Raw genomic sequence first — 483,433 nt, 5'->3', positions numbered from 1 at the left:
TCTTCACTGGTCTGGCTCACGTCACCCACTAATGTGCCCCTGATTAAAAAAAAAATTATTTAAACACATCTAGAGACAAAAATGTGCCGTTTGCAATTGAATTCAGAACGTTTTAATGATATATTTTCCATTTTTTAAAGATATGTTATTATCAGAGGATCACATCAACTTATAAGACGTTTGCTCGGTAGAAAATTGAGCAGCTTTTTGTAACTCTCTGCTGTCTGCAGTTTTAATCTCCTACCATGAAGCACTGGAAGCAGATTTGCTATGGCCCATGGCATGAGTTGAGAATGACTGATCTAAAAAGTTGACATCCCGACTGTGAAAGTAAGTAACTAAGTTGCATCTTAAAAGCTAGTTATCTTGGAGTTAGATCCAGACATGATCCCCGGTCCATGCACAAAAACTCATCAGTGTGATGTAGCAGCGCTGCAGCAAAACCTCTCACCAAAAACCACTTCTGAAATGAATCCTAATCTAGCGGTGTAAAACCATCTATCCACCTATCAAAACATCCGACCGCTTGATTTCCTCTTCTCTCACGCCACACATGTGCTGCAGACCTCAGCCTCAATGCCAGATGATGCAAACTGATGCTGTTGTTGCGATCGTGGTGCCTGACTCCATAGAAACAACCCAAATCAAATCGACTGACTGTTTTGTGTATAATTACTTCAGCCGCTAGATCAAAAGATATTGTGAATAAGATGGATGTTGATGTGAGTGTGCCAAGGTTCTCCCTAATCTTTGTCATCCTTTCCTATAGTGGCTGAAGAACAGTGATTCCTGGGGAGGCCTGGAGTATTTTAGGCTGAGGAGCATGACTCATGGGTCAAATTAGAACCAGCTGCTTCAAATACTGGCACAAAAATATGACCTTAATAGGTGCAAAATTGACTGAGAAACTGCAACATCATTCTGGGTTTGTGACTTATGCGCTGTCATGCACTGTCTCTGTTATGCGATGTGCTCTCACCATCCATGTCTCCTGCTCAGCTACTTGGATTTTCATTGTCCTGGAGTTAAAACATAAACCTGTGGAGAAGCTTCTTTTAGTTATTGCGGCCCCCACCTATTGAACTGACTGCCTTAGTGCTGCAGGCTTGGAATTTTTTTTTTTTTTTAAACAAACTTGAGACTCTTAACAGGGCTGAAAATCCACATGTTCACGAAGATTAAACCATTGCCATGATTGATAAGATTGAAATTTTAAGGCATTTAACACCCATTTGCAGCACAGAGTGACTCATTGAACCCAGTTTCCACCTGAACTGTCTGCAGCCCTCTGCAGGTTTCTATTGTTGCTGGAGCCTGAATGAGGGAGGATGTAGGCCTCAACTGAAGAGTGGGGCTGAGAACAGCGTGGACAGTCTGGAGCAAAACAAAAATAGTCCAGGTTTTCAGGCACAAGTGTTTTTAATTACAGTGACAACAATCGCCTAAAACTGCAATGACGGAGTCAACAACCTGAGGTCTCCATCCTTCCACAGTACCTTCTCCGCTCACTTGCAGCCCGCTGACACGCCCAATGGTGAGTTCAGGTATGTGGGAATTCCTCCTATTTACCTCCAGCTACCCCTTTTTTTAAGTTCCATTTTTTGGTTATAAATATCATAAAAGCAAAAAGTCTTTTTGAAAGCCGTGGTCTTGTGTACATGCCGGCGTCAGTGTGTGGATCCAGCTTGCAGGCAATTCATTATAAATCGTGTAATGGTCTGAGGAAGTTTGCCTCAGTTGATGACAATGTTGTGACATATCCGCAATGCAGCTAAATCACTGTGCTGAAAAAGAGACTTTTTTTTTTTTTTTTTTACAGGAAATGTTAATTTTGTTTAAGTGCCCTTCTTTCTTCAGTCTGTGATCTTGCAGAATTAAACATTTAATAAAAATTGATTTGTTCAAAATCCATATTAATGATTTATTGAAATTCGCATGTGATTTACGATGACATTTGTGGTCTAACTTGAACATGAATCTCTTCTTTTTTATGGTGCTTTTGGCCTGAAACGCTTCATTTCCTGTACTCTTGTAAACAGGTATGATGACTTTATTCTTCCCCCATTTAACCTGTGTGCTCTGAGTGATTTTTCTGTCTGAACCATGGTTGCTCCTCAGCTGGGCTGTGGTCTTCATCTACAGCTGGGTAGTACTTTGGTGCAGTGTGTCTCCTCTCTACTGGTATTTATTGCCCATTGTATTTAGTTGAAGTCAGCCCAACAAATGGATGAGCTGACTGAAGCTCAGTTTTTCCTTATTTTCCGGCCGAACAGATCACCTGCTCAGAAACACACCTGAAAAGCGAATAATGAAAGCAAGTTCGAATTGAATGCAGCGTAGACTCTGACAGCGAGTGCGACAGATGGAGTAAAAGACTCCATTAAACTGTTGTTCAATCCCGGCTCCTGTCTGCAGGACATACAATTTGATTTAACGTATAAGGACGTGTGTTTACACGCTCAGATCTGCAGGCTTTATTTTGCTTTGTAAAATACACATGCTGCCTCTGATTTTGTCATGAGATAAAACGACGCGATCTGGTGACACCAGCCCCAGAATATATGCACTGACTAATGCACCCGGGCATTTTCTCATCGTCCTCAATGAGAAAATCAATCGGATATGGATTCAACATCCAGCCTTGAGCTTTGTTTGTTCAAAGATTTTCCCATTATTTCTCCAGCATGGAGAAAGGGGAGCTTCAGGTGTGTGGTGCAGCAGGTCATGATAAAATATGCAGAGTTGTTGCTGCATTGTTACGAATCTCACCGCCAGCCTTCTGATATCTGGATCCACCCTTGAACCAGGTATGTCATGGAAATGTAATCTGAGTTACGAATCAGTGAAAGATGACAGTGAAAAGAGTGGAGCTCTGAATCTGCACCCGAGGCGCTTCAATTAAATACGAGCCTCAGCTTCTCCAAGTCTGATTGTCTAATCTGATGAAACCTGGACATCAGAACAAAACTATTCTTCTTTTTTTCCGTGAGTTTGTCCATGGACGCATTTTTAGTCAATGATCTCAATTATCCGTAAAAGAGTTTTAAGCCCCACTCCATGTCAGAAATCATTATTTTTATTCATTTATTATTTATTTTTCTTAAATTAATGAATGCATTTTTTAATACTTGAATTTTATGGTTGGTTTCCAGTGCAATTCCTGTCTTGCAGTTTGACTGAGGCACACTCCTGGTAACAAGCCGGGGATCTTCCTTGTCCAGTCAGGACTTAATTGTTGAAGAAAAATGTGGGTTTGTTAAAGTCAAAAATGAGTCAAAACTCATTCCAAGCACATAAAAATGTTAAAAAATGTTTGCTTTAATTTTCCAAACAGGTCTCGAGTCCTTTGCTCCTTCTCAAGCGTCATTACAAACTAGGAAATGCTGTTTTCCACCCAGTATTAATGCCCTATATTTATATTGTTGATGTATTTCTATGCTATTTTTTTAGCACTCGGCAGTATGTGGGGAAAAAATCACCACAGGAGTGACTGAGGTCTCATTCATATATTCCTGCGAAGCACTGTCTTGATGTGAAAAGTCAGCGATACGGTCTGTTGCCCACACAGATATGTGCGAGTGGAGGTGGAATTTTCTGGCACTGTCGTTGGTCATGCAATGTCAGCAGTTGATCGCAGAGGCCTGGACAAACCGTCGGCCTTGTCTCATACAGCCATCAGGGAAAGGTCATTTATCACCCAGCCCTTTTAGCATTTAAAATATTGTTGATATTGATGAGCTCAATAGTGAGTTCCAGAACTCACTTGCTCAACGCACAGCAGGCAAGCAGCTCCTTCTGCACCACAGCAGGTGATGGATGAATCTTCAAATCCTGGATCTAGATGACCCAGAACATTTAATCATGGCTCCAGTATTCTCTTTTTGTTAGATGAACACGGACGCCCAAAGTAATGATGTATTTGAAAGAACTCCAAAGCATATTTGCACCTGAATATCGTGAGAAATAATTGTTGTTTTTCTGTTGACAGGTGACTTTTCATGAATAATGTCGCCGTCAGCTTTTTTCCTCCACAACTGAAGTGTTGAGATAAAAGCTGGTGACTTTGACTCCACGTTGATGTTACATTTAAAGTGCATCTAATGTAAAGGTGTATTAACAGGGTATTATTTAATCATGTTAAAGTTTGTAATTCTGTTTGTTTCCTTTTTCTTTTTTCCTGACTTTCCACACTGCTGCTCCGTGTCTCTTTGTTCACTCCTTTTCTTTCTCAGTTTCACAGAGCTGTCATGCAAGCACCTGAAGCCTGTCTGCTGAGGTGCTGCATGTGAGGCTCCACTGAGGTAAACACCTCCACTCTTGGGCATGCGTTGACAATGGGGCGAGACTTTTTTTCTCCAAGTTTCAAGTCAGTGAAATGATAAAACCTTTTCCACTTTTTACGCCTTCGGAATTTTTATTCTCACCACCATTCTTTTCTGTTTCTGTTGCAGTTCCGTTGGAAATACCCTTTTAGAACATAGAAAACGTACACTTTTTTAACTGATAATTCTCAGATTGATTTCATGTGGTTGGTGCGCGTTTGACTTATATGATGATGATCAAGGCAGATGAAGAGGTGAGTGCAGGCAGGGTGGAACGAGTGGAGACGACAGCGGCAGTTTAGAGGCAGTTGCTCCGACACAAGCTCAAGAATCAGTTTAGATTAGATCATGTGGAGAAGCTTGGAGACGAAGCTAGGGAGGTCAGACTCGGATGTTTGGACGTGTGAAGGGAGAGACAGTGGTGGACCAAGTGTAACAGAGGAAGATGACCGATGAAGGCGCGACTGGAGGATGAGGCAGTCACTGAACATAAAAACAAACATTCCTGTGGTTATTCATAATTCAATCGCAATATCAGCAGACAGTTGTTGTTGAGGTCCTGGAACTGACCACAAACAACTGCTGCATTGTTACTCTGTTTTCAAGGGAATGAAAACAAATATGGGCAACAAATCCTCGCAGCCTTACAAATGACTCTTTTAGCACCCGCAAGCCATTTGTGCGGATGTATCCGGGTTTATGGCACATTGTGGCTAATGGAGTTTTATGACTGAGAATATGTTGAGACGATGTTTACACATACATTGTTATTTGTTTATCTGTTGCCAGAAGGCGACGGCTCAGCAGGAAAACCAAGACTTTTCACGCCATCCTCCAACATCTCTTCTCCTTCAGGGGTGCTCTACGTGATGTGAAGGTAATCTCTATTATTTATATTTAAGGAAATTGTGTTGATGCTCCATGTAGATCGAGTGCTCGACTGAATTCCAGCATTGTGCAAGTGTTTCCTCCCGTTGAACAAGACGGCAAGTAAATGAATGACTCAGGATTGAGTGGCTGCAGGCTAAGTTCTGAATGGTATTTTAGGAAATCTAACTTATAAGTTATTGATTGAAATATGTAACTACATATTATACAGTGAGTAGTGACAATGAAATGGCATCCAGGAGGCATAACACGCGCTGCGAGAAGTGGTCGTCGTGGATGAGAACTACAGAACAGGAGGAAGGCGAAGGGAGAGAAAAGCAACTTCCAAACTAGGCTCCTGTGGCGGACTACAGTGACACAACAACAGAACTCCAGGAGTGCACATATGGGAGGAGAAGGCTGCTGGGGAGGGAGGACTCACAGGGCAGATCTTGGAACAACAGTCATAATACAGAGGTGCCTCCAGCCTGCCTTTCTAACTGCAAGGGAGGGAGGCTGGGGGGGCAAAGAAGCCGCTGAGAGGAGCACCATGACTCCTCACCGCTCTCACAGCATCCCATCAATTCCTTCATATCAATACATTTCCATATAACAATGTTGTTGTTAGTTTGCATTGCTCAGTTTATTGCATCAGACTCCGTAGAGAATAGCGAACTGTGAGATGCCCCAGTGTTAATGGCACTCTGTGGTATTGACACTGCCCTTTCGCTCAAGTGGTGTGAGGTTTGGCAACACTATTTTTCAGTCAGCTGCTTTTCAGAGTTGAGGTTTTTGGCCAAGGTGTGCGCTGTCTCAGCACTTTTCTAGTTGTAGGACGTAAGGCACAATGCCTGTTATTTATTGACACAATATTATTGAGCAAATAAAAATACTTACTGAAACAATTAGAAAGCAAACGCACCTTTGCCATGAAGCCTGGGCACAGTAAATATGCCACTTACTAACATGGGTAGCACGTCCGATGATGTAGGCAGAAACAGCTGCAGGGAATGAATGAAGCGACTCAAGGACCCTTGCAAGTCACACAGCAGCAAGACAATGGAAATCATATGGCTGCAATAAGATCATCAAAAGTCAAACTAAATAAATAAATAAATAACTGCGCTGCAAAAAGAACAAAGCAGTAGCTGGTTCTTTGTCAGACATTAACCCCAAACAGTCATTTATGGTTTGATCCCAGCCCCTCCCACAGGCAACTGCCGTGAGCTCTTGAGCAGTATTTCCACTTTAGAATGCATTGTCTGGTGTCTGGTGGCGCCGCACGGACTCAGCTCCCTCATTACAACTTTAATTCTCATTTGGAGTAAATGTCGTCCAGTAAACAAGGGTCACCATCAGTGACAAGTGGAGGGCCTCCTGAATTACCATTTAGATTGGACGACTTCATGCCGAGAAAAAAAAAAAAGCCAATTACTCAATGAGGATTTAGAAAGGAAGAGCAATAGCAGGCGCTTTGGAGCTTCTTTTTCTTTACATATGAGCAGCAGTTGCATCATTCCCCTCTCAGTAGCGCTTTGGTTTCCTTCGGTGTTACACAGCAACCTCCAGCGCGGGAGTCCTGTCTCCGTGGGGGTGTTTGTCGAGCTGAGCGGCCAACATCTGAAATGAGCCAGTTGCGGCCTTGAATAATTGAAACTGAGAAGTATTCAGAGGGAAGCTCTGCCGGTTGGGCAAATGACCCATTTTTCTGCTGAGAACCTGAGTAGCACTTGTGTTGTGGCCCCATGTTTAAGCCACTCTCTATGTAATGTGTGCTGCAGCTACACTTGTTCTGTATCTGCCGTGTACTCCTTCACAGAGTACTAGGTGTTGGAAGAAAACTGATCTTGGTCATTACATATTCAGTTTATTGGTCTCTGAGAAGAACTTGTTTTATTACCGGCAAAGTCTTTCCCTGATCGTTTGTTTTTTGATAAGTCAAAGAAGATTGCACCCGTCCCGCTCTCGGCTTTTCATGGTGGCTTTAAAGCTGACTGACATAAGCTTCTGAATGTGACTGGCAGTTTTCATTTCCACTGTCTCACCGCCAAAGTCAAGACCGGGGGGCTCAGATTGGTCCAGCAAGTCATTTTATGTGGTCTGGAGACTGTGGCCTTTTCTGACTTCCATGCCGTCGCCCTTCATTCATTCCAAACTGCTAACAGAAATCAATGAAATATAATGATGATTTGAGTTTATTTCAAGCTTTTCATCGTCCTAAAATGTAGCTCACCTCACCTCACAGCACGTGTCAAAATCCCACCATGTCATAGTATGTGGCATGCTAGACCTCCAAAGTTGACTCAAAATATCAATAAATACTGAACCACAAGACTCTGTTAAGAGTGCAACTGTGCTTTTTTGGCACCTTGCAAGATTGAGTTCAACATCCCTGCCTCATAAGACGACCCTGAAAATGAATCATTACATTGATACAGGTCTATTATTTAGTAATAAGTTAGTTTAGTAAGTTTCACACAATGCTTAATTGTGAACTAAGAATGAAGTATGTTGCTGTTATCTGTCTCATTCTGAATGAATTCAGAAAGATATAAACACAAGTTTGTGACTGTCTTGTGTCCCTCTTCACTGATTTCAATTTTGGGTCGGCACTCAAAGTCATTCATGCCTAACCTCTGCCCAAAGCTAATCTCTCCGACTGAAACTATTGTTTTCACAAGAGTGACACGGTGTCGGTGAGAATAACACTTTTTAGTTTTTAGTTGTTGTGCATAGTGAGTGGCTGTGGGAGCGGTTCTTGATGCCAGTGCATGTTTTGGCCACTCCAGAGAAGAGGGAACAGAGTGGGTGCCACCCCTTTCTTTGCAGTGCAGTGTCTACATGATGTTGCTCTCACTACAACTTGCACATTCATCTTCTGCTCATTTATGGTACACCAGGGTGACAGAGGACTGGAGCCTCCGCTGTGCCACATCTGACAGAAGGATATGGACAGCCCAGGTGCATCTATTGATGCTACTAAGTCTACGTTTTTGTCAAAGTTGTACAACAAAACCCAACTTAAATTGTTTTATTGTACTGGCTTGCATCACTGCCAGAAGATCCCGGGTTCAAATCCAGCTTGACTTTGAGTCGAGTTCTTACTGGTGTAGCTTTTTTTCCTCCCTTCCAGGCACTCTGGTTTGATCCCACACCCATAAAACATGCAGAGGTGGATCCATTGGCTGTCCTTATTTTCATTTCTATTCAAATTCTGCTGTGTGTGTGTAGCAGCAGTTCAAATCCAAACTCTCCTCATGGCCTCCCAGTGAATAAAAAAACCTTCAGAAGCCATTTAAAAGTGAGTCTGGGTAATAAGCTCTCAGAATTATCCATACTTTGTTTCTACCCCTCACAGATGTTGCCAAAAGGAATCAAAAACACCAGGACTTTAATCGAATCATGTGCTTTTCGCTTCTGCTGCCGAATCTTCCGAGACTGAACCCCGAACTTTTCCGACGCAGTGAATTATTAAACCCTCATAGCTTTGGTTTTGTTTGGCCACTGGCTCCCAATATTTGCTCTATCAATTGCAGTAAATAAAAAAAAAGAAGAAAACACAGCAGCGGAAAAGACGAATGGATGATTGCATTGTTTTGTTCAGGGCAGATGCAGATACGGAGATCATAATGCATCATTCTGAGTCATGAAGATAGTGCTGGGCCTTTAATCCAAATGGCCCAAATACACAAGGGCACGGATGGTCACAGAGATGATATTGTTTCTCTTTGAGCTGTGCAATGTGAGGTCATGGACCATTATGAGGCTAATTTAGAATGATTTTACTGCAGAGCCCCTGCGAGTGGCGCAGCTGCCCTTGCGTGGCTTTCCTCTAGGCACTCCAATTTCCTCCCATAGTCCGAAAAGATGCATATATGAGTTGATGACTTGAAGTGATCAGTCCGGTGCGAGTGCTGTTTTTTGCTTCTCTGTATTGCTGGGCTGCACTCCAGCCATTGGACCTATTTTTAGGACTTTGTTACATCTATTTATGTTTGTTGCAGTCATTCATCTTTTTCTTGTGTCCTCCAGACTGGGCCCGCTAATTAGCATCCTGTTTATTTCCTGTTTAGCGCAATCAAACGAGATTGTGCCGCGCGACCTCACATTCACTGGACACAACGTGACTGACTGAACACTTGGCTTTGTGCGTCATCCAGCTGCAGTCACTCCAAATATTTGTATCCTCTTGTGTGACTGCGGAACAAAAGTCTCATCACGTCAGTTTAACAAACTAGATTCAAGTCATTGTCACGGTTGACCTGAGTTCCATGGCTGCGTGTCCATGTCTCTCTCGATATTCCTGCAGTCAAATCTGCCTGCTGCGTGTGTGTGTGTGTGTGTGTGTGTGTGTGTGTGTGTGTGTGTGTGTCAGTGTTGCCCGCAGATGTTCCTGAATATAAATATTCTCTCATTGTCCCGCAGTGCAAATGAATCAACTCCGATTCTTTACTTGCGGTTTTGTTTCACTTCCCGACTGACAATTCCATATTTTCCATAAAAACAGTCGCACATCACCCCCCTGTCTTTTGTCTCATTATAAATCTGCCCCGTTGGGGTTTGTGTTCTTCCCATTACACATTGTTTAACGCTCAGTGACTGCGAAGAGAACGGCCATTTGGGCTAATGACAGATTTCTATCTGCACGCATGTCATATCGGTTTCTCCACAAGCAGATCCATCCCATAATCTGTCTAGGTTATCACCATCATTAGTGGGAACTTAAATATTGCAGGGATGTTATAACACGATTATAGACAGCAAGGAAATCACGCTGGTGTCGAGCCACTGGTGAATGCACTGCGACTCATTCCCATCTCCTTCCGACGACATGCCAAACAGTTGTGATCATCATTTTATATTATGTTTTGTCATATTGTCAAGGAGACCTTTTGTTCAAATGTGGTCCTTTTTACAACAAAACTAAATCTGTTTTGCTTATTTACTTGTATTGTCCAAACTGTCCTGTTTAGAATTCCACAGTGCTGTGCTTCGTGGTCTGAATCATGATGAGTTCAGAGAGTTTTGAGCTCATATGCAGTCAAATCATCGCAGCATATAGAATTGTGCACAGCTGGTGCTTGAGTCATGGAAGACTGAGTGAGTCCTGAATGAGATCTATGTTATACATGTCAGTTAATGTACAACAAAAGTGACAACGCAAAACACTGATGAATAAGAAAGGAAGTCAAGGAAACTCCTGCATTCCAAAAAGCAAAAACATTTCATGGTTGCGATATATTGTGATGACGATGAAACCTAATTGAATTCAAAGAACTGCCCTCCTCACTGAGTACACACAGACAGAGGAGGAGACTGATGTCATCACACTACACTACTGAGACACACACACAAAACAGTGAGCGAGGAGGCAGCAGGGTTTATGTTCACTGCATTACCGCAGTCCTGAATCAATAAAGACAATTTTGTTTTCAAATATTAATAAAATAAATGTACTGAGATCTGTCATCGGTGGGGCTAGATATATTAAACACTGACTCAGAGTCTCAGTAGCACCTCATGCAGTTATTGACAGTGTCTTGGAACAGCAAACAAGTGCACCAGACCCTCTCCGCTCTGCTTTGTTTTGCTCACTATGGATGGTTCCTACTGGAAATATCAGCACTGATCTGGATCTGTAGCAGAAACAGTTCCTGGAACATTTCAACTGGAGTCATCTTTAAATAATCCGAAACTTGCACATCTGGATAGACTTGACAATGCAACCAGTGTGCTTATCTACAGCCAATTTGGGTTGAATGGTGTTTTTAAGAAATGTAATTTCATCAAAAAAGTAAGTCATTTGTTTGTTCATTAGTGAAACTAGAAGGCCAGGAAGTCTTTCTGTGAAAAACGATTCAGTGTAAATAAGTGCTGAAGACTGAACGTCAAAACGGGGGGAGAGCTCTTGGGCTACACTCCACTGCATGAATATGGATGAGAACGCTGCACTTCATTGCTTGCTTTCAAAGAGCGCATAGGTCGACGAACAGCCAGCATTGCTATGGATCAGATCTGTAATATGGATCTGATCTGCAGCCAAGTGCAAAATCTGCTGTGAAATTTATGTGATGGAAATACGTCTCTGACTAAACAACCTCACGGAGAGCCACAGTTGACAATCTTTTCCCTCCGGCACGCGAAACCAAAAAGCCCCGAGCTGCTCCTGTCCTCGATCTTGCGGGGTCTCAAGGGAGCCATTGATTTTGAAGGGTTCGAATCTCTACAGTAGTTTGAAAAGGAATTTCAATATGTTTTTGTCAGCTGGCCTTGCATGGATGTTGTGTGATATGAAACTCTGAATTGGTTGCGTGGCCATGATAAGAATGTGCTGTCATTTCCGGAGCCAGTGTTCCAAGACAACTAAAGCTGTCTGGTTTGTCAGTCTGCTGCACTGTCTGTCTGTTTCCATCTATCGCCCCATGACTGATGGGAAATAAGGCTTTGCCAGAAGAATGTGTCAGGTAGATCGGACAGACCAAGGATGTTTTGTTGATATTCTGTGAGCTAAACACACTTCAAGATGAATTAACAGCACAAACACTGAGGTCACGTTTTTGCTGCGGCTTGGGAGTAAGAAGAGCTATGATCTGTATGGTCCTTGGAAAGATGCCCGGTCCAAGTCCCTGACTCCGGGTTCATGGTCACGAAATGTCACGGGAGCCGTGAAGTAACGCAGTGGTTTCACTTTCTCATCTCAGATCATGACAGAATCACACCTGTGGGTCTTGTTATTGGCGATCCTGACGGCCGTGTTTTGCGTGCTAAGTTCCTAAGTGTCATTCTCAATCCCAGATTTGTATTCCACTCATCTTTCCGATTTCCTGCCAGAGGGGGCGTCCGCCAATATTTACTCGTGTGAGTTATGCTAATTTTCCCCTTTTCACTGTCAAGGAAAATCAAGTCATACAGGGACAGACCTCGCTTCATGAGCTTGTAGCGCTTAGCCCTGAAACTGATTTTGTCCTCCAGAGGTCAGCACCAGTGGAAATACAAATTCCACCCACCCATCACCCATCCTGCGTGATTACACTTACCCATGCAGCAAAGTCAGATCGAGTCAGTGGTGCTGTGTTTCAATGGAGTGAAAATAAGTTTTCCCTCCCTCGTAGCGCTCCGGGTGGATCAGGGTGGTGTGGATTGCGTGTCGGATTTGATGTCAGTCGCTACTTGTAAGCCTTTACATGGCTCTACTCCTTAATCACAGCTTTGTTCCGTTCGGTTTGTTGGAATTCATGCGGAACGTAAAGAATGCCACCCCATCCCAAACTCTGTTTTTCTTTTATGCGCTGCCCATAGCTTCAGAATATACCTCAGAAGGTGTGCAGAACATGTGCTTCCATTGGAACCCCAATGCTGGAGGTTGCCCTCAGCATCAGCACCGGACGCTGAAGTCCACTTTCCCAACGTCAATGTTTATTAAGGAGTGAGGATGGGATGGTTCGTCCTCTGCTCCTGAGGGTTTCCTCTGATGTCTATAGTGTTTATTTGTGTGAGGTCGGCCGATCAATCCTTTTGATCCGTTTTGAATTTGATCTGGTTTGAATCTCACTCCTTACAGTTCCTTACAGGGTCCGTTGCTTCAGGATATCGGCACTGCGAACTTTAGGTCTGTGAGCAGTGGATGCTCTTTTATCACATGGGATTTATGGCTTGGAGGACGAGCTTCTTGATCGGTTGCCAGGGAGAATCTTAATGTGTGCGGGGCCACACACCAGACAGACCGATTAACAGACGACTTTGTCTCTTCATGTATGGACGTCTGACGGATTAAAATAAAGAAATCGTTTTTGGTTTGATTTTGAAGATCTTTATGTGTGTGGCTCCCTTAAGCTGTCGACTTGTTCTTGCTATTTGTCTGTTACTTTGTTTCTTTTTGTTTTAATTGGGTCGGTCCTCCTCTGGTCACTGCTGTGGGCACACACCACAGCCAGTCTCCTATCAGTGTTCTGTGTGCTGTAAATAAGCTTCTGAGCAGACAGTCGCTTGCTTTTCTTCTAAAACAGCTTGGTTATCTCGCTCGACAGATCCGGATTAAATTGTGATTTTGTCTCCTCTTTCCTTTTCAGATGCTTCACTTGTTTCTCATTTTCTTTCTCTGAGATGTAGTGTGTACTTCAGCTTGTTTGTGGAAGTGAGGTGATGATGTCATCATGAGGAGTACGCAACCTTAGCTCCTGCACACTTCACCTTATACCATCTCATGACAGTTGATCCGATAGTTTACACTCCCAATGTTGCAAAGGATGAGCTGCTGTCGAGAGACAGTTGGGTGTTTGAGTCAACATTTTACTTCAACACACACCACAGTGCGTTGTTTACCTGCTGGTGTCGCTCAGTGTGTAGCCAGGGAAAAGAGGTGAGCGCTCCAAAAAAGATGTAAATGACTCTGTGCACGTAGTTACAATAGTGCGGTACTATCAGTCTGGCATATTCAGTGCTCCCTCATTGCCCAGCAGAGAGTCATTCAAAGAGCATTGTTGCTGGAGGCTTCATATAGGAATCAGCAGAAGCCTGTTGCGTCTATGGGCCGGGGAAAATTGTGATCCGTGACTGTGTGCATCATTGCATGTGCGCTCATTGTTTTGTTGTGGAGCTCCTCTGACGGATGTTTGGATGGGCGGAGACTGAGAGGAGACTGATATAGTGTTGACGGCGCACTGCACTAGTGAGTTCTGCTTTTTAGTTCCGTCTATTCTACATTTCAGTCGTGGGAATTTAGACATTTATGAATGGATTCAGAATCGCTCACGTCCGAATCGTGACCCTTGGTGGCAATATTTGTGGGCAAATGTGAACGCTTTGTGGTGTCGCACATGACTTTATCTCAACGGCGGCGGAGGTAATATGATGATGGACATGCCGTGTAGGTTAGAGGGCGAAATAACATTAAAGTGATCGGTGGAATTTGCAGGAAAGTCGAGTGATTGGGTTGAAATGCAGTGCCTCGATAGAACTCGCATGTGGCCCCCTGGCCACACTTTGCCCACCTCTGGTCCAGATGGTGTTTCTGAGTCGGAGTAAGAAGTCAGTGTAACCACTGATCCATGGACCAGATATCCCATTCTCATAGTTATCATTAATATATTGGATGAACAGTAGCACTTTAGAGCTAAAGTTAGCTTCTAAATCATCGGACAGCAATTGTGATCTATTGTATTGTACTGTGGCGTGGTGCAGGATCTACACAGTGATTCTGAAAGACTGCCAAAAATACATAAATGAGGCGCTGGCAGTAAAATTTGGGTTCCTTCCTGGTGAGGGATTTTCTTACTCTCATTGTCTCCGTAAATTGGACTTAATTTGTCTGCTGAAATTGTGTTATGATGATTGGCACCGGAGGAGATGAGGAAATGTAACTGTTCCACGCAGCACTAATTGGTTCCTCTCAAAACCCAATTTAAAGTGAGCAGCGAGAACATCCAGCGCTACGTCTTGTCTAATAAGCAACATAAACATTTCCCCCTGTCTGTCACTGGCATTTATTTGTATTTAAAGTTTACTTGCCATACAATGGGATTCTGCTCTGGGTTGGACTAAACTGTGCCACTGGAAATGCTCATAAAAGGAGAGCGAACTGGTCCGTGTTTTCATAAAAGGAGCCACAGAAATGCGACATTAAGACGCCGCTGAGGTGCTGTCGAAAACAGCGTTTCAAATTTCTAACAGCATTTTTATGAAGATACCTTTGATCCACTTCTGCGCCGCACTCATTTGAATTCACGGACGCTTACGCGACAAAAAAATGTTTTCTGTAGATGAAAACGACGCTCTGTTGGAACTGAACTGAAATGAACCCAGTTTGATCCAGAGACACTCAGTGGTTACAGTTGTTTTCCAACACATGGAGGCAGGTGATGGAAGCCCAAAGGCCAGCGGTCACTGTCAGACTTGGTCTAATTGGTGACACTCAGACTTGTCTTTTCTGATGGCAGAGTTGGGAAAAGCTGTCGAATCTGACTGTGACTCATCATTTTCCTTCTCCATTTATTGCTCCTCTGCCCCTGACAACCTGCATGAAACTGTGCATTTATGCGAGCTTTTGAGGGATGTCAAGCCAAGTGAAGGTCCTTTAACAAGAGCATATCAGAGGTCTAATTTCCTGTTGGCGTATCTTTCCTTTTCTATAGTGATGTCTTTACTGCCTTCCCAAAATAGCAGCCATGTTTTAACCATAAATCTAGAGCAGTCTTTACAGATGACCTTTGCGGAAAGCACTTACATCACCAGTCCGAAACTTCTTCAGGCTTCTATGTTTCTCAAACTCTGGGGCCAAACCCAGCCCACTGGAACATTTTCTCTGGCCTGCAACAGCTATGAATACACATAGGTGGATTAAAAAAAACTCACAAACAAGTAATAATAATAATTTAGTTGAAGTATGTGTCACTCTTACACCTTTTACAAGTTTGAATGAATGGTGCCGCAGCCTCAAGCCAACAAGGTCCTCGGTTTAAATCCATGGCTGGGTAAACACTGCATTGAAGCGCTGGGTAATGAATGGCTAAAGGAAAAAATGTCCTGTTTATATCTCAACATGTCTTCAAGGTAACTCTTTCAATCCAGGTAAACAATTATATGAATAAACTACAATCATAAATATTTATAAGAGCAGAGGAGACTTCTAGTTAATTACCAGCCACTCAATGAAGTTCTCATTTACTCCGTGTCTCACTGCATGTTTAGCGATACTTGACTCAACGTCTTCAGCTCTGAGCTGCTGAGAGAAATCCGGTTTTTAACTTCTCTCACGTATGAAGGCAAGAGAAGTACTTTGCACTCGCAAGGCTGAACCAAACAAACAGTTGGATCTTCACTGTGTCTCCAGAATATGCAGCAGTTTCCCTGAAACATGAAACCTTGAAGTTGGAGCTGGTCCACAGGGAAATAACTTTTTACTTGTGAGCGAAGTTGCTCCTCTCAGAGGTGTTCATCTCAAACTATCTCAGTCGTGAGTGTTTATCAGAACTCTTTATTGTAACAGTCTGGGTGGCAGTGTTGCTATCAGCGCCTGGTTTGTTGCCCACCACGTCCCGTCTCTCGCTCAGAGCAGCTGGACGTTACAGGTTTATTTTAACAATGTGCACTTGAATGTATAAGATTGTGCTTTCAGACACTTGAATCCATTTAGGTTCTATTTTTGACTGCACATTAGCTGCAAGTACTTGAAATACAAAGAAAATGCTCCTTCCATTCCTGCCTGTGTGAGTTGACTCCATCATCCCTTCTGCCTCGCTGCTGTCGTGACCGTCGCCCGCTCTTATACTTACACCCGATCCTCACACTATGGCCGTCCGAACTGTTGCCACAGCATCCATTTTCTGCACACAAGAGTTATAAACACATGAGGTGCCTGCTTCAGAGGATCTTTGTCCCGGCTCTCTGCTGGAACCGGCCTCCCAGCATGCTGGGGGCATCTTAGGCACATGAGTCACCTCGACTGGCTTCGCTCAATAAGGAGCAGCAGTTGCTGTCAAGGGCAGGATCGATCTTGACATACAACCTGACCAAAGCTATGTCTCGGATTTACATGTATAGTCAATGTCAACATGCAATTACAAGCGTCAAACCGATAATGCAATATATTTGGGGCGACAACAGCTTCAGAGCTTTTTGAGCAACAAGTCGAGTTAAATAGAGTTAACCAGGTGACCATTGGGGCCCAGGTTTTATAATGATGTATGCGCAGAGGGAGAATCGTAGCTGTTGCTCAGCAAGCTGATACCTTTGTGGCCTTCAATATACTTGCACAGTAGAGAACAGGTTACAAATGGGCTTCCCATCAGGCAACATTTCCTGACAGTTTCAGAGGATCCGCTGGGCTGGATTCTCCAGGTCACTTGATCACATGAGGATGGCAACATTTCGCCATACTTGATGGTGCACTATGGGCATTTAAAGGGACCAATAAACCAGCAAGATCATTTGGCTTGTCAGACCCGTCTCTCACGTAATGAGAACCTTTTCTTTTTTTCCTTTTGTCCCTGGTGTCAAAGATGGGGGCCATACGGCAGCTTAGTGGTTAGCAGTCTCGCCTTGCAGCAGGAAGGTTCTAGGTTCCATTCCCAGGTCGGGCTGGCCTTTTTGCATGGAGTTTGCATGTTCTTCCCATGTTCATGTGTTTTTCTCTGGGTTCTCAGGTTGTCTCCCGCAGTCCAAAGACATGCCAAACTTGTTAGTTTGTTGTCTGCATGTCTGCGAGAATGGTGTGTGCCCTGCGATGGACTAGTGACCTGTCCAGGGTGTATTTGTCACGTTCCGCACTCTGTGCTCTTATTCTTTGTCTGTTCCGCGTGCTTTTATTTTGTTAACCTCCTGTAGCTTCCTTTTCCTTTGTCCCTTCTAGCTTAATGGCAGCGCAGCTGGAGCTCATCCCCTGTGGATATCGCCTCACAGGCTCCAGATGGTGCTAGATGGTCACTTTGTGTCACTCTGTAAATCTCCTGCGACTAACCGTCCTTGTTGAACCTTTGAATTTTCCAGATTCCAGAGCGTGCTTGACTTCTTCTTCAGCCGCCTTCTTAGTTTCGTTCTTCTCCTCCTCGCTCCGCTTCTGTTCCTGTCTCCCTAAATTTGTAAGTTTGACCGCGTGTGAGTGTTTTAAGCTCACTTCTCATTTGGCGTTTGTCTTAATCGTTTGTCCTTTGTGTGAGTTTGAGTGTTTCTCCTCCACGTAGCGCTTTAGTAGTTGACCTGGACCTCATGAGTTTGTATCCGAGCATGTTTGTGTTCTCCCAGTTTTTTCAAGGTTAAAATTAATTCACCTCTCCTTTGTTACAAATTTTTCCCAATCTCTTTGTGTACCTCCCGGTTGATGTTTTGGCTCCGGCGTCTTCAGTTGCTGCGTATATTGCAATCTGTCTCGTATTAAATGTCTTAATTTAATCTTGTTGTCCGTGCCTTCTGTCAGCCTGCAATCATCTGCACCTGGGTCACTGCTTAGGCATTTATGACAGTATTCCTGCCTGTCGCCCACTGACCGCTGGGATAGGCTCCAGCACTCCCTGCAGTCCTGAACGGGGCTATGCGCTGGTTACCTGGCGATATACGTGCTGGTAACCTCTGACAAAAAGTCAAAGGTCTGGTCGCTTATCTATCTTGTTGAAACAACTACTTATACTCTAAGCTGACTTTTAATAAATCTATTTGATTTTAGAAATGGTTCATATGAAGGTGGTAACGCACCTGTAACGTAATGAACTAGGTGTCCTCCTCTATTTTCCAAAGCCCTGATGTTGTTTGCGGCACCGGCCCTCGAGGGTCAGGGTTAGGAGAGTCCTTGAGCGAGTGCTTAGAGCGTCCTCGGGGTTGTGTTTGGCTAATGCAGGGTTTCCTGAAAAAGAGTTCAGCAGTAGTCTGGAGTATGTTTGACACGTGTTTTTTGGTGACTCTATCTTGCCACAGGGGGTGGAAGTCGTTCTGCTGTGCTCAGGTGTCTATGGGATCTGCCTCTGAGTGTTTTTCATGAACAATACTTTCATTTAAACCTTCCTGACATTTTCATCTGTCATGGCACAAAACAAAGTCAAACACATCTTGTGACTTTTAAGCATCATTTAGAGACCCCGTGGCTGTTTGCTTGACGCCACGACGAATTTCTGGCAAATGTAGGATTTCATTATCATCCCTGTAATTGGGCCGTATTTAGCTTCAGACCAAATTGAAATCCTGCCACTTCTTCAACTGACTGCAAAAGCTCTTAAATTGTTTCATATGTTAATTGTGCTCTTAATCAAATCATTACATTTCCAAAAATCCTGCCAGTTTCTCCACTGGGATTAAACCCAGAAGACTCATCCCAACCCTGAGGTGCTGAATATGAATATGCAAATCTGACTCTTCCTGCCATTGACTGTAAAAACAGATGCAAAGTGGGTATTTAGTGAAAACCCCCCGTGATGATCGGTGTGTCTGTCTGGGCGTCACAGAGATTTCCCTGTGACAACTCCAGAAATAGCAATGTGAAATCACCGTATGTTTTTGATACAAGACCTAAAGAAAATGTCTAGTGTCAGAGGTCTTTTTGAAACAAGATGTACCTTTTTCTTGTTTTGTTTTACTCTGAAACCCACTGGAACAGTTGTCATATACTGACCTCTTCCAGTATTGCTGTTTTCCGTGGTAACACACTGACTGAAAGATGAGGAGAAGGAGGACTTTTTGTGGACAATAATGTTTGCGGGTGATATGGTAATCTGTTCTGAGAGGAAGGAGTACAGGCTCATATTGACACTTTTTTTTTTAGCAGCGAGTGTTGGTCAGTCAGTCTGCATTTCATTACATAAAATGGGCAACACCTTTTTTGGTGGGGGGGTGAGAGGGGCCTGGTTGCATTGCGGCATCCCATCATGCAAAGATGGTTTAGCGCCATTTGAATCCCCGTCTGTGTGGTGACTTTCACCACCCAAAGTTCTGTAGTTTGAGTTTAAAAGCTTTAGTCTTCACTTTTTTTGTCTGTTTTCCCTTCTTTGTATCTACAGATGCTTCTACTCAGAAGTCAATAATAATTGCTATTATTATTATAAGTAAAAGATATTTGATAATAATGAAAAATGCCATGTTTAAATATTGTGAACTGAAGAAAGATTTTTCAATATTTATAAATTAAATTGAAAATCGATTATGGAGAAATGAAAAAATATACCACTAAAACAGGGTTAAAAACAAAAACATGTTTTCTCCTTTTTATAATATTTCAGTGGCAACAGTGACGTTAAATTTTCAACTATTTTTCACCTGTCTTTCTTCAGTCACAGTCAATAACGTGCCTCCTTTCGAGATTTAACAGCCCACCCCTGAATTAGAGGTGGCAGCATGAGTTGTCATTTGAAAATAAACTGCGTTTGTGTTATTGCTCCCTCTTTAATTCAGAAACAACCCTGATGAAAAGCCTTGTCAGGGTTCATCTCACCACTTATGAGGACAAACGCTGCAGTCTGCCGTCATAAAGGACCTTTCTGGGTCGTGATATACGTTCCTCTGCGACTGCACTGCTGTGATCCTATGTATCTTATTTTTCAGATGAGCACGCAAAGATCCCGGTGGAAGCACATTATTAAAATGCTGGGCTTGCGGGAAAATAAATAACGTGACCAGTGAGGAGGTCTGAGTATATTCACACACATATTCCGACACACTTTTGCATTTAAGTGGAGAGCAGATGCTCCCAGTTTGAGGCTTGTTACTGTCTCCACTTGGAGCAGGTAGGGCAAATTGCTTTGGATGTTTTAGACTAGGAATTTGAACTGAACATATCCAGGAGTGACGACGATGCTCTGAGGCAAACTTCAGCTCTGTTTTGTTTGTAATGGTTGTTTTCTCCAGTCCAACAGTATAGTAGAATAGGTTTAACTTGCTGGTGAGTCTTCGAGGGTCTCTTCTTGGCCTGTTGCAAGTAGGTACCACCTACTACACTGATCACACTGATGCACAAGACACGTGGCAGCTAGGATGATAACTACAGCAACAAACATGGAGGAATCCCCGAACAAAAGCAAACAAAAGCGTCTGTTTGCTTTTGTTCAGGGATGTTTTTCGCTACACAATGGCCAGGGTTTCCACTACTCTGAATGTACTTGAAATTCTTATAAAATTTTAATTCTTATACAAATATTTTCAAGACATTAAAAGAGCTTTTGTTTAAATAAGGTGATATAAAATTTTGAATATAGCCACCATTGCAATTTATTGTGCTATTGTCAAACTGATGCAAAATATAACAATTTTGTGTTGTTTAAATGTATGTATGCGTCCATCATTTGATTCTATAATATACCAAATTCATTCAAATTGAAAAACGTGGCTTCCTGTGGCAAATATTCTCATAACATTAAACTGCGATTAATTGAGATGAATTAATCACAAATTCTCACACAGACGAGTAGTACAAAGACAAACAGAAATGAGAACCAAGGACGCCGACACCAGAACACAGGAACAGGAAATACACTCAAGGCCAGGGGAAAATCTGAAACTGAAAAGAGGCGAATTATAATCAAGCCTAACTATCAGGGACAACGCAAACGCACTCGGAAATGAACTCACGAGGCCCAATAAACAGAAAGCGCTCGGTGGTGGATAACACACACACACACGCAAGGGTATAACGATAGCAATAGGAAAACAAAAGGTGAGTTTTACAAAACACTCACGCGCGATCTAGCTGGAGAATAAACAAGGAAGAGTAACGGAGGTAGAAGAATGAAACTAAGGAGGCGGCTGAAAAGGAAATCGAGCATACACCCAATTGGAAAGATTCAGGAATGCAAAACGAGAGAGTGGAGTTGTAGGAGTGGAGAATAAGAACTGTTGGAACGCGAAGCAACCATCTGGTGACACAAGCTGGCACTCAGGTGGTGATATCCATGGGAGCATGATTAGCAAATGAATGCCCGCCATGTCGCTCGGAAAGCTGGGGATTTATTGTGTGTGTGTTCTTTGCACTTGAAATACTCATTGCGTGTTGCAAATATAGAATTTTTAAGTGAAAAAATGACAAATGAAAAATTTTTTTTTTATCAGTTCTCAGTTTTAATCAGGAACTTTTCACAGCAACAACCAATAAAAAAGTCGGTGAAATCCTGGAAAGACTAGCTATTTTATGTAACGCAATGTCCAAAGAATGATGTGAAAAAAAAAAAAAAAACAATTCTGCACGATGTCAATAAACATTCACCTGCGTATCCAATGGGATAAATCTCCGTCTGTTTGACTCCGGCGGTCCCATCACAGAGTCCGTTGGAGCCGCCGCATGAGGTAATGAAACGTGACGAGCCGCGAGTCTGTCTCTCAGTCCATCAGCGCAGCGAGATCCAGCATCATCCTGAAAGCTCAGCTGGGATGAAGCTGATTATTCCTGCGTGAGGGACTAATATGAGTCTAACAACCCGGTCCAGATGTGATCTGTCTTCAACAGACTTGGAGGAGGGTATTTATCGCCACTTCACCTGGTTTAAGTAGCTCTGAAGGATTAGCAGGAGGAACTGCGGATGCTGTGATGAGGCAGGAAAGTTCATGTTGTGTCTGTGAGACTCTATTCGCCTCTTTATGTGTCACGTCTGTCAGATTTCTCAGGGAATCTTTCAGCATCTGGATGAGCCACGCAGCCAGGATCTGGCTTGGGAGCAGAGAAGACGAGCGCTTTTGTTTTGGCCTTTGTGTGCCAGCCTTTATCAAGCTGGGAATTCAGTGCTTCTTTGTTCAGACTGTCTACTCTGGTCTGCTGTATCACCTTCAGATCCAAGTTACATTTCTCTTGCATGATTCAAAAACATAGTGATGAGGTTTCATGAAACAGTGTCCTGATTTTCAGAAGCCACCAGCCGGCACTGTCTGCTGCATAATGTTTGGACTTGAACCTCACATCATTTCTAAAGCAAGAGCGCCGTCTGGTGGTCTCTGAAAAGTACGACCCTGTTTCATCAGCCCTGCAACACTGTTTCATGATACCTTATCTACCCATCATTTGCAACTGTGACTTTCAATGTGGCTGCACCAAATGTTCATAAAATTATTCTACTCATCCCGACATGGGGATGTAGCTAGAAATGAAGTTTTGTTTGTAAACAGAATAACTCCAAAGTGGTCTATAGTATTTCGGTTAAACTTTCAGGGTTGGTTGGAAATGGCTTTATTCGATTTTGGTAGCATCATTTGGATTTATTAAGGTCCTAAATATTTTTATTGCTGGAGGTTTATTGCATTGTTTTTGGCATTTTAAATATCATTGATACTATTCTCCAGGGAATGTGGCTGGAACTCACTGCTCACATTAGGTGAGGAAGAAAATCCTTTGCACGATATGTGGATTGGGTTATTTTGCCAAACATGGCGTCTCTAAACTGCCTTGGTGTCCACAGACTCACTCACAGTTATGAAGGGGCATGACAGGGCTTCACTTTTGTTCAGCACAGGCTCCCGACCACGAAGGACACTTTAACTGGGCTTTGGTTCAGCTTGAGTGAGTTTCACTGTATTCTACATTTTGGTCATCTGTGCCACACAGTCTCCATCGATAAATTCTGAGGAGGCAAATAAGCACTTTGACCTTTGGTTTACAGCTCATCCATTTCCATTCCTAGACTGTTTTGCGTTCTTGCTTATTCGCCTGTACACACGGCCCACAAGTGAAGAGAAAGGAAGTCAGTAAAATGCTCCTATTATTCTTCAGCTGGTCGCTATTGGGCAACATTTCACTTGCCAGGTACAAGATCTGTAAATCATGGCGAGAGGTGAAAAGAGCCGCGGGTAGTTATCGATCGGTTCCTGGCAGAAAATCAAGGCTGTTTAACTTTGCTCTAGTGTTATTGGATGGATTGAGGGCCCTACTTTGGGGGGGATTTGTTTCCACTGGGGAAACTAACTTATTCAAGCACATAAAATCTTGATTTCTTCAAAATGTTCCCAGTGCCGACGCTAGGAAGTGTCGGCAGTTCTTTACTTAAGAGAGAGGTCAGAGTGTGGCGGGGGGGGGTCACATCAAAGAGCGTCCTTTAACTCATTATACGCACCTTATTTAGAGGAGCTGTAATGAAAATCCCAGATAATCTGACTTTTGTTCTGACCGATCGGTGTCAGAGCGAACACTGCGCTGAGGCGAGGTGTGCGTCTCTTCAATAAAGATGCTCCGTACGTGTTGTTCTTTCATTTTATCTCATCTTATTGCAGAGGAAAGTGATAATGCGTGAAGGACGAGGAGCCTTGCGCATGGTAATGAGGCACCGTCCCTCACCTTGTCGCTCCATATTTAAAGATGGGAAGTAATCGGATGTCAGCAGAGCAGCGTGCAGCGCCCCGACGGACGCGAGGGGAGAGGCGGAAATGTGACACACAGATGCTTTTAATGTATTCATTATTTTTATTTTTCCCATCACTCAGCCCCATTTACGTTTATTCTCATTTGTCCCGGTTTATAATCGAGTTATACAACTATTCACTAATACTTCTTGAACTGTGTGAGCTTTAATGTCGTGGAATGTTCATGGAACGCCTTTAGTTTAATCTCATTCTTTGTCATTTACATTTAATTGTCACGAGCTTTTTGCGTCAGCACTTTACCTAACAGACTCATTAGTGATGCATTTTTAGTACATTCAAAACAGCATTCTAATGCATTTATTAGGGGTTATAGTCGACATGTATGATCATGTTTATGAAGCCACTCAGTCTAGTTGTATAGAGTCAAACTAACCGAGCCTCTCCGCATAATATAAGTCAGAATAACTCAGTTGTCTTAAAGGCCCATTCATGCTCCCGTGATGTATGAAATTGTTCCTGTCCACTTTTTAATTCAATACAATACAATCCTTATTTCTCATCATGTTGGTCCATGACCATAAATGATAGCAACCTTCACCGCAATGTTTTTTAAAAATCTGCTGCAAAATCATGTATTTTTCGCTGCCACAACCAATAAAAAGGTCGGCAAAATCCGGGAAAGACTCACTAACACTAGCTTCCTCTGAACCCTGAGTCTCAAAATAAGTCCAATCAGAACCAACAGGTTTTCATGCATTTGTAAACTGTATACAGTGGTACCTCGGTTTTTGAACATCCCGGACTTCAAACAAATCGGAGTTCGAACAAAAATTTCTAGAACTCGAACACACCCAAAAAAAGCTGGAAAAAACATAACGTGCGCAGACTCGGCAAGGCGAGTCTTGGACAGAGCTACGTATTGGGTAGTAACAGCAACACTGCCCCCCATGGTTTCTGGTGGTACTGCTCCGTTTACTCTGTGTCCGTATGCTTTGTGGAAATGTGCAGAAATATGGACGAAATGGACACAGACCACAGTCAGAAGTTCTGTACGTAACGTTGAGCATCAATAGGCCTTTCATCTCAGACCTTGCGAAATAAAATCTCACTCCGAAAGCTCAGATGCTCTTGAAAATCATCTTCTTAACATTGTATCGTCCCTTAACTTAGCATTGACTATAAATGCAGGTGGACTTCTCTCTTCTCATGGTCTTGACTGGTCAGTCAAACATGATCATAAACCTTCATCATGTCTTCTATGTTAGCATTGTGCTTGTGAGTTGCATAGGGTCAAACTCAACAGCACTGACAGTAGACTACTCATGGAAGTCTCTCTCACCTGTCGCCCCTCTTGCTGGTCTCTGAAAGCGTACGATGAGTCATTTTACGGTCACTTTCTCCTCATCGACACTCATTTTTCAAACCGGAGTGGAAGCGCCGTGGCTCAGGGATCATCGACGTGGCATCCGCCTGATGGAGAGTGAAGTGGAAAGTTGATTGACTGTGGCCATTAGTCAGCATGTGTCGCCTCTTCAGGCGCGCGGAAACACTTCCGCCAAGCGGACGTCAGCTTGATTGTGATTGTCACAACATGGCCGACACTCCAGCGGCGGGCAGGTGACCTCTCGCTGTGATTGCCCACTGATTGCATTCCCTCAAGAAACCCCCAACATACACGTGGAGTTCGACGCCGGTCACGCGAGTGCGGCTAATTCCAACCGCCAAATTACAATTCATGTGAAGCTGCTTTTGGAGAATTAAACAATGACACTAAATCATAAAAAAACTGACTTGGGTGGTCTTGCTGCTTCTACATTATCATGGGATCCTTGTATTGGCTGTTGATGCTAGCGGAAACTTCTAATCTTGTGTGTGGTCCTGGGATAGTCGGAGTGTTGTTATATTGTGTCTGTGGTGACAAACTATGTTTTACTGTCATTCAACGTCCCGAGACACTGGTTCGATGTGATGAATTTAACAGAGTAAATGCGGCCGTTAGCACTTAGCGGTTTATGTTTGTGCTTTATGTACGTTTCATGTACTTGACTGCAACACATCCAATCGAAATTCAAAATACCAAACAGAAACAAAAGGGTCATTTTCTCACACAGGGTAGAACAGCTATTGGTCCAGCACCACCGGTCGAAAAGGAAGCAGTCGGAGTCGCTGAGGAGGTCCTCCCCTGGATTTATCTTTTCATACTACAGTCTATGTTTAACCGATGTAAAGTACGATTTTGTTGGTCGCAAACTGTTGCAAAGAGTGTTGCGTAGATTCCTAAACGAAAGGCATTGGCCCAGATCGCAGATGTTCACTCGTAACCATGTTGAACATGTTGAAGTCCTCCTCTCTGTGATGAAATTTTTGTTTTGAAGTTATTACTTGAAGTTAAGTTCTCCCCATCTTAAATCTCAGCAAATGAGAGGTTACTCTATCATTGATGCTGCGGTCGCGTCCCTTGCTCATGACAGATTTATTTTGAGTCAGTGATGTCACTGTTCTCTGGTCCAACACGACGGGAGCTCTGTGTATTTAAACAACCAAGTATGCGGACAGGATGGTGCAGAGTGTTTGGACTGACAAGGAAGTGAGGCTTTGGCTGCGAGAGATTTTAACTAAGTGTGGAGTTCATATGCCGTTTAAGACAGCAGTGAGACGATCGTGATTGACAGCAGCTGTCAGCAGAGGCGGGCTGAAGGTTTCCTCCTGCCCAATAGCGACAGAGTGGGCAAAGATTTCTGCTCCTGGGAAACAAATAAATTTCAATGGGTGGAGCTTATGCACATTCGCTAATGTAAACATTGCGAACCACAGAGAGTTTTGTGCAAACAGACACATACTGAAATGTTCAATATGGAGTCCAGTCCCATTTGAAATGACACTCACATTGCCGGATTAGTCCCTCTGTAACCCTTGGTCTGAGGTGAACCTCATGAAGTATGGAGAGCTGTGCAGTAAAGTCTGGCCTTTGAGAGTTGATGATGAAGCACTGACACCATACATCAGACTGAAGCTCCGCAGGGAGGGAAAGAAGTTCCTTGTAAATTCTACCAACAACTTGTAAAGAATGACAGCGCGTCGACTGTGGGGCTGTGATCTGGGTCGGCACGACGGCGTCTCAGACGCTTTTGTGAGAGCGTGAATAATAAGATGTCTATAAAAGGGAGCAGCTCAGAGCATGTCCATTCACCGGAGGTAGGCATGAGCTGGCGAGAGTGTCTGAAGACATCATTGGTATTCAGACGCGTGGATCCTTGTCAAGGAGGGTGGTTGACAAACCCAACACCCTCAGGACGTCGGACTCTAATTGTTTCCATGGAGTAAATTGCACATTTAATCAAAAACCCTCCACACACGATGAAGAATGTGCTGCTTGTCACGATAGCTGTGACGGCAGCATGGGCTCGCGAGGAGGAATACATTTGTTGTGATAAGTTATGGCCAGTGATCGGTTCAGCACAGCGGGATTTATATTCGGATATTTTCTGAGCGGGAGCTGCTGAAGTGTTAGCGCTGCAAATTCAAGCTGTATTCATCAGCGGCTTCCACTGCGAGGCCCGAAATGAGATATTTTCAGTTGAAGCTGAACGTTTTCTTGTCCAATGCATTTGGGTTTTCTCATGAGGAAAGCGCTTCCAACTGACTCATCTTGTTTGTGCCGCTTTTATAAACTTGTGGACTGTCCTTAAATAAATATTTGTTTTTGTCTTTTCAATTATTTCTTTTCAACCCTTATCCCCCCTCCCCTTAATGGGAAACACAAACGTATCCTTCAAATGTTTGGAGCTTGATGTGCTTCTTGGCTTCATGACTTTCCTCCAGGTTTTCTCACACCGCCTGAAGGTAGACAGTAACTGACTCACTTTAAATGAAGCAGAAAGACTTTATGTGTTTGAGGCTATCTAAATGTGTCCTGTGAAGGACTGGCAACCTGTGCCAGCCTCCCACCAACGCTACATGTCGACTGACATGATAAGTTGGACCCTTTTCTTACTCCTGCCACTCATATTTTTACCTTCACTTGTAACATTGAATGTAACTTCATGAGTACTTTAATCTGAATTTGTGTTGCTCTGCACTCTGTGTCCACAGCCCCTCATATTCCTTGGGGTTGTGGCCGACTGCTTTATTGCGAATAAATATTAATGTTGATCAATAATAATAAATGATGACGATGATGATGAGTGTTATTATATTATTATTGCTGTTGTTGTTGTTTTATTTTGATTTATTTATTTTATCATGGTTTTATTTTAAGAGTTTCTTCCATCTTAATGATGTTAGTTAATCGTGAAGAGCAACTTATGTTATTTTTCTGAGCTCTGTGGTTCTCTATGCAGCATATTTTATTGACAAAAACACTCTCAAAATAATCCAGAGAAATGCACATGCATCTGTTATTATCGTTCAGTATCTGCTCGGCTCCACGGAGCTGCTCGGTGAAGGCCATTATGAAGTGAAAAGTGTCTCTTTCGTCTGCCGGGCTACAGTAACTGGGTTATCGGTGTGTTCATGCACTTCTCGAGGAGTCAGCTGCTGTGAAATTGCAGGAAGGTGAATGTTGAGTCTGAGCGTTTAGGGAGTGTGTTTGTGGAGCTTTGCGCCGCAGGTCCGCTGATCCAGAACCCCTCGCCCGTTTCTCCAGGACATTTTATTATTCATGATTTGAAAATAGATGAGGCGAAGCATACTTCCAAGCGAACTGAGTTTCAGCATACAGTAGATTGTCATTAGCATTAAAATGCTGGCGCTTATTCAATTAGTCTTTTAGTCGTATCCGCTTGAATTCACAGTGGGATCTGTTGGGTCAAATCACTGGGAAAGATTAAACACATACAGTATATTGATCCCGTAATATGCCTGAGCCGTGTGCTCTCATCTTCTCCCATTGGAACATTGATCTGCAGCAAAGGTCAAAGGAATTTAGCATAAAAGACGTGGGGACGGGCTGCGCAACAAGGCTGTGCGGGAAACGCGAGGGTTTTGCATCTGACTGGTTGTTGATGGTTCTCATTACAGGATAACAAGAGAGGCAGCGTTCATTATGGTGGACCAAGAACTTGCTAAACAGCCACAACGAAATGCACTTAAGGCTGAGGGGATATTTAGGCACGAAAAGTTCAAAGGGGAAAAAGAACAAGGAAGCACTTGTCACTATAGAGTCACCTTTTTGATGTTCTTTTTTCTAAGCGGCTCATGGAACTCTGGAGCCATTTTTTTAAACCTCACTCGATGCTACAAATGTCGCCTGAAACATGGCGCGACTTGCCTTCATGCTTGTGTGTGGCATGTCGTCCCTGAATTGCCTCCTCAGTTCAACTCCTGCTTGAATGGGCGACATCACACATTTGACTCACACAAGCCTCGTAACTGAGCTGATGTGTGTCAAATTGTTTCTCCCCACGTCCCAGATGTCATTTGCAGCCTTCATTTGCAATATTTGCTTCATCATCTGGGGCACTGAAATGAAATAAATGAGTTTATGTCAATATTTTCACTCCACATTGTAATATGATGTGTTCATCTCTCTGTAGCTTTTTATCCCGCAACCCTACAAAGAAAGATGTATTAAATTCAGAGGGATTAGCAAATGTCCGTGAGTTCGAGGCAGAGCCTTCATGAACTCCAGAGCATCGACTAACCACATCAGCAGTAGCTTTCTTCTCTCGCGGCAGACACGCCATTATGTAAGAAGCACACGTTGAACCTGGCGTCCAGATGGAAAGATCTCCGCTCACAGGATGCAGATGATGAGCCTCTGTGTCAAAGAGCCTTGGAGGCATTATGGTAATGAGAGTAATGTAAATGCCGCTGGAAGTCTACATGGCCGCATATTCATGTCTGTGAAATCCAGGTTTTTGCACGGGTGAGAAAGTGTGGTCGGCGGGTCCGCGGTGGGAAGCGTTCAGACTCCAATTCTGCCGGTCCCCGCAGTCACTGGTAATTGGCTTACACATTCCTCCAAGGATTACCACTCACTTCTTATTTGTGTTTTGGAGAAACATATTTTGCCGTTTGTTTTGACACTGAATTACATGTAGACGCAGAATGTTCTCCTGTCAATTGGCTCCAATGGCCACTCACAGCGTCTTCTCACCTCAAGAAGCATGAATCTTAATATTTTCACGTATTTGTTGAAGTCATCGCTAGCTTTCCTCTCATCTTCACATCACACACTTCATATACCCAGACGTAATCTACCTTGGCTTCTGTCCGACGGTCTGGTACCTGCTCAACGCATGGTTGTGATGTTGATGTTTTTGTCCACAAGTGTGACTGGCAATGTCAGCACTCCCTCACCAGCGGTCGAGGAGGACTTAAGGCAGACAGTTAAGGTCGACTGTGAAAGATGTACAATATGCTCTGTCATCGTCTCCCCAGTCAAACTGCAACACATTCTTCAAAAACACCCACAATCCTGTTGGGACACCACATACACTGGGGGAAAAAAATGGAAAGCCTGACTCCCCATCTTTGACTCCTTTTGAGCCTCACTTACTCCACCGAAATGCAGCTACTCTACCTTGGGTCACTTACCAGTGACCATACCCTTTAAGCTAACATAATGGGGATAAATGCCACCAGCCTGAAGAAGCATTTTTTATTGTCAGATAAAAAGGGCACTCAGTATTTACCTGAACCTCTGCTCTTACCTGGTATGGGAGACCTGAAATGATAATACTGATTCAGAAAGAACAGATTTGGTTCTCGCGATGATGGCGCTTGAGCCTTCCAAATCTGGCACTCCAAGTCATTCCATGTCACCCCTGAAGGCTCTAGTAGTTCCCCTAGTAGTAATGACACAGCAGCTAATAACAACAAGGACACTGACACATACCAAAGACATTTAAGACACACAAGTCTCACGTTATCAAACAACGCACAAGTTATCAAACAACACAAGGCAAATAAATACCCATAATATGTGAAGAAATATGACGAAATAAATGAAATATAAGTAGTTATCAGTGAATAGAAACTACATAGATAGATAATAAATAAACAAATGATGGACCATGGACTGTCAATTTACTATTGTACCACGTGACAGCACAGGGCACAAAGGAGGGTTGACATTGGTCCTTCATGCATGCATTGATGGCCCATCACCATCAGGCTGTTCTGGACGGGGTGGAACTGGTTGACCATTGTGGGTGACACTTGTTTTGTTTTTTTTGACAACAAAAATATTGTGTTTCTCCTGATACATGCTGAAATCAAGAACTGGCAGTTTTCAAGGGGAAACATTATACAGTATGCTGTGACTAGTCATGGGTTCATGAGGTTTTCATGAAACACTGTTCTGATTGTCAGAGGCCACCAGATGGCACTGTTCGCTGGACTCATTTTTTTATAATAATTGAATGAAACATCACATCACTTCTAAACCAAGAGTGCAAATAAGCGAAAATAAGGACACTGTTTCATGATCATGTTTCATCTACCCATCACTAGTCAAAGGGAAGATGAGATGAAGATTGTGTGGACAATACCAAGTAATCAGAGCAAAATGGAAAAGAAAGATAACATAACATCATATAATATATCATGGAACCTTATTTCAAAACACATTATTTTCCTTCAATTTGTCTTGATGGAGAGGAACACTGAGGTTGTAAAACTGCAGACTTTCAGACCTTACATTCATAGTTGAACTTGTAGTGGAAAATGAAAAATGTACATAATAAAATTGGAGTGGTCAGCAACATTTCTGTATGATCAGTTTTGTGGTCTGTACTCTGGCCTCATGAGGGCCAAGGTCTGACCGCAGGAGATTACAGTGGTCAAGCTTTCATATTGTAGAAAGTAGAGTTCAAGAAGCCATTGTCTGGAAACTTCCAAAAAAAACTGATGCCGGACTAAAGGCCGTTCAATGAAAGCTGGGGACGCTGATTTTGTTTAATCTCTTACAGTATGTCTTGTCATGCACTGTCTAATAATGATGAATTTCTTTCGCCCCTTGACCCTTTGGCTCCTCGTGTGGGGGAGTTCGACACACCTGTCTTCCTGTCACAAGCCATCGCTTGGAACTGGAGATGCTGATCCTCATCTTGCCGCCTTGCAAACTGAAACCAGACAGGACGATGCCAGTAGGACCAAATCCTCTACCAAAAAATAAAAAAAAGTGATGAATCCTTGGCTCACTAAACAGCAACACGTCTCCACGACTCATCCTGTCTGTGCGAGTCCCTCTGGGTGCAGATAATTGACTACTCCTTATCGAGAATGACAGCCGAGGCGTTCTCTTCTCCGCTGTTTATCCGCAGCCCGTCGCCCTGATCTACTCCTTGATGGGCACCTTTGTTTCCACATCACTCCTCTCATACTCTGGGATCACTGCTAGCTCCTCCTCTGCAGCGATCATTCATTCATTGCTCTGATGGCTAATACCTACTTTAGTAAGGGTATATTCACACATCTATGGCAGTGTTTACCGCGACCCTTGACACCCATCAGCACTGAGGGCTCCAAACTTTTGCAAGCTTCCCACAATCCTGATATAAGCAAATTATTTCCTTATAAATGTGGATATGATGTAGCTCATGCAATATTTATTATGCCATTTAACATGTGTTTTGACATCAACACGTATGTGGACCACATTCCAAGTCACTCATTAATCAAAAATAAAAATAAAAAATCGACATTAATCGAAAAAAACAACATGTTGGAAATAGATGTTACAGTAGTTCCTAATTTCACTTGATGATGAGTTACAGAATGATGTAATTCATGCGTAATACAATAATATCGGAGAGAAGCATATGGCTGACGGTGAATATTATCAATGGATTTGAACGGGAACAAACGGGTGTGCCACCTGCTGACGCGTCATCTCACGTCCGACCAATCCGGGGTGAGTGTGCGCTCGTGCGCTCAGCAGCTCCCGCGCGGCTCCCCTCGCGCCCTCCAATGCTCCGCGCGGTGGCGGAAGGAGAAGGTGCCGGTCCTGCGGAGCTCGGTGAGCGGCGTCGAGTCCCGTCTCACTGCCTCCCTGGAAGTGCCGCTGGGAGCGCGTCTGGACTCCGCTCAAGTTTGATTTCGGACCGTTACCCTCCCGGTGAGCTCTGCGCACCTGCCGACATTTGCGAGGTACATTGACAAAGTTAGTTGGAAATTGCTCCTCGGATCGTTGGTCACGCTGCGTTTTAGCTTCTCCCCTGGTGATTCCTGCTTGTTTTCTTGTTTTGTTTAGCGTCTTCTTTTGAGATGAACACTAAATATTCTTCTGAATTTTAGGTCATGAAGCAAATTCACGACCCCAGCCTTTACATAAATATTTACTGAACTTTACATATCACTAAAGACGCGGTCACTTTAAAATGATGCCAAGCTAGAAATGAAAATTTTTCTCATGTTGGATGATGTGAAAGTACTTGCTGGAGATGGTGCTGTGGTCCTTACATGGCTTCATGACTGTTTATTTGTGGACTCCTTAGATGGGAATCCTAAAAGAATGTCCCCTCTCGGTGACCTGGGGCTACTTTGACATTTGGTTGGGTATTGAGGGGAAGCAGAGCGAAGGGCATCCGTGCCATGGAACTCATATTTCCCTTCGGCGCTCTCGCCGTTGTTCATCACAGAAGCTCGGGAGTTTGGCATTGCCACGGCTGCGCATCAATCACTGTGCTGCTTCAATGTGCTTCAACAGCATCAGCGAGTCTGTCTGCTCAAGGTGGAGCTGGAATGTGTTTAGAGGACTTGCGGTGGAGGATGAGAAACAGAGGTGAAGAGCCGCAGTGTGATATTTGTTTTGGGCCCCAGTCAATATCAGACGGTTCCTCGGGCTCCTGATAGATGTTTTTGTCTTGCACAATACCGTATTGATCATCATGATGACTTTCCGTAATAGACTGTGCGAGGAGGATGGCACCACCTTGACTGCCTCTGTGGCTCCGGTCAAAATGGCTTTGCTGCTCTGTTTACCTTTTGCCATTTCGTTGTGTCTGTCTGGTTTCAAGCTTTTTCACATTTCGCATTACGATTATTATATGGCACAAATCTGGAGTCATCAATTTAAAGGGAAAGGTAGACGGGGATATTTTTCCAGCAATATTCGCCCACATTTTTACTTGATCACAAGAAAAAAGATTTAAAATTAGACCCCCTTTTTTTCTTCCTGCGACTGCAGTTAACTTGAACTCTAGGATGGTTGCTTTTGTATCTGTTTCTGAATATTGTGATGCCTTTAGTTGCTCTACATACAGTATGGCCAGTAACAAAAACAAAGTGAATGACATGTCTAGCTGGAAAGAAGATATTGTCAAAACATACGTACATAATATGCAGAGGGGTTTTACGGTGAATATCAGAGGGCATCTTGTTCTTTAGAAGGATGGACAGCCCACTGTCACACATATCTTGACCTCAGTCTTTGAACAGAAGTTGCCCCGTGGTTTGTGGGTCCCTCCACGAAAAAAAAAGTAATAAACATCTAAAGTTTAGGTGCAATCTTAAACTGAGCCAGTGAGGCGATGCTCAGGTGTTGACTTGTCTTGTCTGTTAATAACAGGGGGCAGCACTTCCAACACGCTGAAAGAGTGAAGGTGCTGCCTGTTTGGGCCAGTGGACCAGCTATTGCAGGAACTAGACCTGAACCTTTTGAAGGTATGGATCTCCTTTTAGTGGGTGCTGCTGAGTTACGAACGCACTCGTAACGCTACTGCATCAAATGTTACTCCGAGAGATGTGGCTCAAAGATTAGGCCACAAACTAAATTGGTATCATTCAGTCATCCATGTGGTGGTTAAATAAGGAAAGACAGATGCCACTTTCTCAGTTGAAATATAGGCTGCATCGCTGCATTTTAACAAGCCAAGCTGCAAATTAGCAGCCTGTTGTAGTTCCCACTTTACACAACCAGTTGGAGGACACCTGTTGCTTCTGAGCGACATTTGTGTTCATATTGTAATTCTGGTCTGAATTGAGATTGAAAACTGCCCCGCGGTCGAGGAGACGTGGAGCAAAGCAGAGACCTGTAGAGGAGATTTTACTGTGTCGAAATGGAATATTCACCCTCATACAGTGAGACAGAAAGAGATGCGCGTAGTGGCATCATCACGTTTGGCGTGACAGTCTGCAGAAAGCACGTGGTGTGATGGAGAGGCGGCAGATGTATTGGGGAAAATCAGAGGAAATAGCGTCCCATGCGGTTGAAGCTGTGGGATACACAGCGAATAGTAATGGAGGCTGCAGTGGAGTTCATGGTCCTGCTGTAAAAGAGAGTGATGATGCCCACCCGTCATCATCATCGTTGTCATTGTAAATTGAGAACTGAGGAAAAGTACCTCCAGTGGATCTGATAAACATCTGTAATTCACTATGGTCACTACCAGGTGAAGTCATAATATACACATTACATGAGTGAATTACTTTCTTTCCAAAACCTTGGGTCGCACTGAAGACTTTTCTCATTTATTCTCTGCCTTCATCTCTTACAGTTTTCAAGCGAATGCCTTTTGAACTTGTGAGATCAGAGTTGAATATTTAAATGGAAAAAAGCCTCGCGCCTAAGGAGTTAATAAGGAAGTGTGCTGAGCTCTAAGGCTGAAGTCAGTTTTACAAAGAGCTGGAGTGTGTCAGATTTTCAATCTGCGCTGCACTCAACTGTCTTACAGATTTCTGAGCCCAGATTTAAAGCCAAAAAACTCCACTCATCACGTTGAATAGTGTCAGATAAATCCTCCATCCAGTTATTTCAGTCCTAGTAAGTAATAGTAATAGTAATAGTAGTAGTAAGTAAGTAATAGTAGTAAAACCTAATAGTATCTTGTCCCCGTGGGACAGTAATTAAGTTTGACATTCTATCGATTATGTCTCCTTTTTCTGTCGAGGAAGTTATTCTGCAATAGGTATCGTGATCATTTTATGGGCCAGCCCTAAACACAGTTGAATTTTTGGGTGATGTGTTTTTTTCAGTGGCAGCGCGAAAGACAAGCAACAGGTGATTTTCGTTTTTGTCAAACAGGGCCATGGTTTCGCCGTTATGCCTCCACAAAAATGAGATGGATATCACGTGATAACCTCAACCATCTCAGTGAAAACCCTCAAGAAGGTCTTATTTGTGAGGTGAAAATGTTCGTAACTCTCTTCTCAGTACAACGTAGAAACGCTGCCTTTAATCCCCCGTCCACATTCTGAATAGTTAATGAAATAAGACCAGTAAAATTAGTTTGTGAAATCCATTTACTCAACCACTGCCTCATTTTTAGATACAAAAGGCCCTTGCTGAGTTAATCTAGAGATGAGGAAATTAAGCCACGATTCCCTGTGCTGTTTGGTCTAAGCAAACAAACATAATACGGGCTGACCTCAAGGCCATGTGGCATTCAGTGGCGGGCACCGAGGGACTACTTTTAGAGAGTTCGGAGTGTGTGTTGGGAGGTATTTGACAGGAGTCAGCTGGCCAAACAGACAGGCTGAGCCCCTTGTTGGGTTTCATTAGCGCACGTCTTGATGTTAAAGCCAGTGTAATCCACTTTCACAGCCATGGAGACCACCACTGTGTCTATCTTTAGACAACACATGCATAGAAACCTCCTCGTCTCACGGTCAGTCCCTGAAACAATAACGTCAAATGGATGCTGGTGCCCCGTCCCTGCTTTCCACATGCTGGATTAGTGAAGGTGATTCTTTTCTGGAGGCCTGTCCGTCACAGGCAGCCTTGTGAACTTGTGGTCTGCGCCTGCTTTGTTTCTCCGTTAACATGACATGATGCCGGAGGGTGCGATTACAGTTAAGTCCCATTAAATTAGTCCTTCCGCTTTGCTGTGTTTGGACAGCTACTCTTGGACATTTGAGTGTCTTCAAGTTCACAGACAAACTGCTTGAAAGCAGGATGACAATTCTGACTTCCTGGGAGAGACTTCTTTCTTTGTGTTTATGTGGTGAGGCACTTCTTTGGTTTTGCCCCATAAATACATTTTGGAAACAATAACAAACAATAATGCTTTATTGCCGCTGTTCAAAGCTAGAAGACAGTTAAGTGGCACCAAATAGATCTTTTATTCAAACAAAATTCAAGAAATAGCTGTTTAACAGTGCCTTCAGACTAGGGACGGACGATATTTTGTCATACACAATATGACAATTCTGCATCTCGCGATAAATGCGATAAACACACTGCGCGCTCGCTGCATTGGACTCGCATAGATAAGAATAGGACAAGACTTTGAAGGTGCGGAGTGCTCTACAGCTCTGCAGCGTTTGACAGCCGACACCGTTGTGTGACAGTTGTGGTGGTCTTAGGTTCACGATTGCAGTCTTAAACTTATTTATTATTTGGTCGACGCTGAGTCTGTGGATCTGTGTTTATTTTATTAGCTGGAATGGTCCTCATAGGTTTTCTGACATGGTTGTCTGCCTTGGTTCATAGCAACACATGCTGGCACCTCGGCAAAACACCGTGGTGAAAACGGTTGGTTAGACGGACATCCGCTCTGTTTTTGGCAGCGCCGTCCTCTTCTGTGTCACCAATAGGGGTTCACAGATCGTGGACACACTCTGCTATAACCCGGCGTCAGTTAGGGACCATCAACAAATGCTATGCAATAAGACAATGAAAAACAACCATTTTAGGAGAGAGTATTGTGAAAAGTTTTGTCATCACATGAGACAAAGGACTGACAGTTTGTATAATGATTTCCAGAATAGAATATGACTAAATGATCATTTATACACATTATTTCTAATATTTCTTCACTAGAAAATGTGTCCTGACTGGTCAACTGTTTGGAGACATGAGATACAGCCAGATCAGACAGCTCAATTTAACCCCTAAATACAACTGGCAGAGCAGTCTGTCAGACACCAGCAGGTTCTACCAGAGAGGTGAAACATTGAATTTCTCATCTCCACACTTAGTTAACTATTCTATTTAAACATGAACATGATATTGGAGGCAAACTCCACTCATAAGATTCATCATAAAACAGTTTCAAGAGCGAGTGTAGTGTGTTCTACACATGAAATAGAATGAAAATGTATTAATCGTGATGATTGTAGTTATCGCCGAAATGACAACATTTATGGTGAGCGTCAGTGGTTCTCTTCCTCTCCATCTTTTGCCTGGTGTGTACTTCCATTTCAAACATTCTTTCTCCAACATGTTCCCCATCTCTCCTCTCTGACAGACCCTCTGTATCTGGCCTGACGTCTCCAAAAGACTCAACAAATTCCATACTTTTTACAGCCTTTCTTTATTCTAGTACCTTTGATGTATATTCTAAGCTTTTGAGACCCCTCCCCACTTCCTTACAAGCCTTTTCCATGCGCTCTTCACAGAGCATGTTAAGGAATTTGACCACGCTGATCACAACACTTGAATGTTTAGGGGGCCAATCTGGACACGACAGAGTCCGGCTGTACTGTGTAATGGAAAAAAAGCTGCAAAATAATTTTACAGGAATTCTTCTTGCAGGTAAAATCCATGATGTGCCAAGTCCATGATCAGTGACCCTTGTGATGAATACACAAGCAGAACTCATTTCAAGTTCTCCCAACACATATCAAACAGCTATCATCAGGATATTAAGAAGTAAAGCGCTTTTTCATGGGGTCCCATCGCTGGATTTAATCTAGATTTTATAGCCAACATAATGCATGTTTAACGGCCACTCATCACTCCCTGACCTTCCCAGGCGTCATATACGTTGGTGAAGTGTCCCTTTATTGCTGACAATAAGTCTTCAACTTACAGGTCGGTTTAACAGAGCTGCTGCATGTTGACTTTAGGATATTGTGTATGTTCAGCACACACAAGAACAGAGATAATTCGAGTGGTTCAAAGGTCACATATCGTGCATGGCGGGAAAGGTGATTGATTGCAGTGGGCAGAAAAGTTTTGCCTCTGGTTTGTTTAGACCTTTTAGCTTCATAAAAACCCAGCAAATCTGTCAGCTTCATGTTTTTTCTCTTGAACCATGAGTGCTGCCATACCATTTGGAAATGCCTTGAAACCTTAATGCTTCACACAAGGGTTGCCTCAGAGTCATTTCTCTCTTTTTGCCTTTACATCTTGACCATCTTTTTGTCTTTCTGTCAGCAGTTTTCTCTGCTCTTTCTCTCAGTGGTCACCAGGACTGGGCACTCAAGGCTCTGAGTCCCCAGTCAACATGACACATAGCCCACACAACATCATCATAAAGGGTTTCCGCCAGGATTTTTGAAACTGTAGCAGAATTGTGGATATAATCTCTCAATATAGGCAACGAAATGAGGGACAGAAAAATATGTACAGGGCGACCGACGGTATCAGAAATTCATAACACATTCAGGAGCAAACAAAATAGAACAATCCTAGTTTTTTTGTCCAAAAACTGGAACAATCTAGATCTTCAGAATGCCTGCTGCGTCTGCTGTTGCTCTTTTGTGTTTTGGTCTCTCTGGGATGGCAGTAAATGAAATTTAATGTACTTCTCTTCCTCTTTTCTCTCCCCCATCTGTAAGCTTGGGAGTCAGTGATCAGCCATCATTGCTTAATGCCTTCAGGAGAGCATTCTTTTTCTTCATTTGCAGACGGCAGAAAAGGGATACTCCTCGTGGCATATTTTCCCTGTGCCAGTATGGTCTGGGGTTTTTAAAATATGAAATTATTTTCAAGATAAATTCAGGTATCAGTGCTTGATAAAATATTTAACAATGATGACTAAGTCAGTGTTTATATCTCTCGACCTTTTATTGGATTAAGCTCACATCGGTCCCTGTGGTTGTGAGGTAGTCGTATTTGAATATTGCCCTTCCTCCGAACAAACACTCATGGAGACGCTTGTATTACTTATTATGGTCTTTGTCTGTGGAGGTGTCTGCATGAGGTCCTGAAAGCGTTAGAGTGTCCTTTGAGCCGGGAGGGTTTTACTCACTTCAAGCTGGTATTTCTTATTCTTATTCTCACGCTTTTTTTTCATCTCCATCCTCGCTGGTTGTTTCTGCACAATCATCTTGAATTTTAGAGTTTGGGGACTTAAACAAGAAGTGTTCACAGATGGTGACAGTATCGGATACGGAACAATATAATATTTAAACAAAACAAATATACCAGTCGAATTGTATCTCGACCCATTTTGTTTAAATACATTTCAAAACCTTTCCTTGAGATGCGAGAGGTGAACAGTGTAAAATAAATGAAATGTATGAGAGAAATTAGAAAGCTGTGCAAAAGAAACTGTTTTTAGAGTCTGTAGACTTCACACTGTGTTCTTTCGTTTTTTTTTTTTTTTTTATTGTGGCTGACTCGTGATAGTGTTTTAAATGTCTAAATTTTGACAGGCCTAATAAAAGGTTATGTTGCTCTTGATTCTACTGAAAGCCACGGTGTCACCCGGCACCCAGTTTCAAAATTTCAGTTTCAAAGACACAGAAATGACAGCGTTCACCATAGTTCAGTGTCAAATGCAGTTTTCGTTCACATTGTGACAGCGTCTGTGCTGCTTGAAGAGTTTGCAATGGGGTCCCGAATAGGAACGTCAGCAGCGATTTCGGCTTCCTCTGCGTGTAGTACATCACATGAGCGTAATCCGATGGTGACATGAAGAGTAACTTGAGTCAAAAGTCTGGCATGACTTTCAAACTTAACTTGCCATACATAAGATCGCCGCCTTTCAGTTATTTATTTATTTATGTATTTTTATGAGTGAACCGTTTTTGTCAAGGTGTCGGACAAGTAAATGTGAGTATGATGTAAATGAAACATGCTGCAGCTGCGCTGTGGACGTAGTTCTGTGCTCAAGTTGGTACAGGCTTTAACAATGCCTGACGGCATTTTGGATCCAAAATGTCTGGTCATATGTTATATTCATTTTTATTTTTGAATGAGCTCCTTGCCATCCGTCAGTTCTGCTATGTTTTTTTTAAAATATATTTTGATTAGTGTGACAAGCTTTCAAGCTGCCATGGTGCTGAAAGTTGGAAGACAAGATCTGCATCCTGGGAGCATTTTTAAAATGGAACAAAGCGGTGGTTTTTCTTAAGTTGGTGTTGATATAAAGCTTTTATAAGACACACACAATGACCTAATCGGCCAGATTTGGTCCCGGGTCCTGAAGTTCAATGCTTGAAAGAAACTTATTTTAGTTCTTTATCTTCTGGGTTTGAATCCTGGGATGAAATATATTCATTGTAAGTGGATTTATGTTATAGTGTCACTTAATCTAAGATCTAACTAGTCAAAATAACCCAACTAAACTGAAATGAAAGAAGTGCCATGATTTTCGTGATTTAGACTCAGTTATGCTGCTGTGTACGAGTGCATCATAAATACATGTAGCGATTAGGGACTCATCCAAGTTTGTCATCCTTGCTCTTGTTCTGTCGTTTGTCACGGTGTCTTTCCAACCGAGTTTTGTTCCTCTTGATAAAGTAAACGTCACTTGAGGGAGTTCAGATTCTGGTCCGACAACCGACTGCTTTCTCACGTCTGCGGCCAGTTCTTGCTAAATAAATCATCGACTGGCTCTTCTCCATTTTTCACTGGAGGTCCAGCGGGATGGACCGGAGGTAAAGAGCACTGCGCTGTGGAGTATGAAATCACGACTGGGTGTGAGGGAGAGGCAGCTGCTGCGAAACGCTGCTGGTCCAAAGCAAGAAGAAGCAGAAGTGAGCAGTGCTCTCAGTGTAGCAGAATGAAAGGAACAAATGATTCTGGTGGTGACTGATGTATGACCCAGCATGGACCAACCTTTCATACTCAACAGTCAGCCATAAATTGTAGCGAGCAAATGATTGTTGATGGCTTGTTTATTATTCCCAGCTAATGTAACTCCACATGATATTGATCGGATTATGGATTTCATTTGTAAATGAAACGTCCCCCCAGCACTCAATGTTGTTCTTTTAACTGCGCCACATTTGTTTGTGAAGAATGTTGTGAATATGAACCCGCTTTCTCATGAATTATCGCCCCATTTATAAAACAGAATAGAGCAGCAGAGGACAAAATAATGTGTTTTGTGTGCAGCATTCCTGCCTTAATTAGCCTTTTACATAACATTTGTCATTAAAAAAATAAAAATAAAATTGTTGGTTGTTCACCTTATTATTTTTCAGTCCCTTGCTGAAATGTTTCTAACGTAGGCGCTGACATTTAAATGTTTTCCCCTTTACTACTTTGCCGCGAGTCATTTGTAATTTGCACATTTCAGCTGGAAATCATTTCTCTTGAAAATAACAAACTGTTTATAAAGACATTTGCAAAACGAATAAAACTTAAACACCGATTTCAATGCTTTTCCTTGAAACCTACACTATCAGCAAGATCAAGGATCATACTGGGGTTTAGAACTGCAGTCAAATTAGGATATTGGTTATTTAATCCAGCTGTGTACATCATGTGAAAAAATGTACAAAACCCTAAATCATTTTAATTCAAACATGTTTTTATATACCTCTTCAAGGTGGCAAAAAACAGAAAAAAACTTGCTCGAAAGCAGCAATTGTTCTGTCAAAAGGACAACTGAAAAACATTTAATTCGATGTGAGACGTCGCAGGTGAATCTCCAGAGACAGCGCCATGTACGTGAAATATCTACATACAGTAGCGGGAGTCAGAGACAGAGAGCACTGCATTTATGAAAGTTTCCACTGTGGATGTTTTCAAAAGTTTCAGATTCAGGTGGCTAGCGAACGCTGCACCCGAGTCCTAAACAGCGACGGATCCGGTCGTTTCCGTGTCCATGTAAACAACATCTGAGAAAGGCTGGTCATCTGGCTCGGTGAAATTAATAATTATTGATCAGTTATTATGATTGGCAGTGACAGGTAGTGATCATGATCGGTGACCGATCGATCGGAGCATCCCTGGCTCTTACACTTTGTAATTGTTCGGAAAGTGCTTTGTGTATTTCTAAAGAGGAATCACCCGACATTTCGGAGGTTGAGGACTGAGGTTGAGGGTTAAGGAAGGAATGATCCGGCTGTGCACTTTCCAGTCCTGTGTGCAGGCTGTGTGCTAATTTATCCATCCAAACAAGGGTATTAGTAACTCAGCTGCACAGTGTGCTATCAAAACTAAAGTGATAGATTTCAGCACCAGCAGGAATGGAGTGCGAACAATGAAGCCTGCTGTGTGCGTGAAGGCATCTCTTGATCATGAAAGGCCGTTTCATTTAACCATTCTGGGAGTAATAAGGCGATGTCAGCAGGACGTTGGATTGCATTTTCTTAGCGAACGGATGCACACTGCGAAGTGCTGAACTCACCAAATGTGCTTTATGTGATGGTGTCGTGCAGAACATTACATGGAGATCAGTTTCACACCTGCTCTGCAAAAAGACGAGCGTATCGCATTCATTATTTATCGCTGGTGTTTTACTTTCTCTGGATTTTAATTCACAAATACCCTGCGACAGATGCTGGGGCCGCCACCAACACTTGTTTTTTTGTGCGGTGAGGTGGTTCTTTAAATCACCTGGTCATGTCTGACTGCATGTAAACGCACACAGATAACCCAGGTTATCGCTCGACGGTGGCGGCTGATTAATTTAATCCACTTGTGTTGAAACAGGAAATTAAAAACTAATTGACGGTGTTTATTCAGGTGTTTGTTTACTGCTATCGTGTCTTGGAATATTGGATTAGATGGGTTTTTTTTCACTTCTAAATGCCAGTTGAATCTAACTTTTTTCGTTTGTGCTCGCATCTCAGGTTCTGAAAAGTGTGTCAAATAACTAACTGAAATGATTTGTTTCTAACCTGCGCTCACCACCATCAGTCTGACCATAGCTCAGCACTTTTTGTATACAAGTCTTTGTTTCCTGCTTGAAAAAAGTGACAGCATGGCAGAAAAGCTTTAGAGCTGGAAGGCACAGGAGGAGAGTTGACAAAGGACAGAGTGGTCACAGTTCTTTAAGAAAAACAAAAACTGTCTCCAGTGAATCAGCGTTCAGAAGCTCTTACTTTCATCGTTGTGTCTTCACTGTTGCATTTTTTCATTAACGGAGAATAAAGTGTGGGCTTCCGTCACAAAAACCTGCCACACATCAGACAGACTCCTCTGAAGTTTGAGAAATCTTTTGAAAACATTGACACTTAATGCTGATTATCGTTTCATCATCTGAATAATCCGGCCACTTTGTGTTGATGTCTTTGTTTTTTGTGCCACAAGTGCTCAGAAACAAGGGCTTTAATTGCATTTATTGAAGATGATTGTCTGTCAGTCTTCAGAAGTCAGTTCGACAGGGAGGGATTTAGTATTTATCTGTGATAATGTGGTGATACACAAGCTGAAGGCAAGTCCAAGTATGAAATGCTAAATCAATCAGTCCGTTCTTGAAGTATGGGTCTGCGGGATGTTTTGTGGGAAGATCGATGGAGTAGCAGCAGGAGTGGTTCACGGCTTCACTTCTATGAAGCAAACAAAAAAAAGGAACTTGCAATCTTTATTTCCTGCTTCTCTATTTTGCAACCAATTTCTTCTCCACCTGTATCCCCGAGATCTGATCCAAACCAAGAGGAGTCAGGTGAAGCTTACATGGACTGAATTTATCTTAAAAAGATTCTTTAGTTTGATCTGAAATAGAATCTTGTTTTGCATGTTTAAATTTCCAAGTCAAAGACGTGCCTATCTCTTGTCATCTGGTTCTTCCAACACCGACATGAACCTGTAGGTTTACGGTATTCGGCGTGGACTACTCGTTCATGTTTCTCCAATATTTAGTAATTATTTCAGTTGACCTTTTATGTCACATAAAATTGGATTATTGACTTGAATATACAGTATGTAAAATGATTTGTATATGGCATAGGTTCACTCATATCCGTCGCAGGCTTGGCTTGGAATGAACTGTAAAATCAATTTTGTCACGAGTCAAGAGGTGGAGTGGTACCCAAGTGCAGTGGTGAAAGTCACAGGAGGCAGGAGCGAGTCAAAAACAATATTTTAATCATTAACAAGAAAACCACAACAGAAAGTGTCACCGAACCGGGAGAAAAAAGCGAAGTCAGAATTTCCAAAATTAAAGCGTCCTCAAACCGGGAGAAGTCTACAAGCACAAGTGAGAGTCCAAACAAAGAGTCACCGAACCGGGAGAGTCAACCAAACTTAAATCTGGAAACAGAGAGAGAAACACACAATGAACAGAAATGGTAAAATCACAGAACAAAGCAGGAAACACATGGAAACAGAGGAAGGAACTAAACTCTAACTCAGGCACCAGGGTTTCAGAGAGAGTAGTCAAAAATGAACAAACTAGAGCACAGAGAGAGTGAACAAACAAGGAGAGACAATTTACCACAGGGAACAATAGGAGTCGATCTGGCACACGTTGCTGGAGTCCAGGTGTTTTTATACACAGGTGATTGGCTCCAGCCGTGTGCCACACGGACAGGAAGGAAGGCAGGAGAAACAAAACATGACTCAAGGAACAAAATAAGAGCAGAATCATGACAAATATTTGTACAAGTTGCAGTCAATAAAATGCAACATAATGATCTTGAATCACAAGATACAATTATATTTGTTGTTGGTGCATTTTTTGTGACCTTATTTTGATGGGAACTATATTAACTTGGGGTCCAGTGAAGGGAGATAGAACTGAAATTTCAATTGCGTTCATAAGCCAAAGTCTGGCTTTGGCTTCAGCACCATTGATGGGACTGATGTAAACTGCTTGGCATGCCATAGCAGTGAGCTGACAACCACTTTTGTTTGCTGCCAGAAGCAGGAAGAGACATCTGCTATTAAACTTTGCGGTGGCAGTCAGTAGACGGAGGGGAATTCTCCATACATTAATAATTGAAAACAACCGAAGTAATGATGTTTCTTTCCCAACAATAGCTGCAATACCGAGTATTGGAGTCACAAATACAGAGTAGTGTGTTTGATTTAATTTCATTTCAAGTTTGCTTTTGTTATTGAGTCTGGTTAGTTTGTCTGTAGTGCCATCTTCGAGCCCAAACTTTTCAATTTAATTGAATTAAATCTCATTATATAAAACTAAATTATGAAGTATGGAGTGTCCTTAATGTCTGTTTACCATTTGCAAGTACAATGAAGCAACAAGAACCATTTGTCGCATGGGTTTTTTCTGACTTTCGGTGTTACTGTTCTTTTTCATTGTCCCAAAATCCCAGTGTAGGACCCTGCACTGGGATTTTGTTTGTCAACATACTGCGAAGTACGACTTCAATGTCAGTCGCCCCCTCAGTGTTAGTTGAGGAGGACTCGGGAGAATCTTTGGGGTAACCCTGGTGAGTTTAATGTTTATGTACATAAACATAAATGGCCCAATGACTGAGCCTTGTGACTCACCACGACGGATTTTGTTTTCATCTGCAGCAGCGGATGTTAATTGAGAAGTACTCATGTGTTATTCATTATTCACTTCACCACTCAGTTCTCACCGCTTCAATAGCATTTTAATTTGAAGTGATAATGCATTATTCATTGCTTTTTTTCATAACCACACATGGAGTGAAGCATGGAGACGTACCCGCCCTGTGGCTGTTAAATCTTTATTTTCAACACTGGTCACTAAATACTTCAAAGCTTCCAGTGTTACTGCAGCTTGATGTCTGCGACCGTCCTCTTGCATTAATATACAAATCAGCAGCTACATTTTCCTACTCGTTTGAATTCCTCCTGCTGTTTCATTTAATCTGCATTTTCATCGCTCAACACGCTGATAATTCTCAACAATGCTCGCTATCCTTCCCCAAATCAAATGTAGTCAGCGGTGACATCATGAGCAGAATGTGATGGAAACACAGACGGCACTACACTGGTAACAGTCAAACTACATACGTTCACTGTCTGGTGAACATGGTCATCAAGTACACATATGTAGGTATTCACATGTTTGTTATGTTGTGGAGGATTTAAAAGTTTCTATGTGATTTCATCTTTACCTCAAAGCCAAACTTATCTAACTACACTAGTCACATTAGTGACTCTAAATATCTCTGACGGTGGCCACACAATATTGAAATGATCTGTCTATGAAACGCAACCTTAAATAGCGTTTTGAAACGGTGAGCTAGAAGCTGACATTATTTGATCCTTCAATAGCGTTGACAATGTGTTTCACCCTTGTGGGGACCTTTGCGTTATAGCTTGAAATGTAATGCTGCATTAAATGAAACTGTAATAATAGATTGATGTCCATGAATAGAAGCTGTACTTACTGTCACTGCAGTGAGTTGCTCCGCCCTCCCATTAGACCCTTTTTTCCCACCTTCAACTAGAAACAAAAAACATTTTAATAGGCAGATGTCAATTGACTGAAATAATAACAGCATTTATGAGAGATTAAAATAAGTCTTTGTTAGTTGTTAATATTGAGTGAAAAAAAATGCTTAAAAAATACTTAATTTAATGAAAACATCTTCTGACTTTTGGAGTCTCTCAGTGATGTCAAATTTAAAGGACCATTTTCTCGTTGTTGAGGGTCCAATTATATGCATTTTGAACGGTTTTCTAATGACTTGCAACGCCATAACTAGACATTCTCTTCCCTCTGCGTTGGCTCACTTTGTTGCATCTGAGTTGCCACAGCAATAAATAAGTGTTTCATGTCCATTAAACATGACAACCACGAACAATGATCCTTTCACTCAAATCTTGTTCACGAAAATTCTTCTCTTCGTCTTTTCTCTTCATGTCTGTATTGAAATTGTTTTGAAATTTCCCTCATTGACTTGGAATGTAGTTTTTTAAGTAATAGTAATAATAATAATAATAATAATTGAAAGAGAGCAAGTAAGAACTTTTAAAATAATATAATGATTTGATAAATGCTGAAATGAAGATATAGATTAATAAATACATGAGCATCTCATTTTTACATTTATAATAAGATTTCCACATCTATACATTCAATTTTAAATTAATATAGGTAATTATTTCTGCATTCATTAGTTATTTCTGTCTTTCCACTTTCATTCATTCATTTACTTGGGCGGAGTAAATATGCAAATGAAGTGGGCGAACCTAACACCAATCGATGCAACAGGCAGAGAAAGGACACTAAAAAGTGACAAAATATCTAAATACATTTGTGGGAATAGTTAGATACTGACAGCTGCAAGAAGCAACAAGAAAAACAAACTGATTTCTTGTGACTTCAGATTCTTCAGCTGAAGTTTGCCGTGAATCTATTTGGAAAACTCTTGTCAAATCTCCTCAGTTGCGCTTCAAGCGCGTCGTCATTGTTTCTGTCTTGAATCGTTCAGTGGTTGAGCAGATGCTGCACTTGCTCTTCAGGGATCAGCAATGTTTGGAGGTAGGTAATGGCATAACACAGCTGGCATCTTAATATCCATTTGTCTCATTCATCAGTTTTCAGTCACCTGCTCACTTCCAAATAAAACATCAAATCTCAATTCATCCTGCAGCTCTATCCAATTCTCTTAGGCGGTTCAATCCACCGTCTGGCTCACAGTTCCCTAACGCTGACACAGACTGGGAGCTGAAGCCACGTTGAGTCGGGCTCACATGCAGGAAAAGACCTCAGGCTGAAGTCTGGCGAGAAAAATTAAGCCAAAATATAAAATCCTCCACTGACATTTACATGAGTGTTTCAAGGCTGTGTGAAATAACATCCACCCAGCCTTCAGTTGTGGACATGAAACGGAAGTTCAAGTGTTTCTTCGGGTGCCTTCATGCCAAATTCTTCTGCAGGATTAGAAGAGTGGGCCACAGATGTACGCGGCTCCTACGGGGGTTTTAAGTGTTCCACATTAGTGAAAAGCAGGCAACAGGCCGCTCATGACAAGGCAAATTAGAGGAATCTCAGAAGACTATCAAGCAAATTGAAATGCTTTGCTTTTATGTCGAAATCGCTGCGATTCACTTACGTTTTAGTGGGTTTTAGGTTCCAATATGTGGGGAAGTATTCATAATAGCTGCATTTCTTTCCTTAGATATTCCATTCAAATGACAAAAGAGGAAAAGAAAACTAAGAGCAAAAACCCATTTTGAGAATTGTACCATGAATTATGCTGTTTTTCAGTCATTCAGTTTAGGAATGTAGCGAATGTACAAAATACATTTGCATTTTTTTTTTTATTGTGACATTTTATAATGCCGATTAATAGCGATAATGCCAATAAATGACATATTTTCATCAGATTTGTTCTATTGTACTCACTAGTCATCAAAGTATTTAACTATATTGCACATCTGAAACCAGTCAGAAAATGGATGTGTAATAAACTGGTTCTCATTGTTTCATTAGTGTGACTGGGTTGGGTTCAAAACCTGAACCTTATGCTCAATTTATTGGATTCTAGCAGACTAAGATTGATTTCAAGTTTGAAAATCCAGTCCTAGTTGGTTGTTTTGTTTTTCGTTTGCATGTGAAATACATTTGCCAAACGGTAATGTGACTTGACGGACACGATAGGAGGAATTCATGGAGCTTATATTCAGTTTGGTCAATGAGAGTGTCCTCTTCCGCTTCACAAAGCCATTAATAATCCCAACAGTTGTGCGTTATTTTCATGTGTTCAAACTGCCACTTCACCATGTGTAGTTTCTGATCAGACTATTCTAAGTGTAGACCTCCACCTACCAAAGGCATAAATACGTTCGTAAATCATTGAGTGTCCATCTCCATTGCCACGCATTTTTACACTACCTCATCACACAAAGAAACAAATATGGAGTTTAAATACTGTGGATGGTTCGGCCAAAAGTGATGTTGAGGGCCAGGTTTTCTTTTGCTGAAAACCAATTCCCTACCATCCCTCCGATGTGGAACACTCAAGGGTGGATTGTGATTTGGTCTGTTGCTACCTTTACAGCCTCTAGTGATGTCTGTTGGAAAGACGTACTATGTGTAACTTTTCTCATACGATGGCGGCCTGTCTTCACAAGTATATGACCACCATCACTCATGCAATGCAACACCCCTCTCTCACACAGCTCTGCGTACATTAGTCAGGACAGTGTCGTCCGTTGACAGCCATCAGTCACCCGTTACGTTGGACCCTCACCGCATGATGATTTAAAAATCCCCATCTGATGTAAACAACTTTAAAACCTGGAAGTGACACAGCATTAATCTTCAATTGGTCAATGAGGAAGCCGATGCTGTGATAAAGGTACCTGACATTTTCCCTGCTTCATGTTTGAGGATGGAGAGGTGTAAACCACCAGTGCTTCAGACGGCAATACCTCCATTCAGTACGGTGATAATCATCTCCAGCTCTTGGATGGAATGTGTGTAACTTGGCATGACTTGAAAGCTCTGGACATGAACTCCAATAACACCAAGTACTGGGCTAGATTTTAGGATTGACGGTGTGTTTTTCTGGCTTCATCCTTATCATACGTTAAATCCTGTGGGTTGAGTGCGTCGGATTGTGTCTTTGACCCTGAGTGTGGGCCTTTCACAGTTGAGTTGGTGTGTATGAAGGGAGAGGTGACATGAATCAGAGGATGGAATGGGAGGTCTGGGGGGAGTTCAGCTGGGAAGAAAAATGGGAAGTGTTCTCCAGAATAAGGCTCCGAAAAATCCCATACACGACACATTTATGGCATGGACGCAGTCATGGATGCACCTTTTCAACAATGAACAGATCAAACCTGCAATGTAGACTTCACTCATCACTTGTTACTTTATAGTCTGACAGACCGCTCCTCTTTTCACTGCAGCTGCAGGTCTACTCTGCAGGCGAGGCTGCAGCATCACAACAAGTTGTGTGATTTTCTGGACAAGTGCCTGCTTTGTTTTGTCATTTTTACTTTGTGGTGTGGAATTTTGAAGAGTAAAAGTAAACATTATTTATCATGTATACATATGTCTTATTAAAATAATTAAATAAATTACGTCATTTGATCGGCCGATGATGATGACATTATAAATACACATACCGGCACAGATAAATCGACTGGCCAATCCTTTGGTGCAGCCCTAACTATGTCAGGTACTGTAGTAGCTGTGCAGACCAGGACAAAGTTTAGTCTGAATAAAGTGTCAGAAACCAGAGGCTGGACACTGTAGTACGAGGGCGTCAAACTCAAGTCCATGTCGGAGGCCCAGCAAACACTTCTCAATTGAACTAGCAATCCTTTTATAGGAAGTAAGGGTTTATACAGAAGGCAACATCAGTCTAGGCAGATTGTCATAATCTGTACTTGGCATAAAAATAACAAACAAATAACATGTTATGTTTCTGTTTTATTTCACTTCTGTATCTAATATTGATCCATTTTACTTGATCAGTCAAATCCAAAAAAGGCGTGATGATATGACTTCAGAAAAAAAAAACCCATCAGAACAACTGTTCTGTCTTGGTCTCCATCATGTTGAATTTTTCTCCACTTTAAAGCCGATAAGTATTAGCAAGGCTCCATAGATTAATCATATTCAGTCTATATTTCAGCACTGAAGACAGTCATCTGCCTTCCTTAGTCTCCCTAACCTCACACCATAGCATCAGCCACGTCCGTCTCAATTCCCCACTGCTCAGAACCTCCGAGGGAGCAGCAGCTGACCGCTCAGCCTACATGTGCCCTCTCTGTTCATGACCTGAGCGTGCAATAGTCCAGCCTTAGGAGGGTTAAGTATTCTTGAGACCAATAATAATAGTGCGTCAGCTTTGAGAGAATGTTAAAAGCAGAACTTCTATATATCACAATCAGAATGTGGCACGGCTTGTTTGCATTGTCTGTGATCCAGTGTTTGGCTTCCTTCTTAATTCGCCGCTTGGTTTCAATCATGTGTAACTCAATTTAATTGCAGCCTGTGGCTTTGTGGAATTGGGTACAAATTAAAACTGTCACTGAAGTGCAACATCACCATCAAAGAATGGTGATGAAGGCTGCTGTTATTTTGGTTTTAGTCATGAATAAGGAATTTGGGATTCATTTCATTTCAGTTGGATGTTTTACTTTGTCGCTTTGTGTGGACCACGTTACGGTGCAATGTGACCTCACAAACCAGTTGACCTGGTTCTGCTGTTATTAAATTTGCTGTTTATTTGACCACCATGCCGACTTTCCCCACAATATTTACCAGTGCAAATGGTCCAGAACACCAGTGTGTGTGTGTTAGATGAGCAACAAGTTTGAATCTTAAGTCATTTTTTGTTTAAATTAATAAACCAGTCAAAACATTTTCAATGACTACGACCATGAAAAGTCATTGGTTTATTTGTTGAAGACGGAGGAATCAGATCAGGATGGTAGTACTCCAGTCCAACATGAGAATATTTTATGGTCCCTGTTCATATTTGGTTGAAGTGTAACCAAGTACGAGGTCAGATTTTGTGTCACTATGCATTATATTTCATTTAAACACCCCTGTTTAACTGTAATACCATTTTTTTCCCACAGTGATGGTATTTTTTTTGTCCTTGCTAAGTACATCATGACAAATTAAGTTCTACCTCGATCTGTTGTCTGTAAAGCAAGTTCCAAATCAAATCAAATCAGAAAACTGCTTATCAAGCGCCCAAGCCCATTTTCATATTCTGAAGGGTTTTGTTGCATATACCACACACTGCACAAAAAGTACCGGGGAGAGTGTGAGGGAGACTGGAGGGAAGGAGTTCAAGGAGTTGAGTTACACAGCAGAATGTTGTTGGACAGATCTGTCTGGGGTCAAAAATTCAGGTAGCTCAGTAGGAATCTGTTACTGCAGAGGGACCCTGAAATATGAAATAAAGAACTTCAAACATTGAACTGTAAACAACACAGCGATGACAGAGGTTTTATTCCCTGTTTTTTTTTTCATTTTTTTTTTCTTTTGCTTTATGGTCATATGAAGTCTTGTCACATTTCTGTGGTGCTGCATCTCCAATCTACATATTTACAATTGGATTATAAAGAGGCTTATTAAATCTGCGTGGTGCAATGTGGCTGGCTATAAACTAATAAGGTCCTTGACTCCCAGGACAACATGCACACATGAAGATATCACTCCATCACTAAGTGAAATGGAGGTAGTTCTGACCGTCAAATCAATTGTGAAATTGAGCATAAATGTTTGGAAATTTCCATCTCTTTGGGTGTTTTCAGATTAAAATCCATGTCCTCAGAAAATAATAAAATGTAATAATAAAAGTGCAGGTAATGCAGTTTGGTCACAGATTCCGAAGTAATACCATTTGCTTTCACTTCAGTTGACATTTCGCGTCATTCTCACACAATTCAAATTGATTAGCTGCTACTGCTTCAGGTGCCAGGCAAAATCCTTGACAGCCATTATCAGAATCTTGTTCAGGTGATAGGTGATGTGTCCCTCAATGAAAGCAGTCAGCGGAAGTGACAGGATGGAGCCCACCCTGAGACGAGGCGTGTCTCAGTACTGAGGGCATTCAATCTCTGATGCTCTCCATCCATTACAGTGATGTATGCAGAAGCTTTTCAAACCTCTGACTCCGCTGGCTTCTGCGGCTGCATGGAACGGATTGGTGTCAGCATCAACTGTAAAACACAAAGAGATATGCAGGAGGATGTAAGTGGTCAGTCTGGTGCTGTAGCCGGAAAAACCCCAACTGACGGAAGACATTTTGCCAAATAAATGGAGTGAAATAAAACTTATTTGAATCCACCATATGGATGAAGGGGTTCCTACACAGACTATCGCCCGATAGTTTTGGGTGGGACAGAGACTCATTAGCTCACCTTGTGCAGCTCATGTGGGACAGAAGTTGAGTGCAGAGACGACATGAAAGCTTACCTTTCAAAAGCTGGTGCATATGTGATCATGTTTGACTGAAATTTCCAGAAGAAAAAAGAAATCTGGACGCTAGAGGTGTCGCTCATTCTTCATCAAGTCTTTGAGGAAACAATATAATCTTTCGTGTTTGTGTGATCAAGTGAGACTACTGGCTCCATCGGCACAAGTACTGGTTAAAGGTGGTTTGGGCAGTCACTAGGTTTGCATTAAAGCTGTATGTGTATTTAAGGTGGGCCTTGTAGATCCAAGGTGGCTGTGTGAGTGGTCTCTCCCTGGATCCTTGGCTCTTCTTGGGTAGTGGAAGGGGCCTCTATGCCTTAGTTTAGACTGGTGTTTTCTCTATGGTCTGGAATTTGTCTCTAAACGGTCTCCATACGCATGTTTGTGGGGGTGTCTTTTTACTTTGTGAGTGGCATCTACTACAAGTAGCATCCGACTTACGGTTCCGACCAACCGGTCGTAAGTGGGATTGGACGTAAGTTGAATGCCATTCAAAATAGCCGACGTGAGTGTTATAGGTACCATACTGTAGTGGTAGATGGCTGTGTGAGAGTGAGATGCTGGGATACTGTGCTGCTGTAACTGTCGTACGCGATGCCGGGCTGCTACGTGCTGCGGTGCCAGACATTGGATTCAAAAAATAAGCATCTGCTTGCCGTTGTCCTAAGTACGGGTGGACGTAAGTCACGCAGGTCGTAAGTCGGATGTTACTTGTATTTGATTTGTAAATGGCCTACGCTTTGTATGGGGTCTTTTCTGTGGTGTGAATTGTGTCCATTTAACAAGTGCGGTAATCGAGGCCACCAAGTTGGGACCAAGACCCAACTCAACAGAGACCAAGTCCATAACCAAGACTTTGCGGGCCTGAGAACGAGTTGTTGGAGAGCAAAACAGAGACAAATCTGAATTCAGACCAAACTGCTATTTCATTCAAATGATGGCATCATAGTTCTTCTTTGAAAAAAAAAATGACCGCTGTTTCTTTTGCAGCAAGAGTGTAATGTGTATGTGTTTAGTGTGGGCTCAGTCTTGGTCTCATTCTCAAGCCCTCGACTTGGTCTCTGTATGCTCTTGTCTGTCTCCATCTACTACCACTATTTGGGTATGAAAGATATCTGCCTGCGTTGATATGGTATCTCTGCTTGATCTCTTTTTCAAATAATGGGTGATGCACATTCATTCCAGGAAAAGATTCTTGAAAATGTTGGAGCAGACAGTAATACAAGTATTGGCTATTTCCTGTTGGTCTGCTTTGTTCCTTTCTGCACCGTATGCACCCCATGAGCCATCGAGTCTGCAGGTAACCATCCGTGAAGCCAGCAGCGTGTGTCTTTAATGGAATAAGCATGTACTTCACGTTCTGCACTTGCTCTGCAGTTTTCTCTGCATTAATCACCCCAAACTTGCAGGACACATATTTTTGACACTGCCTATCAAAATTTCATGATGTTCTCGCCATGAAAAAAAAGCAACACACTTCACGGACTCCTTACATTTTTTTTTATCATCCTAACTTGTAGTCGATCAAGTGAGGACTCAAGTGGCCTGAATGAAAAGAAAATGGAAAATTCATTTGGTAGAAAGCCCCCGGGCAGCACAAGCAATACATCACATTTAGAATGCATGAATAAGAATGTCAAAGTTTCTGGCTTCATATTTTGTAAGAAGCGGGATTAGGCAACTTTTGATCTTAACAGCAGTTGCATATTGTCTCTCAAATAGGCACGGAGCATTGCTGCGACTTTCCATGCAAATGGTCCCCAGGATTCCTGAAATGGATGAGAATACTGTATGTATTGTTTGGAATTGGATATGTGGAAATCCATTTGCCGGCATCGCCGTCTTGCTGTTTGCTTACACTAGTATAATGAATCATTAATTCACTCCTGTCACTCGCAGCCCACAGTCACTTGGAGCTGAATTAACTTGTGATCCAGAGAAGCAGGGAAAGAACAGAGCAGCACTTTTTTCTTCTATATTTGCTTCAAAACTATGAATCGCGTCAAGAGCTGGGAGGTTCTGAGAAAGGCTCCCACCATCTGTCGATGCTCACTGATGCTCTGTGTTTTGCTCTGTGTGTCCATGATTCCTCAAATGTGTTGCCTCATTGTGCACTCATGACATGTAATAATATTGTACCTAATACATTTTCAGCAGGGCTTCTCTCATCCTGTATGAGAAAATATGTCAGGGTTTTCTGCCAGGATTGTTTGAAACGAAAAAAGAAAAACACGGAACAGAATGCATCGCATCAAGAAGCGATAGAGAATCAATGAAGTTTAGGGGACAGTGTTGACATTTACTGAATTTGGTAGCAAAAATGGCAGCAAAAATCCTGATCGGAGCATCCCTAATTTGTCAGTCAGTTGTAACTGAAAATAAAGTGTTTTTTTCATGGAGAGAGGGACAAGTGAGTCCAACCAGAAATTAAGTTTTAGCTTTTCGAACCAGATCAGTCAGATTTAAGTTGCTAAAAAACACACAGAGGGTCTCCGTTGTTGTCATCGTCTGGATGCCGACGTGCCTCTGCTTTAAAAGCTTCCACATCCCTGACATACTGACATGAAAAGCAAGGTCCACTTTAGAAATCAACCTTGTTATCCATGTCTGTGACGTGTTTGAGATGCAATGCTTTTGATGTTTCTGATCTCTGTATTGTAGTTGTCGCGTACATTTTTTCCTCAGGCCCATGCTGCTCTTGCAGCATGTTTCCAACTGCAAAAATATGAGTGACCTCCTTCATGAATTTTAATGTTGGCTATGTCGACTGTTCATGGCACTTGGTGCAAAAATATTTCTGTTCATAAACTTTTCCTTTCGTCCAATCAGAGAGCTTCAGGGAAACCTCCCTTCGCCAGAAATATATCTGATGCAACACTCAGCAGTATCATACTGTTCCATTGGTGTCAAAATATTAGACACTAACGTCCCTTGTCCTTAACTTCTGTCAAGTATTTTTTTTCAAAAGTTTTGAATGAATCAGAGACTTAGGATCCAGGACGCAGATTTATTTTGACACGCTTCACTTTAAGTCAGTGTCTGACCGTGTCTATTTTCCAAACACAAATTCCTTGTTCTCCTTTCCAGCAGCTGCAGGCTCCTCACTTTCAAATTGCCATTGTCTTTGATGGTTTTACTAGTCTCTGTTTCCGCCCTCCTGGGTCCAAAGAAACTTTTTATTCCCAATAAAGCTGGTCGACTTCTGTCGCTCCTGTTTTGTCACCTCCTGCGGCAGGGGCTCAGCTGTTGTGCTCTGTCATCTTGGCATACAAACAGCCGCATAAACCCTAATAATATATTAGCCCTCTTCGCTGTGATTCATCCTGTCTGTCGCTTGAATCCTCCACACAATCGTCTTCACAATGCGAGCACTGTGAGTTTTTCAGTCAAAATGAATGCGATAAAATCTCTAACATTGGTTGCTTCGATCTACTTTTGTGGTCTTGCTTGTTTCATGCGGTGCTTGGTCACTGAAGAATCAGTCCCTCAACTGTTTATGACAACTGTTTGTGCAACATTTAAGGGTCAGAGTGAACAAATAACTCCTGAAAAGCCAAACAAATCATCGCAAGCTGTTGTTCCTGTGACAAGCTTTCACAGCGGCGGTAAACATATGAATTTCTCTGAACTGCTCCGTTGCACACACAAACATTTGTCAACATGTGGATGTGTGGATGTGAAATATGAAAACCCACCCAGAGAGACTGTGGGATCTTGGGAGAGATCTTCATTCATCTACGGGACAACCATGTCCAGCCGTTGCTCAAAAGGGGAAAGGTTTGTTGGCTGTGAAAACATCCATCACTCTTTTGTTTTGCTCGTAGTGGCGGAGAGGATTAAGTTTATTTAACATAATAAAGCACCACTTTCTGTGATATTGCTCAACATTGAAATGACAAGTCTAAACTCATGGATTGAAAACATCTTCATCTACTTTTTAATTAAATACTGAAAGTAAAATGCAGGATACTGATAGTATCCTACCCTGCAGTCACTGTCATTGAAAATATATTGAAAATACAGACAGAACAAGTATGTCTCAGTATTGTTTTACTTCCAACCACAAGAGTAAGTGTTTAGAATGTTTACAGGCCACTGAAGTTGTGCGTGACTGCGTTGGCTTTAGTAAAACCGAAAGCTTTTAATGGCATAAATAAAAGAGCAACATGGCCAAAAAAAAACCTTCTTTTTATTCCTTCTTTTATGTTGTACATTGTATTGAAAATGTTGAACATTTCTTTAAGTCATTTAAGATGGTTTTTAATATACATATTGAAGTTGAGGTGAAAAACCAGATCAGAAACACAATTGCCATGCCATGTGCTACCATAAACCTGTGACTGACTTCCTCCGGAGGTATTTCATGACTATTAGTGCCTTACAAAATGTTATCAATATATTTTTACTTGATAAAAAAGCACTTTTATTTGAAAACAGATTTTGTTACTGGCGCTGGGACGGTGCAGTCAAATTCCTGTCTGCATGAATAATTCCTTTCCTTCCTTTTGGGATGTTGTAATGAAGCCGTCTTTATTTTCTCATTCCCTTGTTTCCTAAGCTAAATGGAATTGGTACGCCGCACTGAGTCTGGGAGTGTGGATGACCGATGGCGAAAGACAGATGAAAGGCCTCAAGTCCATTTCTTTTTTCCAACCTCTCCTTTTTCTCAATGTCTCACTGAAGTTTCTGCAGCTTGCAATTGATTCAGGCACATACACACACTCCAAACACCCCATCTTCTATACCCATCATCCCTGCCACTATTTTCCTTCCCTCTCTTCCTCCTCCAGTTGGAGGCACACGCGCTGTGGCGGGGGCAGAAACATCCTACACAGTTGAGGCTGAGGGAACATGCAAAAAGCTTTGTGCCTCTGGAGCCGGAATTCTTTTCTGCTACTTTGCAAGTGTTTGAGGTTTGGTGAGGGCTGAGGAATTTAACTTTATGCAACAATGATTTGGCAGTTTATTTGGATATGGATTATTTGAAGGTGGATATTCTGATAAAAAAGTGGATGTATATAAAAACTTGATAAAAATGATGGTCAACACTTTATTTGAAGCAAAAACTAAACATTATTGGACAAACCTTATGAGTGTTTTTTTTTCTCTAAATTGAATCTGAAGAGAATCTTCATTCACTGTTCTCTCTAATACCGCGAATAAGAGGTCATCTTTATTAAGGGAAGGCCAAACTAGACCTTCATGTCATACCATACTGTAAGTTTGGCAAGATATTGTCATATATCTGAACAAGAGAGGGACATCAAATAATGGAATACAACATTATGTGCATGAAAATGAGTTCATGGTTAAGAAGTCAGTCTTAGTCCTAGTAAATGTTACTTGTATTAAATGTAGCAGCACATGCAAGTATTCGTGTATGAAATATAGATATCGCTGACTTGAAATATCAAGATAATATCACACAATCAAACATTGTGATATTTCGGCAAAGGTTATTACAATATTTGGCAAGTAAGTATTGCAATATTTATGTGATGTTTATATCCTCAATTCTCTTCTGATGATGTTCAAGTTTTTATGGCAGCCGAGAAAATCTATCGCAAGTAACCCCCCTCTGCAAGTCCACTGCTGTGTTACTTAAAACTTGTGAGTTTCCTAATATTTTTTTATCGGTGGAGACTTGACTTATTCTTTGGACAACGTGCTGCAGCTAGTGTTTAAGAAAGGACTTATCAGTCATAGCAGAGTTCACTGTGCTAGAATGTGACAAATAAAAGCAGCAAATGTGAGTGAAAGAGTCTAATATAAGATTGCTTTCTTTAATTTTTTTGAGGCTTAACAACTAATCCGACTCAGCATGTTGAACTGGTCAAATTTTGGTGAGGGAAAGTCGTTTCAACGGAACCAAAAGAGGAGCAGAATTTATTGGATTGTAATGTCTAGGTTCCTACTTTGACTTTGCTGCACAAAGAGTTCACCTGCGCTGCTTTTTCAAGCTTGAAATTTCCATCCTTCATCTCTTTTAATTTGCATTGACATCACATAGTATCATAGACTGAAAAATATTCACTGAGAAAGACACTTTATCACAGATTAATCTGAGTTATTGGGGATATTTTTTTTTTTCCGGTAATTAATCAGTCAAATTTATTGTGCTAAATTACTACCCCTAAATAAATCCCTGCGATGATTCCGAATAATCCAAGATGTGATCTGATGCCACACCCTCTTTCATAAACTCCCTGCTTCTTGAGAAGAGGCCGACCTTTTATTGTGTCGCTCAGTTTGGTGTCTTACTTTTGCATAATAGTTACATTTATTTTCGCCGCTGTGTGGTTCTCACCTCGGCGCCTCACGCCTCCTCTTGTGCTGTCATGTTCAGAGCAGCTCTAACTGAGTTGCGGACAGCCGTTCCAGCAGCGATAAAATAACGTGCGCATTACAACATAAAGAGCCCCACTTCCTTACCCTCTTCACTTCTGCCCGCAACAGAACAAGGCATTATCAGAGCAGCGTGGAAGGTCACTGTGGCGTCCAAGGGTTCATCGTGGGGAGCGGGCCTTGCATTCTAAATCTCCAAACTCCTGGCAGATAACTGCTACTCAGTTTATTCAAGGCCCATCAACCCCCCCCCCCCCCCCTCTCTGAACAACCTGTTTATTTGAAGGACCTAATATGAATTCATTTGACTTTAATTTGACTACTTAGCGATGAATCAGTCACGACGTGGCACTCTACTCGCGGGGAATCAATGGCTGCTAATGGCCAGGGAGACAGATTAGACTGCACTTCAGAATTCTGATGGGTGGAAGTGTCCCAAAAATGCAGAGGCACATTTTACATTGAAAAGAGGAGCATTTCTGAGTTGGGATCCACTGTTCTGTGCAACGCAGTATGCTGGAGTCCTTACATCTCCAATTAGGATGAATGGTCATGGTACACGTTATGGCTGTGAAAGTTAATTCATTTTAGTGAGTTGCTTGTCAAGTGTCCTGGATAAGAATCAATATGGAAAAGTACAGTGATACCACAATTCATTCCAGACGGCCGTTCGAGAAGCGATTTGTTCAAAATCTGAATCGATTTTTCCCATTACAAATAATGGAAAAAGAAATAATGTGTTCCAAGCCTTAAAAGAGGCTTTTGTAGGAGTGAATGTAGAGTGTCTGCTGCAGGTGCGCTGTTCCTCTATGTGTGTGGCCGCTGCATGTGGGAGGGGTTGCCGAGTGAGTGACGTCTCTCCAGAAGTGAAGAGGTGCCCGGTGCGTGTCCAGCTCTGAATGTGCGCTTCTGTGCAGTTTGGCTGTGACAAAGTCATAAACCAAGTAACTTAGCTCTGTCCCAGACTCGCCTCATCCCTGTCCCAGCTCCAGCCCACAACAGGACATCAAACCCTGGAGTGAGCGCTCCAGCCTCGGAGGTGTGGAGAGCGAGCACCTCCCCTGTGACACTCTACCACGGTACAGTGCAGAGACAGGAAAGGTTTTACACCTCAGTATGAAGAGAAAACAGTCTGTAAATGTAGCTAACGGGACGCGTCTGCATACAGAGGCTGCGTTATACACAATAACAAAGCGTGTCGTGGGTCAGCTGATCGGTCCACGCACGTTAGATTTATTCCGGCTTTTTTCGGGGGCGTTCAAGTTCTGGTTTTTTGTTTGAAATCAGAAGCAAAAAAATCTCAAAATTTTTGTTCGAAGTCTGGAACGTTCGAAAACTGAGGTACCACTGTATATAATGTTGGTAAATCCACATGAACTTACTTATCGCCACCAAAACCAAATCACTCTTTAGTGCCCAGATTTGCTTCCAGTCCTGTAAGTTCAAGTTAAATATTTTGTATATTTTGGTGAGCAATGTAATGAATTTAGATTTTCTGATCTTCCAAGCATTTGGACTACTGAGCAGTGGAAAACTGCTAATCTGTGGTAGCACCTACTGACTTTTGTTCTGTAATATATTGTGTAAAATGTATTTTAAATACAGGAAACTCTTGATAAATTCTAACAGGACTTACTGAGACTCCGATTCAGGGTCTGTTTTATGAGTCGCCTCTCTGATCAGAAACTGAAATAAAGTTGGTGCAGTATCGACTGATTTAAAGTTCTGCACAGACATAACTGTTGAAATGAAGGGCTAAAAGAAACAATCCTATTCCATCTATTGATCTTCAGGAGTGAAAATATTGCCCTACCAGCCAGAGCAATGATGAGTTTATGAGAAGAGACTAACAGTTTTCAGACTGGTGCTTGCACTTCGATAAGATCAACACGTGATTTAAGTGAGCTATTTGAGTCTTTCATGTCTATCTGACCGAAACTAGATTCGTCTCACTGTCAGGTGTCCATCTTATACAACTCTGGAATGTCCAAAGCAGTAAAAGATAAGTTGGTCTCACTTCTCCTCTGAGAATACTTGATTTTCCTAGAAGTAATTAGATTTAATGTCTTTGCGCGGCAAGGATGGAGAGGGTCTTTGAGGATCTGATTATCTGCATATCAGCACCACTAGTGGGTGCAATGCTTTGTCCAGGGTAGTTGTACAGACACTTCCCCACGTGGGGAAGTTGAAGTACCTTGGGGTCCTGTTCATGAGTAAAGGAAAGATGAGGCAAGATGGACAGATGGGTGCAGTGCTCTCAATTCACTGGTCAGTCTATGCTATGAACTTTGGGTGGTGACCTAAAGAACAAGCTCACGGAGGAGATTTCTCTGCAAAGTGGCCGGACGGTCCCATAGAGTTGTTGCTGACGCTCAGTCATTCCAGTGAGACTTGAATCAAACCCACTACTCTTCAATTGAAGAGAAGCTAGCTGAGGGCACCTTTTTAGACTAGCTGTCCCAGACATGTCTAGATGGGGACCAGGACACATTGGAGAGAGGTGTCTAGGCAGAGGGAAGTCCTGGCCTCCGCTGCCATGGAGACCCAACATTTGATAAGCAGTGGGAGACGAACAGATCGATGGAGGTAAGGATGAATTAAAAAGCCTCTTATATTCCTCACCACACGGCCCACATGTGGAATTGCCGTCTGAAAACGCAGACGTGTGTGTGCTTCAGTGTGCTTGTGTTAATGTCAAGCTGGAGATTCATTATCATAACCATGAGTCATTGGCTTGGATGACAAAAGGTTTTCATTGGAGTGGCCATTCAGTGTCGATGTGATATCAGCAGGTAGTCGGGGCATCTCGGGAGACGTTTATTGCTCGCACAATCATCCATCTTCCCAACGGTCAATATCATTTGCAATATAGAGACAAAGCCATCAGCATCTCATAAAACCAGCCTGCTGTTTCACCTGTGTGGGAAGCACAGGGCAGTGAAATATAAAGAGACCATTTATCACCAGCACACACGTCCACTTGGGCTCCATTGAAGGAGGCAAACATATTATTCAAGTCACTGAACACGGCAGCTGACTTTAAAACAAAAACGAAAGTAACAGCATCAAATCTACCTGCAAGTGCCACGATCGGCTCACCAGTCGATTTCAGCGGCTCCCAGATCTAATTTTGTTGCAGACCAATGTCAACAAATATGAAAATTCATCTTGCTGCCCGTCCGAGTCGGGTCTTTGTCTGGCCTTGTTTGTCCAGTTAACAAATGATCGAGTGGTATTTCTTTAAACGGATGGATTTTACAGAGTAGCTTCATCAATGTGTCATGTGAAGCCTTTTTGTTGTTGCAAAATATTGATATTCATTTGCTGTCGGCTCCACGTCACGGCGCATTAGAAGGCGTCAGCAGTGTGTGATATCAATGCTTACCTTTGTATCTCTGTCTTCAGTCTGAATGTTGGCATCTGTTAGAGGGATGGGTTTATCTTCTATCTATCGTCTAACAGACACACGAGACATCACTGATGTGTTTTGTGTACTGTTGATGATCATATCATGAAAGACCAAACCATGATCTTCATTTTTTTTAATCTAAGGATGGCTTTTTAGTGGCTAATATTGTGTTCATATCTATTTTTCTCCAGTCATTTATAATGTGTTATTATTATATCCTTTAAGATGAATCATTTGTCTGTTCCTTCCTAGTTTAAATGTTCTTTTGTTCTTGATCCCATTAAATTCTTCAGAACATATAGGTGGAAAACAAACTTTTGGCAGGTGAGTCATAAGCAGAGGATGAGTCATTTCTTGAAAACATTTAAACACTGGCCCATGAGCAGACAGACGAGGCAGCCACATATTTAGAGTGGAAACCTCCGGGAGCTTGCCAAGCCCACTTTGCCATATTTCACCTTCAGCATTTTATTCTACGGAGAGTGAAAACTTTCCTCTTACTGGACTCGTCTGAGTCACATTTGGGAGCCGATGAATGAGGCACTAATCCATTTTAATGAGTCCAGTGTGTCTGTGTGTTCCGATAACCTACAACCCTGACTTAATGAAACTGAATTACATTCAATGGTTTGAGTAACTGAACTGAATCTGTGTCTGATTAAAGAATTGTTGCTTTTCTTTTTGTTCATGGAGGTTAACAGTGACCTTATCAACTCACGGCAGTGAACTTTTTTTTTTTTTTCCGGCAGAACTTTCATTTGTACTTTGCCAGATGTGGAGTGGGAAGCCTCACCCTCTTCCTTCTTTTGCAGTCTCACAGTTTTTTTTTTCAAGGCGGCTTCACTTCCATCTGTTTCCCAATCAATTTGGTCTCATTTCCTGCCAGTGGTCCACCTCCACGAGCGGGGGCTCATTTAACAGGAAGCATTACATGTTGTCAGTCGTTATGGTGATCGCTGTCCGAGCCCTTCAGGAGATTGTCTGGTGTTTTGCCAGCAATGTTTACTTGTCTATCTGCTTCTGGGGAACAGGTGTTTCAGTGGATGGTTGTGGTAAAGCTACTTAAGTTTTTGTTGAGCTCTTTCTTAAAGCAGGAGTCTTAAGCTTCAGTCTGAAAACCAGTCGTGGGATGAAGACGTTTCTGTCACTTATTGGCCTTCTTTGGTAGGAAAAAGGAGTTTAGTCTACTGTTTGGTACGAGGCCTCCGAGGTTAGCGTCAGTGAATTGTGAATTGTCCTCCGAGACTCAACACAGGAGACACACATTCATCTTCTTTCCCATTGAAATGTACAATCACCGCTTGCTTGCATGTTGAAGGAAAGCAAGAAAGCGGAATGAAGCAAAGGGGAAAGTTTTGACAGTTACTGAATTGGTGAACAAACTGCGAACTAACTTTTAGTTATGAGAAATAAATCTGTAAGATGCAGCCTCTTCTGCAACCTGTCTCTTCTCATGTCAGGCCGGAATGTGCGACTTGAGTTCCGTGAGCAACGGACATCACTTATTGCTGCAAACCGTCATGTTCATCTCCGCCTCCATGTTGTGTTAAGTGCGATCTGTTTGTTCGATGTATCCACTGCGTTTAAATATGTTTGATCACATGAGAGTACATAGAGAAAAGAGATCATTTTTCTGATGGCCTTGCTGCAGCTTTTTTTTCGTGTCTAGTTTTAATTTCTCTTTTAAGTTCATGACTGACTGTCTTTCAATAAGGAGCATACAGCGATCAGAGTGTGAGCAACACTTCTGTTCACATGTTTATTTGGAGTTGACAGTGGAGACGTCAGAGTTAGAAACTATTCTTCAATAAGTTCCAACAATTGCGAGGGATGATGAAATGTGGCGCTGGTCTTGTCTCTCACCAGCCCCGAGCTGATCTGCAGAGCAGAGGTCTCAGCTGCAGCAGCTAGAGATAGAACATGAGATGCACCATGTCACACACGTCCAAACCAGATGGACCAGGAACTCTGCTGATGACACTGAATTGGGTAAAAAAATAATTCTGTCTGATACAGTAAATGCTCATGGACATTAGCCACAGATGTGAGGCACTAGCTAATCTGATTTGCTGGCTATATCTACACTGTAATGTGATAAATACAATGTCTCAAAAATAAGTTCCCCACATTTTATGTACACCCAAGACCAGCGGTAAACACAAAGACTGAATTACAAGTCCGGTACAAACACAGCACGTGAGCTCCTCAGCCCTCGGTTCTCCTGCTCAGTCAGATTCATGCTATCTCTTCTTAGACTCTTCACTCCATACTCTTGCTTCTGCCATGATGTAAAGGGACTCAGCTTTCTGCGAAGTGTCACAGTGGGGATGGACTTCACAGAACACGCCCCCGAGCGGCTCGACCAGGGTAAATAGCACAGTCCAAGGCAGCGTTTAACAGAGAACTGTAGAGTCAGACTCCGGGATTTTTGACTGTTCAAACTGAGACCTGTCATCTCAGGAAATATAAAAATAATGTACAGTGGTACCTCGGTTTTCAAACATGAGTTCGAACAAAAATTTCAAGATTTTTTTGCTTCTGATTTCTAATGGAAATCCATAACTGTGTCCCGTTCAACATCAACTGTATCATTGACTGAACTTTGGAACTGCAATATGATAATTATGATTTCTTTCATACCCCACCAAGTACCTTAGAGTAGCATTAAGTCGCTCATTGATGCTACTGTTCCGTCTGCTTCAAAGGATGTTATCTCACCAATTTCTTGCTTCCATACGTTCTTTGCTTTAGTACTGCTGTTCACCAATACATCCACCAGGGGGAGCAGCCCAGAGTCAAAAGCTCATGACAACAAAGTCCAAAACAGACATTGCGACTGTGGAAATATTGATGATGTAGCTCTTGCACAAATAAATAAAACGGAGACAGCATTGTAGGGGCGGTGGTCGGTGAGGCTGTTAAATACAGTATGTCGTGACTGGAGGATGGAGAATTTCTGTCATTGTTATGTCTCCTTCAAGACTCATTTAAGGTACGTATTGTGTAGTAACAGCGAGTACCTTTCAGATGGTCACGATTATGTGCAAAATCCTTGAGCGTGAACGACTATTAAACATTGTGCAAACTGTCTTCACTTGAATTTAAAACTTATAATTCTGCTTAAATATCCTTTCGAGTACTATCACAAGCTGCAATGAGTACAGAGTACTTTTCTTTTTCGAGACACATATTCTAATGGGCTAATACGAGGGAATACACGGATACAAGATTGCTTGAAGACATCAAGCTGTTACAAATGTATTTCTTCCAGTCTAACACGAAATGTTTCCCATCCAAACGCTGTTGTTTGCTCGCTGCTGCTGCTCTGCGAATTGACTCCATGCTGTTTTATGTACCAAAAAAATAAAATCAGTGCACGGAATCATGGGCTCTCAGTTTTGTTCTCCAATAAATAATTCCAAAGTGAGTTTTAAACAGCAGGGGATTGGCCTGTCAGTCAGAGCAGCCAGACGCTTCAATCTATTAAAAACTGGAGACGCGGAAGACTTGAGGGATTTGCAGTGTTTATTCACGGTGTGTTCCTCCTTGTCGTCCGACAACCCCTAAATATCCACCGTGACCTTTATGACAGCCTTTCCAGTCCAGTTCACAGAAAGGACACTTATTCAAAGCCCCCCAAAACTTCCATGCAGCACTTTATTAAAAGGTGGCATTTAGGTGCGTGCAACGCCGCTCCCCAAATAGTAATCGATGAAAGTGGTTGAATCGCCGGGTATCCACTGGACTCAGAGCTGTCTGCTGCTGATGGAGCAGCCGCCCCCTTATCAATGAGAGCAGATGGAGGGCGTCCAAGTGAGAGATTCAGTCTGGCTCCATGTATGTCATAAGAGGACCCTGACCCGAGCTGATTTTTCGTTTTTGGCTCGGCCCATTTGAGTGCACTTTTGTCCTTTTCCTACTGCATGTCCTTCTGCATGTGTCAGTCACTGTTTATCTCACTTGTGCGCTCTCACAGTGCCGAATCTCTCCTACACATTCTTGAGCGCAGTGTAGCAGCTACGACGCAGAACCCTCAGTCAGGATACTGTGGCGTCTCAGGCCTCTGTATGTATTCTCCAAGCAAACTGGGAAAAATAATTAACAAAAAAATAAAAAATAAAAATAATTCCTTAACAAGTAATACGGCAGGCACACAAAGATCCTGTGAAATTTTACGATCAAGAAGCACGAATTAAATGAGGTTTAATCGGTGAGTGAATATTTTTATGACATACAAGTCTGAAATCGTTATATTTCCTCTTAATTTTTTCACTTGTATTTATTTAATATTCATGTTCCGTTTAGATGTGTAAGTCTTTAAAGGAGCAAAAGAAGAATCCCTTCAAAAAAACCTAAAAACAAATGGGATAGTTCAACTTTTAAACTTAAACTGATGCAGACTGATGCAGACGATCCTACAAAAAAGTTCATTTTTGTCCACTTGATCAATGTGTTTATTCGAGATGTTCATGTGAGATGAGGTGTTTCACCCACACTCACAGTAAAAAAATGGCTCCAGATCGCTGCGAAAAGTTGAGGCAGTCACGTAACACTCCGTCCCAGTTGTCCCCCTGATCCCTCGTCTGTGAATAATCTCACTTATTTATAAAACATGAGCTCCTTTTCATCCTCTTCATAGTTCACAGAAGGGAGCATTTCCTCATCAGAATAATTTGCTGCAGTCAGAGAGAGCTCGTATAATTGCTTGACCTTCCATCTGGACTTAAGAATAGTCGTGTGTTTTGGATATTGTACATCAGCTTAATCTGGGTAACTGATGCCTTGTATATGAACTGGTTTGCAGATTTAAAAACAGAAGCTTATGGACCGAAGGAGAAATGATGTCTCATCTCATATGAGAGCGCGTCTTCTAAATGTGGAGCCAGTGGGATGACAGAGGTCACCAGTATTAGACTGACGCCGGCCATATTGTTGGGACACGCCATAAAGGCCGGAAAACACTTGTAGGGTCTTGCAAAATAAATGAATTTATTCATGCACACCAGTGAAAATGTCAGCGCGACTTAAACAGGATGACCATCCTCGCCCTCAAATGTCGTGCAGCTTGATATCAGACTGGAGTGTTTTCCACCATTGACCTTTCAGATGTAATCTGTCGCTGTAGCACTAGAACCAAGGTTGTTTCACACTTCTTCAGGTGTTTGTCACCTGCAAGAGTCTCATTATTAAGCCACTGCGATCCACTTCGCCATCTGACCTTTTCCACGATGACATCCATGTTTGCCCTGTCTTTGAAAGAAGGCATTCATTAGGACCGGTCTGGGAACTTCTCAGTTTGATTATTTTTCATGGCGGACACACACTTATTTGTCTCGTAAGACTAGAGGATTTTAATGAGCCATTTTAAGGTCGGCTTCCACGCCGCTGGCGCAGTGAGGAGCAGGCCGGGCTATATAAGGCATGAACACTTCCCGAGACATAAAGACATGCCATTCTTTCCGGTGACGGATATTATCCATCAGGGAAAAGTCTCCAGTACGACCTTGATTAAAACATATTGCGTAAATAAACAGAAGAGAAGTAGCCCCAGGCGACTGCTGACCAACCAAGCTAGCGCTTTTCTACCATCCAACCATGTAAAGTGAGGTCAACTTATGTTCCTGGTCAGATGAGATGCATATCTTCTACCAGGTCTGGCTTTGATTTCTGCTCAGATTTCACACCAACATGCTGCTCTGACTGTTCCCAGCTTGTCTTCCACTTCACATTGTAAGGAAAAAAAAAGGGTGCTATATGTGCTCCAATTCCAAATTTGGACACATGCTATTTAACTGATTCTTTGTTTTTCCCCTGTTTGCCCTTTTGCTCCGCGGCTGCCTCGCAGACACCATGATCCGACTGGAGGAGGATAACCGCGCTCGGCTAGCAGACAGCATGGACACCAAAAGGCTCTCTGCTGAAAGGTGACCTCCACACGATCCACCTCCCCAAAATATTTGGTGAGTGTCCAATTCATTCTCAGCCACTTCCCACACATCTTGGATTCAAATCAGTCTGTTTTTTTCCCCACCCCCAACGGTGTCCTCCGGCACGGACCATGTCTATATTTGACAATTTACCAGACGACTGACTAAAGTCTATACTGGTAATTATTTTAAGGGACTACAGGGTCAATAAGCATCGACTCATCAGGCACCAACAGGTTCCTTTTTAAAGGTTCAACAATGAATATTGATCGAAGAGGAAGAGGAGAAAAATAACACTCAAGTATTTATGTACTTCATGCTAAAGAACTTGTACAGACACATCTTTATTCTTAGAGGCTAAATTTTGGACTCTACTTTGATCTTAATTTGTGTCTTATAGTTCATCCAATGTGGGGTTTCAACTAGATTTTTGTGGAAAAGTTTGTGTGATCATTAAAGATGCATGCCTCTGTGTTGTAAGTTTGTTTTTAGCTGTCTGAAGATGACTTTATTTGGATGTATTAAATCATTTACTCACACGCTGTGAGTCACAGAAGGCAGACTCAGTAATTGATAGAGCAGCTGTCAAAGGAAGACCTCCTTTTTATAATTCATCAATTCACTCCATGAAGTGTGTTTTTCATTATTCAGGTATTATACAAATGAACCATTCGCAGCGTCAGCCATAATAAATGTCACCTTATGTAAACTATGACAATACACATTGGCCAGAAACTGTGCAATAAGACAAAAACAGGAGTTATAGGACATAGTGTCACAATTTTTGGGGGGAGGTTAGTAAAAGCTTGAGTGGCTGCTTTTATTCACAGTCCCAGTGCTGCCCTCAGCTGACAGTAAATTGTGTCCCTGGACAGTATTATGCAGCCGCCACTTGACATCAAATTGAAGTGTGGGCACCAATTTTTTTAAAAGCAGCTCTTGGCCTGTGTCTTCTTTAGGTGCTGAATTCAGATCACCCCAGAAGATGAGACGCTCTCTTCCCTTTTTCTGTCATTTAGATCAATATCTACTGTATAAATAACCTTTGTTTACATAAAATTTAAAAAAGCTGATTTTGAGACAATAAATCATTTAAAAGTGAAGTGGTATAGTGAAACATCCCAAGGATTATGGAGGATTTATGACACGGCCAAAATTCTTTGTCCTTCGCAAAACCTCACACACATAGGTTTTACCTTGGAATTCAGAAAGAAGTCAGTGGAGGGCCTGTGAAGATGCTACCACTCTGGATAGGTTTTCCGACTGATGGTTACACACTACAAGGTTTTCCAAGGGTTATACAAAGAGGCACCATCCCTCCTTTCCACGTAAGCCAAGTTCCAGCCAAGAAAGCTCCATAGGGCAAGAGGCCCACACACTGTCTGAGACTCACTCTGCCTATTTGCTGGTGTGGGAGGAAGAGTTCCCAGAAGTCTTCAAATGGACCACCAGTTTTGAGGGCACAATAGCAGTACATTAAGGGGATTGCTACATTTCCATGAAACGTCAAGTGTAATAATAATAGTTTCTGACATTGTCTGTATCAGAATACTCTGCTCGACGTGATCAAGCTTTAGCATTCAGCTAGTGTGTATTTGTACTTTCACACACAACATAAGGCACTGATTGTGAATTTGAAGCCGCAGGCAAACCACCGCATCTCTTGGCACATAATGACCTGTCCGGAGTGTCGGAGTCTGGTCCCTCCTGGGAATTTCTGCTGCTGCTGGTTAGCGTGGATTAATATCTCGGTCTGAGGCTTGTTTCCCTGAGAACGGAGCCGACTGATATTATGTAAGCTGTTCTTTGACACGTTCTCTGCTTGATTATTGAACCAGTCCCAGTGGAAGTCAGGCTTGTCAGGACCACTAGGTCGTCGGAGAGGTCACACAAAGTCCTGTTGCAGCAACACGAACGACGGGAACAAAACTGAGCTGGCTTCTCACTCGTCACACTGGGATTTGTTTTGGGGATTTTAACACTGCCTTATGTACTCTTGCAGAGCTGCAGATCTATTTCCCTTCTATAAACTTGTTTGGAGTAAGCTTGTAACACATACAGTGGTACCTCGGTTCTCGACCACAAGCTGTTCCAGACGGCCGTTCAAGAAGTGATTTGTTCAAAATCTGAATCGATTTTTCCCATTACAATGAATGCAAAAAGAAATCATGCGTTCCAAGCCTTAAAATAGTCTTTTGTAGGAGTGAATGTAGAGTGTCTGCTGCAGGTGCGCTGTTCCTCAATGTGTGTGGCCGCTGCATGTGGGAGGGGTTCGCCGAGTGAGTGACGTCTCTCCAGAAGTGAAGAGGTGCCCGGTGCGTGTCCAGCTCTGAATGTGCGCTTCTGTGCAGTTTGGCTGTGACAGAGTCATAAACCAAGTCACGCTCTGTCCCAGACTCGCCTCTTCCCTGTCTCCAGCCGACAACAGGACATCAAACCCTGGAGTGAGCGCTCCAGCCTCGGAGGTGTGGAGAGCGAGCACCTCCCCTGTGACACTCTACCACGGTCCAGTGTGGAGACAGGAAAGGTTTTACACCTCAGTATGAAGAAAAAACAGTCCGTAAATGTAGCTAACGGGACACGTCTGCATACAGAGGCTGCGTTATACACAATAACAAAGCGCGTCGTGGGTCAGCTGATCGGTCCGCGCACGTTATGTTTTTCCGGCTTTTTTTTGGGGCGTTTGAGTTCGGACGTTCGAAAACCGACGTACCACTGTACTACATTTAATGTGCAGTAGAATGGTTTCTTTCAAGTGGGGTGATTTCAAATATGTGGTGTTAGAAGTATCAACATTCTTCAAAGGGCTCCGTCCAGATTGGTCGGCACAGAAGTCAAGTCCGGGATGGCCTATTTGGGGAAACTGCTGAGGAAACAGATTGGTTCTTCTGCAAAGTTAAAATCAATCATGCTTCCCGAAATGAGTAGAAATCCTGCAAATCTCTTTGACGTCGAGCAGGTGTTGGAGAGTTCAGGGGGAAATTCTACACGTCTGCTGCTTCATCACTATCAGCGCGAGTCAAAGAGCTGTTTATTGATGTCAGTCGAACTGGCGTCTCATCAAGCTGTTAAGCGAAGGGAAGGAATGGTGGCTCAGCAAAGTTCCACAAGTTTCCAAGTGCCTGTCGCTGTTAATCAGACTGAGAGCCCAGATGTGCGTTACAATCCAAGCTCCAGCCCAATACTGGAACAAGATTATGCACCTGCCGCCATAGCTGCTACACGTGCGTGGGCTTGTCCTCGCAAGTGTCCCTGAACGAGTGTTGGGTCTATGTCCTGCTCAGATTTCTGCCAACTCAGTGCATGACTTTGAAAAAGTCAAGTCCTCTCTTCAAGTAAAGTGTGAGTAACTCCTTTTGGTTGTCGTATTTCAATGCTCCATTTAAGGGCATTTTATTCATCGCCCTCAACTCCGACCAACAAAAACAGCAATTAGCAACAATCAGGAATCCAACTCCAGGGGAACATCAGAGAATATTGACTTTCTATGGAATATTTGGTTTTCAGAGTGGAGTCACGGGTGCCTGCTTGCAGTTCTACTCCATTAAGAAGGTGTTTGACGGACAAATCTGCAGTTGTTTACTCACCGATGTAAACATACCTCTCTGTACACGAGGAGCCTTCCTCACACACATTCACCTCACAAAGCCTTTAAAAATAGAACGTTGAAAAAGGTGTGGATTTGTTGGAATCAAATGGTTTCTCATTTCTTACCCTCTCTCTGCTCTTTTTCGATCCCTGGAGCCGCACCACAATGGGAGAGTTGTTGGTGGATGTTTGATATGAGGTTGAGCAGCGGCCTTGGCGCCTCATGTTTTCTCCTTGGTTTAATATGTTTGTCGCGACAGCAGGCTCTGGAATGCTACCTGGGTGCTACTGCTAGGGGAACCCTATGCTGGGACCCGTTTTTGTCAACGTGAAGTGAAGTGTGACTTGCAGCGTCAACACTCCCTCACCGTCTGTCAAGCAGGACTTGCTGTAAGGTAGACCATGAAAGGAGACCCGGAGAGGACGTACAGCACAACGCACTCTGTCATCCGTCCAAAAATCTTGGATTAAACCGTCTAATGCCATCTACTCGGCTTCTTTATGTTTGACTCTATATCATTTTTGTTCTTCAAATCTCATGGTGTGGAATGGCTTGGTGGAGGTCTGTGCTTTCTGAGTGTTTTCACAAATATTTTTGGTAATATTCGGTATCTAGGATGAGTATGCTAAAAAAGGTTGAGATCAGGAAAACTGAAGTCTACACTGTATCTGGTCAGTGATTTTAGTCGATTAATATGTAGTTTTAAGAGGCTGCACTTTCACAGTATTGGCAGGAGTTTTCCCTATGGTGTTACATATAAATATATGCCGTCATTGGTTTGGGGAGCACCGAGGCAAACATGGTGAGAACAATGCTCGGGGGAAGAAATCAGAGTTAAAGTGGGCTGATTTTCAACTTCATCTTATGACACGGTCGTATAGTGTTCAGCAGTAATGAGGAGTGATTTATTGCTCCCAGACGGTGGAATAGGTTCCTGCTATTTTTGGTCTGATAGATCCTCACTACACTCACCAACATTGGGAATTACTGTGTCAAGAACGTCTACTCTTTGTGATATTTTCTCAGTATCTCAATGGGAGTTATGTGGAGTGTCAATCAGAAACAATATACATCAAGTAGTATATTAAAAGGTATAAATGCAGATGGAAATGGAGGGATTGGTGTTGGTCAAGTTTGGCAGACTGGGCATGATGCGAGTGTTAGTGGATGGAGGAGGGTGACCGCCTTGGGGGAGAGGCTGTTGGCTATCAACAGGCCGCTCCTGGCTTGAAGTGACCTGAATGTCCAGCCAGAGGGCAGTAGGTGGAACAGTGCTGGCTGGGCGGGGGAGGTCGCTCTAACTTGCTACTAATACTTGCTTCTGCACAATCATTGGGAAATTTGCTGTGTGAGCTGTTCCTCTTATCAAGTCTAATAGTCCCAAGTGGTCCACCTAAACCAGGAGCTGTTTTATTTCATCCGTATTATGTGAGTGGTAAAGTATCAGCTGACCATCAGCACCTTGTTATTATCCTCTTCACTGAGAGTGTGGTTCCCTTAAAGCAGACCTGGGCAAAGTGTGCACCAGCTGGTCTTTGATGGTATTTATGCGTGAAACATTCTAAACGTGTGAAACGTTGTGTCATGATAATATGTGTTTTTTTGTTTTTATTCATCAGGGGCAGTCACTTGACTACCCTAACCCAACTGCCCATGACACCCCTGCGTCTGAAAGTGCTATTGTGGCAGCAGCTACTGATTTTTTTTTGTTATTTGACTCAGCTGGGTGTTTTTATATAAAGTTATTCTTGTATAAATATATGTTTGTAGTGTCTTTTTTTTACAAGGCAGGTTTATGGGTGGGGGTTAGGGCTTTGGTCACCCTGTTTCAAAGTCATATAATTTGACTGCCCATCCTTGCCTTCAAGACTTTACAACCTTAAGTAGTCATGAAGTACTGTGGAGTAAAGCAGTCATCTCATTTGCTCTGTAATCTTCTGAACCTAGATGTTAAGGTAGCCGTGTGATATTGAAAGTGCTGTATAAAACTAGGGCTGGGTATCGAGTCTAATTTCAAGAATCGATTCGATTCCCATTCTCATGACTTAGAATCGATTATCACGATTCAATTCGATTTGATCCGATCCAATCTCGATTCAGTTTAGTATTTAAACCATTTTCTGAGCTGTTGACATAATCACATGAAGTTACGCAACGTATTAATACTAGTATCATATTGACATTCAACAGGAAATTAATGAAGGATTCATAGTAAATGATAATAAAGATCCAGACACAGAAAGCCAGATGTGACTGCTCATGGGACTGGTGCATTATTAGAAATAGGACGTGTAGTCTGAGAAAACCAACTGTACAGTATGTTTCTTAGAATAAAAAACAGTTTTTGACTCACGCTACTGTGAAAAATACTTTGCTTTATGTTAAATAATATGCGCATTTGTTTAGCCAAACCTCCTAACTGCAAATCACCGTGGGACCCACACTTAGCCATATTGTGACTCTAATTCATTTTGGGGTAAAAAATAACACTTTTTTCATCATTATTTACATGTCCTATCCGTAGTTCGGACCTTCCTCTATTCACGAAAAATCGTATTGAAGCTGTTTTGGTCATGTTTTGGTCACACAATTTAAGCTTTTGTATTTTGGCGTGACAGCCCCTCACAACAGTCTATATTGTTGACCCTGAGGAAATGGAACTGCCCACCCCTGATAAAGGACATGCTCACTTTCAAGGAGACTTGGTGCTTGATGTCTGATTTCAGTAAAATGCCATTGGACTTTGGAGCTGCTGTCGTCAACAGCTGAATAGGAATGTTAATCATTCAGAGTGAATTTGGAATGAACTTCCCTCAATGTTTACATTGTTCACTTCTGCTTCTCTTCTGTTAAACTCTCCAGAGCTTGTGAGGACATCTTCGGTCACAATAGACTACTATTTGGAAAATAAATGGTCAGGAATTGTTATATAGGATGGTTTAAATGCGATGAATGTTGCAAGGGGATTTTTCATAGTGAGCAGTTTAGATGGTGTGAACGCCATGAAGGCAGTCAGTTTACATTGTTCTTCTTCCATGTTTGGTTGTATGGATCTCTGTTTGGCTGCCACTTCTCTTCTTAAACACAGAAATGAGTGCAAAACTAAAGCTCACTTCAGATTCATTTTGCTCTATATATGTAGAGAAAGAGAGAGACATCCATTGGTGCACCTTCCATATGTTTCCATGATGTTAAAACAGCTGGCGTCTGTCAAATCCCATCGCTTTCACTTCCTTAAATCCCACCTTCTTCACATGCACCTGATGACGTAGACTTGTGAAATCGCTCTGATAAACATACACTTCAGGAGATTCAGGATCACGCTTGGGTGACAATACACACTGTCAAAACTCTTTCTGTGAAGCTTTTTCTGTCTGAGGCCTTCTATTTTATTCCAGTCTTACTTTGGGTTGCCAGTCCTGCAAAGTTGAGGCCGTTATTGTGGCCATCGGGCTTCTTAAAATTTCATTATCCCTTTGATAACGCCAGATATAAGCTCCCCGTAGAGAAGGAATCGACCTGATAAATGAATAAATAGAGTTTCAAAGTGATTTCCCAGACAAAGCCATAATAGAAGGAAAAATGAGCTGTGACACATTTATTAACCTTTCCAACTTCTGTACACTTCTTCAGCTACAAGTTGAAATGAAGCTCCGTTTGGCGGCACGCCTGCCTGCCAGCCAAGTGTTTCAAGTCTTCACATCACAACATAAAAAGACGCCAGCTATAATTGTGTTTTGACAGTTTTCTGTTTCTCTTAATCTGTTGGTGACAGTTTTCAGGAGTTAAACGTTATTAACTGTGAAGGAAATTTGTGTAGCTGTAAATTTAAAATGATTGAATGTTTTGACATCGAGCCATTCATCGAGCACTGCGTAATTACAGTTCTGTTACAACAATGGTGTAGATGGGGTTGCTGAAAAATGCTTGTAACATTCAAGCATCTTTTTATTGATTTTTACTGACTGTTTTTCCCTCCTATACACATACTTTGTTTAGCAATGACAACATGCTTGGGGCTATTATAGCCACAATTGAATTGAATTGATTAAAATTGTCACGGCGTGTCATTGTTTACCTTCGTGCTACCTTTTGAGCATGTAGAGCATGTTTCAAACTCAAGCCCCGAGAGCCAAAACAGCCACCCATGTGATGAATTTGCATGTCGATGTCATAACCTCACCATTTACGCGAAGCAAGTAGAATGTATTGACGGTAGTGGACAGGGTTTCAGCGAAGATTTTTTGAAACTGTGGCGGAGGGAACAGAGCGCAGCCAGTCAAGAAGCGAAAGAGAAACGATGACGCAAACAGTAACGTTTTTACATTTACTGAATTGGTGACAATAAAAAACGTAAGTTCTAATCATGAGAGGTAAATCTCTCCCCGTCTCTTTGAATGTCCAGCCAGAATCCATGACTTGAATTCTGAAAGCAATGGACCTCAGTCACTATGACGTTTCTTTCGTTTTGAGATTTTTCTCTGAAAAACGTGCCAAAAACCGATCATGTACACCTCCATGGTGCGTTACGTGTTTGTTTCGATGTTTCATTTCAATATGCTTGATCATTTTCCTGAAGGCGTGGCAGCTCTCATTTAAGCCGTGGTTTTGCTGCATTGTTGTTTGCATGTCGCGGCAGCCCGGGGAGACAATCCTCCAAAATCAGAAATATAGCCGTGGAGGAAAGCAGATGAATTGTCAGGGTGTATCTTTGGGACTCACTGCAGTTGTCTCTAACTGTGCAGCCAAAGCCTCCTCATAAATGTGCTTCCTGATGTAGCCTCTTGCTCTTGCCACAAAAGCAAAAAACAAACAGGAACATTTCTTGTTACCCCAAATTCCCAAGTTTTGAATCCAGCGAAGCATATGCGAAATGTGTGGGACAAACATGTCTGATTCAGGGTTCTCCCAAGTGCTTTAGTAGGAACTGCAAAGCCAAGCTATTTTCCCAAGGTAGGGGGAGTTTTCTGTGATTTCGTCAACGTCAGGGATGGATGATAACTTCATCCCCAAGATGAGAAGTGAACATCTCATGACATAGTGGTTTGACTGCGATCTATCGTATCAACACATGCCAGCAGAGCTCCAGCTCTGGCGTAAAACTGCGGTGAACATAGTTGGACATTCGGCAGACATCCACTCCAGTATTGGCGGTTTTGTCCTCTGCAGCGTCCATGAATGGGGTCAGCCACCATAACTCTACAGGAAAGGGTAAGTTTCATCGTAAGTCAATTGGGCTTTCAAGAGGGAATGTAGTGTGTCAGGCAAAGCTGATAAAATGAAAATGTATATGTTTTGGCCTACATCGCCCATTCATAGTCACAATGATGGCGCTACCTCATCGTCAGTCCTGGTCTCTTCCCCATGAGGGAGACTGTTAAAGAAGACACTCCGAATCCTCCCGTATAGGGAGGATGGATGGATGGATGGATGGACAATTTGTGTAACTGAGACAACCGTTTTGTCGCGGCCTCTCTGACTGTCTGAAGGAAGTTCTCCATTGAGTGAAGAAGTTGAAGTCAGTCGTCCTCCAGCTGTAACTCTTATATAAAAATGAACACGGATGGGTTGTCTAAACAATACGACAAAAACATTCTCAAACTCACTTCGTCTTTCGTTTCCACTGCCCCCCCCCGCCACTAGGAATTCCATAGTTTTATGATCCTTCCTCCTGCAGCTGCCAGAACACACAGTCCCATACCTGTCAGAGACAGTGTCCAGAGCTATCTTTCCAAGCTGTCCCCCGTGGTATAAATATTGTTTATTGGAAAGCGCTCAATTTATGTATGACTGCAGCCACTACAACTACGAGAGACACGGGGTGCTCTGATATCATGTTTCCACTCTTACTATTGAACACATTTGTGTGAGGTGATTCCAGCAAGTGAAATGAAGCTAGTACACACTCTTGTTTAATCTCAACAATCTACAGTACACCAACTCATTTGGTTTAAAGGCATTTTGGACAAGTGCGGAAACAGACTCAGTCTCCGTTGGACACCGCAGCAACAAAAACCATGGACATAAATGTTCCAACGAAAGCCAAATGAAGTGCTTTATCTTGCTGATTGTTGTTTTAAAGTCCTGTTTCTTAACTAGAAAGAAGCAGTTAATTTAAAGTCAAGAGAATGTTTCTGCCAGGCTTTTCTAATCAGATGATATTGACTGTGAAGCACTTGAACTAACACTAAATGCTCTGTGCAACAAGCAAATTCAGGAATAGAGGAGCCATCAAACACCTTTACTTTCTACCAAAAGTCAGTCAAAATGCTATGTTAATTTAGGCTTCATTCATTGCGACTTTCCCCATGTTTTCCGCCCTGAATCACAATGTCTACTCTCACTGAGTCAAATGTAGCTTTTGTGCTCTTAAGTTGGATTCGACTCACGTTACCATCTTTATTTATTTGGATTATTATTATTACTATTATATTATTATTATTATTATGCACATCATCCCCACTTCCACCTTTTGTGACAAGAAATTGTGTTGTCTTTCTACATAAAAATGTAAAGAAAACCACCTCAATCAACATTGTGCTCACCAACACTAGTGGGTGGCGTACAGTATCTGAGTGTAGGATGGACGACATTAAAGTGTCTTTTTATTCATGTGTGATGTAGCCTACACCAATAATGACACTGCAAATAAGGGCTGCAACTAACAACTATTTTGATGGTGGATTAGTCACTAGACTAGCTTAACAATTAGTGGTAAACAGTTATGAAATCAAGAAACTGTGTTATATCTGTGTTATGACAAATTTCTCAGAAGCTCTTCTGTTGTTAAATTGACATTACAGCATGTAAAGTACCGTCGTCATTCAGCAGTCACTATTTTCCATGACAGGAATTGCTTCATTCTTTCTCGATGGGAAAGACTATTAGTCCAGATGCCAAATGCTTTATGATCCAAATTACTTCTGGAAGGAGCTTTGAAGTCTTTTTATGTTTCTAGATTTTGTAAGGAAGTTGTGAAGGATAAAGTCACAGGATGTGCTTTTGTCTATGACTTTAAATACTTGTTGAATTATATATTTTCTTATTTTGTTGTACTTTAAGCCAGGATTCCATTTGTGTTTTTAGTCTAATGAAAAATTTATTTCAACATATCCGCTAAAAGGAGCTTGCTAGCTACTTATTTTGTGTGTGTGTGTTTACTTCAATTTATTTTGTATTTTTCTATTTAAAAATCATGTGAACGTCTGGATGTCTGTGCACCTAAAGAGAAGCAGAACAACACGTTTTAAAACAAACACCTGAGACTTGACGCTTTTATACACCGCAGCCATTTTTCATGTTTCTCTTTTGATGAAGCGAATTAAGACAAAGCTTCACCTTGTTTATGTTTTTGAATGTGTGCCATCGCTCCTGGCGAGACTCGACAGCTGAAACAAAATGTATATTCCTTATCAGAAACCGCAGTTCTCCATTCATTTGTTTTCCATCGCAGAGCACCTTTCTCTGTCTGCGCTTGGCTCTGTCTCGCTGTTTCTTCTGCTGCCTTCATTTCTCCTTCACTGGGCCGTCTATTACAGGCTCGGTGTCATTGGAAAGCCGGACTTGGTGTGTGATTCATTGTGTGCGGTATAATTCCCAGATATGGCCCGGGTCTGATAAAGACTGATTCGAAAATCAAGAGGACATCTGTCGTCAGCGTCCCCTTTTAGCCACCCTCCAATATAAAGAAGCATCTGTTACTACGCCTCTAGCACCACCATTGTTCCCTAACATGGGTGTGAATGCCTTCTTCCAGTGTTCCATGTACTGTTTTACAGCTTTTTCCCTCTGCTTGAAGGGGTCGAGGTGTCGGAAGACCTGAATTGATGGTTCTGGCTTTAATTAGTATAGCCTGTTTTAGTGATATCAGCAATTCTTTACAGGCTATGCTAATCTGTGCCAGAATCAGCAATGCTAGTGGGATGGATTCCTCGCCACGTGCACCCAAACCTTTATCACACAGTGCCTTTGATTTAGTCAGCCGCGTAAGATGAGTGTGGATCGGGAACATGGCTTCATCCTCCTATTATTTTCTTGTTGGAAACTGAAGATGATCAGTGTGAAAAGTGTGTCCAGTTGCTGCCGCCACGCTTTATTGCTGTGTTTTCCATTAACCTGCTGCGATGGAGGGCACTAACCTAAAGACTTTTAATTCAACAGCATGTCAGCCCTGTAAAAAAAACATCGTCTTGGCTGAAGCTTGTTGACCTCCCTGATGATAAATGTGCGGTGCTGAAAGTGTGACGTAATGCACCAACCATATCTCACTGAAAAGTGCAGCCCAAAAAAGGGTCCGGTCGATGAGTTGTTAAGTCAGTCATGAAGCCCTTCATGTTCCTCATCACATTACCACCTCCGCCTAGGTTATTTGACTGTCTGTGTCTGTCTGTTAGCAAGTTAATAAAGAAAAAATAGAGAATATATTTCAATGAAATGTTCAGGAAATGATAATGGGACAAGAAACAAGCGAGAAAACGTGGTCTCGTCCAGTTTCCATCCATTAGGACCTTATGAAGCATCTGAGACTAAAGGATTCTTTCCCACTGCTGTGAAACAAAGTGACTGGTTGAAAATCATGTAGACATTGTTTAACATAGACATTATTTTGTGATCAACAACATGCACCTTACTGCTTTTTAGGTAGAATTGAACTTTGCCGCCTCCTGGGCGGCATGTGGCATGAGCACTTTCAAACCACAGCCATGTGCAGAAACATTTTGGGGGGCTGGTGCTTAAGCCAGAAAAAATGTTGTTGTTGTCGTTGCTGGTTTTATATGTGATTTACTGTGGAGTAGTGGTCAGAGTACAACCCCTGGAAACTTCAGGTTGCCAGCTCGGCATAGGTCTTATGAAGTACACGTACTATACTTTAAAAAAGAGAATGATGAAGGGCAGATTGTCTTTTCTTTTTCATTGGGTCACAGACGGCTATTGCTAAAGAACAAAGAAGCCAAATAAAAACGTCAATATACTCTTTAGAATTAGAGACTTTCGGTGAGTTTTGTAAATGAAATCTAGGAACTGACCACCGCTTTCTTCCCTCAACAGCGTCAAACATCCTACCAGTAACAAGGATCGGCAAATTATGTTCTAATTCAGCGAAATTGCTGAGGAGAAACACAGTTTTCAAAGAAACCAGTATGATGACATGATCATCAGGGCTCTGTACAGGCAGAAATGAGCGGAGATTTAGGTCATCCTGCTGACAAATAGGTCCAAGTTTTCATGGATTTCAGTTTAGGGCATCCGTAGAGATTTCTTTCTCTTCGTGTTCAGTTTGAGAGTTTGACATTCCACTTGCTACCCCACGTTAAATTGGCTACGTTTTTATGGACTACAAATATGGAAAGACTCAAAGTCGAGTTTATGGTTAAATATATGTCTACGTTTGCTGCAACGGGTAGAAAAAAGGATTATCAACTGGTTTCGCAGCTTCTCTTGAGCAGTCGGGCAACCAAACGGCTCTTTTGATTGAAACGGTTGATGTCCCCCGATGCCCAGAGATGAAACACCAATTGCCATCCGCGGTTTTTAGAGCACAAACACTTTAGTGTCACAAAGAAAGGTGCTTTGGGATTGAATCCTGATCCAAAAAAAGAGACCGCTACACTATAGAAGAGTGGCTTGTCTCAACAATTCTCACTCTGCCTCAACATAAATTGATTCAAGCCTTCAAGCCCTCGACGGGAGGAAAAAGGCTTTTAAACATACAGAAAAAAGCGACAATGCAAAAAGAAGCATGGTTGAAAAAAACAACAACATTGAAATAGAAAACCATAATAATAAAAGAAACTACCAAATAAGTATATATATTTATTTGTCTTATATTTTTTAATGCTGTGGTATAATGGCACTTCAGTCCAAGCACGCTAGTTGCTATATTTTCCGACATTACCGCTACGTTTTCCGAAGTTGTATTTTTGAATTAACAGCTTCCTCAACATTACTGCTGCTTAAAATTTAAGGCACGCAGGTAAAGCCACCCACACTTTCGGGCTCTTTGGGACTGGCATTCAGCCCTGGCTTTGATTGGCAGGGAGCAAATGGCACCAACATCTGCAGGCACTTTGAATTAGACCCTGTGCTGATATGCAAATACAAGAGTGATTCAGTAACTGGAGAGCAGCACGCTCACATGCGAGCGAGTGTATGGACACTCAGATCGACTCCATCTTTCTTCCTGTGTTTTTGCCTCTGAGAGGAAGATCAGTCCCACCTGTCCAGGCTTCTCCTTGAGCCAGCCAAAAGAGAGGAAATGTTCTCATTCTTGCTACCACCCATATGGGATTTGTGTACGCTGGTTCCAATGGTAACTCACCGATGAATCACTCTTTAGTTTTCCCAGTGGCACAGACAGCAGTGTGATGTGATTGATCTTTGTGTTGGGCGTATTCATCTACTGCCCACCGTGTGGCGTTATCAGTGTCTGCGTTGATGAATCATCTGCCTTTATGGCCCAGAGTAATTAACTTGCGTGTTTCAGATTCTATCCATCTTGTCGAGCCGCAGTTAAACCCTAATTTGGCTGTTTAAATCAGGCCGCAGAGCATTTGACTTCACAGAGAGCCAGTGATCACATTACTTCTGCTCTCCAGCATCATGTAGGGTTCAGTAAAGTAGGTCTGGAACATCCGTTCTGCAGGCAGCCTTTTCACTTGCTGTACTAATGTTTAGAGCAACTCATTTTTCTTCATTGTAACGCTGGTCATGGGATGTTGCACCATAGTGTTTATGCCAAAAACAGGAAAATGTTATAAGAAGTTGTATATTGTATTTTTTTTTCCTTTACGTTCATGGATAGTGAAAGAGTTGTAGGCTTTTTACACCATTCATATTTCTCCATCACTCACCTTTTATATGTATTGCATCTCTTTCTTGATATACTCTATGTTGACATCCTGACTTTTGTGATGGGAAATTCAAATTTCAGAATATCTTTCAACATTTTACCTAATACCCACCTATGACTCCATCTAAACCTAGTACTTTCAATGGGACTCTGAGACCATCGGCTCTTGCACATGGCAGCGGTATCTATTTTAATGGCCAGATCAGCTGTTTTTTCATCAGTGCTCATCACCTGAGGTTGTACTCACCAGTAAACTGAATATTTTCTAAGAAATTTTGCACATCATTTACCAGGTTTTATCCCTGTGAGAAGCTGGGGATTCAGGCATTCCAGGTCAACATTAGTCTGCCTTGCGATTTCAATATTTAAATGTCCTGCATATTTCCGATCTGTGGGGGCATTTCTGAACGTCTCCATGTTATCCACCAGCCAGCCACCGACCCTCTTTAACCTTGCTGATAACAGCCCTGCTGACTTTTGCCCTATCAGCAGAGAGAGATGGCGGAGTGAAGTGTGGGGTCTCTGGAGGGCACATCTCTGCAGGGTTACAATCCAAAGTACTAAATGCCTGCATTTAGCAAAGTAATTCAGCTCATTACCTCCCAAAACGCCGCGGTGTTGAGCGCTATGGTGTATGATGTTAAGCAGCTTTACTCTCCAGGGGACTCGTCTGTGTCTGTGTGTTTCTCATACATTGAAAACCTCACCTCATTTTTCACATCCTGATCCGCAGCCACTGTAAACATGGCATTGCAAAAAAAAAAAAGGTCTATAGGTTGTTTTTCTATGTTGCAATGATTATTTTTTGCTATCATTTACTGATGATTAAAAAGGTTCTAAAACCATCTTAAATTTCAATGGATCTCAAAACGCTGCAACAAACGCAAACACCAAAACACAACAACGTTAAGTCACAACACCTCTGCAAAAGCCGCAACATATTCAAACTCTACAACAACATGAAGCCGCAACATTACCCCGTAGACCACAACGGATATCTCGATGGAAGTTCCCAAAGTGTAGTAAACCCCATAAAAAGGACAGTACATGGTAATGTCAGAATAATTATTCGAGAACAGCTACAGTAGCCAGGTATTTACACATGGGCCCAAAGGCACGGTTAGTAATATTAAAAAAAAAAAAAAGTCAAACATAATAGATTTCTGAAAACCAGAAAGCGACATCAAACGCTTGAACTTACTTTTCCGAAATCTTTCGCCACTTTGTCCCTCAGTCCTTTGGGCTTGCAGGTCTGGCAACAGCAATGAATGTAGTTTGATGTTGGCATTTGTTTGCGGCGTATGCATTTGCTGTGACTTGTCCTTGGCACCATAGTGTTTCCTCATTTTCCTTTTATTTCCACTCTCAGAAAAACTTCTCTAATTAGAATTAAAGGCGAAGTGGAAGATCGATGTTGTGCCTCTTCACGATGTAGACAAGAAAAATATATAAAAAAGAAACAAAACAATCTTTTGTGGTAAGTGCAGTGATACAAAATAAAATCTAATAAAATAAAGCTGAAGTGAAAGTGCTCTGTAGAATAAGTAAGAATAACATATCTAGTATTATGTTACTTTAGTTGTTGTATTGGCATCATTCTACCGATATAATGTATTGACAAAATAAGTGCGTTTTCACTGTCATCAAAACAACATCACTCGTACCTTCTTCATTTCTCCCCACTCCAGTCTCGCTCCATCTTCCCTCCGATTTGTGTAGTTGGTAGTCTGCAGTCATCTCCTCCTTTGATGGTATGAAATTAAAGATTCTGCATTCTGTTTTTGTTTTTTTCTTGAAAGTCTGTTATTCCAAGGAAGCAGCTTAAGCTGCTCAGATTCTGTTAGCTTTCAGCGCTTGGTGTGATTTGGTCTTGCCAAATCGTGAACCTAGCCAGACCTCAATTTGTCAGCCGCTCAACAACTCATTTGCAAATAATTTCTTCTCAAACAGCAGCATTCCAGGCGAGTATTAAAGCACCTTATTATGAATCAGAGGTAGTAATGTCAAGCAGTTCCATTGAACTGCCTTGAGATCTGGCACCCCAGGAAGCACAAGTGAATGTGTGGATGGAATTTAAATGGCCTTTTATTGTGGCGTGACAGTTGTCTGGTTCCACGTTGATGTGAAATTCATAAATACGGTACATTTTCACAGTGTGATGGACTCAGATTTAAGAAATAATGGAGGATTTGCTTTTAAGGTTCAAGTGATTCATAGATAGAGATCAAAGTGCTATTCACGTTTTAAACAAACTAGCATTAACCAGTCCATGGACGTTGACTTCATTTCCAAAACTACTCTTGGGAAGACACAATATGTGTCAGTAATCGTCTGATATACAGTTTTAAAGCCGCAGTAAATGACTTAGAGTTGTCAGTCCACCATTTCATATCCTTAGCCAGGAACAACCCTGGGCCACTTGGCGCTGTTCCTCTCTTGTAAATATCGTAAATACCAGTATTACTATCGTAACACTTCTTCTTGTTGGCACTGCCATCCAGCTGAGCATTGCAGTCGACTGAAAATCCCATCCTAGTTCATGTACTCCCTTTTTGATATCAAAATCACAACTGATATTCTTATATATAATAATTGATACTTTTCCAAATTTGGATCTGTCCCTCCATCGTGGAAGCTACATCCTTGAAGATCAGATTTTGGATTTAGATTTGGGATGCATATATATTAAGTCAACTAATTCAATGAAACCTTCATTTTTAGCCGACTGTTTCATGAACCGTGCAACACTGTTTCATAATACCTCATCTACCTGTCACTTCCGCCTACATCTTCAGAAATATAACTTGCCTGAGATAATGGAAACATTTATTTAATATTGACTTGCCCTGTTTTGCTTGCATTTCTGTGGAGATGGGGTGTAGATTTAAACATCTGAAATGATCTAAATGTATTATGTGTAAGGATGAGAGTGTCGAGGCTCTGCTTCCATTTGACAGTGCTTCAACGTAGAGAAAACAGAAACGCTCTGAATTACAAAGACCAGACAGGCGAGGGGAGGAAAACGAATCCCAGAAAAAGTCAATTGCCTTGTCCAAAACAGAGAATTGGATTGTGAATGGACAGCGTCTCTAAATCAGGCAAATGCCACACACTAGATAGCAAATAAAGTCTGTTTACTGGTAGCAGCTCAGTCGCTTTGCCTGTTGTCTTTTCAGGTTTGTGGCTCCTTACTTTAAGACAGTTAAGGTTTATGGCTGCATATATTTGAATGATACTATCACTGATCTGAGTCACTGTCAACACATTACTTTTTAAAGTTGGTCCATTCTGGTGGTGTTTAGATGAGAAGTTAAACCCTCCAGTTAAAGTTATTGAACTGACTGAAGAAGCAGAATTAAAAGCTGTGGATTATGACTCAGTGAATTTCCGCTGGAAGATTAAAAAGTGTCACTGACATCTCATATTTCCATCCATTGTGTCTGCGGAAATCGGGACGACTTTGATGTTGGAGCTGTAAAGAAAAAGATCCTTGTCCGCCACTAGTTGTACCTCACGTTATTATTTCTGGTGCCAGTGCTCTTCCTCTGATGTCTCTGCAGCCGAGCGACTCCTGTTTAGTCTGGAATAACCTTTCAGATGCGCTTGCTAAATCACATCACGGGCGTATGGCGCCAGAAGCCCTTAATCAGCATTATAGGATGCAGCTCTGTGGTATTGGTCAGCATTTAGTGCTGCTGGACATTGACCACAGCGAGCAGGATCGAGAGCAACGGAAGAGCTCTTATATGCATGGAGAGTGACAGTGGAGGGAGAGGTGTGGAGAGATCTGCCTCTGCTACTTGACCTTGGTGCTGGATCTCATAGAGCTTTACAATTCGGATGGAAATGATATTTTGTAGTGCAGGGATTTTCTTTCAGTTTTGAAAGCGTCATCATGTCTTCGTGGTTGTGTGCTAGACTTGGGGCAAATGGGTTCTTCGAAATCCTCCTAATGTAATGGGCGCAGCACTGCTGTGTTTTGTGCTGTAAAAGTAATGATCTGTGAAGGGAATACTGGGACAGTCGAGTGGCCTGCCATGAGCTTTTCTAATTTAATTTAAGGCGGTTCTTAAATATACTGCTTCCATTTCACACGTGCACATAGAGTGTAGGATTGATGAGCACACTGTGTGGAACATCCACGCCAGCGTTCTCATGGCACTGATGATTTTTTGTTTGACACAGATTGGTGAAAGGCTGCTTCTTCACAGTGAGAACAACACTAGATTAAACCTGCATGGTGTGTGGAATTGCTGCTGAAAAACGAACAATCGATGAATGTCTCAGGGTCTGTAACTTTAGAAGGTTGTAATTCATCTGTTGCCCAAGACACAAAATAACTGGAGATGGGACTTGAGTAAAAAAAAAACAACACACATCTTAATGTTGGATACCAGAATGCTCAAGTTTAAGTTGAGTCTCTGCACATAAGCTTGAGCTTTGTCAATATTACTTCATCAGCTGTATCAATAAATTGATAAATTATTTTATGAAAATGGCTACCTCTTTATTTTGGAGAAGTTGTGTTGAGTTTTGTGGAACTTTCTAGATGATCCTCTGGTGTTAATCACTTGATCTGAGTCTCCTTCAGAGAGTTTTTTTTAAAATGGTGTCTGACATAAACCCCATTCCGGTGCTGAACGGACTGCAGCCTCTCTGACATAAGTCGCTGGATATCTCCATCACACGCTTACTGAGAGGGAATAAAAGCCTGATGTGCTCTGTGATGGTGAGTCATCTTTCCCCGCTGATGAACCTGTGTGACGTGCTCATCTGCTGATGCTTCCCCCGGTGTCTTGACTCAGACTTCAGAAACAAATGACTTGCTAATTGTACTGTGCTCTGTGTAAACAGAAGGTTAGCGTTTGTCTCTAGTTCACCAACCCACACACATGAAAGGCTGTGTTTTAAACTCAGCCGTCTGGAGATTTTTAAAGGCAAATTAATCCGCTGTGAAAAGAAACTGTTTCATATTGAAATGATCAGTGAAGCCAGCTTTTTGTCTGGGTTCCTCTTCACGCCGGCCACATACCAGCCTCTATTAGTGTGTGTGAGTATTCTGCGCACCATTGCTGTGAAGCGTAGAAGATTGAAAATCTCTATTTCAGTGAGACCTGCAGCGATGAATGGTCTCTAACTGATTCCTGCGCTGCACCTGCCTCACTGGGAGACAAAAGCACAGACGTCGGCTTTGATCTGATGTGAATCCTGATAGCCACCTCGCCGCTGTGTCGCCATTGACAGAGGAACACCCGAGAGACACGGCGTTAATGGCTACAGTAGAACAACCTAATGCAAAAGCCAATGCTTCGGGGCGCCCTATTTATCAAGCTGTCCTTGTGAAGACGTGGCACAGAGAACGTCAGCAGGAAACTTCTCCATTGAAAAACACTGACAATGTTGCAGTTTTAGACCTTTGAATGGAAATTTCTAGCCTCAGTTGCAGCGTTAAACATCAGTTACCATGGTGTTCATTTCAAAATCATTTGGTGTTTGTGGAAAAACTCAAAATTAAATTAAATGCATTTTATGTTGGTTAAATTCCCCCCAAGCAGTGGTTAAATGAAGATCTATGTACATTATTATTATTATTATTATTATTATTATTATTATTATTATTATTATTATTATTATTATTATTATTATTATTATTATTATTATTATACGTTTTAATGTGGCCTGTGGGTGACAGGCACCTGAGATGTGATGTGCGGAAGCTACTGCTGGAAATGTATGTTACGATAGACTTACTATATAATATAGAGAACTACGGCATCACTGTTGGCTAAAAAAGTTGCCACGCACGCAGTGGTTAATGCTCCTGGCACACCGCAGGAAGAACCTTGGCAGCAGGTAAACCTTGAGTTTAGATCAAATTCATATGTTGTCCTTGCCCTTGTGCATGTTTCTCAGGTGACTTCACTTTCATGAATCATGAATGAATGACTTCAACAGTTAATGCATATGCATCTTCTGTTGCCCTTGCTGTTGTGTGGACTTCTGTCTGAGTCAAACCCTTTTTTCAAAATAATTTTTAGACTCGTCCTGCATTTTTCAGAGCGGCCGAAACACTTCCGGAGCCTTAACAGCATTGTCACTCATGATGTCTGAGCTCCATCCCATTTTTATAATCCGTCCACGTTAGGAAAGCCATTTCAACCACTTCTGTCCAGTATTTTCAATATATATTATCCAACGTCTCATGATAACTGGTGACGGTTATATTAATATTTGTCCCAAGGAATCTCGCTGTGATTTGAGACTCGAGTCACAGCGTTCCGGGGCTGTTGTACTGATGGACTGAGATAAAGACGCTGCTTTTACATGCTTCGTGAAGGAGACTTTAGCCAAGTGTGGAAAAAAAAACATTGGAAATGACTATAAAACTCCAGACAGATTGGTAATGGTGCTGGGAAAGATCTTCAAAGTCAAAAAGATCAATGAACAGAGTTCTTCTCGCCACAATCCACTTGCAATGTGTCATATATCGTCTTTCAGCAATTCCCACCAGCCTCCTCCACCAGAGCCTTGTTCATCGCCCCAACTCTCACATGTCCCCCTCATATCCCTGTCTGTGTCATCTTCTTCTTTGTTCTGCACATCCAACATTGTCTCATGCCCTCTTAATCCATGTATCTAAGTCTGGTCTCCTGGTTTCAGGTTTTTTGCCTTTAACGCACCAGCATTCATGCAAGACCTCTCAACCGAGCTCAAACACATCAGTCGTGGTATGGTTTCTGTGGTCGATGAAAAAAGCAGCATCTACCATCCTGGGCATCACTCTCTTCTCCACCTAGATACTCCATAGTGGTGATGGCTAGATGAGGTATCATGAAACAGTATTGCAGGATTGTTGAGACCGTGTCCTAATTTTCAGAGGCCACAAGATGGCGCTCTGAATTTAGAAATGATGAGTTGTTGAAGTCCATACATGTTAGAGTAGACAGTGCCATCTGGTGGCCTCTGAAATTCAGGACAATGTTTCATGAAACCTCATCAACCCTTCACTACTGTGTCTTGAAACCTCATCTACCCATGACCACTCCACAGACTCTGTGAGTATGTGCACTGCATGACCTTTGTTGTGCCCTTCTGTGGCCAGTGTGGAATTAGGAAAAATAAATAAATAGATAAAACATCTTCTGCAGTGGACACATAAAGGGGACTGTAGGTTTCTCTAGTCACTTGTGTGAGTTTTCACAAGCTCACGCCCTCAGTGCCAGTCTTCCTCCACAATCGGGGTTGTTGTCCCTGGTATTTCAAATGTAAGTTTACCAGTCTGGTACGGAACAGAAATACATTAGAAATTTCAACAGCTGAGGTTTAATTGTAGAACTGTGTTTTTAAAAATCCCATAATATAGTTTCAACCTGATGTGTGTTTTTGTTCCAGACAGGGGTTTAAGTGGCATCGGCATAGTCTACGTACCAGTACCCTACGCCTGTCCATGGTGCACTGCAGAAATTTGACCAATGCAATTTGAAAGAGGTGGATAAATATGGTGTTCTCAAGGCATCCTGTCTAAAATGTAGGGTGTTACAGCTAAAGGCCTGGTTGTGCCAGTCAGAACTAGCAATAAACATTCTATCAAATCAGTAAACTAAATCTGCTTTTGTTTGACTGCGGTGTGAGTTTGAATCCCAGTGGCGAAGTTTGTCTTTCATGGAAGGTGCTTCATTCAGTGGTGGATTTTATGCTGTGTTTTAAAGTCAGGGGATCTGACAAAGGTATGAAGTGGCTCACCATGATCATTTCTGACGTGCTTCAATGTCATTATGGTTGTCCATCAGTTCATGCCTGAAGTGGAGGTTTACCAAGAATGCAGACCTAGTTTGCAATTTTGTATTTCTCACTTGAGTTCATCTCACCAGCCATTGTTTTCCTGTCTGTTACGGAGGCACTTCACAGCTAGTGACTAAGTCTGTTTCATAACAAACTGTCAGTGAATATCAATTGTCATTGAGGCGACACTGCAAAGACACTGTGCTTCTCTGCAGCAGCAGGACGTCGGCGTAACCCACACCTGACCTAGTGGACCAAAATAGCGCGTCATTTGTTTGTTCTGTAATTCAATACAGGTCGTGTGTGCTGCGTAACGTCGCTAAGATTCAGGGTCTAAGTGGTGAAGTGGAGGCGGAAGCTGTAAAACACGTTCTTATTGTCACCGGCCAGAAGTCCCGACTTCTAAATGGCTGCGTGGATAATTGAAGGTTTCAACGTCTGTCTTGGCAGTAAATCTTTAGGAGCTGTTGAAGGCTGCCTTGAGTCTGTTGAGTCTCACCGCCCACACTTGGATCACTGTTCCATCCTTCCCGTGAAACCTTACATCTAAAAACGGTGTCGACTCATTTTCGCCTCAGACGGCTTACATGATGACCCAACAAGTTGGACATGAGACTGGAGTTGCTCATTTCAGGCCCTTCAGTTAGCACCTAGTAAACATGGCGATTTAGCATTATGTGATACGGAATCACCGTGGGAACTCAATATCCATAGATCACAGCAGTTGTGTGTGTCACAGCGACATGCTGCACGTTTACAACTTCATCTTCCTCCATGACTAATTTATGATGAGCAGTAACAGGCACATTAGTCATCAGAGGATGATTTTTAACTTCAAAGAGACAGGAAAATATGATGATGTTTCCAGACAGCAAATGATCTTCTGCCATTCCTGAGTTTGGCTAACATAAAATCAATCACCAGTTTCGACTGTCCCCTGCCTGGGCTGCAGCGCCCCCGAGAGACGCTCCACCTCTGACCAACCAAGGTTTTAAGAAGGATATGGAAGTAGGCAAGGAAACCATGTTTATACAATACACTGTAGTGGTTCTTAAATTGGGGCACTTGAAGGCGTCGATGGGGCACCTTCAAGTGCCCCAATTGAACAAATAAAGTGAAGAACCATTTATGCCCCATGTTACGTACGGATCCGGATACAGACGGAGCCGTCTGTCTGCGCTCTGTGAGTGTATCATTTTGAGTGTATGTATGGACGGATACGGGCCGTACAAGAGGCGTGTTATCAATACTTCTTCCACAGTCACCGTGTTTGTGTCGGAGTTTATTATCATCAACCTTTGACTCTTTGCAGTACAATACCAAGGTAAAGAACGTATCGATGCATGCGATCAGTGATGGTAACATAGTTGAAATGGAAGGGCAGAATTTTGTACGTAAACGGAGCGAAAATTGGCGACAAGTTGCTTGTGTTGCATATGCACTTCTTTATTGTGACTGTGTTTTCCTTCCTGATGTAGAGATGAACAGATCATGAGATTGAGGCGCCGGAAATAAATTAATGAATTATTTGTGGGATTAAATTGGAATTTTCTAAAAGTCTGACTTTCACTTTAAGTGATTTGTTGATGCACTTTCATCCTTTTTGTCCTGTGAACCTCATTTTCCGTGCTGCTCCTCTCTTCACCAAATCAGTGGCGGCTTCATCTGTTCTCATGGCAGACCACAGAGTTAGCAATTGCAAATTCAATTTCACTCCACCGCAATAAACTACGGAAATATTGATTGATTTTCACCTGCATTTCTGTTCCGTCAGGTTGTATTCCATGAACAGTAAATTCTGTTTTTCACGTTTTGCTGCTTGGATTCCTAATATCAGGGCATCAATGGCTGTCTAATATGAGACATCATGTCCCTTAAATGCCTCGCATCATCTGTCCTCAGATTACTCACGCTGACACCTGTATTTTCTCCAGCTCTGCACAGAATGACGTTTGTGCCTCGAAAATGGATTTTCACTTTCACAAATCGTCGGCTCTGAAGTGACATCATGTGAATTCTGTTTGACGTCTTCCGTGACTATAGCGCCCGTCTGTCCATTCATGTCCTCTCTGCCGCTCGATGCCTCAGTTCTCCCCATGGAATTACCACGTGACACAAAACGATGCTGTTGAGTTTATCAGCACACCTCTCACCAGCAACAGTTGGGAGCTTTCATGGTTGTCATTCTTCATTTAATGCTTTTTTTCTGAGCGAGCGTTTCTAAATCCAGCCTGTGTTCTGTGCTGTGGTGCAGCAAATGCTCACCGGCAAAGTGATTTGGACGGATTAGAACGTAAACATGCTGCTCTTGCCTTATCAAATCGCTCTGTGATAACTGTCCGCTATTTGACAGAACAGAAGTAGTGTTCTATTCTCGCAGTCATCATTCATCTAGTCTCTTCTCTTTAATGACGTATGTTTACAATTGCACTCATCAACTTCTAATGTCTGTGGTGACAGACTCTGTCCATTATGTGGGTGAAATGAATGTTTCATAATTTGGTTTAGTAAGCAAATGTCTCCCAAAAATGGCTGTGTTATGCATTTATATGATGCACTTACAGCAAAATGTTTTTGAAGAAGCTTAAATATTAAAAATAAATATAAAAAAATATTAGTTTCCTCTCTCTCTCTCTCTCTCTCTCTCTCTCTCTCTCTATATATATATATATATATGTATATATATATATATTTTTTTTCACTTTCACAAATATATATATGTATATATATATATATATATATATATATATATATATATAGAGAGAGAGAGAGAGAGAGAGAGATAGTTAATTAAGTCTCAGCAGGCCTGTTTATTATTATTATTATTATTATTATTATTAGTAGTAGTAGTAGTAGTAGTACTCATAGTAGTAGCAGCCATTCAGGGTCTACAGCATCCACTCATTTTATCCATTTATTTTCTTATTTCTGTTATTGAAAACTAAAACAAATGTTAATATTAATGATCTTTGACAATTAAACTGGTCTAGTGGGGTGAACTGTCCCTTTCACTTGATCTAACATCTACTGTAGTTACTTTTAGTAGTGTACAGGCACGGCTTGTAACTGTACAGACAAAATAGAACTGAATTATTTAAGATAATTTTGTCTTTTAATGTATAACATTTTTTGAGTTATAAATGCATTAATGAAATAAAGCACTTTAAATGTGTTGTTTTTATAGCTATACATGAGAAAATTAGCTCTTTACAAGACAAGAACATCAATGGTTTGTTGGATTATGACAATATTTTTTTGAAGGTTTCCGATCTTGTTCAGCGCCTGAGGGACTCATCGACAAATGCAATGTTTTTCTCTGCAATGTCTTGTTGAAATTCAAGCACCTTTTAAAAAGGAGCCAACAGAGGACTCTACAGGAAGATCTTGTGATACGTTTGGTGGCTGCAACAGAGGTAGAAACGCTCAGGAAGATGTAGTTTTGTCCTGATGCAGACTGCAGTAATGTCCAGAGTGAACTCCTCATCCGTGAATGTCTGCTGCAGGAGGAGGAGGAGAGGAGGAGGGAGGCGCAGCGTAGTGTAATTAGACCATAGAGGGAAATGATGGACACGCAGAGCAGTTCCAGACAATTTGACTCGGAGTGGAAGTGAAACGTTCAGTGCCTTGTCGGCCCTGACAGGCCCCTGTGCAGCGCGGCTACTCACTAGCCCCGACGGACCTCACATCCACTTCACATCGTGATCGGTCAACTTCTCTTTTCGTGCCTATGGGAAGCACAGATCAAGATGTTCGGCACCAGAGTTGACCAGTTAAAATCAAACTTCTTGACTGACAGTTAAATCCAGCAAAAGTTCTGTTGTGAGACAGATTTGTGGCCACAATGTGTTTGTGTCACGCAGAGAAAGTCAACGTCTCTTCTTGTGTTTACTATCATTGCAGTTGCTCTGAGCAACGTTGTTTTAAATCACTCTATGGCGTATAAGATTATGCCTCTGAATAACAGCCAGTTTGATGTTGGCTGAATGCCTGGCCCCTGGCTGAGATCGTGCCGGCGAATTGTCTGTTCACAAACACTGTTTTCACATTTCACCAGCTCAGCTATCCATCACACGCATGGTGTTTGTCTGTCTCAGGGGCAGAGGTGATTTATTATTCCAGCAGAAAATTACTCGGCCGATGCCGCCGTTGCGCAGAAGAATAACAGCAGTTCTGGATTTTGGGGCTGGTTGGAGAGCACAGGCAATTTAGAGATGAATCCCTGCTGGTCTCTTTTTTAATGTCAGAAATCCAGAGGTAATTTGAGTAATTTCTCTCTGGCTCTGCTCTGCTCTCCCGGGTTATCCCATGGCAGATAAAAGATTCATTTGAATTGCGCCCAAATTGCATCATTACGGAGTCTCATCAGGACTTTTTTTGCGCTGAAGTGTTCGATAATTATTCCTTCTACTGCACTTTCAAATGATCATCTATTTGCTGATGGATATCAAACAAGGCAGGCTGCCCACGTGTAAAGAATATATGAAGTGATTTATTTGGAAGGCGCAGCTCATCATTAAAATGAAATATTCACAGTCTGGTTCTCAATAACTCTGATCCTGGCTGTGCCGCACGCACCATGCATCGTTCTCACATTAATGAAAGTCAAGCACCGTCAACAATGCCACAATATCTTGATGCAGTCCTGGATGAAACTTGATGTCATGTCTTTTTTTTTTCCTCCAAAGATATTTTCATGAAACACAAACACATGACATGTTTTTTTGTCGCAGGACTTGTGCTCTGTGGCTTTCAAGTCGATGCCAAATGCTGTTTAATAAACTGTTATGCGACTGTTTTCGGGATCCAAACTGCTTTTACTGGAAAGAAGGCCTTACTTTTGCTGATCTGTTGTAGTAAATCATTAAAAAGTTCAGCAAAAAAATGTCACAAAAGTGGGTGTTGATGTAAAATTGTATTGAATTATTTTGTTTTTAAAGTTGCACTTGTCATTCGAGTTGTACTGAGGTGTGACTTGCATAAATAATTCAGACAAAAAATCCCGTTCTTAAATGTTATTTGACATTAACCCACGTGACCGAGGACTAAACATATCACCCCGATTGTCTTTATTCTGTCCCACAAGAAGGTCGTTCTCCATCACACGTGGGCTCGACAGTGCAACACGAGTCATAGAAATTGACTTGATTATGATGTTTTTCTGTGTTTTAAAATGCAAAATCCCCACAGAAACTTACTGGTGACAAAACTCACCTAATTAAAAGTTTAAAATGTTTACTATCATCACTGCAATAAATGTCCCATTTGCTTCCTTGTTTCTCAGTCGGCTTGCTTCTTAGATAGGTTGTGTTGCACAGTTCAGGTTTGAAGCGATGAATACAAATGTCCTGAGAATTGTTATTTCAACAAAAAGGGAAGGTCGACTGCAGGTCCCGCGGCTCTCATTGACAGACTTACCACAGGTCGCAGATGACAAAATGCATTTAACAGCAGAGCTATTCCAATTTTGTTTTTGAGAAGGAAGGTCCCTGGTGTGCGTGTGTGTTGGAAGGAGACGGCGGTTCAGTTTACTCACTTTCATTCCAAAAAAGACGGCAAAAGAAATGATTTCACACTTTGATAGGAATTGAAAGACTTGGACATAGACTCTGAAGCTTGCGATTATTCGGCTTCATGACCTGTAACCACTTACCAGTGCATCCAACCCAGGGGCCGTGGTCCACCAATTCATTTTATTTGGCCCTCGAGAGCTACAATACAGACTGGCATTCAATGGCAGTTTTTCAGTAAACCCAATACCTCAGCAGACTAGGACCTTTTGGACATGTGGTTTCTTTAAAATGTGAGTACTGCTGCGAGGATCATGTACTCTTAACTTATATTTGGGTTATTTATTTTGCCTTTATTGAAAAATGTTGAAAACATAATCTCTTACTATTGTGTTGTTTTATTTTTCCCCATTTTCTGATGATTTAATGTGTTCTTTTAATGTGTATCTAATTGATATGTTTGGTTTTTTTTCAGGCATATGACTGTTATAAGTACTTGGTACATGGAATTTGGTATTGAGGTCCGAATGTCTTCCTGGGTATCGATGTCAATACCAATATTAGTATTGTGACAACCCTATTAGGAGCAAACCAGAGTGCTGTGTGGAAGCTTTGGAAAGCGAGAATGTACAACCTCACACCCAATGGAAACCCAGTCTCTTCAAAGAGGAATTATAAGTGCTCAATCAGAGTTAAATATTTATTCAAGTTGAGCAACGATGATGCTGATTGTAATTATACTGTTGGTGATACATGCTTCACAATGAGGAGAGATCTTTTTTTGTGGTCGTGGGCACGACGCTGTTCACTGCAACTGCTGTCTGTGAAGGGTGTTTTAAGAACAGCATTCGTTCGGAAAAAAACAAATGACAAGGTCAGAAATCCCGGCAGACTCGGCGGCTGAATCGGCGAGCGTGATATCTGGCAGGCAGGCGCCGCCCTGTTCTCAAACTTCACAGCTAGAGGAGACCAAGTCAGGACAGACAAAGACACAAGGGGCTGGAGAGACCCAGGTAACTAGCAGAAATAATGGGCAACACTAACAACCTCTGAGAGAAGAGGGCATTCTTTTGCATTTTTGAAACAGGGTGTGAAAAAAAAAACCAGTTTGACTACACGCTGTGCAGAAAACCTTGACATTTTCCGTCTTGCTCTGCGGCGTGCCGGTTCCCAAGGATTTAGGTTTAAGCCAAAGGAAACGGAGGAGCTTGCATCAGAAAAGGTGCAAGTGTGGTGAGAGCCTTTCACTCTCTACACTCCAAACAGTTCACAATAGCTGAAGTTTCTCTTTTAAATGCTGCGCCTTTTCCGTCCGTGATATGAGACTTTTCTGAATCAGAGGAGGAAATTCATATTGCAAAATATAGTTATTTAGCATCTCCGTTCAGTGTCTCATCTTGACCTGCTGATGTCAGTGAACAAACAGCATCAACTTTATTCATTCATCTCAAGTTTGAGAGTGAATATCAAGCTTGAAACATGAATTGAAATTTCTTTCTCACACCACACATTCAGAGGCGTCGTCGAAAGGTTTTGTTTATGTGTCTGAGTTGTTTTGCAGAAGGCGTGTGCGTTGGCGTTGTGTCTGTGTTGGCAACCCAGATATGGTTTTATTGCTGCTCTGCTTCATCTGACGCTCTTTGGTGCAGAGGGGAGAGACTTCCACCGAGAATCAATGCGTCTAGTTTCACAGACATTAATCTGTGAAAAACTCCTGCCACATCTGCTGATGAATTCAGGGTAAACTGGGCAATAGTTCCCACCCTGCAGGAGACTCACTATCATTGACTCATTTGTCTGTATGAGTATGATTCGTGGCTGCTGTGGCACTGGATTGTGTGCGGAACAAATGGTGAAAAGACTCAGCTTTGAGGGAATCCAGTGGAAAGCTCAACCTCTCTTGGACTGCTTAGTTAAAAATTCCATTCGTCAGCAAATTATTGACAGAGCAACACACAGAAGTCGATTGATCAGTCACGATTAAAAAAAAGGAAATGAAGCTCTCTTTAGTCTTCTGTGTCCATTTATCATTGAAGCTCAGCAACATCAAAAACCACTCGCCATATGTTTCGGCGCATCACTTCAGTCTGAATCTGCTTGATTCAAAAACCTTTTTTGGTCATGAACTCTGAAAGGAGATTTCCCCCCAGTTCTGGAAAAATGTCTGCCAGTTTTCTTTTCTTTTCTTTTTTTTTTCGATGAGTAATAAAGTGTGACTCCCTACGCAGAGAAAAGCCTTGCTTTTGGTGCGACTCTGAAACACTACATCATGAATGTTGTATGATGCCACATATTGCTATCACAAAGCCAACATCTAAAAGGGCAAGGCTATTGACCTTTCCCTTAGTTATTGTTCACTTTAAATGCCCGTATTGCGCCAACTATAGGGCCAAATATCCCTTGAGCAGAGAAGATGGAAATAAGCATTCATTCATCCACACATATTAAAAAGCTTCTTTCAAAAGTATCTTATCCATCTTTCATTGAACAAAGTCATTAAAGATTGGCGGAAAAGCAAGCGGTACTGTTGCACGTTCAAAATGTGGTTTTGTTTTTCACGTCTGTGAGAGTTTCGTTTTCTTTATGTTCTTTGGATAGTGGCTGCCCTGCGATTAAAGAGGTTTCTCATTCTGAAGCTCTTGGAAAACACTTGGCTGACTGAATAAACGTGTTCTCTTTGAGGCACAATACGACTGCCTCCTCCTCCAAATCACCTGCACCAACTCCGTCAGCCTTGTGGATCTGTTTCAGGAGACTGCGCATTATTAACTTCCTCACGATGAGCAGATCATTCGCTGCCGTTTCTTAGGAAGAATCGAGCGAGCGATACTGGAGACCCAGCAATCACGTTTTTCCTCATTGCAGATAAAAGAGGACAAAAGATGTCTGAGATTGGTTCTGAGGATAAAATCACAGGCCACGGTTCCCTGAGAGGAGCTGGGAGGGACCATTGACTTCTCCCTCGTCCGTCTGTGGGTGATGAGGAGATGTGAGGTCAGTTGTGAGGCGCTCTGTCAGCTGTGACGGAGTCCTGCTCAAAGGAACTCTGCTGGGGCTGAGGAGTGGAGGGTGACAGAGCTGACGTTGGCTTGATCTGACCTGGTGTCTTTACTAGCTTCCCCTTCTACAACAGTCATTTTGGGCCAAATGGCCCATTTTATTCTTCAAAAACTAGGTCTAGTGATCCTTTCCATTAGCCTGTCTGAGTGGTTGAAATGAAATATCACTCAAACAAAAGGAGATACCTGTTGCTTAGTGTAGTCCTTCCTGACTCCCTCACATTTGAGAAAAGAAATCCGGCATTATTTGTTTCTTCTTCTTGTTCTGTCATCTAAAGCAGCCTCCATCCTACATGCCAGCCTTCCAGACTTCTGTCTGCTGTCCAACCTTGTCAGCAACATCGCAGTGGCCTTTTGCTGCGATACTCACCCCCAATAACTACAACAATGATGTGCATCTAAAGGCAGTTATTACCCGTGCAAAGGCTTTGGATTAGCAGACTCCGCAGGGACCTTCTGACAGTTTGAGGCCTGATGTCGCTCAAATTGTTTGTTCTAATTATCGGCGTAATTATCAACCAAAGTTCAAACCCTCATTTGGGGATTTTCAGATGACATTGCTGAGTCACTTAATATATTTAATTTCATGTGAATTTATTTTTCCACCACTAGCTGTTTCACAAATATATTATGCTCATTATGATCGCTGTTTTTTGACCTGTTTTTTGAGCCTTCAGTGTCACTGACTTTGGACTTTGTTGGCTTTTGCAGTGTAATCAGAAGCACTGAAAATGAATGTTTTCCTTCAAGAGTCGCTCAGGCAAACCTTTCCTGAGGTCTGAGCTCTGTCTGTCCTGCTTGTTGGAATCAGGTTGCAGTTATAATATTAAGCTTCAGTTATTTTTTTTCAATCATTCATCTGCTTGGTGTTTTGTGAAGTTTCTCTGCGATTCCTCTGGAGTTGTTTTGGACAGTTACTCTGTCGATATATTTGACCTCCAAATTACAGACAGAAAAAATCCTGTCAGAAAGCTGTGAGTGATGAGAAACTCTTCTCTCTGAGTTGTGGCCGTTGTTAAGGTTGTGGTTATGAGGTTCTTATATCTGTGAAGACAGTGGAGCAGCGCATCAGCAGAGAGGGGAGGCAGAGGAGAAGATCGTGCTGAGAAGAAAGCTGTATGAGTCCATCTGCTCTGCAATAGAAACCAAGTATACTGCCACGTGGCCTCCTAACTAGTTGTGGACTTTCTACTTCAACACTTATTCCTCGCCAAGCCAGAAATCCCAAATTGCAAGCTGTCAGCAGAAACATCAACTTCTCAAGTCCTTCAGACAAGCAGAGGTGTCAATCACTCACCAGTCTAGGAGCTCAGATGGAGTTGTTTCAATATTCTCAAAGGGACGCTGGTGGGAAAAATACAAAAACCAAAAAAACCCTGGATAACTGTCTTTAAATGCAACACTTCTGTGCTCTCATGATGATGGCCATGTTTACTACATGCTGCTGGGCTGATGGTTAAATGCTTTTGAGCGAAGGATAAATTGCCTCTAAGATAAACATTACAGAAGTTATCGGGTTGTTTGCTTTATTCTCTCCAATAGGAGGAAACAGTTGAGGGATAAAATCAAGCCATGTCAGATGCTTTTGATAAGTTGCCTCCCTTTATCGATCCGTGAAGTTGCATCAGAAGAACATATCTTGCGCTGTTTTTATTATATACGGCATTCCTTAGCTAAAATAATACCCTCTCTTAGCTCATCTCTCCTGCTGTGCAGCTCCATTTCACTCTTCAGTGAAGTCATCCAGCCTGTCTTCTTCTCTCTCCCCTATACTTCTGTGGTCATAACTGCATCATTACAGTTCAGTTTACTCTTTCACTTGCGATATAATAAGCTTATATCTTTCTCTTTTTATTCAGTGGAGAGTCGTGCTTTGTAACATGAAGATACGATTGGGCTGGCGCAGTCATCACAAATCTAGTAAACTTGAGATCAAATATCCACCTGTTATTATTTACTGGTCGTCAATGCTGTTGTAAGTATAAGAAAAGAACAAAGGCACATGAGCATCTAAACTAGGGGTCTTTCAACTCAGTCCGCTAGGGGCTGGCGTGGTGCAGCTTCTTGTTCCAACCAGTCAAGCACCCATAGTTTAACCCATCAGGTGTCTGAAGAGTGTAAATCAGTTGACTGTCACTCTGGTGCTGCTTGTTTCAGCTGACGCCTGATTTGTTCAAGGCTGTTTTTCCTCGCGTGTTTTCTCCTCTCCTCTCACCTCAGGAGAGAGTTTGTGATTCGTGATCATCCCCCGGTTTGGGATCCTAAAAGGACACCGTGGTTTAAAACTTGACTGGCAGAAGACCAAACCATGTGGTGCACAGCTTGTTCTTTTTGTGGAGAAATTATATTTCATATTTCCGCGCCCCCAGTTCGACCTGAAAGTGAGATGATGAAATTGTGTATTGAGCTTCTTTGCTTTAGTATTTTCATGCCCATCTTCACATGGCTTTCTGTGACAGATGCTCACAGGCATCCAGTGCAGTTTCCCAATGAGCTCAGGTTAAACTGCGATGGCGTCCTTGAACGCAGCATGTGCGGCGACAGAGTAGCAACACCTGGCCGCACAGTCCCAAACTGCTTTCCATCAGCGGCCCAGATTGCGGTCATATATTATTAAGCGTTATTTTCTAAGCTGCTTTGAAGCTATTTATAAATCCAATGTGCTGCACATGCACACCGTGTTCCCTCGCGTACATCGATGAAGCCCACACTCTGATAAGTCGCTGTTTTGGATGCTCTTATGCCTGCATTCCTCATTACACGTACACCAAGGTGACAGGAAGACTGAAATAGAATTAGCTGAGGAGGAGGTGAAACATTCCGAACAGCAATTGTGCTTCACACCGCCCCACTTTTCTGTCATTGTCCACCAACCTGTCCACCTGCTTTCATCCATATATTCAGCTCAGACTCAACTAACATAAAGGAAGCTGCTGATGGTGTTTTGTACCGACACAGCGGCTCGGTTCAGAAGTCTGATAAAGGCAGTGCAGTCTGGTCTCCGACGACACATATCCGCCCACAGCCTGTGATGAATGGAGAACTGTGCCTCATAACCACTGATTGCTTTGTCAATAGGAAAGGAGTTTCTCACACCACAAAAGAAGGAGTTACACCATGTAATAACGTTATTTAACCGAAAGTGCTTTTAGTGGTTACCAGGGCAACGAAGAGTTAATGACCCCTGTAGGTGTTGGCACAGGTTGGTAGCCAACGTGGGTTGAGCAAATCTATAATGTAGGAATAATGGCTGTGTCAATAGTCTGTCCAAACGTGTAAAAGGGACATTTGTTTGACTGTGGAGGTGCGCTCCTGCACTTTAACTTGAATCATAATGGTCCTTTTGAAACAATATTGACTTAAAAACAACATCTTGACGGTGGCAAAAAAAAAAGATTGGTTATGTAATTCAGTGTGTCTGGGTTCACTAGTGTCTCTGTTGACTCCCGGACAAATTTTTATTGTCACCCATTCAGTAATAGTCAAAACATTTCCCTCTGCATCATTGCTTCTTTATCGCTTCTTGATTGGTTGCAATCTTTTTCTTTGGTTTTTTTTTGTCTTTGGGAGGGATGGGGGCAGGTACGGATCCCTGGAATTCTTTGATGGTTTCATTTCTCTTTTCTTTAAACATTCACGTGAGCATGGAACTAGCAAAAAATACAACGTAAGTCACGTCCCTTCATTGGCTCCGGACCATCCTTTTGTTTTAATCCAACTTAAAACTAAAACTTTCAACTGCCTGTTGGAAATGGCTCTGATTTTATTTATTTATTTATTTTTTGTACAGCTGATGCGTTCATTTTAGGAAAGCTTATACCAAAGACATGCACATGAATCAACACAGGACAGAAGAATAAACATCAATCCAGGACAGTGGAATGAACGAGTATTTAATAAAAACAGGTCTGCTTGTTTAAGTGCCAGAGAGAGTTGAGTAGTTTGAGAAAATGTGAAGGCCGCTCTTTTAAAAGTGCCTCATGGCCCCCGGTGTGGGACTTGAAAAGTTTACACTTCATACCGAGGTTTTTTTTGTTTGTTTCATTACGAATCGTAAGCTCAGAATTTTCCGACTGTTGGCAGCCTCTGCCCTACGTAGTCTTCTCATTTCTCAGTCACTGCATGTGAGGTAGACATTTTACCGTTCAATGAAACACTGAGGATCCTGCACGGGACGTGATCCCTTGCTACAGTCATTTTGGCAGTGTGACAGAAAGAAAAAGAAAGTCCCATATTTCCATATAAAGGCAGCCTGTTTTTTGAGGTTGTGACAACAGCAGCGACACCCACTTTGATCTGGATGCAAAATTGATCCTGGATCAAGAGTACTACTTCTTTGCCTGCGGTTTCAGAATCAACGACTTGCCCAAACTTCCCTGGGATTTCAAATCAGACATGAATCGGGAGACTGAGAGTCGCATTTGTGGCGAAATAAACGGGAATGCTATTTTGTGTGAGCAAATGAGATCACTTTTTTCCTCCACCTGAGCGAGGCAGTCATTGAAGGCACAGCTAAATGAGGAATTTCAATCATGCCTGCTGTTTAGATTAGCTGGACAGCGGAAGCACATCGATGTTTAAGCCATGAAAGCAGAGAGTTAATGTGTTCCATCGACAAACAAGGCATATAATCTATTAATCTGACAGATCCCGGATGTGGATTTACCTTCAAATTCCTGGTTCCGGATCACGGCATGTAATAAAATCCCACCTCACTGTTTGCTTATAGCTTCTATTTCTCTTGCTGCTGCCACTGTGATGGACTGGGGACCTGTCCAGGGTGTCCCCCGCCCCTGTGGAGCCATTGTGAATTCTTACCCCCTGTAACCCTGTGAAGGGAATAAGCATCTATGAGAGCTTGGGGATCAAAATACTGCAAAGTACTTGAGCCATTTTTTTAATAGTAGTAATAATAATAATGATAAGACGAATAAGAATTTGTAAGGTTGTTGGGAAAAATGGTCTTTGGTCTCTAACGGGCTTCACTATTGGTTTATGCCTTTAAGGTATCATCTGTGCCATCTCACCGGCGCTTATTTTCACGTGCAGATCATCCCTCGTCACAGAAAATATCTCCATTTTGCGATAGGTGCCGAGGTGTTTCGGTACAGTACACCCGTTCGCCCTTCGTCTGCTCCCTGGCACCAAGGACCTTTTATAGTGTGTGGTTTGAATTTGAATAAATCATAATGACTGGTTGATCCTCACTGCCTTGTGGCGAGCGATGCATCAAACCGTGTTTGCTACCAACCAACAGGGACTGTGGCTAATCTTTTTTAAGCACAGGTATGTTCTTAGCTTCTTAGCTTTGGTGGATTTTTGTTAAATGCTTTATAAGCCCAAATGGGACCTTGTTTCATATTCTCCTGACTGTGAACCGATTTATGGCAATGGAGAGTCAGGTGTTTATCTAGTTTTTCTGCCAAAACTAAATGAAAACAGGATCCCTCACCCGTGAGTGTCATACGTTACTCTACTTCAAGGTTTACTGCACTTCATTCTGCGGTTTAAATACTGGTTACCACAACAACCACACGCAACTATTGGACATGTTATGCACTGAAAACATTTAGTTTTTTTACACATCCACACATCTGTGTAGATCTGTGCTTGTCGAATAGTGGAAAGCCCCTCCCCAAGGGAACATTTTTTTACTGGGTTAGTGGTCATGCGGGGTCCACAGAGTGGTTGATGTTCATGTTAAAGCTGCATGACGTTGAAAGCACATTGATCACTGCCACCCATTTGACATGGATTTCAATGTCCTCAAAAATGGTTCCCACTTTAGTAGAGCTGGATTGATGGCCTCTGAGGTCAGTGCCACTTTTGAAAATGAATTGGCCAACAGAAAAGCATATTGATGGTTATCTTTTAAAAAATGTAAGCACGTTTTTGGGGGGGCGGCGGTCAAAGGAAGATTAAATCTGAGTAGGTCAGTGAAAAGTCAATGAAGCTGATCACACCAGTGGCTCAGAAATAACTGATGGATTTATGTTGGGTCAAAAAGCATCCCAAGTCGGCCATATTTGGACATACAGTAGTTAGGTGAGGTTTTCCTAATATCTTTGATGTGTGCATTTGTTCATTTGAGCCTCATGAGAAGAATAGGTGGAAGGGGTTAGTGATGCGTCGCATGAGCTCAGACAGTCCTGTTCTGTCTGCAACCAGGTCAGCTGATCTGGTCAACATCCGTCACATGAGTCCATGTGAAGGAAATGTTTGAGCAGATCCTCCTTTCCTCCACCTCACTGAAAACACATGCATTTCTGTTTTGTTATCAATTTGAGTCCAAGCATGTTCTATTGCTGTCCAGCTGAAAGAAAATCCACTAAGGGCTCTCACTTGCTGAACATGCTGCTCCACAGTTTCTGTATTTCGCACCTCTGTCCCCACTTACTGGGCTATTATACAAAAGCCAGGACATGAGATTGACCTTTAGAATCTGCTGTGAGATCAACGGCTGAGGAACATAAAGTCAACTCATTATCTATCCCATGCATCATCGGCTTGGTCTTCAAGTCGCAAATTCAATAATCGTCCACGGAACCTTTGCATTTTTCTGCCTGGGGAGGGGAAAATGCTGTCAATGTACAACAGTAGCTAGTCGATATGGAAGTCAACCAGTCAAAACATGCTCGTCCTTCACAGTTAGACCCTGAAAGGCTGGTGGGAGCTGAAGCGCAAGAGACACGAGGGCACTGAAATATACCATGCACGCTCAAGCTGGCTATTGCTGGCTTTTTGTTCCTACAATGTCAGTTCAATTCCCATGAAATGTAGGTAAAGGTCATCTTGGGGAAAAAATAGCAAGCAGATAATGAAATGATATCTGCCATTTCTGCTCTGCTGGGACCTCTGCTTCCTGCAGTGCTTTACTGCTTGTGCTGCTCTCTTCTGTCAGAGGACTCATGAGTCATGGCAAAGATAAAGACGAATCATCAGTGTTTCTTTTGCTCTCATCAGGGTCGTGGATGACACTGTTTTTGGCGCTCTCTATAGTTGCTTTGATGAATGTCACACAAAATATGTAAATAAATGTATATGCTAAATTAAAAATCATGATAAAATAAGTAAAATAATAATAATCTTTTTTATTATTATGTCCCTTGACTAGTTTTCATGCTGATAGTGTAGTGAGCACTCGTTTTGTTCGGGAGCTCCTCACGTGGGCGGAGTCTGAGAGGTGAAGTTGGGGAACATTGAGTTGTTCAGCCAATTGAAACAGTAACTGCTGATATGTTCCACAGGGTCGGGATGGAGAGTGTCAAAAATAGCCTAGAAAGATGGGTCTCAGTCAGCCATGTTAGCTTAAGTCCGCTCCGTATAGTGTTGGGGTGGCGACTCGCCCCATTGGAGAGTTTCGCTTTTTAGTTCCGTCTGTTCTGCATTTCAATCATGGTCGCGTCGGAATTGCGACCCTTGACAGCAATATTTGTGGGCTGGCTTTTAGCTATCCAAAGCCACGCCCCCAGCCCGTAACCCCACCCCCAGCCCATTCCTCTCCAGACACAACAAGTCAACGTCTGACTTCACAACTTGCTTTGTACAAAACGAAATATATCTTCTGGACAAAAATAACTTTTTTCGAAAACAAACATCACCAAAGTGCGACATCTCATATCAAATTAAATGTTTTTCAGTTGTCCCTTTGACATAATAGTTGCTGCATTCTGCAAGGTTTTTCTCCTTGAAGTGGCATATAAAAACGTGACCGAATTAAAATGATTTAATGGTTCATGTTTTCACATCATGTACACAGAAGGTCTCATCATTTTGATTACAAATCCATTGTTAATCCATGGGATTGGTGAGCATCCCTAATATTGTGTGGTGGGAAAAGTGATGGTGACCACAGTACACTCTGATTGTTAAAGACCATAACAGTCAGTAGCCATTAGTTGTGAAGGAAAATTTAAAAAAAAGCATATGGATGATTGGAAATCCTTGTTTGTGAATTTACATACAGCTCTTAATCGACTCTTATGGTATTTCATTCTTTTCAACTCACCGGTATTAAGTTATGTTCAAAGAAAATCTATTCTGGGTTTCCAACAGACATTTTTGAAACTGGCAGAGAAAGCCTCCCAATTCCCCCCAGCACAAATGGAATGGAGCGCTGCCAGTCAAGAAGTGAGAGAGAAACAATGAAGCAGGCAGGAAAGATTTGACATTTACTGAATTGTTGACGATAAAAACGCCAGTTTTTAATCGTGCCGGAATGAGCGACTTGAGTTCCACGAGCAAAGGACTGCAGATTTTGCCAGTGGAATACATGCTGAAAACTGTTCATGACCACCTCCATGATGCGTGGTGTGTTATCAATTTGTTTTGATGTTTCCACCCCGTTTTTTAAATACATGAGATTCGATCTTTAAAAAGAGATCATTTTTCTGGAGGCATGACGCTCGTAAAAATGGGATTTCAATATTGGGGATTATGCCATGACGAACATGAGTAAATCCACAAAATAAATCACCATAATGTTTCAAAAACATCAGTATTATCAGACACAAAAATGATCCTAATCGTCCACAAATGGACCACGCCTCTACCATCTGAAATGACAGTAGGAAATGACATTTTCCCCAAAAATGGTTTTTGCGAGGGTTTAGAGCTCAGTCACCTGTGGAGGGCTAACGTTGAACCGCAGTTCAGAGGTTTATAGCATGAAAGCGTTGATCGTCGTTGCACCCACTGAAAATCATCACAATAGAGACAAACAAAAATATGTGTGAATTGGGTGAAAATGATAATTTAATGTGACTTCTCATCAAGTAGCGCTAATGTACTTTTCATTTTACGTAGCGATGGTAGGAGGTGTGTATTTTATGATGGTGAGCCACAAATTGAACAAACAAAGAGCAGCCTGACAGAGACCAAAGAAAGGTTGTTGTTCAAGTGTCTTTTGTAATTGATTTCTGAGCCTGTGTTTCACTGCGTGGCGCTGCAAGAGTGTGCTCTGGTCCTGACAACACAGCCCTGAGAGAGCAATATCCAAACACTTAATCTGATTATACCTGAGAGAGCGCCGGGAGCAGGTGTCTATACATCATAAAAGCCCAAATGTGATTTCATCCTTTGAGTCTCTTATAACCCGAGAAGCGGTTTCGGCGGCTCTGCCGCCCACATAGTGCTGCAGGGGGGTGCTCAGGTCTGTGTTGGATCTTGCCTCAAGTGTTCTGACTCACATTAGCGGTGCCTGGAGGAGCAGTGTCTTTTCCACTCTGCATGGCTCCATACAGTATCCAGGGCTTATGAGGATCTCCTCACTCTCAGTCCTCTTGTCTTTTCTCTGTGTTAAACACCATCATGAGCAAGACGTGAGGCGACATGCCAACGCTTCATCACACCACGCATTTATCCATTAATGTAATAGCTTCATGCTTCGGGTCATTATGCTAATTGTGTAGCATGTTCTGCTGCTAAGATCTGTGGCTTCTTTATTTTTCCAGCTGTAATGGAGACTTCCCCAGTGCCTACAGTGAAGGACCGATAACAACATGCTTGGCTGGAGATGCCACTTGTCAACCTGTCTGAACCCTCACTCCCCTTAGCATTCAAGGATCATTAAGCAGCAGTATAAACTGTAATTGTTGACTATAAACCTTGGCGCGACACCTGACTGTCAGCACTCCCCGCACGGTTGAGCACGTTCCTTTCCTGGTGAACACTAAAATGTCATGAAAGTTCTGTTTGCAAAATGACATTTGTTTTTAACCAGTATTATGTTGTGGCGAGGGATGTGGTCGGTATCCAGTCCAGTCATAGTTTATTGACCGATCGGAAATTCACGATCCAACCACCAGAGATTTCTGATCCATGAACTGGGTCAGACCTTTAACCTTATGAACGTGACACACAAGTCAGGAAATCCAGCACACATTTTGCAGCCATTTAGGAGGCTAGTCTTGCTCACAACTCTGTGACATGGAATTACTTTACTTGAGGGGTTCTATATGAGTCAGTTGGTCAGTATATTCAAGTTAAGCCTTTAGAAGATGGAGTTCTGTTGTCATCCCATACTGGAGAGCAAGCTGGATGAACAAGGCTCCACTGCATGTACAGTACTCTCAGCTTGAGATCAGGTCGGATGTTGTGGCTTCTCACGCTCAGAGCTTTTGTTGTTGGGTATTGGAGTACTGTCAGTATCCAAAGAAAGAGAAGAAACTATCATTGCATGACATTAATTCCAAATTTGGACTGAAATAAAAGTGTTTTTCAAGATGAAAATAACTTTTTGAATTTTCTTTCAGAACAATTCTGCCTAACGGTATCTTTGACCATTTTTGTTATAGCGCTAATCTCTTTTTAGAGCTTGTTTGTGTGTAATTGTAGAGTACACAGCCTCAGTTCTTCAAATAACAATCGCCATGATTGTGGCGGCAGCAGCTTCAAGCCCACTCCTCCGGAGTTCATAAACTCTGTCCTCCCGAGTAAAGAGTTTGAGTAACATTCCTTTCTACTGAATTCTTGGATTTTTCCGACCCTTCCGAAGCTTGGGGCAATTTATCAAGGTGTTTTCTTCACTTGTGATTCCAGCATCAACTCTTCTCTCCTACTTTGATAAACTGCACAAGCAACTTCGGAAAAATGCCTTCCAGCGAACAGTCTGTCTGATATTTTCGTTATTCAGGACATTCAGTACGTAAACAGTGGGACTCTATGAATTAAATATGGACACGGATCTGGTGAAAACGCAGCACTGATCAATAATACAGTGAAGGTAAGCGCAACTAAATTAATCCTGCAGCCTGGATGGTTTGCGTATGATGCTGGTTTGCATTAAAAATTAGGCCTGATCACCTCAAGTGAATCTGTTCCGTGTCTCTTATTAGAGCGATCATATGAAATGAGAAGGAACAAGACCGTAGCTGTGATTCCTGCCATGATTCCTTCCTTTTTTTTTATCGTTCTGTCCACATCTGCGCCAGGGTCAGATTTGTCTTCAGCTGCTTCATGATGCATTAGGATTCTGATACAGGGACAGATGAGACCACAACAGCATCCCCCGAGAATTTAGAGAATCAAATTTGAAAGCTATTTCAAGCTCAACTGCCAGGTATAGTTATGTCACCGGGGTTGATATTATGATGGCGAGAAATGGGATAGACCCTCGTCTGCCCGTGCGTGTGTGTGTGTAGGGGTGTGTGTAGCGGTGTGTGAGTGAGAGAGAGAGACAGAATGTGTGCGAGCATGCACACACACGTGCAGAATGATTTTAGGAAACTTTCACTATCTACACACAGAGCTTACAGGAGCTCTGAACATTTGAATGGACAGGTTAAAACTGAAAATTGAATTAGAATTGAGAACTTTACATTTTATTTTGGGCATTTTTGTTACTTCAGTTTTGTGTTTTATCAGCTCTCATTTTTGTCGTTGTCTGTGCTCAATATTCAGTTGTACACCAGCATTTTCTCGAACTTATGAGACATAAAGACAAGGAATCTGGCGTTGATTGTGAGGTGCGATGTCAACCCATCCTCACTCCCGTCGCGTAATATGGTGATGTTGGGAAAGTGGACTTATGTGTCCTATACTGAGGCCGAAGGCTGAGTTTCAGTGGAGTATAATGTGTTTTCCCAGTCCCAGGCAGGGAGTGTGGATCACATGAGAAGGGCGAGGAGCACTGTGGGTGAGGAATGGGGCGACTTTCGGAAGCTCTTGTCACTGAATTATTGGATGTCAGTTGTGAATTCGAGTGAATGAACTCCACATCAAACACAGGCTTTCAATATCTTTCCGAAATGAATGGCATCTAGCTGATCGGCAAAATGTAAAAGTCAATGCATTAAAATTGAAAATTGAATTGAATTTATATTAAGAGTTATTTTGTTTGTATTGTGTGTTTGTGTATTCATAAGAATAAAAGTCATTGGGGAAAATATAACAGTACAGTACAATTGCAAGAGCATTTTTTAAGTATCATGATAAAAAAATAAAATTTTGATCAGGGTTATTGTTTTTAAATTATACTGACCAGGGATTACCAAAATGTGTACACCGCCTTCGCCCCAGTGTGGCTGGGGCGAGCTTGCACTTGTGTTCACAAATGTGGCACATGAAGCAGAACATTTTGCCTAATCCCACGTCCTGCTGCATGAGTCTATGAGACACTGTGAGCATGAGTGAATGAGAGGAGTTGCGGCCTGAGATGTGCCCCTGTGTTTGTAATACTTCAGCACTTTGTCAACAGTTTATGTAAGTCTGACTTCATCCACCAGACAAAATGTTTGGACTCACCCGCATGACTCTTTGTAGCTCAACGCTACCTTAAGGATTTCCAAGGCTTTGTTATTGACTCCAGTCATTGCCCCCGCTGATGTGTGCAGCATTCCACCGAGTGTTTGAGAGAAACAGACTTGCTCGAGTTTTTTTTTCGTCTCCTTATGTAAGATGCTCTGTTGCAGAGACGCCACATGCCTGCTGGAGTCAAAGCAGTGGTAGATGGTCACCATCACCCAACAGCCCTCTCTCCCAAGTCTTCCAAGTGTTTGTTCCTGCACACTTCTGAACATCCCTCAGCACGAGGAAGTACACTCTCACGGCAGGAGGTATTCCACGTGCAAATTCCAAACTCCCTATTTTACAATATCCGTTTGCACAACCTGCACCTCCAGCAGTGAAGACCCCTCTAGTCCCACCGCTGAGTGTTTACACAGCAGTGAGCGTGTGCTTTTTCTCCCGCTCCATCTCTTGTGAGTGGCTGCTCATAGGCAGATGTTTGCACTTCCTTTTAAGGGGTTGATCACATTTGGCTCCCGGTAATATGCTTATGGTATATGTGTTGAAGTGACCTCGCCAGACAGAAGGCTCAGACCTGGAATTATGTCCATCTGAACAGAGAACGTTCCTCAAAGCTGCGTGGTAAAAGTATGTTTTTGCTGGTTCTCTTTCTTCCAGGTCACTGGAATAGCATTGTTGCATAAGCAGATGTATTTACTTATTCCTGAGTCAATTTAAAAATTCAGTCACCTTGACTCCACAATCCAAGTGTTATTGTGCCTTGCAAAAAGAGGTTAATTCCTGTTACCCCGTCTCTGTGCATTGACATATCCCGCCGCTACCTCTATTTCACCCCTGTACTTTTCCTCCTTCGTGTACATACAATGGAGCGGGCTTGTCTAAGTGTCTGAGTGCGCCATGTCTAAAGATTCCCTGCAGCTTGTTACTGCGGCTGTCAAAAAGCCCAGAGACCACCGCTGAGGTGAGGATGTGTGTGAAATCCCGTGAGCCTCCAGCTTTGGTCAGAGAGCATAACAGCATCCTACCTTGCTATTCATGTGTACTTTTCTCTCCTCGCTCACACCTGAGCAGTCAATTTCGGCTGCTTTAACACCCTGAGATACATGTTTGTGCTCCAAAATATTTCGCTAAATGTCAGCAAGATGTCTAGAGTAAACGCTTCGTTGAGGTTGGCGATTGCTTCCATTCTTTCGGATCCTGATGTCTATATGTCTTGTTTTTTCCTCCTGTGATGTTGTTTTAATAAGGAGAGGACCCCAGAAAGAGAGAGGGATCACCTCAATTTGGAGGGGTCACTTGTAAAACACGGACTATTTTTCAACTCCCTTCATGTGAAGCCTTCAGAGCCTTGTTTGAGGGGGGGTGTGGTTCAGCAGATCCATCTCCAGACCCACCTGCTCGAGGGCATTTCTGTCCCTAATGAACATGGATGTGATGCATTATAGCAGGAAACTGGACTTAGAGAGTTAGAGTCAAGCTTTAGGGTGCCTCCTTGAGTTCCTGGCGATCAGTCATACAGAGTCCAACACTCGATATGACTGATCCCAAATACCTGAACTCATCACTTCCTCTACTCCCCTCCCCTACGCCCTCCTCCCTCACTCTCATTTATGCAGATGTAGTCTGTCTTGCTTATACAGACCTTCTTTCCTCTTCTCTCCAGCGTTTCTGCTCCCTACAGATCACTATGTCATCAGCAAACATCATGGTCTCCTGACAGCCTCATATCTTAGTCTGTCACTCCTGCAGCTCACACCATCACTGTCCCTATACAACCCCCACATACTTGTCTGATAATTCCTCATGCGAGACGACACTTCCTCTTGGAACCTGAGTGCAACTCCTTCTCAACTTATAAATGTACTTCTCCATCAAGGTCCTAGAATTGATGGATTAAAGCTCAGAATTACAAGGTTTCTGAATGTACCATCAAGTTATTTTTTTCCGTGTGACTAATGAGCTACGCATAACTTCACCATGGCATTGTTTATTACTGAGTGTTATCAGACTTTTAACTAGCAGACACACTTGACCGCAGTGAACATTTGGGATTTTAAGCTACAGTGTCTTCACAAACCAGTAAGAGAGTCCTCTGAAAATGATCCGTCTGATCTCACCAGCTTTAGACCCGGGATAGAAATCCCCTCGCAGACACCTGCACAACATCTCACACCGATTATTGTTTCATTTCCCCACATTGTTTTGGTCACAGAGCGCGCTCTGTCTGTCAAAGCGCCATGTGTTTATGGCTGCCGGGGCCAGTGTAAGCAGGAAAAATGAAAAGCTCCCGGCTGGTGGTGACGGAGGATGAACAACCGTTTCCTGGTATTAACCTGCAGAGGGGACGTCTCTATTTAACAAATTCACTTTTCTGTCTGTCACAGAGGGAAACTTAACACCCTCACGCTGCTGAATTTAAAGTTTGCAGGAAATGACCAGGTTGTTAAATAAATAAAATACTTATATAACATTTGTAGCAACACTTCTGGTTCGCTTGGGTGGTTTCGAAACTCAAAGTGCTAAGAGCGATAAATAAATCACAAGTCTCAAAAGTGTGGTGGGTTTTTCTTTTTTGTTTGTTTTTAACACAAACTTCAATCTGGCCTTTTTTCAAAACTGTGTTTAAGGCAAAGCTGGCAGTGGAATGCAGAGATGTGAATGTTGCTCTCACAGCCGAGGTCCAAAACACTGCAGCAATATATACGAGGACAAAAACATTGATGACTGGATTTTTGTTGAGCCACTTTTTTTGGCTACATTGGAATAAGAGGAACTTATATAAACATGGCCTAATTTTCTATATACTGAAGGTAATAGATTATGTTGTCAACAAATACCACACTGTGATTCCTATAAATAATGCAGGAAATTGTGACGTACCTGAACACACCAGTGTTGAACTGATGCTGTAAATGCATGTTGTGCTTGAAAACAGTTGAATGTGCAGGAGTGTTTTTAGATGAATGCACTTTTCAATGCTGCTATGAGCCCAACTCTTCTGGTGGCCTTATGGTGACCAGCTGTATAGAGAAGCATGGGACCAGAAATCAAGAAAGTTGTTTAGAAGCATGTGTCCACGGCTGCAGCGAGGTCAGGCAGTTAGAAGTCATGACTTCACTGCTTATTTGACTGTGTTTTTGTTGCTTCAGTTCTGAAATATGAAGTACTTTTGTCAGGACTGGAAATATGAACATTGACTCTTGCAATGATTTGAGGACCAAACTGTTCCGCTGCACCTGATGCTCAAATAAGATGTGGATTCTCCTCCCCATATGTCATCTGATATGTGCCCTGTTGTGTGACCATCATCAACAGATATGGATTTAATCATCAGGGTTAGTTTTAATTCAGAGCTTCCTGTGGTATCATCGTCTGGTTGGTCCAAGCTCCTGTACAAAAAGTCCCTTCTCCCAAGTGCTCCATCTGTTTCAGATGTGATGGAGCGATACCCAGCGTTCACACGCTGTTTAGGCACCAACACCGAGAATCACAGACTGGTGCCATCAGCCTCTCTTTAATTTACTCTTTTGCTTCACCTCTCCGTGTTCCGTTTGCGTTGCACTTTGGCACGTAGACCCGCAGCAGCTGGCTTCACCCTCCTCCCTCCCCCCGACAGCAGCTTCTGTTTTATCTTCTTTTGATGTCGATGGTCTTCTTCGCTATCAAACACCGCCTACATTTTCACGACACCTGTCTTGTTCCCGCTGACAAGCTCTGTCCACCCTTTATGATTTCTCATGGCAATTTTATTCATGCAGACATGAGGCTGAGGCTACCTTTAAACTTGAAGCTCAAATCAGCTCTCCCACATGCCAGCCAGGCCATTTCCTGCCAGCGATGTGCTAAATGCCGGCTCTTGTCAGCAGCAAGTACCTGACAGATGGCTCGGCGCCTTTTCACAAATCCTGCCACCATTGTCTTCTGGCAGGAGCCCCATCATCTCCATCAGCAGTCTAAAATACAGCCGCTCGATTTTGTTCTCATCTCGGGCCTGTACCAAGAGAACTGAGAAGATATTTGATGAAGATAAGATCAACTGTGTCATCGATCAACCAACTATTCACTACTGCTTTTTCGCTTATCCCAGCTTGTTGGGGCGAGGGACACCCTGGAAAGGAATCCGTTGTAGGCCAGCCACTTTTGCATACACACAATTTAGAGCCAGACAGTGAAACTCAAATGCTGAAATTATAAACCCAGTCCAAGTCGCAGGATGAACTACTACAGTATAAGTAACAACCTTTTGTCCCAGCATCACACGGAAGTCAGCTGTCAGCATTGCCTGTTGATGCATCAGGCTTTTCAACCAAGAACTCTTCCTTAAATAAAATAAGAGTTGGGGCAAGGGTTGAGAATTGAGGTGGTGCTTTTTAAGGCCAAACTTTTATCAGAGAATAAGAGTTCAAAGCTCTTGGTTGCCCCATAAAATCACTTGACAGGATGGTTATGGTTGTACCGTGTATTCCAGACTGTGGAGCGCACCACTAAATTTAAGAAGGAAAACAGATCTTGTTCATACATAAGCCACACGGGTCTATAAGCCGCAGGTGCAATGGTGCTTTTTAAAACTGCATGAGGATCACTTCTAAACTAGTTTTGAAAACTGTATCCAGCATCGGGACTGACTCGTGAAACAAACTCAGCAATGTTCCGAAGTTGAATCTTGAACTCGTGTCCGAGGTTCCCACAGCACAGCCGGTCTCTGCTGCTTCTCATCTGCAGTCCTCCAGGAGTTTGCCTCTGTTGGCGTTATATATTGCTCATGTGGTTGTATAAGCCGCAGGGTTCAGACCGTGAGAAAAAAAGTAGCTGCTTGCGTGTTTTTGGACCATGCCTGAACAATATTATAGATAGAAAGATTTGAATTAGATTTGTCTGTTAATGTTGACTAGAGGGAGAGGCAGTGTCCATTGCTTCTTTGCTTTTACGCCTGGATCCAGTGAAGCTTCTTTGGTCTTGAATGTAGTGTTTGTGTGGAAGACATGATGCCACCAAGCAGCACTGCTGTTGTGTGACATGAATTTACTCACCATTGAAACAAAACCCATGTTTCGGGGCACAATGTCCTTCACATTCTCTGGCCGGATCACGTGGATGACCGAGCTGCCCTCTGTTTCCACCTTCAGCAAACGCACCAGCTCGTATGGTAATGTCTTCTTTTGGAGCTTCATAACCAAAACATCTGCTTCCGTGGGCTGAGGGATTCTGTTCCAAGATGCTTTGCTAAATAAAAGAAAATCGATAAGTCCGCTGCAGCCGCTGTTGTGGTATTACATGTCAGATCACATATCTGCCTGGGACCAGCACTGACCTGTCACTGATGCCGGATCAGGACCGAAGTCCCGCATGTCACCGGGCACCAGCACGTGCTGTTATCTGGACCATATCAAAGGTTTTGTGCCGCAAATAGAATGCGATCATGACATTGACTTCATACTGGTGCGGTGTAAAAGTACAAGTTTAAATGAGGTTCTAGGGCAGAGGCATGCACTTGTATTCAATTCGCTTCCGCTTGAGTTCCAGTCGTCCAGATGTCTCGCTTCATTCGGGCCGAGCTAAAAAGCACATTACGTAATGCACCTCTTCTGAAGTTTTAATGAAAACTTTATTTGTGCCTCCCAGATTACTTCCATCTGAAATGTGCGATTACTGCCTTTATACATTTTCTTTATATATTTCCCGGGTACTTCTGAGGATACTTCCCAGAACTCATTAACTGATCCATTATCTCCTTCTAAATTTCTGTAATTTCAGCCCCAGTTCAGGCAAATTGAAGACTCGGAGATGTTCAAGTCTGTTGGGTCACATTAATAGCTAAATATATGCTCAACCAAAGTATATTGGATTCTTTGTGTATGTTTGGGCTGCTAATAAATTTTCCTCAAGGTTCCGAATGATGTACTGTTATGTGTGAGGAAGTGTAAAACCACTTCTGCAAGTGAAGTGTGGGATAGTTCTGTTTTGGGTTTGGAAATCATTTCAAGATTAATAAAATAAAACTGTCGGGAGCGGGGTAAAATAGAAGAAATAGGGAGCCAAGTATGGAGTATAATTGTGTATAATTGCGTAGTTGAATTCAGTCATTTAACTCTTTCAAGTTGTCATGTTTTAATGAACACACTTTAGACTGGGGGATAAACTATTAGTGAACTAATTACTTGTTTATTTATGGTTAATACTCTGTAATTATGTTGTTGGTTAGAATGAACTTTTCTAGCCTTAATACACTTAATGCTTTACAATGAAGTGAATTACTAGTTCATATGCTGCGAATACACACGTGAATAAGTTGTTTATTTAGGGTAACAAATGTCCCCTAATCTGAGGTCGGAATGAATTATGATACATAATGTTTGACATTCAGGTATTTGACATGAAAATTCCATTATAAAAGCACATTATTGGGAAACAAGATGTTGTCGGGCCACAGTGTTGGTCAAGGCAGCCGCCGTCTCCATATACTGTAGCACAGCAGGAAACTATGCTATGATCTAAGCGTAGCCTCCTTTTTTGCAATGTTGAATGTCTGCTCCGAGAACTGTGCCACAAAAAATGTTATGAAGAAGACAGATATTTTTAGTTCCAGATCTATCCATCCCTTTGCTGATCAAAGGTCACCAGCAGCTCAAATAAACAGGCTCCCAGTCCTAACCTTAACCATGAGGTCTTCCCATGTCCACTGAGAAAAATCTGGTCGTCTGCTACACCTCAAAAAATATATCATTATCAGTATCAACAAAAAAGCTCAGCCTTGGCAAAACAAGAAAATGGATGTTAATAATACATTGGATTAAATAGATAAGAAACAGAAAAGAAGCTAGAAAAATGTTTCAGGAATGTTTTGGTTTTACACCAAAAAGTCTAATCGCAGGAGATAATTCCAAACACCTCCACCAAGAGCTCGAAAACCAGCTTGTTTTTAGCGCAGCTCCTCCTTAACCACAACAGACTGCTACATCCTCCTCATTACTGCAGTACCTGCACTCATCTGTCTGTTGATCTGCCTCTGCTCCTTTCCTTCGCACCTGAGGAGATGGAGGCAGAATCATCGACTCGAGCACCAAATGTTTTGTTGCGATTTTATGCCTGGTTGCTCTTTAAATATTTAACTATTTTGGAATTGTTTAAATTCAAATGGATTCCCTCTTTGTACTTGTCAGCAAGGATTTTCCCGTCGACACCTGATCTTCACGCACCGCCCGGCTAGATTACTATCTGAAAATAGCAGCCAGGAATGTGTTAGTCGCCCAATCATTCAGATGGCTCCTCTGACCCCGGGGGGCTGAGATTGCGCTGTCCAAGCTTACTGGGACAAATGTCAGCGAACACACCGCGTTGCATCACTCCAAATGAGTATTGATCTATTCACATATCCGAAGTGATCGGGGTGCCGACACGCGGCGCGGAGAGCCTTGCGTAGGCTCCCAGACGCTGGAATGACTTTGAGGAGGTTTCTCTTCTGTCGCCGATGTCTGGCTGCACTTAAATCTTTAAAACATTTAACCCACTCAGATCAGGTCACATGGTTACCTGAGGGTTCAACATCTGCTTACACTTCCTTAAATCAGGAACTGGAGAGCGCCACAATGTGGATAGATATTGAAAATTATAGTTACGCTTTTTATGAAGTTCTCATCTCTAATGCATTACATTCATAAGACATCTCGATGCATTCATAAGGCTTCAAAGAAGATGCTATCAATGCGTGTGACAACTTATTGCGTGGTGTCTGAAGTATTGTAAGGTAGTAAATATGTGTTATTTGTAATCACAACATGCAGGTTATTATTAGGGGTGGGATTCGATTGAAAAATATTTATTACTGAATTACTGAAGTATATTACTGAATCAAGTGATGAACCCATATATACATTTAAACAACAAAATATTGTTTATTTTGCATTAGTTTGACAATGGCACAATAATGGTGGCTGTATTCACGTTTTTATATCAACTTCTTTAAACTAAAGCTCTTTTAATGTCTTGAAAATACCTCCCTGGACAAAAGCAAACAAAAGCATCTGTTTGCTTTTGTTCAGGGAGGTTTTTCGCTCCATGTTTGTTGTTGTTGTTATCATCCTAGCTGCCACGTGTCTTGTGCGTCAGTGTGATCAGTGGACCAGGAACTCCTGCACTGACAAAGGTTCTGTGTTGTATGGAGTGCAAACTGTTCAACTAAATTACATTATTATTATTTTTTATGAAGCCTTATAAATGCATGATGATGTATTATGAATATAGCAATAATGCATTATTGATGACCCAAAAATTATTTTTTAAAACATAAATAAGAACGGTTGTTTCCTAAAACACTGCAACCTTATTTATTCATTTCTATACAGTCGTACCATTTTAACACATTAAAAAGTAAAGCTTGTTTATTTACTGTTAATACGAGTAGTAATTACGGTGTTATAAATGTTCCCTGATCCAAAGTGTGACCACTATTATTGTTATTATTATTATTATTTTCTCCCACTGTATTTTTCCTCCCACTGTTGTGCAAAAAAAGGCCTTCTCCACTTTCAGTACAGTATTTGAGTGTGGAGGGTTGTCGGTTGCTCAGTTTGTATTCCTCACCCATGATGCAGGCGATGATGTCACAGGCTGCAAAACAACGCAAATTTATGCCAGCGTCATGAAAAACAAAAACTCTTTGATGCTGCACATTTGACAACAACAATGAATAAACAGCTGATTTAAAATGAACTGCATTCGTCGGGTGGCGAGGCTGACTCATCCCTTTGTACTGCATTTGCAGGAAAGCCATGGAGGAATCTGTGTTTGTCTGAGGCCTGATGGTCTTTTTCTTCCTGTTCTCCAGGCTCTTTCTCTTCGCTGCTCTTTACGACTTGCATAAATCCATGACTTGTTTCTTTCGTTTCATCTCTCACGCTGTTTGCAGCAACGTAAAGGTAGAAGCCTGATAAGCGCCTTATCTTCTCGCAGACACATTTTGCCCTTGTAAGCCAATTAAAAGATGTTTAATACTCTACTATAATACTCTTTAATACTTGTTTTTTCCTTTAATTTCATTCAGACTTTGTTTAAATAGAAACTGGGTTGTGTTGCACTCACTGTTGCAAGGGGGGTTATAGACTCACACAACTCTGGTTTCCTCCCATAACCCGAAAACATGGTCTGTCAATTGGTTTGTGTGTGAGTGGTTGTGTGTGTGTCTCTCTCTCCTACGTGCAGGGACCAAAAATTAAAATTTGGTTTAGGTCCTGGTTAAGACTAGCCATTCATTTCGGACTGCTAAGTTCAGGTTGAGGGCCTGGGAAAAGCAGTATGTCAATGAGTGGTCCCCACAAAACAAAAATAACCCACAACATATGTGTGTGTGTCCAGGATGTCAACATGATGTCAAGAAAATTAGAGAAGTGCAGTTTCATAGCAATAATATGTAGAACAAGCCCAAGTGAATACAGTGGTACCTCGGTTTTTGAACGTCCCGGACTTCGAACAAATCGAAATTAGAACAAAAATTTCGAGATTTTTTTGCTTCTGATTTTGAACGAAACAAACTCGAACTGCCCCGAAAAAAAACGGAAAAAACATAACATGCGCGGACCGATCAGCTGACCCACGATGCACTTTGTTATTGTGTATAATGCAGCCTCTGTATGTAGACGTGTCCCGTTAGTTACATTTACTGACTGTTTTTTCTTCATATTGAGGTGTAAAACCTTCCCTGTCTCCGCACTGGACCGTGGTAGAGTGTCACAGGGGAGGTGCTCGCTCTCCACACCTCCGAGGCTGGAGCGCTCACTCCAGGGTTTGATGTCCTGTTGTGGGCTGGAGCTGGGACAGGGATGAGGCGAGTCTGGGACAGAGCGTGACTTGGTTTATGACTTTGTCACAGCCAAACTGCACAGAAGCGCACATTCAGAGCTGGACACGCACCGGGCACCTCTTCACTTCTGGAGAGACGTCACTCACTCGGCAACCCCTCCCACATGCAGCGGCCACACACATAGAGGAACAGCGCACCTGCAGCAGACACTCTACATTCACTCCTACAAAAGCCTATTTTAAGGCTTGGAACGCATTATTTCTTTTCCCATTCATTGTAATGGGAAAAATAGATTCAGATTTCGAACAAATCGCTTCTCGAACGGCCGTCTGGAACGGATTGTTGTCGAGAACCGAGGTACCACTGTATATTTTAAATCAAAGAAAAGGAAGGCTGGAAGTTGTTTGTTGTGACTGACACCGTCTTATATCTGAGGAGAACATGAGGGATCCAGTCAATGAACCTTGTTGTGAGAGAGATGAGCTTGGCAGGATTGTCTGAAGTGGTCCTGAGTCTTAGTGTACTGTCAACGTTAGCTAGCTACTGGAGTAATGAAGCATAAATCATGGCCGTCGCCTGAGAGAGGTAAAAATGAAAACTCTAAATCTGGCATTATTCTATCCTAAATTTGGTATGGTATGCCTCGCATTAGATTTACAGTAGCTTTTGGCAGTCCATGCTTATGAGTGCCGAGGCTAGTTTTAGAGCTATGCTCATGCTCTCTCAGTTTCATTGTGTAGCTCATACTTCTGGAGAAAAATTATACAATATGGCACGCATTAAAATTGTTGCATTTAGTGGTGGGATTTCACTTTTTAAATAATTAGTCAGGGTTTTTTGTAATTCTGAATTCTCTCCAAACATGGAATGCCAATTTGATTTTTAGTGAAAAGTCATTACAGTTATCTTTTTTGGAGCCCACAGACAGTTGCCTGTCCCTTTCTTTTTTTGTAACAGTTTCTAATTTTTACGTCACAGCATCTCATCTGAGTTGTCGACAATATTTCGGTTTCATTCCAATTGTTTACTCATTAACATGGACACAAACTGAAACATCATCTGCCTTGAATATTAGCTTGCTACTTGCCTGTTTTGGTGTCCTGACCACAGCTATTTGTGAGGATAATAAAGGCGAGTGAAGAATATTTCATCATTAAAGCTGGTTTGTCTCTCGATTTTTAAATGTCTGTTCCATATTTGCCACAATGAGTCACCTGTATTCTGTCAAGCGTGAAGAATGTTTGGATTGTTCTCTTTGTATTACACTCTGCACCAGTTCATAGTCATGTGAGTTAGATGAGATCATGAGAATATTTGTAATTTATCATCCCTATCACCCCCCATCGTCCGTTTCACTTCATTCTCCAGCTCTTTTTATTGCGCTCCATATTTGTTTTCAACGTCTTCGGAAGAATTTAGTCCATGAATTCCTGAAATACCTCCGTTCCCTCTCCCTCTGTGTTGGTGACAAAATCCCACTGGGCGATCGCTGCTCTCCTCTGAAGTATTACAGCACCATGTTGGAACACAAATGTCGGCAGCTCGGAGAAAAGTATGCGTGCACTCACTTCTTTTTCTGTGCTCTTCCCCTGACCAAATACAACATTAATTTGATGTGTAAATAAAGTGGTACACTATTCAATATGTCAAATCCTGTGTATCAAAGTATATATATATATATATGTGTTGTTTTAAAAATGCTGCTATTCTTATATGATTCTAAAGCACTTTCTGCACTGCTGAATATTAACCAGTAAATGTTGTCATGAATTGAAGTTGTGAATTGTCCCCTGGGCCACTACAACTTCTGCTACGTTTCGCAATATTAAAATGATGGCAGGATGTGTAGCAGCTCAGCTGCAATACTTGGAACCCTCCTGACGTGAGTCGTCGTCGCCGCGTGGGCTGGATGTCACAAACGTCTGTGCTTTTGGCTACTGGCGTTATTTAACAGCTCCGTGGGAGGTCTGAGGTTCTGTCAAAGCTCAGGTGCCGCTCCAGGCTTCAAATACCTTGCTCTGCGGGGTGGAATCTGTCAGTGTAGGTGTGGATCCGTGAGTTTCTTACACACGTTAGTCAGGATACTTGTGTTGAGTGTCCGGCGTGTGACAACAGAGGCGATGAAGTCGCCTGTCACACAGGCCAGGTCAGGTTAGTGTTACTTTTAATGTGGCGCACACTTGTGAACGTCTGCAGGAGAACACGAGGTTCACAACTTTCACAGCATAAACGCTGGACCCTAGTCAACCCTTCACTTCTTCACTTCGCTCCTCTGACATCATGGTGTCACCATGTCATTCCTACTGTAGTGATGATAATCTGTCATGATCTTCGAGTGAGTTATGCATTGAAATTGTTGGTTTCGATTTGACAAATGTTATTTAAATCCAGCTGTTGACTGCAACTGTTGCAGTGCATTATGGGACTTCCACTGTGAGTTCTGGGAGCTGCCATTAGCGCACTAATGTTGTATAAAATGACTAAAGATAACAATGTAGCTGTAGAAGAGGGGGCATGCTTTATTAACCTATAGCTCTGTGGTGTCCATATTGTCAACGTAATCTTCATATTTTTGCCAAAATGTAGAGCACTTTGCTCGCTGATGTGGAGGGCTTCATTTGAACCTCACAGCTAGAGCGCAGTAATAGGGTCCATGAAACACTCTGATCGATTCGCATGTGGCATCACTGTTGACATTTCACACCAGAGTCAGAGCATGACTGTAATTGAAAATGAAAAACAACTCCATTCAGAAAACAACTTTCAGACTCATGTTTCAAAGAGGCCTTTGTTCCCTGTAGCGGTGATCAACACCCAGCGCGCTGCTGTTTGTTCTCGCTTAAATATCCTCACTCCACCTCTTGCTGGTCTCTGGCTGAATTTGTGTTCATTCAGGTTTAGATCGGGTTATTGCAGTTTATTACCAACAAACAGTTCTGAAGACATTGTGATGATTTGTCATTGGTAAACTCCGCTCCCAGTCCTCATGTCAGCCTATTTAAACCATACTATTAGCTCTTAAATTTTGACTTTCATCCCAGCGGCTTCTGTCCTGTGACAGATCAGTCTTGTTAGTCTCCTCCACCTGATCCACCGCGTCTGCACTTTCCTCTTCACGCCCTGATATTGCTGCCATTATTCCAAACGTTTGACTTCAGTATTTGAATTCTTACATCTCATGTGTGGGTGTTATTCATTTAATTCTACAGATGAATAAACACATTGTCATACGTGATGCAGAAACATGTTTTTTAGTCACTCGAATATGCGTTTTTTTTTTCCACTGAACTTATTTTTTGCTAAAGTAGGTGGTTGTCGCCACCTATTGGGTGAGATTCGCATATACATGTTCCTCTTATTAACTGGATTTCTCCTCTGCTTTCTCCTTCTTCTGCCAATTCCCTCTCCCCCCAGCCATTCGTCTGTCCCTCCTCTCTATTTTTAGAATATGCCAGGACATAAACATGACCTCCAGCAACAGCACAGACCCTGGTCTCCTCCTGATTGCCAACAGCTCTCTCTCAGCAGAAGGATCCTTCCCAGAATCCAATGCTTTCCACCAGGGAGGGGAAGGAGGGGGGGCGATGGGTTTGTTATACGTGAACTCCCAGGAGGACAATTCCTCCATCACCAGCCAACTGTTAAATCTCACGCGGCAGTCCCAGAACCAGACGGCGTCCTTGGATCCCCTGGGAGGACACCCCGTCTGGCAGGTGGTCCTCATCGTCCTGCTCACCGGCATGCTGTCGCTGGTCACCATCATCGGCAACCTCCTGGTGGTGGTGTCCTTCAAAGTGAATCGCCAGCTGAAGACGGTCAATAACTACTTCTTGTTGAGCTTGGCAGTAGCTGACCTCATCATCGGGGTCATCTCGATGAACCTCTACACCACTTATCTTGTGATGGGTTACTGGGCCATGGGCAACTGGGCCTGTGACCTCTGGCTGGCTATCGATTACGTCGCCAGCAACGCCTCTGTTATGAACCTTCTGGTCATCAGCTTTGACCGCTACTTTTCTATCACCAGGCCTCTGACCTATCGTGCGAAGCGGACGACCAAGCGGGCCGGCATCATGATCGGCCTGGCCTGGTTTGTCTCGCTCGTCTTGTGGGCACCTGCCATCCTTCTGTGGCAGTACTTGGAAGGGAAAAGAACGGTCCCCTCGCATCAGTGCTACATTCAGTTCCTGTCAGAGCCCACGATTACCTTCTGCACTGCGATGCTGGCGTTTTACCTGCCCGTCACAATTATGAGCTTTCTCTACTGGCAGATTTACAAGGAGACGGAAAACCGGTCTAAAGAGTTGGCAGGGCTGCAAGGCTCCGGCATTGCTGGACGAAATGGCAACGGAGGGCTCGAAAGGGCTCAGTTTGTGCGTCAAACAGGAAGCTCCCGGAGTTGCAACAGCTATGAACTGACTCGCTTGTCCCGGAGGAGGAGCACATGCAGGGAGATCGTGGGTCGCATGCACTGCTGGCCTGGCGTCCGCTTTTGGAGACCAAGTAGCTCCAGACATGGAGATGGTGACCCGGACCAGAGTAGCAGCGACAGCTGGAACAACAACGATGCTGCCATGTCACTGGACCAGTCGGGGTCCTCGGATGAGGAGGAGTGTGGCGGCAGGGAGATGATCTCCCAGAGTCACGCCATCTTCTCAATTGTTCTCAGCCTTCCAGGGATCAAAGCTGCTGTCAACTCCCAGCTGACGTCTTGCGAGGACCTTGACGCTGCATCGGAAGAGGACCCTCTGAAGGGGGCAGAGTACAGCCGAGACAGCCTGTCCACCGAGAAAACCAACACCACTGCCACCACTCCTATCGAGGGAGCCGACAACAGCTATCACCAACACTTCTGCTCTCGCAAGATCCAGTCCATGCCAACCATCAAGGACAACACAGAGGCCTCGGACGGGAACCCGACCACCACTGCCAGCGAGACGTCCGCCACCAGCACAGCCCCCAAGTCCACGTCCGTCCCCATTTCCTTCAAAGAGGCAGCTATAGCGAAGCGTTTCGCCGCCCGAGCTCGAACTCAGATCACCAAGAGGAAGCGCATGTCTTTAGTGAAGGAGAAGAAGGCAGCTCAGACGCTCAGCGCCATCCTCTTCGCTTTCATCATCACATGGACGCCATATAACATCATGGTGCTGATCAACGCCTTCTGCAAAAACTGTATACCGGAGACCCTGTGGGCGGTGGGATACTGGCTGTGCTACGTCAACAGCACCGTGAACCCCATGTGCTACGCCCTGTGCAACAAGACCTTCAGGACAACCTTTAAGATGATCATTCTGTGCCGCTGGGACCAGAAGAAGCGCAGGAAGCAGCAGTTTGAGCAGAGACAGTCCGTGGTCTTCCACAGCCGGCTACCCCGTGAGTCCACATGAGGGGGAATGTGAAACATCTCACAAGAAGCAAGGACGAAAAAAAGCCGACCGTGGTTTCTGTGGTTCTCCATGTTTTCGGTGGTGTTTCTCCAGTGGACCTGAAGACACAGTGAATCCTCTGTGTTGCTCCGTGTGTGTTTGTGTACATACTGAAGACTCGTAGACATGAGAGCTGACGGTTTTCTTCTTACGTCTTCGTGAGATGTCCAAAACGATGGTGTAGAAAAGGGCTTTCAAGTGTTGCAGGAGAATTATTTAAGTGCAATTGACTCTGAGGTGATCCGAAATGTCTGTCACTTGATTTTCTTTTTCTGAGTTCTTTATGAATAAAGCAGAGTGACTCTGCTTCTTTAACATGTGAGGCTTGTTCCACAACGTCTTTGTTAAGTCATTGTCTTCTGATCGTCACTGTTACAAAGATCCCCATGCTCAACATGTGAGCGACTAAAATGAAGCGGCGGAAACGTCACAGTTTTTGTACGATGACAGCATGCTCCTGTAGGCAAGCAGGATAGTCTCGGCGCACAAAGCTTCCCAGAAGAAAGAGATCATGACTGAAAGGACTCGGGCACTACATACCTTTTGAGAACTGAAGGGAGACAGTAGTCTGCCTTCAAATAAAATTCTGTTTCATGTCATAGCATCTCGCCAAACTAAATGTCAGTTGTTTCGACCCGAAGAGATACGCTTGACGTGCTGTAAATTTATGTTGATGGTCTTGTCACCAAACAAAGTAAGTGACCAGAATTTCACCTTTGTTCTAACTCCATTAAATGTGCAGTAGGCAAGAGTGCAAAAATGGTCATGGTTCTTACCTGGCAGCCCTCACCACGCCCCCTCACTGTGCAGAAGCCTGTTCAGGTCTGGCTCTGGTCTGAGGCTCTCCCAGAAGAATGAGCGTCTAATAACCAGTTGTGGCCCTTGTCGTTCCGCTCTCTCTCATTGCAACATCTGTTCTGATCTGTTTGTGAAGCCCATGCTCATTGAAGAAGCCAAATATTCAAAGAAAAGTCTGAGTTAAATGTCACATTGAGTAGTTCCTCTAAGCATAACTTTACTTTTTGGTGGTGTGACTGTAGCTTTAAATGCTGGATCGTTCTGAGCTCATGCTACTTTGTCTTGAAACTGCAGCTTTGGCATGTATTTCTTTCCATTTATGTTCTCTGTGTCGCCTACTTGCGCCTGACAGAACATTTGAGAAGACGAACCGAGTTGTTTTCAGCCGATGGGAAAACACTTTTTTGTGACATTCAAGAGCATTTTGAAAAAAAAAAAGATTCCTGTGATTTTGAGCCAGAAAGTGATTTTCTCTGAATTGTGACTATTGTGTGTGACACCACAGTCAGTGAGCTGTTGTGTGTTTGTCGTGGTTTTTTGTGGGTTCTTTTCTTTTCCTTCTTGAAGTGGACACAAAAAGTGCTTTGGTTGTGTTTTCCGTACTTGTGCTGAAGAGTAATGATGATGATTCTGTTTGTTGTACATTTGGATATTTCCGATCAGACAAAAGATTTATAAAGATGTTTTTGATTTTCATAGAGTTTTAATCAAACTAGACACCAGTTTGTACACCCGCGTTTGTCGATTGTATAGTGCAACAGTGGCCTCTAGTGGCGAAGGGGAGAACAGCGTCCCGTAGACCAGCATTTGTGTGTCTCTTTATGAAGATTTCACAAAAGAATGATCAAATTTTATTCTGTAAAAGGTACAAGAATAGTTGAGACATCTATGTTTGTGCTTTATTTCATTGCTTAAATCTTAACAAGGATTGTTTGTAAAGATTGTGTAACATTGCACACAAACAAAAGCAACTTGAAAACACAAAGTAATAAATATATTTTACCTGTAATGCACATTATGTTATCTTCGGACAATAAGTGGATTATATGTTGTTTTAGCACCCCAAATTTTCAATGAAGTAACGAAGATATCTTTTGTATAATGACAACTGGTAAACAGATGTTGTGTGCTGTACGCAAAACAAGTGTTGACAGTGTTTTATTGTGATTTTCACCACCAGATTTTGGATCTGCATTCAACACGCCAGTGTCGCGATACTTTCTTTGTGAGATGACGTGATTTCTTTTGTACTTTTATGGACTGTAAATCCACCTAAATGGTGAGAACAGACTTTTTGTTACGTTTCAAGTATGCCGACCATACTCATATTTTAAGTCAATAAACGGACGGTAAAACTCGCTTGAAACCTCTTTTTGTGTGAAGTATACTCTAAAAGACAAGTGGAATGCAGCTACATTTCTTAAAATAAAATGCGTGAAGACGTTTTTTCAAGAACCAACAATGATATGGGGCACCGAATGTAAAATAATATAAAGTAATAAAAAAAAAAAAAATGTAAAAATGATGGACTACAAGGTGTGGCTTCGTTCCTAACTTGACTTTAAACTCGCCGGGGCATTTTAAATACTTAAAAAGAGGTATGTGATTATTTAGAAAAGAAAATGTGGATAAAATCACAGTTGTCCACTTTTGGATATTTTGTCTGAGTCTCTTTCTTAGGCTTCAGTATTGAATTGCTGACATTTATGATATTGGCCAGCCAAAAAAAAGCTGCAGTCGAAGGGCAAAGCTTGATAAAACACACGTCTTTAAAGGTCAGGGTTGTAGTTGCTCAACACTACATTAGTACGGAATTAAAAGTGGAATCAACCTTTCTCTCGTGAGCCACAGAAAATGACTTGCACCTGGGTACGTGATCTTGATGTCTACGAGGCACCTAAGGTTGGAAGATTATAGGTCTTAGCTGAAATACGCATCTTTTACATTAAACGTTGTGGTTTAATTCCTCTTCTGAAACAGCGTAAGACACACACCTTCCTGTTGAAGTCCCAGCTAACATGACGTGGCTGTCATTGACTAGTGTTATACAGAAAAGGTCCATCAGAAAAACGCGCTCTCAGCACTACTAGTCCCATAATGCACTGCAACAGTAGCACTCCTGATCGAACACAGTTAGTTAAAGAACATCCAATAAGGGGAGTCCAGCTTGTCTTTTCACTTGTGTATTTGTTGGCGCCCTCTGTGGTTTGAGGTCCACTCACTGTGACAAGAGGAGCCAGGTTTTTCTCCAGTGCTTCCGTCTTTCCTCCATGTTGCTTGGAAACTTCAGGTCACTGTCGGCGGCTCAAAATATTGACTCAACAAAATTCAGCTGAAAGTCATTACTTCATTAGCGAGCCAGCCATCAAAATTGCTCCTCGCACCAACACACGTGACAAAAATGTTCCCTCTGAACTTAAGTAAGGCGCTGGCCAACAGTCACGCAGGCTGTGCATTGAACACACAAACATGCGTTTGTTGTGGTTTCTGCTGTTTTCATGTCACGGCTGATGACCGTAGTCCCAGGCTGATGCAACATGGCCGAGCCGGACGGACATGTGATGAGCTAAATACCAATTTCATGTGACCTGTGGCTGAGACAAACCCTTGTTTGTGCGTCAGTTGCTGCAGAAGCTCGGAGGAGAAGACGGCTTTCAGGCAAGTACAACGTTTGTGATTCTTAATTTCAGCTATACTATTCTTTCATTCACTTCTCCTGGCTGAAACTTGTGTAGTATTCTTAGTTTTGTGTCGGCCTCGCTGCTGATGGAGTGTTTGATCAAAACACAAGTTGTTTATTCTTGGTCTTAGGAGTCTTTTTATAGCACCTATTAATGTATCTTTTCAGCTTGCTCTGCTGAGCCTTTTAAAAAGTCAGGTCAACTTCTGCTATTGGGTTCAAGAGAGGCGCCACACCCTGTTCATGATGTTGACTTAATGATGAAGCTCTGACAGCAGTCTGCCGAAAGTATATTTATGTAACCAATCGTTTACATTTGAATTTATTGTTTAGCACATGCGCGGCACATATTTCTTTATTGGATAAACTAGACTTCAAAATGTATCTGATCCTTTTTTTTACCTTGTTCTTTTTTGTTTACGTTGTGAACTCATGGGAACAAAATGCCAAAATAAAATCACCTTTTTTTATATTATACATCAATAAAGTTATCGCAATTAAAGTTGAAGCAGAGCGGTAAACCCCACATGTTTGTATAGTCATACTAAAGTGGAACAGGCGAGGACACTCACTGACGCGGCCCACGGGCAACACACGCTGCGGGACAGCAGTGTAAAGGCATTTGAATTTCTCATGTCTTAGTTTGGTTCCAAGCGTTTAAATTGGGTGATGAATTGCATGTTCCTTAGTAGAGAAATAGACTTATAAACACATTATTATTCACATACACTCTAATGGAGTGTCAGAAGGCTCTTTTGTAGCTGAGGATGTTGGCAAAGATAATGTGTCCGTAGCTGTACATAACCAGCGATAGCATAGGTTTTGTAACTTCAATGAAAGTGAAACTGTTTTCAGGAAAAGTGACAGACTAAAGTCACAAATAAATATGATTGACATTAAAAAAAATAAAAAACAAAAAAGATAAGTAGCTGTAACGTGAAATTCATTTAAAGAAAGTATGTGTCATATCCTGACTTCAAATTGACACAAGAAAATACCGTAACTTGCTGTGCTGATAGGAATGGAGGAGTAGAAGGATGGGTGAACATGAAAAGGAGTAAGAATGACTGAGGAGGAGGAAGATGAAGCATTCTTGATTTCAAAAAACATGAAAAGAAAATGATCATTGAAGATATTCTTGGGGATACAAATAGACCAAGTAAAGTTTAAAGTGAAATGTTTTCACATGACTTTGAAAAAATAATATCTGTCAAATACATCAATCATGAATATTTCATAGAAAGCTATGAATATAACATTATGGAAATATTTTGAAAATTATCTGATAAAATTTAAGGCCTTTACAAAACTACTCAAAAGTATTCAGTAATGTATTAAATGAAATGAAAGTGGAAAGTACACATTTTCTCTGCAGCGATTCTGGCAACTGATGCAGGTCTCTTGTGTGGCTCCTGCAGGGTCCCTGCTCTTGCGTCAGGATGCAGACCTTCAAGACGGTAGAGACCCAGGTCCCTTTCCTGAAGGAGAGCTTCTTCACCACCACCTTCAAGGGGCGCAGGAAGAGCAGCGCCACCAACCTCCTGCGCCAACAACTGCAGCTGAGTCCACAGCAATGCATTCTGGAGCAGCAGGTTTCCCCCCAAATCATTTCCCCCTCAGTAGAGAATGGGCAGAGTCCGCGCATGTCTCGCTCGAACAGCAGCCCGTTATGCAAGATCTCTGAGCTCGTGGGAGCAGATGGGGAGAGGAGGGAGGGGCCCAAAGATAGAATGTATCAGAAAGTGAGAGAGGCTGTGCAGTGGAGGGGGGAAGTGCGAGGACTGAGTGGTAGTGAGCCGGCGGCTGTCAGTGCCAGTCCCCTCCTCCTCTCGTCATCATCATCATCATCATCATCCAGACCACAGAGGGAGGCGTCATCACATCAGGGTGGACCTGCCGTGGGAACACAGCACGGATCAGAAGGCCAGCATGCCCCCCCTCGATCCCAGCAGCATGGCCTGTTAGCCAAAGGCGTCCGCCTGCTCAGGAACATGGGCAACCAGGAGGCAAAGCAAAGGAAAGCAGGACAGGGGAAGGATGCCCAGTGTGAGGGGGGTGATGCTGAGGAGGGGGATAAGAGATCCAAAAAGTCGGGTAAAGTCGCAGACCAGAGTGGAAAGAAGAAAGCCAAGTCGGACGTCTCGAAAGGTTCTGTATTCGCAGGGATGAAGATCAGGAAGAGCTCAAAGGCGAGAGTAGTTTCGAAGTATGGAGAGGGAAAGTCGGATCACACTGCTGGGTTCAAGAATGGAACAGAGGCCAGCATGTCAGCAGATGAGATCCTCTCGGACGCAGAGTTGGACCTGAATGGCCTGGCTGAAGACCAGACAGGTGTCGGCCTCAAGAGGAACTCCGGGTCTGATGTTGACCTCTACAGTTTCCACTCGGCGGCCGCCGAAAATGAAGACCTGCTGTCCGACATCCAGCAGGCGATGAGGGACCAGAATTTGTCAAGTGAGAGGGTTCTGGAAGTGACCGGGTATCAAGGTAAAACGGGGACACTAGATCTGACGTTGCACTTGGAAGAGGACGTGTTTAGTGATGAGCGAAATAAGTGTGAGAACGAAAGTCAGGACCCGCAGATGTCAAATGAGTTAACCGGACCAGGGTCTTTCAGTGAAAGTGGCCCGTCTTCTTCGGCTCCTGACACAGAGAGAAGCAGCATTTTCCCCAAAACCAACAGCACGTACAGCTTCCCCGACACCACTGCAACCACCACCTCCTACGAAAGTGCCGAGGAGCACCATGAAGACCTAGAGAGCCCAAGTGTGTACCCGCAGCCCAGTCAATCAAGTGTGCCCTCTGTGCACCTGTCGCCAGCAGGTGCAGATTCCCCAAAAGGGGTACACAGGCGTGCAAGCAGCGTGGACCTCCCTATGGAGAGGGTTGGGGAGGAGACCGTCACACAGGACTTTCTCTCTCTTAAAAAACGAAAGGACAGCTTGTCCTTTAACCAGCTGACAGCAGAGCATTTCTCCTCCAGGACGTCCATCAGCTCTCCATCTACAGTCAAACTCTACCCTCCAGTCCACCCGTCCTATGTCAAGACCACCACCAGACAACTCAGCTCTCCTATCGGCTCCCCGCTGACCAGCCCCAATGTTCCCAGGAGAACAGATTCCACCTGTCCTCCGGTGGACCTTGGAGTTACTCATGGAATGCGTCGTCGCAAACAACGGTCTTGTTCCATCGCTGGACCCCTGTCCGGATCTGCGGACTGGTCTCCGGAGCTGGAGCAGCTCAGGATACTCCAGAGCGGCGGGACCAGATCCTCTGAGCAGGAGAAGGGTTCCACGGGTGGACACTACTGGACACTGGGCTCCAGGAGGGCCCAGTATGGACGCAGGACCTCAAGTACTTCAGCACCGTACCTGGATATCTTTTCTGGTGAGTCCACATGAGAAGGTTCTCTTTTGGGAGAAGCCAATGGTTGATGTTGCTTGGAGTATTTATGGTGCACATCAGTGTCTGAGTATCTCAGGGAGAAGGTCAAGTGGGGTTTTTAATGAGACACACCAAACGCTATCATTGCCCTGGTCAGAGTCAGAAACGTGTTCTGTTTAGTATGTGAGCGACCGCAGCAAAAACGTGCTCGTGCTCTGAAGGCAACTTCCTGATTTTGTTCTAATATTTATTTCTCTTTACCTTCATCTTTAACTGTGCCATGGATGAGCCCAATAAAAGATGGAGGAGTGGAACTGGATTTACACGTTCCTTCACCCTTCTATGTCTGCATGAGTCCTGGGGTGTCCTCCATGTAGCTATTTTGCTGTAAACGGCAGTCACATTTAAATATACTCTCAACATTTTACAAAGTTTCGAAGAACAAGCTGTGTCTCCTGGTCTCGCAAAAACATTGTATAACATAGTTAAGTCTTTTTTTCCTCAACATTGAACTAGAAAAGACATGCCAAAATGTTTTAAGTTGTCGTACCGTCTTACATTATCTTTTTTTTTTGTCTTTGTTGCTTCAAACTTTTCCAAATTCTGAGTTTAACATTAATTTTACTGTACGTTTCCTTCCCATTTGTTTTCTGGGAAATTTAGGCTTCTTGATCTTGTGCATCTTATGCCTTTCTTAAAGCTTGTTGACGTGGCACAGTCACATGGTCTCTTGATACGGACTGTGTTGACCATTCTCCCACGTGACTCCCTGTCAGGATGAATCACAAACACATTTGCAGTGGCAGCGCCCCCCTCAGACTCGTGTGTGACCTCCGTATGTTTGGCTCCAAACACCGTCTGATTGAAATTGGGTTATTACACAACAGTACTGTGAAATAATGGCTGTAATTGCCGTGCCTCTCTGTAAACGATCACATTAGAGCGATTATCCCAGCGGGAATACTGCTGGAGATCGCAGCCTAAACCAGGGTCGTCACTCCGTAGTGGTCGGGGAACAATGCCACTGTTCTGAGCTCGTGAGTCTGAGACGCCGCACTCGCGACGCTGGCGACCCATGATTCTGACCCAGATACCACAAACACAGAGGAGCTCGCCATGTTCCGTTTCAGATGCTGAGCTGAAGTGACAGTTTCTCTGCAGGACCAAAATAACTCCTGGTTTCAGATCACATTGCATTTCATCAGGTTAATAACTAATGCATTTTCTATTTAGACTTTGGGATTCTGTTCCACCAGACACTTGAATGGAAGTCCAAGGTCCATTATCACCTCCATTGTCTTGTTCTTCTTTCACCTCCTCCTCCGACATGTCTCTTCTCATGACCAAACCGTCTGTTCTCCCTAATATTCTCTTCAAACTTCTCCTCATGAGCTGTCCCTCTGATGTACGGGTTCAAGGTCGGTTCTTCCTGGTTACTCACAACGAAGACGTCTGCATGTCAATTGACAGGATGCACGTTCTAGGAGGCTCGAGATCACTCACCAAGACTGAAGAAATCCAAAAAAAAAAAGTACAACTCCAACATCTGCCCATATTTGCCCAATTTTAAGCCAATATTACAACCCTCGATTTCTTGTCTGTTTGGAAACTGCTTTAGCATTGAAGGAGCAGAGTGCTGATTGTTGTGTTCTGATCCCAGGCCAGTCTCTGCTGGACCGGCTCTGCATGCACCATGAGGACGGCTCCACCCGGGACCAGGCCAGGACGCTGTGTCAGCGGCTGCTGGTGCAAGGTCTGCTGCACCCGCTCAGCACCAGCACCGGGGAGCTGAATGGAGACAACTCTCCAGCTGCTGCGCCTGGCTTTAACGTATGAGCACAGATTTGGTCCCCTCGCTGTACTCTGTCTACTGTTGAAGTCAGAGAAGACGTTTGAATGGGGCATTGTCTTCACAGTGGTCAGCAGCACGGCTTATTTATACACTCTGAATATCCAGTCAACCTCTGCTAAAAGTAATGTTAAAGTGCAAGTATTTCTGAGATGAAATTGAAACTGAAAGCCGAACAGTTCAGTTAGCATGTTCTGTAGTTTAACCAATCCATATTAGTTTGGCTGAGGGAAGTGGGGTCACATCACCTGGACACCGACTTTGTTTATGACCTATTTACACTGGATAAGGAATGAGAGTGAAACTACAAGGCTGCCTGCTTGGCTAGTGGTGGGTAGATGAGGCATCATGAAACAGCATTGCAGGTTTGATGAACCAGTGTTCTAATTTTTACAGAAAAGACGACCGACATGGCGCTCTCATGTGGCACTAGGAGGGTTTCATTGTTTTTTCTGCGCTCGCACCCGCTTGCTAAGCTATACAGTCCCATTCAAAGTGGCTGCTATTTACCAGAAATAATAAAAAAAAATCCTTCACCAAAAGTCAATGTAGATTTCAGATTTATTCGAAAGGAGTTACTTGGCTTGACTAAAATTTTGCATCGTCTTCTACTTCCTATGTCCTCCTCTTTTTTAGTGTATAGAACACAATTCCATTTTAAGAATTTGAATATCTTTTTAAGCAATGAGCTTACTGTGACAGCAGGTGTCAACTCAGGACTCAAATGTTATCATCTGAGAGTTTAGATTTCCCAGAGCATGTGTTCACAGTAAACAGCGTGACTCCCTGTTACAGTACGTCGGCCTGTTTATCCACATAAGCTTCCGTTCTCAAAGCCTGGAGTGACGATCATCTCTGTCTTTGGAAGTGCTTGTGTGTCTGCCTGCGATCAGCTTTACAGCTTCACACAAAGGTGTCGTCCATACGTGTGCAGGCATTTGCTTGCTGGGCCGCATCAGTAGTCTTTCCCTCTTTCAGTCGCCCACCGTGCCTGCGCCGACCATCTGCTGACCGCGTTATGTAACGTCTCCACGTGCCCCGGGCTAAAGCTGCTCTTCCTCAGTAAAAGGCTCAGCATGACAGGATCAGACAGTTTTTCTGTCCCCAGTTTCCGCCCTGCAGTCCTGCATTATTCAGTGAGCCAAGAACGACTGCGCTGCCGCCAGTGACCAAGCAACACTGTTGTTTCTCTCTCAGATTATCTCTCTCACATTAATCTCCTTCTGCAGTTCAGCTCCATGCCAACAGGAACGCTGCGTGGCTTAACCTATTTTCTACACCGATTCATTACCTCACAAACCCACTTGCACTGAGATTTGTAAATATCTGCATATTTATTATTTATATTCATGAACATGCTGATATAATGACTTTTTAAGAAAGTGTCCTATGTGAACGTTTTGGAATACCGAGGTCTGATTTTCAGAGTTTGAACCACAATGGGTGGATGAGGTTTCATGAAACAGTGTCCTGATTTTCAGAGGCCAACAGGTGGCGCTGTCCGTCTGGACTTGTTAAATGAATCCTCACATCATTTTTAAACCAAGAGCACCATCTAGTGGCCTCTACTGTTTCATGATACCTCACCTACCCATCACTCATGATGGGTGAGGTTGCTCTGACGCGTGGATACGGTGGTGCAGACTAAAACCAGGCGAGCAAAATAACAGACGTCTGTTGTCTATTCAAGGAGTGGATGACAACTCTTGTTGTTCTTGGTGTGGCTTCCTTCTCGTGCAGGAGGAGCAGCTGTACACCTGGGCGTCAGTCGGCCTTCCAGTCTCTTCCCACCTGAGCGAGTTCTACGGAGGAAGAAGCAAAGCGTCAAGTTTACGATCCCCTTTGCACCATTCGCCGACCAAAATAGTGGGAGCACCACAGGTTGGTCACTGCGTCAATACGTCATGTTAGGCACAGAGAGTGGGTTTCACTATTCTGGGAAGTCGTATAAACTGTTCACGAATATTGCCCTCCCCCCTGTCTGGCCAGGGTCAGATGAGCAATTTATCCATGAAAGTCTGATGACTGTCAGAGCTTTTTCTTCCACTAACAGTGTTAGTTCTTACCACTGCACAGTAGCTGTCAGAAGTAAATGTTTTGACGCTTGTTCTCTGCTCGGCCACCAGAGGTCAGGCTTGCCTTGAAATACAAAGAGGCTCTTGCCTTGGAGACTCATGGGTTCCCCCACTAATAAATAAGGGATCCCACACTGCCGGAACATGAAGAATCAGAGTTGTGGCTTCATCTTGGAAATGTGCCCCAGCAGACACAAACCCTCCCTGTTTGAGGCCCATCGAGACTCTCTGTCTCTGGGGTCAAATCTCTCGGTATCCCCTCATCCCTGCTACTAACCAGTCTGGAGCCAGAGGTCTGCTGGAGTCTAGACATAATAGACTTTCTTGACCCGTTTTTAGCTCTTTGCCTTGTCACTAAGCCGCATTAGTTCTTCTGTTTTTTAGTGTTTATACGCCATAAGTTATTGAGGGATAATTTGTACCAGATTTAGTGTCCAGATTTTTATGTCCAACTCTCAAGAGGGAGCTGGATTAGCGTGACAGAACGAGTTTGGAATTGGAAAGCACGGTCCAACTTCTTGTGTTTTATTGTTCTTTGCGTAACAATTTATTTGCTTTTGAAAAGTTCCATGTTTTTTTTTTTGTGTTGACAGACAGAATCCAGTCGATTGAAATCCAGTCAGTCATCATCTGAGGATGAAGGCTCGCTCATCTCTCAGCTGGAGAAGACCATTGGCGACCTCCAGGTTCAGATTGCTGTGCTGCAGAGTCAGCAGCTGTCGCTGGCCCCCAGCGGCGAGGACAAGATGAAGGCCGGGCTCAACCACAGGACCTCCCAGGACGACGGGTGGCTGTCAGAGAAGAGGCTGGAGGTGTCAGTCCAGACCACTCCGTTGGAAGAAGAGCAGAAGATTGACTTGTCTCCCAAATCTAAGGAGTGCTTTACCTGCACATGCCAGCAGAGGCAGCAGAGTAGCACAGTCCCACCACCACCACCACCCCTAACGGGGGGAGTGCCTCCTCCTCCTCCTCCACCGCCTCCTTTACCAGGAGTCGCTATTCCTCCTCCCCCTCCCTTACCAGGGTTTGGGCCTTGCCCACCACCACCACCACCACCACCACCACCACCTGCCTTTGGCCCTCCACCACCCCCTCCCCTCCCTGGTTTTGGACTTCCTCCCCCTCCTCCTCCACCAGGTATGGGACCCCCACCTCCACCGCCGCCTCCTGGCATGGGCCCGCCTCCTCCACCTCCTCCTCCAGGCTTTGGTCCTCCACCTCCCCCGGGTCCCACGCCACTTCTGACAGTCCAAGAAGCTACGGCTGCCAAAACATTGATCGAGCCCCCGAAACCAATGAAGCCTCTCTACTGGACGCGCATACAGCTGCATTCTAAAAAGTAAGATGTTCCAGAATGACGGGAAAATCTTCACAGATCATTTCCACTGAGCGGTTTTCAAAAAAAAAGGAGGAAACTCTTGCGATAGGAATCAGCAGCATGCTATGATGCCTACAGAGATAGCACGCAGGAAAATGACAAGAGTTTGAGCTCAAGGAATTTCACTTGATAAGGCTCGGAAAGTTAAGCCTGGATTAGCTTTTGGAGACAGAATCGTTTTTCAAATTTGTCGGCCGTGAACGTCGATGGTTATATAATGGTTCCCTGGTGTCAACACAAGATCTGTGGTCCAGCTTAGGTCCATATTTTCACCTCAAATGGCCTGCAGAGCTGTCTGGTTGGAATCAAACTACATTCAAGCCCAAATCTCAATTCACCCACCTGTGATGTAATGGACTCTCCAATGGCTGTGTTTATGTTTATGGGTCTCGGTCAAGGGGAGGCAAACTGTTTCACAAATGTATCGTGTGTGCCTGACCGGACAAAAAGCTGCATCACCGTGGACCTTTTTTGGTCCCGTTTGTATACTGCAGTTCTTGGTGATGACAACAAAATTCATGAGGAAAAAAATCAAACAACATGCCCCTGAATTTATAGAATCTTGAGGAAGGCATTTGTTGCACCATTGCACACTTGACTGGCTGTAAATAATTCACATTGCGTCTTTGCTGCAGACCGGCCGTATGTCTGGTGTGGGAGAAGGTGGAAGAGCCGACCGTGGACTTTGTGGAGTTTGTGGAACTCTTCTCCAAAAGTGCCGTTAAGGAAAAGAAGAAGCCAATTTCCGACACGATCAGCAAATCCAAAGCCAAGCAGGTATTTATGTTCTCTTCAAATCCGATCAGCCCTGATTTATTTTGTTTGTGTATGTGTGGGAGGACGTTTTTCCAGCGACACTCCTCCGACCGGCTGTCTTCCGTTCCCATTTCTCCACATTGTTGTTCTTCAAATTGCTTTGAGTGACAGGAGGAACTGCTTCAGCCAGACGGTTATTATGTGGTGTGAGCTCTGGCTCCCACCGACTCCCCCGTGACCATCCTGTGGCTCCGAGCCAATGTCTCGCGTGCGGTATGGAAACCTCACAGCGGTGATGATGAGAAAGGGAGAAGGGAAAAAGCCCAGGAGGGAGAAGCCTGGGAGCTGTATTTCATGATGCGGTTCCTCCCATTGTGCTCTGTCTACGACTTGGTTTCATCGTTGTGACGTTTTCTCTCCCCAATGTCCTTTATGCCACTTCATCAATCTGCAAGTGAAGACATATTCCATCTTCTATTTGAACATAATCTGGTTAAGATTTAATCCTAATGTCCTCCACAGCCATAGTTTCGATGTTTAAATCACAAATAATGACACACCAGGGACATTCTCTCTTTTAATTGAGACCCAGTGGACTCTGCCTGCGGTGATCACGGGATGATTTGTTGGCATCCGTAATAAGATTCACTTTGTTTACTGGAAATGATACGTTGAATGTGACCCTGAATGAAATTTGCACGAAATGAAACCTTCATGAGTGGGGAGGTGTACAGTACAGCACCACCGCACTCTTGGCCCTGCAGATACAGCGACAGAGTTGGCGGAGCCATGGCGTGTACGTGGAAGGGGATGCAACACATTGAGTATGAAGACAAGAGTAGAAGCTCACTTGGAAACTAAGCTGTGCTGGATGAGCTTTAAAATAACCAGACATTTCTGACATTTTATGTCATGCAATTTCAAAGAAATGGATCCTCGTCCTGACATTACAAACCTGGGGCCTCAACCAGCTCTTCGCAAAGGCCCTTTAACCTGCTTCGTATGGTTGTGAGAGACGTGAGGAGAATGCCTGGATATGCGGGTGAAATGGCCGGATGTTGAAGCCTTTCTCAACCGAGCTACCTTTACATTATGTGTTGCAATGGCAGCTGTTACGGAGGCACACCAGGCAGTGACCAAGTCTAACAGACCTAGCTCTGCCACCAGGCAACAGACCGTACCGTTTCTTATGTCTCTATTTTTCGGGGAAGAACCATGCACTTGAAGGAATCTCTGATCTGGTGCTGCCCAGAAAAAGTTCTGGGGCCGAAAGAATGAGAAGAACTGTTGTTGTGCCGTGAACGACCCTGACTCATTGTGGATGGCTATAATAATCTTTTTTTTTTACGTATTTACGCAAGTGTCTCATTCGCTCAAGAATCTTTCAGTCCAGTAGAGAACAGATTTCCAATAAGATTCTGAAGTTGACGCAGCCAGAGCTTTTCCCTCAGGAACTAGTGGAGCCCAGAGAAAGTCTGTGTTGGACTCGGTATCACAAGTTTGGCAGGGAAATCTACCGAAATGTCATGACGACGTGATGGGTGATCGAGGCGCCCATCTTTCCTACAGCGGCAGCCGATGTGCTAATTTAAGGCAAACATACTTTTCTGTTTACCACTTTCCAGACATACTTGAAGTGGCTGTCATCACTCGTGTGGGACACTTGAGGAGCTGTCAGGTTGAGTGTGTGTGTGAGACGAGAGGAGCAACGTTACACACCTGAGCACTTCAGCAGAGTTTGATCTGAGAGGTCGAGAGGAGGGAAAACAACCTCGGCGCTGTCGTCTTTACGTAAATGGAGCTGATGTGAAGTCAGTTTTGACAGAAGAGCCTCAGTCTTCACTTCATGAGGGCGGTGGACGCAAATCTATTCCAATCCTTAGTCCTTATCACTGCTTTTCATCACAGTAACTATTGCTTTTTTCTGGGGACAAAAGTGATTGATCAAGTTTCGTTTTGTCTGTGATCGATTGTGAAGTCATGATGAGTCACTTTGTCTTATTAAAAAAAAAAAAAAAAAAGAGGTCTATATTTTCCCCAGTCAGTGTGATGACAGCCCTGATTCGAGTGGATCTACAGCTCTGACAGCAGCACCGGTCCACTCTCTGACATCACAACGCTGTCTCTGCTCCACCAGCCGGCTCTGACTGTACGAGCGCGCTGATGCGTTACAGTTTGTGATGCACATCTGGTTCTGATCGAAGACTTTGTTTTGTGGAGTCACTCCAGCACTGTTTTGACTCGACTTTTCAGATGCCAAGTGTGTTTTTACTTTTGATCAGATAAATGCCACCGTTCAGCTCAGGCCTCCTCGGGACTTGAAGTTCCTACACATGTTTGGATTTATCTTTAAGGAAGAATATTACACAACAGAATCAGGAGAAAAAAAAACCTCAGTTGTGTCAGACGCAACTTGTTTTGAAGCCTCTTTTTCCCTCTCAAGAGACACTGCTGTCGAATGTTGCTTTGCTTCTCAGAAGTCTCACTGATCAATGAAATGTGACCAAGCAGCTAAAATATTGTTTCAATATCAGCTCTGCATTATTTACTGACCAACTGACTTCAAAAGCCACAAACCAAAGTTGATTCTGTTTATCATTTTTATGGACATATTTTCTTGATGCAGCCAGGGCGAAGAAGGTTTCTGCTTTGATGATGTCACTGCTTTTTGCGGATGATGTACTGTAATGCTGTGCGGTCATCAATTTGTGATTTGTGAACAATGAGGAGAACACCTTGTTACTAGAAGTGTATGTCGTGATGGGTAGATGAGGTTTCATGAAACAGCGTCCTAATTTTCAGAGGTCACTAGATGGCGCTCTTGAAATACAAATGATGACGGGTTTCATTCAATTTGTTTTTCAAATGCAAACATTTTACAGCAGACTGCCATCTGGTGGCCTCTGAAAAAAGGACACTGTTTCGTGAAACCTCAACCCATCACCAGCTGTATGGATTCCCTTACAAGTATCGTGGTCAGCAGGTGTTGACCCCCTGCTCCTCTATATTTTGAGAAGCCAGCTGTGATGGCTGCAGCAAGTCACAGAGTGTTTGCAAAATAGAAGGGATATTTCTGAAACTAAAATGATCTTTGTTACTTTGACCCAGAGCCTTGTAAGTTTGGTCAAATCTGGAGCCATGAGTCTGCACCATGATGGACGGTTATGATTGGGACCTTTGCCATACAGCAGTCCTAAACACAAGATGATGGTTCAGACATATATGGCAGAGGCCAGGAATAAGGGAGTTGAGGGAGAGGTTTGTAAACCCAGCCTCTTTTTCATTGCCATTGTGCGAAAAATCGGCATCTGAAGGCATCTGGGTTGACCTGGGAACACCTCATTTTTTTTTAGTTTTTATCAATGGGAGAATCAGCTAAATTCGAATGAACACCTTTGACTCATGTCTTACTGAAGATGATGATGTGTGACCCCTTAATTCCGCCCAGTTGTTCTCTAGAATCTGAAGCTACTTGGCCTCTGATGTGAGTCTCCAATGTAAAGCCTTGGCTTGTTTGTTCCCTGTGGCCGTTCTGAAAACACACACGTTCTGTTTTGTCTTCTTGAGCCCGCAGAGTTTCTTCGCTCCAACATGACACTCCGTCTGACATATGGATCAGATGATGAGCGTTCATGTAAGCGGAGACACATGCTTCCCTTGACACACTGCGTCCAATGCTGATTTCGTGCGTGTCCCGCTGTCCTCACACAGCACGGACCAGCCGCGAGTCATGAGGGCTATTAGCGTGCTTCAATCCTCCAGCCTAACACAGAGGTCTGAATGTTTTTCAACACAGATTAGGAAAGCCAGATTGTCTTCCTCCCGAGCGTCGACCCGCTGCACGTCCTATCTTGAACGACTGATCCCTGACTGTGACCGAGGCAGAAAAACAGACAGTTGATTTCACTTCCTGTGTGTTTGGGAGTCTTGCGGTCCGTGTGATCTGGTTTGGATGAGGCTTTGTGTCTGGATCTCAGTGGGCTGTAGGTTTCCTGTCCGCGTCTCCTCACCACTGTTACTCAGCACGCACTTTAGCTTACTGCAGCAACTTTCAGGCCTTAATGATTCCCATGATGCCGGCTTGAACACGGGACTGAGACGGAGAGCTGCAGGCAGAGAGTCTGATTTGAAAAAACACCAGCAAGTCATCTGCAAGGCGAGTTAGACAGCGACATCATTTCAACACAGGCAGCATGGGGGGACAGTGGCTGGCGCTGCAGGCTCACAGCAAGAGGCTTGAGTCAGGCTTGAGGCAACTCATGGGTTTGAGTGAACCTGCGCTCGGTCTGCGTGGAGCTCATATGGTCTCCCCATGTTGGTGTGGGTTTTCCCCAGGCACTATTTCAACTTGTATAGATATTAGTACGATCATTATTATTTCTAAATACACTAATGAAAATGGTTATTTGTACTGTATTTTTTTTTAAATAATGTCCTTTGCTTTTCCAGTCATATTTTTTTATTTATTAAATGATGCATCCTTTTCATCATTTAATAAAATGCATTCATATCAGTTTTTAATTTTATAATCGTAGTTCTTTTTTCAGAGACTGCACCACCGAAACAGAATTTGTCACCGATTTTTTTTTTTTTTTTTTTTTTTTTGGTGAGTTTTGTATGTTTTGGGTTTCACCCCATGTTTTACCTTAAAATGATATTTTTATCACATGTTGATATGGTTGATAAGATTATGTTGGTGTTATTAATGTTACTGTTATTAATATCATTTTATTTAATATGAACTTTTTAAACCTATATGTTGATGTTTTAAGAGTGATTCTACTCAGTGGCATGTTCATACTGTGTTTTAAAAAAAATCAGTATTTGTCCTCATTCAGTGTTTTTTCATCCTTTGACACGCTCACATACAACTTAATGATACTATTTTGTTCGTATTTATTTTGCTCCTCGATGCATTGTATTCCCAAAAGTCCCAGTGTGATCATAGTTCTGTGCATTCATACTGCATCAAGGCCATTTGGTAAACGTTTCAGCAGTCTGTGCTGGAACTCATGAGAAAGTGACCCTAACATTTGGAGGAACATTTGCATGTTGATCATCACAAAATCTTAAATGAAAAGATGAGCATAAGGCAGCGTGACGGCAGCTCTGCTCTCCATTGTTTGTGGTGCCTCGAATTTCCTTCTCGGGTGGCATCGCAGACAAAGTATGAAGATCTTTTTCTTGGTCTCCTTTCGCATCGCTGCTCTTTCTGCAAAGTGAAAATGGGTTTCTTCATGTTCCATTCTCCAGGTGGTGAAGCTTTTGAGCAACAAACGGTCGCAAGCTGTTGGAATCCTGATGTCCAGCATCCATCTGGACATGAAGGACATTCACCAAGGTGAGTGCTGTGTCGCGGGGTAGAGGGTGGGCACACCCTGGACATGCTGCCGTTTGGGGCTGAAAAGGTTTTTAAAAAAGTTCACTTCCAAGTTCCCTGAAGATGGAATTGATCTTACAACTTGCAATGTTTTGGGTAAAATTGAGACTCTCCCACTGCGGTTTAGTTGTGTCATTATTTATGGCAAATCGCGGCTTCTTCATTGTCTGTGGTGCCATGTTGTCCCCTCCCTCTTTTTGTTCCCTTCAATGTCTGCATCATCCACGTCACGTTCCTCCGCCGCCTTGTTTTCCTCCGAGCTGTCACCATGCTGTCGACGCAGCTTTGTTCAAGTGAAGTCATTCAGGAGACGTTGATGGGAAGCGAGCGTCTTCCTGTTTGAGTTAGTCTCTGATTGCCATCCCGTCTTCCCTCACTGGTGTGTCTAAACACTTGCTCTCATCACATCATTGCGCTCGGCGGCTTTAGCTCTTTATCCTAAAGAAAGGCAGCTGCGTGGGATCCATCAAAATCAGCGTTTGCCTCAGAAAAATGAAACGCACTTCGGCATGGTCGTTCACACTTGACGGTGGATTTTTTTTTTTTCTTTGCCACACCACTCGTCTGTTAGTTAACTGCTTTGCCATGGCACAGTCGCAGGGAAAACACTTTGAGCTGGGAGCCACAAACATCCTTGGTTCTGAGCACATGAGCTGCCCCAGTCTTTGGCACCAGTCCCCAACTTCCCCTCAAACCTTTCTCAGGGTTTGTTTGTAGATCAGCTGGGATCTGATCTTCACTTTCACCCAGATCTGCACTGACCATGCTGAAGTGAGCATCAAAAGACCAGAGTGGACTGTAAACTTTTGTTTTGTATGACTGAAAGTCAGAGCTTGAGCGTCTGGACTGAACCTACACCTCATATCTTTCCATTCCATCTACAGCTTCACTTCAGATGTAAGACCTTTAGAGCAGGGGCGGGCACATTCATGTCCAGTGGGGCCGCAATCTGGAGCGGCCATCGAATTATTGCAGTAAATAATAAGAGTCTTGAAGTAAATTTTGTAGTGACTAGAACTTTCCCCCAAAATTGTCATCGTAAACCCCAGAGATGTGCTTGGCGAATTTTGAAAAGGTGAAGATTTTGAAATATGAGATCATAAGAGAAGTGAGTGAAATTAAAGTAGTGGTATTTTTTTTTTTTTTTTTTTTTAAATGAAAACAAAAACGTGAGAATAATAATGCCGACAATACGACAGATCTGAAATCATCAATGGCTGAGCTGTTTTAACGTAACAACAATCTCTTTTAAACTAAACCTTTCTACTCATTAATGACTTCATGAGGGCTAGATGGAAACACAGGCAGAGGGCCACATGTGGCCCCCAGACGACACCTGCATCTTGGAGTCCTGTAGACAAAGTTCAAATGCTCCGGTTACAACACATCCTCTGTCGGATGGTGTAATATATTGACATTGGGAAAGTGGACTTTTGCATCATCTATACTGACGATAGCTTCCGAACCCCCTGCCTGAAACACTAAGGAAGATGTTTTTGACTCCATTGAAATGCATATGCATTTCATGTAATGCTGCCTCTGGTGTTGGTATAAGACGCAAAAGTCCACTTTCCAACGTCAATACATGGAGACCTGCCTGAGCGTCTCACTCAGCTGGTGCAGACCGCTGGTTCTCCTTCATGTCATGTCAGTCCGACACCTTCGGCATCACCACCTCTCACCAAGGTCATGTCCTTGTCTGATGCTTGAACCTCCCTCAGCAGTTCTCTCCTGTGCGCAGAACTATGTCCTGTAAGTTGAAAGTGAAGTGCTGCCGCAGCTTGTTTCCATATGTGGCCTTATGAAATGTGTTTATGTATTTGCTCTGTAAACAGATGCATGACTGACAATCCCTGCGACGTCACATATCCAAAACAAAGTAGACTCTTGCCGACCCAGATTTACTCCTTTCATCCTTTCTCCTAAATATTGCATCACTGCAATCCTATTATTGTTCTCCCTTGAAGTGAGCTTATGTTACTCTGGGGTTTCAGGCGCTTACGGAATCAAAGTCAAAACTTTATAATTTCCCCCTGTGACTCACTTCCTTTGGAACTCCTGATGAAGATAATGGGGCGCAGAGCAATCATCACCCGGATTTCTCTGATCAGAAAGCAGATCCATGGTCTAAACAGCATCAGTTATGAGAGCGCTCGGCGTGAACTCGACACACTGCTCTGCTCAGCTGTTCTCCGGCCTTGCCGGCGCTCCGTGTCCCACAGGTCACTTCCGTGCACTGTTCACTTCCTGTCGGCGGCACCACGATGTGGTAGTCAGAGACGAAGCAGGCTCGTGAGACGTCTGAGTCAGAGCAATGATACGGCTTTCTGCCATGTCTTTGAGGGAGCTGTCTTCAATCAAAGGAGCCAGACCGTAATCCAAACCAAATGGTTTGTTGAAGAGAAGGCGAGAACGCAAGAAATGAAAAGCGAGCTAATCCGAGGTGCCTCAGCCACTCTAGCGTCGGCATGAACCTTAGGTGCATTACTACAACTAGCCTCCATCCCAGCTAGCAAACTACCAAATCCCTCCTCTTCTTAACACTAATAATTTGGCTGTGAAAGTTGAATGAGTAAGACACACTGTTGAGCATAGCAGAGATGTGTCTTTGGATCCTTGACTTTTTCTGCTACAGCCGCTGACTGGCAGCTGCCCACAACTCCTGAGATAATTCTGTGATTTGATCATAAGCTCTGCTACGTATATTGATAATCCCGATAACACTTTTTCAAAAACAATGGTGATTCTTTGTGCCGCGCTCTGAGCAAAGAAAGTAGCGTCAGATTCTAGTAATCTGTATTTGCTAACTGCTGGAGACTGATAAGTTTATGTTCATTTCATTTTTTGTAGAAATGATCAATAAATCAATAAAATCGGGCACTATTTCCCGTTACCGTGGATATTGCCATCACCACAAACTTCTGTAAGTCACCTTCATATACCCCCTTCTCCATTGGCTAACTTTTAAATACACCACCTGATAAATCTGGACAGAGATGCACAAGGATTTTAAAACATCTGAACTCACTGGGAGATTTTGGGGCAAGTGGTTCCATCGAGTTTTGAGCCGTGTTGTTTGGATTGGAAATATTTTTGATCTTTATCTTGTAAAGTTTGACTATTTTGCAAAGGCATCCTGTCCACATCTCTATAGTAAAAGCAACTTTAAACTCACTTTTTGGTTAAATACAGATATTTTTCTGGCATCATGGCTTGACTCTTGTACTTTTCTAGCCTCGATAATGTGGCCAGAACTGATTCCACTGTCATTAGCTGGCGAAGGCCGATGGCACGAGATGATTAGCGATGGCTCTGAGGGCGTGTGGTGAGTAGGTCAAAGCCCTGCCCATGAGCATGAACTAATGGTCCGTTCTCGGTCCAACAATAATGGCACTGCATAGCGGTGGGAAAAAAAAGCTTTGCAAACAGATTCCAGTTGTAAAACAACTGCAGTCACATTGATACAATTGTTTACGTCCTGTGATTCTACTGTCTTGTCTTGTTTTCTTTTACTTCCACCAAGGTTTTGACAGCGATAAAGGATAAAGAAAACAAATATCAAAGTTCTGGATCAGAACCACCCCGGGCTCATTTTCCAGATGTTTGTTGTTTTCCTCATTCATGCTTTTCTTTATTCAAGTTTGTCAGGGTGAAGACTGAAGTCCAGTCATGTTTTACATTTGTATCCAGTGTCGTAACTCCATGCCCCCCGTCTCTCCTGACACCAGCTTTTCCTCTCGACACTAAATCAGCAGATCAAAACAACGTGAGGAGCCTGGACACCCGCGGGATGGTGAAACGCGTATATAGGTGTCGAGTGCTTGTCGGGATGATGGTGTGCGCACCAACACCTCGACGCCACAGCCCCCCGGGCTCTGTTTGTCTTTAAACATTTACTTTCAAAGGATTAATGCTCGCGGGGCGCCAGGTCCTCGCGCCGAGACAAAAAGGCGACATCAGGAATTCAAACACAGGAGTTCAAACACCGATCTTTGTAGCATTGACAGATTTCTAAAACCTCTGTATTTATGTTTGAGTTGGCGGCCTCTTTGCATGCAATGGTGATGAGAGCTGATAAATATGTAACTGACTGCATATGACACTTTATGTGGGCTTCGCTGGGAGAATGCAGCCCTTGTTTAATGCAGACCACAACAAAGCGTCAGGCTCAGAGCGTCGGAGGGGTGTCGCCGTAATTGTTTCAACTGCTATCAAGAGGTTAAGGCCTCTTTCTGATTCAATTGTGTTCTTTACACAACGTGCCGTAACAGCGTCCCGTCTTTCTTCACAGCTGTCCTCAACATGGATAACACAGTCGTGGATCTGGAGACTCTGCAAGCCCTGTATGAAAATGTGAGTACGACAAGGCGAATCGCCATGGTTACACTGTTTACATGGAAACAAACAACTAATAAACTCGTGATCATCAGGGCTCACATAAGCACGGGGCGCGATACATCAGAGCGGCAGTGAAATGACAAAATTCAAACATAAATTTCTGCACGTTCCGTCCAGCGCAAGACGATATAAATACAGAGAACACAGAGTAACACCAGTGACAGCTCGGGCATGAGAAAACCCTCCGCTCTCTTTTCTTCCCCCTCTGCGGTTTCGCAGTAAAAGTATTATTCTGGAACAGCGCGCCTGTGACAAATAGAATGATTTATGGTTAAACATTTCATGCCATATACGAATAACAGGCAATCATTTTATTAGAGAATGTAACCTAATATGACGGGAATAGATGTGATATCAACAAAATGGCAAAAATCAATCATCGGCTCTTAGCGCTGCATTATTCAGGGCTCCTCTGAGAGCGGACCGCAGAGCGCCACTTGATATTCATCAGAACTGTTCCAAGGTGATCAAAAATTTGATTTTTTTTTTTTTTCGTTTAAGAGCAGTGGACGTGTTCGAGCTTCCAATGCCAGATTCCCATGTATGGAAGTGACATCACATTGTGCAGAAAACAATGTGAATACGAACAGCCGTGGAGAACTAAAATGAACATCTGCAGGACGGCATGGCTTACATCATGGGATCTTCATACTGATCCCATGATGTATGTAATTTGGTATCACGTACAAAATCGTACAAAAACAATATTACCATCATTGATCACATGCTTCCATGCGTTCTTTACATTGGCATTACTATTGCAGCGTTGTAGGAGGTGGTGGTTGGTGAGGCCGTTACATATATTGCGACTGGATGACACGGAATTTTTCGCCTTTGTTTGCGTCTCATTAGCGCTACATATGAGGTAATAATAGCAACACTGCCCCCCACAAACGTGCAAAAATACGGACTAAATTAACCCATAGCACGGACAGATGGTTGCATCCGGATCCATATCCATCCCTCTAAAGTGTAGCAAGCCACATGGAGAAAGCGACCCAAACACAGTCTCTGTCCTAAGGCGTCCAATGTGGAAGCAGCCCTCTGCAGTTCATGTTGACGCATAAGGCTTTCAATTGATTCAAATGTTTCCTGTCTCGCGGCATTTGTTGGTGTTGGAAAAGAGGAGTTGCGGCACGTGGGGTTTCCAGGGATTGTTCCTTACCTGTGACTCACGGAACCACTGTTTCTCAAAAGGCAAGGTTTGATTTGTACCAAGTGACATCTTGTCTTAAAAATCTGAACTGATGGAAGTGCAGCCCTGTGTTTTGTTGATAGTCCAGTGAAGTGCTGCCTAGCCTGTTTACCTGAGGAGAGAACACATTTGAATCAATTGGGAGCCTATTCAACATGCAGCACAAAAGGCTGACTTCTGCGACAAACAAAAAAGCAAAGCGAAACAAAAGTACACTTAATAACTGTCAATTTGTGGCACCTTTGGAGTCCGTGTGTTGAACCGCTCAGAACTGACCAGACAGTGTCAGACCACGATATCTCTCATAAAATGAGACCTCTGCTTTCACTTGAGTCTCAAGAATCTGAGATGTTGTTTTGAGCCAGCTGGACTTTGTGGCTGCCTTCTATAGCCAGTGCACAGAATGATTTTTCGGGAGGCAGTTCTGCTCAAACTGCAGGATGTGATGTAACACTGTATGGCAATGAAGTTTCATAAAGGTGTTCAGGAAGAAAACACCTCCACAGAAGACAAGTTTTTGACAACATCAACAGTATTTCACAGATAGTTTAAGCACGTCACCAGCACGTCTTTGCTTTGGCAGCTGCCTGTGCAACCAGTCGAAAGATGGTGAGTGGTGTAGAGGCTCAATCACAGGGAAATCTCGGAGCAGCTGACTCTGGAAAAGAAAACTTATCATTGACTTCAAGTTTTTTTTACGTACTTGCATATAGACTTTAACAGCGCGTTTGTCACTCCACACAATAAGGGTTTCTGCTGTTGCCTGTGACCACAAGAGCTCAACTTTGGTGCGCTCTCTTGTTCAGGCGGTCAGAACGAGGAGCATGTTCCTCACATGATGTCCAGAGAATTAATGAAAGCTTTGGAAGTGTTCTTCTGAAAGTGTCTTCATCTCAACAAAGCAGACGCCTGCAATTACGCAAAGTTTTCTTTACACTGATTTGACTTTTGGATTTACGAGCGGAAATGACCACATTGTATGACATTTGCATGAAGAGGAATGAAGGCGCTGTCATCACCTGTTACCTCCACGTCTCCGTTTTGGCCCCAGATACCTCGTCTCCGACGAATCAGCCGCGGCTGTTGGGAAAACGCTGCACGGCGTGGAAGTAGCGAGCGTACCTCTCTCCCCCCACAACTCTACTGTGATAGCAGTTTAAGATGCTGTGAAATTCCTATGAAGTGCTTCTTGGCACAACAACACAAGAGAGGCCCCGACCTTCTCGCTGCCAAAACCATATTAATAAGCTTGATTATGGGAATGAGACTGAGGCTCGAGACAAGCTGCAGTTATGAGCCGATGTGTCATAACGGAGGATCAAAAGTCTTCGAACCTCTGCGTTCACCAAAGCCCCTCCACTCTCCCCGGCTCCCCCTTGTTGCCCGAGGCTGTGTTATTGAGTTGGGGAGCCAAATTGTTTCTCTTTAGTATTGCGAGACTCCATCCTGTCTGTGGGTCTCCAGACCCCTAAACCACAGTTGGCAGCGTAGTCAGCCCGTCTTGAGGAATGCGAGGGGCTTCTAATGGTTACACCCTGACTGACTGTGGTGCAGATCCATCACACACTCTATTTTTCTCTCCATCACGGTCACAAACAAACATTTAAACTCAACATTCTTTGCAGCCAGTGGTTCGCATTGTCTCAGAGTTTTTAAAGAATATCACCTCAATTATTGTTACGACTGATCATAAAGTCGGGTGTGTTCCACAGGTCCAATATTTAATCCATTTTACCAGAATCAAATGAAATTTCTCAGACCCCTACAGTAGCTTGTTGTTGAGTTCAAAGTGGATTAAGAATGGCAACCCTCTAAAGAGCAGATGTGGTGACTGAAGTCCACATATTGGCTGAACGTGATGTGTCTGTGGTTCGTTGAGTCTGTCCTCTCTTATATACTTTGAAAGAAGAGATCATTTCCATCAACCAACTAGGGACAACGTGTCAAAATGTTTCACTCCAGGAGCCAAGACTTCCCACATGGACCAAGGTCCCTGGCCAAACAGAATCTGTTTTAATTATTGTAGACCAATATCAACGCTCTGCTTCTGTTGTTGACTTCAAAACACAGTCTTCCTATACCACTGACTCACAAAAACATTTATCTAGCATTCTTGAGATTTATGATCTCTGCTAGCCACAGTAGCTTGTTGAAAGGCAAAGCTTGAACGCTCAAATATCAACAAGCATTGGTGGTGTTTCACTTTGTGGTGGGCCACATAAAGTGACTTGACTGACTGGACTTGGCCCCGGGGCCTTGAGTTTGATGTGTGTGAGCCAGCGAATGAACCAATCTCATTATTTTCCCAGCAAAGAGATGATCTTTTTGAGCTTGTTCAGGAGATATTTAATCATCAGGGTTACCAGGGTTCCTCAAACATTGAGGAAAAAGCCATATTGTTGAGATGATTCATTTGGTCATGGGCAGGTTGCTCTGACAAACCCCAGCCTTTTGTTTAAGACTGTTTTTCTTGCAACGGCTCAGTCGAGTAAAAACACGATCATGTCCGCTGTTCCATTGTCCCTCACTAGAGAACAAGGCATAATATTTTCATGAAACTAAATGGAGCAACATAAAACCACTTACGTTCTGTTGTACTTGGGCAAGTATTTCTCACCGCGTGGCATCAGATAGTCCGTATCGTCTTTAAAACCAAGACAAGAAACCAAGCAAGAGTTGCAGCTCTGTTGAGCACCGGAGGACAAGGTGAGTGTGCTGCCATTGTAGAACAAGATGAAATCTTTAATTGAGCGCGAACATTGGGATCGACAGTTTCACTGTCTGGAAGGAACGCTGTGATGGAGAGATGAAGGTGCAGCAGGTTCATGCGGATCCAGAAAACTCCCACTCGCACCCACTGACCCACTAGAGCCTCCCGGACCTCCTTAGACACAGTTCAAAAGATGCTCTCATGAGAATGGGTTCACGAGAACAATACATGCTTTTTTTATTTAACTGAGTCAGGGACAATGGAGGAGCATCTTTAAGTGATCTGTAACTCGTGTACATGCCTGAACTTTTCTGACGTCCAGCAGTACTTTGATTCAGATGCTCATGCTCTTGACCCAAACCCTGAAGCTGAGCCTGGAGACCCTGCTGAGAAAGCTCATTTCAGTCTCTTGTATCATGTCCTTTGGGTCATTCCCCAAAGCTCATGACCAAGCATGAGGGAACCTACACAGACTTCGACATCAAGTGCTTTACTTTCTGGCTGAGCTTTTCTGTTTTCAGCCATGGGACTGTCTGAAGTGTGACCGGTTGCTCATCTATGGCACTTGTTTAGTTGGGTTTTGGGGTTGTGAAACCTATAATAGTCAGCCTGGCGCTGTATTTTGTGCTCATCTGCATGGTGTGCTCAGGTTCTCACCAGAACCCTGATCACATCTCCCAGCTCAGATCTTTGTCCCACTCTTTGATTTTCTATATCTCCCTCTTACTGCCACTCAGTCTCGCTTGTTGCGCCCCTAATAACTCATGCACCGAGCAATGGAGGGAAGTGATGTGGTGAACCATATTTCTTCCAGCTCAAGCTGATGGTCGGGAAATGCCTCCTCTGATGAATAGAGGGAATGACATTCTTCTTGCCTTCACCTCTTCATGAAATCCTGGCCTCTTTCAACCTCTCTGCTCTGAATTCCGGGAAGGCTAATCCCATAAAGCATCCGTGGGATGTGTTGGCAAAGTCAGACCACACTGTGGAACGTGCTGCACTCAAAGTATCTACTGCTAATATCTTTGTGACAGATGCAGCGCCACACCTTGAGAAGGTTAGTGTAGTCCAGGGGTGTTGCTCCTTGCAAGTCGACATTCCATCTTGGCGTTCAAACATGGATGCGCTTCATTTGTCTTCACTTCACTTCTCTTTGCAACAGTTTGTGACGATGCATCCATGTCTTGCTCCCTGCATTTGCGTTATCTTATTGGAGCGGATCAGTGTGCCAAAGCACCAACAACATAATCCATGCAGTTGAAATGACCTCACTGCTCCGTAGAGTCTAAATCTGGACCATAACCTGTCAAGATTAATGCGCGATCAGAGCAGGTTAAGTTGGTCTATGAGCGCAGCACTCCAGCTTCTGTGCTTTGAACAATAATCCAGCACCATTTATGGGGTGCTGGCACCGCTCCATCCCCAGTTGTAATCTGGGCCCAGACTGATTGTCTGAACTTCAGCTGACAGTAGCCGGAGGTCAGAGGTCATCCGCCGTCTGTCCCACATCCATTCACAACAACTGCTGCGTGCTGCAACAGTTTCATTTAATCTGTACATGATGACGTAAATGGAAACTATCATTATTATATCTATTATTATCATATATACAGTACGACTAGTGATTATAAATTTGGGGTTTTTAGATATCAAAAGTGCTTTGGACCCAATCTTGTTGAAGCAGCAGACTTTCACAGGAATAAACACAAATGCTAGAATACATGTGTAGAAATCATGGCAAAGCTCTTATTAGCCCATTAGCCTCACTGATGACTGTGTCGCTGTATTTGTGCTTCATGCTCATTTTCTTGTCATTTACATGTGTTGTCTTTTGAAGAACTTCAGGTCTTCCGATTGAACACTTGAGGATTTGTTTTTCTAACATCGGAGATGGTAGGACTTCGTGGGACAGTGGTCGTGGACAGTGGACAGTTTGTTCCAATGATTCAGTTGTCGATTTATTTTGCCAAAATAATTGTTATATTTTTATATATATATATATATATATATATATATATATATAAATGACAGCCGTTTCCTTTGCAGTAAGCAGTGTGCGTCTGACTCAGGTTAGGTGGTCTCGACTACTACGCTGTTGTGAAATCAAGTCCGTTCCCCTGAGTCCAGAATGACCTTGGTAGTTGTAGTAACAGTTGCCAACTCTAGTGTGGTCTGATTTGTTGGATTCCCTTGTCTTCCTCTTGCAAATAAGTACCATGGTCTCTGACTGCATCACTGTTGACACGGTTCAACATTGCAGCAACACAGTTGTTTATGTTTGTGATATTCAGTGTTGAGCAAAGTGCTCTCACACGTCCTGTCCAAGGTGTCACCCCATGCTCCTGCGTGGTACTGCCAGTGAACCGGGAATAAACAGCATGAATGAGGTGATGTTCCTCATCTTTATCCTGGGTTTCCTCAACATCTATAAACGGTCGGTTAGTCCTGCGAAAATTGAGTCTTTGACGGCCAACGTCTGCAGTCTATGAATTATTATAAACCTACCACAGACACTTAGTTTAGTAAGCCTTGCATTAACATGTGAATGCTCTTCCACAGCTTCTTCTCCATCTTGGGCACCTTCGACTAGTTAGTTATTTCAAGTGAGAAAGTTCAAATTTTAAGTTCAAAAGTCATTAGAGATTTAGAGGAAAAACACACTGAACTGCAATGTACAGTAGCCAAGGACTGCGATTCCTCGAGAATTTATGTCCTTCACTTTCTGCACGCCTGACTCCAATGACTTTAAGACAAATGCAGGATGTAAATCCGTGTCCATCTCTCGGTGTCTTTATGCTCGGCCTGTTTCATAATCCATTCACTGCATTGGCAGAGCTCCGTCCTCAACAAATCTCGTAAAGTGAAAAGGGAGGACATAAATGTAAATAAAGCCTCGGCTGGACCAATTTTAGAACAGGACCTCAATAAAAGTAACCACTTGGCTACTGCGAGATGTTTTGGCGTCGTCCCACTTGCGCTCACATTTGGTATTCCTCATGGGAGCGCGTTGCTCCACAATCGCTGCAGCATGTCCTCACGGCTCAGAAGATCACACGCTAATGCCTACTTGTCCCCAATTACACCAAACACTGCTGGGCCCGGGTGCTGCCCTTTGAAAAGGATCTGCTTTGCGTTAAATATATTTACACTTGAAAACATCTCCAGAGAGGGCGAAGGAGCGCTTGCCCTTCTCGGCTGAAGGGAGCGGTGTGCAGAATACTAATCTCTCCCGCCGTGTGTTTGATGCTGGCATTTGATGTTTTCCAAAAGTCCGAAGCCTTAACAACTGGAGCGCCCAGATTCCCGGGTCTCTGCTCTCTGTTTACATTTCCTCGCGTTTTCTGTTTGTCCGCCTACGTCAGAGACATTAGCCTCTATTGTCTTCATCCCTCGTAAAATTGTGGGGGAAATTTCTGGCTCGGATTTGCCTCAAACCACCTTGTATAAAAGTGCGGTCCGGCGTCTGACAGCACAATAATATCTGGGAATGTAGTTTGGCTGCAGGCTGCGCTTCAGTATTTATAAAGCTGATTTGATATTGGCTGGCATACAATTGATTAAATGAAATATGTTTGTGAACTGCACGTCGCCAGAACTTTGTTGGACTGACGCTTGAAAGAATTTGCTGATAAAAGTTGAATTGTTGCTCTTGAGCTCTTTTCTTTGGTCTGGTCTTCATCACCACACAGAATTTGCCAGTGGTCCTGTAACTGCGGGGGTGGATGCTTCCTCGTCGTTTCTATGTACTTTTCTCAGCTAAAGTGGGCACTTAGTGTGTGACATTGATAAATAAATGACTTGCTTTGCTGCTCTATATTTTCCAGATTTGTTTTTCTCTCCCCGGCAAGCCTGTGGGGTTTCATTTAGTCATTTGTCAGTCCGAATTGGAGCAACCGCGATCGCTTAGAAATGCCAGATTGAGAAGCCACTTCTGTGTCAACAAAGCTCACTGAGGTGGTCCATTACATAAACGGACCTTGAGAAAATTCTTGAAAGATTATCATACTTCTGTTTCACAATAAACCCTGATATTCTCACAATGGTTTTCAGACCACATCTCCAGAAATGTATGTAGGTACACATGCTAAAACACAAAGCAAGTACCGTAATTTCCGGACTATAAGTCGCTGTTTTTTTCTCACCCTGCAGCTTTTACGACGCGGCCAATATATGGATTTTTACAGGCTAAAATGCTGCCAAAATATTGAGCCTCATCACATCAAACCGATGAAATCACAGCCGTTTTATTTACATTAAAGCACTCGAAGTTTTCTCCCACGTGTCCACAGCTCCGCAACAGAGCATTTAATGTCAATAAAAGATGTGAGGAGTTCAGAATTCAATTTCAGAACATTGCAGAGTTTGTTTCATGAGTCAGTCTCGGTGCTGGACCCTATTTTCAAAACTAGTTCACAAGTGCTCCACGTGCATTTTTAATCCGGGTGCACCACTGACCTTTCTACAGTGCAGACAGCACCACTGCACCTGCGGCTTATAGACCAGTGTGATCTGTTTTCTTTCTTAAATTTAGTGGATGCAGGTAATATTCCAGTGGAGAAAGTCCGGTGTGTAAGCTCATTATTGGTAGGCCAAAGCATAAAAAGTCCCATAATGCACTGCAACGGTTGCGGCTCTTTTAAGAGTGAAATCAACTTTGTAAAACTGATGGTCAGTTTCTCAAGGTCAATAAATAACTGTTTGGAACATGGATTTTACATTTTCCACCTGGCAAACAGTCCTCATGACAGACTCCCAGCCGTCGTCCCTGTTTTTCTTGTTAACTACAATCATCCATCAATACAACGTGCATTATTTATCACCCTTTTTTCTGTGTCCATCTGCTTCCCTGGTCACATCATCAAAATGATTCCTCTAAACACCATTCAAACACAGGGGAATTGTTCCAGAGGAGTCGGAGAACTGCAGAAAACAAGATAATTACTCAAGTTCTTTGAGCCCCAGCCTGGTTTTAAGTCTGCAAAGGTCGACTTGATGAGATATCTGTTGATGTTCTGGTATTAAGGAGACATCAACGTTAAGTTCATGCTTTAATGTCTTACTTTCTGCCGGAGTGGAGAAGTGGTTGTGCAAGACAAGAAAGATTACTATTAAAACCCCCCAAAAGGATTTCCCACGGCTGCAAAGCTGACAGGCTTACTTGGGTTGATGCTTGAGGTTTTCCAACTCCAGTCTTACCTACAGACCACAGACAGACCCTCTAGTGAGGCGTGATGGTTCTCTTGATCAGTTTGGACTTTTGCCTCACGTGTTATTGGGCACTTTTTTGTCTCACTGAACGTCACTCATCTGGGGTGGATAAGGTAAAATGAGTCGTACCACCTTAGTTCTGCATATCAAGAAACCAAAACTTTCATATTGTTTATTTAATTTTAGTGTGTCTGATTCAGGAAGAAAATAAAAATGGATATGAAATGTAATGGAATGGAATGAAACATGTTAGTGGTTTAATAGATCATCACTGACTTCATGAGGGTGGTTGAATGCTGGCTCTGTTTTTTCAAACTCACACTCAACTCCACTGCTAAACGAAAATCTATCTGGTTCTCTGGAATTTTTTTTTTTTTTAAACTAGGACTGGTTCATCCAAATAATACTCAGGTTCCAGTAATGTCCCGCGGTGGGACAGAACAACTCGCACGACTTAACCACACGAACCTTGAGAGCCGACTACTGTTGAAGCTTAATAGTGACATCACTGAGTGATTCTTTGAGGGGAAAAAAGTGTTTTGTCAGACACACAGATTTACACACACACACACACACACACTGAGTTTATACAAGTTCACAGGCTGCCTTGTGGTTCTGCCTGTTGAATATGGTTTAAAAAAATGTACGGCTTGAAATTCTCTGATACATTTTTTAATTCTATTATTTTATTTATTTTTATAATTTATTAAAGTACTTGATTTATTTCTTAATTTTATTACTTTGTTTACTGGCTTAACTTTCATTCCAGTGAAGATGATTGTTTTGTATTTTTTATTTTTGAAAAAAAAAAAAAAATCAATTATTTAAGTGACTACTTTTTACTTCTACTTGATTTTTTATTTTTTATTTTGAGGTATCACTACTTTTACCAGAGTAAAATTTTTTGGCGACTCTACCCACCTCTTGCTCAAGATGGTTGGCCAGCAGGCAAACGGATGAGCAGTATGCATTTTACTCTCACGAAGGGGAATCTGTACTAAGATTTTGGAATTCCACTTTTCAGGCTTGAGCGTAGATCAAATAAATCATGTGCTATAATGGACTTCTGCTTTCATTGGCCCAGTGCTTTCCCCCAATTATTGTGAGGAATTTCCATCAACGAAAGCCGATATACATTCTTCACTTTGGAAACGGAAACAGATATTGATATTCGCAATGGCCGGTTTGGTGTTTACCCATATCTCATGATCTTCAGTGTGTCTGCTTAGAATCTTCCCAAAATAAATTTGTGAAGTCAGGATGACTCAGGCTTAACTTAACCAGATCTTTCTCGTCCGACAGCGAGCTCAGAGTGACGAGAGAGAAAGCATCGCCAAGCACGTCACTTCAGCCAAAGACAAAGACGACGCCAAACCGCTGGACAAGCCCGAGCAGTGAGAGCCAGGCCGACACATAATCCTGTTTTTTCTCCATAATCCAACGTTTTATTGTGCGCCACTGTCAGGTTTTTGTTCCAGCTATCCCAGATCCCAAATTTCTCTGAGAGGGTCTTCTGCATACTGTTCCAGTCCACCTTCCATGAATGCATCAGCTCCATTCTTCGGAAAATTGAAATCCTTCAGAGAGTATGCAAGGTGAGCTGCTGGCCTCGCTCAGGAGTAATTCTTCCTGTCAGTGAGTGCTGCCTTGATACTTCTTCCTGTGATGATGTACAATACCTCACTTCTGTGTACGTGTGTGTGTGTGTGTCAGAGTTTGCAGAGTAGCAAGAGCGTGTTGCAGATTCTCGGCCTTGTTCTGGCTTTCGGCAACTTCATGAATGGGGGGAACCGCTCTCGAGGGCAAGCTGACGGCTTCACTCTGGACATCCTGCCAAAACTGAAGGACGTGAAAAGCAGCGTGAGTTTTAGGGATTGGAAGTGCACCAAAGTAGCGTAAGCCTTCTTTAAACTATGATTTTACTTTGTCGGCAATGTTCTGAGGCTGATAACGTCAAAAGTTTCTTTCCACGTCAAATAAATAAGCAAGCCTCCCATGCAGTGTAGACCAGAAAATGTCCTCCTGGAGTGGAATGCTGCGTTTTTCCTTGTGGTCACTTTCAGATCTGGATTGTCAATACCACATTTGTTGTCACTAGAATTAAATTACATCTCCATTGTGTCATGGGTCCACCACAGCGCCTCCTCCCACTTGGGCAAACATTGAGCACTGCTGCCCCGGCCATCCTCAACTAGCTTCTCTACATTGGAGGTGCAGTAGTTCTACTTTGGGTCTCTCCCAGATGAAAACACAGTTCAGCCTCTTTCATCCGCAGTCTTGTTCTTCACAATGAGACTAAGAACATGAACTGACCGAAAACCATCTCACTTTTAAGGTGTCGCATATTTACAGTGGACTTTTTCGTCCAATGTTCTTGCTGAATCCAGCCTTCACCATTGTGTGTGGACGCATTATCCTTTCTATTGTCCAGCGGAGCGGTGCCTATAGCGCCAGGAAACGTGGTGGGAGGAGGGAGGTTTGATCCAAGCTAACTCGTCGCCCTGGACAAAAATAGTCCACTTGACATCGAACACTTTAGCAATGACAACACATTAGATCGACAGATGGATCAAGCACTTTGCCTTTTGGCTCAGCTTGGTCTTCACCGTGATGCAGAATGTTTGACTGAAGAGCCATCTCTCCCACCTGACACGCTTGAGCGCCTCCCCCTGGGGACCGATGACTCCAGTCCACCCTGTTGACTGCGATCCTGGAGACATTGAAAATGTGTTCTGTTTCACCCTCGTGTCGGTTTGTTTGGTTGTTTTGCTAACATACTTGAAATGTGATATTTTGGAGACGTCTTCAGTCACATGGCTCTCACTTCTCGCTGCCTTACAAGGACACCAGCGTCTGTGTTGTTGTGCTGGTCTATATAGGACATTAAACGTTGCACCAAATCTGATTTATGACGGCCCGGCGCACTTGTGTCTGGTTGCTCAGCCTTTCCAAAGTCCTGATTTATCTCCAGCTTCTGAGAAGGCCTCTCCACTCTAGTGAACTGGGTTCATATTAAAAAGCTGTAAATCCTAAAGCTTGAACTAGAAATGAATAAAGACCAGGTATTGGTTTGTTTACATGCGTCTCTTTCTGCTTCCAGGACAACTCCCACAGTCTTTTGTCCTTCATCGTTTCTTACTATCTCAAGCACTTTGATGAGGTATGTAGCTGCTCTTGTTTATTTGAATCGCGTCCCTGTTTTACTCCGATTTGCTTAGAAATCCATCCAGAGCGTTTTCGTTTCATCTCCGCCATCGCCGGAGGATAGCGATGGCTTATCCTTTATCAAATGCTTTATTTTCCTTTTTTCTTATTTACAGCAGAAAGAAATAGCTTGCGTAATTTTCCTTCCGCCTCTCGCCCGTGGTCTCCTGCGCGGTCTGGGATCATTCAGACCTGCAGTCTGCTCATTGGCACGGCATCTAAAAGGAGCGTTCGTGTAAATAATTAGCTTCTCCAGATGAGATGAACTCAGGCGAGTGTTTGCCAAAATCAACCGCCGTGACATGTTGCTTGCACTCGTAATGGCCCTGTCGTAACGTTAATGAAAGGAAACGTCGTGCGGTCAGGCTTTAATGGTCATTATCTCCTGCGAACTCTTATCAGTTACGGGATGTTTGGATGCCTGATAAGCTCATGGGAGTCTGATCATTATTTTAATCTCACTATCTGTGCATGTACCAGCTTCAGGCTCCGACGCTGTTCAATTCTTTCTCTTTGTGTGAACCTCAGGAGGCTGGCAGAGAGACGTGTGTCTTCCCGCTCCCTGAGCCCCAGGATCTGTTCCAGGCCTCTCAGATGAAGTTTGAGGATTTTCAAAAAGACCTTCGCAAGCTAAAGAAAGATCTGAATGGTATGCTCCGGATTTGTGCCGTAATTGCATGCGAGAGGTTTCCTTGTTTTGGTAGCCCAGGCTGAAAATGTGTGCGAGGACCATGCAACCATTTGAGACGCCAAGAAAAGTGCGTCTTTTGCGGCTTATTTTAGAGACGACCACAGATTCCCCTTCATGTCCACTTGCCAGTTTCACACACTGGCTGGAGGATCGTAATGGCATAATAGCAGTACACTTTCTACACAACCAGAAACGTGTACAACTCGGTGTCCTTGCTCGCTGTGCTGGCACGCAGACCTCACATCCCCTCTCAGTTCAACGCCAATGAAATGACACTCCCTGAATAAGTTGGCATCAATTTTGAATATAGTTTGTGGCTCACTTTTTACAAGTTGTTTACTCTTCTGCTGCTCTTTTATCCATCATCACTTCCTTTAATGACACTTCAAAAAGAAGCCAAACTTGTTTGAAGTTCCATTCTGATGCTCACAAATAATTCAAAAATACACGCTGCTAATCTCAAGTTCAACTAGACGTCACGTCAAATGTTCTCAGTGATGTGTCCCAGCTGGGCCACCGTCATCACGCCTGTCATCCAAGTCATTCCCTGCTTTGTTCAAGATCAAGTAAAAAGATGGTTTCTTCAGCATCATGCATAGTTGTTGTTTGGTAGGAAAAAGGTGATTTATGTTCAACAGATTTTATGCAATTTGTTGAATGTATTTCTTTGATCAGGTGATGAATGACCATGGATGATGTACAAATTGTGTTCACCTGTGCTGTGACGAATAACATCTGTTTATCAGAACTGATTTTTTTTTTTTAGGTTTTGTGGAACAAAGAGGTTTTCTAAGAACAATGACTAAGAAGTGTGCATACTCACCGGCTCACTCACTGGAGCGTACAGTTAATCTCCGAGAGACCAAAGGTGGAGTTTAAAGTCCAGACATGTAGTCTATCGAGACATCAGACCATAATTTTATCTTCCATAAATTGAAATTCAACAGGCCCTCACTTCTCCGGTCCTGACCAGCTATGGTCACGTTCGGCTGCCAGAGGTGTGTCAACTGTGAGATAACATCTGTTTGTCATACCGAGCAGTTAACCAGGAACAGATGCCACTGTCAGACGCAGTCTCCTGCTGGATCTGCTGTTCCCTCTCTGTGCTCCTGAGACAGGATTCAGTATATGGAGCAGTGAAAGTTCTTCATACCTTCTTGCTCGCCAGCCTGGAGGCAAAGTTAGCAGCAATATCCGAAACAGGATGGAACACGATTGCGCCGGACCTGGTTAGAGCTCGCTCCAGGATGGAGGATTAGAGACTGTGGTTATCTTTTGCAGCCTCCAAATTCGATCAAAACACTAATTTGTCGTATTGTTTTTCCAAGTTTTCCAATGATAAACTCAAAAACTTTTTCCTCTTATGTAAACAATATTGATATAAGAGAATAATTTTCAAGTCACTCATGGTATTAACTATTAGTGTCATGACTGTTTTTCCATCTCTTCATACTTGTATATATATTTTCCCCACTCAATTATGTTTGTTTACACACGTCTTTTGGATTTGTATTCATTTTATTTATATTGTCGTCATCATATCATAACTAGCTCTTCATAAATCATTTTTATTATGCATTTTTAGCTATATTTTCCCTTCAATAGTTTGTTTGGTTTTTTTTCAAATATTTTGTGCATTTATAATATATCTATATTTTCTCCATACGTTTATCGCAATTTTCTCTTTTCTACCGTACACTGTATTTCAAACCTATTTACCTCCCGTCCATTATCATTATGACTGTTGAACTTCCTACTGCTGCTTCCACACCTTGGTTCTTCTTTCCCTCTATAAATATTTATCCTTAAATTTCTGCAACAACTCAACATCACTCAGCTGGAACACAAGAAAATTGTCACTTCAAGACTGGTCCTTCTTCGCACGACAAACAAAGATGAATCGATGATGAAAGGATGCGAGTGTTCTTTCTTATCGTCGTACAAACAACCGAGGAAGGAAACCCGTCCACGAGGATCAGGCGCTGATTCATCGAGTGCGGAAAAAGAAGCCTAATGAACGATGCCACTGGGAAATACTCGAGTTTCATTGCGCTGTTTCGAGTCACTCAGCGCTTGGAACGCTTTCCAAGGCCTCCAGTGCCTACGGGTGGTTATAATAAGACATTTGAGCAAAGCTGTGTGTATTTGTGCGGGTCTGCGTGCGTGTTGACAATTCCCCAAACCTTGTCTGTTCTCCATCACATTTTATGTATCTTTCCTGCGAAACCGCTCAGGAGATAAGTCGGCGTCCATGCCAAATATTGTTTTTCCTCCGACATAATGATTCTTTAGGCTGTTCGTTATTTGCAATTCATAAAGAAGAAGTCTCTCTCGGGGGATGTGGACTCTGGTCTGCTTCAGTCCCAGGATCAGGCCCAGTGGCACACAATGTGCAGACATAAATACATCATCACATGCTCTACCTGCAGAGCTCTTCATTACGACTGAGCGCTCTAGCAGACGTGGACTTTGATGACAGCTCTTGCAGGGGGGTTGAGACGGCTCGGCCGTGCTGAAATGGCCTTGGCTGGCCCAAAGGACCAACTGTTGGGGATGGAGCTCATTCTGTACCGTCGTAGGAGGCACCAGATGGCTACTGAGTTGCCTTTTGTCCCACTTTTTGCCGATCCTGCGAGCCTCCCGTGGCCTGCCCACCTCTCCTGGGCTACTTCAGTAACTGCTCTGTGCGCAGACGCTGTTGAGGGGCTGAGCGAGATAATCGTAATGAATCATCTGCAGAGGAGCCAACGGATAAATTGTGATGAGTGTTCCGAATTAATGTCATAAAAAAGAATGACGATCAGTGCCGCTAAGGTCGCGAGATGGAAACGGATACATTTCTCACGACAAAAGCAGCAGCACTTCTGGTTTGAAAGACTTCAGCTGTGGATTTTACTGTCTTAGAAAGTGGTGACTAAAACTGTACACAGCAGAGCTCCACGGTTAAATACTGGTTTTTCCTGTTTTTGTTTTTTGGAATCGAACATTTCCTCCAATTTTTAATAAAGATGGACTTGATAGACTTTGACATGACCCCATCTTTGCCCAACCTTACCCATGACCCACAGTGCAGCCAACTTATCAGATTGGAATAAACTAAAGTTAAAGCATGTCTTTTAGAAGTTTCTGCGTCAGTAAGTCTTAAAAAAAACTAGCGTTAGGTGTACATGAGTCCTTGTGATGCTGCTGCAGGAAAAGTGGTGGGGTGAGAGAAGCTGAGACTCGAGTACAAATGAATCCTCTTCCAATACAAAGACGCGAGTTGCTCATCCTATTGACCAGGTTTAACAGGTTTAACTTGATATGCAGCATTTTTACAGTTTTGTAGGGAAATATGTCATTGATATTTCAGTATTTTTATGTCAAATGTAATCGTCTTTTAGAAGTGACCTCTGTACCGTTGTTTTGTGTGAATGAAGTGTTGTGATAGTAGATTGTTGTGTATTTTGTTAGATTTCACTTTGCTTCAATTGTATTTTTCCACCTGAGTTTTTGTGTCAATGAAGAAAATGCAATGTGACTTGTGAGCCTAATGTAGTAACTCTTCTGTCAAACTGAGCCTCCGCACCTCCTACTCGTGCCGCCCACCTCACACTGATCAGGTCTCAACTTTACATTCATGTGTTAAAACTAGCTTGTGTGTTTGGTGATCCTGGGAAACTCACGGTCCCAGTATGACAGTGTGTAATTCAAACTTCAGTTCAGCTCAGATTTCACAGAGGACACTTTCTCTCTGCTGCTGCTGCATTATATGACAACAATTTATTAATGTCTTCCTCTCCTCGTGATCCTGTCTTTTCTTGCAGCGTGCTCGACAGAGACGGAGAAGGTATGCAAGTTGTCCTCTGAAGAAAACCTCCAGCCCTTTAAGGACAAGATGGATGCGTTTTTGAGCCAAGGTAAGCTGGCGCTCCACCGGAGTGGAACTGATGGATGATAAGACCTTTCACGGCATCACTGCAGGAGGAAACCAGTGACATTATGTTTCCTTTAGTCAAGAATGTCATGAAAACGATGAATGAAGTGTCACTGGGCTATGTTTGAGGAAAGGGTGAATTTCATACTTGGTGAAGCAGTTAATCTCCCGGAGAAGGTCCAACACTTTGAGAATGCTCTCTTCAAGTCACAATGCTCGGAGGCACACTGAAAGGGCTACTCAAGGTGTTTTGTTTGGTGTTTGTTAAAAAATGTCTAAGGTTCTCTTGTGCGCATATGAAAGGTCTGAACTTCCACACAAGGTGCACATTTTCTGTCTGGTACTACCACAGCCAGTCATCTGCCTCCAGCTTCGCCCATCTGGATCACCTTCTCTAGTCACACCCATCCCCTTCATTTCCTCATTTACCAAACATCATCTGGTGTTTCCATGTCCAATATACTTTCACTCGCGCTGCCACAGACATCTCCACCCTGCCTGCACTCTCCTCTTCACCACCCTAAATTGCAGTCCAACACTCAGGTTGAACGGGCCCCGAATTATTTTCATACTGGCTCTACTATGTCCTTCTTACTCAAATCACTACATCATCCGCAAACACAACTGTCCCTGCAGACTCCTTCCCAACCTCAAATGCTCTAAAAGATGATCATCATTGTGTCCCTCTTGTATGAGAAGGAATTTTGAATTGTTGTTGAACTGTGCTCTGCTGACCAGAAGTTACACATTCCATTCATAAATGATTAGTGTTGTAGTTGAGTCCAGACTGACGAGGCCAACAAATACAGAACAAATTACAGTTTCTTCCAACGAAAGCATTTCAGTTCACTTATTTTGAAAAATTGACCACCGTTTCTTTTGCAGTACGAAAGAAATGTCTGTGTCTATATGACTATTAGACTCTTTTTTGGGGGGGCTGGGTAAATGGGAGGGTATATAACTCATCTGGTTTACAAGTCTCAACTGTAACACCACATAGTTTTTCATGCCACGTTTCACATTGTTTATATTTATATTTACATTATATATATATATATATATATATATATATATATATATATAGTAAAGTAGTAAATTTGTCTATCTCTCAATGAATTCAGCTCCAGTGAAGGTAGACGATGAGTTGGATCCCCAGTTTAACTGCTGCAGAAACTGGAAATAGAAGGTTTTATTACGTGCTTGCAGTTCTCCCTCTGGCAGCACCTCGTCAGTCAGAATGATCCTCCACGTCTGCAGACACGTTTCCAGGTCTGCTTCGTGCCGTCCACTCTGGATGATATTCACACGCGACAGGTTCGGACGTGGGGTCGTCTGATTGTTTCGGCGGCGTATTGAATTACTAGCAGTATTGTTTCAAGTTTCTACTCGGCACTCAGTGTTTCATCTTGATGGTTTCCATATAAAACCAGTAACTCTTCCTGCTTCTTGAAGACACTTCCAGCCCGCCTGAAGTCAGGAGCAGAAATATTTATGTCTCTTGGTGCCTTTTATCTAATCTTTTTTATTTTCTGGCCTTTGTTTCTGCTGCTGAACATGCTTCCCTTTTCATGATGCTCCTGCCAGCACATCTGAGGGTTTGGAGACACTGCGAGGAGACATTTTTACAAATGACACGTAAAAGCACAGAGCATGTAGGCTGGTTTGGTCCTGCATGAACGCAGAAATACCCATTACCTAATATACCGAAATAACTATTGTAATGAGACAGTATGTCGATGCTGTACATTGATATGTTTGAAAAGAATATTTGCTGACCAAGACACAAATGACCCCAAGGCTAAAATTCAAATATCTGCAGCATACTGAACAATGTTCCATCGTACTGTTCACCAGTATGTTCTACTGTCTTCTACAAACCATGAATGTGAGTCAGTTGCAGGCTATTTTTTCCTTCTCTTACAAGACTCCATCATTGCTATCTAAGTCCAAATAAACTCTCAGTGAAGTGCTTACTTAGAGGGTTGTGAGAAGAAAGAGAGCTGCTGGTTCCCCTCTCCTTATCTTCTTGGAGATGTCCTTCAACATTCAGAGCTGAAGATGTGGTCTCACCTGGTTGAGACACGTCTTGAAGCCATCACAATAGTTGGCCTTGACTCTGATGCATTTCTAATGGCTGCCATGGAGTCAAATCAATATTATGACTTCTGTGCTTCAAGAATTCCACTGAGAACTCACTTGTATAATGTCAGGTTTTCTGATTGTTCTTTTTGTTCCTGATTAGCAAAGGGTTGATGGGGTTTCATGACACGGTTCCCTGATCTCCAGAGGCATTGAGACATTGTTTCATCAGCCCTTGCAACAGTGTTTCATGATACCTCCTCTACCCATCACTATTCCTGAGGATTGGTTATTTTGTTTTGGACCAGGAAAAAAAGATACAAAGAAGAAACAGTAGCCACTTTTCCGATCTGGTTCCTCTTCCTATGCTGATAAACCTGGATTCCATTCTCCTGTCGAGATGCACTGCCAAACGACACGCGAGGCACTGTGCGTAAAGCCAATGCAGCATTCAAAACACACAATAGCGCGAACTCAAAAAAGAAAAAAAAAAAGTAATGTGGAAGTAGATTTATTTTGGTGGATATTGGTGGATGCTTTTAGCCAGCAGCAGCAGTGAGGCATCACACTGTTCTAGCGAGCCCACTTCTAACCACCACTCTCAGGTTGAGTCTGTAATATAGCCCCTGAATTTCATACCCAGGAAAGTCTTAAAAATGTTCAAAGTTTTTAGACTTTTAGACTCCGAACTGCATGTGCCTAAGACAGCGAGAAAACACATACCCATCAGTTCACTTGGAGGTCAGAAAGGCATGAATATTTACTCTGTGTTGATTGTGTCTCATCCTGAGAAACCAAGGCAGACTGTAGCCGTGCTTGTTGGCCTCCTCTGCCAGATGTGTCCCAGTTGTGTTTTTATCTCCATAATGTACTGTCTACTGCACTGAAAACTTGTGGTTCACTTCAAAAGTGTAAACCTGCCTTTGTTATGCGTGTTTTAACATAACAAGCCACATGCCGTTTTTTTCCCCCTAAAAGCAACACAGGCTTTGACCCTAACCGCAGTGGGCTCGCTGTGACCAATCTCTGTGAAGGTCCTCGCTCACAGGCTTCTCTCCGACTGCTTTTGTATTCAAATGAGGCTGCAATAATATGTAGCATATGTTGCTCCATGGTAATGTTCACTGTCCGTTTTAGAGTCTGTAGATGAAAGCTCGCCTCCATCTCACTCTCATATGTCGGAGAGAAATCTCTCCTTTGATGCAGATGACATGGGAGCCGGAACAGGGCGGACATGTGACTCGCATGGCTCCAGACGAGTTCCTTCAGTGCGGCGCGAAGGGAAAAGAACAATAGGCAAATGAGTTATTTTTGTTATTTCACAAATGTCTGAGAGGCCCCGGGGTTAAAGCGTTTCAGGCTCCCGGGGTGAAACCGCTGGTGTTTATTTTCTGACCATGAAACTAACCGCGGAATAACAGAGGGGGCGAAGCTGTCGGAGCACCACTGTTTTGGTGGCCTGGTTCGCTTCACGGGCATCGGCGGAGCCCGCCGTGCCATTTAAAGGGCAGAATATTAATGGAACCTACGTAATATCCAAGCAATAAACCCCATCTCATTCAATGTAGATAGGTTTTTTTTTCACTTAGTAACCACAATCCCTTCAGAACTCAACCTGAACTGCTCATCTTGTTGAGCTGAGGACAAACTATATAGTTTTTATTCAGTTATATAGAGTTGAATAGCTTAGTGCAGATGAAGGCCCTTTAAAATGTCTATAAAATCCAAATGGTCATGATGCTCCTACATGCATTAGAAGTGACCTAGTTTTTGTGACCCCTTAAATTAGCATTGAATTGAATTTGGCAACCCATCCTCACTCCCATGCCGTCGTATATTAACATTGGGAATAGTTGACTTTTGCAGTGTTGCATGTTGATGCATTGGCAGCACGACACATTAAAAAAGATGGAGGTTGGCGCTAGGTAAGCCACGGGATGCCACTCCATCCGTTGTACGTGTAACATGTCAGTCACTGTTGAAAACCTGTCAGACAGCCATGTGTGACCGAGAGCCAGGTATGGGGTTACAAATGGTGTACGTGCCCCCGTAGCTCCTCCTCCTCGCGGGAACCACACCCCCGCCCGGCACGCACCCAGAAAGAAAAACATTTTATTCCATTGAAACACCAATGCATCAACATGCAACACTGAAGGCAGCCTTCACCGTCAGCATAGGACGCAAAAATCCTATACTGCCAGCATCGATATATTGCACCGAGTGTGAAGATGAGTTGAATTTGGAGCCAATGATTCACAATTTAAAGCTGTTGTTCTTCACATGGACCTTGTCAGAATAAACCCCTCCCAAACTTCATGGCTGCAGTGGATTGGTGGAGGAGGTGCCAGGCAGCTAGTGGCACCCGGTGGGTCGCATGGTCAACTGCAGGAAACTCCACATTTAGAGAGGAACATCCACACCAAGGTCACAGCAAAGCTGAGAGCAGCAGACACTGACACCAACATCCCCGCCTCCTCCTGCAGGGCTACGCCCCGATATACAGTTTAATATCACCATAAACCGAACAGCTCTTTTTCACTGCTCACTTAATTTCCGTGACTAAGGAGCTTGGCCTTTCATTGCTTTTGACAACACGCCAGTTTGTCAGCAGGACTCCAGCAACTACTGAGCCGGTTCTAATGACATGTAGGTCTGAAGTCAGGCCAACAAATAAACCCATAAATTTGAAGAAGCCGATTATTTCGGCGAAACAGCAGCCGTGTGTGCGTCAGCTTTTAAAGTCCGCTCAGGTTTTCTTTGCGTGATCAGAACGGCTCAGATTAGAAAACAATCCTTCAGGGGAATGTATTAAAATCATCAATCATTGGGCAGTATTTTAGGAACATTCCTGTAGGACGGTCAGTGCAAAAGCTAATAATGTTAAGTGGCTCTTTTATGATCATTTCCAGGGACAAATGTGGCATTTCACTCAAACCATGTTATTACGATGCTTTTAGCGATCATTTAGCCGCTGGCCGTCTGAGACAGGGGTCAGCATGGAGATGGTCGGCTGATTTAGCACCGTCAGTCTGAGAGCCCAAGACCAGGCTCTGGCTTCAATTACTTACGGCAACCAGATATTCCCGGGATGAGGGCCGGACATGCGTTCGCGGCAGGAAAAACGGTCTGTAACATCCACTATCGTGTCTGTCTGGGGAAAGCCGCAAGACGGCAGTTCGCTGTCGGTCATTTCTGATCATTTGGCAGTTGGAGGCCGCACAAGCAGCCCAATTATTGACGTTGAGGGACTTGGAGGAGCTTTATGAAGTGAATTTAATGTCCCTGCAGAACTGCTCACGGCTCATATGGGGGAAATAATGGGTCCAGATTACATCCCAAATCTGTATTTTTTTTTTTTTTTTTTTTGGAGTGGGCTTGTAAAACAGCATAACTGCAGTCACATTTAGCTATTTATGATGGTGGCGTGAGCGGACTTGTGTGGTCAACCTGCCTCCTTTTTGGATCCACAGTTTATCTTTGCTTTTTGCCCCCGTGATCCCAAACAGACACACTTGGACTCGCAGCTGGGCTCAGTATCACAACTGGCTCCCAGTATAACTTCCTTTACATCAGTTGGTAAAAGCTAAGGTCTACTATGTCAGCTACTGTGTTGTGCCTCTTTGGCCATGCTTTTCAAAATGGGTGTCCAACCTTTCTGTTTTTCTTTCTATGTCTTCAAATTAGGCCTGTCAATAGATTAAAATAGTGAATCTTTAAATATTTAATTTTAGTAAACTGTTTAAATATTTTAAAATCTTTAAACAGCAGAGCTACTATTAACACTTTTTATATCTGCTGTAAATGTAACTTTGAGGAAGATTTCTCAACTCAGTTTAGCTTGCCATTAATCATTTGCAGCTAAACAAGATTAAGAATTTTAATCTATTTACAGCCATACTTCAAATCTAGCAATGCAAAATAAGATCAATAAGCACATCCTTTTTGTGAGAAAATAACACTTCCAGGAAGCCGAAATTTCATATTTTACATTATTGAATTTCAAGTTTATGAATGATGATTTTATGTCCATATTCTATGAGTAAGAAGTTCCAATGGTATAACAACTTGAATGTCAAATATATACACACTACTACCAACGGTGTGTACTACTCCCTTCAGAGAACAGCACAAACAGGCTCCGACCAGAGTAGAAAGAGAAGTGGAGGGCAAGAAGAACTGAGCAAGAAGATAAGTACATTAGAATCTCTAGTTTGAGAAATAGACGCCTCACAGGTCCTCAACTGGCAGCTTCATTAACTAGTACCCGCAAAACGCCAGTGTCAACATCCACAGTGAAGAGGCGACTCCGGGATGCTGGCCTTCAGGGCAGAGTGGCAAAGAAAAAGCCATATCTGAGACTGGCCGATAGAAGAAAAAGACTAATATGGGCAAAAGAACACGGACATTGGACAGAGGAAGATTGACAAAAAGTGTGATGGACGGACGAATCGAAGTTTGAGGTGTTTGGATCACACAGAAGAACATTTGTGAGAGGCAGAAAAGATGCTGGAAGAGTACCTGACGCCTTCAGTCAAGCAAGGTCAGGTGATATGAGGGTCTGGGGCTGCTTTGGTGCTGGTAAGGAGATTTGTTCAGGGAAAAAGGGATTTTGAATAAGGAAGGCTATCACTCCATTTTGCATGCCACACCCTGGGGACAGCGCTTTATTGGAGCCAGTTTCATCCTACAACAGGACAACACCCAAAGCACACCTCCAAGTTGTGCAAGAAGTCTTTAGAGAAGAAGCAGGCGACTGGTATTCAATCTGTAACGGAGTGGCCAGTGCAGTCACCGGATCTAAACCCCATTGAGCTGTTGTGGGAGCAGCTTGACCGTATGGTACGCAAGAAGTGTCCATCCAGCCAAGCCAACTTGTGAGAGGGGCCCCTTGAAGCGTGGGGTGGAATTCCAGATTTCCTCAACAAATTAACAGCTCGAATGCCAAAGGTCTGCAATGCTGTAAATGCAAATGGAGGATTCTTTGACCGAAGCAAAGTTTGAAGGAAAATTATTATTTCAAATACAAATCAGTATTTCTAACCTTGTCAATGTCTTTACGATATTTTCTATTTATTTTACAACTCATGGTGGTAAATAAGTGTGACTTTCATTGGAAAACACAAAATTGTCTGGGTGACCCTGAACTTTTGAACGGTAGTGTGTATATATATATATATATATTATGACATGCATACTCTGAAACCGTTATAGACCACACCCCCATCGATTCCTCCAACAAGATTGCTGGGCATTATTTCCTGTGTATTTTTGAGAAGTGCTGATGAACTACATTTTTTCTACATCCATTCTGATCTCATGGCCAGACAGGCGATCAACCTTTCCAAACACGTTGAGCGGTTTTACTCTCTGTTCTCACTGACGGTTGGCAGGAGGCTTTTTGACGACATATTCCTGTTGATGTCTTCGATCCTCCCTGGGTTGGTTTGAACATGGTATGGTCTCCACCACACACGCTCTGTGTGGTGGAGACCAGCTACGATGAAACCGCCAAGTGTATTTCACACATGGGCTGACTCTCCTCTCTGGAGCCCAAGAACGGACCAGAATTTGTGCAGTGATCTGACTGTTATCATCAAGGTTCTCATCTCTATGGCAAAATATATCTTAACATGAGTGACAAGGTAAATGTAGTATCATGATTGCTTTCCCCCTCTGTTTGTTTTCCCAGCCAAAACTGAACTGGAAACACAAGAGCAGCAGCTAACAGACACTCAGACGATGTAAGTACCAAGATTCCGTTTCGAGTGACTCTTTCATGCCGTGTAATCTGTCAAAGCTGTAATCGTGGTTGCGCAACGGAAAGCAAAGGCAGCATAAAATCCGTCATAGCCCAAAATGATATCCCCTCACTGCAGTTAAGAAACATAATCTGGCCGCTTTGTCAATATTTAGGACTCCCAGTTCCTCCAGTTACATGGAAGGTGCCGGCCGTCATGCCAGGCCTTGAGGAGACGGGAGGCCCCCCTGTGCGGTGTCTGCCTTGTTTATCCAAGAGCAGCGAGAGGAGACAGCCTTGGCTCCAGGCTTCTGTTACTGCTGGCCAGGAATGCGTTCCTATAGCGCACTCCAAACAAAGAGACGCAAACCTGTCCACCGTATTGATCCACTGTGAGCGGCCGCCACTTTTAACGCTCTGACATGTCGCCTCCTGTCGCTGACGCCCTTCTAGCTCGCTCTGGAGGCTAGGCTCCGCCCTCCTCTCTGAGCCGCATTCTGAGTAAAGTGCTCTTGCAACAGTCATATTAACCCTTTGGGTTCCAGCATCGCAGCATTCAAACAAGCCCAGCTCTAAATATGAACCCTGATGTAGTCCCTTCTTTCCTTCAAGTAGAAGGAGCAACATTTCTGGGCGAGTTTCTGTCACACTTTGGAGTAAATAGAGATTGAGGTTAGAGGACTGGGAAAGTGGAAGAAATAGCGGCAGGCACGATCTAAGCCTCAAGAGAAAAGAACGCAGAGGTGTTCACTGTAAGCAACAACAATGTCTAGTCATCATCGGGAGATGAGGAAGAGTTTCTCTAGTGGATCTGATAAAGTATAAATATGCACTTCACAATGGCTGTCACATTATAATACACAAATTAGCTTTGAGTCACACTGTAGTTCTACACTTTGCTTTCATCGCTAGCTGTTTTCAAGTTACAGCCTATATAAAAGTGGAATATTCCAGTGAAAACATTGAAAACTTAAGTTTTAATGACCAAGTGCATTTGTAACTACACTTTTATTTAGTTATATACATTGCATCTATAAGCACTCCTGAGCTGTAATATAATAAATTGTATTAATAATGATGATAACATACAGGATATTAATAACCACGGTATGTGGTTAAGGTGCCGTCCATTGCTCAGTTGAAGGGTGAGAGGATAAGCGCTGAAAGCTACTGTTTTCTTTTAGGACATATTGCTTTGAAATTTTGTTCCAGTCAAGCTCAGTGTTGTTAGCTAAAGTGCTACCTAAGCCCCTGTACTGACAACATAACTATGAACATGACCTCTCTTATGGACGGCGCAGTTATTCTCAGGGCCAATGATGTATGTTTTCCACACATGCTCAACAAGTGGCGTGATCAGGTCATGACCTCTCCACCGGGTAACAAAAAGCCACTGTAAAAGCCTGCATTTGTCCTGTCAACAAGACATGAGGTGTGAGGGCGCGTGCCATCGGCATGCTGGATGTAGCTGGGTGAGTCATTGTCTACAGAACCGTTTCTGTGCGTTGCATCACACCCAGATCCTGCACCTGCGCGGTGGTCTGCCCCACGCACAGCTGACAAAGTTGTTGGTTCGCACAACAGTCAGAAACAGAAACTTGCTGAAGCTAAACAGAGACTTCTGCGGTTTGGTTTGTGTGCCAGATCAAGAGTTTGTGTGTATACTGTGTCACCATGATTCTGCGGTTTCATCCAACCAAAGACTGCCGAGTCATCATTGGTTCACATTTTCCCTCAATTAACGCTCTGACCAGGCAAATAATTCCAGGATTAGCGTTGATATTTAGCTCATTTGCTCAGCACCGGCTGGTTTTACAATAATCTCCCTCTAATCTGCGATTTTCCTCTTGAAGTAATGTGTTTGTTCTCCATCGTCAGCTTCGTGGAGCTGAGCGTGTCGTTCTCAGTTAAGCCCAAAGCAGGAGAGAAAGAAGTTTCTCCTGGCACTCTCTTCGGCGTCTGGCACGAGTTCGCCACCGATTTCAAAGATCAGTGGAAGAAGCAGAACAAGCTGATGCTGCAGGAGCGGTGAGTCCAAGTGTTTTCTCCCAGCATCGCTCCTCCTTGCTTGAAGAGTGATAGAGCAGTGTCTCGGACGTCCCTCCAGCTTCAGAGGGTTTTCTGATGTTCACCGTTCTGCCTGAGCAACAGCACATCTCGCTGTTCCTGAAGATCATATCGGGTTCATTCAAATTCACGACAGGAACAGCAGCGCACTGACCCACATCCTGGTCCTCACCTCTCCACTGCAATACACATGCAGCATCTCTCTGACTCGAACCCGCTTGATGAATATTTAAGATACGGCTGGATATGTCAACAAACACAACTGGATCCATCCAGCCAAATCAAGATTTTTGTTTGGATTATTTAAGTCCGTACTTTAGTAGGAACAAATGAACGGCTGGTTTTTGTTTTGCGGTCTGATCTGGGTTCACATGAGCTTGATAAATGTGAACTAGTCTTTGTATTTTGACTTGTTTTGCAGTTGCATTTGTTTTTCATTTTTGTTTTCTCCTGTAGTGCTCCGAAGCTCCTGTTGTTAATATTGTAAATTATTGTGTATTCATTCACTTATGGGTGTTTTAGTAGTAATATGAAAACATCGTCCAGTGTTTGTCCTAAGAGTTGTAGCATACAAATATTGTCTATACTGGTGTATATTTAAATGATACAACTATACTTTTCTGGTAAAGTCTATTGTAAATTTACTTTTAAATTCTTTTTGAAATGGAAGAATGTGTTACTATTCAACAGTATGTTACGAGGGCAAAAAATGAAGATGGTAATACTAGAGTACTGTACATCTTGTGTATCTTCATACATTGGGTTTTACACACGTTTCCTCCCTAAAAAATGTGATGTTTAAGCATTAAAAAAAAAACATTTTTGTCATTAAATGAAATACATTTTATTTGCATATCTCCCAACAATCAGACATTTGAGAAATAATAATAATAATAACCCAGACATGGCTGTGTACGCTAATCGTGCTGTAAAAATATTGAAAAACTATTGAGATATCCAAAATGAGTCAATAAATAACCAAACAAATGTACATTTAATTTCAAAAATAATTAAAAAATATAAGTACATATTTTATTAATGGAATATATATTATTATTATTATTATTATTATTATTCAAAATCGATGCAGTAGTTCAACAGTTAAAGTTTGTGAAACGATCAGGAACACTATTTTGATTCTCTCATGTAACAAAGTCTACCTATAATTCCCATATTTTGTCTGCTTCCACTCGAGCCGTTCATAATCTGAACATCATCATCCAGTGATTTATGCTCAACGAGAAAATATCCAAAAGAATTTCCTGCTCAGACTTGGGTATTTTAAGTTCCACTGGCGAGTGCTTTGAAAGCCACAATTGTCAGAGTTTAATAAGCATGTATCAAGAAGCGTAACCGCAGCGCCACATTCTGCAGAACCTCCCAAGTGAAAATGTGGCTGCAGCCCGTTCTCCTGATGGAACGCTCCCTCTGGATCTTTACACTTAATCTCTGACATTATAGTTGAAACGTCTCGGAGAGTCTTGAGGAACTTGCTGATCTGTCATGAATCACACGATCAGCGACGGCTGGCTCCGGCACACGCTGGAGTGAATCATAACGTTTGGATGTTTGACAAACCAGCGTCCAAATACCACATGGAAAGAATTCTCGTCATCCTCTGGTCGGCTGAGATCCTGAATCATGTCTGCTTTCACTGCTGCCTTGTATTTGTGATTGGTGACACCATTGCGAGACGTTAGCTTGACTCTGATGTCCATGCGATAATGGTTCTGTAGGTCTCCACTGTCTCGCCAGTGTACCCGTAACCTTGGTATCTATCCATGGGAACCCTGTCACTTTGTGGCTGCCACTGTCAGTCGGCTTCTAAAGTGAAGAGGAAGTTGGTGTTGTTTTGAGTCGCTAGTCTTGAAAACTCAAGCTCATTGTTTGGTTTTCACTGTGGATAGTAGTTGGGTCGCCCTGGTGAGTTTGTTCCGCTGGTTCTGATTCATTGATTAGCTGGTTATTGGGTTCACTAGGGATTAGCGGTTGTCTGGGTTAGCAAGTGCTATACACTGGTTAATGCAATGTCTTTGGCGGCTTGTTTTTTGTCTTGTTCTGTGCGTCCAATACTGACGAAAAAGGTTTCTGTGTTGAATGTTGACACTTAGGCAGCGCGCCACTCACAAAATAAAGACAGAGGTTGGGGTTTGGTAAGCTATTGGATGTCACAGTGACTTTTCAGTTCCCTCACTAAGGAGGAGAGCCACATAAAGGGTTATCAATAGTAACTGACATCCAGTGTGATTCAGTGAAGAGAGGTTCAGCCCATCTCCCCATTAATGTGTGCCGCTTGTCCGTGGCACGTAACCCACACCCCTATATGGAGGTAAAACGTTTGTTTTTTTCCCCCCTCCTCTCTCCCCATTGCATGACGTGCCGTGAGCTCGCACACAATGCACGATCCCCACACGCACCTGGAACACTACAGAACGAAAACACTGAAACACCAATGCATATGCGTCAACATGCTGCACTAAAGGCTTTTTTCTCAGCATAGGAGACATCAGTATATTATTCCATGGCAGTGGGGATGGGTTGGTTTGGATGGGATGTTTGGTTCCAGTTGGGTGTCACTGTCTGCTGAGAGAACCAAAATACAAAAGCAGCAAACTCAGTCACTTGCCTGTTTATTTCAGGGTGAAGATGGCGGAGGAGTGCTTCAAACAGGCCAAAGAGAAAGCATCTTACAACGTCAAACCCAAACACGCCAGCGGAATCGTAAGTGCTCCACATTCACTTCCTTATATTTGCCTGGAACCATCGACGCAGTCACCTTCTTCTACCAACCCTGATTTATTTTTGTTTATTCCCCAGAAAGCCAAACTTGGTCGGAAGATCTGAGGCAGGACTGTTGCACAAAGTACAATCTGTTCTGGCGTCAGACGTTCATTTGCTTTTGATATTTTCATAAATACATTGATATGATGGAGCCAAGTGTGTGTTCCGTTTGGCTTCCAGTTCAAGTGACCAAAGAAGGCTTTTGAAAAAGCGCCGCATCCTCTCCGTATCTGTTTTATAAACCATTTATAGGCTGATTTTCTTTCGGAAAGTCTGATCCCCGACTCCCCCCCTCTCTTTTATAACATCTGTAATGGAGAGCCTAACAATCTGCCGGACATGTGGTGCCTTATCGTGGACAATGAAGCGCTGTTTATGTTCCCATAAATCATTTGTTATTAAATTTGATGAGAACTGTTTTTACAAATGGCTAAGATGCCACTAATGAACTTTTGCTGACTCGTCCAAATCAGTGACACGATGTTCGAATCACTCCCGTCCCTGTGTTGTGTTCAGCGACCCTCGTTCCGATGCGTCCCAAACCCTCCAGGTGCGAGCGAGTATAAATATGTCACTGATTTATTTTAACAGCTTTCATTTGTTTAAAAAAAAAAGTCTATGCAGTTCATTTGACTTTCGTGTGAGGAAGTCACGAGCCATGTGTTAATGACGGTTGTGCGTTTTCATTTCCATGTGCAATATTCATGTTTTTGATTCAACGTCTTTCACCAGGAATAAGAACTATTTATTCAATAAAAGACTGCATTTTAAGTTGGTTGTCGTCCTTCATCATGGAAGACCAGAGTCATGAACGAATACACCTTAGACTTACAGTAGTCACTTGTTTGAAGCTGTATTTAAGTCTTATCACCCTAATAAAGTGATTTCATGCAGAAACGCTCATAAAAAATATCCTCTCATTCAGTAGCATGTGAATGAAGCAGGTGTGTGTGAGGAGGCTGCTGTCAATGAGCCATATGCCGCGTTATCAACCACACTAGGGGCGAGTTATTTCTTAACACATTTACACTTACAACCTTAAAAAAAAAAACAATTTCCCAACTTAGGTATTGTTTTTTACCACCTGATGATGGACAAGAGCCATGGCATTTGAGACATATATTTTGAATTAGATGTCAAAATTTCCTTCACTTGACATTCCAGTCAAAAATACATTTTGAAAATAAAAGCTTGCTTGTATCTTTGGTGCTTGCAAGGGTTTGAGTGATCTGTTGTGTGATGTGACTTCATACTCATTTATGCTCCCTTTACATACAAATGTTATCTGTCCATTTCACACTGTTACTGTCACTGATCACATGCTTCTATGTGGTCTTTATGTTGGCATTGCTGTTCACAATACATCCACCAGGGGGAGCAGCCCAGAGTCAAAAGTTTATGACGACAACAAACTCCAAAACAAACATGGCGACTGTGGATGAGGCATTGATAATGTACCTCGTGCAATGAACACAGATAATGGAGAGAAGGTGCTGTTCCTGTCCGGATCCGTACGTGACGTTGCGCATAAATGGGCCTTTACGATTGCATCATCTTGGTTATAGGCAGAGCATGCAAGCGTTCCAGGGTGCTGTGTAAAACAGTGGGGTGATGGCTATTATGTATAAAAAAGATACACTTAAATACATTTTAATGATAAAAGTAATGAATATTTGGTTAAAATATTTGAATTAATATGTCTATATGTATCTTTCTGGATATGGGCAACTTGTCCATGTCCTGGTAAAAATGATGACCTGTAGGATTTATATGGTGGAACTCTTGAAGTTCAGGATGCTTCGAAAGACATTTTCCATCCATTTAAAATACATTTAGACACACTTTTGTGAGCCCACGAAATGGACCAGGTTCAGCATCAAAGTGTATCTCATGTGACCACAGTGGCGAATGATTTTTGGATTTGAAGAAACAGCTGGGTTGGTACAAACGTGGAGCGCACCAGTCCACCTGCTCTACTCGGCCTTGCTGACTGTGACAGGATTCACAAGGTGGTAACAATGTAGTCAGACGCTTAACTCCTGTTTGTATGAAATATATTTATTATTCTTTACACATGGATAATTACACACTTACATCACATATACTAAGGATATACATATATATATTCATATCGCCTCTTGACTCAGGAGTCTGCTGGTTTTCTGAGCTTATGGAATTTCAAACTGACCTCCTCACTATCCAATGCTGATCTTCAAGATTGTTCACGGAAGTCTGTTTCATATTTGACCTGTCGGGTTCCATGAAGCCCTTAGACCAAAGTGAGCAGGAAGCTGCTCCGTGTCTCTCACGGTCGCCTCCTGACTTTGAAGTCTTTGTCCTATAATCGTGGGTGATTCCGGTCCTCACAGTTTCCCGTGCCCGCTCACGTCCACCGACATGCAGCGGCACTGTTTGACCCTCTGAACCTTCCGATGCCTGAACGGCGGCTGCAGGTCCGGACACTCCAGCTGCACGGTGAGCTGAGTGACCCGATGAGGTCTGCAGAAGGAGCAGGACTGAAACGGCTCTTGCACTTTGTTGTGGCTCTTCCTCCCGGAGCCCGAGGACGGACCCGAGCTGGGGCCCATGTGTCGAGGGATGTAGAAGGAGTTGCACTGGCCGTAGCAAAAGCGGTTGACTACAGTGCGGCTGCGGCAGCCCTCCTCGCTGATGGTCTGCCGGAGCGGCTGGGTCTTGCACCAGTCTCTGCGGAGGTAGCGTCGCTCCGTCACCACCAAGGCCTCGCGACTCGAGGACAGCACCTCTGGTTTCTGCTGCAGTAGTCGGTGGTGGCGCTCTGAAGACAGGTTCCCTTTGGTCTTGTACGGAGACGGGATGGATCCCTGCGGACGGGGCTTCTTGGACTCTGCAGTGAGGCACAGTACCCCAGCCAGGATGACTGGGATCGCTATTCTCCACAACATTCTGTTGGAAGAAACACGAGTTAGAAGTGTCAGACACTTTTCAACTCCTATTTCAGTAGTTCACTGACCAAGAAATCCTCCACAGATATCAGCAGGTATTACAAGTACAAGCATGGTTTCTGTGCTTCTACATCTGACGTTATGTTGCCAGGATTCCTTCGGGTCTCCTTCCTGCCGACCCACTCTCACTCCCCAGCCATGTACTAGCAACTATCTTTTGCGTCCAATGGTGATGCTGAAGTCAGACATCTGCGACCCAAAGCTGTTTATTTGTTGCTCCTACTGAGCCTCAACAGGTGTTTCCTCAACCGTCAACATTTAGCTTAGGATCAATGTGTTACTCTGATCACACATTAGATTTGGGAACACGCTTGGTCCAGTAATAAACTGATTATGTGCCGATAATGATGAGCGTCCCAACGAACAATATATTCATGCTGAGCAAGATGCTAGGAAGTTCTTAATGACTGCCTAATATGTGGATAATACTCACCAGTATTAGCACGTGTTCACTAATATGAAGTGTTATCTTAGATGAAATGTATTCCACTACAGGAAGTTTTCTATTTTTGGAACAAAATTCTGTGGTATTTTATTTTGGTGATACTCATCACATTTTAGCGTTGAGCTTGAAAACATTTCCACCGTACGTCACCTGAAGTGGTGACAACCATCTAGAAAAGGTTTTTCTACATGGTTGCATGTGTTCAAGATTCAAGATTCATGAGGTTTATTGAGGGGTTGGACAAAATAATGGAAACACCTTCAAGCTTTTTTAGCTTTAAGGTGATAAAGCTAAAAAATACAAGATGCAATACAAGATGCACACTATACAAGATGCACGTTATAATAATAATAAACTACAAAACAGCTGTATAAAAACAACAGTGCAAAGTAAAAATAAAATAATAGTGCATAGGTCTAATTTAACGTGTCTGCGCGTGTGGCTGTGTTGAGACGCATATCTTAAATAAATAGCAGTTAAAATGACCTATTTATGGTTAAATACTGTATAAATGGAGATTAATAGCAACACATTTATGAGAACAGTATAATGGATTAGTTAGGGCTAAAATAATATTGACGTAAAACAGTGTAGTTCAGCTTTTCTCCTACAGGGGGCGCAAGGACAGTGAAACCCTATTGTGTTTTTCTAGTGTATTTTGAGTTGCTGTTGAAGTGGTAGTTTCCCTAAGTAAAGTAGGAAAACAAAACACCTCTCATTCATAGCTGTATTGGCAGTGCGACCTCGAACTGTCCTATGAAACTGCGAACCATGTCCATGCCAGTTTTTTTGGTTCCGTAAACCACCGCTATGCTGGTGTGTTTGTTTCCGTCGGCCTGGAGTCTCTCTGCCAAAAACGCACGCTTGGTCGCTGTCTGTTGCAAAGAATGAAACGTCTGTAATTACATTGCACCTTTGATGAAAACAAGTTTGCGCATTTTCCACATTCAACCGCCTTGTTGAGCCCTCACTGAGGAAATGGATCCATCACCACGGCCCGTTTGTCAGCATCTCGGCGTCATTACTTGTATTTGCTTTCCTCTCGGCTACGCAACTCTTCTAAAAATAAACAGAGTGCTCCCATCAAAGGGGGCCGTAAAGGACCCATAACAAGAAGGGGAAGTTGATTTTATTGGTCCCGTTGCTGGGTAAAATAATTAGGCCTTTGCTTACGTTAGCCATGAACTACGCCGCAGATATGTAAACAGGCATCAGGCCGGCCCATCTGCATGCCATTAGAGGAGGAGTTGGGGAGCGCTACAGTCCAGACGTTTGGAGTCCACTCGCCGAGCGCCTGTGTTCCGCACAAGAATCTGAACTGGGATTGACCCGTTGCTGCCGATAGTCTCGTCGGTATCATCATAAAAGAAAAAGATTTTTCAGGATGGAGAATCCACCCGAGCTGTCAGCGTCGGCGCCAGCACATTTTTGACCATCACTCAAGCATCTTTTCTGCAGATGTTGCTCCTGACAAGAGCCTCGTGACGTCCAATCAGGAGTCCTGACGGAGAACCAAACTGCCTCGAGGCCATTGGCGACTTTCTGTTTTTTTTCCTTCTCCAATTTGTATGTTCCTCGTCACCGCAGCTCGCTCTGACATGGAACAAATGACTTTTTCATAATCCACTTTAGGCGTTCTCCTCTGGGGTCTTGTCCTTGACCCACATGTCTGTCCGTGCTGCTGGACTCGTCCGATCCGTACGTCGCGGTGGTGAACGAGACAGCAGCTGTCCGACCGCCCGTCAGGTCTAATTCTCTTTCCTCCTGGACTTCCTGCGGCTCTATACAGCACAGACATTAAACGGCCGCAAGATTTACTGCACTTTCCTTCCCCGAGCTACACAGCTCCTTCCAGTCCTGCAAAATAAATAAATCCCTCATTTATTTTCCGCGACCAATCTGATTAGCAATTACTGCTAAAGGTGGCTAATCCACTGTTCTAGAACAAACTGCGTCTACTGCATCGATAGTACCAAGAAATGATACTTGGTGAATGGGTGGATGTATTCTCTGGCAAACTTACTAGGTTTTATTGAGTCTTTAGCTTTGTTTTTGCTGTGACTGTTGTTGTGACCACCAGGGCTGCCTAGGGCCAACTGTCTTTAACTAGATAGAGCTTTGAGAATACAAACATTTAAAATGTTCTGTAGCTATATTTTTGCCAGGACATGACACCCAATAACTGAAGAACAAAATTCCACAATAGGGCTTCCATTCACATGACTGCGTAGGAAGTAGAAATCAGTGGGAAGTGGCTGTCGCTTGTGCATCCTCATAACTTGAAATGAGTCAAGGGGTTCTGTCACAGATTTCCACAGAAGTTGATGGTTCAATCTCATACGGCCTGAAGCAACGCAGCGGTAACTGACTGGTCCTAAAGCATAAGCAGCTTTTATTCTGAAATAGCAGCTGCAGGAACAGGAAAGGCTGAGTGCTTTGACTAGCTTGATGTGAATGAAACCTCAGCATCATGTGTGCAGGTCCGTGTGTTAACTTCAGCCATAGCGATGCAGACCACTCTATGTCCGACAGTAGTCGTGTAGTGTGATCCATATTATTGAACGTCTTAGCAGGTGAATGCCAAGTGCACAAATGTCGAACATCGTGGGGTTTCCCAACTCTCAAAGAAAGCATCAAGCCCCGCTCCGCTCCATCTGAGGTCATGACCTCATTCCAGCGACGCACCTTCGGGCCGGTGTGTTTAAACACAAATCAACGGTCGGCGAACAGACCCCGCTTCTGTTTCTGGCTCCTTTGTTTCCCGCGGCTGGACAGCGCGAAGCCCCGAGGAGCATGAAAGATGTTCTAAACAGTCAGCAGCCAGACTCCACTGCGCGTCTAAGTGTGATGGCTCAGGTACTGCCAAGTTTCCTCATCCATCTCTGCTGCATGACAAATTGCAGCTTTGTGTCCGGGATTTTCGGGAAAGTGCTGAGGCGGATGAGTGGGTGGTAAGTGCTTGTTACAAGGATATAGAAAGAGAAAACACAAGCAAGTCCATGTGTGAATCATGCGGAGAAAACACCCTCTTCCCATAAATGTATATCTCTGCAAGCCATTTGTCTCTTTTTGTTTCCCCTGTCACGCTGTCTGTCTCTCTTAGTGCTGATCACCACCGCGTCCCGGACACGGAAGGAGACTGTGGTTTCATGTGCTAATGCCGAGACAGAACCGGGCCAGACTCCTCCGACGGATAAACAGCAATATAGTCCGCAAACACAGCTTTATGACTTAGCAGAACCGCAACTACCCGAGCAATATGCTTCAGTGAAGCGGGCCAGACTTCAGGTCCTAAAACCTCTGATGAAGTTATGAAGCAAAAAGCTGGGAAGCGCTGAGCTCGTCAGAAAATCATCTTGAATCTCTTCAAGTCAGTCCATGTTTATCTGAAGGCAAAATAGCTTGCAACACTGCACTGCTCAAGTCATTTGAATTTAAAGCAACAGTCAGCAGTTTCCAAAGACCATAAAATTCCTGAATTCACTCACGTCGGTCGTGTCTTCCCTTCAGGTGCCCGGAGTCTGAGCCCACCCCAGGGTTTCCCTCTTTTTTTGACTCCCACACAGTATGGAATTGAATATGTTAAATGGTGTCCTTTCAATTCAGCGAATTACTTTATTCATTAAACATCAATTCAAAATGTCCTCACTGACTTTACTCCACATATAACTCCACATGATTTGCTTATTTAAAATAACTAAATCTATCGTGTTTTTTATCATGGGGGGAAGGGGACAGGACACTATGTCCACAATATAATAGAAAGATGGAGGGACACCCTGGAAAGGTCTGTTGAGCTCATATAGACAGACAACCTAACAGACTTATTACATCCATCAGACAGTTAAGAGCTATCACGGGGTGTTTGTAGACAGTGGGAGGAAATCAGTCTGCCCAGAGGAAAGCCACAAAATCACAAGGAGGACTGTTTTGTTGCGATACCATATTCCATCAATATAAAGTAACACGACCAGGAAAATATTCCGTCCTCATCTTGGTTGCAGGTGAATTTGCGTGGAGATGGGGAGATGCACCTGGAGGGTTTCTCGTCTTTCCCACCAATTTCAACCAGGTCCTGCACCATCCCACCCTGGAGGGCCGGGAATTTTGTTGACACTTCATACGTTCTCTTCCGCTTAGCTGAGGTCTGGTCACGAGGGACAGATGCCCAGACTGCCCTACCTCACACATCCACCTAGACAGCAATTCTGAGTACAGAACAAACTAACAGTTGCAGTTTGTTTGTTTGTTTGTTTGTTTGTTTTCATTTTTTTGCTGTAACAAATAAACGTGTCTATATGAGTAATAGACTCATGCTTCTGTATGCAGTTTGGTCTCTGTATACTCTGGTCTCAAACACAGTCTTGTATACAGCACTCGCTGTTTTATACCCTAGTGATGGGTAGATGAGGTGTCATGGAACAGTAGTGCAGTGTTGATGAAACAGTGTACTAATTTTCAGCAGCCACTAGACGTCACCCTCGGTTTAGAAATAATGTAAAGTTTAATTGAATAGTTGTTCAAGTCCAAACATTTTACCGCAGGCTGCGCCATCTGGTGGCCACTGTTTCATGAAACCTCATAAATAGTCGCCTACCTCCATCACAGAGACACACTTCATGTCAGCAAAATAACTCAAAACATTTCATGAAACTTTAAAAATGGGACGAGGAACAGTTGATGACATTTTGGTAGCACTGATTCTATAGTTCCACGGATCTCTTCTTACTGTGCATAAGCAAGTGTTGCAGCACTGCCACCTGCTGTCCGATTAAGGTCATTGCTATCAATGTTATTTAAAATGCTATGTAAGGTTTGTAACTATAGAAACATATATACAGGGCAGTAATACTGAGTGATATATGACTGAGTTCTACGTTCTTTTTCAAGTTGCTTATGTATTAATAACTATTAGTTTGCGGTACCGTACTTTCCAGTGTGACACACAACCTGAACCGACTCTTGCAAAAGAGACGCCTGCTGCCTATGTGTCAACACTGCTGCAATAAATCTTGCTTTTCAAAAGAGAATCAAGCAAAGCAAGCCAAAATAAAACCCAACTTCCTAACAGAACGCAACACAGGCCATCTTCCCAGCGATTCTTCAAAGGCAGGTTAAAGCAAACAAAACCTGATGCCTCAATTATTAGTGCGTCAGAAAGTCTCATGCACAGACGGGTAAGTGCAGTTAATTACAGTAGAACTGCATTTAATTCACCGTGCAGCTCCAACCTCAACAGCGCACAGATAACCACACACACACACACACACACACACACTCCCACGACTTTACGTGACCACACACACACACACTCGCACAGTCAGTGAATCCACACAGAACATCAAGAGACGAGCGGGAAAAGTGCTAAATGACTGTTTTTCTTCTTCTTTTTACTTGAACCCAATTACAAAAAAAGGAAGCGTGTTATTATCTACACTTGCAGATGGTATTTTCCCAAACTGTCTTTGGCTGAAGGCTCATTAACAGTTGTGTGGGGCGGCGGGGGGGTGGGAGGGTCTCATGTCAGGGGCGTCGCTGTGTAAATGTGTCAAACGCCAGTACTGCCAGGAGGTTGCTCTGGGCAGTCTGGGCATCCATGTTTCACCACAACCCATCCTGATAATGACTGGCAGCCCACATGAAGCACTCTCAGAAACACTCTCCAGGCCCAGCAGTGGCCAGTCCTTCATCGCCGCAAACTCATCACGTGCCTCACTGGCACATGATGAGTAATTAAAGATGCTATCATAGTATTGAGTTTCCCGGATTGACAGCCGAAGGGAAGGTGGAATTCTAACCTATGATCAAGGTGCTCCCAAGACACTTTTGTGGTGGAGCTCAGGTTCAGTGACTCGCGTGTGGCATGGAGCTTATCATTAGAACTCGCGACAGTTCGCCGTGTTTTGTAGGGAGTTGATATAAGTTTGGTGGCATCTGGACTCTGGAAGGTTTTAAAGAATTATCAAGGTTTGTGCTACATGTAAACATTCCGCTTGGTAAGGATGAAATAGTATTGAAAGATAGAAACATTGAAAAAGTGGATAACATAATGAGTCAGGGAGGTGGACTTGAACATGGTGGGTTTTTACAGAAAAATCACAAAAGAAACCTCATAATGAAGTCTGAAGTGGCGCATTCTGGCTGGATGTGAAGAGACGGACCGCTGCTGGTTGGAGAGAGATTTAGTTCTCAAGATTCAAATTTTTCACCAGGTCAGTAAATGTCAAACTCCACAAACTCCACTGCCACAAACAAAAAAAAATCCTGTAGGAAAGCCTGGAATTCAGATCAGGGACCTTATGCCTTCTACAGCTCACACAGCCTGCTGGGTTCTGAACTAGCAAAAGAACACACAACTACAATCAAGTCAGGAAAATAAACTTCCTGTGACGGTGGCACCAAACTGTGCACATCATTCCGCACTGCTTTTTTCATGAGACTTCTCGATCCTTGGCTGCGCAGGGACTGAGCCAACATCTCCAGCGATCAGGGGCGGCTCTACAAGAGGGACAATTTACTGCATTCTTTCGATGATAATTTGTTCTGTAGCTCACAGTAGGTGTTCATAACATGGAGGTTTTATTGTTTAAATACTATTTTGGTCCTGTGATGTGGCCCTGTCTCCAACGGTCAGATGAGACGGTTTCTTCAGTGAGGGATTCTTTGGCACGTTTTTTCTGTTCACTCTGTCCTTGAATCTGCTTTATCTTGCACATTGTTTTTAAGCACTGTTGTATAGCTTTTTGCAGTGCATAATATTATTTCTATAACTCCTAAACAGGTTTATCCTGTTTGGCACATTGGACAGTAGTTTTTGTTGTTGACCCCAGTCAGGTGCGACCACCGTGGCGGTGACAGAAAATACAGATCCACATGATTTGTCATTTATGAGGTAGAAACAATAAATGTAACAAAGTCATAAACTCTGAATAAGTTTGCTTTTAATGTAGCCATTAGCAGAAATGTCCTGTTTTGCTGAAGAAAGGACTTCTGTCTTGTCTTGTCTTGGTTAAATCTTCATTTACACTGGATTAATTTAGCTCACACTTGCGTCTCTGAAAATGAACTTGTATTGGCGTTAAAACTCAAGTTGTTACTTGTTCCACAGGGATCTCTGCCATCACCACGTTATTTCATATGAACGAAAGACAAACCAGTCTATTTCCTTGGATTAATACGCAATAAATAACAGTCCTAATCCGTATCGCCTGCAGTGTGCAGTTGTCTGGCCCAGTTTCAGAGAAGAACCCAACACTCCTGCAGGGCTTTTAATCGAGTCCATGATCGTGGTCTGAACCTGTTTGGTCTTGATATTCTCATTTATTAATGGCACTGTCGAGAAACAGCTCGTGTCTGGATTCAAATGTAGATGCTCGGCTCTATTTAATTCTGCTGCTGATCCCAGAGCAGTACAGCTTAGCTCACCGGGCTGAACCCTGTGTCCTTCAGTATTTAGCTTTAACAGGTTTCCAGCTCTCCATTCTGGAGTCGACTTTATGAAAAATGATTGATCAGGATACCACGGAATGTGCGAAACATTGTGTGCCCTTGCTGGTACTTTTTCAGAAATGAATGTTCCTTTTTCATCGGTAACTATCGTTTTCTGGGGCTGGTGTGTGACTGTGCTCTCATGGCTGCTGTGATGATAAGTCAGGCTGCGAGGGCATTTTTCATGTCTCTGGGTTTGTGTGACTCTCCAGTATCCCAAGCCAATACCTCAGTGATGTATGCAATGTCGCTGATCTACATGGACACGGAGGCCAAGACATTCCCTGGCCAGTGATTCGATATTATCTCTTCACCTGGTCTGGGGTCGACACCTCCGTCTGCTCCTAGCTGGCCGTTCTTGAAACACCTTCAAAGGGAGGCGTCCATAGCACATCCTCATAAGATGTTTCTTTCAGAGATGCAGTGGCTCTACTCCCAGTGACCGTCCTCACTAGTGATGGGTAGATGAGGCATCATGAAACAGTATTGCAGGGTTGATGAAGCGGTGTACTAGTTTTCAGAGGCCACTAGATGGCGCTCTTGGTCTAGAAATGATGTGAGGTTTCATTGAATTAGTTGTTTCATGATACGATTGTTTCATGCATCCCTTCACCAGTCCTCCACCTATTTCTGAAGGAGACACCTGCCATCCGCCCAAAGGAACCTCATCTCAGTGGTTGACAATCTCTAAAGTTGGACGTTATAAAACACAACACACAGTCAAATTACTGCATAATTTTAAAGAATACAGTATGTTGTCCATGTCTGTTCAAAATCACCCTATGAGAATCTTAGAGCAACAGCTTCACAGTGGCAGAGATGGTGCGGGTGGGAGGAGCCTCTGCTGTTCATGGATGAGTGGCAGGGGCTGCGAAACAGGTCGGAGGGCCATTTACACAATAACTCAAGAATCACTTCTTTGAGGTAGTGGCTTCTCTTGCCTCAAGAATTTAAGAACCAAGAACACAAATGGCTGCAGAAGGGCTCTTCCAAGCAGGGAAAAAGGCAGCACAGGGGGTCTGTGTGTGCACTTCCCTGGTTCAGTAGGTGGAGTGCTGGAGCAGGCCACAATGCCACAATCTGTTCCAGACGGCTGTTTGAGAAGCGATTTGTCAAAATCTGAATCGATTTTTCCCATTACAATGAATGGAAAAAGAAATAATGCGTTCCAAGCCTTAAAATAGTCTTTTGTAGGAGTGAATGTAGAGTGTCTGCTGCAGGTGCGCTGTTCCTCTATGTGTGTGGCCGCTGCATGTGGGAGGGGTTGCTGAGTGAGTGACGTCTCTCCAGAAGTGAAGAGGTGCCCGGTGCGTGTCCAGCTCTGAATGTGACAAAGTCATAAACCAAGTAACGCTCTGTCCCAGACTCGCCTCATCCCTGTCTCCAGCCGACAACAGGACATCAAACCCTGGAGTGAGTGCTCCAGCCTGTGGAGAGCGAGCACCTCCCCTGTGACACTCTACCACGGTCCAGTGTGGAGACAGGAAAGGTTTTACACCTCAATATAAAGAACATACAGTCAGTAAATGTAGCTAACGGGACACGTCTGCATACAGAGGCTGCGTTATACACAATAACAAAGTGCGTCGTGGGTCAGCTGATCGGTTCATGCACGTTATGTTTCTTCCGGCCTTTTTCAGCGGCGTTCGAGTTCTGGATTTTGTTCGAAATCAGAAGCAAAAAAATCATGACATTTTTGTTCAAACTCCGATTTGTTCCAAGTCCGGGCCGTTCGAAAACCGCGGTACCACTGTATATGTTCGTGATGGCCACCAGAGATCCTATGAAGGGGCACTTCTCAAAAAAAAAAAAAAATCTATCACCCACCGATTATGTCACCAAAACACTGCCGTTATCAGAAAGTATATGTCTGTGAGATGGAGAAGAGGAAGCGCCATGGTATAGTATAAACCAATGAATCCATCTGTGCTGCGTCACCTGACCGTGATCTGGCCCACAGTTTCTTTAGCTACATGATCAAACCTTTTGTTGACCTGTATGTCACATCTCTTCAAACTGCTGAATGGTTTTACTTGCCATTCCACTTTAATACATGCAAACTGGTACCATGGCAAATCGGCTCATAGCGCCTTAGCAAGTCCTGATCCAGTCCCAATACAAACCGACAAATATGAGAGATTTGCGAGCTGTGAACAAGCACGGTTGCTCCTTCAGTCTGAAAATGAGCCAAGAGCTTTGCTCCTTCCAACTCAGTGGTGTGGTCGCCTGATGTCTTGTCTCAGGTGAGCACTGAAGTTCCGGAATCAGTTGCTTCCCCAGCAGCAAAGGAAGTCGATCATCAGCTGAAATCTGAGCTCAATTTAAAGTGTTTCAGCCGCCTGATTTAAGGGCGCGTCAGAGGGTCAAGGGAGCTCAGCTTCTCTGAGGTCACACAATGAAACGTTTGCTAAACAGAAAACGTGACGTGTCTGTAGGTGAAATCCTCGGACCGTACAAGGTGGCGCGCTCACTGCGCCTGTAAGACGGATCAGAGGGCCGTTCAGCGCCGGATCACACACATATTGGTGACTAAAAATAAAACTCATAATCTCACTGTCATTACTCCGTAATTCTCCGGCTAATTCTCTCAAACTTCTCGCCCATGATTGCACTCATTTTCTGCTCACTTTCATGTTTTCAACAATTGACTCTCACTACAAGGTGTCTTTTGTTACCCCAGGGCCACGCCAGCTCAGAAAACCTGCCGTTTTTTTTTCAGGTCTGCAGACAAAACAAAGCTCCGGGATTGGCATTCGCTTTTCATGCTTGTGGGCTGAGTCACGGTGAGAGTGGGTGAGTCACAGCGGCGCGCTCCGTCCGTCAGCTCGAGTGGAAATTATGATGGAGTATTTGTTGGCATCACTGTAGAGAGCACGCTTTGCACATTATAATCACCGATTTGACAACTGCCATTACTGGCATAATGACTCTGGTGTGTGATGCCACAGGAGACATATTTCATGACACCGAACCTCTTCTCATTTGTTTCTACATTGGTTCAGTGCTATGAATATAATGGTTTAGTCTGATCGGTACTGACCACTGCTCACATGGGTCAGCAGAGTCCGAAGGACACGATCAAAGAAATACAAAATGAATCAATACTTATTTTTCAAGGAAATTATGGTTTGGTTTTCTTTCATTTTTACCAGTGAATTCCTCATTGTCCTTGAAAAAACAAAACATGGTGACAGAGGAAGGAATAAAGGAGGAAGATGTAATGTAAATAAGAATTCAAACATAGCAGATGACTGTATATTTAGTAGAGATAGTTAGAGTAGTTTAAAAAAAGCAAAATCTGGAGGGGAAAAGTGTCATAACCAGAAACAATGATTTATTTTATCAACACATAAGTTAATTATAAAATAATAATAATAGATTCTTGCAAAGGCCAATGGCCTTTTGTATGATAACTACTCAATGAAAATGTGACATATTTGAAAATACAGTCTCAAGGCGACCTACAAAGAGATGAGATACTCAAACTGTCAACATTCCAATGACATCTGAATTGTGTTTCTCATGTCTACAAAATAGCGTGAGTGTTACAGTGAGTGATGCGGCATAAACATGGGGGTTCAGCAGACATCATATATTCAAGGAAAACACTCTCAAGACATGGAAAAAGTGCAACAAAAGTCAGGAGTCAACAAGGAAATGTACCTGTCAGCAGAACAGTACCAACTCAAGGATGCAGTCAGGGAAGGTTGTCCACCTTCAGCGGTCCTTGCATCCAAGTTCTGGTTTCCATGACAACATAATGTGCAGTATCCTCGGGTCTCTTCAGACTGGAGCGCTGTATCAGTCCTTCATTTTTGGGCTTGTGTTGCAACTTTCTGAGTCCTTGTTGACTGAAGAGAGAGAGAGAGAGAGAGAGACGCTCCTGTCCTGCAGAGACTTTCTGTCTGTCTTTGGGAATGTTTGACTCACAGTAAACCCTGCCTCACTTTCAATCCCCACCACCCCACACCCCCTCTTTTTCCCTCCTCAACACTGCCAGGATTTTTCCTATTGGCCCTACTGATTGTGTAAATCAACCTTCAATCACTCTCTCTCTCTCTCTCTCTCTCTGTCTGAGCCTGCAGATATTTTCCTTTGATATTTACATTCCCAGTATGATGCCTCTTTCTTCGTTTTCTTTGATCTATTTGAAGAAAGTCATTTATACACGTAATGCGCGGAGGTAAACACGATCCCCATCTGAAAACAACAAGTGATCATAACAGAGGCATAACGCAAGTCTGTCATTACATATGCATTCAGAAAATCAATTAGCAGTGTATATAGATGCGTCCAGGAGGTTTGGGAAAGAACTCGGCCCAACTTCTTTGATGCAACTCAGACAGTGATGTGTATACTGTCGTGCGGCTTTGACTCAGACCATCGTCGGGTTTGAGCTGGCTCCCATCAAGGAACAGTGGCACGAGCATCCGCAGAAAAACCTCTGGCTCCTATGTTCTGATCAGACGAAACTTTGCAATGCGATGATGATGATGATGATGATGATGATGATGATGATGATGACACGCGCGCATGGCGGGACTGCATTTGTCTGATGCGGCTGTGGAAGCGTTGAGCGCAAGAGAATAACTCTGGCACCCTCTTGTGGTAGACCGTAAAACTGCATTGACTATATATATTTGGGGCGGAATAGACTAATTCTTGTTTACAAATATGCATAAATATTTCATGAATACTATATCAAAGACAATATTATGAGCTTCAAAATAATAATAATAACAATAATAATAATAAAGAACATTTGGAAGGCCAAAGACAGTGATAATGGAGAAATTAGAAAATGTATTTATATTTATGAAAAATAAATTCGTAAAATTCGGATGGCTCTCTCATCACCCGGGCCGAAGTCACCGAGGTTGTTCGTAAGCTCCTCGGTGGTAGGGCCCCGGGAGTGGATGAGATCCGTCCGGAGTATCTGAAATCCCAGGATGTTGTAGGGCTGTCGTGGCTGACACGCCTCTGCAACATCGCATCAGCATGCGCTGGGTCGGTTTGCAGCCGAGTGTGAAGCGGCCGGGATGAGGATCAGCACCTCCAAGTCTGAGGCCATGGTTCTCGACCGGAACACGGTGGTTTGCTCTCTCCAGGTCGGTGGAGAGTTCTTGCCTCAAGTGGCGGAGTTTAAGTATCTCGGGGTCTTGTTCTCGAGTGAGGGAAAAGGGGAGCGTGAGATTGATAGAGAGGTTGGTGCAGCGGCAGCAGTGATGCAGTCGCTGTATCGGACCGTCGTGGTGAAGAGGGAGCTGAGTCACAAGACGAAGCTCTCGAATTACCGATCGATCTACGTTCCCACTCTCACCTATGGTCACGAGCTTTGGGTAGTGACCGAAAGGATGAGATCGCGGATACAAGCGGCTGAGATGAGTTTCCTCCGCAGGTTGGCTGGGCGCACCCTTAGAGATAGGGTGAGGAGTTCGGTCATCCGGGAGGAGCTCGGGGTGGAGCTGCTGCTCCTCCACATCGAGAGGAACCAGCTGAGGTGGCTCGGGCATCTGATCCGGATGCCCCCTGGACGCCTCCCTGGGGAGGTGTTCCGGGCATGTCCTACCGGGAGGAGACCCCGGGGAAGACCCAGGACTCGCTGGAGATATGATGTCTCCGGTCTGGCCTGGGAACGCCTCGGGATCCCCCGGGAGGAGCTGGAGGAGATTTGTGCGGACCGGGAAGTTTGGGCTTCCCTGCTCCGAATGCTGCCTCCGCGACCGGACCCCGGATAAGCGGCAGAAGAAGGTGAAGGTGAAGGTGAAATTCGTAAAATTCTTAAGACTAATGCTTCAGTGACAAATCGAGTACGAACTCAAAATCATAACTGTGTGGTATTTGAACCATCCAGTGTATGAGCTCACATCACATATGCAAAATGAAAAGCAAAAAAACCTAAAAGAATGAAAAACATTTGTATTAGAGTATGTAGGATAAATGATGCACGTTAGTTACAGTCACATGTAATATATTGAATTTTAAAATTCAATTTAAAAAATACTGATGATGGAATGCCAATCAAACAGATATATCAATTTAATAAATTAGAGGAAGAAAAATCAGCTCATGGATTTTTGTTGAGGGAAGAAAAGGTAGGTCACAAAAACTCGACACATAATTATTTTCTATTAATAATAAATAAAAATTAATTACAGAAAATTAAAAAAATGCATCCGTAGAAATTATATGAAGCAATTGAAATGTGCAGGACACATTCTAGTTAAACATAAGATTTAATTAAATGTGTTTAAATATTTGTATTTTTTTATTTAATGAAATAAAAACATCCAAAATAAATAAAACATGGTGGACAGTGATAAAGAAAGACTCACACAGCAGTAACAGCTAGAGGGCCAACTTTAATAATACAAGTAAGTAAAAGTGTCTTTAAATATGGTATAAAAATAAATGCAGGAGATAAAAACAAATAATCATGTAAGACAAAAACATGGCTTTTTGCCGTCTCGAAGGTGATTTTACAAGTGCAATGTAAACCATATGTGCCGATAACTGTAGTGCAAATAAATCAAAGCAAAAATAAATTAATGCACAATAAATAATATTTCAATCATATATGTATATATATTTTATATTGTATATTCATTCTGCACAACACTTCCCATGACAAAGATTCTGTGACCTCAGTTCATAAAGCAATGGCATTGGATAGATTCGCTCGCAGGTGTCGTCATTGTTTTCTTTTCTCTCTGACATCATTTGTTTCTGCTGGAAGTGAAAAGAGAGTCTGGCATCCAGTGGGTTCAGATGGAAAACCACCGGATTTGACTTCAGATGACAGTTCATCTCTGACCAGCGTCGTCACAAGTCCAGCCGTCCCACTTCTCGGAGAATACGGGGGTTATATCAGATACTGTAAGAGGAGAGGAGGAGGAGCTCCCTCTCCATGGACATGCAACATCTGGTGGACAACAGACGAACAGACGGTCCCGGCTCGCCGTCCGGCCGAGACGAGCGGACAGACAGACAATGATGACGGAGAGATGAGATGGTGTTCCTCTCAAGGTCCCGGAGAGAGAGAGATGGCATTGAATTTAGCATGATGGCACATGACTGGTCAGCCACTTGGACGCTCGTGGATACCCCTGGAGACAGGAAGCAGTGGTCACACACTCAGCGTGGTCTCCTGCTGGACACGTCTTAGAAGAGGCGGCTGGGTTGCTTTGATTCAGACTTGAAGATTTTAATCTCGCTGCTGTTTGTGTGGCAGTTCCGGAATATGAACTGTACTTTATTTATTTCATTTTGGACACATACTAAAATATAACAATATCGTCACTCCAAAGAAATATGGTGACAAGAGCTGTTTAGAACTAAAACACTTGGTAAATAAATGTGTATGTGCCTTTGTTGTACCTCCCATGCTCAGTTCCACTAATAAGTAAATATGATTACTAGTGATGGGTAGATGAGGTATCATGAAACAGTGTTGCAGGGTTGTCAAAACAGTGTCCTACTTCTCAGTTCACACAGCAGTGAGGAGCGCCTGGCTTGCTCATGTACAAACACCACAAACATGCACAGAGGAACGAATGTGGTTGGCTATTACATGAATCCAAGCCTCTAAAACTATGTTTTTTACCCAGTTAGTTGTGTGTGGGATCTCCTCGGGTAGGTTGTTCCAGAGTGGAGCATCTGAGAGTCCTCACTAGTTCATAGGGAGTTTTACACTGCAGTCATGACGGACTATTATGAACTGTCTGTTATTGACTGTTGTGACATGTTCTCGCGTGTATTTTTGGCCATGCAGCCTGTTGGGTGTACATGGCGAGGGATTCCAGAACATCTTGGTGACGGTGGTCTTACCTGGACGAGAGTTATTAGAACAGGTTCTTGCTCTTCTGTGGACAGAAAAAATAATGCTTTAGATTGGCAAACAAGCTCCTCTTCTGAAGAATGAAATCCGCATCTTGATACTTTAAATGTTTTAAGAAGCTGGAATAACAAGCATCAACATTTTCCAATGTAAACTGGAAGAGCATTGTTGGAAGTCAGACATGTCTTGTTTAATCAAACAAGTGATGAAATATAATTGTGTTGTTGCTGTCTTGGTATATGATTCCATTATAACCTATGTTTCTTAAACCATCTGTTTTAAGCAGCATCTGTCGCCATGCACTATGAGAATTAACATGGTGCAAGTGCAAGGGCAACAGACCTTCAGTTAAAAGTAGAAGTAAAAATCATCATCATTTCTACTCTTATAAATGCATTCATATTTAGTGATGGGTAAACAACGTATCATGAAACCCTAAATTTTCAGATGACACTAGATGGCGCTCTTGGTTTAGAAATGATGAATCAGTTGTTCAAGTCCAAACATTTTACAGCAGACAGCGCCATCCAGTGGCCTCTGAAAATCAGGACACTGTTTCATGAAACCTCATCGACCCATCACGACTCATGTGTGCTTAGTTTCAATTCACATAACATACCATATCTTCCCAACGCTGCCTCCTGAGAAACCTTGTTTCCCTTCATGTTTATTCAGGAAAAAAATGACTCCATCATGTCGACTTGTGTGTTTCATCACAGCCTCGGTTGTTTAACATGCAGTTCTCATCCTCTCTGCATCGCATCAGTGTTTCTGACACCGTTTTGTTCGACATCTTCTTTGATCTGACCAGTGTTGCATCACTTTAGTCATACCACTGCTCTGGTATTTTCAGCTAAAAACATGTGAAATGTGCCAACTAAATCACTCAGACCAGTGTTCTGTGTGCCTTACTAGTGCCAGGGTTGTAAGATCTTATTTCATGGCTCTGGAGGATTAAATGAAGAGGCAACAGTAGCACCTCAATTTCCATGGCTGCTTTATCTTTGTGTAAATTACCTGGATGGGAAATCAATTTCTGATGTTACACTAAGTGGCTCACAGAGGTCATGGAAAGGTCAGAGCCGAACACAACGTCTACACCTCCGTGTATGCAGCGTGATCTGTGCTCCTCTGTGTCCCAAAACAGCAGCCATTAGCGATGCCTTTTGAGCGGTGTCTGTACCTTCTTCTTGGCCTGTAATAACTCCTGGTAGGCACTGGAGCGGATGAAACGGCTGTAAGAATCGCTCTTCATCAACTTGTAGATGTGTTCCTGAGACAAACGGCAGTGAAAGCGCACAAGAGCCAAGATTAATAGGTCCACGTCACGTCTTCCTCGTGTGATCAGGTAGCGTTCGGATTAAACTCGTGCGCTCACCTGTGCGTCCTCAAAAGCGTAGCGTCCCGGATCTTTGACATTCTGGGTGGTTTTATCGTAGCTTTTGGAGTCGACGTTGATGGCACTGGGTGCTCCAGGAGCCAAGAACTCCTGCCAGATCTCTTGGACTCGAGTCGGAACCTCCCTGATGGGTCGCTTCTTCAGCTCCTGGACTGCTAACCAGAACCTGTGTAGGGCACGAGATAATACTGCGTCAACACTGAGCTGTTCAGAATTCTTCTCTGTTTGTTTCAGTGTACCATAAATTCCGGACTATAGAGTGCACTAGAATATTAGCTCCACCCACGAAATTTAAGAAGGAAAATAGAACTTGTTCATACATAAGCTGCACCGGTCTGCAGGTGCAGTGGTGCTGTCGGCACCGTAGGAAGGTCAGTGGTGCACCCAACTTAAAAATGCATGAGAATCACGTCTAAACTAGTTGAAAACGGGGTCCAGCATGGAGACTGACTCATGAAACAAACTCAGCAATGTTCTGAACTTCAATCATGGACTGCTCACATCTCTTATTTACATTAAAGCGCTCAAAATGCAGTGTTTTCGCCCGCATGTCTGAAGTTCCGACACCACAGCCGGTCTCAGCTGCTTCTTCTCGTCTGCGACCCTCCAGGAGATTGGCTCTGTTGGTGGAGCTGCAGACACACGGACGAAAACAGCGCATTTCGAGCACTTTAAGGTAAATAAAATGCCTGTGATTTCATCGGTTTGGCAGCATTTAGCTGGTGAAAATCCATATATTAGCCGCATCATTGTATAAGCCACAAGGTTCAGCCTATGGCTTATAGTCCGGACAGTATGGTCTTTTATTATAGTTCATTTTTTCAGGTGTCTTTTGTTTCTACAGTGTTGAAGATGTTGTGTATGTCATCTATGTTACTTTGCTGTCAAGACAAGAACACTGTCCCCATTGTGGAAATAATAAGGGAACTGGTGGTAAGTATTTCACCTGCTTTCAGAGGTGTCATAGATGGACCTGTCAGACTGAGGCATCACGTGGTCGCGCTCATTAGTCAGGACGGAGAAGTGAGAATTAAAAATGCTCGCAGTTTCACACGTCGTTTATCCTCGTCGAGTGTTTGTCAAAATAATTCACAATATCTCGTCGGCAGTCTCGTCGTGTGGCCTTTGGGACCTGAAGTCTATTCTCTGTCAATCTCCGCCAATTAATTCAGGGGAAAGACAATTTAGCGAGGTGGAGCTCGACGTCGAGTCAGAGGCTCTAAAAGTCTGTTCATCAGTCTTTACCTGTGCCTTACTTCAGTATGAAGCGGGACTAGTTATTTGTCATCTAGGGCAGTGGTTCTTAACCGTAGCGCCGGGGCGCGATGTTTTTTTGTTTTGTACCTTTGGGCCGGGAGATGCTCAGTTATAGCCACATATGGTGGCAGTAGTGTGTCACTGCATTGACTTGACAGCTGCAAATCTATGACAGTTAACAACTATGGAGAAGTTCTTGAAAATGATAAAGTGATGCTGCTCCCCCCTAACAGTAAAAACGGTTCATCACCTGTTGACGCAGTTTTGAAAATTTATTTTATGGCGATACTTTCATTTACACATTAATTATACCTTATAATATGGAGTTTAAATAAAATTTATTATTTTTATTTCATGATATTTAGACTTGGTTTTATTATATATTTATTTTTCTATATTCAGAATTCTATTATTATTATTTCTTTTATTATATTATTATTAAGACTTGACTTGCACCTGGTTCTGCTGCTGGATGGACTTTTCGATGACAAACATCTTTGCGGTGATCACATGGTTTCATGTCATTTCACAAGGTTCAGGTTTGTTCATGTGTAGGTAGATTAAGGTTATTGATTATGAATGAAATCAAGAATAATGAATCAGTTGTGTTGAATGGGCCCCAAACCCATTTGTTCTGGGAAAGGTGGGCCCCGGGATCAAAGAAGTTTATTTATTGTTTATTTGTGATGATGATGATGATGATGCTAATAATGTCTCATTAAATAATGTTTTATTCTTTAGACATTATTCCTAATCATTCATTTAAAATATTTTTTTAACACACTACAGTTACTTTCACAAATTGTGTTGTCTATTTCCCTATTTTATGGCAATATCAGCTGCAGGTAGGTTTGAAGTGACTCTGGGTTTCTAAGTGGAGTTTGAATGTTGCATCCTCCCACAGTCCAAAAACATTATCTAAACATTATGGCTAAATTATGAGAAATATCGATACAGCTTTGAGCTCATGCACCGAAGAAGAAAAGCAGAGTAAAAATCGACATGACCAAGGAATGACCAGTTTTTTGGCATCCCAAAGTACCTGAGATTCTCCGAGCTGAACTCAGACTCCAGGAACTTGAGGAACTGCTCTCTGCCCACAGGATCTTTCAGGACCTCATCGATTCCAAAAGCCCATCTCTTTACCCTCTGCTGACCCGGCTCCTTACTGGTGGAGAAGCGAAAGAACTCTTCAGCAAAAACTGGAGACGGACTGTTACTGAAGAACAGAAACTGGATACTGAGAAAATGACAAGCAAATATAGGGAGCCTAAGTCTCCGCCCCCACTGGTCGGTCCATGGTACCCAAGATCGGGAAAATGAATGGAAATCTATGGGGAGTTCAAAGTTATTTTCTGGTTCACTTTACCTCACACATGTTGTACCTCAATGTAAATGATAAATAATGATGTGAGTTTCAATTGCTTAGTTGAGTAAGCTAAGATTTATTTGCTCGTGAAAATACATCATCACTCGAAGTGCAAATCCAATAATATTTGACGTCACAGCAGAAGCCGACTGCTCCGGTGAAAGGCAGAAGCTAGCTGTTTAAGCCTTAGTGTGACAGAGGTGTTCACAGCAGTCATGCACTCACCTCGCTTCCAGCTCCCAGAGTGTGGTATCATCTGAGATCCATGGATTGGATGGGTCTGGAGGCGTTAGGAATGGGTCATACTCGATATACTGCTCTGTGTAGCCCAGCAAACTAGAGCAACAGGAGGAAAGGAAACCCAGCATATGACTGTCAGATGTGAAAGTGCATCAGTGGAAATGGAGATGGGGGATCTGACAAGAGCAATTGATGGAACAAGGACGGAGCCTCCGCTGAATGAACCTCTTTTCACTGAAGGGAATGACAAATAGACACTTAGTGTGCCATCGGGAATCAGGCAGCATTGACACAGACGCCCACGGAACGTGTTGAATGGCCGCTACCGCTGCTCAAGGTCATTGCTGCTTTTAATCCGGCGCCATGTTGGGCTGGTTAAGGCCTCAATAAGCAATCGATTGCTCGGCTGAATTAAGAGAGATGGAACATTACTCACCTCTCTGCCACTTTGGACATCTTCAGTCGATGCCGATCTAACTGCAGTTGCCAAAAGGTGATCTGGAAGCACAGCAGGGGGCAGTTAGGCGCACAGTTCACCGGAGAGCTCCCGAACAATATAACTAGCTGAAGTAGCAGATATACTGTTAAACGTTGCCAGTGAGGTCATATCAACAGCGCACCTCACAGGATATTGTGGTAGAGGCTGCGAGAAAGAGCCAAAACACTTAAACAATAGGACACTTGAAAGTCATTTGATTATACATGGTTTTATTTTATTGAATGGATCTCAGGAGCATATCACATCACTAATATTTTTTTAGGAAGTGCATATCTTGGTAACATAACTCTGGGTGTGATTGTGATTTATAAAGACGGTGCTTCACAACAAGGTCAACGTCTTTTATTTCTTTATTTTGAAGTACCAAAAACCTGTTAAGATTAGCAATACTGAACAAAAAGTCATCTTTTTGAAGGAAAAAGACAGGAGGAAACTCCTTTTGTAATAGGGAAAGTCTTTTCTGCTATGCACTTATCTTTGTCGCTGTCTTCAACTTGTATCTGTTGTATGTGCCGTGTCTGCTAGACATGTGACCCCAGCCCACCTCTATATTAAACAGTAGGGGTTCGTATTTTTCAGCGTTTTGCTTAACAGCCCACTGGCTCTAAAGTTCCACCTAAAAAGGCACTCAGGGAGTGCAGGCCTCCACCACCACTCATTTCCAACCATTTTATGTTTTCTTATGTCCATCTAGGATGTTTATTTGATGCTTTTTGATACATTACATAAAATAAAATCAACGGCTCAGCAGGTGGCAGTAACATTATGGGACACAGTAAACATAGAAGCGGAGAAGGAAGAGCTGGTCTTCAATAGGTTTGTGGCTTCAGATGGTACTGACTTGTATGCTCACATACAGCTGAACAAAGGTCAGGCGATTCCTTTGCTGGCGGCTTCATGCTGGTGGATAATGAACAATTATATGGCAGTTCTATTAGTTTACACCAGGGCTGTCAACAGATTAAAAATTTAAACCACACTAAACCAGAGTAAACTCATGATTAATGCAAATGAAACTCCTGCATAACAGGGTGGTTATTAAGTCTTCAAGACCAACATAGACAGAACAAACCACTTGTTGTTTCAATGAAAGCATTTCAGATCTGGATTTAGTTTAAAAAACTGTTTCTTTCAACGTAAGAATTAAACGTGTGTGTCTATATAAGTTATGAACAGTCTTCAGTTAGGTGTTGGCCTCTAAGCTCCGGTCTTGACTACAACTCCTAGATGAGGTTTCATGAAACAGTGTGCTGTTGCCACAGGAGGCAGTGTCTGCTGTAAAATGTTTGGACTTGAATACAGCAGTAATTCAATGAAACCTCACATAATTTCTAAACCAAGCAACCCAGCACCATCCAGTGGCCTCTGAAAGACAATGTTTCATCTACCCTCCAATACAGTTTCGTGATACCTCATCTTCCCATCACTAGTACACTAGTACAGGTATTTAGACTGACTTGTTGGTCCATTTTCAGTTCCAGCATAAGCAGTGGAAAACTATTGTGCTATCAATAACAGTAATCTCTGATTTCCAGTCATTTTCATCTTGTTGCCTAGCTTTTTCAAAATTGTTTAAAGAGTAATAAAATACCAAATTCCTTCAAGAAACCTGAAATATGGTTTGAAAAAACATCACTTTTGACTTGTATAAACCTCAGGCTTGAGATGCGCATTATAGAGATGGACATGTTTGAACCCTCAGTGACCCCATGAAGAAGCAGCCGAGAATAAATAAGAATAAAAATCATCAGCTATCTATAACACCACCAGGGTCATGCGCTCTCCAACTTCAGCCCAGAGAAGTTCATCTGTGGCCTACCTTTATCCAGGTAAACTCAGCTCTCACTACAAACTTCGACTGAAGATATCCAGTAGTTCCTGAAGTGCTGGTGTGTACAAAACTTCTCAGTATTCTAAACATACATTTTTATATCTGCCCGACAGCAAACTAGGATATAAATCTAAATCATGGAGACGCTGCTCTGACCTGCTCCTGCAGCTCCTCTTCTGTTGGTTGCTTGGCCTCCGGGGCGGGGGTGTGGGTCGGGCTGTGGGTACGGATATCATTTTGCAGCCCATACACCGACTATAAAAATGAAAATACAACCACAGAATCAATATCGGTGGCGGCACAGCTTCTTATTTTTTAGGGGCCCAGACAATAACATAAATCTGCTTGAATGGAAGTTGTTTACCTTTCTGGTTTTGTGGGGATTTTTCATTCGGGAGGATTTCTTTATGTCGACTTCTGTTGTATTCACACAGCCAGGCTGGAGGACAGGGAAGGAGGAAGATGTGAGACACTAGGAGGAAGTGTTTGATGTATCGAAACTAAGATGGTTCAAATTCTATTAAAACAGGTGACGGGAAATCCAAGTCTCCGATTGCACAAGTGCTCTAATCTCTGCCTCCAGGAGAGCAGGGCTAAGTAGCTTGACAGGCGTCGCTGTGAAATTTGAATTCATATTGATTATGTCGCACCAAGGACGCATAAATCAGACTCATTTCCCAATTAAGCACACAGCCGTGACTTGGTGACAAACCCAGCAGGGCGGCGCCTTTGACCTCAGGCTGGCTCCAGATGCTGATGCCTAGCAAGAGTGTGTGAAGGAGGTGGGCCGCAGCCCTGACGCTGATGTGTTGTGACAGTTATTGATGTGGCATTTCATCCACGAGACAGGGGGTTTGCAGAAGAGTTCACCTCTTCACGTTGCTCGTATGGCTTTACATATAGAAACGGCTCACGCAGAACGTAGCTCATTACATAACCAACGTGACGCAGGCCATTGGCAACGACTCGATCGCGGAGGCCAGCCAATGGCAGCTGGAGGAGGTAGTCCATAACAAAGCCATCCACGTCTGACATTGATAATCTACTGGGTTGGTGAGCTGGAATCTATCTAGCTGCAGATCAATGCTGCCGTTACATGGACCACTGTAATCGGGATAAAGGTCTGAGCTGAGTGAAAATGCTCCTGGTAAACACGTCTTTTGTTTATGCCGTAGGTTGATCGGGTCCATGTGCACAGGCGGTCCAATCGCCTCTCTGTGTCGGGGCTGACTTTTGTGTCACCGTCATTCACTGCCATTGAAGCAGCACACATCAAGAGAGAAACAAAACCACTCGCCTCACTGACTCACAACATATGGAATTGGGTAATATCCTTTGCAAGAACAGGTTGCAAAGTAACGTATGGCGGTTTGTTTACAAATGGATCGAAGATGTGTCCACTCGAGGAACGTGCCTGAGCTGTCGCCGGGTGATGACATCACATCCAGCTTTATTAAAACATTGTAATGATTTAAATTGCAAATAAAGAATTACAAAAATAAAGAATTAGAAAAACATTTTATTAGCAAGAGACGACATGCTCTACTTCCAGGTGTGATGTCATCACTCAGCGACAGGCAGTTTTCATACATACATCGGCTTTATAGTGCTGCATGTGAGTAGTTCAGTTTCGATGACATGCTCGCAGCATGAACAAGTGCAACTGAGTCAGATGGGAGATTTAATCGCCGATCAGAAAACATTCATTCAGACTGAGGAAGACGCCTCCTTGTAGCCACAGCTAATGCTAATCGACTGGATGGCGGAGGCCTATTCAGCGGCTGATCAATGAGGTGCACAAAAGAATATCTGTGAGGATGCATCAAGCATTTACCACAGGTCTGTGGACGTCCCAGAACGCTCTCTCCTGACTGTCGAGAATTTTCCTCTCGATCTTGTCCCTCTTCTTGTCCACTCTGAGGAGAGGCGGCATGAATATTTATTTGACACTCATTACATCCAATATCCAGTCAGCCATCACACGTCTAATATGCGCTCCATATGTGGCGCAGCGTTTGGCAGATTATCGGAGGCAAAGCTGAATCATGTCACCATGAGGGCGCTGCAATTGCTCAGTGCATGCATTGGTAGTTATCGACACCTACTTTGCTTGTGCTTCTGCTTGCATAAAAATGAACTCCCACTTCCTGGCGAACGCTCTCTGTAGCCTCGCTAAGCTCTCCTGCAAGTTAAACAAACACAGAAGATACATTTGCAAGCACTTTGAACTCAAAGGTTTTTGGCACAGACCCCATGTTTTTTATGAATCAAAGCACAACAACTGAGAAGCTGCAGCGGGATGACCTTTCCACACTCACCGCTTCATAGTCTGCGAGCTCCAGACGTGCTTTGTTTTGCATTGTTCTTTTGCAGAGGTAAACAGCTGAAAGAGAGAAACAGAGTGGTAATTGAGGAGGAGCAGGATCTCCCATTTGCCGCCTTAAGTGGCCCTGTGTTTACCCTTCTAATCCTCTCAACTGCACATTTATACTGGGCCGCCAATCACAAAGGTCACCGACTGCACGGTGAGCCGGCGTCTGTTGTGTGCGCTCATGTGCAGCCGACTTTAGTGTCTCCCTGACTGTGCCATCATCTGTCACTCATCCTTTTTATGAGCACACCATCCTGCTAAGGACTCGATCTATCAGTCTTAATGGCTCAGGGACACGTTTTGGGAATTCTCCCACAGTGGAGGAGGTTCTTTGGGAGTGCTGCCCCGTGAACCCAGGAGCAGATGAGGCAGCATTGCATCAAATTAGCTACGTCACTGTTGTCACCTAGGTGAACAGCTCCTTCAAAGTGAGCTGGTCAGTTCACCCTCTGGGTCGCAGGACAACCCTAACTGTCTCCATCAGGTGGCTAAACTGAAGCACTACAATAGCCTCACTTGACAGTCGAGTAAAAGAAACACAAAGTAATGCGTCCCAAATGTTGTATTCGGAAGTGACATCACAACCACAAAACACCCACATTTGATTCACACAACTTTAGGACAGAATAACGTCTTCCATTATAAATAAAGAACAACTGCGTTGGGAGATATATCCAAGATATTAAATCTGCTGAAACTCATTTAAAACAATTGTGCAACACAACACAACTGCATGAAGCTCCTAAAGCGCTTTATATTCTTCCTCCTGGCATCATTATTACTTCCAGTCTGCCGAACAGTAAATAATGAAAAGCTGGCCCTGCTGCAGTATTAAATCATTAATCAAAACATAAATGATGATACAAAGGCGGGGAGGTGATGTTCGCTCTCACCATAGTCTGTGTTTTCTGGTTCCCAGCAGTTGGATGGCCAGAAGTATGGCGTCTGAACAGAAAAGCAGGTCATTAAAAACACAGTGATGCATAGGTTGAGAGTCTGGCTGTGTGATGTGGCTCTGTGTACAGCGCATGTTGTCATGCCAGGGGAGCGTGCATCTGCCCTAATACAACATTTGGTTTTAATGGCTGCAGATAAAGCACATAAGCTCCTTTCAACAGAGCAAACACCAGCAGGAATCTTCTCTGCATTGTCGGACTGACCTCAGTGGTGAGCCGATGAAGGGAACTGTGATGCTCATGCAAGCTACAGCTGGCTCTCACTCATTTAGGAGCTTTAATCGCTCTGCAGACCAGGATCTGAACTGGACCGGAGAGTTCATGCTCCGGCAGTTTCTTATGAAACAAACTTCTGGTTTCCAGAAGACATTGTTAAATTTCTAGATTATTACGGCCCATATCTTGTGCTTGGCCTCCAAGTATTAATTTAGATAGTCACCAGTCTTGGGCTTCAGTTTTACACAACATCTTTGCTTTTGGTTTATGATAGTGCGGCTTAACATCAATAAATAATGTCTGAAACATATGGTACAACTTCAAGTTGAGCAAAAAAGAAAATGTATTACTACTACTATTATTATGATTATTATTATTACTAATCATAATAATAATAAATTGTTATCACTGTTGTTATTATTAAACAATTATTTAAATAATAATAATAAATACAATATAAATATACATTTCACTCACCAAATAGTTCCTTTGAATTCATTACAATACACTGTAATCCAAAAATGTGTTGGTCATTATTGCATTTTGAATCACAAAATTATAATGATTCAGTCCAAATAACACAGGTTCCTTTCCCAGGGAACATTTTTCTTTGCACCACATTCTACAATGTGATGTTGAAACCAAAACATCCAAGATGAAGCACAGTGCTGATGGACAGAAAATGTAACGTTTGAAAAAGTTCAAAATGGAAGCATAAAAAATGTTCACTGATGTTTCACCTGATGTTTCAACTTACGTGCAGAGATTCAACTCAAATTCAACCGTTCTGGTGTCAAATATAATAAATGATGAAACCTCGGCTTAATCGCGCTTCACCTGTGGGATTTACCTGAAACCTATAGAAAGTGCCATCATCTTTGAGAGTGAGGACATGATCTGAGATGGGAAAGAAGTATCCGTGCGCTGCCATCAGTGTTCCTAGGTGAAGAGCTTCCACTGTGGGAAAACACACACAAAAAAATAAATTCAATTAAGTCCATTAAAACTGCCAGCGCAAAAAAGGCAACCAGATCTGTTCAATAAGGCATGAGAGCGGCTCAACCCTGAGACAAAGAGAAGCTGCCACCCTATTAATTATCCAGACACCAGCCACCCACTTAAGGACAGCTTAAATTCTTAATTCTGCTCCTTCGGTCATGACCCAGCTTTCATGGCTATAAATGAGTCTAGGAGGGAAATTTGTCTAAAGTCTACTTTTTCAAGCTTGGGGCGGAGAGAAATTGCCAGCTAAGCGTTTTTGATCAATGGGATTTCACTGTCAAAAGAAATTCAAAAGGCATTTTTAGATTGAAAAAAATGACTCAAGACACAGTGTATAATCCTGAAGGAAAAGTTATTAACTTTTTAACACTAAATTTACCTGTGTTACAGTCAAACTTGTCTTGGCATCTCATTATCAGCAATGAGCTCACACTGGAAGTGTTTCCTTGCACTCCATGAAAGTTCATATCACACATGTAACAACACTGCAGCGGTTGACTTGAACCCTTGATCAACACTGAATAATTTATGCCACACAACGTACTGATTGTGAACCAGTGAACATGTCGACTCCAGAGAGCTCTGAATATTTGAACTAAGACTGGCGATACGTAAAAATATATTAGAAATAAACTAGATTAAAAAATAGGTTTTCAACATGTATTTTTTAAACTATAGAAACAGAATTAAACAAAAACAATGAAATAAAAACTAAAAAAACAACAAAACAATATATGACAAAGGAGACAGGAACTATCTTGACTCATATATAAAACTATAGCTGCACTCTTACATAACGTAAGAATGAAAGACAGTTTGTAGACCACAAATCAGCCAGAGGAAAGTTCCCAGAGCCCCATCAGAAAAACTTGCTGTTGTTGTTCCAGACGAGCGCTTTGTGCTCTGATCAATTCAGATAAATTGGCTCCTCTCCTTTCTCATTGCCGTTTCCCCACAGGAAAGACCACGGGGGGAATAAATAACCGCTGGTGTATGAGAGCAGCATGTTGACGGGGGTCGACCAGCCCTGCAGGAGCTCTCACTGCTGGGTCCACCTTCAGCTGCAGAGGCAGACGCAGCCATCAGCCAAATCACCTGTTGTGTTCAGTTCACTTCCCCACTCACGCTTCAGCACGCACGTGGCGCTGACCCGGATTTAAACCCATCAGATAATGGAAAGGCGTAATCATCGCGGCGGCCACCTCCAAACGCAGTCCAAGCCTGTTATTAATACTCACTCCACCAAGCCCCTACTTGCTAGTATAAAGCTGTTCTCAGATTAAGATGGAAGACGAAGCAAGAGAACACGATGAGTGGTGTCCTGACTTTGTTTACGTCAAAGGGCGTCTTCACTAAAGACAAATGTTGTGCGACAGCCGAACAAGGCAGTAATCTTTGTTGACAGTTGAGAATAAAACGGCTCGCTTGTCGTCAGCAGGCTCTCGCTTTATAGATCTATATATATAAATGCATGACACACTGCGAACAAGTCTGTGTACGTGAGAAAGAGAGGGAGCAGGACTGAGCTTCTTTTATGAATTAATGATGACTCATCATTTATTTAAAGGTGTTTACCTATTAACCACTTCATTAAATGCTATTCTCCAAACACTGCATACGCGCAGGCTTTTATGCCCTTTCAGTTCATGTGAAAGGGCATTTTCTGGCGGTAGAATATCAGCGCGTCAACTTGAATTTCTCCAAAATAACCTTCACACCTCGCTAGAGTTCTGGCTGCATAATAATAGAACATGAAACACAAGTCTGCTGGTTGTGTATTCAGCTCCTCGGGACTGTGGGAAGCTCTTTGTGACTTTTAGGACTTTGAGAATTCAACAGACATTTCTTGTACACGGCGAAGAAAACTTCTGAGTAATGACGTGAAAATCTCACTAGAGGGACGCTATATATATATATATATATATATATATATATATATATATATATATATATATCTTTAAATATCTTTTATCTTTATATTAGTGGTGGGTTTTAATTTAATTTAATTGAACAGTTTGCTCTCCAGACAACAGGGAACCTTTGTAAGTGCAGGAGTTCCTGGTTCACTGATCACACTGATGCACAAGACACGTGGCAGCTAGGATGATCACAACAACAACAAACATGGAGGAATCCCTGAACAAAAGCAAACAAAAGCATCTGTTTGCTTTTATTCAGGGATGTTTTTCACTACACAATGGCCAGGGTTTCCACTACTCTGAATGTAGTGTATTTGAAATTATTATTGAAATATTTTCAAGACATTAAAAGAGCTTTAGTTTAAATAAGGTGATTTAAAAACTTGAATATAGCCACCATCGTGATTTATTGTGCTGTAAACAATATATTTTATTGATAGTGTTTGAGGGACAAAATATACTATTAAACTCCTGCATTATAAAGATGTAATTTCAGGGAAAATAAAGAGCTATAAAAAAAGACTGACGATAAACATGCAATATCTTCAGTTGTTTTGCTCAGGAAGGCCACAGAAATACAGGGAAAAGGCTGCCTGAGGCTCCGAGGCCATGCTTTGCGCACCTCTGATCTACTTGGTACTAGGGAACACCTGCAGATTTAACCACATGTTCCATTACCCATCATCAACGCTGCCTGAAAACTACTGAAATCTGTGCACTTAATAAGAATCAAGAGCATGTCATTGTTTCTGAAAACATTAGCGACAAAATGAAATACATAAACAGCTGCAAGCATCACAAAAGCGAAGTGAATGATTCAGTTAGCTTCAGTTATACAGCAAAGGCAACATAAAAGAAAGCAAATTCTGGAAGGGAAAATCTAAAACCATGCTTTTTAAAAAGCATCACAGAGACTTACGTTCTCTCAGTTCCTAATGACTCAAAGCAATGTTTACATTTCTAGTGATGGAGTCAAAGAAGAAAGGCTGATGAGGATCACAGAGCCTGTGAAGAAACTAAAAGTAGGTAGAAGGGTGAAGAAAAACTTTCAAAGCAATTCACTGTGAGGCAGAGAGATGTTTTTCAGCTCTTTGTTGAATCGCTGAAAGCAACAATTTAATTGTAGTCCGGGATAAAAAAAAGAAGTGTTGAACAAGTCGAGACTTGAATCAAAACCAGGGAGGAGCCTCTCATCCTGGAGCTCACTCCTCTTCCATAATGAAAATCATCTTCAAATAAGCTGTGAGACGCAGATATGAATCTCAAACCGAGCAAATATTGCTGAGCCGAAGGCGCTGCCGTGAGGCCGGTGGGAAGGGCTCCGACTTCTTGGAGCGTATCAAAGATCCCGTTTGATCAATTTAGAATGATTTTCTTTTATTAATATCTGACCTCAGACCTTGTCAGCTACTTTTCAAAGACAACCAAGTTGAGAGAATGAAGTATTCATGAACTCTTTTTTTATAAGACATTACTATAGGAAGATTTAAAAGGTTTATTGCCTTAAAAAATTCCTTTCTATACCTCCTTTTCTTCAATTTCACTTTTATATATATATTCACAAAGAGTCATGAGCTGAAGAGTCAGTCGAAGCAAGACAGAGTACAAGAGCGTGAATGAGTCAGAGTCAGGAGCAGCTGACTTGCAGGGAGTTGTAGAGGTTATCGAAGACAATATTCCATTTCAGCAGATGAATTGTTCTGCAATGGCTCCACAGTGTGCAGTACTTGGGTCACTCAATTCACACCGTTCTCCCATAAATCATCAGGCTAATTGAAATAATCCACCAGCAATATTACTGCCAACATAATCCTGTTTGGCTCTTCCACGGACCAGGTGAGGGCATCAAGGGAATCTGGGCTCAGTGCTGATGCACCACAGGCTTGAAGTCTGGAAAAGTCTGGTGGTCCGCTGGGAAAAAAAACACCTTTAAGTCTATCATATTAAGGGCTCAGTGCCAAACACTCAGCTGACTGGAGTCCTGCCAAGAAGAGTGTGGGAGTTTTTCTCCCACTGATGCTGAACCCTTATCGAGATCAAGAGATGAGGCATTTGTGGGTCTTATCTCCTCATTTATCTTTGTGCTATAAAGGGATAGAAAGCAACCGTTAACACATGGATTGTATTTACCCACGGCCCCTTTATCAGGAGTGATGTTCGGGTCATGGTGGGAAGATCAGAATGGCTGCTCAGGTCTGTTCAAGTGAGATTCCGTAATGAAGCGCTTTGGCTTTGACTGACTTGTCACATGGATGTGTGCGATTTAAAGCAGAAAAACTGAGTCACAAAGAGGCCTTTCACTTGTGTCGAATCCTGAAGGTGAATTTGAACTGGCTTGAGAGTTCAGGTGGGGAACAAGCTAGAACTAGAGGCTGGCCGATATATCGGTTTGGCATGGACAGTCACTATCTGCCTCCATCATATTGGTCCCTGCTGACATTTGAGTACAAATGCACCCTCTTGTGTTAAGAACACAGCCTGCCGCTCATTCATGCCTTTGGCAAAGTGCAAGTGAAATATACTGCCTCTTTTTTGAAATGTCTTTTTGTAATTCACATTTCCTCAGCGACAGATTAAACGCTACTTTTCTCTCTAGACTACTGACTGCATTACATGCTAGCTTATTGCACCATTTTTTGAAGGTCAGTCAGTCAACATTTTTTGTTGCAATAAAAATATACTGTAAATTAATTTTCTTAATACAAAAGTCTTACCAGGTTTCCTAAGGCACCAGATATCAATATTGGCATCGCCCTCTAATAGAGCATATCGGTCAAGCCCTAATCGGAACCACAGAAGCTGGCTTGATCTTGCGAACAGTGACATCATCCATGTCAAATGTGGAAGTTATGTCAGCACTTGTTACATACCAGACCACATCTGGTCAAAAGTCGTCGCATGCTTGATTGTTGGACGAAAACAGGACACAAGGCTTTCACATTATCAGTGCAACAGTGCCGGCGTGTAGTCTTCTTCTGCCTGAGTAATACTTCATAGTTGACTCACACTTCAGCTACACTTCCACTCTTACAAATGCAGGCAGAATCTGGAACGGCAGGGGTTGCATTACCAGACGCCTGCAGGTGTGACAGGCACTAAAGGCGTCTAGGAAGCAAACAAAACATCACCTCCATAAAACTTCAAGTTACTCTCCCATGATTTCTTCCTGTTCAACAGACAGTGAAGGAGCATTGCATGTTGACAAAACAACCAAAAACACTGTAAACTCTGTCCTGCTAAAGGGCTCTGGAGAACCTCGATTTGTAAGGATTCTGAATCGGCTTGGGAAAGAAAGTTTGTGACATCAAAAGAAAGTGTGTGTAGAAGACAATCTCGCTATTGTCACCTGCACAAAGTCACTTGTAAATTAAGCAGCATAATTAAACAGAATTGAAAAGCGAAGCTATTTCTCACACCGTAAAGTAGAGGTCTTATTTAAAATATTGTAAATCCAAACATTCCAATGAAAGCGTGGGGGGTTACACAGAGAAAACAATGTTTGTGTCTGTCAAACTCCACGCTGTGTTGGGTTACATAACAAAGTACTTGATTCAATTAGCAGTGCAATGTGAGCCTACGTCAAGGTCAACAGGAAGCACATTAGAAATGCGATTGTGACCACAAGTTTCTTTACCTTGATCTTCAATATCCAGGTTCTTGATCATCCACTGCACGATATCCGAACCTGCAATCAAAAAAAAAAAAAAGCTCATTTATTTATTAACTCCATGGACGTGGGAATGCGCTCGCGCTCTTGACCTATACCCCCCCATCTCCCATTTCCTCCCACCCTGCGCAGTGTGGGCGGCTAATAGAGCGTCCATTCTCCAATCTTCCATCCCTACAGCCTCTCCAACTCAAACCAGCAGAGAGGAATGATGGCCTAAAAACGTGGAAACAGCAACAGGACCTGTCGGCCTCAGTCACAGCTGATGACACTATCTACTGTTTAGTTTAGTTCCTGGCTAAATATTTGACCTGGGAATGTAAAAAGTTCGTAGTCTCCGGGAGGATTTGTGCCCACGCTGGGTCCGGTCTCCATCGAAAGAGCCAAGAAAGAAAGTTCCGTTGTACGCACAGGTCAGCATGAGCAGCATCGCTCCACTATTTTGAATCCTCGGAGTCGACAGACAATGATTCACTACGCTTTCTGACAAAACCTGTTCAGTCAATTGAGCTGAGCTGCCTTCAACTTCATTAGCTGCTGACCGGTGGCTGAAGAACAGTACTGTAGTGGGCTTAGGGCCAACTTAACAGCGGCTCCTACACTGGAGAAACATTCTTGCTACAATGTAATGTAGTCTATATCAAATTGTAATCACATCGCCTCTACATAATCCCATTTCACTTGAGCTCCAAACCATAAAGGCCATCTGCAAAATGTGAGCGAGATATTCAAGAATGTTGTGGCTTCCTGCCCATTTATTATCTCAGAAATTAAGCACTTATTTAATGCTTTGTTCTACAGAGGAACAGGGTTTAGTTTCGTCCCTTACCCAGGAACCTGTATGGCTTGGCGGCCACATGCAGCCTTATAACCGCATTTATGCGGCCCTCCAGGAGTCAGAGTTACATTATAAAACTGATCACTGCCATTCAGATGTAACTTCCTTGTTGTATTAGATCTTTTCTTCTTCTCATTCAATTGTTTTGTGAGTATCCTCACTGTTTTGTGAATGTCCATTACACTGGAATTGCATGTGGATCACTTCTAAACTAGTCTTGAAAACAGGGTCCAGCATGGAGAGTGACTCATGAAACAAATTCAGAAACGTTCTGAACTTCAGTCATGAACTCTCCACATCTTTTATGTACATTAAAGCGCTCAAAATGCGCTCTTTTCGTGTTCAAAGTTCCGGCGGCTGGTCTCAGCTGATGCTTCTCGTCTTCACTCCACCAGAAAACAGCACAATTTGAGGGCTTCAAGGTAAATAAAACACCTATGATGTTATCGGTTTGTGACGGGGCTCAGCATTTTGGCTGCACAACGCTTTTTAGCTTGTAGAAATCCATATAAATTACTGCACGGTACACACTGCCAACCAAAAAAAAAGTTCTAATGTAATTTCATAATTACACATGGTATCCTCACTGTTTAGATTCCCCCGCCCCATTTACACTAGTTCAAGATCTTTCTAGGTCGCCTCCTTTCTTTCAGCCTGGTGGCGCCTCACAGCAGTCACAGTTAGTGATGGGTAGATGAGGCACCATGAGACAGTGTTGCAGGGGTGATGAAACAGTGTCCTAATATTTGGTGGCCACTAAAATGCGCTCTTGATTTAGAAATGCTGCGAGCTTGTTCAGCAGACAGTGCCATCTGGGGTCACGGTTTGCTGGTGCCGACCCTGACAATTTGGTTTTGTGTTCACAGGATGGGGAGTATAACCATGGACAGTTCCATTCTGTCCTGGGACAGTGACGGTTTGGAGTCATCAGCTAACCGTCTAATTTTAGTCTACAACTGATGAACTGTCGGAAGGTCATTAATGTTGAGCAAGAGGAAGCTATTTTAAGTGAAATGTTGCATTATTAATAGTTATTATACCTTGTGCCGATCAAGATAGTGAACACGTTAAAACATGATTTAAAGTTTAAATTGTTCAAGTAATTTAATGATGTTTTGCAGCACAACAATATCCATATGAAGTTAACAATACACATACGACACTTGCAACTCAAGTATTGTCAGTCAAGTCAATTCATTTCCTCTGCAGTCTGAACACAAAAGGACCGCTGTCTGTGCCCGCAGGGTGTTTTCACACTCAGCATCCTGTTGTCATTGTAGTTAAATATACATTTTCAGCCGTATTATTACTGTCTGTCACGGTGACAGGCGGAGGTGCGCTGGAGACCAGGGAGACAGAATGAGGGGGGAAAGTGTGAATTAGAAACACGATGAATTCGTGCGTACATCCCGTCTGATCTGAATCATGTTCATGCTGCCTCCCTCCACATTTCCTCTGCTCCTCTCACCGGCGCCACCAGAACTCAATTCTTTCACAGATTGATGTCAAAAAGAGTGCATTTTAACAATAACAAAATTGTTGGTAAATACGAGGGCTCACACTTGATTCTGCGACGTGTGCTAGCATTTGAATGAAAAAGTAAACCTCTGAATTGGTTTCTGGCTCATTTCAGCAGAGCCTTCTCATGCTACCCTCGAGGAAGATGAGCTCCACATCTGTGGTTTAGCTATTTCAGTCTGAGCCTTTGTCAACATTTTGTCCTGTTTAGAAGTGAAATGAGTCCAAGCACGCCAGTCGAGCAGCCACTGTCAGTTTTGGCCATTGTGTCTTCTGTTAAGACATCTGATGATACGGCTGGTGATTCTCCTGCTTAGCGGCACAATCTGTCAAAAATATCTTCAAGGTGCATGGATATTAAACATAAACACTGTCACTCTTGCCATCACTTAAATGCCAGTCAGCTGAACAAGTGAATCGATCAAAAATTATCCCTGTCGATTTTCTCATTTACTGTAAAGGGTCACTTATGTTTCCTTTACGTATGAAATTGTACCCGTCTGTTACCATCACTAATCGTATGCTTCCATGTGTTTGTTGCATTGGTATTGCTGTTCAACATTATTTCCACCAGGGGGAGCAGCCCAGAGTCAAAAGTTTATGACGACACGCTCCAAAACCAACATGGCGACTGTGGAAGAAGCATTGATAATGTACCTCTTGCACAAAAGACGAAATGGAGGCAGTGTTGTAGGAGGTGGTGGTCAGTGAGGCAGTTTAATATATTGAGAATTTCTACCATGTCATTCTAGTGCAGTGGTTCTTAACCTGGGTTCAATCGAACCCTAAGGGTTGAGTCGGTGAGTCGGTCTCAGGGGTTCGGTGGAGCCTCCGCCACAGAGGTCCACCCCTCAGTCTAGTCTGCAGTTAGTGGGCACAGTCATTGAAAGCGTCCTGCTCTGAGATTTCGCTGGTTTATGCAGTAGAGTGAGACCTCCCTATCAGACCCCATATCTGAACTGGTCTCTCAAAGGCAACAGCAGAAGTCACACTGAGGTAAGTTGTTTTGAGTTCATGCACTGTGTTGGTTTTGTTATTTGAACAAGGTGATATTAATGCACAATTCCTTTCGTGCACCAGTAAAAAAAAATCATATTTTATTTTTTACTAAAGAAGGGTTCGGTGAATGAGCATATGAAACTGGTGGGGTTCGGTGCCTCCAACAAGGTTAAGAACCACTGTTCTAGAGCTACGTATCAGGTAGTAACAGCAACACTGCCCCCCAAGGTTTATGGTGGTACTGCACCGTTTGGTCCATATTTGTAAGCTTGTTGGAAACAAGCAGAAATACGGTCGAAATGAAAGCAAAGCACAGATGAAAGGCTCCGCCCAGATCCGGATCAGCATAAACGGTCCTAGAGAAGTAGAGAAGAGCAGGCCAGTGGTGCCAGTTCACCCTGTCTGATCAGTGTTCATTACAGCAGCAGATGAGCAACCGTCAGAATATTGATTCTAATTAGCATGAAGCAGTCATGCTAATTATAATCATGTAATCACAAAACCAAATTGTAATTTTTCTCCGACTTGTCAAAAGGCAGCCTCAGTAATTCAATTCATCAAGCGCTAGCTTCCATAACCAGGAGGCCTGACACGTCTCTGGTCTTCTCACAGAGTCTTGCTGAGCGTCGTCTGACACTGCATGTCAATCGTCTTGAGTGCTGCTTTATTACTGGCTGCTTAACATGAAGTTGTTAAGCATCACGACAGATGAAGATGAATATTACAGTCTCCTGAGGACAATCGCGCATTGTAATTCAAGAAAAGAGAAGCAACACAACTTGACCCGCTCAGTTTGTTCGCAGAATCAGAATTAGTATTAGTATTAGCTGTAGCATTAGTTGGGACAGTGTTGCGTACTTTGAACATAAAAAGCATACACATGCTACATGCTTACACAGTAATATTTCTCAGACCCTTCTCCTATGTGGTAAAATTGCAGGTTATTTTGTGAATTTCTGAGTTATTGTACTTCAAACTCTGTATCTGAACTCTTTTACTTATATTTGGGTAACAATATTTAACTATATCAACACTAATAATAGTACTGTGGCGGAAAAAAAGTTTTCGGATATTCTTAAATAAATGTAAAAAATAATAACAGAAACTGGACAGTTTCATCTAAGTCAACAAATTACAGAGTATGTATTCAAAACTGAACAAAAACTAAATGAACCATTGATCGCATCCACAAATTCATATTTAGTAGTCCTGGCATTGGCACACAGTAGCATGCATGGGGGGGGTCCAAAAACTTTGTTCTGGCTCTGTGCTGGGTCCTTCATCAGTCCAAACGAACCATTATGTTATTTGGGAAGCTCCTGGGGACACGTACACAGAATTCTGAGTCAACCTTACGTGTTCTGCTCTCTCCACTGTCTGACTGACTAAACACTTCTGGTAGCATGTAAACCTACTCTACTATATAACATTGCCCCGTCTCATTTCTTCACCATTCAAGGATGCGCTCCACTGTTGTCCTTGGTTTGTCTGTACAGTGGTACCTCAGTTCTCGACCACAATCTGTTCCAGACGGCCGTTCGAGAAGCGAATTGTTCAAAATCTTGTTGATTTCGACGAATCGATTTTTCCCATTACAATGAATGGAAAAAGAAATAATGCGTTCCAAGCCTTAAAATAGTCTTTTGTAGGAGTGAATGTAGAGTGTCTGCTGCAGGTGCGCTGTTCCTCTATGTGTGTGGCCGCTGCATGTGGGAGGGGTTGCCGAGTGAGTGACGTCTCTCCAGAAGTGAAGAGGTGCCCGGTGCGTGTCCAGCGCTTCTGTGCAGTTTGGCTGTGACAAAGTCATAAACCAAGTAACGCTCTGTCCCAGACTCGCCTCATCCCTGTCCCAGCTCCAGCCCACAACAGGACATCAAACCCTGGAGTGTGCGCTCCAGCCTCGGAGGTGTGGAGAGCGAGCACCTCCCCTGTGACAATCTACCACGGTCCAGTGTGGAGACAGGAAAGGTTTTACACCTCAATATGAAGAAAAAACAGTAAATGTAGCTAACGGGACACGTCTGCATACAGAGGCTGCGTTATACACAATAACAAAGCGCGTCGTGGGTCAGTCGATCGGTCTACACACATCATGTTTTTTCCAGCCTTTTTCGGGAGCATTCGAGTTTTGGATTTTCGTTCGAAATCAGAAGCAAAAAAATCTTGACATTTTTGTTCAAACTCCGATTTGTTCGAAGTCCAGGACGTTCGAAAACCGAGGGACCACTGTATTTCGCTGTCAGCTCATGCACTTGTTTTGCCTCAACTCTTCTCTTCGTTGTTTGCCTTACATTACAAGCCTACATCTCCATACCTGACTCTGCTCTTTTTTTGTGAAAATCTGCCCCTTGGCCCCTGGTACAAAAGAGCCTTATCTATTTGTTGCTGCGGCATGACAAAACACCACTTCCATTTCAAGTGTATCTTCTTAAGAACCATGGCTTGAGACTTGAAGGTCCCATAAGTTCATTCTCTATTCAGTGAAAATTGAAATTGAGTTGGAATTTTTTCTAATGCTGCGAGACCACCATCCTAGGTTGCAATGTAGAAAGTGAATCTTGTCACAGCATCATGAAGGTTCCACGTCGATGGCAATGTAAATAGACTCCGAAATGGAGGCGACAACAGGACAGTTCCCAGGGGCCAGTATAGGAAAAGTAATAGAGCAAGGCACTTAGCATAATATTGACCTGAAGGCGGCCCCACTAGAGCTGAATGTGGCCCCAGGGTCGTGCAATGCACAGGTCTGAGCTACAGAGCTGCGAGTGAGCAGAACAGGATTCTTACCTGAAAAAACACTGGGTATCTTGGTTAGAAAGCTTTTGACTGTTCGGATTGGGATTCCATTTTTCTCATCCTGCATGCGGGCTATTACTTCCTCCATCTAGACACAAGAGTAAACAAGAGAACAGGTTAGGACATTTCGTCAACTTGACACAAAAGATTTGCCTCCAGAGAACAGCAAAAGCATCCTTGTGGTTTTTCTTGTTCTGTATTCGTCATTTATCCCTCCCTGACTCATAATCCGCACATAAATCTATTAGAATCCTCCCATGATCAAATCCAGCGACTTACATTTGATTACAAGTGATTTCAAATGTATTTCAAGAAGCCACTTTCCAGCCTAAGAATAATGTAATTTAGCCGTTTTCCTGAAAGTCTCCCTTCAAATCCCTCAAAGTAAAGAATTCTTAAGGGCCTGCTGCTCACCTTGGGCACAGTCGAAATGCTGTTGTGTCATAAAACATCTTCACAGAGGACTCTCTCATTGTTCCTTCCTACAGGTGACCAAAAATGAATGCCCTCGGATTATTTGGAGATTTGAAAAAAACCTAGGCCCAGCAAAAGCCTACGTGGAGGTAGATAATATTATTTCAAAACAGATAGAGACAGAATGCGGTACACAAATTGTTAATGCTATATGTTAATGATATCTGTCAAGTATCAGAACAAATGAACTATCTGTTGCTTGATGATGACACTTGGATCTTATCAACAGTGGAGAGGATCTGAAAATATTTATTGAGAACTCGGAAATGGAAATGAAGACAATTCAAAGCAGGCTAAACATAAAAAGACTCTCCTTAAACTATAAAAAAAACGCATCGAAATGTTGACAGTCCGCGACAGTTAAAGGGAAAACACCGGATCTAGTATCAGAGGTGTAGTTTCTGGGTTCAGCTCACGTGGAAAGTGTCAAGACGGCTGTATATAACAAACAAATGCAAACAGTACTTGAATGACAGAGTGGTGGAACTCACTGACAAAGGGAATAAAAAGAACATGATGATTTGCAAGAAAATGTATCTGACACAGAAACTGACAGATTACTCAGGAGGAGATACTTCGAAGATGAAAAGTAAATAGAGGTTTGCAAGACAAGTGTCACCCGTGCCTGTGATCACTCACTGTCAGATCGAAGTCCTCACTCTGAGACACTACAAGGACTTCCCACTTGCTCTCGAGATGCCAATATTTACAATTCTAATACAGTATTCATAATACACATTATTCAGCTATCACAGACCTATTTCAGTTTTGGCCTCCATCGCTCATATTTCAAGGAAATGTGTCCTCACCCTGTGTCACAGCTGACCACGAGCACAAGCTCCAGTGATCAGCATTGAAACAAAGACCCAAATTTCCTCATGACTAACTGTCATCATTACGACTGCGATGACACAGTGGTGACACTGTTGGAAACTCATCAGCAGTGACACACAACTTGTTAAACAGTACTGCCATTCCCTGTTTCGTCTCTGGGTTTGGTGTAGGAGTGAAATCCCAAAGGCTGATGACGAAGAGTTAATCTGAATATTTTTAAACGCCAGCTTGGAAACACAGTGAACTCCCCCTTTATAAAGCAGTTATTTGGTCAGTCAGGAGCATCAGGACAGCGTGGAAGGAAACCGCTCACATTAGAACTGAGGTGGGAAAAGTGCAGCCCGGGGGCCAAACGCAGCTCTTTGCATTAATGTGGCTCCCATGAGCAAAACAAATAAAAGATATTGTTCAAATTCTTATGGCTATGATTCAGGTAAAGTTTGTTTACCTTTTCCGATATAATTTTATCCCTGAAAAAGTTATTTATAAAAAGTGCCTCAATATCATGTTGCTTTACCCAGGATATTCACCATCTTCTAACACATCTAATCTATATTGAGAATCTTCAAATAAATATGTGTATTCAATTAAAAAACATATATATTCAAATTACATATTTTAAGCATATAATAATACGTAATAATACTGAAGGAAATTGAAGTCACTTTTAATATACTATTGCCTCTGTCTGTTTTACTTTCGGCTTTGGTGGATCTGAACCATATTTGGTCTGAAGGTTCAGCGAAATAATAAGAGAGAAACATTTATTGGTTTTATTAGATTGGCATGGAATAAAACCTGAGGTTGATCCAAGTAACAAATGAGAGTATTTTGACTGGATGGTGTCCTACTGAGCCCACAAATACTGCATTGGAATGCTTACTGATGGTCAGTCTGCTGTAGCTTGTTTAGTCTGAACAAAACCTGATCAGTTTGAAACTCTGAATGGAATAGAAAAAAAAGGTGAAGACGATACTAATATTTTCCACTCAGTCAGAGCAGGAGAAAACATAGTAAGGAGAGAAAGTTGTGGCGCTGCCTGTCGGATCCGTCTCTCCCTGAGTCAGCTGGATCTAAGAGACCTGGTGCAAACCAGGACAAGCGACACCATGATTAATACTTCACATTCTCTCTCCCGTTTCTGAGGAACGTCACCGCCTCCGCACAGCGAAATGCCACCAGCGTGAATATTCAGGATCTAAAGCTCTTGAAGTCTGGATGCTCACTGGCTTCATGTTGAGAGGAAAAGTTGGTTCCCAGTAGAGAACCAAAGTCTCTCTCTCTCTCTCTCCCTCTTCTCTTGCTTCTCGCCATCCTTTGCATTCCTCCACCCATCCGCCCACCCGGAGCCGTCTGACTGCATCTCTGCAGCCTCTTAACAGATAAGAGTGAGTGTTTTGGCTGCACACTGTGAATCACTGAATAATGATGACACGGGACTCACATACGAAGCAACTAACAAAGCGCACCCTGAGCTTTAACACGCAGCTCTTCACTGACAAGCGCTGCACACTCGGGGTTCAATCGGAATCGATAGATTCTCCAGTCAGGACTGGCGCCCTCTAGTCTACCACACAACAGACTGCTACCAGGAATAGCAGTGAAGGTGCCAATCAGAACAGGTTCTTGTCTTGGCAGATGACTCCAGCGCTGCTTGATGCCTTCATTCCCTCTATTTAGAGGTGACCTTCTCAGTTTTGTGCTCCTGTCAGCATCATATAAAAGACGGTGCTGAATGAGCTTTCCTTCACACTTGTCATGAGGACCGAGAAGCCGCTTTATTTCCATTGATAGCCAGTGACGTCACATGGTTTTGTCATTTCAATGGGTGTTGAAAGAGTTTTCTGTTTTTGGTAAAGCTCATCTGTTGTCGAGGGAAGCCCTGTTGGACGACCATCCAACTTGGATTCTTAGAAACAAAAAAGGCAGGGCTGTTCAGGCCTGGCTGACACGGTTTTCAAGTATTCAGGAACATGATTATGAACTGTTGCAGTACCTTGGGACACCTGTAGTAAAACTGGTAGCAATGCTATTTACTGTGCCAAACAAATGGTGGTTACCCTTTAGATCAGGGAACAAGTTTACTACCACAAATAAACCACTTATTCATGCGTGTTTTTGCTGCATATTACTCAGTAGTGAATCATTTGTAAGTACTGTTGAGCCAGACTACATTTTAGCCTGGAAAGTCCTTTCTAAATAACATCATAATGTATGAATACTGGCAGAAAGGCAGGGAATTAGTTAGTTAATGGCTAATACCATAAGTGTTACTGAAATGGTGATCAATGAAAAAACAAGTCTCTCGACCAAGTCAGTGTTGTCAGAATCTACTTTGTAACCAATTCTGTATAAATGTTTGTCTGCAGTGCTCAAAGTCAGTGCATCTTCACGTCGGATTGAATCTTCCTGTGCAAGCAGCAGACCTAGGACGGACATGAGTGATCCTCGCACAACTAATCGCAACAGCAATAGTGCACCATCCGTAATGTCCTCTGGTGCTCTTTCAAGCTTTTAAGCGCCGTGGTGAAACAAAAACAGCTGCATTTAAACTACTAAAGCTGCAAACATGGAGCCTGATGTAGTCAATGCTTCACACAAGCAGAAATCAATCAGGGGAAAAGGTTGTAGTTACAGTACGTAGCAGGAGCAAAACAGAGAGCAAGAATTTGACTCAGATCCTGAAGAGGAATATTCACACTCTGATGACGATGTTCGCCCAGACAGGCAGCAGCAGTGAACATGTTGCTGCTGTAAACGACAGCCATGAATTCCATTGTCATAAGTGGTGCGTGAGAGATGAGAAAGAATATCTCCAGATCTGTCATTGGTTATGCAATTCACTATAAGCGCCACCTGATGATGTCATAATAAAAAAAAATAGAGTGAATTTCCTTACATCCCAAACTTTGGTTCACTCTAAAGATTCTTCTCTTCGATGGTACGCCTTTAACTGAAACCATTTTCAAACTACAGCCTTTTGAAATAGTGAGATCAGAGTAGAATGTTTCAGCATAAAAACTCTGGTGCTTTAAGGGTTAATTAACAATGATGTAAAACATCATATATATGAATCAAAATAATACAAGGTTCACCTATGACTAACATTATGGTGCTTAAAACCATTAAAAATGAGAATGATATCTAATGTAATATGTATTAATATTAGGAAAAAAAGTGTGATAATAACAAGGAAAGAGGAATCCAGCAACAGCAGTCACTGGAAAAAAAATAGTCCTATGCATTGAATAGAGTCTTGATTCTCTCAAGGCATTCCTCCACATTTTCCAAGGTTCAATCATCACTGGACTCTCACCACTTCATATCTGTGCTCCAGGAATTGTTTAGTGTTTTTCTAAGTAAAAAGGACCGAAGAAAAACACATTGCATAAAGCCTCCTCTGAACGCCATGTCCTTACTGCATGCTTGTTGGTTGCAAAAAAAAAAAAAAAAATAGATTTTGACATTTGAAGAGAATGAATAATTAAACACTTGCCATTAAACCACAAGTTTCATGGCTATAAAGAGCAAACAGGCACTGATGTTATTCAGCACCGGTAATGTTCATCGATAAAGTAATAATGCTGGCTAATATTAATGAATCACATCAGCATTTTGTTGAGTGGACACTATTGAATATGTTTGGTAAATGAGAGCTTTTGGAGTGACGGAAGGCAACTCAGAAGTGTCTGTTCCCTTTTAGCTGGGCGGATGCAGTAAAAGGTCAATCAATCTGTTCCGATTGAAGCGTATAAATAGACAACATTAAAAATGAACGACATATTTGATCTTTCAATCATGCTGGGCGCTGACACGTTACTCGCACCACACACTCACACCCCCCATTTTAGCAAGATATTTCAGCCCAGAAACAATCATTACGCTGGTCTTCGGAGGGAGCTCTGCATTCTATCAGAGGAATCTTGTTCTGGCGTTCAATCCAAATCTCATCTGGAGCCCATTCCAGTTTGTGCGGGTGAAAGCGCGCAGACTCAGCTGTGCCAAAATTAAAAGCTTCCACCTCCCCGATCCTTCCTTTTAGCCTCCTCCCTGCATGGTGATGGGTGGAACAACGCCACCCCTGATGGTCTCACATGTGCTCAAGTGTGTGCACCGGAGAACCCACTTCATCTTATTGACATTGTAAATACTGCTGCTTTTTTTTGCTGAAAACATCAGAGGCACAATGGCTCTTCAAAACCAAAAAATATGACATTTACATTTTAAATAAATATATCAGATCAGACAATACAGCTTTAATTTTTCATGTCGGCGTCCTGATTCAGTCGTTGTGCAGAATATGTTGCTTTTGGCACTTCTTGTGAATGGCTCTGCTCAGTGGACATGAATGACATTTGAAAATTGCTGGAGTGAAAGTAAGTGGGGGTTCATTGCTTGACATTCTTTGAAGCATATAAATGAAACACAATCTAAAATGTGACAAAACTAAGACATGCCTGCCAAAATATCTCTGGTTTTAACATCTGAAGGTCATTTTTACACCAAGAGCTGTGCTTCTCATAAGTTCAAAATATAGTATGAAGCTGTAACTAGGAGTGGGTAACCTCAAATTATGGGGAAATGCTGTCTATACTTCAGAAATAACATCAACAAATAACTCATCGGAGCTAAGGCTAGTAATGCTAGCAACTGAAAAATATGATTTATATTTAAATATAGGTGATAACAATGAATATATTAGACACATACAGATTTTCCACCATTACTTGTTGCATAAAACATCAAAAGCAACATAGGAAAAATAATAACCTGCCTGTGGTGTGTGAGGAACCACGTTAGAAACCTCTGCAAGTTGGAAAATATTTTTCATATCTACAACCGGCAGCTTTCACATATATAAAATATAAAATCTTTAACCAAGTATAGGAAGCACTCGAGGCACTTCTCAGTGGCAGCTCTGCATCACTCTGAATTCTAAAAGGCTCCACAGATGAGTCCTGCATTTCTTGTCCACAGACTGTTTGTATATCCAAAATCCATAACAAATCCTTCTCACTGTCCATTGTGTGTGACACTCAAATATTTCTAATTATGCAGAGAGTAGTTTTCACAGTATGAAACAAGCTCCTTCTGTTGAATCACAGACACCCTTTCCTTCTCAGTCCATGAACGTGATTGTTTTCCCATCACCTGGCCTCCGTGACTCCACGTGAGCAGAACTTGTCCCGTCCATCCTCTTCTGTCACCCCACCATCACTTGTCACCACCTGTTCCACCCTGCCTGCACTCTTGTCTTCACCTCCCTTGTTCACACCTATGTTCTGCTTTCAACTCCAAGAGCGCACCGCACCCCTGTCTCACCGTCCTCATCCACGTCCTGCACAACCCTCACATACTTCTCATGTCTTCTGACCGTATTGAACTTTTTCTTTTCTGTTTTTTTTCCTTCTGTCGTATTCATTTTCAACACGTCATCCACGCGTCTTTCCTCACCAAAAAGTCATCAGCATTTTCAGGGTTCTGCATCACTGTTGTATGTTAATTGGAAGATACTTTTTTCAGGTTCTTGAGCCGATGAGTCGTCACACTGACACTCTGAGGGTCTGGGAACAGTTCACAGTTGATGCATAGCAGACTAAAGTGAGATGCAAACTTACCTTTCCATAGCATTTTGAGCAATTCAAATGCAAAGTTACTGAAACAAAATGTATGTTACATTTGCCCCAATTTCTATATGTTTTCTTCTTTGTTAAATCACTATATACACAACTACAATCAGACATAGTACATGCATAGCATGTCAGTGGACTAGTCGAGTATCAAAATAGATGGTGGTTGCAGACCCAGATTCAAGAATCTGTCTGTTTCAGCGATGATGAAAATGACTTTGTTCTAATAGAAAATCTGCATAATGATGCTAAATAGCACTATATTTATGGGAATGGGAAATGACAGTCACCTATTTGGGTGTGATGGACGTTACTGTGATTATAATCACCTTGTGTTTTGGGTAGTATTATCTAGCATGTCTGGGCTGAAGTTTCTGTTTTGAGGCTTCAGAGAAGAATGTTCTCAACAGATGCTGCTCTTTGTCATAGAGAAACCACAAGGATTCTTGTTCACTGTAGTAACCTTTGCTCTTCTGACCATCTGTCCTGGGAATGAAATTGTCTTTAGATGGATTTGAGATGGAAAAGTTCACCCCAGTGAGCTCAGGAACCCCAACAAATGTTTGTTTCTGACAATATTCAACAGTACTGTTCCAAATAACATGCTTCCCTGACTTTCCGCAGGCCTCTTTCCTGCATTTTCTAATGCATCTGCTCCTCCAGTGGTGACCTAGATTAAGGTGAGGGGGAGAAATCTCACTGTTTGATGAATTCAAACACATTTTTCCGGCAGCCTTAATTGGATTATCACCACTTATATAAGACTCTGTGACGACAGGCCGCTAGTTAAATGGCGCTGAAGAACTTCTGGCCACACACACACACACACACACACACACACACACACACACACACACACACACAAACAAGTGATCAATGTACAGTTTCCTTCCACCATAAAGAAGGCATCGGTCAATCGCACATTGATATTCAAACAAAGAGTGCAGACATGCTGACTTGAGACTTTCACACAGTAATGGCCTTTAGGAGCACACTTTGCATGGCTTTGATAACACTATTACGCCAACAGGAACCTTTTTGTAAAATCAATCTGTTTAATAGTTTCATATGAAACCACTCAATCCAACAAAGCCTAAGTGAGCTCCATCTCCAGCTCTTTGAACAATGCACAACCAGCATGCAGTTTCGCCAGCCACGGGTTGTATGATCAGCGTGATGCACATTTTCCACGTTGTCATCAACATTCTTAAAAACATTATTGAAGATATTCTGCTGTGGAACCTACCAGAGTAAACAAGCCAATGGCAGACAAAAAACTTTTAAAAGTGCTTCGACAAGACCAGAGCGATGCTGTATCTGAACACTCTTGCAAGCCTCAAAGACGAACGCATGACACTTGCCGAGCTTGAGCTCCATGCAAACGTTGTTTGTACTGCAACAGGCTGTCAGTTTTATTTTGGGGTTAAATTGTGGGTGGGTGTGACGCGTGTGCGACAGAGAGCATTCCTCAGCCTCTTTTGCAGTTCAGATAATGAACCAGGCAGACAAACACTATATAATGGCTCCTGCTTCTAGGCCGCAGTACCACAGCAAAAATGGGATTTGTTCATCCTTGTCTACAACCTCGACATAATTCACTGAAAGTGCTAAAGCACCAGGAACTTTGAGCATCCAGCCCAAAGTTATTGATTGATGCAAGACCTTGTTTGCAGCAGTGTTGTTTTCGGCAACAGTGATAAAAATATTTCGTGAACAACCTTTTTTTGGACGATAACATGACGATGAAGAACCAAACATGGGTCCTTGTCGACAATAACGCCACGATTATGCATGAGTTTTTGTTGACTAGATGAGACGAGACGGAAATGTATGTAGATGTCTGTCAGTCAGACCTTCAAAATGTGTGACATCCGTGTCCGCATTATCCACAACATCTGTCAGATGAAGCGCCCTTGTTTGTACACACGCGCCACACCTTTCCCACATAAATCTGAAATAAAAAATGAGCTGCTGCTGGGCTTGAATGAGCTTGGTTAGCGCTGCTGATCTCCAACTTAAGTTAGCTTGGTTGTGCTATCAGTCGTGAGTAGTTTGTGTGTCGCTGTACTGTATATAGTGATGCTGTTGTCACCACAAATGAAAAAACAAAACAAGCTCAACAGTTGAGAAACATTATCATTTTGGTCAATGTTCAATGTGTTGACCGGCATCATGTGGCTAATAAGAAAATGATCAATAATCAAAATCTATAGTTAAATCCATTCTATTCTGAACATGTTGAATTTGAACCAAATGATGAGACACATGATCATGGATGTGTGTGTGTGTAATATACACAATGCTCAGGTGCACACAAGTTTATTTGAAAGATATTCTTAACTTAATTTAGTTGACATACTTATATTAATTTGTATACAATGGTTAATACGGCAATTGCATCCCTTGCTTATTCCTCAAGACAATTATTATAATCATTTCTCCCTAGACAAGTAGACATGACTTTCAATAGCATGTTTCCATGTTGTTATCACCAGCTGTTGCGGCTCATTTTTCAGCCTGTTTCTCAACGGGACAATGTCAAGGTGGGGACGCCCTATAGTGGCGCAGGAACTTTGCCATCAAAGAGCTCCACGCAGCATTGTGGGCTGCAGACACCAGCTCATGCAACAGCTCGCAGACTGACACCGGCAAAAGTGATCAAATATCTGCCAGGCAGCATGAGGACAGGGCAGTGGTCTGAGGCCATCACCCGCAGAACCATTCCTTTGTCAGAGGCTGCCTTGCTAACTGTCTCAAATTCACACCTGCCGTCTGCTGTTCCATTTACACAGCGGCACGGAAAACTGATTAGCCGTCAGTGTTGCTTCTTAACTGGACAGGTTTCACAGCTTGGAAGAGAAGCTGCACTGTTGGGTGCCACTGAACCACCTTTTTCACCGTCCCGTGCAGCTCAGACTATATGGCGGTTACTGTCCTCTGTTCATTCCACCTAAACAACTAGAGGGTTAGTGACACTGCATTTAAAAAAAAGCACATTCATATGTCTGACTTGGACCTTGTTGCAACAGCACCGAATGAGCAGCCAAATAACAAGCTCACATTTGTAGTTCGTAACGTATGCACCTGTGTTCTTAAAATACCACTTGGTTATGCCACGGCAATGAGTGAACTATCGCCGACAAGGTTGTGGTGGCGCCTTGAATCTTAAGTCGCTCCTTGGTTGCCATACATTTCTGAGTTGCCACAGCAACACCGTGTGCAACCACTATATCACAAGGACATCTTTGGCAGCTTGCCGTCACTCATTCATAAAAGGGAAAGGAAGAAGGTGGGGAAACTGAAAACAGATGGCAGGACAGAGACGGAGATGAAGTGAGAAGGGGATGCATGAAGTACACGCTACAAAGTGGTTTGTTTGCACGAGGTGTGGTATCATCGTCACAAAAATGTGTGACGCCACATTCACAAGTTTGCAAATCCACGTTGTTTACTCTGACGCTCCATGTCAGACTCCGGAGCATTCGTATTTCCTGCTGTAGTCATGTTTACCACCCACCACAGAGGAGCCATAATTGATCATAATCTTTGTTGGTTTTATTGTCAGTGAATTCGCTCACGCTACTGCCACCTGCGGGACAGTCAGGCTCATTGCCATCAATCATATTTGAAATGCAAAAAATATATGCTACTGTGTGTGTTATGGCTATGATTTTACTAGAAATGTGATGGCAGGGCAGCCTTTTTTCCTCCTGTTTTCCACCGTATCTGAATGTGATTTGTATAAAAATAAACTATTTCGCTGACTTAAGCATTCCTGGTTTCACCACGGCCATGATCTTATGCCGATCCCACCAATTCAGTGTATTATTTCTGTCTTCTTTGCCCGCTTGGAATGGCATTAGGCCCCTAAAGGTCCACTTTTTTAACTATTACTTGGACCTCACAGTCTTGGACCTTTGTACTTGGGACTTTTATTAAAACACAGTTATACGGCACACTATATGGCACTTGACCCTCATGTGACGAACCAAATTGGACCAAAACGGTTGCTACATGCACAAGAATGGGACCTTTTAAGTTACGGATGTTGTTATCAAATAAATAGTCTGACGGTTTTGGATACTATTTGAAGGAGTGTTGCATTATTCTAATTCTCTGCTTATTTGATTCAGCTTTGGTGCTCGGGGAATATTTTGGAGTTAAACCCGAAGCAGCTATTTTTAACTTTGCTGGTTATGCATGATGATGTGTTCCCCCAAGTACAAGAGAATAACCAGATGGCCAGAAGAAAAAAATCAACCACACCAACATGTTTTTAAATCCTGCCTCAAGCTACTTCATCAGTTGTAACCTGAACCACCACATATGCCAATGTCATGACAAGATGAATAGGGAATAGTGCAAATAAAAGCAAATTAAATCAGTAACAGCCAGTTTTTTTTCAAGAGATAACACCCTTAAGCCGTACTGCTTATTCACACCTCTTAAATCCCCTGCAGGAAGGTGGAACATCTGACCATTTACAGCCGCTGACAGTCGAATGTTCATAGTAGTAAGTAAAAAAAATAATGTTCCTATTTAGGAGCTCATTTGCAGTGAGCAGCCAGTATATTTAGCCTGCTATTTCTGCGTTTTATTGAAAGATATAAAATTCCATTTTTCAGTCGCGGTGTAACTCTATGACCATATTTAACCATACGTCCCGACATGTTTGACACCAGCAGTTTATCAGAGGGTGAAGCAATGACTCCTGGTTTCCCCACCTTTTCTAGTTGTCTGATTTCATTTCCTTCTCAAAATGACTTTTCCCTCCATCAGCATCTGAAACTCATGTTTCTGATGATTGATACAACAGTTTGTGGAACAGCAGGCCGCCATCGGAGAACATGATGAACAGACGCCCAGGTGACACGGCCGCCCGCAGAGAAAGCAATTACGCCATCCAAATTGCCAGTTTACTTGTATTTGCTGTTCGCGGCGCTCGGCAAAGCGGCGATTAGCCATTTTACAACACCTGCAGTTTGGCGCTCGACATGCGTTTGCTTTGGGTTGTGTTCCAGAATAGCGGGGTCTGTTTGCTTGAACACAATCAAGCGCCATTCAGCCGCCAGTCAAACGAAACATCTGTTTGTGGGAATGACGCTTCGCCCGCTGTTTCACACTTTAGGATGTTCTCACACCCTCCACTTTGTTCTCAGCGAGCACTGCTGCATTGGTAATAGACCATGAAGAAATTCAACGCTCTGTGAGCGTCTTCTCACTGCATTTGCTACAAGCTATTTTTAGCGATACCACATGAGCAACACCTGCTACTGATTAAAAAAGGAAAACTTTCAAAACGTGTTATCAGGCCGAGCAGACAGGGAAAGTTAAGGGAAATAATAAATGGCTCACGTTTACATCGGTCTTTGCAGGATGCCCAAAGCGCTGTATTGAAACCATTATTCGTTCATACTGCAGTCACATTTGTGGTACCCTATGTCTCACTTATATACTGTATATACGTTTTCATTCCAGTTAATCCAGTTCAAATTTAAGTACATACAATGAAATGTTTTGCTTTTACTGCATGAAAACGCTACAGAAAACTGCCTTCCTGCTTTAACCTGTGGGTAAGTGAATCCACCTCACCATGTTTTTTTCCCCATTTAACAGTAACATGAAATAATAAAATAACAATGTGGAAATATTACCAAATAACACACAACCCTATTTAGGAGCCCGACCCATAAAAGGTTTATCGCTAATGGTTGAGGAGAAGACAAGTTCAATTGCTGATACAAGCACTAAATTCAGTTGAAAAACACAGCTGGCAACACTTAATTTCAAGATGGCTGCCCCATTTTTTTCTTCTAATGACATGGAATTCATTGATATTAGAGTCCAAAAATGGTTTGAAATTGAATGTTAGGAGGGAAGTTCAATATTGCGATGTTTTGGTACCATGTGCATGGCTGCATCCATTCTTTAGATACAGACACAGGAAGGGAAAGAAAGGGATTATCATGTACAGATTTGCAACGGCACATCTGTACACGTGAGACCAAGTGTTCATCTGCCACAGCCCCCCTTGGTTGCTGGAGAATTGGCAGTTCAGAAGAAGCGCCATGGCTCACCGACCTTCTGCCCTCCCCAGTCTGCAGGGTTCTCTGCTTTTGGCTGACACCGGGTTGCCTGGGCCTACACGCATCCAGCCTTGTAGGCGGCACACCCGGTGTGCTTGAGAAGTGCTCCTCTGGTTGGTAGGACTGACTCATGAGGCCTCGGCTTTCTGGCATACAGGCCAAGCCTGGCTGCATCCACAGGAGCAGCTGTGCCGGATCTGTCACACATGAGGATGAGAAAATTATCCAGAATCTGTAGGTGTCAATCCTCCACTGTGGGAAGGTAAATACCCAGTTTGGCCTCGAGACATATGCACCATGTCTGCCAAAACGTTCTCCTGCCTTTGTTACAGAAGGCTGACGTGTCACATCCTGTAGAGGCAAGAACATCCAGTGCCATTTCTGTACACCATCCGGGTAATTCAAGACTAGTCAAAGCTTATTTAAGCTCCCTTTATGTACAAAATTGTACCCGTCCATTTCCGTCAATGATCACATGCGTTCTGTGCTTCTGTGTTCATCAATATATCCACCAGGGGGAGCAGCCCAGCGTCAAAAGTTTATGACAACAAACTCCAAAAGAAACATGGCGACTGTGGAAGAACTATTGATAATGTACATCTTGCACAAAAGAAGAAAAAAAAGGCAGCGTTGCTGGAGACGGTGGTTGGTGAAGCCGTTAATTATATTGCGACTGGAGGACAGACTTCAAGTGTTATTCTAGCTACATATTGGGTAGTAAGAGCGTCACTGCCACCACAGTTTTTCGGTGGCACTGCTCCGTTTGGTCCGTATTCGTAAGATGGTCCGTGTCTCTCACAAGGCTCCATCTGTATCCGTATCCATCCACATCCAGATCAGTATGTAACGTTGAGCATAAATGGGCTTTCACCCGTACAAGTAGGGCGATAGGCTCAAATATTGCAATACTTCATTGGCAATACTTCAATATGTGCATGCCAAGAGATCATGGGTATGTATTCACATTTCAACAATACATCAATAGATGGATCAAATATTTACATGACCCAACTGCCTTTAAAATACCCATCTTAATCTTCAACCTGAGTTACTTTTATTTGGCTTAAAATCCATGTACTTTCAGTTACAAATGAACCTTTGAGTGTAGAGTGGCCAGCTGAAGTAGGATTCAAAGAGCATATGGTAACAAATGCCATGCTTGTATCAACTCGCGTTTTTTACTGCTCTGTTGGAACTGTTTCAAGTCAGAGTCAAGTCAGGTCAACTTCGATTCGAGCACAAGCATATTTCGAACATACAAAGCTGGATGAACTCGAACCCTTTCATGAGTCAGGAAATTGTGACACAATGCGAGATGATTTACATCAACACAATTTCTCCAACACATTGCATCTCTCCTCCCGAGAGAAAAGCACGGTCCCTGGTGTAGAGCTGCAGTAGGATGTTCAATATTTCCCCTGACGCCCCCACTTTTTATCCTCCGGGGAGACAAACTCCCAGACTGGAGACAAGCACTGAATCATGGATGAGAGGTCGTCAGCCAACAAAGACAGTTCCCGGAAGAAAGGGTGCTATCTATCCTTATTTGACTTTGCTCCGGCTTATGCCACTTTTTCTTCTAGATATGCCACCTTGTCAGTTTGAACATCACATTCTTAAAGGAAAAAAAAAACAAGTTTATGGCTGTCTGGAGGCTCCAGAAGGACGGCGGGGCTAGTAGTGTCGATATATTATATCTATTCCGCTTCCTTGAGTTGACATTTTCTGTTTTGGTTTTCAAGGCTGTATTTGTGCCTCTTTCATGAAGGACGCAATGCTTTGTTTTGTTTAACTATTGCGTAATTCAGCTCAGCAGAAATAACCAGTGACCCTGTTTGAGGAGAAAACAACAGAGGAATAACTCTCACAGACGGCGGCAGAAGCAAATATACAAAGCAGAGTTCTAAGTTGGGAAAAGTGTTGTGTTGTCGTTGTATTAAGCGATAGCTAAAACACATTGGGTTACTTTTTTCGCTCGCCTATTAATGCATGAGTGGATTTTTGAAAGGACAAAATCAGTCCTCTCCTCCACCCACTATTTGTTCGCATCGTAACACAATGTCATTAAAAACAAAGCTGCGCTGAATCTTTTTCCTCTTCTTCTTATCATTTCCTGTGAGGAGCTGTCACAGCAAGTTTGCCTCCTCTGCCCCGTCCTGAGCATCCTCCCCAGTCATGCCAATCTCATTCACCATTCGTCTTCCTCTGCATCTGTACCCTGGCACCTCTGTTCTTAATCATACCTGGCCCACTGGCTCTCCAGTCCAGGTGTCCAAACCATCTGGCCTCCATAACCTTGTCTCCAAACTTCTCCACATGAGCTGTCCCTGCAATATATTTGTTTCTCATCTAATTCTTTCCAGCAACTCCCACTGAGAACTCTCACTGCTTCTCGTCACTCTGGTCTTCTTCTTTTTGGAGAAAAGTCCACAAATGAGTCAGCGCAGATGAACAACAGCTCAGTTCTGACAGTCTGGACATTTCCAGCTGACTTTCACCTTCCTTTTTCTAAGGTTGTCCTTTACCAAAATACATGAATGAAGAGTCTACACAGAGGACTGAGGCACCATCAATGGCAAGAGAGACAGAGGAGGAAGGATGTAAGAAAATCTCGCACGTAAGAAAATCTGATATCGCAATATTTGATGGCATGATGCGGCATCTATATTTTAAGTGCACAATATTCAATAAGCAAATGCTTGGATGTGTTGGAACGTCAAGGTCAGCTAAGCTAAGCAACTGGACTGTGTTTATAATAATAAATTAGCTTTAATGCACATAATATTCTCAGTGTTCCATTAAACGTGTTTTTTAAAATAATGGCTCTTGCAAAAACTTTTAATGTTATTCCCATTCTATTACTGTACTCCAATTACATCGCTGTATGTACAATATCACAATACATTGTGTTGTCACTCCCCAATCTGGCTACGTATCGTATTGCCAGATTCTTTCAATACACTGCCCTACTAGCCACAACCCAAGCTACTGACTGTGCTGTAGAAACAATGTCATGAGCCGCACAAGTCGAACCGGGGCAAGAGGGACCTGTTGCCACCCTCTCGGACATGTACCTACCCAGACGGTACATGGATACATTCAGAATCTTGTAATCAGGAACTAGGAGATGCCGAACCTCAACAGCAACAAGTGTACAATCACAAAAGGAGTAATATGAGGAATGAATTATCAAAACAATAGGACATTTCGTTGAACAGATCCAAAGACAGTGTCCTCCCCAACGCTTCAATTTTCATTCCCTCAAGTACGACTCACAACCACTATGTTGTTAAGGAGAACTTTGATGGTTCCTCCCGGTCCCACTCACTTATGACGTGAACGGCAATGACGCCCATATCTTTCAGAGTTCATCATGGTTTCGACTTGCCTTATTCTCGACTTGCATTCACTATAATCCATCTGTCTAATGATAAAATCAGAAACAAAAGTCTCTCCAAGTTTTCCCTCCAACTCTCTCATCAGTCCATCTCAAGCTCCACCTCACTCCTGTCTCCCCCTTCACATCTACTATGATCGGGTGTTTCCTGTCTGCTGGTGGGATAAGTTTGCCCAGGGCAAGATCACTGGCTTTTCTCTCACACGCACCGAAACTCTCTCTCCTTCTCTCATCTTTTTGGTGGGCGTGCAGTGGGCGAGATGACTAAGCCAAGGTTGGCCATGTGCGAGAACATAATCCACTGAAAGCCAATATCCCTCCTGCCCACCTACCATGATTTCATCACTCAACAAGCATGCGATCATAAATTAGTATGTAAGGCAAGGGAAAAGGCTGCTTTACTTGTTCCCAATGATGAGTCACACGTGAGATAATGCATTCAGTATTTAGGTAATGTCGAAGCCACTCATTGGTAATCCCTGCGTCCAATTGAGGTGAATTCACCGTCTTTTGCTTCATTATTGACCCACGCCGATCCTTTAAACAGGGATGATTTGCCTTAACCCAGATCAGAAAACAGATGGAGGGCTCACTTTAAGCCCGTGCCATGAGGAGAATATTTTTAGTATCAGTTTCATGAAGCCGTGCACTAAAGCAAGGAAATAAAGCTATGCAAGCATGACTAAGAAGCATAAGAAAAAAGACAAACAATTCTCTTAAAGATTCACAGAATGCAAATGACACCTTTCTGACTCCACTCACTTTAGAGTGGCGGAAATAGAATATATGACGGTAAATATGACTTGAAATGACACTTCACGGAGCAGACAGTTTTATTTACAATAAGGGTAATAAAAAAAGTAGGACGTGACTGCAATTTCTACAATAGTTCCTGTCGTAATTTGTAGTCTGTGAGATGACAAATTAAATGTTTTCAATCGGTGTTGAAAGACCTGTTTATTGCACACAGCAGTTATCAAAACATTTTTGCCGCTTTGTTGCCTTCTGGCTAGCAGCGCCAACCCTCTGTAACTAACTCCCTCTTACCTAACTTAGACGTGTTATTTACATGTACCCATGAATGCTTTTTGAAAGTCAACAGGAACATTAAAGCATACATAACCGAATTCTGGAGCATTAGAGCAAGCACGTTTCTTAAAATGAAAATCACAAACAATTTGAACAATGTACCTCAGTTACGATTAACGCACAAGTATCCTTCTCTCATTGCGGCTGATTCTCTAAGTATTCATAAGTTTAAGGACTATTATTTACACTTTCTAAAGCCACAAAGCCTTGCAAGTGAAATAACAAATGTTAAACTCACGTTTTTGACAACTTACAAAGAAGTAATGAAGGTGAACAGTTGCGATCAAGAGATAGAGGAAACCAAGAGAATTACAGGAGAGGACCAACAAAATCACCCCAGTTTGATGTTGGTTTGAAGCCTTAAATGTCGGTTTTGTTTTGTTTGCTTTTGTACGGCTTGGGGTTTTTTTCGGTTAATTGCCCAGCTGTAACACAAACACATTAAAAAATGCTTCCACACAGGACACGCAACAAACAGGTGTGGTATCTCACCTCACAAAGCTTTCTCATTTGGCTGACAGGTTCTTGTTGAAAACAGTTGTGACGTTGATCAAGCCATTTTTTATGGAGGCTAAAAAAATGTATACGTGTGTTTTAATGTCCCACTGTTGTTTGGTATTCACACTGACAAAAGCTGATAATGTGGTGAACGTTTATGTTGTTTAGGTTTTTATTATCAGACACGGAAAATCTAAACTTTTTCAAAATGATAATTGTTTATTTTTTTGTTTGTTTTTTTTAACAAATGCTAATAATTCTTTTTTGAGCACTTATTAACAATGCCACCTCACAGCTACTTGAAGGAGACAGCTCACGATTACATTTCAGGAATTAAAAATATTAAGATTCATTCACAAATCAAACCCATTTGCTTCTCTGAAAACATGAAAAGGGAGCAAAAGTGTACAGTTTGACTCTCCCTACCTCTTTTTGGCCAACAAAATGATGACAAATTGAGAGCCACTTGTCTCGTCCACAGAGGTGTGTTTGCGTGCTCTGTCCAGCCTCATAAATTGTTATAAATGGATTCAACAATTTAAAGGAGCTGTGAAACAATACTGCGCATTAAGAGTATATTGTGATTAGCGAGCGTTCGGTGCTCGTCCGTGTTGGCCGTTAAATAGGTCATGCAACAGTGTAGCTCAAATTAAAATCACTCTCCAGATAATCCTTCATCAAAACAAGCCTGTTGTTCCTGGAATTAGACTTGAGTCGTCTTATCAGCGGACGGCAGACGTGCAGCGTCATCAGCGTGTTTACCAAACACTGAGGCGAACGCAAGACGGGAGAGGAAAACAAAAGGGGGGCTATTATGGAAACATCGATGCATCGGGAATAGAGAAGAAGGGAGGATGTTGTCTATTTTTAGGTGGAGATAACATGAGATGGGGCCACACTCCTCCTCTCCTCTCTTCCACATCCCTCCTTTCCAACATTCCTCCTTGGCATGTGCAACAGACACTCAGGACAACTCAGTGTCCTGAATACCAATGAGAGAAGCAGCTGGATACTGGCAGGCAAACATTCCTCTACCTTCACTTGTCGGCAGCTCTGAGACAAGGACTGGGACTCTGACAGGACACAGCACACTTCAGAGGACACAGCAGTCAAGGCAGACGATGAAACGATAACCTCACGCTGTTTGACGCAAGTGACACTTGAACTATGGAGCGATGAAGACAGACGCGATAAGCTTCAGTGAATCTTTCAGAGCGTCAGTCAATTCTGGGGGATTCAGACAGTCAGTCTCCATAATCTGTGAAATAAGTTTTGTGATTGAGCTTTAAAGCTGCACGCTAACTGCAGGGCTTTGACAAAGTTTTCCTGAAATAGGACTCCAACTATTTCAACAGGGAAAAAAAAGCAAATGATCCAAAGAGAATTTTTCTTTCGCTTATGGTCCTCATCTTTGTTGGCAACTAAATGAGCATTAAGGAAGAGGAAATGGGACAAATAAGGTAAACAAACCAACCATCCGATACTTAAAATAGTCATAAATTTGATTTATCAAACCTATATTTACAATATACTTAATAACTAGTTGACTAATTACAGCATTCTTACTAATCTTTATTGCTACTTATAACAATGTGTCAAAGTTTGATGCCTTATGAAACTACAGACTGTACAAACTTTATCACAAAAACTATATCACAAAAGATGCAGGTAGTGTCCGTAAATGTGGCAACTACAGTAGGTGAAGTTCTTAAAAAATGGCACAACAGCTGAGGAACCAGTGGTCTCACTTTCATGAGCCCGGAAAACTCTCTCTCCATCAAGCGCTGGTGCTTTTAATGGCGTATTTAATTTTAACATGCTTCCCTGCACAACATTTTTCTGTGCATGTGCCGCAGGATGCAAACTTTAAATGACAGATGGACAGAATCTTAACTTAGGCTTAGCATCTATTTAAGTGCACATGTTCGGGTGAAGGGTTCCATTGCTTCACTGTAAAATTAACTTTGAAATTTGACTTATTTTGAAGTAATACAACTTTCACAAAGTGACAAAACACCAAATTGAATCATGATCGTCTCAGAAATGTGGCTCACAGGCAAAACATGCAGAAAGTAAATCACACTGTGTTTTGCACACAACACACAACAGTGTCGCACTAAAAGCAGCATAAAAGAAACAGCATTAATAGTTAATGACTTGGTTCGAGCTGACAATAAACAAATGTGAACTTTTCACCCTGAAAATGGAAGGAAAATAATATTCCCAACACCTGAGGTCTGAAGAACGATATTAGCCGGGCAAATTCAGACTGAAATTAGGAGCTAGGTAATTCAAATGAAATGTAGATTTGGTTTCAAGATATGTGGTTGCATAACACGATAATGTTATTACATAACAATATACCACTCCTCCATAGCAATATGGTGGAGTGGTAAGGGAAACATTTGACTATGTCTCCATTGTGTGTGTTGAATTAAGAGCGCAGTTCGGCTCTGCTTTTCTTATCAGGTTGTACACTTGATTCAGACCCCACTTTACTGCGTCCCTCGAGTTCAGCAGAGCTACAACCAAGCTAATATCATCCAGACACATCAGTCCATACACGAGAAGGGAGGCGATCCTTCCAGCCATATCCTGATGCATTGCAAAGCTGGCCTTGTCTTTTTCTCATTCTCCTCAAGCTCTGATAACAAATTTCCTTTATTTGATCCAGCGCAAGCAGCACAGAGGCAGAGATCGTTCTGCTGATACATGTACAGGAGTCTGTGTGGTCGCTCTTTATTGAGAGATTGGAGCTGCTGTTAACCAGGTCCAGCTACCGATATGGAGGCACAGTAAAACAGAGATAAGCATCCTATGCTGGGTTCTTTATGTTGCACACAGCCAGTAGAGCTCACATAGGTTTAGGACAAAAGAAAAGTTAAAAGAAAAGTGCTATTCATGCAGCTCATGTGTTTCAGAAAATTGCAACGTAAAAAAAAGCTAATTGCATCACTAAACAATGAAACAGACGTCATGAGTTGTTCTGTTTTGATCAACATTTTTTCATCATAAGAAGCTTTTGTGTGCTGGCAAATGTCCAGGACCAGAAGTTAAAAAGCCCCCAGCCGTAAAAAGAGGAACTGAATATTTAGAAATAATATGTATTCGAACTCTCATGAAAACTGAATTTTTTTTTTATTTTTTAAATAAAGGGCAAAGGGCTGTAAAGTTCATAAACTAAAACTCTACAGCAGGTAGTGCTGTAGTCAAGACCAGAACATAGCAAGACCAAGACCTATATCGAGTTAGTAAACTAACTAATACTAGTTAGTTTACTAGTCTGTTCCATTTAATATCATTTCAGTTGATTCAGTTTAGAAAAAATGGCTACAGCTTCTTTTGCCTTAAGAAATAAATGTTTGTCCATCTCACTAATAGACTCATGCTTCTATATCCTGTTTGCTCTTGGTCTCCGTATGCTGTGGTCTCGACACAGTCTTAACTCCAACAGCAAGTTTTACTCTGCTCAATGTGACTCTCATTAAGCTAGTAAAGAGAGTTAAGACAACCTCCTGAACCAATAGATGCCAGGCCACTATTAGCATGGACAAAAGTAGGGGTGTGTATCAACATGTTCACACTTAGATGTGTAAGAAAATATTGATGCAGTCAAATATTGCGATACTTGATGGCACCATACCCTATCGATAATTTGAGTCCACTATATTGATTTGTGACATTGTTAGTTAACCAATGTAGTTGAATTTGAAGGGAAACAACCGTCACTCACGACATTCCACGGGCAGAGACAAGATCCATGTTGTTTGCAGATGTACCACACTAGAGTCAGGTACCCGTGGAGCCCAGTAAACCCATGAATCTGATGCTATTCAGACAACCGTGGAACTGTTAGTTGAAGATTTTATTTCCTGCAAATATTACAAAATATATTGCAATATATATCGCGATAGATCATATCGTCATTTCCGTTTTGGGGTATGTATTAGGGTTTCAATTAAATCAAATGTTTCTCTTTTATTTTTTTTCTTCTAGTTTCTCTTCCTGTGGGCTATTCGAACACCAAAGTTAAGGCTTCACCAGACTGTCCACCCCATACAACGATAATGGTTGGGACATGGGTTTTTCAGCACGGTGACTGGCCTCTGGATATAAAACTTAAAATAAAAAAGACAACTGTCGCAGTAAATAAGGAGCAGGGCGACTACTGGGCAATAACACCTCATGGGTGGGTTGACAGTCAAAATTATCTGTGTGGAAGCATCCATGACAGAACAAGCGCCACAGCAGCAGACGAATAGGAAAGACAGCTGCACCTTCTGACGTCCTCGAGAAGACAAATCTGTCCCAACAACTAGACAGATTTGATTGACAGATTGAATGATAGTAAAAGTGCTCCACCGAAAGGATCGTCACACACGGTGACTTGGCACAGCATGGTCTTAGCTAGACAGAAAATAACAAGTCTCTGCAGAGAATCTTCTTAAACAAAACACTGCAGGTCTTTAAAACCAATAAAGGGTCCCTTCCATTTTTCCATCCTAGAGTCGTTTCAGTTCCTCCTGAACTGAAAGCAGATATACAATGAACCAACATTATTCATTCACTTGACTGAGAACGCATCCTCTGTTTTATTTGTCTTATTATAAAAGGGTGATTTAAAATATAGTTAACTGAAAGGTTTTTCAAACTAGTCATCAGGTGAACAAAACTTGTGTCAGCTTGCTCAGACACACTCATTGTGCTGGGCTCTGCTGGACACATTGTTGAAGTGGATGACATAACAGCGTGTGACAGACGGCTGGTGTGGTTGTCATAGTGATGCCGACACAGCAGCCAAGAGCCAACGCAGCAGAAACCAAGCAGCCAGTAGTGGCCGCATCAACATTCATCTTGATAGCTGTCGGCCTCTTAAACTAAGTTAAGTAATTGTTGCTAAGGCTCCTGACCTGTGCTGTAGAAGTGCGTCAAAATCAGCTTAATGTGGCTGGAAATATGACAGAAAAAGGCATGCGATAACTTAGTAGGTGTGATCATAATGATGCTTTGAGAAGGGGACCTCACTGGTGAATCAGAGTCAAATCTCATCAAAAACAAATACTAATGTCAAAAGTGTCAACTCATGTTGGTGTTTCTGCTGGTCAGTCAGTTGCTTTGGATTCAAGAAACCGAAACTGTGACAGGGTTTGAGTCTGCGGTGAAACGGCCGCTGTGGAAATACTTTGTCCCTAAATGAAGAGGTGGGTGTGACTTGTTTTCAGTTGCTGTTAATGTAATCATGACAATAAGTCCAGGCGATAAACCAAGAACTTACTGTTTCAGAAATCCACTGCCATTTTGCATGAATAAAAAAAGAGAATAAAAGTATTTTCGTATGTTCTGGTTATGTGTTCTGGTAGGCAATGTGCAATCCCCTTAAAGTCGGGGTAAAGCGTGTGTTTTTCAGCTATTCGTTTCACAAAGTCAACACATCCATTCGTCCCACTCGTTGTGCGATGACAGTGATCAACGTCACTTTTGCCCTCTCCCTTCATAGCGGAGCGAAAACACCAGCCAGATTTTCTGACCCAAATCAAACAATATTTTGAGTCAAGGTATACCAAGAACCACAAAGATGATGCTGAACTGGCTCGCTGTGCAGAGCTGACTGAGACGGAGCTGCTCAGTATCCTTCCTCTGGAGTTGTAGTTGCTGTTTTTTTGCTGGTTTGCTGGTTTTAACATATTTTTCATACACAGTGCTTCCCATTATGTACAACACTGAAAGGGGGATGTATCGTGCATTTATCGTTATGAAGATAAAGAGGATTGGGAATGTTTTATGCGAACAGGATTTGTATTTACATGTACAGACCAACTTGGAAGGAAAAACAAAATGCAGTCTTCCGCTCAGTCTGCTGAAGCTGAACTAATGGGGTGAAGCTGTGAGCCCCAGTGGTCTTCAGGTGGAAGCTACTCCCACTGCACGCTGTGAGCTGTGTGAGTGCAGTGCTGATGAGCTCAAAGTGCCCAGTGTGAGACAAAAAGCTTGCATCTGAATATTCAGGATGTCAAATTTCTGTCTCAAAACTATGAAAATGTGCCCTTTGAACAATTGTCAGTCGACTTTTATTATCCGGTGCTGACTCTTGTCTAGTCAGAAGGATGATTTCCTTTTTTTTCAACGACAAGAGACAATGAGCTCGAGTCAATTTGGGTTGAAAACACAACATATTGGGACAAAAAATGTGAGGCACAGGTGAATCACTTCACGCCGGAGCAAAGAGAACATAGAGAATGGTGTTTGGATCCCGTGGCAGTACGCTCTTGTCTGTGAGGATGAAAGTGGGCTGAACTCTGACTCGACTTCTGATGACTTCAAACAGAGACCACAGATGAGAGAGGGGAGCCCGGGCTTCTGCTATACCAGTCAGAACTCAAACACCAGTGCACCTGGGTAAGGTCAGGAGAGCAGCCAGGGCCGTGGAAGCAAAAGTGCAACATCTGAGAGATGGGAAGAAACCATAGGGTGGAAACACAGCAAGAGGAGCAGCTGGGGGAGCCGAGAGAACAGTGGAGGGCACAAAATGAACTGGAAAGTCTGAGAGAGCCAGAGGAGAATGCTTTCACAGTTGGAGACAGACTGGATAGCAATACTTAATTCAAGCTGGAGAAATAAGCCGCAGAGGCAACAGATTTGTTTTCAACAAGAGTTTGAGTCAGACCGAGACGAGCAGCAAGGATTTTAAATATATATATATATATATATATATATATATATATATATATATATATATATATATATATATATATATATATATATATGTGTGTGTGTGTGTGTGTGTGTGAGTATGTTGCTCAGAGGGAAACTTCCAGAGTCTGGCCAGAACTAAATGCTAAAATGAAGTTTGCTTCATGGAGTGCTTTTTGGTTTTTTTTCTCTTAAACAGTCATCTTAAGGAGGATCATTCATTTAGATGTCACTGGAGGAAGAAACCCCTCATTAAACCATGAATCTTCCTCGCCAGCTCAAACATGTTGATGGTGCATGTGAGTGTTTAAGTGAGTGTGTAAGATATCGCACTTCAGACTTGGATAGCGGATCGTGTCGGTTTAAATCTGACGCCAGATTTTATCAACCAACATGTTAAATGTCATATCTCCTGGTCTCTCTTTTCAGTCTGACCGAAGGGTGGCGCATGCATTGGACTTTATAATGTTTGCGAGCTTGTAGAACTAATTATGGAACGTGTCAAATTCAAAGTCTGGGGGCCAGTTCTGGCCCGGCAGGTCATTTTCTGTGGCCCACGTGTTTTACACTCACTGAAGTCAACTCAAGCTAACTACAGTTTTAAATTCTACACTAACCTAAAGTGAAGCAAAGCAAAGATCAGCATACGCATATGGATATCGTGACGACTATCTCTCAAAATCAAAAGAATGACACATGGAAACTTACAAAAAAAAGTTAAGCCAGCAGGAGTGAGTTCAAAGTGAGCATAAAGAGAATATTTGATGAGTTGTGGAGAAGGAGCAGTTTATGCCAGCCATAGATGCCATGTGCACCAACTTGGACCACGTGTGTAGTTGAGTTTGATACCCCACATGAAAGACTAGACACTGGTGAAGGGTTGATGGGGTTTCATGAAACAGTGTCCTGATTTTCAGAGGCCACCAGATGGCACTGTCTGCTGTAAAATGTTTGGACTTGAACAACTAATTCAATGAGACTCCACATAATTTCTAGACCAAAAGCCTTGAAAAATTATGACACTGTTTCATGATACCTCATCTAACCATCACTACTGGACACACGTTCCCAGAAACACTCTTAACAACACGTCTGAACAAATGACTATAGAACGAGAAAGCATACGCATTTACTAGGACCTCAAGTGATCGAACAAACATAGCTTAAGAAGAACACACTGCAAATGCCTGGCAGGAAGGAGGAAATTCATCTATAGAGGTTGTGTTTTCCTTTAGAAAGACAACGGCAGCTGGGAAAACATTCAGTTGCAACGTTAAGGTGGCTATTTATCTGTTTCAGCATCTCATTGTAAACAATCACCCAACTCAACTATTTAATAAGTTCAGTTAAATGAAAACACAAACAGAGCGTAGACCTCTGCCAAAATAACGATGTGAGTCATTCTACAAAAAAATAAAACTGTGTTATGGTGAAAATACATCTCTGCCAAGTTCTAGCATATTTTCCAATTGTTCCGGTCAGTCAACAATGAAAACAACAGAGGATTTATACAATCTCTCTGGAACGTATCCCATTTTCCCCTCTGTCCAAACTCGCTGCGCACCTTTGTTCTGGCTCTGAGGCAGCAGATTCCGTCTGAGGTTTTCCAGTAATCTTTCAGCAAATGCTGAGTCGGAATTAAAACGGCAGACAGAGGCGAGGTCTGATCCAGCCTCTATCTTAATGCCCAGGCTCCCTTATATAACCCTTGCAGACGGCCTTCGTGGTGGCCCACGTATCGGCGGGAGAAAGCGTAGATCCAGACCTCGCGGTGCTGCCAGCAGGGAATTTCATTATCAACTTTTTACTTGTACAACTCACAAATACATGTGTGTGCTTTTTCAGAAAAAAAAGTGATTTCATGTGGCATCAGAACCAGAAGTAATAAAGATCTTTCTAAATAACATTATTTAGAGAGATATATATATCTGAATAAGGAGTATAAATAAATATAAATAAGGAGTTTATCGCCAATTTCTAATGTAAATAACATAGTGGCAGCAATGCGCAGCTCGCCACACAAAGTTTGTTGATTAACCTCATAAAGTCCCCATTTATTTTTGAGTTTTCGTCACATCTGTGATCTTATTTTCCTGTTCTTCATTGTGAGTGTGAGCTCAGTGGTCCGTAAATTAAGTGTCGCTCGACTTGCGGATATAAAGGTGATGTCATGTGTAAGTGTGATTCTCTACAGATTCTTGAGTCTTGGTGTCATATTGATGGTATTATGGGATGTATTCACGTGGTGTAGCAGCAAAAGCAGCTCAGTTGGGCTTCTTCCGACCTCTCTTCACAGTCCATACACGCAATTATCAAAGGGACTTTTCCAACAGAGCTTGTGAGTGGGACGAAATGATCGTCAGGATTATTTTGATCCAAACTGTCGTCAATTATTAATCACTATATGAGGGGAAAAAAATACTAGTTTCTAATGCTTTCATTCAAAAATAAAATATACAAATGAGTCTTTGAATGTGCCTGCAATGAATGAGGCTAACAATATTTTGCTAGGTAGTGCAGGTGGGTTTGGTTCTCTACCGACATGCATCACATACCAGCTTTAGACAGCAGGCGGGGTCACATAGCAATGACTGACGGGTTTCATTCCACAGCCTTTGGAAAATGTGTGTGGTTTGTTACACGTGAAACCTGGTCAAACTACTTGCACTGTGTCCAAATTTGCTCAAAAAAAAGCATTCGGATTCAAGATCCCAATTCAAATCCAGCTCATTGCGCTGCCCTACTAGTGAGCTCCACATGCTACGTTTAATGACCAGGACTGTGGGCCATGTGACATTCCATCAACAGCTGCCATACCATGAAACACTGGCTGTACGAGCCAAATGACCATCCTTCTGTCCCTCCAGTTGAGAACAGGATCAATAATCAACTATAGACTCAGAAGCGGATGCTATAGTGGCCTACGGGGAACATGAACTTCCCATTTATATCTTCAACTGTCAAAGTGCAGGAGTCTGATGGAGCAATCTGTCTGTTTCCAGCCTGACATTAAAACTTACGTCGATTTGATGAAGGTATAAATTCAGCCTTAACAAGCCGCCATTTGCAGTTCCTCTGATGCCAAAACAGTAATTGGCTTCAGGTATTGACTGCTGCAAATATTCACAAAACGGATTAACCCAAAGCCGCCGCCTGCCAAACACCTCCAGCTTCCTCTCCAATACGTGTGCTGAAAAGATCACGCATGTTTTCTGATGACGCACTAAAGGCCCTACTTCAGTCGAACTACGATTTCTCTCTGATCTGGCAATTATAGATTGTCCCACCTCAGTCCCTCTCTCTCCCTCGCTCTGCTCCTGATCTTCTGATTGCAGATGGAGAATGTGAGCGGCACACGATCCCCTTCAAATGCACCATTACCCAAGAAAGAGATGCGTTCAGCTCGGCCCACTTTAACCACTCTGAGCTGTGAAGGAGGTTTGAAAACCGGAGTTGGGTTTAGAGTTTAATGTATGCAGATGGCAGCTGAGAGGAGCAGCACCTGAAGCTAGAAACCAGCTGTAAAATAAAGTCACTATGTTTGGTTCTTTTAAATGTTGACCGAGCTCCTGGTCCCGCAGTCATGCAATTAGTTATGATGAATTCAAAAGCTGAATTGTTTGCTGACTTTGACGCATCATTTTCAAGCATCAAGGTTTGTAAAATACACTGCACTTCCTGTTGCACTGAGCGGGATTCCGTTTGAAGTCGATTCATGGTCTTTCAAGACGTTCAGAGAAGCAAATGTTGATGAAGGCCTGAAATCAGGTCAACCGTAACGTACATTTGTGGAATTCAGTGTAGATAGTGAGCAAAACTGGTGAGGCACTTTGGTCTAATTTGTACCTCAGCAGGATTCACTTTGCACTGGAGTCATGAGGACTCACTCAGGTGTGTAGGATTCAATAAGCTACACTAGTTAGAACCACTTGTCGGACTCATCATGGAGCCCTCTGGTGGACACCAAAGTCACCACGCACATACAGTTTTTCAAAAGGTACCCATTTTCCAGTGCACCCAAATGTTCCAAAAACATGTTTAAATAAATGATATTATTTGAAAAATACATTATATGAGAAAAGACATGTATGCATAAATTCTGAGAAGAAAGCATGTCTTAAAAAGTCTTATTTTTCTGTGAATATAACATGTAAAATGATCACAAATACTATGCAGAATAGTTGACATATCATCATATTATCATATTTACCTGTTAAAATGACAACAAAATGAAAATAATCTCAGCACAGTGTTTACTGTTTTTGAGATAAACAATAATTCAAAAGAGAAGACATTTCATCAAGGAAAAAAATAAGTGTGCTGCTACATACCCACAACAGCAGGTTGAATACTCCCAATAATGTGTATTAATAACAAATCATATTTGAACAAAAACAATATATGCCATGAGAAATGAAATGCTTAACTTTATTCCGAGTAGAATTCAGATCACAGAATGTGTTAAAGTCATCAATGACAGTAATATAAAACAATTATTATAATCATTACCATATCAGTTATCAAGAATAAAACATGAAATAATCTCAGCATTATGTATGTAAGTTTTTGGAGGAAGAAAAAAAAAGAAGCAACATAAGATGTGAAGTTGGGCACAGCTGGTCCAAAACAGACCCGGTCCACTTGAACCGCTCGTAAACAGGCGGTGGCTGCTGCATTATCTGAGCGCCGTGTAAAAACTGCTGCGTTGCAACGATGCAGAAAGCAGAAGCCTTTGTACCAGCAAAATGATCTCAGGTACACAAGGACCAAATCAATCGGCAAATCAATAACACACACTAATACCTTTGCACCGTTTGTTAGTCTTCTTTGTTCGCCACTCCATTAGCGAGTCTGGCAAAGACAATTTGGTTGAAATCTCACAACAACAAAGAGTCAAGAGTGGACTGCGCTTCAGTCCTCGGCTCAATGCCGAGTTTAAAGGCAGCAACTGCATCGATCTCTCCAAACTCACACCGCTGTTAAAATGGATCGGTCATGTTCTGATGACCAACCTGGGGTACGTCAAGAAATATGTGGGGTACATGAGGCTAAATTCCCAGTTCTGTGAGGATCGCTGATTCAAGCGACTTTGCTATTTCTTGACCTTGGGTGACACCTTGGAGGAGAAAAAGGTCCCAACAAGGCCATGCACAGCGACAGTATTGTCTTTGTCATTAGAAAGACAGTATGACGTGAGTCATGCTGAGGCACAGCACCAGGAGACCTGAAATAATGCCTGTGGCAGGAAGTGTCCTTCACATGCGGTCACTTTTCATTCATTTATTTCAAACTCAACTGAAGAGTGGTTTCTCTGGTCAATGCGGGGGCTGTTTAAAATAGTAGTAGTAGTTAATAACAGCTTCTTAAGTAGTTAAGAAGCTGTTATGTGAGCTAATATGTGTTCTCTAAAAAGAGCGTGCTTGCAACACACAATTCTCTTCCTCCAGCTCGGGATTACAACTTCAATTACACATTTCAAACACAACTGACAACAACTGAAAATATGCATACAATATTTTGCAAACAAATTCTCCATCAGTTCTGGAATGAGCCCCAAAATGAGCCACTCTCTCAACCCTGCTGAAGGAGCCATTGGCTAAGCAGTTAACTGCAAACCGGTAAAATTCAAATTTCAAATTCAAAATTCAATCCATCTAAATTTCACAGAGTGAGAACTATTTCAAATGTCAGATTCTTCAAATATCACTTTGGGGAAAACGAAATTCATGATTTAGCTTTGTATCTTCTTTATTTGAGTCACCAATCATCGACTTTATTTACTACAGGTAAAGGCTAAATGCTGCAGTATTGATGACTCAGCTGACACCACCACAACATTCATGACGATCAAAACACCACACATTGTTGGGCCACCAGACAAACATAATTGGCCACAACACAAAAACCCTCCTGACAACATGAGCACCCTGAGGCAGTGTGTTTGTTTTTTCGACACTGTTTAAACGCTAAAAGGGTCAGGAATCTTCCCTGTAAACAATTCTTTTCTCCCCCTTTTCTCATCATTGTCATCTGCTGCTATTTACACCAGGGACCAATTACTTCAAAGATAAAGCGCTGACATGCATGTGTGCGAGCAGCGGAATGTAAAACTGAAGTCAGTGGCATCGACAGCAGATAATAGCGGCGGCGCGGACAACGCTTGTATGTGAGGGACAGAGAAAGAACAGTAGCACGGCGGGAAGGATTAATGGCTCGGCACAGACACACGAGCAAAAACAGTCTCTGCTGGTGGAACAATTACTGTAAGCCCATCGGCAGCTCGCATTTAAATAAGTGTGGGCCGAGGCTTCAGCTGGCCAAAGACTTCACACAATGGAGGCTCATACTCCAACTGTGACGACTCGTAATGTGATCAGAGCTGCGGAGCCGCAACAATCATCTTTATATCAAAATATTACTCCATGATTAAATTTTTACAGTAATTCAGTTCCGCTGCAAGAGTGTAATTCAATAATGACCATATAAAGTGCCACCAAGTTCATTATTTGTCTACAAAGTCATGTCCAGAGCGGCTGTTGCCATGCTGGGACGTTTCTGATCATCTATCATAGCAGCACATTGGCCTGTGCCGGAACAAATAGTGATTCTTAACGAAGGCTGGACCGGGTTACACAGCTGACTTCAACATGATGCTGTAGGTGCAGGGCTCCAGCACCTGCCCCTTTTTCCCTACTGGAGAAAAGTACCCCTTTTGGAGCCATTTTATAGGATCGTTTTGGAACGTCCAATGTATTACAGTGGTACCTCGGTTCTCCACAATCCGTTCCAGACGGCCGTTCCAGAAGCAAATTGTTCTCTCGAGGTGCCCGGTGCGTGTCCAGCTCTGAATGTGCGCTTCTGTGCAGTTTGGCTGTGACAAAGTCATAAACCAAGTAACGCTCTGTCCCAGACTCGCCTCATCCCTGTCCCAGCTCCACAGGACATCAAACCCTGGAGTGAGCGCTCCAGCCTCGGAGGTGTGGAGAGCGAGCGCCTCCCCTGTGACACTCTACCACGGTCCAGTGTGGAGACAGGAAAGGTTTTACACCTCAATATGAAGAAAAAACAGTCAACAGTAAATGTAGCTAATGGGACACGTCTGCATACAGAGGCTGCGTTATACACAATAACAAAGCACGTCGTGGGTCAGCTGATCGGTCCACGCACGTTATGTTTTTTCTATCTTATTTCGGGGGCGTTCGAGTTCTGGATTTTGTTTGAAATCCAAAGCAAAAAAATCTTGTATTTTTTGTTCGAGTTCCGGGATGTTCGAAAACCGAGGCACCACTGTATTTGGTTGATGAGAAGCACGCTAAGTGACCTTGTTATGACCTTGGAAATTAACTCACTGTAATATTACATACACATCATAACACATATTTCTGTCATCATAGATACTTTAAAGTTGATTATTCCAGAGATTGTTGCATGTGGTGATTTCTAGAGTCAGATTACTAATAATAACATCTTTGCGATGGATGCCCTTTTTTCTGGCATGAACGCACGTCCCTGCCAGGTCACCAAACTACATAGACATGAAAGTGAATGTTTGCTTGAAAAAAATGACTAAAGATCACACACTGATGTTGTATGGGTCGGGGATCTTTTTTTTTCATCTGTCGGTCAGACAAAATTTACCATCTTTTGCAGGTAAGCAGTTCAACTGTACACCATGCTTGTCTTCAAAATTCACACATTATCACTGTTTACAGATAAGATAAAAGATTAACAACCAAAGAGTGAGTAATCATATTCTAAATTAATCTTGGCATACTTAAATCTCATATACACTGCAAATGGTTCAAGTTTATAACGCAACCAGGTTTTTATTTATTAATTAAGTAATAATAAAGATTTTATTACCTGGATATTTCCCAACTTTATGATTTGGCTTTCTTTGTCATTGCAGACATGAATTAAAACTTCAACAACCACTCAGTTCAGTAGAATAAATCTGATGAAATATCTATCAACTTCTGTAAATTATTGAAAATATTTAATACTTATAAAATTAATAATACTAAATATTGATTCAAAAAAGTAAACTGAAGTATATATTTGACAAATAATAGACTAAAATCAAGCACATATGAAGAATAATTATTCAATGAAAATAATAATCATTATAAATAAATAAAAAAATAAATAAATAAAAAAATAAAATAAAAGGATTTAATGAGAACAATAAGTGAAAATAGATCATATAAAATGGTCCAGTGACTAAACAAATGACTTAGGCAATATGTGTTCTCCACACAGATTGGATATATGCCATTAATAAACTAACTACTTGCTTATTTACTCTTATTAATCAGTAATTATGGTGTTGTTTACAGGGCACTATCAGTGACCATTCCAGGGTAAAATACAGTCAGGCTTTACTCGACCGTGATCAGTACTCTATAGTGAATAATAACTGGCTAATAATAGGCTAATACACATGTGAATATGTGCTTCCTAATCTGAAGTGTAACCATAATTTTCAACAATTTCACATTGTTTAACAAACACACTGTCTTCAGTAATATGTCAAGTGGCTGGTCCTGTCTTGGTCTCTGGCAGCCACACTCTTGATCATCAGAGGCCTGATGTTGTCTGGGGCTCAAGCCACAGGGTTCGTCTTTCGTCTTCATCCCTAACAAGGATCAAGGGAGCGGCCAGCGTTCACCACGTTCCTGCATATTAAACAGTGCCGGTCGCCTGTGACTCAACTGTTTAAGCATTATAATGTATCTATTCCTCCCTCACGTCACGCAGAGACCAGGGCAGCAGTGGAGGGGAGATGTTCCCGCTGAGCGGCTCTGAAGTTCGTCAGAGCTGTTTTTGAGGTTGCATGAAAAATTCAGCACTTTCTCTTAGCAGCATTTGGCCTATATAAAGCACACACACGTGCCCAGCGATGCATCAGCGTGAAATTCATGTCACACACGTGAAAGAACACTCTTTCCCTGGCACATGTAATTAGCAGACCCTCAGGTGCACGCGGCTGACCACCTCGGCATCTGACTGACGGGACAGTCTTCACCTGGACCTGGAAACATGGCAGGTCACAACAACAGATTTTTGTCCATGGACCTGTTAGCCACGCCGTTGATCCTCATCCACTTCTGTAAATTCATGAGACCTCATGTGAATTCACACGTCGGTTAATGAAGAGTGTCCTTGAGGAAAACAGAGCCGCATCTCTTTCCGGAAGCAGGTCAACACCTGAGCTCGCGCATCCATTTCTCTCAGATGTTAATGGAGGGAGTCGACCCACAGGAAAGGAGTGATTGAGAGTGAACGAAAGCAGTTATGGTCCCAACGGAGAGACGATCTCACCGCTATCACCGCTGTCCAGCAAGCTGCTCCTTTCACCGCTGTTACCTAATCTGCTACTACTCCACTACATGCAAATAGTGAGCAGAGGTGGGCCTCTGTCAAAAGTGCTCTGCATCTGCAATCTCAACCAAACTTAGGGCCAAGGGAGAAGATGGGAGTCAGCTTCGGTAGAAACAGTGGTTAGACTTCCTAAATAAAATTCAGTTAGCCATTAGAAGTGCCAGCGGCAATACCAATGATAGTTTCACAATGTTTTATTATTAAACAATTTGAGAATTACAAAAATACCCTATACATATAGAAATGGTAGAGAAAATGAATGAATGAATAATTCAATAAAATGATTTTTTAAGTGGCATTAATACAAGTAATGACATGGTGAAAGATAATACCAGTTACTATTGAAAATGTACAAAATAATTCTTCATATTTGAGTGTGTTCCTGCCTCTCGCCCAATAACTGCTGGGATAGGCTCCAGCACTCCCCGCAACCCTGAACAGGACTAAGTGGTGTAAGACGATGTATGTGTGTATAATCTACAGTGAAAATAAAATAAATACTGAAAAATAAAATAAATTCAGAATAGCTACGATTTCATATAACTATGAGACATTTAAAAACATCATCTCAATTTCTCCATAGAAATGAAAGTGCACTACCACTTTAGCAACAAAATATCACTGTATACTTGAGAAGTACTGTATGCAGTATTGGTCTGAGCAGCAAGCTGAGACTGTGAAAGCATCTTTTCCACTTCAGATATTGACTCATCGAGTCAACAAGGGTCTCAACAATCTGAAAAGCTTTCTAGCTATGTGTTCAGGGGTCAACACATGATGGGAGTTTAACTTGAGAGTCCCTCTAGAGAATCAAGCTCACTTTGGAATCCCTCTACAACACTATTTATGGATTGTGAGAAGCTGATACATTTAAATAACAGGACAGATTTAAAGTGCTTAAGGAGAGGCTGACTGCTCTAGGTGAATCCTTAATATATGAAAATCAGATGTGAATAAACATGAAAAAAATGCTGAACAATGGGAAACAGTGTGATATAGAAGCGGAGGAGGACCGGAGACGCAGAGATGATTTGTGTGACAGGGGCAGATATGGATTCAGAAAGACTCAAAGACATATTTAGTTCTTCTGGACCTCTCTGGTCAGACTGGTGGATCAATAGTTGTAAAAAGAAGCTGAGCCTAATGTCGGCGAACTGCACTGAAGACCACAACTCAATATTACAAGATCTGCCTCCGCATACTGGGACGTGACGTCGGATTAAATTACATTTCAGAGACTCTCTTCACGACTCCAACCATAATAAAAGGAATAACAAACCAGTGTTATCTCCAGCACCGGGTCCATGTGTGAGGCATCTCATTTATGAGCCAGTTATCTGGCTTTAGGGAGATGCTGAAAATGGCGAGTTAGAAAATAAAACTGAAACATTGCTTTGTGCTGGAGTCCGCAGCGGAAGAATCAGGAGGATCTGTGAGCTTAGATCTTCCACTTCCTGGTGTGCAGATGCTGCCGCAGATGGAGCCAGAGAGTGGAGTGGTGGAATTCACTCGATGAGCAAGCTGAGATGATTGTTCTGAAATGAATCACTGCATCACCCGTCACACTGGGTTTCACATGCTGTGAAAACTCCCAGTTTCAGTGATGTCATGACGGCTGCTGGGCATTGAGTTGCAGTAAGAGGTAAATGTTTCAACAGGGAAATCTAGAACTCTCTTTCACCAGCCACTGCAGGGATTTACCAAAGCCAGACTGGCAATATCAGAGGGTCGGTAGGCCCCATGGCCCTGTCCATATGCTGGAGTAAGACATTTCATAAGCGGTAATATCTAAAGTACCACATACTTTCACGACTTATGACATTCAGCAATGTGTTCTACGCTAGATTTTCTTTCACGACTTGTAACACTGTGTTCTACGCTAAATTTTAGTGCCGCAACGCACTCTTGTAGTTCTTCTTTCTCCATGGTGACGGGATAATGCAACTCAGGGAGCAGAGCAGATATTTCCATTTAAATTCCCCCGCCGAATGAATACACAGAGCTGGTCCCTTGAGATGCAGACGCCATGAATATAGATGATGTAAGTATCATGACCCATACCACAAAATCTGGATATCACGACAGAGGCACTCGCACCGCTTATAGAGGAGGTGAAGTACCTGGAGAGGAAGGATTCCAGGGTCAAGACAATAGGCGATGTCATTGAAAACAGAGCAGATCTCATCCGTTTCGCATCACAAACAATAAGGATTGCATTAAACCTTGAGGTTCTTCACTCACAGTAGAAAACACAACCAAACAACACTGGATTTTTTAATAAAACCATCGACTTTCCGTCAATAAATTCCCTCAGTCAAGGTGGGTTCTGGGGTAGTGGATGTCATTTGGACGTCTATCACAAAGGAATTCCTCGGTCATTACCATCCTTGCTCATTCTCCTAGACTCATAATATGAGCCTGAACTAGCTCGCCAGAACTTGTGTAGCCTAAGAAATGGAAGGTGAAAGACACCCGTTGACTGGTACCATTGTTGCATGACCACTCAGATAACTGAGCCCTCTCACAAATAGAGTCTGACGACGGGGAAGATGCACTATCAGGACAACAATAGGAGCCCGTCTTTGAGGGCTCCAAACATTTGCAGCTTTGTGTCAGCTAACAACGCCATGCGATTTGTTTTTTTAGGAGACCATTGTCCAGGCAGGTAGCGGCGGTGGAAAGTGCTGCGGGACATCCTTTATTGTGATGAGGTTTGGCTGTTAGTTACGCAGCTACGTCTTAAAGCAGATGTAGGTGCCAACTTGAAGCCGAAAGAGAGATGGGACATGGGTATTCTCGGGATCCTGAACGACCGATTCCAAGACAAGGTTTTTATCGCCATGCACAAATTGCTAGCCTTGAAAGCATTGGTCAAAAACAGGTTGAATTGGGTCACCAACAAGTGGTTGACCCTCCTTTGGAAGCAATGACCTTAACCTGCATTACCATAGCCTGCGAATTACATCAGGGACACTAAGAAACTCTCGACCATTCGTCACCGTTAACAGTGGCAGTTCAGCTTGGTTAGCTTATCACTTGGGTTGAGGCCAAGTTAAACATGGCTTTGTCACGTTAAAATCAAATGAGTTGTGTATGGACAGCGAGAATCTGATGTCCCACGGACGACACTCCAACACATGACCTTCTCAAACGAACCTCTGTTCAACTGCATTCATCTCACTTGCAGGTCAAACACATCAGACGATGGTCCGACGACGCTCATTCTCTCATTAACTCAGCAACTGCTCTGAGGCAAAGAACATAAACGCAGTGGTACCTGACTCCGAGAGCAACACAAACACCACCTTCTCTAAGGATTACAGCGAATGAATCTCACTGATGTTTGAAGCTATATTCAAGTGTCTCAACACTCTTCCTCTCTTTTCTACTTCACTAATGTATTTCCAGACTGAGAGAAAACCAGCAGCAGCAGTTTAATGAACGGTGGCTGAAAACCCGGCAGCTTCTCCCACCTCCATTAAAGGCTAAAGGTAAAGGTTGCACTTTATTAATCCACTAATGGAAAAATCCGAGCCCCAGCTGTCACATGGCCAATTAGTGGTTGCCCAAGGACAACATGACGTATCACCGGAGGATCAGGAATCAAACTTACGATCCCGCGAAAGCTACCTGACCTTTTCATGACACAAGTGGGCTTTGAGTACAACTCCAGGAGTTATTTATCAACAGCACGAAGAGAATATGACGCCCAAGTATTATGTGAAAAGAACACTTCATTGCAGATCTAATAACTCAAAATTGGAGTTGTATTACCTGGGAAAATGAGGTCATATAAATACTTTCACCACCTGCTAACAAACAGAAAACACCATAGACAGCAACCTTACCTTTCTGTAGACAATCATGTTCGGGGACTCGTCTGCCACCCCGTTGGTCCCCTGCCCCCCACTGTTGGTCTGTGCCATGATCCAGTGAGCAAGTCAGCCACAGCAAAAGTCAGGTGGTCCTGTAAGTAAAGAGAAGTCAGTCGAGCCAAACAGCAATCCAGCTACATCCTACAGTACGTGTATGACTTCATGAAGCTAAAGTACACAGTGATCCCACATCCTCGAGTGAAAAAACATCTTAGATTGTGTCTTTTATTTATGAATTTAACCAATTGGAATCAACCCATTTATGCACTTCATTAAAGTGTTTAGGACATTAGTTAACATATATGAAGAATTTACAATCATAGATTTGACTGGACTGGGTGAGGAAACAGAAACACTGCTGGTTTTGTGGACAGTGCCACAGCTTTCTATCCACATTTTCCAAATTTCTTCTTTTAGTTTGTAGTTTGTGCCTTTGTTTTGTGTAAAGGGTTTTGTCCACATTACAAGTGAGTGTAGCATCTCACTGGGTCAACAGTGGCTCAGATGGTTGAGTGGGTCGTCCAAGAAAAAGAGAAAAGAAAAACTCATCTGATCTGTCATAGATTCCTTGGGCAAGGCACCTTCTGCTAGAAAATGTTAGTTTTGAGGCCAAACACAGCTACATTTTGAACTTCAACTATCTGAAAGTTCAATCTAGGTAGTTTGTGAAACATCCTTGGAGATTAAACTAATGTCAATGTGTTAGGTGAGTTTTATTTTGTGGCTAAATTATCAGTGTGACAGAGATCATGACTGACCACGCTGAGATCAAAAGCAGTGGCAAGAAGTGCTTCTATCAAATTGATATTAAGACACCAGTGACCACCATCTTATCCCAAAATGAATAATCTGGGTCGGGAATACAGCCTCAGTGGGATTAGTTAATGCATTGTCAACAACCTTGGCAACAATATTTTGCCAACACGTCAGAAATCCCAACAAATGTAAGTCTCAAATAGGGCAGAATGAGAAGCTGCAAAATTCTATCAAATTGAGTGAAATTACTGGGAAGAAACATGCTTTTCATGGGGCCCTGTATTGGGGCACTACGACCAGGCACTGGTGCAGGCACTAATGATTGGAATTTAGGGTGTCTCGCTGAAAAAATCAGGGTGTCCTTTTTCTTGTGTGTGCCAGCCTCTCTAGCTAAAAGTCTGGTTTGATTCAAGTTCTTGTTTGAAATTAAAAGTTTGCCTGCAAATACAGTGGTACCTCGGTTTTCGAACATCCTGGACTTCGAACAAATCGGAGTTTGAACAAAAATGTCAAGATTTTTTTGCTTCTGATTTCGAACAAAATCCAGAACTCGAACGCCGCCGAAAAAAGCCGGAAGAAACATAACGTGCGTGGACCGATCAGCTGACCCACGACGCACTTTGTTATTGTGTATAATGCAGCCTGTTTTTTCTTCATATTGAGGTGTAAAACCTTTCCTGTCTCTGCACTGGACCGTGGTAGAGTGTCACAGGGGAGGTGCTCACTCTCCACACCTCCGAGGCTGGAGCGCTCACTCCAGGGTTTGATGTCCTGTTGTGGGCTGGAGCTGGGACAGGGATGAGGCGAGTCTGGGACAGAGCGTTACTTGGTTTATGACTTTGTCACAGCCAAACTGCACAGAAGCGCACATTCAGAGCTGGACACGCACCGGGCACCTCTTCACTTCTGGAGAGACGTCACTCACTCGGCAACCCCTCCCACATGCAGCGGCCACACACATAGAGGAACAGCGCACCTGCAGCAGACACTGTCATAGGAAAAATCGATTCAAATTTCAAACAAATCGCTTCTCGACAGCCGTCTGGAACGGATTGTGGTCGAGAACCGAGGTTGCACTGTATTTTGCTTTTCTGTTAAGTGAGTTTTTCAACTTGTCAAGAGCATCTTTCTGCTAGTTCATTTTGCGCTCACTGCTCACTGGCCACCTACCTATGCATATATGAAGTCAAGTCTACATTTAGACACAGATTCATTTCCTATTTTAAGATGATTGTTTTTATTTCTTGCTGAGAGCAGTAAAGGATCAGCTGACTGCGGTTCAGATTCCCCTCCTGCTGGATCACACTCCGGTGGAAGCTGATGTTCTAAAGATAACATCCTCTTTTGTTAAAAGCAGTGATCAAGTCAATGGGTCACCAAACAATATCCTTGCAGCTGCGTCTTCAAAACCAGAGCATGAGAATGAAGAACATAATGAACACGCAACCTGGTCAAGCAAACACTGTGACCAACGAGCCTACAGCCACAGGAAAGACGGCGGTTACTTCGAAACATGACAGAAGGACAAAATGGACCTACAAAGATTAAATGGAAGGAAGAATATTAAGAATGAAACAATATTCCATTTTATATGCATTTTATCTGAATATAAATGATAATAAAAAATGTCAAGTTTTCAAGAAATAGTATATAACCTCCAAAAAGTCTTGGAACCATCACGATTATTGTGGTTGACTTTCCAGAATCAGGACAAAATTGTCAAATTTCCGTTCAGTTATTGTTGGAATACTGTTGCCAACAACCAATAATGGAATCTGGATGCAATCATAGAATAGAGAAAACGTCCAAAAAGCAATTGCCCATGGCGCACAGGAACTAATGCTATTTTGAAGGGAGGGTGGATGGAAGTTCTCCATGGCACCAGGCTGCAGCAGCAGCAGCAACAGCAGCGGCTTCCTTCCACTGAGGAGCTTGACAACGGAGGTGCAGGGAAACAACACACCGTCCCCGAGGAGGAACACTTCGCAGAGCGGCTCGGATGTGCAGCCCGGCCGCGCGATCTTCCTCTTCTTCGTTCTCCTTCGACACCCGCTCGACATCTTTCCCAGTCTGCAACACTAAATAGCCTTTAGCTTCCAACGAGCCAAGTCATGAGGCCGTTAGCGACACTCTTGTGTTCCCCTGCTCAGTGCTTCGGCTCCAGTCATGGACCAAACACACCCGCTCTGTGCACGGATCGGAGCTCGTAAACACACGGACGGAGAAAAACGGGGCTCACCTGATCGAACGCGGACTCCGGTGTCCCTGCAGCCGTGGAAGTCTGTCCGTCCCGTCACTGTGGATCGTGTCAACTGGCAGACATAGGAATGTGAGGACAGCTCATTGGCACCGTGGAGAGGCAGACATTTGGTGGTGGACTCCTGCTCCCGTCTCCTGTTCCAGCCTCCTCTCTCCTCCGAACGATGCGCTCAGGCGCGGGCGCGACACAGCCCCGCGCCGTGAACGAGCATCGATCCACGGGCCAATCACGTGTCTGGATTGCATTGCAGCGCGTTTTTGTAAACAGATATTTTTGGCCCCAAAGTGGAATTCTAATCGCCGAGCGCTGCAGCACCGCAGCGTTGCCAATTTGTCTGCTTTATTCTCATAACAATTGAGAAGAGCGACGCTCGACGATCAGTCTGACCACTTTAACCTCCTCCCGCCCCCCTATGTTGAGGTTGCATTTCAACACCATGGTACCTTTCTTTACGTTGTGTTTAAATGTCGATCTACTGGCCACATGTATTGCCTGCACCATCTTAGGATAACATTACAGACATTTCAGTGACAACAAAAACATGTAAGGAATGCACACAAACTCTCATGACTTGGGCAACAGCAACTCCTGAAAGAAAACAGAACATGATTTCAGATTTTCGACAATGTCTCCAGCTTCATATGACATGGGAATGTGACATATTTAAGCAACGTTGTCAATACCAGCATTGTCAATAATAATTGCCCACAAACAAGGACCTATCCCAAATTGCAATCAACCACACTCAACAAACGCTGAGGTCTGAAGAGGTCAAGATGCCCGACAGCCACTGACATGAGAGCGAGAATTGTGCTTTTTGAACATTGGCGGAATGAAAAGCATATACCACAACAATGACCTACTGATGACAATTGCTGAAAACTGAAAGCTTTTAAAAGTTTGGAGACATTAGGGCTTTATGTTTTGAGAAGTAATTATTTGTATTGTGTTTCCATGACATATTTGAAACTTGGCACCACATATTAATAGGTTGCGTTTAAAGTGAATATGAAATAGACTGTACGTTCAACTTCTCCCCAGACAGCACATATTAATAAGTCAAGTTTAAAATGAACATAAAACATACTGCATGATCACCTGAGACAGGTTTTTTTTTTTTCTTTTGGCGATATATTTCTGTATTGTTGCATTTGAAGACAGAAAAGTGTTTTATTTGCAATTAAAGTTCAATTGAATCACTTGGTTAGGTACTGACTTGAGTTTTTTTTTCTTTTTAATATCTCTTCATGAAATCTGTAAAGACCTAATGGTGCATAGATCAAAATAAGGGTACTGGACTTTGGATTCCATCCTGCCATCTTGAAAGAAACCTTTTATTAGTGGAGGGTCGTACAATGCCTGAAGCCTATGTGGTCATCTGTTCAGGCCACCACTGATTACTTCAGGGGGGTTTTCAGTCTTTCATTTGCATATGTCCAAAAATTCGTATTATATTTTAATTAAATAACAATAAATGACTTGTTCCCTCTTCATGGTGGCAAACCATAAATCAAAGTGTTATTCTCTAAGTTCATATAGTGTTCAATTATTTCCTATGGTCCAAAGTTTTCTAAGCAACAGTGTCTATCCAGTCATCAGAATCAGAATCAGAAACAACTTCATTGCCATGGTCAGTGGGGATCCCAGCAACTAGGAAAGTGCTGTGAACTATGAACTATGGACTTTGAACTGCTGTCATGAATAAAATAAAATAAAATAAACTACTAATTTCATCAGACACAGTACACGTTGCTGTATCCGTCATTTATTTCACACCATGTAGTCAGCTAATATTTGAAAAATAAAAGTGACAAAATTGTACCTTTATTAAAAAAAAAACACTAAAAGGAAAATTATGTTTGTCAAACTTCAACTCTGTTGGCATAAAAACGCTGTACTTTACTTTTATTTAATGAACAAGATCGTCAAAGCTCCATATAGCACCAAATGACAAAAAGGCATTAGAAGAATGCGTATTTAAATGCAGGGCATTCGAGTAGCTGTCCCTTTAACAGTCTCTCCGCGAACCTACATTTCCCACAATGCACTGCCGTATTCATCGTCGCTGAACAAAAACGCGGAAACAAAAGGCAAAACCAGTCTTTCATAACAAACAGCTACGAATCGGCACAAACTGAGAGCAGTTTTAGTTTGACAGCGGTCAAGGTCGGCACGTTATCCCCGTTTAGGTCAACACAGAGCTTTGAAATGGCTTTGAAAAGAATAAATAAGGTATGTGACGTCGATTTTAAAGGGTTTAGTCGATGTTGAGGAATACGGAAACGAAGCTATCACTGGAATAACTTAGCTTTGGAGCTAAACAAGTAGCTTGATATGTTGTCGCTCACCTTCGGTAAACCAAAAACAGTCACCTGAAGTCGCTCAGGTTGACGCTGGATTCGCAATAAATACAGAATTGTGTTGAAGATTTATGAAAGTCACTGAGTGTAGGAATTTTCCAGACCGTTGAGTTATCTGTTTCAGGAGTACACCGACTTACAGAGGGATCCTCCTTCATCTTGTTCAGCTGGACCTGTCGGGGATGATAGTGAGTGAATGTTATTCAGTGTTTGCTCTGTTTATTGTAAGCTTCATGACTTAATATTCTTCTCACATGTGCCTATATCTGCTTTTCCTGTAGTGTTTCACTGGCAAGCATCCATCGCGGGACCGGTGAGCTATTTCTGGATGAGTTTCCTGTATTTTAAGTTGTTTCTGGATCACTGGACAATGCCGTTTTTATGTTGACTTTACAGCCCTTTATGTTCTCAATGAAAAGCCTGCAGTCATACCCTCGCCACCAATGTAGCAGTCAGGCATTCCTCAGAACACCACATTTATAGAGTGTGTTAAAGGTTCACACTAGAACATATGTGTTCATCATTTCTAATTTTTGCCCTATGGACAGCGCATATATGTAGATGTTAGTGTCAACGCCATGTATTGCTTTTTGACGTGCCGTTCCTGTATGTTTTAGAATGGCAAAAATATTTTTGTAGTTCAAAGTATTTTCAGTTGACAGTTTACATTATATGTGTTGAATCTACATTTGTTAAAGTAGAATTATATTCCACTCAAAGTCAGTCTGACTTTAAATCCACACTAATCTGAATTTAGTAGCAAGTTACTTTATATTATTTCTATATTTATTTATACCGGACAAGAATCGAAGCTGTCACTTAAAGATGTTACGCTTCAGAAGTCAAAATATGTAAACTGTTTTTGAGACTAGACTCTCAAACGGGTTGTACAGGTCACTGTGACATGTATCCTCTCCAGTAAGTCTGGGACCCGCCCTTGTTTCCCCCCTGGTGGGGGACCCACCTTGGCATCTTACAGTGTGTGATTCTGGGGGCCTCTCTCTTCTTCCTTCTCATTTTCACTTCCTCCTCTTTGGTCTGCCCCCATTTACTTTCGTCTTTGGCCAGTTAGAGCAGTGACTGCTTGCCCTGCTTTTATTGAGGTGTGTCTGCTTCTTCCAGGCAGTTTTACCATCCCACAGTTTTGGTCTCGCTTGGTGTTGGTGGGTTACTAGAGTGGCACAACTATTATAAATCAGGAAGTAAAATAAAAAAAAATGAGAACACAGATTTTTCTCCAGAAACAAGGATTAAGATCATACTTAAATATTTAGGCTTCTGCCTTTATTTATTTCACATCAAAGTGTGATAAATTCCTGAGTAGGTTTCACATTTTTGTCTGTCACTCTTTGTATTTTGTTGCTTTGCTTTGTTCCTGTGTCCATGTTTTTAAGTGTGCGCTGGAACAAGTTACACCTGTGTTTAAACCAGATGCCAAAGTCACGAGTAGCAACAATGAGGAAATCTGCCCAAATGGCCAATTACAATCACAAAATCTAGTTGTTTTTTTTTTCCTCATTAATTTGTTAATTTTCTTTACCCCCAGTGTGACAGTCCTTATCATGGTGGAATATTTTTCCTGTCAGTCCACTTCCCTACTGACTACCCTTTTAAACCACCAAAGGTAGGTTTGCTGAGTCATGATATGTGTTGTTTGCTTTTGAAGTTGCTTTCCATTCATTATCATGTCGTTGGCTTCCGGGTGATTTGAAGAATTTACTTTTGAGAAACTTGTGTGTGTGTGTGTGTTCATTGTGTCAATGACCATAAGGAAATTACTTTATTCCTAAAAAAAAAAAAAAAAAAACTCAACGCTGGTGCCATTGTAGCATGCTGTATGGTAATTTATCTCCCACTGTTTCTCATTTTCAGATTTCCTTTACAACAAAAATCTATCACCCGAACATAAACAGCAATGGTAGCATCTGCCTCGACATCTTGAGGTCGCAGTGGTCGCCAGCACTCACTGTTTCTAAAGGTAACAGGAACTTAAACTGCCTTTGCTTAACCAAGTCTTTATCAGCAAGAATCCTGATTCATGGTTTCAGTTGCATGGTATTCCCAACTAAGACTCGTGGCAATTGGTTTGTTCTGACCGACTCCAGGGTGGGTTCACATTTGGACTTCACAGGCTGGCTAGCACATGCAACGTTCCACAGTCAAACTAGCGGCAATTTAGTGTTCCATTCATCTCAAATGTGTTCTGGGGAACTGGCATCTTTCACTTCATTTCTCAGCATGATGAGCAGTGGCTTCCTCACCCTTGTTCCTGAACTCAACTGGGTGATGTACTTGGTGTCAACGAAATATTAAGAATGTTTCTCAGCCACCCATAAAAGTATTAACCTGGAGAATGTTTGAATAAAGGTTTAATGTAACAATATCTGAATGTCTCCAAAATGGTCGATAAAAAGTCACTGGATAAATTCATCATACTGTTGTGAAAGATCAACTGAGCTTGATGCAGTGACTCATGTTTGTCTCTGTGTCTCCTCCAGTCCTGTTATCCATATGCTCGTTGCTATGCGACCCAAACCCAGATGACCCTTTAGTCCCAGACATTGCACGCATATACAAGTCTGACAGACAAACGTAAGTATTTTTAAACTACAAAGAATCATCAGATCTTTTTTTTTTTTTGTGATGCACACTGTAACCTCTATTGTCTGCAGGTACAACAAACTAGCGAAAGAGTGGACTCAGAAATATGCAATGTGATTGCTGGGCTCTTCTTCACTTCCTCACCCACACTGGTTCCATTCAAGTGTTTTGTTTCTTTATTTTATATACGCTTGAAGCACCTTTATTCTTCTGACTTGACCTTTTGTTTATACCCTTTTTACTTCATTCTTAAATTGGCATTATTATTATTGTCGCTATTGCGCTAGTGCGATGATCGTGTTGGGATTACCTAATTTTATTTTCCTTTTAAGATATCAGTGGAGAAACTATCTGATTTTGAATACATATTAAGGGGATTGTGACTTTTGTTTCCTCATAAATAAATAAAAAAAATATATAAACTATTTCACGACTGTTGTCTTTGTCCACTAGAGGGAGCCATTTAAGCTGTCACTTCTTTAGTTTTATTGTACGTTCCACTTCTTAATTGAACTTACAGTTTACTGTATTTGAAGAATACAACTTGTCTTCTCTATTAAGGGTTGTTGGTTTAAGTTCCTATATTGTCGAACTAGTTTCACAGCATTCAAACCTCTTTCTCCTTGATGTTGCATATATTAATTTATTAATACCGGTAGTCCATGTTTTACTGGTGTACTGATTCTATCGCTTCCAAGTCGCAGGCCATGGTTCTTAACAGGGATTTTGGCAGCTTCAACTCGTGGGCTATAGCCTTGAAAACAATAGAAAATCTCCCTGAAATACTCATTGTGATTGGCATCTGAGTTGATTCCTGGTTCTCAGACATGAGTGGTGCCTCAACTCCTTTTCACTTGAGGTGATTCTGGAGTCCTTCTGTGCTCTACTAAAGCTTGTGGGAGTGTCTTTTGAAGGCCTCACACAAATCTGAAATGTGTTTCTCTCAAACATCGGTTTCACAGCCATGTCAGTTGCTAATCATGAGGATGCAGTCGAACTGAATCTCGGTTCAACTGGGTCTCAGCTCAATCCAAAAATTTCGATTCTATACACTGCGGGACCTGTTTTTTTTTTTTTTTTTTTTTTTTTGTTCAGACACAATCATTTCCTGCCCTCAGCATAACAATATCTGGGCAGCAAAGTATTTTCTTTCCCCCTCATGTCACATATAGCGTTGGTGACTGCAGACCGGGGTTGTTCCACTTTCATGTTGACCTGCTGCAACTATGTTTTGGTTTCCTTTTCCTGTATTGCTTCCTTCACTCACTCAGGATGTGAAGTGCTTCCCCCGTCTCACACACACACACAGTCAAAAACACTGTGTGCTTTTTTACTGTATAACTTAAGGTGCATTTCTGAGTGGTGCGTTCATGATGTGTCAATCATGACACACCAGATTTCACACCCAATGATGCTGCTTCAACGTCCAACCCGTGTCAAATCTATTGTCTCGAAACCACGCATCATGGCAGGCCCTACATAGCTTCCCCTGCAGGCTGCTCTCTCACTCTTTTCCACCTGTTCCACCCTGCCTGCACTCTCTTCTTTATCTCTGTCCGTTACTCTGACATCCCTCCACCTGCCTGCCTTTCATTCACATTCTGCTTCACTTCCACTGACTTTCACGCCTCTTCACTCCTGCTCCCACCACTCATCCGAGCGAGTGACTAATGAATTGTAGTCCAGATTAAACACAGTCATTGCAGCTTCCTGTTGGCCTCCCTCCGTGGTGGACAGAGCCAGGAAGTATACAGAGAAGAAAACCTCACTCGTGTTTTATTTTTTACTGACATGTAGAATGTTAGCCGTCACCTTGTAAGCTGCTGTTTTGAAGTGAAAGGAAATGGTGAGTGCATTACGAATAAGCATTTTTATTCAATTAAAACACTGTAAATTCATGATAAAATGCAAAAATCTTTTGAATCATATAAATGCATGTGTTGGATGGAATAACATTTTAAGAAGACACCAACATTTATGATCATAGATGATATCAAATGAGACTGAAAATGAATATTAAAAGGAAAAGGGTTCCATTAATAGTGAAATCAATGATGAATCATATGCCACTTTGGACAGTGATATTGTTTTGTGTTTTATTTTCTTTACACGTCGTCTTTCCTAATGAAAGTTTCGATTGCTTGAATATTTCAACGAATAGTGTATATTTTTATTTAAAATATATTTACTGTTAGCGTAAACGTGGACTGTGGAAATGGGGTTCGTGTCTGCGTGTGCTCTGTCGTACATACGCCTGACTAAGTTTTGGGGGGTTGATCTGGGGGAGGAAAACTCTACTCTGGGAGGAGTCCCACTTTTTTTTTGGGATGACACGTGAAACTTTCCTGAGGTTGGTATGTTTTTGCTGAGGAGCTCCGTGAAACCTCCAGACGAACCTACTCAGACTGGACCGAGTCTTCCTCTCTATTTTTAGAACTTCCATCCAATGAGGGACAACAAAGCGGCCTGAAGAAACTCCAGTCCTCCTCTGGTGCCGGAATGGTCTCGCACGAACCGGAAAGTTAAACATTAAGAGAAGTGTTTTCAGCTTTGAGCTTGACTTTGGAAAGACGGCAGCGGTGAGCGGGGATGTGCAGCACCATGGCCGCCCAGTGCGACTCTCTGAGCGGATACTTGCAGCAGTCCGACCCGGGATCCAACAGCGAGCGGAGCACCGACTCTCCTCTGCCCGGGTCCGAGGAGGACCTGAGCGGACCCCACCCGCTGCCAGACCCGGAGTGGACAGAGGAAAGGTTCCGAGTGGACCGCAGGAAATTGGAAGTCATGCTCTTGGGTAAGAAAAGTCCCTCCAAAGTTGAGTTGGATAAATCGTTCCTTTTTGTGAGTGCCTCTCTGTCAAAAAACAAAGAAAAAACAATAAATAAATGAAACAAAATAAAAATAATTCAATGTAAATAAGTTGGCCAGGTGGTGGAGTTTCGGCACGTGCGTTATCCGGAACTATTTTATTTAGCATCTTGTTTTTTTTCATGGCTTTAACGAAAACACTTTTCGTATTTTTGATTTGTTCATTGGTTTGCTGGAGAAAGGACACCAAAATAACGGAGAATAACTATTTTGAGGTCACCCTGTCGTCCACAAGGGGTCAGCACATTATGCTAACGAGTGAGCTAAGAACTGACTAGGTTCATGAGGTCATTTAAAGCCGTTTCTTCTATGTAACTGTCCATAGTTTTTCTTTTGTTATCTTAGACTCGAACCAAAATTACTTTATCCAGTTCTCTGTTTCTTTCGTTCTTAATATTACTACTTTTATTTACCTATGATTGTATTTTGTTATTTATTGTTGTTTCTGCCATATTCCTTTTTCAATCTGTTTGTGCTGTCGCAAGGAATGTGACAGTGATATATTAAATAATATGTGATCATCAAAATCATAGTCACCCTTATAATTAGGGTAGTTTTCTTGAAATTTTCCCACCTTCTCAGCAGATGGTTGCTGTTGTTTTTGGTGTCTGGTTGTGTATCAAGTTCAGTGTTCAAGAGTCTGCGTGTTAAAGTGAGACCTACAATCGGCTGTTCTTCTCTGTTATACAACTATTTTTTAATTCAAGCTAGTTCAGATGATGCATATACTACTAACATGCCAGAGACATAGAAGTGCAGAGAATATGCAAATGGTCAGAAGTATCTGTTGTAGAAGTCTGTTATTGTTGTCGTCATTCTGACTGTAAATCATATACACAGTATCATGGCCAAACAAGAAGGCATCGATGGTTCCACATTGAACAGTCCCAAGATGATCTACATACAGACTAAGATTTTGTTCATATTAAGCATGCAATGAGTCGCGACCTTTCATTTGGCCACTTGAGTACATCATACGTGCTCTGATTTGTTCCCTTTCCCCTTCTTTGTGTTGCACCATATAGGCTGAGAAATGCAGATGTTTTCAGTGAAATTCCTCCATTCAACTAGTTGCTTCTGCTTTTGTTGATACCTTACAAAGTTGGTCGACTTTTCCTCTGACTAGAAAAACCTAATGTTGTATTTATATTCTGATCCACATTCACGTGTGAGACACCTCTGGACTAAGAAAGTTTCAGTAGTATCTTTGTTAATTCAAGAAATTTCTGAGCAGTTATTGTGGTAAAGTCTAAATAGTTTCTCTGGGTTTGTTGTTAGTGATGGCATTATTTATTAGCTGCTGCCATTGGTCTCTTTTTGTGGCTATGTTCCATCTGAAACGGTGAGTTCAGGTCTGTCCATCTAAATCTCCATATGCACCATTAGATTTTACGGGATGACTACTAAATCGACCAAGTTAAATTCTTGGAAGAATGCTGTTTGAGAACTTGTTGCCGTGGGTTACTGTGAAAGTTGCTGCCATCTAGAATTTTGTTTGGTCTTTTATACACACACAGACGGCAGCACGGTCTCACTGTAGCTGCTCGGAACATTCCTCAAAGCTCCATGTCATCCCAAACTCTTCCAGGAAAACAACTTCACCAGACACCGGCCCCTAAACTCAAGTGTCCGGGGATGTGACCATGTGCCACGTCACTCAGCGTGTTTATCCAACTTTTAGCATGCCAGGCCGTGAGTTTGGATCTTAGTCAACATCTTGTTTCGGAAATGCAGAGCGGTGACATGATTGTGCAGCTGCAGTGTGAAGCAGAAACATCTGGCGCGTTGCTTGAGAGCTCTCTGGTTCATGTTATGAACACGTGTATTATCCCAGCTCAAAAAGAGTGTTAACCTTTGAACCCGGTGTTACCTAGTCTGGCTTCGGAATAAGGAAGCAAACTGCTGATAAATCCACAAGTCATCATGGATTTTACACATCATCCTTCGTCGTGCTTGCCGGATATTGTGAGTGTTTATACCACTTTGTTATTGAAGCTTTCATTTCTGATATCTGATGTTTCATGGGTGGGTCCATTATTATTTACATTATAATTTAAAATAATTCCTCATGGAATGATGTGTACTATTCAGTGTTAATGGATATTTGGATGTACAATTCAGTGAACGCATAATAATCCTGATGATTTAAATAAAGGAACTCTGGGATTGAGACATCTCTAATCATAGAAATATAAATGTGCATCCACCTTTTACTTTGTCATGGCAGCTTGATGTGAGATTAGAAGCTTCAATTACTTAAGATCCAAATAATTATAGTAACTAAAAATGTACCCAGTAATAATGGCTTGTTTGTCTAATTTTCTCAATTCACTGCATGAAGCGCTGCCTGATTTACCTTCACAGTTTGAGATCTTAATGACTCTGTTTATTCTTCTTCTGGCTTGTGTTTGTAACGTCTGCTCATGTTTTGATTGGATGGGCTGTAAGTAACTGTCACATGGAACATGGTGTCCAGAAGATCAGAATCAGAATCAGAATCAGAATCAAATTTATTTCCATGGTCAGCGGGGAGCCCACAAACTAGGAAAGTGTTTTGGAATAAAGTGCTGACAAAAAATAAAATAAAATAAAATAAAATGTATGATGTTGGCCCTAGATTTTAACTCTTTAACTTTAATGGTAGGATTTTGAATATGGTTCTTCCAAAAGAAATGTATTTTACCTTTGGTGTTTTAAAGGCTCATTGACTTTGTATTACATTTCCTCTAAAAACAGTGAAAAAAGTGGATTGCGGGATCTGGCTGTTGATGTCGTCAGTGGGAGTGACCAGGAAGGATGATGTTGGTAATGGGTGTCAGAGGGATAGCTCTAGACACGTGGAGAGGAGGTGCATGTTAATGATGGAGATACCAAGTGTGATAAGGAGAAGAGGGCGACAACCAGATGTTCTTGGGCAAGTTTAACCAGAGAACACTAGAACAGGCCTGGCCAACCCGTGGCTCCCGAGCCACATGCGGCTCTTTTCCCAGTTTCATGCGGCTCTACACCAAACTTTGTCATTCCCTAAACCAAACGTATGGCATGTGTTTCACCTGTTATTCATTGCCCTTACATATTTGTAGGATGTGGCTCTTTTCAGCAACAAAGTAAAACAATGTGGCTCTTAGCCTCTGACTGGTTGGCCACCCCTGCCCGAGAATATTCCTATCCCAATCCAGGTCGCTCTGGTTCGAGTTTCTCCTTTGTCCTCATACCAGGAATTGTTGTTGTCATGTGTTATCTTATCTTCTGGCCAGCGATGATCTAATATGGTGATCTCATTTTGGCAATTTGTATCATTGATTTGATCATTTCAGTCATGAGCCCGATTTGCTGATGGTAGTCAAATAGGGGATCTCCCTTGCATCATAACTGTGTGGTAGCGGCTCAAATAGACCCCCAAGGTAGCTCACAAATATGTTATAATGGTCCTCATCAAAAAAAAAAAAAAAAAATCTCAGATGGCGTGCCTTTGACATTACCCACTTTTAAATATACAGGGACAGTTCAATTGTCCCTCAGTTTATACAGTAAAGTATAATTTTTTAAGATTTGTCCTGAAGCCCTGGATTAGAATAGTTGCTTGCCCTGGAGCGCGCACTCCAGGGTTTGATGTCCTGTTGTCGGCTGGAGCTCGGACAGGGATGAGGCGAGTCTCGGACAGAGTGTTACTTGGTTTATGACTTTGTCACGCACCGGGCACCTCTTCACTTCTGGAGAGACGTCACTCACTCGGCAACCCCTCCCACATGCAGCGGCCACACACATAGACACAAAGCCTATTTTAAAGCTTGGAACGCATTATTTCTTTTTCCATTAATTGTAATGGGAAAAATCGATTCGGATTTCGAACTAATCGATTCAGATTTCGAACAAATCGCTTCTGGAATGGCCTTCTGGAATGGATTGTGGTCGAGAACTGAGGTACCACTGTATCATGGACGCGAGGCCCCTAGTGGCGTTCTGGAGCATTCACCCTTGGATTTTTTAAAAATTTGAACCCCACTGAAACTCTTTTCTTTTACTGCATTTTGAGGCACAAATTGTGCTAATAACGTACTTCCCACCAAAAACAGCGCTCTTCCATGAAGTGTCGACAAATAAATGTGACTCACACAAGATTTCTCATCAAAACAAATATGGCATACACAATTGCACAGCCGCAGACCCACAAGATGAGAATCTGCAAATTTTGATCTAATTCAACGAAATTACCTCGGAGAGACACCCTTTCCATGGCAACCAGAATGACTAGGGTACTAAATTTGGGAAATTTAGGGCATCCTGCTGAAAAAAGCATTGTGTCCATTTTCACAGCGCTGTACCTAAAATCCTTCCCCGGAGCAAATGTTCTTAACCTTTCATATACTGTACCACTAAATTTCATCTGGCAGGTATCCCCGGCAAACACAATGCATTTTTGTTGCGGAAGAGAAGACCACCGAATCAACACAGACTTACAGAATATACAACAGTTAACATTCTAGCTTAGATTCCTTTTAACATGATTATTAACAAACTATTTTGCTTCTAACATGTGGAGCATATAATATCACCAATTTTGTAAACATCAACTTGCTGCTGTTAATCCTTACAACAGGTCCATCAGCATGTTGATAACTTATAACAATCTTGCAATTCTTTTGGCTGTACTGGATTCACTAGTCAATTGTGTGTTTATTCAGGCATTTCATTACATTTGTCCCAGGAGGGTAAGCGCTCGGATGGGTGAAGGTCTGCTAATAATCTAATATGAACAAACAAACTTGCACTTACAAAGCCCCTTGGCAGTAAAGCCCGTTGAGCACTTGTTTGTTTTGAACCTCGACACACTGAATCAATGATGTGTAATTTAGGGAAGAGAAGGTTTGAGATGGCACAGTTTAGCACCCTCGGCGTTGTGATATGATTGTGTTCTTCTTTCATTAAATTCCCAGAGTCGAATATTAACGCAGCAGAAGAGCTACTGGTGTGTATTATTATGCAGAGCTAGGCAAACTAATTGTTTGCTTTTGAATAAATTCAAACTCATTACCCGACCTGAAATGAAATGAATGCTTGTTAAAGCAGCCAATTTTTATAAGAAAATAGATTTATAGAAGCAGTAAAGTGTCTGCGGACCTGGCACCGGAGCCCGAACCCGTAAATGGAGTGTGAAGTGACAACACAATCACACCCTGACACACACTCCTGGGTTTTTACTGTTTGTCCCTTTTGGCACCCGAGAATCGAAATCCCAAGTTAATTGCTTGGAGACGTCGACACAGGAATGACTTCATGAATTATCGCATGACGTGGAAAACAAGACAGCTTTGTGCTGTTTTTGAAGAAAAGCCGAAATTTAAGTGTGAGAATGCCAAACGTCTCCATGAGCAACAAGGTTTTCCAGGTTGGCAAGCTCTCCATTCCTGCTTTACTACTGTAGAGTGTGACACTGGTAGTGGGATTCCCTTAACCGACTTCTGCATTTGTGTATTGTGTAACAGCGTGTTTGCACCTTCTCCTATAATGACACACTATTAAAGTAAAGTGAGTCATTTTCTCCATCAAACTTGTTTTCCTGCTCGGCGACCGCAGGCTATTATCAAATGTCTTTGTGTCATGAAGAAAAATGTGTTGCGTGGAGAGGTTTAATACATGAAAGACAAGGATTGTCACTGGCATTTGTAGTATGCGATTATATTGTTTTCATAGTATTCTCTCACATGTGCACAATTGCTGTGTGTAGATGACATTCTCAGGATTCAGGGTGAGTTTTAGTTATCGTTCCCATTCAGTTTGACATCTAAGGTGTTTCCTTCGATACAGCGTATGCTTCTGTACCCATCAGTTGCTGATCTACTGGCCCAGTTTGCTTTCTGTGTGCTTGGGGCATGCTAATGGATGCCTCTGCCAACTTCTCTATGTTGTAAAACTGAGTTGGAGTTTGAGACCCAACACAGGAATCTGATGACTATTGTACAAAACCAGTGCTGTAATTGTTGTCCAACTCTTTCCAGGATCAGTGGAGGTTAGTGCGCTACATTTCCAGTGCTTTGCAACTCATGCACAATATGTCATATGTGTAATATGTAACCAGCAGTAGCCATCTTGTGCTGATTTTTCTTGACCACTGGTGTAAATTGTTGAAAGAGACTTTAAAATAATAGAGATCGAACATTGTCCTAATTTTGTTACATGCTAACTAGTATATGGGTTAACGGCTGTGACTCATCCTGTGAAGGTTTGATTATAACTTGATTTGTTTTTACTGTAAATCTGACTGTAAACCTAATGTAAAAAATAACTTGTGACTTGTTTTCCGTGACTGAGAGATAAATAAGAGCAACTAAAGAAGTGGAATGCAACAATGAACAAATAAATCTGTACCAGTGAGTAAGCTAGTGGTATTTGGTGGTAGATACTGTATATACTTTACCACTCTGTAAAATATATTGCTACACCCTTAATGCCGGACATTCTGTGATGGCATATTTCACGCAATCTAGAGCCAGTTCACTTGCTGGCCAGAGTCTGTTTTGTTTTGTAGGTCACCGTATGTGCTTAAGAAAACATGAGAATTTTTTTCAAGTCAGTTCCCCTGATGTTCATCTGGGGAAAGACTTTCTGGCGGCTCAGTTTCCGTAAGAGTGTGTGTGAGCGCTCCCTCCGCTCATAGGTGCTGAGTAAGTCCCTCAGACAGGAAGTGAGTGTCTTATGGGGAATGTGCTGGAGGCTTTCTGTTTCTCCCTCTTCAAAATTCAACTCTGGTGTGCTGTTGCAGCTTCCTGCTGTGAAGTCTTCAGACATACAAGTGATTTATTTCTGCTTTATGCCTCATAAGAATCTGCTGTAGCCAAATCAACATGATCATGCCATCACGCTTCACTCAATGTTGGACCCTTTGTGTTGCTGATTTATTGCTCTCAAACTGTCATATACGTTTTTTAGTGCACGCTAATTGTGTTCATCAAAAATGTAATCTGAAATAGTCATTTTTATATTTTGAAGCAAGTTAGTTGAGTATCTGGTAATATCTGGTTGGGTTTCCTGTGGAGTTACTGTCTGACAAGAGAGCTTCTGAAGACCTTTGTAAATCAAGGATAACATCGTCCTTGTGGGTCTCAAAGGTCCCACCATGGAGCGAGCCCCGGTGGGCAGGCACCTATCGGTGGGGCTCGATTTGTGGGGGGGGATCCTGTATCTGCCTACATCTGGGTTTGTCTCGTAGAGACCTGATAACTCGACTTTATAAAGCACTTCAATGATGTACATGCAACACATGTCAAACTGATACAGCCTTACACCATACATGTTTTTGGATGTAACATTCTTTGACTTTGAATTTAGCAGGAAATATTAAAGGTCAGCTGACCTGTCTATCATTAATTGTAGCATTTCCCTTTAATTTATCTTCATGTGCACCCTGTAATGAATTTGTATCTTTCTTTATTTACATTTTGAGGCTGCACTTATTTCATACAGCATTCATTGTTAAGACAACTATGAAACGATGAGTGACACCTCAAAAAGAAATGGCTTGTTTTCCATTAGCTCTGTTAGCTGATATTTCTCACTGAATATCTGAATATGAACAAATCAGTTCTTTGGTGCCTTAAACATTGAGTGTATATATTATTTTTGATGCCCGATAGGCGTTGAATAGCAGCAGAGTGAAGTTCAGATGAAGTTGAGGTGCTCTGGCTTCACCCAAAATAGCATTGTAAATGAATTGGAGTGCCTCTCTCTGTGACTGTTTCACATCCATAATAGAGATGGTGCAAACACAATCTTTTTTTTTCACAATTTCTCCGCACCTTCAAGTCCACTCACATTAAAACAGTGAATGTAAGAGGTTTAGAGGATTTTCTATCAGAGTTCAACACTTGGTCAGGCTTTCCTCTGCTTCACTGTTTCTCTCGAACATGCTGCTGCAATTAAACTATTCTATTCAGCTTTGCTTACATGTCAAATTCCTCCATCCTGGCCGCGATGAAGCTTTCTGAAGTTGTGCTATAATTGAGCCAACTCGACGGAAAAAGCTGTAATTGATTACGTGAAAAAATAAAACCGGGAGTCCAATTTCAGAACTGTGAACAGAGCCAGAGTGACCCACTTCCATGATACTGGAACCGTAAATGGACTGAAATGAATACCTGTTATTCTGCGTCCCTCAAAGATTTTTCTCTCCGGCTCTTTTCAAAGTGCGGATTTACATTCTGTCTGGTTTGCGGTTGCTATTTTAGAAATGTTTCTTGAGGGGAGGGCAACCCGGCTTCTAATGCACGCATGCGTGGATGCAGCCACACACACTCGACCTAGCCCGTGACCACTCCCCCCTCGAGAGCTTTCTGTGTTTATCTTTGGAAAACCTTGGCTTGTGGTTTGTTGTTCTCTCTCTTCACTCAACATGCAGAACAATATGAGCTTTCTTCACCCTCTTTTATTGTGGAGGAACCATGACTTAAAGAAAATCATTCTGGATGTCCTGCTTAGAGTTGCTCTTTCTGTCTGTGACTCACTTATTATAATTTGTAACTGTCAGATTCAGATATTGTTTGTTTGATGTCCATTTCTGCTTTTCTTTTAAAACTTTCCTGGCTCTGAAACATTTTACCTGGCAGTGAAGTGTATTAAATGGTTGATATGTTTTTTTTTTTTTTAGCTACCTCTGGTCAGCTGTTGTGTTGGGAATAGGAATAGACTGATATACGGTGGTATCGATATCTGGTGGCTTTAGAAAGGCAATACGTGATATTTGACTGCTATTCTGGGCCGATCTTTGTGTATGTTATTTTGCTTTGGTATTAAGAAACATTGTGGAGATAATCATTTGCTTGCAAACCTTCCATGAGAAAAAAACAATGCAGATTTTCAGGTGGAATAGTTTTATTGTTGGACAGAAAAATGTTGACAAACTTGTTCAATAAACCATACAAATTACATGTAATACAGTCAGTGGACTAGCCAACAGATTAAGGGAGAAAAGTGTAAATGAATCTATCACTGATGAAACCATGAATCAACGGAAACATAAAGGGACCGATATGAGGAAGGCCGATAGCGATGTGAACCGAGAAGTGAAAAATGTCCCAAAAAAGGCAGCTATATCGGTCGACCGCTAGTGGAGAATCCCTACCTCGTAGCTCTACGAGGTCCTACAGCGGACTCTGACATGACTAGGATATGGTTTGAATGAGTGAGATATTAGATTCCTGGAAACCTCGGGTCTTAGACTGATAAGAAACTCCTGCTACACCCTTCATGCTGGATGAATCAAGGAAAGACTTGATTATTTTGATAGTCAACTAGTCACTGACTACCTTAGTGATTAGTCGACTAGTCGGCATGTACAATTATGTGTCCTTTGTGAAATTGTCCCATACTTTCAATGTCGTAGGTCGCAATGTTCACATAGTCTCAGCCACTTCTCCTCTCATTCAGCTGTGCAAAGAGATAGATGATATTATAACTGATCGACCAATTAACCCATCTGCTACTTATTTAATAGTCAATTATAATCGACTGTGTTGTCTAGTCATTGCAGTCCTACGCTTGGCATGTCAATAGACCTTATGAAAGTAGTTATAATACCTAGACTGCTAGAAGTTGTTGGTGGTTGCTGATTTGTCTTGCATGCACTTTCTACACCAAGCTCTCTGTTGCCCTCCTCGGTTAAGGTCGGGATGAATTTTATTCAAGTGGCACATTTCCTCAGCAAGTGCTGACCAAAACGTTCCACATATAACAACAAGAAATGACGACAGAAGTATACGATTACAAATTAAACACTTATTACTGAAAACAGGACTAAATAAGCATGTTAAGAAATCATAAAACCCTCAGCTAAAACCATAAAAACACAATACAATAAAGTCAATAATATGCTCAGTTCTCATTAAATCAGGGGGACAGGAGCCACAGACTGGAAAGAGTGTGTTTTTCTTTTATGAACCACAAGGTCAGACAGCCCAGGGTTCACCCCAGCCCTTCAATTCCTCCTTAGGACCCTTAAGAGTGTGGACAGGCTGCAGGTGGGACAAAGACAACTGGGTGACTTCACAACTAGATGGTCATGGAAGTCCAGCTGAGATATGATAAAGGAAAGGACTGCTGTTTCCAATTGGTACCTGAAGAATATGGTACCTTCGACAGCCGACAGAGATGAATAAAGGAGGAATTGATAACCATATCCTAATTGAATAATTTGAGTTATAGTCATTGCCCATTTTAAAAAGCAATGGCTTTAATTCAAGTTGTGAAAGATCTTGATTAAAAGGTGGGAGGTTCACAGTGGAATTCCTAGCGGTAAAGATGTCAGTTCCATGTGTGGAGAGGTTTTTCATTGTAACATTGTCAATAGAATGGCGTTTCCACTGTAGTGCGTTTACTCAGATACACAGGTCCAAGTACATGTTTTGTTCTCCATGTGCCGGGTAGATCGAGGACAAATCCAAAGCGTTCAATGTGCTAACTGGGAGAAGGAAGGAAAGACGTGTTTACAAAAAGGTGTTGGCACAAGCCTTCTGCTCAATGGTGAGAGGAAAGAATATAGAGAAATATGTGAATGGATTCATTTTCATTAAGACTTTGCCAGCATGAGTCAAGGTCACTTCTCAGACCTCAGCATTGTTATCAAGTGCAAAAATATGACAGACCATGATTCTTGAGTTGATTTTTTTATTTCTCTGATTCGCACCGTGTAAATTCTCCGTAGATGTCATCCATTTCCCAAAGGTACTTCGGCAATGTTTACTCTTCGTCTGCAAGACGAAACTCCCTCCTCTCAGCAGGGGGTCCTCCTCAGTTGATACCAGGCACCAGGAATGTACAGGTTGTGTAATGAATTGGCAGTTTCTCTGGGAGGAAGACGGAGGAGGAGACTGTAACCCAAACATCTTATCAATGACTGCTTGATGTTAAGTGTCTCACTTCCTCAGCTTGACAATCCACCGGCATACATGCCAGAAAATGCAGGTGTTGTTTGTAAACAGCGTGTGCATTTTTGATTAGTCACTAGCTGATTTTGTCTTACTGAAGCTCTTTTTATGTCTTCGAACAGCATCAGTTCGACTGTATTCGAGGACAAATAGCATTTTTAAGTTACCGATTTTCTTTTCCGTTTTGCTTGGAAATGAACTTCCTAGGAAAATAAAGGTGGCGAATTTTAACTAAGTTTGTGATGTAATGTGAAGTCTAGTGGATTGTCCTCACTCAAAGAACAGTCGTAAAAAACAACTTCTAGAGGGAGGTGTGTGGCCCTAGACTCAAGACCGGCTCAATGACTTTGGATGAAGTCATTGAATTCCCATCAATGAATTTAAATTGACACAGAATTGATCCTTTACAATAAAAACAATCATGTTAATCACGTTTTTATTCTGACCAAAATCCAGACAAAATAACTTGCAGCATAGCGAAACACACAAATGCTCAGTTGAAGGTGCAAATTTCCACTTAATTTTAAGTTGTGTTGTCTTCATTGTCGATTGGTGATCTGTTTCGCCAATGTGTGGTCATGAAGAGTGACATTTACCTGGCTGTCTACCTTGATATGGACCTGAAAGGTTGCATATTCCATCAGCTCTACTTCGGTGCTGTTGCATACTTCAACAGCTCTACTGTCGCTCTATGCGACACCATTTTACTTCTTGCAGGTTCACTCGTAGGTGTTCCTCAGCAATGTTTGGGTCCTTTACACCTGTGGTTCATCGTCATTTATCATTACATTAGACCCTTACATGGTCTTATGTGACCATCCTACCTCTGACACCATTTGTGAGTGAGCGATAAGCATCCGAGATCCCTGGCCATCACTCATCACTTATTCATGTTATTTTCAGTATTGCTGTGAACCTTCAAGTCAAAGTTGATGTCACCAGTTGCAGCAGATTAGTCCACATAGTGAAGTTTTACATATGTATACATATATATACGATGTGTATATAACACAAAAGTGGGAGATGCATTACATTAGTGTAGCTGAAGTGAAGCGTGGCTCCTTCAAAGAGCTACAGGAAGCTGCGCCATCATTTATGCCACTCTGAGTTGAGGAGGGGCCGTTAAAAAGAGAGTTAAATTCTTTTGAGGCCATAACAAAGCATCACTAATTTGAATTAAGATTATTTTTAGTTTAATTTTGACTCCAACCGCTGATGAGATATCCAAACACATTGTGTCTCTGAAATGGATTTTACATGGAGTAATTATTGAGGTTAAACTCAATACCAGACGTGCTTTTAGAGGCTTTGGCTGAGCTCTGCCATGGTCCGCGAAATATTTCCGCAGAAATAAATGAATATATCCGGATCTGCCACAAAGTTTTATGGCCTTGTGCTCAGCCAGTGCTCCACCTCTGCCCTTTTAAATTTGGCAGGCGGTTGTGGTAAGGTCTTAAGAAAGACGTTGACACATTGTTCATCTATTGATTACAGGCGATGACTAACTTTTTGTTTTGCTTGAATGATATTGATCCATTCGGTGCAACTGCTGATTTTCTCAAATGTGCATCAAAATGAGATTTTGGTGTTTCTGCTTTGACTCCCTGAGGTGTCTCATTATGTTGAGTCAGCTGAGCTGCTGTGGAGGGACAGATGTTGGTGGTGAAAACAACACGCTCGCCTGCTGTTTTATTACAAAACTCGAGGGAATATATATATATATATATATATATATATATATATATATATATATATATATATATATATATATATATATTATTATTATTTTTTTTTTTTTTTTTTTGCAGCCTTCCTGGCTTATGAATCAGACTAGGATATTAATTGATGTCATTTATGTAACTTCAGGAATGTGGGCTTAAGTTGTAGATGAAAACATTTCCAGATTGCAATCGATTTTGCAATCTAAAGACAAATGAAGGTTGTGCAGTGTTGAATGTGCGATAAAGTCAGTGTTTGTGTTCAGGGGCCAGCCGAGTTTTGTCCAAAACCTAAGATTTAGTTGGCTCTTCAGGGGATTTAGGATCTCAGAAACAATTTACATTTCAGTTCTGTTATTGATGACAAAGACTTCAGAAATGTGGCACTGAAGTTTTTTGCCTCCCAACAGAGTTTGGATGTGACTTTCTGGAAACTGTCTGAGACTACTGTTCGTATGGCTCTGTGAGAGCTGCAACAGTTATTTTTGTCGTATGTGACTTTGTGGAAAGGTCTTGCTGCTCTGTTATGGTATCTGGTCTATCGTGAGATCATGTAATGTTTTCATCTGAAGTGTGAATCCACAAAAGTGTTGCAATATTGTGAAAAATATTTTGGCCAGTGGCAGTTTGGATAAACATAGGTTCTGAAATATAATATATATATATATATAAACAAATTTGGGTAAATATTTGGATATTTTGGATTTTTAACAGTACATAAACATTTTAGTACACCTGGCAAAATGGGAGTGGAAATAATAAATAATAAATGGTTCTAATGCAGTAAATGTCCTTCAATTAGCCTTATAATGGATGAGTTTATGACATCACCACAAAAATAAAAAAAACTGTCAGAACACAAAACTATCAACATATTTCTACATTGTTGATTCCGTCGTTCACACGTAGTGGAAGCCTGTGCTTCAAAGCGAACTTCATTTTTTTGTATTTTGAATAATACCGGACTGAAACAATTAAATTAGAAATTACAATCGTTGGCTCGGTGGTTGCGCACAGATTGAAATCATAACTGTAGAAATGGACAGTTTACATTCCTCTCGTGTCAAACAGCAGAATTTCCCAGAGACAATAATGGATAACAGACATGATTTCCACCGCCAACATTTGCTGTTTCATGAGTCCACTGTAGCTTCTCTCCCTTTATATGTACTGACAGCTAGTTGCACTTGTCAACTTGAACTCATTACCTGTTCATTAAAAGCAAGCGGCCTAGCTCTTTATTCTGGATCAGCATTTTAAACGCTTTACAATCTGAGTTCCCACTGCAATGAAACCTGATCTCGGGTGATGGCTTATCCATGCAAATGACAAAGTTGAACTTTCAACAGAGGATGTGCTCTGCTGTTGAAATATGGTTTTGGGCGGGAGACAAAATACATTATTTGAAGTGTTGCAGAATGAGTTTTGCGTTCTTGTGGTCTTCTATTCTATCATTACTTAAAGTAATCTGATTGGCTTTTTGTGTTGGAAAAGAGCTTCTCAGTAATTATCAGAGCTCTTCTTGGTGACTTACTCTGGTTACTGAGTGTCCTTATATTCTTCTCATTCCTCTGTCTAAGCATCCCCACAATTGACTCTTGTCTACACCTGCTTTTGTCATGATGGCTACCATCACCACTGTCAGTCCGTCATGCAATTGTCAGCTTCCATTTTTACTCTGCTATGTCAATCATCCATTTATTCATTTGTAATAGCTGATGTCTGTCAGTCATTATCTATCATTTTCTTCATTCCCTTTCAGTGTTGCCTTCTTTCTATGTATCCAACCCTTACAAATCGTTGTTGTCATCATCATGAATCATGCTAGTGCCATCATGTGTCCGTGATCGACTGTCAATCCATTTTTGTCGTCCATTTCTGGAGTATCATGCGCACTATAACCCACTAAATGGGTTATTTTCAGTTAGCAGCAGTGAAGCTTCTCGGTCTCCATAATTGTCCCGCCCACGGTGCCTGATTGGTTACGCACACCGCTCATATTTAGGCTGGGCCAATCAGAATCTGTGACTGCATCCCGGCTGCATCCTCAAATACTGTACGCGGCAAAGAGTTTGGAGAAGCTCTGGACTCCGTAGGGTCTCAAGTTATGTCAACACAGAAAACTCTTCCGAAATTGTAATAAACATCCCGGGCCACCACGTCACTACTAATAACTTTTCTGTGAGCAGAGTCTCGTAAAAACTGTATAAGCATTATCAATAGATCACAGTACCTTGACATGTCTGTCAATCACAACACTGAATAATATCGATATGAGAACAGTCTGTGAGGGTAGAAGTGTGTGTGTGATTGAAGGACAAAAATATCAGTATCAATATCCACTGAAAATTCTAAACTTCTGAAAGTCTCATTGTAGGGCAGAAGCATGTTATTCATATATGTTAGTTCACTCAAAACAACACTCTTATTATGGATTTTAAACTGTAGATGAGCAAGTCAATTGTTTTTATGTGTTCCCTAATTTGTTACCAGTTTATAATACTGTATTACATTTGAGGCCTAAACCAGAGAATCTAGTCGAAGGTGTCTGTAATGAAGTCAAAGCTCAACTTGAGGAGGAAAGCTTTAAATCTTTTATCTGTTCCCTGAATGCAAACGCTTGAGCTGATGTTGTTGAAACAGTCGGCTCAGGGGAATTTCCTCTGAGACAGTGATTTACAGTTCATTCTATATGGGGAGCAGATGTGCAGTCAAAACTGGTCCAGTCAAATCATGAAACAGTGTATTTTTGTCTCTTCTAACGTTTAGAATAGTCGATGGATGAGTGGAGGGTCTCACCACCCTAATGAAAGCCAGCCCAGGCATCCGCCGGTCCCTCTGCTTCCCAGCTGGTGACCGAAGGTCTCGTTCTTGACCTTCCATTCATGTTTAAATCAGCGTGCAAGATGACACAATACTTAGATGCTTATGCAACATTTGAAGCTATTAATTCATAAGTGATTTGGGAGAAATGTGAGGCACTGCATACAACATCATGTGTGACAGTAGTTTATTAACCTGGTGATGAATTACTTGGTTATAAGTTACATCCTTAATTAACCGTGTATATGCTGTTATCAGAGACATGAAACACAAGGGTATAAGGTAGGCAGTGCCAATTGCCGATACCGATCACATGGATTGACAATGAATTTGTAATCAAAATCATGAGACCTTCTGTGTACATGATGCGAAAACATGAACCATTAAATCATCTGAATTCAGACACGTTTTAATATACCTCTTCAAAAAGGCAAAAAGTACATTTAAAAAAACTTGCAGAATGCAGCAACTATTCTGGCCAAAAGACAACTGAACAAAAACATTTGATGTGAGACGTTGCAGTTTGGTGAATCTCTTGAGACTTTGCTATGTCCATGAAGTATTTACATACTGGCCGCTTGTAGCGGGACTCCAAGACAGAGAGCACTGCATTTATGAAGGTTTCCACTCCGGACGTTTTTAAAAGTTTCAGATTCCGGTGGCTGACGAACGCTGTACCTGACTCCAAAATGGCGACGGATCTAGCAGCGAGTAGAGAGGAGCGGACACGTCACAACCAGCTGGGCTTCATTAGAGCGCTGGCTGTCACACGTGATTGGTTGTTGTGATCGTCATTGACAGGTAGTGATCGCCATTCACCGGTCACGCTGAAATAGGCCGATCAGGATCAGTGACCGATCGATCGATCGGAGCAACCCTAGTAGAAAGACATCCCATAACTTAATATTTTATTTAATGTCCATCTAATTTATGCCTCACATCATACACTTATTAAAGACCGACCCCGAAACTTCATTTTCTACTGTCTCAATTAAGAGTTCACTGCACAGTTTTGGAATGCTATATGTATTATAGAATGGAATCTATTGGATTTTGATTTCTCTAAGTCAGTGGCATTGCTGTATTAAGTACATGCTTGGACAAAGCTTAAAAAAATGTTAGCGGCCCTTCACCAAAGTAATGAGTATTGAGTTGTTATTTTTTTCTCATGTATTTCCGTAGACATGACTAACACCCACTTGATTGATCAAGCAGTCACACAGTCATTCAGGATTTAGGAATACAGCCAACCAAATAGAATGATATAACTATTTTCAAAGCAATGTGAAGTTGTCAGTTGCCTTTCTGAAATGAACGATTGATCAGAAACAACACTGCATTACTTTCATTGAGCTTATTGTTACTGAACAATCTCACAGACAAAAAGAACGGTGTACCATATTGGCATATTCACCAATGAACACACACATTAACAGAAAGTTTACTCCACAATGAGGACTAGTGTGTGTGGAACAACAAACAGTCTGCAGTTGTGACGCAGCACCACCCCCCTCTGTGGTGAGTTTGTGTTAAATTGTTCAGATGGTATAGTCCTTTTTTCCTTCCATTACAGCTTTAAGATGTTATCTGCTTATGATTATTGAAATTATAACAACGGTGGTTCCATGCAACAATCAGCAAATGCTCTAGAAACTTATCTTAATATCGCATAACAGCATGATGTATTGCATGTGTTAATATGCATGAAAAGACTGGCTATTTCCACATCAAACAAGATGTCTTGGACAATGACGGATGGTTTGAATTTCTAAAACTTAATGAATTGACCTTTTTAGGAAATTGCGGTGCACTGTAGTCTTTCCGTGAGGTCAAAGGGCATGTGGTGACATTTTAAAGATGTTGTAATTATGCCACTCAGGAAAACGTCCTGAATTTAAATAAATTTGATCCTTTTCGTCGACCCTGAATGCTAATATCGTTTTTTTTTTTTGTGCCATGTGTAATGGAATTCAGGTGAACTGGTTTTGTCATGTCTCGCACAACATTTAGATTGTAATTGTAGCTGAAGAAAACCGGCAGCTTGAGCGGTAATTTATTCGTATGTTACTTGTTGTCAGGGCAGCCAAGGCGACTGCTAGTTAACCATCATCGACTCTTCTGCCACATCTGACCCAGATACATTCAGATCCATGTCAGGAACCGAATGCACTATTAAACCTTCCCATTCCCCAAAATGACAGGAACATGAGAATTCTCTGCGGAGCGCTGATATGTATTTTGTATCAGCAGTGCCGCCACGGTTTGAAGGATTTACAGATGTGTTGGAGCCGCTTACAGCTTTCAGCAGAGGGAATTTTTGGTCTCTGCTTACCTGATTGGAAAATGAGTTAAAGAAGAGATCTCCATGAATCTTGATTTTGTTTGCAGGTTCCACTGACATCAGAAGATCTCACATTCTGTTCTTCATGGTTATTGCCATTTTATGGAACCCTGGAGTGACTGGTTTAGCTTTTGTTGAAGACTGAAGTGGGCTGTGCAGCGCGCGACACTGGAGTCAAATAAACATTGTGCATGGACTTACCACAGCAGGATTTAAACAGATTGCAGGACAGCGATTGGCTCAGTAGCAGATGAAAAATGTTGTGGAATTGTGAATTGTACTCTGAAATTTTACATTTTAAAGACATCAGTACATGAATATGGGGTTGCAACATTCGCTTGAAAAAAGAGACATGAATTGCCTGGTTAGTGTTGACCAGCACGTCACTGCCCTCAGCCTGTACTTGATCACCTGTATCTTGATCATCCTCCCCAGTCTCACCCATCCTTGTCCAGCTCATCCATCAACCTCATTGGTCGTCTTTGTCTTCTTTTTTTAGGTAGTAATTGTAGTGGATACAGATACAACGGATAACTTGCCATGTATTTTGATTATCTAACTTTTTGTTTGTTTGTTTACAAAATAACCTCAAAAATGTAATGTTCATGGCCAGTTGGAAATGGGATAACTTGCAAGTGGGTTTGGGTTCGATTTTGGTGGTGTTCTGTTGGTTCATTTGGATTTATGAAAGTTCTTTGAGTTTTCCATATTGATTCCAGTGGTAGGCCCGCCCCACTGTTGATCATGTGACCAGCTCCGACTTTATATAATACACAGCACACAGTCAAGCCACAGAAATAAATCAGTTTTTATATGATTATAGCTGCAAAATGGGTTGCTAATGTTCAATCAACATAAGGCACTACATATATAAGGCTCCAGAATACTGCAGGTCAAAGGGTACCTAGTGGAGCCCAAGTAAAATTTAATTTCATGTGCGATGGCGGAGGTATGCGCTGTCTCAATGCCTTTCTATTGTTTCATGTTTTTGTGAAGTGATCAAATTGTGCAAAAGTGCTTCGTTCAAATACAGTATGTATTTCTGGTGCAATGCGACGACTAAGCAAAAGCATTTGTCATTTGTCTAAATAGAGTTTCCTTCCTTCATGAGCTGCATAAGATCCCATCATGTTTTTCACCTTCTGACTTAGCAGATGTGTGATATTGACACCATGTGACCTGACCATGGCTAGGATTAACAACCACCGTAATGTGAGCAAATATTTTGGCTGTATCCGTCAATTTGTTCCACAGGAGCTGTGACCAATCTCAGGGATTACAGTAAATTACTTGGAATGTCTATTTTGAAATTCCTGCAAATGAACTGTATCTGGAGCTCAGCCAAATATAATATTAATAGAGAGGTAGATAATCATCGTTGGTTGGGAAGTCAAGGTCGCTGGCTAATCTGTGCCTGATTGAGTTTTTCTCCAAGCTGGTTTTGACGGAACCTTTTCTGTCTGTCTCTGCAGCTGCTTCTGATGGGAGAGTCAACGGAGGAGAGGATTTCTTCCAGAAGGTAAGTGCTACGCTGGGTTCTGAGGGCACATGTGGCAGGTGTCGGGGTAAGTCAAAGAAAATAAGAAGAGTGGAGCGACACTGACGTTGAAGCACTGCAGGGTTCTGATCCAGTAACACAGCTGACACAACACTGTGTGGGGGTTTGTGACTTATGTAATGGAGCTCAACACACCAGCTCTTCAGTGTGAAGTGAGACAAAGGTTAAGTGTGTGTATGTGAGAGAGAGAGAGAGAGTAAGGCTGTGCAGCTCTGTGACTGAATCAGTGATTTAGTGAATGTTCCCTGGCCTCATCAGACCCACTGAAACAAAGATCTGCACCAGTGATCTTAAGATGTGACCAGCTTTTCAACGCATGATCACCAAAACAGACACTGAACTCAGCTTTGTCATGCTGTTTCTTCTGGACATGTTGTTTCGGTGAATAGAATTGCACTTTGATATGATCACATTTGTCAAACTTGAGGCCTGGGGACCAAATCCAGCCATCAAGTCATTTGAAGTGGCCTATGAGAGCTTGAAAATATGTTTAATACGCACCAAAAAACAAATGATCCCATAGCATGTTTTTGCATTTCCAAAGACTCTGGCACACGCTCATCTTGAATATCAAGATTCCACCATGCAAAAATTGGATGCACAAAATGGGTTTCCAGGGCATCCTTTATTACCACAGAGTAAAACCTTCTTCTCCAACTAAATATGACTTTGATGCCTGACTTGTTTTTAAATGGTTTAATTGGGTTTACTTTTCACTGATCAGCCTAGACAGTATAACCACTGGCATCTACTGGTCATAAATGGCTATTTTGGTTTGGTCGGTCTGTGGTGTGCCTGATAGCAAGAAAGTCTCCTGTTTAAGACAACCTGAAGTTTCAGGGGAGCCCGGGTTATTTCTGTGTGGAGTAGGCATGGTATCACTGTAGATAGGTGGCCACTCTTTCAGAATAAATTTTCCATGCAATGGACTGGCAACAGGTCCTGAGTGCTGCATGCCTTTCACCTGATCAGAGCAGTAAGAGGCTCCATACCATGTTCTGGTATTACATGGAAATAAGATAATGCTGTAAAAAATGGATTCATTCTTTAGTCAACCGCCGCCACAAAGCCACCTGTCTGTCCTTTTATTTCCTGAAGCAATCTGCAAACCAAATTACATTGATGCATGCGTTCCTGAATTACCCTCCCTCACTTTTGTCAGTTTTGTTCGTGCAAAATACACTTGTGATGCTTGCAATGCTCGCCACTTAGGCCAATTTCTTAAATGCATGATTAGTTCTGTGATTACTATTCCAAAAACTTTGTGTGACTAAACAATCCAAACAATCCAAAACACATGTGCACAATGTAGCTGGTTGTCTAAAAATATTTGGATTTGTGTATCGTGCAAAAAAATGGCTGAATAACACAAGCCAGTATTTCACTTTGTGCTTTTCTTTTTCATTCTACATTTCTGCTGAGCTAATGTAGCAAGAGCTTTCATGGAGAGAGGTTCTTTGTCTTGGACAGGGTGTCGAAGTTAAAGCATCACTATTGTCGCAGCGTGCTAGCGTGATAACTAAGGGTTAAATAGTCAATTATGAATCTGTGCACAGATGTTTTTATTGGACGGGTGACCAGAGCAACTCAGCAGTCGTGTTTTCATTGCAGACTTTCCATTTGGATAACTGCAGTGTTCCCTCTGATAGCGTGATGGCCACTTCTGCCCAGTTACACAAAGTAAATCCAGACTGTTGAAAAATGCTGCTGAGAGAACAAGGACGAGGTGTGTGGAAAACCTTCAATTTGATGAAAGTTGAAAGTGCTTTTTGGACTGACTTCCTGTCTGTGCCAGCCGGAGTAATGAAGCACATGTGTAGTCCACACGTAAGCCAGCATGCGGTTGCTTTACATTCACACTTGACTCTTGTTGTTCTTGAGAGCTGCGGTATTTCATCATTCTAATGGAAATTCTGTAGCTTGGTTTGGTTTGCTTTACGAGTATGATTAATTAAGATGTAATAATCCTCTCTGTTGTGCTCGTGTTAGCAACACTACCTGCCCTCACGAGTCAGTCCTCTGTCATTTACACTAGGGCTGCAACGATTAGATGGCGTCATCGATAACATTGACAACAAAATTTGGTCAACGTCAAAATCTGTGCGTCGATGCGTCATGTTGCTGTTGGTGTAAACACACATGGGATGCAGGAGGCATCGAGAACTGGTTCTTATTGAGAAGCAGTGAGAAATTATTACATTCTCTGGAATCATTGAGATTTGTTCATTTTTGTTCCTTTAATTGGTTCCTGACTGAAGTCTGACTCCAACTCGCTGCGGTCGCTGGGCTTCGCCCTCTTCACCCCTGACTGACCGCCTCAGTCACAGGGAATTCGAGTGGCGACAGATCGTAGTGTTCAAAAGTGTAGGTTCGTTTTGAACACATTTTGATGTGGATGTTGGTCAGATATTTTACATGAGATAAATATATGAATATTGATGATGTTAAATTCTTGTCAAGGACCAATAAAGATCTCAGTTTTAAAGAACTGGAGCTCTCTGTCAACTGTTATATACTTCATGCTTCACAAGGTTTTTACATGTTCCTGGATTATGTGTCATTATTTTAATATACATGTTTAATAATGAATAGTGTCTAAGTGTCACAGTGAGATGATTTGAGCAACTTTAGGTTAAACAGAAATTCAAAATAGGTCCAAACAAAGGTAAATGCAATTAGTCGACTAATCGAAAAAACAATGAATAGATAGAGAACAGTGGAATAACCTGCCTGATGTTTCTGTGGTGTTTCCCGTTATGTTTTATCAGCCCATCTTCATCTGTAGGACTTCCTTAGAGTTCAGTCCAACATTTCCTGAAATGAAACCAAATGGTTCTTGACAAAGATACTTCCCTTGCCACCTTCAGTATTGGTTTTCAATAAATTATCTGCATTCATAATAGAAAAAAAATGTTAATAGACAGGTTTATTGTGGAACAAAAAGCACTCCTTATTTTGAAATAAAAAGGAGTAGACTCTGAAGATTAGTTTTTCCTGGCTATTGTTTGTGAATACAAATTGCACTGAATTAGGTGGGAGTCGACAAAAATGTTATGGTTGCAAATGAGTAGCAGGATTGGTTGAATTTACAGGACGTCACGTCATCGCAACTTTACTAAATTCCTGGTGGAGCCACTTCTCTAGTGGAAACGTATGTCTTCGGCTTTGCTACAGTGCCAACATTTCTTTGCAAATGAAGTGCGAGCAACTGCACAATCGTGACACTGAAGCTCATACTTCTGTGAGGTACAACTTTATGTGGACTCACATTGACTTGACTTTCTGAAATCTGTATTCTGAGCTCCGTGAAGAGCAGCTTCAACTGTTGGAGATAACTGTGCACCACAGAGCTTTTCAGCTCCAAGTGGATTTGAGTAGAGCGAAGCCTTTGAACCATCAGCCAGTTCATCCCTAATTCCCTTTCCACTCCTCTTTCCCAGGAGTTGTGGTTGTGTGAATAATGCCAGTTGTGATGCTTCTATGCCATGGTTCTCTGATCTCAAGCCAGTTATTCAGTTCCCTCTGTTTGTAGCCATGCAGCACCTTATGCTTGTCTGGCTGCATAATTTCACCACATTACAAACATTTTACAGTAAATTTATATTTGAGTTTATTTCTTATTTATGACGTTAGCTGTGAGCATTGGCTTTAATATTGGACTGCTGGGTTGGTATGATCCCCTTTTCTCTAATATATTCCCTATCCATGAAATTACATTTTTATTTGGACCGATGTTTAAGGAGTGGTGAAGTGGAGAAGTTTTGTGTGTTCGTCTTGATCTTGAGTGGACCGAATGATTCGAAAATTCTCTTCAATATCTGCCACCAAAAGGTCATGTATTTTCTGTTATTTGGAGCCTAGTATTATGAAGTGGTCTGGATGTGGATTTGCTGAACTTACTTCAGCACTGTGGTTCTCAATTGTAAAAGGGTGGAACGCCCACACTCAGCATAGAATGAGATTCTTCCGAGGTGGAGGATTCAAGTAGACATGGGTCTTAGCCATGTGTGAGGGAGGGATGTCTTTAAAGGGTCTTTAATAATGAGGATCAGAGCTGGAAGGGAAAGCTCTTGATTTCCCAGTTGATTGGTGATCATGCCCTCGCAAGAGCAATCCATCGAGATTTAGAAGCTTCTTCTCCAGTGCGTTAAGAGAGGCTTCCTTGGCGGACACTCAACCTGACCTAGCATGAGCCAATTGCGGTGTTGGACCTGCCAGGTTTAGAGCTTGTAAGTCTGGTCATCTCTCTTTAGAAAGCATGTCTAGGTGTTTGGAGAGACACGAGGGTCTGGAGCTTCCATGGCACTGTTGACATGATACGTTGGGCATCTCATTTAGACTTTGTCTCTCAGTGATTTCATATTTAGACAGATATGTCTACAGCTTAGTTGGATATTGTATGGGGCACCAGAGGAAGTAAAGATTTGGAACCACAACAATAAAATGTGTTCCTGTGTTCCTGCTTTTCCGTCCGTGAGTGTACATGATTAAATAAATTGTGCTTTGACAACAGTTACCAGTAACACACAACAATTTGGAAATGATTACTATATTTCCAGTGAAAAGTGAAAGCAAACTGCACCATTGGAATGCTTTCGGACTGAACTGTGTAACTGATTATTCTTTTGATTAAAAAAAAAAAAAGCAAATCAATTATTGATTTAATATCACACGCTATTCGAGGCGCCGGCGCATGTGGAGTTATGTTGCAAGATGTTTCAATTTGAAGCTGGTTCCCTCCCACGCACAAATATTCAAGCTGAATCAACAGCTGTGGCATTACACTGCTGCCCAGGACACATGCCATGTTGATTGGCGCGCTGCGATCCTTACACACACGCGCAGTCACGTGTGTTTAGCACATGTGGCGTTCCAGGCCTCTATGATCTCCTGTTTGATTTCACCAGGTCTGCTTGGACCAGCTGGAAGCCCTCTAGGAACTAATCATCATGTCAAGGTGCTGCCATGAAAGTGATCAGCACCTGCACCATTCCTCTATTTATTCATTTTCGAGAGGAGTAGCAGAAAGGGTGGAGTGCTATGTGTACAGGCCACCTAATTTGTGAAAATATCTTGACCCATTTGAGAGGTATTCGCAAAGCCCTTCATAAAAATAAACGCCATGCACCCTTTTAAAATGGTGTGTGGTCTGTCAGAAATCAGTCCCATCTGCCGGCGCTGCCAAAAACAGCAACACCGGACAGGAAACAGGTCTCACTGACTGTGGCTCGTTTTTCTCTTGAGAGGCACGAGGGAAAAGTTGAAGCACGGCAGAGGAGTTTTAAGAGACTTTAATGCACCTACCATTTAACTGTAGATATGCCTATCATGTCACACATGCGGTTAGCGAGCAGTTTAGTCTCATTGACATCAGATGTTCTTCAGCCTTGGTTTCTTAAATCTGTTGTTAAGGGGTGTTTTCCAAGTGGGTTTGATTATCTGAAATCCATATGTTTTTTTATAGGAGAATTTTAAATGTTTAACTGGGCAGGTCTAAGAAATGGAACATTACTGATGTATGGGTTCAGTATAAGAACTGACTACGTGAACTCCTGTTCTGTCAACGTAAATTGGAGGTGTTGCTCAACATTTGAGTGTTGTAAATGCTGAATCTCAAATAACTTTACAGAATTTTCAAACACGATACAGGCGAAAATAAAGATGTCACAGCAGAATGTCTGTGTTCAAAAGTTAGAAAAAAAAGTTTTTCCTGTATTAATTAATAGCACATGTATTAAAAACTCCAACTCGGAAATCTGGAATCAAAATCAAGTGTTGAGCCACTGACAGTTTTGTTGACTCCTTGTTGTCTTCTCAGGTCTCGATCACACAAAACAACACGATTGCATTTTACTGTCCAAATGACTTTTGGAAACAGGGCTCTGGGTGTTAACATTTGGCGACGGTGGTGGACGGTGGTCAGTGTTGTACTGCAAAATCACGAGTGTTGAGGACTGATGACTACCGACTTGTGTCTGCTGAGCCGTTTGTCGCTGTAACTGGAAACGACCCATGTGGATGAAAAGCCTCTGCAACACAGGACTTGTGTAGAAATGGCTGAATCTATCTCTGTATGGACAGGGCTTTTGCTGATTTTGACACAGCGGACTCAAAGATTGAAGCACATCATTCTGTTTTGCTTACAAATCCGACGTGAACCTGAACAAACTAATTTTCTGCCCAGAATTAAGTGTACATTGATTCACTTCTGTGACAATAGGTGTAAGAAATGCCAGCAGTGGTGTGAGCACAGTGAAAGATGCAGGAAACAACGTAACCCTTGTGACTTGGCTTTGTAAAGCTATTGATGAAAGCAGGTTTTTAGACAGAGCATCCCAATGTTGGCCAGGGACTGAAGAGGGCTTCGATGGTAGTTGCTACTAATAAGGCAAAAAAAGCCCAAATACTTGTTCATTGAGTTTCGTGAATAATTGTTAAAGTTTCATACTTCTTTACGTTTTCTTCCTCTCAACAGCATCAGACATCCATAACAGCACTTCCCCATGCCTTGTCAATCAAATGTGGGTGTCGCGACTGATGATATTACCACAAGTTTGTAAACAAATATGGCATTTGAAATTACAGAAGAGAAAAAACATTTTCATGGAACTAATGATCAGAAATGTAGGGCTTCCTGCTGAAAATAGGGCGTCCAATGTTTTCAGTTTAAAGCGTCCCCAGAATGTCCCACCACCCCTGTAGCTAAAAGCCTGAATAAAAGGGAGCAAGTGGGTACGGTGAAACATAGGAGATTACTTTTTCAGTCCCGAGATACACATATTCAACCAATGAAGTCCAAATTGGCTTATGAAGGATTTATTAAGTTCCTACTTCTGCACAAATTGATGGCGCGTGTCTCTCACTGCGTTATTTTCTTTCTGCACATTTAATGAACCGAAGGGAATTGGAGCTTGGCAAATGATGAACAGTTCAACATTAAATTAGCAGTATCATCTAATAGGAATTTGTAGTATTCAAGAGGATGATAGAGGAATTCATTTCAGTGAGTCACTTGGGAGAAGTGATCTCCAAGTCTACACACATGATATCGCTATTTGCCAATAGATAAGAAAAAAATAGTTGTGATAATAGGCTGTGATGTGCTTCTTCTGCCAAGAGCTTAAAATAGAGCCAAGAAAAAAAACACTCAAATGCCTGTAGACATTTCAGGTGTACAAATGTGTCTTTGGAGGATTTTACTGGCTTGTGTCAGGCTGCTCTAATGGTTATCTTTCCCAGCACTGAACAATAATGTTTTGCAAAGTTCTCAATTTTCTGCTGTAATTCTACTACATAGCGAGGAGGACCAACACCACAGCTGGCTTTGATAAGTGGAGCTGCACTTTAAGGGAAACCGTCACTGTTTGAGGGACAGATTTTGGTTTAAATAGGTTTTCTGGTGGTTGAACAGTGGCATGGGCACCTGGCTCTGTTCCTCATCAAGGCTGAAGGCAACAAGTGAGGCCTGAAAGGATTTCCATTCAACCATCAGGGATTCTGGGCTCACTGTTGTAGAGAGAAGGAGGCAAACTTCGCACTTCTGTACTTGTCTCTTCGGTCTACAGGTGTGTGAACAAGATGTTAGATCTAGCTGTGGGGGACACATGCCTAGGACTTGTGGAGCCTAGCCCTGTTCAGCTGATAATCGTCAGGATTAATACCTTATATTACAAGGTACTTATCAAAAGAAAGTCTGGATTTATTTCCAATGATATCATTAAAGGCACTATTGTTAATCCTTCTGAGCGGTGCCAATAGCATAGCTTTCTTTATTTAAACTCCAAGTGCACTTTAGCGGCTCCTGGCTTGATGTGCCGGACCACCGGGGGGCATTAACTCTGAGACATAATGACTTGTAATCGTCTTCCAGTGTCACCAAACTGTCAAGCATCCACACCCAGAGCCTGCAAACCCCTTGAATGTCATAAAATCCACCACAGAGCTGTAATGAGACAATGAATAGTTCACTCTGAGGAACTAAAGGCTGATAGGCTGAAAGTCTGTTTTCTTTTTTCTGTCCCTGTATAAGTCATTGACTTTTTAATTGGTGTCCAACCACTCTTGAAATACTTTCCCCCTGAATTTGCCTTATGTCAACAGGAGGCCATAGAAAGGTGAACCTAAAACACATCTGGCAATAGGAAATGTAGTTTCTGCCCTTCCAGTTAGGTCAGCACGCCCATGCTGTATGGGCGTATACCCTACATCACCAGTACTTGTATAGCAACTGATTCCCATTGTTCCATACATCCATATGTTGTCTCCCTCTCCATGCTCCTCATCGTTAGATGGCAGTTACTTCAGGCCTCAAGACCCCTCGAGACTCACCACCAGTCGCACATATGGATGCTTTGCACTCACCATTTAACCCTACTGTATGACCGGGAATTGTGAAACTTGGGGGAAGCATACAAAGTGTGACGGGGCACAGGGTCACCTCTAACTTACGGCTGCCTCATTCCTGGTGGTTTACTCAGCCGTGACATTTTTTGGACTCAATGTTTCCCTCACATACAGAACCCATGAAATGGTCCCTATAATTCCTATAAATTCTTCTCCTTCTTGGTCTCCCCTCTCAGTTTGTTTGTCCCCTGCTGTAGTTCACGATCATCAGTGCTTTATAGAAACTTTGCTGAGGTTAAGGTTCGGAACTTGTTCCTTGCCTCCTTGTGTGACCCTGCTTCTGTCTGTGGAAACTGATTCTGAAACTGAGTCTGTATTCTCCACTTTCCACCTGCCTACTGTTTTGGATACCTCTTCCTCTCCACCCACTCAAAACTCCTGGCTGCCATCCCAAGGATTCCACCTGCCTCATCTTACCTTCACTCAGTCTGCCCATGCTTTCAATAAACAATTGTAATTCACGCTGATATCTGTTGTATTTAGTTCCAAACCTGTTTGTGGTTAAGAATGGTCTGTGAACTAGAACAGCCTCAGGTGTTTTTGAATTGCTATTGACAAGCGCCTTTTGGCAATGCCTTACCTAGACGATGTAGGTAACTTCCAGTCTAAAATGTAAGTCAAGGCTTGATGGCCAGAACTGGCCCTCCAAGTCATTTTTGACCCTATGATGTAATGACCACCAAAAACAACAGTGTTCCGGAAGTGTCAAGGTTATAAGCATCCTACATTCTGATTCAATTGGAACCTCCCAAATAATCATGTCATTGAAGGGCCATTAAATGAAAGATTGTGTGTAAAAATCTTTCTTCTTGGGCAAAGTTAGTGGTGAGCAACACAGATTCATGCTGGATCTGTGATATCTTCAATACATAGTAATTTTCTTTGACTGGAACTGTGCCTTAGATTTTGGACCTTTATGTCATTGAATTTTGTCTGAAAAGAAATTCCACTGTGAATGTCAATATTACCACTGTTTTAGGATGATTGTGAATATAATAAACATACAAAGTGTTTGTAAAAAATATGAAGTATTTTCAGGGTTGTTGTGGTGCATTTACAACATTACAGCATGGAAATTTGAAGCCCTGCTAACGATACATTTTACTCGGTGCAGCGTTGAAAGAATGTTTTCCCTCCCTGGAGTGTCGTAGGAAGTTTGGTAATTAGGATTTTCTTTTTCATTTAAATCCATATGCTGCTTGTTACGTTGACTAGACTTGTCAAGAGACTCTTGCATAGATTGTTTTTGGCGTTTTTCTCATGCAGCTCTGCCAAGTTCTCTGCTTTTTTGGGTGCTTTCTCTTTTGGCAGGGAATAGGTGAGTGGGTGTTGAGCAGAACACGGAATGGAAATCTGGACATGGTCTCACCTCTGAGGGGCCCTGATTCAGATGACCCGTCAGGCTTTTAAACACTTTCTCCCTCAACATTCATCACTGAAGCTGGTGTCTGTAAATGATTGTCTGCTGAGTCGGTGCCTCGTTTGTTCTCACGATACAAAGGGAAGTTTCATTTTGGAGACACATGAGAACCTGTGAAGTTTGTCCACACCTCTGCTGAGCCAGAGTCATGTGATCATCCAAAGATCCTGATGTGAACTCTGGAGCTAAAGATGCCAAGTTAGGTTCAGAAGTTCTGTCATCTTTTGGTGTCGTTGACCATTAAGTGGCGTTGTTCCCCGTGTGCCAGAATATGTTATTGTTTTAATCCACTCTTTCGATACAAACCAAGAGCTGACTCCTTTATGGATCCAAGTTTAAATTCTCATGAGAGATGAGTGTAAATGCCTCAATAAACACAATACATTTCAATTTTTGATTTTGATTTTGATTATTTGGTTGCTGCTTCTTGCTTTATTATGCAGTCATTTAAAAATGTCCAGTTGTGAGTATATTTTTATGGTTTCTCTTGTGCGTGTTTCAGATCATGGATGAGACCCAAACACAGATCGCGTGGCCTTCTAAACTCAAGATTGGAGCCAAGTCTAAAAAAGGTAATGGATGTTTTTCACTCCTCGCATTTTTGTTGTACGAACGCCATCAGTTGTGTCTTTGCCTTTGTTTCATGGAGCCTGAGTGTTTTCTGGTTAAACCTTGCTGTTTGGTATTAAATATAATAAATAAAGCCACCTAGCTAGAAATTAGTTGATTCTATACCAAAAATAACTTTTGGGGTATTTCATATTGTCATTATTGGATCTCTGTCTCTACTTTATTGCACTCATTCATTCATGTGAATGAAACCACAATCAGATTCCTCGCGTGCAAACACTAGGCAATAAAGGTTTTTATTATTGAGTTGGAATGGTGACATGTAATTTTCAATATGATACACTATCTGCTTAGTTTTTAGAATGTGATCAGATACGTTTTTTGCTATGTAGAGGTGATTGTTAGTATCAATGGTAGCAGACTTCTTTAGTATGTACTGGTGAACTTGTTGGGCGGAAGTGAACGCTGATCATAGCATGTGCTGCAACACAGGCCGTTCATTATACATACTGCGCATGTAATTTAAAGAAATCATTAAACTAATGAATATAAAAATAAAACGCACAACATTTGTGGTGACTTTTGAATAGTTTTTAATTATTACATTGATTTTTACCACAACCTCAGTGTTATAAGTAATGGTACTATATGGTGTCATATTGTACTACTTAATATACAAAGTATCTTTGGAACTCTAAAGATACTTGGGATTTAAACAGTGTTGATGCATGTTTTAAAATGTCTTTCACTGTAAAATATTTTCATTAGTTTCAAAACTTGCCATTTGATGTTGATTCTGGTCAACTTTTAAATAAAGTGCCAGTGGTTTTCGAACGTCCCGGTGTTCGAAATAAAAATTTCGAGATTTTTTTGCTTCTGATTTCGAACGTAAATCCAGAACTCGAACGCCCCCCAAAAAAAGCCGGAAAAAAACATAACGTGCGCGGACCGATCAGCTGACCCACGACGTGCTTTGTTGTTGTGTATATGACGCAGCCTCTGCATGCAGACGCGTAAGCTACATTTACTGTTTTTTCTTCATATTGAGGTGTAAAACCTTTCCTGTCTCCTCACTGGACCGTGGTAGAGTGTCACAGGGGAGGTGCTCGCTCTCCACACCTCCGAGGCTGGAGCTCCACTCCAGGGTTTGATGTCCTGTTGTGGGCTGAAGCTGGGACAGGGATGAGGCGAGTCTGGGACAGAGCGTTACTTGGTTTATGACTTTGTCACAGCCAAACTGCACAGAAGCGCACATTCAGAGCTGGACACGCACCGGGCACCTCTTCACTTCTGGAGAGACGTCACTCACCATGTTTTCTACGTCTGCTCAGTCTGCTCATCCTTATCCACTCATTAGTCAGCTGGAAGTCGTCAGCTAATTGAGCTAAGTTACTGAGAACTCAAAGTGTGGTGTCTTCCAGCAATTGGTGGTGCGTGAGGTGCCGCCCCGCATTTGTTTAGCGGGATCTATTGTTTGTACTCTGACTGTGAGTTTTGATTGTTGATAGTTTCATCTCTAATTTCATCGTCTTCAGTTGCTTGTTTGACCAACTAGTTGTGACTCTCATGAAGTGTGTGTATCGTAGTAGATTTTTTTAAAATGCTGGATAGTTAGAAAGTTATTCACTCATTAATTGTTCGCCACACGCTAAACCAAGTTTGAACCATGTTCAAAGGAGTTTAGACAATACCAGTTGGAAAATGTCAAATCTCTTCATGTCTTTTATTCATAAAAATTGTGGATGCTGAGCCTCTCTTGGTTTTATGGTGTTAGCAATCTTAATCCTTTGGAACTTCAAATATGATTCTGTGAAGACCGTAGAGCTCAAAGAATAACATTTGGCAGTTTCATAAGCTTCAATTCTGGGACAAAGGAGGAATAACAAGCCTCAAAGTGGGAGTTGTGTGGGAGTGTCTTCTATTGAAAGCTGTGTTCTGTTATTGATAAAGCGTTATCACAGGCTGTAAAAGTTCTTCCGTGAGGAGGTGAGTACAGGCCTTAGTGTAACCAGAGTGACGTCGAGGCGAAGCAATGCCCAACATTTTGTACTCTAGAGAGTTATCATGTCTTCAAGCCAGATGTGGAACGCAAGCGTATTATGCAACTTCCTCACTCGCTCACTCAGAAATATTTGACGCTTACAAATTAGGACAATTGATCTCAGAGGATCCATAATCAGCTGGTAACCCATTCATCCACAGTTCATTCAGAAAACCAACACCTGGGGCCAACACAAAAACATACCACCAAAAACATTGGTGGTATGTTTTTGTGTTTCATAGAAGGAGTGAGGTGCGATAATGAGTTGCAGTTATCTTGTGAGCGATTGCATTCCTGAGAGTTGTGTTTGTGTTTTGTGGGAGCACGCAGGTCATGCAGCCCGAGCACAGATCAGTGTTACTTTCGAGAAAAGTGTCGTGGCTGGAATTCCTGAGATGGCATCACCTGAAGGTTAAGAGTGGAAGATGTTTCTGCTTCTATTTATAACAGGCCTCACATCACTACCGATGCAAAACAGCTGTTGACGGTCATTTTTTCTCAATTGAGAATCTATCTGTGATGATGGGTTGTCGTGTTTTCTCCGAGTTTCTCATCAGTGTTGTGTTTCATGTGCAGTCTGGAAGTGGTTACACCCAGCAGGATTGCGGCAGATGTGAGGTGAGGGCTCGTCTGATTGAAGCCTCTGCTCATCGACAGACACACTTCATCAAAACACTGGCTGTGCTGCTGCGTTTATCACACCCGGTCAGCAAGCTCATCCACCTGTGCGGGTGATTACGGCACGCGCTGGCCTCCAGGGAATGCCAGTGTTGATTTACTGAGGTGAAGAATCACCGGTTGCAACATTGCTGTGATGTATGTTGTGATTTCAGAGGCCATGTTTTTGTCAAGTGTTACAGTACTGAATGATTTACTCTTCAATCCCTCCAGGGATTGGAAGGAAGACGTGTAATATTGAACCAGCAAATACAAGGATCATGCTTATATACAGAAGAAAAAGAGAGCGTTTAAGCTAGAAGGAACGTGTTTTTATATCTAGGAGGTTATGTAATCATCTGAATTTGTCTGTCTTCTAAAAAGACAATGGGAGAATTGATTATTCGAAAGTGTCTGTATGGGCGCGATTAGACGTTGATGGACTGAGGATCCAGGGTGTGTCGTGCCTCCTGCCCCAAGTAGCTGGGAAAGGGAGCTGGTTTTACAATCCAGCCTCTCCTGTCCACGGGGCAAGGGGCGTATAGCGTGGAGGTAGCCCAATTGTTTTCAATGGGTCACTTAACAATGATGAGACAGTGCTTTGCAACAAGGTCCATTCTACAGATGGTTAAAATATATGATTTTTGGACAATATGGCCAAAGACCATCTGCACCACCGAGCTATTACGACCTGTTAAAACTAATGCAGTGAAAATTAAATGCGCTACAAAATTGAAACGCTCAAAATCTTGATTAGTTATGAACCAAGCTCTGAAAATTAAAAGAAAAAGGTGGTAATTGTAAGCCAAACATAACAATCTGTATGATAGCTACTGTATCTCAGTCATGATGTCTGAATAGAAATATATCCTAAAGCTACTTGATTTTTAAAAATCAGGTTCAATAGTCAGTACCTGCCATTTGATCTTTTATGTTCAAAACTGTACATTTTACAGTTTTATTTCAGCCTTTTCAATAAGCTATTCACTGTTTTGGTCATGAATTACTTTTGAGGTAACTGAATATTATAAGTTTCTTGTTTGTTGAAAGCAACTTTCTGTACTTTTCCTATGTTTATCTTTCTTTCAGGACTATTTTACATGCAGAAGGGATTTCTAAAAAAGAAAAAAAAACAATTCGATAGGGATGAAATTGAAATTGTTTTTATTATTTAAAAAGAAGTGATAAAGTAAATTTTTCCTGTGCTACACACGCAGGGTATTTTCAGCCATATCGGCTCCAGAACCACCATTAAATGCTCATGTTATGTAACATCTCCCGTAGCTTGTTCATATGGCTTTGTTTATCATCTAAGCTAGAACTTTTTAGTGTAAATGATGGCAGATGATGTTTCAGACGATGGGCTGGAGACCAAAATGGACTCCATGTGCCAGATCATTTGTCGAGACCAGAACATTAAGGTGCCATAATTTCAAGCTACGGTTATCCAGTGCTGTTTGCACTTGCTCAGTCATGTTCGCTTGAGTGTGCATCTGTTTAGCTCTAAAGTTTCGACACGTTTGTTGGTGAAGAGACACTGATGAAGCTATAATACAACCTTGAAGACACTGCAGTTGGCTCGATTCCTGCCTTCAACTCTAGTTGCTTCGTAATTTTTTGTTTTTGCTTCATTCTTGGATGCAGTTTCAAGCCAGGCACCGCTGCGATGCTGCCATTTAATTCGGAAACCTATCGACTCTTATTGCTAGTTTGGCAGACATCTATTGTTTGAGTAGTACCGACCTGAAACGGACGCTGTAACTCAAACATGGAAGTATTCAGGATGATTAAATGAGTTGTTGTTCTGCTTTGAATGCAAAAAAAACTACTGCTATATGTCATTTCATCCCAGAGAAGTGTGATGGAGTGTCTCGTTTTACATTAGCATTCCTCCATTAATTTCTGTAAGAATCATGGGACTAATCTGTTTTGCTAATTTCCATCTATTTAAATACTACTATACGTCTATATCCAACTGTAAAGAACTTCATGTACATGAAACTTCGGCTGGTCAGTTCTCCAGAAGTGGCACTGCCAGGTCAGAAGCTCAGTTCTTAGGTGAAACTCTGGTGCCTTTTTAGTGAAACTCATTTGCAGCTGCAGGCTTTTGTTTTTGTTTGCCTTCCTGGCTGTTGTGTGTCTCAGCCAGATGAAGGATTTAGATGTTGCATTTCTTTTCTCCCTCAACAGTGAAAAAAAAAAGAACAAGCTGCATTCTCGGGTTAAAAAATGCGGGGGTGTTCTACATCGTGACTGCAACAGTCGTTTAGGCTGGCTAATGTTTGCCAGATGTGCAGGTCAGAGCAGTGACTGAGGAGGAGTGTGACGCCCTCTATTGGTCGGAGTGAGTATCACAGGGGGACCGGAGGGAATTCACAAAATTTCCCCTCATCATTTTTTCACTCTCCTTCATGTGTGAAAGCTGCTCTTGTGCCTTTGTAGGTTGCAGGAATTTGTTAAAGGACAAAAATGTGTTCATATTTTTTATCTGTACAGGTTCGATTTGAAAGCAACAGAACAGAAATAAGATTGTGTCAAACTCTCATGGGCTGGGAGAGAATACAAAGACGGTTGAGGCTGCATTTGACGTGTGTGAAAGATCAATCCTTCAACAAATACTGAATTCTAGTCACCCGGTAGTTGTGCCTTATTGTTGAACTACAGTGTTGATTTCTGTCAAAACATGTTCATGTTGTTGCAAATGGATTGGCAAGGCTGATTGCAGGTCAATGATACAGGGTTGCAAACAGCGCTAATGTCTACAGTCTTGACTTAACTGTGTTATTATGTTCTATAATTTTCAATAACTGTCTAACTTCACCCTCAATAACAGGCAAAGCTCATCATCCGTGTCGTTGGGAATGCTTGTGTATCAATTGTGATCGTGTTTGCAGCAATAACTCATTTTTAAAAATGAAAACACTCAAGACGGTCACACACTCAAACATCGGTTAAACTCAGCAGACCAGTCACCTGAGGTGTCCTGTAAACATGGCTACTTGAGTCTTTGCCTTTAATTATGCTGTTTATTTTGTCGGTTCTTCTCTCTCGTTTCACATGCGAATGCAGGCATCTTATGATCAGTGTGGCTTTGCAACAATAAGTCATTCCCTGAAGTGTTTGAATCTGTGTGTGCGTGTGGGCGGGTGAGGGGGTATTCCTGGAAGGGGCTTTAGTTGACTTCCTGAAGCCCAGAACTGTTAACACAAACCCTGAATGCAGTTGGCGAGTGAGCACAATTGAATTTGTGTGCACTGTTCGTTGGCCTTCTGCCGGAGTTGAGCGCTCAGTTGTCGATGTGCCCCGCCTTCGCTCAGACTCCAACATTAGCTCCCAACAACTCAGGTATGCACTTTCTGGTTATTTAAGTGGAAGAATTCCAGGACAGGATGTCTGCAGAACAAGTTTTTGGTACAAGATACTACTCATTTTTTTCATTTGGACATGACTCCACTGCACAGAAGCAGACTCAATACATTAAAATAAATAAGGTAATTCAAATTATATTGATTAAAATACATGTAGGACAATAATGTCTGGTAAAAACAAAAAATCATAACTCTGTGGATGGAAGTGAGTGGCATGGTGGCACCTCTTTTTGTGATTAAAAATGTTAAATATTGTGTTTTCTACATGATGCCGGGCTGTGTGTTGTGAGATCTTTCTTGGTAGACTGTATAATGAATGACCCGCTAATGAATACTTTAAATTATATAAATCAATAAGACATTTTAAAAACTAATTTAGGGCATACAAATAAACAACTAACTGGAGTTTGAGTGCCTGCTGAACAGCTTCCCCAACCCACCACACACACCGCAGTAGTGCTGAGCATTCGGCATCATTTTACTGCAATACACAAATGGCTTTATGTGGTCTTGACTATTGCAAAGACAGTGAATGAAAGTCAAATTCTTCATGTGAAAATAGGTGGTGAGAAAAAAAGCTAAATAATTTTTTGCCTTTTCAAATGCAGCATTCTAGCCACAAGATTATGTCACATCTTGACTCGGAAGGAGTGAAGGATTCATTTTCTTATTGGCTTGTGCCTGGCCGTTTGTGAAATACCGAGCGTATACTGAGCGCTGCTGATCCTCAACCCTCCTCAGGCAGTTTGCAGTGGATGTAGTGAAAAGTGTGAAACACTGTGCGGAATGCGTCTACAACCTGTACGAGGGGAGACGATCAGAACATGCCAGAGGTTCTCTACTGTGACTTAACCTGACCAGTATGATTCCTCTTGACTGTATCTCCTCCCACCTGACCTCCCTTCAATACAAGACACCGTTACTCGCTCATCAAAGCTGCATTTGCTGTTGCAGTGCTTTTCCGTCACACGGTGTTATTTAACAAACACAGGCCACAGTGTCATGCTTGGATTAATGGAATTCAGCAGTGATCTCATTTTCACGTTTGTCATCTGTGACACGCTGTCACGCTGTTATTGTTTCTGTCTGCAGATCCACATATCAAAGTGTGTGGGAAGCGGGAGAACGTGAGGGAAGCCAAAGAGAGAATCATGTCTGTGCTGGACACAAAGGTGAATATCTGAATGTCCTTCTCTGCCTCTTCTGTTCTCTCTCTGCACCTCTGCTGCAGTTCAAGCTGCTGAATACTCCTGTACAATTTGGAGCTCATCAAGACGCCATCGGCATGTGAGTGCAGTGTAAGGTTCTCTGCCTTATTGCCATGGTAACGTGAAACCACATTCCTCTGATTGGGCACTAGCACCCCCTGGGGGCGAGTAGTTCTAATGCATCTAGAGTGCATTCGTTACCAAATTCCCTTGTTTGTATTTATTTTCACATGACTTATTGAGTGTGAATACTTAAAGGTAAAGCCACATGAACACCCTATGAATGAACAAATTTAAGTAGGGAGGTGATGAATCAGGAAGGAAAGTTTACATGTGATTAATACTTATTTTTCCCCTCTATTTTTAGCTCTGTAGTTTTTTTTATAGGTTAATCAAAATTAATGTAACCCAGCCCTAGTATCCATAGACACACACTCACTGACAAGAGAACACAGAACGACAAGCTCAATGCTTAACCACACCAAGTGCACATACTGACTTTGTAGTTATGGATCCATGCAGTCCAAAACACAGACGTGGTACACATAAATACAAAGCCACAGAAAATACATATACATTTACATATGCAAAATCTACAGAGCCAGTTTCGATGTTCATCATGAAAACTGGACAGTGAAGACTTTTCTCTTCTGTCAGAGTAACAGGGTCACTCTGAAGATGGACGTTTCCCACACAGAACACTCACATGTCATCGGCAAAGGTGGCAATAACATCAAGCGAGTGATGGAGGAGACGGGCTGTCACATCCACTTTCCCGACTCCAACAGAAACAACCAGGCGGAGAAAAGCAACCAGGTTTGTGAGCCTGCGATGGAGTGTTGGGTGTAGTGTGACCTTCCCGGGTTCCTACTCAACCACAACATGGCACCACGATTGTTGTATATCTTCTAAGTGCTCTGCTCCCTCCTGCCAAGTGCGTTCTTTGCTACGATCCTTCCAGAATTAATTTCAGGAATAACCTTGCTCAGAGTTCAGTGTGAGTTCTTTTTGATGTGAGTAAATCCAGTCCATTTACTGATCACAGCTTCTACATTCAGGTCCAGTTGGCTGTTTTGATTGGCGCACGCAGAGGAAGCCGGTGTGTTTGGGCTGGACACACTAGAAGAGCAGTCAGCTTTCGCTCTAATTAAATTTAAGGCTCTGAAAATGTTAGATGCTGGCTGGCTTGGAATACTGGCTATTGCCAGACGCTGGTTCTACTCTGCACCTGTATGTCACATGATTGCTGTTTTCCACTACTTTGCTGTTTAAAACCCTGTTTCTGTCGACTTAACTTAACATTATATGACAGTGTGGGTTAATAAATGTTCTCCACATGTAACAATCCCCTTCTTAGTCTAGCAATGGTGATGCAAACAGGCTGCACCCTGAGAAAAATTTGCCTGTGGTGCAGCTTGTATTTTTTAAAACTTGCCGAAGTCCAATTATTTATTGAAGTTTTATTTGATTTAATGAAAAATGTGTGAAGATTTACACCAACAAGTAACACTAGGTGTTCAACGTCCACTGATGTCTCTCATCTCTCTCCCACTGTGTGTCCCAGAACCTTGTCGATTAAATTGTTTTAGAGTGTGATCTCATGGCAGGAACAAGGAACTAAATCATGCTCTGGAGCGGAAGCTTTTCGGTAGTTATGCGATGTGTTAAAGGTGACGCCACAAAAACAGTCTTTTATGATTTCTTTGAATCCAAGAAACTCTCAGTAACAATGAGGTGAGAGTTTCAGACGGATCGTCTGACTTGGAGCAGATAAGCAATCGAATGTGATTTAAATTTTGCTAAATTAGTCCTTCATGTTGTTTTAATGCAAAGTAAATCTGTGTCATGTATTTCCAGCATTATTCTTTATTCAGCCCTGTGAATTGAACTCAATTCAGTGGAATGTATTTGCATCTACACACACACAAAGACACAAACAGTATCCTCTCTGCCTTTGCTTTTAATTTACCATTTTCATTCACGAAAACATCATTATCGGCTTCTTCTTGGAACTTAATGGATCCTGGATTAACTGAAAATGTTCTCAGTGTGTATATAAGCTTTTCTTATACACCAATGAAACCTCCACCAATTGCCATTAAGATATGTTCATAGACCTTTGGAAGATGGTGGTCTGGTACAATACGACAGGACTTGGAATGTTAGAATGGACACAGAAATGTCCTTTATTTTCAAATAAGTAGTTGTTTATACTCCTTCCCCTTTTCTGTTGTCATGTTATCTGCAGTACACTACTGCTTTATGCCTGGAGCCTGCAGACTCAGCGTTTGTCGCATCTGCCCTTGACTTGACCACCAACCAAAGCATGAATCCTTTGATCCTTCAAGTAAACAATGTTCTTTGCTGGGAGGAAGAAGAATATTTCTTGGATCACAACATTGTAGTTGGTGGCCTCCATGTTTTCACTTTGATCAATTTGTGGAATGTGCCTGAAAAAATGTACTGTACCTTACAAGTTATTGGATTAGAGAGACATGTTGCTGTTGCCTGCGCATGGTGTTAATGTCTCCAAACTGAGTGATGTGGCAGGAGAAGTGCCAGTAACTTTTCCTCTCTCTCTCTCACCCACTCCTTAAAGATCTATTTGGAATGGCAGACTTAAATTTGTTCCTGATATTTATATTTGAATGATGGTTGTTTTGATATGTATTATATATGTACCTAATTCGATCTTATCTTCAAACAGGTTTCCATCGCGGGTCAGCCAGGGGGTGTGGAAGCAGCTCGGGTCAAAATAAGAGTAAGTTTACACTCTCTTCTCACCACTAGTCAGTGTTTTATCGTTAAATGGTACGGGACAGATATCTGACCACCTCACTTGATTTGATTTCTTCTCCTGACCGCTTGTGGTTCTGCCTTGCACCAACTGTTTGAGCTGGCTCTCAAATTAATTTTACTTTAACTACAAGACACCGTGAACTTGCAGCCGTTCAGCGAGCCAATGTTGGTGCTTGAAAGTTTCCAAATCATCCCGTTTGTGACGGCAGCAAAAAACGTTTTCTTCAAATCCTTCAAAATTAGGACTAGAAGCTAGCCAAGAACCACGAAACCAGATTCATCATGAAGTGGTTTTCTTCCCTGTCAGTTGAATGTAGGACAAATTCAGGACGCTAACATGTCATTTTTCTGTCAGCAATTGATCCACCCTGTCAAAACACAGTCACAAACGTAGGAGGCATTCTGTAGTGCTCCATGATGACTTTGCTTCTCAATGTGTTTAATTTATTTTAACACCATATACTAAAATATGTGAACGGCACTCTACAAAATACACTATTTTGGATGAGTTTGGATTTCTCTAATACTTATAGTGGCCTCTACTTTGGCCATTGTTAGTTAATGTACACAACAGAATGAAAACAGTGTTCCTACTACAGAAATAACCTTTCCTGTTAAATCATGCAGTGCTGTTATTCCAGTTTGTAAAATCATTTCAAAGCTATCAGGGTGATAACATTATCGTTGTTTGTTTTTTTTTTCTTTTTCTTTTTCATAACCATGTCTCTGTGCTTCAAGCAATAGTGGGATGGAGGTTGTCTTTGTAGTGTTCTCTATGATGAACCAACAACATTAATGGTTAATAATAACGAATGGCCTTTCGAGAAGGGCAGCACAGAATGAGCAAAGTGTCAGGGTGTTGGAGTTTGCTGAGATGGATCTGTGCTTGGGTGTGTTTTTCTGGAAGAGTGTCAGGGTTTAAGACCTGTTTGGAACAGGTATTTAAGTTCTTGTTTTTCATTGAAATTCAATGTGATCCATTTTCCAAATTAAGTTACACTTCAGGTGCTTTTTGTGAGTGTGTAGGTGGTTGAGTTAGTACCACCCCTAAAAGAGAGTTGTCAGAGCAGTTTGTCAAAGTAGGTTCTTTAAAATATCATGAGGTTGTTGCTGTGTAGCTGCAGTGGTTCCCATCCGTTTTCTGCTATGGAAGTACAGTATGCTGGACATATCTGAACCATAGAGTGCTGTGAAGGTGTGTTCACACCGATGCACACAATTGTGCTACAATATGGGAGAGGAGGATGTCACTTGTTGGGGGCGACATCTGTCCATTAATCTCCTTTCCTGCTTGCGTTTAAGCGTGATAGTTCTTCAGTTAGAACTTCCTGATACGAATCTGAACCTGTAAAATATTTGACCGAGAAACGGATAGTGGAGCCACGGAGCTATACTTAAATTGCTAGTGAATACTCCAGCATCTCAAGTGCGTCACATCTCAGAGTTGGAGAATATTGTTGCAGGTTCACTTGAAAGCTTGAAGTTAATTTTCTGGCTCGCTTGCCAGCCAACGTTTTTTGAGCGACTGTAAACTTGAATGCCAACATATTTCATCGAGCCATTCTCCAGCCAGTTCCGGACTTCCTCTCCATCGTCTGTATCAGTTTCAGTCTGACTGGAAGTCCCAGCCTCTCTGGTCAGTGCGTGATTGTACTCTAGTGAGCTCTAACAACTCAGAACCAGAACGGGATTTCAGCACCCCAGAACACATTCCTGTATTGTGCCCTGACCAACACTAATACAGTGTACAGTGTAGGAGTGTGTGAAATGTGTGATGAGGAGAGACTGTGAAGGTCAGGCATCGCTCCATGTCAGCATATGTAAGTGCTCGTTCCTCTCTGTGCCTAATATGTGTTTTGCTAAGCCAAAAAGCCGCAGGCCACTTCACCCACTTTTGAAAGAAAATAATGGAAGTTCTTCTATTGTACAAACAGATTTATATTATAAGCTGTTGAGACGTGTGTTTCGCTGAAGGACCCAGTCAGCGGATAAGTTGGGCGGATCAAAGTCGGGCTTCCCTCTGGCTGCCCGTGTTCCTTTAGGTGGAGAAAATCTTTCCTTTTGCTCTCATGCGTTTCCCTAAAACACTTTTTTTGTGATGAGTAGGCAGTTATAAAATAGTTTCTTCCCTATGTGATTAACAGATGCATTGGCTGGAGGGCTTCTGAAATACACTGAAGGTTGGTTGCAAGAAACCAGTGTATTGATGTATGTAGTTTCAGGGAAGCACTTTAATACTGTATGCAAGGTCTACCCTTCGAAGTTGCCTATCCTAAAATTGGTCCAATCTAAATGAGTTCATGGCAAGATGTTCTGACCAACTCACTGAGCTCCACAAGTTCCTCATGGTCTCGCTCCAGAAGCGCAACATTTTGATGAGCTTGTCTTTCAAAATGTGAACCTGTGAGTCAAGCTCATGCGGTTACGTGTATACTAGGTGACATCAATTTGCATTCACAGATTCTAACTTCAAGGAGCACCATGGCATGGCATGGCATGGCAAGAAGTGCCGCGGGTCGAGATGAAACATCTGATTCAATAGAAAGCCTAATGTGTCAACATGCCCTGCAGAATGCTGAGTCCTTCACGCAAAAGTTGCCTTGACATCTTTGGTGGGACCAATCCAACCAAAGAAACCTGTTACATGTTCACAAACATAGTCACAAATTTGCAGCTAATACAAGCCTGTAACTGTAAGTACCAATCTCAGGTCATTTTATTTTGGATTTCACCCCTGAAACAGTTTATAACAGTAAAGTGGCTGTATATTTTCATCTTCAGAGACCAAACCACACCCTGGACCAAGAATGTGACTACCTCAGTGTTTCACTGGTTCAGTAACAGACCGGGAAAATAGCCTGCACCCATTCTATACATATTATTTACGAGAGCTAACTGAACAAGTGTTTATAGCGGTTAATGTCATCTCACGGCATCCTCTGCGACCAAGGCAGAGAAATGAAGTCGGCACAAAATATGCGTTTTCCCAAATGGAAAAGGATCAGAGGGATTTAGAGGTGGGTGTGTCGAATACAGTACCAACAACACTGGCTACATGTGAGACACATCCACCAGGCTCTTCAATTAGAACCACATGAACAAGAAGCCAGGGCATATTTAAAGATTAATGATAAATGACTTAAGTTGATGTGCAGAGATTAAGTGAAACCATATGACTGTCGGTACAATAACAGAGAAGTGCCAGTGCCTCAAGAAAACAAAGGATTCTCAGTTGTTAGACCTGAAATTCTCTGACCAGAGTGCCTCTTGGGATGTGGATAAGAGTGGGGAAACTAGTGTCCAATAATTGGAAGGGTTGTATTCAGCATGCTCTCAGTTATTGTTAAAGGAGAACCAGTTAATCGCTGCACAATAAATATTGATTTTTAACATTTTGGTGGATGCTTGATGGAGTTTCCATCCTCCCTCTTGTCAGTTGTCTGTCTGTGTATCATCTGTACTCAGATCAATGAGCGGATTATTTTTAATTAATTATCCAATTTTTAAGTGGCTCTGCAGAATAAGACACATCACACAAAAAAACGCATCAAGAGGGAGAAAAAACATTCAGACACACTGGACTCTAAGTTGCATTTCGTGAGTTATTTATTTCATAAAATCCATAGCATGAAGTGGAAATCCCTCCCTTCCGGTGTTGTTGTCAGCTTTGTGAGCAGCCGTAGTGTTACTTTCATTTTATTATTAAGATGTCATGTCAGTCAGGGTGAAATTAGTTCCCTACGAATTGTCTCCCACCATTCCGCCCATAGAGCCGGGGTAAGCTCAATGTCAGTATGATGCATTTGCCTACTCCCAACACCTTGGGTCCGGGCTCTGAAACATTTGTCCTCCTGTTTTCAACATGACTTAGTTAAAACATTAATAAATAATCTGCACAAAGTTGGTTGTATACTCCTGTTCGGGGTCTCTACTTAGTTTTCATTCGAGACTTTTCATTTTCCATGTGATTGCTTCTTGGTTAATAAGTTAGCTATCAGTTTTAAACTTTGTTGTTGATGGGAAACTTTAAATTAAAAAAACAAAACAAAACAAAAAAAAAGACAGTAAAGGTTGCACGGAACTAATCAAAGCAAACGCAAGGCTCCTGTTTCTCCTCACAGCAGACAAGAAGCCTTCCTAATTCATAGACAAGCCAGAGAGAATATACACATGAGTGAGAGAGAGAGAGAGAGAAAGACAGAACACACACACTGGCACACACAGTAATCCAAACATGGACTGTTGGGCAGAGCGCCATCTTGACTTTGGCTCCCAGTGAAGGGCAGCAACATAAATTGCTCTGACCAAAGAAATGCACCCCTGATCACTTCCATATGCAACCCAGCCTTACATTTATATCACGTTTCAGCACTGGACTCACCCAGGGATGCAGATATGTAGGTCAGGCCTGAGGGTAGAGAGCGCAACAAGAACAGTGGGAGTCTGACGCTGAATGGAAACTGACTGCAATTTGTTTTCACCTCAAAACCAGCAGACAAGTCTGTCGCATCAGAAAACCTCATATCACCCGATGTAACTGCGAGAAATGGTGGAGAATCAAAACATATTTGTGGTGAAGAAAGTGGCCAGACCTTTCATCACTTCCCTGTCTCTTCAACTTTTAAGAAATCCCCAAAGAGTTTCCACCCTGAACACTACACACAGCCACTGTGTCAGAACTTTGGATAGACGCTACATCAGTGCGACATGTTGAGTTAATGTACTGACGCAGAATACTCTGGTTTGTTTAATATTGACACAGCACATGCTTCAGAATCCCACAATACATGAACTGAACTGTGGGTTGATAAATGATGGTGTCCTGTCCATTACACCTCACCTCATGTTGTCGACAAGTTCTGCACGTGTGTACTACTTGGCGGCACCGTGCAAACCTTTAAGGTCACAGTACCTCGAGCCAACTTCAGGTCACTTTAGTGCCTTGAGCAGGCGATGGTGGAGCAGCTTTTACTTCTAGTGTTCTTTAGCGGTTAGTAACTCATAGACTGGAAGTGAGAATAAAAACAAAGGACCACCAATTCTGTGTTTGTTCTGCATGTTTTCTGTCAGAGCCAGGATTCACATTTTTAGCAATGCACAGTCTGATTAACCAGAGCACTCATTTAATTCTTGGTATTTTCATCTTGTTTCATGAATAAATGTAGTAGTAGTGAAGGGATATTAGCATAAAGACAGCCTGGAGTACCTGAGGCACTGGCAGTGACCGTCTCCTTCCTTCGCTCATATCTTGTCTTGCAGGAGCTTCTTCCTTTGGTCCTTTCCTTCGAGCTCCCGGCCATCATGCAGGCAGACCCCAGCTCCCCCAGCATCCAGGCCATCTCACAAACATACAACCTCACCGTGTCCTTCAAGCCGCCGACACGCATGTACAGAGCCACCGGCGTCGTCCGAGGATCGCAGAATAATGCCAACGCTGTCAAGGTGAGTTTGTGCTGCTCTGTTTCATCTGTGCCATGAAGAGAACCTGCTCGGGTATTTGTTGGTATGCTCTTGGAAGTTGATAAAAAACGTTTGATCCTCCGGTCAAAATATACATGCGCATATGTTTAAGTGTCACGTCATCATGTCTTACAGGGAAAGTTAAAAAAAAAGAAGTTTGTACTATGTGCTTGTATATTTTTGGTTGATATTCACTATTTACTGTTAAAATATAGTTATACTAATCATGCCAGTACACAAATGAATAAGAACTTTATGTATAGTGATATGTATTCCATAACCCTATAACTATATATATATATACCTTTATTGCCCTCTTGTTGTAATATAGATTGTTCACTGAAAAACGTGGTCTATGGGAAAACTGCTGGCAGTTTTTCTGTTTTATTTTGGAGAACTTCAGTGTTCAGATCTACTATATGTTGATACTATTTATTGAAGTACTCCAGTTAAACTCCAATACCAGCGATTTAATGAACTTTTGTTGCTTCAGCAGCGTTTTCACTGCACTTAAGGGAGGTTTGGGGTTCAAAAAATTGGATATTGTTGGCTGCTTCTCCTTTTATGAAAGACTCGAAGGTATTCATGGAATTTTGTTTAGGTTGTGGATAAGGTAATCTTTTCACTAAGCACTAAGGTAGTGACCATGGTCGACAAATACAGTATATATACAACTCTTATCACGACTGTACGACTGTTCAATGAGCATCAGTGAGTCTGACCTCATTCCCACTCACACAGTCGTGGTCATTCATGAATGAAACTATTAAAATAAGAGGGCTGTGACTTGGACTGGCTCGGAAGTAATGCAACAGATATTTGAATACATTGATGACGTGCGTCCAAACCACTGTTTTAAGAACTGGTTCCGAAGAATTTCAAGCAGAGATTAATATTATTTTGTTTAACTGTGTGGACGGGATAGGCCTTGACTTTCAACATTGTAAATTCTGTTTTTGTTTCCATATGTTTTATTAAAATGTGTAGCAGCTTCTGCCAAAGCTGTGTTACTGTTTTCCTCTCTAACAATCCGCTGTAATTCTGACCTCTTCACCTCTTTTATTTCACTGGTATTCACCTCTTGACCCAGTGAGCCTTCAGGCATGTTTGAAGCCCACCAAGGCCGTCATAGTTGCTGGCTTCTGTGGTCTAAATTTTCTAATAGCTGTAGCAGCAGTACAGAGTGATGAAAATTAAATGGATGGTTTGCTCGTTTCAAGTTTATCAGGAGTTTGAAGCAGCCAAAAGAATAAAAAGTAGCGTGTCTGAACCGCTGCTCGGCCATGATTATACATATTTTGGGTGTGTTTTTGCCTTCACAAGTGATCTGTCTTAACTTGGAGCCGAGAAGCAGCCAACAGCCATCTTCCCTGCCAGCAAAACATATCCATGATTTTCTTTTCCACTGCAAAGTCTCTGTTAACAATAATCCAGAGCTACCACAGCTCTGTGCTCACATATTTGGATTTCCTCACAATCAAACTCTAAATATGTATTTATGCTACATCACAGCCTTTCAGCGTTGGTAATAGAGGTCACTCCGAAAGAGGAACCAGTCGGTTCGTGCGCTGGCAGGCCCTCGGGGTAGCTCCGAAACCTCCTCTGTATGCCTGTCCGACTGAGGACTGGCTTTACTAGGCCAAGTGATGGCTCACGGAGGAGACAGTCAGGAATTAGTTTGTCCAACTGGGCTGCAGCTGCAGTGGAAAATACAAAGGTTTCCAAAAATGCCAGGAAATGGGCAACTTGGCTCTGTTGCTGCTCATTAACAGAGCGCTTTATAACGTGCTGCTGACACGACAGCGAATGAAGTATTTTTTCAGCCGTTTCAGTCTTTCAGCTGCTTGAAATGAATCTATTCATTAGTCACGTATGAGTGAGTTCCTCTTTCCAAAGCTACTTCTGAAGAGATAGAAATTGAACCATCATGTAATCTCTTTGTGCTGGGGGTCTGTCGATGACCTCCAGTTAGCTGCACGACGACGTCCTCATGAGACGCCTGAATTCCTCTATTATGTGTGGTCCCGTCTGTTCGGTCGTGACCCAAAGTACAACATAATAGGTGAGTGTTGGAATGTAGCGCCGTGGCTTCTGGCTCCGTCCTGTGCTTTTGTCTCTCCAAAGGGAAAACTTCCTGCAGCTTGGATTCTCTTGCCCTTTTGACTGTTTTGCCTGTGAAAATACTGAAAGATTTGGAAGGATAAGAGGCAATCTGAACTAAGTGAGTCTTGCACTAGTTCATGGTCTCAGCCACATCCTCAAATTTAGAGATCCTAATGTTCATTCCTTCCTCTTCCTTTTTCCCTCTGCCAGTGTATCCTACACGTGTCAGAAGGATTTTGACAGGAAGAGGTTCAGCATTATAGAAGAAAGACACCAATGCTCTTGGCTTCTCAGTGCAATAACCTTGCAACAATTAGTATAAATTACAGTAATGCAAGTCCCGCTCCAAATCATGACCACTGTGGCGTTGTAGTCCAACCTCAACAGCTATGAAATGACTTGAGATTGTGCTCATTAATTGGCAGAAAAAAAACAAAAAAAAAAAGGCCTGTAATGAAACGTAAATATGTAATTAAAGTTTAAATGTATTCTTGTAATTTTAGGGAAGTTGACTTTTATCAGCTAAAATGTTTTTACTGAATGAAACAGAGTCACTATGAATAACTGATGTTGAAAATGTAACACATCCAGGGACAGAATCATGGACTCACTAACATGTTTTTAATGATTCCTCTGCTATAAAATCAAGACACACTGACAATGTGAATATAATTCTAGATGTGGGAGGGTTGTTGTTGGCATTGTCGCTCAAATTGCAAAGCAACATGACAATACTGTTCAATCTTCAATCAAGTGACACATTTCAGGCGACATTTGTCGCATTAAACTGAATTGATAAGACTGAACTGTGGCAACAAGTCGGATGTGTTAACCAATCAGAGCCAGCTCTGACGTACGCAGAGAGGGAAAAATCATCCGTCCAAGTCTTTAATATATTTCAGGGTGGATAATGGGCTACAATTCTCCTTCTTTGATCCCCCATGTTGAGCATCCATGAACTTTAGACCCGCCCCCAGCAGGTTGACCTACTTTTTAGCTGTTTTGGCGAATGGAAACCAAATTGTGTGAGAGTCACTTGGCAAGTGTTGCCAAGGGTGGTGTTAAGATACAGTTGAACTTGACAGTTTTTAATGAAAATAAGTGCTCATATTTAAATGTAGATTTATTTGTTATAACCAGATATATAAAGTGTAAATGAAATGTTTGAAACAATCGATATTACGGCTTTAGAACATGAATGGTTAATAAGTTTGGGTGGTCTAGTTTAAGGTGCTTGCAGATTTCCAGCATTTAAGGTCAGTGCCGTGTTAATGTAAAGTCACATTAAACCCTAATTGTGAAACAAACATGACTCCAAATCTGGATGGTCTTCCTGGCGTGAAGCTTTTGGAGAGTTCATTTGTGGAGTTCATTTGTTTCCCATCTGCTGCCAAAATAATGATAGGAACTGCTCACACATAAGTCTCTCATGGTTCCTTTCTTAAGGGTGCCAGTAAGATTTAAATTCAAACCTGAATCGAAGTTTTGCATTTCTCACGACCTAATTTAACCCAGCACCTCCCAGATGAATGGAATATGGTTCTGTAAATTGGAATGGTTAAAGTTGAAATGTGTTTCCTCCAGAGGGGCACGGCTCTGCTGCTGGAGCACTTGGTGGGCAGCCTTGCGAGCACTATCTCCGTCACCACCCACCTGGATATTGCACCACAGCACCACCTTTTCATGAAGGGGCGAAACGGCAGCAACATCAAGCACATCACTCAGAGGACGGGAGCCCAGATCCACTTTCCTGACCCCAACTGTCCCCAGAAGAAGTCCACGGTATACATTCAGGGCACCATCGACTCCGTCTGCCTGGCACGGCAGTACCTCATGGTGGGTAATCAGATAAATATGGTCATAAATTATCGCCTGGTGTGGTGTTTTTTCATATTTGTTCATTTAATTTAATGGTAATTGAATTATTTATTTAAATGAAAGTACCACCCTATAACGGGAATTGCAACGGCACTTGTGACATCACAGACTCAAGCCCAAGCAGGAGCCACAATTTGATTTATTTGTGTGTATTGGTTTAGCATGGCTCTACCATTCTTTTTTTTTTTTTTTTTTTACTGAGAGGAAAACAAAAATACGTATTTTAAATAACTAGAGTCATTTTACGTGGGAGTATTATTCCCCTTTATGTGTTTTTGCAGCTCATATGTCCTTAGATATTGTGGATGTTTAAAAAGGTTGCTTGTGCTTGTTGTTTTTTTTTTGTTTATTAGTTTTACGTGCACCCATTTAAAGGAGCCTGTTATAGTTTTGGCTCGCACCATCCTGTGTGTAATGACGTGTTGGAATGATTGCTACAGCGGTGGTAAGTGCTGTAAAAAGTGATTTCTATCCAGCACTCTTGAGGCCTCATGGCATCGTGGCATGTCACTGTCTATTCTGTTCTGGACTTGTGGTAGCGTCACTTTGGCATCTACAGTTTTCCTCCCTTGTACGAACCTTTTGGCTCCAAAACCATCATTGGTATGTGTTAGTGAAGCCTGGTGTTTCTGATGAAGTGTCAGGAGTTCACCATGATTGCTACTGAGGTTTTAAAAAGCCTTGAGGCAATTTCTGCTCTCAGCTTTGCAGTGACTCAAGGTTAGCCAGCAGTTTATGGTGACCACATACCTGCAGGTTTGTGGTTTGTGTCCTGTCTTTCTGTGTATTATCTTTGCCAGTGCTTCTGGGAGTAATGGTGTTTATACTGTCAAGTTTATCATTAAAAGAAGGACGCTGCAGTGTTGTGGGCTGTTTGGTACTGGAATAGAAATTAGTGTTTAGTTTCCACGAAGGCCACTGTGACCTGTTTATTCAGAAATATGCTTTTTTAATGGTTCTCAAATGAGATAATTATCCTCTGCAATATTCATTTTCAGAAAGGAAGAAATGCAAATGTTCAAATTCCTGAAGCTTTTTTTTTGGCACATGTGGAATTAGGAACTCTTGTGGGACTGAAGAGAAATTTTATCAACACGTTTCAGCACATTTCAACTCTCTAGTGAGAGAAAAACTGATGATAAACTCAATAAATAGAAACAAACAAAGCTACAAAAAAAAATCAAAAAGTGACAGCATTTTATTAACAAAAATCAAATGAAAAATTGAAAGAATTTTTTTTTATATATTCACATGCAACTTATTTATTTCCATTGAATATTTATATTTATGACCACCGACTTGTTCGTGATTTTGTATGTCAATGCTCCAAATGGCATGCTCACTGACCTTGTTTTTCTTGAAGTTGAGCGACTGAATATCTTATAATATAAATTTTCAAAATCATCCAATATTGTTCAAGTCAAACTGTGAATAAATGTGAATATGTGTTTTTTAATGTAGTTTGGCTTTATTGGATTTATTGTATTTACTGCTTTTGGTTGACTATAAGTTCTGGATTTTAATGTTACGTTGGATTGCTATAAATCCGCACCTCAAAACATAAGTCTTGCTGGGGAGTGTAACCTTCAAATGTTGCATTGTTTTTTTGGCCTATTTTTGAACATTTCTGAGCTTCAATAATTTTCTTGGCAAATAAATTCGCCAGTGTCTGTTTCCAAACACACGAGGATGTCAATTGTCAGTGTTAAAGGTTTGATCAGAACAACTCTTCTTGTCTGTTCCCTCACAATTACTTGCTTGTCAGCTGGGTTTTGACTGAGCATGTGACCGTGCTGACCCAGCGAAGCTTCCCGTCCTGGCTGTAAACACAACTCTGTTTGGGGAGCAATAATTTGTAGTTGTGTTTCTGCCAGCGCTGCCTTCCCTTTGTCTGTGGTCGCCCAATTTGGCCCCAGAGACATTTACCGAATGCCCAAGTTGTTGCAGAGGAGTGCCTTGACCAAACTGTCACGTTTGTCTGTGTGGAGCGTAAAAAAGACAGATTTATGCCGGTCGTCAGCACGCCAAGGATGAGAGAAAAGTGAAGGGCTTGTGGAGGAGAAAACCAAAAAGGAGAAAACACATGCTTAAAGCCAGACTGTAGATCTCCACTGTGATCTGTCGGAGCCAGAATTGAATCCCTACTATGCTGCTAATTACACCGAACCACGAGAAGAAGGAGGGTTTAGCTTTTGGCCGAAAATAAAGATGTCTGTGGTGTTTGTGGGAAGCTTTGCACAAACTGTGTGGGGGATGAATTCAGTGGCATGTTTTATTTATTGGACGGCTTGTTTGAAGGGTGTTTATTACAGCGGTTGGCATTAGCCTGCATTGGTGCTGGCAAAATGCTCCCAAGTTTGAAGTCATGATGTTGCTTGTCATTTTGTCCTATTTAACTCAAGGTGAATGAGCAATGTCTGCTATGTCAGGTTTGTTCTCTTTGTGCCGTGTAATGAGCCTTTTATGTGTTGCTGTCCTCAGGGCTGCCTGCCTCTAGTTCTGATGTTTGACATTAAAGAAGATGTGGAAGTGGAGGCTCAGTGCATTACGGCGCTCATGGAGCAGCTGGACGTCTTCATCAGCATCAAACCGAAACCAAAGCAGCCCAGCAAGGTATGGAACTCAGCTCCAAGGCTGTCAGAGAAAACATTGGCCTTCGTTGAAGTGCTCGCTTTCATTTCTGTTCGTCCTGCACTGTTGGACTTTTTCAATTTGTGTTTAGCCCTCACTTTGATCTGCCCTTTCCTTTCAACCTGCAATTGGCAGCATAATAGCAGGCACATCTTTTAAGAACAAAAAGACATTCACACATTTTGCAATTTTTGTTTTTGAAAACATTTGAATCCATAATTGCAGTGTCATGCGTGTTCAGGCTTGTTCAACTGAACACATTTTCCTGTTTCCAGCCAGGAACAGCATACAGCATATTTACATCCTGTTTATATGTCAGCAGTTGTGTTGTCATTGAACCAGAGGAGATACATGTCTGTTTTTTTATTGCACAGCATCTCTGCTGGTCTCACAATACGGTATTGCAACTGCAACAAAAACAGTCAAACTTTCTTTTTGTCTTTATTTACATAAAACAAAATTGAAAAAGTTGTACACAATTGCACAACTGTACAAGTGTATTGTATATAAGATAATCCATATTCCCACAGAAAACACCATTGTAATTGCTTATTCCATATTATAATATAATAATTACTCAAAGGTATGGTCACACAGAGTGATAGCACCAAGGCCTAGACACGCCTCTTTTGTCAAACGTCAAACGTCGCTGCGTGGGATAGAAAGAAAATCAAAAGAAAAAAAATTGTCATGACAGATTTCAATGACTCAAGGAAATGTAAAAGGAAAAGTTTGGAGCTGGCGCCAAAAGGAATCACGCCATACCGACTCACTTTGGGGAAATTGACGTCTGGCTCAGCGTCTGTCTGCCGTCATTCAATACTCTGTCACACTCACTCCTTAATTTTGTGTTCCAAAGAGAAAAGTCCAAAGTGTGATTTGTGAGTTTCCTTGGATTAGTTTGAAAACTAAACATGTTTTTGTTCTTGAGAAAACTTTATGCTTGATGGGATCAGGGTCAAATTCAATTTGTTCATTGCATAGAGATTTCTTTGAAGACTGGCTCACACCCAGCATGTGAGGAACAAATGATAATCTGTCTTTACAACTTTAAAAGAGGCTTAAAAGCGCAATTATATATTGATCTCTTTTGAGGTCGAATAAGTTGCAGAGTTTATCATAATTTTATTACACTCAATATGTACATTTAATAAATGCCCAGTAACCTTAAACTCAAGTGTTATAAACTAGCCTCGCGGCTGCTAACTTTAGAATAGAAACTGAGCAACAGTTTATTAATTACGTATTAATCAAAGCATTTTTAAATGTAATTATTATAAAAACTAAATTGCGAGATGCATGTATTCTGCAGCGTGTACAAAGAGTAATGTCTCTGTCTACGTGGGAATAGCGGGGTTCTGTGTCCAGTCCAGACCCGCCCAGGTGGCAGAGTAAACAGAGAGCCATTCCAGTTGCTCTTCAGTTGAATATTTTAATATAGTGATTGCGCTGACCCAGTCGACCTGTCTGAGTCCATTCCATCATCTCTCCGGTCCAGGCATTTGACGGCGCGTCTGAGATTGATCTTGTGAGGAGTGGTAGATGTCAAGGAGTTACCTCCGGAGTTAGTTCATGTGGAAAAGGTTGAAGTGGTTGTCCTGAACCGGATTTATTTTTTTTTAACTTGTTATTTGGCACTTATTTTAAGTGCCTCACATTAGTAATGCACAGTTGTATTTCCTCTTTACAACTAGAACTAACACAGATGAAATATTTTTGGCCTGATGCTGTGGAGGTGTCCAAATTCACTTCAACTGCTTTTGGGTCTTGACGTTCAGCAGTGGTCTGTACTGATGACATGAACACATTCTAGCGTGAAGCAGATGGCCTCTCTAGTATTCTCATGTAGTTACAAAATATCCTATTCTGATCCATGCTTTACCATGTGCCTTCATTTTGTGTTTTGAAAGCATTCCATTTGTTTTGGAAAGCAGACAGGAGAGTGTTCCTGCTCAATATGGTAACAGACGATTGGTTCAGGAGCCAAAAGGTTAACAATGGGCTGTCAAAAATCACGTTTTCAGTTGTGTTGTCTTATGAAAGTGACTGACTTACCCAAGCTTTTTCTCCCACGCCTTTTCCCTCCCAAACTTCCTCCTTGTTTATCCTTCTAATCTTCCCCTAATTCCCTCTTCCTTCCTCCCTCTGACTTCTCCTCTGCCAATATACCCAATGCTATCTTTCCCTCCTCTTTCTCCCTCCTCCACCTTTGTTCTGCATCCCAGTCTGTCATAGTCAAGAGTGTGGAGCGGAACGCAGTGAACATGTACGAAGCCCGGAAGTTCCTACTGGGGCTGGAGAGCAACGGAGTGTCATCGTCCTCTTCTCCCACGCTGGTGTTAAATCCAAGCACCAACGGTCCGTCTCCATCCCTCATCTGCCCCGTGGGCCTGGACATCCTGGCCTCAGCTGGCCTGGGGCTACGCAATCTGGGTACCAGCACTCTTTCTGTCTGACGACAGCTGAACAACTCCTGTGTCATGTCAGGCGAAAACCTCAATGTTTCTGTCATACACTTGTGGGCTTTTTCTCTGTTTTCTAATGCAGGTACTTATGCTGAAAAGTGGGCGATAACTGATGTTTAAAATTAAGTCTTGGCAAAAGTTTCAGTCCAATTCTGATAATGACACATTTGAAAAAATGAAAACAAACACACCAGAAAGCTTTAACTGTGCCCATGGTGGATACTGTCTTCTCACAGTTAAGTCAGTTTCTATGTGTTCTTGCTGATGCTTGATATTTTTAAACTCTTCAAACAATATCAGATAGTAGATTATTACTTGTTTGATGATTATAAATATAATTTTCTCTCCAGTTTGAGAGCTGATTATAATTATTATTACCACATTATTGCATTATTTTACCTCCAAAAAGTCAGGTTACACATATATGAATGCATTATATTCCATGTAATAATGCTTTATAGATGAATGGTTACATTAGTTCTCAGTCATTATTTGCCAGACATGTTTATTAGAGATCACCTGTATAGGTATGGTATGCTAAATGAGTTTTTTTACGTGATGCTTCGTCAGTCAGTGTGATCACAATTTCCAAGTGTGTGAAAATGGGTGAAGTTATCTGTTATGATTACTGTTGAAAATGGAATTCTGAAATCCCCAAATATGATTTGTGACCCAGTAACAGATAATGAGCTGAATACGAATGTTGGCGAATCATAGCACTTTAGTCTCGTTGTACTGTGTATCATTTGTCTTTTTGAATAGATAAACTGCAATCTAGTTGTACTTTTCAAGTTATGAGGTTATTAAAAATGAATCTTCTGTTTTAGTGTAGTAATAGATGGATATGTTTCTATAGAACAAGGCACTTGAAAATATCATTTCAAATGGAGTCACAAAAGTAGTATTTAAAGTTTTAAGAGTAATTTTAAAGATTTTTTTGGTGAAGATTCAATATATTTCCAGTGTGTCAGTTGTGGTTATTTGACCGAACTGCCCACTTTTCCTTTGCCCAGTGAGATTGAAAAATGATATTGAAGAAGTCAGTCATGCCCATATGATGGTGCTAAGAAGTCCCTCTGCAGCTGAAATGGTTTTCTGGAGGTGAAGCTGTGGACGGCCACATCCTGGCCTTTAGTAATTACTACATGCCTCTCTCGCTCAGATTACAGGCCGGTCTGCCAGAAGACTCTTGCTCCTTATTCCTGGAGCCAAACGAGCCCCTTGTTGAAACCACAGACCTGCTTCTCTCTGTTTTCATACACTTTGTTTGGATTAAGGCACCACATTGTTAGTGCTCTCACTGACAGGCTTTTACTGACACTCTAGCTATGCAGTTAAGCATCACTGACCTTGAACACGTTTAAGAAATCCTTCCTGTCGTCCGCTGCCCGTGTTGATGGTGAAATAGCTGAAGGATTGTTTCATTTTCGGTGGGCCTTGTAACATGTGATTAGTTTGAAAGATGACTTTGTTTAGTCAGAACCACAACTGGCCTGTCAGTGGATACCCTTACATGCAGAGTAATACTAACCTGTAAACCTACAAGGATGTGAATGAAACATTGTGAGATAAGTATTGGTCTGACCTTCACCCAAAACTATGGAGTCAGCCGTCGACTGGTTTTGTATTTCATTAGGGGAATCACTGACAGAAAGTTCTAGATTTGTAACCCAGTGTTAACAATTAAATGCTATTTACAAGTGTATTTGTATATATAAATATATATTTCACATTTAGAGGATTGAAAAACACATTTTAAAAACGATTACTACATCCATTTAAGACCTATATGTTAAGCATTTCACCTGCATTATACAATATAAATTGGATATTTATTTCAGTAGTCAATAGAATATTTATTTTCTTTATTTGTGAATCATTTCCTCATTAATAGTAATACACATATTCATTTTAGTTGATTGTTGGAACACAAAGATTTTTAAGAGTTTACTATGTAAATTGTATTCGTTGATAGCAAATGAAAAAAAATATTTCACAAACAAAAGCGACCATGACTTCAAATGACATGACATTAACACTGTGTATTTAGTTATTGTTATTTTGGCGGGATGTCTCATTTTAATACGAATAAATGGTCACTTCTTTGCTCTGATTTTGTGCTTCTTGGGTCTTTCAGGTTTCTTGGGAGCCACACCGTCCCACTCCCTCACCAACTCTCCCATCCCAAACACCGTCCTCAACAGCTTAAACTCCTCCATGAGCCCGCTGCAGACCCCAAGCCCCACCACCCCAACACCATCTCCTTCCCTCTGGCCCAGTTCAGGTAATACATTCATTTGATTTGCTGTGACATAGATTTCCATGACACCAGAGTACCATGTAATATTCTGAGTCTTCATGTCTTCATGCTGTTCTGCATGAAAATGTATGATGGTGACAGAAGGAGAGAAACTTGAATCCTCACTTATGTGTGCTCCAGGTTACTCCTCTCAGCTTATGCTTCACCCGGCGACTCAGGCCACACTCAGCAGCATCCTGCTGTCCGGAGTACAGGGTTTCACACAGAGCACACCGTCGCCCCCTCCTGGACTGGCCCCGATAGACAAGCAGCCCAACGGGGTCTCGGACCACAGCAAAGGCTCTTGCACGCTGAACGGTCACATCAAGGTTAGACAGTTCATCATGTTGTAGTGTCTCACGACAAAAACGCGAGAAATGATCGACTCTTGTTTCCATGTTCAGCATCCTGGTTCAGTCTATGGCAGGATCTCCACTGCTTCGCTGGCAGAGACGGTGTTGAGTCCCACTCAGTGTGACGCCGTACAGGAGGCCAGTGGACACAACCCATCAGAACCCTTGTCCAGCAAGTCAAACCCAGATGAAGGTCAGATTCCAGTTGATGCATTGTTGCAATCGTTTCTCCCTTGAAAAATAATTTTAGTAGAGCAACTTGGGAACATTAGCATTGTGTTAAAGTGTATATTCATTGTGTTTCAGTAGAAATGAAATACAAACTTTTTTATTTAAAATATCAAAATGGAAAGTATATCACAAGAAGGCATATAATGTCAGTGGAGTTAAAATATGTAGAGAGTTTCTACACTTGTGAGTGTGACCCAGCAGCAGAAAATTACTTGTGATTACTTGAACATAAAACCTCACAGGAACATGTTTTTTTTTCCAACTCGGTGACTGTAAAAGGTTCCATATGATTAGACTAGCTCACAAAATTCCTCCAAATTCAACAGAAATGTGTTTTTACAACTTGGCTTGTTTCACTTATTCATCAGTCTTTCATTCTCACTCTGAGTGATGTATAATTTATGGAAACATCGCTAACTTTAAGTCAGTTTTGGTTGGTCAGTCATTTAAAGTGGCACTTAAAAAGTGATTCCTAGTTCATGACCTCAGAAAGTGAATTCCTGAGCTTGGTAACATTTTTAGCTCAGGTTTGCAGCATTAACTTTAAATGGCTTTTCTACCGGAGGTTTTGAACCAGAGTTCCTCTAAGCTTCCTCCTCCCGCTACATGTGTTGTTGTGGCGTCGCTGTCTCTTCGGCTTGTGGTTCAGCGTCGACCTTCATTTCCATGCACGAGAGCCTTTCTCCTCCAATCTTCTCTCTCACGCTTCTCCTTTTTCCCTGCTGTTTTCTGAGCTGGTCCTCCTCAATGTGGTGCGTCCCACTCAGGATTCCACTCATTCTGCGTCCCAGAATCTGTTTGGCCTGGCGCTGCTCGGTCTGACCGGCTCACTTAGTGGAATATAAAAGAGAGGAATTGTTCAAACGTGAGACCCAGGGGAACTTCATTAGACTGACATCGTATCATTTTTCACGGCACATGATTCTTGATTATACACACGTGCTTCCTGTTCCACAGTCGAGACCTTCAGCTACATCTGCTGTGTTTTTAATTAATCCTGAGCCCAAATGGGACCTGTCACGTCTTCATCTATGCACAGACGCACACACTCTGGCCAAACCACTCACACTTTTGTGGAGAACAAACCAACACTTACAGGAAACACTTTCATTTGTCTTGGCCCATGTAGACACAGACGCGTAAAAGCTTTTTCTGTTCCTTAATTGACCCCATCCCAGCACTTCATTTTACATCACAAAATCTGGGACCTCCTGCAGCTGTGGTCAGCAGCAGCTGGTAGTGATGTTGTTGTGGCAATGCATGCTTTCAGATATTAAATCTAGTTTAAAACCTATTCTTCTACTGTACTGTAGCTAATCTAACATTGTCACAAATGACTTGGATGAAAAATTACAAACAAAAGTTCTTTTAGTTTTTTCTATGTTTAAGTCAGATGAATGTTAGCATATTTCTTCAACATTCAACATTTTTCTATCTTATAAAGTGAAATAAAAAAATCACTTCTTCTTTATTAAAATTAACCAATTAGTTTATCTTGCTTTTCAGAGTTTTATATTTTAATAATAGAATCTAGTAATAGAACAAGGCAAGATAATAGATATAAATATCTTTATAGAATATAATGAACAGTAGTGATGAGGTATCATGAAGCAGTGTCGCAGAGTTGAGCGCTCTTGGTTCAGAAATGATGTGAGGTTTCAAGTACTTGGTCAAGTCCAAACATTTAACAGTGGACAGTGCCATCTGGTGGCCTCTGAAAATAGGGACACTGTTTCATGAAACTTAGTCTACCCATCACCACCGAATTACTGTGTTATGATTGTAATTCTTAGTCCATAAATCATGCTAGTTTGATTTGTTGGCTACAGTAGAGCCTCATCTCACACAAAAATCTTCCTCATGAGATAGTTATTATTGATATTTCCCCATTGTTGATCTGAAATGTTCCTGGTAGTTGCATTTCCTTACACTTACAGAAGGATGTGGCTTGGTTCTTGTGGCCATATTCCCCAACATTGTTTTGATGCTTAAAACTATTTCCACAGTGATTAAAATTCAATAACGTTTTTCCAGCCGTATTGCGAGCCACTCACTTGTCTCTGTCATTTCGGAGTACTGTTTTATCCAGTTTTATTTTATATCCACCCTGTTTTTAATCTTGGAATTTGACTTTAATTGTTCTTTTGGTTTCCACGTCAGGGTCCGATACTTTTGTAGAAGTGGGCATGCCCAGAAGTCCGTCTCACTCGGCCAACGGCAGTGAGCTGAAGCAGATGCTGGCGTCCTGTAAGACCTCATCTGGGAAACGACAAGCTGTGGAGCTTCTGCAGGGGACCAAGAACTCGCACCTCCAGTATGCTACTCGTCGGACTGTTGTTCAGCACATGATTACTCCACACTTCATCTTGCTGTTAGCTGCCTCCTTACGAGACAAACGGCTGGCTGCAGTAACTAAAACGTCTCCAAATTGTTATTTTTTTTTTTTTACATTATTTAGGCAAACAGATTTAAAGTGTGCACGTCAGCAATGAAAAAGAAAAAACTCCCCTTAATATTTGAATAATTTATTTTTGCTCATCTACTCCTTTATATTTCAAACTGACAGTTTATATTGTTGATCTTTATTGAATTACATTTCTGAGTTCATAGTCAATATTTATTATTGCTCATCTTGCCTTATTGAATTTTCATAATTTTGATGGTCTATCATCCATCCATCCATCCTTCCCTCCCTTCCAAGGAAAAAAGGAAGCTATTCCCTTTTTCCTTCCTTCCTTCCTTGGGGTTTCAAAAGTTTGTACAAATCTCTGACTCCCCTTCCACAGCTCCGACTGTCTTCTGTCAGACGCGGAGTCCAGTTCTTCCGACAGCCCAGTCGCTGATAAGAGGGCACCAGGGAGCGAGAGAGCCGCCGAGAGAGCGGCTCAGCAAAGTGAAAGAATCAGACTAGCACCCCAGACCTCCTTCGCCAACATGCAGGTTCTGTCTCTCTTTTTCCCTCCCTCTCTGTCATCAACCTTAACGAAAGAGACGATAATGAAGATTTTTATTTCAGGCATTTGACTATGAGCAGAAGAAGCTGTTGGCAACAAAAGGTAGGTTGAAGTTTACTTGGTGCAACAAGTGAAAATCTATGACACAATGAGCAACAAACACTGTCTGGTTGGCTCATCGCTTTCATGAAAGGCTTGATCTGTCTGCCTAAAATTAAAGAGCAGAACTCTCTTAGATTTAACTTGATCAATAATCTTTTGATCTGCTTTTCTAAAAAGTAGAAAGTTCAAGCACATACGAACATATATCTGAACTCAGCTATAATGGGAGGAACATGCGCAGCTGGTTGAGGGACTTGAGTGGAGAAGCTTTTGTTAGCTAACCAATAGCAAGACTCCCAGTAAGACTTTGTGAGGAGGGTTTCAAACACCATCTCTAGAATCCGTGTGGTTGACTCAAAAACTACTCTGTCTGTTGATTCCATTCTGAGATCTGGATTTGGTTTGACAGGTTATGAAACAATCTGTTTAATAATGTAAAGTAATTTAGAATGTTGATTTCACTTGCACTATTTTCAAGTTCCAGGAGACATTATTAGTGGTGCTAGATTTTGGACACTTTTGAGGAAAGACAGGATGCATAGAACTATGGCACACAACAAGGAAAGGAAGACAACCATTTAGGTCCATGGATGTGAAAAAGGAGGGCATGAAATGAATAAGTGCGAGTCGGGAGAAGGCACATTGACCTGCCCCTCACGGGAAATGCCGAAAGTTGAAGAAGATTTTGGAGTCCTTAAAGGTTTTCCATTCACACAGCAATGCTGAAGAAGCCCGTTGTGACCGAGGTTCGGACTCCCACCAACACTTGGAGTGGTCTGGGATTCTCCAAGTCGATGCCAGCAGAAACCATCAAGGAGCTGAGAAGAGCCAACCATGTTCCCTACAAGCCCAGCATGAGCACCACTTATGAGGTCAGGACCTGGGTCATACTGTGGATGATGCTGATCATGGGGTCACATTCAGTCGTTCTGTCAACAGCCTATGTGCCAGTATGACAGAAATATAAATTAGATAACTGTCTCAAATTCAGAATGAGACTACATACAAGGTGAAACGTTGATACATTAAACTATTAAAATAAGAAAATTAACATAAATAGTGTAATATTTGCTACAATAGATGTTTATAATTTTTTTTTAGATTAACCATTTAAATATTAATATTGCTATGTGGAATAGATTTAAATATGCCATTTTGCATTTAAAAGTTTTTTTTATCTTTTTTAACACCGATAGTGTTGTTAAATGTGTTGTAATTTAGTTGTATTTCGCAGCGGTGCCGAAGCTGACTGTTATATATTTGTGTGTTCGGCTGAGATGTTTTGATACCGGTGGTTTGTGTGAGAATCTGTTTTTGCTGAAACTGTGAAAATAATGTGAGCTGTTGCTCCTCTGGTCTGTCTCAGGGTTCCCCGCTGTCTCTGTCTCGCTCCAGCAGCAGGGAGGGCGTCGGGAACGGGAGTGACTCTGACAACTGGAGAGAGAGAAACGGCTCCAGTAACGGCCTGTCGAGCCACGCTGAGTTCCCGTCAGCTGTCAGCAGCCCGAAGAGGAAGCAGAACAAATCTGGTCAGTGCAACACGTGTTTATGTTGAAGTGACTGGCTACAGGACTTGTAGCTGATTAAATAAAGCATTTGAGAAAACGTGTGAGTGAAACTGGTGTCTTCAACAGCGACGGAACATTATCTGAGCAGCAGCAACTACATGGACTGCATCTCCTCGGTAACCGGTAGCAACGGCTGCAGCCTCAACTCGTCTCTCAAAGGCTCCGACCTGCCGGAGCTGTTTAGCAAGCTCGGACTGGGAAAGTACACCGACGTCTTCCAGCAACAGGAGGTGGGTCGCAGACACGCACTACCCACTCAAGCTATCGATTAGCGCTCGAGGTCCTGCACTCCCTGACCTTTCCGGACGTTCAACTCTCAACTTTGCTGCAGAGTTTTTGGCCTTTTCTTCTTCTGGGTCTTTTGCCAACATCTGTTTTACAGATTATTTATAAAGCTAAATATCTGTGTAAGAAAGAGCCGTCATCGATCGTGCTGGTAGTGGAAACAAGAGTGAGTCATTGTTTACCAACCAGAGATGATCAATACGCAGAAGATGAGGAAGAACCCCAGGCCGTGCGTCATCTTGCTTTTGAGGTCCATTAAAGGAAGCAAAGAATTCTGGGTAAAGATTGCATCCCAGCTTTGGTAGATGTGAGCATCATGAAAGAGTTTTTTTGTATTTGCCTATATACAGGATTTTTTTCTTGATATTGTGTATATATTTTTTAATATGTGACAAATATATTTTCTTCTGCATTCTCAGAACTGGTAAGATGACATTATTTTATCCATTCGTATTCATGAAACATTCATATTTTTAAGAGGAACAAGTTTCAATAATTTTCTTCTGATGTCTCAAATTAAAATAATTTCCACCCACTCAAATGATTAGCTCAATGAAAATTCATAATAATTAATAAAATTGTTCATATAATTAATCTTTACCTGTATTTGTGTCTTATAATGTGTATCTTAATTTATTCAGGCAACATTATCAGTCACTGGATTATTTTCTGCCTGATTCAACCTTTTGAATTGAACACAATTCAAGTCGAATTGAGTTCTACTTGTTTTGACTTTTTTTTAATGTATTACAATGATAATTTATTACTGTTCTGTCTCCGAGTACGGTGTTCCAAAATGAATATATGAATAAAATTGTGCTGGATTTGGATATACACACATGTAATACAAATGACGGAATTTTGTTTTGAATGAATTTGATTGAGAATATATAAAGGCTTAAATATAGAAATATGGGATGCCATTAAAAGAATAAATACTGAATAATATATTTTTTTTAAGTATATTGGTCAAAGTTACCACTGAATGGGTTGTTTCTATGTGTTCTTGTTATTTTAATTTTTTTTTTTTGTAGCGAAAAGCTGCACTTCAAATGAAGTCTGGTGAATATCCAGTTAGTCTGGGCTAATCCTGCTCATCTTCTCTCAGATTGATCTCCAGACATTCCTGACTCTGACAGACCAGGACCTGAAGGAACTGGGCATCACCACTTTTGGAGCTCGCAGGAAAATGCTGCTGGCCATCTCGGGTAATTAAAGGTTTCCTCCGATTCATCATCAGAAATAACCGTCCGTAAACACTTAGCTGGGCCTCAAATAACCCGCCGACACATCATTATCCTCCTCAACCAGTTTAACTGACTGACATTTGTGCCCTTTTCTGTCCTGGTTTGTGATTTTTATGGAGGAAATGTGGAGAATGACGAGTCATTGAGCGGCAGGAGTTTTAACCTTTCAAAGTTCAGACCTATTTTTACTTGCATTCAGTCATAGGAAATAATGCAGTCAAACTTTCTAGCTGGTGTTCAGTGCTCCTTCTTCTGTGTTCCATATCTGTTTGTGCAAATGAATCAAAAGAGATGAAACTCAGCCAGTCCGGACTGAAGCCAACGTTTCCAGTAATCAAGTCAAGTGGCTTTTGCTGGCACACTTGATCACACACCATGTGATGTGATGCCAGCGAGCGTTTTGCTACAAACTACTGCGCAAAACCAGATGTTTGTTTCAATCCGAGAGTCACAGTTTCCCCAATGTTGTTTATCAATTAATAAGTGCGGGTGCAGCACGTCTGTAACACAAGGTGGTCGGCATTATCATGGTGGTGGTGCTTCACTTCTCAACAGTAATACTCACAGGCAAGCACTGTTGGAACCATGGTCTTGTTTTTATTCTGCAGCACTTTGACAGGCTAGAGTTTATACTCCTCAGTCAGCATCCAGTGTCGACTACTGTATGTTCTGTGGGCTGTATGTTCAGAGAATTTAAAGCTTGACGATCGCATGGGACTTCATTTAACAGTGCTACACTGTCAGCCATCTAAAGTTCAGATCCTCCCTATTGTTCCTCTTTAAACCGTTTTTATTACGATCCAAAACACATGAAAATGAAATCCGTGAGCCTGACAGTGCTACATGTTTTTTTCTGCTTGAGATCCACCCGCACTTGTCTGCATGCTTTGGCACTGGAGCTATTTTAGTCACTTACTAGCCTCTCTAGCAAACCTCAGCCAAGTGTGGCCCCGGGGCCACATGCCATCTTTTGCCCTTATTTTTATGCCTCTCGTGAGGTCAGAGTGAAACTCAAAAGCTGTTCATGTGTTTTTACAAACCCATTTGACCCGTTTATGTTTCTTTTCCCCAAATTAAATTGAAAATGTTTTGATTTTAAGTGACTTAATTACAAAGGTAGTAACACATAGTAGATGTTTTATTGATTTTAATTTATTGTATTATTAATATTGACAATCTTGGAAATAAGCAGTAAATATTCAAAATAAATACTTTATAGCATCAGGCAGAATTACACATTAGTTGACATTAAAATGTATTATGATTTGTTCCTTCTTTCCACTGAGTTGATAGTAAGGAGTCTCCAAAATGTGACGATGGTTGACTTATTGTCACTGTAAACAAGTCAATCTCACTCTTGGAACATTTTACTTTGTTTCGGCAACTCTTCAGCAACATTAACTGTTGACGTCATGATTTCATTAACAGTCAGCGTACCATTAACAAATACCTGATGATAAAATGTTTTTATGGAAGCGCTTGGTTGTTGTCGCAGGGTTAGGCTAAGTTCAAGTCTTTTCACCATATCCATCCAGTTAGTTGATGACCCTGGTGAATATTTGTTCTCTCCTCAGAGCTTAACAAAAACCGGAGGAAACTCTTCGAGCCTCCCATCCGATCATCCTTCCTTGAAGGCGGAGCAAGCGGCCGACTCTCCCGTCAGTTCCACGCCGACATGGCAAGCGTCAGCGGGCGCTGGTAGAGGACCCTCCGACCCATTCCAGAACCGTCCATCGTGGAGTCCAAGCTCCAGTCTCAAGTTGTTGTTTACCCTCTCTCAGCCTCCGCTGACCTTTGACTGTTGCCATATAGTATACTTTTTCTAAAAGCCATAGTCAGACCTGAAGTGCCAATGATGAAGATGCAAGTCGATGCAAGTGTACTATTCATCTAGAACCACATGAAGACGTGGTTCTATTTTAGGGTCCAGTCTTTCTTCGGAGCAGGCAGGATGATTAGCACAATCATTTTAACACAGTGATGCGACGCGCTGGTGTCCTGTCGCTGACATGCACTTTAATAAGACTAGTTTTGCCTGTGAAGCTTCGGGGAAAACAACTATGCATTTGTTGAAAAGCACAGATGCATTCTAACCAAACAAAAGCACTAAGCCGGTGAGATTCACACGTCGCTCAAACCAAGTGTCCTCCACTTTATTCCAAAGGAAAGTCATGACCTTAACAGTATTTGAATTTAGAGCGTGACCTCTGAGGTCAGGGATTATGTTATCACCATGTTTGGTGGTTTACAAGAAAAGTCCCCCCAAAAAAACAACTTTGTACTCGTTTATGACATTAGTTTTTATCATTTTAAGGGAAGGGTGGGATGTTTAATCAGTTTACATTGTATTTTTATACGTTTGTATGATTTCTGTAAGTAGTTTCTTTTTCTGCCCCCGAATCTGTAGAGCTGAAATATGGCTGAGCCATTCGCCAGCAGAGACGAGAGGCGGTCGCCCCAACTTTCTAGCTCTGATTGCATCTGCTGGCTTCTCTCTGTGGTTTTCCTCTGATGTTTGTTTGGAGTCCTTTGTTTCTTCTGGTATTCGTCTCTGTGGCTTCGTCTCACGATGCCATGGATCTACTTTTAGAGTCGGGAATGACTCTGTCTGGAAAGTGCCAAAGCCGAGTGCCTCTTTCTTGAGAAGACTAATATTTAGCTCTGAATTTCACCAAATATTCGCTCTGGATCTGCGGTTTTCTCACAGAGGGCTCCGTTCATTCACAGCCAACTATTCTCCAAGCCAAAAGCAACTGGAGGAGCTTCAAAACAGAAGCAAATCTGTTATCTTTTTAATATCTGGAAAACCTGGTTTAATGAAGCCACGGATTTATACGTGTTTATTTTTGTCTTTTTGACAGTGAAGTCTTGTTTTGTGTGTGGGGAAGGGTGTGGCTGGCGAGATAATCCATCTTTAAAGGTTTTGAGAAATTAAGTGCAATGGAGAGTCGCTGTTGAATATCTTCACTTTCAAGTTGACTTACTTGTGAGGATCAGATCTCAACTTTAAGTGATAAGAACTTTTGCATAAACTCAATTTGAGGTCACTTTGTACATCATGAAGCTTTTAGCCACTTTTCAACCAGATTTGAGCTTGCTCCCAGTGACTGTCGCCATGGTAACACTGCTAACATAAATCCTGACGTGGTATTTGTCCTAAAAGAATAGATAATGAGGGATGATGAAGCAACCCGGGTCTGTTTGGCCCGACTAATCGTGGTACTGCATTGAAGCTGTTGAGCACTGACTCCCAGTGTTGTGACTCATGTTCCTGCCTAGCAGACATTTGTTAATTTCAAAGTGATGCGTTCGCAGAGATGTTGTCTTATCAAGTGAATGTTCTGAACAATTATTGAAGCGTTTTTCTTTTTTCATTTTAGGTTTATTGTGGATCAATGAAGGGACGAAACTTGTTTACGAAACTTCAGCAAAATATTGTCTGGTTATCTCACAAATGGTACATTTATAATAAATGTAAACCACTACGCTGACCGTCCGGTACTACCGTTTTATTGTGTTCAATAGATGCATCCTGTTCCAGAGATGGTTCCCTCTGTTCACTGTGGCATTTATTGTTGTTCCAAATGTATGTAGGTCAAATGTAAACATGGGTGTGGAGAAACCTGTTGACGAGGAAAGTGCAGTTGTTGAAGCATTCAAATAATAATACGAGAATGTAATAAAGTGTATGCCAAATCATTTCAGGGGTTTGAGTTTCTTTGTAAGTCGTTTTCAGATTGCCGCGAATAACTGTCCCATCGACAGAAAATGCTGAAAACCGTCAATTACATTTTATAATTTCCTGGTTCCTAATGGTGCGTTTACGTACCAGTCGGAGACGCCGCAGCTTGCTTCACAAATTGCTATCAGAGAACAAAAGGTAATTCGTTTTTCATACCGCTTGTCACTGCCCTATTTGCTTCTTCATCCCGGTTTGCTTCCAGGGCTCAGTTTTATGACGTCATTTCCTGGCCGCATGCGCACATTGGTATTTCAAGACGTTATTTCCTGTCCACATGCGCACATGGGTGTAGCTGCTTGACACATAAATTAGAATAAAATTAGCAACGTCATTGCGCCACGCCTCACTACACACTGGTATTTCATCAAGAGAAGCAGAATTTGAATTACTAAAGTACTACGCCCACGCATTAACTGTATTTTAACCTTAATTTATATATATCACTACATTTGACTTGTATTCAACAATTCGGATATTTTGACAAGATTTCAGATAAAATAATTGGATCTTTCTGTGCAATTTGCACGCAGTTTTCTATCTTGCCTACGATGTTTTGTATATAAAATAAGTTATAGTCATTTATAAATAATGTTGGTGTGTTTTCATGTTTTGTTAATAAAATGTAATCCTCAGAAAAGTTGTGATTCAATGAAAAAGACGTTTGTCCTGTTGTTTATTTGGTTGCAATAAACCAAATTAACCCCTGAGACCTCGTAGGCAAGATAGAAAACTGCATGCAAATTGCACAGAAAGATCCAATTATTTTATCTGAAATCTGTGACAATCAGTGATGTTTGTAAAATGACCACTAGGTGTCGATAGAGAAAAAGAAATAAACAAGAAGAAGGACTAACAGGCTATAAGATGAACAAATAAACAAGGTGACCATCACAAAAGTTTCCTTTGGACGATTCATCAAACAAAACAAAATCTTGTTAAAATATCCGAATTGTTGAATACAAGTCAAATGTAGTGATATATATAAATTAAGGTTAAAATACAGTTAATGCGTGGGCGTAGTACTTCAGTAATTCAAATTCTGCTTCTCTTGATGAAATACCAGTGTGTAGTGAGGCGTGGCGCAATGACGTTGCTAATTTTATTCTAATTTATGTGTCAAGCAGCTACACCCATGTGCGCATGTGGACAGGAATTTACGTCTTGAAATTCCAATGTGCGCATGCGGCCAGGAAATGACGTCATAAAACTGAGCCCTGGAAGCAAACCGGGATGAAGAAGCAAATAGGGCAGTGACACCGCTCATGAGTGACAGGCTACGTTCAAACTTAATTCGTCGACGTTCAAATGTCGACCGCGTTCTTTCTACCGGACGACGGGACTTTCAACTTGAAATTTCGAAGGCGGTTGTAAATTGCACCCGCGCATCTAAATGACGTCACCACATATAGACTTTCATTAAACAGAAAAAGCGACGCGTAATCTGAGCATCTTTCGCCGCATATTTAAGAACGTGAGCTTTAGTTTTCTTATACAACTGTTGCGTATGTGTATTGTCATCAAATGTTGACTTGCATTTGGCGCCTGTCGTGCTTTGTTCGCGACTAACCGTGGAAAGTCGGTGAAGTATGACTCGCTAGCACGGACGAACGGTATGACGCACTGAATTTAAATAATGTAGCCACTACTCGAGGAGTAGTTTCCCTCTTGAATAGCACTTTAGTCTGTTACCTGACACATTCTGCTTCTTGTTCTTTAATGACTTAATTCACTTGGTGGTGGTGCTGGGTAATCGTTGACGCATACGCACGCCGCATCAGGAACTGCCCGGCGACGCTTTTATAACAAAAAAAGGATCAGATCAGAAATATGACCCCAAGTTTGCAGTGGTCATTCGACCCATCCAGAGGTCACAAAGGTGTCCTCATCAGTAACAAACTCCACATGCCATTACCTATTCCTATTTACAGATGAGTGACGTGTGACGGACTGCGTGTATTGTGAAAGCAGAATTGTGTAGATCAACTCACTTCTGCCTTGTCGACCCACTGTTAACCGAACAGACCTTCCAGTCTCGTGCCAGGTGCTTAGAGTGGCATCATGCTTCCATCACAGCCGCTAATCCATTCTGCCTCTGCTCTAATCCAGCAGATTAACTCTCAACCGAAGGACAATGAAGTTGACATGAATTTGCGAGAACGATTAAGACTCTCAAAATGAGCTTTTACTAATCGCACCGCCCCCCGTTTCTTCTCTTCTTTTAACTTGTAAGTCAGCGTCAACACATTGGGAGAGTTTTGTGACGTGCAAGATCAGCCTCAAGAGGGCGCTGTTACCCGCATAATAGCTTGACGTTCCATTGATCGTCACTCGTGCTGTTAGAAAATACAAAATTAGGACATGATGGCTTTTAAATCAACATTTTGTTATCGTTTTCATAATCTGGGACGATCCTGCATGTAATATGTGCTCAATAATGATTGAATTATTTTTTACAAAAACATCTAAGTGTTATGTTTATTTCCTCAAAGAAGGCTTTGATATTGGGGAACGTGTTCCAATAGCTCGTCGTCTTTCTCTTTGACGCATATTCTTGCTTTAATTTGATGTCCTACATATTTGAGTAGATGTCACATTGCATTACATTATCACTTCTTCATGCTTCTGCTTTGAATTATTATTGTGTGTGTGTGTCCTGCGATGGACTGGCGACCTGTCCAGGGCGTGTTCCTGCCTCTTGCTCAGTGACCTCTGGGATAGGCTCCAGCACTTCCCGCAACCCTGAACAGGACTAAGCACTGGTTAAATGGCAATCTACTGTACGTATGTGTTTTTGTTGTTGTTAATGATAATGATGTAGTTGTTATCTTAATGTCAAGGAATGTGTTGAACAGTCTTTCCTCTCATATTCACTGAAATGTTTAAATCGCAAAGCCTGTCCACGTAAATGTTTTTGCACTAGTGATACTGAATACTAATTTTTACTGAATTATAATGCTTTTAATGTTGTTGTATTTAATCCTTATTTTCTTTTTCAGTGCACTACACTAGACATGTGGAAAGTAGTATTAAATGTTGTACCTGCTGCAGACGTGACCATCAGATGTATTTCATTTGGCAGCATTATACTGTGCCTCTCATATGCCTCGGCGCATAACACCTTCGTATCTGTGCCTCACAATGGCATGACAATATGTAAACACCAGCGTGAGGAGAATAAGTAGGAGGATGTTTGTGTAACTGTTTGTTACAGAGCCAAAATGTTCACTGGAAATACCCTTGTTGCAATAATGCACTGAGAAAATGATCCACTGGGTTTATTTTTCTTCTTTTTTCTGGAGAGTTTTTACTGTGTGTTTATAGCTCATGCTTTGTGAGGTGAATTGAATTGTTTGTTCAAGTGTATCTTATTTTGATAACTGGATATGCAAGAGTAGCATAGAGTAGATTATTTATTTGCCTGGAGATACATGTTTGCTTAAACACTCCGACAAACAAGCTCACACACCTTCTTTATCAACAGCCCTCACACGTCAGCAGGCAGCTGGTCTGAGATCAGCTACACATCTGCATGGTTTCTGCACAGTCATACTTGAACTAAGAGGCGCTGACCTGAGGAGGAAAGCATCGGCGCAGTGGGGTTTGAGATTCATCACCTTCATCGGAGGTGAGGAGACAGCTGGCCTCAGTCCAGTGCTGAGGATGGGGTGAACAGCAAGTTTTCCATGCATGATTCCTCTCTCACCTTTCTAAAACAAACCCTGGTCTCGGTTTAGAGGTGCAGTGACACAAGAGCTGACAAATAAAGAGGTGAGCAGACACAATGACAGGTGGGGAAGAACATATTGCATCTCTCACCTCATTTACATCTTCCCTGCAGACTCAAGCTGCCTCCGGGACAGAATGTAAAACCCTGCTGGTCGTCCAGTGGCGCTGCCAGGATGCTGACGTGGCTCACCAAGGCTTGCTTCTCCCCTAAAGTGGGTGAGTGATCCTGGGCTGCCGAGACGACGCAACAAAATGGGTCCACAGAACATTGTTTCCCATTAAGACCCTCGCTCAGACACTTGTGTGGTAGTTTGACTGAACGCTTTTCATTTCATGTTGGACTTTCGGGAAATGTTGATGTTGGTCTGGTCAGGATGGCAGATTCTTAGGGTCGATTAACCTGAAACATTTTATAGGTCAAACTCCAGGCCTGTGCACCACGTCAGGCCCTCAGCTTAACCACTCCCACTGCTCGAAGTCTCATAGTGCACTGCAACAGGTGGAACTCTTGCCCCGCCTTAAGTCATGATAATAAATGTGGTTGTTCTGCAACCTAAAGTTATCAGAGTCAATATGGCGGATCAGAGAAGCGGTAATACATCCCTTTATTTACTATGGAAGTCCATTAGAAGCGCAAAACACTTGGACCTGCCGTCCATCAGGAGCTATTAGTCCAATGTGTTGTGAATGCCAGCACCTGATACAGTCCCTCCAGTTGTTCATAGGTTTCCTCTCTGCACTGTACAATCTGGGCTCAGACTTGTTGTGGCATTCAAGTTTTTTGACGCTTGTCACTTCAGAAGCTCTAAAGCGGTGACCTTGTGTCCCCAAACGTGTCTCTTCGCCTTCGCTCATATTGTGCTGCCACTCAAACCTAGACAACCCGATACATTGACTTAATGTGTAACTCAGCAGCTTTTGTTGCTTAAATCATGTGTGGCTTGAACGTACCCCAGGTCTGTGTTGTACTTTTGGTCCCTGTTTTTCGCCGGTAATTTCATCACTGACCATTTTCCTCTCTCAAGTTGTCTGACAGAAGGTGGTTTTCACTTGTGGTCCAAACCTGCTGGGTAGTGTGTTGGACAACAGGACTGATTCAACAGATGAGGTTCTGATACCAGCCTATGTGAGCATTTATGAAAAACCCCAAAGTTTAAATGTGGCAGATTCCTGCACAAGATGAACAACGGAAGTGACGGAGCTTCAGCTCACAAAGCGAGAATCTGCCCGCCATAAATAAAGTGGCATTCACGCTGATACTGACTGACCTTATCATTCCAAATCCATATCCTGGTCCTGATTCAATAGTCAAGGCTGCAGTTGCACACATCCATTGTTATCGCTCAAATCTTAACTGAACTAGAGCTGAAATTGCTCCTACACACTGTCGTGCGCATCGTGGCTCGTACTGCGGCTCAGGCCGGAGATGAAACAATGACACGCTTCATTTACTCTGGTTGTCGGTCGCTGACACACACACACTCCACCCTGAAGGCTGTGTGTTTATGGCCCATCTAAAATGCTCCAAATATTCGCTGGTAACTGACCTCCTGAATGACGAGTGATGAGCATTGACGTCGGGGTGTGTCAGGGTGAAGAGATATTACGCCTCCTCGACGTGACACTCGCTCGTTTCTCTCTGTGTTTTATCGTTTTTAAACCTGCTGGGCCTCGTCCCTCCCTCCCTCCATGGCTGCACCTCTCTTCCTGCCATCCCTCCATCTGTCGCCGTGAACATGTGACCTCTGAGCTTCAACAGCAAAGCCAAAATCTGCACACCCCATCCATAGTGGCTCTTGAAGACAGTGAGATGAAGACGAGATGCTGATGCTAACACGTGATGACGCTGGCTGGAGGGGATGAGGTGGCGCCAGCGAGGGAGGGGACGGAGGTACGAGAGGGAACCTCCACAGTCACTCCTCCTCTCCTTGAAGCTCAGAGGGGGAGGGACGCAGAGCGAGATGGATGATGGTGTACATACCAATGAGACTGTTTTGCTCCATGTGGACTTCTGAGCTCAGTTCTATTTAAACTGTGATAATCTGAGCGAAGCCTCTTTAATACAATAATCTTCTGATGCCTGCCTACCATCATGACCCCCTGCCTTCAAAAGTTTTGACGTCAGTTTTTGGGGCTGAAATTTGAGCCATCTGGATCAGCTGCAAGATGTGAAACCACAACTAATATGTCAAATATGAATGTCACATGACCAGCTAGCTCCGAAGCATCACTTAGACCTTCAGCTTCCTGATTCAGCGTGTTTCTGTGGGAACTTCCCAGGACTTTGATTGTCCTCTTCAAAGACCAAATGGACCCACACTGTCATCAGAATGCGTGCTGACTCATCTATAATTTCCGTCTGAACATGACTGCCACAGTGATTATGAGCTTACAGTTGAATTCAGCTGCTGCGCCTAAACCACTGTTCTAATCCTCCAAAGTGCATGAAAACCGCCGGTGAGAACAATGGAATGAGAAAATGCGGTGTCACGTGATGCTGTGGCCTGGCTGACGTGAATGCGCACCGTGACTCGGGGGTCGCACGGGCGCAGCTGCAGGAGCTTCTGAAAAGCTGAAGACCCTCTCTCCTCTGGGGGCCATGTTTCACAGCGAGGGGAGCAGAATCAAACAGAAGCTGGCACCAGCTTCTCCTTGCTGGCCTGTGGGGAGGCAGTGAACCTGATCAGATACTTGCACTTGACCTTTCGTGCAGTTAGGCTGCGGCGCGCTGATAAAGAGGGTGGGCTTTGACCACCAGACAACACCCTCCACCCAGACGCTTTTATGTCCATGTAAAAATAAGGCAGTCGATCATTTGTCAGAGCGCCCCCCACAGCACATCTGCTCTGTGATGACTCACCAACTGTGAGACAAAGAGGCGGAGGGTCACATGTGCCGGGCCCCACCTTGGCTGAGCGGTTTGTAATTAATGAGTCAGATTTAAGAGTCCCTTATTCCTGATGTCATTTTGTCAGGTTTATGGAGGCTGTGACATCACGTCACTCTGTCCACCACAGACACAATCTTGTTCAGTAGATTCAGATATTTTAGGGTCAGCATGTTTCGGTAGACTGGAGTGCACTTTTGCTAGCTTAACTATGCCCTCTATATCTTCACCCCCAAACCCTCCAGTCTACTTGTCAGTTAGAAGTTCCCTGTAAAAGTACACAATTATGGACCAAAGTGTTTTTGACAGTTGGATACAGATACAGATCAATACACTGAATTTTTCAGTAGTTGTAACAAGTAGCGATGAACTTTGAACTTCGATGGTTGTGATAATGACAATGAATATTTATATACGTGGCACCTTTCAGACACAGCAGGGCCATAAAGTGAAGTCTTGGAAGTGTCCTGCTCTTGAGATATTTCAGTATGTAATGAACGTCAGTGAAACAGAGCGGCCGCTGACCCTAACCAGGCTGTTTGGGTGGGGTCTGATTCTAAAACTAGCCTTGTAATGACTAATAAAAGGACAGATGTTTCAGGAAGAGTCAGTTAAGAATGAAAGTGTCTTCTTTCTAACAAAGGAAGAAGCTTCTTTGATGTGAAAGTACATTTTACAAAGGACTGAGGCTTGAATACGAATACGACACTTTGTTTCAAAAGCAAGAAGTTCACTGGTTCAACTCAGGTTTCGAGCAAACCTCCTCTCTGTGCTTGTGTGTGGGTTTCCTCTTGGTACTCTGGTTTCCTCCCGGGGTCATGCAGAGGTTCTGAATTGAATAAGTGAGCGGAGGTCTGTCCTTGTGGTCTTGTAGTCAATAGTCCAGAGGGTCCACGGTTGCTGTCCCTTCATATAGGAAGTCAGTGGAGAAGCCAGCGTTATTGGGGGGCTGCCTGCCCACGATCCACCTCGCCTCGGACCGCCGCTGCTGCTCATGCCGGAGCACCTGCGCCCCTACTGAACTTCCCCAAATAAGGCGATGTGAGACCCCCGTGTGATGACGTCATGCCTGGAATGACGGAGAGCCGCGGTGTTGACATGAACGCGCAATTCTGAAATCTGCTCACATAACAATTGACGAAGCGTCTAATCCGCAGCAGCGTTGCTCGCCGCGCACTTGTGGCTCCGGGGAACCGAGCGGCTCCGGACCGTGAGGGAGACAGACAGACAGAGAGAGAGAGCGCGCGGGCCCCTGCAGGAGCAACGCCAGCGTTGCTGTGACGAGTCTGTGACGCGCCAGCAGCCGCAACCAGCAGCAGGAGAGACAGGAGCTGCAGAAGACGGTCTGTCCGCCTCCCTCTGACCACAGACGCCGAGGAGCCGCACGTTCTCTCTCTGCTGCAGACATGGAGGTGCCGGGTTTTGCCCACAACATCGGGAGCCCACTGAGCCCCTGCGAGGGGATGATCAAGGACCTGAGCCTGGACTCCATCCAGCTGTGCGAGCGCGACGGTAGGACGCTGTTTCAGTCCCATGTTTGAGCGCGTGCGGCTCCGGGAGCTGAGCGAAATATTTACCGCACCTGTTCAAAAACTCGGAAATCTCCAGACGCATGTCGTAGCCTCTCCGAGGAGAGCTGAAAAAATGCACTTTTAACTGACCGAACCCATATAAGCCATTCATCCACACACGAATCAACTTGCCGTGAGCACTTGAGCTCGTTTTAAAACAGCAGTTGGCGAACGTGCGCGAGGCTGCATGAACAATTTTAATGTTGCAAAAAAAAAGGCAAGTCATCATCAGGAGGCGGCTGAAACATGGCTGCACCCACATGTGAGCGTCTATATCGGGGTGTTTCAAACTCCATCTCTGCTTCCTCTGCAGTGCATCTTCCGCTCCAATCATTTGTTCAAATACAAAGCCGTTTTATTTGCACGATGGAGAGAAACATGAAAAAAAATTACAGGTAGAATTTTAAATCTGCATGACACTGCAAATGACATATTTATAATAATAAATAAAATAATTAAAACAATACATGAGTCAGGAAAGACTGTAGCATGAATCTGCACTTCAAAACCAAGGCCCGGGGGCCAAATCTGACCCAACAAGACACTTTATGGGGCCACAAGGAGGACAAGGGGAAGTCCATGAATGATAAGCAGTTGAATGTTCATGGAGAGTTTCTTGTGTTGTGAGGTGTCGACGGTGGTGAAGGACCGTTACTGCACTCTCTTAACTCTCATTGTCTTGTGTATACAGTTCAGTAAAAGTTTGTTTTTTTTTTTTGTTTTTTTTTTAACCAAACTAAACCCCTTTGAACAATTGAATTTGACTCTGGTGTAGATTACTTAAAAACGAACACCTGATGGAGTTAACTGTACTTGAGGTGGCGGTTAGGAGTCATGCCATGTCTTGCTTCCACAACGTGATAAACGTGGCGTCAGCAGTGAAGATGATGCATTTTTGCTTAGAATACAATTGCAATTGCAGAAAATCCCAATGTTCCCACAGCCAAAGAAAGGTTTGGGGCACTTTTCAGTGGCCTCCCAAAGAGTTAGGGTGGAGGTGGGTTGTAAGATGAATGCTCCTCGGTGTGACCAACACGTTCAGGGTGAGCTGAACTTGAGCTTTACCTCTTGGACTGATGTGATCTGTGTCTTTCTATGACGTCAGAAGTAACGTATGAGTGCAAGCACTTAGTGTCATGAGCATGGCCGGGCAGATTATAGCTTCATGGTTCCAACCTTTGATGTGGGAGAGAATTATAATCTGCTGGAGATGTTTGAATGGGGTTTAGCTTCTGCCGTGGAGCTGACGTGCTCAGAGCTAGACCCCACCTCATGCTCAGGATGGTCTTCATGATCCACATATCTTTTGAAAATCACTTAACATATAAATGAAAACGTTCCAGATGGGTGTGTCTGAGAGGTAGGCGGAGCCACAGGCCACTGGTTCCACAGCTGAGCCCATGAAGGCGTGTTAATAGAGTGCTCAGTGTGGATGGACAAGAAGCCGCTTCATGATGAAGCATGCTGGACTGTTGTAATTGGACTGTAAAATTCAGGGGTTTGAGTGCACCCCCCCTCGCTGGGGTCCATGGTGGGCCTTCATTAAGGACCCCCAGTAAGTGATCACAGTGCAGTCTTTGTGAAGCACGCTCCCCCAGCACGGCAGCAGCCTCTGTTCTCCCGCCGCTATCGTTCTGAAATCTGAATTATTAATGAAGCTGTGACGTTTCTGTGTGCAGGTGTTTGTGGAGAAGTTGAGCGTGTCCTTCACTCACTCACCCGCATTGCCCTGTGTATGGAGCAACACTTTCTGTTGTTGTTGCTGTGCTATCTGCACTTGCACTCACGCAGCAAACCTTGAAAGTCATTATTCATTCAGGCTGAATTAGCTGTGTCGAAGTTTGTTGTGCAACCAGAGTCATAAGAGCAAGTGAAGAGGAATTATTTATTTATTTAGATTTTCTTTTCCACGCAGGATTCCTACTGTGCTCCATTCACTAACATCCAGTATGCAAATGAAGGTCACTTGGCTTTTCCTTCTCAAATATATATGGCTTTAAAATGTCAATTTACTAGAGTGTGGATGAGTTCACCACAAATGCCTCATGTTGGTGTTGCTTGCTTTGCCACGCCCTTCAGCTGTGTTCCATCAATACAAACCACTCGTGTACATTTCACATACACGCTTCTAAATTTATCTTCCTTATCATTAATATTTGATTTCCAGCATGAAAGGCTGATGTGCCTTTGCTGACCCTGCAAATGGAGATTCATGCTGCCACTGTGGGGTTCCTTGTTGTATGAAAGACACACACACACACACACACACACAACTGTTGGAGCATTTCAATGCTCAGACAAAAGGGAGGAAACAAGTTGCTTCTGTGCTCGGAGGGAAACGGCTTAATGCTTCATTTGTGGTGGTTTCACTGAGAGAAGAGTCCAAGTTCACCTCTCAGACGCCGAGCAACCATTTTAACTTTCTATCCTGATTATTTACGCACAGTAATGAAAAACACACAGACGTCTCACGGGCCGTTTGTTGCTGATATGATTAAGTTGCAGTGATTGATGGCTGCCATTTTCGGTGCCCAAGAGCTGTCTGCTCTCCAGACAGATGGACAGATACAGCATCTTCAATGGAATCTGTCAAACTGCAAACAGAATCTCGACTGTTTCCTGCGAGCCGGTGACGCTCGGACAACAGGCTTATTTTCCCCTCTGAAAGAAACAACAGGACTGAGCGACAAACTGAAAGGCTGTTTTATGCGGCTCACATTTACGTCACGCCTCAGTTGTTGTCTGCTAATAATTCAGCTTATTAATTCTGCTTCGTGAATTAAGCGAATTTAGAGAATTTAGCTTGGTCAGCGAGTTATGTTAGTTGCTACTTTAGCCTCAAGAATAGAACATAATCTAAACCAACAACTGAAGAGTCGTTTGCAATTTTAAGTCTTTATTCCAAAAGCCTTTTAGTGCACCACTTTAAAGCTAGTTGCTGCTAACAAACATTTAAAGCGGAGCAGTGTGGAGTCAAATCACTGAAAGAGGTGTGAAAGGTCCCTTTTAAATAAAATGACGAGTCGTCACTGACCTTAAATGGTGTGTTCCAGTTGTGCTGGGACCTGGGAAACCGACCGTTTCTGACTACGGATCATTGAGAGAGTTAGCTGAGATTTCGGTGTTTGATAGCAGCAGACTAATGCGATAGTTAGACGCTACTCTCGTTTTCAATGGCCACTCTTCAGTCGCGCTAAAACCCGTCCATTGTTTCATAATTCAGATTCCACAGAGAGAAAAATGGTGAGTCACCCTACGAGCAAGTTTGCCTCGACTGTAATTGATGAGTGAGGTGAGTCTGCTGCTGGCTGAAGCCACACTGGAGGTGGAGAGCTGATGAACAGCCTTTTGTTGATGTGACTCTGGGAGAAAGATGCTTCCCGGTTGGCAGCTTCCCTCACTCTCAGCGGGGTCTCAGCGCAGACGAACAAAGCCGCGATTTTTCAAAGGCCTGCGACGGGCGCTGTCTTCGTCTCGATTTTAGATGCGACTTAAAAACAAGCAGTCTGAGTGGAAACTTCTCCCACTGAAACTGTGAAATATCAGCCACATTATGACAAGGCTGATGCCTCTCCAACGTCTTCTGCTGCGAGTAACTCCAGTCAGGTGAGACTGGAACAAAAGCTTGCAGAGAGCTGCTCCAGGAGCTCTGTTTGCATGTCAACAGGATTTGTATTGATCTGCTGCGTCGATACCTTCGCCGTGATGCTGTTTGATTGTGTGTAGAGTAAAAGGGCAAAGTCTCATATGGAAGGATCCTTAATCTCCTGCGGACGGGAAAGTCGGGAAGATACAATTATAAAATGATGGAACCAGAGGTGGAGATTGATGGAGCTAGTGGGAGGCGTAATGGGTCATTGGAGGAGACTGAGTGAGCAGCAGGGCTCAGTTTTAATACAGACGCGTGACCCGGAGAGGGCCAGTGAGCAAGGGTGAACTCCAGTGCTCCATGTTCAAGCAGCTACACTTCAAACACACCTTCTAGCTATTTCATGATGAGAAAGAGAGGAAATGACATCACCAGTAGCACCGTGGACAATGTTCTCATCCTGTCGTGAGTTGGCTTCTCATTTCTATAAAAATGCATCAGACAGAGTTGCGCCTCTTCTCACATGGCTTATTAAAGCTATCACAACATCCCAAGTGTTACACATGCCGACGAGAATATGCTGACACACATCGACTTATTGCAGCTGATGACTCATCAGAATGCACCTGGCGCAGTGTAATGCCGGCAGCATGTGTGTGACACACTGAGGCTGCTCTTACTGCCCGAATGACCTTCATTCTGATCCGCCATTCATGATCTCCCCTCAAAGTCGAGGTCGCAGCAGCAGGAGTTCATACAGATATTGTGCGACTTTTATTGATCGTCCTTGGCTCCTTGGTGCTGATTCCCTGAGCCAGTCAGTGGCCGGGACACTGATCGGCCTGCTCTCATTGTCGCACCTCGCCCTTCTGCCCTAAGTGAGCCTCTGACTCATGCTTTTTTATTAGCGTTCAGTCTTTGGCAAGTCATTGAAATAAAATAAATAAAACCTCTGTCAGCTGTGGAGTCCCTCACTATCACTTTGTGTGGAGAAAGAAAAGTTTCTCAGCTTCAAATTCCAAACTGAAACAATCCTATTTAAACATGTTGAGTTAAGTCGTGCAGAGTCTCTGAATGAACTGCTGACTCAGTCTGAAGTCCTCCCAGTGATGTGTAAGCATCAGCTTCAGCTTTTTCCTGTGTAATTAAATGTTGTCGGAGTAAACAGGCAGGTGAGGAGGGGCCCCGTGGAGCGGCGGAGGAAAACATTACTGTCGACATAAACAGAGTGACACGCTGCTGTCTGAGGAACAACAAACTCTCGAGCAGATTTCAGATCGTACCCCGACATTGTGCCGACACATTCAGGTGTTTAGGGTCCAGAAACGGTCTCAAATGAAACGCCTGGATGCTACTGTTGATGATTAATGTTTTGCCAGGAAAGTCTAGTAATATATATGTTAAAAATGGCTTGAATTATGTATCATTTATTTGTTCAATCTCTATTGTAAAGGTCTTATTTTGTATAAAATGGTAATATTTTTACATTTACGAATATGTTAATGCATATGATGTTTTGTCCCCACATTAGGTGGCAATATTTAATATTTCTCCTCACAGTTTTGCCTTCCTGCTTTATTGTCATGTCTTCTCTTTTTAAAATGGCTTTAAGATCTCTGTGTAATTTCCTACATCTGCTTCCTTTGAAACTTTTATCTTTGCGATTTAGATTAGATTCATTCAGTTTTTGTCCTTCTTTGTGTCGATTCTGACAGTCTGAAGTAACAACGAAGTTGGAATTAAAAGCTGTAATGTCCCTTTAAATGTATAATCCAGCCTCCTGGTTTTCCATCTCACGGCTTAGTTCTGTGAAAGGTCAGACACCCTCGCCGGTCTGGACCTGGCGGACTTTCTGGCAGAGCTGTGTCCTGTCCCACCATTGACCCTCCAAATCCAGCTTCCTTTTCACTCTCTGGATTTTCGAAGTCCGACTGCGCGCAGTGGAGTTTAGGTCCCATCATACATGAGCACGTGTTCATTAAAATCTCAATGTAACATATTTGAGCTCACTAAAGCTACTTTGAAGGCTGATCCTGCGGCACCAGTCCCACTTTGATGTGGGAAATGTAATCCAGGTTACTCCACGAATCATAATCCTGATTGCAGTTCAGCAGTTATTAACACAGATATTTCCAGATTTGATAAATGTGCCCTGATTGGAATTCAACTGAAATAAAGACGAGTGAGGAACAGAGCCTCATCAAACGTGATTCATTCAGTTACCATCCTGGTTCAATGCTGACTAATGAAGTTAGCTGACCGTAAAAAGGTTCATATTCATGATTAAAAAACATCTGCTTTGACTTGAGGCTCCATTGTTGTTTCATACTCTAGTTTTTGTTGCACGTTTGGCCTGAACACGTTTTGTGTTTTTCTGTTTCTCCTCATCCCGTTGGAGGTTGTTAAGACAAGTGGCCTGGTGTCCGTCTGGTCTGCTGTGCTTGTCACCATTTGGATCCGTGTCCCGTGACATTTTGAGGCCTCCTGGAAGTCCCTTTGTTCTCAGTTGTTTGCAGCATTTTTATGGACAGAAGTTCTGGGTGCAGCCAGAGTAGAAAGGTGTTTCAGTCTGAAGAGCTCAGGATCTCGTCACCAAATGATGTTGGGTGCATCATGCTGATACCTGCAAGCCTCACTGGGACCACTAAATGCCTTGTGGGATGAGGAGCAAGTCCTCTTAGTTGGAGGCCGTGGTTGCTGTCTGGAAGAATCTGGATCGGGCTGCCGTGGTTGGTGAATAGATCCCAGGGGAAAGAAGGGGTCACGACGATGAAATGAGGCTGCTTAGGTACCTTGTGCTTCTCTGCATATATAGAAGGTTTTCTTTGCCTGGTCCGGTTGCCTTTCGTCTGTTGCGTGATGTTTGGGGTAAGTGAGCTCTCACAAACATGACTGAGAGCAAAGTTCCAGGGACAGCAGGTGCTAGTTTTGCACTCATGCCAGTAGCCTGCCTGTGTTGCACTGTGTGAGGCTGGAGAGCTCACAACCGTGATGACTGCACGGTCGGATTGTCGTCTGCAGAAGCAGCAGCCGGTCTTTCTTCTCCATTAAAGATGATTATTTGAGTTAATCAGCTAAAAGTGATTAGAGACAGTGATTAGTGGAGAATTAAGGTGGGGGTGGGGTGGGGTGCGGGTCTAGTTCGGTCTGCTGGTTCGGAAGTTAATTCATCTCCTCTCGTCTCGCATTCAGGAATGGTCTACGGATGCAGCTTCTGCATGCAGACTTGTATCTAAACACATCATCCAGTTCATATTCGGCCCATCAGAGGTGTAGCTGTCTGTCACATGGAAGTCGGCGTCATCCAAAATGTGAGAGTGGTTATAGTAACTGCTGATGTGCCGTGACCCTGCAGGAGTGTGAGTGGGAGCAGCTCCGCAAAGGGTTGTCTAACTGGCTTTGATGCCCACTTGGCCCAACATCATCGCCCTTTCCCCCGTGTCCACTTGAACTGCTGACTCAGCATTCTACAATGGTCCGCCTCGATACCTCGACGTTTTCCTTCAGAGCAAGGGTGAAGAGTGTAGTCTTGAGTTGAGCCTGCTGTATTTCACGCTGACATTATGACTTTATTCCAGTTGGAATGTCCAGCTCTAGTGAGGCTGCTGCAGTCATGACCTCACCTCGCTTTTCTGCTGAACAGTTTCACAAGCAAGAAATGGTCTTTCTCACAGTCGCACAGCTGTTCTCCTCTGACACCAGCGAGACACCCCCAAGAGATCTGGCCTTCATGGGGCGACATGTCTTTGACCCTTGTCTGTAAACCCTTGAGATGGCTGAGAATCGCAGCAGTGTTGAGCCACAAAGACGACAAACACATTCACAAGGAAGATTAGAAATCCAAAAGAGCGGATTAGAACCGGAAAATAAGGTCAAGACAATCCCAGGGTGAAGACAGAAGAACACCATGTCAAACTCTTCTGTTGGAACTGCTGCAGAAGGCTCCACACTTTCAGCTCTTCTGAGAGGTGCAAAAGCTGCATAGGCTTCACTGTAACTGCTCATGTGTCCAGTAAATCTGCACTGTACTGATGTGTGCATTGCATGATGTTATAAACAAGCGACATACTGTAGTTTCCAGACTGGATTCATTCACAAGGCTCAGTATGTGTCTGCATGGGAATCACCTGTCCAGCTTACATGGAGCCCGAGGTCAAACCTCACACCTGAGTCACCTGGTTCCACACACACCAACCCCGTACTGACCCACTATAGGCTTCTGTAGACTGCCGAGTGACGTCCCGACAGCCTTAAATATTTAAAGACTTAACAACAACAGTGCTTGTGTCCAGAACTTATTTGGGACCAGAGTTTGAAGCCCCGTGGTTTGATGCACTGGGTGTCTGCTGCACCTCTAAATAGCTGTGTCCTCTCGTCCGTCACCCCCTCAGCTGATGGGCAGCGAGGCACTCAGCTGCTCCTGCTATTGTCCCTGACAGTGAAGTTGTGCAGCATTCATCTCCACTCACGCTGGTGTTGACCGCTGTGAGTGCACAGAAAGCATATTGTTGCTGTGCCAAATGGGCGGAACCACGTCCGATGCAAACTCCATATCCAGCCTAATTGTACAAAGGACTAATTGAAGCGTGTTCTGACATTTTCTCTGGCCTCTCCGTGGCCCTCACTACCACCGAGACCCACTGGTTTCAAGTCTCATGACTGGTGAGGGGCGGGATCGTTCATTGTCATGTACAAATGTTGCGTTGGCCTTTCAGCCGGAGCCGGAGCTGTGAAATGGTGATGATGCAAGTCAGGAAACTTGACAGCGACATTCTAAATGTCAGGGTCGGACGGATGTGAGCAGAGCGCCGCGTGTTTCTGATGATGGAGGGATGATTCTCGGCGGACCGGAGATTCAGCCGACGATGCTGGGAATATTTAATGCTGCATATGTTCTGGATAGGTGTGCGCAGAGGGCCGATGTGTTTCCATGGCAACATATGTGGTGCTTGGCTACGGAGGCTGGCGAAGTGTGTTTGACTGTAATAAGGCGACTGAGTGGAGTTGCCATGAGAAGCAGCAGCAGCAGCAGGGAGGGAACAGCTTCTGTCTTTGTTCGCTGGTGTCAGTCACAATAGCTGCCAGCTCCTTCAAGTCTTTGATACGTGTCATTAAAACCAGTTCCAGCTGAGGGGGTTTGTGTTTGGACCGGGAAAATCATAGATGAATGCATTGAATGAAATGGGATTGATGAATGGTCAGGCGCCGGCTCATCCGCCGAGACTCAGAGTGCAGCCAGGATTCTGGGACTCACTGCTGTGAAAATATTAGACTCCTTCATGAAAGTTACTCTGCATTTTTGTTCATTTCAATCCAAAAATGAAAGCAAATGACCTCTGGTCTACGACTCAGTCAACTGACATATCTCCAACTACTGCCCATCCAGTGTTCTGTCTTTGGAGCTTGTCCATGGAAGAACTGTTGTGGCACTAGAGACCACTAGGGGGCACACCACACGTTCAAAAAATACAAGGCAGAGGCACCATCAAGGTGAAGAGAGCATCATCAACATCACCATCGGCTTGTAAAATAAACCACATTAGCTCTGTAATGGTGTCTGCAGGTACCATACCCTCGACATGCTTGAGCTTCACTGCGCCGCTGAGCAAGGCTTAAATCAATAGCTCTGTCTTAATCTGCCTCTGTTGCTTCCATTTCATTAGTTGAACTAGAAAGGAACTCAGGAGAGTGCAGCCCTCCAGCAAGCTTTTCATTCCCCTCTTTTTTGTTATTTTTGCAATATTTTTACCCAATATTTTTGTCCTAAATTAACTGTATTTTTACAAATCGCTAGGAGGTGATTCGGAAAGCAGGTGGCAGTAGTGACACCACTTCAAAAACATATGAAGCTATTTGTTTGTCTGTTTAAAGGCCAGGCTGTTTTTATATTCCCAGACAGGAAACACATGCGAACTGTGAGCAGCTAGCCTGTAGCTTGTGTCAAAGCAGAGCAAATGTTTGGAAATCCGAGCAGTCAAAATGTAATGTACCCGACATGAAATGCTTGTGTATTGTTCAGCATTTGAAAGCAGCAAAGTGTGAGCCTCAAACCGTTGTGTTAACAGCCTGATGAATCTCCCGTCTGTCTGCCTCCTGACAGGTAGTAACTCCCAGGACGGCAGCCTCTCCGAGATGGAGCAGCTCCCGGTCCCTCAGAACATCAAGATCAGCAACATCACCTGCGACTCGTTTAAAATCTGCTGGGAGATGGAGGCGCGCGGCAAAGAGCGCATCACCCACTACTTCATCGACCTCAACAAGAAGGAGAACAAGAACTCCAACAAGTTCAAGCACAAGGTAGCTATGAGTGGAAGGGTGGCACTGCAGACGGAGGTCGAGACGTCGACGTGCTCTTATCCGTGACACAAAGACAGGCTGACAATGTGAGGATGAGTCATGTTGAAGAGACTCGCACCATTTAGTCTGTAGAAGAAAAGGCAGTGGAGCCTGAAAATGTGATGCGCGATCAAGCTGCTTAAGTGTCACACATTCATCTGTCAGACAAACGCTTCCCTTTACTGGTCGATTGGTCTGGTGTTTCCTGGATTTTTTGGGAGTCCATGCAATGTGTTCTGTGGGACATATGAAATGTTGGCCTCTGCCCAGGAGGTCATGTGATCGTCTGTCTGTCTTAGCCAAAGAGCTTGAAGACATTACTGATGATTCATCAACCTTCTGGATTATCATCTGGATCCAAAAATCTTCTCAAGATTCCTCACTCTGACGTGGCTGTGTTTGTTGTGCAGTGAGCTTTGGTATACTGCTGCCACCTGCTGTCCCAGAGAGCTCAATGCTATCAATCACGTCTTGAGTCGCTACTAATGAAATGACGTCTGTTCATAAAATAAAGGAAGCAATAATATTGAGGGCTTTTCTAGATGAATTTGGTTTCTACTTTGTTTCCCAGTTATATTCCATTCAAAACCAGGTTCTCAACTCATGGTTTTCTCATGGTAATAATCGTAATATTTCTTCAGCACCACTGCAATACTCTGTCAAAGTGTTCATTACTAGCTAGCTAACAGGAAAATATTTCTATATAGATTTGAAATAGGATGTTATCTTTTAAACCACATGGTGTTTAGTCTGAGTTTGGAAGGGCAGACTCTGTCGTCTGAGACGCCAAATGTCAAGAGGACGTCAGTCTTTTAGTGCTAAATTGACTCTAATCTCACACCCTCAGGGGATGTCGGTCAGTGACCACTGAACTAGTGGGTCATTCTTACAATCTCATTTCATCACCTCAGTCTGGACTGAGTTCTGGATCTGGTAACCCCACACCACTATGTGCAGCGGCGTTGATGGATTATTGGACTGACTCTGTTGCTAGGCAGCGGCTGGTCACTGTAACGCTCCGGCCAGGCGTCGACACTACAGTGCACTACTGTGTCACCTGCTCCATCCACTTGTGTGCCACTGAAGGTAACCAACCGCCTGCCCTCTGTCCCGCAGGACGTCCCCACCAAGCTGGTGGCCAAAGCCGTCCCTCTGCCCATGACAGTTCGGGGCCACTGGTTCCTGAGTCCACGCACAGAATACACGGTGGCGGTCCAGACGGCGTCCAAGCAGAACGACGGAGACTACGCCGTGTCGGAGTGGAGTGAAATCGTCGAGTTCTGCACAGCTGGTGAGCAGTAATGAGCTTCCGCTGTCATGTGACACAGCGTTGTGCTCCGGACAGAGGAGCACAGAAGATGGCAGCGGGGATTGATGGAGATGTGGAGGAGGGGGATGCAGGGGAAGGGGGATTAGCGCCGAGTTGTGCTGTTCATCAGTGGATGAGAGGTCACAGAGGTCGGAGTTGCTTGCTTGGAGGATAGAAGGGGGAGGTGGGAAGTCACACACACATAGCTGCACTTCATCTCCTGCAGACCGCCTTTGTCCTTCTCTTCCTGCTGCCTCACCACACCACTGTCAAGTCTTAAAGGGGCTGCGCAGTGTGAGTCTGAGCATGAGTCTGGTAGGAGGCTGAACTCTGAGCTGTAGCTTTCAGAGGCTTTCCGTGAGAACGCGCGCAGTACCGACTATGGCCAGCTGGGGGCGATGTGAGCGGAGCTGGTGTTTGAGCGCGGCTAATTGTGCAACGAAGAAGCCGCCGTCCCGGCAGTGAGCGGTGCTACTTCCGATCCGCGGCAGTGTCTTCAGTCGAGTGTTCTTCCTCCAACGCAAGGACTGGACTCTATTCATATATCGCCGTGTCGTTTGCTGCATCCGAGTCGAGCTGGTGCGCCGAAAGACCAGGTCCGGGCCCAAAGCTCGGTTCGTTCGTGTCGGCTGCGCGTTCGTCAAATGGCGTTCCGGAGACGCAGGATTTTGGCGCTTTACCTGCTGTGGAAGTATCTTAAAAGCAAGCGCCGCCTCTGGGTCCAAGCCACTCGCCCGAGGCGCCTTCAGCCCCGTGAGGTTCGCCCACCTGTCCGTGAGCCGCGGGTGGACGACGCGCAGTTCAGACGGGACTTCAGACTGACCCGCAGGCAGTTCGACGACTTGTTGCGGCGACTCGGTGACCGGATATCGCACCAGGACACCAACTACAGGCTCTCCATCCCTGCCTGGCAGCGGCTCTCCATCTGCCTTCGGTGAGTCACGCCACAGTTCCTCGTTATTTTTCTCTATAGTATTGCAACTCCCTCTTAAAATACTGCATACTCAAACCTAAATACGCGCACGTCATTTCCTCTGCCTTTCACACCAATGCAATGATGTTCACGTGCTGTGGAAGTTCCATCTTAAGTCACCAGAATGTTAAAAAGTCACATCATAATCCACGTTGTTTTTGGTGCAGCTATCTTTCGACCGGAGACTCCTTCAGGAGCATCGCCAACTGCTTCCACGTGGGTGTGTCCACCGTCCAGAAGATCGTCCCCGAGGTCTCCACTGCCATCTGGGATTGTCTCGCTGGGGAGTTCATGGCGGTTCCCTCCACAGACGACTGGAGGACTGTTGCGGAAGACTTTGCTCAGCGCTGGAACTTCCCTCTGTGCTGCGGAGCTCTGGACAGCAAGCATGTGGTGCTGAAATGCCCACCACACTTAAGGACGGTCTCTTTGGTTGTTATTGCTGTCGTGGATGCTAACTACTGCTTCAGGCTGGTAGATGTTAGTGGGTATGGGAAAACTAGTGACTGTGGGATCCTGGCTAACTCGGCGTTTGGCCAGGCGCTGCGAGACGGTTCTCTGCGTCTGCCTGCCGACCGACCTCTGCCAGGAGCTGAGCACAAAGGAGCTCAGCCTCATGTATTTGTGGGCAGCGAGGCCTTCCCTTTGCGGAGGAACCTCATGAGACCTTACCCTGGACGGAAGCTGGCTCGGGATAAAGACACGTTCAACTACCGTCTGTCCAGAGCTCGGCTGGTGGTGGAGAACGCCTTCAGAATCCTCTCATCTCAGTGGGGGATGTATCGACGTGTGATTGTGATCCGCCCTGAAGTTGTGGAGAAGTGTGTGAAGGCGACCTGCGTTCTCCATAACTTCATGATGATGACATCAGAGGACAAGGAACCAATGTCGGAGAGCCTGCCGGCTTTTGAGGGGCAGCTGACAAGTTTCAGTCGTGTCGCCTCCAACAACCACAGCAGGGAGGCCGTCCGGGTGCGGGAGACTTTCACAGAGTACTTCTCTGCTGAGGGCATAGTTCCAAGGCAGCAAGGCTCCTCTGAGAGCCACCCTCCTGCTCCTGCTGATCAAAGTGTCCAGCTTCAATAAAGCTGCTGTTGAACTGCTGATTTGTGATCTTTTCTTCCTGGTGCTCACTGAGTTGCTGTCAGGACAGATGAAACTGGCTTGAGACTAGGAGTCACCAGGACGGTGGGAAGAACATTTTCGGGTGCTAAAGCTTACATAAGGGCCAAGACACACTATGAAACAGTACCCTACTTTTCTGAGGCTACTAGATGGCGCCCTTGGTCTAGAAATGATGTGAGGTTTCACTGAACTTGTTGGTGAAATCCAAACATTTTGTACAGTGCCACCTGGTGGCCTCTGAAAATAAAGCTACTGTTCAGTGGAGCCTCACCGACGCATCACCACTAAACATGTCGCAGCTGTTCTCATGAATCACATGAGTCTCGCTTGGTGTGGACGCCCCTCAAGTCTGCAGCAAACGTTGGCTGCCCGAGTGACTTCTGTCCCTGAAAGGTTGGGTGAGGACCTCTGCCATCTGCTGGAGACTCAGAGTAGAGTTGCTGCTTCTCCATGCTTTCATCATGTGGACTACTGCAACTGTCTCCTTGTAGGACTTAGCCAGGCGTCCCTGTCCCGTCTGCAGCTGGTCCAGAATGCTGCAGCCAGGTTCTCACCAGGGTCACGCAAAAGGTCACCCCCATTTAGCTTCTCTTCACTGGCTGCTTGTGACTTTTAGGATTGATTTTAAAGTTCTTGTGTTTGTTTCTGAAGCTTTAAATGGTCTCGCCCCTCAGTATCTAGTTGAGTTTTTAACCCCCTATGTTCCTCCGTGGTCCTTGAGGTCAACTGACCAGCTGCTCCTGGAGGTACCTAAAACTGAGAGGATACCGGGCTCTCACAGTCTGTGGCCCTCCCTCCCCATGTTAGCGTGACTGGCACCATCACTGTCCACCTCCGAAACACACAGAAAACACACTCTTACTCTTTGGCTTTTATACAACCGCACAGCTGATCTTTTTAGCACTTTTTAAGTGTATCTGCCATGTTTTGTTTTTGTTGTTTTCAATGTTAGTTTTATCCTGATTTTACAGTTGTACGGCACTTATTATTGCTTTTTTAAGTGCTATATAAATAAATATGGTATGGTGTGGCTGCTTCTCTGTGTAGGACTTGACTGTTGATGTCACTGATTCCGGCTGCCAAAAGGAACACAAGGTCTCAGCACCTTTGCTCTTCTTCCATGAGCAGTTAAAAAAAAAAGCTCCTCGTCTGTTTCCAGATTACTCCACGGTGCATCTCAACCAGCTGCTGGAAAAGGCTGAAGTGATCGCTGGCCGGATGCTGCCTTTCTCCGTCTTCTACAGGAACCAGAACAAAGAATACTTCGACCACGCCAGGTAGGTTGCTGCTGTTATTCAATCCTCTGGTTTCCTCCCGTGATGACTAAAGCGGTAGGAGGTCTGTGTTTGAGGTCAGCGCTGGTGCACTGGCTCCGTTTCTCTTGTTTGTCCTGAGCCTGACGTGGTTCCTTTGAAGTGTGTCGAAGCCCTGTGTGGGTAACCAGCACGTCACTGCAGGTGCCTGTTGCATGTCTCCACCGCCACTCTGTCAGTGCAGTTGAATCATCTGCAGCAGCTTCTCACTGTGCTTCCTGTCAGTCTCACTTCCTTGTGCCATGATCGCCCACCTGAAACGCTGCAGTGCTCCAAAAACACCCTCAGCTCCTTGAGTTGATGTGAGCCTGGGACTGTGGAGCCAGTGAGAGGAAGTCAAACCTGTCTGTCAGAATGGTAGGAAGAACAATGGCTGAAAACTACGAGGCAGGATCACCATCTTCTCAGCTGCACTGCAGTCCGTGTGAGTCCCAGCTGGAGACTGTAGTGGGGGCGTCTTCACTGGCCTCCAGGTCCCTTCACCCACTGGTGTCAGTGGACCTCCTGCAGGGGAGCGAGCAGATCCGGAAGACACTCGTGCTGTAACCTCCTGTAGTGCAACCCGGTTGACCCCTCCAATGTGCCATGTGACTGCGGTGAATGGCTGTGCGCCTCTGAATAGAGGAGCCGGAGAGGGACGTTGGCATGAGTCAGTAGCTGAGACGGAAGAAAAGCTTTTCACCAGCTCAGCCTGGGGCCTTTGTAAAGGGCTAACAAGGAAGGATGAGAACTCAAGAGCACTAGTTGGACCCGAGCTCCACATGTGAGCGGCGGCTCACGTTTTGCAGACACTGATGGAGGTCCGGTTCATAGATTGTGTAGTGGACCAGATGCTTAGTGAACATTAGAGTGAATTCTGCCAACGTTTCTTTGCTGACTGTGCTGTTTGTAAACTGATGAGCTCTTCAGCGCGTGACACACATTTGGGTTGGACTCAATCTCCAGTCGGTTCCCTGCTCTGCCACTGTGTCACTGGAACATGGCGGCGGGTGCTTGGCTCGGTGGAGGCCTGGTCATATTTCAACAACATCCCGGCCTCATCCATTATCCACATAATGACGCCCTCTGATGTGATTCCAGTGTAATTACGCTGCGTAATTGAAGCTTTAGAGCTCAGATTTACTCCACAGACAAAACACGTCGTCTCTTTGCCCCTGTTGTGTCGCGCCGCTTGTCTTCATGAGGCAGACGCAGGGGACGGCGGGGGGTTTCCACAACTACTGGGGGCCGAAATAAACAGTTTGTTCATGTTATGTACAGGCTGCTCTGTAAAGGCCCTTCTGTGGTCAGGAAATGTTAACAGAGTCAGACATCTCCTTGAAATTATTAAAGGCTTCTGTGTTTAGCATCAAAACACAAAAAACTACCATCACCACTGAGGCTGGCCACACTGCTTTTTCTTCTTGAAGCACAAATATTCATGAGCTTTTCAGTTTTCAGTCTGATTCTGAGATGTAGTCATGAGTTTTGGAGGCCCGCGAGTACAATGTGTGTACTGTCAGGTATTGAAGGATTGTTGAGGTTTCATGAAACAGTGTTCTGATTTTCAGAGCCCACCAGGTGGCGCTGTCTGCTGTAATGTATGTTTGGACTTGAACAACTAATTCACTGAGACCTCACATTATTTCTAAACCAAGAGCGCCACCTGGTGGGCTCTGAAAATTAGGAGACTGTTTTGTGATACCTCATCTGCCCATCACCACAGTAAAGGCTGACTGGCTTTGCTGCTTCCCTGCAGGGAGGAGCAGGAGAACCGGATGCTTCCTTTGGTGAAGGACAACAGCGGCAGTCACGGCTCCCCCATCAGTGGCAAGCTGGAGGGCCTCTTCTTCAGCTGCAACACGGAGTTCAACACCGGCAAGCCTCCTCAGGACTCCCCTTACGGCCGCCATCGTTTCGAGGTCCAGGCCGACGCACTCTTCAACCCCGAAACCAGCCTGTACTTTGGAGACTTCTACTGCATGTACACTGCCTACCACTACGTGATCCTGGTCCTGGCGCCCAAGGGCTCCAGAGGCGACGACTTCTGCAAGCAGAGGCTTCCGGCGCTCGACATCACCGACAACCGCTTCCTCACTTGCAAGCAGAGGGGCGCGGACGGCGGCTTGGAGTTCCACCACGCCCAGGACGTGATCCTGGAGGTGATCTACACGGAGCCTGTGGACCTGGCACTGGGCTCGGTGGCGGAGATCAGCGGGCACCAGCTGATGAGCTTATCTACTGTTAACGCCAAGAAAGACCCCAGCTGCAAGACCTGCAACATCAGCGTGGGACGCTGAGCTCCAGAATGTAGACGACTGGGAGCGACCTTCACTCTGGAGGCCATGATGAACCAGTACACCATGCATGAAGCAGCCGATCAAGTCCCACTCCAACCTGCTCATTAACAAGTGTCCAAGGGTGAAAAAGAAAAAAAAGAAAAAGAAAAAAGGCAGAGTCACCTGCCCCCTGGTCTCACTGGACTCTCCTTCACTGTTAGACTGAACCTTTCCTTCCTGAGAGACCTTCAACTGAAGCCCAGAACAGCAGCAACTGTGAACCTTCATACAGCAGAACATTCCAACCCTCCCTGCACTTCACCCTTCTTTCTCGTCTCAACCACTTTGCTTTGTGGGATTGCTGCACGCAACACTGTCGTTTTAGACTCATGATGTCACATGCCGAGACGCCACTTAAAACTAGATGGACCGTACGATACAACCACTTCTGCTGACTGTAGTGACTACTAGGGGACGCTATGGCGACATTGAAAAACAACACACCTTTATCAGTAGCTAGCAACTTTTCCAAAACACAAATTAATATATTTTATATACCGTGTTACTTTTGAAAACTACTGCATGCACAAGTGACGAGCAAGTTCATTTGATCGCCACCAGATGGCGCTCGTTGATCATCTTTGAATGAGTTTCTAGTGATCCAGTTTATTGACCTTTGGTTGGCCCTCCACTCCTGCATGCCCCGTGTCCAACACCGTTTTTAACCTTGAACATCTTTAGCCATGTTCATCTTAAGAAAAGCCACGGCATCGTTGACCACAGCGTCTTCACTGGTTATTGTCAAGCGACAGTCAAACTTCAACACTGTTAACTAGACAACGCTACTGGTTGTCTAAAAGCGAAACCTGCACAGGTCCCTAACACGGAGCCAGTCAGGATCACAAAGGTTGAGCAACTGAAACAAGACCTTAGACCAACTGTATAATAAAGGCCTTTCATCTCATGAGCTTTCTACTCATTGGTTTTACCTTCGTCTTGGTAGGTCGCCGCAGCATTTTAAATCTGAATTTAAAAGTCAGTAAGTCACTGACCATCAGAGCAGCGGTTCACCTGTAGCACTGTCCGGTGTATGATCAGAGACACCGGAGCTGTCCACTACAAGACCAAAGATTCAGTGTTAAACAAGTGTAAACTGCGGTTTGGCTTCATGACTGCTGTCAGCAAAGTGGACAGGTCTGTTGTTGCTGTTGCTGTTGCTGTTGCAGACACGATCAGATCCAGCTAAAGCAGCACTCCCACTCCTGACGTCTGCAGAAACGCTGTGTGGTCACGTGTGCTGTCTTATGGCTTGCGGTCACACTGCAGCGTCTTTACCTCCTCCCTGTTGTGGCATGACCTGGTACTACACTGTCCTGTGGGAACCAAAGGTTTGAAACCATCTGTGGGGATTTGAACAGCAACAAACCCCTGAAATGTGTTTTTGTTTTTTTGATCAAGTGTACACTTGAGTAAACCTTTAAACAAGCATGATGCAGTTCTGTGCAGCATGACTGTAAAAGCTGTCAGTATCGTTACCATAGCAACCGTCTCTGCAACATGCTTTTGTCGTCATTAGTGAAAGAAGGAATCAACTGTGCTGAGCAGAATAAATGTGAAAAAATATTTATTTTGATACATTCATATATAAATATATAGATATCGAATATATATATATATATAAACCAGAAGTGCACAAGAAAGCTCTGATCGATAATAGCGTCGGAGGGAATTGACTTCTAATAAGCATCTTAAACACAACTTAGAAAAGTATATCTGGCACTGAGATGCTGACGTTCACCAACATACACACAGAGGCGAACATGACTGACTTGGATGCATATCACAGCACAGTGTAAGACGAACACAGATGCGCACAGACGCCAGGATTGTAGAGCCAAAAGTTCAGGACACTAAACACTCGTTTCAGTGAAAAAAGAACCAGACTCTGCCACTTTTTCTTTCAGCAGCTTCACTGTTCCTCGGATTGTACTGTGGTGATCCTAAACGTTGGGCTCAGACTCGATGGTCGCACTTTTTAAAATCCTGACTCCATGTTTAGAAGAAGAAATGTCAAACATTGAAATGATATTCTTGTCCTTGATTTGGAGCTACACAACATACTTCTGCTACATCAGGTTTCATGTGCTTTCGGGACTTGGACATGCAGTTGCCCGCCGTTCATTCAGACCGCCGTCGCTCATGTAAAGTGCATCATCGTGACGGGAGCGGCATGTTACGACTCATTCAAAGCCCACTGTGAGAAACTCAACTGCTCTCTGTGGAGTCCTGGTGTTTACTGAGCAGGGCCTCCAGCAGCCGCAGCTTCGCCTTGAGGTTCTTGTACTGGCAGTACTCCTCGGCCATCGGGCCGCGGTCCTCCTTCTGACAGACCCTGGACGGAGAAGGACGTAAAGTCGGGTGAGCCACTGGTTGATAGTCCCCATGTTGCCTTACTGGATTCTCTGTGTACAGCGAGTAATGTACGGCTGGACGGACGTGTACAGTAGAACCTTGTACAGCTCATCTCTTTTCTCTGTGTGATCTAATATCGTGGATATTTCACTGTCATTACTGTGACTTTTATTTTGTGGATTCTTTTTCCCCACAATACATAGGTAAAAAAAATGTTACAAGATTATGAAAAGAGAAAATAAAGCTCCGAAGAGTGTAATATTTTGCTGTGTTGTGGTTCCTGACTGGTCTGTTACCTGCCGGTCTCGGAGTAGAACTGGTCCTCAAACTCCCGCAGAGTTCGGTGGAGTCGGCGTTTCTCCGAGCGAGCCGTCCGCAGGTGGTCCAGTAATTCCGCCCTGTTCGGAAAACACTCATTTTCTGAGCTGCCTTCCACCGCACATTAGCGCAAACGTTATTGACTCCAGCGCTACCTGGAGGCCTCATGCAGGGTTGCCATGGTGATGGTCTGAGGCTGGACGCACTTCACCTCCTCCAGAGGCGACACCAGCGGCGTCTCGGAGATCTCTGAGGACGGCTGCTCCTGTGAGTCCTCTGAAGCGTAGCTGCATGACTTCAGCCACAGCTGCTGCCGCCGTGGACTTCTCTGTTCTTCATCAGAGTCTTCCTCCTCTTCCTGAGAGAACAACAAGACCACATCACTGCAGCGTTTATGACATGACACGAGCCAACACCAAGCACGCAGGTCACCCCGCCCATCATTTTTAATGCAGTGATTAATAAGTTGATTCATCATTTTAATAAAAACATTTTAAATAGATAACGAGGAATACTTGTTGAAATAATATTAAAACAGAAAAATATAAAACATACATTTATTACACATAAAGGGTACAAAAATGATACTAGGTCAAGTACTAGGGTCAAGTCTTCATATCTTCTTTACCAAAATATGATACGAAACTTTTGTGAAAATTACGATTTTATAAAATAGTTTTAATTACTTTTTTTATTTATTCAAAAGCCTTTTTGACAGAGCCACAGTTTTCAAACATAAAAAGCAAAAACATTTTACTGTAGTTTTTAAGTTAGTTTGTGTTATTTTAATAATAAAACAAAAAGCAGGTGTATAATCTTGAAATTTTGATTTCAGTTTTGCTTTCTTAATTAAAAATTTTAAGGTAAATGTGATTAAACATATAAAAAAAACATATTTAATATTTTGTATTTAGTTTCTAGGGTTAGGGTTTGATTTTGCTTCAATAAAAAGCAAAAAAAAGTAGCTATAATTTGTTTTTATTTTAAAAAAAAGCAAAAAGCAAAAATTAGTTTTTTTAACATACTGTACTTTTCTCTTGTTTTATTGTTGTTGTTTTTTTCAATTTAAAATATTAATCAATAATAAATGTAACTCAATTTGAAAAAAGAATCAACAACAACAACAACAAAATACTGCTGCTTTCAGAGAGCACGATGGTGTCGAACAGGGGTCTCAAACTGAACCAAGCGAAAGCCACGCCATGGTCCAAGCTCAGACCTGAAGCTCTCTCATGACACACACCAGAGATTCCTCCTGCAGGTTTCCATCTCTAGCATCGGTCAGCAGCAGCTCGACCGCGCAGACAGACAGTGAAACGACTCACAATAGTGGTGATGACGGTGGCCGTCACGTATGAGAGCAGCAGCTGCTTGAGGAGCCGGTATCGATCATAGAAGGGTTTCATCAGAGTCCGCTCCTGCCGGGAGCTCTGGGAACAGGAAACAGGAGCCGTCTGATACCTTGGTCAAAGGTCTAATGCTGTGGAGGCGTCTGACTGAAGCTTTACCGGTCGCCCGTGCAGACTCTCAAAGTACAGCAAGCACTTCTGCAGGCTGGTCTTCTCCATCGTCATCTGGCTGTGGGACATTTTCTGAGAAGCACAAAGACCCAGCTCAGGCTCCAGTTCCACCCCAGAAGAGTGAGCAGGCTCCCACCTTGATGCTGTCGGGCAGACCAAGGTCTCGCCGCCGCTCCATCAGCCGGTTGGTGATGATGTTGAAGGTTTCCTCCACGTTAGGTTTGTTGTTGCTGTTGTTGTTGCGCTGCTGCAGCTCAGAGCCAGCTCGCGCCTCCTTGTAGTCAGTGTTGGACCTGCAGGCATTGGCACCCTTGACTGACTGTTTGAGCTTCAGCTCTACGGAGGAGAAGATGACCAACATGAGCAAACAGGGGTCAGAGTAACAGCAGGGTCACGGGTTCAGCAGCCGACCTTTCAGCTGCTTCCGACTCTTGAGCAGCTCCTTCATCAGCCTGGCCACCTCCGGATGTGCTGTCTTGTCATTGTGAGCCGGCTGAGGAAACACAACAGAGCTTTATTGTCCTCCCACAGGTTCACACATGAAAAATACAAGCAAGCGACAAGGACTTCCACATCTGCGCACTAATGTTTCATGAGAGACCTTCCTCTGGTGCTCGGAAAAATTCATCATTCACTTCACTTTCCCCTCCATCATCACGCATGAGGACACAAAGTGATGAGAAGACCACGCAGGAGGTGAAGTCATGTCAGAGAAAATGTCTCTTATTCACCACTAGAGGGCGCCATTTCACATTCAATGGCGAGAGCGTAATGGTATCTTCCCCTTCTTCTGCTATGAATCCTCTCTCTACTCCACGTGTCCAAACAAACCGGCTTCCCAAATGTGGTCTCGAAACTTTTCTAGAAGGAGCTCTCTCTCTCTCTCGCTCTATATATATATATATATATATATATATATATATATATACACTGATGTTATATGAATATAATGAATCACCTTGTAGTTCCTCTCTTGTTCAAAACATTCTTCAAAACGCCTGATTCTCCTCCGTAAAGTGTGGATGTGTCTGTTGAGCATGGAGATGGACAGAGAGCCCTCTTCTGGCTCGGTGTGGCTGCTGCAGCGAGCCCTGGAGACACAGTGGCACTTTATAAAATCCCATCCCACATGACAGTGCACCAATGTTCACAAGCGTTAGTCAGAATCACTTTATATTAGCAACCAGAAACAAAGCTGATCCGAGCTCCTCAACTCGGATGCCTCTTCACACAGTCTCTTCGAGGGGCCACTTACATGCGGATGTGCTGCGAGCAGGGAGGAGACGGGGCCGTGTCGGGGTCCAAGTTGTAGCGCAGACTGTGGCTGAGGTTGGGACACCTCGGTGAGGGGACGGGGCAGTCGCTCGTGGTGAGACTGGAGAGCAGCGGGCTGCTGCTGAAGTCTGGGGAACCCGGCAACCTGTCGTCGCCTGGAAGACCCTCGGGGCGAGAAACTGTGTTGAAAACCAGGCTGGATGAGGATGAATCCGGAGAAGGACTGGCCACTGCGAGCAAGGACGAGTCAGACAATAGTCTCATACACTTGTATCCATCAGACTAGAGAACTTTTGTTAGTTTCATCGCAGCTAGAGACTTAAATGAAAAGTTCATGTGGCAAGAATAGCTAAGCGATAATAAGCACCACCAAAATAATTTTGGATAAATTTAGGTGCATGAATTTCTGACTGATGTAAAACAGAGTAAACACATATAGACATTCCTGGAGGTTGCATTTGAAGTAAAAGGTTTAAGGTTATTAGTTTGTGTCTGACAAATCAGTAACAATTTAGAATCACAATTTACTACTGTTTCGTGTGGAGAAACAATGACAGAAGAGGATGATGGAGCAGAAGAAAATATTGTCATCAATTGGTTTAACATCATTTCTGTAATGATCAAAACAACTCAACATTTATATAAATCATATGTCAGTGTGACACAATGAACTTATACCATCCAGTCGTGTACAGGGATTCCAGAGCCGTAGTGTGATTTCAGTCACCGCTCGCTGCTGCAGCTAGAATACCACTCTATCTAAAGGTTACATGATGGTGCCATTCTGGACTGCGCACTATAGTCACGCTCGCTGCGTCATCTTCGTCGTCACCGTACCTCTACAACTTACAGACACACCCAGCAGAGAAATGTTGATCCTGCACTAAACAGGTTGCCAAACTTACATTAGCGAAGGTGGAGCCACAAACTGGGAAACAGATTACATCCTGCCATTTTTTTGCCGCACCATTCCAGAGCTGTTCTGTCAGTCTACTCACCAGGCAGAGATGAGTCAACCGGGTCCAGAGCAGGTGATGAGTGCAGCAGCGGCTTGTGGCTCAGCGGCAGGCTGGTTTCCTTGCTCATGGGCTGATAAAGAATGGAGGGTTTGTCCGGCGCTTGTGGATCGTCTGGTGCCGACAGAGGACCCGAGTCAGCCTCCAGTGCTTGTAGCTTCACTGAGGGACTCTGGAAGCAGAAGCAGAACATGGCTTCGGGTCTGCAGACAGGTGAAGTCAGAAAGAGGGGGAGCAATCGCTGGGTGCCCCTCAGAATTCCCGTGCTAGTCCTCAAAATCCATCTCTATAAGCAGGACTGACAGATGGTCCGGTGGGATGTCGCCCGGCAGAATGAGCAGCTTTAAGAACAGGTCAATGATTTTGTTGGTCTCAGCCGGCGACAGAAGCAGATGAGTCAGATCCAGGCGCATCACAGTCCAGCGTGGGATCCTGACCCACGGATGTCCGATTATCTCAGCAGTAAACCTCAAGCCTGAATGGTGGTGCTCCTCCTCGGCATTCCCGGCACTTGTGCTGCTGAACTGCCTACACATGGATTATTCATCGCGCATGAGAGAAGGGGTGCGGCGGGAATACCACTCGTGTCCTTCTGTGGGGGTGTGCGCAAGCGCGGGAGGAGGAGCGGAAAGGTACTCTATACGATGAGGCGTTTCCACAGCAACGTTGCCGGAGTGTGCCTTTGAGACTATTTCATGTTCACCCCTTGAGTCACGTAACCTTGGCTGAGAGCTACAGCACGACGTACTTCTGCAGCTCCAACGCAGTGAGGACATTTTTCCATGAGAGCCATTGGGGGTCCTGCTCTTTCATCTCCAGCACAAAGGCTTTTTTTCTCACGCTCCCCGGCTTCTCATTGATAAAAAAGTACTGTATGCGTCATACAGCAGGGGAGGGGAGGGGCGGGCGTGAAGAAGCCCACATCATGTGGATGCTCACACCTTAAAACACACACGCACAGCGGCACGCAGTAATCTGCATCACGGCCTCTGTTGTCATAGATACCCCCCTGATAAATAACTGCTCATTTGGGTCGAAAAGACTTCAGGGTGCGGGGATTTGCGTCAGAGCCGCTAATCTTGCCTCTGCAATCACTGTGTCTGTTAGGAGATCCACTACATCATCCTCCTCCTCCTCCTCCTCCTCTGGCCTGGAGGAGCAGACAGCACACGCTCTGACAGGGTCCCATTGTTGCAGTCCTGACACACCGACGCTGCACCAAGCAAACAGGGAAACACGTGGGATGTTGATGCATTCAGAGGTGAACTGAACGCCTTTCCTCATCACTCATTTCAGCTAGATTTTCGTTCTAAAAATAATTAAATATTCATATTGTGTTACATGACTGGAGGCAGCTGCCCACTCGACTGTGATCGCTCAACGTGACATCACCTCTATGAAACATTCTTTTGTTTGTGCCATGTTTTTATTGAGCCTTGAATGAACCTCTTAACACGGCAGGTTTGTGATATTTAGGATTCAGTCTTCTGACTCAGCCCCGATGTCGGCAACTTCGCTTCCGTCAGATATAGTTTGTGATCTGTTTGGAACATGATGTACTGGAAGAGGCGGGAATCATGTATTGTCACTGGCGGCAAATAAAACTCAAGGCCAATCCATGGCAACAAGTGTAACAAACACAAAAACATTGTCATAGATGTCATGCAGCAAAACAACTACAAACCTCCCAATACATCTATCAACACATAAATCATCATCATCAGGTCTGTTGGTTCATTTGGATTCAACCCAGAATACTTGACGTCCTAACCTCTGATCATGTGAAGAAATGAACTCAAATAAATGTGGATTTAGCAACAGTTCAATTCCTGCTGATGGGTCTCTTCTATAGTCGCTGAAGTGTGTGGGAAGGAGCTTATTGTACTCCAAATATTTTTAAACAAATTATATTGATACAAAACACATAGACTGTGTGGGTAAATAAATCAGAGTGAGGTGGAAATGAGCAGCTTGGCTGCTGTATGTGATCAGTAGAGTAGTTATGATTATTGCCATCTTCAGCCTCAGTAAGAGGGAATACACGGCGCACTGTAGTGATGGGTAGATGAGGTATCATGAGACAGTGTTGCAGGGGTGGTGAAACAGTGTCCTAGTTTTTAGAGGCCACTAGATGGCACTCTTAGTTTAGAAATTATGTGTTTAAAATGCACTGAAAACTGGCAGGGAAGTCAGTCTGTGAGGGCCAACATGAACAGGACAGGAGGAATCGACCCATAGATTCAGCTAATACTAGTTATTTGACTCTACATGTTTCAAAGAAACCCATGATTTAGAGGAGGCACCTAGGATTCGAAAGGAAAACCATCGACGAATATCAGGAAGCCACAGAAACATGGAAACATCCCCGTCATTTATTATGGTCTCTAGATAAATTCTGAGGAAATGACGTCTGTCACTGTAATGTTGACTTCAACAGTGAGTACAGAGCGATGGATGTAAAGCTGAGTGGAGAAGGATTCTGGCTGGAATCACTGTAGAATGTGAGGGGTGGGAGGAGATTTCTGGAGAGGGAGGGGCTAAGAATGACAATATAAACAGCAAAGTCAGAGGGCTGAAGGATGGATGGAAAGAGGGATGGAAATGAACAGTGGGAGAAGAAGCAGAGAAGGAAGACAGGTGAATGAAAAGAGTCACAATACTGCGAGCAAAAAACAGATTCATTTCTAGAGGAAGTGAGTCGAGAATGGTGGAGGGATGGGGAGTAAGATAGAGAGATAGATAGATAGATACACAGACAGACGGACAGATAGGTAGCTAGATCGATAGACAGACAGACGGATAGATAGATAGATAGATAGAACACGTTCAAGTCCAAACATTGTGCATCAGACAGTGCTGGTGGCCTCTGAAAATCAGGACACTGTTTCATGAAACCTCATCGACCCTTCACTAATGTTCACGGCAGCAAATAATGTTTGGTGAAAAACATTGGAGCTAAATGTCAGGGTCATGTTCCATGAGCTTTAATAAGATCTACTAACCTCGGACTCCACCGTTGCTTTCTCAGGCCGGCCCTCCTGCGTCTGTCTGGAAAAACAAACATTCTGTCAGGGAGAAGCGTTTAATTCGTTCAATTTTTAATCCCCTGTTCCCAGTTCATCTCGACGTGTGCTCCATTTAGGTGCCACATTCATCCAAAATCATCTCATTCACATGCCACACTAATGAGGCGCTGCTGCTGCCACGACCTGTGGCTTCACTGCTGATGCAGCACAAAAATAAGGTGCCAGGTCACGCGAGTTTGTTGACTGTGCATGAGCCCCCACGGCGAGTCCGTGCTATTTGGACTGGAATCATATCCAAGTATGACTGTGAGCAGCTCAATGCTCTCATAACCCACTTCTGAAGTGACTGCAGGGCTCGGAGAGGAGCCCAACTAGAAAAGAAACAAGAGGGTCAAGGAGGAATGAAAATACCTCACGTGGCAGCGGGAGATAAATGGTTTTTATATGCAGGAACCAGCCAGATTTTGATTTGGGTTTTCTCTAAATTGCGCATTAAATGATTAAAACTACATGAATTCTGTTTATTATATTCTCACCTCTCTGCATCCTGCGTTTTGATTTGTGCTTCGCTGATGTCACTGTCCTCAACAACCTCTGAGCGCACTTCAGCATCAGAAGGTGCCTGTGAAAACAGTCCGGATGAGATTGCTTCAAACACTCGGCAAGTTTGAGGCAGAATATTTCACTGCAAACAGAAAGTGGGAGAACCAGAAGAGAAGCTCCCAAAGGCCGATGAGATTAAAAGAAAAGATACCCCCTCCGCACTAAAAATAGAGTTGACTAGTTATTTTGGAACACACTAGCACTCACACTAGGATGCATTCAAACTGCCAAACTGACTCTCAACCTCCAGCTGAGACTCTGCTGGGGTGCCTCCCACTCTCTCTCCTTCCTCCATGAGAAATGATTACCACAGAAAATTCTCCTTTGTACAGTGTAGTCGTGTTAGTTGTGCACATTGAGTTGGCGGCGACAGGGGACGATCAGGAAGTACACACGTGCTATGATTATCACAAGCAACTGTCTCTCCACGTGAGTATGATCGGAATGATGCCACCAAAGCCATACAGGCACTGCTTGTATTGTTCTGTATACATGAACATAGTTTGGTATTGTGTAATTCAATTGTACTGCATAGTATATGTATGCATATTTTAAACCTACAATATGTATACTCAATAAGTATACTACTCAAGAACAATTATTCATGAATTAAGTATACTTATACATTTGAAGCACACATTGGAGTGTACCTTACTTAGTAAGTCCACTTTGTAACTCTGAATCTATGTGAGAAAACAACTGGCACCTATATCAGGGGCCATTACAGGAGAAAGTGGAATGGCCTTCCATACTGCCACGAGGTCAGTGAATATCCATGTCCATTCTGGGACAGCCGTATCATACAACACAAGAATACAATGTTGACTTACTCAACTTAAAAAGAAAAACAAACACCACTACAGCAGTGGCCTCACTCAGAGCACTTTAAGGACGGAGCCAAGAATGAGGAGAATACTATTAACCTTGACAGCAAACACCTAAACTCTAGCAAGTCACAACTCATAAAACTAATTTTTGCATATATGAATGACCCCTAAAAACCTGTATTGAAGAGGAAAGAAATCTTTGTGACAAAATGTGCCAAAATATTGTTTCTTTCTGCGACTGAAAATGATTATCAGTGAAAACTGTTTTTTTTCAGTCTTAAAATATGTACCAGTGAATGTATTTTTTTCATTTCAACGGAAAAATCAGGTAAAAACCCCATCAACAAAGACAACTGAATCCATACTTTGCAGTGATGGAGCAGCTTTAAAAAGCATGCAGAAGTCTTAAATCTTGTACCTCATCATTGCGCTCCACCTCCAGCACCATCTCCACCTGGCCGCTGTCTTCTCCACGTCTGTGGACAAAAGAATGAATCATTTCGAAACGAATCACAATGTGGGTGTTAACGCTAACCCCTGCGTGGTGTCCTCTAACAGCGGCCCCTTGGCTCTCAGGGAGGGGCTGCTTGGGTGATGCTGCTGCTCTGGTCCGGGGTCAGTGGGTGACACGGGCACACAGTCTGCCTCAGTGCTTCCTTCTGGCTGCCGGCTAATGCTGGCACTGATCTCTGTGTCCTCACTGTGGAAAGACAAAAGATGGCAAGGAATTTAACTGTTACTTTTTGGCTTCTCCCTGAGACAGGAAATGCTGATGTACATTTTCATCACAGTCAGTCATCATTACAGCACTTAGTGGCCACAAAGTGTTGACCCAGTTTTACAGGAGATTCAGCCATGAGCAACTGTCAGGTTTTAGAAACTCAAACTCACACGGACACTTCGGACTGTACGCTGTACACAACACCGGCTTTCTTCGGGGAACATATGACCTGGTTCAACAGTTAAAGATCGTGCCTCAGACAGGCCTTGCTGAGGTCCAAGACAACTCTGCACGCACCAAATACGCAGTTAAAAGAAGCAAAAAGTTCAATGCCACAGCTCCTCTATGAGGATTTCAGTGAGACACGTACAAATCTGAGCAACATATCTGTCACTGAAATACGGGATGCACGTGATGGATGACTAAAAAAGTCCTGTAAAACCACCCAGATGACAGTGTGCTAATTTAATAACATAAAAATATGTCTAATATTTTGAGCATATATATATTTTGTATCTGAAAGTCGGCCTTCAGACCACTCACTTGTGGAGGACAGAAGATCCACGGCCATCATGGATGTTGAAGCAGATCAAACAAGAAAACATCCTCTTTTCCGCCAACACGGACAGCAAGCCACAGTGTACAGCTCACTCAGGAGGGACGGCGGGCCACACAAACACGAAGAGAGCGAGCGCTGAGCACGAGCACTTGATGGCCAGTGACACAAGTGACACCCTGTAGGCATGGAACGCACCCGCCCCCTTCAGATACACTCACACACCACGGAAGAGTCAGACACAGCAGCAGCAGCAGCAGCAGCAGCAGCAGCCAGTGAGTCAGTTCCAGCTCTGAAAATAAATAAAAGTAGGCCACTCTGGACAAACACATGTTGTGTTTCCATCACTTGAGAGGACATGATTTCCCACCAACTAATGAACCCCTCTTAGTCACTGAATTAATGAAAGCAAATTCCATTCAGGTCAAGCACAGTAATAACAGGCGTCTGGAAAAGCAGGGACTGGAAAGAAGCCTTCATTTCCTCAACTGACCTTTCTACAGTACTGTAGGTAGAAGCAGCAGCTTTACTCCAAGAGTCTGCTACAGTAGTATTTATACTTCAAGGAGCAAAACTCATTACATCTTATCAAGACGTGACGACTGAGTGAACTACAGGTCAGATTTAAGGCACAGTGTAGGAGGGTTTGAAAAAGCACAGTGGGCAAAGAGGCGGCACTTTTGTTCTGTAAGAAGTGGAAGTTCAGCAGACTCAACGCTCAAAATATATATGAAAATACTATAATGGTCAATCTAATACTAATGGCCTACAATCTCTTCACAATTCCCATTAAAATGCAAAACAGCAGCAGTCGCAATGAATTTATAAAATGGAATTATAACATAGTGATTTTGTTGAAAACCTCTTGATCTACAGCAATTTGAAAGGACGTGGTACTGGGATCGTGGGCTGGAGTGTCCCCTTTTCATTCATTCCTTCATTAATTCAACGTAACTGCAGAGGAAGGAATCAGGCATTTATCACGTCATCACTGAAAGTTCGCTGCCTCAGACATTTTATTTAAGCCAGGAAGACAGACACATGATGACGCAGCACCTACCGCCTGGGAAGCAGATGAGAGTGGGCGGCTGTGAGATGAAGCCTATTGATATTTGTTTGACTGATGAAAGCTTGGAAACATTTGGCAGCAACAGAAACACATAAGCAGGTTAAGCTGCGCTGCTGTAATAAGCATCATAATAATGGGAGAATCATGAAGCCAACAACTGAAGGTGGTGGCTTCATGTGTGTCCCAGACACTATCCACCGGCTGCTTAAATGAGCAGCACAGCTCATGAGATTAAAGGTGATGAGTCATACAGCACATGTGCATTCTACTCTAGCAGCTCAAGCATTTTTGTTATTCACTATTATATGACATCCTTCACTTATTTAAGACTCAACAGGCAGCTGAAATATTGAGCTAGAGGCTCAGTAAAAGAGAATGTACAGTCATTATTTTAAAACGCACCTCAAAACAATGTGCTCTATGAAATCTTGAAAAAAAAAACCATCACTGCTGATATGCTGAAATGAGTCTGATATGATCAGTAAAAGAGAATGTACAGTCATTATTTTAAAACGCACCTCAAAACAATGTGCTCTATGAAATCATGAAAAAAAAACATCACTGCTGATATGCTGAAATGAGTCTGATATAAAGTGACAGAACCAAGGAGAGGAAGAAGAGAAACCGTTGGCATATTTAGACTCTGGCTTCATATCCTGCGACATAATTAGGGAGAATGCGAAACAAAATAAAGGAGTTGTAGTAATGATTTAGTTATGATAAATAATGGAAAACATATGACACTATGATGCATCATTTGCAGCAAAATTTTCTTGCCAAAGATGCTCTTGTTGGTTAGACAGATGAAGACTAGGATGGACTGACTGATCTTGGAATATGCAAATAGTTTGTATATTGAAAGTTAGGGGTTAAGTACTGGCAAGAATCTCTGGATAGAAACACGTCACGATTGCATATTGTCATGTCCTATCCTGAAGCTCACAATGTTTATTAAAACAGCAACAAGACAAAATAAGCCTAAACTAGTTCATCGCATGCAACTTTACTACTTCATATTTTAGGAAACTATTGATCATAAAATGCAGAAGTACATATATGAGAACATAGTCCTGAAATGCATCATGTTTTTCATTTAAACTACGTGAAACTCATGTTGCGAATAAATTACCATTCTTGTTTTTCCTTCAACAACGTACTGACTTGCAAAGCAAGTCACACTGTCATTGATGCGTGTATAAAACATAAGAAACAAAGTACTTGTCATTACTGACAGCAGTTTTATTTGACCAACAACTAAAAGGTGAATTTATAATATTCCGAAAAATGAATGGATAACAATAAAATTCTGTATTTACAGCTGGGGAATGCCTGTATTATACTGGAGGTGGAAGTATCATGATATATACGGCTGTTTGTATAATTTCCACACCTCTGTTGTGAGTGCACTTCATTATGGTGTAAATCATCAGGAATATTTTCTGTCACCTGCAGCTGATAACTGCCCACAGGGCTCGACTCGACAGCGATGGCCATCATGAGAGCGCGTGCACACACAGTCACATGTTAACTGCTGGACCGAAATAGAAGAGATAAAAATATAAATTAGTGTCCTTATTGTAACCCTGCCAGAATCCATAGTCACAGTTTATAAATGGAAAATAGCACAGAAGCCTGGAAGCAGATGGTGGTCTAACACAGATTCTGTGGGGAGGATCAATGTGCGGCCTTCTTTATGTTTGTTATTCCATAATGAAAGCAATTTTGTTGCCTAGGGAATAATGACTTTCACCACAACATATGCCCAGAGCAGCTTCTGAAAAGAGCTTCAACGAGGACGAGCGAAAGACTCGCAGACAAGGACGGAGGAGACAGTTGGAGCAACAGCAGAGGACAGGATTCTACTGTAAATCACGAAACAGACTGTTGTTTTGAACTGAGGAGGAAACTTAAAAAACAGCCAAAAATGAATCTCACTATAAATTTTAGAGGGAAAAGCTATCCACCACTATGTTAGGGGACACAGAGACTGAAGGTGATGTGCAGGATTATGGCTAATATAATCTGTTGCTTCGATTAATTCATTAGGAATTTGGCTTTCTTATTATTTGAGAAAGTCAGAATGTCACCTTTACAATATTCCATCTGCCTAAACTCCCCTGACCAACAGAGAAGCTAAAAAGTCTGGATTAATCCATGCGGACAAGATATTTTAAGCACAGCTGGTGTCATGGGTCATTCATCACAACAGCGCTGCTATAAAGAGGGATGACAGTACCTGTGGACATGGTTCTGCATTTGTCCTGCTGGATCAGAGGAGCTGGAAACTTCTGACCTCCCTTCACTTGCTGGCTCAGAGCCGCAGCTGCTCGGTTGAAGCTGCCGCAACAGACGAGGAGATCACATAGATATAAATCCAAAGAACCATTCAGTGAGAAGACTCTCTATAATCTCTAGTTCACCTTCAAATGTGAGAGTGCAGACAAGGTTGGAGGCGGAGGTGAGGAGGAGGTGACGGACGATGGTAGGAGAATACTGTGATGCTTCAGGAGATGCAACAGCATGCCGTTACACACACTCTGCTCCTCCAGCATCCGCGGCCCAGCTGGAACACTAGATACACAGACATCACATCAACCTCTCCTCAGCGATGTAACGGCCTGTCTAACTAAAATGCTGCCATCTAGTGGAGGTAAAATGGAACTGGTCTGTTTTAAGCAATAATTCAGTCACCATTTTGCTCTTTACGAAGCAAAAATGTTCAATATGTAAAATGTAAAACCGTAGTTCCAGACCACTTCCACATAAACGTTATATCACACTGTTGTGAGACATGAAAATAACGTTGCTCATGGCTAAAATAATGATTCCAATATTCATGCACACAGAACGCAGCAGTCTTTATGGATTGATTAACTGTAATATTACTCTTCACAATGCGCATATCTTTATCATTATTTGTTAACTCAATAGACAATCATTTGAGAAGCAACATCTAGGTACATCTAAACATCATCAAGGTAACGCTAATCATTGAGTAGAAAAACAGGAAAATGTTTGAAACAATTCACCAAAGAGTCATTTATTTCAAATCATTCAAGGATGTGTGGTGACCGTCTGTCTTTACGCAAAATAAGTGAATAAAATTTAGAGGAAATGATGATAAGGAACGGAATCTGAATCATCATCAAGATCCATTCGTCACTATAAGGGCGAATCTCACTGTGGACATTGTCTCAGCAGCTTCTGCTGGCCCATTAAGCTTATTGAGAGCAATATTTTAAAGGCTAAAAAAGGGCAGGAACACTGGTTAAAAAACTTGTTCGGAATTGGTTTTATTTAATCTTTTGTTTGAAAGGGACACTTTTGTGTCCCTTTCAAACATAAACATTATAAATAGGCTTTAAACTTTTGTCCTATTACAGGAAAAAGGTGACAGCAACTGTCCTGCTAACTCGCCAAGCTGCAGTCGAAGTCCAACCCTAACTACCTTCACATGTTTCTGCACGAGAAGCCGGTTGTTTACTGCATGTTCTCTGCTCTCCAACACTGTCCATTCATCACTCGCTCCTCACATCTCATTCGATGCTAAAAATTGAGGTGAAGACACAGGAGGGAATGTGAAAAATCTGAGTATTAATAACCACGTGTTTACATCATGTGCGGGTCGATTGATGACAGGAGAGTCCGGCCTGTCACATGGATGACATAACAGACACACAAGACTGCGAGATGATGTCAGGCCGAAACGTCAGAAGAGAAGGCTGCATCAAGAGCTTAACCACTCCAATGAGATGCTCCAACAGGTCAGATAGGGAGCTCATTTCAATAAGCAGTCTGGCTGCAGATTGCAGAGGAGGGACAGTGAGCTGAAATGCTGACTTCTATGTGCTGTGCTGGTTCTGATCCGTAATCTACCCACCGCTGCTGCACATGCAACCTGTCATCATATACGTCGGCAATACAAAATGAAGTTGATAAAGGAGAGAGTGAAAAAAATAAAGACGGCCTCACAAACAAGAGTAACACACTTGATCCTGCTTCATTTTAAAATGGCAGCTGAAGAGGACATCAGATAACAGCTCTCTCTGGGATCACGCTTGTTTACAGTGATGGAGCGTTGTGTAAACAGGATGTGTCTCCATGTCCCATCAAACACAAAACTCCTTGAGTGGAGGAATGTGTCTCCACCTCGGAGCTCCTTCAGTGTAATGCATTTCTACACAATATGTAGCAACAACCACTCGGTAGCAGCTCTCAACAATGACCTCAAATAGCAGAAGTCCAATCACGTTTTCGCAGCTACTTACTGAAAAATACATGGCCCAAAAATAGTGGCGAGGTTTTCCAGGGGCATGTGGTTGAACTGACTGTGAGCCGCCACTCTGGCCAGGAAGTGGATGAGGTAAGACAGAACGCTGACGTTGTCGTCTTGGAGGAGGCAGAGAGTCTCCCTCACTGACTGATTCAACTCCTCAATGTCTGGCGACACTAAGAACGAGAATAAAAATGAACTTTGAGTCATTGTACGGCTCCAAACTGTCATGATGACACACTGAGCACTTATGATGACACACCATCACACATGTCAACAGACATGTACGTTCAGGGAGCCTTCCACTCCCATTTGGAAAACTGCAGAATACAACAAACTCAATCAAGTGGAAACTATAAAAACAAAATGCTATGCAAAGTAATAAGAGTAGGCAATAGTAGAGCACATAAGAAGCTTTGTAGAAACACAGGTTGAAAAACTACAGAGTTTCAACTACTCAATACAAGTGGAACACACTATTATTTACACCTGTGCATTTGAAACAGCACCAAATTTAATATACTTAAATGTTCATGCTATTGTTTTTACATAACACATCTTTTCATCATACAACTTAAATGCAAATCAAGTAGTCTGAAATCTACTGTCAAATATATCAAAGGCAAAACCTCACAAAGATATCAAAAAGTGATAGAGCAGCTGCCAAGTAAAACTCCTCCCAAGTTGAATATAAATCCAACTCTCGTTCATTTAAAACAGCATATATAGGTTGCTTAATGTCTTGATGTCTTTCTTTGGTTTGTTTGTCTTATTCAAAAATATTTTAGATAACTTTAATCAGAAAATATTGACATTTGTACAGGTTTCTTTATCACTGTGTTATATTTGTCAGTCAATTTCCAAAGTTGAAACAACTAATAATATTTTTTAAATCATTAAACATGGAAGAACAAACTAAAAGTAAAGATGATCTGATATTACATGTAAAAATAGCTTCACATGAATGAACTGAAATAAATGAAATGGAAGCAGCCAGCAAATACCTCTGAGAGAGTTGATCAGTTGTTGGTGCTGACGCACAGGAAATAGAGGGCTGGGCAGCTCCCGGAAGAAGAGTTTAAGGAGGGAGGCAACAGTGGGCACATCTCCCTCTATCTCCAGGTCCACCCTCTCCCCCTGGTCCCAGCGTTGTCTGAGCTGCCTGGTGCGAGCCACGGAGCCACAGAGGCGGAACAGGCCTCTGTGTTGCAGCCCTGTGAGATAGGAAGAGGCAGAAACAAGTTTGAAAATACGTGTCAGAGAATCTGTGAGGGTTATGTTGTACCGTGTTTGTCCAGAAACGCCACCATGTCTCGTAAAACCAGAGGGACACCACAGACCATCAGTCCGTCGTCTCGGAGAGTATCCAGAGCAACTCCAAACACACATTTATGGAGCGCCTCTGAGGCCAGTGTGGTGGCTGCAGGTTCGGGACTGACTTTTGCAGTAGAACACAGGATTCTCACAGAGGACGTGTCACTCTAGAGCAGAAGAGAAAATGACAAGTCACAGTTAATATTGCCAACAGAAAGAGAGACAAAATAACAAACACAACATTAGCACACACACACACACACACAAAAAAAAACACTTCCATGACAGCTATAGAACAATATCTACTGTCTCAAAATCAGAAAGAAAAGTTGCAGGAAACGTTAAGTCGTGACACATTTAGGGTGACTCGTTCAATCACATTCATGAATGAAGACGAAGCTCTCAACTTATTTAACCTTGTTAAACTCACTTGTATCAGAGTCTGGAACAGATATTAAAGTCCAGAGAAACGTGAAATAGTCCCAGCAGAACTTACACAGATCGATAAAGAAGCGCTGGCTCCCATTTTCAGCTCACCGGACGAAAACAATTCTCCATTCTAGGTCTCACTTCCGCTGAGTCTCTACAAGCGCCACTTGCTCTCAAACGACCAAAAAGTTCAATAGTCGTCGATGAAAAACGACATTTGTCATCTGCGTGCCGTAAATAAAGTCCAAAGACTGAGGTGGATTCTAGCTTTCCTCCTAGCGTCAACTTAGCAGACCGGAGTAGGTGTTTAACCACGTGACCCCCTTGTTGCTATGGTGACGTGCGCTCTGGTTGCCATGATCATAAAACACGGAAGGATGCTAGCGTGAATTTTGTGATGGCGTGAAATAATACAACGGAAAAACTGGAAGTTTCACAATCAGCGAGGATCACTTCGCATTCTATATGATATTGTTCAGAGTTTTAGCGTATTTAAGTTTCATTTTTGTTTTAAAACAGTTATAAAACAGATCCAACAGATAATAATGAAAAATATTTTAAATTCGTTTCAATATTTGTCATTACAGATGGTTTAAATTGTCGTATGTGCTTTTGGATTATTTATATTTTTAAGCAATCTCACGGTATTTATAGCTTTTAGCCTATTCTATTACAACGTCATTTATTTAGCTCCCTTTTCTTGAGCAGCAAGGTGACCAACCAAGGTGAGACCTTTGTTGATACTTGTGCTATGTCGTAGCTACCAATAATAATAATAATAATAAAGAAAAAGAAATACAATTAGAACTGATCTTGTTCACATCAATGCACGTAATTATGCAGTTATAACCACGGCTCAAGTCACAGAAATGTAAGCGTAAGACTTCATAACCCAAACATATTTTATTGGAACCTTCAAAATAAAACAGTACAGCAGATATACAGACATAAATATGATAATACTTTTTCAAAAATCACCTTCTTCTAAGTCAGTACTAGTCATTGGCTACCTCGTATGCACAGTGTCATCAATAAAAAAAATAAAAACACTCGGGTTCCAAAATCTGAATCCACATATCTGGAACCTCCAAAAACATTTCAAGTGGTCTATTAAACAATATTCAAGTGATTCTAGAAAAGGCTATTGCAAATGTGTTCGTTACAATTATCACAACAATAACAGCACTACGGCTGGTTATATGCATATAAAAGTCCAGAGCACGAACTAGTCCTAATACAAAAGTGTGTCAAACAAATCAGAAGTACACACAGAGACACTGTAGATACACAACATGACAAAGAAAAAAGGACCAGCCTGGTCACAACAAAGGTCACGACAGTCATGCCACAACGAGAACCATCATGCTGTTACATTTTGGAAATGAACAGTGCAAGTCAACACAGCATGAGCCAGAGTTCCAACAGCAGCTTCTGTATCTTCAGAACAAGTCCAAAGCACTTGCAGGCAACTCTTCTGGACAGAAAAGGCTTTTGTATTGTTCTAACAGGCATTATGTGTTGACAGGCATTAACTATCATTAATGCTTTGGTAAGATACATAGAAGTGACATCTACCGATACATAAAAAAAAAACATCATGAAAACAAGAACAATAAAAAAGCTCTCTTGGTTATCTCCCTGTATTCTTCAGATTGTGCATTTGCAGAGTGGTTTCAAATATTAATCCGGCGTGTCCACAAACAACGTTATTGACCTCGTAAAATGAGGCAGTAAATAGAAAATAAAAGTCAGCCTCAGGGTTTGTTGAAAAATCTGTGGTAAAACCCTGAGAAATGCAGGCAAATAACCAGAAAGGCCTGTATTTCATAAGCTGGAAATTTGGTAGGTTACACCTGGCAGCAGAGGAAAGTGATGGTGTTCCCGTCCAGAGGATGGCGGTCGGCAGTGGAGTCACAGTCTTTCTGAAATGTGCACCTTATTCTTCAGGCTACTGAGGCGACTTGGTCACAGTTGCTGGTGTAGTCTACGTCTGGTCGGTCGGCCCGCTTCCTGGACCAGCAGGGGAGTGAGAGGAGCGAGAGGATGAGCGCACCCAGCAGCACGCAGCTGCCGCTGAAGTAGAACGCCAAGTCGTACGACTGCGTCCAGTCGAAGAACCACCCTGCGCAGAGATAAGGAAGGAGACGGTCGGAAACAAGTCGTTTTCAACAACGGTGATGACGTCCCTTCTCAAAGCTTCTTCAACTCTAACTGCCTCATCCTGAGCGGACCTCTTTCAAGTCGACATGCCAAGAAACCTCCAACATGAGTGAACTTTCACTAGCTAGATGAACCATTTTGTCAACTGAAACCCACCAGTTGATCCATGAAACTAGTCAATTCTAAACCATTAGATTCAACTAGATTTAAAGCACAATATCTTAGGTTTATCGGATAATGACTGGTGAGATGTTCCACGGTTTCCTGAGGGGAAAATGTGGGCTGGAATTGTGACCTATGGATCAACCACAATCTGTCTCAACCTAATCGGACTGGAGCTCTGTCAGCCATGAGAGACTTGAAGTGAAGCTGCTTCCTCTCTTCTAAGAAGGGAGCCAATGAACATGGTTTAGATGAAACATGGTCAGCTTCAGGGTTTTCTAGCCGAACATGTTGAACCTGGTTAGTGGCAGTGTTGTAGTCTCGAATAGTGATGGCTAGATGAGGTTTCATGTAAAATGTAAAACCTCACATTGTTTATAAACCAAGAGCGCCATCCAGTGGCCTATTTTTTATTATTAGGACACATTTTCATCAACCCTGCAACACTGTTTCATGAAACTAGTCTAAACCACCAAAGCCGTGACTGAGTCGAGACTGAGACCAGAGCAAACAGAGACCAAATCCAAGTCCAAGACTTTGAGGGCCTGAGTCAAGACCAAGACCAATGAGTGAAACAAGATCAAGACCAAACTGAATACAGGACAAACTACTCATGTGTTCCAGTAACAGCATTTCAGCTGTTGATTTATTTTAAAAAGATGACTACCGTTGCTTTCGCAGTACGAAATAATGGTCTAGGTCTCCACTGGGTCTTGGACTGGGTCTCTCTCTCTGTTTATCAGGTCTCTGTTACAGATAAATGCCCTGATCCAGGACCATCTCCTGCGATGGAGAGAAAGGTATATGGCAGAAACTCAATGAGATGAGAAGGTTTGGGGATCAATCTACCATAGAAATCACCAGGTTTACCCTGCACTCTCTCAGAGCTGAAGAGGCTTTGAAAAGTGAAATCTGGCGGCTGCTCCAGAAACCATGAAATGGCCTCACACTATCAACATCTAAAACAAAGCCAACCTACCAACAACAGGAGGTCCCAGCATGATGCCAAAGCCCCCAAAGAACATGAGGACGCCGTGGGCTTGAGTCAGTTTCTCCAAACCCACTATTCTGGTGGTGATGTATGAGGTGAGGGACCAGTTCCCAGAGAAGAATCCCAGGACGACAGAGAGGATCTGCAGTCCCACGTAGGTCTTGGTGATGGGGATGAAGAGCAGTGAGATGGCAGCAGCAAACATTGTGAAGGCGTATAGGTAGATGCTGTTGATCCACTTGATGTCCACCAGCATGCCCAGGACCAGTTTGCCCACACATGTTGCAATGGCACTGATGGAGACCAGAGGAATGATGCTGACCTCCTCTATGAGTCCTTCGCTTTGTGCCACGTCTTCGATGAACAGCACAGGCGGGAAAGCTCCCAGGCTGAAGAGGAAGATGGCGATGCAGAACGCCACCATGGCTTGGTTTTGCAGGATCTCACAAATCGACTGCACATATTTGGAATAGGCCTGCTTCTTCTTCTTGATAATCTTCATGATGCCCAGCCCGGTCAGGAGGTTGCCTGCCTTTTTCTCAGTCTGGAGCGTTAGGTCTTTTCCATCAATACTGATCAGCAGCTCCTTGACTGTCAAGCTTTTGTCTGGTGTCGTCACTGTGGAACCAGTCGTGACCTTCAGGTCATCCAGCTGAGGCTTCTCCAAAAGCTGCTTCTCAGTGTTGCGTTCAAGAGCCGCTCTCTGTTTGAGGTAGTAGCTGGGCACGATGAGGGGTCTCATGAAGCCAGCGCAGGCAATGAGGTTCAGCGACACCGCGCCGATGATCAACAGGCAGCCGTCCAAGCCGTAGTGGAGGATCAGCGTGGTCTGCCCCGTGGCGTAGATGAACGTGCCCACGCTGGTGCCTGGAGGACACGTTCAGCATGGATACACCAGTCAGGTGAAGGTCATTTCAGCCCCAAAACATTCTATATAGCCAATGAACACATTTGAGAAAGCATCATCCAAAGATACAATATAGGTATGGGAACATTTATCAGCCCAAAACTCATTGCTACAGACTACTGTCAGGATCCTCTGTATCGGACACATTTACTGAGTCACTATGCATTTTAGTTAAGATGATTCTTGTTGGATTGCTTGATTGGATTATGTAAAATATAAATACAATTATTTGCCATTACAGAAAAAACGGTTAATTCAATAATATGAAAATTACAGTTTTCATAAAACACTACGAAATACAAAAACTACGACTACTAAAAAACTACTATCACTACTACTTCTACTACTTGTACTTGTGACACGACTCTTTATTGACAACATGATTCATTCATATTCATTGAGTAATGAGCAAAATACATTTTGAGACTGTAGAAATGAATATGAATAAAATGCATTCCAATAATAATAATAATAATTATTATTTTTAATGATTAACTATAACTGTAACTATTGCTGCAATAATTTCTTTTGCTTCAAAGTTGTGCACATGGGATTCGATGTCTCCAAAAAATACGACATAATTAAACAAAAGTTGCTAATGGCTTTTCTTTTTTAATAAGCCATACAATGCTGATCAAACCTAAGATGTGTCACAATTCTATAGTTCATCATTGCAATTGTTGTCGATGTCAGTAGAGGGCACTGAAAGCGAATTCACAATTTTTTGGTTCGACAGTGAAATTCATTTGAACTACAAAATGTTTTTGAAGGCAATTCAGGGAGGCGTTCTACCTTTCTGCCTCCCTACAATAGCAGCCGTGGCGTGTTACCAGTGGCGGTGTCAGTCTATGGGTCTACTCTGCCTGGACTCCTCCACACATGTTTACCTGAGCTTCAAGTCTCCCAGCAGCGCATACATGAAAGAAGTGAGCATGGAGAACTGGTGTACACCCAGAGAGCTCGGGGCTGCAGTACCTGTGGTGACAATGCCGAGGGCAAGGCCGCGTCTCTTGTCAAAGTACTGACAGGTGATTGTCAACGTGGCGGCATAGACCAGACCGCAGCCCAGACCTGTGTGTGAGAGAGAGAGGGAGAGAGAGAGAGAGAGTGGACCATTAGATCAGGACCAAAGAAGCCTTTCATCTCCAACACAACAGCAATGTGTACTCAGCTTTTCACTGTTGTTCCAGAAGAGACACAAATAGTGACACTCTCAAGCTAATACATTTGGCTAGCATGATTTGTTGTGCTAATATGTTATATATAACACATTGTTATGATATTTCGTTCACTTTCATCCTTCAGTTTTCACTCATGTTTTGCTGCAAGATAATATACGACTCAGATAAGCTACTTTTCTAATATATACTTTTACTTTTCATTTAAAGATTGTCAATATAAATAATAATTATTAGAAAATATTTTTAAGTGGCAAATATTGTAGCCACAGATCAAAGGTGAAATGAGTAAATATGATATAAACGCACATTACTATGAGTTTTATGAGCTTAATGTGCCATGAGGGATAAGAAGCACTGTTAATCTGGGGGAAGAGAAACAGACACAAAAATAGTCACTTGTGGACTAGTCACTGGCATAAGCTGCGTATGAGCTGATGAAGAGGCCAACATGTCTGACTGCAGTGTTGTAAATTGTAATAAAAAAACAGAAAGAAAACATGTGTAAGTGCTGTCAAGATTTGCATCATGTCAAATGAAATTTATATTTGAATCTTACATGCCCAGACATGCGGTGGGAAATGAATGTGTCCTTTGATGTAACCTGTGTGAAATGGTCCCCTAAAGGTCGCATTGAGAGACTCATGAACCCCTGGTTGACTAGTGTTGCAGCCCTGTCTTGTGGTTCTGCTGTGACGTCATGAGGGCCTCTCCAGCACAGGAGCATGTGGCCCCCTGGTCACACTTCGGCCGAACATTTGCTCTAGTATGAGTGTCAGGTTAATGACTTAGCGCTAGAAGACAAAGCTGCGATGGAACCTATCTATGTAACTATCAGGTCTTGTTGTTGTGTTTTGAAACAAGTTTGATTTGGTCAAAGGGAAGCAGGTGGTTGTCTCTAAAATACTGCTGCGCTGTAAACAAGTGGCACGTGCCAGTGGAGTCTCTCCATCGTCTAAAAATAATCATCTTCAAATATGCATGTCCGCTGCCTCTGCAAAAAGGCGGCGTGGCGGTAAGAAGGGGCTCCGGCATCAGCACGGTCGAGCTGTCAGCTAATGTAGGACAACAGGTGGTGGTCGCTCTGCTGCGGCTGCTGGGCAATAAAGGGTCACATGCGTGATTCAGCCAGAGCCATTATGTTATGTCAACATCTGCGAGGAGTGCACACTCAGGTGCTGAAGCTTACGTCTGTCTGTGACGTGTCATTCATTAACTGGGCGCTTACGCAACACTCTGACCGGACGACACATGCAGAACCTCAGGATAAGAAGCTTTGGTCAGTCATGTGACCGCAGCCAGACTTTCCCACACTGACAAGTTCACTTTCCTTGACAAGAACTCACCAACCACGATGCCGTAGGAGAAGATGAGAAACTGGACGTTGGGCGCGAAGGCACTGAGCATCAGACCACCGGCCACCATCACGCCGCTGAAGACGGTGACGGGACGAGCGCCAAAGTTGTCCACGCAGGCACTGCACACCGGGCCTGAGCACACAGAACATGAAGGGTTAAAACAGGCTTTTTATTTCTCATCACTATGACGTTCAGAGAATTGTTCCACTCTGCTCTCGGCTCCTGCACTGGCTCCCTGATGTGGCATGAGTCAGACACCATGTGACGGCTACAGTTTCCCTCCCTCCAACCAGGGAAGACCCGAGAAATCTGCATCGCTGCAGTCGCCTGACTGTCGAGCTCACACACGTGCCCAGAAGTGGACCACCGCCCCGGGACATACTGTATCTGTCACAGTCCCTAACTCCTCAGAATGTCAGCTTTCCGGATTGAAATTACAATCCAGAGAGGAGTGTGTGAGGAGGAGCTGACCACATGACACTTCACACATGGTTCAGTCACTTCAGTCAAACACTTCATTCCTCATAGATGTTGCAGTTGTATCTCAGAATTATTTGTTTTATTGTGGATTAAAAAGAATACAACCACCATACGATTGATGTTTTTTGTGATAATAACTGACATATTACAATTAATTATTAATATAATTAACTTCCTGTTCCCTGGGATCAGACTTTGATCTTAGGTCTTAGTATCTAAGGTGTAAAGGTGAGTCATGTTTGGAAAATCTCCTCCAGCTTGATGGATTTATCTGAGACACTTCCGCCTGCCAACATAAAAGCATCCAGTTCACATCAGCACTTTCCTATCAGAGGCGTGACGCTTCATGTCTGCAGATGACGTGTGGATATTATCACACAATACTGGCTGAACAACAGCGGCGTCTATAATTTTGGGCGGCAGTAAGAGATGCAGTGATGCCCCAGGTACAGTCAGACTGAGAAAAGGTCACCATGTAATAAATGTTTTTTATTTACTTATGGCTCTACTATAATGAACGACATACATTATTTTATTTAAAGTAAATATAGATTGGCATATTAAATGAGGGGGAAAGTCAATGGAAGGTTTAAAAAAATTGAAAAAAATAAATAAATAAAATAATAATAATAATAATGAATTTGACACATTAGACAATTCAGGAAGAAGGTGGATCAAAGAAAATTAATTATTAATTAATACAAGAAAATATATTAAAATATATTTTTTTCATTCATTTATAATTGGAAGACAATTTTATGAAATATCACTAAAAATTATATTTTACATTAAATATGGGAGAAGAGCAGTAAACAGAGGAAAGACTGTATTTGAACAATAAAATAACAGACGAAAATATAAAAATCATAACAGGAAATAACCTGAATATTTGTCATCATAAATCAGAAATAATAATGTTTGGTTTTTTTGTTAAGTCAAGAAAACACTGCAACTCTGAGTGATGGGACGGTCCTTACAAGTAAATAAAGAATGAATAAATGCATTTAAATCACAATAAAAACAGGACTGCTCCGACTACAACATCATTGTGTAAACAAAGCGGAATAGAAGATGTATGTACGTATGTGTTCTAACAAAAGAACACAGGAGTGACTTTCGCCATCCAGTCCGGCTCTGGTCTACAGGTGAGGCGCTCAGGTACTCACTGGCGATGAGGCCCACGCCGGCCACGAGGGAGCCCACCCAGGCAGTCATGCCCTTGCTCTCCTGGAAGGCATGCAGCCACTCAGGGTAGAGGACCCCCATCGACTGAGGGGACCCATAAGCCAGGAGCTGGGCCACGAAAGAGGCCACGACGATGGCCCATCCCCAGCCTCCGTCCAGAGCTTTGGTGGACATGCTGAGGTCTTCTACGGCTGGACGGATCCCTGCAGGTCACAAAGCAACAGCATAAGTTGGACGGGAAAGTCAAGCATCATGGGGCGAATCAGAACCTTGCAGCTCTGGGTGAAGGTGGTGGCAGGCAGGTGACCTGGAGGTAGCCCTGAACACACTCACTCACCCCAGACCAGCTGGCCTTTTTGTTGCTCCCACCAAAACCACACCTCCGAGGAGGAGAATACACGAGTGCCCCATCCCCCCCGACGTCGCGACACCCCCCACCTACAGCTTATCACCCAAGTTTTTTGGAGCACTTCCATGGATTATCATTGCGCATGTCTATCCGCATCAAGCACTGCAGCAGAATTAACCCTTGCGGCTTCACCGGGTCACAAACAAAAGTTGCTTCAGGGAACGTCAACATCAGACACGCATGACAGAGAGATGGTGGCAGCGCTCACCTCCGCGTCAAAAGGCTCCACAGGCGCCTGCGTGGATGAGACTCGGCAGCAACTTTCCATCCAGGATGAAGCTTCTGCTCAAAGCTGCTCGGACGGATGTCAACAGCACATCGCGGCGGGGCCTGTCTTCGCTTGAGAGTCTCCCTCGGCTGCCCTCCGCATCAACAATACCAGGGGAAGCAGCACAAGACCGCTAACTAACCGGCGACGAAACCGGTTCAAAGCTGTTTCTGCTGGTCCAGAAGCAGCAGGAGCGCAGCTGCTGGAGGAAGGGGAGCGTCCGAGCGCGCGCCAGGAGCGCACCGCGCGTACACGCGCACGCGCTCCGAGACACTAACACGCACACACACACGCCACGACGTCTTATACCGCAATAAATAAATCAATAATTTAACAAATGAGACGAATGCATTCGACCGATCGATCAAAATTCGTATTCTAAAACGCGATTAAACTCCAAATTCGATCGGCCACTCACCTCACAAGACAATAAACAAAACAAAAACGCATTAATTGATTTCATTCACCAGCCACTTGCAATAAAATGAGCTAAACCCTCGAGTCATTTTTAAAAATCAGCGCTGACACAGAGGAAAATTAAAATGAACTTCAGACCTCTCTAATTCAGTGCATCCGCAGTCCATTATAAACAGTCCACACCATCCCTCAAAGGTGTTGATCCATATCAGAATAAATCATATACCCCTCAAAATAAAGAAATAAATAAAGGGGCACTGAAACAACTCCAATTGTTTGTCAATTCCACCTGATGCTGCGCAAGTGAAACTCGTGGAAACACAGGGGATTAGCGTAAAGGCGTAAAGTTCCGCTTTTACTTTGCGTATGGTTCTGAATCCAGACTTCCATGGGATCATAATTTTCAGTTATATTAATCATTTTTTATGGTATTTCGTTCCTCTATTTATTGAATCAAGATTTACAACTGCAATATTTCAATTCAGTTGAGACCTAACATGCGTTCTTTATGTGCTCCTTTTATTTGATTTTATTTTTCAGCAGTGTATATTTATTATGAATAATGTTTTTTTTTCTTGGAAAAATCCTATAATATCAATTCGTTTCCAGTAACAAAACTAATAATAGGTTTTTCATCATTTTTATAGATGAATTTTATCAAACATTTTTATGCTTTAATGCAGTAATGGACAGATTTGTGTTTTATAAATAAGTACAGTGAATTGGAGAGAAAAAACAAAACGTACTTTGCTTCATGTGTGAGGTATCCGGGGTGCAGGAGGTGTAATAGAAACCTGAAATATTGCTTGAGCCTGAACCTCATGATAAAGAAGTGTTTTCCACCATGTCAGCATGCACATTTCAGAATCACCTAGAGAGGGACTTCATTTCAGTCATGCTTGGATGATTTTTCTCTCCAATACATTAATGCTGCCATTATCCTACTGTTCCAGCTGGGGAGTCGGGGTCATCTGTGTGGGATGGGGGGGTCAGAGGTCGGGGGTTGGCTTGCTCCAGGAACAGTGTATTGTTGCCACCGGTCCAGTTTGAGCCAGTTTAAACAGCAGCCCAGTTCCCCCGCAGGCAGCCCCGTCCTCCTGCTGGTTGGAAACATCAAGGAAAATATCCAAGATTACTTTTAACAATGGCAGCTAGCTGTTTTAGGACACCTGACTCCGGCGTGACAGATTAGCGTAGCGGGAGCTGCCTCCTCTTTACCTTTTCAGATACATGAGGGTGTTGAACAGCGCGTTTTGTTTTATCAAACAGCAGTAAACGTAATCGCAAATTAAACACTTTCATTTGCCTGTACCGTATTAACCTTTTGACTGGTCGCAGTGATTTTTGGGGTTGTGGAAGTTGAAAGACAAAGATGAGGCCAGTCGCTTCACTGTATGAGCAGCTTTCGCACCACACTCTGCACTTTGACTAGTAATGATGCTGGAAGTCACCGAGGTTATATCAAACACAGCTCATCACCGCCTGCCCTCAGAATGGCCAGAGGACCGGGTGGTTGTGGTTTTACACCAGCAAGACGTCGCAGCATCACAAAGAAAGTCGATCATGTGACTGCAGGTCAGTAACCTGAGAAATCAAGTGAAGCTGAGGAGAGGAGGGATTTAAAGAGAAAAGGAATGGAAGCAGGGTGGGAATGAAAGGGGGGATGAGGAGCGCTGTGGGGGGGTCAAAGGTCACGCTGCTTTTCTCATTTGACATCCCTAAAAGTTACACCGATACTTTGATTTTTCTTTTCCCAGAGCCCTGTTGCAGCGCCAGGAGGGTCTTACGGAGAAGATTTAGGCTCTGTAATCCCCTCCGCTCTGAAACAGGCTCACAGCAGCCCTGATAATTGTGCTGGCGTTACACCGCAGACCAGTTCCAGCCGGATACGGTGCACGTGGGGGAGCAGGTCTGCAGGAGTGAACGACACTGGAGCACCATCTGATGAACAGCGGTGGTGCCGGATTTCTCCTAGTCACATATGGAGAGGAGAGACACCTGATACCTGCGTAAATCACAGCGAACCTGTCCACACAATCATGAATATATAAGGTCAGATTACCAATGACTTGAAGAGCAAAGAGAGACACAGACACAATGCAAGCTTTACCACGCATTAACACCAAGTGGTATACACAGAGCAACAGTATGTGAGAAAGCTGCAGCAGTAGAATGAAGTAGTTGCAGTAATGGGGAGTCGGTACCTCATTATTAAGTTATTAAGGTGCAGTAACAGTAATAGTACTTGCAGTCGCACAGTGAAGTGTGGGAAAATAATGATTTTGGACTGAGCACTATTTGTTTTGTTAACGTCAACAAAGCATTTCAGTAGCCATTTGTCACTCCTCTGTTGAAAAAAGGTGCCACACCACAGCAGCAATAAAAGAGGTGGTGGTGAGAGAGTGATAGTAAAGGAAGAGGCGAAAATAGTAATCAAAAAAAGTTCGATGGTGGCCGTAAAGGAAGGTCACCGAGTTTGACAAATGAGGCTGACATGACAAAGATTTCTCCTCCATCTTGGTCTTGCTCAGAATGTTTAACAGCAGAAAGGGCTTACATTGTTGCACTGCATTATGGGACGAAAAGTTTTTTTTTTCTTCAAAACTTACATATGTTGCATCTGGTCGATATGAGGTGTATAAACAGTTTCGATTCTGAATTAAGAGATTAAATACAACATAATCTTATACATATTAGGTCATCTGTATTGGACAATAGAATGGAAGAAATTTGACGTAGGAGTTTGGAGATGTTGGTGGCAACTTCAGAGTCCTAAATATAAATAAGGTTATCATTTGTGATTTGTATTTAAGCAACATCAGTTGGCAGCATTATGTCAGTGGTTGAGGTAGTACTATCTGCTAGCGTGGAAACATATTCATAGTGAGTCAGTCATTGTGGTGAAGGCTGAAGTAAAGAATGTTATGTCATCCAACAGTAGCAATAGTTGGAGGAACAAAACTGTATCCGAAACAAAAATAAATCACATCAATAAGGTCTAATTCAAGTTCGACCACCCTTGCTTCCCTCCCAGCCCCCTCCACAGAGCAGAGCCGCACCGGCCAGCTGGCTTCTCTCCGAAGGTGCGACACATGAAGCCAGCCTGCAGTTTGGATAAATGTGTTTCGGTGTGGCCGCCCGGGGTTACAGCGCAGCAAAGGGCCAAGGTCAGTCAAACAGCCAGCACGGCGGCCCGAGCCGCCAGTGCAGATTCCTACTGGGATTAGTTCAGGTTGCTGAGGGGAGAACACAGACACACAGAGGGAAAACAGGCATCTCAGTGTAGGGTCGTGTTTTGATTGAGAGTGAAGGTGCTGAAGGTCTTCCTCGAACGTCAGCAGAATACTGCTCTCCCACAACGGCTCGGATTATATGATGGGAAAACACTGATCTCAAACCAGCTACGACTGGTTCAAACCAGGAACAAACCTGTGATATGAAAATAAAACACTGGCGTGAGATCAAGCATCAATGGGGTTAAAGGGTGGAGGTCACATGACTGGCTTGTGTAACAGCAGGTCAGCGTGAGTGAGTTCAATAATCAGACTGGAAGGCGTTTTTTCCATAGGAAGGGAATAAAGATGAGGATTTTAATTCACCACGTCTCATGTCCCAGACGGAGGCAGAGGTTGAAGGAGTCAGCAAAAATAGTGACCAGCAATCTACGAGTAGTGAAATCTATATGCCATAGACGTCAGATAATGTAGGTGAAGAGAGCAGACCGCATATATTTACATCATCATGTATAAACATCATCAGCAAGAACGCAAACCTCACTACTTAATAGTTAGAGGTGCCAAGCAAAACACACAATTGTGTTCAATTCACCTTGACACATTGCATTATCAATGTGTTTCTCTATCGGCAAAAAAGAAGAGGAGCGCAGAAACAAGGGTGTCGTCTGAAGATCTTTTAATCATACATAGAAATTTAGTTCAACAGTACCATTCCTTTAGAATGTTTGAGCAGTACATATACTTAGTGTAAAGAGCATAAGGTGTTTTTTTCCATCTATTTTTCGATGAGGATGAGAGAAGCGTTCAGAAATACACCAGAGAAGAGCAAAGAGACTGAGTACATGACTAAGTTGTAACACCTCAGACTACGATTTCAACACCTCGGTAGGCGACATTGATGCGTGGTCGATGCACCACCGCTTCTCCTCACACACTTTATCAGACGAGCAGCGAAGCTATCAGTGTTTTCAGAAAATAAAAAAGAAAACAGTGGCGCAATCTGCTCGATCAATGCTCGGAGCTAAAACCCCTCAGCATTCTTTGTCGCATTCTTCACTCGCCGTTACTCTTCCGGTTGAATGGCTGGCGGCCTCTGACACATGGGGGCGTGAGGCGATCTGGAGTCGAGGACGTTACTGCAATCGAGTGTCGTATTATAGGCAAGAACATAAATGATCCATTCGCTTCTCTCTCCGTACATCCATGAGCTGATCCAAACATCCAACTTAGCAGAAAACACCACCATAAAACAAACTATATGTGCTGTTTGTGCTATTTCACAAGCGCTGCGATTCCAACCAGCTAAAGTCCAGAGACAAATGAACATGTACGAGACGTAATGTGGAACAGAAAGTTGGCCTACAAATCCCAGAAGCGCGTATTTTTCAGTTCATTCTTCTTCAAGAATCATTAAGTAACGCCACATGTGGAATCGGCGGGCCACCATCTCCACTGAGGTTGATTTTTTCTTCTCCTTTGAAACCTTTCGAGCTGCTTCTTGGTGGAGTTGGTAAAGAGTAAGAAACTTCCAGAGCTGTTAATGACGGAAGCTGCGGTAGCGTCGTGGCATCAGTGGGCGCCCATGCGCGGAGACGGAGACTGTGTGTGACACGTTAAGGCTGTGAAGAAGGCGGCTGTGCTGCTGTCGCGTGATGCGACATAGCTGCCGGCGAGGACATGGACTGGACCATGGGCTGGGCCGGTGGGGGGAGCGGCGGCTGAGGCTGTTGGGCCCCTGAGTGTGTGTTGGGAGATGGAGGAGGAGTCGGACGCTTAAATTTGTCGGGACTGGTGCTTCTTCTGGGAGAAGGCCTCTGTTGGAGAGACATAGTGGCAACTGTAAACATGTATCAGGCCCACACACACACACACACACACACACACACAATAGGTACCTCTGTGAGGTGCATGGATTTAAGTCACACAATCTTGACAAGAACTTCAACAACGACGAGGACATCCACTTCCTTAAGGTCATTGCTTACTCTAATGAGAGCCTTTTGACAAGTAGGACTCTCGCATTCATTCATCATGGAGTCAAGAGTTAGCACAGCAAATGCAATTCAAATCAGATGTTTCTAAACACAATCGGTGTAGCTAACTCGGAAATTCAAGAGCACGACAGGTGTTTTAATCCCTCTAATCATAGGGGATGTGGGCTGTTCCCTAAATATTGATGAAGCTGACTTGTTCCAATAAAGTACAGTTGATCATCCTCAGGCCTTCTTCAAGGCTGATCTCTGCACGTGTCCATCTTCATGAGGGCCAGTTTTGCTTCGCTGCTGTTGCCTCATTTGTCTGCAGCACTAAGTAAACAGCACAAGAATGAAAGAGAGCCTGAGAGGTCCTTTACTTCAACAAACAAAACAGAAGGAACTGCCGGGTTACTGTGACCCGGATAGGATGGAGGAGTTGCCGCCATGTGCTGAGTCATGTTTTTCTTCTGTGATTTGGCAGGTCACAGAGGTTTACACGATCTTGCCATTGGCACCCTCATATCAGTGTTTAGCATTTAATGCATTGTTTTATGTCCCTTCAGACAGTATTGCAGTGATAAGAAAATCTGGAGCTCAAAAGGAGGACATGGCATGTGCACATAAATAATGGCATCAATATAATTTCAATTAAAAGCAACTTTATTTGCAGCAAGTTCATGGGGATGTTATTGAGGAGACCCATCGCTCCAGTCATCTGGATAATTGGCTCAAGGACGCACTCAGACTCATGACCTCAAGCTGATGTGCTCATCATGTCTTAATATATAGAGAAAAAAAACCCAGAGATAACGGAGTCATACAGTTCCATGTCACTGAATCCCTAGGCCAGACATCAAAAGGTTTCACCCTGAATGTACAATACAGCTATCAATTAAAATATTTTGTTACAAAACCACCAGGTAAAATAAAGGTGAGTGGCAGTCGACTAAGAGCTTTTTCCCCACACACTGATAGGTTTATGTTGTCCGTAAAATGGGCGCAAACAAGTCTAGCCTCTCTATTCATTTGTCTAGATGTGTCCTCAGACTTCACCACAGTATGTGTGGATTTTAGCAACTCCATAACAACAATGAAACAGCTGTTTTTAAGGGAATAACGCAATGAAGCCTCCACCTGCCCAAATGTTTTGAAACTGTTATTAAATCTTGCATTTTTGAGACAGATAATGAATTTAGAGCATGTGACCGTGACTACAATCTAATAATCTCACCAAGAGTATCAAATACAGCTGTATTCACTCGACCTTAGATTCTACAATAAAAAAAATGAAAAACAAAAATGAAAAAACTATCAATTTATGAGGCACACCTTTTAAGTTTGCAGACACAGACACACAAATAATCACGGCCTTCAGTCGACATAATGTCCTTGAAAGAGACCGTGGGAGTGGGAGTCAGATGCGTGAGTGTTTGAAACGTACCGCTACAGCGTGAGAGGAACTTCCGTGGACGTGCAGGGCGGGCGTGTTGTAGTGAGAGATGGCGGCTCTGGACAGCGTTGCTGGCGGGGTGAAGCCAACTGTGTGGCTCCCATATGAAAGACCTGACACATCAATAAAAACAGAGACGCTGTGACAAGGGACTCTACCAATCTACCTTCCTATCCTCGTACAGCATAGTTTACGGTTGAGTATTAACTCCACTTCCATGGTCATGAAAAACAGGATGGATTAGTATTAACACAATGATAAACACAGTACCAGCGTGTCATCATATTACCCTGAGTAACAATCACGGGCACTAATCAGCAGGCGAGGCTGCCATGTGGAACAGTTTCCTTTCAGAGTTGTAATAAACTTCAATCTGTTACATAACTATAAAATCTTTATGGTGTTCCAGATTCAATGACCGAGTGTCAGCAGTCTGTGCTTGTGGGTCATTAGGCTCAGTGACAACTGATTTTCACACAAAGATTTCAGCAATACTGCAACCTACTCTTCAATGTAAAGCACCATGTTAAGAAAGCTGTACCCACCAGGTGAAATGGGGCGGCTGGAACTGGGGGAGGGGGTGTAGGGAATGGGGCTGGACACCGTCCGTGCTCGCAAACCCTGCGCAGACATCTCGTTGAAGTACCTAAAACCAATTCATCAAATGAAAATGAAAATTCGGTGTGAGAAAAATCATTAAAATAAAATATCCATGCAGTACAAAGTGTAACACCAAATAGAGAATTACAATGTACAGAATTGTGACAAACACAAAAATCAAAAAGGGAATACTACAGCAACCATTTTAGCTTTAGATCTTTAATGCGCTAAATAACTGCTCAACCCTATTTTAGTGAGACTACAGATGTTCCATCAAGATATTATTCACTCTGATATGAAGGATCCAACATATAAGTGCGATAAGATTAAGCAGGTTTTATTATTTTATAATGATATGTTGACCTGGGACTCCCTTAATAAATAAAATGCAACGGGGTAAAACTGATATTCAAAACTGTTATGCAAAGAAAATGTGATTAAAAATGACAATAAACATGAGACATTTAAACCATGTTGGATTTTCATTAGTTATCAGTTAGTTATCAGAAGAGGGAAAAACAACAAATGACGCAGCACAATATCAGATATTAATGTAATTAACTATAAGGAAAACAAAAGGGGAAACTATCTTAACATGTTAACCTAAGCAAAACTTCTAAATTTAATGTTTTTAGTTTAAACATCTTGAATACATATCCTGTGCTAAGACACCTTAGCCCAGTAAGACTGCTATAACATTACATAATATACACGTTCATATCCTTAACCCTTTATCCCAGATCTTATATAATATTTTACTATTTCTGTAACAGTTTGATAAGAGTTGTTATTGCCTGTGAGCATTAATCTACGACAACTTTCAAATCTACTGAACCCCACAACGTGTTGAGTAACGGTATAGATAAAAGTCATAATATTTACAATGAAGTGCATTTTACATACTAGAAGGGAGAATATTCATAAGCCCAGACTCATTTAGGTGCAACAATACAATTATACCATTCAAACAAAAATCTAAACATCTACTATTTTAAAATCTTTAGTCCTCATTTGAATATTATTGTCTTTGATATCAATGCATACTTTCGCCACTTGTAACCACAAACCCGCACCTCTCATCGTCCATCTCCAGACTGGATTCACTCTCTGACAGCTGTCTGCACAGAGCTTCCCGGCGTTCCATTTCTCTCTGGAGTTTTCTCTGCAGCCGGATGTTTTCCTCCCTCATGTGTCGCTCCTCTTCTATGTACTGGGCGCGCTTCTCTGTGTCTGTGGATTCACAAGGACAATTAAACATGTACCAACAACATCAACATCAGCTCTTCAAATTCAAATGACTTGTCACGAAAACTCTGCAAGCAGGTTCTCAAATACTGTACATACTTCAGGAGTCTGCTTGTTTGGGTTAAGAGCCCCCTCTAGTGGTAAAACATGGAATGATAACGTGTCCTTCAATTTCGGATATCGCATCTAAAACGGTTTACACGTTGCAAGTTGTTCGGAGTAACCATTACAGAAAGTAAATAAACATGTGTTAAATATGTTTTTGTTTCAGCAAACTTGACGTTCCATAGGTTTTGATCCTGTGTCTGTTCTTGGAAGCCGAAAGCAGATGACAAAACAATCAAACAAAAAGCTTCATGTAATTCCCCTACTTCTCATCATAACTGTTGTATGACACGGGAGAAAAGAAAATGCTTGCCTGTCCTCAAGCACAGCCAAAAGCAAATATCTCAAAATCTACCATTTTATTGTATCACACTTCAACACCAGCCACATGGTAACATAGGTCTCAGGTGTAAGAGTCTCTTCATCCAATACAGGATCCAGTACTTTATGAAAATTTAATATTAGGTCTAAATAGATAAAACTAAGATAAACATTTGACGGGATAGAAAAAGCAACTGTTTTGAATCTTTCATGAAGGCATATAAAAGACTACTTACATCATTATGATCATGCATAATCAATAAAACAGATATTGTCGAGGGAACAATACAATCAGTCCAAGAAGAGTTGCTGCTCCAGTATGACATGAATGATCCTGAACAACCAGAGGTGCTGCATTGCGACGGGAATTATATTTGACAACTCAATTATCATACACAAGAGTCGCCCTCAGGCTCATTTTATTGGAGGCAAATGTTGCAGTGGCTGGAAAAACGACGTCTGCCACAGTGGCTAATGTGGCCTGACAGAGGGGAAGTTCCATAACTGAAAGAGGATGACATGGAATAAGAACACTCATCCTTTGTCAGAACACAGACGGTTACTTCTCTTTTCCTGCACTTTAAAACACATTTTCAAGACAGGCGTGGGCAAATCTTGGTCAACCTCAATGGGCAGTTTTCTTAATACTTTCTTTGCTTGCGCAACGTGAAGTTTTTTAAAGGCATGCGTTTACTTGAAGCTACAGTATCTATACATGCTATTTTTGTGGACAAGAACTGGAAAACAGGTCAGATAAGAGGCAGTTGAAAACCAATTATGATGCATCTTGCACAATTACATGAGGAACCTGTTTGAATGGTCTAATCATTCCACCCATTATCATTGAGCACTTGTCTGTTTGGATCGTTTGACAAAAGCCACTTACGCTGCAGTTCGGTTGTGCGCAGGCTTTTTTTAAGTCTCTCCACCTCGTTCTTCAGGAAACGGATATGCCGCATCATGTTCTCTGGCGAGTCAATCTCCATGGAGACATCTCTTGGTGAAGGAGGGGCGGACACTGGTTGGTCCAACTTCTCCTGCAGGATTCTAGATGAATGAAACCAACCAGACAGGCATTACAAAGGAGCAAGAAAGATGCGATCAGTACAAGAGAACAATTCCAAACCATAGACCTGATTAAAGAAAATAACAGCAGGTATTCCAAGTCAGATACAAGTCATTCAGAGCACCAAGAACAGCAGCATATGCACAAGTACTGACAGGAATAATCGCTAGTCACTCCTGTCAGTTCCAGCGATCACATTACGATGATATTGTTCTGACGGCAGAAAACGAAAGTGTTAGGCAAACACATTCAGCCTGATTCTTGCAGTGATGAATTTTAATGTGAGAAGCAGACAACTGCCCTCCCACACCTGCAGAAACAAACGCTGCTACTGCTATTGTACCACGACTGTGTCTCACTTACATGGGTAATAAATTAAGATTGACAATAAGCAATGTCACATTGAATTACGAGTTGGCTTATTCAATGGTCTGCATTTCAAAGACATCTACTGTATACTTTACTAAACACAATATGATTTTACTAAAAGAAAACCACCGGAATGACAAGTTCATACCTTTTCTCTGCCTCTAGTTTATCCATCCGCTTCCACAGTCTGTTGACGAGGGCTTCTTGTTCCTGTTCTAAAGTGTTTTCAAGGTCAATCTTCTCCCGTCTCAACTGCAGAGAGAAACCAAATGTTAGATAAAGGATCCTTGAAGCTCAAAACATTCACACGATCTCGCACAATAGACACACTCAGAGACAGCAACTTGGCAACTTGGCATGAGGCAGACCAATGTAACTACTGAAACTTTGAGTTGAAATAAGGACTGAAAACTAATGAAAATGGTGGATTGCATCTAAAAACAAGTTATACTGTTAAACAAGTTATACAAGTGTCCGACTTGAGAAATTTTGAGAGATGACCTATGGTGCATTCAATCAGTGGATTTGGAGGTCAAACTTTAAATAATTAAACCCATTGGATTAAGTCCTGATGTCACTGTATACTGAACTTTATATTTAAATAACAAAAAAGATGTATACCTCACTCAACGCAATATACACATGTATGCTCACGTTTACAGTTACGATAAGGGGTAGCGATTTCAAAATACTTTCAACAGTACAATTCTCACACCTGTTCCAAGGTAAGTTGCTTCGAGATGGTTTCATTCTCCATCTTCTTGATCTTCTTCATAAGCTTGTTGACCTGGAACTCCTGCTCCTGCTCGAGGTGCTGCTCCAACTCGGCCTTCTCATGCTGGAGCTGGAGTGAGGAGAGGAAAAGGTCGTGGCGTGGAAAAAAAAGGGAAGTGGAGAAAATGAGAGGGATGAGGAGACTTGTGATGAGTCACGATCAAACTATTTGATGACAAAACAGAACATGGACTTGCTTCAGCTCACCATATTTAGACTGAAATCAGACATTTAGACAAAAACAGGAAGCACTCGTTCCAACTTTACACATGTTTAGTTCAGTATCTGGAGGAATTAACTGCATGTAGATGGTGTGCAACCAAAATAACCACCTTTGGCAGCGAACCAGTCAGGAGGACGGGTGCGGCTCAGCTTTGATCCAGAGAAGGAGGGTGGAGAGGTGGATTATATAAGTGATTACTCATTATGTGCAAAGCTAAAAACAACATTCATTGGGAAATGGCTTGGGAGATGAAAGTTATCTCTATTACGCTTGAAACATCTTGGAATAATTAAATTTGTGAATAAAATTCTGCAGGAAATGCCGATGAACAACAGACTGGATGAGACTCATTTAGAGTCAGTATAAGAATTAAAGCATCAGCGAATGTATCATAAATTTCAGGGAAGTGGTAATGGAGCTCGCGCAAGTGGCAGGAGACTGTGAAACAACACACACAGATCAAACAAATGCAGAGCCAGTCATCTTCTAAACATTAACGTTCGTAAGCAAGCAGGGAGCTGAAACTCGATTAAAAGAAACTGATTAAAACCAACAGCGGCTTTTGAAGCCGTTACTCACTTGCATGAGTTTTCTCGACAGTTCATTGGTGAGAAATTCCTCCTCCTTCTCATAGTTTACTGCCAATGTCTCCTTTTCCTTCTGAAGGGCCTGGATCTTCTTAAACAAGGTGTTGCTGATAAATTCCTCCTCCTGTTCTGCCCTTGCTTGCTGCAGGATTGACAAAAAGGGAAATAATATAATGGTTAATAAAGCGGACGAGAAGGATCTTCCGAACACAGAAGTAAAGTCCTGAAACATGCATCCACATGCAGCCATAAACAAACGACTGAAAATGACCCTCGGAGAGGTTATGCCGTCATAAATTAGTTGTCATCTGCATGATAAACCACTGAAAAGGAAGCATGAGCATGGTGTTATCTCTAGCAGATACACAGAAGAAATCTCTATTTTCTGCAAATCAAGAACATGACACCATTTGCATTCTCATTCACCATTTCATTTGAACCTCCTTTCTAAGGTTTCCTAAGCCAGTGAAGTGAAGCAGAAAACCGCTTTAGAGCTACCACATATAGGAAAATGTGACAACATAAACATATTTCAGTAACTGGCAATAAATCAGAAGCAGCCAAGGATGGCTATTAATTCCCCTCAAGCAACTCCTAATGACTAATAAAAGAGCTCAGCCAAATGACTTCGCTATCTTATTTCAATTGCTAGTGTCGCTTGTTGCTGCAACCTCTGCTCAAAACCAAAAGAATCATATCATGGAAACAAGTGGCAATGATTGCTCTCAGAAGACAGGAAGTGCAAGTAAAGAGGGTATAAGGCAATCTTTGACTGGCTCGGGGGCGTTTCCAGGACTCATTCTGCTTCTCATTTCAATTTTTTTAATACGCAAAACCAAAAAGATAAACAAATGTCAGTTCATCAAATGAAGACTACATATTATGTGGTTGGAAGAGAACGTTATATATTAGTCTTCACAGCTTAATCAGTCATTGAAATGACACAGCTCTTAAGACTACCGATTCTAATGGAGGATGGGCCGTTTGAACATAGAGCAATTATCGGAAACTTTGAGGGATTCACTTAAGAAAGAGATGCCGATTGACAAGTACACCCCACCCACCGTTATCTTCCCTATGCATGCTGGAAATCTGTCCCTTTAAGAACAGACAAGAACGACAACAAGAATCTGCTTTTTTTTATGGTTTAATGTCATCAAATGTACAAGCGTTAAAAGTTGCAGCGATTCGTCGGCATAGTGGACGATAAACAACTGATTAGTCACCAACTGCTGAGGCTCAGAGACAACTACTCAACTATTCAAACCACATTTTGAGCAATTAAAACGGCAAGTTTTAAGACTATACTATTTACAACATGACAATCAGCCAAGTTGCACGTTCTTCAACCAGTGCACATCATACGTTCACTAATCATAAAGGTAGTGGTGACTAGTTGACTGACAATGTGGTTGTGATTTACATGACTATTCACTAATATTACACAAGTCTGTGTGTTCTCCAACCTGCACACATCGTAGCCGACAGTTGACTAATCGTTGATATAGTCGGTGACTAGTCTTAGATGCTAGTTGTAGCTCTACTCACTTGAAACTGCAGTTTATGAACTCTGTCAACAGCTCGTGCAAAGACTTCTTTCCCATGCTGATTCGATCAAATGAGTCATGTTAAAGTTTAAGTTGAGGCTGTGACTTTGCCCCTTGGAGCAAAGACTTGCTAAACAATGACCAGATCCCACCCGTGACGTACACGGATCAACCAAAAAAAAAATAAATCTGCAGCAGAGAACTGTGCCAAACATTTCCTAATGACTCCGGTGATATTGCGGTAATGGGTGGAGGAGAGTGAAAGACAACGAGGAGAAACGGAGCTATGTTTGGGCTAATCGTACAGCTCCTATTACGCCCTGCTGTACGAATGCCCTTCCGAGCAGCGGTCCAAAACACCCCAAGCCCGTGTGCTGACCCGATTACAGCTACACCGTGATAGACGGTGGTGTTTATCAGCATGGAACAACCATATGGGTGCACCCTCGCATGGTCCCAGAGGCGGGCAGCATGGACCACCTGCCAACACATGAGCCTGGCACACAACGAGCTCGGCTAAGTTTGGCCTGCATATCTCTCATCTAAGCACAAGCTCGATTTCACATTTTATGAGCCTGATTAAGCAAACACGAAGAAATATGACGCATCGATCCGTGCAAGTTATTTATTTCATGTCTCTACTCCAGGTGGCCCATACGTGCCCCCGTGTATTTTGACAAGTTTCCCACCAACGTACCATAGATTGTCTTGCTTTTTGTGACAAGATACACAAATATATACAGCAGCGAAGGCGATAAAGCAAAGCGGTGGATGTCATCACCACCTTTAGCCACCGTGCTACAATAGCAAATGCTAGTATTGGCCTAGCTCATAGTAAAGCCGTCTTCTTGTCCATGTATTCCGCTTTAATATCGCTACGAGACATATTTAAAGTCGGGGACAGTTGCTTCTGTCGACTGCCTGACTCCAAGTAAAACTCCACTCCAAGTAAAAAGCGCTGTTAGCATTGTAGCATGCTACGTTACTTACAATGGTGACGCTAGCCTTGCGGAGGTCCCGGTTCTCCTCCTGCAGGGCTTTGCACTTGAGTTTGAACGTCTCAAGCTCGATTTTTAGAACTTTGTTCTCCTGCTGCAGTGAGGCCAGGCGGTTTGTCAGCTCCTCCAGGCGGAACTGTGAGATGACGATGCTCGGTTTCCCCGAATTAGACGCAGAGGTCGACATCGGTACCGCTGAGCTGCTCCCCGCTCCGTCAGTGTCGCTCTCGCTCGCGCTGTCCGCCATGACTGTGCGTCTGACTCGCAGCTGCACACTGAGCCGCTGTACGGCCGCGTCAGCTCACTCTCGAGCATAGCGCCACCGACGGGAGGTCTCCGGCATAGCACTGTGTCCTGAGTTTGATCCGGGGGATTTAGTCAAGAATGATTCTGACTCCAGGAAAAGAGGTTTACTCCTCAAATCGACTGTAAAAAGTGCCTGATTGATGATGATATGATCGTTACATTTATTTTGCAATTTCAGGTCAAATTAAATTTTATTAATATACTTTTATTGTTCATTTACATGAACAACACATTGAAAGTAGGTTTGTCCCCAAAATCTACTGTACAATGTGTTGAAACATGTGACAGATATTACCTTCTTCAATGATGATATAACAGCAGTTTTGAAAGAACTATTAATTGTAGGTCAAAGTTCACAACACTAAAATGTACATGCAATTAGAATTGCACAATGAAGAGGTTTAAATATAAAATGTGTCCAGACTCCGGATGTGACAGATACTACCTTCTTCTGTGACATGCTTATTTCCATTAATGTATGTTTAACGCTACATCTTTGACCCAACCTTATCCTGAGTAATCCCTTTCAATCATATATTGCCAATTAAAATAGACATTTGATATATTTCTTTAAAATAAAAATATCAACATGATGTGGCCTAAATTAAACAGCTATTCATTTCAAAACCTGAAAACCTGAATTATATTTCAGCTGTGGCCTGGCAGGCATCTCTGCCAAACCGGCCCCTGCTGCCGTAATGTTCTGTCAGTAGTCCAAATTTTACTGTCCCAAAAATCATAAAAATATGAACTGAACACCATGAGATCATTTTTAAGCTCACTCCATACAAAGGCCTCAATTGGAATTTTTTTTTTTCCCCCCTTTTTTAAGAGGCTCTATACTGAGTCTGATGGATGTTATTCGCAGTTCATCCCTTGTAAACACTGTCATGCGTAAACATAAACACAAACATTGAAAAAAAGACAAGGAGAACAGTATTATTGCGAAATCAAAGCTTTTTTTTATTTTTTCAAAAGGCGTCTGAAACAATTGTGGTGGCGTCGTCGCTGCTCTAGCCTCTAAAAGACCCGGAATAACCAAAGTGCTAGGATAATTACATTTCAATGGCTTCACTCTGTTAGTAAGAATTATACATCAAAAAATCTGCTCAGGTGAAAACACATATCAAACAAAATTGATACCATATCAAAGGATCGTCCACCCCCTGATTGACATAGTAGAATAAGAGGGCGAGCACTGTGTTACCCTTTTCTGACCTCCCCTCTGCCCCCCCTTGTCCCCCAAAATGTCCACAGCAACGACATCAGCCATTGCACCAGTAGAACACCACACTTGAACTACATGGGCATCTACTGAAAACCAGTACAAAGATAATTCCTAATGTAAATTGTGCCGATATTGGACACTGCATATACAGACTCTCAAGCCTAAAATATCACACAGTTTCAGAGTAAAACCATTTAAATAACCTTATTGACCAACCAGTGTTTTTCGCCGTACGACATGTTATGTAAACCTACGCTCAAATAAAGTCCCTTAGTGTGAGTAGGTTTTGAAATGAAAGAAAGTAAAATGCCCCAGTTTGTCCTTTAGTACCACAGCAGTCAAAATCAAATTGACACACTGCTAAGATGATTACAAACAGCCTACAGAGTGTACACAGACTCCTACAGCCAAAACACACGACACAGTTAAAGTTTTACAGCAAGTCGTCCATTTACATTCGGATCCTCCCTCTAATTTCACACAGACAGAATGACAGACGAGACATTTGACTCCCGACAACATGTTTCACTCCTGAATACGCGTTTAATGGCATTTTTTGTAATTCTGTTATATAAAATGAGTGATGTAAGGGCTATATGTGTGTCTGGGTAAAGGGTAACAATTCTTCTTCGAATACAGTGTCTGCAAACCTGTAGAAATTGTACTTAAAATAATGTGAACAACATGCTTGAAAATACTCTGAACGCTGCTTACTTTTTTTTTTCTTTTTTTTTTTTTTTTTTTGCAGGGTTAGCTTCATTCCCACTTTGGGAACTGCAGGTGTTTGATTTTTATGGAAATATATCCGTTAAAAATCAAACCAGCTTTGATTTACAAACGTTATACCAGCTCTGATATTGATACAAGAACCTGTGTTACACTCAGATCTTTTAAAACAGCTTTAATAAATTTGGAAAGCACTTGAAAAGGTCCAAAGTGCGTTCGCCTCCCATTTATTCATTTATTTATATATATGTACACACTGAGAGAAAAAAGGCTTTAGTTTTAAAAATAAAATAAAATATCCCAAAAGTATTAATATTCTGACAATAATGGGTTCAAGAAAAACTATAAGGCGAGTGTTGAAGAAGTGTTCCGTCAGTGTTTTTATTGTGTCTACTTCTCTGGCCACCATGTGGACTGAGCTCTTGTGCCATCTTTGGTCCCAGTTGCATCAGTGTGATTTTGGAGTCTTTCGCTTGCTCCTCTAGGTTCTCACAGCACCAGCAGACCGATGGCACCTCTATGGTTTTTCACGCACAACAGGAAGCAGAATCATCGGCACCCAGCCGGCCAATGGGTGAGAGGCTCCCGCTGGGCGACCAGGAGTGTTTGTCATGCTCATGCGAAGGTCTGCAGGGTCGACTCCACTCAGGTGAAAACTATTTGTTTGAAGCAGATAGTTGTGGACTGCACCCAGTGTGAAGTCCGAACGCCGGAACCTTCCAGTTGTCCCTCGACTGGGAACTAATTTGATCCCTGTACATCTGGAAAGACAAGTGACGGCAAAAGAAATATGAATAACATTATCTTTGCTTCTGAGGCTAAAAGGCAGACACATGATGCGGTCCATCAACCAGGCTGTTAAAATCGGTCAGATATTTGCAGCGCTTTCAAGGACTAGTGTAAAAAATAGATCCTAAAATCCAAAACTGAATCTCTCAAGTCTTACATTTGGAGTCATCATAAGAAAACTAACCAAAACATGACATAAAATAGGATTTAGAAGTCGCCCTTCTGTCGTCTCCGGCCAAACCTGATAAACATCTGATGAGGCATAGATCCTGTAATTCCATGACTCGCATCTGTGCACCAAGTCCTAGTCTAGAAATGATGTGTGACGATAACAAGCAACTGCCAAGTCAAATCTGATGCAGCTTTCTTTCACAATGTTTGTTCCTGACACTCCTTGAAAATATATGTTTTTCAGACTGAAATGTGTGACAACCTGTTTCTCATGTTGCAGGTTGTCATGGTGACCTCTGCTGCCATGGAAACTTGTCCTCGCAGCATTTTTTTTACAGATGAGCAGCGCAGCAGGGATTACAAGTCCAGCCACCGGGACAACAAACTCTTTTGGGATGCGACAATGAGGGCTGTGAGTCGAGGCTTTCCCTGACAAAAGATGGAGGGTCACTGTGGTGATATAATGCTGCTGAGTCGAGTATTAGCCATCGCGCCTGGCTCTTTGTTACCAGCACAGAAGCCACAGAATGACACTGATACTTGTCAGTGAGCTGGGCTGGGAAAGTCCAGGCAAACAGCCAGGAAATGATTCACTCACTAATCTCTGCTCTACATACAGACATAAATCAAAAGGCTCACAATCTGTGTCAAGCTACTGATCCAAGTTACTGATTATGATGGCATCATAATGAGTTAAATGATAATTGGCTACTTAAGTGAAAATGACTTCCAATGGTGAAATACAGAGAACATTTTATGCGCAAAATTGTTATATAATAGTGAATTAACATTTTTGAAAACATAAAGACACAGCGACACTCAAACAACGTGGTGCATTATTCACCATACAAACAAAAACCATGAGGATATATATATATATATATATATATATATATATATATATATATATATATATATATAATCACTTTCAGACTGAGAGTAATGAATCCCAGATCTTCACATTGCATATTCTAAAATAGTTAAAATTGTGGAGAACTGAACTTGAAAAATAGTTATAGTTGCAATAATGATCAATGATATGTTATTTATAATGACTAAATTCATGGTGGAAGTTCTCCTCCCAGCAGTAAATGATAATTAAAATAACAATATGATAGTAGCTGGATATGAATGGTCTTCAAGAAACTCATCTGAGAGTAGACAATGAAATGCAGACTAACCTAAACAGTTAAAACACTTAAAAAAATTGAAGTATAGTAATGGCAAAGAAGAGAAAACTATAAACTGGTGAGAGAAACAGGCTAGAGGCTCAACATCATGAAGCTGGAGGCAGAAGGACAATCAAACCGTGGATGACTCAGATGTAACCAGTACCTGGTGGGAAGCAGACATCCAGCTATGAGTGGTGCTTTTTATCTCTTCGCTCTTCCTTCCGCCTGCCGTTTCTGGAGCCGTCCTCTTTCTGGAACAACAAAATGAGAACAGGAATTCAGAACACAAACCTCAACCAACAAGAACCGAAGAAAAAAGCCATTTAAGTCGAGAGATGTTAGTAGACTCTTGATCCACAGGGAAACACAACCGGAGCACAGCGCAACACCTGGACGTCGAACACTGTGAAATAACAGTATTAATAAAACGTGGTTAGTTACTCAGCTGCTGGCTAAAAGACAGCAGCATAGCAGAGCAGCATAATCTACAAAACAACCACACTATAATCACCACGCAATAAAACACAAAGCACCACAGTCTCTTATGATGTTCATTACAATCGTGAATGAAAACATGGAGGAAGAAAAGAGGCCTGGATTTCAGTAACACAAACTTAAAGCTGCAATCGAAACACACTTACGAGGATTAAATGATGCAAAATGCAGTTTTTAAACCACAAAAATATGACAAATTGAGAGGAAAACTGACTCAGTAAGTCCTCAGTTATTAGAATATCTTCAATGGTGTGATCACATTATTAGACACTACTAGATATTTTCCAAAGCAGCTGTAAGTTCTGTTATAGGAACGACAACACAAGTTCCCAACAACCCTGGTCAGTGTCGTTTTCCAACCTCTGGCCCTTCCTCATCTAGAGTTTGTTGAAGGTTGCTGGGCCAGGTTTCCCGCCTGTGGTTCTCCGGCGTGGGAGTGGACCTACGTCGAATGACCTTCCTGATAACCTGTTCGACCCAAAACAACATGAAAGAAAGAAAACATCTGCACACGTCTGGATGAGAAGTGAATGAGGCTGGAACACAGGGCAGAGTGCAAAGAATACATTACTTTTCTGCTGACAAGGTTACCATCCCGGTCCATGTAGTGTTCCTCCGTCACGGACTCTCCAGGGATGTTTTTGGCCTGTTCTCCCTGCAAGTGTATATGTATTACACCAACACCGCACCTCACCAACAGCACACCAGGAACAACAGCAAGGATACCCTCAGAAAGCCAAGCGAGGGAATTGAATTTCAGCAGGAAAAGAAGTGTTTATTTGGGAGAATATTGTTTTCATAAAATTGTCATCACCACTGAAAGGAAAGAGCGGATTAGTGGAAGCAAAAAGCACTTCTTCTAGAGCGAAACCAAACCACAGCAGCCTCTCTCGCCCGCTACCTTCAAAATGAGACGCCGCCTGAAGATTCTGGTGGTTACGGTCTGTTCTTCCTCTGAACCAGAGTCTACACTAACACGCTGCTGGGAAAAAAGGGTCATGGGGAAAAAAAGTCAGGTCAGCTTCACCCGTGTTTGAAAAACATTGTACATCCACTAAACGATATTGAAGTTATGGTCTGGGCAGAACAGGTCCTTGGCACAACCTGCCAACCAAGTGTCAGCTAACTGACATGTTATATGAAGACACAAAAACGAGGCACAAAAACATGAATTTGAAGGTCTTCTCCTTCAAAAAACGCCACAAGTGGTTGATCCTACCTGGACTTTCTTTTCCGACACCAGAGCTCCCTCTTCCTTCCTGCCGTTTAAAGACTCCGACGAGCCGCCCTGAGGTGAAGTCCTTGAGTTGTCACAGTTGTGTCGTGACCTCCCTGATTCGGCCCTCGATGAGGAAGTGATTGAGTCTGTAGAGTTCTCTTGACTGTAATGACAAAAAAAAATGAGGAAATAAAACTAATTCTTGACATAGTTTCAGTTCAATTTCAACTGTAAGTTTTGAAATCAGATAAATAACTAGTTGCTCTATATTAATAATGTATTTATTTTACGTATCAATTATTAGATGGTTACTGATTGAACACGCTTTTTCAAAATGATTTAGTTTAAAAAAAAATGGTAAAATGGCTCTTACTTATTTTTGTGCGTTCCATGCACTTTCAGAAGTTAGATAGTATTAAATGGAGTGGATGTTGCTCCATGTCTCTACGAATGGTCCTGGGACCAACAGTGGCCTGCTAATCCATATTTTATTACCAGTAAAAAATGTATTTAACCACTCCTATGACCACTTTTGAACCCAGACAATACTTCTCACTTTAATGCTACCCTACGAAACAGGGAACATCTGTTCAACGAGCCAAATGAGGTACCTAAAAGGCAGGAGAAGACAAGTGAGTTACAGTATACGGTGGAGTTTAGCAATCTACCTTTCCCGTCTGTTGAGGAGGTCGGAGCTGACGCTGCGCCCTGGCGTTGGTGGCTCGACGTTAGCGCTGGAGGTATCACTATGCCAACCTGAAAGCGAAGACATTTCTTTTTCTGCCTGCTCAATCTTGACCTCTTGAACTTTGGCTTCAGTCTTCTCTTTGTCCTCCTCATTGTCCCCTGAGCCTTCTGCAGTCTTTGTCTCTGATTCTTTCTCCGCCTTCTCTTCATTTGATCCAGTCACTGTCAGACTTGGTTCACTGTGTGCTTCAACAATGGACTCGGGGTCAGTTCCATCACCTGCTAGCTCCTTGACCACTCTGCTATTTTTTTGTTCCTGGAGATTTAAAGTACCATCTGTCAAATCAGTCTTCATTTCATCCTTGCCCAAATCACCTGTTTCTTCCTGGGTTGTTTCAGACAGATGTTCTCCAACCGTGTCTGCTTTAACGTCTTCAGAAAGGCTTTGCTGCACAGCATTTGCTATGCTGACTGTCCCGTGGTTGTCTTCTTCTCCAAGAGAAATGTTTCCCTCAGCCAACTTAGATCTATCTTTCACTACTATCTCACATTTCCTTTCCACCTTCAGAATCAACCCAGGCTCCACCCACTTTTCCACAGACTCCTGTCCCTCAGCCAAATCAGCTGTGACCATCTGAACAACCTTCCCCAAGTCTTCTTTCCTTTTCAAACCTAAATCCACTTGAGGGGGACATTCCTTCAATCCTCCATCTCCGAACTGAGTTCTTTCAGGGGTCGAGAGGGTTATCGATGAAATGGAGGACAATGAAGGGGATGATGTGTAGCAGGCTGTGCCATTGCCCAACCCACAAAATGTGGGGACGGATCGGGATCTGGGCTTCCGGAGCAGTTCCACTTCAAGGCAAGACTTGTCTTCCTCTTCACTCAAAAGTAGCTGATCGTTCAGAGCAATGTGGGGCTTCCTGACCTTCAACAACGAGGGATCGGGAAGTTCAAAGAAGGGGACCGGCAGGTTGAACTCACAGATTCTGGGAGGACTAGTCGGGGGGCTTTCCAGCCCTGCGATACTGGGCACAATCACGGGGCTCCAGGGTGGAGGTTGAGTCGGCGAATTGTCCGACATAGGAGTGAGTGGTTCTGGATGATGGTGCGGTTGGGAAATGGAGGGGTTGGGTGTGACAGGGAGTTCGGGCATCAGGAATTGGGGGTCAGAGCGCAGAGCAGCGGGGGACTGCAGCTCTGCTAGAATGCTCTGATAATCTGTAGATGACAGGATGACAAACGTAGAAACAAACACACGGTGAAGCATGCCACAGTACCACACCCACACACATCTGGACTGTCTGAGACAAAGGCATAAATGTGAAGCTTTTATCCCTATAAACATGTGTGAGCATGTCAGAAGATCTGGTGTGAAGCATAGACCCAAATAACCAGACTATGGTATGATAACCTTTACTTTTCAAAATGGGGTGACCAACGGCCAATTTTGGAAGTAAAACAAAGGATTCCAAAAAGTAGACTGTGGGAGAACATCACAGGTAACGCCTGTCACCCCCATATAGGTACTTTCCCCCCCTGAGTGAAATTGGAGGTTACACTTCAGATTAGGGAATGAATATTACCACTGATACCATGAAACAATTTCTCTTACCCTGTTAAGCCTGCCTATATCTTACCCTCTTATCAATACTATAATTACTGTTTATTGTCAGTTTTAATCCAACACGGCCAAAGGCACTGCAGAGTATCCCAGCTGCATAGGATTCTTCTTGTGTGTTCTCTTTGCCTACTTCGTAAACTCATGAATTCGGATAAATGTGGAATTTATTTGAGACCAAGCCATTTTTAGACTTTCTTCAGCAAGGTAATGCAATTTAAAAGAGATAAATAAATATGTCTATGTGTTTGTTTGTTTTTTCTTTGATAATTTGTTTTGGATTTCTATATCATAAAAAAAAACAACCTTTCTGTTGTTTAACTCAGTACCACATGACATGCTTGTGCGTAGATGCGTGAAAGGAGATAATGAGGTTAGTACTCTGGTTATGAGCAAATAATGAAAGTTAGATCTTCTGCTACAAACTTACACAATAATATAATCAGATGAGAGAGGTTAGATGGAAAAATACAGAGACAAAAACTAAATAAATACTTCCATTGATGAGGTGTCAGTATGGGTCCGAGTGGGAGCAAGAGGGATGGAGGACGAACAAGTGCACCGGCAAGCAGGACACGGAGAAAGAGAGCGCAGAGGAGGGGAGGAGGGACCGGGGCTAGGACAGCGTGAGCCGGAGGGAGAGACGGTGGGGAGGGTCGATGTTGAGAGTGGTGAGACAGGACGGGAGGAAGTTGCCAGCTGGCTGACAGACTCTCTACATGAAGGTGCCCTGCTTGCTGGGAAGGATGGTGACACGGGTATAGTGTAATGCTCATGGGCAACAGGGGAGGGAGCAAGGGTGTGGCAACTGGCTGAGCTTTCAATTGCTGAGTTTGACTGGGAATGATTTGGAATATCAACTGGAGACATATGTATGGACCAATCTGAAGGAGGGATGGGGGAGGCTGGAGGAGCCGAGGGAGGTAATGGGGATGTAATAAGTGGGATTGGGGAAGGTGGATGAGGTGAGTAAGGACGGGTAGGCTGATGGTGATCAGAAGAGGGGCACAGGAGGTTGGAGCATTTATGTGGAAGAGAGAGGAATCTATACTGGTCAAATCGTGCGGCCGGAGCCAAATCCTTGAGGGAAATAGAGGACTCATAACTCGGAGAACGACGAGGAGAGAAAGGGCGATGGTGGAGTGCTGAATTAGGGGTGAGGGGGCTGGGTGGAGGGGTGCAATTTGGTGTTCTGAGAAATGAATTGCGTGTCAGCAGGATGTAAGGAGCCTCTTTACATCCGGGGGTCAGAGGAATAATCACGGACACTACGACAGGATGAAGGGAAGGTGATGCACAAGACAAAAAGAAAAAAGAAATGTGGTGAAAAAAACAGAAAATGATGCTTGCCACAAAAATGATGATGGAAGGATGGGTTTCGATGAGGTGAGCGCACGACAGCAATACTACTCTTGATTTTAAGAGTGGCTACGTGCTGTTGACAGCCAAAGGTTTGGCTGAGGGGTGGCATGGGAGGCAACAGGAGGAAGACAATGGAGTAGCAGTTGCAGCATCAGAGGAGGAAGATAATCTCTCATCTATCCGAGGAAGGCTCAGAGGAACTAGAGGAGGTCTGGGAGATTTAGAACTGAAGCAGTTAAAAAACTTTGACTAAGTGAAACAATTAATAACAGCATGCAAATGATGAGGAACTAGGAAAAAATATAAATCAACAACTCTGTTTCCACTTCCATGTGTCAAAGGTTTTACGTACGAAGACGCATTTCAAACAAAAATCATTCTGCATCTAATACATCTTTATTGAATATCCAGTTCCCTTTCCTTGAAAATGGAAGTTGAAACATTGGAATTGCATTCATATTTTTTTAACACGTGTGACAACTAGAAACACTGCTTGGCCCATTCATAATGACTGCAATTATGCCAAAGTCGACTGACGCACGGTGATGTCACCAGTGCATCAACAATGCTTGGTGCAATCCAATTTTGAGCTGGAAAACTGTCGAGGAGCGATTAACAGTAGGATCCAGTTGTCAGAAGTGACTATCAACTTAACATTTTAAATTACAGTTGCACTGGTAACAGGGAGAGGTAACAGATCAGCTAGAGAAAGCTAAACTTTACCATCAGCCTGATCCCGGAAAACAGCGTGATCATCGGCAAAACATCTTGTGCCTGAAATGTTACCATAATCAAATATGGGGCCCTCCAGTAAAGTCACAATATCCATCCGATTGACTTTGGTCAGGACTGTAGACAAGGCATCCGCTGTGGAGCAAATCATTTTTCCATATTAGGTCCGGTGAAATTGGAAGAACAGGACTGCAATTTATAATTGAAACAAAAAGGGTGAAGCAAACAAAAAAAAACAATTCTGTACTTACTTGTGGCATTTTTCCCTTCCCGGCTAACCCATTTCTTTAGTAGCATAAAGCTCTGTGCAGTCAGAGAGTTGGGATTCTCTAGTCTGATGTGGTTGATCTCATCCACTGTAAAGTTCATCTCCCGTGCCAACTCTGGTATGAAAGAAGAACAGCAACTCAACACTATTAATCACTTAGCTTGAACTGAATATAAAGAAACTTAAAAAAAAATTCTACTGTATGGTTATTCATTTATTTTTTGAGTGACATATACTCAAGCTAATTTAATTCAACAATTGAATACAGCATAACAGCTTTGGGGGGAGACAAACAGATGCAGGAGCTAAAAAAACTGAGCTCTACTAACAATTCAATGAGTAAACAAATGCTAAAACACTTCTTTTGTGGTTTTATTCTAACCTTACGAGGGCCACGTAGGTTCAGCTTTGTTAAGCTTGGAAAAAGTAATGAAATGTTCATTCTCACCTGTCCAACTGAGTCCCAGGTGATCTGCAACTATAGCCATGCGAAGATCTGTTCTCTCACAGGGACTTTGCGGACCTGGAAAAACAGTCACAGCTCAGACACTTGTCCAAATATATACATGTATATTCACACAGTTAAATGTGACTTTCTTTTTGTGGCCATCATTAAAAGTATCAATATTAATTTTGACCTGTTAACATTAGGTTGAGCAAAATTAATATTACTTGCAAATGAGAACAGTGGTTTAAAGACGGCCATAAAAGAAAGTGCAGCGACATTGTGATGAAGAGGAACGTGTGGTGTTCTGCGACTTTGAACCTAAACATTCACCGTGAGAAGAACAAAACAAACCAAAGCATAACATGACTAAAAAGACTACAAGTTCTACATCTCTACAGTGTTAACATTGTGAGAGTCCAACATGCAAAGAGGCAACGTTGTGTACTCTGCTCGTGACAATTACTGGCACACAGAAAACACAGAAAACAAGAGCCAGGTACAGGCCCCAGCACAAACTCAGACTACAAAATCAGTCAGCAGAGTAAAATTGTGTTAGTCTACCAGTCACAACTACTGGCATGCTCGTTATTCTTGACGTAAATTTCTATAAGTGAAGACATCGGGAGAAATCTTGCAACAATACAGAACACAGTACATACAGTAAATGACAATGATTAAATATACAAACAATTTCTATTCTGAAAAACTGAACATAAAGACGACAAAGGCATTCCAGTTGGTACATTTACGATCACAACAACAACATGCAACTAAAGGTGAATATATATCAATATAGAAATGTATTTATAGTGTTAAAGTTTTACAAACTAGGCTTGATCTCTGCGATGGGAGGTGTTCGAGACCCTGTGAGTCCCTGACTGCCCTCCTTCCCACCAGTCCGCCTACTCCTCCTGCTCCTTTCACTGCCAGAGGCCCTGTCCGTCGTCGCCACCTTTGCCCTTACGGACGCGGCCCCGGCCTCAGCCCTCGAACCTCTACCCGACCTGGATGAGCGAGAGGGCTGGGAGGGCTGGGAAGGCTGGGAGGCGTCCGACAGAGAGGTGCTCCGGGAGGTGCTGTCTTCCTCGGACTGCTCTGTCTGCTTCTTTTTCTCCTCGTCTGAGAGGCGGTCCACCAACTTTTCAGTTTCCCCGCTAATTCCTTTAAAGTATTCAATGGTGCGCTTACAAACCTCACTGGGGTTGTCTTGCTTCTCTGTCCTGCACGTTCCCTCACTTGAGACACTGCTGACCTTATGTCTGTCCTTCAGAGGTAGTCTTGTGGGCAACTGTATGGCTGCTCTTTCAGTGTCCAAGGCCCTGGTGGGTTGTGAGCTAACCCGAACTGACACCGGTGGGACAGCTGTGGCATTACTGCAGCTTTTTTTCACATCTTTAATTGGAATTCGGGACCGAGGTTCAACTTTGGCTACTGCCGGCTCTCCTCTCTTTCTGGTCTCAACTTTCACTGACTGTTTGGGTTTCTGCTTGCCTATGGCCGTTCCCTGTGTGTGGAAAGACCATCCTGATGCTTTCACTGGAAGCCTGGATTTAGGCTGCTTGACCTCACTTTCTTTCGCTGATTCAACTTTTGCCTCGGGAACTTCATTGTTTGTTTGTGCCTCTACACTTTCTTCTCCGTCTCTACAGCACAGATTTTCAATTCTGCTAGCTTTTTGGAGAGTTGGCTCAGAGGACGACTGGAGGTTAAACACCACACTGCCACACTGAATGTAGTTAGCCTGAACACTTGATGATTCAAGATTATTATTGTTGTTGCAATTTTCTGATGGGTAGTCTTTTCTTTCTAGTTTTGCCTGCGGGAGCTTTGCACCTTGGCTCTCTAAACACTGACTCTCTATGCTGATGTATTCTGGCACAATCGGACTGTCTGACATATCTGTCTTGTACTCTGAGGCATCCCCTGAATCTTTTTTCACGGTAATAGAAGCAGCTATGCCCATTTTAATTGGGGTACGTAATTTGGTGTCAACTTTAGAAGCTGTAATTGTGCAAGAGGAGGCCGTCTCAACAATGCCTTCACAGTTGGGGGCATCTGTACCAGAATGGCCAGTGTCATTGCGAGGTTGTGAAGGGCTGCCTTTAGTTGTCGCTGCTGCTGGTAGTGTTGGACTGCTGTCTGTGGTGTTGTCTGTACCCTTTACTTTCCCCTCTATTGTTGCCCTCTCCCCTGCCTTTGACTGAGAGGAAATTACCCCCAGGATCTTGCCCCCTTTCCCCTTTTCCCCTGATGAAGGGTCAGAGGAATGCTCACCAATCTGGAAAAACTGAAGCCTCTCTTCAACAAAGTCCCGCTTGCTCATGTCAATAGCACCACTGCGGGTCATCTCAAACATCTTCCCTTCATGGAAAGGGAAGGGGTTAGGCTCACTAGTTGGGGTGCTCTCATCAGTTGGTGTTCGTGCAGGGGTTGTGTCAGGTGTTGTAGCCTGTGATTTGTCTTCCACTGATAAACCAAATGGCTTGGACTCATCGTCTTTTGCTTTGGAGTCGTAAGCCCCTTCATTATCAGTCCCTTTAGTTGACCAGGGGTCAAAGTCAAGCCCTTTGGTGGCTACTGTTTTAAAGGTTGAATTCAGTTCCTCTTCAAGTTGGTATCCAAAATATTTGTCACCAAACGTCTGCCTATCAGGATGTCTTCCTTCAAGGGTATAATCTTTCTCCTCTCCACTGCTTTTGGCAGAAGATGGCTTGCATTTAGTCTTGCTAATGTCCGCACTATCTTCACACTTTTCTTCCTCAATCACCTCGAGCTTGGACTGACTAAATGAGCGGTCAGTTGGTTTTCCATCATTGGAGAGACTGGATGTCTTTGGATCTTCGCTCAAACCATCATCTTCATCCTGAAGATCATAGCCGTCTAAAGAATCGATCTCAGTTGCATCTGTGTCATGAGAAAACTCAGCAGTGGTTGCGATGGAACAGTCAGTAATTGACTGGTCGTTACCATTTTCAAAGTCATCTTCGCCTTTTGTGACACCATTAACACCGCTTTCTTTACCATTTCCATTCTTATCTGCCCTTTTTGGTCTTTGACGTTTGTCTCCTTCTTCTTTGACCTTAAACGTGTATTTTTTTATGGGGATGGGATGGAAGACAGACTCGTCATCACTGGAGTCACTGTTATCCGCTCCTGGGGGAACTGGGGATGGTGGCTGGACCCTAATAATTGGCTCTGCTAGAAGGTGCTTATCATGCTCCTCTTGGAGATTCACTTCCATCATCTCTGTCTCTGCTTCAGATGAGGCACAGGATCCCCTTTTCTTCGACTTCTCTCCCTCCAAAGGAGGAGGTGGTGGAAACTCAATGTAAGCAACTCTTTTCTCCTTTGACTTTTGGCGGTCAACATCCTGTTTCTTCACTATGTTTTCTGCAGTTGGTTTTGACTTTTCCTGTGCAGGTTCCTTGTAGATAAACGTTTTTCCATCCTCATCTTCCGACTCTTCAGGGATAGGGCTCTGCATGCCAGACAGAATGCCTTTTACAGACTCTGGAGTTCTTGAAGCAGCGCTGACCTCCTCAGATGTTGGGGTTTCAGGAGTGACAGGACTTCTGCCTGAGGTGTCCATGAACGTTACTTGTTCTAGAGTGTCATCTTCTGGACTTCCTTGAGGAGACGAGGTCTGCTTTTGCTTAACAGAGTAAAATGCACCCCTAGTCTCATGTACTGTCCTACTCTCATGACTCACAATCTTCTTGTAGGTGCCCAACTGCGCTGAAGCTGTTTCCTTTTCAAACTGCTTTCCTACTTCAATGCTGACATACACAGGTAAGGGTTTTATATCTTTAAAACCCTCCGTAACAACTACAGGACTAACTTGTTCAAGGTACTCTACTTGGTCACTGTCGACACCATTACAGGCTACATTTGATAGACAATGTTCCAATTCTGGTGACTTCCCCAAAGACCCAGAGGTAGATCTATTTGAATCAGGGCTATGCAACAGATTTCTAGCCAAAGTAGGTACATTTGTACCTGACTTGTCATACGATTCAACTGTGGCATTAACTTTTATCGTTGTGGACTTTCGGTTTTCTGGAAAATTAGTTGGCTTTTTTATATGACTTTGTAATTCCGAGTTTTTTTTTAGACCATCATTTATGTTTGGACTTTCTCGGACAACGAACTCTGTGTAAATTATTTTTTTAGTAGTTTCTTGTCTTTGGGGATCCCCATTGTTGACATCCTTGATAGACTCATAAACAGGAGGTGATTGTCTAGGTGACGAGGGTTTGTAAGTCCCATATCCCCGGTTCTCCCAGGTCTTAAAGAGATTCTTATCCTGGTCTTTACTGCATGCCTGGCTGGAAGGATTTGATTCAATATCCGCAACTCGCCTCTGAACTCCAGGACTGCCAGGAGTTTTTGGAGTACTTGAACCAGCAAAGACTTGGTAAACAGGTAGCTTACTTTCCTGGAGTTTTCTCACCGGTGGATTGGTATTTTGATTGATTTTTTCTTGTCTTTGCGCCTCTTGCTCAAACTTCAGCCTCACTGCACTGACCTTTGAGGAAGACATTTGGAAGGGTTTGGGACCTTCACCCATCCCTCTCTGTGATGTACCGTCCACCTGTTTTTTGGCATCTGAATCACCATATTGCAGTAAAACCCTCCTCTCTGGGCTGCTGGGTAAGCTGGAACATTTTCTATCAGTAGCACTGAACTTGTCTCGGAGTCTTTCTCTGCTCCATTCCTCCCCACTAGTTGCACTTTTATAAACTGACCTCTCCGGACTGCTGTGTGTAGAACTGGGTCCTGATCTTGATTCCCTGAAGTCTGGTCTACGTGATTTCCTCTCTGGCGATGAGAGCTCATCATTGAGCTGCTCTGTTTTATCTCTAAAGAACTGAGACACCTCACTTAGTTTTTCCTCTGCCTCCTTCACTGTTCTGTCAACTCTGTCCTCATACATGACATGTTCTTGGTCCCTGCTGTGCGCTTCATCTGGGACACGCATCCATACAGACTGTTTCGGGCTACCAGGCTCGGACGAATACTGTAGCAGAGTCATCTTGTCATAATTATCATCAGTAGCCATTCTTCCTGATTTGTCAAAGAAATTCCGGGATGACCTAAAAACATACTCCGTCCTTGGCCGTCCTACCTTTCCCTCGCTGTGACTATGTTTGTCGGGTGAGTATAAGTGGGACCTATCTCGAAGGTATTCCTCGGTGTCAGAGTGGGACTGGTCAAATTTTTCAGAGAGTAGCATTTTTTCTGCAAAATTATAAGACTCCCCCCTTAACTCTGATGATCCATCTTCATTGTACTCTACTGATTGCTGGCTTAGAAGCTTTAATCTTTTGTAAGAGTCATCTGCAATAAGCTGAGCCGAACTCGGGCGACTATCCTCCTCCTGTGAAGTGGGTGTGTTAACTGTGGAGGCGTCAAGATACATAGGAAGTGACTCCTCATCATCTTCTTGTCTATTCCCTGAGTAGTAATACATTTCCTTGTCCGAATGATTCTTTGTCTCACGGATAATGACTTCTGTTGGTTCTGATTTGTTTCCTTTCTCAATGTGAACCTCAATTATTCTTTCAACCTTGGGCTTTGAGTTGATGTCCTCTCTTTGTGGTGATTCCTCATTGCCAGATTTGTGTTCAAAAAGTCCAGCTAGTTCCCTAGATGGGTCCTTCCCAGATTGAAATGCCTTCATTATGTCTTGTACAGACATTGTTTCATCGCACCTTTCCGAAGCAGCGTCTTTGCCATGAGGTTTGTGATACACCATCCTCGTAGTTGTTGTAATGTGAGTCTCCTCTTTCAACCTCATACCTTTTCCCATAGCATCTTCATCAGGGCTGACCTTTATTGAGTAGCATTTGTCTTGCTCAGAAGGGGATGCACCTTGATTCATATGCCCTTTAGCATCACATTCAATATATCTGACGGGCTGCGACTCCATCGTTGCCGTTTGTTGATTCTCCTCCGGGGATTCATAACTTCTTATGACATGGACAACTTCGGTTCGTGTTTCTGTTATAACTGGTGGAGCTGGGACGTCTTGAAAAAGAGCCTTTGGGCCCATGCCTTCTGCACTCTGAGGAGCAGATGGTGTCCTTTCACTCCTGGTCTCAAAGCCACTATCAGAGAGTGGACTTTTATCTTGCTCATGAGATATATCATCGGGAGATTCTAGCACAGTGTCCGCTCCAAAAAGCACATCCGCCACTTTGCTGAGCTCTTTGTCAGAAGGCGATGACCGCATTGTAGTTGGAGGCATTTTGAGCTTATGTTCTTGGACTGCCATCGTGGGTTTTAGAACACGTTTTTGCTTTTCCTTGCTTTCTCCTTCTTTCTTAGACTCGTCAAGTTTTTGCTTTGAATCATGCATTTTGGAGAAAGAGCTGCTTCCAACATCGTTGGCCAGGTAGTCAACAACCTTAGAGAGGTTGAAATCTCGATCCGATATTGTTTTTGACTTGGCTTGAGGGACCACCGTCTCATACCTTGGTGGGTAGCTCCAGTTACTGGGAGGCTGTTCAACAGGAACCTTTGAGAAGTGTATATTATCCAACGGACTCCGTGCTATGGAGACCCGACCATCGCGACCTGTTTCTTTAGTTAAGATCTCACTAACTTTCACCAAGTCCTCTTTAACTTTCTCGACAATTCTATACGGCTCATCATCTTCTACTCTAGCCTCCTTGGGAGAGTCTGATTTGAACAGTTTACTTGCAGAAGAATTTGCTTCCGTCTGTAAAATTGCTGACATGCGAATTAAGTCCTCCTTCATTTCAGCCACATCTTTCAGAATCTCCTGGCTGGACGACAGGGGTGACGTTGTGTCAGACTTCAACCCAGCAGCGAAATGGGGGGACTTTATTGGGGAGAGCGTTCGCGCAAAGGAAGATTGCACTTGAGGACTCATTACATTGGGATCTGTCTTCCTGGGGGACAGAAGAGCGGCCGCTGACTTTGACACCTCGGGTAGCTTTTTAAACGGAGGCTCCGGCATCACATTGATAACAGAATAAACAGGGACCGTCATTGTGCTGGACGTCACTGCAGTAGTGTTGTGAGGGGCAGATCTCAAAGAGGCGTACAAGGAACTAGAAGCAGATGATCTGATGGACTGATAAGAGGAGGATGCCGAGGAGGACATGGACTTTAATGTACCGTAACCTGCTGAGCATGAGTTGAATGTTTTTTCAACTTCATCAAAAGCTGCATTCACACTTGTTGTCGCAGCATTGGTCGTTGCTTGTATCCTTTCTTGCAGGCTGCTGGTGAGACTTGGTGTTGGGGATGAGGAGCGATACTGTGATGGAGACAAAGACCCGTTGATGAGAGCTGCAGCACTTGGAGCCGTGTTTGATTTGAGAGGAGATGAAAGTGATGAAAAAAAGTTCCTTGCAGGGCCAGTGACATCAGATGCAAAGGACCGTACAGAGGAGAGGCCGGGGACTGTTTTTATGGGGGAGCAAGATGACGCTGTTCCAGCAGAGCCCCCCATGACAGTTTTGTAAGAGAGAGGGGGGCTGTACATACTTGAGGATTTGGGGGATGTTGGTGGTGTCATGGCTATGGACGCCCTTTCAAGTAAGGGGCTTCCTCCTACAGTTATTGGGGAGGATCGAGCAGACAATCCTGCTGTTCCCTTCATTGAATCTGAGGCGTTTTTTCCTGGTGAGGCAAGGGGGCTGGGGGTAAGTTGTCCTTGGTACTGTGTTTGCTGGACAACAGTTTTTATGGGAGAGGAGATAGTCCTGTAAGACCTGATGGGAGACCCGGCCATGTCACTAACGGATTTAATTGAGGAGACAGGTGATCCGGGAATATTTGTTTTTATGGGGGACGCAGAATTGATGGACCAAAGAGACTTCAGTGGAGAGGCATTGGGTGTGTTGGACGAGGAACTGGAGAGGGAGCCAAATCCAGACTTGGTTTGGCCAGGGACGGCGACAGGAACAGACGACCACGCCTGATAAGATCTCGTTGAAAGGACAGGTTTGTGAGGGTAGCTAGGAGGCTGTGTTCTCTGCGGACTTCGATCAGTTGTTTCTTTAACAAAAACAAATTAAATCAAAAGAAAACAAAATGAACAGAAATTGGAACGTAAAAATAATAGGAAATAAAGCATAAAAACCAGAAAGAGAAATGTGAGTCAGAAACAGCAGAATATTCAAGAACAAGAAAATAATTCAGATACAAAGCAGAAAAAGAGTGCTAATTTCAAAACAAGACATTGTACCCTTTGAAAGAAAATCTGAATTGATGATCACAAAATGCATTGAATCAACAATGGAGCATATGTGGGGAAATGTCTGATATGTGGCGATGTTGTGAAGAAATATTCAACATGAGAAATGAAAGGTGCATTGACTTTTTGGTGTGCTTGATACAGATGCCGTCTTGCAATAGTGTCTTTAACTGCCAGTGTTAATGTTGAAATGTCACTCTTTCAATTAGGTTTTACGCCAGAAAGGACCCCACAAGTGTGAAAAAAAGAAGAAAAAAAATCACATTACTCGTTAGGCCTTGACTGAAAGTTTTAGATTGCACTTCACAGAAAAGACATGGTTGAACAATTGCCCTTTCTTTAAACTACATTTTGTTGAATAGCAGATTTGAAAAGAGCTGGATGGCTTTAAAACAGACTCCCCAGGACAATTGTATATAAGGCAGCTCAAGTGGCGTAAAGTGCAACCTATCATGACATTTATATACAACAGTCGCACACAATCATAAAGCCAATAAAAGTGAAATGGCCAGGAAAAGAAAGGGAACGATTTGAAACGTTTCTTTTATTCACCATGAAATTGAAACAGTTTATGAGGAACTTAAAATGAGCAGACATGTTTGTAAAACCATATGTACAACAGCCGGAACATAATGACTCACAGACAAGATGGGTGGAGAAGCCAGGCGGAACACAGAGAAACATGCAAATGCATAATGACGGACAGATATGGTGTCTCGCGTGACAAGTAACAATCGTAAATATTGCTGTCTGATGGAACCCTGAATATTGTACACACTACATAAAGGGACCATAAGGGAATATCAAGCCTCTTGAGTAAGATATTTCAAGTAATTCAAAATGGAAAACTCACTGGCAGCTGGGTCAGTCAAATAGCTGTAGCGCTTACGCAAAGCTATGGAGGCAAAGGTATGACGTCGTTCTGGCTTTTCAGTCTGGAACAAACAAAAATAAAACAACAAAAAATGCTTTAACATTAAATACGGTGATGTGTGACTAGTTAGCATAATCAGCACCCCCTTCTCTAACAGCTACTCGCTGAACTTGTAACTCAAAACTGGTTTAAGTGTGCATGCCTCTCTTCCAAATGTGGGGGATGGTTGCATAAATTCATTTCTGTTCATTTATCAGGCAATGAACTTTCATTTCAGTAGGACCTAAACTGAACTCTTAATCTTGTTTCGTAAGTCAATTATTCAATTCCTAGAAAACGTAATAAAGAAGTTATTGTAAGCATCACTCTACAAAAGGGATGTTTATTTCATTAAAAAGTCACAACATTACTTTGAGACGTAAAATAAACAGAAGTTGAAGACTAAATAATCAAGACCAGAATAAGATATTTAAATGTTTAATACTGATGACATATCAGTATTATCACTGTTGTTATTACACTGTAGATAGGGGATATGAAATAATATTATAGGAAATAACTTCTATATGAATAACTTCTACATATATTTTGAGAACATAAGGAAAAATATATTCAATATCATTTACATTTGAAATTAGAATTAAATAAAGACTAAATATTCTGCATTAAATGCCACTAGTTGAAGTATTATTAAAATTAAGTTTAACACAAAATAAATCGAAAGCATTCTGAACTTCAAACGGAAAGAAAATAGTACCCCCCCCAACTAGAACGTTAGCATACTCAGTTAACAGGTGAGCGAGAGAAACCACAAATGTTAAATTCTGCAGGACAAATATTAGTGTTAAAATTAATAGACAGACAAATAAAGGACAAAAAAATTAACGTCAGCGTCAGGACACTTTCTGATTGTAAATCATTTCCACTCGTGCAGCACGTCAACTCGATCCAACAACAACAGAGCTGTGTTCGGTCATGCGCCATCTAGGAGCGTTTTTTTGTGACCAAAATCATTGCAACACAGATTTAAAGCATCAGCATTGAAGCTTAGCAAAAAGATGATGAAGAAGCAGTTTGACATGATGATGAAGAATCTTTTTTTGTTACCTCATCATCAGGATCAGACTCCATATCCTGTGGTTTTCCAAGATGCATTGCCGGAGAGTAGAGAGATGACACAATGGAGAGCAGGGAGGTTACAGTGAGCAGGGGGGTGAAACTCAAATTCAGGGAATGAAAATGGAGCAGCAAAAACAACGGAAAGCATCCTGAAATAATGTAGTTGATACAAACCAATTGCAAAACAACAAAGCAAAACATAGTTTCTTGTGATCAGTCAACACCACAAAAAACAATTTTGACATATTTCAACCAACCGCAGGCCAGGCAATCAAACATTAAGCACAGGTTCAGCTGTATGTGTACGTTGTGGGGTCTTATGGCTGGCTTTAACACTAGCACTAGACACAAGCAGCAGGCAGTCGTCTCTAGTCCAAGTGATGTTCCACAACCCCGTCTTTCCACTTCACAACATGGGGGTGACATGACATGGCCTACATCAGATGGACTAACCAAACTGGATCATCCTACCTTTCGGTGAGTTGGCAGTGTGATATTTAAATTGCAAATGGCAGTCTGTGGAAGACCTTTAGATGTTTTGGGTTCTCTCAGGAAGGAGAGGCGACCGCATGCTTCCTGGCCCATATCTCGGATCTGTGGAGAAGAGAGGAAAACGTGATACACTTCAGGGGGAACAGTATGCATCATGAATAAATTTTGGAAACTATAACACCACAATTCAGTACTTGATTCACATTTATGACAAATGAAACACAAAAATTATAACACAAAAAATGTGATTGTTGTTTCTTTGTTTAGACAAGGAGCCTTGTTGAACACAAAATGAAACTTCATTTGACAGTCTGTTATGTCATATCCGTCTCCAGTGAGGGCCATTTTTAGTGTCACTGAGTTGAGTTTCTAAATATATAAGTGGTACTGATCCAGTTCACTCGCAACACATGAGCTGCTTCAATGTTTCTTCTAAAAGCATAAATAACCATCTGCTTTCATCAGCTACCCACACATCTGCATTCTTCTTTTTCTTTTCCTTTCGGCTTCTCCCTTTAGGGGTCACCACAGCGGATCACTTTCCTCCATCTCAACCTGTCCTCTGATTCCTCTTCTCTCCTCCTTCACCACATCCATCAATCTCCTCTTTGGCCTTCCTCTCCACCTTCTGCCTGGCAGTTCTAACCTCAACATCTTCATACCAATGTACTGGCTATCTCTCCTCTGTACATGTCCAAACCATCCCGATCTAGCCTCTCTGACTTTTGCCTCCTAAACACCTGACACGTGCTGTCCCTCTGATATACTGCTTCCTGATCCCATCCATCCTGCTCACTCCCAGAGAGAACCTCAGCATCTTCATTTCTGCTACTTCCAGCTCTCTCTCCTCGGTGACTTTTCCATATTAATAGGTTGAAGGTTGACGTTAAAGTCTTAAAATGTGGTGTGCATGGCACGTGTTCTTTGTGAAATGGGCAATTGCAAAGAGAGAAACTAGATACAATAAGTGATGTGTGAAATTGATAAGATTAAGAGGGAGACAAAGTTTCTTACCTTCACATTGAAAGGAAGCCTGTTTTCCTTGAAGGAGTAGAAATTAAAAACCAGTTGCTGTCCACTCTTGGTCAGAGGGGACAAATTGCCGTAGCAATCCACGTGGATCGGTTTGCCTTCCAGGACCTGCATAATGTATAGGTCAAAAGTATGCACATTTAAACATTGAAAAAAGCAAAAAAATCAGACCTTTTTTTTTTTTCCAAGAACCCACCTCAATGTCTTTGCTGCGTGCCACCTCCTCAAAGTTCTCTTGCTGCTCCAGAGTCTTGTCGACTTTGTCGTCTGTCATGCAGAAACAGCGAAGCCGGGCTTCGACAGAATCGTTCATCTTGGCGAAAACCACAAACTTGGCCAGGTACGGCACGCAGATCAGCTCCCGGTATAACTGAGACGCTAGACTCACCGTCTCAGGAATCTGGTGACAGTCTGCGAGCCAGAACCTGCAGGACACAATATTGATGGAATTAACAGTTCTTACAATTGGTAGGACTCTAATGAGTTTGCCGTATTCTCACAGGCTTTAAGTATATGTGTATTAATTATATATATATATATATATATATATATATATATATATATATATACATTCAGAAATGTACAACATTTATGTATTGTTTATGTATATTTTTGTATTTGATATTTTTGTCACAGTTGCTCACCTGGCCGACACATTTGTGGTGAAAGATACACAATCGGTGACGAAGGACAGAGGGGTGGTCCCCGTGATGTCTTCCCACTGGGCAGGCGACGTCCCCCCTGTGAAAACAACACACTAAAGTTGTGTTGTGGGTCTCAACAGACAGGAGTGCATTCTGATTCTGATACAGAGCAGAAAAAGACCCAAAGAATTTATGTTTAACCATGGCTCCAAAATGAAATGTAACCCAACAGAATCTACAGACAGCTAAAGATAACCAGTTTCCAAAAGAATGTACTGGATACTAATTAACTTTAGAAAGCATCTCACCAAATTATATTTGGAATCAGCTCACACTGAATATAAGGCGGGCTACATACCGGTGATGCTGCAGAGCAGGCGAAGACACGGGGCACATTCTCCCCGCTGGCCAGTGGGGTGACCTTCTGCTGACCTCGGAGGGACAGGGATGGTCATGGTAATTGGCTTGTGGAACTTTCTTCTTCGGGGCTCCACGGTGACAATGGGGCTGAAGGTGGCTCTGTTCCCGAGGACCGCTCTCACCAGGTCATCTGGGACTGGCTGGGCCTAAAATACGAAAATATTTCTGCTCAGCTTTCCTGTCCTTGGTATTTGACATACACATTTATCAAAATTCCAAATCTTGAACCAGAACATGATCAAGGCTGCTCCACCTGTAAACCAACACGTATCCTCTTGGTGAGGGCCCCCTGGGGGAAAGAGGCGGCGACCATGGGCACGGTGCTGCTGGACAAAACCCCTCCATCAGGACCCACGTGGCTGGACTCCTGCTTGATCCGGGACACCACCGCAAAATACTGAGGGAAGTCGCTGGTTACAATTCGGCAAATCCGCTTCTTCTCCAGCTCAGCAGGGCTGTCAAGCTCTGTGAAGACAGTGGGGTTTTGAAGTTATCCCAGATGTCAGCAGGAACATCTGGATAAAGATGACAGTTCAAAGTAGTTCGGGGGGGCATTCATTCTCTCATGTTTGATCTGCTTACTGCCGCAGCAAGCTAGGGTCGAGGGGGGCTTCAGAGTGACCGCACTTTTAAAGCAAAGACGGTTATAACATCCTTACCTTCATCCATGCCAACAAGGAGTTCTGGCAGATCTTCCGGTCTACTGTCAGACTGATGCTCCCTCCAGGTGTCCCCGTTGTCACTCCTCAACACAATTAACTCTCTCTCCTTCCCTCTCATGGAGCCAAAATGGGGAATCTCCACGATCACAGGACTTCAAATAAGATAGAAAATAGGTGACAAAAAATTCCCCAGCAGGTTGAAAAAGATTTTAAAACCTGAGCGGACCTACCCGAGGAACTGAGCCCCAGCTGGCCCGACCTCCACCAGTCGACTGACCAGCCCTTCTCCTTCCACCATGGGCGGGGGGTACGCCAGCTTGTGTCGCTTGGCCAGGCGACAGGTGATGCGAGTGGGAGCCGTGCACTTTCTAGGGGGGATGATGATGCGCATGCCGTTGTGGCGGCTGCCTCTCATGGAACCACCACGGGCATCAACCATAAAACTGACAAGGAACCTGCAAAAGAGAGTAAAATGAGTATTTCGGGGAGACCCTCAAACGAATGAAGAGGAGAAGCTAAACCCAGACTACAAGAAAGAAGGAGGACCCCATGCTGTGATTCTTTCACACCCAGACGAGGAAAAGAGAAAATAAAATTAAAGAAAAAACGGGAATAAAAGCTGCTTCGAGTCCCGAAAACAGACAGTTTCCACTGTTTACCTAAGATGGATACTTCTTTTCAAATAGAAGAGGTTGCAGGTGAGAACTGCCATGTTTTCAGAGTCTCTAAAGCATCAGTGAGTACCTAACACCAGCAGCAAGGACTTATTCAATGTACTAGAATGTGATGTGTCTCAACATTATAACCAACACAAACAGGAGAAGAATCATTGGAGCATGTGATAAATTTGCTCTTCAATACAAGTGTTGTGTTGTTTACTGACGGAGTTTATATTTTGATGCACCTGCAAGAGAAAGACGGCACATCAATAACACGTTGACCACACACGTCTACTCTCTAAGCAATGCAGATGAAACACCACACAGATGACACAAGCACAGACTCAAGAGGAGGAGGAGAAGGAGGAAGAATGGAGGAGCGAGTGACATCGCTGAGCGGCATCATAAGTTTTAACACCGAACTCAGTCATCACCTGGAGTCATACTGAGGGAGCGGGGAAGAGGAGCTGCAAAATAAACACACGGGGACAATGCAGGAGGCACGACCCCCCAAATCTAGTTTTAGTATCAGACATTTACTGAAGGAAGTGTGAACTAAAAGAAATAAATTAATGAGGACACCTACTTAAACATCAATACAGGAGGCTTCACAATTAAGCAGAGAATTTTCAAACTAAAAATAAAATGCATGTATGCTGGAAAATCACTTTTTTCAAACATACATTCAAGATATAATTAAAATATATATTAATGTCACTACAAAATAACAAAACAAAAACAACAAATACAGCATATCATTTTAAATATTAATAATAAAATAATAATAATAGTTTTTCATTAAAACATTTTCTTCATGTTCATATTTATCTAAATTTGAAATATGTCTGCTTCAAAGCTTTTTAAGAAATGAAGAAGCGAACATGTAGCTCTATTTAAAAAAAATCTCTTTGTTTTGAAATTAGTATCTTTTTTCAGTGTTTCGTCCTTTTAACTGTTAAGCCCACAACCTGCTCTCAGTACACGCAAAAAAAAAAATACTGAAATGAAATAACTTGACTTTAATATGAATTCAAAAAAACACATTGAGCAACACAAATAAATAAAATGAGAAAATAAATAATAAAAGTGATCAAAAATCATCAATATATTTTTGAACAGTTCAATCATATTTCATCTTTGACATTTCTAATAAAATCCTGAACCCCATTAGCGCAGTAAAATGTTGTCATTTAACACGTATCTGTGGTGAACATGTACAAAGATGCAACTGATGGCTCTGTGAATATGTGAGGCAAGTGTGTAGAGCAGCAGCACTGCAGAATTCCCACAGATCCCTGCAGCTCGTCTGCATCAGTGCAGCAATGTTTGCTGAACACTGAGAAACTTTGTCAGTCAGCATATTACAGTATAACGGTGTTATTGCTGCAAAACACATGTCTGAGTGTGGACATGCTTGGAGACACGCGGGTGTCTGCTCTTACCCAGAGTGAATTGGGCTGGACACAGCGTTATGGCTGTGGTCGACAGTATCTGGAGTCCAACTGTAGCGACGCATGCACTCTGAACCGTAGTCTCTGGTCACAGCCAGGTGCTGAAACAGTCACAAGGAGAAGGTTGACGTCAGAGTCAGCTCATGGATTATTAGATGATCATCAATGGATGAAGATAAAAAGTCAAAGAAAGACCTTATCATGAGGGGCTAAACTTGAAAACATAAAGTCTACCATTTACCCATAGTAACTATATATCCGGATTTCTATCAGCACCACTTGATTCAAAGATGGACACTTCTGCAACCCACAGAAAATAACTGGCACTTATGACAGACAATGAATAACCTGAATGGTAACTGGAATGACTCGGTGGGCAACAGATGTTCAATTCCATTAAATCTCACGGGTATAAGCGGGTGAAGAACTTGGCTAATCCTAACCGATTAAAAAAAAAACAAAGTCAAAGTTCAGGAGGAACTTCAAATGTGTTGGAAATATGTGGACAAAATATGTATTTCCAAAGCAGAAATGAGCACACTGAAATAGAAAAAATATAATTAATACATGGGAATTAAAAGATACCAACAATAAAATAATAATAGGATGTTGGTTCAACACCGTGACTGATGAATCCATCAATACTGTATACCTTATTTAAGGGGTCAACCAAGAAGGAAATGTCTTTACAGGCACTCTGAAGCTTCAGGGAGAAGAGGTACAGTTCAGAAATCACACCGACCCCGCTGCTTACAATGACAACTTTTACGAAATTTTATCATGGAAAGCATGATCGAGTGGGTCAACATTAAACATTGTTGAATACATGAATTGTAAACATGACTTGGAGCTTTAAGAATAGGTCAGATCTCACTCAACACGTTTCATGACAAGAACATAAGTAGTTTAGTTTAGTCTAGTTTTGGCAGTACTATAGTGTAACAAAAGCCAGTGAGTCACACTCAAGTTTAAATTCTTAGTCACTAAATTATCTTGTAAGACAGATTCTTTCATGATTGTGATCAGTTTTCATTTGGGACCTGTGAATGTCAGTATCCGAAAAGCTTGGTAATCTCAAGGAAGATGTTCAAATGAAACTAAATCAGACTATCGCCACTCTAACATGCTGTCACAACTGTCTACTGCGGTACGGTCAGGACAACAGTCTATGGTTGGTGAACCGTGTCTTGTGTTGATCTTACCGAGGACTTGGTGGGAGCCAGAATCTCCTCGATCATCATACTGTCCCGAGTGAAGGAGCTTCGGTTTAGTGTGCTGGACCGGTCTGAACTGTAAGGGCGGGAAGAAGACGTCACCGAACCATAACACGAGAAGAGTAGTGAAATGGAAGTGTAAACACTCAATGATTAATAAAATGTAAAAGCAGCAACAAACCAAAGGCGGAATGAGAAAGAAGGTGACACCTCCAGGGAAGTGGATTTCATTCAATGTAGAGAGAATCATGAAACTATGAGCTGAAGATGAGAGTATATCCCATGTTGATTGGGCTATTTATTCATAGTTCATACAGCACATTGTTGCATCATCGCAAGGACTGGTGGTAAGTATTGATTAATGATTGAAAATTATGAAAAATGTTTGTAAAAAAAGGTTTGCAAATTTCACTATTTATTACAGCTCTTAATATTTTGCAGTAGATGTTTCCATTTAAATCAAAAAGAGCAACAAGACCTGTGAAATGAGCAAAATGCTAACATAGGGTGGTGTGGTGATGCCCTTGTCAAATTCAGGTTTGCCATGTCAGACTTGTTTATTACATGTAGTGACGAGATTAAAATAATACTAGCTAAAATATTCATCAAGCAAGAGCTTTGGCTGATGATATTGAGTGGCATCGCTCTGGTCTATAATTAGCAGATGACCCGTTTCAAATAAGCGCAGGCACTCTGAAGGAGTGTCGTCTTTTCTACCTGTCCTGCTGCAGTCTTTTTTAATAGCTCTGTGGTGACGTCTGGCTGTTTTTGCAGCATCCCAGACTCAATGCAGTGCCGAAGTTGGCGTACAGAGGCTTTTTGTTTTAGTCACAGAGGTTGGATATAAGCAAGCTGTGTGAGCTGAAAAGACAGCAAAAGGAGTGCGAGGAACTGAATGTGATGTTGTTGGGAGGCTGGAAAATGAGAAGGGAGTAGAAAGTGCAGAGCTCAGCATGTTTGAGTGGGTCACTATTCAGCACAGAGAGGAGGCTTTTATTCGGACTATCCCACTATCGAAGTTACTAAGCAACTCTGTCCTGCCTCAATGGATTTGCTGGCACTAGAGCGCTGGCCCTTTTTAATGTCCTGAATCTTGTTTGTTCTTCACAGCTTCCACCTCTTTCTCATTCCATCCTTCCTCCTCTGGCCGGTTGACACCCGTTCAAATGGTTTTCCATCCATCCTGCTCACTTCACAGCCTTTATTCAATCTCAGCTTGGATGTCCTGACACAAGGGAACACCCTCGCCTCCTAATTTTTAATTCAGAGCTGATCTGTCTTGGCACACTTGTTTCATTCTCTCTGCTTCCGAAAGTCCCCTTTAGGTTCTTTCTTCTAAGCCTTTATCTCAGTCTGTTCTATCACAATGCTCCACATAAATTCTGCATTAACCCCGGATTACTCCTCACCCTCTACTCTTCCTTCTGCGACACAACTAAAGAGAAGGAATCATCTTGTGACTTTACAACTAAAGGGTCAAATCCCTGGAGGTGGTATGAAATGAAAAATATAGGTGTTAGTTAAATAAACTCAGAATCTGTGCTATACTAAAAAGAAAGTCAGTGAAAGAGCGGCCAGAATGGCGACACGATGTTTGTGACATGGACGTCTGGTTAGGTGAGATGATCCTCATGATGCTGCTACTCAACGCTGAAGACACATTTCGACGATGACTTACCTGATTCTAGGGCTACAATGAAGGATCGGAACGCACAAATACAAGGAGAGGAAGAAGGGGAAAAACACTCTTTGAGATGCTGATTTGCATTGAATGACACAGAAGTTACTGTGAAGTAGTTCGTGTGAGGAATATTGGTGAAAGAAAATATCAATACGTTCAAAATTGTGTGACATTGTATTGATATTTTGCAGAAATATTGCAGCATTCGATTGTGTGATATTGTCTTGATATTTTAGTCATGCAATATCGATATTTAACACATGTTGCTGCATCTGTGTCATGTGTTTAATAACACTGGACTTGTTTTGTTGATTGAGGGAGTTGTTCATTCTCCTGTTGGACAGTGATATTTAATGAAAACTGGACTGAGTTCATAACATTTCAATTGTTTTCATGCACATAATATTGGAATGCATTATCTGACTTCCCCCCCTTACAATGATGGCTCTTGTCAGCAATACATGGATGAGCTTACAGTATCGCAATATATTGCAACGTATTCTATCACCACTACTGAATCGAGATACATGTTGTATTGCAGGATACCTGCCCATAAACAGGCCTGGCAAATAGATATTTAGTGAGATTATTTAGCAGGAAGAAATCAGAGACTGGTTTGAAGTCAACTTTTGAATGGTAATTACTAAATTGAATAGAGCAGTCGTATAGGTTTACATTTACAAATGCTGCGTTATTACTAGAGGAGGAACTTTATTAAGAAATGTCATTTAATTAAATGAGTTTACCTTCAATTACTTTTTATTAATTGTATTTTAATATGTGAGAGCAGAATGATCAAATTTAAAATGAGGCTGTAAACATAAGCTTAAACATCAGGAAGTGCTCCAGCCATTAGCAAACAAGGTTTTTAGCGCTTCTATCCTGAAGGTTTTTTTTTTTAAATGTTCCATCCATCAGCGCGATTCATTTCATCTTGTTGATCATTGATAGTTTTGCTATGACATGGCATGTTCGCCGTAAGAAAGCACTTATATGTGAACAGTTATTTGCAGAAATTATTTTTTCTGTCATTAATTAATCAATATTTAATCCACCGCCCTATTCACCACTGAATAAGTCTGTCATGGATCACTGCTGTTATTGACTGACGTGTGAGTTGAACGAGGTAAAATTCTAATCCTGAGTACACAGCCAAATTTAATAATGCCAGGCAGAAAATCAAGAGTTTTCACAAAATAAATTGCCAAACAATATGCAGCACTGTCTGCGTCTGTTACAGGCAGACAGAGCATTGTTTGTAAATGAAACACATCACATGTACAGTACAGCACAATCGTGATCCAGCTGATCCGTTAGCTACATCAGCATGTTAATATTTCCATGATGCTGAGCGAGTGCAGTTGTTTTTCTCGGCTCACGGCGCGGCTGCTGTGCGTCTGCCAACGGTGACAATGTGACTACAATAGACTTTCAAGCTGAACAGCAGTTTCAGTGTGTTGTGGTTACTAGAGCCTGCCAGATGCTCACTCTATATACTTGGTTTGAAAGCGTCGCTGTGAACAGACTTCTGCTCAATGATCAGAGTTAAAGGTAGCTGTTCATACTCTTCCCCTGGGATTTGATAAGACCCTCTAAAATGCTGACTCACTTTGGCTTCTTTGAATAGTACAACACATCTAACTCAGCGATTGAGGCAACACACCCAATTCACTGGCCGCAAAACTGTTGAAAATACATTGGAAAGTTGTAGTTTTGCAGTTTGTTTTGGAGTGGATGCTAAGAGAAAATACTCTGCACATCATCGGTCAACAGTAGGCCTTTTGTTTGGCTCCAAAACATTAGACGTGAATAACTGCAAAATGGCATGGTAAGCAATGACGAGGGGCTGCTGTCATGGAAGTTTTTTTTTTTTAATTTAGGTTCAAACAAACTGAATTTCATATCATTTAAGTGAGCAAAAGACAATATTGAATTTTTGGTTGGCAAAATTGAGGTTCGATGCTAGAGGCTCCAAATAGATGCGATGTATCTGTTTAAACTGACAAATACTATACAGTTTTAGACAATACACCAAAGAAATGTATCATAGTGTGGTTCCTTATTATGGTGAAAAAAAGCAGTCACAGCACAGACCCCTGGTGAACACCCACAGTTGACATGACAACAAAACAAAGGGCACAATCCAAAGGGGGGACCATTTAATCTCCAGAAACACACTGAAACTATCAAAGAGAGCCAATATCTGCATTATGATTATGAGACAGGCTTACAGTACCTGGCTAGTGGAGCTCTTGTGCTGAATCCAACATAGCCCTCCTGGGGAAGAGAGTCGTCCCCCAGCTCCTTCAAGTCTTGAGGACGCAGGTATTTGTCTGTGTCTCCTGTCATGGCATCCTCACCTGATGACAGAAACAGTTCATACAATTATCGCTCAACAGAAAATGAGAAAAAAAACAGCAGACAATGAATTGGATCATTGAAGGCCTTCTGTATAATAACTGGGTGCTGCAACTGCAGTGACCACAACAACTTTTCTGCTCTGCTCTTCTCATCACAGGCAGCAACAGCGCACACACCGGTACGAGGGGGTTGTTTATAAACGGGACAAATATGAGCGCGTAAATGAAATATAAACCACATTATTCACTTTGAATCAAGTAAAACCACACGCAGGTTATTTTTACATGAGCACACTTTAAAGCAGCAACAACGCAGCAAGCAGAGATTTAGCAGAGTGAAGACCCGAACCGCACCTCGTTCAGCGGACCGGTGGACGATGACACGCCGGTCAACGAAGCCGGCGGAGCGGCTACCGTGTTTCCCTTTCTCCCTCATGTCGGCTTGTGTGCTGGCTGCAACACTCCGCTCCTGCACCGCAGCCCCTCCCCCTGGCTCCGCTACTGCCGCACTACCAGCTCACACCAGCACCCGCGTTAAGAGGCGGAAACGCGCTCAAGATACACTTCCGGTTTGGTTTTCCAAAGTAATACCACCTACAAATACATATACATATACGAATACAACGGATAATTTGATCGATAAGTAACTGTACGAGACGTCTTAAGAGGGTTTCCTGCAACTTTGCCAAATGGTGACCAAAGAACTGTCCATGTCTCAAACCAACAAAAATCACTAACTTGTTTATGTTTTTTCTTTCCAAAATCAAGTTTGTGTTTGTGCTTCATTCTTCATGAAGGACAGAGGGGACGTGTGTTTTTGTACTGCACTATAAAATAAATACAACTACAGGTAGAGAAATTATATAAGTACACAACACATCGGTGAGGCTCAGGACACAAATATTAGCTAATAATTTCTAGGATTTATCCTTCTGATTCAAACGTGCTTTTTGTTTTTCAGTGCTGTCACTGCTTTAGTTGCTATCTTTGCCACACTTGACTAAAAGTGTAGTCAGCAGAGTAATGAGCTCAGACAGTGACACGCACGGCCACGCACGCACACACACTTTATATTCCCGACATGAACACACTCATAGTTAATTCACAAAGGTTTCTCATCCAATAGCATTGTTAAAGTCTCACTCCATCATCAAGACACACCTTTGTCAAAAGAAGCCATGCCTCCTTGTTATTCCAAGTGTGTTAAAGCCACGAAACAATCCACTTGCTGGTAATCCTTCAGCGTTTCGCACAGAATGTGAATGTGCATGCTGTGCTCCCAGGACAGTGTATGTCAAAGTGTGGGTCCATCAGGAGGGAATTCCAATAAAACAAGAGGCAGTTCCGACTCTGAGTGACCAACTCAACGTTCAGTGGCAGCAGCAAAGTCAGGGTTAATTCTCAGGCTCAAAAAAAGCTCATCCCATTGGATTGAGAGGAGGAAAGTCTCTGCGTCTGAGGTGCTCCAACAAGCCTGTCCACTTCTGATTTGGGTAGAGGAGGAGAAAGTGGCACAGAAATCTCTCCCTGCATGTTCTCCCTCTGTGGCTGAAATCACCAGGGAGTCTGGCTGCAGGTCAAAACAGTGGGGAGGGCTGAATACTGAGGGACCAGCCAAATAACACCGCAGCAACAGGCTTGCAAAGAAATGAGCTGGATGGACACCTTTACTCTACAGTGCTTGGCTTTAGGTTTCCCTCCTCAGACTGCCATTCGCTGTGCGTGATAGCAAATGCTGTTAAAAGTGCATCAAGGGGCAGCAGCCAGCAAAGGCTTGTCACACACTCCTACCCAGAGAGTCATTGGATTAACCCCTTCAGTACGGGATTATGGAAAACCCTTACACACACTCATCTTCACATGATGTTTAGTTCTGATTGGAAGTGAAAAAAAACAAAAAAAAAAAATACAGGGGCTCAGGAGGGTCAGTGGTTTGAATCCCGCACCATTCCAGTCACTATCATTGTGTACCTTAGCAAGGCAACTTGCTTTTCAATTTTAAAAAATATATATATTTAAAAAATGATGCCTTGTTGTTAGATTGGTGTGGAAGCAATGGCTTAAGATTCCCCTTTCCAGCCAACTCTGACTTGCCACAATACTACCAAAGCAAAGAGGGAAATCTCTATCAATCCCTGGTGTCTGACTAAATGGAGGGGCATGAAACTGTAACTCATCACTTGTAGCTCCTTGCGCAAAGAGGCGACTCTACTTTGAGACTCACAACAATTAAAAGCAAAATAGATTTACTTGACATCAACAACTCAGGGAAAGGGGACGATCATAAGAGGACCTATTAGTACATGTTGAACACAAATCTGCATAGTATTATTGTCACCTTAAGCAGTCAAAGTTGGTGCACTAGACGCATCATCAAAAAGTAAACGGCCCACTGATGAATGATGAACGCAGTATAAACTGTTTATTTGCCACAAGCAAAGCAATGGATCCACTCATTTATTATTCTTCCACATCCATGATAACATACACAAAAGCTGGGCTGCTCTTGAACATCACCTGATATGTCCGTGCTGCTGGATTACCTGACACTGGCCTGAGCAACAGTCCGTGAACAAGCTCATCAATTTTACAAGCCTGCTGTCTCTTTGGTTTCAAAACAAAAGGCATGTGAGTTAAACTGGCCGACAGAAATGTTTGGAAATGCTCATGCTATGACGTCCAAATCAATCATGTGGACAGTCATTTGTGCTCATCTGGTAAAGGAATTGGTGAATAAACCATTGGGGCAGAATAAAACAGGGAGTGTGGCTCTGTCAAGTTAATGCTGAACTGCTCAGAGCTTGTAAAGGGACACAGAGCATCGCTGACCGGTGTGAGAAGGGCTTGTGTTTGTGTGGAGGCTTAAGTTAATGTATTCTAAATCCTAAAGGGCACACTGAGAGCACAGAGCGCTCTCAAGGTCAATCTAATATTTCCCGACACAGATCTATTACCATGTGAGAACATTTCAACCTTCAACAGATACAAATCTTCTCGCCAATCTACGAAGCTGCAACAGCAAGCACTTGAGCACAGCAAGTTTAAATGCACACAGCAAGAGACTTCAAAAAGCAAACCCCTGGCATTTACCTTCTCCAGCTCTATGAATGAACTTTTCAGGCTCATTTGCTGTGAAACATGACATCAACAGCAAGGTGTACTTATCAAGCAGCATTGCAAAATGATACATCTCAATTCATCTACAAAACCTTTAAAAAATGATAGACATACCTTCATCGTCTGACATGTCCAGAAACTCATTCAGAGTCTCCGGGACATTGATTTTGTGTTTCTCTGGTGCACTCTGTAAAGACAATAAAAAGGTGAGTCAGTTAAAGATGCCTGCCACTGTTTTCACGCTTTGCTACTTCCGGGTTCTTTCTGTTTGGATAAAGCCATACTTGATGGCTGGGAATGACTCAATGAATGTAAAGCACACAGTGATGCAGTGAATGTGATCAAGAAGCAACAAAATACAGATGAATCTAAAAGAACCTCTGAAGGGTGAATAAAAGATCAATCCCACAAAGGTGCAGCAATGCAACCTTGAGCTTCACGTTACATGAGTATAGATGGAGGCGGATGCGCTGCTGATCGAGCACCTTTCTCAGTCACCTCTGTGTGTGTCCGTTCTTAAGTACTCACAAGGGTTGCATTTGTTTAACAGCGTGTAGCGGAAAATGAATGCGATTCAGCAATGATTTTTAGATAAACACACACACACTGATCATTTGACAGTATTGGCAAGGAACATTTAAGTTTTGGATAGGGTTTTCACCTTTGAATTCTGTTGTGAGCTCTTATGTATCTCACATTGTAACATAGGGTTATTTAAAATTCTGTAGTTGCCAAACAAAGTTGGCATCAGCCATTGCGTGGGTTTCTGAAAAGCAATGTGAGTGTTGTTCTGTGAGTGTATCTTCCTTTGACCTTTCTGACACGTGTGAGGATCAGATCACTGTGAGCGACCTGCCGTCATGAGGAGGATTTGTAATCCCTAATTTAAACCCTGGTTTTCACCGCTGCACACGTGACTCAATGCTACTGACTGATTGAGTTACTCTCTGAGCTACTGATCCCACAACTCTCTCCGTTCTCCACGGTTTCACTCTGATTATCTTTTTAACTCTTCACTGAAGCCTTTTCTGTACTAATGTATCTTAATGAGTGTTGAATAAATTGGATTTGGAGTACAAATCAGGACAGAAAAATAGATTACAATACAAAGCAGACATGAGCATTGGCGCCATCCATTGTGAATGAAAGTAAAGGCTAGAGTGGTTTGTCGACAGTGTCTCACCATGTTGGCCAAGCCCTCTGCAGTCACAGGTCTCAGCGTGTCCACCACAGATATGTAGCCCAGACGTTGAGCCAGTGACAGCGGTGTATTCCCATTCTGACCGGAGACAGACAGTTAGTGACAGGAAGTGAACAAACACACAAGAGGCTTTGACAACTCTGCGTCTGGTTGGGAGCACTGACCACCGTGAGCTCATTGGCAGAGGCCCCGTGCTGCAGGAGCAGGTTCACGATGTGAGTGTGTCCCTGCTGGGCAGCTTGGTGGAGGGGAGTGTATCCGTTCTGAACACAAACAAAAGAGGATGAATAAAAGAACCATTTGTGAAGACGTTTCTTTTTGTTACCTTTGTTATGTAATCAACCATGGCATTGTTTTGCAGAAGGAAGTTTGCCATCTTTGCGTTGCCATAGTGAGCGGCCACATGCAGCGGTGTGTAACCCGTCTGTAATTTAGAGAGAAACAAAATAGTAATGACTTGGTTGTTCACCAGACAGAATACACACAATATTTCATTCAGATTAATGAGTCCTCATTAGCATTAGAAGAGCATTCCTTGCCGACATTCCATTTGTGCCACCAACATTCTTGCTGCAGTGCTGGAGCCCAGATTCATATTTTATACATTGACATCAACAAGTACTGTGAGTGAAGAGAGGTTTGGGAAGAATAAAGGCCTATCTTATCTTATATCACGGGAGGAAGTGAGGAAGGACCCTCTTCTGACTAAGGATTGTTCACAAATTCTGAGGCTGGTGCCTGGACACACCTCCAGGATCAGTGCAAGGGGATTGTGTATATCTTTACAAGATTCAATAAAAAAGAAAACTGGCTTGTTTGTATTAGAAATTGGGTTAAAGGTTGCTTGGTTTCACAAGCGGATTATTGGTGTCCCTCTGTTAGTTTGGTTGCCGTTCAGTGACCGAGGACCAGATCTTCACCAGCAAGGGATCTTTACTTCTTTTGTATTTAGAGATGAACCCACCATAGTTCGAACGTTGACGTCAGCTCTGTGGTTGAGAAGGACTTCCGCTACGTTGACTTTGTTTTCCTGAGCTGCGAGGTGAAGAGGTGTAAGTCCGCTCTGCAAAAACACACACAAGTAAACAATATAAAGTTTCCATAAATCATTTGGGGTTTTTATTAATGTGTGACTTTTTAAACTGTGCTGTACCCTTGTGTGAGCGTTGATGTTGGCATTCTTGGACAAAAGCAGTGACACTATGTCCACGTTTCCCTCCTGCGCAGCCATGTGCACAGGGTTGATGCCCTGAGCTGTCGTCGCTTCTGGAGAGGCGCCGTACTCCAGCAGAGCCGTGGCAATGTCCATCTGATTCTTCTTGGCAGCGATGTGAAGCGGCGAGTAGCCGTTCTGTTACGAACAACACAAAAGGAAATGCCAAGAAGCATTCACTTCTGTTATTTAAAAGTCCTCAACTGATAATAAATAAAATACATAAGATAAATAAAATTGTGATAATATTATTTCTTTTACAAGATCAGGCAATATATTTCTGAGCTAGAATAATTTGGTGTCAGACAGATTTCCTGTGCTGCTGTGACAAGGTTTGTTCACGTACCTTTGCTATCGACATTGGTGACGCTCCCTGTTCCAGCAGTAGCAGAGCCAGTTTCTGATTATCATAGTGAATGGCAACACTGAGTGGAGAGAGCCCGTTCTGCGACACAGACACAACGTAGCATTACATTTCACAAGAATAAGAATAATGAAATAAAAGCGCTTCAATATTTTACTGAAACAAATGCCACGAGAGAGTCTTAAAACGTGTCCTAAACTCTTGAACTGTCCCTCACCTTTCCAGGGTTATCGATCATTGATCTGGCTTTGATCAGCAGTTTGGCCACTTCCATCCTCCCGTACTTTGCTGCCACATGCAGAGGAGTGAATCCTTTCTGTAGGACAGAAAACAGAAAACACATGAAGCATCTTCACAAAAACAGTAAGTTACTCTGGGCATCATTTACACAATAAAGACCTAATTCTGTTAAAGCACCATGTGATAGACATGGGTCGCTAAAGAAGATCAGATTCCTTCATCCTCTGATAACCTGTCAGATCCACCTTGAGCAACTCAGATTGACATCATCATAATCGTTCAATCTGTGCACTGAATGAAGTCATTTCACATTCAGGCTGAACAAAGTTGAATCACCTGAATGTTGATAGAGACTGAACATATATAGAAGAAACATCTCTCGGCACATCGACCAGCATGGATAGCTGACCCAATAGCTATTTGCTCATTTACTTTTCCACCGCGAAAGTGAGTCAAAATAAAGCGGGCCATCTCTGATACACTCCCCTGTCTATTACCAGAACATTGTGACATCATTTCCTTGAACTGCTGAGTAAGGTGGCGTCCCAAATGATGCAGCGAGTGTGTGTGAGATAGAGAAAATGAACGAACCATCGCCATGGGGTTTACTCCTCGTTAATCTTGTCCCTCTACCAAGTTCACCTTCAAGAGAAGCCCCCCGGCAACGTGGCACTTACAAGCATGAACCAATTCCATTAAGTCTTCCTCCACGTTTGGTTGTGACCTTGTTCTGTGCAATTAGTGTGTGTGACAGGGTTATTGACGAAGTATGTGATGTTATGCGAATAAAGATGACAGCAACACAAGCAAGCAATGCAGAAATAAATAGCAATGACAAATATGGACAGCACATGAATCATGTATTTTCACCTCTTCCATTCAGAGAGTAAAGAATGGTGCCCTCTAGTGGATCTTTAAGTTACATGGTCGCCTCATGTTTCTTCCATTATATAGTTCAACATTCTTAACAGGTACATTTTACCAACAAACACACGTCAAATAGACATTCCGTTTTTTACATTATTCATATTCACATCATGTTTTTATAATAATTACAATAATAAGCACTAACCAGTACACCAACACGTTGTTTAAAAGAATCAAGTGATAAATGTGGAATTAAATGGCTGCGGCAACCCTACATGTTTGCACGTGCTTCTTTTTCACCCACTTTTGTCGTGTACTCCACATTTGCTCCGTGGTCCAGTAGAACACCAGCCACATCCTGGTGTCCTTCGCGGGCTGCCAGGTGGAGGGGAGTATAGCCAGAGGTGGTGGCGGCATTGGCAGAAGCACCAGACTGCAGCAGAAGCATAACAGTTTCCACCTTTCCAAGCCTGGTGCAAATGTGCAGTGCTGTCTGATCATCCTGGATGGAAGTAGAACAGGTTAGAGCACACACCGCGTCCACCTACTGATCAACGTGATTGAAATGAACCTTCGATTTGGTGTCAACATTGGCTCCCATTCTGAGTAAAAACTTGACCACATCTATCTGGCCGGAGCGGGCTGCCATGAAGAGCGCTGTTTCGCCTCTCTGGATCACAAAAAAGCAGCAGTAAGCAGGACGTTATTATTCTGCAGAAACAAGGGGATCTGAAAAAACACTCACAACGTTAGTGGTGTTCGGCGAAGCTCCATGCTCTGTGAGGGAATCCACGATCATCAGGTGACCCATGAACGCAGCCACATGGATGGGCGTGAGTCCAGACTGCGCAGATACAGATATTCAAAATTCCATCAAGTTCCACATTCTATCGGACAATAAGGAGAAACATGAATGGAGACATACCTCTGTTACTGCCTGGATAGAAGCTCCGTATTTTAGCAAAAGTTCCATAACTTTGAGTCTGTTCTTCTTGCAGGCAATGTGGAGTGGAGTGAAACCGTTCTGCAAACAAACAAGCAAAAAAAAGTGCTCACGTGCTCACAGAATAAATGTGTTCTTTGTACAGATTCAAAAGTCACTTTATCATATTGCAGTGATTCTGAAATAATAAAAAAAAAGAAGTGCCCCAAGCCTATCATTAGCACCCACACAATTTTTTGAAACCCCAATAATTGTCCAGTATTTTATCAATGTATTAGTTGCCAAGTAGTACAAGGACAATGAGGGCAAACAAACAGCAGATGGCAGTGGCGCTACGGCGCTCCCATAATGCGCAAGTGAAGAAGATGCTGTCGGAGGAACGCATTAGAAAACCTTCAAAATGTTGGTAAATCCACTTTTTCCGCCAGGGTCACATGAAACCTGATTAATTGTATTGACTCCAGTGTATGTTGTGTTTTGTTAAGTCAAAATGTCCATTTTCTGTTTTAAGTGGAGCTCGTCCTGTAACTGACGTTTGGTGTGACTGAAAATCATTTGGTGAAACTATACAGGTTTGTAAATTCAAATGAACACACCAAACACGACCAAATTATAATCAGTTCCAATTCACTTCCAACCAACCCGGAACATAATCATGCAATTCTTCTGTCTGTTTTGTTCACAGACATGTGATCGTTACACTTCAAATATATACTGAGTGATAACAATTTACGAAGAATGAGGTCATTCTCACCAGAGCCTTGGCATTCGGGTTGGCCTTCTTTTCCAGAATGAGCTTGGCCACCCTGTAGTGACCGCAGTGAGCCGCGACGTGCAGAGCGGTCAGGTAGTCATTGGTGACATCGTCCACAGGGACGTCGTGGTTGAGCAAGGTGTTGACACAGTTATGGTGGTCCCCCTGAGTGGCCATGTGGAGCGCTGATAGACCGTTCTACGCAGGAGGAGGGGCAGAAAGAAGAAAAGAGAGAGAGAAAGAGGGAGAAAAAAACACACGCAGACGGACACATAGACAGATGGACAGACAGACAAGAAGTTAGGTGGTGACCACACGGGGCATGGGAAGACTGTGAAGGAAGTAACTGATAAGATAAAAGAAGCATTGTTATAACGAGGTCATTACAACAATGTCTAGTTTGTTACACTGCTTGTCCAGCGCGGTCAAACTGTCGAACTACGCAGAGGAGACCGGCTGCTCTGGTGGGGTCGCACGGACGCTATGGAGGCAAATACCAGACCTCTCCAGCAACAACAACAAATCTGCTCTCCAGTCAGACAGCAGGTTTTAATGTTACAGATAGCTCACTCAAACAATCTTCTCCTCAGTCCATTCAATAAAAAGTCCACGAAACACTTCTGTGTCCATTTTACAAACCAACATCTCCTAAACGGTTTGTCCCTGTAGCTACCTTGGTCTTGGACAGCAGCGGAGCTCCTCGTTGTAGAAGGATCTCCACCACCTGGTCGTGACCGCTCCTCGCCCCACAGTGAAGCGGTGTCAGGCCGTCCTGTGAAGGGAAGAACATTCATCGCTCCAGCGTGATGACCTCTCCTCACCCCTTGCTGTTACACAATCTGCTTTCCCTGCCTCACCTTGGTCTTGGCATCAATTTTGGCCCCTCTATCCAACAACAGGACCACCATGTTACTGTTACCCCTTTTCGCAGCCACATGGAGTGGGGTGATGTCATTCTGGGAAAACAAACGCATTTGGTCATGGAATTGCCTGGCAGTTTTAAAGTGGAGACCTCACCACACTTTCTATTTACAGTGTGAAACTCATGTTGAGGACATACACTAGCCAACATGTATTCACCCTCCATAAGTACAGGGGGGCGGTGGACTCTGACTAGCTAATGTTTGGTGGGCTTAACACATTTTCCTTGTCTTATAATTTCACTAATAGTACATAGTTTACACTGTATTTCATATCATTTCTAGAGTGAATAAAATTTGTAGCTCATTGATTACAATTTTAAAATGGAAAACAAACACTGCATTGAATAAATATATAGTGTAAAGGTCAGACTTTAGATTAGGCAACATTTATTGCACTAAATAAACTACTTTTTCATACGTATATTTGCAGCATATCAGCAGTCAAAAGTCATTATAAAGTATTAAATAGTATCTTGTTTATCTGCACAATTTATGTAAAAAAACATATATATATATATATATATATATATATATATATATATATATATATATATATATATATATAAATCTTGTTGAGACTTACATAGTCACTGAAAGTTCATCTAAACAACACCATAATTACCAAGTATTACCTGTGAATGAACAATTTCTTTCATTTGTGGCTGACTAATTTGTTGCTTGCATGCCTCCGAAACAGCAGGTGGTAGTATTCACTCACCCGAGCCATGAAGTCCACAGCGGCCCCTCGGTTAAGCAGCAGCGTGGCGACGTGAATGTTGCCATAGTGAGAGGCGATGTGGAGTGGAGTGAAGCCACTCTGAGGATGGGAAGATGTTTGAGTTACAACGGAAGATTACTCTCTTCATGCAACAAGTAAGGGGATCACACACTACCTGTTAACAAACAGTTCCCATCAGACAAGGACAGTATACCAGCACCGGACTGTTCTCCGAGCAGAGAAAGTCAAACATGGCGGTGAGGGTATACAGACAACCCAATTCAATGCTCCACACTGCTATAGGTTTTGGTAGTAACTCAGTACACAAAAGCCATGAGAGTGTGGGCAGTATACACAACAATCAAATTGATCCTGTTTGCACTATTTAGAGCAAATAAGCGTGTTAGGCAAATGATCACCATAGCGATAATCCGAGTCCAACCTTTAATCCACTGTCTTAGTTTGGAACATCTGTCTGAGAGACAGTAGCAAATACAGATGCCACTACTTTAAGTTAAGAAATTAAGCAGTCGTCCGGAGGCCAGGAAAGGAATCTGGCAGAACAATACTGAAGAAAGCAAAAATCAAAGCCGACGCAGCGGGCTATGTCTCCTTTCATCACAGTTTGCTGTGATCTATCACAGGTTGATGCTTCTCGGGACAAGCTGAGGCCAAGTGAATGAAGCTCAGGCCAAATGTCTTGAGGTTGCAATGATAAAGCACCACAATGGGGCTGCATGAGAATCACTGGTGATCCTGAGTGCCTGCGGCTTCAATGTGAAGCTGGAGCTTTAAAAATAAACACGGCTTTGTCAGGATTTAATGAACTGGCATTACTTCACCCTCAAATCTAATCACTGTGTCCAAACATGTTGTGAACACCGTTAAGTATCTGGGTAAGTGATGGCAGAAGAGAGCCAAGCTCCTCTTTACTGCGTCACTTCCTATGACTGATTCCTAGTGTGGTCCAGGGGTCTTAAACTCAAACGGCTGGGGGTCGCACTGGGCTGCAGACTCTGTGTGGTGGGAGCGATGTCTCTTGTCTAGGCTCTATAAAGCGGATGACAGGAGCTGGTTCACGTCATCTTTCAGGTCTTCATTTTCCACATGTCATTGAGCAAAATATGATTCTGATTTTGATCCATTCTGCTTCATAGATGCAATGTTTTTAAAGTATAACTATAACAATATGGACATTTATTTTAGTTTTATTATGTTAGCTTGACCTTATTCTTTTGTTTACTTTTTATGTTTTTAAGAAATGAGATCTATCATAAGCCTATAAAAAGTTTGAGACCCCTAGTGTCAACCTAAACGTTGCCATGCTCCTCTCCCAACAGTATGTGCCTCCAAGGTTTGGAAGATCCTGAATTTTCTCAACTGACTTTACTCCACATTCTCTTTCTAAAGCACGAACAGAGTTCATAAATTCAGATAATATGGTTCATGCAACAAGATGACTACCAAATGTTTAAAAAAAAAATCCTGCTCTAAATTAATCCGCAGACCTGCGGGGTGGGTCACTGAGACTTGGTACTCGGTTGAAGGTTTGGACCCAGAAGGCTGGGTTCCCTGTTGGATAAAAGTGTTAACCAAGATGCGTCATACTGACAAGAGCCCCGAGACCGTCCAGTCTGTCAAAGCCAGAAACAGCCAAAGCAGGCAACTCATGGAACCAAAAGTCCAGTAGCATCTCTGAAGCAATACCGCGTCGCTTCATGCAATACACAACTTACTTAGCTAGGAAGTCGCAAAAAGACATTGTTTCTACGCTTGCTGGGCAGTTAACAACTTCATAAAGAATTGGTTGCCATGCAAGAGTTAGACAAACCACTGCCTATTCAGTCGATGATAACCAGGTTCCATGCCAACTCTGGTTATCATGTTAATCAGTTTCATGGATTGAATACGTTGAGAAGAAACACAAAATCCAATAGTTTTGTTGCCAAAAATACCAACCGAAGCATAAATTTTGGGCACCATGAAACCATTAAAAGGAAGCCCTACATGTAGAAGCCTCTGAGTTGGTACAAATCTAATCAGCTAACAACATGCAGCAGAGTTCGACCCAACAAAATGAATGAGTGGAAGACAGTGGAAACATGGCGTCAGGGGCTGCAGGAACACTAGTGTCTTTTCATCAGGGGCACTGACAAGTTTGTTCATGAACTGTGATGGAAAGTCTAAATATTGTGCAGGTAGAGGTGTACCTCTGTTGATCTATTCACCATCATCTACAAAGTCAGCCAAGAAAGGAGAAAATGGGGAGTTAGTGAGAAAAAGAACAGAAATAATAGGTTGAGGAGGGACAACAGAGAATTGAGGGATAAACTGTCGCATAAATCGATGCTGGAAAACACATCGGCACAATCTTGAGACTCATTATATACAGGATGGATTCACTTTAGTTGGCCCATGGGAAAGCTTTAAATCATAGGTAGTATAGTGACTCAAGGAGCTACTAAACATTAATATCTGTGTGGGGAACACAAAGATTACAGAAACTACTTCACAAAGGTGATGTTACTTTAGAGCAGAGAAGGATGATGTAACTCCAATAGAGCCACGAGAAGTTCTGATGATGTCAAAATGAATATCTAAATATGTGAGTAAAAGAAAAAAAATCTCATTGTACACTCAAATAAAAAAAACATAAAAAACTTTTCTGATTCAAATACTTGGCAAATACTGTGTATGTGAATTATAAATCAACAAATTTGAGATAAAATACTTTTTGGAGGAAAGAAGAGAAGATGGTTTTACTACATGCTGGCAGAAGAACATTACAAGACAAGGATGAATGACTCACCTTGGACTCTACATCAGCGTTGTGGTCGTTCTGAAGAAGCAGGGCCGCGGCCTTGGTGTCGTCCTTGCGGGCAGCGATGTGCAGGGCAGGCAGTCGGACCTTGCCCTTGGTATCGTTCTCCAGCAGCAGGGAGACCACCTGGTCATGGCCCTGCTGGAGCGCCACTGCCAGGGGGGTGAATCCGTCCTGTGACAGAGAAGTGACTGTGTTATACCAAAAACAGGTGCTGGGTTTTAGCTCAACACACATTTGGACAAATGACAAAAACATGGCTTTTTTTAATGAAAAAGTGACAAACATTATTATCATTTCCATGCAAAGACACTGCCGTCATGAAGGATTTAAGCATTCATCGTGCAGGTTTAAATCACGATTAAAAGGTTCAGAAAAACAAAAATGTAAAACAGAAGATGCCACATTTGCATTAATTCTAGCATCCTTTTTGTTGCTACTGCTCTTAAGTGGGCAAAATGGCCCACGACTCCTGACTTCGGCACCGCAGTAGAAGTTTTCGGGACCACAAACAAACTCGGGTTTGAAACCATTTGTTTGATTTTTTTTCAGCATTTTGTGAAAGACTGGGCCGGAGGCTACTGACATGGAAACACACAGACTAGTCCATCACCTCTTTGCAATGACCTTGACACAAGTAGCATCAAGCTTTAGTACACATAGGGTACGGTTTCTGTCCCACTTAAATTTGAGATAACCTTCTGTATGATCCATCTATTAGCACCGGTCTCAAGAAATGTGCAGTCCATATGCCCCATTAATGTAAATTACAATGAAGATAATGTGGCATTCCCCTACCGTAGATGCTTTTCTACATGCGATGGAGGAAAAGGAGATGAGAAGATAAATGTACTTTATGATAGTACTTAAAATTCAGGTGAGTTTAACGTGAGCAAGGCTCCATGCTGTTGAGGCATCTTGGGTTTCATATATCATAGCATACAGCTCATGGATGACATCTACTGGACTGCAGGTATTCCATTAGCCTCCTCAGCTATTTATCTCTCTACGTGCACATACGTGTGGTGACTGGTAAATATCGGGGTGTGGATGTGTTTTAAATGGCTGAACAATGTAAATCCGAGGAAGAGCATAGGCAGCACAGCCACTGAGTGTAACGGACTTCATCAGTGACCCGCTCAAGGTGACTCCACCACCACACACTCGCAATCAATGAAGCTCTGCCTAGTTCCTCGTGAAGCGATGGGGGAGGAGAAAAAAGGGGGTATGGTGAGGAGGCGGGAGGGAGGGAGGGAGGTGACACAGATACAGTGAGAGAGTACAGAAAAAAAGGATCATAGAAGACAGGAGAAGCAGATGAAGGTAAAGGAGGGTGGATAAAACAAGGAGGAAAGGATGAGGGAGGTTAACTCCGGAACACAGCATATCATCCAGAGACTCCAAGGAACTGCGTTTGGATATGCCTCTATGAAGAAGGGGAGGGACGCTCTTTCTAATAGGTCCGCATGAAAAAAATGTAGCTGGTAAGGAGAGAAAAAAAAATTCCAATGCATCTGCAGGCAACCATGATGCACCATAACTAAAAGATATTTGAACATTACAACTTTTCAATTTGTTTTACCCAATATCACTGCCCTGCACAGATTTTAGCAACAGGATTTATATTGTTAATACTCAGAGTGTAATAAGCTCAATTAAACAGTAGGTGGCAGTAGTCTGGCAGAGCTTCTGTAGCATTGCAGACATGAAGAAGAGGCTATGCTGGGGCTGTGAGTCAGAAAACCATCAAATGTAGGTCAATCCACATTTTGTCTATCGGGTTGCCTGATTTGTCGCTGTGTCTGAAATGTATCTTGTGTTTTGTTAAGTGAAAATGAGCCGTTCGTCTCAGTTATCCTGTTTCCATCCAACCCTGACAGTTTTTTAGTGAAGTGCATTCATCCGTTCTGGAGATCCTCAGCTTATAGACGAACAAAACCAACAGAGCCCTAAACAAAATATATATTCAATTTGACACTTCTTTATTATCAAGCATCGTGCAAAAATGAAAATGCGCATTAAAATTCCCATCAGTCCCAAGATGGGAAGGAGTGAGTTGTCTTGTGGTGTTGCAATGCATATGTGTACATTTTAGTATCCTAACTGTAAATTATTAGAAGCTGTTTTTTTTGTCATCAGTTGATCCATATTTTACTATTGATTTTTATTAAATTATTGTTCCTGTTTTACCGTTTTTCATAAATGTATCGGTGAGAGGCAGGTACATGTGGAATAAACATGCATTTTCTGACCTCTGTAGCCATACTCTGGCTGGCATTGTTCTCCAGAAGGAACCGAACCACATCCAGGTGATTCTCCTGGGCTGCCATGTAAAGAGGAGTGAAGCCATTCTGCAGACAAAAGCGAGAAAACACCATGAGTCCATGGATACATAAGCAACTATTCCACCGCTTGTCACACTAATGTAATGCAAGCCAATCACGTACGTTCCTGCAGCTGAGTTTCCCAAATGACTAAGTGGCATGCAGAGCAACTTTCTGGCTTGTGACAGAAACGTTCAAGTATTTATAAAACCCTGTGACTATGTAGCCAAAAATAAAAATCTCCCTTGTGTGACTAAAATACTGAGGTGTCAGATCATAATCACAGTTTAGGCAATTATTCTTCTCTGAAATCCACTCCATTGTGGAACTGGATAAATGTGTTAACCAAAAAAAAAACCTTTGTGTTGTCCTGATTTTATCTCCACTGGACAGGAGGTGCCAGAAATCGCTCATCGGGCTCTGACAGTGGTTAAAGTGCAAGAGAGGCAGTTTCCTTGAGAGGCCTACTGGGCTTGATTCCAAAATCTGCAGTAAGTAACTCTCCACTAAGTGATTCTCTTCAATGCCATCAATAACACAATATCGAACCGTGACATTATCAGAGCTGTGAGCTTCCACCTGAGATTGTGCATTGACGTTGGCTCCGTTGGTGACCAGCTCTTTGACGACTTCCGCTTGGCCGGCCAGCGAGGCGATGTGCAGGGCAGTGTTTCCTTTCTGGATTAGAGGGAACAAGCAGAGAGATGTGTGTTAAGCTCAGGTCCACCTGTTCCCAATGTGGCTTGGACCGTTTGTCCACAGGCCTGGTCCAGAGGCTGAATATATCCATGACATTAGCTATACTAAATCCCCTCACATCAGTTGCACTTAAGTACCAAAGACTTTCAGGTCTGGCACACCAACAACTGCACTGCCAACAATGTGTCACTTCCGATGCGCCGCGTCCCTTGCATAAATGAGCTGCCGCTGAGCCACGGTCATAAATAAATTGACAGGATAGTCCTTCACCCATGTGATCCTTTCATTCATTCCAATTCCCATTGCACAATGGCGATCCATCACATCCTATTGTCCCGTACAATAACAACAATAAGTTTACAGTTTCACTTTTTGATGCATACACGAAGCACATATGAGGTTAACTTTCAAAAAAGATTGTGTGCATAAAAGAAATGGGCTTTCGTCATAAACGCTTTTGCACATATTTCTTTGTTTAAATATATGCTTGTATATGGTTGATAATATAGAGCCTAAAGCATGACAAAACTGAAGAATGATTAAATCAACTGCACTTTACAAAACACTAACATGTAGAGCTTGGACAGTCTCACTGCTGCATGAATGTATGAAAATTAAAAACAAGATTCATGCAGTTTCACAAGTCCTCACTTCCTACAACTACAGAAAATCACTACCACAACTTGGATTTAAACCTAAGACTATCTTCCTGCAAGTCTGTGAGAATGATATTTACATATTTAAAATTCAAATATAGCATTAGAGGAAAGAAAATACTGCAATATAACATTCAGTTGTATTTCACCTTCAGTAAGAAGTATTTTGAGTGCATATAGTCAAAATCTTTGTGACAAAATTGCAGACTAAACCCCAATGTTACACTTAAACAGAAAAAGTGTAATAAATGCAACACCTAATTCATTGCACCCTCTGGCTGAACAGCGAGAATTCCCATCTCAAATTAATCCTTCTCCATCCTTGGGGTCATAATTGGTACGATTTTCTCCTTGATCCTGAATATTTTATTGAGTCCCATGTTTATGTCTGTGCAAAGCATGTAGCCTGTGGTGGAGAGAAATGTGGAGGAGACGACACAGTAAATACCTGCGAGGCGCAAATCTAAGAAATGCGTCCAATAATTTTCATGGAAAGAATTTTCTGCTCAAGATGAAAGTGTCTTGGAGTTTAGATGGTGCTGACGCATCATATATTGATGAAGTAAAACTCTCTGGAGGCTGGGTGGGGCAGTGTCACATGGGTACATGGAGAGAAAATATGTGGGCTGTGGCAGTTGAATGAAAACCTTTATTCTCACTGAGTGAGAAACGTATTTACATGCATTTTAAGTGCATCAAGTAAAAAATATTGAATTAAAAATATTGTTTAGGTTTGTCCCTGGACAACACATGCACAGCTCAGCTTTGTATGTTGAAAATTATAACCTCACATTTGAAACAAAATTATACTTTACTTTCAAACATGCGAAGATCAAGGGAGGCGAAGAGGAGAGTGCAGGCAGGGTGGTATGGTATGGGGTGATATGTAACAGAGGTGTAGCAGTTGTATGTATGTATGGTTTAGAGCAGGGGTGACCAAACTGTTCCAGAAAGGGCCACAGTGGGTGCAGGTTTTTATTCCCGCCAGTGAAACACACACAGTTCAACCAATCAGGTGTCAGGTGAAACAAGCAGCACCAGACTGACTATCAACTGCTTACAGTCTTCAGACACCTCATTGGCAAAGCTGTGTGTGCTATTTGGGTTGGAACAAAATCCTGCCCCCACTGTGGTCCTTGAGGACCGGTTTGGACACCCCTGGTTTAGAGACTTGAGTTAGAAGTGGCAGAGATATGAAGATACTGAGGTTGTCGTTGGGAGTGAAAAGAGAGGAGGTCAGAGATGAATGTAGCAGAGATACAACCGCAGAGTCACACAAGTGGAGGACACAGGCTGACTCTGGAGGATGCCCGCGATCATGGCAACATGTCGAAAGAAGATGAAGATCAAACTTTTTTTCACAGTCTCATTAAAGTTTTGTGCTCCAAAAATTGTGTCTGTGTTTTAACTTTGAAGTTCAATGCAAATGGTTTTTACGTCTATATTTTCAAAATAAAATTAGTCCCGCAGCTAGAAAGCAAGACCTGGAAGACTTTGTGTTTGTGGTCGAGAGGTAAATGAGAGGATGGAGGAATAGTTGCACGAATATTGAACATAATATGCGACAGAGCTGATTTTTTTAAAGTACTGATGTTATGTAATTGAATTTTTGAGGTGATTTCTGTATCATTTTGGGACTAAATCTCCACACGTGAATCATTCTATTTCAATCAAAGTATAAAAGTTGGTTTGCTATCTATCTCAATTCTTATATACATTGAATATTCATGTGTTTCTTCTTTTATCTCCTCACTCTTGCAGTAATCCCCAAAGGCTTTATTAAAAATTCATTTGAAATCCAGTCTAAACAAAGGATGCATGACTATCGTATAATACGTGTATTTGGTAGCTACATCCTTCTGAAACGCCACATGATCTTCACATGATCCAATTTTAAACAGAGCTCTTACTTTTGTTGCTGCATCTACCGTGGCACCAAGCTTTAGGAGTTCCACAACAACCTCCACATGCCCCTCCTTAGAGGCCAGATGAAGCGCATTCAATCCATTCTGAAGGAGAAATATGGAGTTATTAGTCTGTCTATCCATCCATCCATCCATTCAAAAAAGCCTCACCTGATTGCAAATGTTGATCTCCACCCCCGACTTGATGTAGTCAAGGACCTTTTCAAGGTTTCCTGCCCTGGCAGCTCTCAGGTAACTGGCATTACTGTCAGACTGTGAAAGGAGAGACACAAGGAGTTTAGTTAGCTGTCTGATTAGAACCCGTCCTTTAGTGAAGCAGCATCACCAGGTAGAACTCTGTCATTTCCTCCAACCGCACTTGACGAAACAAATCCAAAGATCAAGTTAATCCGTTACGTGTCCGAGGCAAAGTAAACTCAGAGAGCATATCCATTGGAAACGTTTCCTCCCAAGACTTCCATTAACATCCACCGCATCCCTCAGGACCCTCATCTCAGTGGAGTCCAAATATCCCTGATTCTTGAATGTCAAAAAACACGCGATCCTCACAGCTGCTGGAGACACATTAGCTCACGTTGAAATCCTTGTACACATCCATGCAGTCTTCTATTCTGCTTGGTCGTCCTTTATTTCACTACAGAAATAGAGCTTTGCACCCCAAAGTAAGAATGCTGAGCCAAGCATATTTATGCCACTATAACAAATATGGTGTGTGCACTTGTGTTGGTGCGCATGCGCGGGTAGGAGAGGTAGTGAGCTCCACGGACAAGCACACGAAAAGTCAGAGAAAGCAAAATGGAAGAGGCTAGTTTTATTTCTCTTCCGAGACGTTAAGTGACACATGGCCAACTCTGCACATTTCAAAACCTTCTTTGCAGCAAAAATCTGCAGCTGCTAAGACTAGCGGTGAGAAGAGCGGCGATAATGCCTTGACAAGCAAGACTAAAAACCCCGAATTCCCCAGAATTATCAAAATCCCAGACCTGCTAAATATAGACGTGGTATCCAGAGACACTTTGGATAAAGTCGTGAGGGTCAAACAGTACAAGAAGTTTTCCAGCTCTGTACTGTCAGCCTCCTCCCACAGTCATGTTCTTCCCGAAATAACTCGGACAAATGTATAGGGATTTGACCCACAGCTAGAATGTGTCACGTCCAGCGGCAAGTTGCTCCACTGATCAGCAACGATAAGAATAAGTTTGACTTGCAGTCTGCCACACATGTTAGAACAAGGAAAATGAGAAAAGCTGTCAGCTAAAGTTAATAACACCACATGCAATGGGTTGTACTTCTGCTTTTTTGGACTCAAGCCCCAGCTTTCTTGCTCTGTGGACCACTGCATCAGTGGCTTTTGATCATAACCATCTTTTGGTATCACTTCCAATATAATTCAATTTAGCGCAAAGTGAAACAAACCAAATGCACCTGCTCTTGTAGCCACTAAATGTACGCTATATACTGAAATATGCTTCTGAAAAAAACAGACCGGCCTCTGTGGCATGGTCTTCCAGCCTTGCCAGCTCATCAAAGAGGATCTCTTTAGCGGGTCCAATGGACGCTTTGAACCCTCAAGCTCTGAGGGATACATGACCAAGCAGGAAATTAAGATAATTAAACTGATTCCAGCCTGTACTTGTAGCGCTACTGGATACAAACTCAGCCTTTGCCATTTTAGGAGTTACTGTTGACATTTTACTGACATACAGATCTTCGAACAATATTGCATTGCTTTCATTATTGAAATATGAAAGTAAAAAATGGTGAATACGTGTGTAATTCATGTTACAAGTCTTGAAAATGTGTACAACTTTCAAGTATTTTTTTCATTATTTGCAATATTGTGTGATGTGACCTGAGAGGTTTGGCATTATCAGATATACAGGTACACGTGGATCAGAGGAGGAAAATCCCTCATATCATTCCAGCCCTTGGATTAGCAAGTCCCCTTCACCTGCCCTCGCGCCTGTATTATTACACTTCAACAAACCTCGAAAATGAACTGAAATGAATGAGCCAAGCACATCCCCAGCGGTAAATGAAAACCAGCTTGGATTAATAAACTGGTTTAGCTAATCCAGCATTTTCAGTGGTGCATCTTTTGTCTGAAACATGTAGCTTTACTTTTGCTTTCTAAATGCAAAATTAGGTCCAACATCTAAGCTTGAGTGAATAGCATAGTTATGTAAATCTACTGTCCCACAGCTCTCTGTAAAGTAGGGTGATGAAAGCTCGGACAACAACGTGTTTCCCAACAATATCATGGATGCCTCAATTGTGACGTAGCTATTGTGAGTAGAGGATCCATTTAATCCCTGATTGTTCAGTGAAGGTCATTGTGTGTCATTGGAATATACAGTAAATTAAACATGATGTGAAGGAGCGTCCTTGGAATATTCTGTATGTCTTTGTATGAAAACATCAGCAATTTCATTCATGAGCCACTAGATCACATGCCAGTTTATCCACTAATGCCGGCGAGTGACCAACACGCCGTCTGCTCCATCGCCACCCCAGCTCCATCGTCACCCCAGCTCCGTTCAAGATGACAGATCTTAAAGTCTTTGTGCATGAGGAATTTCGGCGAGCAGTGCCAGAGATTAGTCTGAGAAATATCATTAAGCCACCACAGATCAGAGGTTCAAAAGAGAATGGGGCCATTAAAGTCCAGGATAAGCCAGAACGATAGCATTAAACCAATGTTAGATGGAGGATGAGCCATGGATGGACTGAGAAAGAGAGCGTCACATGTTCGCTAGCTGAGAAAGGTGGAGCCACCACTCGCATTTACAGCCTACACTGAAAGTGAAATGCAGCTGATAGTCTAGGAGGCAGTTAAATATCTTTGGATGCTCACTTGCAACGTGCCAAGTATCAGTGCAAGTATCAATGTGCTACACATTGAAACAATGTCCAAACAATCAGACAAATATGCTGCTTTATCATGCTGCTATTTGTGATACCCACATCACATATACTGTAGTGGGGGTTACAAAGAAGTCGACCAATGGGGGCCTTGCATATGTTGTGAACAAACAGGATGCTCAGAGGTCATCTTGTGTCACTTTAAAATATTCCCCAGAGCTAGAAGGCTGGCCTTAACTTGCACATGAAATCTCAACAATTTCAAACACTTGAAAAACCTTGTGTTCCTGGGCTGATAGCTGTAGCACATTAGAATTGTTTGCACACTTTCAACCATTGAAGATTACTCACTAAAACCTGCTATTATCCAGAAATATTTCACCACACACAAGATTCGTTGTAGTTTGACTGACTGTGAACGTTTTCTAGTCATTAAAAATACTTTTACGCAGCACGAATGTGTGTTGGTATGCTCTTATCTCCTTGCCCCTTCTCCCAAAACTACTGTGGTACTATTTTTTTGGCCACCCCATTTCTACTGTGGACTAATGGCAGGACTACAAAAACATGGCTGAAAAAGTGACAAACATTATTATCATTGTAAAGTGATTTCACAAAAGGACATAGGAGGCTTGAGTATTTGTCACTTTTTGTAGTTGATTGTCTCTCTTTCATTACGATCATTTTCAAACAGTCCCTATTAATCATCAGTGTTCCACAACCTTGCTGCTAAAACTCCTGAACAGATGCCATATAATATTGCCATTTTTCAAAACGGATTTGGACAATGTATCCTGCTCATAGGCTACAAGGATCATGTGAAAGGGTGGCACCAGAAGAATATAGAAACTATATTGATACACGTCAGGAAGGCCAGTGATCTGTCAAAATATCAGAATCATCATGTATTCTTATTTAAGAAGATCCATTTTAAATTTGCACACTCTCTAATATTAGCGCTGTGTATTGTCAGGTATCATGCAATACAATACGTTTCTCGATACGGGAGTGGTGATACGATACATTGCAATATATTGAAATATTGCGATATTGTTTCAACATTCATTTTAAGGGTGGACCTGCTGCTGGAGAACGATACCAAGGGCAAGGTCCGACTGCCTGCCCTGCACATCGCTGCCCGCAAGGACGACACCAAGGCCGCGGCCCTGCTTCTTCAGAACTACCACAACGCTGATGTAGAGTCCAAGGTGAGTCATTCATCCTTGTCTTGTGATGTTCTTCTGCCAGCATGTAGTAAAACCATCTTCTTTTCTTTCCTCCAAAAAGTATTTTATCTCAAATTTGTTGATTTATTGGAGCGCCACCGCCAGGGGGGTGAACCCGTCCTGTGACAGAGACTTTGACTGTTGACTTTGATACAATGTTGAGAACGGACATGTTGCATCTAGTTAGTCAATTTTTTGTAGGCCTTCTTCTCTGGGTTTTGCTGGAGCAGCAGCATCACAGCAATTGACAGCAATCCAATCAATAAACTGATCAAAAGGGTTTTGGTTTGGTCCCACTGGAGGAAGACGAGAGGCTGTCGGAGCAGCTCCCATCCATGTTATGGAACTTGTCTCGACCACTTACTGTTGTTTTCTCAGGTTCTACTTGACATCTGTAATGCTGGAATTTCACCCTTATGAGGCCAAAAATGCTCATCTCAAGATGTGATATTCACTGGGTTCCAAGAATGTCTCCCTTACAGATGGGATGGTCTGCTCACTCACCCATAGCAGAGCTGCTACTTCTATGGTTAAAAAAAGAGCAGCGTTTGTAAGAACATCATCTAGTGACCCCCAGAGGTTTTCTAGGCATTAGAAGCTAAAAGAAGGCCACGACCAAAGACTGGGATGACAGATTGTGCATTCTTCCTGGTGTGACATGCTGAAAGCTTTCCTTACGGTCACAGAAATCAAGAATCACAGCTTACATGTGATTTAAAGTCACAAGCATGGTTGTTGATGTCTTTACTCTTTACAGATGTTCAATGTAGTACATGAATTTTTGGAGTACATGTAGCACAATAGTGGCAACCAACAGCACACGCATGTGAAAGTATGCTGTCAGTCCCACACTGGGAGGAATTTAGCTATGCGGAGTGCAGTGTGTTCAGCTAGTGAGGCATGTATTGTTTTACTTTATCCCAGCGCTCCAGACAGCACAAAACACCCAGATAAACTGTCACAATACCTGGCGTGAGCAAAGGCGGCTCCTGTTGCAGAATACAGCCAAGCATTGTACTGTGTGAATTGGTACAACTGAGTCTGAGTCTTGAACTTTTTTCTATTGAAGATTTGGCGACTTGTTTCTGGCAAATTCATCTTACTACTCACATCTCTTAACACTCTCACCCAACGTTTGACATAATACAAAGCATCAATAGAAACATTTGTGAAACTCTTTCAAGACTTCATCATCATCACATGGTGATAGGAGAGCTCTACTCAATGATTCGCTATTGTTCGACTTCTGGTGTGAATCCGTTGGGCTCAGTCCAGGTGCAAACGCTGCAACAACTGTACAGTTATCACACTGAGCTGCTTTGATGACTATGAAGCACGCACCGCATGGCGTCGACAGCAGCCTGAGCTTTGTGGCCAGGACAGATTCATTCACCAGGTTCATCTACTTAATGTTAATTTAACAAGGAAAATACGCAAAACTATGTCGTGTAACATTGTCAGTGTGTGGCAGCCTGGATGTTTTTTGCAAGCAAGACACATTCTGTGCTAACAGCGGCCACAAATGGATGCCTGGGCTGCTTACTGTTGTTGCCTAGCTACGCCTAGTTTATTGCCTGCTCTTCAATACTGCCCAATATACTCACAACTCCATGACTGAGTAACATGTTGTTAAAATGCATGCTAACTGGTTGAGGGAAAAAAACGAAAAAACAATTGAAATCAGTTGAAGACTAAAGTAGGGATGAGAGTTCCACAAAGTGCACATGATCCTGTCTAGCAAAGTTCAAAGGTCATCCATATTGCTTTTAATGCAGGTCTACAACCCACATCCACCCAGACAACACGTTACTGTATCATGCATCAATGTACCAGTGTTATTTGTATTTCACCTCATTCTCTCAGTGTCTCTCTTGGAAGGGATGGAAGAAGTAGAATAATATGAGCGTAGAATTAAGTTAAGTGTAAACAATTATAATCACATGACCAAACACTTGCTGTGGACAACAAGAGAGAGAAACTGTTTAGATAAACCGTCACCACACAATAGTGGACGCGGCCATTCTATCATGAATCCTACAGTGTGAGATGAAAGAGGAAAAGCAGTTCAGCACTTCTTTTTTATCAATATGAAGTCGCAGGCTTTAGAAGTTGCAAGAACAAACTCAAATGTGAGCGGGACTCACCTGCACTTGACCGACACCATCCTCCACTGCCATGCCCTCAATATTCCTCTCCCCTCACTCCTCACAAATATACTTCTCAAAAGGGTCCACAAACAACCAGTCACTGAAGGGTGTGCAAACCTCATTCACATGGTGGCACGTCAAGAACGCTGGCCCAGAGAAAATGCTGAATACGCATCCTCTGAAACACCAGTAAAGCAGTGGCGGGTGGGAGAAAATGAAGATGTAGAAGGGAGGAGATGTAATTCAACGGCAAACCAAGCCAAGAGCATCACATAGTAAGGCTAAAAAGGGAACGCAAACCCAATCCCCTCTGCTGCATCTCCCAGTCCTTCAATCTCCTGTTTAAAAAAATGTGTCAACAACCGTAAATCCCTCGGCATCCCAGAATCCCGGAAAGCACCTTTGAATGGGAGGGAGCAGGAGGAGCTGCCGGACTCACCATAATAGAGGAGACGTCTCCTTCCTTTTCCGCCTCCTTCTTTTTCTTTCTCACCTTCATTTGCTCTAAAGGAGCGGAATTCTATGATCCTGGTATCCAAGCAGGGCGAGGGGTCGCACTGAAAATAGAAGCTGATACAAATACTTAAGCTGAAATGATTCAACTGGGATAAGCCCCCACCCTCTCTCTTGTTAACCCACCCACTCTCCATCTTTTCCCTCCCACTCGTCCTCCCTGCCTCCCTCTGCCTCAGCCAGCACGCGACTCTTCATTATCACCCTTCTGATCAGCCCCTTCCCAACCAAACAAAGACGAGTGTGTTGCCACTGTGATTCTAGCTGCAGGTATTGACTTTAACAGTCAGATAGTGTTCTGAAGTATTCTGGTGATACAATAATACCAGACGCTATTTTGGGTTGAGCAGGCACCCCCATCCTGACTAGCTGTGAATGGGGACACTTTGACAGAGGATTAGGTGGGGTGGGGGGTTAGTTTGGTATTAGGGACACCCTCCATCCTCCCTCCACTCTCACCCCCAGCAGACACGCCCACTTGAGCCAGCTGAGTGGGAGCTCAATCCCACTGGTTTTTCTCTTCTTTGCTGGTAACCAAAATCCACGGCAGGACGACCGCTGCCACACGCTGCTCTGAGGAAAGAGCCACGTTGAGGCGGATCTGATCATTATCTGCAGCACGGTTATATGTACCGTATCCATATTATTACTCATGAGTGCAGAACTGATTTTATCTTGAAGGACCAGGACCACCCAGCTCATTGATTCCTGTCATGCCGCTGCTTTTCACAAATGTGAAAATATCGACGACCATTTATTTATAACACAAGGCTTAAAATAGAACAAGAAAAAAGATTCTTATAGTATGAGGCAAAACACAAATTTTAAAGCATGTTAAAATAAATATTAAGATCCACAACAAAACACTAATACAATTTATAGTTTGATGCTTGGATCTCAAAGGGGTTGTGATGCCTGACGCTGATGGTAACACATGCTAACCATTAACAAATAAACCACATTTTCATGTGTTTGTTAGCTGCATATGAACATCATTATTGAAGTAATTCAGCATTATTACGTACAAATTAGCATTGTACTATAAGTGAGATTGGGTTGTAAGGACTGTGTATATACTTTTATACTTTCAACTAAACAATGTAGAAGCATTTGAAATCATTTGAATTAAATCTAAAAATATTCTCCCACCCTCCTGAATTAATGTTTTCAAGAAAGACACTGAAGAGAGTGCCGACCTCCACTAAGCTGCAAATTTCTACCAAATATTATTGCTGACTTGAGGTCGACATTGCCACATGAGGTCCCATGTGTGGACCACATTAGGTCTCAAAACACAAATAGTTTGTGTATGTGTTTTGAGAGCTCACAGTTTCACCCTTTATTTGTAGTTGTAGTCTAAATGTAATCATGTTAAAATTCTTCATATTAATTTGCCATTTTTGCGATTATTTCTAGAGCTGCAAAATAAACTGGACAAAATTGAAAAAGAAATGAAGGTCAATGAAGTCATATTGACTAGTTTTGCCCTTAATAAAAAAAGTCAAATAAAATGTAAAATGAAGTTAGAAATAATCAATTTTTTTGTTATTTCAATATTATTTAAGCTTCTCAACATCCTCATTTATCACATTTGATCATTCTTTTTTGTTCTTTCATACTACTTGCTGATATTAATATGATACATATATGACAGTACGGGACTTCTTCTTCACCCCTTCTTTCATTTCTCCTCACAATGGTATATATATATATATATATATATATATATATATATATATATATATATACATATATACACATACATATATCTATATAAGTATGTATGTATACTGTGGAAATTTAGTCTCCCTCCATTCCCTTCTTACAGGTAACATAGTTTCTTCTCATCAACATTACATTGATTTATTAATAGCTGGAATGCGAAAATTGCCTCTTGCAACGTCACAGAGGAAAAACATCATTAACACTTTCTCGAGTGCGCCACATACATCATGTGTTTGTGGTCTTAACCTTTAGCTGAAAGACCTATTCGGCGTGTGTTGTAAAAAGTCAAGCAGTGACCCAGCTGACCACAGGACAGTGAATGGAGGGGGGCGGACGGCGGGGTGGGGTGTGGGGGGTGACAAATGGTGGAGGAAAGTAAAACGTGTGATTGGTGGCCACAGCGAGAAGCCTTCCCTGGAAACCCTGGTTGCCATGACTACAAGTGCAACAACAGAAGTGAAAGAGAGTCAGGTCTATTTTTGGAAAATTATTTGTTATGCTCGCACGCAGTACTATAGGAGTTCAACTTGACTGATATCATTTGATGACTGATGAATGTCTGTATTTTAATACAAACATTATGAACATTTTAAGTAATAACCTGTAAAAATGTACATTCCAAAATACCTTTCTGAGTTATTGTCTTGCATTAAAAAATACATACAACTAAATTGTGTCGCATTTAATAGTGTTCTAACACTCAATCTAAACAAAATCTAAGAAAAAAATATGACAATCTCCACAAAAAAAAATGAGATTTGCATTCAAATGAGGCCTATCTCCCTCAGACTGGCTCTGTTTCTGGCTACACAGACGTATCCGGGGGAGCTCAGCTACCTCAGAGGGGCTGTAAAACATCTCAGCATACTCATTCTGGGGAGTATCCTCGGTATTTGCAGACAATAACTTAAGGCTGGCAGAAGAAACACAAAGTCACACACACACACGGACACAAAATATTTACTGCTGCTGCTGCACGGAGCTCGCTCAAGGGCACAGTTCCCTTCTGTCACCTGGGACATGAAAAGGTTGGGCAGGGAGGGGGATGGAAGGAGGTGAGGGAGACGGAGGGAAAGTATTGTGCTCTCACTAAGAACATTCTACGTTAACCTATTTCCAAATATTAACATTTCAAACATTGACTGTGAGTGCTGCCAGTGGATGATATACTCTTGAACGAAGGCAACTGTTCAGTCATCCCATGAAGCACACTGTCTCGACTGAACAGCACAACTGTACACAGCATCTCAGCTACAGAAAGGCCAGTGAAATGTATGTAGTTATTAAACAAAACCATAAATCAGCTCTGGAGCGCGTGAGGTGTCTTGTCCCGAGATCGTCTGGGATCAAGTGCAGAAACTGCTGACTGCAACTTGGGGGAGAACCTGGAAGTCAAATTGGATTTCTTCCAACAGACTAGTCAGCTTTATAGACAAACTCCACACACAGGAACCCCACACTTGATCAATAGCTGTGAAATAGCTGCCGAAAAGTCACCTTAAGAGGCCTCTGAGGAGTCCAGCTCAAAGAGAGCAGGAGAGGAGATATTAAAGCACACATTGTGTTGAGATGGAGTTGCTCACGTTTAAATATGCGAAGAGCGGGATGATGAGAGAAATATGAGGAGTCAGCCGGTGTCACAGTTGAGCCAAACCACCCAAAGTCAAGCGTCATCTCTTATCTCAAGCGTGAGTTTGACCTGCTGTGTCCAGTCAGTAGTAAAACACTGGACTCTGCTGGACAAGCGGCTGCATAACACCGTCATGCACCATAGGATGTGCCAGCGTGGGCTTTGTTTTCCTTGAATTCTTCCACCATGATACGCTTAAATACAGCACGATCATCCACCTCAGTGTTTGGTACGACAGACAAGATAATGCATTCTTCCTTGCAAGCCTATAAAAGATTTTCAAGATGCCGTGTGTCCCAGTGGAACCTGCTTCTTAATTATACTGAGCCATCTCTACCTTAATGCTTCTCTAAGCAGGTAATAATTCTCACTCCATCACCCACTCTCACACTGAGGCATTCATACCATCACAAAAAGGTTTCTGCCAACAGTTCCATCCTGGTTTTGATGTTGGATCTCACAGCTGTTTACACTCAATGATCAGATGCAGGCTGAGAAGGAATCAATGAAAACAATCAAAGACAGTGCAATCTATGATGAAGAATCATTCATGAATTCAGGACACTGGCTGTATTGATTTGGGTTATGAGAATTTCTTCTCACTTTGTATTACATGTTTTGCTCATTTCAGTTTTAGTGATAGGCGCGGTTCCTTGTCTAAGCTGCCATTAAAGCTACACTGGAGTGATTCTCATCGCAGCCCGAATTGGTTCTGTTTCCAGCACTTCTGATATCACCGATAAATCTAGCCAGAAGTGAGCAAAGAGTCTCCCCGTCCATTTGGCCCCTCTGTTTCCGCTGCATTGGTCTTGTAGACAACGCTTTCTACATGAGTGGGACTGATAATGAGACCAACTGTAGACAGAGTGGCTCCCCATCACTTTATGAAATGGAAGGAGCTGAGTGCAAAAGCTTTTTGTCCTCACCACAACAACTGAGACAAACACAATGGATTATTAGAGCCTTATCGCACAGGCTGCACAAGAATAAAAAAGTAAAATATAGAATTCAAAAACTGAACATTTTGCACCTCTCCACTACAAGTCCAAACAGTTGCAAAGTATGTCTTAAGTATTGACCTTAGGAGCTGGGAGCTTGATGTGTGGCACATTTTAAACATAATAAGTTTGTTCTTGCATTTAGCCCTTTGTTTTTAGTCCTATGGCAAATATTACATCAGCCACCTAATAAATACTGTAGATCATCTTTTTTAAGATGCGTTTACTGACATTATTTTACTTTCCTTTTTGCATTACTAGATGACTGAATAATGTGGTGCGTTACATGTCCAAGCATTAAAATGCCCATCTGCTTTTTGCTTTAATGATGAAAATGTAACACTTTTCTTGATAACTGCACTATTACGTATAACTTTAAACAGAGTTCTGGGGTTTGAAGTAGGAATGACTGTTGTACTGTCATGTTAGTGTATTTTGCGGTACTACCATCCCTACTTCATTCTTCATTGAAGTCCACTGTTTTATACTTACTATACTATAATATAGATAATATAATATTATATTATTTATTTATAATATAAATATACTATAAAAAAAGTGGTTCGAACATCTCTACAGAAGAAACCTACTGACTTTTCAAGCTCTTGTTATTACAGTTCTTTCTGTAAGATGTGTGTAAATGTGGCTGTTTAATAATCGAGTCCTAGTTTGAAGGTTAATGATGACAAAATGTAAAAGCAGGATGACAGTTACAGAAATATAAGTGACAATCTAAGAAAACATGGCCTCTCTGTCTCACTGAAGGAATGTAAACCCACTTTAAAAACTACGCCGTAATCTTCCAATAAAAAATGTTCCCAGCGAGAAGAGTCCGCGAGAGGCAAACAGTTCATTCATCACAAAGTCATGTCTGTCAGGGAAACAAAACAAAAGCTGCTGTAAATGTCAGCGCTGTGTCTTCTACAATAACAGTGTGATGGCTCATAGAGCTATTTGTGTAAAAATAACATTGTCTGTTATTTTGGCCGGTCGGGCGGATGGAGGCGGAGAGTGTCGTAACTGGTTTCTGGTGATGGTTGGCAGGTAGGGCGCACCAGACGAGCGCAGACCACGAGCCATCTGTCCACCCGTGAACCCCCCAGAGCTTCCAAATGACACGCACCAACAACACCGTGGCTTTCTTTCTCCATCTCAAACATACAAGAACATGCGTAAACATGAATGCACACTTTTTAATTAAAGGAGAATAATCTAATCCATCTTCATCATGTGTTGAAACTGAGCCAAGTCGGCCAAATGGTCCATTCAGATGTGAAAAAAATGACAATGATCCAGATGATTTTAAACAAGATAAAAACGTCATTGACTATTCCAACGTTTATCTTCTCATTCTATCGCCACATGTCCTTTCACAGCCTCAGCAAATATACTTTCCAGACTGCAAAACAGAAGTGCCCCGAGCATCCAACCATTCAACCAGCTGGCCCTCAGGCAACGCAACATAATGGGTTTTAGATCGGAGAGACCTGCACCCATGACAGAGCAACCCACAAACTACGGGCCAGACACAGTAACAATCACACAGTTTATAGTCAGCCATCAATATTTAAATACAGTCCTCCATACGCTGGTGTGATGTCACGGGCCGTAACGTTTCCCTTCAATGTCCAACAGAGAAATATCGACATCCATAAGTTCTGACACATGGTGCAGTCCATGCTGGTCGTTCATGTATAGGCAGCCTAATCTGTTGATGGTAGCTTTGCCGAAGGCAGCACCAATTCAGATTCAATTACCATCTCACAAGACGTACCAAAACAAGAGTAGACCTCCAATGTAAAGTCTCCATCTGGAAGTCCGTCTGCCTAGTGGACTTTCCATGTGCCAAGAAAGCAAGAACCAGCATGACTGAACACTCCTCACGCAGAGAAGTAGCAGCTCCACTCATTTGTGACATCATCCCCCAAACTCTGAGCACAATGGTGACAGGAGTTGACCTCAAATGTCCCATAAATAATACCCTGAGATTTGTGACATTTGAAACACATTTACCACTTGAAATGGAAATGTACATTTGTTGCAGTGGGCTACTAAGGAGACATTCTCAGGAAGCACTCATCCTCAAAGTCAAGTATACGCCCTCATATTCGATATTATTATATCTCACCTTTAGTGAATGACTCACTACACAAAAAGAAAGAGAAAATACTTTACATGGATGGAACTCCAGTTCTATGAGTACAAGCAGAGCCCCCGAACGGACCTCACTATTGGTTTATCCCCGAGGCTGCACCTGAAAGAGCTTCATTTATGCTCCACTGGGGGAACGTCCCGTCAGTCACATAGAAATCATCTCCACGTGAAAACTATCACCATCCGTTGTAGGTTACCAACATCTTCCCGGGTTCCAGGAGAAGAGCAGCCGAGGTATGTCAGTTTCGTACCTCTATATTGTTGACTGAGAGCTCACTTTGACAGCATGTTTTGGTTGTTTTTACCTTAGCCACCGTTCCGAAATCCACAATAACAACAGTTAGCATGACCAAATAAACTGGTTTCTCTTCTGAAACCACTGTAATTGAAAGTTAAGTTCACACTTATTATGTTATTTATGAAATTCAAACTTATTTTCATATGGTGACTAATATCTCACTGCATTCAAAGGCCGACATAATGAGAACCAACCATCCTGTGCACATATTTAATCCCCATGATGTAACTGACAACCCAATAAAAAACTATTTTAGGAGCATTAACGCCTGAGGGTCACTGGATTTAAGGGGTCAGCATGGTCAAGCATGAGCAGCAAGTCTTCAACATATCTAATATTGTGCCGGAGTATCGCGGTCAAGCAGTCTGCCTGATTTAAGAGGTGCATTTAAACATTAACAACAGGAAGGAAATGTCAACATGTCAATACTGAGTAACAATGATGACCATTTCTCACTTCTTCAGTTGAAGACATCAGCTAGAATATTGCACAATATGTTGGAAATGAATTCACCCCAACCAAACGGCTACTGTGCCTTAAGACTTAAAGAGACATTTATGAGTAGAGGTAAAAGACTGTACTTGAAAAGACATCAATATTTTCAGAACATTGTGAAGAACTCCATTAATTTGAGCAATTGCGCAGGAACTTCAACATGATATTGATCATTTAACAGAGCTAACATCACAGGAGATTTGCTGTAGGTGACGAAAGTCATTGATTTTTTAATGCAATCCACACTTAAATCCAAATTATTGTTACACATTTCCCAGTGTAACTGTCAGAGTAAGTGAGAGAAAATACCCATCGAATGACTGCTGGCAGTTGGTTCGTGCAGAGCAGTCAATTTGATTCTGGTGGGCAGCAGCACTTTGACTTTACAATGCTGGACTCCTGCAGCAGTACACACCCGTGACTGACATCGGTGTTAGTCTTGCCCACCCCCCTCTGAGTGAGGGTGTGCCAGTTGACCCTGGGTGACCCCTGCGTGGGTCCATCCGTCACATACAGGCGCTGCTGACGTCCCATCACGATGACAGCCATGTGGGCTGTTAAATGAAAGCTTTCAAGCACATGCATAGATGAGTGCCTGAGTATCTATTGACAAGATATAATTGATGACCAAAATAACAAAATAATAAAGGCTTCAACAATAAATGCTTATCAATGCAAGCAACAGGAGGTTTTGATCTTTTGTGTGCCTCTCATCGCTTTAATTCAAGTTGGCAAAGGTAATAAATGCATAAAGGCAATGTGCAAAGTGCACACATTTTTGCCGACTATGGTACATTTACGTTCTCCAGCAGTGAAGGTTACAGCTGAGCAAAGAGACTAACAACCTATAATAGGACACAACCTTGACTCATGGCTACAGTTTAGAGGAGGACACGCTTCTCCTTGCACACAGCAGGCTAGCGTCATCATAGTCCTCTCCGTGCAGTCATGATTCTCATCTTAAAAATGTCCTCTGAAATGTAAGCTAATTTATTTTGAATGACAATGACACTGTTTTTGTCACCGGTGTAAGAGATACACAAACGCATTTTGGCAGTGGTCACTAATATATTGAGGTCATCTCCCAGAGGTTAACGGCAGGACATTCTCCTACAAGCCTTGTTTAAGGTTACGACAGGGTGACGGCAGTAACTCAAGAAATAAAGTCGTGCTTGTTTATAGCCAGCCTCTCACCTCATTGCACCTTGAAGTGCCTTCTATTAATCAGCACAAAGTTTAAAAATTCCCCAATGTTGGTGACGCTGTTGATGTATGATAGACAGACTGTATAAATGTAGATGATCCTCTACATTTGTGAAGTATGAAACAGATGCAGCAGCGAAAAATGTGAGTAAATGCAGTAAACCAATACACTAAAATTATAATCATAATATAAAAGAATGTAAATAACATTGATACGTTCAGCTTTGAGTCAGGAAAAAGCCCTGTGTCTCTCAGTGCCCTCATCATTTAAGCAACTCTACTGGGAAAAGGAGGGGTGACAGTTTTCTGTGGTGTGACTTTTTAAAGGAACAATAATAATATTCACAGGCAGCCACGGGAAAGAAGCACATGACGGTAATGTGTTCTTGCATTCAATAAAAAAATCATTCTTCTTCAGAGGATAGATGTGAAAAATTGACTGACTCCAAGATAGACCCCCACATGTATGGTAGATTTCCATTGTGTCAGTTTCCACTCATTGACCTTTTGGTCAGTTTAATTCAGTGCAGAACTGCCACTGGGTGATGCAAGAAGGATGCTAACATCCAATGGTCAACTGTATCAAACGCAGCAATATACAATACGGCATCACCTGTTTCAAATATGTCTCTGGCAACTCTTAGTCGAGCACATTCAGCCGTATGGTGTAACCTAAAACCACTGAAAATTTTAAATAAATAACGCTGCTGATGAGCTGGAGCGACGAAGACTGCTCACAGTTACAGTTAAGAAGTGTAATGCTCATAATCACTGGTCATAGATTATAGTTGAAGACATTGTTTCACATTTTGAAGCAATTCTAACTCACTTTAACATCTTGAGCGGCTGAAGGCATTTATTTACAACTATGACCCTGGAATCAAGCGAAAGCGCAGACTCTGTGGCGCAATGGTAGCGCGTCTGACTCCAGATCAGAAGGTTGCGTGTTCAAGTCACGTCAGGGTCAAAACATCGTTTTGTTTAGCCATGAAACTTCACGTGGGCGACAACTTGACGTGGCTCTGATGATGGCAACACCAAAAATCTGTCAAGGATATACATGTGGATACCTCCGTACAGTCTGAGGTCTTATACGAGCACTATTTCTCACTATTTGTACCCCGCTATATTGTCAAACATGCACACATTCACCCAGGAATGTATTTATTTATAAGCTTCATTTACTGACTGACCTGTGTCTGACATGCAGCATCATTGAACTCCTGCTTATCTTTGATTTATTCAGTAATACCACCAAGCTCCTTGCTTCCATCAATGACAATTTCCAGCGTCTGTTTTCAATGTGTTGAATAATCAGCGACACGTGCATGAACGATAGAGGTCGAAGCTTAAATGGCATGAATAACCTTCTGCTGAGAGGGACACCGCTCTGCTGCTCTCCTCTATTGTGTCAATCCTGCGTCCAAAATCATTCCCTCCAGCAAGTGCTTCGTTGTGCGTGTGTTTTTGCGCTCAGCATTTTCCCACCCGTGAAAATAGCTATTTGGCTTTCAGTAGGCCAAGGTCCCTCAAAAGTGAAGAGTACACTTTGGGTGTCAAAGATGGCTGACACACAGCTGACAGCACAGCGGTCAGCAACGCACACATGCAAGTTAAGGATGACAGCCACCTCGTCAGCAGCGACACTCGCAAAAACCTGACTCATATTGCGACGTCCGGGTGTGTTAGCTCAAGCACTGGAGCTGACAGACAGCTAAGTGTGCAATTAGATGGAAGTTAACATGCACATGCATGGAGGACTGCGTGCCTCTAAAGTCACCTGTCGCAATCCTGGAGAACCTCCCTGTGACAACTGGAGTTTCTAACATCTGAAAGCTATGTAAAGTAATAAAATCTCAATGTTTTTCTTTACAAGTGTGTCTGCCAAACATTCCGTCCTGAAACCTGCCAGTATTTTTGTTTGCAAAGGGATGAATTTCAATGCTAATGACTTTAAAAATACTTAAGGAAGGCAGGCAGCTTGAGGTTTTGTTCCTCATTCCTATTTGTAATTCTACAGCGAAGAAAACTCTGTGATGCAGTCTAGACCAATCACAGGAGAGATGTTTTTGTCTGTCTAGGAATTCATGTGCCTTCAGATCAAGAAGGAGTCCAAAAATATCCTCTGTTATCAACATGACAATATTCAATATCAAGGGAGTTGGCTGCAAGCAGCTGGAGGGCCGTTCTATTTTCAACAAGGTCGGTGTTTATGAAGTCTGCTGTGAGCAAACAGAGGAGAATAACCACTTATGGAAGGAGTGGTGATGAATTGATGTATCTAGCCTTTTAGAGGTGCTGGAGAAAAGCATCAGTCAAATAAGAAACAGAAGATATCAGCTCACAGCAAACACAAGAATGACTTCAGTGAGCGCTGACACAGCACTTAAACTCAAGTATCTTTACGCCTTAACGTTCAATTCAAACATCTACAGTAAAGAACAGGATAATAAATCGTACCCGTTTGTGTTCTGCTGTCCGCAACGCATGTTTTGTCCTTGCTTTACTGTATTTGTGATGGATTTCTGGCTCGTGCGGCGGGCTCAGAGGGCACCTACAGACCACGTAGCATCAATCCTGCGTACTTGTCCTGCCCTCAGGGCACAGCTGAGACACAGTGTTAACAGACGCAATAGAAGTGACCTATTCCTCACATGAAAAAAATGGACCTGGTCGCTCCAGATAACAGAATACTGACATTTGGATTAATTTGAGCATCATTCAGTTAAAGATACCTTCGTACGGCATGGAAAAACAGAACACTTTTTATTTTTCCTTTTGTACTTGGCACATAAATGATTGCATTTGTTTGAGCAAATATATCAGTGGTTCTCAGCTGCTCACCCAGATAAAATCTCATCTTCAGGGAATAGTATAACCAGACTTTGTAGCGGACAAAAGCTTAAGAGAAGACTACCACAGTACACTGTATACTTAAATGTGTGAATACCTGTATGACTGAATGTGTTCATGTAAAAACTGAAATAAATAGTCTTAATTAAAATTAAGTGACCATCGTAAAGCTCTTCTAGATCTTTTTTAGATTATTAAGATGTCACCTCGATAAAAAATATATAATAATTTAAATTAAATCTATAATAAAGTTATTTTCATCACATTTGGCTGAATTCTCAATTATTATTATTATTATTGTTAACAACAACAATAATAATAATACATGTAATAGATGTAATCTAAAGTTGGACTCACATGATTGTGTCTCCAAACTCTTTGACACAAACCATTGATTATACAATCATTGATCTAAACTATGAGCCTGATCTCGCTGGTTCACAATTCTTCCTGCCCTTCAAGCCCAAGTCTAGACTAAGTGCAGTTTCGTACACACAGACAACCCATTTTATTCAGCGCCTCAAAGAGTGAAGGGATTTCTGAGGTCAAGTGAAGGTCATGGAAATTCCTAAGATCGTGTCCAACCAGTCAATTCAGCCTTACTTTAGATTCTGTGGTCTGTGGTACAAATTAAATCTTCCACAGGTGCCAAGCTTATTTTTTTCCATCCCATAATACCCATTCTCAAAGCTGCTTGTGAACAATGCCGTATGAAACATTCCATCCTGGCGCTAGTAAGAAAGAAGCGATTCAGCCAGGATTCTCTGATGCCTCTTTGTGAGCGTGATGCTCCGTTTAAAGGTCTGTTTCCCAGTGATTCGACTCAGAACCAGCTGCAGACAAGAATACCAATCCAACCTTAAAGCTACCATCAACCTTTTGCAGTCAGTCGTCATTATGCCGGATAACTTCACCCTGCTACGGAGAATGCACAGCTCCAGCCTGCAGATGACAAAACTGATCATTTCTGCAGAGGTATTAGCTGGTGCAGAGTAAACCCAAGGTCAGTGAGAAGTTACAAAATTCTGTTTCGCAAGCAGAGACGGCAACCTTTTCCCCTCATATTACCCTCTATCAGGTGCAGTGGAATCTAGCCCTCAGGGTCCGAAACAGAAACTATATGTTGTTACAAAGCGGTATTTAGAGGTTGTGCTGTAGCTCTGGCGGGACATTCTAGGAGCATTCTATGGCTTCAGGGCGTCATAGCCAACGTCTCAGTAACAGAAATGTTCAGTGAACAAAAGCACCATTTGGCACAGTCAAGCCGTTCATCCTGTTCTACTGAGTCAGTTATGGTAGTTATGACAATATGACATAATCTTCAATAATTCCTCCATGATTCTGAGCATTTCATCTCTTCAATTAGGCTTTTAACCCCCGCCCCCCTCACTCCTCGACCATGAGCACCTCCTCCTCCACGCACTCTTGTTTGTCCCTTCCCACCCCCACACGTGTGCGCCCACTGACAAGAGGTGTGATTACCATCGATCTACACAACCTGGACCATGTCCTTAGCTCTGTGCACCAACCAACTGAATGGACCTACAGTCATGTCTGAAACAGAGGACAAACAAAATCTTCAACTGACTGATTCAAACTAAAGCAAAACAACTGAGTGGAGCAGCAGTGTACGTATTTTGAAGTCATGTTCAGTTGATGATGAGAATTTTTTTTTCAGTTATCAGTGTGCGCCGTGGAGTGGCAGGTGGTTAAATGGAAGGCATGGCGTAGTTAGAGGTGGGGGAGAGTAAGGAAAGTAATTATCAGGCCATAAAGGCATCAGTCCCGTGGGGTCAACTGAATTTGTATGTGTGCAAGACAGCAACGTGTCATTAGCTTTATCTGTAAGTAGAGAAGAACCAACGCCTCTAAAGACACAAGCACCATTTGACAAATGCCCATCATTCCCTATTGAATAGTCACTATAACAATACGCACATTTATGAATAGCTTGTGTCTGGACGTTACAAAAGCAAAGGCAAACCTTACAAATGCATGGTGTACTAAACAGGTTTGATAAGTGGATGATGAAACACTGTTTTTGAAGGCATTGCACAATTATACTTTAAAAAATGAAGCAATATGCTGTGTACGCTAAGCTGCATTATGACAATTGCTTTCAGATCTGTGACACAATGTCTCTTTGAGTAAAAGTAGGCTGATGCGAAACTCAAAGCTTTTAATCACTCTATTCTTCCGCACCTCTCACCATGAGCCATGACTGCAAGGAGTCGATGCTGCCGATAGAAAGGGCTAAAATGGTTGACTAAGAGCCAACCCTAAAATATGTTCCATTAAAAACAAAAGTTGTCAGAGTCCACACTAGAGAGAAATGGCTCATGTTGCTGTGAAAAAAGACGCAGCTCACCTTCAGCTGACCTTACGGGCTACAATCATGCTCTCTCTGCTTCACTCCTTCTTCTTATCTCTTCCTCACTCCCGTCTTCCTCTTATGTACTCTCCATCTTTTAATCCTCATCCTCTGAACCAATTGCTTTACTTCTCATTCTGACTCGCCAACGTGCAAAAAAGGACATCATTCTACTAAAAAGGAAAGAAGATTGAGATGTTAAACCAAGTAAGGAATCTGACCTGGAGCACAGACACAATAGGACAAGGATTTAACCAGTAGCAGGACAAACAACATGCCATGTACATTGGCTTCCAGTTGCAAGTTATTCATAACAGATGAGCATCTTTATGTTGTTTTCTTTCAAATGGATGTCATAAATATCACTGAAATCTAGATAATAAGGTGCCAACAATAAACCAAGCCTCTGAACTAACATTTTAACTAGCTGCAGAAAGTCGAGGATGTTTTTTGGCTTGTGACAACTTGATCAACGCAGTCCCCCGCCACCAAATAACCCCCTGGATTTGTGTATGCAGCCTGATTGTGGTCAAGGCGTTTGACTTGTAAAGAGGAGAGAAGGAGGATGTTGTGGACGAGGAATGCTGGAATTGGAGGTGACAAGTCAAAGTAGAAAAATATGGCAACCGAAGACTTTCAGTGATGCATGAAGAGGACAGGGGTGTCAAAGGAGGATGCAAGAGATAAGTTAAGGTAGAGTCGAATGGCTTTCAGTAGCAACCCTGGATGGGAAATGATGAAAGACAAAATCAAGATCAAGATGTCTTTCTCCCCCTAGTATGTTTAGGGATGTGATTCAGGTGATGGCTGTTCTCCGTGGTACATATCACCTATTTATATGGGCCAGTAGGCGCCAACAGTGTCTGATCAGCCCAGTCTATGGTCCATTGAGTGTACGGCTAGTGTCCGTCCATAATGTGTGCGTGTACATGAGTCACTGTATATTATAAATGCATAGATGATAATCATAAATGTTAACCACAGCACAACAAATGCACAGCATGAATCCATATAACCTCATGGCGGGAACCTGAGAATAACTTTTTTCCCACTGTAATGTATTTATACGACACATCAGTGGTCATTCCTCCAGAAAACAGAAGCTTCAATGTCACGCTCGTCGCCCATCCGAAGGGAGGCCATCTTGGTGGTGAAATCATTTTGTCATACAGGGAGGAGTTACCAATGCCAATGCAATTAACTGAAGCATGCATGAGTGCCGAATTCATTAACCTCCATCTTTTATGATCCGGTGTGTGGGAGGATGTGGTGAGAATAGGAGGAGGGATGTAACACACTCTTTGTTCCAGACAAACCAGGAAGTGCGGGTGGCAGAAACAGGGAAAAAAATGGTGGATTGCAAAGGAATCTATGAAAGATATTCTGCGATCTGCCCGCCAGCAAAATAATGAGTCGATTCCCGACTGTTTATTTTTCCTTGTTGGGGCCAGGAAGAGTCTTCCAGCTATTGTTGCCGTGGGCTGTCTCTTAGAGCAACAGTCCAATGCCTGGAACTGTTATTTAGCCGTCAGCTATCCAATATCACACATTTAAGTCAGAGAATTTCTGACCTCGTCTGAAGCTAGGAATACATTTGCGAGCAGTTTAAAACAGGCTCACACTCCCTCTGTAAAACGGGAAACAGGTGGCACAGTTTAAGGAAATGTAGTGAATGCATGGAAGAAAAAAAAATCTCTTCGAATGAAGATGCCAAAAATTAGGACAATGTGCGAAAGTGGGACACGTTGGACAGAAACGTATGATTTGATAAGCTCTTTCTCCCTCTCACTGGGAATTCACTGGTGCTCCTGGCTCCAGATAATTTGATTAGGCATAAAGCAGCTTGGAGAATTTATGCACCGGCGTGACAGGGGTTTCCCGTTCGGATGGTCAGTGTGGATGAGAGGACAAAGTCTAATCGGTTAACATGCCATTCCTGCCATGCTGTTCTCACTGGCCAAAACATAAAAATGACTCAGTGACAGTAAAGGTCCCACTCCTCTCACCCAACAAGTGACCAGGAACAAGTGAGTAGATCCCCATCTCTCTGCATGAGAAAAGCAGGCCATCTTGAGCCCGTTTTTTTTCTTCATTCTTAAATTGAACTTGAACTTGAAGAACCATCTAAATGTATTGAATAATCCAAAAAGCATCCTGCTATGACACGTCAGTACCCAGGCTCAAGAGGAATCATTCTCCTAGGAACTCAAATAAACGCCAAGTCAGATGTAAAAACAAATTTAGGCGACATTGTTGAGCAAACTTTGAACATTTTTCTCTAGAATTTATGAATGAAGATAGTAATTGACTAAAGTAGGTGCACTTTTCGTGGTTATCTAGTTTGATATTTTAAATTAGCGCATGGTAAAATGCATTAGATTTAAGACAAGAGCTGGACACAAGCCAGCAACCCGAAGTTCCCAGGGGACGTTCTCTATGCCATTGCACAGTCGCCTGCCATAATCAAAATCAGATGAAATCACAGGCAAGGTAACTGATGAAATCAGAGACTTTTTCTTTATCCTTAAAGCGCTCTAAATGTGCTGTTTTCGCCCGCGTGTCCACAGCTCCGGCCACAGAGCCAATCTCCTGGAGGTGTGGAATCGAGAAGCAGCTTTTGAGTCCGGCTATGGTGTCGGAACTTCAGACACGCAAGTGAAAACAGCTCATTATGAGCGCTTTATTGTGAATAAAAGATGTGAGGAGTTCATGACTCAAGTTCAGAACATTGCTGTGTTTGTTTCAGGAGTCAGTCTCAATGGCGCAGCCCGTTTTCCAAACTAGTTTTGAAAAGCGTTTTTAAGCCAGGTGCAGCACTGACCTTTCTACGGCACAGACAGCACCTGTGCATTCGCAACTTATAGACCGCTGCTGCTTATGTATGAAAAAGATCTATTTTCCTTCTTAAATTTAGTGGGTGCGGCTAATATTCCGCTGCGCCCTATAGTCCAGAAATTACGATTATTTCAGTGACCCCACAACAAAATCAATATTTTTGCAGTAGGTGCCCATTTTTCTGTCTCTCAAAAGCCTGAGCATGTTCCTGAAGTTGAAATTAGGCAGGTACTGTACTCCAAAATATGATGATCATGAAACAGAAGACAGAGAAGTTTGGATTCAATCAATTAAATTAAATTTAATTTAAATACACATAGCTCGTATAGTTTAACACCAGCGCTCCGATAAGAACACAGAAAACCTTCCTGCTTGTAAAGCTGCTCTCTAAAAGCAGTTCTATACCTGCTCTATGAGTGCTAAATATAGTGTGAAGTGCTGAGAAAACTCTGACTCACTGGTGATTGTTGCACGGAGAACACAAGCATGTACTGGCAGTAGTGATCATATACGCAGGCATGGCTGGGAGTTGTCGTGTTCTGCGAGATTCTGCGATTCTTTCAGAATCAGATATGATTGGTTTGAGAGCAATGTGTTACGTTGCGCTTCCAAAAATACCTCATGCCACTCTGACTTTGCCACCTTTCTCAGCGAGACTCTTCCTATCTATTTTAGGGCACAGAGAGAGTTGGAAGGCCACCAAGCAGGAGTTACCATCATGCCAACAAGGGCAGCCAAAACCACAGGAATGAAGATGAGAGCGCACAAAGCTACAGTGTTACAGTGACAGGACAGAGTGCATCTCTCTGAACCAGGGGACAAATTAACTCCAATGCATGACGCCCAGCAGTGTTCATCAAAGCTAGCCGCTCCAGAGAAATAGCAAAAGAGAGTAGACCAACAAAACAAGTGCAGCTACCAGTCGTGAGAGATGTGAAACGGTGACATGAAAGCTGGTGGAGGGCATCCAAAGGTGAGGAAGAATCCTTATCATCGTTCATGAATGGCATTATGTGTGAGCGAATCAATACTGTATCACACTGAAACACGACTCTGGCAAAGATTTACAAACTTCCCAGGGATCAGCATCTTTCATACAAGCACCACACACTGAGAACACAACCTATGGATTCTGTGCAGTGTGTTAAGCAGTCGTAATGTTAACTTGACCTTATGATTGTTTTTCCGTTTTGGCAGAATCGTCCACAACAGCTGCTTGTTTATGCTCAGGTCGAATAACGTTGCCAGCAGCATAATTCAAAACCGGGCGCCCATTGGCACAAAGTACAGTAAATGTCATTGATACTGACTAGATCTTTCACGGTCAAATCTCCCCACATGCATTCGGAATGCCAGAAATGCTCCAACCTGGGAATGCTAGCTATGAAGTGAAATACACAATCATACTCTGCTTCCAAAAGTGATTTGCCACACTGATATTACATTCATTCCTGACCAGCTCAGGGTCTGGCCCTGATCTACTTGGTCATGGCAGGACCCTCGGTAGGTCGTGTTCAGTAGCTGCTGTCGTTTCATGTGCACGTTGTTGTTCATGTGTTCATTACGACTGTACATCCAGATTATTCCATAACAGTCGTTCAACATGCTCAGCATAAAACAATAGGAGAGGAAGCAAGGAAGACCCACGTGCGCTTCAGTTTCTCTTCCATCATATGAAGAGCTTGGTCATCAATAAAACACTCATGCATGCATTATGGATGATTTTGTCAGTGCATTCAGGCCCACACACAGACATGTAAGGCACAAAAATATGAAAGAGCTCATAGATTAAATCCACTGTTTGGTTGTGTGTCTTGAATAAACAAGAATATGGATGAGCTGGCTGAGCTCCAACACTTGCAGTACAGCGACTAACATGGTTAACTCTGAGAAACCATTTGAAGAATTTATAGCCTCTCTAAAATCATCAGACCATGTGACTAGAGTTAATCTAATATGGCTAAACGACACACACACTAGTCTAGAGGGATTTATATGTAAAGCTGGGAGGTGTATGGACAACTTGGACCTGTAGCATAGCAAGACTCCCCGCATGCTTTTTTAGAAGGGACGCACAGATATCTAAAAATGTTGACACCATAAAGACAGATAAATATGTTTCCCAGTGGAAACTGAACAGGAAGGTGTCAAGGTGTTTTGTGACCAGCTGATCTCAGTAGTCTAGCTGTGGTTGATGTGCATACTCTCTCGCACACATTCACACACACACACACAGAGTCACGCTCCGGTGATGCCAGGGGAGCAGATGAAGCCACCAGGAAGCCAACCCTCATCTGTTACCTTTCTCTTTTGTTCCCGGGACTGTGCTCTCCTGCTCTTCCTCCGCTTCTCCTTCTCGTCCTCTAATGCATTCACATCCACTTCCCCCCGATTCTTCTTCAATTGGGAGGCCGCGTGAGCCATGATGGGTAATGGAAAAAAAAAAAGCTGAAGCACCACACACTACACACGCGTGCCTCACCTGAAATCCCAGAGAAGTTCAGAGGTGCTAATTGACAAAACCGGGATCTCAGAGGAAAAAATCGGGGCAGAAAAGGAAAGGGGGGGAAAGGGAAGAAAAATGCCCTCCTTGAAAAGGAGAATGGAGAAGAGTAGGTTTCTTTTGTTTACATGTATATCCTCTGTGTGCCCTTTCTTTTGGTTGTTGCTCTGCAAGTCATTTTTCTCTTAAAAAGTGACGGGAGAGGAGAAGTGTCTGCTTCTCCCTGTGTCCTCCTCCTCCACCTCCTCCTCCTCCTCCTCGTGTGTCCTCCGCTGGCAGTGTGAGAGGAGCGCGTCCAGGAGAGGTGAGGACAAACCGGATGGAGAGAAAAGAGACACGAGCATCACCAGCACAGAGGTGGAGGGAGGGAGGGAGGAGTGATGGAGAAAAGGAGCGAGAGAGAGAGAAAGCAAGAATGGAGGGAGGGTGCAAAGGGAGTGGTTACCGTGACAACCACAATCTGTATCAGTCCTTCCTGAAGAATGTCTCTCTCTCTCTCTGTTTTGATCCCCACTTTCAGACCTCACCTGCTCCATTCATTCAAAACTGGGCGTGTGCTTGTTCACACGTGTGTGTTGGGCTGGGGGTTGCGTGAGTGGAGGGGTGACAGAGGTGACACTTAAATAAGCAGGGTCACCTTTTCCAGGATTTATTTTTCTCACCAAATTTTCTCTCGAAAACCAAAGGCTATGATTAATATAAAAAGTGTAGATGTGTACAACAAAATATATTTTTAAAAAATCAATAACAATATGTAATAATATGAGCATTATAAAACATGAGTGAAGAAACCACAAGATAAGTTAAAGGTAAGTTAAGTAAAGCAAACAAATCAATTCAACATTTCCATGTGAAAAATTATTTTTAGATGGGAGCAAGTGTAGCAGAAGTTTGGAGTCAACCCAAGCTATCTAGCTAAAGGACAGGCTGGCAGTAACATGGTGAAACTTGAGTGAGTGGAAAAGTCATAGGGCCAAAAGG

General features: G+C 42.6%; 11 protein-coding genes and 1 non-coding gene across 38 annotated transcripts; 6 read left to right on the top strand and 6 right to left on the bottom strand.

Annotated features, from left to right (window-relative positions):
- Positions 1–32,872: 32,872 nt before the first annotated feature.
- Positions 32,873–180,759, top strand: LOC128764519 (muscarinic acetylcholine receptor M3-like). 8 transcript variants are annotated; one of them, XM_053874290.1, is made up of 19 exons: positions 32,873–33,006; positions 69,163–69,277; positions 132,395–134,363; positions 136,021–136,190; positions 137,950–138,090; positions 138,878–139,623; positions 140,298–140,439; positions 145,672–145,759; positions 150,090–150,151; positions 160,612–160,703; positions 160,775–160,904; positions 161,023–161,169; positions 162,410–162,469; positions 163,042–163,162; positions 167,011–167,103; positions 174,889–174,940; positions 176,815–176,964; positions 179,643–179,724; positions 179,821–180,759. In XM_053874290.1, exons 3-19 carry the CDS (start codon positions 132,416–132,418, stop codon positions 179,845–179,847), a joined length of 4,251 nt encoding a protein of 1,416 aa, XP_053730265.1. In that variant the 5' UTR covers positions 32,873–33,006; positions 69,163–69,277; positions 132,395–132,415; the 3' UTR covers positions 179,848–180,759. The 8 variants fall into 8 exon arrangements, 6 of the variants coding, with proteins under 6 accessions (XP_053730265.1, XP_053730269.1, XP_053730268.1 ...); XM_053874292.1 differs by having other exon boundaries at positions 32,880–33,038; XR_008415769.1 differs by lacking the exons at positions 132,395–134,363; positions 136,021–136,190; positions 137,950–138,090; ... (12 more) ...; positions 179,643–179,724; positions 179,821–180,759 and adding an exon at positions 69,401–70,465.
- A 1,098-nt stretch (positions 180,760–181,857) lies between these two features.
- Positions 181,858–194,603, bottom strand: grem2a (gremlin 2, DAN family BMP antagonist a). The gene is made up of 2 exons (XM_053875425.1): positions 194,365–194,603; positions 181,858–182,709 (listed from the first exon to the last, which is right to left on the bottom strand). Exon 2 carries the CDS (start codon positions 182,706–182,708, stop codon positions 182,148–182,150), a length of 561 nt encoding a protein of 186 aa, XP_053731400.1. The 5' UTR covers position 182,709; positions 194,365–194,603; the 3' UTR covers positions 181,858–182,147.
- Positions 194,604–197,319: 2,716 nt separating this feature from the next.
- rgs7a (regulator of G protein signaling 7a) lies at positions 197,320–262,547 on the bottom strand. Of its 5 annotated transcripts, XM_053874851.1 has the most exons (18): positions 262,365–262,547; positions 259,343–259,461; positions 221,407–221,503; positions 215,232–215,282; positions 209,527–209,633; positions 208,398–208,449; positions 207,452–207,516; positions 207,239–207,315; positions 206,968–207,049; positions 205,498–205,572; positions 205,290–205,388; positions 203,240–203,301; positions 202,789–202,899; positions 202,237–202,362; positions 199,917–200,103; positions 199,722–199,811; positions 198,529–198,563; positions 197,320–197,807 (listed from the first exon to the last, which is right to left on the bottom strand). In XM_053874851.1, the coding sequence occupies exons 2-17, from the start codon at positions 259,418–259,420 to the stop codon at positions 198,543–198,545; spliced, it is 1,380 nt and encodes a 459-aa protein (XP_053730826.1). In that variant the 5' UTR covers positions 259,421–259,461; positions 262,365–262,547; the 3' UTR covers positions 197,320–197,807; positions 198,529–198,542. The 5 variants fall into 5 exon arrangements, with proteins under 5 accessions (XP_053730826.1, XP_053730829.1, XP_053730830.1 ...); XM_053874854.1 differs by lacking the exons at positions 215,232–215,282; positions 221,407–221,503; positions 259,343–259,461; positions 262,365–262,547 and adding an exon at positions 210,917–211,325; XM_053874855.1 differs by lacking the exons at positions 215,232–215,282; positions 221,407–221,503; positions 259,343–259,461; positions 262,365–262,547 and adding an exon at positions 210,774–210,922.
- Positions 262,548–264,461: 1,914 nt separating this feature from the next.
- On the top strand, positions 264,462–267,772 carry LOC128764699 (ubiquitin-conjugating enzyme E2 D4-like). Its single transcript, XM_053874722.1, has 7 exons — positions 264,462–264,617; positions 264,870–264,933; positions 265,027–265,058; positions 266,292–266,369; positions 266,618–266,723; positions 267,244–267,337; positions 267,418–267,772. The coding sequence occupies exons 1-7, from the start codon at positions 264,594–264,596 to the stop codon at positions 267,461–267,463; spliced, it is 444 nt and encodes a 147-aa protein (XP_053730697.1). The 5' UTR covers positions 264,462–264,593; the 3' UTR covers positions 267,464–267,772.
- A 1,882-nt stretch (positions 267,773–269,654) lies between these two features.
- Positions 269,655–337,303, top strand: LOC128764543 (protein bicaudal C homolog 1-like). Its single transcript, XM_053874339.1, has 22 exons — positions 269,655–269,696; positions 269,781–270,140; positions 289,488–289,534; positions 299,899–299,968; positions 307,125–307,204; positions 307,898–308,056; positions 309,948–310,001; positions 315,299–315,481; positions 319,187–319,438; positions 321,962–322,093; positions 324,337–324,544; positions 326,714–326,860; positions 327,017–327,204; positions 327,280–327,421; positions 329,620–329,773; positions 330,246–330,399; positions 330,476–330,515; positions 331,233–331,387; positions 331,882–332,044; positions 332,150–332,313; positions 333,477–333,576; positions 335,190–337,303. The coding sequence occupies exons 2-22, from the start codon at positions 269,936–269,938 to the stop codon at positions 335,315–335,317; spliced, it is 2,925 nt and encodes a 974-aa protein (XP_053730314.1). The 5' UTR covers positions 269,655–269,696; positions 269,781–269,935; the 3' UTR covers positions 335,318–337,303.
- A 1,266-nt stretch (positions 337,304–338,569) lies between these two features.
- Positions 338,570–365,115, top strand: phyhiplb (phytanoyl-CoA 2-hydroxylase interacting protein-like b). 4 transcript variants are annotated; one of them, XM_053874348.1, is made up of 8 exons: positions 338,570–340,134; positions 340,839–340,982; positions 341,092–341,125; positions 341,196–341,299; positions 355,231–355,427; positions 356,583–356,757; positions 360,033–360,150; positions 361,925–365,115. In XM_053874348.1, the coding sequence occupies exons 4-8, from the start codon at positions 341,257–341,259 to the stop codon at positions 362,463–362,465; spliced, it is 1,074 nt and encodes a 357-aa protein (XP_053730323.1). In that variant the 5' UTR covers positions 338,570–340,134; positions 340,839–340,982; positions 341,092–341,125; positions 341,196–341,256; the 3' UTR covers positions 362,466–365,115. The 4 variants fall into 4 exon arrangements, with proteins under 4 accessions (XP_053730323.1, XP_053730320.1, XP_053730322.1 ...); XM_053874345.1 differs by lacking the exons at positions 338,570–340,134; positions 340,839–340,982; positions 341,092–341,125 and adding an exon at positions 345,128–345,482; XM_053874347.1 differs by lacking the exons at positions 338,570–340,134; positions 340,839–340,982; positions 341,092–341,125; positions 341,196–341,299 and adding exons at positions 344,537–345,011; positions 345,128–345,482.
- Positions 356,903–360,009, top strand: LOC128764545 (uncharacterized). Its single transcript, XM_053874344.1, has 2 exons — positions 356,903–357,709; positions 357,916–360,009. Exons 1-2 carry the CDS (start codon positions 357,420–357,422, stop codon positions 358,832–358,834), a joined length of 1,209 nt encoding a protein of 402 aa, XP_053730319.1. The 5' UTR covers positions 356,903–357,419; the 3' UTR covers positions 358,835–360,009.
- On the bottom strand, positions 364,057–382,101 carry fam13c (family with sequence similarity 13 member C). Of its 3 annotated transcripts, none has more exons than XM_053874340.1 (20): positions 381,871–382,101; positions 381,346–381,541; positions 381,065–381,274; positions 380,056–380,236; positions 378,208–378,358; positions 378,024–378,124; positions 373,977–374,141; positions 373,860–373,917; positions 372,548–372,633; positions 371,988–372,033; positions 368,968–369,157; positions 367,950–368,199; positions 367,653–367,785; positions 367,106–367,187; positions 366,831–367,030; positions 366,683–366,766; positions 366,500–366,604; positions 365,330–365,532; positions 365,153–365,254; positions 364,057–364,836 (listed from the first exon to the last, which is right to left on the bottom strand). In XM_053874340.1, the coding sequence occupies exons 1-20, from the start codon at positions 381,898–381,900 to the stop codon at positions 364,710–364,712; spliced, it is 2,700 nt and encodes an 899-aa protein (XP_053730315.1). In that variant the 5' UTR covers positions 381,901–382,101; the 3' UTR covers positions 364,057–364,709. The 3 variants fall into 3 exon arrangements, with proteins under 3 accessions (XP_053730315.1, XP_053730317.1, XP_053730318.1); XM_053874342.1 differs by having other exon boundaries at positions 364,058–364,836; positions 381,805–382,101; XM_053874343.1 differs by lacking the exons at positions 378,024–378,124; positions 378,208–378,358; positions 380,056–380,236; ... (1 more) ...; positions 381,346–381,541; positions 381,871–382,101 and adding an exon at positions 374,706–375,467 and having other exon boundaries at positions 364,059–364,836.
- Positions 382,102–382,691: 590 nt separating this feature from the next.
- On the bottom strand, positions 382,692–391,083 carry LOC128764927 (monocarboxylate transporter 9-like). The gene is made up of 6 exons (XM_053875214.1): positions 390,842–391,083; positions 390,206–390,427; positions 388,548–388,691; positions 386,999–387,094; positions 385,105–385,983; positions 382,692–383,925 (listed from the first exon to the last, which is right to left on the bottom strand). Exons 2-6 carry the CDS (start codon positions 390,396–390,398, stop codon positions 383,747–383,749), a joined length of 1,491 nt encoding a protein of 496 aa, XP_053731189.1. The 5' UTR covers positions 390,399–390,427; positions 390,842–391,083; the 3' UTR covers positions 382,692–383,746.
- Positions 391,084–395,030: 3,947 nt separating this feature from the next.
- LOC128764783 (coiled-coil domain-containing protein 6-like) lies at positions 395,031–406,075 on the bottom strand. Its single transcript, XM_053874916.1, has 9 exons — positions 405,808–406,075; positions 403,263–403,412; positions 402,402–402,530; positions 401,835–401,938; positions 401,138–401,298; positions 399,654–399,810; positions 398,526–398,626; positions 397,972–398,093; positions 395,031–396,368 (listed from the first exon to the last, which is right to left on the bottom strand). The coding sequence occupies exons 1-9, from the start codon at positions 406,060–406,062 to the stop codon at positions 396,168–396,170; spliced, it is 1,380 nt and encodes a 459-aa protein (XP_053730891.1). The 5' UTR covers positions 406,063–406,075; the 3' UTR covers positions 395,031–396,167.
- Positions 406,076–407,060: 985 nt separating this feature from the next.
- LOC128764979 (ankyrin-3-like) lies at positions 407,061–482,738 on the bottom strand. Of its 11 annotated transcripts, XM_053875327.1 has the most exons (49): positions 482,251–482,735; positions 456,790–456,891; positions 456,625–456,723; positions 453,939–454,037; positions 453,288–453,386; positions 451,024–451,209; positions 448,215–448,313; positions 447,431–447,529; positions 447,247–447,345; positions 446,574–446,771; positions 445,802–445,900; positions 445,622–445,720; positions 445,448–445,546; positions 445,181–445,378; positions 443,987–444,085; positions 443,752–443,850; positions 443,346–443,543; positions 443,157–443,255; positions 442,518–442,616; positions 442,357–442,455; positions 442,175–442,270; positions 441,106–441,178; positions 437,751–437,874; positions 435,512–435,523; positions 433,822–433,909; positions 433,272–433,322; positions 432,611–432,720; positions 431,603–431,635; positions 430,740–430,964; positions 430,507–430,661; positions 430,101–430,312; positions 429,786–429,993; positions 429,428–429,524; positions 428,980–429,208; positions 428,766–428,891; positions 427,731–427,853; positions 427,248–427,274; positions 426,120–426,201; positions 417,868–425,067; positions 417,040–417,114; positions 416,575–416,706; positions 416,315–416,458; positions 412,590–413,829; positions 411,922–412,084; positions 411,604–411,684; positions 411,274–411,357; positions 411,063–411,170; positions 410,371–410,458; positions 407,061–408,836 (listed from the first exon to the last, which is right to left on the bottom strand). In XM_053875327.1, exons 1-48 carry the CDS (start codon positions 482,371–482,373, stop codon positions 410,393–410,395), a joined length of 13,755 nt encoding a protein of 4,584 aa, XP_053731302.1. In that variant the 5' UTR covers positions 482,374–482,735; the 3' UTR covers positions 407,061–408,836; positions 410,371–410,392. The 11 variants fall into 11 exon arrangements, with proteins under 11 accessions (XP_053731302.1, XP_053731292.1, XP_053731293.1 ...); XM_053875317.1 differs by having other exon boundaries at positions 443,157–443,543; XM_053875318.1 differs by lacking the exon at positions 431,603–431,635 and having other exon boundaries at positions 443,157–443,543.
- On the top strand, positions 472,786–472,857 carry trnaw-cca (transfer RNA tryptophan (anticodon CCA)). The gene has a single exon. It is a non-coding gene; the product is annotated as a tRNA-Trp (tRNA).
- Positions 482,739–483,433: the final 695 nt, after the last annotated feature.

This window comes from Synchiropus splendidus, chromosome 9 (assembly GCF_027744825.2).
Source record: "Synchiropus splendidus isolate RoL2022-P1 chromosome 9, RoL_Sspl_1.0, whole genome shotgun sequence".
Lineage (NCBI taxonomy): Eukaryota > Metazoa > Chordata > Actinopteri > Syngnathiformes > Callionymidae > Synchiropus > Synchiropus splendidus.
The sequence above is the reverse complement of the archived record's forward strand: the minus strand, read 5'-3'. Positions and strand labels throughout refer to the sequence as shown.

Excerpts from the sequence above, each read along its gene's own strand:
- LOC128764545 (XM_053874344.1), top strand. The coding sequence starts at position 357,420 with ATGGCGTTCCGGAGACGCAGGATTTTGGCGCTTTACCTGCTGTGGAAG. Across the intron at positions 357,710-357,915 it reads CGGCTCTCCATCTGCCTTCG|CTATCTTTCGACCGGAGACT; the intron begins GTGAGTCACGCC and ends TTTTTGGTGCAG.
- LOC128764543 (XM_053874339.1), top strand. The coding sequence starts at position 269,936 with ATGTGCAGCACCATGGCCGCCCAGTGCGACTCTCTGAGCGGATACTTG. Across the intron at positions 315,482-319,186 it reads ATAATGCCAACGCTGTCAAG|AGGGGCACGGCTCTGCTGCT; the intron begins GTGAGTTTGTGC and ends TGTTTCCTCCAG. Across the intron at positions 333,577-335,189 it reads AATGCTGCTGGCCATCTCGG|AGCTTAACAAAAACCGGAGG; the intron begins GTAATTAAAGGT and ends TTCTCTCCTCAG.
- LOC128764979 (XM_053875317.1), bottom strand. The coding sequence starts at position 482,373 with ATGGCTCACGCGGCCTCCCAATTGAAGAAGAATCGGGGGGAAGTGGAT. Across the intron at positions 444,086-445,180 it reads ATGTGGAGTACACGACAAAA|AAAGGATTCACTCCTCTGCA; the intron begins GTGGGTGAAAAA and ends TCTGTCCTACAG. Across the intron at positions 416,459-416,574 it reads GGAAGGGAAAAATGCCACAA|CGGATGCCTTGTCTACAGTC; the intron begins GTAAGTACAGAA and ends TTTGCTCCACAG.
- grem2a (XM_053875425.1), bottom strand. The coding sequence starts at position 182,708 with ATGTTGTGGAGAATAGCGATCCCAGTCATCCTGGCTGGGGTACTGTGC.
- LOC128764519 (XM_053874290.1), top strand. The coding sequence starts at position 132,416 with ATGCAGACCTTCAAGACGGTAGAGACCCAGGTCCCTTTCCTGAAGGAG. Across the intron at positions 136,191-137,949 it reads CTGCTGCGCCTGGCTTTAAC|GAGGAGCAGCTGTACACCTG; the intron begins GTATGAGCACAG and ends CTTCTCGTGCAG. Across the intron at positions 139,624-140,297 it reads ATACAGCTGCATTCTAAAAA|ACCGGCCGTATGTCTGGTGT; the intron begins GTAAGATGTTCC and ends TCTTTGCTGCAG.
- rgs7a (XM_053874851.1), bottom strand. The coding sequence starts at position 259,420 with ATGGCACAGACCAACAGTGGGGGGCAGGGGACCAACGGGGTGGCAGAC. Across the intron at positions 221,504-259,342 it reads ACATGATTGTCTACAGAAAG|ATGGAGGAAGTAATAGCCCG; the intron begins GTAAGGTTGCTG and ends TCTTGTGTCTAG. Across the intron at positions 207,316-207,451 it reads AGCTCGCAGACTATGAAGCG|GAGAGCTTAGCGAGGCTACA; the intron begins GTGAGTGTGGAA and ends TTTAACTTGCAG.
- LOC128764699 (XM_053874722.1), top strand. The coding sequence starts at position 264,594 with ATGGCTTTGAAAAGAATAAATAAG. Across the intron at positions 264,618-264,869 it reads CTTTGAAAAGAATAAATAAG|GAGTACACCGACTTACAGAG; the intron begins GTATGTGACGTC and ends TATCTGTTTCAG. Across the intron at positions 267,338-267,417 it reads TACAAGTCTGACAGACAAAC|GTACAACAAACTAGCGAAAG; the intron begins GTAAGTATTTTT and ends TATTGTCTGCAG.
- phyhiplb (XM_053874345.1), top strand. The coding sequence starts at position 345,377 with ATGGAGGTGCCGGGTTTTGCCCACAACATCGGGAGCCCACTGAGCCCC. Across the intron at positions 355,428-356,582 it reads CCAACAAGTTCAAGCACAAG|GACGTCCCCACCAAGCTGGT; the intron begins GTAGCTATGAGT and ends TCTGTCCCGCAG. Across the intron at positions 360,151-361,924 it reads GAATACTTCGACCACGCCAG|GGAGGAGCAGGAGAACCGGA; the intron begins GTAGGTTGCTGC and ends GCTTCCCTGCAG.
- LOC128764783 (XM_053874916.1), bottom strand. The coding sequence starts at position 406,062 with ATGGCGGACAGCGCGAGCGAGAGCGACACTGACGGAGCGGGGAGCAGC. Across the intron at positions 403,413-405,807 it reads GCAAGGCTAGCGTCACCATT|CAAGCAAGGGCAGAACAGGA; the intron begins GTAAGTAACGTA and ends TCAATCCTGCAG. Across the intron at positions 399,811-401,137 it reads GCGCACAACCGAACTGCAGC|ACACAGAGAAGCGCGCCCAG; the intron begins GTAAGTGGCTTT and ends GTGAATCCACAG.
- fam13c (XM_053874340.1), bottom strand. The coding sequence starts at position 381,900 with ATGGGAGCCAGCGCTTCTTTATCGATCTGT. Across the intron at positions 374,142-378,023 it reads ATGCAGAACCATGTCCACAG|TGAGGACACAGAGATCAGTG; the intron begins GTACTGTCATCC and ends GTCTTTCCACAG. Across the intron at positions 366,767-366,830 it reads GTCTGCCCGACAGCATCAAG|AAAATGTCCCACAGCCAGAT; the intron begins GTGGGAGCCTGC and ends TGTGCTTCTCAG.
- LOC128764927 (XM_053875214.1), bottom strand. The coding sequence starts at position 390,398 with ATGTCCACCAAAGCTCTGGACGGAGGCTGGGGATGGGCCATCGTCGTG. Across the intron at positions 388,692-390,205 it reads CGGCGTGGGCCTCATCGCCA|GCCCGGTGTGCAGTGCCTGC; the intron begins GTGAGTACCTGA and ends CTGTGTGCTCAG. Across the intron at positions 385,984-386,998 it reads CCTCGGCATTGTCACCACAG|GCACCAGCGTGGGCACGTTC; the intron begins GTACTGCAGCCC and ends CGTGTCCTCCAG.